The sequence below is a fragment of the Schistocerca americana genome, chromosome 3 (assembly GCF_021461395.2).
Source record: "Schistocerca americana isolate TAMUIC-IGC-003095 chromosome 3, iqSchAmer2.1, whole genome shotgun sequence".
NCBI lineage: Eukaryota > Metazoa > Arthropoda > Insecta > Orthoptera > Acrididae > Schistocerca > Schistocerca americana.
Window position 1 is genome coordinate 148108749 of NC_060121.1, and position 461905 is coordinate 148570653.

At 40.0% G+C, this 461905-nt stretch overlaps 5 protein-coding genes and 1 non-coding gene across 10 annotated transcripts; 3 read left to right on the forward strand and 3 right to left on the reverse strand.

The window, feature by feature from the left end:
• Positions 1–52381: 52381 nt before the first annotated feature.
• LOC124605199 (SUZ domain-containing protein 1) lies at positions 52382–102365 on the reverse strand. Its single transcript, XM_047136733.1, has 5 exons — positions 102179–102365; positions 101665–101723; positions 101424–101592; positions 59234–59322; positions 52382–53507 (listed from the first exon to the last, which is right to left on the reverse strand). Exons 1-5 carry the CDS (start codon positions 102236–102238, stop codon positions 53396–53398), a joined length of 489 nt encoding a protein of 162 aa, XP_046992689.1. The 5' UTR covers positions 102239–102365; the 3' UTR covers positions 52382–53395.
• Positions 102366–102443: 78 nt separating this feature from the next.
• On the forward strand, positions 102444–121158 carry LOC124605198 (tetratricopeptide repeat protein 36). The gene is made up of 3 exons (XM_047136732.1): positions 102444–102562; positions 120326–120517; positions 120617–121158. The coding sequence occupies exons 1-3, from the start codon at positions 102460–102462 to the stop codon at positions 120871–120873; spliced, it is 552 nt and encodes a 183-aa protein (XP_046992688.1). The 5' UTR covers positions 102444–102459; the 3' UTR covers positions 120874–121158.
• Positions 121159–138117: 16959 nt separating this feature from the next.
• Trnaa-agc lies at positions 138118–138190 on the forward strand. Its single transcript has one exon. It is a non-coding gene; the product is annotated as a tRNA-Ala (tRNA).
• A 12819-nt stretch (positions 138191–151009) lies between these two features.
• LOC124607481 (translocation protein SEC62) lies at positions 151010–252061 on the reverse strand. Its single transcript, XM_047139840.1, has 8 exons — positions 251913–252061; positions 206257–206380; positions 206064–206169; positions 190632–190830; positions 182780–182967; positions 168082–168268; positions 167214–167353; positions 151010–152957 (listed from the first exon to the last, which is right to left on the reverse strand). Exons 1-8 carry the CDS (start codon positions 251946–251948, stop codon positions 152834–152836), a joined length of 1104 nt encoding a protein of 367 aa, XP_046995796.1. The 5' UTR covers positions 251949–252061; the 3' UTR covers positions 151010–152833.
• Positions 252062–252362: 301 nt separating this feature from the next.
• Positions 252363–381051, forward strand: LOC124607480 (dnaJ homolog subfamily C member 28). 2 transcript variants are annotated; one of them, XM_047139838.1, is made up of 6 exons: positions 252363–252554; positions 263131–263262; positions 294137–294256; positions 301151–301353; positions 301432–301576; positions 319758–320340. In XM_047139838.1, exons 1-6 carry the CDS (start codon positions 252420–252422, stop codon positions 320160–320162), a joined length of 1140 nt encoding a protein of 379 aa, XP_046995794.1. In that variant the 5' UTR covers positions 252363–252419; the 3' UTR covers positions 320163–320340. The 2 variants fall into 2 exon arrangements, with proteins under 2 accessions (XP_046995794.1, XP_046995795.1); XM_047139839.1 differs by lacking the exon at positions 319758–320340 and adding an exon at positions 380760–381051 and having other exon boundaries at positions 252364–252554.
• Positions 347026–428273, reverse strand: LOC124607478 (trifunctional purine biosynthetic protein adenosine-3). 4 transcript variants are annotated; one of them, XM_047139834.1, is made up of 18 exons: positions 428127–428273; positions 427419–427523; positions 413424–413513; positions 412035–412282; positions 411115–411295; positions 406166–406379; positions 402169–402299; positions 401922–402045; positions 399280–399505; positions 387363–387585; positions 380787–380985; positions 379638–379889; positions 373102–373305; positions 367550–367702; positions 353805–353947; positions 352188–352310; positions 351020–351277; positions 347026–347377 (listed from the first exon to the last, which is right to left on the reverse strand). In XM_047139834.1, exons 1-18 carry the CDS (start codon positions 428256–428258, stop codon positions 347192–347194), a joined length of 3192 nt encoding a protein of 1063 aa, XP_046995790.1. In that variant the 5' UTR covers positions 428259–428273; the 3' UTR covers positions 347026–347191. The 4 variants fall into 4 exon arrangements, with proteins under 4 accessions (XP_046995790.1, XP_046995792.1, XP_046995791.1 ...); XM_047139836.1 differs by having other exon boundaries at positions 428017–428194; XM_047139835.1 differs by having other exon boundaries at positions 427999–428194.
• Positions 428274–461905: the final 33632 nt, after the last annotated feature.

Sequence of the window (461905 nt, forward strand, 5' to 3'; positions counted from 1 at the left end):
CTCTAAGCGACCCATGAATAGGTTGGCGTATGAGGGGGCCATCCTGGTACCCATGGCTGTTCCCTTTAATTGTTGGTATGTCTGGCCTTCAAAAGTGAAGAAGTTGTGGGTCAGGATGAAGCTGGCTAAGGTAATGAGGAAAGAGGTTTTAGGTAGGGTGGCAGGTGATCGGCGTGAAAGGAAGTGCTCCATCGCAGCGAGGCCCTGGACGTGCGGGATATTTGTGTATAAGAAAGTGGCATCAATGGTTATAAGGATGGTTTCTGGGGGTAACGGATTGGGTAAGGATTCCAGGCATTCGAGAAAGTGGTTGGTGTCTTTGATGAAGGATGGGAGACTGCACGTAATGGGTTGAAGGTGTTGATCTACGTAGGCAGAGATAAGTTCGTAACCTCTTAGTTCATCCCTATGAAATCCCCAAACCACCTTCCCTACCCTCTGGCTCCTACCCTTGTAACCGCCCCTGGTGTAAAACCTGTCCCATGCACCCTCCCACCACCACCTACTCCAGTCCTGTAACCCGGAAGGTGTACACGATCAAAGGCAGAGCCACGTGTGAAAGCACCCACGTGATCTACCAACTGACCTGCCTACACTGTGACGCATTCTATGTGGGAATGACCAGCAACAAACTGTCCTTTCGCATGAATGGACACAGGCAGACAGTGTTTGTTGGAAATGAGGATCACCCTGTGGCTAAACATGCCTTGGTGGACGGCCAGCACATCTTGGCACAGTGTTACACCGTCCAGGTTATCTGGATACTTCCCACTAACACCAACCTATCCGAACTCCGGAGATGGGAACTTGCTCTTCAATATATCCTCTCTTCCCATTATCCACCAGGCCTCAATCTCCGCTAATTTCAAGTTGCCGCCACTCATACCTCGCCTGTCATTCAACAACATCTTTGCCCCTGCACTTCTGCCTCGACTGACATCTCTGCCCAAACTCTTTGTCTTTAAATATGTCTGCTTGTGTCTGTATATGTGTGGATGGATATGTGTGTGTGTGCGAGTGTATACCCGTCCTTTTTTCCCCCTAAGGTAGGTCTTTCCGCTCCACGAATTGGAGTGACTCCTTACCCTCTCCCTTAAAACCCACTTCCTTTCAGCTTTGGAGTTTGGGTGGAGGTGTCAGTCTTGGCGGAAGAGACTTCCGCCTCGACTGACGTCACTGCCCAGACTCTTGGTCTTTAAATATGTCTGCTTGTGTCTGTATATGTGTGGATGGATACGTTTGTGTGTGCGAGTGTATACCCGTCCTTTATTCCCCCTAAGGTAAGTCTTTCCGCTCCCGGGATTGGAATGACTCCTTACCCTCTCCCTTAAAGCCCACTTCCTTTCGTCTTTCCCTCTCCTTCCCTCTTTCCTGATGAGGCAACAGTTTGTTGCGAAAGCTTGAATTTTGTGTGTATGTTTGTGTTTGTTTGTGTGTCTGTCGACCTGCCAGCACTTTCATTTGGTAAGTCACATCATCTTTGTTTTTAGATATATTTTTCCTACGTGGAATGTTTCCTATGTGGGTTTTAAGGGAGAGGGTAATCCAATCCCGGGAGCGGAAAGACTTACCTTAAGGGGAAAAAAGGACTGTGTCTGTGTATGTGCGGATGGATACGTGTGTGTGTGTGTGTGTGTGTGTGTGTGTGTGTGTGTGTGTGTGCACGAGTGTATACCTGTCCTTTTTTCCCGCTCCCGGGATTGGAATGACTCCTTACCCTCTCCCTTAAAGCCCACTTCCTTTCATCTTTCCCTCACCTTCCCTCTTTCCTGACGAAGCAAACGTTTGTTGCGAAAGCTAGAATTTTGTGTGTATACATCTTCAACTTTTGTGTGTATGTTTGTGTTTGTTTGTGTGTCTATTGACCTGCCAGCACTTTCGTTCGGTAAGTCACATCATATATATCCTTTTTTCCCCCTAAGGTAAGTCTTTCCACTCCTGGGATTGGAATGACTCCTTACCCTCTCCCTTAAAGCCCACTTCCTTTCATCTTTCCCTCTCCTTCCCTCTTTCCTGACGAAGCAAACGTTTGTTGCGAAAGCTAGAATTTTGTGTGTATACATCTTCAACTTTTGTGTGTATGTTTGTGTTTGTTTGTGTGTCTATTGACCTGCCAGCACTTTCGTTCGGTAAGTCACATCATATATATCCTTTTTTCCCCCTAAGGTAAGTCTTTCCACTCCCGGGATTGGAATGACTCCTTACCCTCTCCCTTAAAACCCACATCCTTTCGTCTTTCCCTCTCCTTCCCTGTTTCCTGATGAGGCAACAGTTTGTTGCGAAAGCTTGAATTTTGTGTGTATGTTTGTGTTTGTGTGTCTATCGACGTGCCAGCGCTTTCGTTTGGTAAGTCACATCATCTTTGTTTTTAGGTATATTTTTCCCATGTGGAATGTTTCCCTCTATTAATTCATATATATATAAAGATGATGTGACTTACCATACGAAAGCGCTGGCAGGTCGATAGAAAAACAAACAGACACATACATACACACAAAATTCAAGCTTTCGCAACAAACTGTTGCCTCATCAGGAAAGAGGGAAGGAGAGGGAAATACGAAAGGAAGTGGGTTTTAAGGGAGGGGGTAAGGAGTCATTCCAATCCCGGGAGTGGAAAGACTTACCTTAGGGGGAAAAAAGGACCTGTATACACTCGCACACACACACATATCCATCCACACATATACAGACACGAGCAGACATATTTGGTCTTTAAATATGTCTGCTTGTGTCTGTATATGTGTGGATGGATATGTGTGTGTGTGCGAGTGTATACCCGTCCTTTTTTCCCCCTAAGGTAAGTCTTTCCACTCCCGGGATTGGAATGACTCCTTACCCTCTCCCTTAAAACCCACTTCCTTTCGTCTTTCCCTCTCCTTCCCTCTTTCCTGATGAGGCAACAGTTTGTTGCGAAAGCTTGAATTTTGTGTGTATGTATGTGTCTGTTTGTGTTTCTATCGACCTGCCAGCGCTTTCGTTTGGTAAGTCAGATCATCTTTGTTTTTAAATATATTTTTCCCGTGTGGAATGTTTCCCTCTATTATATATATACATATATATACTGAATGAAATACATTTGGCTGTCAAGAGAACAGTGCATCATGTGTTAAGTGACCCCCATAGCAGAATATTGTCAAATGATATTTCACATAACCCAAAGAAATTATGGTTGTATGTAAAGACTTTTAATGGCACCAAAGTTAGTGTCCATTCCCTAGAAAATGAGACAGGAACTAAAATTCATGATAGTAAACCAAAAGCTGAAATGCTTAACTCCATTTTCAGATGTTCCTTTACAAAGGAAATCTCAGGAAAATTGTTCCAATTCAGTTCTTGTAAGTATTAGTGTCACTGGTGTTAAGAAACAGCTGAAACTGTTAAAACTTGAAAAAGGTCCATGTCCCAATGGAGTATCCGTTGATTAATTACCCTATTTACACAAATATAAGATGAGTTCTTTCCCCAGTTTCATCATTTGAAAAATATCGGGTCATCTTACATTCGCAGATTAAACTATTGCTGCCGAGATCAACGTTTTTACATTGTTTGTTTCTATCAATGTACCAACGCTTTCATTTGGTAAATTATCTTTGTTTTTAGATATATTTTTACATTGTTTAATAGATTAATATAGGGCTTGTCTTCCATTTATAAATGAAGCTTCGGCCATGTAGGTTTTGTACAAATTTATTTTGAAGAATTCCAAAGGGTATGGCATATCAAACAATAGGCTTGAAATTGCCGCATGTGCTGAAGCACTCAATACAATATCGACCTTTCTTGAACAGTCACTTGACATTTGATTTGCAGTGTGTGTCTATACTGCGATTCAAATGTCAAGTGACTGTTCAAGAAAGGCCGATATTGTATTGAGTGCTTCAGAACATGCAATAATCTCAAGCCTATTGTTTGATATGCCCTATATATTCATTGTAAGATATTAAATGTTGTACCGGGACATATAAAAATCCACTTTAAAAATATAGTAGAGGGCAAGTAATTTAGTATGCTCATATCATACAATTCAGACTGCTGCTATTTTATTGATACTTGGCAAATGACCAAACATTTTTGTGGCAGCATAAAGGCCAATTCACGCCGACCATCACATCACATCATGTCCGTCCCATCTTCTCAAAAGATTCTGCAATGCATTTCAAAAGGGCGGCATCCCCATCAGCTGTCACATCTCGTCACAGAACAGTCACGGTTTCTTGGCAAGAAAGTTTTGCCAGCTGACGTCATCCATCTGTTGTTGATCACGTGACCCCCTAGCTCATTTCTTCCCAATACACGGCCACGCACAGGTCTCTGTATTTTGTTTCTTGTGGTTTTAGTGTTTAATATCAGTTTTTTTTGTGTTCAATAGTCGTTTCATTTTGTTAAAATTTATGAGTATGAGTTATATGACATGAGCATACTAAATTACTTCCCCTCTACTAAATTTTTAAAGTGAATTTTTATATGTCCTGGTAAGGTATTAAATATCTTACGATGAAATGCATTGCAATAGGGCTCCAGCTTGAAGTGAAAAAAGTACTGTGTGTAGAGTCAGATTGATTAGTAGGTGGAATTCATTTGCATATTGTTAGGCATTTGTACTGTTTCATAAAGAAATTGACTGAAACATGTAGATATTGCAAATTGTTTCTTTAAATATATATATTGTGGCAGCTTTTTCACTACCTAACCCCAGTACAAATAATATGCTTCAACTACTAAAAGCTAAATTTTGTGGTAAGATCTTATGGGACCAAACTGATGAGGACATCGGTCCCTAAACTTACACACTACATAATCTAACTTAAACTAACTTACACAAAGGGCAACACACACACACACACACACACACACACACACACACATGCGCCTGAGGGAGGACTCGAACCTCCAATAGGGAGAGCCGCATGAACTGTGACAGGCCGCGCGGCATAGCCGTGTGACTAAAGACCAAATACAAGACGGAAATGTAACCAATAAATTCTGAAGAGAAAGGTATTGAGGGAGATATGACAATTGCACAAAAATATTTTCTAGACCAACAACTAAACTTAACCTCAAACAGACCAATTTTTCATGGAATTTTTCGTGATTGCAGCTCATAACACTGTGTTCCTTAGAGTGATTTTGGGTGCAATTTGACATAACAAATAAAAAATTGATGCTTTGACTTCCTAGAATATAATATGAAGATTCATCCTCCTCGAGCTCCTGGTATAGTGTGTGGAATTCCCATTCTATACCATTTAATGACATTTTTTGGACCTACACACTTTTTTGTGTTGATTTGCACTTCTGTCTTCAGTCTCTCATATACCAGTTATACCTGCTAGCTGTAAACCATTTGAGTCCAATAAATGTCAGTTTCATGTAAATGTGGACTCCAGCATCCACATACATGAGCTACCACATTTTGTGTGTGTGCTTCAGGTGTAAAAACAGTTGAAAACCATTTTCTGAAGATTGCAATTCCCGCAGAAAGCTTTGTTGCAACCCGTGTTCACTCAGGTACGAGCACCCCTTAGCGGCTTGCCATCTTATCTTATTTACAACTTTTCGTGATGTCACCTTTCCGGCTTAGATTTATTTAGAATGTGACTTGTAAGTACTGCATCTCTTTCCAGTCAGTACACACTTTAGTTTATTAATGTTTTATATACCTATTATGTTTTAGAACAGTTAGTTTAATTCTGAAGACGACACTCATAGTAGCGTCAAAACCTGGGCAATTTTGACTTAATATTTGTGACTGAGTGCTTATTTGTTCTAATATAATTCTGACACGGTCACTGAACCTTAGCAGCTATGTTCAAAGAGTCCACAGTTCTATGAAAATGACATTTATTGGACTCAAGTGGTTTGCAGCTTTCAGGGATAGCTTGTATATTAAAGAAGAATGCAAAACAGCACAAAAAAGTGTGGGTCCAAAGACTATTATTATGTGGTACAGAAAGGGAATTTCACACACTATACAAGGAGCTTGAGCAAGAGGAAACTTCATTTTATATTTTAGAAACTTGAACCATCATGTTTTTTATTTGTTACATTGCACCCAGAATTACTAAAATAAATGTAGTGTTATGAGCAGCCATCATATTCCATGAAAAATTGATTTGCTTAAGGTTAACTTTCATTGTTAGTCCAGTGCAGATTTTTGTGCAATAGTCATCTTTCCCTTCAAGATTTATAGGTTTTCTGTATGTTTTCCATTTGGATTTTAATAGTTCAAGTGCCTTATTTGTACTGGGATTAGCTAGTGAAACCACATAAATATTGACCACTGATGCCTGATCTGTTTCACACAAACATGTATTTAAACAAACAGCTTGCAATGTCTAGGTTTCAGGCCATTTCTTTATGAAACGCTACAAATGCCTGACAATATACAAATAACTTCCACCTACTAGTCAGTCTGATTGTATTCACAGTACGTTTTTTCACTTCAAGATGCAGCTATGCTGTATGCATTTTATTGTAAAATATGAAATACCATACCAGTATGTATAAAAATCCACTTTATAAATGTAGTAGAGGGCAAGTAATTTAGCACACTCATGTCATACAGTTCAGACTGCTGCCACACTGTTTCAATTAAACTTTCATCATTTATTATAATTTTAACAAAATAAATAATGAAACAAAACAGATTTATAACAAATAATGAACAAAAAACAATTTATATTTACCACTAAAACCACAACAAAACAAAATACGGAACAAATTTCATAAGTTTATATATGTATTGTGTAGATACTGTGAATATCCCTAGTTCCTTAAATAAATATCTACAAGGTAATCTTGGGTGTGCCCCAGTTATTATTCTTATTACACGCATTTGTGCAAAGAATGCTTTTTCTCTTAATGATGAATTACCCAAAAATATGACGCTATATGAAAGCAGTGAATGAAAATGGCATAGTAGGCTAAGTTACTGCTATGTTTAAGAGCAAAATTTGTAATAACTTTCACAGCATAAGCAGCTGAATTGAAATGTTTCAGCAGATCATCAGTGTGTTTCTTCCAATTTAATTTCTCTCATCAGTGCACACACCCAGATATTTTGAATATTCTGCCTTAGCAAAAGATTTCTGTTCATTGTCTATATTTACCAATGGTGTTATGCCATTTACTGCACAAAACTGTATATACTGTGTTTTTTCAAAATTTAGTGAGAGTAAATTTGGAGAGAAACACATTATTTACAATTTCCTCAGGTAATCTTGTTTGGTGAGTGTGATTATCATACTTGTATCATCAGCAAAAAGAACTAACTTTGCGTCTTTGTGAACATAGTGTGGCAAGTCATTAACATATATTAAGAACAATAAGGGACCTAAGAAGGAATGCTGTGGCACATCATTCTTGATATCTCTCAAGTTAGAGGACTCTGCTGATTTTTGCAGACTATCTGTACTGTTAATTTCCACCTTCTACATTCTTTGAGTTAAATGTGAAGTAAACCATATGTGCACCATCCCACTCATACCACACTATTTAAGCTTATTTAGAAGAATTTCATAATTCACACAGTCAAAAGCTTTTGAGAGATCACAAAATACCCCAATGGGTGATGTTCAGTTATTCAGAGCATTTAATATTTGATCAGTGCAAACATATATAGCGTTTTCTGTGGAAAAGCTTTTCTGAAAGCCAAATTTGCATTTTGTTAGTATCTCATTTTAACAAATATTTGAAGCAACTCTTAAATACATTACTTTTTCAAGAATTTTTTGATAAAGCTGTCAGAAGTGAGGTCAGGCAGTAGTTGTTAGCCTCAGACCTATCACCTGTTTTATGCAATGGATAAACAATAGCATAACTTAGTGTATCCAGAAAAATGCCCTGTTTCAGTGAGCTACTACATATATGGCTGAGAATCCTACTTATCTGTTGGGAACAAGCTTTTAGTACTCAGTTGGAAATGCCATCAACTACATGTGACCTTTTACTTTTGAGTGGATTTCCTGATTTCAATAGGAGAGGTGGGTTGAATTTAAATTTTATCAAATTGCATAGGTATTGTCTCTTCCATACATAGCCTTGCATTTTCTGATGAATATTGTCTCTACAACAAATAAAAATTATTATTAAAAATATTTTCTACTTCAGACTTTTTGCAAACACTTTTCATTGAGTTTGATAGAAATACAGTCTTCTGTGCTCTCGGTTGCCCTGTTTCCCTTTTAACAATATTCCAAATCGTTTTAATTTTATTATCAGAGGTGCTCATCACAGACATAATGCACTTACTTCCCGACTTTTTAATAACTTTTCTTAGTAGAGTGCAGTAGTTTTTATAATGTATGACTGTTTCTGGATAATTACTCTTTCTGCCTATAAGATTCATTTTCGTTTTCTGTTTACAGTATATTTTTATCCCTTTAGTAAGCCATGGCATTTTAGATGATTTCTTAGAATTATGTTTCACTGTTTTCTTAAGGAAACTGTTTTCAAATATACTCATAAAGGTACCATGAAGGTTAAATTTTAAATTAGCATCATGTTACCTGTACACCTCATCCCAGTCTAATCGTTGCAAGCTTTCCCTAAAATTTGCAGTTATTAAATCATTAATTGAACATGCTCTTTTGGAGGCTTGTATTGCATTACTGCATCAGTCTATGTCATATACTGTAAGTAGTTGTGCCTCATGAACAGACAGACCATTCTCAACAGGAAAAGTTTTCATTTCATTAAATTTATCTTGGTCTATAAAAACATTATCTATCAGTGTGCTGCTTTCCTGTACTACCCGAGTAGGAAAATCAATAACTAATGTCAAATTGAAAGAACCAAGTAATACTTCAAGGTCAAGCTTTCTATTAGACTCTTTCAGAAAATCTGTATTGAAATCCCCACAAATGAGAACTTGCTTCACTCTGTCTGACAGATAAGCACAACAAAGAATGCAAGTTTTTCAAAAATAGCTGAAAATTCCCAATGGGGACCTATACACAGGTACAGTTATAAAGGTACTTTTATTTTGTTTAAACTCACATGCACATGCTTCTTTCTATACATTGCTCTACACAAATTTCTTTGGTTTCTAAATTTTTCACACTATGATAAATTTTAACATATATGGCAACTCCTCTCTCTCCATAGTGTCTCTACTCACTTGTGCTGAAAGTTTATATCCATCTACATTTATTATTTCCATATCTATGACTATGATTTTCAGACAGGCATAGTACACCTATTCCAGCCTCATTTTCTAAATCTTCTAAACAAACAAGAATCTTATCTACTTTGTTTTTTAATCCCCTGATTTTATGGTGCAGTATACTAACATTATTTTTCACTGTGCTTTTATGAGAATCTTGTGAGATACTAACATTATTTTTCACTGTACTTTTATGAGAATCTTGTGATATTTTAACATCTCTAGTATCTGCCTGTCCAGGCTTCTCATTAAGCTTAATTTCATTCAATGTTGAATTATTGAACACTGGTCTTAACCTAAAAAAGTGATGCTCCCATGAGTTTGGTCCCCCCCCCCCCCCCCTCCCTAAGATTTTGCTATCGTCCTGGCCAATTTACCCTTCTCTTTCCTACTGAGATGCAAGCCATGCCATGTGAAGTCCCACCTACCAATACCATCAACATGAACCAAACCTATGCCTGACAAAGTAGCCACTTGAAGCAGCTAGTCTAGCTCCATATTGACCTTACTGGCTGTTCAATTGGGACCGATCATACCACATGCAAGCAGAACCAAGCCAACATTTGTATAGTTCATTGTGGATGCTATTTTTACCAGGTCACACTCAATATTGTAGCTCTGATCCTTATCAGTACCATTTCCTGCTCCACCTACTATCACAACATGATCCTGCTTTGTAAAACCCTTGCACAATGATCCTACATCTTCTATCACTTGGCTAAGACATGCAGTGGGCTTGAAAAAACTTGTGACCTGGTTAACTAATTTTTCCTGCAATATCTGGTCCACATATCTTCCATGGCTACTACCTAACAACAGGTAGTCACTGCAACACTCCAATGCTCCGATTAAAAATTGACAATTCTGTGAAACACTGAAAGAAATAACATTAATTTCTATCAACTTACAACTTTTATCATATTTGAACAGTTTTGCAATAAAAGTTCTCATACATGTATGAGTACTGTGCACATATGTTTATGCTACTTTTTAATGCAATAATAGTTCTCATACATGTATGGGTGCTGTACACATACGTTTATGCTGCTTTTTAAGTAAAGGCAACATTCAAAGACAAAAAGCTTGTCCTTCAAAAACCATTGCTTGATTCTGAATCCAGGTCAATATTTTATTTGGTTATGAGAAATTCAGCCCTGTTCGTTACCAGCTTTTAAATCAGGTTTAGAACAAGATGATGACATTCAGATGAAATGAGAAGGAAAATTAATCCAGAATGAAGTACCCAACAAACAATATAAATCATATTAAATGGACTGTAATTGTTATCTCAAGAATAAAGTACAGCAAAAAGACACACTGTGGAGGTTCTGCGAACAGCCGTCACTAGATTGTGGGACAAGAAAGTTTGAGAATTGGACTGGATAGTGACTGCGACCTTTTAATTATGTTTCAGTTGCTGTTGTTCATATGACTTGCATTGTAGAAGATATTGCTGTCCATTTTCACTGGTGCTCAAGCACAGTAATATGTAAAGTTGGAGAGGGAGCAGTGACGCAGCGTGGCTGTGAACTAGAATGAGTCCAGGGAGGGGAGTGTTGAGTAGGCAGAAATTTAATTATGCAGTCAACCATCGTATGTATTTTGTATACTTTGGCTTTTTATGAACATCTAACATTTTAAACCGCAGTTTGCCTGAATCCAATTGTACGCGGGATCAAACTGACTTTAAAATTAGACAAATACCCAACAATAACATACGTTTTTGCAGGAGGTCTGGAGAGTGTGGAGGATGAGGCAGCACAGTGATTTTGTTTTTTGTGCAATAGTCACGCACCAACAGGGATGAATGTGCGGGTACATTATCGTGATGCAAGAGCCATAAATTGTCTCGTCACATTTCAGGCCATTTCGTTCTCACATTTTCTCACAGGTGTTGCAACACGTCCTGATAGTACCATCGATTAACAGTTTTCCCTGTGGTATTAATTTATGAAGAACCAATCCTTCAAAGTCAAAGAAAACTATCAGCATGGCTTTGACATTTGACCTGACCTTAAGAGCTTTTTTTTGGTCTTGGAGAATCTATCCTGATCTATTGTGAAGATTAAACCTTAGTCTCAACCTCATAACCATAGACCCACGTCCCATCACCAGTTATGGTTCTCTTAAGGAACATCTCATTCTCACTTGTGCGATCCAAAAGATTTTGAGGTGGAGGTCTTTCTGGTCTTGATTCATGAGCCGTGGGATGGACTTGGCGGCAACAGATGCATTCCACAATGCTGTGTCAGGATTTCATGACATAATACAACTGAAATGTTACATTCTTCCGCCATCTCTTAGATGTTCAGTCTTCTATTTCATGTACAATTTCGTTGACGTTCCTGACGAGAACATCATCAATAGACTCTGAGGGCGTCCTGATTGAAGATCATCTTCAACCCCCGTCTGGCCTTTTTAAAACCATATGAGCCATTTGTAACACAGAATGTGGCTTAAGCACTCATCACCATAGACTTCTTGCATCATTTGGTTTGTCTCGGTAAAATTTTTCTTGCGTTTCACACAAAATTTAATGCAGACACGTTGAACCTCTAACTCTACCATCTCAAAATTTGCAAACTTGACAATACAACGTTCTACTGAATACAGAACTGAACAATAATTAACAGACATAAAACATTGAAACTTCCAGCAGTTACACAGTAAACATAGGCATGTGCAGGGATGCCAGTCACATTTTGCTGCAACAAGCCATTGGTGCAAAATTAAAAATGTTCCAGAATTTTTTAACAGACCTCTTATTTGGGTGGAGCGCTAAATATTTGTGCCAATCGAGATACAAAATTCGCACCTATCCTGTTAGGATGATGATGATAATGATGATGATTAAAAATAGTGACACTGCAATTAACAAGCTACCTAAACAAAAAATGCAGTGAAAATAAAAATTTATGTAAACAAGTTCTTTTTGTTTATTTTATTTCTCCTGGAATTGTCAAAATGTAGACATTCAATAAATGGCATAAATTTAGAGTAGGTGTAATGTTAACTTTCAGACAGATCTCTTGCATGAATACAAGTTTGTAATTTTGATTAGTCAAAATACATTAAAAAATACATTTTCCGCAAGAAGCCTCTTAAAAATCTGCAAATCTGCTGGTGCTGCACAAGAGGAACAACAGTAGTGAGTTCACTCTGGAGCATGTGTCTCAGCTAATTTATGCACAGTGACGCACACTCCAACCAGCCTTATGATTTTTTGTATATGCAAAACATCTGTAACATATAATGTTAGATTATTAGATTATATTTCTTGTAGGCTTGAAGTTATTTATCTCCTCTTCTTCTTTGAAGACAATGTTACGGTGGCCAGCTCGCTCTGCTTAAATTTCTTGCTTCTCCAAAGTATTGACACAGATAGATAGATCAGCTGAAATAAATAACTAATAAGCAGCATTGGCTTATTACTATCAGAATTAATATATTTCACATTATTAGTGAACTTTGAAACTGAAATTCACGTCCCCTCTCTAACATGGACAGAAAAAAAAAGGGCAATACAAGATCAACGAAACTGTATATAGTATACAGGTTGATAATTCAGTAATTTCTCTTGGCATCTGTTTTGTCGACACATATATAGTTTCACATATACAAAATAAGCATTGCAGTTTAACATCTTATGACTTAACCTAAGCATACATAAGCCTATATCTACATTCTGCTGATATGTGGGGTACATATAGGGCACAATTCATACATATTCACCTCTAGATTCACTATAACATTTATAACTTGTGCAGAGAACAACATTTCAGTACCAGTGTATGTCCTTTAAGATTTTACTTTCGCCCTTAGGATGTGTATCACAACGTCTTATTAAATTTTAAATACACAATACTTGACATTTTCTTTGACCATTCAAAAGCTGTTTGCCTCGTACAGATTTGTCATGTGCAGGTAACTCTTTTAATCTTTGAGTTCAAGGAATAGTATTGCCTTACATACAATAATGATTAATTTTTATTTCAATTTCAAGATTGAAATGACAAAATACATATATACAGTTTGACGATATGCATAAACCATTGTTCTCGCATTTCATCTGACTCGCGCCTGTAAATCTAGATTGCTAATGAAAGAGAAAATATCCTCATTACATGCTAACCAACACAGGCAAACATAGCTGTGCTTAGACCCACCTTACTCAAGTCTACTAGGAATGCATCTGCTGATCTACAGGGAATGGAAAGAAGCATTTTTTTTATCTGCTGCTGAAATCCATCGTCTACCCACCATAGAATAACTGAGTAAACTCTTTGTGCACATTCCTTTATATCTTTATGAAACTACTTACTTAGTGTTTGCTGGACTAATTGCAGAATTCTGACAGTGCAGTATCATAAGTTATCAATATTACTTGTTTGGAGGTACCTGTAATGAGTGTAATTCAGTGTACCTGACTTATATCATCGGGATACTACTCTTGTGTACATAATATACTTAAACATGTCACTAAAAAGATTGTGCCAAGAAAATATTGTAGGAGAAAGTTCATATATGTTGTGATCCCATGTAAATGTGTTGTGAATACTCATATTTGATGCTCCATCAGTAGCGTGCACTTTTCAATATGTGGTCTGACCCCTTTTTTACCTTGGTGGCACTAACAACATTATATGTACTGTAATCTCTTCATATATACACACTCATTCACATTGACACATTCATACACATATTTATACGAGGTGCAATCCAAAATTTTCGGGAGTGGTGCTGCCATCTGTTGAAAACCTTACCTTTGGACTAATGTTCACCATCACCCTCGAAGTAGTTCCCATCAGCACGTGCACACTGGTCCCAGCACTTCTGCCACCGGTCAAATGTTTCCTGGAGGTCCTGTTCTCTGAGGGTGTTTATCACTGCCAGTGATGCTTCTCGAATCCTCACTAGAGAGTCGAACTGATGGCCTTTCAACTTGAGTTTCAGTTTTGGGAATAGCGCAAAGTCGCAAGGTGCCAAATGTAGTGAGTACGGTGGGTGGGGTACAACCGCAATGTTGTTTTTTGCCAAAAAGGTCCTCGTGGGCAAGGACTTGTAGTAGGTAGGTGGTTAGTGTTTAACGTCCCGTCAACAATGAGGTCATTAGAGACGGAGCGTAAGCTCGGGTTAGGGAAGGAAATTGGTCGTGCCCTTTCAAAGGAACCATCCCGGCATTTGCCTGATACGATTTAGGGAAATTACGGAAAACCTAAATCAGGATGGTTGGAGACGGGATTGAACCGTCGTCCTCCCAAATGCGAGTCCAGTGTGCTAACCACTGCGCCACCTCGCTCGGTCAAGGACTTGTGATAGGGTGCATTGTTGTGATCCAGCAGCCAGTTCCCTTGATGCCAAAGCTCAGGCCATCATTGCCACACATTTTCATGGAGCCATCACAAAATGTCACAGTAGTATGTGGAATTCACTGTTTGTTTGGTTGTGACAAATTCTTTGTACACAATTCCCTTGGTATTAAAGAAAATGATGATCATGGTCTTCACTTTGCTCTTCAGCTGTCTCGCATTTTTGGGTCTTGGAGAGCCCGGGCTCTTCCACTGGGATGATTGTTGCTTTGTCTCTGCGTCATAACCGTAAATCCAGCTCTCGTTGCTGGTGATAACCCATGACAAGAAGATTGGATCATCAGATGCAGTCTGATGAAGGTCCGTGCGCACTTCAACACGCTGTGCCTTCTGATCGGCAGTCAAGATCCATGGCACAAATTTTGCGGCGACATGAATCGTGCCCAATTCATCAGTCAACATTCGTTGACATGTCCCAGGGGGACGCAGAAAGCGATGCGCAGAAAGCAACGTGTTTTCTCAGTTGTGCGCATGACGTCACAGTGGAAGCAGCTGTGCCAAACAGTACACAGTTCGAATTGTGTGTGATTGTTTTTGTTGTGTTGTGTTGTGTTGTGTTTGAAGGAGTATTTTGATTGAGTTCTTTCTTCTGAGGTGCTCAGTCAACAGCGGAACATTCACAATTCGGGAGTGTTACGGTTTTTGCTGTAATTGATATTTGATTCGGAACTGAAACAGTTAGCGACAGTGGACAGCGGGATCAACATTGTGTTCGCCAGCTCTACAGTTTATGGTTCGTCCTGTGAAATTCTTATTGGAGAATCTACAAGTGAGTGAGAAAATTAATTTTTTACAATGCCCGGCTGTGCTGTTATGGGTTGTTTTTCCTACAACCGTAGCACAAAGGGAACTGACGTAATGTATCACAGTTTCTGGCGTAATGAAACATTACAAAAACTATGGTTGTCGAAATGTTGTAGGAAAGACAGTGTAAATGTTGCGCATGCACGAATATGCTCTTGCCATTTTGCAGAAACAGATTACTTAAGGGATTTACAGTCTAAATTGCTTAATTTGCCCCAAAAAAGAATGCTCAAGCAAGATGCAGTTCCTTCGTGCAATTTGCCGCGCAGTAGCGCAACTGTCAATGTCTCACCCGCAACAGAAGACAGAACCAAACGGTATAAGAAACGAGAACTACATTAGACATCTCTGGAAACACTGGAAAAGCTGTCACCAAATAAGAAACATTATAATAAAAGTACATGTACAGATGACAGTTTTTTTTTCAGACACAGATAAAGTTACTTCGATGAATACTATAGCGCCATTAGAAAGAAGGAATGATGTTATTACAAACAAGTGTGTGCAACTTCGAGCTCTTAAGTAAATTCATTTCTATGTGATTAAATGAATAGTTTCTGATTTATTTGAGCCGAGGTTTTGAATTTCAAGTGTGTGTCAGTGTGGTTGTGATCTGATATTTTACCGATGTGTAAGGCATAATCTGCGAAAGAATATAACTCATCAGTTTTAACTGTAATATTTTAGCAGCAGAAAAGCAGTTTAGACATCTCAGTTCTGGTATAAACAAAATCTTCTGCCAAAAACTTGACGTAACCGTGCATGCCGCGTTGTCTGTTTGTGAGCGCTTGCTTCCACGCTGACGTCACTAGGCCAGCCAATGGCAGAGCAGAGCGCTTACTGCCCAACCTTATTATTTAGTAACCTTGGACATGTCCCATAACCAACACCCACTTCATCCTCAAGGTCTTGAATGGTTCGACATCGATCCGCATGAACCAATTGTAGAAGTTTGGCAACAATGTCTGGCATTGTGCGGCTAACGGGCCTTCTAGTGTGATGATCATCTTTGATATCTGTACGGCCGGCCCTGAACCGAGCATGCCACTCAAAAACATGCGTAAAGCTCATGCTCTGTCCCACAAACACGTGTTAAATCATTACAAGGGTCTCCGTAGCACTTTTCCTGAGATTCGCACAGAATTTGATACACACGCGCTGTTCTGTTCGTGGATCCATTGTAAAATTGCCACACACCAAACACAGAGTATTACAGAAATCACTGTGGACACACAACACGTCCTGCCAGCTGAATGTCACTCCACACATTGACTCATCAGATTTGCAGCTCTCGCCACCTAGCAGTGCAAAGATCTACTACTCCTACTTTCCAGATGGCAGCACCAGTCCTGAAAATTTTGGATTCCACCTCTTATACATATAATTACTCATATTGCAATGTGATCTGTTTCCTTTGGTACCAGCTACCTAAATTTTCCTTCCTGCCTTTAGCAGGGTGCATCCTTGCATCATTGCCTGCAAAAGAAACAACTTATAAATTAAGAACATAGTCACTCTGTGGTGACTATTGTATCATTTTTCTCCTCAAACACACATCTTTTTATTGTAAGTTTGTCAACCCCTTTTTAATTCTAAACCAATCCTTATTTGTAAGAACACAAATATTCAAACATGTCCATCATTTCGATTCATCTTCTCCAGTCCTTCCATATTCATAATATGATTATATCTGCAATTAAATAAGTATTGTAGTAGGTGGGCACAACCGCATTATCTTTAGTAGTTTGTTTAGGATGTGACCATAGTCCTACAATTATTATCTCTTTCTTTGTATATAGATATTTTCCTTGTAGTGTTTTATTCATTGTGTATATAACAACTGAAAATTTGTAAATTCTGTACATAGTAGTGTAATGTGCAGATAGGTTTTTGTAGTTAGTTATTCTTCCTTCCTCTGTAAATCTTCTTTTATTTTAAACATCCTTACTATATTAGCTTTTTCTGTGTAGTGTAGATTCCTTCATTTTAACAGTAATTAGCTTATGCTAAAACCTCCAAATTTTGTGTTGTATCCAGTATGCAAAGCGGCGTGATGGAGTGGACTATTTTTGCGAATGTGCTGAGGTTGCTGATCTGTGTGTTAGCTCCTAATACGCCTCCACATCCTCTCCCTCTAGTAATGTTACGTCACATTTTTATATTTCATGTGCATTGTCACACATTATTTGGGAAATATACATATTGTAGAATGAAACAGCACTGTGATAGTCTTTTGAAATTAAACAGAATCTTAAATTACTGTAACTTACCTTGGTTCCATTTAAAAACATGTAAAATGAAAGTTTTCTTTTAAAACTAAGCAAACAATTCTTATATTCCCCCTAAGGTAAGTCTTTCCGCTCCCGGGATTGGAATGACTCCTTACCCTCTCCCTTAAAACCCACATCCTTTCGTCCTTCCCTCTCCTTCCCTCTTTCCTGATGAAGCAACCGTTGGTTGCGAAAGCTAGAATTTTGTGTGTATGATTGTGTATGTTTGTGTGTCTATCAACCTGCCAGCACTTTTGTATGGTAAGTCACATCATCTTTGTTTTTAGATATATTATATACATAGTATATTGAAATATTTCATTTGTTCATGTACGGTACTTTAAGTGAGGCTTGACCTTTGTCCAATTCTTTTAGTTTACAAATTCTCTTAGATTCTTGTGAGGATAAAGTCCCATGTCCTTTCCACTATTAGGGTAAGCTAATATATATGCAATTGGATGTGGGATTTTGTAACCAAAAATGGCCCAGTGTACAAAAGCTGCCATTAACGACTTAGGTTCCCTTATTTCGTACATTTAGGGTACATTTGTAGTAATACCTCTTGTCCTACTTGAAATTGTGCAGTGCACCCTAATCTTTTGTCATACAACTTTTTCCTTTACATCATCTTTTTCTCCAAATTAAACAAAGCCTGGGATACTTCTTTTTTTTTTTTTTTTTTTCAAGTGACATCCCTCCCCATGGGTATATTGGGCAATAGTCTATCCCACTCATTGACTTCTCTCCTGTTAAACACCAATCCAGTAAGTGTGAAACCAGTTGAAGTGTGTGGTAAGTTGTTAATGATTTGCTGAAATGGTGAACTCAACCCATTTCATGTGATTCTGGGGTGTATAGGTACGTATAAACCTGTTAAATTCTTTAAATATCCTTTCTATTGGGTTTGCCTTGGGGTGAAGTCTGGATATCAATATATGTTTTATCTTGTTTGTGTTAGTAAATTTCTTCCATCTATTACATACAAAGTATGCAGCGTTCTCTGTTAACAATACCAACGGCTTCCCCAATATCAGGAGATAATCTTTTGTAAGCCTCCTAATAACAGAACCTGGAGTCACAAACCGCACTGCATACCACTTAACATATTTTGTGAAAACATCATACAAGGCAATAACATATTTGACACCTCCCCTTCCTTGCGGATAGGGTCTGGCAGCATCCAAGGACACTAATTCTAAAGGTTTTGTGGGCAGTATAGGATGTAGTTCAATCAACTTGGACTTATTTTTGTGCTTCATCTTTTGGTAAGTAATGCACTTCCAAATTACTTGGTAAACTCTTCTCCACAAGTTGGGAAAATAGCAGTACATATCTGTCTCGTTCGTGCATTTGGAAACCCCATAGTGACCCCATACATTGTGTGTACAAAACGAAATCATCTGTGTAACTTTCTGGTAAACACCCACCCACCCGCCCACACACACACACACACACACACACACACACACACACACACACACACACACCACAAGTTCCTGATTCGGTACACGTCGATGAAACAGGACTCTCTTGCATATAGTATAGAATTTCTTCAAATTCTCATCATCATTTTCAGACAGTTTCGACGTTACTTTTCTCCCTTGCTGGTCTTCCTCCTTGCAACTGCTCCAAACTCTTACACACCTTTACATAATATGGTTGTTGTGTCTTGTCCTGCATAAATAGAACCCTAATTTCGGGATTCTGCTCTGTGAATTCTAAAAATTCATTGAGCCCTTGAGGTAACCTTGACAAGGCGCCTGCAATTATGTTTTATTGACACTTTATGTATATAATTTCAGACCTGAACTCCTGCAAGTACATGCACCACCTGGCTAACCTGTGATGTAATAATTTGCACATCAACAGAAATAAAGTGCAATATGGTCACAGTAGACTTTGGTGTGCTTGCCCCACAACTAGTACTCAAATTTCTTAAATGCCCCTATAACCCAGAGAGCATCAAGCTCTGTCATGGAATATGACTACTCAGACTCAGAAAGTGTTCTACTAGCAAAACTTATTGTCTTGGGTGTCGACTCCCCATCATCTTCAGTTATCGGAAATAAGCATATTCTGAGTCCCTGTGAAGAAGCACCTGTACTCAAGCAAAAATCCTGTGGCATATCAGGATGGTGTAGTATGTTTGCACATAGTAAAGCTTCCTTTATTTTGTCCAATGCTGCTTCACCTTGTTGTTTTTCTTCAAAAAAATTCAACGATGCATCACTATTCAATTACTGACCTGGAATGAATTGCCTATTTTTTTAAATTTTTTATTTATTTATTTATTTATTTATTTATTTTATTCTTTGGCGATGGGAAATGTTTGATCGCATCAAGTTTTCCTGGATCAGGTAGTATGCCCTGTCGTGAGATAGTATGACCAGGAATTTGAACTTTTCTTTTCCAGACTCCGACATTGTGAAGTTAACTGTACCCCATATTCTGCAAGTCGGTAAAACACCTGTGCCAAAAGCCTCGCATATTCTTCCCATGTGGGAGTAGCTATTAACAGATCATCAACATAAAAAATGGCTCTACTGAGGAGTTCTGGTTCCAGAACTTTGTCCAATTTGGAAATGAAAACACCTACACCTTCATGTAATGCTATTTGCCAATATGACATGTCCAATACAATATGTTTAAATCAATTATAGTGAGGTATTTAACATTGTGAAATTTCAGTAACTGTTCTTCAAGACTGTCAGGTCGTGTCCTGACAGGAATGATGATTTTGTTTATACTTTAGGCATCAAGCACAAGCCTGATGCTACCATCGGGCTTGGCAATAGCTAAAATAGGGCTAAATATGAGGAATAGGAGGGTTGTATGATCTTTCAGTTTATCGTCCTTTCAATTTCTTTCCTCACAGGTCCTCTTTCTGCCCAAGGAATTGGATATGAAGGAGAGCAGAAAGTCTCCCGTGGGTAAACATCCATTTTATACTCATCACCCTTTATTACTATGGGGCACCTTCCAAATACTTGCGCACATTTAAGTATTACTCCTTGTAACTCCACCTTCTGATCCTCTGACAAACAAACAGATTCACTTACCTTGGTTCGAACAGTCTCCAGTTTCATGTCATCTTCAGACAGCTGCTCACCCCTTTGTGCATCAACAAGCAGTACATTTGGATATGAGAATTGTACTTTTATATCAGTACTCGCTTTGAGAGTATTAGCAGTTTTGCTAGTTTTAATTAGATTTACTGACTTTTGTTCATTGATTGTAAACAAAATTTTCCTTGTCCTACATTAATCTGTACTTTATATTGTCTGAAGGTATCCATTCCAGGAAGAGTGTTCACTACAAGTTTTTCCACTACCATAAAAATACACTTTAGAGAAAAATTGCTGATGGTAATGGGTACTAGCACCTGATGTTTAGCTCCTTTTGACTTGTTCCCCACTGCAGTCAGAATATGACAATTCTGCACCAGAAAGGTTGGCATAAAACACTGTCATTGCAGCTTGTTAAACAGACCTTGTGATATTACATTTGTCGATGCACAGGAGCCAAGTATCACAGGTACATCTGTATTACATATCCAGGCATTAATTACAGCTTGCACCGACTCATTAGCCTTGTCTAAGTTGTTTCATATCGATCCCTTGGTCACACCTGAGAAAGTAATTTGGAATAAATTTCTTGCTCTCACCCCTTCTACTGGTCTGGGAATGGGGGGCTTATCACAACGTGTTCGAGATTTTCTGATTGTTGGAGGGTTAGCCTTTTCATTGTAACTTCAATTACCTGCATGTTGTGGGTCTGACCTTGCCAGTTCGTGTCTTCTAATGCCCTGGAACTAAATTCTCCTTGACCTTGATTCCCACCGTATACATAATTGATAATCTGTTGATTGTAATTGCCAGGTGGATGACTGCCAGATGGTCTATTTGCTGTTGTTTCTTGGCAATTACTGCATTGCTTATTGCCACTTGTGGAGGGGGGGGAGTGTTTTGAATTTATTGGCCACAGCCTCTCTGTTCGGTATAAACTAGTTATTGTGATTCTTTTTGTGATTTTCTTTGAAACCCCTTTTTTTTGGTTTCTCTGTTACCATAATTATTTCTTGTATTATTGTTGTTGTTGCACGGGCCATAAAGGTGCCAACCTTGTTGGTTATTGCCACTGTTGCCATTCTGCTGTTGACTTTTTTGTGGCGGTGCACACTATGTATTAATTTTTTTATGGTTGCAATGACCCCTCTTCGTACATTAGGTCAATCGAGTCGAGTGTGTATAAGAAGTACCATTTATAATTTTCATGTGTAATGATCAACTTTTCCCTGATATGGGCAGGCAGGTGACTTTTCAGTATTTCAATATGTCCACGTGGGAAATTGGGTTGGCAGGTGACTTTTCAGTATTTCAATATGTCCATGTGGGAAACTGGGTTTTTCTAATACCTGGTTTTGCTTAAGTACTTTTCAAAATTGCTCCTCAGTCCCCCATGTTTGCTACAGAATGGTGATGGGTTGAAAACCTCTTGATGTAGTCTCTCTTAGACTGCTGTGGACCAATATTTTTCCAAGAAAGCCCGTTCAAATTGCTCATAGGTATGGCATCTATCAGTCATATCTGCTGCCCACAATGAAATATCGCCCTCTGTACATCCCAAAACAAACCAGATCAACCCTCTGTGCTTCTGTCCAGTTGCAGGGCAACATGTTATGAAAAGCTCTGATAAACACTAGGGGGTTTGTTTTCTTAGCCTCAGTTGAAAATATCAGAAATTGCCTATGATGGAGCAGATCCTTTCTGCTGACAAACATGTGGTATTGTCTGTATGCATCTGATTTACTCTGGATATGTTTGCGCAACTGGTATTGAAACTGGCAGTGGCTGTAGCATTTTGTAATTCATTTCTTCTCCGTCTGAAGGGCTGGTAGCAAATGTTTGATAAGTATTCAAATGTTCAAATGTGTGTGAATTCCTAAGGAACCAAACCGATGAAGTCATAGGTCTCTAGACGTACACACTACTTAAACTAACTTATGATAAGAACAACACAACACCCATGCCCGAAGGAGGACTCAAACCTATGGTGGGAGGGGCCATGCAATCTGTAACATGGCGCATCAAACTGCATGGCTACTCTGCGTAGCTCGATAAGTATTACCGCTATCTATCCGGCCGACTGCATTTGATTGCTTGCCATTGGCATCTCCCTTGTAACGCCCTCTACATTAATGAGACTGCTTTGCAATTTCCCTTCCGCTCCCTTTACACCTACCTCAATCCTAGCAATCAATTCATTTTCCCTTTCCTTCACTACCTCTTCAACTCCTTCAACATAGGTTTTATGCCCTTGTATGACCTCCTGTGCGAGGGTCATACCCTTATCCAGCATTCCCTTTTCGCCCCCTGGCCTTTCAATTCTTTACCTCCTTGTCGATTTTTTCTTGTGCTTTCTTTATGAATTTAGTGCCTAAATCTAAATTACTCAATTTTGCCGACAGCTCCTGTACTTCTTCCAGCAGTTCTTTAGGTAAAGATTGCAACCCATTAACAGTACCTGTCATAGTTTCTAAATTTCTGCAAATTTCTGACTGAGCTTCTTGCATCTGAGTCTGCACCTCCTTCACAATCTTAATTTAATTGCCATTTCCTTTCATATCCAGTCTATAGATGACTCTTTTGATCTAGGTTGTTTACCTCCTGAGACAAATCAGTGAATAATTCCACCTTTAATTTCTTCCCCATATCGACTCTGGGTGTTAAATCATTAGGAAGGTCACTGCATAGATTTTGACTTAAATTATCAAACCACTGTGATAAGTCATTTTTAAAATCACGAAATTTTTTGTCAAGTTTTTTGGCTTGTTGTGTGTAGAAAAATTATTAACTAAATCCTTCATTAGATCAGTGAGACCTTTATACCTGTTCTACACTGATACACATTAGCGTCTTGTGTACCTACTGCGTCTTCTTCTGTCAAATTTAAAAGAAATTCGATTGACAAAGAAAAATTGAAATTTACTGATTCCGCACTAGTGCCTCTTTCACTGGCTTCATGCGAGAAAATGCTTCTCGATTAGATTTGGGAATTAGTGTCATCTACCATGAGCATGGTCGTGTCATGAGATAAGACATTATTATCATCAGCATAAACTGAATTTGTTTAATATTCCTGGCTGCCGTTGATACAATCGACATTTTCGGTGTCTCTATTGTTTGTCATCGCACATTTTGCATTGTCTACACTATTTTCATTAGTCGACAGAATCTTTTTAATTGGTTCCATTTTGTAAATCTTTTGTAAAGTTATAAATATGAAATAAAACTGAATTTTAATCTTAAAATTGATTGTGAGAATTTTCCCAATTGGTACATGATTTATCCTATGCCAGTATTGCAGATTATTGTTGCTGTTTACAATTTTTGTATCTACACTCCAAAAAATCAAAATAATTGTAACACAAATGTCTGTTGCTTTTAAAAAATGCTTCAGATTTATGACTGGATAGGGTAAGATACTGATGTTACTTTCGATTGAAGCAATACCAAGTGTAGTCATGTGAGCTATAAGTTGGAGCTCTTTTTTACCTCGCAGATGATCTTCTTAAATGTTGTTGATACAATTCCTCCATTAACCACTTGTAATTTATGCGCATTTGCCCATCTTGAAACAAAGTAAATAAATAAACAATTAGTACAATAGAATATTACACAACATGTTTTATATCATTTAATTATTGCACCTGTTTAATCTGGCACTGTCCGGGGAATGGTCCCCAGTTTTACTGTTTAATTAATAATTTTAAGAATAATGATTATAACGGAAATTTGCTGGCACTGCACAAGAGGCACAACAATAGTGAGTTCGCTCGGTAAAAAAAAAATTTACAGGTACCAATGACATAGATAGATCTGCTGAAATACAGAACTAGTAAGCGGCGTAACTAACACTTGGTTCAAGAATCATAAAAGAAGGTTGTACACGTGGAAGAATCCTGGAGATACTAAAAGGTATCAGATAGATTATATAATGCTAAGACAGAGATTTAGGAACCAGGTTTTAAATTTTAAGACATTTCCAGGGGCAGATGTGGACTGACCACAATCTATTAGTTATGAACTGTAGATTAAAACTGAAGAAGTTGCAAAAAGGTGGGAATTTAAGGAGATGGGACCTGGATAAACTGACTAAACCAGAGGTTGTATAGAGTTTCAGGGACACCATAAGTGAACAATTGACAGGAATGGGGGAAAGAAATACAGTAGAAGACGAATGGGTAGCTCTGAGGGATGAAGTAGTGAAAGCAGCAGAGGATCAAGTAGGTAAAAAGACGAGGGCTGGTAGAAATCCTTGGGTAATAGAAGAAATATTGAATTTAATGGATGGAAGGCGAAAATATAAAAATGCAGTAAATGAAGCAGGCAAAAAGGAATACAAACTTCTCAAAAATGAGATTGACAGGAAGTGCAAAATGGCTAAGCAGGCATGGCTAGAGGACAAATGTAAGGATGTAGAGGCTTATCTCACTAGGGGTAAGATAGATACAGCCTACAGGAAAATTGAAGAGACCTTTGGAGAAAGGAGAGCCACTTGTATGAATATCAAGAGCTCAGATGGAAACCCAGTTCTAAGCAAAGAGGGGAAAGCAGGAAGGTGGAAGGAGTATATAGAGGGTCTATACAAGGGCGATGTACTTGAGGACAATATTATGGAAATGGAAGAGGATGTAGATGAAGATGAAATGGGAGATACGATACTGCGTGATGAGTTTGACAGAACACTGAAAGACCTAAGTCAAAACAAGGCCCCAGGAGTAGACAACATTCCATTAGAACTACTGACGGCCTTGGGAGAGCCAGTCCTGACAAAACTCTACCATCTGGTGAGCAAGATGTACGAGACAGGCGAAATACTCTCAGACTTCAAGAAGAATATAATAATTCTAATCCGAAAGAAAGCAGGTGTTGACAGATGTGAAAATTACTGAACTATCAGTTTAATAAGTCACAGCTGCAAAATACTAACGCGAATTCTTCACAGATGAATGGAAAAACTGGTAGAAGCCGACCTCGGGGAAGATCAGTTTGGATTCTGGAGAAATGTTGCAACACGTGAGGCAATACTGACCCTACGACTTATCTTAGAAAATAGATTAAGGAAAGGCAAACCTATGTTTCTAGCATTTGTAGACTTAGAGAAAGCTTTTGACAATGTTGATTGGAATACTCTCTTTCAAATTCTAAAGGAGGCAGGGCTTAAATACAGGGAGCGAAAGGCTATTTACAATTTGTACAGAAACCAGATGGCAGTTATAAGAGTCGAGGGGCATGAAAGGGAAGCAGTGGTTGGGAAGGGAGTGAGACAGGGTTGTAGCCTCTCCCCGATGTTTTTCAGTCTGTATATTGAGCAAGCAGTAAAGGAAACAAAAGAAAAATTCGTAGTAGGTATTAAAATCCATGAAGTAGAAATAAAAACGTTGAGGTTCGCCGATGACATTGTAATTCTGTCAGAGACAGCAAAGGACTCGGAAGAGCAGTTGAATGGAATGGACAGTGTCTTGAAAGGAGGATATAAGATGAATATCAACAAAAGCAAAATGAGGATAATGGAATGTAGTTGGATTAAGTCGGATGATGCTGAGGGAATTGGATTAGTAAATGAGACACTTAAAGTAGTAAAGGAGTTTTGCTATTTGGGGAGCAAAATAACTGATGATGGTCGAAGTAGAGAGGATATAAAATGTAGACTGGCAATGGCAAGGAAAGCGTTTCTGAAGAAGAGAAATTTGTTAACATCGAGTATAGATTTAAGTGTCAGGAAGTCATTTCCGAAAGTATTTGTATGGAGTGTAGCCATGTATGGATGTGAAACATGGACGATAACTTGTTTGGACAAGAGGAGAATAGAAGCTTTCGAAATGTGGTGCTACAGAAGAATGCTGAAGATTAGATGGGTAGATCGCATAACTAATGAAGAGGTATTGAACAGAATCGGAATTGGGGAGAAGAGGAGTTTGTGGCACAACTTGACTAGAAGAAGGGACCGGTTGGTAGGACATATTCTGAGGCATTAAAGGATCACAAATCTAGCGTTGGAGGGCAGCGTGGAGGGTAAAAATCATAGAGGGAGACCAAGAGATGAATACACTAAGCAGATTCAGAAGGATGTAGGTTGCAGTAAGTATTGGGAGATGAAGAAGCTTGCACAGGATAGAGTAGCATGGAGAGCTGCATCAAACCAGTCTCAGGACTGAAGACAACGACAAACAACAAGCGGCATGGGCTTATTACTATCATAGTTAATATATTTCATGTTATTAGTGAACCAAACAGAAATTCATATCCTCTCTCTATCATGGACGATAAAAAAGATACAGTACAAGATCAATGAAACATTCAATAGGAGTTTTTACAAAACATTAGAAAAATAGTGTTCCTCTTGTTTTTCTCGCTATCTCCACAGTTTTGATTGCTGTGCACATACCGCATTTTAATCTTTCTCACAAACTACTTACGCAAATTAATGGATAAAAATAAACAGAGAAAAATAAAACATATTCCGAAATATCAGTCAGATTTGATACTGAGTTTGCGGCTGAGTTAGCCCTCTTCTAACTATAATCTGTCATAGATCCCTCAAACAAAAAACTGTGCCCAGTTCTTGGGAAAAAAGCACAAGTCATACCCATCTATAATAAGGTAGTGTCCTATAATATCAATGAGTCATTGTTGGAATCGGCCAACTCGTACAAATACCTGAGTGGAACACTTTGTTGGGATATGAAAAGGAATGACCACATAAGCCCAGTCATGAGTAAAACAGATGGTAGACTTAGGGTTATTGGTAGAATACTGGGGAAGTACAGTCAGTCTACAAATGAGATTGCTTACAAATCACTCGTGTGACCGGTTCTCAAATATTTCCCATATCAGATAGGACTACTAGGGGATACTGAGTGTATACAGAGAAGTGCAGCATAAATGATCACAGGTTTGTCTGATCTGTGGGAGGGTGTCGCAGAGATACTGAGGGAACTGAACTGGAAGACTCTTGAAGATAGATGTAAACTATCCTGAGACTGTCTACTTACCAACAAAAAGGTTCAAGAACTAGTTTTAAATGGTGACTCTAGGATTATACTACAACCCCCTATGTATCGCTCACATAGGGATTGCAAGGGTAAGATTAGAATAATTACTGCACACACTGAGGGATTCAGACAATCATTTTTCCCATGCTCCCTATGTGAATGGAATGGGAAGAAACCCTAATAACTGGTAGAGTGGGACATACCCTCTGCCATGCAGCCTAACATCAATAAAGAGGACAGTTCCAGCAATGTCCTGGTTGTCAGAAATCTTGGTGCAATGGACAGAGACCTCACCAAACACCTGCTGAACTCTCATAATTTTTCCATGACTGAGAGCAGCAAAACATGGTCCCCACTAGCTGTTGCCAGTTAACAGTGGACTACCAATTACTATCAAGCCTCATAACTGACAAATAGTCTGTTATATATTCTTCTCTCTCCTAACACTGACTGTGATAGGTTAGAGCCAACAAAATCTAGGTGATGGTCTTATGGCATTAGTAGAAATGCAATACAGTTTCATGTAATAGTTTTACATTAAGTCTCTATATTTTACAGTTGTTACTGCTTACAGTGATTTATTGCCAACAGTGTAACTGAACAGTAATGAGTCTTTCTGCATATTTTTATTCAACACATTATTTTTATGTATACTGAGGATCAGCTGCCAGTCCCCTTATAAAGCTTCACTCCTCTGCATGTCTTCCTGAATTTGATACTGCTCGAACTTGGATTTACATGTGTAGCCACCATTAGATGTTACAAAATGAGAGATATTAGTATTGATACAAACAGCATATTGTCCACCTTGGTGTAGTGGTTATAGTCACTGGCTGGTGACATGCAGGTCACCTGCTTGGTTCCTACTTCTTGTAATTATTTAACACTTAATAATTATCATTTCTGAGAGTTATTTATTAGAGTAATGGTATTTGTTAGAATATAAAATTAATATCCGTCTTCTGAGTCATTTGATGAAGCTTGTCATGAATTCCTCTCTAGTGCTGTCCCCTTCATCTCAGAGTACCACTTGCAACCTACACCTTTAATTATTTGTTGCACTTATTCCAATGTCTGCCTTCCGCTACAGTATTTATCCTCTGTAGCTCCTGCTTGTGCCATTGAAGTTTATTATCCAATTCTTAACATATGTTCTACCATCTTGTTACAGTTTTTCTTGTGTTCTTCTCTTCACAGATTCTATAGGGAACTTGCTCATTCCTTATCCTCTCAATCACCTAATGTTCAATGTCCTTCTATAGCACCACATCTCAAACACTTTGATTCTCTTCTTTTACAATTTTCCTACAGTTCATGAGTCACTATCACACAGTGACATGCTCCAAATGTACACTCTCAGACATTTCTTCCTCAAATTAAAACCATTGTGTGTTATTCTACTTACAAACTAGCAGAAGTCCTTCACTTAATGGTCCCAATTTTTATGTTTACTTTGTTGATAATTTCATTCCTGTTACTCCTCATTCCTTTCCACTTCTGTGATTTATGAATAACATCATGATAACTGCCAAGGGTTGCTGATAAAGTTTCTTTAGTTAACAATCCAATTTGATCTACACACCACCATCAGGTTCATAAAAGCATCTACATCACGATATTACATGTTATAAAATCATTGGCATCAAATAATGAATTCATCACTGTTGTTATGTGGTCAGTCATAAACTGAGCCAGACAGTGCACTTATTTATGCTACATAAACAGTCAATGTTGATGTAGCAAGGTTAAGTGCACTGTGTGATGACCATTTCCTTTTGAATTCTTCACATTTTTCCTTTGCCTCCCTGTACTTTCTGTTTATTTCATTCTTACATCACTTTTATAGCTGCATTCCAGTCGTTTCCTGAACATTTATGTGCTTACTTCTTTTCTTCAATACAATTAAGTATTTCTTCTGTTACCCAAGGTTTCTTCACTGTTGCCTTCCTTGTACCTATACTTGTCTGTCTGACATTTCTCCTTTTAGAGATGTCTTTTTCTTTTCAATTAAACTACTTACTTTTGCAGTTTCATCATTCCTCAGTACTTTTGTATTCCACTTCTTTCTACAGTGATTCTTTTGGACAGCTCTCTTAAACTTCAGTCTACTCATCATCATTACTAAATTTTCATCTCAGTCTATATTTACTCCTGAGTATGCTTTAGTACCAATATCTGATTTTGGAACCTTGTCCAACCACCAGCTGGAATATTCCCAGGACTCCAGGCCTTTCCAAGAATACCATCTCCTATTGCGATTTTTGAACAGTGCATTCACTATTACAAGCTGAGATTCATTGCAGACCTTCAAGATGAAGTCAATTGCAAATCTCAGTTACTCTTTCTTCTCTGTATTTCCTGCTAACGAGTCCATATTCTCCCCTATCTCTGCCTTTTTTCCTTTCCCTACTGCTGCATTCTAATCACACATAATGATTAGACTATACACGCTAAACTGGCAAAAGTTATGAGATATCTCCTAATATAGTGTTGGGCCTCCCTTTGTCCAGCATAGTGTAACATCTCATGTGGCAGGACTCAATAAGTCATCAGAATATTGGGCCATCTATAATTCCGAAAGTATTGCTGGTCCAGGATTTTGTGCATGAAGTGACCTCTCAATCATGTCCCATAAATGTTCAATGAAATTCACATTAGGTGATCTCATACCCTACCATCAGCTCTTACCAACTGCTGAAATTGGGACTCACCTGAACAGTCCACAGATTACCCATTGTTTAGGGTCCAACCGATATGGTCACGAGCCCAGGAGAGGTTTTGCAGGCAAAGACACTTGTGTCTGTCATCTGCTGCCATAGCCCATTAATGCCAAATTCTGCTGCACTGTCCTAACAGATACATTTGTTGTATGTCCCATATTGATTTCTGTGGTTATTTCATGCAGTTTTGCTTGTGTGTTAGCACTGACAACTCTACGCAAACACTGCTGCTCTCGATCATTAAGTGAAGGCGTCAGCCATTCTGGTGAGAGGTAATGCCTCAGATTTTGTATTTTCGGTACACTCTTGAAACTGTGGATCTCAGAAAACTGATTTTCCTAATGATTTTCGAAATGGAATATCCCGTGCATCTAGCTCCACCTACCATTCTGCATTCAAAGTCTGTTACCTTCCGTTGTGCAGCCATAATCATGTCGGAAACCTTTTCACATGAATCATGTGAGTATAAATCGTAGGTCCACAAATGCAATGCCCTTTATACCTTTTGTACACAATACTATTACCATCTGCATATTGCTATACCATGAGTTTTCTCACCTCAGTGTAGTCTTCCTTTACGTTCTGAATTGTGTGTTCAATAACCTCTCATACGTTCTCTGTCCTTTCACCATCTGCTTGTGACATTGGCATGTGTACCTGGACTAGTAACATCAATTATTTTGGTTTGCTGTCGTTTCTGAGAGCAACCCTACCACTGAACTGTTCACAGTAACTCACTCTCTGCCCTATCTTCATATTTGCAATGAATCCTATTGCCATTATACCATGTTCTGCTGATGTTGATCTATATTCAACTGCCCAGAAATCCTTCTTCTTTGCAGTTCACTTCACTGACCCTTTGAATTTCCGTTTTTAGATTTCTACCATGTTGAGACTTCTGATATTCCATGTTCTGACTTGTGGGACATTACCCTTTCACTGACTATTCAGTTTTTTCTTGTGGTTATTCTCTCCTTGGCAGTCCTCTCCTGGATCCAAATGAGGGACTAATCTGGAGTCTTTTGTCAATGGAAGTATCATCATGACATTTTCAGTTACAGGCCACATCTTCTGTGGATACCCATTATATGTCTTTAATGTAGTGCTGCCCATTGCCTACTGCATCCATCCAGGACTCACGATATTTTTGTCACAAATCAAAGATGCTATTGCTATATTACTCTATGTACATATAAACAGGAGCACACACTGCTAAGGCATGCCATCTTTGTGTGCGCTCAAAAAACAGCCTTTCAGTGTGAAGTGTTAGTTGTAGTGGTTGTTGACAATGATCTTACTCATATAACTAATATGGTGATTAGCCTGTCTCTTTTCTTGGCCTACATGTGCCTGGGACATTGGGGAATACTTCAGAAACTTTGATGGTTGTTGATAACAGTAGACTATTGATAAAGGATTCATACCAGACACCTCCAGAAGAATAATACAGCAGGCTTGCAACTGGTTCAAAGCTGACACCTTAACTCACATTATACCATTCCAAACAAATCAATCTCAATTAGACCAGATACCAAAAGTGGAGATCAGTGGCCCCACACTGGATGAAACTCCATATGTGAAGTTCCTAGGCATCCAGATGGATAATAAAGTAAGGTGACACGAGCACATGGATAACTTAACCAGAAAACTCAGTTCTGTCTTCTTTGCACTTATCAATCTTTCTCATTGTAGTGACCTGCAGGTGGGATTGCTAACATACTTCATTCAATACTGTCATATGGCACAATCATCTTGGCCGATGTGGATAAAGCCAAAACATATTTATCCTTCAGAAACATGCAATAAGAATATACTGTAAAGTTCATACCCAAACATCTTGCAGAAGCATCTTCAGGAATCTAAGGACTCTTACGTTTACTCCACGTGCTCTCTTAATGGCATCTGTGGTTAATAACAGGTGTGAATTTGGAATGAACTCCATAGTTTACAGACACACCACTAGAAGTAAAACTAACTTCCATATAGACTACACATCCCTTCCAAAAGGTACAATAGATACAAAATTCTATAACCAATTGCCAACAGAGGTGAGGCTGGAAATTGAAAATCCCGATACTGAAAAGGAGAATAAAAGAATCTCATTAGCCACCACTCCAACCACTTAACAAAATATTAATGTGGCATTTAAGGAAGTCAGGTGTCAAAAAGTGAGAAGTTGAGTTATTGTGGAAATTTCACAGTAAATGCCGAGGCCAGTAACACTTATTTTGATACAAGCGCCAGGACAGTGGGAAGCAGTGTTTACAGCTGTCACAAGATGGCACTCGTGTCAAGCACCAACATTGGTGTTCAAATAATGAGCCATGCACCAACACACTGTTCACTGTTAGTGTCTTTGCATGCAATTGCGTGAATTGCTGGCAACTGAAGCAGCTCTGTGGTTTGTTTGCAACAATAGGGCATTGCTGAAATAATTATTACAGATAAATAATACACAATATTGCAAAACGGAAAGGAAACTGAACCACCAAAATGGAGGAAGAGAGGGGAAGATTGTGATGCAAGGGAAAGAAAGAAACTCAAAAATGCAGTATTGTGGTTCCAGGCTCCCAAGCACCAGATAGCCCTTGAGTGGTGTTTTAACCTTTATTATGTGGGCTGGAATCAACATAAGTAATATTCAAGTATTTTAATGCATTAAATTTATTATTGAAATGAATTTCATATCAACAAAAATTAGCATTCCGAATATGTGGTTATAGTTAACTACTTGCACAGAATCATTTAGTTACTTGAAAAAACTGTATGTTGTCATATGTTGATTTAAAAATGTTATTATACAAGGGGTGTTCAATCAGTAATGCAACACAGTTTTTTTTTCTCAGCCAGTTTTGGTTGAAAAAATACATACATAGACCTGGCAGTGAACAAAAGCATAGTGAGTCATTGGGCGAGTTGTCTGTCATCACCACAACAAGGTCACGCAAAGCTGTCCAATCTCCTTAGTGCCAGCCAGCTGCACACAGCTGTAACTCCTGTAATACTGAAATGAGCAGACACACTCATTCGAGGTGATCGATGGGTCAGAATGAAACACCTCACTGCACGACTGGATGTGTCTGTTGGTAGTGCTGACACAGTAGTCCTCTAGTTGGGGATACTCAAAGATGTGTGCTCACTGGGTTCCTCGCTGCCTAACAGAAGACCGTAAAGAGTAATGAAAGACCATTTGTGCATAATTGCTTGCATGTCAAGAGACTGATCATGGCTATTTTTTTTGGTACCAAAAACAAACCAGCAACCCATGGAGTGATGCCACATCACCTCCCTTCCAAAGAAAAACTTCAAAGCTGCATCCTCAGCTGGTAAAATCATGGCAACTGTCTTCTGGGACTCTGAAGGGGTTATTCTGTATGTTGTTCTCCCTCATGCTGCAGTGATCAACTCTGAAGTACACTCCTGGAAATTGAAATAAGAACACCGTGAATTCATTGTCCCAGGAAGGGGAAACTTTATTGACACATTCCTGGGGTCAGATACATCACATGATCACACTGACAGAACCACAGGCACATAGACACAGGCAACAGAGCATGCACAATGTCGGCACTAGTACAGTGTATATCCACCTTTCGCAGCAATGCAGGCTGCTATTCTCCCATGGAGATGATCGTAGAGATGCTGGATGTAGTCCTGTGGAACGGCTTGCCATGCCATTTCCACCTGGCGCCTCAGTTGGACCAGCGTTCGTGCTGGACGTGCAGACCGCGTGAGACGACGCTTCATCCAGTCCCAAACATGCTCAATGGGGGACAGATCCGGAGATCTTGCTGGCCAGGGTAGTTGACTTACACCTTCTAGAGCACGTTGGGTGGCACGGGATACATGCGGACGTGCATTGTCCTGTTGGAACAGCAAGTTCCCTTGCCGGTCTAGGAATGGTAGAACGATGGGTTCGATGACGGTTTGGATGTACCGTGCACTATTCAGTGTCCCCTCGACGATCACCAGTGGTGTACGGCCAGTGTAGGAGATCGCTCCCCACACCATGATGCCGGGTGTTGGCCCTGTGTGCCTCGGTCGTATGCAGTCCTGATTGTGGCGCTCACCTGCACGGCGCCAAACACGCATACGGCCATCATTGGCACCAAGGCAGAAGCAACTCTCATCGCTGAAGACGACACGTCTCCATTCGTCCCTCCATTCACGCCTGTCGCGACACCACTGGAGGCGGGCTGCACGATGTTGGGGTGTGAGCGGAAGACGGCCTAACGGTGTGCGGGACCGTAGCCCAGCTTCATGGAGACGGTTGCGAATGGTCCTTGCCGATACCCCAAGAGCAACAGTGTCCCTAATTTGCTGGGAAGTGGCGGTGTGGTCCCCTACGGCACTGCGTAGGATCCTACGGTCTTGGCGTGCATCCGTGCGTCGCTGCGGTCCGGTCCCAGGTCGACGGGCACGTGCACCTTCCGCCGACCACTGGCGACAACATTGATGTACTGTGGAGACCTCACGCCCCACGTGTTGAGCAATTCGGCGGTACGTCCACCCGGCCTCCCGCATGCCCACTATACGCCCTCGCTCAAAGTCCGTCAACTGCACATATGGTTCACGTCCACGCTGTCGCGGCATGCTACCAGTGTTAAAGACTGCGATGGAGCTCCGTATGCCACGGCAAACTGGCTGACACTGACGGCGGCAGTGCACAAATGCTGCGCAGCTAGCGCCATTCGACGGCCAACACCGCGGTTCCTGGTGTGTCCGCTGTGCCGTGCGTGTGATCATTGCTTGCACAGCCCTCTCGCAGTGTCCGGAGCAAGTATGGTGGGTCTGACACACAGGTGTCAATGTGTTCTTTTTTCCATTTCCAGGAGTGTATATTGAGATACCCTCAGGAAATTGAAGAAATGACTTTAGCATGTCTTGTCACCACAAAAATGCATACAAACTTCCCTTTCTCCATGATAACGCGAAAGCTCACACAAGTATGTGGACCTGAGAGTAGCTCACAAACGTCATTGGACTATTCTTCCTCATCCACCCTACAACCCAGATCTCTCACCTTCTAACTTCCGTCTGTTTTGCCCAATGAAGGTACCACATGGGAGACAGGCCCATCCAGTAAAGTGGTGTAAGGCCGTCACATTAACTGAAGATTATGTTGGAATATAGAGTCTTGCATCCCAAAAAGTGGGGAATAATATGGTATAATGAAATCCTGAATAAAACCAACGTGCTTTTAGAAAAAAAAAAAAAAATTGCTGCATTATTTATTGAACACCCCTCATACAAAAAGGTACGGCCAAACTTTCAGGAAACATTCCTCACACACAAATAAAGAAAATATGTTATGTGGACATGTGCCCGGAAACGCTTACTTTCCATGTTAGAGCTCATTTTATTACTTCTCTTTAAATCACATTAATCATGGAATGGAAACACACAGCAACGGAACGTACCAGCATGACTTCAAACACTTTATTACAGGAAATGTTCAAAATGTCCCGTTATCGAGGATACGTGCATCCACCCTCCGTCGCATGGAATCCCTGATGCACTGATGCAGCCCTGGAGAACGGCGTACTATATCACAGCCGTCCACAATACGAGCATGAAGAGTCTCTACATTTGGTACCGGGGTTGCGTAGACAAGAGCTTTCAAATACCCCCATAAATGAAAGTCAAGAGGGTTGAGGTCAGGAGAGCGTGGAGGCCATGGAATTGGTCCGCCTCTACCAATCCATCGGTCACCGAATCTGTTGTTGAGAGGCGTACGAACACTTCGACTGAAATGTGCAGGAGCTCCATCGTGCATGAACCACATGTTGTGTCGTACTTGTAAACTCACATGTTCTAGCAGCACAGGTAGAGTATCCCGTATGAAATCATGATAATGTGCTCCATTGAGCGTAGGTGGAAGAACATGGGGCCCATTCAAGACATCACCAACAATGCCTGCCCAAACATTCACAGAAAATCTGTGTTGATGACGTGATTGCACAATTGCGCGCGGATTCTCGTCAATTGGGCCAACTGGCGGTGAATCGAGGAAGTACAGTACATACTGACAAAATTAAAATGCGCTCTAACATGTAAATTAAGTGTTTCCGGACACATGTCCACATAACATCTTTTCTTTATTTGTGTGTGAGGAATGTTTCCTGAAAGTTTGGCCGTACCTTTTTGTAACACCCTGTATACTGTTTCACTCTCCCAGGTTTCCTGCAAATGTCAGTTTAAAAGCAGACATATTTCATATGAGCAGAAATGTAAGTTGCTTAATGATTTCTACTCAATAAAAGACACAGTGAAGAAAAATAACTATGGAGTGTCTCACTAGTGTTTGGAAAGTGAAGATGCAAAGATCAAAAGTAAGTGACAGTAATCAAACTCCTCAGCTTTCTATTGAGGAAGGTGTTGAAGAACCAGTAATACCAAAGAACCAGTTATGTTAAGGTCCTGAAATACAAGTTCTCCAAACAAAAATTTCATCATTTTGTCAAGTGACACTTGTTCTGCATGTGATCTTAAAGTCAAACTGCGGGGCAATCCCAATAATAAAGAAAATAAACTGCAGCTAGAACTACAATATCAAAAAGCAAAGAAAGTTATAGCTTCCATGAAAGTTAACACAATCCAGAGTCAAAGGCCTAACTCTCGAGTATATACATCTGCAATGGATTTACAAAAAGTGATCTCTCTTCAGTCATTAAGGCACAGTGAGATGTACTATTTACAACATTCTCAAATTACAACTTTTGCATTAAGTCCGGTCACACGTTTCTTTCAATTGAAACTATATCTGGCAGGGATGAGAATAAAATTACTTCCTGTGTGCACAAAGCCTCTACTTCAAAACTTACTTGTAAAAAGAAAGAGATTTGTCAAGTGACAACTTCTGTGGGCAGAACAAAAATATGTCGATGTATCTGTAGGTTTAACCAACAGTAAAGGATTACTGTAACGAAATAAAACCCAAGTTTTTGGTGAAAGGACACTCATGATTTTGCTCATTTTGAGAAAGGGAAGATGCTAACTGTGTGAAGTTCCAAAAGATTTCATTCGCCTCATCACTGAAGCTATGCCCACAACACTTATCCTAGTGACTTATGAAAGAAACACATTCTATGACTTAAGTCAGCTGCTGAAAAGTATATGAACGTCACTAAGGTGCATATTTCAAAAGCACAGTGGATCGAGCTGACTGCTGAACACCTTTGGGACACTGCAGGTTTGGTTGACTCTTAATGCAATTGAAGAGTTCAAGGAACATTACATCTTAAAGAGGAACGTGAAGACAACACTGTGAATCTAGGTTATCTAAAGAAAAGAAAAAGGATTTAGCTACACTGATTCCATTTGTGAATGAGGAGAATAAGTGGTTTTATGAGAACCTTGTAAAATGCTTTAAAATTGGCAAAGTGGCACTTTCATTGTTATTTATATTTTTAAGCCATTGCCTACACATTTCATTTTCTTCAAATTTTGTAATGTATTGTTCTTAAATCTAGTAACATAGAATAAACACACACATATGACAAGAAACTTTTGTAGTGATCCTGAACTTATACAGCTCTTGTGTAAGTGCTATACACACATTTTGTTCATTATCTGTAAACTAGTTTTTTGGCACCTGGCCTATTATTTACATATATGCCACATTTTGACTCCATTGATGTAAATTCTACATCACTTTGTTTTACGCAGATCACTATTCTATCAACATCTACAGTGACAATGTTTTGTGTAAAGTACATGCTTTGTTTGATATATATATATATATATATATATATATATATATATATATATATATATATATATATATATATATATACAACAACAAAAACAGCTGACTAGTGCAAAGAAGAATCAGTGGTTTTTTGAAAGTATCAGTTTTTCTCCTATTACGTGCACTATAAAGCAATCTAGAAGTAATTCTCATCATCGTCAGTGTTAAACTATTAGCATTAGTCGTATTTTATTGCTAGCATACTCTACAGAAGTAGCCAGCTGTGGCAGCTTCTGCTTATTAATTATTATTATTATTATTATTATTAAAATATGTTCTTGCTTGGTCCACATCCCTGATAGCTCTCCTTCATGACAGGATTTATAGGATGTGTGTCTGTATGAATGAATGAAATCAGTCAATCAATGACTGGACACGCTTATGGATTCTACAGGATAAAGTTTAGTAGGATCCAAAAGGCTACACAAAACTGTTGCTGTAAAAGCAGGAACCCCCTTAAATACAATTCCTCCCACAGTCTGCATTGTCAAGGTAACTGATGGATACAAATGATTAAAGATTCAGATACACACCGATTCAGATGCACATCAGGCAACCATCAGTGCTTTTGGGAGATACTGCAAGAATATGACAAAATGGCTAAAGGATAATTCAGGATGGAATAATGACAGTATTATGAAAAAGATAAGTCAATACTCTCCATATACACTGAAGAGCCAAAGAAACTGGTACACCTACCTAATATCGTGTAGGGCCCCTGCGACCATGCAGAAGTGCCGCAACATGACATGGCATGGACTCAACTAACGTCTGAAGGAGGGTTGGAGGGAATTGATACCATGAATCGTGCAGGGCTATCTATAAGTACCCAAACAAGTCAATCTGCTCAATTCAATTTGAAACAAGACTCGTCTGACTAGGCAACATGTTTCCAGTCATTAACAGTCATATGTCGGTGTTAAAAGGCCTGGGCAAGGCGTAAAGCTTGGTGTCATGCAGTCATCAAGGGTACACAAGTGGGCCTTCGGCTCCAAAAGCCCATATCAGTGATGTTAAGTTGAATGGTTCACACACTGACACTTGTTGATGACGCAGCATTGAAACCTGCAGGAATTTGGAGAAGGGTTGCACTTCTGTCACGTTGAACGATTCTCTTCAATCTTCGTTGGTCCCATTCTTGCAGGTTTTCTTTCCAGCTGAAGCTATGTCAGAGATCTGATGTTTTACTGGATTTCTGATATTCATGGTACACTTGTGAAATGGACACATGGGAAGATCCCCACTTCATCGTGTCCTTGGAGATGCTGTGTCTCATCGCTTGTGTGCTGACTATAACACTATGTTCAAACTCACTTAAATCTTGATAACCTGCCATTGTAGAAGCAGTAATTGATCTAATAACTGTGCCAGACACTTGTTGTCTTATATAGGTGTTGCTGACTGCAGCACCATTATTCTGACCGTTTACATATCTTTGTATTTGAATACACACGCCTATACCAGCCTCTTTGGCACTTCAGTGTAGAAGAGATGTTGAGTCACAGATGGGGAGCAAAAAGGCTGCTAAACATAAGAGCTTTCAGCTAAAAGGCCTTTCTCCACACACACACACACACACACACACACACACACACACACACAGAGAGAGAGAGAGAGAGAGAGAGATAGGGGTTTTGTGTGTGTGTGTGTGTGCTGTGCTTGCATGAACATGTGTTTTCTACTTCAAAAGAAAACCTCACATGTTTAGTACTCTTTTAGTTGTGTCTGTCTGCGACTCAAGATCTCCTATATATGGTGAATAGCAATCTATTTTTTTCATATATTGTCAAAATGGCTAGAGAGATTTAGTCATAACTACAGGGTGTTTCAAAAATGACCGGTATATTTGAAACGGCAATAAAAACTAAACGAGCAGCGATAGAAATACACCGTTTGTTGCAATATGCTTGGGACAACAGTACATTTTCAGGCGGACAAACTTTCGAAATTACAGTAGTTACAATTTTCAACAACAGATGGCGCTGCAAGTGATGTGAAAGATATAGAAGACAACGCACTCTGTGGGTGCGCCATTCTGTACATCTTCTTTCTGCTGTAAGCGTGTGCTGTTCACAACGTGCAAGTGTGCTGTAGACAACATGGTTTATTCCTTAGAACAGAGGATTTTTCTGGTGTTGGAATTCCACCGCCTAGAACACAGTGTTGTTGCAACAAGATGAAGTTTTCAACGGAGGTTTAATGTAACCAAAGGACTGAAAAGCGATACAATAAAGGATCTGTTTGAAAAATTTCAACGGACTGGGAACGTGACGGATGAATGTGCTGGAAAGGTAGGGCGACCGCGTACGGCAACCACAGAGGGCAATGCGCAGCTAGTGGAGCAGGTGATCCAACAGCAGCCTCGGGTTTCCGTTCGCCGTGTTGCAGCTGCGGTCCAAATGACGCCAACATCCACGTATCGTCTCATGCGCCAGAGTTTACACCTCTATCCATACAAAATTCAAACGCGGCAACCCCTCAGCACCGCTACCATTGCTGCACGAGAGACATTCGCTAACGATATAGTGCACAGGATTGATGACGGCGATATGCATGTGGGCAGCATTTGGTTTACTGACGAAGCTTATTTTTACCTGGACGGCTTCGTCAATATACAGAACTGGCACATATGGGGAACCGAAAAGCCCCATGTTGCAGTCCCATCGTCCCTGCATCCTCAAAAAGTACTGGTCTGGGCCGCCATTTCTTCCAAAGGAATCATTGGCCCATTTTTCAGATCCGAAACGATTACTGCATCACGCTATCTGGACATTCTTCGTGAATTTGTGGTGGTACAAACTGCCTTAGACGACACTGTGAACACCTCGTGGTTTATGCAAGATGGTGCCCGGCCACATCGCACGGCCGACGTCTTTAATTTCCTGAATGAATATTTCGATGATCGTGTGATTGCTTTGGGCTATCCGAAACATACAGGAGGCGGCGTGGATTGGCCTCCCTATTCGCCAGACATGTACCCCTGTGACTTCTTTCTGTGGGGACACTTGAAAGACCAGGTGTACCGCCAGAATCCAGAAACAATTGAACAGCTGAAGCAGTGCATCTCATCTGCATGTGAAGCCATTCTGCCAGACACGTTGTCAAAGGTTTCGGGTAATTTCATTCAGAGACTACGCCATATTATTGCTACGCATGGTGGATATGTGGATAATATCGTACTATAGAGTTTCCCAGACCGCAGCGCCATCTGTTGTTGAAAATTGTAACTACTGTAATTTCGAAAGTTTGTCTGCCTGAAAATGTTCTGTTGTCTCAAGCATATTGCAACAAACGGTGTATTTCTATCGCTGCTCGTTTAGTTTTTATTGCCGTTTCAAATATACCGGTCATTTTTGAAACACCCTGTAAATACCACAGGTTGCTTATGACCTACGTTTACTTGGACGGCACAGACTCAGCAGCAGTTTGATAATAATGAGGAAAAGCTCAAGAGATAGGACAAATTAAAGTTAGAAATGATGAAAGGAAATCTTAACACCAGTGGGAGAGTACACATTCGTATATAGAGAGTGTTTTGGAAATATGTCACTCAGTGTCTGTGGACATGACTGAAGTTGATAAAACTTCATACTTAATGAAGGACATGGCAGAGAATTTCTATCAAATGCTCCTTTTCAAGGATCTCACCACAACAGAGGACTTAAGTTGTAACAGCATGTCAAGGCAATGCAACATGCAAGAGTATGCTGAAAGACATTTGACAAATTCCCAGATGTACTGGTGGCAGTTGTGAGATACCATCTGGACCTCACATCAATACAACAAACAGAATGTCATACCCAGCCCAGATGAGATTGCATTGCTAATTCAAGATGACAATTGCTGTGATCTACACAAGGTAAATCAACATTGTGAATTGTAGCTGAAACCCTCGTGTTATGCTGCACAGTTTGGTTCTCGGTGATACAGATACAATCATGTGACTCAGAAATTCATATTTTTTGGGGTTTTCTGACATTTTCTGGATCTTGGAGGATCTCCTCACTATGGATCCGTTGCAACAAAACTTACATCTCATCTAATCTTCAATCTTCTGGTTCCAGTTGCCAGACTGTGGTGTGTGTGTGTGTTTTGGAAATGCGCGCGGGAGCATGTGCAAGCAAGTGTTGTCTATTTTTGACAAGGTCTTATTGGCCAAAAGTTAACTTTTTGACAGTCTTTTTGTTGTCCCTTTCTCGACTCAGCATCTCCACTATGTGGTGAGTAGCAACTATCCTTTTCATAATATTGTTATTAATCTTCAGTTTCCATTTGGAGCCGTAAGGACCACACGCTGATATTTTTCAACTTTGGACACATGGGGCAAATTGCAAACCATTGTAAAGAAAGGAAAAAAAATTAAATCTTGCACGACCTACAACAGGGCAATTCTACATGCATGTAACAGATGGCTACAGCCAAACTGCATAAGCCGGCCAAGCCCCCTATCCACCAATTGCAGGTGGATAGGGAGGTGGGGCAGGGTTGCAGTTTCTCTGATTGACTAGGAAACCTACCTGTGTTTGGATTCTTATTGTCTGCAGCTGCCACAGCACAGGTTATTTCATATAGCCAGCAAAAGAACCCTTTGTGAGGATAAATTATTGTTTGGGCAAAATACGAGGGCGAGTCAAATGAAAACCTTAAATTTGTAATAACAAATCGAAATTTCGTTCCATTATCCTGTAAGTTGATAAGCGTGCTACAAACAGCATGCAGAATGGCCTGTAGGTGGCAGCATAGTGCAGATGCACACATACCGTCACAGTATCAGTATAAAGATGGCCACCCCACTTGCGACTTGCACCAGGGAAGAGCAACGTTCTCTTACTCGGTTTTTGCGTAGTGAAGGTGTGAAACCTATTGAAATTCATCAACGAATGAAGGTTCAGTACAGTGATGCATGTTTGTCACAGCAGCAAGTCTAAGAATGGTGTAGGAAGTTCGCAAATGATGTGACGTTAGTGGAAGATGCACCTCGTCCAGGTCAGGCACAACGAGTTGTGACGCCACAGAACATTGCAGCAGTTGAAGCCATAGTGAAGGAAACCGCGGGTGACACTGAATGACATTGCAGCATGTTTACAGATTAGTCATGGGTCAGCACACCACATTGTGCATGATGTGCTCCAGTTTCACAAAGTGGGTGCCACGGCAGCTGACTCCTGAAATGAGAGAACGACGTGTTGATGCTTGTGAAGAACTTCTTCAGCACTTTGAACGAGGTGATGGCTCCCTTGCAAGAACTGTTACTGGGGTCGAAACCTGGGTTCACTTCCACCAACCGGAAATGAAGAGAGCGAGCAAGGAGTGGGGCCATTCCTCATCATAAAAACCAAAGAAGTTTCGAATAGAACCATCAGTAGGAAAGGTTATGCTGACACTCTTTTGGGATGAAAAAAGCATCATTTTGGAGCATTACATGCCTTGAGGGACCACTGTCACCAGTGCATCATACACAGATCTCCTTAAAAATCATCTGCGGTCTGCAATCAAATCAAAGCGACGTGGATTGCTGTCAGCAGGTGTCCTTTTGCAACACGACAATGCAAGGCCCCACACTGCCCGTACAACAGTTGCAACAATCACAGACCTGCATTTTGAGCGTCTTCCTCATACACCATACTCACCTTGCCCCAAGTGATTTCCATATGTTTGGACCACTCAAAAGACCCAATGGGAGGAAAAAAGTTCCTTTCTGATGATGAGGTATGCCACGCGGTGCACGAGTGATTGCGCGTACTACCAAAATAATTTATCTCTAAAGGAATTTATGCACTTCATACGTGCTGGAGGACTTGCATTGAGCGTGGGGGAGATTTTGCTGAAAAGTGATACAGCTTTGTGCCACTCCTGCACAATAAATAATATTTTAAAAAATATTTAAGGTTTTCATTTGGCTTACCCTTGTATAAGGACACAGAATGACAATCATTTTGTTGCTCATAAGTTTGTCATTGGGTGTAAGTATTTTAGGTTTAGATATGTTCACTGCATTTGGTTTTCAAGTATTGGATGCAGTGAATCTGGTACCCAGCTCAGTACCATTACAGGATTTAGAATCATCAAATAGTCTGCTCCGCCTAAATTTTGTTGTGCATAGCTAGTCCTGTTTGCAGTGTGTGGCACAGAAAAAACTGACTTAAGTCAGGTTACAGGACTTGGGAGGGATTGTGCCAATCTCAGCTAGTCAGTGGATGACTCCCATGGTGGTCGTGAAGTAAGCAAACCAGTATATCTGGATTTACAATGATTTTAAGGGCATGATTAATGTGCAAAGTGAGATCAACATTTACCTAACCCCTTGGACAGAGGTATTGGTCCAATGTTAACTTTGGGTTAAGGGTGGGGGGTTGGCTGCAGCATTGTTTTTCAAAGGTTGATTTGTAGGACGAGTTCTTGCAGTTATCTCTAAATGCTGACATGTACAAAATTCTGTTACTAAAAACACTTCTTGGAATGTATCAATACAAGAGGTTGCCTTAGGGGGTTGTATCAGCACTATGATTCTTCCAGACATCTACAGAGCAACTGTCTCAAAGTGAGTAAACTATTTGCACATTTTGCTGATGGGTGCTACCAGGATGAGCACATGCAAAACTATTTCAGCAGCTCCTGGAGAATGGGCTTTGTCAGCACCCAGACAAATGCAAGTTTTTTTCGCCAGGGAAAAGGGAACTACTGTGCTAAATTCATTCTCCGGGAAACTCAACTTGCACATCCACTGCACCATCTGACGAAGAGAGGTGATCTGTTTGTTTGGTCTCCTGAGTGGCACAAAGCATTCTTGCAGTTGGAAACACACCTGAGGTCATTCCTATGCTTGGTGATGTTCACACAGGCAAGCTCCTGACCCTTGCAGCTAACACGTCACAACAGACGACGGGCCATTCTCTCTCATAAGAATGCTGATGGCACAGAGCAACAAATTACTTTTGCATCAAAGGTGCTCTTCCAGGCACACAAAAATTATTCACAAACTGAGGAGCTGGCATTGACCATTGTGTATTGTGATAGAATTCCACATTTGTCTGTATGGGAATAAGTTCCAGTAACAGATCGCAAACAGCTTGTTTCTCTTTTAGGTCCACATTCTCACCTTCCAGATAATAAATGGTGCAGTGTTTGCAACATTGAGCTCTGTTCTTGAGCTATTAACAAAATGACATTCACAATTTGCAAATGTCAGTGCATTATAACACCTCCCCACTGGCCCCAATGGTGAGTTTGACCATGACCATGTGGAAGCAGTGTTTTGCTCCAGATGAGACTGTGCTCCATACCTTGCAACAATTCCTGATACTGGTTGTGAAATAGCAATGGCTACTTACAAGAACCCCCTTCCCCCTTGCATAGACTTGTGTCAGTGGTGTGAATTGGTAAGACAAGTGTCTCCCTAAAGGATCAGCCTATGAAACATAGGCTGAATATTGTTCAGGGTGTAGTATTGCCTACAAAAGAAGCCGCATGTCATCCCACCTCTGCCCTGTGGCTCCATCCTTCACTTGCTTCATATTTTCCATTGGGGGATGTCAAGGACGAAAGCTTTAGCTTGGTGCTTCAATTATATTATTGGCCTGTGCACATACACAGCACTATAGAGGCAGCTTGCACTCGTAACCAAGCCTCCCCAGCAAAAAGTTTTTCCCCTAACCCTGGCCTGAGCACCCTTGGGAGAGGGTGAAAATTCACTTTGTCAGCCCGTTTTAGGGGGCCGTGTGGTTGCTGGTTGTGGGTGCACACACTAATTTTCCAAATGTGGTTCACATCTCCTCTATAACCGCACATGACACACCTTAGCACTTGACAACAAATCTCAGTTTATTTCGGCAGAATCTGAGAAATTGTGCCAGCACTAGTAAGTACAGCACCTGACCACTGCCCCTTTCCACCCTGCGTCAAACTCAAAAGGAAGCAGATGGTCAGAACCTTCGGGATGCAAATGAGATGAGGAAAGCACTAGCATCAGTGCCCACTGACAAGCCTTTAACAGCGTTTCTTTCGACCTACCGGTCCACTCTCATCAACAAATGGAACCTGGCTGAAGTACCACAAAGGCGCAGCCTGTACACATCCCTGGTTCTGTTGTGCCCTGCCCATAGACACTGAGCCCTTGTTCCACAACCCACTACAAGTAGGGTGCCATCTTGTGGGCTTGCACATTCGGTCGTAAGCTGGGTTGGCCACTGGGCATTATTCTTGGCCACAAGGAGTGCAAACTGTTCCTCATCACAGCTGGACAGGAGCACCTGTTCATCATTGAAACCAGTTGAGGTTGTAACACAGGCGGTAGCCATACCCACTCCTCCAACCAGCACAGGGAGCTTTCAGCACTACCTTCCTCAGTGACCATATTTTCAAGTGGTCCTCACAGACTGCTGCTGCTTCTGCTTCTATGTTCACACCCTAGCCACGGTCACAATGCTATTACAACCTGTGCCCAATCCATTACTATCACCAATGGCTGCAGCCAATGACAAAACCGAGGACAGGCAACCTATGGAGGTTGAGGCCCATCCTCTGATACTATTTTCACTGGCTACTATCAATGCCTCAGCAGCTACTGCATGAAGTGAATGAACAAGATGGCCAGGGGGTGGAAACACCGGAGATTGAGATTCCGTTGGAGCCACTGACAGGTATCCAGATTGCTCTCCCTCTTGTCCTGGTGCACGAAGCACTAGTCTGGTCCTTTCTGAACCTATATGTCTATTAAAATGGGGAGCAAGTTAGTACTGATACCAGATTCAGACACTGATATTGAGACGCATGCAGTACCATCGGCAATGTGCAGATCAGGGGAGTTGGCGAAACCCTGTGCGAACACAGGCAATAAGCAAAGTGACTGCGCACTTCTCGGCTCATTGTGTTTATGTATCTGAAGCTTGCTGGTCCCCAACATTACTATTTGCACACAATGACATGCATGTTTCAGGTTTCTCTTGTTTTGCTATTCTGGTTTTGTTTGTGCACTGTTTTTGGGATTTATTTTGATTTTCTCTGTCCTTCTGGATTTATGTATGGCTAGCCATTGTCCACTCAACAGCCATTTAACAGTGTTCCTGAGAAACCATGTTATGGCACTCCGCAGTGGGATAGTGCATTACAAAACCGATGGCTTCAACATATCTGTAAATTTTAACTTTACATTACAGTATTCACATTCAAGGTTTGTCTTTGTTGCTAATCTTAAGTGGCGATTTGAAGGAGAACGAGCTTTACAAAGCCTATAATGACAAATTTGTACCACCTGAAACAACCAATTATTATGGTACCCTAACTACCAAATGGACTGTTGAAGCAAGTACTTAATGCACAATGTTGCCCCTTGTTAAGCCTGTTTTACACTGGAGCAAAAATAGGCACATGAACATCAGCAAACAAGAATTCTCTGCTGTAAATGGTAGGCGAGTGTGAACAAACTTCAATTGGTCATGTTCAGTTCTCATTCACAAGTGTTCGCTGATGTTATGCTGATTGCATTTCGATGCTAAACAAAAATGGTTTACCCAAGATCATGTATCTGCCCTCTAGCTACACAGCTGATTTTATCAAGTATGTTATGTGACGTGCTGTGTGTGTATTTTACATTTCATTAATAATATTTTATACATACTATCTTCCTTATATGTACTTTAATAAAATCCTTGAGTGCTTTGGATATATTACTGAGGACATCAGAAATAGTCTGAGATATAGAAGCTACTGAAATGCGAAACAGTCACTACCATTAATGTCTGCAGTTGATAATAACCAGATTTTAAATGATAGCCTTCCTTCAGATTAGGTTTGGTGGTAGTGATCTGTTTTTAAATTTCCTCATCAGTAGTGTAATAAGGACCCAGAGGAAGATGCTAACAATGTGCAAAGTTTTAGAACAATACTAACGAAAATGTAGATGCAATTCAGTGTTAAGTGATCTCCACACATTTCACACTTGTGGACAAATTGTGACACCTAAATTGTTATTTCCTTGTGGTATTTAGCATCTGCAAAACCAATGTACTTGTCACGCAAAATAATCCTCTACATTCTCAAATTTATCCAACCTGCCGATTATTAGCACCACAACCCAATGGTGCAGCATTCTTAGGCTATGCCCATTCTCTTCCATTCTATCTAATGTAAATGCTTCTTCACAGATTCAAATGTATGAAAGCACAGGTGAACTTTCCGTGAATGCTCGTTCACTTACACTCGCTCACATTTGCTCAAATAGAGCACTCCCCCCTCCCATTTGTTGTGCAATCTCATATTCTGATCTACTGAACCTGTATACCCTTATTTTTCATACAGATTTCACTATTAAATATATAAGCTACCAAATCTTTACTCAACTGTGTGTATAAAACATGTGGCAAGAATTTCAGCCATTCATAAAATAAGTGATGTTTCTGGTATTTCAAGACCAAATTACAAATCTTCATGATTCTTATTTAAAAATAATGACCTCAAATAACAAAAAGATAAGGGATAAGTTTACTTCTAATTTAATACCGTTATTTTGAAAAATTCTAGTATCCATGTCATGCAACTATTCAGAAGAGCGAGCAGCAAATTTTGACCCTTTGCACAGAACAATATATTACAAGCAAAAGTACTGTAATGTCATGCTTTACACTACTTGTGTGACTTTACTATAAGCTGCAGCTGTCACACATACAGACACACAAAGACACACCGTGTCATTGGATGTGGTATCTCACTTTCATTCTCACTGCTTCTACATGTGTGAAAGTTTCAATTCAGAAATCAAGAACTTAAGTTCAAACTCCTAACTATGATGCCCAATTTCTTTTTTATGAGCGTATTAAGGGATCAATGTCTCCACTATATGGCAAGTACGAGGGTTGAATGAAAAGTAAAGCTACCACCTTAATTGGGTTTGGATGGGAATGCAGTGTTGTGATGTAATGCTCTGAATTTATTGTTCCACGGTCAAGGAAATCAACATGGATAACACCACCTGCATCCCAGAACACTGTGGCCATGGTTTTTCCACCTGAGGGCTGAGTCTTTAATTTCTTTTACTGGGGCGAGTCTTTGTATTGATATTCCTTAGACTGGCGTTTCATCTCCGAGTCGTAATGGTGCAACCACGTTTTGTCTCTGGGTGCTAATGGTGTAACCACATTTTGTCTCCGCGTTGTAATGGTGTACCCATGTCTCGTCTCGTGTTACAATTGAATGGAGAAAGGGATCCCCTTCATTCTCATAACGCAAGACGAGTTCATGGCAAATTTCAAGTCTGTGTGCTTTCATTTCAGGAGCCAGCATCCGGGATACCCATCGTGCATAGATTTTCCGATAGCCAAGCAAAGCAATAATGTTACCCGCACATTGTTGTGAAATGCTGATTGTGCTTGCAGTTTCTCTCTGATTGATACGACAATCATCCTGAATCAATCTGTCAACAATTTGCTTGCGAAACTCTGTGGTTGCTGTTATAGGATGTCCAACTCTTTGTCACGCAGGTCAGATGTTCCCACCTCAACATCTTTAAACTTACTTGCTCAATGACGCACAGTACTCACATCAACACAATCACCATAAACTGCTTTCATTCTCTGATGAATCACCTTTGGGGGTGACACCTTCTGCAGTCAAGAATTCAATGACTCTACATTGCTCAAATCGCATTGACCGACCATCTGCGCAGGGTTCCATACTTTACACTGTAACAACACAACTGTTCAATGCTAACGCTTCCTGCCAGCTGGAGCTTAGAGAAGAGGCTACAGAACAAGCCAGTACCTACTGCACACAAATGCTGCCAACTGTTGAAGAGTTATGAATGTGGAGGCATTACTTTTCAGTCAACCCTCGTACTTGCTTGTCTTTATTCTCTCCATTGTATTCTGCCCATGATTTCACGTTTTGGTATTAACTAAGAAGATAAATGGATTTCACACACATGCTGTATTGCTTGAACTTATTGTCTGAACACTACTCTTAGTACTTTTTGTCATGCTTCAACAATACAGGAGCATTAAACAAATTGGATACATTATTACAAAAGAGCAATGATCATAAAACTATCAGCGTTATGAAAATCTGCAAGTATTTACTCCCACCTAAACCAAAGCAGACAGACTTTAATAACCCATCAATGACAAGACCATTGAATATAAAGCACAACCTAGGACTGGGACAAAGGTGAGGGATGAAATTGGCACTGACCTTTTAAAAGAGGCCGACCTGGCATTTATAGCAAGTGAATGATGTAAATCATTGACACCCTAAACCTGAATGTGCAGATGGAAATTTGAGCTACCATCCTCCCAAAGCGTGTCCTGTGTGCTAACCAATGTACCATATTGCTCAGTCATTACATAAACTGTAAAGATTCTTTTCAGGGCTCATTATGACTACATAATTTCGAAACACAAAAATGTCATTAATGTACAGAAGAAGCCATCATTGTTTTCTTGCTAATTTATTTTTTGTTCAATATATTGAAAGATTGACTTATTGGACTTTCAATGTCTTTATACCACAGAATGTATTTCCTGGGGACCACATATACTATTCTAAAAGAATTATTCAGTGTTTGATATCAAGACAATTTTATCATAAATAAACCTTATTTTTATAAGGATATGGGAAAAGCTACTACGGAGTCTTTGTTACACAATTTAATCTTAACAAACTGCTAACGTCTTTGGCATCTTGACTGTGCTACATATCTGTCACTGCTCACAGTTCAGCAATCTATTTTTTAAATATTAAAACAAGTGATATTGATAATTTTTTAAAAATATATTAACTTCCATCACAAGTAACCCATTTTAATAATAATTTTTACATATCTCAAAATGAGGGCACATAAAAAATATCCAACATTTAATCACTAATGTTTCTTTGAGGTGGAAATCCTACATCTGAAAACTTTAAATAATTTAAATCTTAAAAACTGGTTACAAACCTTCCAAAATTTATTTGCATGCGGCAACAATGCTGCAAGGACAAATACCAGCAGCATATCTTTAACAAAAAGTGAAGCCTTACAAAGAGACACTAAATGCTCATTAATCACGGTTACATTCTTTTTTTTGGGTACAGATTCAATTAAATAAAAATTATCATAATGCAAGATTCTGAATACAGACCATTCTTCATTAAAATAATACTTGAGCAGGCAGAAGTGGAGAGTTGGACTTCTACCATCAACTGCTTATACTCCAATATAAACACAGTAAGACTAACACTCCAATGACTTTCTAAGAGATAGGAAATGGCAATTCATTCAACTCATTGATATCCTCTGACACTAGAAGTCAGAAAAACCTATCCACTCAATATTTAAAATGAAATGATTAAACATGAAAATTGTGAAACCAAATACGAAGTGCAAGCAATTTTCAACTTCAGAAAGGAAAATCATATACATAGAAATTAATATTTCTTTACACATAATAAAAGAAAAAAAGCTTTTTGCCATTCATCTGTTTTGCTGACTCTGAGAAACTACTCATTTTTACTGAATTTCTGCAGTCAGTCAAAGTTGTGACCACTGTGGATTAACATGCCACAAAGTATTTTCTGGCCCCTACACTGTCTGTGATATTTTTCTTACATTACTATAATCTGCTTCATTGTGTATCTACTTCCATTTCAGAATAAATAGCTGTAATATTCTTCTGTAATAAAAATAAAAATTCCTTTGAAGTTGTTCTATAAGCCATTTTGCCCAAAATCTAAGGCACGTTAATGTGTTTATCTAACTTAAGCCAGGCAGCACAGTTTTTGCAAATAGTACAAAATTTATTAAAAAAAAGCCAATGAGGAAAATGCTTTTTAAATGATAATTTTAATGATTGCATAAATTAAAACTTTCCCTTCTTTATGAGATATAAAACACTCATTGTGTTTGATGGCAAATTCTACCTATATTGAAAATGTGTGCTCAAGAATTACCAAACATTTACACACCATTTGAGCAGGCCTGACAATTACTTGTCCATACATACATAACCGACTGTGACATTTCAGAAAACTCTCCAACACACTGAAAGATTTACATCCATACACAAAATCCGTGGTGGAAATACTTCTGTTCAAGACTAGATCACGACTTCAGGTAGTTCCAATGTATCAAACAGTGGAATGCATCCTGGACTTAAACATCTTGCAGCTATCATCATTGTTTGTCATGATATTAAGTAACTACAATTCAGTACACTCAGTCTTCATGTTAAGTTACAACAGAGGGAATCTAGTATCAGAAGGGTGAAACAAACAGAACATGTCTCACTATGCACACTTACATTTATGAAACTGTCATTTTTTTTTTCTTTTTACAAAATTGGAAATATGCACATTCATTATCACTCCATGTCCCATTATTTATTCTCAAATTTATATGAAATGTGGAAAAGTATAAATTCACTTAATTCCTGTAAGCTTAAGTGGCAGCGCTGTTCCACCAAGTTCCAAGTGGCATAACAATTTCTTAATGCACAATCTTTACATGTATATCCAGCACATAGATATAATTATCTACTTTTTGAATGAATTGTTTTAAAAATATGCAATCATGTTATTTGAGTTTAATTCTGTTCACTGCACCTAAATTCTGTTCACTTTTCCTTATTTCATACTGTCACATAAGTCAAAAATGCCTGGATAGAAACACCAACCATGACACAGTAACAATAAAAAATTGAGAGATAGAGGGAGGGGGAGAGGGAGGGAGGGAGAGATATGACGACGACGGTGATGATGAAGAAGAAATATCTGGTTAGGTATTGTCCTGTTTCCATCACTTATTCTATCATAACAAGAAAGTTGAAATCATCAGCAGAAATCAAAATGCCACAGAAACGTGTGAAATTATTTGCAACTGAAAACAGTCTATAAAAAAAAAAACCATAAAACCTAAAACATATATAAAATTTTAACAACACAACATCCATGGCAATGAAATGAGTGTATGATATATAATATGTATATGAGAGGTTGTTTCATCACTGGTTTTCATTTCCATAGGGTCCACACACACAGAACTGCGAGTCCATTAAATGTATCAAAATATCAACACAATTGTCTCTTAAGTTATGCCACAACAAGCTGATACAACTAGGCATTGTCTTGTTTTCACTATATAAATCACGCAATTATGTACAATCACATCACAAATATTGGTTGTGAATTCTCCCTTCTCCCATGTGCCTCAAATGTAGGCAATGTCAATTAATTAGTCTGTATTGTCACGGGGAGAGGCAAGGCAGGAGACATCAATAACGTAGTGCTCCTAAGGGCACTATCTACGCAAATTGAATCCTCTCGTTCCATCGGGTCCCTTCGGATGACGCAAAATGTTGCCAGTTTCTGACGTTCGCAACACCTCCATTTTTGTCTGTATTTTGCTTATCCTGGAACAACAAAGTACAATATAAACGGTGAAAACATTTTACATAACTTCATCACTACATTTAAATAAATAAATAAAAAATATCAAATTAGGATAAGACAATGCTCCTACTACTATTTCCTGGCCTTACCCCCGTATCTTCATGGTGTCGGCATGTCAATCTGGATTTGGCAATACCAGAGGCAGGAGGCAGAGGGTGGTCCCTCCTCTCACCACTACTACTATGCCGAGACAGGATTTGTGGATTGGATTGGATTGTTTGGGGGAAGAGACCAAACAGCGAGGTCATCGGATTAGGAAAGGACAGGGAAGGAAGTCGGCCGTGCCCTTTCAAAGGAACCATCCCGGCATTTGCCTGAAGCGATTTAGGGAAATCACGGAAAACCTAAATCAGGATGGCCCGACACGGGATTGAACCGTCGTCCTCCAGAATGCGAGTCCAGTGTGCTAACCACTGCGCCACCTCGCTCGGTCAGGATTTATGTACCCCATCTGTCTGTGTCTAGCGTTGTCCCACGTGAAACAGTGAGAAGATTTTTGAATTGTTTGCAAATCATGTAATTGAGGCGGGATTTGGGTAAAGTTCGATATTCACCTAGTCGGATGTGGGAACCACACCCAAGCTGGCTGACACACTGGCCTTTGTCGTCAATCTACCAGTGAATTCTATCAGGCTAACGCATATGGCTGTTTGGACGAGTCATTTGGAATAACAAACTAATATCAATATTTTGCAATAAAGGTGTTTATGGGCTGCAAGAAATTCCACTGTAACCTCAGAAAGTAGTTTATCTTTCTGCTTATCCTTCGATTTCCGTGAAGATTTCACCATTTTATCTACTGGGAGGACGGTACTTTTCTTCTGCCCACAAACTGCAGGTGCTGGTCCTTGTCTGGAAGGGGGGAGGGGGGGGGGGGGCCCATAGGTGTCCTCATCCCTGATGTGTGGGAACTGCCGGTGCTACAGGGGTAGGGGGCAAGGGAGCTGAAGTTCCTTCCCCTCAACTGTGGGGCAGTGCCAGGACGTTTCGTACAAGGCCGTGTCATCACGTGAGGTTTGGACTATGACAACAGTCGCAAAATTTGAGACCATATCAACTAATGAAGTCTTTCAATCTATTTCTTTGCACCTCAATGAGACATGTGGTCAAGTGTTTTATACTCTTGGATTTTATTCTGCCTCTTAAATACTGAATTATGGTGAATGAGAAGGGTGCAGTTCCAGACAGTTGACAAAGTGAGGTGGTTGGTCACAAGGGCTGCCCTCGTGGGATGCCTGTCCACATGCCCAACAGATAGCCTCATTAGAACAGCCACCTAAAACATCTCATCGGAGGAGGAAAAATAAGGCCTGACATCCCATCCAGTCCAGGTACACTAGAAACTCCACTACCACCTCTCACTATAGCGACAGTGGTGAACCATCCATTTCCATGTGAAAAAGTGTCATTTATATCCAAGCTGAAATTAAGAGAACATCCTAGAAATACACAAGGTCCATCGATGAGGGTGTGCGCTGCAACACTCTTGACTGGAATGCAATTCTTCTTGTCCCCAGATGTTGTAGTAAGTTCGATGTTCTCTATGATTTTGTAAGCTGCTGTACGACGACAACGTTGATATCTCCTGTATGGCATGTTGGCGGCGTTCAATGCAGTTGCCTGTGCAGCAGCAAGACACAGACTGTGCGCAGCGCGAGAGCGTGCTCGCTTATATACTGTGCGTGGACTTAGCATTTACCCAGTGGCCAGCGGGACCTTCTCAGGTAAAATGTTGCCATTGAAGGGTAGGATAAAAGCTCCAGTGTCCACTCTATTACCTTTGGGTCCCTTCTGGATGTGGAGAACAAAATGGACTGCACACCACACCTGATTAGTGCGCATTTCTTCATAAGTTTGTAGCATTAGGTTAAAATGGGAGATTAACACCTTGAATTCTACTGACCTTGTTAATAGGAGAAATGGTGATGGGTATATCTCTTATCTTTGCACAGGCCTGAAGTGCCCGTGATTGGTTGATGTGTGATGTTTTGATCATCAAAGGTCCATTTTACACTTTTCTATTGCTGTAATCTCCCCAAATCAATCTTCCATATTTGCAAAGGAAAACAGTGGCTTCATTGTGGTGACTGATCCACCGTCAGTTCGAGAACAAACCAAGACCTCGGAAAACTGCCCACTTCCATTTTTCCTCACCTGGCTCTCGTCTGAAACTGAAGCATGGTCACAGACAGATCACAGCCATAGGATTGTAAACCTCTGCATTAAAATCACTGTACCTGACTGTTGACACAGTCGTGTTGGAATGGCCACCATTAAGTCTGATCCATTTCATTGTGGACTATCGGCCCCAATGCCACTCACTCCGATCAGAGGCTCTTCTCATGGGTGCACCCCACCAAGGCGAAGGCCACTTTGCACAATAGCTGTTGCCCGGAATCCTGGTACCCCAATGTTGATAGGCACCTACTCCTTGGCTGACACGGGGATGTTAAGTTCAGGCATTGGCAGTGCGATCTCTGCGTTGTCAGGGGGCTATCACCGAGAGTGTACATGACAACCATGATGGACTGGCTACCATGCTGGATTTCGAGTGCAGAGATAGGTCCACTTGATTGGTAGGTACAAAAGATAAAAGCGCACAGTGGAGAGTTAATGCACCATCGTAAGGTGCCCTTCCCTAAATGGCCTGCACTTCTGTAAAATTTGTAAAGTGGAGGTCAAACCCAAAATGGGGACCATAACTTAAAAAGCCAAATTGGGTGAGAGAAAAAGCATTAAAAGAATGAAAACCTTCGGAAGTCCAAAGTATAGTGAAATATCAAGGTAAAAACATGACCAAATAAAAAGACTTATTAGTTGCCTTTTACGACAGGCAAGGAACGGCCGCAGGTCTATTCTAGCCCCTGACACTGTACTGGGGCCTCTGAATTGCTTTGATGTCTTCCTTTAATCTGGTCTGGTGGGGATCCCAAACACCCGAGCAGCATTCAAGAACGAGCTGCACTAGTGATTTAAATGCAGCCTCCTTTACAGATGAAAGGCTCTTTTCTAAAATTCTCCCAATAAACATAAGTCTACCATCCACCTTCCCTGTTACCATTCTTACATGCTCGTTCCATTTCATATTGCCTTGCAACGTTTCGGTTTGATATTTAATCTACATTACTCTCAAGCATTGCGCTAGTATTCGAACATTACTGTATTGTCTTTCCAATTCATCTGCATTAATTTACATTTTTATACATTTAGAGCAAGCTGTCATTCATCACAGCAACTAGAAATTTTGCATAAGTCATCTTATATCCTCCTACAGTCACTCAACAACAGCACATTCCTGTACACTACAGCATGTTCAACAAACAGATGCAGATTGCTGCTACCCCTGCTGTCAGATCATTTATGTACAGACAGAATAAGAGCGGTCCTATCACACTTCCCTGGGGCACTCCTGATGATACATTTGTCTCTAACACTCACTATCAAGGACAACATACTGTGTTCTATTACTTAAGAAGTCTTCAAGCCACTCACATATCTGAGAATCTATTCCGTATGCTTGTACCTTTGTTAACAGTCTGCAGTGGGGCACCATGTCACACACTTTGCGGAAATCTAAGATACAGAATCTGCCTATTGCCCTTCATCATGGCTCACAGGATGAGATGTGAGAAAGGGAAAGCAATTCCATTTTAAAATACAGTTTAATTTAAAGAACAAACTGTATTTTGAGTACATTTAAATTGTAATTTAAAAAATGCATGTTCACTGTGAATTTATTCTTTTCAGAAAACTGTTTGTAATTTGTGACAGTAGTAGATGTCCTGATGGTATTTTTTTTTTTTGTTAACAGCATTCATGATTTAGATGTTCACTGTGTAAACGAAATAACATCCATTTACAACTAACTGCAATCAGATGCAAAATGGGGTGGTTGTTAAGAAGGCCTACAAAAATGTCTACAATGGAAGCAAAAATTACTTCTTTAACTTATTTACCATCTCAATGAGTAAAATATTCAGTCATTATAATGCGCCTAATACCCATACATACATTTTGCATACAGTAAGATTATATCCCCAGTGTCATGACGTGATACCAACTAGTACTCAAATTTTATATACTACACGAGCCGGACTCAAATCACGTCTTCTATACCTGTTACTTATAAGTCAAATTTTGAATCTGAAACATCGAAATGTGTATATTTTGTTGTACATGTCATTTCAATGTCAGTCGGGTGCAGAAATCTGATACTAGCAGTGGAGCTCACAGCCTAACAAACTTTCTTTTAGTATTGCTAGCAACTGATAAGCAGAAATCAGAGAGAACCACTACTGGATTATTTGCAAGCTATTAACAACGCTAAACGAACAAAGTGTGAAACCACGAGTGCCAGTGACTTACAGACAGCTGTGATTGAATTCTGAAAATGAGTTTCAAGCTCTAAAGCAATCCACTTGCGACAGTTAACTAGTATTTGCTTCGAGCTGAGTTTGTAGAACATGTTCAATAACTGAAAGGACGCTACTTTATTAAATTTAAAGAAGTTGAGAAGAATTAAAAAGTTTTCTAGTGGGAAGCTTTTTCTGCCCTCATAAATCGATATCAAATTAGCTACACGGACTCAAGTAAAAAGCTTTTACTGCGATACACACTATATCCAAATAATAGCTCACAAGAAATGTTTATTTTATAAGCATTAGTTCTAATGATTTCATATTTATTCTATTTATAATTGTAAGAAGTATTCCTGCAGTACAAATCAACTTTATTTGTAGCATATCACAGTAGCCAATTTGCATTCATTGATTGGAAACTCAGCAAAATTTGCTAAACATATAAATTAGAGATGATCTTCAGGTACAGTTGACTGTGGGATGAATGCATTTGATGAGTTGTGCTCCAGCCAAATGCTGCTAATTGGCGACAAACTTTGCTTATAACATTTCACCGATGAACAGCCTTGCTAATTCCATGATGTGTCTAAGTCAATGGGCATCATAGTGCCATTTGCAATATTTGTTGTCCAATGACAAAACTATTTATGCAGTTGCCTCATTCACCTTAAGAACGGGCAGTCTATTATGTGATCTAGAGTATTATCAAGGCATCATCACAAACTAATAGTAAAAATCTGAAACCACATGAGCATATTTCTCTGAAATTTCTTCGATTATAACCCATTATACTCCGATATTACATGAAGATAAAGCACCAGTCAGTAAAGTTATTTGTGTAGTGACAGCTGATTACCCATAAATCCTAATATTGCTGAAACTTGGGGTTGTGTACAAAATTTAACGTCATACTTTTTGTATGATTCTTATTGCATCACTCATTTGTCTTAAACTCTTTCACTAACAAATGTTTCATTCTATAATAATTATTATATTATTAAATAAAGTGCATTCATTTAACAAAAAAGCAAAAATTTGAAAATTAACATGAATTATGCAAACTTGTCTTAATATATTGGTAGAAGTACAATAATAAATACATCATCTTATTGGATTTACAACCCAGCTACTACTCTTTATTCAAAACAGTATATCATAAGTAAATATTTACAGATATAATCTTAATGTTTTTAGTTTGTTGACATTCAAATATATGCTCCCACAACCACTACTTATTAAAAGATTTTTCTATTTCTATTCCACATTCCCACTGAGCAATTTGAAATTATGTTTGTGTTACTATCACTAGCAAAAAGTACGGCACCAACCTATCATCAGTTGAGGGCAGGTGTTGTTCCTCAGGACTTCGAGCTTCACCAAGGATTCGTAATCTAGCTTCAGCATAAGCTTGTTCACGCTGTAAATGGAGGAAAAAATAAAGTTTTCACATGAATATTTTATATTTGATGGAGAAATAAATTTTAAATCATGCTATACTTGCTTTTCTCACTACCACACATCTTTAAAAAATGTAATGATGTAATGTAGAAATGTATCAACTAATTTTAAATGACTGGAAGAGGGCATATATGTTGAAGATGTCACGCAAAACACAAACTAAAATATCCTGTTATATCAAACTGTTTTCAGATCAGGATGGCTTTGGAATCAATGTGCAGTCAGCCTTTAACAACAAACTAGGAAACATACGAACTTTTACTAACTTCATTACTTGCAATATGTCGATGTGCATAAGGAGTAGGATGGGGGATTAATGGATCAGAGGCATTTATTTTCAGTTACTGTGTCAAGCATTGTAACAATGTTTGAACAGAAAGGATTTTAAAAGAGAGTATTTTGAGACTGTCACAATCGAATCATGACCGGTAAATAAATTTCAAAGAACTGTGGGACAGTAAATATTTTCACTTACTTAAATACATAGGTGAAGAAAATTTTAACTAGTTGAACACAGGCAATGTGGGAGATCATATTGTACCAATTAAAAAACTATACAAAATAACTATTTACTTGGACAATGCCTTCAAAGACTATGAGGATACTGAAACATTCAAATACAAAGTGGAAATTCTCGAAAATAATTTAGGAGTACAGGAGACCTCTCAATGGCGAGTAGTCTCCTTTACTACTAAATAATTTTCACGCTGCCAGAATTTTTCTTACTAAATGAATGAAAATTCTTTGACCTGTGTGGTCTTCCCACTTCAACATCCTTTGTATTCCCTATTTTTCAAACGCATTTTCAACTGAGGATGTGGTGCATTGGTAATACACTGGACTTGGATTCTTGCTTAATGGAAATGTCAGCACAGACCTCTTGAAAAGGACACAGCTGATTACATCACTCCACCTGAAGCTTGCGCTCAGTCTCTAAAGACCACATTGTTGGCAGGATGTTAAATCATAATATTCCCTCCTGAATTCACCTCTCTTCTGATCTGTGTCACAAGTTGTGTTGCCCAAACCGTACACGGTTAATAGCACTGGTTTAATATTATTGTTATTGTTATTATTATTATGATTATAAGTTCATCAAAACAGAAAAAGAAATACTTTCACTTAATCCATTTTCCTCTCAATAATCTTGCCTTCACTATTTTTCAATCATGCCCACTTAGGTTTTCATTTATTGAGACATCTATAATTTTTTTGAGAAATCTCTAATTTTTTCACGAATTATGATGATCAGATAGTACAGAGTTAATATCACTGATTTTCTCACCTTTAACATGTTGATTATAAAGAGCGTGTGTAAAACAGTTATCTAGATGTGGCATGTACACGAAAAGTAAATGTTCAAAGAACACTGATATTTATTTGGATTTTCTCTTGAGCTTACCTGAATTCTAAACATTGTTTCCTTAATTTGACTTTTTCCCAAAAGCCTCTTCTCACAAATTTACAAATGACATTTATGTTCTTGAAACAAATTAAATCCTATTTCAAAGTCACTAGCATAACTTCTCATATTACTCAAATATTAAAAAGGACAAGCAACTTGTCTAAAAGAAGAAATATTAAAAGTTTTGGATGTATCTGACAGGTACTTTAATTCTGATCTCAGTTACCACTGCAACAAAAAACGTTATAAACAAAGTGGTTGTGTCTGTATATGTGTGGATGGATATGTGTGTGCGCGCGCGCGCACGCTAGTGTATACCCGTCCTTTTTTCCCCCTAAGGTAAGTCTTTCCGCTCCCGGGATTGGAATGACTCCTTACCCTCTCCCTTAAAACCCACATCCTTTCGTCTTTCCCTCTCCTTCCCTCTTTCCTGATGAGGCAACAGTTTGTTGCGAAAGCTTGAATTTTGTGTGTATGTTTGTGTGTCTGTCGACCTGCCAGCACTTTCATTTGGTAAGTCACATCATCTTTGTTTTTAGATATGTACGTATATATAAGAAGAGATGAAAAAAAAGGGAATGATGTAGAACCATCACTTATAAAAAAAACAATGTAATGTGTGCATCTACCCAGATGTACAAATACCTTTATTCCCCTACATCCCTTGGCGGTTCTGACATCACTTCTGGTTTCTAATCTGTAGTTTTCATGTTTGTGTTTAAGTATATCTTTGTGTGTGTCGATGTGTGTTTGTACAGCCTGATTCTTTGGCTTACTTATATGAAATAAGTTGTAGGTTATTGAAAACCACGGACATTAAGAAGGACTTCTGCGATAGAAGTAGTTGAATATGGAAAGAGGGAAAGATAGATAGGTACTCAAATGAGAAGTAAGAAAAGAAAAAGTAGAAATGGTTGCTAAGATCGAAGAAGTGAAATACTTCCCCAGGATCCCTACGTCGCTGGTACTTGAGTGAGAAGCCAGAGGAGGTATGGTGTTAATAGTATCCTACAAGAATGGACATTCTGACCTTCACCCTTGAGCTCCCCGAAGAAAAATCTTAGGCAACCCCTATGGAATGGCAAATGGTGAAGAATCAGTCACACTTGTTTGCGAGAGTTGTTTGGAAGGTGTGGTGTATGTTCTGTGTTAGCACTAATTTGTCTATCGGTGGAAATCATGATTTAATCTACAGTACCCACCATTTTCCAAAACCAATACAAACCCTCCCCTTTACATAACATTTCATAAAAGGTATAAAATATTCTATATCAAATAAAAAATTATACACTACAATCAAATAGTTGTTTAATTATTCAGTTTATACTATATTTTATACACACATAAAATACTCTGTTCAGTTTATGTCGTCCTGATATCACACTGAATAGTATCATGATATTATTTTTCCATTAATACTTACTCTATTCGTCTCATTCCATGTTTAGAGATCATTGTTTTTCTATGATTCTCTTAAGTCTATTATTTTTCTGACATATCCAGTTTTGTATATGCTAAAATTATAGGATGGTTTAAGAATTCATTAATAGATAACAGAATAGTTTAAGATTTTAAGAGAATTCGGTGTAGGAAAACTAATTTTGAAGAAACACTGATACAAATCGGGATCCGGTGGTCATCACTCCGCCCCTTAACTCAGAACATTAACTTCCCTGGGAGACAGATGTGATTCTGCCCAGATCCCATGGATCTGACATTAACTTTACTTGAGCAAGTGCAAACCAGTACTTCTCATTAAATTTTGTGTGAAAGGCTCCCCACGACAAAACAATCACCACTTTACTAGGTAACACAACATCAGGTAAAGTTATTCTGTTTTCTACTCTAGCCTGGATAAGTTTGAATCCTTTCCACAAGTCATCTACATTTCTCTCGGTATTACTAAGTTTGGAAGATAAAATTGGAGACACGTTGTCAGAGGTCACCCTTGCGGCAACTTTTCTGTGTATCATTTCTTCTACCTGTTCCTCCACACTACTGATATTTATTATGTCTGACATTGCTAGTTTCTCTATAAAATTTCTTTCCAAATTATCAACTCGAGTGTTAATGCCTGCGATTTGCAACTGGACCATAGGAATTAGTTTGTCCTACTTCTCAACACTTTCCTTTAAAGGGTTTAATATTTGCTTTACAGCATCAAATGTAACATTACGTACACTCTGAAATGAACCTAAATTTTCACTAAATTCAGATTCTACATTATTATATTTGTCTTCAATATCAAATTCTAGCTTCTTCGTCAAATTCTGAAATTGCTTCATTCTGTCTCTGGTCAAAGTCAGTAAACAGTTGATTTATGTGAGTATTTAAAGAACTAGTTAGTTCACTCTTTAAATCTAACTTCAGATTTTCGATTTTCTTATTTAAAATGTAAAAATTATGTCTTTAATAAAGCTGTATTTGTTGACTGACTGTTCAAGGTTTCACTCTGGTTACTTAAAACCTCACTTTGAGCGTCTAATTTAATATTTAATTGGGTATTCACTGTGTCTATTTCTCTACTTAAATTAACACTCTGTGCATCGAGCTTTTAACTTAATGTTGCTGAATCTGCCTTCTGTTCACGCAACTTAGCATTCAACTGAGTATTTACTAAATCTAATCTAGAATGTACTGAGCCTATCTCTTCTCTTAAAGCTGCACTTTGGGCTTTAATTAAATTTCCTAACTCAGTCCAGTCTGACATTTCCCTTCTCACTTTAATAGCAGTGGTTGGTTCTGAAGCAAGGTGCTGTTCTAGATCTGTAACTTTACATGTTTCAGACCTCGTGAGCATTAAAAAAATTCTACTCTACTTATAATGACTAAAATATTACAGTTCCTTCACCTTTATACTCAAATAATTAATGTTTTACGCTCACCCAGCATAGAGTTCTAGCTGTGTTGGTGAGTGGATGTGTATTCGGTGCTGGTGAACAGCACTGGTGCCGGCAGTGTAGAACATTGTTTGAGCGTCAGCATCGACGAGCTGATGTGGAGTCGGCACTGGTGAGCAGTAGCTGCCGCCGTTGGCGTCAGTTGCTGGTTAATGTGGTTAATGTGTCGGTGTTTGTTGTGATGTGTGAGAGAGCTGTGTACTCTCCAAACTGAATCTTCTTAGTCGAAGTATTCTTGGCGTAACTCTCCTTAGTCTAAAATGTTGATCTACTCTTCATTCCTTTGACGTTATTACTTTCTTATTTCTTTTACTGTGTTGCATTTGCAACTTTCTTCCATTTTGTTCCTTGGACTCAATCCAATTACTCGAAACAGTTCTCTTATCTTGTTATGCCTGGTTCCTAGGGGAACACAAAATATCTTCTTCCTGTTTCCGTCTTAAAATTCCCGTTTCCTTCAAGTCCTGTCACTTAGGTCACCACATTCTAACAGTTTTGATGACACGAGCAGCGGTGCGAAACTGGATTGCATTCACAATTCACACCTCACTTTCATCTGTTGACTTACGTGATGTGACTAACCGATCCTCTTCTCTGGATATTCAGCTATGTCAAAAGCTGCTTCTCCAAAGATTTTCGCTGGTTAGAGGAATTAGACTCTTTCTCTCTTCTTTAAATAACTGGGCACGCATAGAATACTTTCAGTTCAATCATAATACATTTTCAACTTTGACAGACAACAACTTCTACAAGTCTACTTAGTCATCTAACATTGGAGTCTATTAAACATATTTATAATAACATTGGTCTAACAACCAAGTGATTTATGGACATTACATACATCTTGCTTGTACAGGGCTAAGACATGAAGTAAGTTAAAATTCTATAATCAATCGTTCATTTGTCTTTGTACAATAATCACATTCACTGACACAGCAATGAATAGCCTATAATTACTCCATGTTCTTCCACACAGTGTTTGTGGTGCTAGCGGCATACACTTGTCATCAGTGGACCGCCACTCTTACATTCTTCTCATAACAAACTTCCAACCTCCACAGTGAAACAGGTGGCGCAGTAGATATGCTTCCACTCTCCCACTTATATTTAAAATATCGTGTGTTCGAGACAGTACAAGGACGAGTGGTTCTAGAATTTACGCAAAAACTCTTGAAGCACTAAATTATTTCTTCCTACTATAGCAATGTCATCAGCGTATGCACATACCTGGCTTGTTTTCATAAATATGGTGCTTCTTTTGTTGATTTTCTTAATTGCACTATGCAGGGCTACATTGAATAGGACAGTGGAGAGACTATCACTTTCCTTCACATCTTTATTAAAGTCAAAGCTTTCACTTGTTCTGCTGAGGACCTTTACTTTTGCTCTTGTCTCTGTCATTGTCATTCTGATTTTAGCACATACACCAACTTCTTCCAGTACTCTGTATAGTTCTTACTGATTTAGGCTCTCAAAGGCTTGTTTGAAGTCGATGAATAGGAAATGCAGATCTATATCATATTCACAGAACTTTTCCATCGTTTGTCTTATCACAAATATTTGATCAGTTGTTCCTCTGTCTGGTTGAAAGCAAACTGATAGTCCCCTAGTATGTCTTCTGCACACTTCTGTATCCTTTTGTTTAGTATACTTGTGAAAATCTTATAAGCTGTACTTACGAGTGTTATACTTCTATAGTTTTCACATGCTGTTCTGTCCCTTTTCTTATAAACGGGGATTATTATTCCCGTTTTCCAATTACCTGCTATAATTTCTATTTCCCATATATCTGATTATAATGTGTGCAGTTCCTTTATTACAGCCTCACCACCAAATTTTTAAATTCAGCAATTATGCTGTCTTCCCCAGGAGCTTGACTCTTTTTTGACTTGTGCACAGTCTGAGAGACCTCTTGTAGTGTTGGCTTTCTTGCCTCACTGGTATCACTGTCTACTTCCAGCTCCACTGGTTGGTTGGTTGGTTGGTTTAGGGATGAAAGGGACCAAACTGCAGAGGTCATCGGTCCCTTTTTCCAAAATGCTAAAAAAATACCCACAGAGAATAAAATATGTTCAACAGAATAGGAGACAGATTACACAGAACAAAAGAAACGTAGACAAGGACCAGAAAAAACAAAATAAAATCACACGGAGTGCGACGGTGGTTGGCCGACCATAGGAACAAAAAAAAGGAAAAGCCAACCACCGAAAACACATTAAAAACTGAGTTTAAAACCGAAGGCCAAAGGCCAGAATCAACACAAAACAATCAAATAAAACAGAAACACTCAGATTAAATGATAAAAACCCCCTGCCCGAAGAAAACGTAAAACTAAGTCAGCCATAGCAGAGTCATCTGTTATAAGGGCAGGGAGCGAGTCAGACAGTGGGAACGACCGCCTGAGCACAACTAAAAGTGGACAGTCTAATAAAATGTGGACCAATGTCAAAACGGAGCCGCAGCGACATAAAGGTGGGTCCTCACGTCGCAATAGGTTGCCGTGCGTCATCCATGTGTGCCCAATGCGCAGCCGGCACAGGACTACAGACTCCTTGCGAGAGACCCGCAAGGAGGACTGCCACACATCGGTCGTCACCTTAACAGCCCACAGCTTATTCGGGGATGTCAGGCCACGCCACTCATCAGCCCTCATCCCAAGCACCTTACGGCGCAACACCAGCTGCTGATCGCGAGCCGTGAGGCCGATCTCCAAAGCCGGGGCGGCGATCGCCCCTTTGGCCAGGCTGTCAACACGTTCGTTCCCCGGGATGCCAACGTGACCTGGCGTCCAAACAAAGACCACCGAACGACCAGAACGGGTAATGGCAGAAACAGACTCCTGAATAGAGGACACCAGAGGAGAAGAGGCATAGCAGCGGTCGATGGCCTGGAGGCTGCTCAGGGAGTCACTGCAGATGACGATGGACGTACCTGAGCAGGAACGCATATGCTCAAGAGCGCACAATATGGCCACCAGCTCTGTAGTAAAAATACTGCAGCCAGCCGGCAAGGAGCGCTGTTCAACATGTGCAGCGTGAGCAAAAGCATAGGCAGTGCGACCATCAACCAGGGAACCATCAGTGTAGACAGTCTCACAGCCCGAAAATGAGGCGAGGAGCGCAAGAAAACGGCGACGGAGGGCCACAGGCGGAACCGAGTCCTTGGGTCCCCGTGCCAAGTCCAGACGGACGGACGGCTGGGGCAAACACCAGGGAGGCATAGGTGCACGGTCCTGGAAGGGAGGCAGAAGAGGGAATGACCCCAGTTCCAACAGCAGGGACTGGACGCAGACAGCTATGGACAGCCCAGACCGAGGTCACCGTTCGGGCAGATGGAGGACCATGGCAGGGAAAAGCAGGCGACGATTGGGATGGCCCGGCGAGCAAAGCACGTGGACAGCATAGTCGGCGAGCAGTCGATGGCGGCAAATCCGCAGCGGGGGAACCCCGGCCTCCACCAGTAGACTATCCACGGGGCTCGTACGAAAAGCGCCAGTTGCAAGCCGAACCCCACAGTGGTGTATGGGGTCTAACAACTTCAACACTGAGGGTGATGCAGACCCATAGGCCAGGCTTCCATAATCAAGCCTGGACTGCACAAGGGCTCTGTATAATCGCAACAGCGTGCAGCGATCCGCACCCCAAGATGTGTGGCTCAGGCAGCAGAGGGCGTTGAGGTGCCGCCAGCACTTTTGCTTCAGCTGAGTAATATGAGGAACCCATGTGAGCCGGGCATCAAAAACGAGTCCTAAGAAGCGGCAAGTGTCCACCACGTCAAGCAGGTGGCCGTCGAGGTAAAGTTCAGGATGAGGGTGGACCGTCTGACGCCTGCAGAAGTGCATAACTCGAGTCTTGGCTGCAGAGGACTGAAAACCATGAGACAAAGCCCATGATGCTGCCTTGCGAACGGCTACTTGCAGATTGCGTTCGGCGACTCCCGTAGTCGTGGAGCTAAATGAGATGCAGAAGTCGTCAGCATACAAAGAAGGAGACACCGACGACCCCACGGTTGCAGCCAGACCATTAATGGCCACTAGAAATAAGGAGACGTTCAACACCGAGCCCTGCAGGACCCCATTTTCCTGTATATAAGATGAACTAGAGGCGGCACCCACTTGCACCCGGAAAGGGCGGCGCAATAAAAAGGTTTGAAGAAAAGCCGGGAGCTGACCACGAAGACCCCACTCATGCAACGTAGCAAGGATGTGATGCCTCCATGTGGTGTCATACGCCTTCCGCAGATCAAAAAAGACAGCAACGAGATGCTGACGTCAGGCAAAGGCCGTACGGATAGCAGATTCCAGCCGCACCAAATTGTCTGCTGCAGACCGGCCCCGGCGGAAGCCACTCTGGGATGGAGCGAGGAGACCGCGCGACTCAAGGACCCAACACAAACGCCGCCCCACCATACGTTCGAGCAATTTGCACAGAACGTTGGTGAGGGTAATGGGACGATAGCTGTCCACCGCCAGCGGGTCCGCACCGGGCTTCAAGATGGGGACAATAAGACCCTCTCGCCATTGCGACGGGAACACGCCCTCGCTCCAAATGCGGTTAAAGATGGTGAGGATGTGTCTCTGACAGTCCCTGGAGAGATGCTTCAGCATCTGTGCGTGGATGCAGTCTGGTCCTGGTGCCGTATCAGGGCAGTCGGCGAGGGCAGCGAGGAATTCCCTCTCGCTGAAAGGAGCATTGTACTTTTCAGAACGACGCGTGTGGAATGATAACGGCGTCTGCTCGGCTCGCTCCTTGAGAGAGTGAAAGGCGGGGGGATAAGTTGCAGTCGCAGAGCTCTGAGTAAAGTGCACAGCAAGGCGTTCAGCAATGGCGGCAGCGTCCGTGCAGACAGCGCTGTCCAAGGAGATCCCAGGGACACCCTTACGGGTCTGGTATCCATAAATTCGCCGGATTCGGGACCACACGAGCAAGGGGGAGACACGGGAGAACAAGGATGAGACATACCTCTCCCAGCACTCCTGCTTACGCCGTGCGATAAGGCGACGGGCCAAGGCACGGAGCCTCTTAAAGCCGATGAGGGTCTCTAGAGACGGGTGCCGCCTATGACGCTGGAGAGCCCGCCTACGGTCGCGAATAGCCTCAGCAATCTCCGGCAACCACCAGGGGACAGCCTTCCTCCGAGGGAGTCCAGAAGAGCGGGTGATGGCAGCCTCGGCCGCCGAAATGATTGACGTGGTTAAGACACTGACCACCTCGTCAATGTCACCCCGTGGGGGAGACTCAATGGTTGCAGCGGAAGTAAAAGCCGGCCAGTCAGCCCTGTGGAGAGCCCAGCGGGGCAGGCGCCCAGAAGTATGACACTGGGGCAGTGACAAATAGATGGGAAAATGGTCACTACCACACAGGTCAAGATGCACTCTCCAGTGGAGGGATGGGACAAGTCCGGGGCTGCAAAGAGAGAGATCGATGTCCGAGAACGGGCCGTGGGCCACACTGAAATGCGTGGGAGCACTGGTGTTCAAGAGGCTAAGGTCGAGCTGAGCCAACAAATGCTCCACGGTACGACCGCCGTCATCAGAGACAGTCCCACCCCATAGAGGGTTGTGGGCATTGAAATCGCCCAGCAACAAGAAAGGTGGCGGCAATTGGGTTATCAGTGCAGCCAGGACAGGCAGCGCGACATCACCATCCGGTGGAAGGTAAAGACTGCAGACGGTAATAGCCCGCGGCGTCCACACCCTAACAACGACAGCCTCTAAAGCTGTTGGTAGAGGGACAGACTCGCTGTGAAGAAAGTTAAGAACATAGAGGCAGACGCCACCAGACGCCCTTTCATAAGCTGCTCGGTTCCTATAATAACCCCGATAGCCACGGAGGGCGGGGGTTCGCATTGCTGGAAACCAAGTTTCCTGCAGAGCAATGCAAAGGAAAGGATGAAGGCTGATAAGTTGGCGGAGCTCAGCTAGATGGTGGAAGAAACCGCTGCAGTTCCACTGGAGGATGGTATTGGCCATGGATGGGAAAGGCGTGAAGGGACTGGGGAGGCAGATTACGCCTCCGGGGCCCCTGCTGCTACTGAGTCACCACCTGTACAACAGCCATCCATTGCGTCCGAGGGACTGGCGAGATCCAGGTCCTTTGCGGACGCCAGAATCTCCACCTCATCTTCGGACGCAGAGTGAGAAGGTTGCGGTGGGACAGGTGCCACGGCAATGTCAGTATGCTTGGGAGCCTTTTTCTTGGTCTGCTTTGCGCGCTGTGCCTTAGGTGGTTCTGGCTGGGAGGGCCGCACCGGGTCAGTCTCAGGGACTGAAGACGACCGCGACGCCCTACGACCAGCGACCAGTGGTTGTTTCAGATACTTACGGGTGTCTACTGTGCTGCTGGTCGGAACTTGTGAATGGAGGTCCCCAAGGGACCCCTTCCTTGCGAGAGTAGCCGAAGAAGTCTTACGCTTCTCTGGCTGGGAAGGAGGAACTGATGTCCCTGATGGTTGGGGGGGGTGTTGCTCCTGAAGTAGATGGAGCAGGAGCAACAGTGGGTTTAGTGCCCCCCACCATCAAGGGGGCAGGTGTGGGACTGCGACTCTGAGAGCTGACTGGAGTGGATGGAACTGTAGCAGGAGTGTCAGTTGCGGCATAAGAAGCTGTCATGCGCACTGGATGAAGCCGATCATATTTCCGCTTCGCCTCAGTGTACGTCAGGCGGTCGAGTCTTGATTTCCATGATTTTCCGCTCCTTCTGCAGAATCGGACAGTCTGGCGAGCAAGGCGGATGGTGCGCACCACAGTTCACACAGATTGGAGGTGGGGCACAGGGATGATCAGGATGGGATGGCCGACCGCAATCGCAACAGACGAGGTCGGAAGCACAGCGGGAAGACATATGGCCGAACTTCCAACACTTGAAGCACCGCATCGGGGGAGGGATATATGGCTTGACATCACAACGGTACACCATCACCTTGACCTTCTCAGGTAACGTGTCACCCTCGAAGGCCAAGATGAAGGCACCGGTGGCAACTTGACGATCCCTCGGACCCCGGTGGACACGCCGGACGAAATGGACACCCCGGCGCTCCAAGTTGGCGCGCAGCTCGTCATCGGACTGTAAAAGGAGATCCCTGTGGAAGATAATGCCCTGGACCATATTCAGACTTTTATGGGGCGTGATAGTGACGGAGACATCCCCCAGCTTAGTACAAGCGAGCAAGGCTCGCGACTGGGCGGAGGATGCCGTTTTTATCAACACCGATCCGGACCGCATCTTGGACAAGCCCTCCACCTCCCCAAACTTGTCCTCTAAATGCTCTACAAAGAACTGAGGCTTCATGGATATAAAAGATTCCCCATCAGCTCTGGTACAGACAAGATATCTGGGCGAATACGTCTCACTTTCATTCAATGCCTTTCGTTCCTCCCATGGTGTGGCAAGGGAGGGGAACGATTTGGGGTCATAAACGTTACCTTTAAAATGGGCCCTCGAACGCTTAGAGACTGCTGGTGGCTGGCCACCAGCAAGAGAAGATGTGCCATGCTTCATTGCGTGTCATCCACCCTGATGCCACCTACTCCGACCAAGGGCCCTCCCCACGGGCGCCACCCAGCCGCAGCAATAGCCACCTGGCAGGACGGCCATTGCCGAGAGTCCCAATTCCCCAGGGAGATGGGCATCTACTCCTTGGCATACGTGGGGAGTTAACGGCGCAGGCATCAATAGAGCGATCCCTGTGTTGTCAGGGGGCTACAACCAAGAGGGTACATGGCGGTCCCACCACAACGGACTGGCTACCGTGCTGGATCTTAGGTGCAAAAATGTCCAAGGTGGTCGTCGAAGGTAAAAGCAACACTGCAGAGTGCAGCATGGTAATCACACCCAGGGACGTATCCTCGCCCAAGAGATGGAAAACGAGTGGGACACCATTGCAATGACGAAAAAGCCGGCTAAAGGTCTCAATGCACGACGGATACAGTGCACCATGTAAGGCGCCCTTCCCCAATTGGCTCGCTCTTCGGAATAATTTAGAAAGATGGAGGTCAAACCTGAGAGGGGACCATCATATAAGGCCGAAACATTTGAGACTCCTTTTAGTCGCCTCTTACGGCAGGCAGGAATACTGCGGACCTATTCTAACCCCCGAACCCGCAGGGGGGTCCAGCTCCACTCTTTCCTCCTGTGTAGCTGTGTCTTCTTCATCTAGGCTGGTGCTTAGTGTATCTTTGAAATGCTCTGCCTCTCTTCCCACTATCTGTTCTTCCTCCCTTATTTTCCCATCCTTACTGGAACAGGCCATTGTTTTTGGCTGGAATCTATTCTTCATTTTGTACAGCATGATAGAACTTTCCTATTATTCACTCTGTTCCTTTAACTCTTCTACTTCCTGAAATTTTTTCTTAGTCCACACTCTTTTCTTTCTCTTGCATAGTCTGTTAGCTCTTCTCTTTAATTCTCTATATAGTTCCATATTATTTCTGGTTTCTCTCTGAAGCACTTCTGTTCTTGCCCTGTTCTTTTCCTCTATTGCTGTACTGCAATCTTCATCAAATCATTTCTGGTTTCTTCTATTCCTTCTTATGCCTATTATTTCCTCTGCAGCATCTTTAATTGATTTTTCAATCCTGTTCCACCTTTTGTCTACTCCTACACTGTGGTATCTGCATTGCTCAACATTCTGGTTAGTGTTACTTGGTATTTGTTTTTCTGTATTCCATTTCATAATCTTTCCTATTCTGTTGCCATTTGTTAGTGACAGTTTCTTTCTCAAGACTGATTTTATCACAAAGAGATCTGAGTCACAGTTTGCTCCTCTGCAACTCCGCACATCTGTAAATGACGTGGAGTGGCGTGCAATCACTAAAATATGGTCAATCTGATTGACTACTCCATTAACTGCAGAATTCCAGGTATCCAGATGGATCCTTTTGTGCGGGAAGCAGGTACTTTTAATAATCCTATTATTCCTTGCTGCGAATTGGCTTACGAAGTTTCCATTCTCATTGTTTTCTTCATGTAGTGAATATTTTCCAGAAACTCTATGGATGTTCATTCCTCCCTATTTTTGCATTAAAATCTCCTATTATTAGTGTCAGGTCATATTTAGGTACTGTGCAGCATACTTTTTCCAAGTCTTCCTAGAACTGTTCTTTAATTATATCCTCTTTTTCCTGTGTTGGTGCATGTGCACTCACTATTGATATACTCCTAAATTTCCATCTTAGTCTGAGTCTGCACATATTTTCATTTATGGGTTCAAATTCCAGTAGCTTTTCCTAACTTCCCTAATTATTATGAACTCTGTTCCAAGTTAGCCTGTTCTTTCTTCTAGTCCACTATATACCAATGAGTGCTCAGGTTTATCTATCTGCCCATTCCCTTGCCACCTTATTTCCTGTAGCCCTACGACATCATATTTAAGTTTTAAAATTTTATTGGCTATTTCTTTCACTTTTGCAAGCTAAAGCATTGTCCTCACATTCCATGATGCTACTGTCAGATCCTTTATCAGTTTCCTTTGCCGGGGTCGTGATACATGTTTCCATCCAGTTTCCGAGGAGTCTGTTGAATTTCCACAATATTCTCTCTCTCTCTCTCTCTCTTTTTAGTATGGGGTTATTAGCCCCATGTCCAACCCCCAATCTGGAGGACCAGGATTCGTACTAGGTTTACTCCTCTAGGGAAACTGGCTTTCCTCAGTCGAGACAGACCAATCTGGCTTGGGTGACCCTGCCAGTAGCTGTGCTACTGCCGGCATAGCTCTCGACTTCAACAAAATACGCAAACCCTCCCACCTGGCACTGAAGGTGCCTACTATAAGGCCGTGTCCCCTGGAAGGGTCTGTTTTTGTTTGGTAGACATAAAAATGTCCAAGCTATGTAGGTTTTCTTTGATTTTTATAATGTATTCCTTATTTATTTACAGTAGGAAGTGTAGCCTGGAAATTTTAGAGAAGTTGTGGGATTATCCACTTCTTTTTTGACTTAACACAATGGTAACGAGAATAATAATTTTGGTGAATAAAACTAATCAGTGGTTGTAATAAGACTAGTTGTAGGGTAGTTAATGAATGCTTCAATACTACAAAAAGTTTAGCACATTTTACCAAGCGAGGTGGCGCAGTGGCTAGCACACTGGACTCGCATTCGGGAGGATGACGGTTCAATCCCGTGTCCGGCCATCCCAATTTAGGTTTTCCGTAACGTGACTTGTGCACTTTATGCATCATGTCAATCATGAAAAATTAATTAGATAAGTTGTAATTAACATTTTCATTCACGATTTTTGAACATTCTGATGTAAACATTATCGATTTTCAGTCATTTTGATACTATGAAAGTATCATACAGAAATTTAATCTGAAATTTGTTTCAGTATTTTGTACTGTACGTCAATTATTGTCAAGAATAAAATAGAAAGTGAAATCAAGATGTACTTAATGATAGGTATTGTTATTGTAACTTCACAACCAAATTTTCACACAAAAGTCAAAAGAGCAATATTTAGAAATTATTTAGGATGAATCCTTTATTATCTTTAAAACCACACTAACAGTTTGTTGTAAATCATTAACTTTTCATTACAGATCAGTAAATGTAATTGCTTTTGACAACAAGCACAAGAACAGTCATTGTTAATGTAGGGTATAGATTGAGTGATGCAAAGCACTTTAAGTCAGTCACATTTTAGCCAACGTAATGATGCAAAGTCTGTAACAGCTGCTTTTGTCAGTAATGATAGAAAACAGTTTATATGTGAACATCTTTGTAAAAGCTTACAGAAAATACATCTGCTGTTAAAAGGCTTCATCAGCATGTTGAAAAATATTATTTTAATATCCAAGTTTTCATCATGTCCAAAATCCAGGCAAATCTGCAATATACATCCCCAAAGAACTTTACTGGCAGACGAGACTCAACAGTTCAAAGCTAAGAATTCCATTGGAAAACTACATCACTCTCATACTATGATGAATCTCTTGTAACTAGAAGCATTTTAACAAGAAATGCAGCTGGAGTAACACTGGACAGTCCAGCATCATGTCTTTGCATTTGGAGGTTACGCAAAGATTTTAATTATATAATGGTTAAGCAGCATCATTAAATGCATGAAATGAAATGCGAAAGAAATTTTACGAAAAAAATTTAAAGTTTTATATGTTCTTATGGTGAAATAACAAAAGTATTATTCTTTGTATGATTAGCTTTGCTGCAATATCTGAGGCAAAGAAAATGGTCAGGTGACTATCCACACATTAAAAACTAGTGTCACTAGAACTCTGAGTATACTTTTTTGAAGTTAAAAATTAGGATCTATTCACTGTTGCACACACAATTCAGAGTTGGTGAAGATCACATTGCCCCAGCATATCTTATCAAAGATGTAAAAGTAATCCATATAACTTTTCGTAGTTTTGTAAAGCAATTAAGACTTGAGGGTTCTTTTGAAACAATAATGTTTATCTGGCTACAATTTTAACAGTCCTCCAGCGCGTATCACTATTTTCAAACTATACAGTGTCAAGAACATTAATAGTTAGTGTGACATATTTGACCCTCATCACTGTTACTTTACACAGCAAGCAATAAGAAATGAAAACTACTGTATTTGGCATAATTGATCTGCCTGGACAGCAAATAATAGCTGATTGGCAATTTTTCTGGCAATGAAGTGGATTTGTAATTAAAGACTGTAAAATTTCATGAATCAGACTCCATTATTAGGAAGAAATAATGCTCGACCGGTAAAAAAACTATGAGTCAACTGGCAAAATATTTTATAATTACTGTGATCTTAAGCACACTGAAACACACTTTCCTTCTCATCCCATCTGGTAAGTCTCCTCCAGACACAGTTTTGTGGGTAACATTTTCATAACTCTCCCTATTTCATAAACTTCAACAGTACTTTTTCTTCATTCCTATTCCTTTCTTTTCAATCCTTCTGCCAGAAAGAGCCACTGGCTCCGAAAGTTTGTGCATTTTCCAATCGTTTAAGTCTGTTTTCTCCTTCCACCTCTTGGTGGGTAGATTTTTTTAACTATACAATTATATTTTGAAACACTGGTTATTTTTATTGATTCATCAATCTTTTTTTAAATTCTTATGCATCACCAAATTTCAAGTGCTTCTAGTTTCTTCATCAATTTTTCAGTTCCACTGTATCAAACCTAGTGGTCCAGGTTATCGTTTCTGAAACATCTGCCTCAGTCCATGTAAATACTTAATGACAAAGCTATTTTTGAAAAATGTGATCAGCTTTGCCAATTTTTGGTCTTGTTTTGGATAAGTTTTTTAAACACACTTCCCAAATAACACAATTATTCACTAATTTTGTTGTTATTCTGCATCTATGTACATACTCCACAAGCCACCATATGGTGCATTGTGGAGGGTATCATGTACCTCTAGGAGTCATGCCCTTTTCTGTTCAACTCACAAATGGTGTGGGAAAAAAAACAGCTGTTTACACACCTCTACATCAGCCCCAATTTCTTGTCTTGCCTGTCATTAAGTGAAATGTACACTGAAAGTAGTAGAATCATTCCGCAGCCAGCTGCAAATGGAGGTTCCCCAAGTTTTCTCAACAGTGTTTTATGGAAAAAATGTTGTCTTCCCTCCAGAGATTATCATTTGAGTTCACAAAGCATCTCTGTAATACTAGTATTTTGTTAAAACTGACTGGTAGAAAATCTAGCAGCACACCCTTCAATCACTTCAACATCTTCCTTTAATGCAACCTGGTGGGGATATCAAACAATGGAGCAGTACTCAAGAATGCATCACACTAGTGTTCTATATGCAGTCTCCTTTATAGATGAGCAACATTTTCAACTAATAAACCTATGTCGAACATTAGCCTCCCAGTGTCAATCTTATGTGCTCATTGTATCTCGTCTAACTTTGTAATGTTACACCAAGATATTTAATTGATATGAATGTCAAGCAGTACACAACTAATACCATATTCAGACATTGTGGGATTGCTTTTGTTACTCATCTGCATTAACTTACAGTTTTCTACATTTAGAGTTAGCTGCCATTCATCACAGCAATGAGAAATTCTGCCCGAATTATCCTGTATCCTACAGTTCTAAACATGGCTGTTTCTCAACAGCCATATACAAGTTTCAACATAGGACTCACAGCCAACCAGTTGCAAATAATTGGTACACTGACAGCACTAAGGATGCCTTCATCACAATGAAACTTTGAGAAATCATCAAATTACACTGAGAAGCATTGGTCAGAGTTAAGGGCAGATATGCTCAAATTAAAAAATAAAACTAAACACAACCCAGCCTTTGGCACATACGCCTAGCTAGGAACAACATCAACACCTATATCTTTCCATTCAAGCTCTGATTTCCCTTATTTTATTATGATAATCATTTCTCCTTATGTAGTCGGTGTCAACAAAATGTTTTCGTCATCAGAGGAGAAAGTTGGTGACTGCAATTTTGTGAGAAGATTACACCTCAATTAGAAATGTCATTTTAGTGATGTCCACTCCAAATTCTGTGTACCTTGTCTGTGACACTCTCTCACTTCTTTCCCAATGATACAAAATGTGCTACCTTCTTTGGAATTTTTCGATGTACTCTGTTAATCCTATCTGGTAAGGATCCCACACCGTGCAGCAGTATTCAAAAAAGGACGGACAAGCATAGTGTAGGCAGTCTATTTAGTAGATCTGTTGCAGCTTCGAAGTGTTCTGCCAATAAAATGTATTTAAAAAACTATAAAATTCAAAGGTGACAGAATGGCTGGCCATTACTTACCTTCAGCAAAAAAAGGCACTGCTAACAGGTGCATATAGGCAAACTATCTCAGCATTCAGAATTGTTAATTCCTTCCCTGTGCAGGCAAGACGGATAGGTTAAGACATGTCAGAAATGAAGAAAAGGTCATTTGAGAGGATACACTAACATCTCCCCTTTCATCTTCGTCTCTCCTCTTCCTCCCAACAGATGGATTTTTCTCAAACTGAGGTTCCGAGTGACTATCGTTCCTTTTTTACTAAGTCCAACTCATCCCACTTTCCCACCTGAGACGGAAACTAACAGTCCCAAAGTAGGGAATAGCTTTTCTTCTATTTTTTCCCATCAGCAGTACTTAGAATGGGTACTGAAGACCATACACCCTAGCCATTCGTGGGTGTCACATCTACTGTGATGAGTAGTCCCTCTCTAAATATGCCAAGGTCAGGTGACTTAAATTATCTTACCCACCTTATACAGAAACATATTTCTCACACCCTGTGTCTCAGTTAGATTAGAGTAGATTAGATTCAGTTTTCGGTTCCACAGACCCAAAAAAATGAGATGATTCTCGCGAGTGTGGAACAAATCAGAAAGTATAACAAAAAAACATAAACCATTTGAAAATAATACTTACTACTCTGATCATTTGTCAGGAGATTGTCAGTCACCTAACATCACCCACACACCCTCTGACCAGCCACAAAGGAGTATCCGTCATGACACAGTACCACCCATGGCTAGAGCAACCAAATCACATTCTCTGACAGGGACCTAACAACATCATCATGTCCTGAAATGAGAAATCTCCTTCCACAGTGACAACTCACTATCCACTTAACCTAAGCAATAGCCTTGTCTGTCCCTATTGCACCCCTGCTACCAACTCCTTGCCTGACTCCCACCACTATAAAAGACCCAGTTGCAAAACCTGTCCCATACATCTTCCAACTACCACCTACCCCTGTCCTGTCACAGACACCCGTGGAAGTATTCAAATAGTCTTCCAACTCCACAGCAACCACTATTCAGTATTCCACATAGACATGACCACTAACAAGCTGTCTGTCCACATGAATAGCCTCCATCAAACTGTGAAAGTGGCAGCTGGACCACACAGTAGCCGAGCATGCTGCCCAACACAGCGTGCTGGACTTCAATGGTTGCTTCACAAGCAGTGTCTTCTGGATCCTTCCAGACACCAGTTTTTCTAACTGCACAAGTGGAAATTCTCCCTGCAACATATCCTTTCTTTCCACAAATTGCTGGCCTCAACCTTCATTAGCCCCTGTCCTCCACCTACCTATCCCCTACCCTGTGCATACTCCAGCCACATGTATGACCTCTACCCATATATTGCACCTGAATAGTCCTTTCCTTGCTGCTCCCTTCAGCCCCCCCTCACCCTTTTCAGCACAGATCTCCCACTGCTGCATATGGCAGCAAAAAATCCTGTCACCCACCACATCTCTGCATGCTCCACAGCATCTACTGCTACTCTCCTACCCTCCTATACCCCACAACTCTTCTGTGACCCACAATCCACTCCAACCAAGTGCCACATTGGGACTACAGTGTATGGAGATGACTGTGGTCACGTGTGCAGGTTGCACTTTTGTGTGTGTGTGTGTGTGTGTGTGTGTGTGTGTGTGTGTGTGTGTGTGTGTGTGTGTGTGAGAGAGAGAGAGTGGGTGGGCGCGCGCGCGTGCACACCTGCGCCTTCATCTTATGAAAGACTCACAGCTAACATAAATCTAAGTTTATTTTTAAATATAGTAAGGAAAGTTCTGGCAGAATGGTAATAATTTATGAGTACAACTCCAAATATTAAATTCCTAGAAGTTACTGAACCCTTCAGAACTAACACAGGTGTTCAGCAGGCCAATAGGCTCTCGCCGATTCTCTTCAATCTGGCCTCAGACAAGGTCATCCGAGAGTGGGATAAAGAACGACAAGAAAGAAATGTCTAAGGAATCCATCAACAAGGTGTGTGAGAAATGTAATGAGACTTATTTTTTGATTTCTCAAAGTTTTTATTTTTTCAAACAACAATATTGTCCCCTTCAAAATAATTCCCTTCGGCAGCTATACACTGGCGGAGTCATCGTTCCCAGTCTTGGTAGCAGCAATTTTTTTATTTCTCAAAGTTTTTATTTTTTCAAACAACAATATTGTCCCCTTCAAAATAATTCCCTTCGGCAGCTATACACTGGCGGAGTCATCGTTCCCAGTCTTGGTAGCAGCACTGAACGACCAACTGGTAGGGCCTATAACATGTCAGTCACATTCTTTGCAGTGTTCTCCATAGTCCCAAAATGATGTCCTTTTGAGACTTTTTCAAATGTGGTAAAAGGGAAAAGTAACAAGAACTTGACTTAGGTGAATACGGGGCATGGAACAACAGGAATGCCTTTTGAGGTCGAAAATTCCGTGATGGAAATGTCCATATAACATGGGGCATTGTCATGATGCTTCATCCATTTGTCCGCAACGCCCGGTCTCACTCGTTTCACCCTTTCCGTGAGACTTTAAAAGGCATCTTTTCATTTTCAACATGCTCTCAGCCTTCCAAAAATGATTTGTAGCAGTGAAAAACTTGGGCTCTTGATGGGGAACGTTCCCCATAGGCTTGTTTTAACTTTTCAAAGATTACATTTCTGGATTCCCAAGTTTAACACAAAAGTTGATCGTATAACGTTGCTCTAAATTCCACTGTTCCATTTTCATAACACACAACAAAAATGCAACTTTTCTGATGGTGCTCTTAAAAATCATGTGACCGCTGTATGGAGCTGAAACTTGGATTGAGCATCTGCAAGGGGTGAACACATTGGTCTGCACATGTAGAACAACAAAGCAATTGCTAGATAGCCTGCAATGTTGCCAATCTCATTATGCTTTTCACGCATCTCATGGGACAAGGATGAAGAAGATCTAATATGAAATGTCTCCCTTCTGTTGACAATATTGCAATAATTTCCAAGGACAAAACAGATGCAAAGAGGGCGATAGAAACATTCACGAAATTGCAGTTAAAACATGATAAGAAATATTGTATGAGAAAATGAAATACATTGAACATAAACACAATATAGAAAAATATATACAAACAATACAGAAATATCAAAAGTGTTGATATGTTTAAGTATTTGGGAGAACTGATACAGCCAAATGGATTAGATAATACCACAAGCAGAGAAAGATTGTAGAAAGTGGAATTAGCATACAAACTACCCCAAAACCAATATAATAAAGGATCAATATCATTCCAGGCAGAAATTAAACAACATGCACCAGTAGTTAAACCAGAAGCACTATATGAATCTGAATACCTAACATTGACAAAAGAAGTAAACAAGAAGCACTGAAAAAGAAAGAAAAGAAAGCACTTAGAAAAATTTTATGACCACAAAACAACAAAGATAACAATTAGATGAGGAGGAGAAATTGGTACCTATACAGAAACATAGAAACAAGCACAATAAGGAAGAGGAGATAAAACTTTAATGGCAACATTTACAGAATGAATAACAATGGGCTAATGAAGAAAATTTTTAAATTTCATTTCCAAATTACAAAACACCACAGGAGGACTGGAAGAGACCAGAAGGGATCTGAGAAAACTTATCACAAAAGACACCATATAGGACAGGAAAACTTTCAAGCTACTGATCAATATTGCAAAAAACCACAACCAAAGAGGGTGATGCCAAATGAACAAAAGCAGTCCATCAAGCAAAACATTAGGTAGTTCTGGGATTATTATTGTTGTTGTTATTATTATTATTATTATTATTATTATTATTATTATTATTATTATTATTGGCTTGTGGGGCACTCAACTGTGCAGCCACATCAGCACCCGTACAAAGTCCCAATTTTTTCACAGTCCAATCTAGCCACCTGCCACATTTGATGAGGATGAAATGATGAGGACAATACAAACACCCAGTCCACGGGCAGAGAAAATCCCCAACCTGCCCGGGAATCGAACCCGGGACCCCATGATCCAGAGGTAGCAATGCTAGCCACTAGACCACGGGCTGCGGAGAACTGCGAAGTTTGGAGTGGGTGGGGACAGTGGTTAGCAGGGACTCAGGCCAGGAGGATTGTGAAAGTAAAGGATGTGTCGCAAGAATAACTCCCATCACAGTAGTTCTGAAAAGCTGGTGCTGAAGGAAAGGGATGTGAAGCAGCGACAGAACTAACACGCTGCATTCAGACGTGTGTCGTGGCACTGGGTGGTTAACTCTGTTCGTTGCCGCTGTTTGGCAGCAGCCATTTGTTCAAGTAGACAGATGGTTGATGCTCATGTACACGTAAAATGCTGTGCATAAATTGCAGCAGAGTTGGTACATGCTGCTTCTGCAACGGCCTCTGATAGGACTGAAGTAAGATACGCAGGGCGAGTTAATCAGGCATGTCTTGCACATGGTGTCTTCTACAGGGATATGACCCACGTGGTAAGAGGTTGGGAGTGGGAGTGGTGTAGGGGTTAACAAGGATGTTGTTTGGGTTGGTTGGGCAGCAGAATATCACTTTAGGAGGTGTCGGAAGGATTGCAGGTAGGATGTCACTCATTTCTAGGGTGATACTAGATGATACGGGGAGTGCTCCTTTGCAGCTGATTCTGGGGAGAGGGCGTGATTAGGTCTGTGCGAGGATATTGCATGGGAAATCTGTTTGCGAACTAGGTCTGGGAATTAGTGCTTGTCTGTAAAGGCCTTTGTGAGACCATCAGCATACTGGGAAAGGAAAGCCTCATCACTGAATATATGCTGTTCACGTGTATCCCAGATATATGTGTATACATTTTTGGTGTGGGAGAGGTGGCAGCTGCAAAATGCAGGTACTGTTAGGTTAGTTGGCTGAATATAGAGAGAGGTATTGATGGATCCATCAGATGTGGAGGTCGAGAAAGGTAGTGCTTTGGATGAGGAGTACCAAATGAAGTGGATGTAAGAGAAGGTGCTGAGGTTTTGGAGGGACACAATAGGGTGTCCAGCCCCTGGGTACAGATCAGGAAGGTATCATCAATGAGCCTGAACGTGGCCCCGACTTTTTTTATGTAAGCTCTCCTCAAAAAAGTAGTTTTGTGTGAAAATACAGCTGGTAAGCTGCATAAGGAATGAGGTAAAGGGTTTGGAATCTGATGGACACTGTGAGAGGTAGTGTTCAATAGCAACAAGGCCTTGAGCATGAGGGAAGTTGGTGCATAGGGAGATGGCATCAACAATGATGAGTCAGTGTCCAGATGGTAATGGTGTGTGGATGGTCGACAGTCGGTGAAGGAAGTGATTTGTATCTTTGATATCACAGGGTAGTTTATAAGCAATTGGTTGGAGGTATTGGTCAACAAGGGTGGGGATTATTTCAATGATAGCACAACAATCAGCTACAACAAGGTGTCCAGGATTGTTGGGTTTGAGGATTTTGAGAAGCACATAAATGATGTAGACTTGTTGGGGTGAGGAGGAAGATGGGCTCAAGGGAGGGATTCTGGGATAAATCTAAGGATCTAAGTAGGAATTGTAGGTAATTTTGGATTTCTGGGATGGCATCACTACAGTAGATGCCTGTACATGGGGGAGTCAGACAGTTGGAGGAAGCCTTCTGTCAGGCAGTCACTGATTCATCATGACAGTGGGGAGCATTTGCCTATAGGGAGAATGATTAAACAAGGATCTGATTTGATGTTGCAAATGGCTGTCCGCTTCGAAACGGTGGCCAAGAACAGAGTTGATAAACTGGTAACATAACACACTGTTGCTGAGCACAACATACTCGAGTTTGAAACATTTCAAGATGTACGCCAAATTTCATATGTATTATTCAATGATACAATTGATCCTTTGTAATGGTTATATCTTTCTTGCCTTTTTACAACAATAATAATCACTTCCGTCAGTTACAAGAAGTTACCATAATATTTCTCAAAGTTTGTTGTTCTATTATTTTAGTTTTGAAGAAATTATGAGAGACAGTAATAGGTCACAACTGTGGTAATTAACAATTAACTTTTTTTACATTTTATCAAACACAAGCTGGAAAGTTTGAAATAACCAAAAATTCATTTACAAAGTTGTCAATTACAATTTGTTATTTATTGTTTCATGTTTGCTTTGTTGATAAATATAGCATGGGCAAATTTACAGAGAACTATTCATTTACAGAAATATTCTTGAAAATTGTCATGAGAACACAATGATAAATATTTTAAAGTTCCGTAATAAATTTTACTTTAATTTAAATAACAGAAACTATTATGGTTACATTTAAATTGGCACTTCACTTCATAGTATATGTATTTTTTTCCTATAAATTTATTCTGTTTAAGAAATCCTTTTTATTTTGACAAACTTCCTGGAAGTTCCTGTTCAAGAAAGTTCACTCACCATATGCGAGATTATTTAAGACCTAATGATGAGCTATCATTCAGTATGTCAGTTTGCTATCAGCAGTTCAGTTTTCTAGCAGATGTCATATGTGCACGATAGATTAGTTGATCTTTGTCTGTCTGATTTCTCTGTTTTAGTTGTTCTTTTACATTGTGACTGCTTTTATAACTCCATTTTATACAGTGTTTTGGTGAATCAAGATATTTGTTAACAGTTATGACAAAATTGTCATAATAAAAGATGTAAAGAAAAAGAATTTGAGTAATCAGTTAATATATTAAAAGGACTCAGATGTTCAATGTCGTTAATCAAGAAGCTGAATGAAATAATCCCTTAGTCACTGAAGCCTGAGCATACAGTAAGTACTATTTCCATAAGTTTTAACACATCTTTCAAGAAAACCTATGTCTCGCAAAAATAGTTTCTTCACTAGACGTGTTTGCAAACAATATACATACTGTTTATTTAAATCCATTGGGGATGTCTGAAGCTCAATGACTGTTTCACAACCACTGTTGTCTGGATCCGTTTCTGAACAACACAGATGGGTGTTATCCTTGCAATACATCCTTCACTCTCATAATCCTCCTCCTCTTGATTTCCATTATCCTAATGTCCTCACAGCCTCCATCTAACAGGCTCCTGTTCCACCGTCCTACCATGGTGCCTGTGTGTCGCATACCTAGTCTGTGTACCTGTTGCCCCACCCTTCTGGATTCCTATCCTGCACATCTACAGCCTCCCTCCGAGCCACTAGCAACTGTCCCCTTCCCCCCCTCCTGCTTCTCACTTCTTTCTCCATCCACCCACCCCACCCGACATAATCCCTCACCCCAGCCCATCTGCCAAACTGTAGCACTAAGATTTCACTCTTTTTGTGAAGGCCAGCTGACTACTCAATCCGTCTGCTATTTGTTAAGTCTAATTTAAATTGTGTCACCTGTTCAATGCCTCCCGTTGTGGTTAGCACCTATCTATCATGATTCCTATTTTCAATATTTCACACACATATTAACACTAAATGTCAATTGTATTAGAGCTTGCCAGTATTATGGAAACAGAAGTAGATGTAGAGAAGGTTGTAGATATGATCCTGCAAGATAAATTTGGGAAGACAATGAAAGACCCAAGTCAAATCAAACCACCTGGAGTACACTGGTCTCCCTAAGAAATATTGAGATCCTCGAGTGAACGAATGATGACAAAACTAATCCACCTGTTACGCAGGATATATGAGATGTGGAAAATACCCTCAGACTTTCAGAAGAATTCAATACTTACAAGTCCAAACCAGTCAAGTGATGTAAATATTACCAAACTATTAGATTAATAAGTCATTGTTGCAAAAACACTGATATGAACTGTTTACAAAAGAATGGAGAAACCGGTCATATAAACCTAGGGGAAGATTGCCTGGGTTCCACAGAAATGTAGGAACAGGTGGGCAAAACTGACACTATTGTTTATCTTGGAAGATAGGTTAAAGAAAGGCAAACCAATGTTTATAATATTTGTAGATTTGGAGAAAGATTTTGACAATGTTCACTGGAATAAACTCTTTGAAACACTGAAGGCTCCAGGTATAAAATCAGGAAGCAAAAGTTATCTTTTTATTTATCCACATTATATGGATACTATTTAAGGTCTGCAACTGTATTATAAGATTTTTATGAAATAATATACACTGTAACAGTCACTTGTTACTAATATTTTATTAGCATGGCACGTTTCGGCAACTTGTTATTATAAGGTGCATCTACAGTTACTTTTATACATTGTGATTAATATGAAGTGAGATTGGTTTCCTTTGATGTGTGTGCCAGTGAGGAGTTGCGAGTTAAAGACACCTGTTCAGGAAGGTAAATATGTTATAGTGTCTAAATTATGTGTTAAGCATGAATAGTAGTGCATTTTCCTACATTTTGTTGGTAATTTCATTGTATGGCACACCGAGTGCAGTAACAAGTACACCATAACTTAAGACTTTCTTGTTTACATCAATCCAAAGAGTCTTAAAAGCTAAAATGAACTAGTTTCTATTGCTAAAGCAGTAGTATACAGTAAAAACAAATCATTTATGTCTAGATGTATCTGAGTAGTTGGTAAAGACTTTTTTTTCCTCAGTGCAAGAAATTGATTGCATTCATGGACCTCCTTGAAATAGTGCTAAACTATAGCTATTTTACATTTAATATTAAAATATATGTGAAACATAGATGTCTTGCAATGGGTTCAAGTATAACAGGTAAAATTGCCAACAAATATATTAATCACCTTGAGCAAAAAAACACTTGCTAAAAAATCAAGCTTTATGGATAAAATTATTTACTACAAACATCATGTTGTTGATACATTGCTCCTGGTATATAGTGACAAATGATATTAACAACATTCAATAAACAGGATAGAACTATAAATTTCACACTGGAATATGAAAACAATGGTAGCATCTGTTTCCTAGACCTTAACAACAGTCAAGGGAACAATTCACATACCTTCAAAGTTTACAGAAATACAACAGCAACAGATACCACCATACACCACTCATCTTGCCACCCTACAACACACAAACATGCTGCATACAGAGCATTAACAGATGCAGCAGAATACCATTGGATAAATGTAAATCTTGATGAGTTCAGTACAGTTACACAAACAGCTACAGCTGCAATGGCACCTCTTTGACAATCTTGCGCAATAAAGAAAAAGCTATATTAAACCAACTTCTACACAGATAATGAAAAAAAAACCACTGTTTGCATTCCTTTAACCAGCAAATTCTCCTATAAAACAGCAAAATTTTTTTGGACCGTACAACATTACCATAGCCTTCACAGCATAAACTGCAACAAATACTGAGACACAACATTAAACTCATACAAATAAACACTCACTATCAGGTGTTTATAAAATAATATTATTACCTGCAAAGCCCTCTATGTAGGCCAAACTGGGCAAGACTTCCAAATGAGATAACGAGCATATAAATGTCCATTATACTAAATGTAATAAATCATCAGTAGCCATCCACACAAAAACAGGGTACCCATTCCATGATCTTCATATACAGGGTGTACATAAAGTATGGGAATACTTTCAATTATTTATTGCACAAGAATCAAAAATTGTACAGATATCATACATATGTCATTTTGAAGAGAAATCCTGAAAGTTTTATTTCATGTATAGTGCACACAGCCTACTTTGGTAATCTGCCGATAGTCAGCGCTAGTCACAAACATGGCGAGTTCAGGTGCGCAGTGGGCTTTCTGTGTGTTGGAGTTCGACAAAACCAATTGTGCTACAGCTGTTCAACAGATGTTCAGAACCAAGTACAGTAAGGAGCCACCAACAAGGAAGGCCATTTACCACTGGCAAGGCCATTTACCACCGGCACAAAAAATTCGTTACGACGGGTTGTTTGTGCACGGCAAAGAGACGCAGACGTCCCAGTTTGAGTGAAATGAGTGTGGAGGGCATACACGAGACATTCATAAGGAGTCCAAAGAAATCCGTGTATTGTGCATCCCGTGAACTCGAAATTGCTCCAGTGGAAATTCCTGCGACAGAAGCTGTCTATGAAACCATTCAAGTTCGTGGGTACCTGAACACAGAGATGTCGCATTGATGGATCGGGTGTGCTACAGAAGAGGACAGGTGTTTCATGAAATGGCCACCCCAATCACCAGATCTCACTCAGTGCGACATTTTTCTGTGGTGACACATTAAAGACCTGATGTATGTACCGCCTCTATCACATGATGTAGCAGAGCTCCAGGAGAGAATATGGGAAGTGACCGCCTCAGTTGATGGTGCCATGCTGGGATGGCTATGGCAAGAATTCGATTAGCGTACTGACGTCTGCTGGGTCACTCATGGTTCACATATCAAATGCTTGTAAAAAAACCTTTCAGAGTTACTCTTCAAAAAGAGACATTTGTACAATGTTTAGTCCTTGTGCAATAAATAATTGGAAGACTTTATGTACAACCTGTATTATATAAAATGGACAAGGGACACCAAATCAACTTTTATGTAGAATTGGAAATGCTCATTCACGGCACAGTACATGGAGACACGTTACTAAATGATAAACTTGAAAATAATGACATTAACTTCTTTAATAACTTCTCTAATGCTGAACGCCTATTTCACTGGAAAAAAGTCTTTACCAACTACTCACCTAATATTGGTCACGACATAAATACATCTAGACAGAAATGTTTCATCTTCATTGAATACTACTCCCTCAGCAATAGGAACTACACGTAGTTTATCTTAGCTTTTAAGGCTCTGGATAGATGTAAACAAACGACTGTGAAAGTGTTAAATTATGTACTTCCTACTGTACTGTGTCCTAGACAATTAACAAAAATTTAAGTAAGTAAGAAAAAAGATTAATAATGCTTATTACATAATGTGCACACACTTTTTTGACACACAACCTCACTGGCACACACAACAAAGCTAACTAATCCCACTTCACATTAACTACAATGTAAAACTAACTATAAATGGACCTGATGATGGCAGCATGCAGCTAAAACATGACGATCTAATAAAATATTAGTAACAAGTGACTGCTGCAGCATATTTTATTTCATAAAAAATTTTATCTACATCCTGTGCAGAAACCAGACTTCTATTTTAAGAATATAAGGACATTAAAGTTAGGTAGTAGACACAAAGGGAGTGGAAAAGGGTTGTAGCATCTCCCCGATGCTATTCAATACTTACACTGGGCAAGCAGTAAAGGAAACCAAGGAGAAATTGGAAAGGGAATTTCTTTGAGAATGCCAATGACAGTAATTCTGTCAGACACAGCAAAGGGCTTTAAAGATAATCAAACAATGGAAAATTCAGGATGGAATGCAACAATATTATGGAAAGGAAAATTGCATATAGCACAGGTGCTGAGCCCCAGATAGGAAAAAAAAAGACTGTCACAATTATTATTTATGGATCACATGTTGAAAACAATAGACTGGTTGGGTGAGATTAAGATATGTGAACACAAAATAAGCAATCTCGCACATGCGGATGACTTAGTTGTGATGGCAGATTCGATTGAAAGTTTGCAAAGTAATATTTCAGAGCTAGATCAGAAATGTAAGGACTATGGTATGAAGATCAGCATCTCAAAACGAAAGTAATGTCAGTGGGAAAGAGAGATAAACGGATTGAGTGCCAAATAGGAGGAACAAAGTTAGAACAGGTGGCTGGTTTCAAGTATTTAGGATGCATATTGTCACAGGATGGCAACATAGTGAAAGAACTGGAAGCGAGGTGTAGCAAAGCTAATACAGTGAGCGCTCAGCTACGCTCTACTCCCTTCTGCAAGAAGGAAGTCAGTACCAAGACTAAGTTATCTCTGCACCGTTCAATCTTTCGACCAACTTTGTCGTATGGGAGCAAAAGCTGGGTGGATTTAGGTTACCTTATCGGTTGAGGTTACGGATATGAAAGTAGCTAGGATGATTGCAGGTACTAGTAGATGGGAACAACGGCAGGAGGGTGTCCACAATGACGAAATCAAAGAAAAACTGGGAATGAACTCTATAGATGTTGCAGTCAGAACGAACAGGCTTAGATGGTCGGGTCATGTTACACGCTTGGGAGAAGCAAGGTTACCCAAGAGACTCATGGGTTCAGCAGTAGAGGGTAGGAGGAGTCAGAGTATACCAAGGAGAAGGTACCTGGATTCGGTTAAGAATGATTTTGAAGTAATAGGCTTAACATCAGAAGAGGCACCTATGTTAGCACTGAATAGGGGATCATGGAGGAATTTTATAAGGGGGACTATGCTCCACACTGAACACTGAAAGGCATAATCAGTCTTAAATGATGATGATGTCACAAATTAGCTTTCAGCCAGTATGGCCTTCATCAAAAGCAAACACCACACACACACACACACACACACACACACGTTTAATTTTTATGAAGGCCATATTGGCCGAAAGCAAATTTGTGACAGTCTTTTTGTTGTGCCTATCTGCGACTCAGCACCTCCACTATATGGTGAGTAGCAACTTTCCTTTTCACGACTTTGAAGAAAAGTTGCATAGAATAGACAGGACCTGGAAAAGAGGTTATTTGATGAGAAAAAAAGCAAATACAGTCAACTTAAATCACGTAATTATGAGGGAATGGATATCAGAAAATGAGAAAATGAGACAATAAACATAGTATACAACTTTTACTATATGGGCAATAAAATAAATGACAATGGCCAAAGTAGAAAAGATACACAACACAGACTCACAATAGCAAGAAAAGCTCTTCTGAAAGAGAAATTCTTTATCTATTATAAATACAAGCATCACAAAATCTTTTTCTGTAGATATCTGCCTGGAGCATAGCCTTCTGTGGAATCAGACAAGCAGTGCAGATGGGAAGAAAAAAGTAACTTTAGAAATGAAGTGTTACACTAAAATCCTAAAAATCAGAGGTGCAGATCGAATAACTAAGAAAGGTGTATTTAATTGTATTGGGGAGATGAGGGTGTTACAATGCAACTTGACAAAAGAAGATATTAGTTGACAGGACACATCCTGAGCCACAGGAATTGTCAAATTGGAGGGGAGTGAAATAGAGAAGAGAAGAGGAGAGAGGAGAAGAGGAGAGTGTGTGTGTGTGTGTGTGTGTGTGTGTGTGTGTGTGTGTGAGTGTGTGTGTGTGTGTGTGTGCGCGCGCGTGCGTGCGTGTGCACGCTGGAAGGGGGAGTCAAGGTTCAAACACGTAGGTTGCAGTACTTGTGCACAGATGAAGAGGCTTTCCCAGAAGAGACTAGCATTGAGGGCTGCATTAAGCAAGTTTTTGGATTGAGTACCACAATGACAAACAATATTAGAAATTATGACTTCATTTTGTATGTAGAGAGGCTGTCTAAAATCATTATTGTCTCCTACTCTTCAGAGGACAAATATTCGCAAGAGTGCCTCTCACGTACTTCATGACATAGCACAGCATACTTGTGTCTCAACTACCACAGCATACTTGTGTCTCAACTACAAGTTCTAGTTTTCTTGTGCAAACAGTACACGCAAGAGGTCCTTCCCCCCCTCCCCCAAATAAATGATGAATAGAGCCTATTGCTTGCATAACGTTTGTTGCAATATTCCTTGACCATGTTTCAGCACTACTACAGGGATCTTCTTCAGAACAAATAAAGTGACCTGCCTTACATTATGTTTAAATTATAAGCACAGTTTATGAACTAAAACACTCTAGTCAAATAGCAAAAATCATAGATTAAGTCCCCCACGAGAACAGCAGGACTTTAATCAACAATTTCTGTAACGTGACTTGAGCATTTTAGCTCATAATACATGCTTATAATTTAAACGTAAATTAGGTTATGTAACTATTCTTTCTGAAGAAGATACCCCTAGTGCTACTGAAACCTGGTCAAGGTTTACTACAGTGCACTTTATGTAACTGATCTGCTGTATCCCTCACTTATTAAAGGTTTATTTATGGTTTCTAATATCAGCCATGTTTTAAATTATTGAGAAAATAACTGCTTTTATACATTCCTTTTGTGAGAATTAATCATACAGATTCATCAAAATTTTTCATGCTTTATGAACTCCATAATGCAATAGCAAATACAATTTCATTTCTGCTATCTAATTCATACATAAGTAAATTGAAGCACCAAGGAGATTTCTGATGTATCTTTGAAACAATCTCAGGGTATAATTGGAAGGAGAAACAGCATTGGTCGTATTTTTTTGTTTTATTATCTGCAAAATCGATTTTCGGTCACTTAATGACCATCCTCAGTGCTGTAATATACAATTAAAATTGGTAGGCACTGGTATCAACAAGCCTGGAGTGATCACATAAACTCGCTCTAAGCTTGTTGATACCAGTGCCTACCAATTTTAATTGTATATTACAGCACTTAGGATAGTCACTAAGTGACCAAAAATAGATTTTGCGGATAATAAAACAAAAAAATACGACCAATGCTGTTTCTCCTTCCAATTATATCCATTATCTGGTCGTGGTGCACAAAACACTCCATGGAGTTGCCAATCACTCTCAGGGTAATTATAATTTATTTTACAAAATGTCAATTTTTTTAAAAACTTCAAACAGATCATGAACCCCACTGTATTAACTAATGAGCTCTCTGGCCATTTGAAAACAAACAGTTACCACTAAAATAATTGCTGCAGTTTGCAGGAAATCAGCAGTGACAATAGCATTAGGCTCATGACCTTTGGAACATTGGAAGGGATGTTCATCGACAGCACAAATTTCCAGTGGAAGGATATACATAAATGAACTTACGTACTGTCAGATGGTAAAACAATCAGGTAGATCACATTGCAACTATTATCAAAGTAAAGATCTTTGTGATGGATGTAAAGACAATATGGGCAAAGAATGTGGGAGCAGGCACTCATAGTAAATAGCTAGTGAATACTACAATCCACAGCCAGAGTTAGGAACAAAGTACTATGCTACCATGTTGATGCACTCAAAGATACTACAAAGAAAGACATTTCAGCTCCATTTCAGCAACCAACTTGAAATTCTGCAGGAAGAGGACACAAAATAACCCAGAAGAAATGTGAAAAGACGTCAAGGATGCAGTAAATGAGGTAGCAAGTGCTGTCATCAAGCCAACCAGCAGCAGGAAGATTTGGTTTGGAGACAAATGCATTATGGCATTGGGCCAAGGGAAGTGAAGCTAAGGAGAGTTGGATATGAGGTGCAACAATTGCACAAGGCAAAGCACAGTTTGTAGAAGTATGGATGGAAAACTACCCAAGCAAACTCAAGAAAACCAAAGAGAATGCACATCAAAGAAATGATAATGGAGGCCCAACAAGATTACTTGGGAGAAGAGAGACAAAATAAGTACTGCAAATATAACTTCTTTAAGAAGGTATACCAGACTAGCTAGAAATTCAAGGACAATAATGGAACCATACACACCAATGAGTTCAACATTGCTGACACAGGGGAAACAAGACTTCAGTCAACTCCACAACTGTCGGGAATCTAAAGATCTGTTCAAATTTAAACCTCCTGACAGTGTGGATTTGGATTATTCACCGCCTACACTGGAGGAAATAAAGAAGGAAATAATGAAAGCTGAAGAACAAAAGGCCACGAGAAGATGGAATGCAGGCAGAAGTCATTTCAGTTGGACAAAGGGGGACCACCACAAGAAAATTCACCAACAAATCAAGAGGCTCTGGATTTTGGAGGAGATCATAAAAGACTGGAAGACTGTTCCAACTAAGCTACATAGAAACTGCCCTCCTGAACATCTGCTATACGATCTTGCCCAGCTTTATACTAGATCGAATATGAAAATTTGCAGAAGTGACTGGTGAATATTAGGGTGGGTCTCACAACGAGCCGTTAGACTGTCAACAATACTTATGTGCCGCGAAAACTCACTGAAATGAGGGAATAAGGCATGTGCTCTTCAAAGATTTTAAGAAGGAATATGGCTACATTCACTGGGACAGCACGACGAATTACTTAACTGAATTTGGAATGCCCAAGAAACTTTTCAGCCTAGTCCGATATGGTCTCATTTACTCGAAAGGCAAAGTAAAGCTCGAGATCAGAGAGCTTTTACAGCAACACTGGGTTGAGACTAGATTGGGTGTTACTGATATTGTTCAACCTGATGCTCAAAAAGATGATGGAAGCTTTCTACAAAAACTCCAAATGCACTGATGTACAGAGTGAGAAAACCATACCTCACATTTGCCAATGATGTTGCCCTGTTGTACAGGTGTAAGGAAGAACTGACGAGGATGAGTAGTGACAGCATTGAGGTGTCAGAACTGAGCAGAATCAGCCTCCTTGTGAATGAATTGAAGACTGAGTGCACGGTGATGGGTAGGACCTGTGCCTATTCAATCAAGAGACCCACTCCAGTCACATAGCTGGAACAATGTCATAAAATGTACATAATTTTATATATCTGAGGACCTTTGCAGAGGGGTCATTCCATGCCAAGTGGTCTAAACCTTCCCACCATCATGTCTCCAATTTTCTTCAAATTTTATCTGTAGCACTAGTCAAGTGCTAAATTAAGTTTCTCAAGATTTCAAGCCTCTAGCTGCAATACTTGCTGATCTACACCCCCTTGTCTGAAGGGTAGTAAGTTCGCATGCGCGCGACATCAGACAAAATGCCATTTTTGGGGTCTCATAAAATTGAAACCAATTCATAAGAATGGTTAGTAAGATGAGACCCTGTACAGTTTTTTGTGCTGATTCAAACGAAATTAATTATAAGATTACTGATGCAAAATCCGGTCAAACAAGTCGACTCAAAGTGTACCCCTAATTCTGTCGTGACTTAATGCGACAAATTTTGACCAATATTCAGACTGCAATAATTTCCTTGCAGATAAAGATATGGACTTGAACTTTTTACCAAGTCTTATCTTTGTGCTGGACATAATACAGCTGGATTTCCAACTACCCAGGCTTTATAGTCGCCTTGCAAAATCTCTTCAAATTTGGCAGTGTCAGCGCAAATGGCTTTATTTACCAAAGTTCAAAGCCCATTACTACAAAATAGTCAGCCTGGATTTAATTGTGAATAGTATCATCTGAAAGAGAAACTCTTGCTCTACGAGATGGATATATTTTTCTTTTGCAACGCTTCCATTAAGTGCTTATTTACTCAGGTCAAAGTATCTTATATTTTGTGTGCGCAGTGCCCTGCGTTGGTCCATGATGGCTGAGCCATTACTGGTTATCACAATAAAACCAGCATCCCCATCGCCATAGGGGCCACGCCCGATAGCCATGCAGTAACAGCCACGGGTGGGTATCTTTACTGCAGGTTCCCAAGCCTGATTACAGGGTGTCTTTACCACAGGATCCCAAGCCTGATTGTGGGTTTCTTTATGCAGGTTCCCAAGCCTGTCTTCCTCAGTTACTTCATCATTCTGGAAGCATCGTTGATTTGCAAGAGAATGCTTTCAGGAAAACTGTATTGCCGACCAGATGATGTCACTGATGGAGCTGGAATAACACCAATGATAAGTTGTTCTGGAATCCAGCAAGTATCACGTCTTAAGGGCCAATAAAATGAACTTGCAGGACCATGAGGATGCATAAAGCTTATGAAAGCATCTTTCTGTTCGACTGAGATTTCAACGATGTTTCCAATCCACCATTTCTTTTCATAAATGCAAGCAACATACTGCCCAGGCTGAAGATCCATGACTTGAACTACTACTTCAGCAGCACTAATTTTGGCCAAAAAAGATGTCGCATCATTAGAAACTCTACTGACCTTAATTGTCGTCATATCAATGGGCAAAAAATGGTGGTTTTCTCTTGTGCCAGCTAGAGTGTGCCCTTGCAGGAATCTTTCTTCTTGAGAAGCTTTTTCTTCTTCAACTTCCTCTTTGCTGATGAAAAAGAATTTGATTCCATTGATATTATCATTGCAGAAGTTGAAAAGATCTTTGGGTGTTAGAATCTGGTTTTCATATGGACGTTGCAAACTTGCTCTTGCTGCCAACCGTTTTGTTGTGCCTCCAATGCCATCACAAGGCGACTTTCCATGGCTTGTTCCAAAGAAATTCCATTCTGCTGTTATTTCAAAATCTTCTTTGTGATAGCATAAGTTGAGAAAATTCTTGAAATTCTTATATTGTGCAGCTGAACCATCACTGAAGTAGTGGATGTGGCTTATTTTGGAAAATTGCATCTTCAGGTAATTGATTACTTTTCCAATGTAAACATGGACAGTAATCGTATCGTGTCGAAGGCAGTCACTAATAACACAAAGATTCACACATTGCACCTCTTCGTTTTCACAGTAGTAGACTACAAATGGATGAACTGTTGCTTGACTGTTTTCCCAGTGAAAGCCTTGCACTGCATCTTGAACAATAAATGAATAGTTTTCAGCAAAATCCATTAGTATTATGAATTCGCCTTCTTTCAAATCAGTTTTGAGAGCTTTCAGGTGCTGGCTTTGATGCTTGGCAATGTAGTGATGACAAGACAGGTTCCAAATTTTTGCTGCAATATCTTCAACATACTCTTCTGTTGAAAGCTGCTTTGTTTCTAAAGTATCCCTGTCGGTATGAATCCATTGTTTGTACTCAATCAGTTCTTCAGGGTCATTATCTTCAAAATATGTTGCAATAACTGCTTCTACACCTTCTGGACCAGGGCAGTTTTCACAACGATGAAGCATACAATCCTTGTTTTCCAAGCTGCAAACAGCTTTGCTAAGAATTTCCTTGTAGTCTTCATTGATTGATGCACCAGTGAGCATAAGCTTGACATTTTGGTGTATTGTACAGACACAAACTGAGTGCATTCCAGCAGAGCCAACTGTAACACACCATTTTGGTCTAAGCTCGCAAAACTTTGAGAAGCCAATTTCTGGTCCATTTTGCTTCTGATAAGACACGTACATTTCCTTCAAATTGCAAAGCAACAACCGCTTTTGCTTGTACACCTTTGTTCCTGAAATTCTCACAGGCACACAGTCTTTCTTCCCTGGACAAAGTCTGCTGAATTCGTCATCTTGAAAAAAGTCATGTACTTTCTGAACAACTTCATCTGAAAGCTTCCTTCCTTGCCGATTTGCTGGAAAAGCTAGAACACCTTGCTCATTCTTCAGTTTTCTCGCTTGCTTTACCATTCTTTCTGATACATTAAATGCTGTTGTCGTATCTTTAATTGTCCAGCTTCTTGGAACCAAGGTCAATATTTGAACTTTTGTCCTACGATTTGACACTTTACATTTTTCTTTCAACTCTTCTATAAGATTATCAAGATCTGCACAATTATTGCATGGGCGACTTTTACTTGAACTTGGCTGTTCATCGTAATTGATTCCTACAGCAGCAGCAATTTGATTCCCAATTAAACTTTGTGCATCCAAGATCTTTCTTTTTGCATAGCTTTGCTTATCTCTTTTACTTAGTTGTCTTCTTTTCAATGGTGAAGCACCAATAAATGATAAACTTTTGTTGATGGCTGGTTCAGTTTCATCCGTTGTGAAATCTTGTTCAGATTGGGTTGATAGTGATGATGAATCTTCTAGCTTTTGGTTCAGTGCCGACATGCAGCGAGGGCAAAGCTTCTGACCAGGTTTTATATCAATCACTTCTTTTTTCTTTAACAGGCAAAGTTTGGCAGCTGTTTCATTATCAAGCAGTCTAAGTCCAGCTTTTACATTGTGATTCCTCTTCTTGAATGGATTGCAACATTTCTTTTGCATCGCTTGATATTCATGTAGGAAGAGGGCTTCATGGTGGAAGCAAATGATGGAATTTTCGTCAAGTTTGGCTTCTGAACGCGAAACAAGCAATTTCTGGTCACATTCTGTGAAATCACTAAACGCTTTGAATCCAGTCTTCTTAGCATAGAAGATAACATGGCACTTCGATGCAGCAGCATCTTTTCCAATTGAACAGGGGGCCAACGATTCTTCTTCTTCATTAACTTCTGACATCTCTCACTGGCCAATCACTGAATAAAACACGAATGAAATATCCAATTATATCAGTAATTCTAAGCGACTATTAAGATTCAAATTCCTAGAAATGAAGAAAAATTAGTGCATCGCGCATACAAAATATAACAACTTTGATGTGAGTTAATGAGTACTTAATGGTCGCGTTGCAAAAAAAACAAATGTCAGTCTTGTAGAGCAAGAGTTTCTCTTTTAGGTGATACTATTCACAAGCAGATTCAGGCCAACTATTTTTTAGTAATTGGCTTGAAACTTTGGTAAATTTTACCGTTTGTGCTGACACTGCCTAATTTGAAGAGATACTGCAGGGCGACCATATGGCCTGGATCATTGCAAATCCGGCTGCATTATGTCTAGCACAAGCATGAAGCTTGGCCAAAAGTTCAAGTCCATATCTTCAACTGCAAGGAAATCATTGCAGTCTTAATATTGGTCAAAATTTGTCGCGTTGTGTCACGACAAATTTTGAAGTATACTTTGAGTCGAGTTATTTGACCGGGGTTTGCATGGGTAATGTTATACATAATTTCGTTGGAATCAGCAAAAAAAACTGTACAGGGTCGCATCTTACTAACCATTCTTATGAATTAGTTTCGATTTTATTAGACTCCAAATATGACATTTTTTTTATGTTGCATGCACACGGACTAAGTACACTTCAGACAAGGGGGTCTAGATCAGCAGCTATTGCAGCTAGAGGCCTGAAATCTTGGGAAACTTACTTCAACACTTGACTAAAGCTACAGTTAAAATTTGACGAAAATTGGAGACCATGATGGTGGGAACTTTTTTCAGTTTTAGACCACTTGGTGTGGAATGACCCAGAGGACACGAGAGAGAGAGAGAGAGAGAGAGAGAGAGAGAGAGAGAGAGAGAGAGAGAGAGAGAGGGCAGGGGAATGCAAGTTGTGATTTACCCATTATGTCTCAGTAAATCTATTTTGACTTCCTCAGTCTAACTTATGTCTTCCTTTGCTAGGGGCTTCTAAAGATGTTTGAAGACTGAGCAATAGTATCTGAGTAAGAAGAGGAATACCATATGGCTGGTTGGTTTGGGGAACGGGATGAAACAGAGAGGTCATCGGTCCCATCGGATTAGGGAAGGAGATTCGCCATGCCCTTTCAAAGGAACCACCCTGGCACTCACCTGAAGCAATTTAGGGAAATCACGGCAAACCTAAATCAGGATGGCCAGATGTGGGTTTGAACTGTCATTCTGCCGAATGCAAGTTCAGTGTGCTAACCACTGCACCACCTCACTCGCTGGAACACCAGTCGCGACAGTGTAGGTCAAGAGAATCTAGTATTGAGCAAACTAAGAAGAAAAATCATTTTACACCAAAAATTCAATCTTACTTTTGAATTTAGTTCAGACATTTTCGAATACACTGTGATACACAGGGCATTTGGATCTAGGATACAGATAAGTCACAAGATCTGGAATAAGGAAAAATATGAGCCTCTTTGAGATTCTTTTCAACTCAAATTTAACAAATATCCTTTTTTTTCTCTTTCTGATAGTTAACTTTGTTTTCATCTTTATTACCTGCAAACTCCTCACACACCTTCAACATTGTGAACGTACAATTTGAAAGTCACTGAAGTTAGGGTGACTGTGTGCACTTCGCATATCCATCACCCTACATTTTCAGCAAAATGTTAGGTATACAATGACATCCTCATTACCTCATAAAAAAGCACAAGGAAAATTTAATCACTAGAATTTTCTTCATGATGAGAATAATGTCAAAGATCTGTTAAAACTAACCAACTGGCTGCAACAAGTAAGATTTTTACATCCCACAAAATCTCACCAAGATCCTTAGGGGTTGGCCTAATGTGACACAGTGATAGTATGGTTTGGATATGCATTGGCGGCCAAAGACAGGTGTGGTTATCCAGAATGAGATTTTCACTCTGCAGCGGAGTGTGCGCTGATATGAAACTTCCTGGCAGATTAAAACTGTGTGCCCAACCGAGACTCGAACTCGGGACCTTTGCCTTTCGCGGGCAAGTGCTCTACCAACTGAGCTACCGAAGCACGACTCACGCCCGGTACTCACAGCTTTACTTCTGCCAGTACCTCGTCTCCTACCTTCCAAACTTTACAGAAGCTTCTGTAAAGTTTGGAAGGTAGGAGACGAGGTACTGGCAGAAGTAAAGCTGTGAGTACCGGGCGTGAGTCGTGCTTCGGTAGCTCAGTTGGTAGAGCACTTGCCCGCGAAAGGCAAAGGTCCCGAGTTCGAGTCTCGGTTGGGCACACAGTTTTAATCTGCCAGGAAGTTTCATATCAGCGCACACTCCGCTGCAGAGTGAAAATCTCATTCTGGAAACATCCCCCAGGCTGTGGCTAAGCCATGTCTCCGCAATATCCTTTCTTTCAGGAGTGCTAGTTCTGCATGTTTCGCAGGAGAGCTTCTGTAAAGTTTGGAAGGTAGGAGACGAGGTACTGGCAGAAGTAAAGCTGTGAGTACCGGGCGTGAGTCGTGCTTCGGTAGCTCAGTTGGTAGAGCACTTGCCCGCGAAAGGCAAAGGTCCCGAGTTCGAGTCTCGGTTGGGCACACAGTTTTAATCTGCCAGGAAGTTTTCATATCAGCGCACACTCCGCTGCAGAGTGAAAATCTCATTCTGGAAACATCCCCCAGGCTGTGGCTAAGCCATGTCTCCGCAATATCCTTTCTTTCAGGAGTGCTAGTTCTGCATGTTTCGCAGGAGAGCTTCTGTAAAGTTTGGAAGGTAGGAGACGAGGTACTGGCAGAAGTAAAGCTGTGAGTACCGGGCGTGAGTCGTGCTTCGGTAGCTCAGTTGGTAGAGCACTTGCCCGCGAAAGGCAAAGGTCCCGAGTTCGAGTCTCGGTTGGGCACACAGTTTTAATCTGCCAGGAAGTTTCATATCAGCGCACACTCCGCTGCAGAGTGAAAATCTCATTCTGGAAACATCCCCCAGGCTGTGGCTAAGCCATGTCTCCGCAATATCCTTTCTTTCAGGAGTGCTAGTTCTGCATGTTTCGCAGGAGAGCTTCTGTAAAGTTTGGAAGGTAGGAGACGAGGTACTGGCAGAAGTAAAGCTGTGAGTACCGGGCGTGAGTCGTGCTTCGGTAGCTCAGTTGGTAGAGCACTTGCCCGCGAAAGGCAAAGGTCCCGAGTTCGAGTCTCGGTTGGGCACACAGTTTTAATCTGCCAGGAAGTTTCATATCAGCGCACACTCCGCTGCAGAGTGAAAATCTCATTCTGGAAACATCCCCCAGGCTGTGGCTAAGCCATGTCTCCGCAATATCCTTTCTTTCAGGAGTGCTAGTTCTGCATGTTTCGCAGGAGAGCTTCTGTAAAGTTTGGAAGGTAGGAGACGAGGTACTGGCAGAAGTAAAGCTGTGAGTACCGGGCGTGAGTCGTGCTTCGGTAGCTCAGTTGGTAGAGCACTTGCCCGCGAAAGGCAAAGGTCCCGAGTTCGAGTCTCGGTTGGGCACACAGTTTTAATCTGCCAGGAAGTTTCAGGTGTGGTTATATTCACAGCCTAATTAAATTCCATGCTTCAAAAATGTCACTGATAAGCTTGTGGAAATCTTCAATCAGTATTTTTTTCCGGGAACAGAAAAGCATGTATAGCACGGATACTGGCCTATGCATTATTTGGTAGATTTCCAGTAATAGGTTCCGCTCAGTGGTTCAGAGGATAAATGCAAGATTATAAACCAAAATATTCTTGACCATCAGTGGTCTAGTGCTAGGAATTTTTTTTTAGAATTCACTTCCGTCAAAAGCAAAAAAATATCAAGTTATGTCATCTTCCAATAAATGAGTGACTTTGTTCTCAGATTTGCTGAAGGCAAGAAAATGCCACTCCCACAAAAGACAATAACTAGTAAATAAAAGTTGAGTACAATGTAATCTCAGAATAACAGCTTGACTAATCTAATAGTCTATACCCTACGCTTTTCAATGTAATACTTCAGATCTACAATTAGAGACAGTAATCGAAGCTAAATATGTTTAGTATCGCAACAATACTTCCACTATGAAAATGTCAATTCAGTAGCAACTCATTCTTCATTTTCTATTCTCATTCTGTTTTTAAGCTGTGTATAAGGGCATTCACACAAACATTGTACAAATTGATATATCACACACAGAAGACTTTAGATATAGATGTATTTTTACCTGCTGAAGGGTTCTTACAGGCTGACGGGGTTTGGTATCACCATTAAGCAGGTGTCCATTTCCATTACCCTGAGCAGTCCTCTGAGGCCTTTTAAGTATTTTCACTGCAGGTTCCGGCATTGGAAATGGGTTGCTTTGCAAAATTATTGGCCCATTCGACATAACAGGGCTGGAAATAAATGTCATGTATCCAAAACCGTATAATGAAGACCCTGACGGATAACTAGATTTAAGCACTTACTTAACATTCTCAGTCTCTTCTGGTGCTGTGGGTGATGGTAAGAATTTTCTATCCAAGACCTGTGAATATGAAGAAAAAATAACTTTAGGGTGCCTCGACAAATTTCCTCTGGTTACATAAGTAACAGAAAAATATCACTTCCACTGAAAAAACTGTAGCAGAAAACTGGATTCAAATTCGCTTGTGTCATTTGCCTTGCAGACTGAACTAGAAGTCTTTAAACATTTGGAAGCCCACTACAACTCTTCAAATAGTCACTGAAGCAATCACACTAAGTGTCTGGAGTTACAGTAACTATGGAAGACGTAACCTGTCGCTATTTAAATGGAATCATATAATTAACAGGTAAAATGTCGGCCACGGTACAGCGGCGCTCTTAACATATCAAACAAGCACTTTCTTCTCATTTCACTGCCAGTACCTTTAAAACCCAACTTAAATCTAAAACAAGTGAACAGTTGCAGTTGTAGACACAATAAAGCCCGAATTATCAAACAAGACATGTCACACTTACTCCAGAGTCTTCAATTTCTTCCCAGCTATCCACAACATCCAATTCTTCGCTGGCAGCCATATTGGGTCTACGCCAAAGATGTGTGCTCTATTTTGATGACTGAAACTGTAATCCATCGAATTGTGAAAGATTGATACAGATAATACTTGTGTCCAGGTTGGCGATCAAATTATAGATTATGTTTCCTCCTCTTAACAAACAGAAATTGCATGTTATTAATTACAGTCCCAGTGTAGAGTAACGTCTTTGACGAAAAAAATAAACAACGACAAAAGGTAAAAATGTCAACGCAACACGATAGGGAAATACTTGATACCATATTTAATCCTTTAGGGCCCCTCGCAGACAAATTGCCAGATGAGGCAACTGACGAATCTGTTAAAGGTACTGTCTAGTCTTCTTCAGCAGCAGCGTGTAATGTTCTGTTACTTCCAGACAAATATTTTGGTATTGAGAGTTAGTACTGCAGCATATGTCACTTAGGAAATAAGCTTAACAGCAGATGGTTGTCAGTTATAGCGTTTGAAGTAATATTTTCACACAATCTCATTCTCTCAGTATAATTTTAGGTACTGAATTTTGCGGCAGTTCGGTATTGCGTCCATATAACAAAACAACCGTGTAAAAATAAACGGATACATCTGCACAGTTTGAGAATAAGCTTAACACCAGATAGTTCTTAAATATTGCATTTGAAGTAACATGTTTACACAATCTCATTAGTATAATTTTTGGTACGCCTGAATTCTGCGGCAGTGCAGCACTACATTCATAACAATACAACTGCGTAAAAATAAACGGATACATCTGCACAGTATGAGGGTGGATTAAGTACCGCGTTTCAGATTCATAACGTGAACAATAGTAATACTGAATGTTGTATGAAAATGTCAACAGGACTGCTTATCAGAATAACTCGATCACTATCACTTGCGCTAAGAATGAGGAAGGGTGTTGGTCGCCATCCAGAGTAAGGAAGCGACCACTATTAGACGATGGGACAACCCAAATCGCGACAGATGGACCGGTGGTCAAATGTATGTGCTCTAAGCTTCAACTGCAGACCTCCAACATGTTTACTTTTTCCATCTGAATGTATTTACACCAACAGATGTTACATGAAAGATACTCTACATCCGCAATGAAGATGAGACCAATGTTAATATGAGAAGAAATTTTTGTGGCCAATCTGTAAATTAATACTGTATATTCTTCGGTGGGCTCGTTCTGAAGTCATAAATTATATTTTGTTTGTAAAATACACAGCATCATCAAAGAAAACGCCATTTAAACTGCTTTAGGCACTTAATTTATCTGCTCGACAGTTGCGAGAGGTTGATTCAAATGTCTCCGCCCCGCCACCACATTCTCACCCATGCTAGAACACGAAAATAAGTTTCTAAATAAATACCAGTCATTCCATTATGGAAGAAAATCTATGTATGCAACGAAAGAAAAAGAAAAGTTCGTTGTAAAAAAATATTGATGAGATAGGCTGCAACATTAGATCAGGTATAGCAGAACCGTAATTTACAGTGTCATGATTTGACAATGCAATCAGGGCTCATGGTTATCATTAGTACAGATATTTCAGGCATACGGCTGGTCAAGTTTTATTAGGGTATGAAGATCGAAAACATGTTCTGTTGCATAGGCGGGATGCAGTCCGTATGAGGGCAAGGCGTAGGCTGCAAATTTAGCTACCGGTACCTCACATTCCATAAAGCGCGCAAAAGATAAAGAGACTTCCAACGATATTACAACCGTCACCATTCGAACGTTTACTGTGGTTATTGTTGGCCATTGGAAGGAATTCTCTACAACCACATTTAAATCTATAGCGCAAGCTATCGTGAAGTGCGTGGCAAAGGGTACGTCCCATAGTACCGTAACCACTGTTAAGGTTTTTTTTCCGCACCATTCACATATGGAGCGCGGGAAGAATGATATTTTGAACGCCTCTTTGCGTGCTGTAATTATACTAACCTTATTCTCACGTTCCCTATGTGAGCTACACGTAGGGGATTGTAATATATTCCTAGAGTCATCATTTTCAGCCGGTTTTTGAAACTTTGTTAATAGGCTTCCTATCTTTAAAGAGTCCGCCACTTCAATGCCTTCAACAAATTTGTCACACTCACCCACGGATCAAACAAGCCTGTGACCAATATTGCTGTGCATCTCTCTGTACGTTCAATATCCCCGGTTACCCCTACTTGGTACGGGTCCAACACACTTAGGCAATATTACAGAACTGGTCGCAAGAGTGATTTAAAAACAATCTCCCTTGTTGGCTGATTGAACTTCCCCAGTGTTCTGCCAATAAACTCAAGTCTATCACCAGTTACGCCCACGACTGATCCTATATGTGATCATTCCATTTCGTATCCCTACAAACTGTTATGTCCTAGGATTTGTATGTGTTGGCCATTTAAAACAGTGCCTCATTGATGTTATAGAATACTACGTTTTCTCGTTTTGTGAAGTGCAGAGTTTTACATATTTGATCATTTAAAGCGAGTTACAAATCTTTGTACCACTTACTGAGATCTGATTGAATTTTTCTGCAGCTTCTTTCAGATGGTACTTCATTATAGATAACAGGATCATCTGCAAAAAGCCTGAGGTTACTGTTAATGATGTATACAACCTTATTAATACACAACATGACCAGCAAGAGTCCCATCACAGTTTCCTGGGGCACACTCAAACTTACTTCTACATGTGATGAGATAACATGCTGTGTCCTCTGTACCAGAAAGTTTTTAATCCAGTCACAAATTACACGTGATACCCCATATGATTGTACTTTTGACAATAAGCATAGGTGTGGTATTGCATCAAAAGCTTTACAGAAATCAAGAACTACTGCACCTACCTTACTGTCTTGATCCAAAGCTTTCAGTATGTCATGTGAGAAAAGTGTGAGTTGGGTTTCACATGATTGATGTTTTTGGAATCCACGCATGTTGGCACGGAGCAGATCATTCTGTTCAAGATATCTCATTATCTTTGAGCTCAGAATATGTTTTAATATTTTACAACAAATCGATGTCAAGGATACTGGGCAGTAGTTTTGTGGATCACTTCTACTATGCTTCTTGTAGACAGGTGTGACCTTTTTTTTCCCAAGAACTGGGCACCATTTTTTGCTCGAGGGCTCTATGTTCGATTGCAGTTAAAAGAGGGACTGACTTGTTCACAAATTCAGTATAGATTCTGATAGAAATTCCGTCAGGCCTTGGAACTTTGTGTCACTTTAAACAATGACAGCTACACCCTGTAGAACGAGTGATGATGTAAGTAATCAGTGCAGATCAAATGTGCTCAGTTTTGAAAAACGGTATTAGTTTAAGCTATTGTAATTGGTGAACATAACCTCTAATGCAATCAAACAAGCCCATGAACTGTGTTTGTACATGTATAAAAGTACTTGATCTGAACCTGGCGTGGTTTCTGCTCCTTACTTTCAAAGTAACATTGTGAGTAGTATATTTTGTACTTTTTTATTTCAAGTTTCAACATTAAAATGTTTACTATTTTATGCAGTAATAAACTCTGTTGACATAAGTTTTGACTTCAGTGTAAGTGGTTCCCAGATTTCACTCCTAAACTGGATACAAACACATCCATTGCGTGTTCTCTTACATCAAGGGTAACATCCATGCCCTCTGTTCAGAATAGTGTAAGTTTAACACCCAGGTGCTGCTGTTCCAAGCAGACACCCCAAGTGTAACAAGGAAATCATCTTGAAATCTCCCGTTATCAGCACCACTGTAGCAGAGTTCTGATCTTGGCGCACTGACAGTACTGCTGCCAGAAAATGCCATGCCTGATCGTTTTACACCCACTGTGACTGTAACTGACAATTTTTTTGGGTCAACAAGGATACATGTGTAGCTCATCTGCTGCAGAACCCTATTTGCAGTTTGCAGTGAATAGTGTGCTTTGAAGTGTGTATACATGCTGCACAGTCAATTATGCCACATGTTGGTACCTATTTTCCTTTCCAACCTGGACAAACATTCTCCCTATCAGTGGGGAAGAGTAGTACACAATGAAACAAAAATTATATATTTGATGTTTTTGAAGAAATTGTTTCTTACAGAACAAAATATTTGTATTTATTTAAAAGTACAATTCATTACCCACATTATGTAGTAAAATAAAATAATTTGGTCCCTAATTAATATATGAACATACAATTTGAAAGAGACACTCCAAATGTTTATTGTTATTTGAGGAGCTTGAATCATACATTAAACATTAATACATACACTCCTGGAAATGGAAAAAAGAACACATTGACACCGGTGTGTCAGACCCACCATACTTGCTCCGGACACTGCGAGAGGGCTGTACAAGCAATGATCACACGCACGGCACAGCGGACACACCAGGAACCGCGGTGTTGGCCGTCGAATGGCGCTAGCTGCGCAGCATTTGTGCACCGCCGCCGTCAGTGTCAGCCCGTTTGCCGTGGCATACGGAGCTCCATCGCAGTCTTTAACACTGGTAGCATGCCGCGACAGTGTGGACGTGAACCGTATGTGCAGTTGACGGACTTTGAGCGAGGGCGTATAGTGGGCATGCGGGAGGTCGGGTGGACGTACCGCCGAATTGCTCAACACGTGGGGCGTGAGGTCTCCACAGCACATCGATGTTGTCGCCAGTGGTCGGTGGAAGGTGCATGTGCCCGTCGACCTGGGACCGGACCGCAGCGACGCACGGATGCACGCCAAGACCGTTAGGATCCTACGCAGTGCCGTAGGGGACCGCACCGCCACTTCCCAGCAAATTAGGGACACTGTTGCTCCTGGGGTATCGGCGAGGACCATTCGCAACCGTCTCCATGAAGCTGGGCTACGGTCCCGCACACCGTTAGGCCGTCTTCCGCTCACGCCCCAACATCGTGCAGCCCGCCTCCAGTGGTGTCGCGACAGGCATGAATGGAGGGACGAATGGAGACGTGTCGTCTTCAGCGATGAGAGTCGCTTCTGCCTTGGTGCCAATGATGGTCGTATGCGTGTTTGGCGCCGTGCAGGTGAGCGCCACAATCAGGACTGCATACGACTGAGGCACACAGGGCCAACACCCGGCATCATGGTGTGGGGAGCGATCTCCTACACTGGCCGTACACCACTGGTGACCATCGAGGGGACACTGAATAGTGCACGGTACATCCAAACCGTCATCGAACCCATCGTTCTACCATTCCTAGACCGGCAAGGGAACTTGCTGTTCCAACAGGACAATGCACGTCCGCATGTATCCCGTGCCACCCAACGTGCTCTAGAAGGTGTAAGTCAACTACCCTGGCCAGCAAGATCTCCGGATCTGTCCCCCATTGAGCATGTTTGGGACTGGATGAAGCGTCGTCTCACGCGGTCTGCACGTCCAGCACGAACGCTGGTCCAACTGAGGCGCCAGGTGGAAATGGCATGGCAAGCCGTTCCACAGGACTACATCCAGCGTCTCTACAATCGTCTCCATGGGAGAATAGCAGCCTGCATTGCTGCGAAAGGTGGATATACACTGTACTAGTGCCGACATTGTGCATGCTCTGTTGCCTGTGTCTATGTGCCTGTGGTTCTGTCAGTGTGATCATGTGATGTATCTGACCCCAGGAATGTGTCAATAAAGTTTCCCCTTCCTGGGACAATGAATTCACGGTGTTCTTATTTCAATTTCCAGGAGTGTATGTTAAATACAAACATTGTGATACAATAACTTTTACTCACTGAATATCAAATTGATTGCATATATAATTAATTTTGAAAACTCTCCTAGTAGCCATAGGCAGTGCTGGAAGCAGAAACATTGCAGTGACCTTACATGATACAGAAGCTATGTCTTTTGCTTCCGGGAATCACGAAAACCATTTTTTTCTCAAAGGAATGAGACCTCATATTTATCATCACCATCTACCCATAGCCACCAATCACAAGATACCAGTTAAAATCAAAGAGATCTAGTGATGAACACTCCTCTGATTCATCATATGATACCTCATCTTTATTGCTTCATTCATCACTTTCACTTGAAGCTCTTTTACTTTCACATTGCTTAGTTTTTTTGTTGTCGGCTCTCTTCACACTTATTTTCGTCTTTTCTTCTAGCTTTATCCGTTTCGTTAAAGTTTTTTTCTTCAGTAGCCATTTTTGCTGATGTTGCAGTCAATTTGTTGCTTCTCCATTTGAGTGTCCAGTTGTTTTTATAGGAGGAGCTTTTGGAAAACCTTGAAACTCCTTTGGTGAGATACATGATTTGCTGGTTCTACTGTTATCAGTGTATAAACCACAGTTGGCTGCCTCATCATTTTGCATATTAACTTCCAAAGCATTTGGTGGGTTTTACTGGAGTAGGCACACCATCAAAATTTACAGAGTGGTTTGGAACTGCAACCATAAGGAAATCCAACTCATCAAAGATGTTGATATTAAGTGAATAAATTCCACGTTTTCTAAACCCAGAAGTTAAATTTGTTGGTGTCACTGCCTTCAGAAAACTTTCACTGATGAATTCTGCAACTTGATACATTGTCATGGGCTTGAATTTCTAAGCATCCATAAGTCTACACTGTTTCACTGTGTACTGTATACAAATGTTTCACTGCGTACTAAATACACCATCAACTAAAAGGTAGCTGTATGTATTATGGAAAATATTTAACTTACAAGTAAATGTTGTAATTTCTCACTATCAAGAAGATGCAATAGCATGTACAGAAGAATATAGCTCACCATATTTCCCACCAATACAGCCAAAGATGTCCTTGCTAAAGGTCGATATACAGTGATATCGACATGGAGCAAAAATGTTACTAGAAACAGCTGAAATAGACTGTTTCACTGTTCACTACTCTCTTCTATCTCTTTTTGTGTTGGCTTGTGTCAATTCAGAGTCAGATCCTTTATTCACCATTGACCACCTGAGGTGGAATAGGCAATTTACATGGATATCATATAACATTTTCCTTGAATAGTAGCTTAAAGCTAAATGAGCATTGCAAATAGTGCCCATAGATGATAACATACACCATAACATAACATAAATACATTCAGTGACATCACATAATGAAATCCTTAAAAATTAATGTCAATTGATTTTATATTCATAAATTCTGTTATATTGTAAAAAGGATTGATTAGTAACCAGTTTAGTAGCTTGCTCCTGAAGCTACTTATGTGAGCCGACCAAGAAGAAAATGGAAGTTATTAAATATTTTTAGACTATTGATTAGATGGGAATTCCCTGTTCTTTTCAGCCTGTGCCTAGGTATGTCTAATTTTGTTTTGCCTCTGGTATTATGGTGGTGTATGTTTTCCCTCATTTCAAAATCTGCTATGTTGTTTTTTGTATACAATTCTGAGGCGTATTTATAAAGATTAATAACTGTTAATATTTTCAGCTGAATGAACAGTGGCCAGCAGTGTTCTGATCTACCAGAATTGCTCATTGCACGTATCACTTTCTTCTGAATTATTAGAACTTTGGTGATGTGAGGAGTGTGTCCCCATATGAGCAGTCCATACTCTATATGTGACCGAAAGAGTCCAAAATAAATTACTCTTAAATATTCTTTTGTCACCAGGCTTCTCAGTTTCCACATTAAATGTGTAACTCGATACAATTTTGTGTAGGTATGGTTGATGTGTGTTTCCCAAGTTAGCTTAGAGTCTACATGAATTCCTAGAATTTTAACTGCTTTCACCTCTACCTCATTTGACAATCCTAGTATAATCTGTTGGTTTTTATCAGGATTGCAAAGCAGTGTACTTGATGAGAACCAACAATGTGGATTACTTTCACTTCCTGTTGTCTTGTGGAATTTTCTTCTGCAGCAGTGCATCTATGAGGGCACGCTGAAAGTAATGCCTCCAAATATTTTGTGTGAAATCTCATAAGTTGTTTAAAGAAAACAAATGTTATTAACATTCTACATATTTATTCTTTATGTGTACACATTTGTAGCCCTCTGCTGCTAGAGACCTCCGAATTGTGCATAACATGGTGATGTGTAACGTAACCACACCTATGCTTATTGTCAAAAGTTCAGTCACATGGGGTATCGAGTGAAATTTGTGACTGGATTAAGGTTATTTTTGAGATGGAGGGTGCAACATGTTACCTTGGATGGAGAGGCACCATCAGCTGTAGAAGTAACTTCAGGTGTGCCCCAGAGAAGTGTGTTGGAACCATTATCAGTCATGTTTTATATTAATTACTTTGCAGGCAATATTAATAGTAACCTCAGACTTTTTCAAATGATGCAGTTATCTATAATAAAGTACTATCTGAAAGAAGCTGCATAAATATTGTCAGATCTCGATAAGATTTCAAAGTGGTGCAAAGATTGGCATCTTGCTTTAAATGTTTAGACATGTACAAATGTGCATTTCACAAAATGAAAAAATGTAGTATACTAAGACTATAATACCAATGAGTCACTGTTGGAATCGGCCAACTCATACAAATATTTTGTAGGGATATGAAACTGAATGAACACATAGTTTCAGTTGTGGGTAAAGCAGGTGGTAGACTTCAGTTTATTGGTAGGATACTGGGGAAGTGCAGTTCGTCTACTAAAGAAATTGCTTACAAATCACTCATGCGACCCATGCTAGAATATTGCTCATGTGTGTGGGACACATACCAGATAGGACTAACATGGTATATTGAACATATATAGTGGAGGGCAGTATGAATGGTCATAGGTTTGTTTAATCCATGGGAGCGTGTTACAGAGATACTGAAGGAAATTAAAGTTTGAAGAATCAGCTTTAAATGGTGAATCTAGGAATGTACTACAATCCCCTATGTATTACTCACATAGAGATCATAAGGATAAGATTAGAGTAATTACTGCATGCACACAGGCATTCAAACAGTCATTTTTCCCAAACTCCATATGTAAATGGAATGGGAAGAAACACTAATAACTGGTACATTGGAATGTACCCTTTCCCATGCATCTCATGGTGGTTTGCAGAGTGTAGCTGTGACTATGTAGGAGTGTGAGAAACAGTATCCTGTAATTGAGTTTTGAATTCGAAGAGTTCATCCACACAGGGAGCACATTATCCTTCAGCATGATAATGCCAGACCACACACGGGCACTGCAACATCTGCCACAGTCCAATGCCTTGGGTTCACTGTCATTGGTCATCCTCCCTTAAGTTCTGACATGTCTCCATTTTATTTTCATCTGTTTCCAAAACTTAAAGAACACCTTTGAGGACTTCACTTTGATCATGCTGAAATAGTTGAAGTAGAGGTGAGATTTTGGCTTCGTAAACAAAGTCAAACATTTTACAGCAACAGTATCAGAAAACTGGTTTCTCGTTGGTAAAAATTGACTGTGTTGACAAATAAATATGGAGACATTAAGAATAAAGATGTACAATGGTAATAACAATTGTTTTACTTAAAAAGCTTTAAGAGTTTACACGTAAATATATCTGAGGCATTATGTTTCAGCATGCCCTTGTAAATTAAACAGTATTTATTCAGCCAACATTTACAGTAAGAATATTGTGTAATGTAGATAACCATACATCTTTAGGTGCTTACCTTAAGTGAATAGAATGGATGGTGAGAAAGAATAAGCTCCACACTAAGATAACTTAATATATTTACATTAAAGCACCAATTACAAACACAGCGACTTAGCGCCAAAGTGCAAGTTAGCCTAACTGTAAGTTTGTCAGTTAGTAGATCAGCAGGTAGGCATACTTACTCACCCAACACCAACTCTGCCAGTGAACAACCTAAATCTTTTTCACTCCTGATCGAAAGCCTAACAATATTTGCTTCAGCGACATGTCACCAGTCGGTGTCTGCTGTAACAGTTTGTGCAGTCTGCTCTCCAGGGCTTCAAATGTGGCACTACACAATGAAACCTGTTGAATAAAGCAAGGATGCTGTGTTGCAAAAATATGCACTCTGCCTGCCTGAACCACAAGTGTGGTCATTTTCTCCAGAAGGTGAGAAGTTTCAAATTTCTGAAGTTCCTGCCTTGAATTTTAGGGACCTGTAGGTTCATTTGAAGAGCCTGCCTCTGCTGTGGTACCTTTTGTACTGCATTTTGAGGTTGCTACTGTGGCTCCAACTTGATTGTAGCATTGTCATTATTGTTAATCATGATTCTAGTTCTTTGTTGGGGTCACCATTTAAGCTATCTACCTTAAGTGAACAGAATTGATAGCGAGAAAGGATAAGCTCCCCACTTGCAAGATAACTTAATATATTTATACTAAAGCATCAATTACAAACACGGTGAGTTAGCACCAAAATATATCAAGAGCGAGCACCAAAACAATAAAACAGAGAAGTCATATATAAAGATGAAATGTACTGAAACATGTCACTGCAGCCTTTGTCCACTGATCGACATTACTTGCCTCTACACATACTCCAGAAGCCTTTGCAATATCTTGCACTCGCTTCTAAATACTCACTAATGTTTTCTTTCTCTTTTTTTCCTGGTAGTAAATAAAATTTCTTGCAGCCAAACAATGAAGCATATAATCATAATACAATACACAAAAATTATATTCATACAGGTTTTGACTTCTTGTTTCGGTTGAGATTGGAGCTATGTATTCTGGTGCAATGACCTTCATCAAGCTTCCACTAACACATAACAAGAAATTGGGAACTCAACTGACTTAAAAGAAAATTAAATACATACCTCATTATTCACTGTTTCTGAAAATTATCTGACTTTCTAGATTTAAAGATTACAAAGTTTTGTTAGCTGCATGTCCAGCAGCAGCAGCATTTGTTGCGATACTGCTTGACAAATAGTAATGTACTGTAAACAGTGTTCAGTATTTACAGATGTTGAGAACTATTTCCTTTCAAAATACTAATGAAATCAAGTAAATGTTAAGCTAATAGTGAAAGACAAAAACAACCTATTTAAGTATAACTGAGGAGGCAGTAATGTTTTTCAAAGTGAGATTTTCTTTCCAATTACCTTGATTAAATTTGGCTGGCACAAATATGAATAACATTAACAAATAGGGGCTAAGTCAATTGTTAATAAAGTATACGGATTAAGTTTCTATGATTTGCTTGTCTTTTGTTAATGTGTACCTCAATTTGGTCCACTCCTCCTTCTCGATGTGATCTGTGGACTATGATGAATGAATGAAATGAATGACATCAATTCTCTTGGATGGGATGTTGGTTTTCAATATCTTCTGCTAGTAATTTCAACATATTCATCCATTTTTCAATTCAGAAAATTATTATAATGCCGGGACAGATATGCTGACCAGCACTTACCTTCATGAAGTGCAACTCGCAGTACTGCACTCAAAAACAGAGCTCAGCAGTTTTGGAGGTAATGGTTCAGAGAGTAAGGGTGTATTAAATATGGGGAGGAGGGGGGGGGAGGCACTTGTTGGAAGGGGAGGAGGGCAGGTCACTCAGAATCTGGGCAAGGACGGACCCAACATCCAAACAGAGACTTTCCCTCTTCTCTATCCCATCCAATTTCTCTTTCCTCCCTGAAAAAAGCGAAGCACTGGTATTTATTTTTGTTTGCTCCTCTCAGCTGAACTGTGAGTTACACTATCTTATTGGAGGAAAGTGCTGTCCAGCACAACTCTCCTTTTGATAATTTATTATTGTGTCATTACTCACATCATCATTAATACCCAGCATCATATGCATCATCATTTTAATTATTTTATTGTTTTTCTCCTTATATTGCTCTTTTGTGTCCTATCTTTTAAATCCTACCCCTCCCTTGTCTGTCCACTTAATTACATGGCCAGTTAACCATCTTGCAATATTTTCTGCCTGTCTCTTTATATTCCTATCATTTCCATTCCATTCTTTCTTCTTCTGTAGGAGTGCCTACCAAACATTGTTTTTTTCCTGATACACTCACATTTTCTATTAATAATCACTGAATGCTTTAATCTTCTCTTTATATCTGTACATTCATCAGCAATCGCTTCCTTCATATGCATTTTTCATCTGCTTATATCAGCTTTTCATGACACACAGTATTGTATAACAAAATGCCTTACAGCAGACAGTCAACTGAATGGGCTTCCCACTGTGGTTGAATGCAATAACTCCCACTATAGTTGACCCGGTGTAAGTTGACCCCTGACATTTACTGTGGGCTGGGTGCCACCTGAAACGATAATAGAACACAATTTTGAAAACATCTTGTTGTCACAACTCTGAAGACGACGGCTACTGTTTTTGCCTACATCCATTAGCACTTTGCACTGGAAAGCTGGCAACAGTGCCACGAGCTGTCAGCAATCATTTTATGCCATATTGACTCTAGCTGACGTGCATCTTATTTAATTTTAAGATACTGATCACACTATGCATGTAGTTAATGCTGACACGTATTAATGTGCATGTATGCTACTTCAAGAACAAACGTACATGTGTGTTGCACTATTTGATTTTACATGTGGACTCAACACCTGCAATATTGTGCTCGTACCTGTTATGGTTATGCTGAACTCTAAGTTTAGAGATACTATCACATCGACACCTGTGATATTGTGCTCGTACTTGCTATGGTTATGCTGAACTCTTAGTTTAGAGATACCATCACATGCTGCTTTCTCCCCCTCTGCTATGTGGATCAAATGCTTTTTTATAGCTTGATGATATTCAAGGGGTAAAATTAGTTAATTAGCTAACAATGGAATAAAGTGTTTATTTCAAAACAAAAGAACATCCTACACATGAAAATAATCACTCTTAGGCAATGTGCAGTTAATGCAGACCTACAGATAAAGAAAGACGATTGCTTACAACCTTCTTTCTCAATCTCTCCAAACAAATTAGAACATCAGACAGATATCTGATTAGCAAATACCAAATAGGTTTCACAACAGGCCAGTTATGTGAGGAGTCATGTCATGGACCTACTGCTGTATGAGTACGATTGTCAACTTTTATTGCTTTACTTTATTTATCTTAATCATTCACAGACCATCCCACAATGATATAGGACTTGTCAGGGTAATACAGTGCACATAAATGGGTCAAAATATACTAAACACAATATATATTGCTGTATCCTACTACTGGTGCATGTGAGTGAAAGTGCATCAAGTGTAGTGTTGCCACGTATGTGTACGTAAATCAACCGCTAGCTATATCAGAGGGGGCCAGCCACGAGAGGCTGCCTGTATGAAATGTGCACATGGAATGGTCTCTGCTGTACTGCCTACTGGTGGCTCAAGCCTGCATACACACAGAGCAGCACTAACTCACTCTATGTCCTTTTAGTTTGTACTGCTCACATCAGTTGTTCTGTGTATTGGTTATGATGCACCTTCTGTGTGGTTCTTTTGTCTTGTTACATGTGGAGTCATGAAAGCCTTGTTTCTATTATTATGCAAAGGTTTATGAATAAAGCCATATGTGTGTTACTTGGATCAGTTTCATGCACGATTTGGTTACTACAAATATAACATGCTTTGTGAGGATAGAACAGGTCATCTATGAGGATAGGACAAGCGGTCAGGTGAGGCTTTGATTAGTGATCCATCCCAGCATTTGCCTTAGTGATCTAGGAAAACCACAGAAAACCCATATCAAGATTGCTGGACAGAGCAACTCCATCCTCCTGGATATGAGATTAGTGTCCTAACAGCTGCACTGCCTCATTTGGTAAGTCCCTATTGTATAATGTTCCCTGATTTACGAACAATTTGTTTCGGGTAACATGTAATATGAAAAATAGTTTTGTTCTTCTTTGTTGAACACACTAAGGATACCTGCTGATGGCTCCTGGACTGTTTCCAATAACTTATAATATATAATATAGTTCCAATCTTTATTTCCAAACACATTAAGGACAGCCATTTGTGCCTTCTGGACTGTGGAGATGCTGCTGTGCTTCTAGAACCAACTTCAAAAAAGTCTGCCTCTGTGGACAGACATACTATATTTGGCACAGAGGAATAACTCACATTGGACAAGAAGACTGGAAAATAATATTCCACAGTCCTATGAATATGGTAACTAAAATGATATTCCTTGGTAGATATGTGACATCACAAACATATGAGTGGAAATATTAGTGAAGATATTTTGAATATGTCACTTATTTGTACCACTTTCAATTACATTTGTGTAGTATAAAGATATACAGTATCAATCTAAAAACAAAGATGATGTGACTTACCAAACAAAAGCGCTGACACGTCGATAGACACACAAACAAACACACAAAATTCAAGCTTTCGCAACAAACTGTTGCCTCATCAGGAAAGAGGGAAGGAGAGGGAAAGACGAAAGGATGTGGGTTTTAAGGGAGAGGGTAAGGAGTCATTCCAATCCCGGGAGCGGAAAGACTTACCTTAGGGGGAAAAAAGGACGGGTATACACTCGCACACACACACACATATCCATCCACACATATACAGACACAAGCAGACAGTCTGCTTGTCTGTATATGTGTGGATGGATATGTGTGTGTGTGTGCGAGTGTATACCCGTCCTTTTTTCCCCCTAAGGTAAGTCTTTCCGCTCCCGGGATTGGAATGACTCCTTACCCTCTCCCTTAAAACCCACATCCTTTCGTCTTTCCCTCTCCTTCCCTCTTTCCTGATGAGGCAACAGTTTGTTGCGAAAGCTTGAATTTTGTGTGTTTGTTTGTGTGTCTATCGACGTGTCAGCGCTTTCGTTTGGTAAGTCACATCATCTTTGTTTTTAGATATATTTTTCCCATGTGGAATGTTTCCATCTATTAATTCATATCATTGATATACAGTATCTGAATGAAGTACATTTTGTTGCCAAGAGGGCACTCTGTGAAGACTTCAATGACTACCACACCAAAATATTAATGAAAGATCTCTCACAAATCTCAGAGAGATTCTGTTCATACAATGATGAGCCAGAACATTATGACCACTGACCTACTACCAATATAAACCCATCCAGGTGATATCCGTGTCACCTGTCAAGGAATAATTTCTAGTCATCACATGCATGGTGCATGTAGTATCGGTTAGTGTGCTGTCCATGTGTAGAATGGGGAAGGCACACAATCTATCTGAGTTTGATCCAGGACAGATTGCGATGGCCCAGAGGCTAAGAACAAGCAATTTGGAAACTGCATGACTTGTCGGGTGTTCGAGAAATGCTGTGATGAGTGTCTTCTACTCATGGTGAAACCATGTCCAGATGTTGTGGGGTTGGTTGGCCACCCCTCATTAAAAATGTTGGATGTTTTAGGCTGGGCAGACTGGTAAAACAGGACAGGTGACTAACTGTGGTGGAACTAATATCAGACTTTAATGCTGGCCAGAATACAAGTGTGTCTGAACACGCAGTGTACTGAACACTCCTAACGATGGGTCTCTGCATGTGCCAATGTTAACACCATGACATCAGCAACTACAACTGAAATGGGCATGTGAGCACTGGCACTGGATGTTGGCACAATGGCAGAGCATTGCATGGTCTGATGAATCTTGATACCTTCTTCATCATGCTGATGGGATGGCATGAATCCATTGTCTTCCAGGGGAACAGCTCCTTGATATAAGTATGGGGGAACATAGGCAGGCTGGTAGCACCTCCATTACACTCTGGGGAACACACATGCACACGTGGGCATCCATGAGTCCAGTGCAGCTCTTGCAAGGCACCATGATGGCCAATGAGTATTGTACACTGATTGCAGAGCACATATGCTCTGTCATGATGATTATATTTCCCGACGGCAAAGGCATTTTTCAACAAGACAATGTGCCATGTCACAAGGCCAGGAATGGCAGCATCAGAACTCACCCCCCCCCCCCCCCCCTGCAATTTATGGGAATTAGATGACTTGAGTGTGCAGATGTGGCGCCAACTCCCTCCAGTGACCTACCGAGGCCTCATTGCTTCCATGCCACAAGGCGTCACCAGTGTTATCCATGCCAAACATGGACATACCATCTATTAGGTAGGTGGTCATAATGTTCTGGCTGATCAGTGTATGTAGCAAGGAACTGAAATTGAGGCTATCAGAGCAAAAGCATAAATGCTGAATTCCATATTCAAACGAAGGGTATAGCCAGGAGTATTATCCAAATTTAATTCTTGCACCATTGTAGAGATGAGTGATATAGATATCAGTGCCAGTGGTGTTGAGAAAGAGCTTAAATTGAACAGAACTCCAGGAGTCGATGGAATTCCTATCAATGTCTGTACCAAATTTGCAGCAGAGTCCAAATTTGCAGTAGAGTTAGCTTCTCCTTTAATCACGGTGTATTGTAGGTTAAAACTGCAACCAGCAGTTGGAAGAAAACACAGGTCTCATTCATATGTACTGACAGTACTGAGGATTTCTTGGTAGGAAGGTACAGCATTTTGCCTTCGAGGGAGAGTCATCAATAGATGTAGAAGTAACATCAAGTGTGCCCCAGGGCAGTGTGTTGGGACCATTTCTCTTCATGTTGTGTATTAATGGCCTTGGAGACAATATTAACAGTAACCTTATAATTACCCTGGAGACAATATTCATAGTAACATCAGTCATTTCTGTAACTGTAATGAGTACTGCTTGAGAAAATTTGCACAAATATTGTCTGATCTTGATAAGATTTCAAAGTAGTGCAGAGATTGGCAACTTGTTTTAAATGTTCATAAAAGGAAAATTGTGTACCGTACTTCACTGAATGAAAAAATGCAATATCCTATAACTTCAACACCTATGAGTTACAACAGTGCATTTGCGTCAGTGTGTGGTCTATTTTTGATGAAGACCTTACTGGCTGAAAGCTTTATTTGTGACAGTCTTTTTGTTGTGCCCATCTGTGACTCAGAATCTTCGCTATTCATTTTCATAATATTGATATAATTTTGTAGGTACATTCAGTGACATATGCGGATACTGTCTGCAAAACGTGTTGCAAACAGATTTAGTATCAAAGGAGTAATAAATTCAATGTCATGCATGATGCAGCAGTTTCTCACACATCTCTGCTTTTATGACTATATATCTCCTGATCTATGTGTCACACAATGATACAATTTTGCACATAGATTAAGTGCTACATGTGAGTACTGCCTGCAAAATGTGTCATGAATACAGTTAGTAGTAAAAAAAAGTAATAATTTAAAACATCTCACCTCTTATGAAAATGTAGTAAGTGATAAAATTTTTCCTTTAATCTTCATGTGAGTAGTGTCAGTGAGAAAAGTTCCATAAAGGTTTGAAATTATGTGTAAAGTTCGTTGCAAGTCACTAAGTGCACTAGATCTCAAATACGGGATGAATAAAACTGGTATTTGTGCATTGTGGTCCACACTTCTTTTCCAACCCCCTTTATTCCTTTTGACAGGTAGGCAGTTCTTACCCCCATGGTGATTTTTTTCTAGACAGTAAGTGATATGTATTCCAAGTTTGGTTGAAATCAGTCCAGTGGTTTCTGAGGATATTTGGAAATAAATAATAGCTGTGTCAGATTCTATATATGACCCTTTTCTTCAGTTTCATCTTCCCCTGTCTACATATCAAGTCTCGTTGAAGTGAAATTTTTTTGTAAAGATGAATACATAATACATATTTTACAAAGATTTTAAAATAAATTGATGATGTTGTTGTCTTAGGAACCATTCTACTTGAAAGCTGATATATTCATTTAAAAGTCAGCTGCATAATGATTCCACATGACTGCATTCATGAAAAGAAATCCAAACCATAAATAGCCAGTGTGCCCAGCAGCCCTGTGTAGCCATTATTAATATCTTATTTTGTATATTTCGTCTTCCTGTTTTTCTTGTACTCTATTCTCCAAAACTGTAAAAACCAGCCAATTATGAAATGCATATGTATATATTGAGGAAGCAGAAATAAATAATGGGGTCTTCTCAGAACAACTACAAAAGCACCTAATTTTTTTTCAAAAGTAGTTGCTTTTCTAGTTATTCTGCTATATCCACTTAGTGCCTTTTTAGGCACAAATGCAGTAAACCAGACTGGTGGTAAATAATTGTAAATTTATAGACTCAATCACTGCACCTTGTTGACAGTAAAACTTTATGAAGCCATACACAGAATATGATTTATGTATGAATGAGTGGTGTTTTAAAAACACAAAAAATACATGAGAATAATTAATGTGGTATAGAATTATTTCTTAATTTCAAAATAAATTCCAGATGAAGAAGATGAAAGTGATCCCACCGTCAAAGCTGCAAAGCAACTGGAAATGGATGCAGTCACCCTTGCAGAATCTGGAAATATTGAGGCTGCCATTAACCTGTTTACTAAGGCCATAGCTACGGCACCTTCTAGACCTTCTGCATACAACAATCGAGCACAAGCATACAGGCTCGGTGGAAAAATTTCAGGTGAGAGAAAAGTCCTACATATTTACTGAACATAAAAATATTACCATTTTGGTGTGTAATTTACTGATAGGTTGGTATGCAACATATTGAATATTTCAGAAGCTGTCGCAGACTTAAACTTGGCGATACAGTTGAGCAACGGCCATGGTAAATCGGGGTGCCAAGCACTTTGTCAACGAGGTATTATTCATCGTAAGGAGGGCAATGATGATCTAGCAAAGGAAGATTTCAAAGCTGCAGCAAACTTGGGAAGCAAATTTGCAAAGCATCAGCTAGTGGAAATGAATCCATACGCAGCACTCTGCAATCAGATGCTTCATGATGTTATGAAAAAATTACAGGCACAGGAAGCATAAAACACTCAATTGTGTCATATGAATAAACGGAAACTGGCAATACTCTTTGAACTTCTGACTCTGTTACATTAAACATGTGGGAGAAGGGATACTAAGCATGCAACACTAACTGAAGATAATCATGCAAATTACTAAATAATGATATTAACAGTATCTTTCAAGGTGTTTTGAGGAATGGCAAAAAAGGAAAAAAATTGCTAATGAAAATGGTTAATGGTTAATTCAGGAAAAAGGTCATACTGTATATTTCATTATCAAAATAAACACTGTTCTTTATAACATTTAGATTATTGTGAACTGTATCCAAAATCATCCCCAAAACTCCTCTGGTACTGCATCTTATATTTCCCAAACATATGATAGTAATGATTAATGATGATGATGATGATGATGATTATTATTATTATTATTATTATTCCTGGTCAAATCTTTCTACTGGGTACCACTTCAGCAACTTGCATGTCCCTGATCCTTTATTGTGATTGAATTTGAACCACGTGCTGTTCCAAGTGAAACTTCACATGATTAAGAGGTGGTGACTACTTTAAAGGCAGACTAAAATATTCCATAGTTTGACTGAAATTGGATCCCTGACGTTTCGGTTTCCAGGCGTGTACTTTACCACTAAGTCTGACAGTGTAGTGATATCCAATGTTTCAATCATAGTATCAAGCTGATAGTACCACCAGACACTTTGGCTTTCCTGAGAAGTGTAATATTATTTATACAAAAAAGTTATAAAACTATTTAGTGATTTCACAAATGATTGTAAAATACCAGTTTTGATTTACAGTAAACTTATGTACTTATTACAGAACAGTAAACATCTAGCACAGTATTCTGTGATTTAGACTCACTCTGAAAATCATCATCATCGTCATCATCATCATCATTGTAGCTACAACAATTGTAGTGTCTCTTCCCACTGGTTTCACCAAAGCTAACAAAATGCCAAGCAATTGTATTTAGGAATTAGCTTTTATGCAGTAGTACAACCCTTAACCAGTTGCTATACTCATGTATGTAGAACACTTAAAACTTGCTGAAATTTGACACATACTTGTTGTAGAACAATATTCTACTAACTGAAGACTGGCTTCCTCTTAATCTACACTTTGTTCATCTGTACATTTTCGAGAAATGTTTTGTACTGGAACTGTACCAGGATCCTAAATTTGTTGAAAATGAGGTTAAACAGTCTTGAATGTTTATATTGCAGTAAGGAAACAATTTACAGTATTCTCTATAAGCAGCAAGAGCATTTCCTTTAAAAACTTGAACACAAGTACCATGCTGACATATTAAGCACAGAGGAACTATTCGACCAATTGGTTGCAGTTCTTAGGTCACAAAGCCTTACAATGACTGGGAGAGTGGTGTGCTGACCACTGGCCCCTCCATATTATATCCAATGACACCACTGGCATAAGATGACACAGTGATTGACAGGGTCCAATTGCCAACCGAGGGCACAATGCGGAACTTTATGTTGCCTTACCTGTCTTACATTAAGCATCCATAAAGATGTGGGGCATTGTTCACTGCTTGTTTTGGCATATAGAGAGTTTGAAAATGAAGGCTTGCCTTATAAGTGTTAGTCTTATGTTTCAGGATGAAGTGTGCACAGAAAAACTGTGTGCAGCAACTTTAAACTGCTGTATTCCCATACCCAATGGAACTGGAGAAGAGGATATGTATTTTTCAACACAAAACAGTCCATAAATCCACGTTCTGAAATACTTATCATTCCTTTCAAAATACCTTGTATATGACAAACTGTCAGGAATTAGAAACTGCAGTTTTTGACAGTTGGTATTTCTTTATTGTAATACTCAGTATTCATCTCCCTGGTTTTGACATCAGACTTACCTTCTACAACAGAAAATAACAGTCTCAAATTTTTTGTTATAGAGTGCATGTGAAGTACAACATAACAAAGAATGTTTATTTTATACATTATTTTCATTGTACCTTTTTCCAAATTAAGGTAATATTTGAACGCAGAGGAAATGTATGAGATTTCAATGAATGTTCTACGGAGAATCTATTCCTTTGTGATCCACAGTTCGAGACTGATGTCATGAAATTAGAAGAAGGAGAGGTGACGGGTGGGGTGCACATAGCTTGAGAAGAAATTTAAAATACTGCATTCTTCAGTTGACAACAGAACAATAAAAGAGGTGCTGCAAAAATATTAATATGGCACGAGTAATGGTGTTTAATCATATATATTCACAAGTGCCGTGCTGACCTCTCCAGGGGATACCACCGTGCCAACTTGAGGTTTGCGTAAAGCTAGAGGTTTGTGCAAAGCTAAAGGTTTGCGAAAAGCTCAGGGCTGTGCTGGGGATAACACAGCTACTGGATAGGTCTCTCATGTTAGACATGCCACAGAGGTTGAATCTGGAGAAGTGTGTCCCACAATGCTCCATCTCCTCCCATATCCTTTCAGATAGTTCTTTTCCTCAACACCCTAGGACTCAATCACAAAGAAAACAGAAGAGAAACCTATCACACCTGAGATTCCCCACAGATGTAAGCGGAAGAGGTCATGTCACATCAACTGATGGTGAAGGTGCTGCTCTATTGAAATTGAGTTTGCAGCAGTTTGTTGCAGTTCCTGTGTCTGAAATCACATGTTTGATACCTATGTTCAGTGATGAATAGTTCCAGAATCATAACAAGTGGGTTACTTCCTTGCAAGCTGAGAGAGATCCACCATAAACAAAATAATGTGAATGGCAATTTCTCCTGCCATTTTCCTTTAAGCCTAATGTCAGTGGGATCAGGATGGTGATAGCAAGCTTGAGCAAGGCTGGATGCTGCTAGTCTGGACCTGCACAATGGTGGCAAATGTGTGATGGTCTCCTCGCTGAGAACTCCCGACTATTCGATGATCCAGTGCTGCATCTGTAATTGGGCAGGCCTAGTTAGGATAGCTGTTGCCCATCCTGAATGTGGAAGGCCTTAGAAAAGGTGGGCTTTACAGCAGTAGTCACGTATACACCTGCTTCGGAATCTGCACCCAAAATGCCATTCCTAATCTGTGGGCAAAAACCGAGAGAGAAAAATATGGTTATGATTATTTGGATGTGGAAAGTCATGACACCTTTGGAATTAAATGGTAAGATATCAGAAAGAAGAATGGCTCTCCCATAAGCTAGCTAGATTAGATATATACTGTTATACCAATGTGACTAGTTCAGGGTACACCGTATTCTGAAGAAAAAAAAGAAAAGCGCAGGAGGACCACACACTCGTGGTGTAGAATTTGGAGTAAAAAGAAAATTAATGAAAGAACCAATGCTGTAGAGAACTCTTTGTAGAACAGAATTGGGATTCCATCCAGGGCTGGCAATTTATTTGTTTTTAACTCTTTCAGTTGTTTCTCTACTCCAGGGATGCTTATTACTATGTTCTCCATATGTGAGTCTGTGCAATGGTCAAACAACGCCATGATTGTATGATTCTCCTATGTGAATGATTTAATAAACACAAAATTTAAATTTTGGCCTTTCTTTTGCTATCATCTACTGCCACGCTGAACTGGTCAACAAGTGATCTATGTAGGATCAGAATTTTCTCAGGTTCTCGGCAAGATTTTTTGCTAAGGTATGTTGGTGGTAGTTGTTGTATGCTTCACACATCGATCTTTTTACAGACACATGAATCTCATCTACCTTCAGCCTGCCATCATTTGCATGTTCTATTTTGAACTGAGAGTGCAACAGTCTTTGTTTCCTCAGCATTTCCAAATTTTATTGTTAAATCACGATGGTTTTTTTCCATCCTTAATCTACTGACTCTGCACATATTTCTCCAGAGCACAATTTACAATCCATTTAAACTTTGCCCATAAGTCCTCTACATCTACCGCACCGGAACTAAATCAATTGATCAAGAACCTCATAAACGTCAGATGGGATGCTTCAGTAACAACTGATGGCAGAAAATAGGCAAGATGCTTCGAAGTCTGTCAGATGAAAGGGACATGTTGAATTTTTATAATGGAGTAAAAGAGATATATGAATCTGGTCATTCGTCATCAGAAACTATGAAAGCTGATGATAGTAAGAACATTCTCACTGACACGACATCTTGAGTTGCTGGAAGGAACACTTCAGCACACTATCAAACCACAGTTATGCTGTTGCTGACAATTTCCTCAAGGATATCCCACATCATCCAGCAGAACACTGAATGGTATTCCCACTGACTTTCCACGAAGACGTAAATGGCCCGGAATACCATTTAAATGAGATAGACACTCAGATTTGACAACATCCCCCTCCCCTGAGATTGTCCAAGGTGGTGGCTTGGCTCTAAAAGCCAGACTCTTGTCTCTGTTTTTTCTAATGGGGGAAACCAGTAAGGTTCCACCTGATGTGAGGATCTCCACATTTGTTATCACCTTTAAAAAAACCGAAGTTGTAACATGACAGGGCTGGAGAGAAAGCCTCAGTTGCCTGTTAAGTGTTATTTGTTAAAGCTGGGGAAATTAGGAAAGGTTCCACTGCTGCAGTAAGGCTCAGAAGCGTAAACAATAACGGACAGTGCATAACGATAATGAACGTTGTGGAAAGAACAGAGTGGTAAGGAGCATAACCATTAGTTTAAGCTGCTAAAAAATGCCAGAGCAGGTTCCGCTTTGGAAAACATGTCCAGCACAGAATTACTGTGGAAAACTACTCATTGTGCTGTGTATATGAATGGAGGCTGGACAAATGTTGGCATGATGAGGGTCTACGGACAAAGGGGGGGTTAGCAGGAGTGAATGTCTGGCCTTAAGTCATAAGCACCAATAGGCAAATGCTGAAAGGGCTGCTAACAGCTACACATGTCCAAAGACGTGTTGTTTGAAAGTACCAAGGCTCTGAACAGAACAAACACTCTGATAACTTAGAATGAGATAGGGAATGTTGATGCAGTAAGCTTAATGGTTATATGTGAGTCCATGAAATACAATCCTTTGTACACAAGCAACAACACTAATTACACGCATAACTAGGCACTACACTGTAAATGCTTGCACACTATAAATAACAAACAAGACTGTCTTAGAAGGCAGACATAGTTTCAGATAAAGGCTTTGCCCAGTAGCTGTTATCGCAAGAAACAACACTAATTACATTGTTATGAAATGTGCTATGATGATTAGTGTCTACATTAAGTATGTCGTACCATAAAGTTCTCTGCACATACACTTATGAAGCAGCATGTAGTATTAGTGTTGTTGTTGTGGTCTTCAGTCCTGAGACTGGTTTGATGCAGCTCTCCATGCTACTCAGTCCTGTGGAAGCTTCTTCATCTCCCAGTACCTACTGCAACCTACATCCTTCTGAATCTGTTTAGTGTATTCATCTCTTGGTCTCCCTCTACGATTTTTACCCTCCTCGCTGCCCTCTTAATACTAAATTGGTGATCCCTTGATGTCTCAGAATATGCCCTACCAACCGATCCCTTCTTCTAGTCAGGTTGTGCCACAAATTTCTCTTCTCTCCAATTATATTCAATACCTCCCCATTAGTTACGCGATCTACCCATCTAATCTTCAGCATTCTTCTGAAGCACCACATTTCGAAAGCCTCTCTTCTCTTCTTGTCCAAAATATTTATTGTCCACGTTTCACTTCCACACATGGCTACACTCCATACACATACTTTCAGAAACGACTTCCTGACACTTAAATCTATACTTGATGTTAACAAATTTCTCTTCTTCAAAAACGCTGTACTTACCATTGCCAGTCTACATTTTATATCCTCTCTAATTCGACCGTCATCAGTTATTTTGCTCCCAAAGTAGCAAAACTCATTTACTACTTTAATGCTCTCATTTCCTAATCTAATTCCCGTAGCATCACCCGATTTAATTCAACTTCATCCCATTATCCTCATTTTGCTTCTGTTGATGTACATCTTATATCCTCCTTTCAAGACCATGTCCATTCTGTTCAGCTGCTCTTCCAGGTCCTTTGCTGTCTCTGACAGAATTACAATGTCATTGGCGAACCTCAAAGTTTTTATTTCTTCTCCATGGATTTTAATACCTACTCCGAATTTTTCTTTTGTTTCCTTCACTGCTTGCTCAATATACAGATTGAATAACATCGGGGATAGGCTACAACCCTGCCTCACTCCCTTCCCAACCATTGCTTCCCTTTCATGCCCCTCGACTCTTTATAACTGCCATTTGGTTTCGTACAAATTGTAAATAGCCTTCCGCTCCGTGTATTTTACCCCTGCCTCCTTCAGAATTTGAAAGAGAGTATTCCAGTCAATATTGTCAAAAGCTTTCTCTAAGTCTACAAAGGCTAGAAACGTAAGTTTGCCTTTCCTTAATCTATTTTCTAAGATAAGTCGTAGGGTCAGTATTGCCTCACATGTTCCAACATTTCTACGGAATCCATACTGATCTTCCCCGAGGTCGGCTTCTACCAGTTTTTCCATTCGTCTGTAAAGAATTCGTGTTAGTATTAGTGTATCAAATTAATTTGACATATTAACCTTGTTGATGGCATTTGACTTAAAGAGTAATAAATGTCCATCCTTGTCTGTGTAAATTACACATCTATATTTACAGGACTAGTAATTAGTATCAGTAGACTTGGTATCAAATAATGTTTCATACAACAAATGTAAATTAAATCTAGGGTTATTAGATTAGGAATTGTGGTCCAATTCCATTTACATTTCCAGTTCATTTTTATTCCATTTCAATTGCACACTATGTGTCAGAGTGTAATAAGAAATAAATTATATGGTGGGAAGCTACTTGGGATCCCAGTGACTTCAGTTAATGTCGTTGATGGACAAGGTGGTGGGAGATATGCTCTTGGAAGCTGCGGCAAAATGCAAGTAAAGTAAGTAGTATTATGGCCATCAAACAGAGAGGGCTGTTTTTGGTTTTCTGATGTGAAAATGGATGTTCAGTTATTACCATCAGAGACTTGTATATTTTACGATCTGGAGTGTAGCCAAATGAGAGATGCTGAATAGAAACTATGACTGTGACTTTGGATGTCGGAGCAGTTATATGTGGACTTTAGTTTACATACGTGAGCATGGGATTAAAAAAAAAACGGGTTTTTAAACAGACTTAGTAATTTGAGCATGTTAGTAGTGTTGCCACAAGTTTCCCCAAGTGAAATTCCCTGATATTTTCCTGATTTTCAGACAAGTTTTAGCATTTTTCCCTGGTAAATATTGAGATCTCAAGGGTAAGTAAAGACATAAGTTGACAAAAAAAATGTATGGACTTTGGTATTTCTACCCTGTATGAGTAAAAATCTCAAGTACTAATATCAACATCTTTTGTAATGAACTGTTTTTAAATGGAGAAAGCAAGTCAAATGGTATATGTGTTTCATTATGACCACTGTTGTTATTTTATTTCAATAAAACGAAACACATTTGGCGACAAAAATACGCATTCCCTTGGAGTCGCAAGACAGATTTACAATACCTTCACTGATTTCAGAAATAACCTCAGAAAAATGTAGGTGTCTTGAAAGAAGCATATAAGGTGGGGAAGATTTGTGTACACCAACACTGTAGGTGACTGCCATAAAATGTTGGTTCTACTATGTTCGTTATTGTCAGTTATTGCCCCCTGTGCTATATCTATTATTTAACAGGTATTATTTAAAAACAAAGATGATGTGACTTACCATACGAAAGCGCTGGCAGGTCGATAGAAACACAAACAGATACATACATACACACAAAATTCAAGCTTTCGCAACAAACTGTTGCCTCATCAGGAAAGAGGGAAGGAGAGGGAAAGACAAAAGGAAGTGGGTTTTAAGGGAGAGGGTAAGGAGTCATTCCAATCCCGGGAGCGGAAAGACTTACCTTAGGGGGAAAAAAGGATGGGTGTACACTCGCACACACACATATCCATCCACACATATGCAAACACAAGCAGACATATTTAAAGACAAAGAGTTTGGGCAGAGATGTCAGTCGAGGCGGAAGTGCAGAGGCAAAGATGATGTTGAATGACAGGTGAGGTATGAGTGGCGGCAACTTGAAATTAGCGGAGATTGAGGCCTGGTGGGTAACGGGAAGAGAGGATATATTGAAGAGCAAGTTCCCATCTCCGGAGTTCGGATAGGTTGGTGTTGGTGGGAAGTATCCAGATAACCCGGACAGTGTAACACTGTGCCAAGATGTGCTGGCCGTGCACCAAGGCATGTTTAGCCACAGGGTGATCCTCATTACCAACAAACACTGTCTGCCTGTGTCCATTCATGCGAATGGACAGTTTGTTGCTGGTCATTCCCACATAGAATGCATCACAGTGTAGGCAGGTCAGTTGGTAAATCACGTGGGTGCTTTCACATGTGGCTCTGCCTTTGATCGTGTACACCTTCCGGGTTACAGGACTGGAGTAGGTGGTGGTAGGAGGGTGCATGGGACAGATTTTACACCGGGGGCGGTTACAAGGATAGGAGCCACAGGATAGAGAAGGTGGTTTGGGGATTTCATAGGGATGAACGAACAGGTTACCTCAAAATTCCAATCAACACAATCTGAAACCACAACACCCTAATTCAGTAGTTAACCTTTCCTCCAAACCTCTCTCCCAATCCGAAACGTCTGTCCTATCCAAAGGCCTCACCTTCAGCCCCACTCCCAGATTCAACCAAACAGCCCTCGTCAAAGATTCCACCGTCCACCTAACCTTCGTAACCTGTTAGTTCATCCCTATGAAATCCCCAAACCACCTTCTCTACCCTCTGGCTCCTATCCTAACCGCCCCCGGTGTAAAACCTGTCCCATGCACCCTCCTACCACCACCTACTCCAGTCCTGTAACCCGGAAGGTGTACACGATCAAAGGCAGAGCCACATGTGAAAGCACCCACGTGATTTACCAACTGAGCTGATGATACATCACCGATCTCATACATTCTACACACCAACATGAATAGTCATCTTGTTGCCTCTTGCCCCAATAATTTTATAAATTGTGGTGGAATGTTATCTATCTCTTCTGCCTTATTTCTACCATTACCCCATTGTAAATCAGCCATGAAAATTTTATTTACAATTTCCCAGATATTAACATGTGACAGTTTGCATACGTTTCGTCGTCAGAAATGTTGCAAACATTGGGGGAGCTCTTCACTTCCAAACAACAGTCTTTTTTCATTCATGTATTCCTGCCACTTGCTGATTCTTTTTTAAGGAATTGCCGACAAAGTTTTTCAGCTGAATGACTGTTATGTTATCTTACTAATTACAGACAGGGGAACATGCAGGAAAGAAGAGTTACCTCCTACAACAGTGAAGACCTTTGAGCATGTCTGCATTCAGCAGTGACTGCCAGCTGCCACAATGCTTTACAAAATTCATGAGCAGGCAACAGAACAGATATTTGTGAAGTACAGTCCCAGAAAGACTGTCAATTAAGTTCACTTGATGCTTACTTGTAATTTTGATGAAATATTCTGAACACTTCTTGTGTAGTAAGTGACAGTGACGTGGAAAAATTCAATTTTTCGTCTACAAAGAGGTTATTTTACAAGTAAATTCAATGTCTCTAATCTTTTACTATGTGAAAAATTTCTCTCTTTCTTCCATAGCCACTAATACAGCAAAGAGAGAATGTTTGCGGTATACACTGAAGCACCAAAGAAACTGGTATAGCCTTGTGTATTCAAATACAGAGATATGTTAACAGGCAGAATACGGTGCTGCGGTTGACAACGCCTATATGAGACAAAAAGTGTTTGGTGTAGTTGTTAGATCAGTTACTGCTGCTACAATGGCAGGTTATCAAGATTTAAGTGAGTATGAACATGGTGTTATAGTCGGCACACGAGCGATGGGACACAGCATGTCTGAGGTACCGATGAAGTGGAGATTTTTCCGCATGACCATTTCACGAATGTACTGTGAATATCAGGAATCCTACATCGCTGCGGCTGGAAAAAGATCCTAAAAGAATGGGACCAATGACTACAGAAGGGAATCGTTCAGTGTGACAGAAGTGGAACTCTTTCACAAATTGTTCCATATTTCAATGCTGGGCCATCAACAAGTGTCAGTGTGCAAACCATTCAACAAAACATCATCAATATATGCTTTTGGAGCTGAAGGCAAACTCGTTTACCCTTGATGACTGCATGACACAAAGCTTTACACCTCACCTGGGCCCGTCAACACTGACATTGGACTACTGATGACCTGAAACATGTTGCCTGGTCGGATGTGTCTCATTTCAGTGTACTGATGGATGGGTATGGAGACAACCTCATGAATCCAAGGACCCTGCACATCAGCAGGAGACTGTTCAAGCTATTGGAAGCTCTGTAATGGTGTACAGCATGTGCAGTTGGAGTGATATGGGTCCCCTGATATGTCAGTTACAGTCAGGCATAATTAAAATACACTTACACAAAACTTTTGGCCACAGTCTTCATCAGTAAAACAACAACACACACACACACACACACACACACACACAATACAACTATCACGTGGAATGCAAACAGCAAACTGGATGGGGTGAGTATGGGGAAGGGATAGTAACGTACGGGTGGGGAAAGAGACGAACACTGTCAGGTGCAGGGTCTAGAATGCCAAAAGGTACAGCGTCAGGAGATTGAGGGGCAGGGAGTTGGGGAAAAAATGAGCAAAAAGGGGAGGAGCAGGGAAAGATGGGCATATGTGTTGGCAGAAGGCTGCAAATAAACAGGGTGGGAGATGAGAATGAGGAGGAGATGGTAGTACAGAGGGGGTGGAGACTGCTGGGTGGAGGGTGTGGGGACAGTATGTTACCATAGGTTCAGTATGTTACCATAGGTTCAGTATGTTACCACAGGTTGAGGTCGGAATAATTCTGGGAGTGGAGAATGTGTTGTAAAGATAACTTCCATCTGCACAGTTCAGAAAAGATGGTGGTGGAGGGAAGGATCCAGATGGCTCAGGCAGTGAAGCAGCCATCGAAAACAAGTGTGTTGTGTTCAGCTGCATGTTGTGCCACAAGGTGTTCTGCTTTGCTCTTGGCCACAGTTTGGTGGTGACCATTCATTCCGGTGGACAGCTGGTTGGTAGTCATACCAATATAAAAAGCTGTGCAATGACTGCAGCAGAGCTGGTAAATCACATGGCTCCTTTCACAGGTGGCCTGGCCCCTGATGGGTTAGGAGAAACCTGTTACAGGACTGGAATAGGAAGAGCTGGGTGGGTGGACTGGGCAGATCTTGCAGATCCTTGTGGCATCCCTATCATGGGATAGGGAGTGGCAGAGGGCTGAACTAGGATGCTGTGGAGGTTGGGTGGGCAATGGAACATCACTTTAGGAGGGGTGGGAAGTATCTCAAGTAGGATGTCCCTCATTTCAGGACATGATGATAGGTAATCAAAGCCCTGGCAAAGGATGTGGTTCAGGTGTTCCAGTCTGCGGTGATACTGGGTGATGGAGAGGACACTCTTTTGTGGCTTGTTCTTGGGGGGTGGTGGGATGATTTGGGGTGTGAGGGGAAATGGGATGAGAGATCTGTTTGAGAACTAAGTCTGGGGGATACTGAGCAAGGGAGTTTGTGTCACTGCAGATATGCCATCCCCAGGTGGCCGGGCTGTATGGGATGGATTTTTTGGTGTGAAAGGGATGAGAGCTGTCAAAACGCAGGCACTGTTGGTGGTTGGAAATTTGCCATAATGTCTTATGAGACAAAACTGCTGAGGTCATCGGTCCCTATGCTTATGCACTACTTAATCTAACTTACACCAAGGAACACACACACACACACACACACACACACACACACACACACGCCCAAGGGAGGACTCGAATCTCCAACGGGGGAAGCTGAGGGGTCCGCCACATGGTGCCTAAGACTGTGCGGCTACCCTGCGTGGCACTGTTGGTGGTTGATGGATTTAAAGTGGACAGAGGTGCAGATGGAGTCATCAGAGAGGAGGAGTTCAACATCTAGGAAGGTGGCATGCTGGGCTGAGGAGGACCACATGAAGTGGATGGGAGAGAAGGTGTTGAGGTTGTGAAGGAACGAAGATAGAGTGTATTGGCCCTGCGTCCAGATCATGAAGATATCATCAGTGAACCTTAATCAGATAAAGAGTTCCATGTTTTGGGAGGATAGGAGGATCCCCTCTAGTTGGCTCATAAAAAGGTTGGCATACGTTGGTGCTATGCTGGTGCCCATGACTGTGCTATAGATTTGTTTATACACCTTCCCTTCCAATGAGAAGTAGTTGTGGGTTAGAAATTAGTAAGATGCATGAAGAATGAGGGAGTGGGTCTGGAATCTGAAGGGTGGTGTTCAGTAGTGGTAAGACCATTGGCATGACGGATTCCGGTGTATAGGGAGGTGGCATCAACAGCGATGAGTAGGGATCCAGGAGGTAATGGCGTGTGTATGGTTGAGAGTCAGTGAAGGAAGTGGTTGCTGTCTTTGACATGTGAGGCTAGATTACAGACAATTGGTTGGAAGTATTTATCAATGAGGGGAAAAATTGTTTCAGTGGGGGCACAATAACCAGCCACAATGGGGCTTCCAGGATTGTGGGGTTTGTGGATTTTGGTGAGCATGTAGAAGGTGGGTGTGCGGGATGTCATAAGGGTGAGGACGGGAATTAATTCAGGGGAGATGTTCTGGAAAGGGCCTACAGCTTTAAGCAGGGATTGGAGGTTGTGCTGGATATCTGGGATGGGATCACTCTGGCAGAGTTTATAGCTGGTGGAGTCAAATAATTGGCAGATGTCTTCTGCCATGTAGTCACTGTATTTCATAAAAATGGTGGTGGAACCTTTGCCTGCAGGTAGGATGATTAGGGCAGGTTTTGTTTTGAGGTTGTGTATAGCTATTCTTTTTTCTACTGAAAGATTGTTGTTCTGAGGAAGGGACCTGAGAAGGATGGTCAGGTTAAGTAGGAGGTAAGGAATTCCTGGAAGGTGGCCAGCATGTGGTTAGGTGGGAGGATCATGGTTCAATGATGATATGAACAAGGAGAGGCAGGGTTCAGCGCTGGAACTATGGCAGTTTTGGTTGGAGGGATTGACAGCAAAGAAGTGCTTCCACTGCAGGGATCTGGAGGAGGAGAGTAGGGCTTTGACAAGTCAAGGATGGTTAAGCTTGGGTGCAGGGCTAAAAGAGAAGCCTTTGGATAGGACTGAAACATCTGTGGAGCTGAGGATTTTGGTGGAAAAGTTAACGACAGTGTTATGGGAATCTTTTGGCTCTGGATTTCATGGAGAGTTGGTACGCTGTTTGGTGGTATGTGGCAAGGTAAAAAGGTCAGCTAGACAGGGTTTAGCTGCTATGAGGAGTGGATGAGGAGGAACACTGTGGGTATGATAGGGATGGCATAGTGGTGCCCCAGGGTGGCAATAGGATGTCAGCAGGTTGGATAACTTATGGAGGTGGTGTGAAATACCAGTTTTCATAAATTTAACTTTAAATTTTTTTAAATGTAATTAAAATATTTCTTAAAAATTTTTGTCCCCTATTGCACTCTCTTAGGGGTTGAATTTCCAGAAACACTGCAACACATGTTTCTTTATTCCTAACTGAGAAGTCAAATACCAATCATATTAGATGTATCCTTAAAAAACTGTTAGTAGTTCTTTACAAATTATTTATTTTTAAAAATAATTTCACCCACTATTTTACCCCCTTAGTAGTAGAATTTTGAAAAATGCTGAAACACACATTTTTTAGTTTTCTGACAGAGAAACCAAATACTAGTTTTCATAGTACTAGCTTCCGAATTCCCTTAATAGTGACATATTTTCAAAAAGCCTTTCATCCCCTACTTCACCCCCATAGGAGAGGAAGTTTGGGAAATCTCTTCTTAATTGATGCCTTTCTGGTAACATCCCCATGTCTATGCAATATCCTTCCTTCCAGGAGTGCTAGTCTTCAAGGTTTGCAGAAGAACTTCTGTGAAGTTAGGAAGGTAGAAGATAAGGTACTGGCGGAAGTAAAGCTGTGCGCATGAGTTGTGAATCATGCTTGTGTAGCTCAGTTGGTAAAGCATAGCTCAGTTGGTAGAGCACTTGCCTGCAAAAGGCAAGGGTCCTGAGTTTGAGTCTCAATCCAGCACATAGTTTTAATCTGCCAGGAAGTTTCATATCAACACACACTCCGCTGCAGAGTGAAAATTTCTTTCTAGACTGTAGAATATGTTTGGCAATACAGTGACCATCAAGTTACTTCTTAGATGGCACAGAAATGTTCCACCAAATTCACCTGATATTTTCTTGTAATTTCCACTGAATAATCTGAGTGATTTTCACTTATGGTGTGACATCAGGTTATAAATTTATGGTTTTGAGTCCGTGGAGGTTGTTCCTCACAGAAACTGGAACTTATCTCACTTCTTACATCATGATTTTTCTGTCACTGTAGTAGTATGGGAGAGATGAAAGTCACGGCACTTCGCTAGCTTTGGGATAGTAAAAATCATCCTGTAAAGTAAATATGTGTTTGGTCTCGGTTGCAGTCTTGATGGTAGCCATTTTTTTTACCTACTCTGTGACAGAGCTTCCATCTGCCAGATTGAAAATCTGTAAGGAAATCTTATGAAAACTTCTGCATCATAAGTCCTCTCATCATTTCCAGTACCCACATTGCAAGGGTGTTTTTCCATTACTTTATTGGACACAAGAGTAAGCATAAGGGAGAAATTAATCATCACTAATAGCAAACAACAAAAAATCCATGGTGGAATAATGGCTATATTATAAAAAGGATAGATTGCTACTCACCATATAACAGAGATGTTGAGTCGCAGACAGGCACAACAAAAAGCCAGAGATGGTGGTCATGTCTGAGGGCTGCATTTGCATGAATGTGTGTGTATGCTGTCTATTTCAGAAAAGGCCCTTCTGGTCAAAAGCTTGTGTGTTTAGTAGTCTTTTTGTTGTGCCTGTCTGCAACTAAACATCTCCGCAATACCATGAGTGGCACTCAATTCTTTTCATAATATTGTCACCACTAGTATATTCTCTAACATTAAATAAAACTGTCAGACAATGTTCAGGTAGTTTACTGCCTGTAGGAATTAAAGATGTTGTCAAGCTTGTTTTAAAGGGCATTTACATCTGGAAAGGAATTTTCATCACGGTTGTTTGATAAGGAATAGCAAACATAAGGATTTGAGGGTGCAAGGTCAGGTGAATAAAAGAATGATGGGTGACTTCCCAAACAAACTCCTGGAGAATTTTGGTTTTGAAAATCAGCAGTGTGTGTCATCTTGCAGCAGTAACAACTGATGAAGTTTTATTTATCCTTTTTCTTACACTGCAACCAAAAGGGGTTTCAGTTGTTGGAAAAATGCTAGCTGCAGTGGAAACACTATTGCAGTAGAGTTTGTAAGGTACAACCACCTTTTCGTGATCCATGAGATCAAAATAAAATTATCTGTTCACACTGTCATTTACTTCAGGAGATGTCTCAGTCACGGACTCTTTCTAAAGAAGTCAATATAAAGGCATCTTAACTCATCAATGGTAACAATACTGCAAAGGACTGATCACTGAGCAAACTGATGATACTGAAGCAAAAATGTATTAATAGTCACCCCTCTGAGTCCTGTTGCTTTGAATTAGAACATGCAGTACTCCTACACCCAAACTTTGCACCCAGCCTACTGAATGCAAGTGTTTCAATTCATCACTTAACACCAATTATCGAGAGTTCCTGAATGAGGAAAATCATTCACGTCAGTACAACTTCGCTGAAACAAGAAAATCCTTTTCTGATGTGATTTGTCTGACAGTACTCACCCCACACAGGATACAAATGTTTCGAGCTGCTTCCACTGCCTGGACCCCTTCATTAAATTCAAACCAAATAATATGTTGCGAGTGTTAGACCTTTTTCCACTTGCAGCTCTATTTCGTAAAATTAAACAACTTTCATAAGATTCAAGTATGCAAAATCCAATAATAGATCTTAAAATAAAAAACTGACTGCTGGCAAAGCTATGTGTGTTGTGTTGCACATGGTCTTCACTTGTTTTTTTGAAGTTATTTCATTTGGAAAATCAAACTAAAATAAGAAAGAATTTTATGCTTACCAATGTGAGAACAGAAATTTGCCCACGATGCACTGTGCTGCATTTGCCTGTTTGGGCAGTGGCCAGCGGCAGTGGATGGTGCCACTGTAGTGTAAGGAAAACTTTTTGAGCATAAACCGTTCTGATCTTGACGCAGCCACAAGCTGTTTCGTGAAATGTTTTACTATTATTAGTGTGCTAGAAAGTGAAGCAAATTGCCTTTAAGAATCCACCAGACTGATATCTTTAGGTGACAGCTGAAACATTGTTTCAAAAATAAAGGAAGGCATGGACATGAACTTGCAACTTTGTGACTACATTGCGCAATGTTTACCGCTAGACCATTAGCAGATTCATCACTCTAAAATCTCTATTAATACAACAATTCATCCAGACACTTCCACATCTTACATTGTTGCCAGATCATGCAGATGGCTGGACTCAGAATTTTGAGGGGCGTCCTGTTTTATTCGTACTTTAAGTAGACAATTCACACTTTGTCTCTGAGGTGGCTGGCCAGCGGCCAAGTATTATGTCTGAGACTGTAACGGTGCACAGGAAAAATGTTTCTCATCAGTTTGCTATTCACTCAGATTCACTCTCAAATTTATATTTCTTTGGCTATTGCAACACAGGATACAACAGCTACTTCATTGTATGGTGAATGACGAATGCTATGATAATGATTGAAGCAGAAGAAATGAATTGAAATTTGTGCTGTGGCCGGGACTCGAAACTGGGTCTTCTTGTGCTTGCTAGGCACAAATGCTAACAATTATACCACCACAGCACTATGGTTAACATTGCTGCAAGAACTAACCAAGCTGCGTGCCCTCCCCAACACAAACTTCAAATCATACCTTCTGCTTATTTTCCCTTACATTGTCACTATTGCCAGGGCTCTCCAGCATTGGAATAGCACCCCCGCACTAGACGTAATGGGAAAGTCCTATACCATAGGTGATCTCATAGATCTTATAATCACATTTTTCCCTGATACATTCAGGTCTCTTCTTTATATACAATAATGATTGAAGCAGAAGAAATGGTAAGGGACTTTCCCATTACGTACAGCACTGGGGTGTTATTCCAATGCCAGAGAGCCCTGGCAAATAGTGACAATATAAGGGAAAATAAACAGAAAATATGATTTGAAGTTTGTGTTGGGGAGGGCACGCAGCTTGGTTAGTTCATGCAGCAATGTTAACCATAGTGCTGTGGTGGTATAATGGTTAGCATTTCTGCCTAGCAGGCAAGAAGACCCAGGTTCGAGTCCTGGCCGCAGCACAAATCTAATTCATTTCTTCTGCTTCACTCATTATTGTAGATAAAGAAGAGACTTGAATATCTCAGGGAAAAATGTAATTGTAAGATCTATAAAATGACAAATACATTTGAAGCCCATATCACCATGGAATATGCAAAAAAACGAAGCTCAAAGGTAATATTTCCAAAAGTTCTGAGATAGTGAAAGTGCTGCAAACTTGCAGACTGATTGACTGGGATCAAAGCACCATGGCACATAGGATATCAATTGAAGTGGTTGATCAGACTCTTCAAGGTTTACTTGCACATGAAAACCCATTTAATGGAACTCTCATTTTGTTAGCAGATGACTTATGACAGACTTTACCAGTCACATCAAAATCAACACCAGCTGATGAACTTAACACTTGCCTCAAAGCATCCTATCTTTGGAGACATGTGCAGAAACTCATATTAAAGACCAATATGTGCATATCTTTGCGGTACAATGTGGACACCCATAATGGAGAAGTACCAGCTGATGCCAACAAAAAATATATTTCATCCCAAATTGAGCTTTTGTGTCATTGTTCTATCAATCGAACAATTAATTCAGAAAGTTTTCCTACAAACTGTCACAAATTACAAAAATCACCAATGGCTTTGTGAAAGTGTTATTTTGGCAGCAAAGAACATCAACATTAATACAATCGGCTATGCAATATACGAACAAGTTTGTCAACCACAAATTGATTGACAGTGTCATGAATTCAGATGAGATTTTTAATTGTCCGAATGAGTCTTCAAATTTGTTCACTCTTTCTAGTGTGCCAATGCATAGATTGTCACTCAGTACTGGCACTGCAATAATTCTTTTGTGCAACATTAATTCATCAGGACTGTGCAATGGAATCAGACTCATTGTCAAAAGATTGAAGCCAAGCATCACTGAAGTGAAAATTCTGAATGGCATGTCAAAAGGAGATGATGTGCTGATTCCACCAATTCCCATTATTCCCTCTGATATGCCATCTGATTTGAAACTTACAATAATAGAGGAAAAAGTGAAATCAGCTTGTTTCATCACAATATTATAGGGGTCAAAAATAAAAAAAATGAGTTGTTTATTTGTTTGTAAGATCTTAGTAGCTGGAAAGAAATTGATAACCTGTGTCTGTCTTAACACCATACAACCACAGCAGTAGAAAATCTTAATGTAAGTGTTTGTACTAAAAAATGTAGAAATAAGTAAATGCTGTATAGATTAGGATACAGAAGTGTGGCTATAATCGACACAGTGAAATGTAAACTCTGAAAAAATTATAGATGCACTTTTGAATAATCTGTCTTTTGTTTTTAGTTCGTGTTCCTTTGCAATGAACATTGAAGAAAATATATGTGTGTGCTAGTAGTTTCCTTCGTGTGATGTTAAACAAATAATTATTTTTACTAGATCCCAGAACCAGTGACCCCTATGTTATCTTTACCACACAGGAATCACTCCAATCATTACTCCAATTTTACTGCGGCAATTTAAAAACATTTTTTCAGAACATCTTTACCAATGAATGACACTGGTATGGAGATATCGTGTTAGGCAGTGAGAGTAACACCTTTCTGGGGGGGGGGGGGGGGGAAGAGTAAATATACAGTTTTTGCAAGTGGAGCCCCAATTTATTACCACTACTACTAGCGATGAAGTAACAAAGTATCATTATGTATTTGGATCACTTGATAGTGAAGTTGCAGAGCTGATTTCAGATTTCCTGTCCAAACCTTTATCAGCTTCCTCATATACAGACTCAAAATCACACATTAACACAGAATTTGAAGACTCGGAGTCATGCAAAGTTAAATTATTATTACTAACTGATGTAGAACTAGGAGCCAAAAAGCCAGCTACTCTGCTCTGAGAGTTGCGTGGCATTGCTGGAATGCAAGTAACCAATGACTTTTAGAAGTTACATTTCTTCAAGGACTATCCTCAAATACACATTCTATACTAGCAGCTAATCAAATGGTAAGTCTTAAGTGCAATGGCTTCTGTGGCTGCAAAACAGTACTAATTACGACACCCAGTAATTTTGTGTATAGTGCTGAAATTGCTTAGTTTCCATCTCACAGTAATAGATTTAACCTACCTGGAAAGGCAGATTTCCACTAACACTCACTACAAAAGTACTCATTTGGCACGGACAGAATGGAGGTGGCTGAATCTCTCACCACCCACTTGTTAATAACAGATTGCAACACACATCTTCAATTTTTGGTCAAATCCAGAGCAGATGTTTCTGTGAAAAATTCAGAAACAGTAACTCTGTGCTGCAAGTGCTTCCATCATATATGCATATGGTGAACAACCACTGACCCTCAAAATTCCATGGCCTCTCTTCTGGTACATGTTTTTGTCAGCCAATTACTGTTGCCAGTTTCTTCAGCCATTGTGGCCTGCTGCTTGACGTTAAATAAAAAAGTAACTTGACAGAGCACAGGCTCTTAGATTTATCTACTAACAGTTTAGGGTTTCTGACCTGACCCAAAGTACAAATATCAAGACTTGCTAAAGAGACATCCTAAATGTACCAACAGAGAAACCTAATTAATGTGCAACACACAATCACAACAGACATCCACAGCCTGCACGAGCCAGATGCTTGTCACCGGAAAAATCAGTGCAAGCACAACTTGAATTTCAGGAAATGATCAACCTTGACATAATTTGTGCTTCTAAATGCTGCTGGTCTAGCCCTCTCCATTTGTTACAAAGAAAGATGGAAGTTGGCATCCATGACGAGATAACAGAGCTCTAAATGCTGCCAAAGTGCCAAACTGCTATCCAATACCTCATTTACAAGATTTCAACCACCAATTCTCCAGCAGGAAGATCTAAGACTGATCTTATCTGAGCTTATCACCACATTCCTGTTGTGCCAGAAGATGTTCCTAAAAAAGCTGTTATCACACCATTTGGACTTTTTGCAGATGCAGTGCGAACATACCAGCAATTTATTTGTAGCATTTTGAATGATTTGAATTTTGTGTGTTCCTATTTAGATTATATTCTCATTGCTTCAGAATCATGTGAAGAACATATAATGTATCTGCAACAGCTCCTTGAACAGATGGATAAATATCACCTTCATTAATGTGGGAAAATGCATTTTTGGAGAGAAAGAAGTATCATTCTTGGGTTATCATGTGTCACATAAAAGGATTTCACCATCAAAAGAAAAACTGACAATAATTCAGGAGTTCCCTCATCCTGAAACAGCAGCATAACTAAGTCGATTTTTAGGATTGGTGGATTTCTATTACACAATGCAGAAATCCAACAACCCTTATTTAATTTGAGCAAGAAAACAAAGATGAAGGATAATCACACTGTTATGTGGACTGATGAAACAGAAAAATCATACTATAAGTTAAAATAACTAGCTAATGCAACTCATCCCTCAACAGATCTTCCCTTAACTCTTTGAGAGGCAGGTAAATACCACTAAAATTTACCGTAGTGGGGCGACAAAAATTATTTGCAAATTTCAAATTTCTTTTACTTGTAACATTTGTTTTAATGTTTTGACATGTTTTATTCATTGAGTTTGTAAAAATTCACTTAAACAACAACAAAATATTAAGATTAAATGTGGTTACTACAGGTAACCACCACCCCATTACAGTATACAAATTCGATATTTGGTGGTTGAACTTTGAAATAACTAATTTTTAATTTTTGCGGTATCTCTTGAAACAGTTCTTGCCTGCTGTCAGACACAAAGGTACTTTGCACACTGAACACATCCACACTGTACACACTGGATTTTTCTTTGAACTGCAAACTGCACATCTTCTAGATGATGAGTGAATTGCTTGATGTTTACTGCTTTCATGGCGAATACTTTGGTCTATGTATGGTTTGTGCGATTTGATCTGGGTTGCTATACTACTTTGGGATACAGAAGCAAAATTAGCTGCCACTGAAACTATTGTTGGAACCAACAAGTTTTTGTACACCTCTCGATGGAAGTCTTTATTGGAGAACTGCTCCATTTCGATTTCTTTGTGCATAATGCAGTCTAAAAAGTGGAAAAACAATCTCATCCACCATTTCTTGCTTTTTCTGTCTGACTTTATTCGATCAAAATTATCCACATAGTTCATACTGGAATTGTAGTCTTTCAATACAATTGGACAAGTGATATTGGTTATTGTTCCAACTTTCATTTTTCAAGTTACTGTGGACACATCTGATGGTGAATGACATGTTGAAATCAAGGTGACTGCCCTGTTCAAATGGCTCTGAGCACTATGGGACTTAACTGCTGTGGTCATCAGTCCCCTAGAACTTAGAACTACTTAAACCTACTGGTAACTAACCTAAGGACACCACACACATCCACGCCTGAGGCAGGATTCAAACCTGTGATCGTAGCGGTCGCGGTTCCAGATTGTAGTGCCTAGAACCGCTCGGCCACTCTGGCCGGCCGACTGCCCTGTTATCTTTCCATCTATAGATTACAATGCCATCATTGCTTATTTTCTAATTGAATCCCCTCTTTCCAGTTCCTTTTCCTCCTTGAGTTTTGACATGTTTTTCCTTCTGGGATTTATTGTTCCACAAGCGTACACACCATTGGATTTTAGGTCCTTGAACGGATCATATGATGTAAAATAATTGTCCATGAAAATAATATGATTCTTTCCATGAAGACCACTGGTTAAATTTAGAACCACTTTCGATCCTAGCCCCGCTACTGGAAAATGTGAAGCTTTTCCTGTATAAACATCAAATTGAAGGTTGTATGATGACTGATCACATAACATCCACACTTTGTACTCTCTTCCTATAGGTTTGTCCCTCATATATTGTTTGAGAGATGATCTGCCTTTGAATTTAACCATTGCTTCATCAATAGCAAGGTTCTGATGTGGTTTACAGCAATCCTGGAATTTCCTGTTCAAATGGTCTAGAAATGGACGTAGTTTGTACAGTTTATCATAATTCTGCTTCTGTCGGGAGCGACCGAATTATCATTGAGGTGCAATTTACTCAGTAGCCAACGAAACCGTTTTACTGGCAACAGTTTTGATATGTAACTTTCACCAAGATCTGGATCAGTGCTCCAGTAATCTCTGTAGCTAGGCTTTTTAGTGATACCCATATAAAGATTTATTCCAATAAAAGTCTTAATTTCAACTTCGCTGGTGGGCACGAATGTTTTGCCTTTCTGTGTAGCATACAAATTAGTTTGAAACACTATGTGTTTTATTAGTGTTTCATCGAAAAATTCACAAACAAGTCAATGGGCTTTAGGTTCACTTTGTTCTTTATTTCTGCGATCACACCACCTTCTCCAATAAATAATGGCACTTGGTCAACACTCTTTTCTTGGCTCCAGTTTACCAGGACTGTTGATGGAACAGTAGATGGGAAAATATTATTTTCACTGACGTCATCAATTTCACCGTCATCCCGAGAATCACTACTGCTCGACACACGCCTGCACACAAGACTAGAACTTGCACAGCTTGTCGTGAATGTGGGGTCATTTCCATCACTGTCAACACTGCTGTCACTAGAAGGTATTTCTTCAAATAAAATTCAGTAACATTCGTCCTCAGTTATTCCTTTTTGGCCAGACATATTTGATGGAGACGAAGAAAATATACTGGGTGGAGCAGAAGGGCGGTGGTTAGCAGCACTAACCATACAGAAATTTGTCTGTGAAATACGGAAAATTCTATTTCAATTTAAAGTTACATTAAACGTAGACTTATATATGTTCAACACATAAATATGAGCAATTACTTGCCAAAAATAGTTGTATAAAGAAGAGCTAAAGAGAATACTGCACGCCGCTTCCAAGAACAGGGCTAACAATGAAGAAGTATCAACTATTTTTCTGAATACGCGGCAAAAATTCACGCAGAAGACCTGCACTGCAGTCTAGCAGAAATTTAGGCAACAATTAGGTGGTTGGCAGAGAGACTACTGGCCCCTGAGCGGCAAAGGGAGAAAATATTATGTGGTTAGCCACAGTGACCACCGCCCATTGAAACAGTCTAGTATGTAGTTAGTTACAGTTTTGCCTGCCCTTCAAAGAGTTAACTTTCATGGTTGATGCTTCAGAATGTGCTATAGGTACTTCTTTATGCAAACTGCAAAAAGGAAAACCTGAGCCACTTGCGTTTTGCTTCAGGTTTCTCATCGATGCACAGTGTAACTATAGCACCTACAATCATGACTTGTTGACAGCATCTTCTGCAGTCAAACACTTTCATTACCTTCTGGAAGGCAGAGAATTCACAGACCTCAAGCCATTAACATTTCCCTTTAACCAGTGTCCAGGAAAAGCATCACCCAGGTAACTATGCCATCTGGAATTTCTGTCAGTCATCACAAATATTTGATGCCTTCCTGGAGGAGAGAATGTTCCTGAGCTGCCGACATCAATTTGCTACTCAGCATTTCATATTAAGTTATTGTAAATGCACAAGGCAGCGGCCCAGAACTGACCAAGAGAAGAATTCAGACTCCTGTCCCTTAGTGTTTGTAGTAATACGTTACCTGATGGGTCACAGCTACTTTGTGATAATTCTACAAGTAAACTTAGGCCATATGCTCTCCCATCCTACTGGCAACAACTCTTTCATGCACTACATGACTTGGCTCACCCTGGCATCAAAGGTACTGTAGACTTGATTGACAACACTTGGCCTTCATTTAAACAAGATGTAAACCTGAGGGCAAAAGCTTTGTTTACTGTCAATGAGTAAAAATTTCGAAACATTCCACTGGTGCTTGTGGAGGTTTAGTGAAGTTGACAGCTGCTTCTTGTATGTACACGTTGATCTAGTGGGATCACTGAATGACATCTACAAAGAAATGTTGTCAGCACACTCTTATTATCATGGTTCGCATGTTTTGGAGTCACCACCAACAAAGGATGGCAGTCTGTCAGTTGTTACCTCACTTCACAAAGGCCCTATACACCACTTCAAAACCACTGATTATCGTTCAGCACTGAATGGTAAAGATGAATGATGGCATTGCAACATCAAGACAGTATTAAGAGCCCAACTTACCAGCAATATCATTCTCTCTCCATGCTTATGTCATTCCAGAATAAAGCACCGCCACAGCAGAAATGCCTAATGGCATGACAACTAGACTTCCAGTCAATTCCTTCAATCATACACCCGTGGAGTGTGACATTCCAACTTTCATTTTCAATTCAAAACAGGGCACAGCATTGTTAAAACCAATAAATGTTCGACATCATGCTACAATGTCTGTCTTCATCCATCTTCAACTCATGACCTCATCACATATATTCATAAGGTGATGCACAGAGGAAACCTCTACAACCTATCTATGATGGACCATATCTGGTACATTTATGGTGTAAAAAACACTTTGTTATTGTTACAGTAAACAGGTCTTCACTGGTTAATTGAGAAATTTTCAGGAGAGATGATTAATCTGTGGTGATTTTGATGTACAAGTGCTCTACATATCATATTCAAGCAAAAGTTTATGAGACACATGCTATTATTTGGTAAATGGATTGTCAGATCATGTTGCACAGTATATAAGTTAGCTCCATGTACAGTTTGGAAAACAGTGAGGTTGATTATGCCAAAACTACAGAAGATTTTAAAGAAAGCTTAAAACATGTTGACAAGAGAGAAGTTTACAGTGAGTCTAATGCACTATAAATTCAACATCTTTCTTAACGAAAGTAGTTTTCCTAAAAAGATAATTCAATCTAACAATGACAAGTCATTTGGAAATCTTGGATCACTAAAAGTATTAGTGTCTCTTCACAACAAAATAGCCACAAGTAATGACCCAGAAATATGTTCTACTTGTAAATATTATAGTAGCATATTAATAGACATTGTAAAAAAAAAAATCCAGGAGTATTCACATCTTATCAAAATTGACAGATCAGATAATACAAGAAAATCATTGTGGAATGTCGTCAAAAGAGAGGCAAGGACAAAAGCCATGGAAGATGATGACATTTCTGTTAATGAGAATGAGAGCATTGTAAAAGAAAGTTCATGTTCAGCAGATTTTTTAATAATTACTTTAAAAAAAATAACTGAGAAAATTGGTGCTAACAGTTCAGAAGAGAAAGTAAAATAAAGTTGTATGGCATGAAGGGCTAAAAGATCCCGAAGGGCAGGTGCAGCTACCAAACTGGAAAGACTTTTCCTATCCACCATGCCCACAGACATCTTTCCTTTGCAAAGTGTTGAGGGAGTGAGTGTATCTTGTTAAATTTAGACGACTGTAAGAGAGAGAGAGAGAGAGAGAGAGAGAGAGAGAGAGAGAGAGTGAGAGTGGTGTGTGTGTGTGTGTTGTCTTTTGTTGTGTTCATGTTGGAGATGATGAGAGAAGGGAAAAGGTGAACACACAGCCTACTCCTACTGAAAAGAACCAAGGGAGCTGTTGAATTTAACATTCCTATCTGACAGATGGATTACCATCAATACTGTTACATGCCCTCACTTCATGGGAAACAGCAGAGGTGTTTGGAGTTGAAAACAGGACATTGGCACAAAGACTGGTGATCAGGGACTTTACACAACCACCCCTCCTCCTGCCCTCTTTGCTGTTATGGCAAAGGGAAAACTGTCAACAGCATGCAGCGTACCGAGATGATCACCCATTCAAGCACTGGCCGTGCCTGACAGTGCTTATCTTTGCACAGGCCGTTCTACTGATTCAGCTATTTCTACATTTACTGGGCACATAATAAAATCTTTGAATGATAAAACATCACCATTTGGATCTTCTGTGACTTATGGAAGGCATTTGATTGTGTCAGTCATAATATTCTATTAGGGAAGTTAAGTTTTTATGGAATACGTAGTTCAAAAAATGCTTGGTTTAGTTCTTTTTTAAGCAATAGAATGTGGAAGTTACCTTCAGCTGTTTGATCTACCATTTTATTTGTATCAAGAGGCAGAATTAGTCTTGTTTGCGGATGATACAAATATTGTTGCAAAGCCGAGCAAAGTGGCATCAATAAAGAAAATAGTAAATGATTTTTTTTTTTGTGAAGTTACTTAATGGATTTGCATTAATGAGCTAGCTTTAGATTTTGAGAGAGAGAGAGAGAGAGAGAGAGAGAGAGAGAGAGAAAATTTTTTTTGTATGTTACAAATATCCCACCTTCTATTAACTTAGTAGACCAACAAGAAATAATAAACAGCATAGAAAACAGTAAGTTGTTATGAGATGTACAGTGATAAAAACTTAAAACTAGAAAAAAACCATACAGCAGAACTGCTAAAACGTTCAGGTGCAGCTGTTGTGGCCATAAGAATAATTGCCAACTTTGGGCACACAGAAGTCAGTAAGTTAACATATTTAGCATACTTTCACTCACTGATATCTTGTTGTTGTTGTTGTTGTTGTTGTGGTCTTCAGTCCTGAGACTGGTTTGATGCAGCTCTCCATGCTACTCTATCCTGTGCAAGCTTCTTCATCTCGCAGTACCTACTGTAGCCTACATCCTCCTGAATCTGCTTAGCGTATTCATCTCCCTCTGATATCTTATGGGATGATAATCTGGGGCAACTCCTGCATTAGGCAACTATTAATTGCATGAAAGGAAATAACTAGAATTGTGTGCAGAGTTCATATGCATACCTGTAGGTATCGCTTTAAGAATCTAGGAATATTAACTACAGCCTCACAGTACATTTATTCATATATGTAATTTGTATCCAACAATCTAAGACTGAGAGTAACAGATATATTCACAAGTGCAATGAGGAAAAATACATGTTTAAAGCTGGAGGTACATATAAAACATCACCTGAAATTGTAGTAAATGCATTCTCTGAAAATTATTTCCAGCAGTTAGTTTGTGAGCCCATGTGAATAGTAAATGGTTGGGAAAACACTCTAGACCTCTAAGCAACAAATAATCCTGAGCTAATAACGAGCATCAAAACGGATACAGGGATTAGTGAACACAGGGTTATCGTAGCAAGGCTGAATACTGTAACCTCCAAATACAAAGCGAAAAATATACCTATTCAAAAACGCAGATAACAATTCACTTGACCCCTAACTGGAAGACAATCTCCACTCCTTCCAAATTAACAATGTAAGTACAGATCAGATGTGGCTTGAATTCAAAGAAATAGTATCAACAGCAATGGAGAGATTTATACCAAATAAATTAACAAATCATGGAACTGATCACCCTTGGTACAAAAACATGTAAGAACACTGTTGCAGAAACAATGACAAAAGCGTAACAACTTCAAACAAACATAAAATCTCCAACATTGACAATCTTTAACATAAATTCAAAATTTAGCACAGACATCAATGTGAGATGCTTATAATAGTTTCCACAATGAAATCTTGTCTCGAAACCTGTTGTCATATGTAAAGTATGCTAGCGGCAAGACACAGTCAATGCCTTCTCTGCGCATTATCGATGGAAATGCTATCGATGATAGTGGCGCAAAAGCAGAGTTACTAAACACAGCCTTTCGAAATTCCTTCATTGAAGAAGATGGAGTAAATATTATAGCGCTTGAACGAAGAACAGCTGCCTACATGAGTAACTTAGAAGTAGATGCCCTCGGAGTAGTGCAGCAACTTAAATCACTTACTAAAAGCAAGTCTTCTGGTCATACTGTATACCAATCAGCTCTCTTTCAGAGTATGCAGATGCAGTAGCTCTATATTTAACAATAATATACAACTGCTTGCTTGATGAAAGATCCATATCCATAGACTGGAAAGTTGCACAAGTCACAACAATATTCAAGGTAGCAGGAGTAATCCACTAAATTACAGGCCCACATCATTAATGTCAAAATGCAGCAAGATTTTTGAACATGTATTGTGTTCGAACATTATGAATTACCTTGAAGAGAATGGTCTAGTGATACACAGTAAACATGGGGTTAGAAAACATTGTTCTTGTGAAACACAACTAGCTCTTTATTCACACAAAGTGTTGAGTGTTACTGACAAGAGATTTCAAATTGATTCCATATTTCTAGATTTCCCAAAGGCCTTTGACATTATATCACACAAGCAGCTTGTAGTGAAATTATGTACTTATGGAATATCATCTCAGTTAGGTGACTGGAGTCATGATTTCCTGTAGGAGAGGTCATAGTTTGTAGTAACTGATGGAATGTCATTGAGTAAAACAGAAGCGATTTCTGGCATTCCCCAAGGAAGTGTTATAGGCCCTCTGCTGTTCCGTATCTATATAAACAATTTAGGAGACAATCTGAGCAGCAGTCTTAGGTTCTTTACAGATGATGCTGCCATTTATAATCTAGTAAAGTCATCAGAAGATCAAAATAAATTGCAAAACAATTTAGAAAAGATATCTAAATGATGCGGAAATTGGCAGTTGACCCAAAAACTGAAAAATATGAGATCATCCACATGAGTGCAAAAGGAATCTGTTAAATTTCGGTTAGACCATAAATCAGTCTAATCTAAAGGCTGTAAATTCAACTAAATACCTAGGAATTACAATTATGAACAATTTCATTGGAAAGAACACACAGAAAATGCTGTGGGGAAGGCAAACCAAAGACCGCACTTTACTGACAGAAAACTTAGAAAATGTAACAGATCTACTAATGAGACTGCCTACACTACGTTTGCTGTGCGATCTGGGATCCCTACCAGATAGGAGTAACGGAGTACACCGAGAAAATTCAAAGAGGAGCAGCACATTTTGTATTATTGCGAAATAGGGGAGAGAGTGTCACAGGCATGATACATGATTTGAGATGGATACCATTAAAACAAAGGCATTTTTTGCTGTGGCAGAATATTCTCACAAAATTTCAATTACCAACTTTCTCCTCCGAATGCGAAAAGATTTTATTGATGCCGACCTATGTAGGGAGAAACGATCATCATCATAAAATAAGAGAAATCAGAGCTCGTACAGAAAGGTACAGAAAGGTACAGAAATGTACAGGCATTGGTTTTTTCCATGTGCTGTTTGAGAGTGGAATAATAAAGAGTTGTTGTAAAGGTGATTCGACAAACCCACTGCCAGGCTCTTAAGTGTAATTTGCAGAGTATCCATGTAGATGTAGATGTAAGCTGCATTACCCTTTAATAAATCTAACACTGGCACAGAAAGGGGTAAAACATGTAGCTATAAAACTTTTTGACAATCTACCCATGGAAATAAAATGTCTGACATAGTAGAAATGTTTTCAAATATAGATTAAAGAGCTTTCTCCTTAACAACTCATTCTATAACACAGAGATATTCTTGAGTAAAGATAATCAGCAATTAAAAAAAACTGCAAATGGCCAGCATACAGCCATATGAATATTATAGTTTAATTTTTTACTTAGATATACATGTTGTAAATCTGATCTATGTAACAAGTATCTAACTAATTAAACAACTGCAGTTTCTCATTTGGCTTGCATTCTCAATGACCATCAATAAGGCGCAAAGTTAATTGCTTTAAGTGTGTGGGTTAAATCTGGAAAATCCAAGCTTTTCATGTATTCAATTATATGTTGCATGCACACAAGTGTGTGTGAGAGAGAGAGAGAGAGAGAGAGAGAGAGAGAGAGAAAAGTTTATTTTTGCAGCAGCCAGAAAGATCAAGAATATTGTAGTACATCCCAAAGCATTTATAGAAACATTTTCAAATTTGATTTAATGCAGAAAACATCATTACTTTGTTCATGTAAATGTGTCTGCACTGTACATGTGTACCTGACTAGAAAGAAAAAAAAGCACTGCAGCACGTTCAGGACGCAGCTAGTTATTGACAAAAACTAAACAAAAGTTCAAAATTATGAAGGACATGTAGGTTTTGCTAATGGATTATATATATGAAATGACAAGCTTTACTGAGAAATTTTCATTTCCACTATAAGAAAATGGCTTAAATAATACAAAGTTTCATATAAGTAAAATACATTGTATCTTTTTGGTAAACATAATATAAATCAGGTGGCTATCGCAATAAATTTATTTAATTGAAAAGTAACATTGCATTTGCTGGCACTATTTCGCTAAGCTGTTAAATAGAAGTTAAAATTCCCACAGTAAATGACACATCGTAAGTAGCAAAATTAAGTTAGGATATAATGCGTTCTTTCTAGCATTTTAAGTACTACACAGATGCTACAAGCACCAAAAACATAACAGTCATTAATTTTTGACCAACTATGACTTTAATTTGAATGTTTCAAAGAAATAATGGAGTACAACATGGCATGACACAATAGCAATGTAAATTACTCAAAAAATAAAAATACATCTGCCATATACACCATATAATGTACAATCTGAAAAGAATTAACAGGATAATGTTAACTGATAATAAAACCCAGCTCCATTGAACTTACAGAATATAACAGCACAATGCCAACTGGAATGAATATAACCAGACAAATGAAATTCAGATCTGCGTAGATTTTTCAGCATTTTGGACCCAATTGCAGAAAATAAAGGCAGTATACTGTACTATTTTGTACGTCATATCACAATGAAATGAACCACTGGAAAATAACGTCACTGAATACAAAAACACAGAGCTTACAAGCTTGCATACAAATTTCTTAATGTTCTGTGCAGTTTCTCTTATGACATAGTGTACTCTGAGAGTAATGCATATCATTCATAAAATTCACAGTAAAATGTGTATTTAAAACTTCGTGCTAGGGGAAATTGAGGAGAAAAAAAAAAAATGAAATGCACTTGGAATGATTAGGATTTGTGTAGAGCTCAAAACAGTTATATACATATTCACTATGTCACCACCAATTTTTTTTTATTCTTCATATTACAGTAATGTAGCGAATTTCTCTCTCCAACACCTGCACCCACGGTGAGATAGAAGCTAACACTGTTTATTTATACAGCAAACATTTGTCTTGTACAGTAAATAATAATAATAATAATAATAACAGTTGTTTAATATGAGACTTTCTCACCACCGTATGTATTTCACAGGTTTACACGAGAGGACACACAACAATTTCAGAAATCAGCACCCTCAGTCATGAAATCTCAGTACACAATAATACAACCTATTCCCATATTTTTGTGTGTTCATGATGATCATGTTTTAAATAAACACTTTCAATTACGTGTTCATTTCTCTAGATATGATTCTGCAGCTTTGCATCAAGGAAATACATAAAAATAATGATTTCACTGAGAAAGAAGAAACTCCATTAACTAAAACATTGCTTACTACAACAACAAGTTTATATAAGAGGACCACTCATATTAACAATACTGCCAATGAAACTAGCTCTGTCCTGAGTGGCTAGCAAATAAATATATGCGACATGTAATGAAATAACTGTTTTATTAATAAAATGCAGATGTTTCAAATATAGTTATCCTGTGTACTGCATTTCAATATTTGAAAGTTTAAGTGCAAACAATGTGACAAAAAAGTGGCAAGCTCCTGAACTAATACACTTTCCATGATTCCATACACAAAGTTTTCCACTTGGCCAAAATATATCCAGAACATCTGAATGTGCTATATTTCAGCAGTTAATTACCTTACAAGATGATTCTGTTTATAGTTTACAAAACAACTGACAGAAATTGTGAAAGTAACTTTACTGCAGGCTGTGCTGATATTTCAGCCTTCCAACAGATTTTTTATGCAAACTTATTAACAAATATTCTGTTGTTAAGACTCTACTTCTTCTCTCTCTACCATCTCAAAATCTTTACCTGTTTGAGATTTCTGGCTACTTTCTGACTCACTTTCAGAATTTTCAGCTTCTTTTTCTGCATCATCTGATGCTGCAAGCCTGTTAAAAATTCATATATTTATTAATGACTATTACTTAAAGAAATTATTTTCAGGTGTTAAAAGTTATACACTACTCCCGAAAAATTTAATTGGTCAAATTGATGACAGTACTGACACAAAAACATACAAAAATGGAAATGTCAAAGAATCCTAATATTTTTATGCTGGAATGCTACAGTAAAATCACCTCAATTTATCAGTCATGATTATTTTTCTTGACAATGAAATAGAATGATTTACAAGTGGCATGGGGAGAGGAAGTGTAGAATGACACCTCCCTGACCTGATCTTGTTTGTATACGAATGCATCACACAGACTTTTCTGTGACACTGGGTTGAGTGGTTGTCAGCTATTCTGTGGCATGTCAATGGCTAGTACGGACAACCTATAGATATACCAGGTAGTCAGAAACAGTCTAAAAAGCTTGTAAGGGTGTTGCAGGGGTGGTTGTGCTGAGAAATAACTGCTACAAAAAAATTCAATACATTGTGCTATTTCCAAGTTATTTAGCACTGAAGTTAGCCAATGAGGTCACCGCACACAAAAATTCAAGCACTTGGATATGCTAAAATGCATTAATGCATATACATTTGTGAGTTACCACTTTTTGAAATGCTCATTACTGTTTAAGATGTCCCTTTTTTGGTAGTGATAAATTTAAACAAGTGCGCAAAAGCTACATTCATTTGGTTTGAGGAAACCAAATGAAGAACATGTTTGGAGACACCACCTCTGACTGAATTTGCATGCATGATGACCTGGTGCACTAACTTCAATGCTAAATAACTTGGAAACAGTGTAGCATACTGAACTTTTTTTGTTAACACTTATTTCTCAGCACAGCCTACCCAGCAACACCCTTACAAACTTTTCAGACTGTTTCTGAGCTTCCTGTATAGGGCAGGTGTGAACAGGTCTTAGCCAGGTAACTGCAAGTGGATCAAATTAGACAATGTCGGAAATGCCCAATAGGACTACAGATGGAAGAGGAACCACTAGCTATGCTTTGACCACCAATGGTAGCAGAGAAGTTTATGTCAGACAGTCTTACCTACAAAGCTGTAACTCAAGAACACTTCGGTCTATTGTGTTTTTGGAATGGACACTTTAATCTCTAGGCACTGAGGCCTGGACTCATTCAGGCTTAGTCTGACACATTAATGATATCTACAGTCTCTTTTTAAATGTGCCTGCCTGCCTCTCGAGGCCGTCTCTATGTGATGAGTAGTAATCTATCCTAATTTATATTGTAGGGAAAAATTTGATGTGTTTAAAGCTCAAAACGAAACTGTCATCACAGAACACAAAATATGTAGAATTAGAATGGAGCACACTTTGAAATATCATTGTCGTATCAGCAGGAAACAGAAATGGCTATCAGCTTCCAAGAAAGCAGTTATTTGGATGCAGGTGCAACTAGTTTGGGAAACACCATGGGATTTGTTGGTTAAATAGAGATATATTTACCCTTGCTCCAGATCCATCCTGTAGAATGGATACAGCACAAATCAAAAGCTGAGGAGAGAGAACCTAGAGAAACTAAAGGAGTTAGCCAATGCCAGAGGTACACAAAATTTTGAAGTGAATATAAAGGAAATTTGTTGACCTATGTCCTCCACAGCGAATCTATATGCTGCAGCCAATAACTCAGCAGCCTAAGTGAAGCTTTACTAGTGACTTCATTATTTCAGCTTGTGAAGAGAGCATCTGCACTGCAATCAAATAAATACAGTTTGGGCAAAGTTGTTGAGAACAACTAAATTTTTGTGAATTGTGGGGGAAGGAAACATATTTAACCAATTAATTCAATAAAAATAAATACTGCATAAATAGTGCAGACATATCATAAAGACATAAAAAAAACTAGATCATACATGATGGGGTGAGAACCCACAACTTTCAGCATACAAGCCAAATAACTTAATTACTAGCCTATGTTGCCATTTATGAAATCAGTACTATTTTCCTTAATGTTCTAGTGTATTAATTACTAGCCTATGTTGCCATTTATGAAATCAGTACTATTTTACTTAATGTTCTAGTGTATCACAAAAAAATTCTGAAATTCTTGGAGTTTTATGTGTATAGCCTATGTCATGTTTTGAGAACGTCTTTCATGTAATTCATATATAAAAACAAAGATGAGGTGACTTACCGAACAAAAGCGCTGGCAGGTCAATAGACACACAAACAAACACAAACATACACACAAAATTCAAGCTTTCGCAACAAACTGTTGCCTCATCAGGAAAGAGGGAAGGAGAGGGGAAGACGAAAGGAAGTGGGTTTTAAGGGAGAGGGTAAGGAGTCATTCCAATCCCGGGAGCGGAAAGACTTACCTGAGGGGGAAAAAAGGACAGGTATACACTCGCACACACGCACATATCCATCCACACATACAGACATAAGCAGACATATTTAAAGACAAAGAGTTTCAATTGTCTTTAAATATGTCTGCTTATGTCTGTATGTGTGGATGGATATGTGCGTGTGTGCGAGTGTATACCTGTCCTTTTTTCCCCCTAAGGTAAGTCTTTCCGCTCCCGGGATTGGAATGACTCCTTACCCTCTCCCTTAAAACCCACTTCCTTTCGTCTTCCCCTCTCCTTCCCTCTTTCCTGATGAGGCAACAGTTTGTTGCGAAAGCTTGAATTTTGTGTGTATGTTTGTGTTTGTTTGTGTGTCTATTGACCTGCCAGCGCTTTTGTTCGGTAAGTCACCTCATCTTTGTTTTTATATATAATTTTTCCCACGTGGAATGTTTCCTTCCATTATATTGATATCATTAATTTCATGTAATTCATTAAGACTGTTAACAACCGCCATCATGAAACTTTTACTAATGGCACTGTTATTTCAAATTGGTCTTTGAAAGCCTTGGCCAACTGTGCCACTTCAGAATTAGACACTGGGTTCATGGAGCACTGGTGGTGGTTGCCGTTACTGTGGTTTTCAGTCCAAAGGCTAGTCTATCCTGTGCAAGCACTGTTCATTTCTACATAGCTACTCCAACCTATAACTATTTGAGATGAGACTTACTGTGCTAAGCCCCGGTCTCCCTCTGCAACTTTTACCCCTCCCCCCACCCCCTACCCTCCATAAACCAAACTGCCTATTTCTTGATGCCGCAGGATGTGTCCTACCAACTGACCACTTCTTTCTGTCAAGTTGTGCCAGAGCTTCTTTTCTTCCCGTTTCAATAGAACACTTCTTCATTTGTTACCCGAACTACATATTTTAGGTTTGTACTGTTCTTGGGTCTCCAGCCGGGTGCAGTCGTTTTCAAACCACGATATTTCGACAGGGTTCCTTGCCGTCAGGTGATACTTGTAATGGTACTTGAATTACATAACCATTAAGGTACCTCACCTCAACCTCTCGATACCAGCAATATTCTACTGTGTTTCTGTAAAGTAGTTAACATATTTCTGAGACAACATTCAGATTTGATTTCATTAATGTAGAGGTACTTCGATACATCGATATGTTTATATGGCAATTATATTATTCTTATGTGTATTCTTTCTTTTGTCACTATGATCTTTGACGTACTTCTAACTCTGATTTTTGGGCGCGTAAGCGGTTATTAGAGAGTCAAGTCTTGGTCGTCATGTTGAAAAGACGCAAATTGTAGTCAATTTATGAAGTGTGAACTTTAAGAGTGAGGAAGATATTTTCAAGTATGTTTTATATTGTGAAGTGTTATTGCTACAAAAATAATAAAAAAGAAGTGTAACTTAAATTCGGAGTGCTGATTACTTTTTTACATCACCACTATGCTAACTTGCAAAAGTTTAATCTTCAAGAATGGTTTATGAAACACATCTATAAAACTTTTGAATATCACAGAATAACACCTAGGCGCCTCTTTGCATCCGAGCTTGGAATCATCACCACCTAGATTTTCGATGATTGAGCCATGATTTTACAACGAGACCAGTGTGGGAAACACGAAAAGATGAGTGCCTAGTTTATCCATTATTTCATGAAATGACTTTATTAACTGTGCTCTAATGACACCTGCCACATAATATAACTTTGTTGTTGCCCGAAAATGCAATATTTAGCAGCGTGAGCAACACCACAATCATAATTAAGTTTTGACCTTTGTTGTGGTAGGGTTGTTAGAACCTGCAGACTGAGTGTCTCTGCTGAATCTCCTCCCCTTTATATTCTGATCGCTCCCCACCCTTTCCTCCGAGTCATGCCGCATGCGGCACTGCGTGGAGTGGTTGTGGGGAGGGGCGGACTGCTGGCTGCTGGATGCGAACTGTGGACCATCAGATGTCCTGTGGCCTTCGTTGGGCGCGGAAGTCGCTTTGGGTCGGCGCCATCGAAATATCGTGGTTTGAAAACGACTGCACCTGGCTGGAGACCCGAGAACAGTACAAACAGTTAATTCGCTGGGAAAGCCTAAGATCATACATATTTTATCTTCAACTGTCTTCTGAAGTACCACATTTCAATAGCTTCTATTCTACTCTTGTCTAGAGTTTCATATATCAGTATAATTCAGACAAATATCTTCAGCAAAGAATTATAAACATTTATTTTTATATTTCTCAGCCTATCTTAGTTGCGGCTGGACTACATGCATGGCCAGGAAAGGGCATCAGTATGTGAATGTGTGAGCCTGTAATGGATGTCATATTAGTAGTTGTTTAGGTGTTAAGGCTGAACTTAGCAATTGTCATACTGTCTTTTCTGGGAGCTGAGACTGGAGGCCAAGGAAGAAAAAGAGCTATTTACAACAGGTCATTAGGAGAATTTTTTTCATAAGAAATGTAGTGACATGGTCTCTCAGTCTTATGTTTATCCTGTAGTACGGAGTCAGCTATTTTTCATTATTTGGCAAATTTACTTTATTTTAACTTTGTGGTCAAATGCTCTCCCTGTTGCTACTGTCCTAAGGGAGGGAAGTTGTGAGTGCCATCTGCCTGTGACTCCCGTAATCTTTGTCTTGTGCATTATCACATTTCAAGTGTTTGTGTATCATATTTTCTGAGGTGGAGATTGCAGATCAACTCAGCATTGGTCTAAACAACCTTGGAAAATCACCTAGAAACCATACTCAGTCTGGCTGGTTTACCATAGCAATGGTTCCAGAATGAGAATGGTTCCAAGTTCGAGTCTTGGTCGGGCACACAGTTTTAATCTGCCAGGAAGTTTCATAGCAATGGTTGTTAATCCACTGCATGGCATCCACCCAGGTCTGGCTCAACTCTCTGTCCCACAAGCCAGCACTCAGGTTACATTTATGAGCACCACATATTACCACTAACACTTCCTTCTAAGTTTGAGAGCAATTGACCTGGTCCACTGAATATGTCTTCAAAGACAAAAGTTATTGGCTGGTCTTTGCAGTCAGGATTATAGTATACCAAAAATACCACCTTACTCATTGAAGACAAGGAATCTTGAGACACTGGATACAACACTTCAACTCACTAATGATCTTCCATTGTAGAAGACTTTCCATGACATGTACTGCAATATTCTTTATAACTGTTGATGACTGCCCCACATTCATACACATATTTCAGCCAAGTTCTAAGCAGTCAAACTGAGAATGACTCCTCTAGAATTTGTACGACATGAAGAATTGTCATTCAACACTAGAATGTTCTTACTGGTCCTTATGAGACAGGAGACTTAAACAACATCAGCTTCCTTTGATGACATAAAAAACGTCTTTGACTGGACTGGAGTTGGTGGCAGTGGTTGGATGTATGGGACAAGTCTGGCACCTTAGTATTTTACTGAGATGTGAGACATGGGGTGAGGAGTTGGGGGCAGGGGTGGAACTGTGATGAAGAACGATATTGTGTAGGATGTTGGGTGCATACTGGAGGCCATGGCACTGGGATGTTGATGTAAAGGGACGTGTCCCATAGGTCATATCTCTGTAAAAGACCGAGATGCGAGATCTGTCTCTTACGTACACCCACTTGTCACCTCCTCAAGACTCAGCCTTTTCAAAGGCATTTCCTATTCCATCTAAGTAAGGGTCACCTGTGTAATTAGCATGTAGTCTCCCAACTCGGCAGCAATCATTGCGCAGCACTCTATGTGGGCGTGACCACTAACAAGCTGTCTGTCCACTTGAATGGTCACTACCAAAGTGTGGTTGAGTGAGAGCTGGACCACCCAATTGCTGAGCATGCCATACAACATCCCCATCCCTTCCCCCCACTCCCATCTAAACGTTTGCCAATCTCTGTTCTCCACCCACTTCCCACTCCAGCTTCACATCCATCAAAACATGCGATCAATAAAAAATAAAATACAACTATTGGAATTTGACCTCCAATCTTTGAACTGCTAATTAGTTTGTGTTACTGAGCACTGGTGCAGAGACACAGGAATTGAACATGTAGTATTACCACTGTATGAAAGGGCAAGCTCTAACTGCAGAACTGCTTCAAGGGGTGGAGGATCACGTGTTTGTATCAGAAAAGGAACACAGTTCAAATCAAGACATGACCTCAGTACAGCAAGTGAAGACAAACACTTTGAAATATCAGCTATTGAATTAACAGAGCTTGATATCGCCAAGAAATTAATCATTTTGTGTGTGTATAAATCTCCCAGTGGAAGTGTGGACTCTTCTTTCAATAAATTAACAGAAGTTCTAGATAAAGTCTCAAGTACAAAGTTCAATTCTGTATGGGGATATTAACATTAACACTAATGTCATAAATGAATCCAGCAGCACCCTCATGAATATCCTTCAAAGTTTCAGAATGCCCCAATTGGTCTACAGTGCAACTAGGGTTACTATGAGGGTAATCCCAAAAGTAAGGTCTCCTATTTTTTATAAGTACATAGACCTGTTTATTTCTACAATGGTTTACATCAGTTTACAGCTTGAACATTTAGCTACTTTTCGACATAATCACCATTTATGTCAATGCATTTTTGTAGACACTGTGGCAGTTTTTGTATGCCCATGTCATACCAGCTCGCTGCCATGCTGTTCAGAAAGTTATGAACCTCCTCTTTCACCTCGTCGTCGGAACTGAATCACTGGGAGCACAATTAACGTTGACAGGTACTGTGAGACTATGAAAAATCTCAAACAGGCAATTTAGAACTGGAGAAGAGGAATGTTGAGCAAGGGCGTACACATTCTCCACGACAACGCTCGCCCACACATCGCTCAGCAAACTGTTGCTCTCCTGCAACAGTTTCAGTGGAACATTACCACCCACCCACCCTATAATCCTGACTTGGTGCCCAGTGACTATCACCTGTTCCCTAGAATGAGATTTTCACTCTGCAGCGGAGTGTGCGCTGATATGAAACTTCCTGGCAGATTAAAACTGTGTGCCCGACCGAGACTCGAACTCGGAACCTTTGCCTTTCGCGGGCAAGTGCTCTACCAAATGAGCTACCGAAGCACGACTCACGCCCGGTACTCAAAGCTTTACTTCTGCCAGTACCTCGTCTCCTACCTTCCAAACTTTACAGAAGCTCTCCTGCGAACCTTGCAGAACTAGCACTCCTGAAAGAAAGGATATTGCGGAGACATGGCTTACCCACAGCCTGGGGGATGCTTCCAGAATGAGAGGCTGTGGCTAAGAAGTAAAGCTGTGAGTACCGGGCGTGAGTCGTGCTTCGGTAGCTCAGTTGGTAGAGCACTTGCCCGCGAAAGGCAAAGGTCCCGAGTTCGAGTCTCGGTCGGGCACACAGTTTTAATCTGCCAGGAAGTTTCATACCTGTTCCCTAGGTTAAAAGAACATTTGACCAGAAGGCGATTCAGCTCTGACGATGAGGTGAAAGAAGTGGTTCACAACTTTCTGAACAGCATGGCGGCGAGCTGGTATGACACGAGCATACAAAAACTGCCACAGTGTCTACAAAAATGCATCAACAGAAATGGTGATTATGTCAAAAAATAGCTAAATGTTCAAGCTGTAAACTCATGTAAGCCATTGTAGAAATAAACACGTCTATGTACTTATAAAAAAAATAGGAGACCTTACTTTTGGGATTACCCTCGTACAATGGCTGCAACAGTAATTGACCATGTGGCCACAAATATGGACAGGGAAAAATGTGATGCAGCTGTAAAAGATCTAGGGCTATCAGACCAGCTCTGTAAAATAATAACAGTAAAATCAGGCATCGAATCATTTCCTAAACTACAAGCATACAAACGACATATATCAGAAATCAAAATTAAAGATTTTTCAAAAGAACTAGCAAAACAAAACAGAGATGAAGTGTACAAGGAAACCAATGAGAATATGAAATTCTCTAAATTCTCCACATTATATAAATTGAACTTTGAAAAGGCATTTCCAAAAATATGCATATCTGTATCAAAATCTCACAAAAACAGATGAATAACAGCAGGGATTAAGAAGTTCTCCCAAACACTTAAATACCTCAGTTCCATGGAAGAGAGTCACAGTGTTCCAGAATTCTTAAATTTATATCATAGATACAAAAAGATCTATAGGAAGGTGCCGATTTCTGCAAAAAAGTCATTTAATGACAAAATAATATATAATGCAGAGAATAAAAGCAAAGCAGTCTGGGATGTTATAAAAAAGGAAATGGGGAGAGGCAAACAAACACAGAATAATATACGGCTAAGGGAGGGGAATAAAGTAATAAATGATACAAAAGACTTAGCAAACTATGTGAATGAGCATTTTTCAAGTATTGCAGAGAAGTTACAGCAAAAATTACCCAAAACCAATATAACGCCTGTAAATAATGTTGCACTAAATACAATGATGTTACTTCCAACCACAGAGAATGAAGTCAATAAAACTGTTCAAAAACTGAAAAATAAAAAGCCAGTAGGCTTAGATGAAGTACCAATGTGTGTACTGAAACAATGCATGGAGATTATACAAGGCCCCTTAACAAATATAATAAATGAATCCTTCACATCAGGGACACTTCCAGAGCAGTTAAAACAGGCAAGAGTTGTACCTTTGCTTAAGAAAGGTAATGCAGAAGACATAGAAAATTACCGGCCCATTTCCCTGCTATCACCATTCTCAAAAATAATAGAAGCAATAAGTAACGAATTACCTGAATAAATACAATCTTTTAAGCGAATCACAGTTTGGTTTCCGAAGTTGCAAAAACACGGAGTCAGCCATAGTAGAATTTATCAAAGTTGTACTTGATGCTCTTGCAAGGTGTATACGCCGACAAGGAAAACAAATTCAGGGATTTCTCCTGGATTTAGCAGTTAAAAATACTCTTTCTCCCGGTGAAAACATACTTTTTCCCTGTTAACTGAAGTATACTTTCTCTCGGAACTGTATAAGTCCTTTGAATGATTGTGGTTTTATACACGGGAGTAGAATTTCCCGGCACTTTAGAAATTTAAACACAGGGGAAAAAAATGCATTTTGGAAAGATCTTTGATGTTCAGCAACATGTACGCTCCATATTTTCGTATTACGAAAGTATAAATTCGAATTCCACCAAAAACCGCATGTTACTTCCTGAAGCACTGAAATTGAGATAGCGATGCGCTTTTGTAAGCGAGTCATAGCTCATGTCACGTGATCTTGCCAGCCGATGACACCAGGTATTCAGAGCTTATGACACGTGATTTAGTCAGCCAATAGCAAACATCACTGTTGAGTAGGGCTAGCACGAACACACAAACAGAAAAAGTTAATGGCTTAAATTAATGTACATAGTGTTGCTACACGAAACACAAAGCTTTCACATATAATATTGGTATGTAAGATTAATAAACTGCAAGAGAAGCTAAGCTTTCATATACAATGTTGGTCTTTTATGCGCGTATTACAATTTAAGATACATCACAGAAATGTGCCAGTAAAATGTTTAATAACGACATAAATGTCTGATCTTCTGGGTTCAAAATTCATCTAAATCGCTCGTCATCAAAAAGTTGATTTTAAAATGAGAATCAAACGCTCTGCGATTTAGGAAATTCATCGTACATTATCGCACAAAGGACCGTTGTAACTGCCAGAATGGTATTTTGATGGTAACGCTTTCTGAATCTCCATTCGGAATATTTTCCCGTGACCTGTTAGAAATAGGTTTGTTTCCGCAGTTGCTAGAGAGCGCCAGAACAGCTCTTGCACAGCTATGATGTCGTAGGGAGCTCGTACGTTCATACGTGTAAAGCATTAAAAGATCGTACATTATCTCATAAAAGAAACAAGACAACAGAGGACACTCCAAGAGCATCAGAATTTCGTGAAACCACTAAATGCAAATATGGGTCACGTTGAGACTAGCCACTACCCCACTGTAACTCAGACTGCTCTGCGCCTCAGCCCCGGATCTACGATATTTCCGAACCAGGGCAATACCCCGCCACTCCCTTGAGTGTTTGAGATAGGACGTCAAACTTCTTAAAAAACCGAATTTTCAAAAATATGTTCATTTTGTAGTGCACATCTTTCTGAAGAGTCTGATGCACAAAACATATGTTGTAAGTGTGCCAAAGGGCAGTGCCTCGCCTCCTCACACAGCATTCTTCTATCGCATGTCACTGTACTTCGCTCTGTGGAATTGAAACATGTATATTTTGTAATGGATGCCATCAAACCATATTCAGGACTGCTTACAATCGGCCGGTTTGACATCCTGTCCCTCCCTCTCTCTCCCTCTCTCTCTCTCTCTCTCTCTCTCTCTCTCTCTCTCTCTCTCTCTCTCTCTCTCTCTCTCTTTTTTAAAAGAACTCTTCAGAAAATTTGCACTCTTTATTCCCTATCAGCTAAGAACTTGCTGCTTAGTGTGACATAAAATTAAATATAGGATACATAAACCCAGTAAAGACATGAGACAAGCAAGACAATACACATTTCTTCAATCCTTAGCTCCTATAACTATTTTTCTCTCTAATCTTGCAACAGCTTTACATGGCGTGCTTTCCTTTGTACGAAAGAATCTATTACCTCATCAAAGTTCGTCATATGTTTTGCTCCATGAAAAGTCAAAATGTCATTGTCTAATACTGAAAAAGCTGTTAATGCAAATAGGACCCAAGACTGGTGTGGTTTCCAGATCTGATTATGTCTGTTTGTCACTATCTTCTAGATAAAACAAAATAGGCCTTTCTAATACTGCAACAATTGTAATACACACCAAATACATGAGACTGTTTTGGAACAAACGGTCTTTTTTGTAACGACAGAATATTATCCCCAAAGTACCAATAGCATATGCCTATTAGGCCTACTACAAGCAAAAAGCTTTACGTTAGGAAATAGTTTCACACTTCATTCATATGCCCCAGTTTCTCAAGTATTAGATCGAAAAGTAGTAGTACGAAATTTTTATACAAGCTTGGAATCGTCATACTGTTCCATAGTTTTTGTGATGTCCCCGTTTCTTCTCCTTCCTCGTTCTAACAAACATTCTTGTTATCACTAATTCTGTAACTATTCCTGCCAATATCAAAGCTTATTCGCAGATTAACTCCACTAACTCTTCTAGAATCACCAGTTTAGTTACCCCACGATTATTCTCCGATTAGGCATTGATACATGTTCGTACAACGCGTTTTCCCCGCTTCTTTCAGAATAGAATTTAAAGCGGCTGCTAGCCGGCGACTGTACAACTGGCCCCTACTAGTATAGCGATCAGGCCACAAATTTTCTGTCAAAATTTCATTTTCTTGGATACACCGAGAAGGTAATACGTAATCTTTCTTACCTGTTATTCGTTTATTCCCAGTCCTGTAGTCTGAATCTTTGGATTTAGCTAGTAATTATAACAGTGCTCATCAATCGCAAACCCAATCAATCACACAATCAGACAGTGGTTGGCATTCATCTGCTTGGCCTTACTCCGCTCAGCTCGTATAGCCCCTTTTGTCTGCAGGAAAGTTTGTTTCCACATGCGATGAGGATTCCCCCGACAGAGACATCATGTACACTATGCACACATTCACAAATCAACATACGATTCATTCATAAATCAACTTATAATCTGTTCAAAAATGTTCAAAAACTGACAGAGATGCATTTCAAAGTCATATGAATAATCAGCAGTCTAAGTGCGCTGATTGCTAGTCGCTTTGTGAAACAAGGTTTTTTTCCCCTCAAGAGTATGAATTTGCTCCCCACCCTCCTCCTAGATTTGGGCCTGCTGCGCATGCAAGAATCTGGCAGCTTGGGCACTCCAATAAAATTTTTCCCAGTAGCATCTAGCTGCTTGCTGCGACTGCTTAAACAGCCAACAGCCACATTTATGTAGCCAGAAGTGGGAGAAGGTACTACTCAATTGCTCATGCGCATGATCCAGCTCGTAACTGCTAAAATGAATCTAATGTAAACAGTTGTGACGTCACGCTCATTGGAGGCAATTTGTTGTTACGGAACATTGCATAGTCTTCCTAAAGCCTTTGACACCTTTTGCTATTGGCAGACGCTTGCATGAGCACTGTGTTTTGTTGCTGTATATGATGCATTTCCTTTGCAATTTAAGTTTTATTTTCATTTTTTCTCTCGTTCATGTTTTATTGCTGCAGTATTATTCTGCAGTAGTGGGATACAGTAATATCCTTTGTTAGAGTATCGGTTCTTAACAGTCAAAATTACAAAAATTTAACTGAAAACAAAAACAATGAAAAATTCCCGGGCTTTTCCCAGTTTTCTCCCAGATGAAAAAATGTGAGTGTCAGTTCAGTAACTGCTACATACATGTAAACACTGAATGGTGTAATGATTGTTCTTCCAGCACAGTAGTGGTGAATCCAGCAACATACCCCTGACTACTCTACAGCACACACAAGAACAAACTGCAGTGAGGAGATATTAGAGGCTGCTCTGCCCTTTCTGGTTTTCTTTGTAATTACAGAATTTGGAGGTCAGTGCCTGGACATCAAATTTTTAAAATGGTACAACACGACAGTCAAAAAAATTTGAAAAACCATCTTTGAAAATTAAAAGATCGTAGTTTATTAACGATTTCCGCAGTAATCTCTGATTGTAATCATAAAGCCACTGGTTCGAATCTCACTAGTAGCATACATTTACACTTTTTTTTATCTCTTTTAAATTCCATATTTATTAACAAATGGAAATGTTAATTAGTAAATATAGAATAATATTTTAATACAAATAATATATTTTTATTTTTAGTTGAAAATGTCAATATTCAGAATAAATTACAAGGTGGCACAAAAATGTGAGACTTAAAAAACAAAGTCAAATACTTTGTTATGTTTAGAGACAGAACAGTATTGATGTATACATTTTTTACATTTAACAAATATGAATGCATGTATCACTACCAGTAATTAAAAATAAAAAAAAATTGTTTTAAAAATACTATTACACAATATCTCTTAATTACTTTTCCATTTGTAAGTAAAAAGGGAATTAAAAAGACAGTATGCTACTAGCAAGATCGAACCAGTGAATGTAAAATCCAATTACCCTACGCACTCAGCTACCAACAATGTGACAAAGCTATTGTGGGCATCCACTGCTACAAAAATTTGAAGAACACGGCACGTAGTTTTGTCACACTGAAATATTCCCAAACTCACTAGAGCTCAATACTATTGAGGAGTGATGACATATTATGTCACTCAATATGTCTCATTTCCAAACTGACATCATGACATCAGACACCGCAGTGAATGAAATGTGGCTAGCTGTACTGGATTAAGACAACAACCAACACCTCTTTGTGACACTTTTCTAACACATTACTCCAGCATAAAATGAGAAAAAAAGATCTGCACAGTATAAAGTATATGAGTTGTCATTCACCAATCACTTTGTTTAATTTTAGGGTGGAATGGAAAATACAGTGACACACAAACCTGCCTGGTTACATTAACCTATAAAATGGCTGGTAAGAATAGAATATGTAAATGTTAAAGATCAAAATCTTGCCTACTACACAATACATCATAAGTAATGTGGAATGTTAAGTGGCACAATAGAAATTTATCAGCAAATAAAACTGAAACATAATGGTATCACAACATTTTACTTATAAAATTTACATACGTTTTTGAAGAAAGACAACAGCAAGGTTATAAAAATACGAGTAGCATGGAAGCAGTATTTCTGTTCGCCTGCTTGAAATTTACCCACTTTCTGGGAGTTTACGAGATGACAGAGGAAGAGAGGATCTATGGGTGAGGCACAGAGGAGAGGGGGTGGGGGATGGTGGTGATGATGATGATGCTGATGTAGTTCCAGTTAAAACAGAGAGGAAAAGAGAAAAAAAGAGGACGAGAGGAGACTGAGAGGGACAGCAGGAAGACTGAAGAGAGTAACTCACCTTCCCTCATTATCTGCTTTTGTAGATTCCTCTTTCGATTCAGGATCATCATCTTGCTTCTCATCTTCATTGTCAGAGTCCTTGTCCTTCTTCTTCTTTGATTTTTTCTTCCCCTTTGATTCTCCTCCCTTATATTCATACTGGAATGTCGATAATACAACATTTACAATGAGAAATTCATCCAAGAAAATTAAAAATTAAATGTCTCATCAATTTTCTTCAAATTTTAACATTACAACAAGTAAGATGTATGAATTGATAAGAACATTCCACAATGATGTTTTGGAAGTAAAGTGTGACAGCCACAACACTTAAAAGGCAAATCCATCTAAGTTAATGGCTGCCTGTGAACTATCAGTTTCATAACCCTCCTCTTCTCTGTATTGATTATTAAGAAGCAAGGATATGCTGTATAATATATCTGAAACGTTAACTTTTTGTCCACTATTGTAGTACTATTATCAGTGACAGTGCAGTGTCTTATCAAAACACCCACAATAACATGAACTCTTCTTCTCCTTCCTTAAAATGTTCTCATAATGACATCAACGACGTGTGTGTGTGTGTGTGTGTGTGTGTGTGTGTGTGTAAAAACTTTTTTTTTAGCTTCAAAGAGTTCACTGTTGTTCAGATGACTGTTACTACCCAAACACCTCAACTGCACATTGTGCAACTACTTCCCTTCCTTCCACTGTCAACAGGTTAGTTGCCTATTTGATCAATTTTCTATTTTACCATAAACCTTAGGAGCTAAAAAATGCGATTGCTCTTTCTATAAAATGGCGTGCAAAATTAAAATTTTAGATATTAGTTATTATAAATTATTAAAATTTAACACAAAGTTCAGAAAAAGTACAGATAAACCCACCTGATACAAGGGCCAGAATGATGCCAGAAAACCAACATCTTCAGTTAGGTTTGGTAATAACCAAAGATGATGTTTGCCAAGAGTAAGTGCCCAGAGCAGACAAAAGACAATCAGTCTCAAAACTGCCAGTGCTATGATAAAAACTAAAAATCCAGCTGCTGCAACACTAAGGTAGTAGACACCCTTCCTGCAAACATGATGTAAAAATGAAGTGAGGAGATGTAAATCCAAAGGTTTGTATGTTTAAATACAATTTCAGGTGTTGTTACTGTCGGAAAAATGCAGTATTTCATGCCAGCTTTCAGTTGACAAATTCCCACCAAAGACAATAACATAGTCCCAAAAACAACAACAAATTTTGAAAACAATCACTTACAAATAATTTGCAATATGAAACCACAAAGTACCTTATACACAAGTTAACTTGTAATGATTACTACATTTATGCTAACTTAAACATTATAGCTTTACAGCCAAGTAACTACAAATGCCAAACAATCAAATAAAAATTAGAAATCGTGTGCAAAAGTCAGTTATTTCCTAATGTGTTTGGGAACTGTTATTACAGACCAATGGCGAAGGTTCAGCAAACTGCATACGCAGGGAGGGATGTGTAACAGCTAAAGAAAGCCTGTTTTTAAAGTGATACATATACTCAATGTTTGCAGCACAAGATGATGAAATTCAAATGTGTTTCACCAACAAACAGTCACCAGGGTATGAAGAGACAGCTGCATGTGCTCAACCAAGTCTATGACTGAAGAAGTCAAAATGCACTACATTCCTACACTGCCATTAATATATAACATGTTGTAGCACATCTGATTTGGGCAGATTGGAGGCACAACACTAATGATATCACCCAAAGCTCTTAGTATCTACAAACAAATAATTATCAACTGGCTACAGTATCATAGTTTATTGAAAATGAATGCCAAAATATCTCACTGTGAGATTTGGGATCCGAGTGTTGAGTTTGCAACAACCGATGCAGTTTAAATAACAAGTTTATACTTTTTAAAATTTCCTTTAACCATAGAATGGCAGTAGATGAAACATGGTGCAAATGTAAATAAATGTTGAGCAAATAACACTACCCAGTGGGAATTTCCATATCACAAACAAACTGGCCCTTTTCTCGCTACTTGATTCACATGGTACTTTAATGTCAAGAAGGGAGAATCTACTACTTATTCCCACTACATTACATTCTTTGCAATGTTGTGCTGTGCCATCGATCATATGCAGCTGAAAGGACAACAGAAATTATTCACAACCTGAAAAGCAAGGTTTCTCATCACACTCCATACCCCCAGGACTTATTGGCTTGTAGGTACCTCGTTCTTGGCAAATTGAATCACAGGTTTCCGATGGACTGAGGTGTGACAGAGGCAGTGACACAAGGATACATCTGGCACCCAAGAGATATTTAGGAATGGAGTATAAAATACACTGGCTGGAAAAAGAAATGAAGCACCCAGAAGGGAAGGAGGAACGGAAATGAAACTTCATGGGTTGAGAGGATACGTAGTGTTATATCAGTGATCACATTATCTAGCCAAATTCACAAAGAACTTGGCAGCATGAGCCCCCTTATCAGCATGACATTGCACCCCCTCTGGCCTAGAGGTGTACAATTATTTGGTTGCAAAGGGTGTCAAAAGCCATTGTATCCCCTTCTGAAGCAAGATTGCCCACAACGGTCGTAACTGGTACTTGGTAACCTGGATACTGACACTGAAACAGAGTTATCAAGCTCTCATTTGAGCTGATCCATGCATTTTCTATTGGAGCCATATACAGGGGCTTTGTTTGCCACAGGAGTACCTCAACATCACGGAGACAGTTCATAAGAGACATGTGTTATGTCTCAATGAGCACTATCCTGTTGAAAAATGGCGTCACAATACTGAGGCATAGGGGTAACATTTGAGGGTGCAGGATGTCTGTGAGGTACGGTTGTGCTGTCAGGAGTTAACTTAATCACTACCACTTGTAACTTTAAGTCATACCCAATGGCTCTCCACACTATTATGTCAAGAGTAACACTGCTGTGTCTCTCCAAACTATTTGAAGGGCAGAAAGGACCTCTTCCCAGGTGACCACCATACTCACTGATAGTGGTCATCCGGGATAGCGCAGAACCATGATTCACTGCTGAACACAATGTGATGCCATTCATCAGCAGTTCATGTTTCTCGGTCATGGTACCACTTCAAATGCCACAACACAGAAATCCCCCGTTGTGGTGGTGATACGAGTTCAACAAGAACCTTGATGATGAGTACACCTGTCCTCATGTGTCTGTCACATACGAATGGCCCAAAGTTCTACATATTACACAATTCGAGCAGCCGGCCAAGTGGAGATCCACAATGAGGCCCCTTTCAAACTGTTCAGATGACACAGTCTTTTACACGAGTAAGAGGCATCTCCGTGTCCTTCACAGCGACCACTTGACATCTGTCACCATCCCTGCCCATTATATACCCTAGTAGGCATGTTAACAACTCTAAATATGAACATCACTAATGCACTCTAGTGGCCATTTTACCTGTTGCAGATAATTGCAACTCTTAATAGTTTGCATTTCTCTCCTGTCTTCCTTAGACAAGCCTTTTGCAGATCTTAGAAATTTCATATCTGATGCTTCTAGTTGCTGTAAATCTTTATGTCTCAGTGTCCAATTTTTTGTTCCACATAACAAAGTAGGAATTGCCATGACTTTATAAAATTTCAGTTGTCGCTCTTTCTTTGTTTTATCCTTAAGTGTTGTTCTTATAGTGACACATATACACTGTTAAGTACAATTTTCTTCTGTGGGTCCTTATCTTGATCATATGATATTTCACATCCTAAATACCTTGAATGGGCTACCTGTTCTATTAGTTTATTGCTGAAGATGTTCATACCGAGTGGTTTTAGTTTTATTTACTGATGTAGTCAGATCGCACTTACCTCATTTAGTTTATGTACTCCCATTTATAATTTATCTTTGCAGTCTTGTATGATAACTTGATCATCCACAAATACCATTGTGTTAATATATTTGTTCCTCCCAATATTATGATAGAATTAGGAATCCAACCAATAACCTAAAAGGCAATACATTACAAAGAAAAATGGAGAGAACATGTACTTCACAGGTCACCACAAAGACTTCCTAAACTAGCAATGCATTATAAACCACGGACCAAGAGAAGTGTGGGAAAACTGAGAATATGATATGAAACTAGAACAGGTGCTAGGCCTAACCCTGGAATGGCAGATGCAAAAAAAGAAGAAGAAGAATAGTTTACATCCCCACCCCCAATGGTGTTTATGTGTATGAAGTTAAGGTTGGAACTGACCAACTCACACAAATACCTTGGTGTAACACTTTGTAGGGATATGAAACAGAATGATCATATAGGCTCAGCTGTGGGCAAAGTAGGTGGTACACTTCAGTTTATTGATAGAATCTGGGGGAAGTACAATCAATTTAAAAAGGAGATTGCTTACAAATCACTTGTGTGACCCATTCTGGAATATTGCTTAAGTGTGTGGGACCCATACCATACTGAATGTATACAGAGAAGGGAAGTATGAATGCTCACAAGTTGGTTTGACCTGTGGGAGAGTGTAACCAAGATCCTGAAGAAACTGAACTGGCAGACTCTCGAAGATAGTTGTAAACTAACCCAAGAAAGTCTACCGACAAAGTTTCAAGAACTGGCTTTAAATGACAACTCTAGGAATATACTACAAGCCCTTACATATCGCTCACATAGGGATTGTGAGGGTGAGATTAGAATAATTACAGCACATACAGAGGCATTCAAGCAATCATTCTTCCTGTGCTCCATACATGACTGGAACAGGAAGATGCCCTAATAACTGTTATACTGGGATGTAGTCTCTCCCATGCGCTTCACAGTAGTTTGCAGATTACAAATGTAGATGTAGCTGTAGATGTAAACACTGTCATCTGACGATCCCTTCTAGGTGCTTCACTTTTTTTTGTCAGACAGTGTATATTATACTGAGCGACTCGTAAATGATGATGATTATTCTTGAAAATTAAAATATACAACTCAGAAAAATAATATTAATCTGCTTGTGTGTGTGTGTGTGTGCGTGTGTGTGCGCGTGTGTATGGGTCCACGAGGGAAAGGGGGCGAGCTGTGTGGGCAGAGAGAGAGAGAGAGAGAGAGAGAGAGAGAGAGAGAGTGCCAAAACAGATTCACATATCAGGAATAAATATGTTTCACAACTAATGTTGGTGCAGTAATGCCAGATTATCTGTTCCATCATCAAAAGGTAATATTAAAAATGGAGTATGGGAGGAATACATTCAATGACAGAGATTTTTTTGCAAGAAAAACTGAAAAATGCAAACACAATGTTTTAAATATTATATAGGTCTTATATGTTAAGAAACTTGGGTCAACACAATCTCTGCCAATTGCTTTAAATGGATTTCACTTATGACTATCTTTTTTTATATATCCCATGGTGGTGTAGTATGTGAATATTAGACACAAACGGACACGATCAATGTGCAGTGCCTGGCTGTTAATAAGTGTTTAATTTTATGAATATGAAAATCGTTATTTACATTGTTCTGCAAGTGGCTAGGAAAATCAGTTTGTAGCCTGGAGAAAAGTAAACACATACTGTCATGCCTTTTAAAACATTACAGTGTTGCTGCTGCTGTGGTCTTTAGTCTAGAGACTGGTTTGATGCAGATCTCCGTGCTACTCTATCCTGTGCAAGCTGCTTCATCTCTTATAACTACTGCAACTTACATCCTTCTGAATCTGCTTAGTGTATTCATCTCTTGGTCTCCCTCTATGATTTTTACCCTCCATGCTTCCCTCCAATACTAAATTGGTGATCCCTTGATGCCTCAAAATGCACCCTACCAACTGATCCCCTCTTCTAGTCAAGTTGTGTCACAAATTCCGCTTCTCCCGTATTCTATTCAGTAGCTCCTCATTAGTTACGAGATATACCCATATAATCTTTAGCATTATTCTGTAGCACCACATTTTGAAAGCTTCTATTCTCTTCTTGTCTAAACTGTTGTATTTATCGTCCATGTTTCACTTCTATAGATGGCTACACTCCAGACAAATACTTTCAGAAAAGACTTCCCGACACGTAAATCTATACTCGATGCTAACAAATTTCTCTTCTTCAGAAAAGCTATCCTTACCATAGCCAGTCTACATTTTATATCCTCTCTACTTCAACCATCATCAGTTATTTTGCTCCCCAAATAGCAAAACTCATTTACTACTTTAAGTGTTTCATTTCCTAATCTAATTCCCTCAGCATCACTTGATTTAATTCGACTACATTCCATTACCCTCATTTTACTTTTGCTGATATTCATCTTATATTCTTCCAAGACACTGTCCATTCCGTTCAACTGCTCTTCCAGGTCCTTTGCTGTCTCTGACAGAATTACAATGTCATCAGTGAACCTCAAGGTTTTTATTTCTTCTCCATGGATTTTAATTCCTACTCCAAATTTTTCTTTTGTTTCCTTTACTGCTTGCTCAATATACAGATTGAATTACATCAGGGATAGGCTACAAGCCTGTCTCACTCCCTTCTCAAATACTGCTTCCCTTTTGTGCCACTCGACTAGTATAACTGCCATCTGGTTTCTGTACAAATTGAAAGTAGCCTTTTGCTCCCTGTTTTTTACCCCTGCCACCTTTAGAATTTGAAAGAAAGTATTCCAGTCAACACTGTCAAAAGATTTCTCAAAGTCTACAAATGCTAGAAACATAGGTTTGCCTTTTCTTAATGTATCTTCTAAGATAAGTTATAGGGTCAGTATTGCCTCGCATGTTCCAACATTTCTATGGAATCCAAACTTATTTTCCCCGAAATCGGCTTTTACCAGTTTTTCCATTTGTCTGTAAAGAATTCGTGTCAGTATTTTGCAGTTGTGACATATTAAACTGATAGTTCTGTAATTTTTGCACCAGTCAACACCTGCTTTCTTTGGGACTGGAATTATTATATTCTTCTTGAAGTCTGAGGGTATTTTGCCTGTCTGATACATCTTGCTTACCAGCTGGTAGAGTTTTGTCATGGCCGGCTCTTCCAAGACTATCAGCAGTTCTAATGGAATGTTGTCTACTCCCAGTGCTCTGTCAAATTCTTCACACATTATCGTATGTCACATTTCATCTTCATCTATGTTCTCTTCCATATCCATAATATTGCCCTCAAGTTCACTGCCCTTGTATAGACTCTCTATATACTCGTTCCACCTTTCTGCTTCCCTGTCTTGGCTTGGAACTGGTTTTCCATCCAATCTCTTGATATTCAGACAGGTGGTTCTCTTTTCTCCAAAGGTCTCTTTAATTTTCCTGTAGGCAGTATCAATCTTACCCCTAGTGAGATAAGCCTCTACATCCTTACATTTGTCCTCTAGCCATCCTTGCCTAGCCATTTTGCACTTACTGCCGATCTCATTTTTGAGATGTTTGTATTCCTTTTTGCCTGCTTCACTTACTGCATTTTTATATTTTCTCCTTTCATCAATTAAATTCAATATCTCTTCTGTTACCCAAGGATTTCTACTACCTCTCATCTTTTTACCTACTTGATCCTCTGTTGCCGTCACTATTTCATCTCTCAAAGTTAACCATCCTTCTACTGTATTTCTTTTTTCCGTTCTTGTCAATCGTTCCCTAATGCTCTCTCTGAAACTCTTTGCAACCTCTGGTTCTTTCAGTTTATTCATGTTCCATCTCCTTATATTCCTACCTTTTTTGCAGTTTCTTCAGTTTTAATCTACAGTTCATAACCAACAGATTATGGTCCGAGTCCACATCTGCTCCTGGTAATATCTTGCAATTTAAAACCTGCTTCCTAAATCTCTTTCTTACCATTATATAACCTATCTAAAACCTTCCAGTGTCTCCAGGCCTCTTCCATGTATACAACCTTCTTTCATGATTCTTAAACAAAGTGTTAGCTATGATCAAGTTATGCTCTGCGCAAAATTCTACCAGGTGGCTTCCTCTTTCGTTCCTTACCACCCCCCCCCCCCCCCCCCACCAAATTCCATATTCACCAACTACTTTTCCTTCTCTTTCTTTTCCAACTATCAAATTCCAGTCCCACACGACTATTAAATTTTCGTCTCCCTTCACTACCTGAATAATTTCTTTTATCACATCATATATTTCTTCAATCTCATCATTGTCTGTGGAGCTAGTTGGTATATAAACTTATACCACTGTGGTAGGCGTGAGCTTTAAGGGATCTGACATTCCATACTCTATATTTTTTTTTTAATCTGTAGAATGCTAGTTTTCTTCCTTCCGATAATTACGTCCTCCTGAGTAGTCCCTGCCCAGAGATCTGAATGGGGGACTATTTTACCTCCAGAATATTTTACCCAAGAGGACGCCATCATCATTTGACCATGCAGTAAAGTTCTGTGCCCTCGGGGAAAAATTACGGATGCAGTTTCCCCTTGCTTTCAGCCGTTTGCAGTACCAGCACAGCAAGGCCATTTTGGTTAATGTTACAAGGTCAGATCAGTCAATCACCCAGACTGTTGCCTCTGCAACTACTACTACCCCTCTTCAGGATCTACCATTTGTTTGGCATCTAAACAGATACCCCTCCACTGTCGTTGCACATACGGTATAATTATCTCTATTGCTGGGGCACGCAAGCGTCCCCATTGAGGTAAGGGTAAACTGGCAGGGTTGTTAGCAAAATCCATAAGGGGGGGGGGGAGGGGGGGACACTAGTACTCATGGATGTACCTCTTTTTTAGACTAATATCAGTGTCTAATGAGAAGTTCAGGCAGGCAGGCAGGTGCTAAAGAGGTCCAAAACTCACAAGATTCTAAAAACAGTAAAGTAAATAATAATGTTACCATATTTAACCAAAATATTGGTGGATTAAAGAAAAAAGTAGATTCTCACAAAAGTAAAGTAAAAAATAATGTTACCATTTTTCACCAAAATATTCTGGGATTGAAGAATAAAGTGGATGAGCTCCTGGTTCGTTTAGATGACACTGAATCTGATAATGTAATAGATATACTATGCCTGTCTGAGCATCACATTGTGTCTGATATGGAAAAGGTAAATATCAGTGGTTATACACTAGCTGCACATATGAGTAGAGAGAATAAGGTGAGAGGAGGAGTTGCCATATATGTCAAAAGTTATCACTGTGTAAAAAGCTTAGATACGAAAAAGTTTTGTCTAGAGCAACATAGAGAAGCATGTGCCTGTGAACTTAAACTGAAGGAGGGTTCTTTCATATTGTAACAGTCTATAGGTCCCCTTCAGGAAATTTTCATTTATTCTTTGAAAACTTGGATGCCTTGTTGTGCTATCTGTCAGATAGGGGAAAGCGAATTATTATTTGTGGGGACTTCAATGTTGATTCACTGAAAGAGTGTAATAGGAAGAATGACCTGGAATTCTTGTTCGGTTCTTTCAATCTGACATCTGTCATTGATTTTTCTACTCGGGTAGTAAAGGACAGCAGTACATTGATAGATAACACTTTCATAGACTAAGATAAGTTTAAAAACATAAATTCTTGTCCTGTTGAGAATGGCCTTTCTGATCATGGTGCTCAGCTAGTTACAGTATATGACATAGCTCCATTCAGTAATTCAGAACTACCCTCTGAAGTTGTGCGTTCAATTAATGACTCAACAATTAGAAATTTCAGGGAAAATCTTCAGCAGTGAGACTGGGATGAGGTGTACAAGGAACCTGATGCTAATTTAAAATATAACTTATTTCATGATACACTTGTAAGAGAATCTGAAAACTGTTTCCCCAAGAAAGTAGTTCAATCTAATTATAAGAAACCATGCAAAAAACCTTGGCTTACTAAAGGAATAAAAATATCTTGTAACCACAAAAGGGAACTGTATCTAACAACAAGAAAGAGTAATGACCCAGTAACAGCCAAATATTATAAAAACTACTGTGCTACATTAAGAAAGGTTATTAAAAAGTCCAGAAGCATGTGCATCATGTCTGAGATTAATACCTCTGATAAAAAAAAAAAAAAATCAAAACAATTTGGCATATTATTACAAGGGAGACTGGGCAGCCAAGAGTACAGGATGACAGCATTACCATCAAAGTGAATGGAAACGTGAAAAACAACAAGCCGGAAGCCGAAAACATTTTGAATAATAATTTTTTACATGTTGTAGAGAAAATAGGATCAAAATGTTCATTACAAGAAGCAAGGCAGTTAATGGAAGAGGCCTTACCTACACAATTTGATACAACTGAAATTCCACCACCTCTCCTGAAATTAGAAAGATAATGAACTCTCTCAAGAATAAAAGCTCACATGGAATTGATGGCATTTCCAGCAGGATAATAAAAGCTTGTTCCCAAGAGATAAGTGGGATTCTTAGCCACATACGTAATAGCTCTCTGAAGCAGGGTATTTTCCCAGATAGACTGAAGTATGCCATTGGTAAACCACTGCGTAAAAAAGAGGATATGTCTGATGTCAATAACTACCACTCAATCTCTCTTCCGACAGCCTTATCCAAAATTCTTGAAAAAGTAGTGTATTGTAGAGTAGCTTCACACCTTTGTAAAAATAAAGTTTTAATAAAATGTCAGTTTGGTTTCCAGACAGGTTTTTCAATGGAAAAATGCTATATATACTTTCACTAATGAAATATTAAATGCTCTGAGTAACCGGAAGTCACCCGTTGGGATTTTTTGTGATATCTCAAAGGCTTTTGATTGTGAAAATCATGGAATACTTCTAGATAAGCTCAAGTACTATGGTGTGAATGGGGCAGCACTCAAATGGTTCAAATCATATCTAATTGGAAGAGTGCAGAAAGTTGAAGTAAGCAGTTCACATAATATGCAAAAAACTGGTGATTTCTCAAACTGGGGAACAACCAAGAATGGGGTTCACAAGGTTTGGTCTTGGGTCCTCTGCTGTTCTTAATTTATATTAATGACTTGCCATTCTATATTCACAAAGATACTAAGCTGATACTTTTTGTCGATGATACAAGTATAGCTATCACACCCAACAGACAAGAATTAACTGATGAAATTGTAAATGATGTTTTTCAGAAAATCGTTAAGTGGTTCTCTGCAAATGGGCTCTCATTAAACTTTGACAAAGCATAGTATATACAGTTCCACACAGTACATGGAATGACACCATTAATAAATATAGACTTCAATCAGAAATCAGTAGCTAAGGTAGAATATTCAAATTTTCTAGGTGTACGCACTTATGAAGGGTTGAACTGCTGAAATGTTTGAGTTCAGCTACTTATACTATTAAGGTCATTGCAAATTTTGGAGATATACATCTCAGTAAATTAGCTTGCCACGCCTATTTTCATTCTCTGCTTTCGTATGGCATCATATTCTGGGGTAACCCATCATTGAGTAAAAGAGTGTTTATTGCACAAAATCGTGTTATCAGGAGCTAGGGATCTTCACTGTAGCCTCACCACATATAAAAAAAACACACACACAAATTTCAAGCTTTCGCAACCCAAGGTTGCTTCATCAGGAAAGAAGGAAGGAGAGGGAAAGACGAAAGGATGTGGCTTTTAAGGGAGTGGAAAGACTTACCTTAGGGGGGGAAAAAAGGACAGATATGCACTCGCGCACACACACATATCCATCCGCACACATACAGACACAGGCAGACGTATGTAAATGAAAAGAGGTTGGGCAGAGATGTCAGTCAAGGTGAAAGTACAGAGGCAAAGATGTTGTTGAATGACAGGTGATGTACGAGGGGCGGCAACTTGAAATTAGCGGAGGTTGAGGCATGGTGGGTAACGGGAAGAGAGAATATATTGAAGGGCAAGTTCCCATCTCCGGAGTTCTGATAGGTTGGTGTCAGTGGGAAGTAAGCAGATAACCCGGACAGTGTAACACTGTGCCAAGATGTGCTGGCCGTGCACCAAGGCATGTTTAGTCACAGGGTGATCCTCATTACCAACAAACACTGTCTGCCTGTGTCCGTTCATGCGAATGGACAGTTTGTTGCTGGTCACTCCCACATAGTACGCTTCACAGTGCAGGCATGTCAGTTGGTAAATCACATGGTTGCTTTCACATGTGGCTCTGCCTTTGATCATGTACACCTTCTGGGTTACAGGACTGGAGTACGTGGTGGTGGTGGTGGTGGTGGTGGTGGTGGTGGTGGGAAGGTGCATGGGACAGGTTTTACACCGGGGACAGTTACAAGGATAGGAGCGAGAGGGTAGGGAAGGTGGTTTGGGGATTTTATAGGGATGAACCAAGAAGTTATGAAGGTTAGGTGCAGGTAGAAAGACACTCTTGGTGGAGTGGGGAGGATTTCATGAAGGATGGATCTCATTTCAGGGCAGGATTTGAGGAAGTTGTATCCAGTCTGGAGAGCCACATTCAGGGTCTGATCCAGTACCAGAAAGTATCCTGTCACAAGTGGGGCACTTTTGGGGTTGTTCTGTGGGAGGCTCTGGGTTTGAGGGGATGAGGAAGCGGCTCTGGTTATTTGCTTCTGTACCAGGTTGGGAGGGTAGTTGCGGGATGCGAATGCTGTTTTCAGGTTATTGGTGTAATGGTTAAGGGATTCAGGACTGGAGCAGATTTGTTTGCCACAAAGACCTAAGTTGTACGGAAGGGATGGTTTGATATGGAATGGGTGACAGCTGTCATAATGGAGGTACTGTTGCTTGTTGGTGGGTTTGATGTGGACGGATGTGTGAAGCTGGCCATTGGACAGATGGAAGTCAACGTCGAGGAAAGTGGCATGGGATTTGGAGTAGGACCAGGTGAATCTGATGGAACCAAAGAAGTTGAGGTTGGAGAGGAAATTCTGGATTTCTTCTTCACTGTCAGTAATGGTAATGAAGATAAAGTTGTTTTTTTCGTTTTTAACTGATGATATAACTTGAAGCATTCTTCCCCACAAATAGCTGGCTTTTCTTCACAAATATGATAAAATGAATCATGGCCCCTGGCGTTTCTTGTGTTGTGTGCAGATCAACATCTGACATGCCACTGTTGTACTCTCTGACTATGCTTGGTTTCAGGGCAACTTCGCAACTTTGATTGCGAACTTCCACCATTTTGCCATTGGAGCACATTAGAAATGGTCAGAAATTCTCTTTTGTACTCCCACTTGTAAACAACAAGATTGTCATTTCTTTTCCACACCATCTGACCTATCTTCAGTTTCATAGTAACTAATGATTTTGGGCTTTCCCTTCTGTTGTTATGTAATGTTACACACACACACACACACACACACAAACAAATAGGTTTTGTAAGTCAACAACAGCTTTGTAAGTGTCACAGAATTATAGAAATTGTACATATGAAGCACAAAGCTTTTGTACAAGAAAGCTTCCATCAGGTGTAAAACAAATTCAGATGAATGACCTGTCTCGGCCATCTCCTGTGACTTGCCACAGTAGATTTTTATTTTGAGATCCACATCGTCAAATTCACAGAGTTCATAAAGTTTTACACCGTACTTGTGTTTCTTGTTTTTGATATACTGCCTGAAAAACAGACAGTTGACCACAAAACCACCAATTCATCAATGCAGAGATTCTTGTCTGGAACACAATTATTGCTCATGATGCTACTGATATGGTCCACAACTGGTCACTGGATGAGTTGTCTGAGTAGTGTAGATATCTCAATAACAGCTGAAATCTGTTTCCACTCATAACAGATCTCCAGATTGTGACACTGTAAAAAGAATTTGTGCTCCAGTAATGTTCTATCGATGGAAAACAACAAGTACCATGTACAGCAACAGCCCGAGAAATACTTTCATTCTGACAACACCTGTATCCCTCCATCTTGAGAGTCTGGTTGTCCCACATTTTCCTGCTTCCTGGCTCACATATAAATTTATTTGTTCACATAATGACATTAGTATCTCTTCGGAAAGAAACAAATCAACAAGTGCATTGATGCCAACATTTTTAAGTCTATTTTCAGTTGCCCATCCTCGCAGAACACAAATACTGGTGGATCTTGAGGAATGTCACTCCACTCATCACTGTTATTTGTAGTGCGTGCTATCGGACCAACCTGCTCGTTTTCTTCATTGCATTCATTGTTGTCTGCACCTGTATCATCACTTGAATGCTCATATGAAGGTTGTTTGTAGAGACTTCTACTGTCCGAGAATTCATCCATAAACTCGTCCCATTCCAATTCGTTCATACCAGCTAGCTGCTCAAGTTTTACATCATACAGTATCCTCTTATTACTAATTGTTTCATGAGGATACTTGAAGATAGATCACAATAAACATCAGTGAACAATCTACAATTAAGACTGAACAACTGCTGATGCAGGTACAACAAATACATAGACTGTATTGTCGAACATGCTTCAAAATACGCAAGTTGGTGACTGATTGTTGACAACATAGTTGCTGTCTGAGCTGAACTTTCTACTCCACAGACCAACTATGAGACAACTTGCAAGTTCAGTTTTCCTACAAAGAAAAAAATTGTTTTACGTTTCGATAATACAGATGGACTACAAATGAGATGACAAGCCAAACGGTACGAACTGCTTGACATGGCTTCTGGGAGCAGTTTGCTTGTTAAATTTGGGATTGCCCATACATTAGTCCTCAACAGACAAAGACCAGTTGACCTCTGGAAAAAAAAACAAAGATCTGGATAGGCTAAGAATAGCCAAAGGATTGAATTGTATCTTTTGAGGAACTAAAGCAGTACTTCACTTTACTGACAAGCACGATTGAACCACAAACAAAAATAAAACTTATCAATTATTTCACAAGAAGAAATGACAACAGTTATAAGAAATTCTTTTTTAAGCATGTTTCTGATGATACATTAAAAAAATTCCATCATACATATCAGATCAGTGTCTCTCGGTTATTATGACATTACAGTTCAAATGATGAAAGTCATTCTTGACCAACTGTTACCGAGAATAAAATATACCTTCAATTACTACTTAATCAGAATCATTTTTCCCGCAACCTAGAAACTTGGCCTTATCAATCCACTACCAAAGAAGAACACCGTCACTCTGACTAGCACCCCATTTGTATCCTTCTGGTGCTGCCGAAGGACTCGAGTATATAGTCCATGACCAGTTTAATGACTACTTATTTAAAAATAACCTTTTCAATGAACATCAATACATAGCTGATGAAAAAGACTACTGCATGGTAGCCCAGTATGACGCTATAAAAAAAAAAAAAAAAAAAGAGACCTGACAATTCTTTCAGTAAATGAAATATAGTGTTGTGGGCTCATTATTTTCATGCATGCTAGATAGACAGTACTCTGTGAACATTATGCTACTTTGATTCATTGCTTTGTCCTGTATCAGTGCAGTGAACCATGCAAATATGCTATTTCTACATCATGTTGTCAGTGGTGATCATTCTTCATTTTCCAACAGAGTTTTGCAAAAGATCATATTGTATGAAAGTTTTAAAGTTACTAGTAAATGTAATCAATAAAATGTTTAGGCAACATATTTTCAACGTTTCATTGATTGTTATGACAACTAAATTCAATCACCATAAGTCAAAAATGGCTATGTGCTACATAACTAAACATTCATAAAAGTAAGAAAATTTGTTAGCTGTGTCCCATTAGAAACTAAATAATTTTCTGCTTCTCAGCAAATTTCAAATTAAGTCTTTTAATGAAAAATTGTGTACCTTACAGATGGTGGCCACAAAGGAAATAAGCAGATAGCAATAGCACCAAGCACTAGCAATGTGCCAAAAAACCAGTAATACACTGGAATCGGGTCATAGATCCAAACATATGCATCCAATCCATCAACAAAGAGCTGGTCTAAGTGCATTTCAAGGCGGATCTTTCTCTTCTTTTTTTCTTTGTCCTCCTAGAAGAGAGGCAATATTAATGAAGTAGCTTAATAATTCATAACAAATTTGCAATTTCCACCTAGAAATATGGTACAATCTTTGATTCTGAACAAATACATCCTGCAAAAACTATATCTGGTTGTAAATGTTCCACAAATGCAATACTAACCCCAAAAACTTCAGAAAAGTACAACAAAGGTGTTCAAATGAAACAATAATATAAAAAATCTACCCAAATAGTGAATAAATATACTCTGTTTTCTTGCTCACCCAGATCACAGGTTTTTATGAGACCAACAGAAGCATTTCGAGCGAAGGAAAGTTGCTACTCACCATTTAGCGGAGATCCTGAGCCGCAATAGGCACAATTAAAAGATTCACACAAACATAGCTTTCGGCCATTAAGGCCTTTGTCAGCAGTAGACACACACACATGCGCATACACACACTCACGCAAGCTCAACTAGCACACACATCTGCAGTCTCAGAAAGCTGAAACTACACTGCGAGCAGCAGCACCAGTGCATGATGGGAGTGGCGACTGGGTGGGAGTAAGGAGGAGGCTGGGGCGGGGAGGGGAGGGGAAGGGATAGTATGGTGGGTGTGGCGGACAGTTAAAGTGTTGCAGTTTAGACGGAGGGTAGGAGAGAAGGTGCAGAGGGGGGAGGAGGTAAGCAGTGGAAAGGAGAGAAATAAAAATAAAAGAAATTAAAAGACTGTGTGTGGCAGCGAAATGACGGCTGTGTAGTGTTGGAATGGGAACAGGGAGAGGGCTGGATGAGTGAGGACTGTGACTAACGAAGGTTGAGGCCAGGAGGGTTACAGGAGCGTAGGATGTATTGCAGGGAAAGTTCTCACCTGTGCAATTCAGAAAAGCTAGCGTTGGTGGGAAGGATGGGAAGGATCCATATGGCACAGGCTGTGAAGCAGTCATTGAGATGAGGGGTATCATGTTTGTCAGCGTATTCAGCTATGGGTGGTCCACTTGTTTTTTGGCCACAGTTTGCTGGTGGCTGTTCATGTGGTCAGACAGCTTGTTGGTTGTCATGCCCACATAGAATGCAGCACAGTTGTTGTAGCTTAGCTTGTAGATCACATGACTGGTTTCACAGGTAGCCCTGCCTTTGATGTGATAGGTAATGTTAGTGACCGGACAGGAGTAGGTGGTGGTAGGAGGATGTACCTAGATAGGATAGGATAGAACTAGATAGGATAGATATAGATGCAAGACCTGTCCAATACATCCTCGTCTGAGTGGGGCACAATAACGTGTGGTGTGCCTCAAGGTTCCGTTTTTGGCCCACTGCTATTCCTCATCTTCATTAATGATCTTCCTCTTTGTTCCGAGACAAACAGCAAATTTACCCTGTTCGCTGATGATACCACAATTCTAATCAACGATTTGATAGATCACAATCTTGAACAAACTGCAAATACTGTTTTTAATGACATCTTAAATTGGTTCTCCTCAAATAGTCTCTCACTCAATGGAAATAAAACTCATTATATGAGGTTCCATACATCACAAAGTAATCTCGATGAAATTAACATAAAATGCAGAGATCAACCAATATAGAAAGTTGAAGATACAAAATTCCTGGGTGCTTATATAGACAGCAAATGTAATTGGTCAGTTCACATTCTTCATCTATGTAAAAAACTTAGCTCGGCGACATTTGCATTATGGGTAATTTCTTCAGTGACTGAAGTTGACGCCATTATGGTTGCCTACTACCACCCACTGATGTCATATGCTATCATATTCTGGGGGAACCAACCACTTGCAAAAAAATTTTCACCGTCTAAAAAAAAGCAATCAGAACAATGTGTGGGGTCCATCACAGACACTCTTGCAGGTACTTCTTTCTTTTTCTGTTAAATGGTCGTTATGTTATCTAGCTGACATTGTATCTATTACTGTATTTATAGTATATCTTACTTAAACTATGTACAATTTCGCATTGAATTGCCCTTGTATTTATTGTAAGTTTAAACTGAAACCTGTACAATTTGATACGTTCCATATCCTTGTGGTTGACTCACTAACTGGATCTATGGTACATGAAATAAATAAATAAATAAACAAATAGTCTTACAAAGAAGTTCTGAATGTTTTTTCCAAAAAACTGTTTTGAATAACTAGTGCAACAAACCACACATAAGTGAAATATTTCAGCCCTCATAACTACAAAAATGGTTGACCTTACAAAACTGCTCAATTTTATACTGCAGGTCACTTCTCTTTACATTCAAACAACTGATTTCAGGCCAGTTACACATCTTTAGATCATTTGTTACAGTTACGGAGTAGTTTGTCAATATGGAACTCTCAAAAGTTACTCTGTGACGGTAACAAACAATATGAAGATGGGCAACTGGTCTGAAACCGGTTATTTGAAAATAAAGAGAAGTGATCTATAGACTGAAGTCAGGCAGTTTTGTAATTAAATAAGGATTGCGGACTCTCCCTGATGATGAAACTGTCTAGTTGCCAGGACAATTTTTAAGCTGCAAAGAGCAAATAAACAGTTGTTAGCATTCTATCTAGACAATGAATGGATGTCACTTAGTTCCAATATGATGGACATAGTAGAATTATGGTCAAAGTTAAAACTAATTCTAAATCACACATGCTGAGCAAGTGGATTATGGACGGAAAAGTCCTGCCATGGTTTAATAACAACATTTGGAAAATGCTTACAAAATAGACTGTTGCCGTTCCAGATCATAAAAGAATGCAGAGATGTCAACACGTAAAAGTTAGTTGAAACTCATGCATGTATATAAAGGACAATTTCACAAAGCATACAACTTCCACAGTGGCATCTTAGCGAATGATCTTGCTGAGAACCGAAGAAAATTCTGGTCCTATGTAAAATCCCTTAATGGGTCGAAGGCTTCTATACAGTGAGTCATCGACCTGTGTGACGTGACAATGGAAGACAGCAACAAGAAAGGAAAAATTTTAATTTTTGCATTTTAAATATAATTAATGCAGAAGGATTGTAAAGATAAACCCAGATTTGACCACCACACAAACTCTCTTACGGAGAACATAGCAAAAGGCATTCCTGCCAATGGAAAGCAGCTAAAAGAGTTGAAAACAGGAAAGTTGCCAAGTTCAGATGGAAACAGAGAACTCTTTGGCACTGGGCCCATATTTAGATGGAATGTATTGTGACTCTCTCAACCAGCAGGAAGTCTCAAGCAACTGGAAAGAATTACAGGTGACTTCCGAATACATGAAGGGTAAAATGATGGAACCACAAAGTAACAGATCAATATCCTTAATGTCAGTTTACTCCAGAATTCTTGAGTATATTCTCAATCCAAATACAATAAATTCCCTTGAGAAATAACACACTCTAACCACAAATCAACACGCACTTCGAAATCACTGCTTGTGTGAAACTCAACTTGCCCCTTTCTTGCAAGATATCCTGTGAACCATGGATGAAGGGCAACAGGCAGATTCCGTGTTCCTAGGCTTCCAGAAAGCATTTGACACAGTGTCACAGTGCAAACTATTAATCAAGGTCACAGCACACAGAATTGGTTTTCAGATATGTGAGCAGCTGGAAGGTTTTTTTAAGTAGTAGAACACAGGGCATGTCCTGGACAGCGAGTGTTACAGAAGACAATGGTATCATCAGGCATGCCCCAGGGAAGTGGGATAGAAATACTCTTGTTCTCTACATACAGGGTGAAGTGAGATTCACACACTTAGGCTTTGAAGTGCAGCTCCTCACATGCCAGTGATAAAAAAAAAAAACGTCTCTCACAAAATTTCATCTAATGAGTACATCCAGCAGAAAAAAGGACGTTAAAGAGTGGCAATCTGGCAACACTGTAATCATGTTTATGGTAACTACCTCTGTCGGCACATATTAGTCATGCTGTACAGTTGGTGCAGTGGATAGAGTTTTGGGTTAGCAAGCAGGAGATCAAGGGTTCTATCCTGGGTTGGGGAGCATTCTTTTTTTTTATTTGCTAATTTCATTCTGACAGTTCATAAAAACATCTCATTCTGACATTTATTAGGTCACATGTATCTTAAATTTACAACATTTTGTAATGCTGAACATAACAAATATGTGGTCAGACAAATAAGAAACAGACAGTTGAAACAAATGACATGTCATAGGACAGAATAACTACCAAAACAGTATCAATTTCGAGATGCTAAAGATGATAGGACAGTTAAAATAACACATCTACTTGTCATACTACAGTACATGTAATATGACCACTCAGATGTAGCGCATTAGCAACCAGTGGCAATAATAATGTTCATATTAATAGCCACATGACCTTCACAACAGAATATGTTGCCCTCAGAACAACAGATCCCCAAAGTGACCTCCCTGCATGCCCAACCATTGTGCAACCCGCCGGATCATACAGCACTGGACCATATGCAGCACAGCTGTGTCCACAGCAACAAGAGCAGCATGAACACGCGCTACCAATTCTTCCACAATTGTCGGTGGAGTAGAGTACACGTGCTCCTTCAGGTGTCGCCACAGGAAGAAATCGAGTTCATTTAGGTCCTGTGAACGAGATGGTCATACAACTGGACCTCCATGCCCCAGCCATTACCCTGGAAATTTTCTGTCCTAATACTGTCGCACATTAATTCCAGAGTGTGGAGGTGCACCATCATGTTGGAACCATATCCTCTGCCGAACATGTAGTAGAACATCTTCCAGGGCATCAGGCAGATAGTTTGAGAGGGATGCATGATACCTTCGTGTAGTCAACCGGTAAGGCAACATGTAGGGGTCCAAACACCTGTCCCCCTATATTCTAGCCCAGACATTTATACCAAAGCGAACTTGATATCCTAGGTCGTGGGTGATGTGAGGGTTAACCTCACACCAATAGTGGGTATTGTGCATATTGAAGACACTGTCATGAGTGAATGTTGCTTCATCCAACCATATAACAGTGTTCACGAAGTCATTGTTGGCTTCCTGTTGTTGTTGGATCCATTGCATCTGCTAAACGGCGATCTGCAGGATGCAGATGTTGTGTGAAAGCATAATAATAGGGGTGCGGCCCATGCTTGTGCAGTACGTTAACGACCATGCATTGCGAAACATGCAGCTGCATTGTTATGCTACGTGTACTTTGCTGAGGTTCTTGGTGTATGACCTCCAGAATAGCTTCCTCAGTGACTGAAGTATGGCGAGTCCATGGACGACCTCCGTCACGCGATGGTGGAAGGAGAGAACCTGACTCCCAAATGTGCGGCTCCAGACGACTAAACGCATTTTTATCTGGATTGCAGGATGAGGATATCTAGCAGTATATTCACGAGCGGCAACACCAGCCCAGTTATCAGATGCACCAAGAGACCAGAACCATATCCACATACTCACCATTTGTGTATGCCATGCATCTGTCACACTGGTTTAGAGGTTTGCAAGGAAAAAAATTGATACATGTATGCATGTACATTGGAGTCCGTCACGGGTGCATTACTCCGCTCACAACTAGTCCCTGTCTGGTGGACAGCGCATACAAGTATAAACACGCCGTCAGTCCTGTGCACTGTTCCACCTAACGCACATTACCCCTCTGACACATATTGTTCTGCATGATTCATCATGACATTGCTCATTGTGAAATGTTCGGTTTCGAATTACACTGTTTCCCTAACAGCAATAGACGTGATGCTTCCGAACTCATATTGAAAGGATAATAATAATAATGCATTGAGATACATATTAAACAGCATGTGGTTACCAGCCTCAATGTTGAAAGGCATAATTAGTGGAACCATGGTGATAACACATACAAATAGTAACCGAGTTTGGACATTATTTACAAAACGCTTTGCCAATCCTACTGGTAATGTAAGGCCTTAACAAAATGTAATGGTCCTGAACGAGTCAAGAATAATAGTTGGTACTACTCTATATGGGACCATTGGAGGAGGGTACAAAGAAAACAGGTTTCGCAACTAGTAGATGAAGTGGTGCAAATAAATTCATGCCCACTACATGGAAAGGGCTTCTTTCAAAGGTGACTAATCTTCCATTTCTACGATTGTAGAGTGTAAGAGCAAATGTTTTCTAAAGGACACGCTGCAATCGCTGTTGACAATTACGGTGCCAGATACCGTACCACCTGGACTACATTTACAAAGTAAAAAACATATGTCTCAACCCAGGATCGAGCCATTGACCTCCTGCATGCTAACCCAAAACTCTACCCACTGCACCAACTGTACAGCACAACTAATATGTGCTGACAGAGGTGGTTACAATGTTGCCAGACTGCCACTCTTTAACGTCCTTTTTCTACCGGATGTACTCACTGGACGAAATTTTGTGAGAGACATTTTTTTATAGGTGGCATATGAGAAGTTGCGCTGTGAAGCCCGAGTGCACGAAGATTGCTTAACCCTGAATATTAATGATCTGATGGATAGTTTGAGCACAATTTGTGATCTGCTGATGAAGCTATAGAGAAGAATAGTATCGTCTTTGAGTGATTAAAAGAGAATAAAGCATGACTTGGACTGAATTTGGAATTGGTTTGATGAATGGCAGCTTGCTCTAAATGTCAAAAAATTAAAATTAATTGACATCGGTAAGAAGAAAAAATAAAAAAACAATCCTTTAATGTTCAAAGAGGACAAGGAGAAGGATATTAGTGTTTAATGTTCTGTTGGCATCAAAGTCATCAGAGGCAGAACACACGCTCAGATTCGGGAAGGATGGAGAAGGGAAGCAGCTGTCCCCCTTTGAAGGAACCATCCTGGCATTTGCCTTAAGTGGTTTAGGGAAATTGTGGAAAACCCAAATCAGGATCACCAGATGCAGGTTTAAACCACTGTCTCCCGAATGTGAGTCCAGTATGCTAACCACTGCTTGTTTATGATGTTCAAATATGATATCAGTGTCATGCTACTTGATACAGTCATATTGGTGCATCTAGGTGTAATTTTGTAAAGCCACATAAAGTGGAGCAAGTACTTAAGTTCAGTTGTAGGGAAGGCAAATGGTTGACTTCTGTTTATCTATAAAAGAGACCACATACAGAGCACTTGTGTGAACACTGGTAGGTACCAACAACATGCAAGTCTTAAGAAAATGTCCTGTGAACACAAATCCTTGGAGGTAAGAAGATATTCTTTTGGCTAAATTTTATTGAGAAAGTTTACAGAATTGGCATTTGCAACCAACTACAGAACAATGCTATTGCCAGCAACACACATCTTGCCTAAGGACTGCAAAGATAAAGGCTCATGTGCAAGCATATAGACAGCGTTTTTTTGTTGGTTCACTTATGAGTGGAACATTAAATGGAATGACTAGCATTGGTACAAGGTATGTTCTGGCATAAACAGCATGGTGGCTTGCACAGTACATATGTAGATGTAAATGTGAAACATAACATAAAATGGATTTGTTCACATCCATGTCTCCTTAATCCACAATTTTGGGGGCTACCTAAGTTTTTAGCTTTCAGATATGTCTAACAACAGTGTTTCCAAATACAAGACACTAAAGTTTTCTTTTTATAAGTAGTGTACAATAACTCATCATGAGAGGCTTTTCCTTACAGGTGAAACTGGTATGTTTTCTCTGTACGAGTAATGTTGTTGTTACTAAATCATAAATTTCTGCTCATATCATTAGCATGTAAGATTTAAAATAACCGGAGATGTTACCTGAGAAGCAGACTTTTCATCCTTTTTTTCTCCTTCAGCATGACTACTTTCAGCATCCTCACATTTTTCATCATCCTTTTTACGCTTATCATCACCATCTTTCTTACGATCTTTGTCCTTTTTTTTCAATTTTGCTTTCAGTTCTTGTTCACTTACTGGGATCTTCTTGGCTCGGTGAAAGAACTTATGCCTCAACATTCTAAAATTTTGAAGTTTAAAAATTAATAACAACACAATATCCTACGCGAAAGACAAACAATGTATGAGGAAAGCAATTCACTTACAGTACAGATGGAGCATAGAAGACAAGCAAATAAGAAGGAATACAGCAGCTTAGCTTGCATTTTAACTCCCCCAAATCAGAGCACACACATATCATATAAGAACGGTTTATTATGTTATGGACCCATTTATCTTCTCATAAATGTTTCAAAATCTAGATGAACACACCGGGAGACAAAAGATAAGGTGCCAAGTTTATCTTCTATGTTGCACTATTCTCAAGATTTCATGCAATTGTGAGTAGGGTAGGAGACAGTAAACTCACTTTTCTGTATGATCTTGAGGATACATTAAAGAAAAGCCAAGAGCAGCTGAGTTAGTCTTCAATTCATATATGATGGAATGTAGTTGGAGAGCCATTTAAAATATTATAATGACTCAAAAACGTAGAGGATTAGATTGGTCTTTGGTCTCAAAAGACTGTTATATTCTCTGTAACTGATCAATGTTTCAACTGTTGAACAGTCACATGCGAGATCCTACTTGCAGACCAACATTTGCCAATTCATAAACTGATAGGCTGCCTCTCTAACTGCCTAAAGAACTTTTTATCTCTAGCATCAGCAACATGGAGAACCACGTATTTGACATGACCTGTTTCGGCCTAGATGCCTCCTTGATGTCTGAATAATAAATGGTTCTGATGAGTATTCTTTTTGGTAATTTAATTTTTTTTTCTTTCAGGGAGGCGGGGAGGGGGTTGAAATGAATATAATGATTTAACTTCTCACTGAACAGAATTTACAAAGGCAGGGAAACAGAAGATAGTTATGAAGGTATTGTAATAAAATAAAAGAAATCAGAGTTCATATGGAAGGATTTAAGATATCATTTTTCCCAAGTGCTGCTCAAGAGTGGAACAGCAGCCAAACAGCATGTCAGCGGTTTGATGAACCCTCTGCCAGGCACTCGAGTATCAATTGAAGAGTAGTCATGTAGGGGGGCAAGAAAGAACTATACTTTCTGAGACACCATGAAATTGTTAGAAAATCGGCATCAATTCCATAAATAAATTGGCGTATACCCATGCCACATTATGTGCTTCAATGTCGTTGATAAAAAGAACATAGGGCTATGTGTCTGAGGTGAATGGGGAAGAATAGCCACAGAAAACTAATTGTAGGAACAGCAGATGCCAGAAAACATCTACACAAAGAGTCATAAAATATATAATTTGTACATTAAGAAAGTACATTTTGTTCAATCGACTGTTGTTTATTGTCTGTCACTCCAGGACCCTTGCCCAACAGGATTAAGGAGAAGATCCAAAGAAAAGGTCTGTTTCATACCAGGTCTGTCTGCTCAGCATGAGTGTTCCAGAGATTTTTGGCCAACTTTAGCAGCAGGTTATGAAAAAGGAGTTGTGGACCAGAGAGAAGTTACTATTAAAAGTCTGAAAAATTACTATTGGAATTCTGAGAGTACATATCACAAAAAATGTCAAGCAATGTATTACTTTCCCGCACATATGAGTGCTACCCAGAAAGTAATCTCCATTTGGCTACAAGGTGAAAATTGGAACCCACAAGGAAAACTTATGAGAAAAATCTTAAAACTACACTTTTGTATTACTTTTCTACACAATCACTGCTCATATTCAGGCCTTTATCATATATCTTAATACGCTGACCAATTCCTTCTACATTAAATTCTGTACCCGAGATTGTAGCCACCCTGTGACAGCATCCTGAACTTCCTTATCAACCTGCAAGCATTGCAAACCAATCCACTTTTCATGTGGATGAAGAGGTAGAAATCGTTTGGGGAGCCAATGCTCAGTGGTAGGACAGGGTTTCAAAAACTTCCCATTTGAAATGTTGAACAATGTTTGTGATTAGGGGCACAGTGTGGCCATGCATTGTCATGCAAGAACACAACACCAATGGTCAAGAGTCACTTGTTCTAAATGCCTCATCTTATTTTTTTTCAATTTTCTTAATGTCTCACAGTAGGATTCAGAATTAATCATCCTTCAGTTTTGTAAAAGCTACAAACAAAATTCCTTTGGTGTCCCTAATGAAAATGGTCATAACCTTTCTAACTGACAGAGGGTGTTGATTTTTCAACGTGGTTTCAACCCTCACCAATGACTGCTGTTTCATCTCTGTGTTAACACCAATCAAGATTCTATTCAGTAGCCATAACTGCATCATAACGAAAAGTAAGTCTGTAAAAGCTGTCATTCATTTAATATTGAGTTTCTCAGAAAGGGGCTTTCGGATCTAATGAGCACCAAACTTGTTATATCCCAACTGTTTAGTCATGATCACTCCGAGACATCTGTGAGAAATTGTCTAGAAATTGGGATCTCACCAAATGCTGGTTTTCATTAGTTTTCTGAAATAGTTCATTACAGAACTACATACGGACAGTCACTTCTGTCATCATAATGAACATTCGTCCTCCCACTTTTAAACAAACACCACCACTGATCACACTGTACTCACTAATCACACGTGGTCTATATACAACACAAAACTCGTGAAGAATGTCAGTAACAATGAACTTTATTGCCACTAAATGCCATATTATATGGATTTCACATCTTGTAGGATTTTCAGTCGCAACACTTGTTTTATCAGCATCTTTAGGTAAATAAGGAGCGGAGTGGCTTTTTTGCTACCACAAGCCCACTGATGAACTGCATGAGTCAGTGTAGCAACTGTTCACGTTCCCCATTATTTCCCATGCAACTTTAAAAAGGCATTTCTCAGTATCCCTAGTATTAAACAAAATGATCATGATGATAAAAATAGATAATTTGAATTTATGCAAAGTTTATTTTTTCCCATTTAACATTTGATTTGCAAATGAAACAATAGGCATGGGGGCAGAGGGTTGTGGGAGTATATAACATTGATACCCTATGTATCCTGTGTGAGACACCATTGTAAGCTGGCTTGCAAAGTATGAATATAGATAAAACTGTATGTGTAACAATTTGGAGGCTGTCATCTCGCTTTAGGGAGAGCTTTGGCATTGATATGTTCTTGTGGTTGGGGGTGATGTAACCAGAAATGGCACACGCAGTCAGGCAGCAGATACCAGATTATATGCAGAAGGGAACAATTTAGGAGAGTTACACGAGTTTTTCACAGACCCCAACTCCAACTTAAGTTGTGTCCAAACAGTTTAATCTTAATGGTGGAGTAAGCACAGGCGTTTTAGAATGTTTACAATATGTTCCTTTTAAACAAATTTAAGGAGATTTTGACAGTATCAAAATTGTTTCACATAGGTCCTGCACACATTAATGCTTCAATCTGAAAGCCTGTTTAGTAGAGAGGCTTTATTTGATGGTCTTCTTTTCTATCCAAGTATTTATGACATATACGTGAAAACATACACACTTGCAGGTACATGTGACGCTGAGGGCTTTATATGACAGAATTTGAGTTGAAAAACCTCTCTCTTGAACATTTGTTTGTCACATAAGAGCAAATGAAAATTTAAAAGTTAGTGATTTCTCAGCCTCACACAATTTTTTTGTTTCAGAGTATACCATCTGCCTCATAGCATATGTTGAGTAGCCCCCTCTCTTTCTAATTACTACACAGTCTATTTCCAGACTTGATAACTACCATAAAAGTTAACACAAACATATGCAAATATTATATTTCTATTTCATGTCCAACTTTGCCACATTGTCCTCTGACTGACTCTCCCTTATATGACATTGCAGTATGTTCACAGCTCTGATACTTGTGGTACCCATTAAGTTGGAGCTGTACGACTTCACCTTATGAGAAAATTTACATTAATACGTTCAGGAAACAGTGGCAAAGTAAACATTAACATAAATTCAGCATTTTTCTGCAATTGGTCATTTGCAGTCTTTAGCATACCCTGACATAACATAATGCTGTGCATCCAGAATTAGTGATAGGTGAGCCTGCGCAGCAGCAGATGTAGCTTACTAGCCCAGCAAAGTGACAGCAATGTTGCTGACCAAGGACACTGAGCATGTGGGCCAGCAGAGACAAAGCATGTCCTTGGCCAATGCATACGGTGGAATTGCTAGGAGTTTGCCATTCAAGACTGTTCCTGATAGCTGTTGCTTGGTGATGCCAGACAGCATTTCAATATCCTATCAATATAGAGCTGTTATACTTTCACCACTATAGATAGTATTTGATACTCGAAAACACTGTTCGACTCAGAAAGACATACAAATTGTCTAAAACAAAAGCATATCTCACTCGATAAAAAAAAATGAGTCACAACACAATGCTGTGCAACCAGAATTAGTGATAGGTGGGCCTGACCAATGGCAGACGTACTGTGTTTTAACATTTACTTTGAATACTAATAACTTTCACAGAAAATAAAAATTGGCCAGGAGCGAGTAGGACTCGCCCACTCAGGATTCTGTACAAACTTAATTATATGTAAGGACAGTTCATCCATGATCGTACAAGAATTTTTTGCCTCTTGTCAACATTGACACTGGCAAAATATCAGCCCTGGGAATTCCAAGATTTTCAAGAATGTTTTAATTTTAATTTTGAACTCAGATAATAAACGACAAAAGAAACATTTTTTCATGTGATATAATTACAAATTATGAAAAGGAATGTTGCCACTCACCATATGGCGGAGATGCTGAGTAGCAGATAGCCACAACAAAAAGACTGTCGCAAACAAAGCTTTCGGCCCATAAGGCCTTCATCAAAAATACACACACACACACACACACACACACACACACACACACACACACACACACACACACACACAACTGCAGTCACATCCATCCTGGATTTTCCATTGTTTGATAAGTACAAATTAAAATTTTTCCCATTTTTTTCTTTACTTGTACTGCAATACTTTGCTTCTCACCAAACTGCATGATTCAAGGTCAATGAGAAGTACCCTATGGATTGTAACGAGTCAGTTTTCAAGTATCAAATTGTTTGATATAAATGGCTCTATCTACATATTACATTGACTCAGAAGCTACCGCCAAGGGGCCATAAACCTTCGTATGTGACATAAATTCTAACAGGGGTCTTAACAGACAGACGGCAGATGGATAGCTGGATAACAAATGACAAATTTTTTTTTGGTGGTGTAACACCAAATCCACAATTTTCCAACTTTCTTATGTACTTGTACTGTGAATCCATGCTTCTTGCCAAATTTCAGTATTCTAGGCAAGTGTAAAGTACCGTAAAGGTTTTGATGAGTGAGTTTGCATGTACGAAAATACCTGACATATGTGGTCATATCTTTTGACTGCAATGACTTAGAAGCTTAGATTTATTACACCACCAAAAGACCTCAGTGTGAGACATGAAGTGTCACCTCGATACATACTCCCATTCCCTAAACAAAGGTGTCTTAACTAATAGATGGGCGGAAAAGACTGTCAATTAAAATGACAAATTTTTATTCCTGTGATATCATTACAAATTAACAATTTTTGGAGTTCTTCCTTTAGTCGTACCACAAAACCTAGCTTTTTGTCAAATTTCATGACTTTAGCCCAATGGGAAGTGCCCATGCATTTTGATGAGTGAGTTTGTGAGCATCAAAATATGTGACATAAATGGTCCTATGTTTCGATTGCGTAGACTTAGAGGCTTAAATTTTTTACACCACCAAGGGACTACAGATCTTAGTATGTGACATAAATTTCTACTTGATACATCAACTCATTCCTGATATAAAAATAGGTTTTTAACATAGGATGGAAGGACAGGCAGATGCACGGACAGACAACACAGTGATCCTATAAGGGTTCTGTTTTTATGAACTGAGCTACAGAACCCAAAAAATATCACAGCTGCAGCCAAGACATAATCTGACGACACACTTCATGTGACAACAAATGACAAAATTCTAAAATTTAGTGGATGTAATTGTAATTAGAGCTACATAACAGAATTTGGAGTAAACTAACTACAAATCACAACTGGAAATTACATAATGCCATAGACAATAGTAAAAGTCAATGTTGTTTATCTATCAAGAAACTGAGTGAAACCTATTTCCTAGGATTAATTAAATTTCAAGTCTTGGATACAACTAATGTGAACATTCAGTTTAAATTTGGTGACAAATCGTCATCATCGTTGGCAAAAGCAGGAAAAATTCCTTTGGATATGAATGGGCTCATGCTTAGTTTTGATGATGTATTTTAATGTAATCAAATAATAGTAACTTAACATAAGAGAAATTTAATAAATGATTACTGAATCCAAGCAATAAATGTAAACACCACCAGGTTCTGTATCAGCTTATGTGGCTTTGGAAATGGCATTATGGTTTTAATGTAGGTTACAAGATGGAGTTTTTAACTTCATTTCCCTGTATTTAGTTAGCCAAAGAAAGGGATTTGGGGGCAGAGTGGGATACGTCAGAATGAACACAGTGTGTGAACCATGGGTCACTCGAATGGAATTTGCATATTATTTGCATCAATAAAACATTCTCGGGTTTCAAGCCGCGTCAAGTGGTTTACTGTCCATGAACTTTCGGCAGAGATCTCCTCTGCCATTGTCAAGTGGATAACTGTCGTGTGGTTGTCATTGCTGTGCTTATATAGCCGTGCCGTTGCTCATGATGTCACTGGTGCTCGGTCCCGCACCATGTATGGAAATATTTTGACTGCACGAGTGCCAGGCCAGCTTCAACTCCCTCAACACCCCGGATCCCACGCTGTACTCAGCTGCACTCCACCATCTCTATTGAAGGTGTTGTCAGAAATTCTAATCTCTATGGACTCGTTTATCACGCTATCCCAGAAGCCATTAGTCCGTTTAGTAATAGATGTCTCATCAAATGCAATTCAGTGTCCGTTTTCCAGAGTATGTTCTGCTACAGCTGACTTTTCGGGATAGCGCAGGCAGTAATGCCTTTCATGTTCTGTGCGGCGCTGTTCAATAGTGCGAACAGTCTGGTCGACATAGAACTATCAACATCCACACGGTATCTTGTAAATACCTGGCGTTCTGAGGCCTACATCGTCTTTCACAGATTTCGTTAGTTGCCGAATCTTTGCTGGAGGCCTGAAGATTGTGTCTATTTTCTGCCTCTTCAGGAGCCGACTAATCTTCCCTGTTCTCGGACCGCAAAACGGTAACAATGCAATCTGCTTGGTGGCTTCGTCAGAGGTTTTCTTCCTTTGAGCCTTGGATGACACTGCTTGTGAGATCAGTTTGTTGTTACAACCGTTTTCCTTAAAAACTTTGCGTAAGTGGCTCAATTCTCTCGGCAAGTTACCAGCATATGAGACGGTTTCAGCTTGATGTACTAAGGTCCTCAGAACTGAGTGTTTCTATGTTGGGTGATGGAAGTTGGTGGCATGTAGATACCGATCCGTGAGGGTGGGCTTGTTCTAAACGCTATGACCTAGAGACCCATTGGGTTAACGGCGGACAAGCATGTCCAAGAACGGCAGGAAACCCTCCTTCTCTACTTCCATTGTGAAGTCAATGTGGTCGTGGATGCTGTTGAGGTGCTCCAGGAACTCTTCCAACTTTTCTTGTCCATGGGGCAAATGACGAAGGTATCGTCGATGTAGCGACAAAAACAGCTCGGCTTTACAGGAGCCGTGTCCAAGGCGATGTCTTCGAAATGCTCCATAAAGAGGTTGGCTACTACTGGAGCTAATGGACCTCCCATCGCCACACCTTCAGTTTGGTTAAAATATTCTCCATCATGTATAAAATATGACATCGTCATAGTGTGCTTAAATAAATCCACGATGGTGTCATCAAAGAGCTGGGACAGCACATCAATGGAGTTTGTGATGGAGACACAAGTGAATAAAGAAACCATGCTCTGGAAAACGGACACTGAATTGCATTCGATGAGACGTCTATTATAAACGGACTAATGGCTTCTGGGAGAGTGTGATAAACGAGTTCTTAGAGATTAGAATTTCTGACAACACCTTCAATAGATCCGCTGTTGAGGGAGTTGAAGCGCGGTCGCGCAGCCAAAACATTACCATCTATGGTGCGGGACCGAGCACCAGTGACATCACAAGCGACGGCGCAGCTATGTAAGTATGGCAATGACAACCACACGTCACTCATCCACTTGACAATGGCAGAGGAGATGTCTGCTGAAAGCTCGTCGGCAGTAAACCACTTGATGCGGCTTGAAACCCGAGAATGTTTTATTAACAGATATCGCCGCGAAAGCATGCATTTGTACATTATTTGCATTGGTAGGTACAGTAGAAGTTACTGAGAAACATACTGGGTGGCTGGAATAGTGAAATGTTGAACTCGGTACAATTCTCTGTTGATGTGCACGTTTCAGACTTGGGAGAATTCTCGTGCAGTGGCACCAAACTTCAGTGATTTTTAGTGAATACATAGAATTCTGGAATTTCCTGGTTAGTTGGTGACAGAGTGCAGCATTGTGTGGTCACCCCCTTAGACAACAAGCAGCCAGACTTTTTAGTGGACACCCATTGTTCAGCTGCCTTGGTGCTGAAAGAAAATATTTATTTCCTGTTAGGCAACTGTGCAATACATCCTTCTTTTCCATTCTTCCTTCAGTTCGAATTAATTTTCACAAAATCCCTGCATGAAAACTACTTTTGCTAAAATTAAGAGCTCTGAAGCAATAAGATTAGCCAAGTGCAGTGTTTCTCAACTGTTTTATAAATATAGTGTTTCCTGTAATTAATTCCAAACCCTTTTCAGTGTAAACTGGTAATTTTTTTTCCAGACGATCCACTGGCTCTTTAGATTATCAAAAAGACATCATCAGAATTATTGAGCTCCTTGTAACTATATGTAATAAGTATTGAAACTTCATCTGTTAATGGGATGCCCATGCTGATTTGTAGTTCTGGGTGATATTACTTAGTGACAATACATCAAATTTGTTTGGTACATTTTTAGCTTAAAGATGTAAGAATTATTCTGTTCTTGACATCAACATGGAGAATAATTACCACCACGACAAGAAGCTCCTACTGATACATGTGGTGAGGCAGCCTAAGACAGGGCATCCAAAATGTATCTACAATGAGTAAAAATATCGAGGTGCAGTTTATGCCAAGATACAGTGGACAATGTGGCAATTTTTCTGAAGAATTCAAATATTTTTAATGTTTATAGTAGCCAAATTATGAAAATGACTTTTTTTAATGCAGTTACATCACGTTCAGAGAAGACTTCAATGATATAATGTGTGTCAAACATGGTCAAATCATAACAAGATAAAAGTGCAGCAAATCACAATGCCAACACCAGGAGAAGCGGGCCCACAAAGGTGTGATTTACTGTACCATATATGAGTGAACACAAATCAGGTACGTATTGTGTTTATTACTGTGAGTGTCATATTAAATAAAATGATGTATGAAACTATTGACTTTCGAGCATTGATATGCGCTATAACACTATTCATGATTGACAATATTGCATGTTCACGGTGAATTTCGTCTGGACTTATTGCAGCACAGGACTGTGTTTTACACTACTTCATGTCTTCAGGAGTGTTAACATTTCCTTGTGGCCCCAGACATTTGTCATGTTAGTACAAAATACAGTACGGTACCTTATGCACAGTGGGGTGTCTTCCAATAATGGTGGCAGCATAACTATAAGTAAGTGAAGCTAATAGTGGCTGTTTAGAGTGCCAGCAATGAAACAGAAACAAATAATGCAATTCTAGAAAATCACACACCACACATTGAAAAATCAAGATCACAGTTCATCCACTTCTCACATCCAGAGTGGATTTTCAACTGACACTTACAAGGAGAGGCCACCAATTGTGAAATTCAGATTCGATTCATACTGCGCATAATAAAAGCTCATGGCCAGAGGTGTACTGTGGCAAAGCACCAAGATGCACTTCTCAGCCGTTGTCGAGAAAATCGACAGTTAAAAGAAACCATTGTGGTGAAATACTCTCTACGATTAGTAATTTTCTACAGCCTCGTGGTGCAGCGGTAAGCGCTCGGGTTCGTAATCTGAAGGTCGCCGGATCGAATCTCGCGCCATTCAACTTTTTTTTTTATTAGTATTTGTTTTTTGTAATTCAAATATATATATATATATATATATATATATATATATATATTGCCTTTACAAATGTCTGCTTGTGTCTGTGTATGTGCGGATGGATATGAGTGTGTGTGCGAGTGAATACCTGTCCTTTTTTCCCCCTAAGGTAAGTCTTTCCGCTCCCGGGATTGAAATGACTCCTTACCCTCTCCCTTAAAACCCACATCCTTTCGTATTTCCCTCTCCTTCCCTCTTTCCTGATGAGGCAACAGTTTGTTGCGAAAGCTTGAATTTTGTGTGTATGTTTGTGTTTGTTTGTGTGTCTATCGACGTGCCAGCGCTTTCGTTTGGTAAAACAAAGATGATGTGACTTACCAAATGAAAGTGCTGGCAGGTCGACAGACACACAAACAAACACAAATATACACACAAAATTCAAGCTTTCACAACAAACTGTTGCCTCATCAGGAAAGAGGGAAGGAGAGGGAAAGACGAAAGGATGTGGGTTTTAAGGGAGAGGGTAAGGAGTCATTCCAATCCCGGGAGCGGAAAGACTTACCTTAGGGGGAAAAAAGGACGGGTATACACTCGCGCGCACACACACACACACATATCCATCCACACATATACAGACACAAGCTTGTGTCGGTGTTTATTTATATATAAACTATTAATGAATTGCTTAGTTAGCAGGCAACTACGCTGTTATGCGGCGGCTCGTTTTCTCCCATTCAACATCTGTCCTTCAAGTATAACGAGCGAGTAACGGAGTTTATATTTCATACCTGCCACACCAAGTTTGTGTTCGTGGGGTCTCTATTCTAATTTGACTTACGCTATACGTATTCGTTTCGGAATATCGTTTCTACGTCTTCCGTTAACTATTCGTGGTTAACCTTATGAAGACAATTAATAACATTTGTGAAATATATATATATAAAAATAATAAAAAAAATTGCATGGCACGAGATTCGATCCAGCGACCTTCGGATTACGAACTCCGGCGCTTACCGCTGCGCCACGACGCTGTAGAAAATCATTAACCGTAGAGAGTATTTCACCGCAACGGTTTCTTTTAACTGTCGATTTTCTCGACAACGGCTGAGAAGTGCATCTTGGTGCTTTGCCACAGTACACCTCTGGCTATGAGCTTTTATTATGCGTAGTATGAATCGAATCTGAATTTCACAATTGGCGGCCTCCCCTTGTTAGTGTATATTGTGAAGACTGATTTGTCTATCAATTTTAAACAATACTTTGTCAGTTAACAAATCACTGCAAAGAAATGCTACATCATTTTGCAGTTTTCATGTACACCATTCCGATAACTGTAATAGATTAAGAAAGTCATTGCCATGGAGCGCTTGATGGAGCAAAACATGAAATGTGTGGGAAAGTAGTGATAACAGAACATTCCTCTGGTTCATCCCATTTGCACCATCAATGTGCTTCATACTGAGGTGTGGACTGTATGTTACAACAGCAAAAATTTTAGTTGCATTTCTCTCATCTGTTACAATTCTCCACACTTCCAGTTTCTTGAAGATTTTTGATGGCATTTGCGCATACAAATTGTGAGGATTTTGCAAGATCAGGAAAATTCTTTACATTTTCTGCTAAGACTTTGCAAAAACTGAGCCTCAATATATATTTTTACTCATTCTAGATATATTTGAGGTGTATTGCAGTAAGTGCCTGACCTTGTTTGTAATCTACATGCTGATCTTGTCAATCAATTTAAAATCCCCATTTTCTGTTGCGAAACATTACACTGTATGGTGCAGTGGTAGTTACTGAAGCAGGTGTCAAACACCAATCTTACACCAGTGAGGGACAGGCTAGAGTGGCTAACGTTGGTCTTTCCATCCTGAGAATGCTCTCACCACAAAGGGTGCATGTGTATCTCAAGAAATTTTACTGATGCAGTATTCATTGTCCACATTCTATTTCAATATGTCAACATCTAAGCTTCCAGTAGAGAAGACTGGACACACAAAATAGGCTACATTTGTAATGTATAGGCATAATATGGTGAAACCCCACTTTTACACTTTTCAAGTGACTTCAAAAAAGTTGTGTAAACCACGGAAAAATGTAAAACGTGGGAAATAACTTTTTAAGCTGTACAAGTTACTTATAGGATATTCCCTTCTGTGTTCACACTTTATGTATGATACATGTACATAATAGGCATCAAAATACTTGTCAGGAACTCGTTTATTATGTAATATGGGTTTATTACCTAATGAAAACCAATGATGCAATGGAACTGATAACTGTCTGGGAAGTAGGAACAAGAGTCAATTGCATACATCATAGCCAACAATTTTGGAAATTTATTTAAATAATAAAACACTGTGCCAGTTATCTGTTTTTTTATGCTTACCACGACGCATTTTGAGAATTTTTTCTCGTTGTCAAGTGTAAATATTTACATAAATATTTTGTGTGGTGTTTGCATAAGTGTTGGTCTGCGTCTCTTGCATGGTAGTTGTCTTTTTGCGGTTATCAGGTATTGTGCCTCCTAAGTTATGTGAAAAACACACACATGAAAACTATCACTGACATTGATTGATTGTTTAACATCACAAAAGAATATATACATAAATACCGCACTTGACAATGAGAATAAATTCCCTAAACACAATTTGCTTAGCATGAAAAAATACATAATTGGCACTATGTTTAACTAAAAACATTTAAACAATGCAAAGTGAGTGAAGGTGTCAAAAAACTCTACAAGTGCCCAAACAACAAAACACAGTAAATAAGGTTCGACAAAGATGTCACAACAATCATGAAAACGCGCACATGCAGTACAGACTGTTTGGAAATGGTTGTGATTGCTCATGGTATCTTCATTCGAAAAAAAAAAAAAAAAAAAAAAAAAAAAAAAAAAAAAAAAAAAAAAAAAAAAAAAAAAAAAAAAAAAAACTAGTAACATCCATCAGCCACTGAACTGTGTAGAGCTTGGCAGCGGCAGCACATACAGCACAAATTGTTCCCATTTTCACCTGTTTACTCGTCCAACCTGCTGAGTACGGCACCCTGGTGTCAAGAAACTTAACCACGTAATGTTTGTACACTACTTGAGGGCCAGTGCCATACCAGTGTCATTTTACACCTGTCTTTTTTTTCCTTAACCATTTTTTCATAAAGTGTAAACTGCGGGAAAGTTACACATGTTGATGCAAAACTGGGTGCAAATTAACATTGTGGACATAGGAAATTTGACAAGAGTGATAAAAAATGTTGTAAACTTTGGGAAAATATTAATACCAGGAACCCAATAGCAGGGTTCTACTGTAATACATCATCATTCACTAAAAGACAGTAAATGATCTTTTGTTTACTTCATCAATAAAGGATGTTTATAAGGTAAATTAAAAGTTTCTACATAATTATTTAATTTTATAAAATTAATATACGTAAATCAAAATTACTGCAACAGGTATTCAAAAGTCTTAAAACAAAAACTGGTATTTTAAAGCAACTCAGGCAAATCTTTGAATTTCACTATCTTTGTATGCTAGTTATATCTTTGGATGCCATTATACTGTGTGAAAGAGTTTTCGGCAGGAAGTTTTTGCACGGCAAGTGTGGATGGGCAGGAGTCTGAATGCAAGCAAAAGCAGTGTCAGAAAAAATTGAAGGACAGTGTTTTTGTTTGATGTTTGCAGTGCAAAGCAACAAATCGTAAATAACTTAATACATCAATCAAAGATGGAAGTTAAAATTACTTCATAAAAATCACCAGATTCACACGATGCATACAAAATCACAAATACCGGCATCTAATGGAATGACTACCATCAACAATCACTGAGAGGACTGACTTAAAAGACAAGTAAAATGATGTTGTGCTTCCTGTTCTTGAATATCTCACAAAACATCACAACAAACTCATTATTTTTAGAGTAAATTGCAACTACAGTTGAAAAGCCGGTATATTTAATAGCCAAGAACAATCATGAGAGCAGGAGTGCTATGTGTGCACAAGCTTAAAGTATGGTAAAACCTTTGTCAGATCTGATACCAAAATAGTAAAGCTGTCATTAGCCCATAGGTTGGCTTGCACACCACAGTATCTTATTAGGCATGGTCCTATTGGAGGCAGTCTGCAATTGCCTTTCTCTGACCTTTGAACTGACTCGTACAATCAGTTACAGTAGGACCAGCAGTTTAAAGTGGACACAGTGCAACTCAGAATAGACAAACATTGCCAGAAGTGCAAGAAGTGACAAGTGACATAAAAATCCTAGTACTGTCCAAGGATCGAACTTCAAACATCTGGCACCATAGCCTGCAATTTAACCACTCACTCATCCATATATGATGACAAATTTTAAATAGCAGCATTTCTTGATAAAGGCTCACTATATGAAGCGATTTTTCTGTCTACACTCTCTCCTACAAGTGGTGCATGGTTGAGGTATATGTGTATATCTCAGTCACAAACAACAGAAGAGGTAAACTTAAAATTCTCAATGAATTTAAATTTAATTTCTTAACATCGTACCTTGCAAATGCTATCCGATTTCATAATGTTCGTTTATCCCTCATCATTCAAATTAAATCCTGTAACTACTGATTTTGATACTATACATTTCTCTCCCATTAAAAACTGCACAAGGATCCTTATTATATTTTTTTACAATTCATTTCTTTACAGGATTCACTTCCGAACCAATATCTGAATACTGCAGAACAGTTCTGATTCTTTAAAATTTAGGTTAGTTAAATCAGAGTACTAACACAGATAAAAGAATGATACCTGTACAGAGTCAACACTATTGTCTTGTGTCAGGAAAGTTATATTTATGGTAATGATAAATGTTATAATTATGCTAACTTTTCTGAGATGTACAGAATAAATCTGAACAAACTACCTTACGGAATTGGCCCTTGACTGCATAGCCAAAGTAGAGAGGCAAATGTGCTTTCCGTGAAGAACACTTATTTTCTGCATGAGATCCTGTTACCATAAAAGGATGTGATACACGTATGGCCAAATGACCTAAGAAGTTACCATATACACAAAACATTAAGCAAGTTTGCAACAAAAAGTTATTAGAGGGGATATCTGATATCTCAAATTCCATATGGCTACCACAACACAAATGAGAATTACAATTACTGAACACAGCAGACCTGACTAAGCTCAAAGGATCCTTACCTGTCTAGAAACTCAACTACATCAATCCTGGAAGAAAAGAATGCTTCCTCTCCTTCTTTGGCCAATACCCAATGTGAAGCCATCACTGCGTCTACTGCTTTCACAGCTGCAAAAGTAATAAACTGAAACAGTGCTGTAATGTTGTAATTATTCTGTTAATCACAGTAGGCTACTCCTTGCACAAGGGACATACCTGTAAAGTATTCTACATTGTGGTTTAAAAACTTTGTTTTCTTCGTAGGCACATTCTTGCGCAGCCATTTTGCTAATGCATATTCTTCCTTTGATGGTTTCTCTGGTTCATCTTCCGGGAGCTCCTGAAGAAAAGTAAGACATTTCATTACAAACAAACAGCTCCTCCAATTAATTGCCAAGCAGACAAAGTTATAATTTATTTTAAATTGTAAATTTTCATTTAGCTCTACAAGGGCAAATCAAAATTAATTTAATTAAAAATAATTCCACAAGGGCTTCTTTCGCCATATGTTGAACTGCATCAGAAAATTAACTTTCCTGTTCAGAAATCAGCAAATTTCTTGAATACATCTTTGTATACAATCACTTCCCTTCCAAGACCATATGACAACAATCACCTCCAACTGTTTCTGCAGACAAATCCTTTCTGTATTACCCTTACTAATTAAGCTACCCAGCCGCCCCATTGTAGCTGGTTACCAAGCCCCCACAGAACGTATCTCTCCCTACGTAGATCAACACCTTCAACCCATTACATGCAGTCTCCCATCCTTCATCAAAGACACCAACCACTTTCTCGAATGCCTGGAATCCTTACCCAATGTGTTACCCCCGGAAACCATCCTTGTAACCATTGATGCCACTTCCTTATACACAAATATCCCGCACGTCCAGGGCCTCACTGCGATGGAGCATTTCCTTTCACGCCGATCACCTGCCACCCTACCTAAAACCTCTTTCCTCATCACCTTAGCCAGCTTCATCCTGACCCACAACTTCTTCACTTTTGAAGGCCAGACATACCAACAATTAAAGGGAACAGCCATGGGTACCAGGATGGCCCCCTCATACGCCAACCTTTTCATGGGTCGCTTAGAGGAAGCCTTCTTGGTTACCCAGGCCTGCCAACCCAAAGTTTGGTACACATTTATTGATGACATCTTCATGATCTGGACTCACAGTGAAGAAGAACTCCAGAATTTCCTCTCCAACCTAAACTCCTTTGGTTCCATCAGATTCACCTGGTCCTACTCCAAATCCCATGCCACTTTCCTTGATGTTGACCTCCACCTGTCCAATGGGCAGCTTCACACGTCCGTCCACATCAAACCCACCAACAAGCAACAGTACCTCCATTATGACAGCTGCCACCCATTCCACATCAAACGGTCCCTTCCCTACAGCCAAGGTCTTCGTGGCAAACGAATCCGCTCCAATCCGGAATCCCTGAACCATTACACAAACAACCTGACAACAGCTTTCGCATCCCGCAACTACCCTTCCGACCTGGTACAGAAGCAAATAACCAGAGCCACTTCCTCATCCCCTCAAACCCAGAATCCCCCACAGAAGAACTACAAAAGCGCCCCACTTGTGACAGGATACTTTCCGGGACTGGACCAGACTCTGAATGTGGCTCTCCAGCAGGGATATGACTTCCTCAAATCCTGCCCTGAAATGAGATCCATCCTTCATGAAATCCTCCCCACTCCACCAAGAGTGTCTTTCCGCCATCCACCTAACCTTCGTAACCTCTTAGTTCATCCCTATGAAATCCCCAAACCACCTTCCCTACCCTCTGGCTCCTATCCTTGTAACCGCCCCCGGTGTAAAACATGTCCCATGCACTCTCCTACCACCACCTACTCCAGTCCTGTAACCCGGAAGGTGTACACGATCAAAGGCAGAGCCACACGTGAAAGCACCCACGTGATTTACCAACTGACCTGCCTACACTGTGATGCATTCTATGTGGGAATGACAAGCAACAAACTGTGCATTCGCATGAATGGACACAGGCAGACAGTGTTTGTTGGTAATGAGGATCACCCTGTGGCTAAACATGCCTTGGTGCACGGCCAGCACATCTTGGCACAGTGTTACACCGTCCGGGTTATCTGGATACTTCCCACCAACACCAACCTATCCGAACTCCGGAGATGGGAACTTGCTCTTCAATATATCCTCTCTTCCCGTTACCCACCAGGCCTCAATCTCCGCTAATTTCAAGTTGCCGCCACTCACACCTCACCTGTCATTCAACATCATCTTTGCCTCTGCACTTCCGCCTCGACTGACATCTCTGCCCAGACTCTTTGTCTTTAAATATGTCTGCTTGTGTCTGTATGTGTGTGGATGGATATGTGTGTGTGCGCGAGTGTATACCCATTCTTTTTTCCCCCTAAGGTAAGTCTTTCCGCTCCCGGGATTGGAATGACTCCAAAAAAAAGCAAAGATGATGTGACTTACCAAATGAAAGTGCTGGCAGGTCGACAGACACACAAACAAACACACAAAATTCAAGCTTTCGCAACAAACTGTTGCCTCATCAGGAAAGAGGGAAGGAGAGGGAAAGACGAAAAGATGTGGGTTTTAAGGGAGAGGGTAAGGAGTCATTCCAATCCCGGGAGCGGAAAGACTTACCTTAGGGGGAAAGATTCCCTCTATTATAACCATATATATACACACACACACACACACACGTGTTTAATGAGAACAGGTGGTTGGCAACGGTCTTGTTGAAGGAACTATTACAGAAATTTGTCTAGTGTGATATAGGAAAGCCTAATTCAATGTAGCCAGACAAAGTGTGGACCCCCATCCTCACAAATACACTACATTATGTGGTTTGTATGCTGCCCAGTCGCATTAATGTGACCACCCGCCAAAAGCCTGAATAACCACCTTTTGCAGTGCAGACTACTGCAAGATGTGCAGGAAGAATGTCAATCAGGTTCTGGAAGTTACCAACGGGGGTGGGGAACCATGACGACACCAGTGCCATGGTCAGTTGTATTAAGCCTAGTTTACACGACAACATTGAGTTGTGCCACTCGTTGCGTGGAATGAGTTGCATGCAAATGGTTTCATATTTGACTGTAGACACAGCGAAACCAGTATATACTTCAGTTTCGTCATTTTGTGGGTTCCCGCGTCGTGCCTGAAATGAAAGTTTCGACAGCTGCACTTCGCACGAGTTGTGATGGAGTTAAAGCTTGCTGTGTGGAATCGGTGCATAAGAAAAAAATACGAAACATATTACGATTCATGACTGGATGAAGAAAAGACATCAGATTGATTGCTCAGCATCCTTGCTCAAATGATTTGTAATGGAAGACCCAAGAAGTTCTTTTAATTATCTTAGAATGCCACCAGAACTGTTTACATTTCTTCTCAATAGAGTTAATTATGCAATAAGGAATAAAGATATTGTAATGCATAAAGCACTGTCGCCAGAACTGAAATTACACATCACATTGCATGCATTACAATCGAGAACACTCTGCATGCTATAAGATGCGGTTTCAGTTGGTGATGACACTTTTTCATTAACACCAATAATTATTAACATTAACAGTAACAATTATTAACATTGACAGCAGCAATTATTAGAAGCAGTCCACATTAAGAAGAGAATGGGTTGCAAACTTCTCTTTTGAAGATAGATCTGTACAGTGGCAGTATTTCAAAACTCAAAACATATGTCAATGGGGAGCACTGCTGTGACGTTTTAAATAGATGAATATTGAATAAAGACTGTAGCTTCTTGCTTTGCGTAGCCTTCCCTCCTGTCAACAATATTCCTTAAAAAAAGGAGTGAGCTAACTCGGAACGATGGGATTTTAGTCTTGTAGATAAGAGCATTTCTACAGCTAGAATTACATTTGCTTGTATTTTTCTTAATTCAGTTGTACATGTGCTCTTAATTAAATAAATTTTGCCCTGCAGCTCAGATATTGTCAAACTATCTATGTTCTGATCCCACATGACGGTCTAAGGAGCAACAATGTGATGCTTATTTTTGTAATCGGCATTACTGAAATCCACAAACACCTATGCAAAACATATCTATCCAAAAAGCAAACATTATTCTCCTTTCCCCACTTCATGTTTCAGTTTGTCTACATTCTACAAAGACACAAACTCAAAACCCATGCAACTAGTGTCGCCAAAGTTGGAACACGCCGAAACTGTTTAATTTCACCAACTAATTGCGCAAATGCGCAGCGCACATGCACAGTGGCAGGTAGAACAGTTGCCTGCAACCTAGTGTCATCGTGTAAACTAGGCTTTAGGTTTCTCGGATGAGGATCCACAGCACGAACAGCCCAATAAAACTGTTCCTACATATTCTTGTTTGGGTTTACCTCTAAGGAGTTCGGTGGTTAGGGGAGTATGGTTAATTCATCCTAGTGATCTTTGAACCACGCATGTACACTGTGAGCTGTGTGACATGTTGCATTGTCCTGCTGGTAGATGCCACCATGGCGAGAAAAACCAAACTGCTTTTAGGGGTGGACGTAGACTCCAGGGGTAGATGCATACTTGTGTTGATTCACTTTGCCTTCGAGAATGACATTATAGGAAATGCCACAAACACATTCCCCAGGCCATAAGGCAGGTATGGTGTTTGCCGATACACACACACACATGTACACACACACTTACTCACTCACTCTTGCAGATAAATTTAGAACCATGACCATGTTGTCATGTCCCTGTCACATCTTCATGTCTTCCCTCCTGTCTGTCTGAAAAACTAAGTGGCATCCATAATGATGAATAAAATATTGAGCTCAAGAAGAAGTGAGAAGTTAGTATCGTCAATAACTGCTAGGTGTAGACAGGATATTTTTGCTATTAGTCTAGCACCAGAGAATTACTCCAAGCAGTCTAGCCAATAGCCCTATGTGGGAAAGATGGGTAATAATAACAGGACAGCAAACTATCACTGAAGTGCAGGGGAGTGGCCTCCTGCCGATTTACAAGTGAATAGCTGCTGGGAGAGACATACACTACAGCCCTTGGATGTATGATAGTCATATAAAAAGCATTAAACTCTAAAGATATGTTATAATGTGTCAGAACATTTCAAGAGATATGCTTTGATGGTCCCTTTAAATATATGTATTTTAATTATTTCTTTCAACTCCTTGATAAATATTATACAATTTTAGTCCCTAACAGAAAATGCTGTTTGAGATGTTGTTTGTTTTCCCTTGGTAACTCCAAACTGGCTCTTGTTTGATGATCATGTGTAGAACAATTTGTGACCTATTTACTAATGTTTTTCGTGATGTGCTTCACAAATTGGCAGATAACCTCATTTGGTGCAGTATGGATACCAAACTTTTCACATATTTCCTAACAATTAGCCAGACTACTACTGTCAGTTACACCACCACCTTTAGTCTTCCCACACATGATGGGCCTTGCAAAGTGGGATGCCTTGTGTGCCTCTACAATACAGATAGTCATACCGTAGCCACAATGAAATCAAGACATACCTGTGGAGAGGCTGGACTAATATATGGTTCTGGAAGGGGGCAGCAGCCTTAATGATAGTTGCAGAAGCAACAGCCTGGGTGAGTGACTGATCTGGCCTTGTAACATTGAAATGACTGTGTGGCATTGATGGCCAGGAAGCTCCAACCAGAGAATTTCAGCCACTGGGTTGCAAGTTTTATTTCAGGTGACGCAACAGTAGGTGACTTTATGTTGGTGATCATGAGACAATGTTCAGGACCACACAACTGCGGACCCAGTGCATGACCAGAGAAACTCTCCAACTCAGCCAGGAACTGAACCCGGGCCCGCTGCATGGTGGGCAAACATGTTACCACAAAGCTAAGCCGGTGGACATCTGGTCTTGTAAAATTAGACACTAAAAATGAAATGACTGTGTGGCATTGATGGGCAGGAGACTCCATCCAGAGAAGTCCGGCCACCAGGTTGCAAGTCTTATTTGAGGTGACGCCACATTGGGTGACTTGTGTGTCGGTGATGATGAGATAATGATCAGGACAACACAACACCCAGTCCACGAGCGGAGAAAATCTCCAACCCAGCCATGAACTGAACCCGGGCCCGTTGCATGGTGGGCAAACATGTTACCACTCAGCCAAGCAGGCGGACCCCTGGCCTTGTAAGATAGACAATATGACCACGCTATGTTGATACTGCGAACAGCTGAAAGCAAGGGGAAACTACAGTTGTTATTTCTTCTGAGACTGTGCAGCATTATTGTACACCTTAATGATGATGGCATCCTCTAGGATAAAATATTCCAGAGGTAAAATAGTTCCCCATTTGGGTCTCCAAGTGGGGGCCTCCTCAAGAGGATTTTTGTCATTAAGTGAAATAAATCTAGTGTTCTTGGGGTAAAAAAACATTTAAGCGCAACACCTCATACGCTAATGATTTTCACACCCTCAAGACCTTTAAAAAGAAATTACTTCAGCAAGATACCATTGGCACAAAATCAGAAGCAGTAAACAGAATTGTATTTTTGAACACACACGGTTATTTGGAAAAGTAAATGATTTCCTGAGTCCCACATGCTTCCAAGTCCTTCCTAAAGATTCTACTGAGTTATTCAAAGGTGATATTAAATTTGTAAGCAATTCATGCAAGATATTTTCTGATTTTGAAGCAAACCAATAATTAACTAGCATGAACCTAGCACCTACCAGACTGTATGGACTTCCCAAACTACATTCACAAGGTGTACCCATCTGTTCAGTTGTATCATCAGTCACACTCCACCTTACTAACTGGCTAGTAAATTGAACAACTTGATTAAAATCAAGACAAAATTCAAATCAAAGCATGGTATTTCATATTCAGGAGCTTGAAAATAAGATTAAAGATCTGCCTCGCACAGTGTCAAATTTGTATCCTTTGATGTCTGCAGTTTTTTCCCAATATACCAATAGGGGAATGTGTAGACATTCTGACAGAGTTAACATACATGTCTAATGTTAACCCTGTGGATTTGAAGGACTTGAGACTGACCACACAGTCATGCTTAGTCCATTTTTGGTTGAAATATTCATTGGCCATTTTGACAACATTTTTTGAACAAAGAACCTTTGAGTGCAAATGATAAATACTGATTCAGAAATGTAGATGATGTGCTGTGAATGCAGACAGGCACTACAAGGCAGATAAACACCTTTTTTCATAACATAACAATCAACATATTCAGTTTACAATGGAGATTGGCAACAAATCCTTAAGCTTCCTAGATCTGACCACTGACATCAATATACAAACACATTGATACCTTTTCTATAAAATTTGTTTCAATCATCAGCTGTTTGTTGTTCCTCTAGTCATCTGTTGGTTTTGGTTATTAACCATCACCCAGGATGTCTATAACATCAACATTAAAAAATAGCAAAACTCAACAAATACATGGGTGCAAAATTCCATTTGTGCAAAGTATACACATTCCATTTGTATACTTTGCACCCATATATTTGTTGAGTTTTGCTATATTTGTATGCATTGTACTTTCATTAATTTTTGTGGGTGCAAGATTCCATTTGTATATATTGCACCCATATATTTGTTGAGTTCTGCTATTTTTGTATGCTTTGTACTTTCATAAATTTTTGTTAATGTTGATGTTGAGAGACATCCTGGATGAGTGTTAATAACCAAAACTGGTAGATGAGTAATGGGACAGATAAACAGCTGATGATTACAATGCATTTAGTAAAATACTTTACAGCTGTTGAATCTCACCTTATGGAAAAGTTACATATTAATAGCTTCTTGCTCACAACACCCTGTAACACATACACATGAAGCTTTGCACTCAATTGTGCACTGTCCTACATCTGTTTCCCACGCCCCAAGACATTTCTGAGCAGGGTTAGATTTAATAATATTTCTTGTCTCAATCAATGGGTAAAATCCTTTTCTGATTGACCACATCTTGTAAAGGAAATAAAAACTGAAAATTACACCCCTCGTCGATGCTCCCTCTGTTACTCCTCCCAGGGTCTGCAGGAGGTGTCTGCAGCCAGATATGAACAAGTGTATCAAAAACACAAATTCTGCAACTACAGGATTTCCTACAGTGTAAAGAACACCAATCCCTAGTGTATTTTCAACAGCAAAGGTACGACCCAATTACTAGCCAACAAGGGGTACACAAAATTACTTGTCCTAATAGTAATAAGTTTTACACTAGTCCATCAGACAAGAGATATAACAACTAGGTTGGCTGACGACGAATGCAGCTGGAGGTTGCAGAATTCTGACAACGAATGCAGTTGGAGGTTGCAGAATTCTGACTCCACATTTGCTGAGCATGTACTTGGTGAGGGCCAAATATGCCAGCAACAGTTCCATGTTCTCCACTAGCAAACAAGTGCCACAATCTCAATCTATTGGAAGCCCTGGAAATCAGCTAATGTCTGGCCCACAATCCTAATTTAATATTAAATAACCAAACACAGTTCAATATTGCCCCTTGTCTGAACTTCACTTAATCCTCTCTATTTTCCACTGCTCCCCCACTGTCTATTCCTTTCTATTCTTCATTTTCCTTAGTCTGTTTGTTTTTTTGTGATTGTCTATGTAATCGATATATTCTGTTGTTACAACTGTCAATTATATTTTTTACTCTGTAGCTGTACTGCTTTCCATATGGGATATGTCGTCAATCTATTCTTTGGTAGTCTTGTGAAGTAATAATCATATTTTATTAGGATTGTTAATTTAATTTAAAATGTTATACAGGCACTGTTTTTTGGATTTAGTGTTAATGGTTTTCTTGGTTTGCTTCCTTTATGTTTATTTACTGCTCAAGTTTTTACCCTTTTTCTTTTGCATTACCAATGCACTGTCAAAGATGACATTTACTTTGTTTTTGTGCCTCAGTCTAGATGAGTGACATCTTTTCAAAGACTGTTGACAAATATTGTAACTTCTTTGACAACGATAGTTTCAGTGTGGTGACTGCATTATAAGCCAAAATGTGGATTACTAAATGAATTAACCCCGTACAATGTACACAGTATATTGCTTTTCTTTATTATTATTATTATTTTCAAAAGAACAAAAAAACTATTAAGGTTGGCGTTGGTGAAAATCAGTTTGGGTCCCAGAGAAATGTAGGGGTATGTGAGGTAATACTGACCCTATAGCAGTATAACTTATGTTAGAATATGGGTTAAAGGAGAGCGAAACCTGCATCGACAGCATTTTTGGATTAAGAGAAAGCTGTTTACAATGTTGGCTGGACTACATCCTTTGAAATACTAGAGGCAGCAGGGATAAAATACGGGGAGAGAAAGTTATTTGTACACTGTACAGAAAGCAGACTGCAGTTATAAGTCAAACGACATGAAAGGAAAGTAGTAGCGAGACAATGTTGTAGCCTGTCCTCGAGGTTAATCATCTGTACATCAAGACAGCTGTGATGAAAACCAAGGAGAAATATGAAAGGGAATTAAAGTTCATGGAGAAGAAAAAGAGAGACTGAGATTTGGCAATGACACTGCATTTCTCTCAGAGACAGTTGGGAAATTGGGAATTTAGTCAGAAAAGACAATGTCTTGAAAAGATGTTGTAATGTGAACATCAACAAAAGTAAATCAAGGGAATGGAAAATGTAGTTGAATTACAACAGGTGATGCTGAGGAAATCATATTATGAAATTAAACACTAAAAGTTTGGGCAGCAAAGTAGCTGATGATTGTGGAACAGAGAGGATATAAACTGAAAGCAGGCAGTAGCAAGAAAAGTGTTTCAGAAAAAGATTAACTTGTGAACACTTAATAAAAATTTAAATGTTTGAAATTCAGAAATGAAATATAGACGTTACACAGTTGAAAAAAAAAAGAGAATAGAAGTTTTTCAGATTTGGCGCTACAGAAGAATGCTGAAGATTAGACATGTAGATTGAGTAACAGTCTTCAGACCAAAGATACAACAGCAGCAGCACCAGCACCAGCAAACACTATTATTAGTTATTAGTCTTATGGTCCTTTACTGTAGTTCGAAAATTTTGCCCATGTTTCATGGGTCTGAACTTCAAAAAAGAATTGAGTGTACATAGGATTAACACATACCACAAGACACTGGCTGTTCCACATTGATGACAGGATCCTAATGACATAACATGCTGATGACAATCTCTTTAAACATTTTCAGTACATTGTGTCTTAATGCTCTCAAGTATTGAAGAAAAGACATTCTCATAGTCAAAATCTTCAGGTGTTCATTCCATGTTCATCCCTAAAAACTATATGTATACTTCTAGTTTGTTTAGTAGTATTTTATGGTCAACAGTGTCAAAAGCCTTGGACAGGTCTACAAATACACCTCTAAGACAGCCATTCCTATCGATTGCTTCAAGTACCACTTTTGCAAACTCTGTAATGGCTAATACCGTACTTCTGCTAACTCTGAAACAAAACCAAGCTTCTTTAAGAAGATTTTATTAATAGAGATAACTCATTTGTGCATCTTTAATGACTCATTCCATTATTTTTGATTATGATGAGAGTAGGCATTCTGACTTATAAGTTTCAATATTCTCCACATTATCTTCCTTTAGTAGTGGCAAAGCTCACTCATGCTTCAGATATACTGGAATACTGTCTCAAAAAAACACCCACATTGAAGTTTTAACTAAATATAGAGGCATAAGTGTTATACATTAAGAGTGGACCCGAAAAAGAAACTGTACAAGATGCAAATGTGCAGAGCTTCTTTAGAATTTCAAGTCATTACAAACTCATAAGATGCAGAGTAAAAAAAGGAAACGACGACACAAAGATACAGAAACATTAGGCAGGATGTTGAATATGTATATTATGAGAATTTACGTAAGAATAGGAAGGTACCCCACATTAAATTAAGCAATAGGTTTATCATTTAAAATAGGTTTCAAGCTGTGATGTCAGAATCTTGTTGGCATCATTTATTTTTCCATAGCGGCCGATGCATAGGAGGGGGTTCATCATTTAATGTGTTACAAAGAAGTGAAACCATGCGTATTCTTATAGTAACAACAAAAAAGCTGATTTTTTTTCATGTCATGACCAAGTACTGGGAACATGCGTAATGCCTTAGCTGCACGAGCCACGTCGAACACCTGGCTACTTGCTGATCCTGCATTGACAGCTGTCACTCCAACGAGAAGCATTCATGTGTTGTCCTGGGACATTCCAAGAACTACCAAACTAAAAAGAGTGAAAATGTTCATGAATTTTTGCTGTTGGCAAGAAGATAGTTGTTTTGTGTGATGTAATTGGGTTGAGACATGGAGCAACTACGTCAGATTTAATAAATCTTCGATCCAGGATGGAATGTAACAATATTATGAAAGGAATAATCATCTTGTGGTATTGCAGTTCTTCTTGTTATGTCTGTACTTGCTACAAAATGGGAAGAGGAATTCCACCTTGTGCCACTAAAAAAATCTCTCTCTTTCTCTCAGCCCTAGACCCAAACACACACACACACACACACACACACACACAAACCCCACTGATGCCAAATACACTTCAAACTCACGCGCCTCACCCAGCGAAACACGCTACGAAACAAAGGAATACTACCCAGCCACAACAACACGTACTGGCAGCGAAAACTCTGCCTATGTTTTGAAAAATGGAGAATGTGCAGTGTCAAGCAACCACAGGTCACAAAATCGGCCTATTAACTTCACCAACATATGAGAAAGCACCACACGATCAGAACTGTAAGTTACACACGAAAAACGTGATATATACTCATCTCCATTTGTAAATGCAAAATAAACAGAAAAATAAAAATTATGTTTTGCTGTTTGCAGAGGAGAAGTTGTAGACCGTGTAGCAGATTAGCTACCAAAATAAATGTCCAATAATATCATATAAGGTATGTAAACTAATGCACAAATCCACTCTTTTTGCCAATTAGCTATAAACAGAACTCTGACATAATGTTATAAACAACACATTGTGCATAAGGTCGTTAATAAATATCTCAACTGTGAACTGTGAACAAATGATGTATAATTTTTACAACAATTATTTATTCACAGTTGTAAATATTATGAACCAAAAGTTTCACTAAATATTAATATGCAACAACAATTTTACAGTTAGAAAATAAAAAAAACTCTGAAAATAGCACAAAATGTGCTGAAACATGTCTGGGTGAATCAAACAGAAAAAAGGTGTCTTGCATAAGGCGGAATTCCTCTTCCCACTATGAAAGAAATAGTTGCTACTCACCATATAGTGGACATGCTGAGTCGCAGACTTGCACAACAGAAAGACTGTCACAAAGCAAGCTTTCTGCCAACTCACACATATGTGACCACAGTCTCCTGTGGTCATGTGAGTGTGAGCTACGTTTGTCTGTGTGTCATCTATTTTTGACAAAGGCCTTGTTGGTGAAAAGCTTATTTTGTGACAATCTTTTTTCATGCCTTCGACTCAGCATGTCAGCTATATGGTGGGTAGCAATTATCCTTTTCATAATATTGTTAATAAATGTTGAAGTCGAGAGAAAGTCACCAATTTCATTCTTTGCACAGTTAGACATTACACAGAAAATGACGAGGGATTTATGTGTGTATACATACAGACTGCAGTGATGAATGAAAATTTGTACCAAGGCTGTAACTTGAAGCCAGATTCCTGCTCATTAGGTAGATGAGCTAACCACTATTCTATGCTGGCACAGAGCTTCGCACACATGGACTACCCTAGCACACCTCCCTCCTCAATCCAAATTCCCATTCACGCCTCAGCCCACTTGGTATTAACCCTAAACTTGAACAGCATTGCAGAGGCTCTCCAACTGCAATGGAATAGCACCTCAGCATCAAAAGAAATGGGGGATCCTGCCTGAAACCCATCACAGGTTTGTGAGACTTGGAAAGGTCTCTGGAACCAAATAGGATTTATATATCTTTTTACCTGCTTCTACGCTGTAGAAGAGGCGGTGGGGGAGTTTGGTGGGATTTAAAGACATATTTTTCTTCTGTTGAAGAATAGGATTATAGTTTTATTGGAACAGTAGCTGACAATACTCCTGAGAATTTTTGTTGTAGTTGGTCCATGCTTACAGTTTGTGGCTATTAGAGGTAAAGTTTTACTGCTTCGATGGCAACATTACAGTACAGGTTGACCATAGGGGTTACCCAGTTCAGCTCCTAAAAATCTTTTTTGCTCTCGTGTGGCAAAACTTCAAATCGGCATTCTCCACTGACATCCAACTTCAAAAGGAAATTGAAAAGTATCATCATACCATTGTCAACTATGACGAAAGCAAAAGGGAAGAAAATCTCTACTGGAGCAAGGCAACTGTTAAAGAAAAGGCTAGAGTTTCAAGCAAACATTAACAGGAATATAAGAGAGTATGGTGAATTAAACAAAAATGCCCAAAGAGTATATAAGAGGAGCCAATGAAAATTTGGTAAGAGAAACTGCAAGAATATTCGAAAAAATGTAACTTTTATTGGGTAGACTACACATCTTATAAGTTAAAATGTCAGATGATATAGTGATTAATGAAACAGGTAAAAGCTGCAAGTCATTTCAGGACCTTTCTAATGTTTGTGTAATTCAAATGTAGAACCCTAAACATAGATATTTAATAATGAAAACAAGGCCAGATGGGGAGTACAATGCAATTCATGGTTTAAAAAAATTAAGACTGCTGTAAATGGCAGTATTTCAATAGAAATAGTTAAAGTTGAAAACCAAATAAAACAATAAGAGCTCATAAAATTTTTCACAGAATTTCTGAGAGGTATACAATTTCCCAAAATTTGAACAATGCTGTCACAAGACAAAGAAAACACTAAAGACCAGTCACCTTCCTCTTCTTAATGTGCAAGATTTTCTTTAACAGTATCAACTATCCCATTAGAGGAAGGGGCGAGGTGTGGGGGGGCATTATATTATAACACCACCAAGGATACATGGCACCCTTAACCATTTCCAAGTTACGAATCGAATCATAAAATGAAACTATCAGTTTGAAACATTTTGGGACTCAATTTCAACACAATTTGTGCTATGAGCCCATGAGAAACAAGGGATGATTCTACTTTTTTAAATCACAGAATATACATCCCAATGCAACAGCTTTCTTTATTCTTAATCAAGGTAGTGAGCTATTCAGAACTGAAAAAGGAGTAAGAGAAGGAAATAACATAGAAATCACTAAACAATTCCCAACAGCCTTAGAGGAAGTCTTCAGAACACTTGACTGTGGGATAAAGAAGGAAATCACCCCCCCCCCCCCTCTCTCTCTCTCTCTCTCTCTCACACACACACACACACACACACACAATCAAACTGAAAGGTGCAAACTGGTGGGGAGTTAGAGCAGCCAACCAATGTAGATACAGAATCTTGACTGTGCGGACATAGTGACCTTTAGCATACTCTGATGTCTATGTTAGGTTGAAAGTTGAATGGCAGCAGGTATGCAAAGAAGTGTCAATTAGCCTGGAGTGGTTTTTGGTGAGCTACATAGAGTTTTCAAAACTATACTACCAATTCGACTCAAATGGAAATTTTCAAGCTGTTTACACGGTCCATTCAACATGCTCTGAGATCGATTTCATTCATAGCATATAAATGATGTCAGCACAGCAACTAAGGTGACAGCTTGAACTAACAACTGAAAACAATTGCTGTTCATTTGACTAGTGAACTTGTACTGTGTCCATGTGTGTGGGGGCGCGCACACATGCATGCATGCATGCATAGTATTTCTTTCCTCCCAAGCCCCTGGATCAATTTCACCCAAATCTGACACAAAAACAGGAGGCCGCACATATATCGGCACTGTGGGATTTATAACCTCCTCACTCCAAGAGGAGGGGATACAGGCAAAAATGAGTTTTTTTCACACCCTGGTATACAGGCTGCCCAGTACAACAGGCATGTTTTGTGGGAAAAATAGCAGCCCGTGAAGTCAACCTCTTTTACAGGGCAGCCTACATGTCAAGGGCAACGGGCTCCAACATGTAAGCTGCCCTGCATGACATACATGTTCTGTTGGGTAGTATCGACCTGCTTGAATGGTGGCCTGTAGGTCAGGGGCAAAAGCATGATTTTAAAGCCCCTGATGTATAGCCTGCCATGTATGACAGATGTGTTCTGGCAGTAATATTGGCCAGCTTTACTGAACTGTAATATGGGGGCTATACAAGCCAATGAGCATGGCTGGGGACAGGTTGAAATTGAGGAGGGGATGGACAAAGCGAGGGGGAGGAGGAAATGGACAAAGAGAAGGGAGGTTGAGGAAGTGCATGTAGCACGTGGAAGGTGTAGAGTGGTAGTGGGCAGCTAGAAAAGGAAAGGGATGAGAGGAGATGGAAAGAGAGAGGGGGAGAATGGTATGGTCAGAGGGAGGGGGAGGATATGGTTAGAGGAAGGGGGAGGATATGGTCAGAGGGAGGGGGAGGATATGGTCAGAGGGAGGGGGAGGATATGGTCAGAGGGAGGGGGAGGATATGGTCAGAGGGAGGGGGAGGATATGGTCAGAGGGAGGGTCGGAATATATGGTCAGATGGAGGGTTGGAATATATGGTCAGAGAGAGGGTCGGAGGAAATGGACAATGAGAAGGGGAGGAGGAGATGAAGAGACAGAGAGAGTGGAGAGGAGGAAATATATAAACAGAGGTGGTGGAATAAGGTGGACAGAGAGGAGGAGGAAGAGGTGGACACAGAGGGGGGAGAGGAGGTGTGTTTAATATATGTTTTGAATGGATAAGGAACTAAGCTGCTGAAAAGGAGCTAGTGTTAGTGTTTGTGTGTGTGTGTGTGTGTGTGTGTGTGTGTGTGTGTGTGTGTGTGTGTGTGTAAAACTTGACTGTATGTGTTGTAAGAATTTCTCCTGAGCCCTTGACCGAAGTGGGCCACACACAAACACTGTGCCCTGAGAAGAACAATAAGGGGGAAAGGTGAGGGGAGAGGGTTATAATGGTCTAGCTATAATATTTACAGAGATACAGACACACATGATTTTTAAGCCCCTGCCATGTAGGCTGCCTGCATGGCAGTCATATAGGTATAGCATCAACCTAGGTTATCATCTTGATTTGTGGGGCAGCCTGCAGTTCAGGGCCAGAAAAAGTTTTCAAGCCCCCAATTTGTAGGCTGCCTAGCACAACAGTTGTGTTGTGTTGGCATAGCATTGCCCCGCTTTGCATGGCAGCCACAGGAACAAAAGGGTTTCCAAACCTTTGTCATATAATCTGTTCTGCATGAGAGGTGTGTTGTTGGAGTAGTTCCAGCCTGCTTTATCAATCTCCTTTGCAGGGGCTACATGTGCAGATGGGCACACCTAGGGGAAGCTTGAGGAGGAGGACGAGGAGGAGGGTGAGGGAGAGCTGGAGGGTAAGGGGGAGGGGTGTGGGAGGGGGTAGGGGGAGAGGGGGAGGGAGAAGGGGATGGAGGGGGAGGGAGAAGGGGAGGCAGAGGCAGAGGGGGAGGGGGAGGGGGGGTTCGGAAGTGGGTAGATAGGGAGAGAGGCGGATACGAGGGGACGGGAAGGAAGAGAAGTGGGTCTGCTTTATCAGCTCACACTGATAGCAGCCTACACATCAAGGGAAAAAAGGGGGTTTCCAAGCCCTTACATATAGGCTGTCCTGCATGAGAGCTATGTTGTGGGCCCTTTTTGCAGGGGGTACACATGTGGATGGGCACACCAGGGGGAAGTTTGAAGTGGATAGACGACGGGATGGATAGGAATAGAGGGAGGTGGGAGCGTATGAATATAGAGAGAGGGGGCAGGAGGAGATGGGTAGGGGAAGAGGGGGCAGCAGGGGATGGGTAGGGGGAGAGGGTGCAGCAGGTGATGGGTAGGGGGAGAGGGTGCAGCAGGTGATGGGTAGGGGGAGAGGGGGCAGCAGGGGATCCAAAGACAGCATGGGAAAGAGGTGGAGGAGTTGGACAGGGAGAGAAGGGGTGAAGGAGATGATCAGAAAAGGGAGGATGTGACTGTGAGTGAAGAGGGGAAGATGAATGGAAAGAGGGGAGAGAAGAGAGGCTTAGAGATGGCAGGAGGAGATAGACAGATAGGGAGATGAAGTGGTGACAGGCAGAGAAGATGGGGAAGTGGAGATGGAACAAGAGATGCGCACATTATGCTGAGGTAACAAAAGTCATGTGATACCGATAAGCACATGGCAATCGTATCGCAATATAAAAGAGAACAATGCATTGGCGGCGCTGTCATCCGTACTCTTGTTAAAAAGCTTATGGCCGCTCGATGGGACTCAACAGACTTTGAACATGCAACAGTAGGTGGAACTAGATGCACGGCATATTCCATTTCAGAAATTTTTGGGCAATTCAATATTCCGAGATCCCCAGTGTCAAAAGAGTGTGCCAAGAATACCACATTTTAGGCATTATCTATCATGGCCAACAGCCCTCACTTAACGACCGAGAGCAGCAGTGTTTGTGTAGAGTTGTCAGTGCAAGCAGACAAACAACATTGCTGCAGAAATCAATGTGGGATGTGCGATACATATATCTGTTAGGACAGTGCACTGAAATTTGGTGTTAACGTGCTATGGCAGCAGACGACTGACATGACTGCCTTCGCTAATAGCACATCACTTGCAGCGCCTCTCCTGGACTCGTGATCATTTCAGTTAGACCTTAGATGACTGGAAAACTGTGACCTGGTCAGAGTGTCCTGATTTCAGTTGGTAAGAGCTGATGGTACAGTTCCAAGGTGGCACACACACCATGTAGCCATGGACCCAAGTTGTCAACAAGGCACTGTGCAAGCTGCTGATGTGTTCATAATGGTGTGGGTTGCTTTTACGTGGAATGGGCTGCATCCTCTGTCCAACTGAACCTCTTGGAGATCATTTGCAGCCATTCATGAACTTTATGTTCCCAAGCAAAGGTGGAATTTTTATGGATGACAGTGTGTCACATCATCAGGCCACAGTTCTTCGTGACTGGTTTGATGAACATTCTGGACAATGCAAGCAAAAGATTTGGTCACCCTGATTTACTGACACGAATCCCATCGAACACTTATGGGAGATATCAAGAGGTCAGTTCGTGCACTAAATCCTGCACCGGCAACACATTTGCAATTAAGGATGACTATAGAGGCAGCATGGCTCAATATTTTTGCAGAGGGCGTTCAACAACTTGTTGAGTCCACGCCACATTGAGACGCTGCACTATGCTAGGCAAAAGGTGGTCTGACACAATGTTAGGTGGTATCCTATGACTTTTGTCACCTTAATGTATACGCAATATACACTTACAAAGGTGAAGCAATGGGGAAAAGGCTAGCATATGTATATATAAAGCAGACAATAAGTACGTACGTGCAGAACATCTGGTTCAACTTCAACCAAATTTGGCAAACAAACAGCAAAATTCGCAATTTATAACCACCTTGCTCCAATAGGAGTGGAGGTACAAGAATGTTTTTTCTGTCCCTACCTTAGGGGACTGGTCTGCATGGCTCATGTATTGTGTGAGAATAGTATCATCCTGCATTATAAACCTGCTTTGCAGTGCAGCCTACATGTCAGGGGCAAGAAACAGTTTTCCAGCCTGACACATACGCAGGCCTGCATGACAAGCCTTATCGAACTGCTTTCAGGGCAGCCTACATGTCAGGGGCAAGAGAGTTTTTTGGGGCCCGCAAGTGTAGGTAGGCTGCCCTGCATGACATGCTTGATGTGGCAGTAGTATTGGCCTGCTTTATCAACTTGATTTGCAGGCGGTATTTGTACAGTTGTGCATGCTTGAGAAAGTATGAGGTGGATAGAGTGGATGGGCAGAGAGAGGGGACAGAAGAGGATGGATAGGGAGAGCAGGAGAGGGGGAGGGGACAGGATGGGATGTTCAGAGAGAGAGGGCTGGAGTGGATGGTCAGAGAGCTGTTGCTGGGTATCACATCAAGTATTGCATTACATGTTGCTTATCAACATGCACTCTGAGGAATTGTATGTCCTGTATATGTGTCTTCGGCTACTGCGAGGCTGTCTGCTGTTGTAGTAGTGGTGTTTGTGGGGGCAATGTATGCCGCATCGTCACTGGTGGTGTAAACATTGGCCACTGGAGGTCGCAGTTGTTGTACATAGTGGCCGAGGGCCAAACACTGGCACTGGCAGTGAAGGAAATATTGTCAAGTCTTATATTTTGATTGGCTACAGAGCCATCATGTTTGCATATTGCCTATTTTTGTATGATACACGAGGTTCTTCATAATGATTGATTTAGCCGGCCGGAGTGGCCGAGCGGTTCTTGGCGCTACAGTCTGGAACCATGCGACTGCTACGGTCGCAGGTTCGAATCCTGCCCCAGGCATGGATGTGTGTGATGTCCTTAGGTTAGTTAGGTTTAAGTAGTTCTAAGTTCTGGGGAACTGATGACCTCAGCAGTTAGGTCCCATAGTGCTCAGAGCCATTTTTGAATGATTGATTTATGTTATTGTAAGCCAGTCTATACTTAATTTCTTTTTGTTTTAAGTATTCAGGACTTGTTTTATCCAAAACTTTATGAGCTCCGTGACTGTGGGCACACACAGAAAGTCCTCCTTTTGGACATACATTAATATTATGTGCACAAGCACAGTGACTGCTTCTAGTTTGGCTATTGTACTGCTTGCTACCATATCCATAATGCAAACAGCTGTAGCACTGGGTAAATATGAGGCTCTACTAGACACTGCATACCATGTATTTTGACATCACATTGCCCCTACCGTGATTTGAATGTGACCGCATCTTCTTGCTTAGTTTTGTTATATCATGTCATACTCAGTTACTCATAGTATCTCCTCCTGTGGCAGAGAAGTGTCGTGTCGACATTGCAAATTATTCCTCATGTTGTTGTTAAGGACTTGGATTTGTAAGCCAGTAAGTTGTTTAAAGAGATTACTTTACTGATAATTAAGGTGCTTACTGTTGCATCACTTACAGCCTCAATTTGAAGTCTATTCCTCCCAGATGATGAACTGTTTAAGATATGATTTTATGTGTTACTGCCAGGCTATCTGAGTTTTTTGCTGCGTGTCATTGGATGTAGTCTATGAAAATGTTCTCCACAACACTACCAGTCATGTAACTTGTATAGATTTACTGGGTGCATATTTATAGGTGTTGCCATTAACATTGTCTATAGCTGCACACTGATTGCCATCTATGGTGAAACTGCCTTTGCATAACTGTTGTAGGATGACTGAGTGTTGCATGTGGAAGGTGGAAGTTTATTGGCTTTGTTGAACATGGTCCTCCCCACTTTGCCATTTCATACTGGCCACCATCCATCCCTCTCCCACGGCAAGTTAACAGACCATTTTAGGACAGAGAGACACAAAAAAATGGCTAATACACAGTAAAAGCTATCAGCAGTAAACTGAAGTATTATCTCAAAAAAAAGTTAAATCCTAAAGAACAAAATTTGCAACTTCTGTGGAGCAGTCACTACTAGGCAACTAATGACATACAATGTATAAGTATGTTTTATGAGGGTAAGACTGGTGTTTAGCTGTCACCCTGTCGTAGTAGTCATCCCAGTACTTGCCTGAAATGATTTAGGAAAACCCAAATCAGGATGATCGGTTACAGCAAACTTCATCCTCCCAAATACAGTGTATGTGTCTTAACAGCTGCAATGGTTCATTGTTCATTCATTCAGTTAGTCCCTAATGCACAATGTTCATTTGATTATACACAGTTATACTTAATAACATACAATATAGTTTTGCATTGCCCCCCATGATGAGTGAGATGTCGAGCTCAGGAGAATGACAAGACATTACTATCATGCACTACTGATGTTAGCACATGATTTTCTTTAAAAAAAAATAAATATTCAAATATTGCAATCACACATAAGAATGTGACAGGAAGTTGTGATTGTCCCCTTCCATTATTAACACACACTCAGTTCTTTAAGTAACCTTTAACTGCCAAGTATGAATTGCATATGAAAAATGCTGTAGCTGCTTTTTCATATAGAAGTCTTTTAGTAACCTTTTACATTTCCATGGAAATTTATTATTCAGTTTTATTCCCTGAAAGAAAATGCTAGTTAGATTTTTTGTTTGTTTTTTCTTGGTAAAAGTAAGTTCAGACTGGCTCTTGTTCCATGATTATGGATAAAACTATCAGTAAAATATTTGCAATTATGTTCCAGGATAGAATAACAACAACATTATGAACAGAATAAATTGCTACTCACCTCACAAAGGAGATGTTGATTTGCAGACAGGCATGATCGAAAGACTGCTAAACATTTAAGCTTACAGCCAAAAAGCCTACTCCAGAAATAGAAAGCACATTAAGTCACAAAAGCACAACTGACTGCAATGCAATGCCTCCTCTTTATGGTGAGTAGCAATCTACCCTTTTCATAATATTGTTGTTAATGCTTCCTCTTACTAACATGCACAACAGATTGATATATGCACTTACTTGATGCCCCAGTTTTTTTAAAACATTTCTGTACAATGAGCCTATCTACTGCTTTCGGTTATTATTCTTATGACCCTTTGTTGCATTTTCAAAACTAAGTCCATTTTCTGTGTCTCAGATTCCCAGCAGAGCTCCATAACTAATAACTGAGTGTACATAGGAGTGGCATGTCACCACAAGACACTGTCTGTCACAAACCAGTAACAGAAACTGAAGAGCATAACATGCTGGTAACATTCTTTTTGCTACTATTTTATTTCTTTATTTTATTTACTACCTTTTTTCTCTGTGGCTCCACCCCATTCCTATTAGACTCATATATTGTTCACATCTCTTACTCCACCCTCTCTTAATTAACCTCCTTCCCATTGCCCATCTCCTCTTTCCCTTGTTCTGACCACTCTTCCTCCCCCCATCTCTCTGTCCATACCCTTCTCTCCCATCTATCCATCACCTCCTCGCTCCCCTCTCTGCCCAACTCCTCCTCATCAACCTTCCTGCCCATCTCCTCCTTGCCCCCACTCTTCCCATTCCTCCTTCCCCCTCTATCTACCCACTTCTTCCCCACTTTTCTATCCCTCTCCTCCTCCCCATCTGCTCATATCCTCCTCTGGATTCTCTGCAAATTGCCCTCTGCCCTGTCCTTTTCATTCTCCCACTCTCTTTGACCATTTTCTCCTCTCCCTTTCCATCACCTCCTGCCCCAATCTCTCTGTGCATCCCCTCCTGCCCCCCTCCCCCTCTCTCTCCCCTCATTCCTTCCTGCCCCCCCCTCACCCTCCTCATTCCATCCTGTCCCCTCTCTCTGTTCATTCCTTCCTGCCCCTCTCACAGTAAACATTCCATCCTGCTCCCCTTTCTCTGTTTATTCTCTCTTCTATCCATCTTAACCTTTCCCCAGCTGTGCAAATAAGCATGTGTAGTTGCCGCATAAGTGGTCGATGGGGCAGACTGACAACACTCCAACATAACACCTGTCATCCAGGGCAACGTACTCCTCAAGGGTCTTAAAGATAATTTTTTTGTCCCAGATGTATATGCTGTTCTGCAGAGCAGGTCGATAAGGCATGCTGATACTATTCCCACGCACACAGAACCTGAGAATCTTACCTGAATGTACTATCTAGAGGCCACTGAACCTGCTCCCATCAGGTGCCGATATTACTTCTCTGTTACAAGGACTCAGCTGTCCACTGCTTGTAATTTAGCTGTCCACTGCCTGCAGTGGGAGGACTTCAATGCCCATCACAGATCACAGGGTTGTGAATACAACAATTCCAATAGTGATCTATCAATGGAAATCCTACAAGACAAAAACTGGTGCTGTTGAATGTCTGATTCCCGACTAGAATACCTCCATTATTACAGACAAGATCAGCAATAGACTTCAGCTTTGCGTCACCTCATATGGCACTACAGACCAACTGAGAAGAAAAAGTAGATCCTTTGGGAGCTGATCACCTATCAATTGTACTGACTTTACCTGGCACTGTGGAAGAACCATGCATGACCTACCCTGCACAGCAATGGAATATTGGGAACACTGTTGAAAGGTGGGCCTCCCACAATTAGAGACATATAAAGATCTCGATTCCAACTATTTCAAAGTAACACAGAGCATTGCTGAGGCTGCCATTAGAGGTAGTTCCTCAACAGAAGCTGTTTTGTACTACAAACAAAGCAGCTCCTGTGTGGTGGGACACCAAAAGTCAAGAGAGCCATCAACAAACATGAGGAAACACAGTACCCAACAAAAAAAACTACATCAGCCTGTAAAAAATATAAGTGAAAACCAAGAATTTTTTGAAAAATAAGAAAAGGACAAGTAGGGGGAAAAAAAACACCCTCTGCAACTCTACAATCAAGAACACTTCTATGTTAGGTGTATAGAAGAAAGTGAAAAGCTTCAAGAAACCTTCAATATCTCGCCATTACAACTCACTGCCTTTGAGGTGTGTTATGGGAAATGGATTACAAAAGAAAACACCTTCCTCTATTCCAAAGACAGTCACCCTCTTCTACAGCCATTCTTAATGGTCGTGCTGTATAGAGCAGCCACTTCTGGTACAAATACTTCCCCAGCCCCAGATAATTTCCACTACAAAATGCAGTAATTTCTCCCATATATGAAGGACAACAATATCTTCTCTGTATTTACAATAAAATATGTGCTGAACATACAATATTGCATCTCTAAAGGTAGGCAGAAATATACAGTACTTGTGCTGAAACCAGGGAAAAATCCAGATTCAGTGGCATCGTAACAACCAGTAACATTCTTACAATGTCCCAACAAAGTGTTGAAAAGTGCTGTATCTGCCTGGTAATTGATTCTCCCGTACACTCGGCAAGCTGTGTGGCAGCCGCGCTGCCAGGAGGACATGTGTGAACAGCTCTCATTAACGACAAAACCTTTTCCTTGTATGGCCTCCGCTGTTTACTACAGAATTACACGTCACCTCCACAGTGCCTGAGGGTATAAACCTCGTCAACAGGCAGTGTGCCTGTTGCAGCAGACAGCGTTGTTGGTTGGGCACTATTTTGCTATGTCAGGTCACGTGCCACATGGATATCCATCCACACTCAAACATTTAGACCACTGTGTGACAGTGCTAAGTCACTTATGCCCTTTCAAGTTGGCAGTACTAGCAGTTCCATCCAGCCACATCAGCAGTTGAAGTCCCTGCACTAAAAGTTGGCAGTACCAGCAGCTTCATCCCAGCATTCCATGTCATCCTACACAGCCAAGTTCGTCCTGGTCTTCACTTGCAGTATGTCAGCCATCATACACTAGCAGCACTAGCCCAGTAATGTCCCAGGTCTTCAAGCTATGTCTAACATGACTCTGGGGTTTATTGTGTAGGCACTTCACAAACAATGTCACGGGAGACACATTCTGTTGTACATAGTTGTGTGGATACTCATGCAAGAAAATTATAACAGAGATTTGTTCTGTAAATAAACAATTATTCTTTCAACATGTCTTCGATCACTCCTCAGTACAACGATGTCAAAGGCAATGAGGTTATTTCTTAGGTACGTAAGTAGTGTATTTTGACACTGTCTTTTCTTCTCTCGTCTGCCATACTTCAATGGCGACGAGGCAGTTCTTTAAGTGTATTAAAGTATGCTGTAACTGATTTCTCTCTCGTCACCTGCCGTATAGTAAAGATGCAACCTGGATAAAGGTTCTCGTGTTCCAGCTGTCGGTGTGGTTTTTTGTTACCTCCTCTTGTCCGCCATAGAGGACACTGGTGACAGGACTGTTTGTGGTCCTTGCTATGAGTGAGTTTGTTTGCTGGAATAGCCTTCTGTTTTTCTCGCTGGTTGAGAGGTTTCCCGCAAATAGGTTTCCCCTTTGTGTGTGTGTGTGTGTGTGTGATTTTTGATGGGACAGTGTATTCCTGTTTTTAATGTTGTCACAATCTGTATTCAGTGATGTTAGTTGCTCTCTGTGAATCTTCCAACAATATTTTTTGGTCACATTGGTTCTTCTGTTTATGTGTTGTTGCCAATGGAATTATCTTTGTTGATATTGTTGGTCTGTATTAATTTCATTGGTTATTTAGTGCCTTTTCATATTTCTGTGAAAATTCAAGTCCCAAGACTATGGCTTGAGTATGCTTTTCCATCATCATGTCTGTCCCTCGGCAGGGCTGTCTTCATTTCACGTTGTTCGTTTACAGGATCAGAAAACTCGGAAGCTACTGCAGGATGTAATTCAGCTCACTAAGATTTTGGCTACTAGATCCATATCTCACATACCGCTCCTGCACCTGCACCGACTTTGTGTGTTTGACGGTCAGAGGGAAGACTGGGATCTATACTGTCAACAGTAGAAGTTGCACTTACTAACACACAGCACACAAGGTAAGTAACAAAATGCTGATTTTCCTGCCAGTGAGGGTGCAGAAATGTTTACTGGGGTTGCTAGTTTTTTACAGGCTCTCATGTCGATGACATAGTCTATGAATTATTAGTGGAACGGTTAAATGTGCATTTTTGTAGTGTCAGTCAGCTCCAGCTGAGCAATGCACGTGCCATGTCTTCAGTTGGTGTTGGACTGTCTTTTTCACAGTATTTGAGTGAGGTTGTTCATGCACAGTGTCCAAACAGGGCTTTTAAGTGTTCTGTGTGTGGCAAGCTGGGCACAATCCAGTCATGTTGGTTACAATGATGTTGTGCCATGTGGGACAGCATGTCTTATTCTCAGAGTTCTACAGGAGTAGTACCACCACTCTTGGATCAGCCGTTGTCTGTAACGCCACTGGACACCGAGTCTTACCATCAGTGTCAGTCCTGTTAGCACCGACCCATTTACAGCCTGCCCTCCTCTTGGTGTCACTCCTGAAGCTGCCTTCTGTTGCTGGCAAACCCATCAGTGGTGGCATCTGCCCTGTCATCCAACCGCATATCACTGACCCTCAAGCTGCCACCACCTTTGTCAATGCCCACCCTGTCCCGGTCGATGCCAGTCTTTACGCTGCCATCCCTGTTCTGCATGACCTTCTCAAGTCCTGACCAAGTCTGTCTGCAATGATGCCGATCCAGTAGTTCATCTGTCCAATATTGGCCCTGTTCTGGCTGACCTCCCCCTTCATCGAAACATATGTCTATGATGACATCAATTCCGTCATCAATCCATCTGTCACCAGCCATGTACAGGCCGGTTCTCCACATGTTGCCACCTCTGTTGATGCTGACACAGGCTGTCTTGTCCCCGTGCTCAATCCACCTGTCACCAGCCACGTACAGACCGGTTCTCCACATGTTGCCACCTCTGTTGATGCTGAAACAGGCTATCTTGTCCGCGTGCTCAATGTCAGCCCTGTTTTGGACAGTTCTCTCGGTGCCACCGCCGACACTGCGGCCGGTCCATTCATTCCTGCTGGCATCGCCACAGCTTGGTTGGTTGAGGTGTAAGGGACCAAACAGCAAGGTCATCAGTCCCTTGTTTCAAATATGCGCCATTCCGCTAATGGGACAACTCAGTAAAGTCAGAACAATAAAACAGAAAAAGGGAAAAAATGTAAAAAGGCAGTCATGTTGTCATTGGTAAAAAACAAAATGAGGGAAGTCGGCAAGAGAACGAACCCAACACTATGCTGAAGCAGCATAGGCAAGACCACCTGTGACTTAAAAGGTATAACTGCTATAATGTAGAAAATACGTATGGGAATAGAAAGACTAACCAAGCCTTAAAAAAAAAAGGGTAAAAACTGAGTAAAAGGGGAAGAAAAGAGGAATTCGGTCAGGGAGGTGAATCAGGAATCTCCGAACACTGCTTACAGTGGGAGACACCCACTCACTCACCGCCCCGCCCCAACACCAGAGAGAGATTAAAAACCTTAAAACTGAGAATAAAAACCACTTTCCCGGAGGAAACCAAGAACCAGAGAGACCATCCGGGAATCGTCAGCCAACATCAAAGGTAAAGTGTGGGGGAGCCTGTACTTAGCACGCAGAGCCAAAAGAAGGGGGCATTCAACCAAAATGTGGGCTACTGACTGGAAGGCTCCACAACCACATAGTGGGGGTGGCTCATCACGCAAAAGAAAACCATGGGTCAACCGAGTATGGCCAATGCGGAGATGACACAGTGCGGTCGAGTCCTTTCGGGAGATGCGAAAGGAAGAACGCCATGGGCCTGGTGTCACCTTAATTGCACGAAGTTTACTAGACAGGGGAGTAGCCTCCCAAGAATTGGCCCATGACTGTGCGAAGTGGGATTTGATGTGAAGCCATAAATCCACTGCAGGAGGGGCTACAGAAAACGGGGGGGGGGGGGGGGGGGAGGGGGGGGTGGTAAGTAACTGCTCCCCCAGCCAAACGATCAGCGAGCTCATTACCCGGGATACCCACATGGCCAGGGACCCAAAGGAAGTCAATAGAACAAGCAGCACGGTGAATATCAGCGAGATGGTCATGGATGGCAGAGACCAAGGGATGGCGCAAAAAACACCGGTCAATAGCAAGAAGGCCACTCATCGAGTCCGTGCATAACAAAACGCGGTTGTGTTGGGACTGTTTAATAAAGGTAAGAGCCTGGGAAATTGCCATCAATTCCGCAGTAAACACCCCACATGTAGGTGGCAGCAGATGACTTTCCGTTCCAACAGAGGACGTGAAGGCATACCCAACACGATCAGCAGATTTAGAGCCATCAGTGTAAAAAACAGCAGCATCCCGAAACTCCCACAAAATTTGGCGGAAAAAGGAACAGAACACCGGGGGGATGGAATCTTTCGGACCGCGGTGGAGATCCATCCGAAGTCGAGGCCGAGGAACTAACCAAGGAGGGGTGGAGGGGAGGGAGCGAGGAAGACAGGACAAAGAAGGAAGCTGAAAATCACGGCAAAGAGACGCAAGGCGCAGCCCAACCAGTAAACCCGCCCGAGGGCGGGAGTCGGGTGGGCGACGTCCATGGTCTGGGAACAGGATAGAATAGGAAGGATGAGTGGGAGAGGAATGGATAGTGAGTGCATAAGACACCAGAAGCTGGGACCGCCGAACAGAAAGGGGAGGAGGGGGGGGATCCCAGCTTCAACCAGGAGACTATCAACAGGGCTAGTAGGGAAGGCACCGGTGGCTAAACGGATACCACGATGGTGGACTGGATCCAGCACGTGCAGTGTGGAAGGAACAGCTGAACCATAAACTTGACAACCATAGTCCAAGCGAGACAGAACTAGATCACGATAAAGACGGAGGATGAGGGAACGGTCCGCACCCCAAGACCAGTGGGCAAGGAAGCGAAGGACATTGAGTTTATGGAAACATCCTACCTTCAGGAGTCTGATATGGGGCAGCCAAGTGAGCTCGTTGTCGAAAAGAAGACCCAGGAAATGAAACTGTGGGACCACAGGCAATCGTTGTGCAGCGAGATAAGAGCTCTGGATCAGGGTGGATCGTAGTACGGCGACAGAAGTGGACCACTCGCGATTTTAAAGGAGAGAATTGAAACCCGTGTGAGAGGGTCCATGCAGAGGCACGCCGTATAGCTACCTGGAGCTGCCACTCTGCAGATGCCATCGAGGAGGAACTAACCCAAATGCAGAAATCATCCACATACAGGGCAGGGGCGACCAAGGGACCGACAGAGGCCACAAGTCCATCGATAGCAATGAGGAAAAGAAGGACACTCAAGACAGCACCCTGTGGGATGCCCGTCTCCCGGGTCCGTGGAGAACTAAAAGCAGTACCAACTCGAACTCTGAATGACCGATGGATCAGAAACTGGCGGATAAAAATCGGGAGTGGGCCCCGAAGACCCCACTGATGAAGGGTAAGTAAAATGTGATGGTGCCAGGCCGTGTCATAGGCCTTGCAAAGGTCAAAAAACACTGCAACCAAATGGCGGCGCTGGGAAAAAGCCTGCCGAACTGCGGATTCCAAGCGAAGTAAATGATCGATTGAAGACCGTCCCTCTCGAAAGCCACACTGGTAAGGCGACAATAGATCCCGAGATTTGAGGACCCAATTGAGCCGACGGGCTACCATCCGTTCAAGTAACTTACAAACAACATTGGTCAAACTAATTGGCCAATAGCTGTCAACAGATAGGGGTTCTTACCAGGCTTAAGGACAGGAACCACAATGCTATCCCTCCACTGAGAAGGGAAGTCACCCTGGAGCCAGATACGGTTAAACACCCGAAGAAGATGTTGCCGTTGTGGAGCACTGAGATGTTGAAGCAGTTGGTTATGAATGGAATCTGGGCCAGGGGCTGTATCATGAGAAGAAGATAGAGCAGAAAGAAATTCCCATTCAGTAAAAGGTTCGTTGTAAGATTCTGACTCACAAGGGGTGAAACATAAGGTGGAAGCTTCAGCCAGCTGTTTTTGAAGAAGGAAAGCAGCTGGATAGGAGGCTGACACTGACGCCACTGCAAAATGGGTCGCAAGATGTTCTGCAAGAACTAATGGGTCCGTACAAATGCCATCTGGGAGGTGAAGGCCTGGCAGGGTGGACTGCTGATGGCAACCTTGGAGAGAACGAAGTGTAGCCCATACCCGTGACAGAGGGACAGTAGAACCAAGGGAAGAAATGAATCGTTCCCAACATATCCGCTTACCCTGTTTGATTAAATAACGGGCTTTAGCACGGAGGCGTTTAAAGGTAGTAAGGCTGGCTACGGATGGGTGCCTCTTAAAGTGTTGCAAAGCTCGACGGCGATTACGGGTGGCAATGGCAATGGCCGTACTCCACCACGGGACTTGCCGGCGACGAAATGGTCCAGATGAGCGCGGGACAGCAAGGTTAGCAGCGCGAACAATCGCGTCAGACACATCACGTAGGACGTCATCAATACAACCCGACAAAGAGGGAGAAAACTCGACCTGTGCAGTGTATAGAGGCCAATTGGTGCGGTGGAAAGACCAACAAGGTAACCTGTCCATCGGGGAGCGGGAAGGGAGTGTGATAATCAACGGGAAATGGTCACTATTACAAAGGTCGTCATGTGGCGACCAGTGTAATGAAGGGAGGAGAGAGGGAGAAGAAAGAGAAAGATCAATGGCAGAAAAGGTACCATGACCGGCACTGAAATGAGTAGGGGAGCCATCATTAAGAAGGCACAGGTCGTGGTCTGCAATAAATTGGTCTATAAGAAGACCTCGTCTAGATGGAAAGGCACTGCCCCACAAAGGATGATGAGCATTAAAATCCCCAAGGAGGAGGAAGGGAGGAGGAAGTTTCTGAAGAAGGGTGGTTAAGGCAGCAGGTGTAAGAGTCCTGTCAGGAGGGAGATAAAGATTGCAAACTGTGACTGCAGAGTCTAAGTGGACCCTAACAGCAACCGCTTCCAATGTAGTTTGGAGAGGAATCCACGTGCTAGCAATGTCTGTACGGACCAACGTACAAACGCCACCAGAAGCCCGCAAGGGTCCGACCCGATTTCGACAGAAAACACGGAACCCACGGAGGGTCGGTGAGTGAGCATCAGTAAAATGAGATTCCTGGAGAACCACACAAGCTGCAGAGTAGGACGAAAGAAGGGATTTCAATTCCGGAAGGTGACGATAGTATCCATTACAATTCCATTGGAGAACCACAGAACGATGGTTTAAACGAGGGCTGAACACGCTAAATCCAGTCATACCGCCGGGTCCCCACCCGTCACCGATAAGGAGGGGGCGACATCCATGAACGACAGGTCAGAATCCGGTTGTGAAGTCGGGGAAGGGACCTCCGGTGACACCAGAGGCTCTTTGTCCCAGGACTTATGTTTCTTCTTCTTTTCAGGCTGAGATTGAGGAGGGCTGTGTGGCATAAAGGAGCCAGCTGCAGCAAGATCAGGAACAGAAAGAGACCAGGCGACCTGGGGACCGACAGACCGCGGCTCTCGTGGTCGCCTCGCGGCAGCAGACCTTTGACCTGGAAGGTGCCGGGAGAGGCGCCCTTGACCGGCAGACGCCGAAGGAGTGGGACACTTCACCGGCTGGGGAGGGGGAGCAGCGCGCCATAGGAGAAGGTGTGGGAGCCGCAGGAGAGGGGGGGAAGAGAGGGGTCCGCGATGGGGGTAAGGAAGGGGGAGGAAGGGGTGAAGATGTAACCAAGGCGTAACTAGATGTCATGGACACAGGGTGCAGTCGTGCATATTTCTTACGGGCCTCTGTGTAGGTTAAACGATCGAGGGACTTATACTCCTGTATCTTTTTTTCTTTCTTATATACTGGGCAATCTGGTGAATGTGGAGAATGACTACCATGACAATTTACACATACAGGAGGGGGAACACTGGGACTCCCCTCATGGAGTGGACGTCCACAGTCACCACAGAGAGGGGCCTGGGAACAGCGAGAAGACATGTGGCCAAAACGCAAGCACTTAAAACACCTCATAGGAGGTGGGATGTACGGCTTCACATCACAGCGATAGACCATAATCTTAACTTTCTCAGGAAGGGTATCCCCTTCAAAGGCCAGGATAAAGGCACCAGTATCAATACGATTCTCTTTAGGACCCTTCTGAACACGACGATCAAAGTGAACACCCCGCCGTCCGAGATTGTCCCGAAGTTCCTCATCAGTTTGAAGGATGAGGTCCCTGTGAAAAATCACACCTTGTACCATATTTAGAGACTGGTGAGGGGTAATGGACACAGGAATTGTGCCAAGATGGGTACAGGCACGAAGGGCCGCAGATTGGGCAGCTGAAGCAGTTTTTATCAGCAACGAACCCAACCGCATCTTGCTCAGGGAGTCCACTTCGCCAAACTTGTCTTCAATGTATTCCACAAAGAATAAAGGTTTGACACTGGTGAAAGTATCTCCATCAGTCCTGGTGCAAACTAGATAACGGGGGAAAGGTTTTGCCCCTAGACGACGGGCCTGACCCTCTTCCCATGAGGTAGCCATGGAAGGGAAGGCCAAAGGGGCAAGAGAAGCAGCACTTGAGGAATCAGTTCCACGCAGAGAGACGGCTGCAGAAGAACGGCCAGAGTTTTGGACCTGTATGCGTTTCATCTGCATAGCGTCCGCTCTGATACCACCCACTCCGATCAGGGGCTCTCCTCACGGGCGCCACCCAGCCACAGCAAGGGCCGTCTGGCACGGCGGCCATTGCCGGGAGTTCCGATGCTCCAGGATGACGAGCAACCACTCCAAGGCATGCATGAGGAGGTCACAGCTCAGGTATCAGAAGTGTGATCCCTGTGTGTTCAGGGGGCTCAACCAAAAGGGTACATAGCGACCCCACCACATGGGCTGGCTACCGTGCAGGCTATGCACCCTAGCATCAGACGACGACATGAAAGAAAAGGTGGAATGTACTAGGAGGGCGCACATCGGAGACACTAGGTAAGGTGCTCTTCCCCAAATGGCTCACACTATGGAGGAGAAATTTTGTAATGGAGGTCAAACCCCAGAGGGGGACCAAGGAATGCCAAAAGGAGGAGATGATTACGCAACAAAGCCGGAGTGTAAAACCAACAGAACCAGGAGGATAGCGGGGGCCAACATAAGCAAGGACACCAATAGAGGGAGAGGAGAGGGCGAGGGGAAAGGAGCATGGAGGGGAAAGGAGGGGAAGGGAAAGGAAATGCAGCCCGGGAGAGAAAGAAGGCTGCAATGGCTCGGGGCCCCGTGCTCGCCACGCACGTATCCACAAAAGAGTTGTGGACCCCCTGGGGGGGGGGGGGGGGGGGCATCGCCACAGCGTCCACCACAGCTGCTTGAGTTGTTGTTGCTGGTCCCGTCATCGCATTGGCTGGTGCCACTGATGCTTTCTTGTGTTCTTCTGGTGCCCTGGGCTGTGCATTCTTGGAAGCTTTACTCCAAGCCCCTCTGACACTGGCCCTTCCTATGACTGCCTACGCCAGTCGCTGTTCCCCTATGCAGACGTGGTACGTGTTTTATGTTGGGGTCAATTTCTAGTGTTGTTTAGTATTTTCAATTGCCCTTGCAGTAATACTTTGGTATCCATCCATGCCCGGCTATTTAGGCCAATGTGGGACCATGCTAAGTCAGTTATGCCCTACACCTCAAGTCAGCAGTAGCATCAGTTCCGTCTGGCCGCATCAGCAGTTCAGTCTCAGCACTTCAAGTTAGCAGTACCAGCAATTTCGTCTCTGCCCTCTGTGCCAGCAGACAAGGCCAAGTTCATCATTGTCTTCACCAGCAGTACATTAGTCATACACCAGCAGCACCGGCCCAGTACAATGCCAGGTCTTTCTGCTGCTGCCTACCATGACTCTGAGGTTCATCACACAGGGACATCAGGAAAGACATTTTCTTGTAAGTAGTTGTGTGGATATTCATGCACATTTGTTAATAAACAGTCACACTTTCAAATTGTTTTCGATCATTCAGCACAAGAATAAAGAATGGACAAATTCCATTTACAGTGGTGGGTTGGGCAACATTCTCTTCAGTGCAGCTGCACACCAGGCTCGAACTCTTAAGGAAATCGGTGAAATGCTGTGAGTAATGAGGATAATGGGCAAGGGGCACTGCATTTGTAGTGTGTGGTTAAGCTGAGAGTTTGTGTCTGACGGCAGGTGTGCTAGGGTACTCTGTGCAGTTGCAATGACCACAGCTTGGTGATCAGAGCATCTGCCTAGTAAGCGGGAGACCTCGGTTCAAATCCCAGTCCGACACAAATTTTCAACTTTCCCCATTGATTTAAATCGATGCCCCATCATAGCCAATGTCTGTAATTCCTTTGCTTCTCATCTGGCAAGTGTTACACAGTGGTTTAAATGCAGTATTGTTTCTGAGGCACAGATTGAATCTACCAATGGTAATACCACAAGGTCCCTACCACTTTTCTTCAAACATAGCAGAGTGCGATTCCATCTCAAATCAAACGGGTAATGATTGAATGTGTCACATCACTATTTCAAAGTTTGCTGAAAAAATATATACGTTGAAGCTCCATATGACACTTCTCCAAAACAACAATATTTAGATTTTCTGATGATTTGTTAAAATGCTACAGACCTCTCTAAATGGCAATATTTGTGAAAATGTCATGACAAAAGGGAAAATTAAAAAATTATAATATAAACTATGAAAATTTGTAACTTTTTGCTAATTTTAAAATCAAGTTTTGAAAATATGAACAGTCACAGGATGTTAACCGTCTTAAGAAATGATAAGTTGAAAGACTGCTAACTGTCAGCTATTACATTAATGCACAGTTTAAACTGTCAAATTATTTGTACACAAAGGTGAAAGAATCTGAAATTTTTTGGTTATCTGGAAATTATTTTCTCCACAACCCCTATTCTAAATGTTCTAAAAATTTCATGGTACATTATCGGTCATTGTACTTAGGGAATGTACAATCAGAGTGGGCAATACTCATCTGTACAAAATGTGAGAAATTTGTAATGTACACCTAGCTCTACTCTCAAGGTCAACAAATAATGGACACTTAAATATTTAAACTGATCACTGATTTTTAAGTAAACGTCATGCAAAACTGGTATTCTTGAATCAAAATAGTTACTTTACAACATTATAAGTGAGTGGGAAAACAATACATAATTTTGTTCTAAAGCATTTTAAAACAAAAATGAGATATAGAATATTTATACCCATTTTTCTTTCCATTATATTATTCACAAATTAATATTGTCTTCTGACACAATTTTACTTCTTCACGACTTTCCATGAATTAAAATTGCCTACAATCTAACAATCAACACTGCACTGTTGAAAAAGAGTTCATTTTTTTTATTTATTTATTTTTTCTTCTCCTTCTTTCTTGGACTTAGCTGAATTTGCACACAGACAAGGAGGATCCAACAAGAGCAGTCCTTGGGAAATGGGAACTGCACACTTATCTTTTGATGATGGCCATTTGAAAGCATTAGCAGGACCATGAGGTGTCATAAAGGAGATGGTTATATCTTGCAGCTCATGAGAGACACTTATTATCTGACCCATCCACCAATGATTCTCATACACACAAGAAATGAAGTGGCTCTCTACAAAGTCTTCTAATGTACATGGTAGTCTCTGCATTTCACACACAGTAACAAACAGGCTGCATTTCATGGAGAACCATTCTTGTAATGTATGTGCCACTCTGGGATGCGATCCAGTAGTGACTTAATTGAACTGCTATTGCAGGCTTCATAATAGATGACTCTTCTCTCTTTTTTTAAATGGAATTCCCTTAATGTACTTTCATTTAGAATTAAGAGTTTCATGTTTATTACTAATGTTGATATGGTGCGTACAAATCCAGTAGCATCTCTTACAGCATCAACAGCTTCATGCTGGAGATTAAATCTTGTCGCAAGACGTTTACACACACCTCATACCACATCGCATGCACTTTTTCCATGACTTGGTGTTGAAAATATGCATTTTTTGTCTTAATTCCTGTGCTTCAGTGTTGACCAAACTCATAATGCTGAAAGTAGTTTTTAAAATGAGATGCTGAACCATCAGTCACATACACAATTTTAGGAGATGCATGGCCTCTAGATGCTATGTCTAGAATTATCATGCTGACAGCGTAGCATGCATGAGCCTGTCATGAATGAGATCATCACTGACAATATCAAAACAATGTGATGTTCCAAGGAAGTTAGCAACATGGGTGAATATTGATACCTATGATGTGTGCCAGCAGTAACTTTGAATTTTGTTCTGCAAAGCAACAGACCAGTGTTCAGCAAAGTCGAAATGAAGAACTAATGTGTAAGTATTCTGGGATGTGTCTGTTTTTACTTCTGCTATGGCCTGTCTCTGATTCCTCTGGATATGATGGCGAGTTATTCCTTTCATGACTCAATGCCTAACCTCTGTAACAAACTTCTCTGGCTCTACTGTCTTCTTCACCAACTCTTCCCCTTCCCATAGGCTACATCATTGTCAGTATCCTGCAGGTGTAATGCTTCAACAGTCATCACTTCATCACCAGGACACATTGCACACGTCACTCCTGCAACTAACATTTATCTTGTGGCTCTTGAAATATACACAAAAGCACCAGGTCCATCTCTGTGTACTACTTTCTTGTCATACTGTTTATGGTGAAACAAACAGGTTTCAATTTAGTGTAGTAAATACAGGGTGAGTCAGGAGCAAAGGTACATGCTTTGAGAGGTGATAGTATTAGTGATTCTGAACAAAAAACTTCATATGGACTTATGCCCTGTTCCGAATGGTTTCTGAGATAGAACACATGTAATATCACTTTTATACGTTTCTCTTGAATAACTCGAAAACTGCATCCTCCAACGAAAACGTGTTGCAGTACAAAATTTCCTTTTAAAAAAAAAATATGAGAGAGAGAGAGAGAGAGAGAGAGAGAGAGAGAGAGAGAAGCAGTCCTATTCCTTAAAAATTATGAGAGAGAGAGAGAGAGAGAGAGAGAGAGAGAGAGAGAGAGAGAGAGAGAGAGAGACAGACAGAGAAGCAGTCCTATTCCTTTTTTTCTCTAGAACTAATGATTTGCGCGAAGAGAGTGCAAGAATGTTGAAAAATTTGCTTGACGTGCATTCACTGTAGCTTACGAAGTTTTTGTAGGCCAATTTGAGGTAGTTTCCCGACTTGATAGACCACAAGTGTCCCATATCAAACTGCTCATCTCAACTCGCTACCTCAATCTGAGGTAGTTTCCTGACTTGATAAACTGCAAGTGTCCCGTATCAAACTGTTCATTTCAACTTGCTAACTCAATATGCTACCTCAAACTGGCCTACAAAAACTACGTAAACTACAGCACATGTGTGTCGAGCAAGTTTTCAACATTCTCGCGCTCTCTTCGCACAAACCATTAGTTCTAGAGAAAAGAATGAATAGGGCCTTTTTGTGGGAAATTTAATGCAGTTTAATTTTGTACTGCGACACATTTTTGCTGGAGGGTGTGGTTCTCGAGTTATTCAAGAGAAACATACAAAAGTGATACTAAATGTGTTCTACATCTTGGAAACTATTCAGAATAGGGCCTACGTCCATATGAAGTTTTTTTGTTCGGAATCACTAATACTATCACCCCTCAATGCATGCACCTTTCCTCCTGACTCACCCTGTATGTGTGCACACTTCCTTCACTGGCTGACATTTTACCCATTTTGATCGTTAGGGGTAGAATTTTGCAAGACCAATTTCTCTTTTGTCATTACGGAGTATGCTTCTTTTATTGACCTTGTCATATATCTTTTTACCTTTTTCGATTTTTCTATCATTTTTACTAACAGAGATAACATCAGCTTGGTTAGAACTTTGCCAGCTGCATTCTTTGTCAGCACTTAAGTAATATTCCAGAGCAATAGTAAGCATATCATCTTGCAATGGACGCCCGCAGTAAGAATCTGGGATGCCCAAAAACCTTTCTCATTCTTTATTTTATGAGCTTTTAAAATCAAATAATGTGAGGAAGTGGGAATGTATTTCTGTATCTGCTGCTTAGAATAGCTACCTGGTAAAAGTGTCAGTAGCTGTACCTTCTCAGTACATGTGGCTGCTGAGATAGCAGTATTTAGGTTTTGTTGTGTTTCGTCCACATATCATTATCTTCAGGTTCTGCACAAAATGTATCTACATTAGCTATCTCACAAAGTTTTGAAGACGTTGCTTGTGTAAAACTTGGTTCTTTTTACATACTGTTTTCTTCTTGTGCTTCTTACCTTTCCTGGACGTTTACAGGGGGATACAGTAGGGGCTACAGAAGAAATGCTAACATACAACACCCAGGAATATTAACATCTGCACTGTTTTCTTCAGTTTCACATTCGGGTGATGGTGATCATTCAGTTGGGTTGTCACTAAATTTCTTCTTGTAGTGAGTATAGCAATTTCTGCACAACAGATGTGATGCTAATACTGTTACTTGAGGACCAAGATATTTCCGCAATACATCTGACAGATTTCCCACAACTGTGAAGCATTTTTCAGTTTTCTTAAACACCACCTTCTTGTGTCTTTTTTCATAGTCCACACACATCATTCTTTCACTCCTGTATTTCCTTACTGGCATTGTATCTAACAAAAAGCTCAAACCAAACACAAAGCTCAATGCAGAACGGTTTATGTGCAAGTTCTCACTTGTTTGTTATAAACAGAAGAGCACGGGAAACAGTGTTGCCAACATACATATTTTTACACCAGAAATTCAGTGATGCGAAATATGCAAATGTTGAAACATTTTGAACACTTTAGACAGAAAAATATTGCCCACTGTGTTTGCACTGCCTACTAACATAGTAATCATACAATATTTGTGTAGTTCTCAAAAGTTTTTGGATGGCAGTTTTCGAGTAAATAATTCGTAAAAACTCACACAAATGTAATTTTTTACATTCTTAGCAATAAATATTTACATAATACAGATAGTTGGAGCTAAAAGTTATTTACAAAATACACATTTTTCAAAGGGCTGTACCATTTTCAAAAATTAAGATAAAAAAATATTTTACTTCTTAACACCTACGATATAGAGGTTTTATATATTTTTTTCCATAGAAATTCATGTTTCGAGTTGACATGACCTGTATGATTTTGAGATGAAGTCACCCAAGACAAATATCTGGGCCACTTCATCAAACATAAGCCGAACTGGAAGACGCACACAAAATATGTAGCTACGAAGTGAGAGATAGGAGTCAACATAATTAGAGATATTACAGAACTTGGGTGGAACTTGAACATCAGAACAGCGCTAATAATTTACTGCTTGGTGGTACATTCTATTATTGATTATGGGAGTGGACATTATGGTTCAAATGGCTCTGAGCACTATGGGACTTAACATCTCTGGTCATCAGTCCCCTAGAACTTAGAACTACTTAAACCTAACTAACCTAAGGACATCATACACATGCATGCCTGAGGCAGGATTCGAACCTGCGACCGTAGCAGTCGCGCGGTTCCGGACTGAGCGCCTGAACCGCTAGACCACCGCGGCCGGCTGGACATTATGGATTTGCAACTGTCAGTTATCTCAACAGAATTAATAAATGCTAATATAAAAGGCTGACGCCTACCAATGCACTCTTGGCTGAAGCACATGAACCTCCAGTCCATCTAATAAGTAGTCCGGCAGTATCTCTGCACTATATTTTTTCCTTAAAGGAATCAATATGAAGCCAAAAATCTGAGATCGACTGTCTCTAACTTCACCATACAGTGCTTATCCAGATGCTCCTGGATTGCTAGACCTCTTCCTCCACCAGTCCATGCATATTTAGATACTCAGGAGATTTCAAAGAAGATCATTACAACACATAGACTAAATAGTTTTAGTGTCTCATTCCCATTTAAATTGTCTAAGGTGCACCTACCAACTGGTAATAGCTTTCATTATGAGGCTCACACGAACAAAAAAATTTTGGTACAGTTTTTAAGAGAGTATCCGTAAGAAATGTATATCTGTATTGAAGGCTCTATAACCAGCAACTCTGTTGGAAGCATGTACTGCATTGCATCTTAGCAGAGGCTGAGCTTCTCAAATTACCAGCAAAAGAAAGTATCACAACCATGGAACTCGTTGCGATACTATAAGCACTTTGTTTCTGCTTGCAGATGACAGCATCTCTACATTTCCTACTCCATGACTCTTCGTCTGCTCTAATGGTACTTAAATTTTATTGCACCAGTTTGACTGAAAAACCCACTGTTTTGAAGTGTTGGAATTTCATTTGGGTGATATCTATCACATGTCCTACGCCAGTCATGGGCAACCTTCGGTGACCCTTGGGACTGATTCACATACTGAAGCTCACGGGCCGCATCATTATGTGCCACAGCAGCAGTGCTCCTCACACATAAAATCAAAACTATAGTTCCATGTCATTAATGGTTTTACAGTAATGCACCAATATGTATGGCACCACTTTCCCGACAAGCCACACCAGCAAATTAGGTCTAGGAACACACCTATTCACGAGTACATTTATTTCATGTTTCCCCATCACCAGGTGTTTACATTTATTCACTCATCGTGAAAATTGTTTCTTTACTTACGATGTTTCACAACAGCTGTCTTAAAAACTACCATTCCAAAAATATGAAATACTGTTAGTAAAGAAACAATGTTCATGACACAGAAATAAACATAAACATCTGAAGATGGGATGGCAGGCTCTTTGCAATGTCATCATGGGACAAAAACTGTCTAACAGAGCAACTAGTTGCAGCTAATTTGTTACAAAATACCTTCAATTTCAATAGTTGCAGTGTTCTAGTATGTCCACACACTGTCTCCCAAGAATTTCTTCCGTGGGCCAGAATGAAACTAACTGCCGGTCAGAATCAGCCCGTTGGCCACTGGTTGCCCACCTGCGTCCTACACAGTCGACAATATAAGAGTGCTAATGGGAATGGGAGGAAACAAGACACAAAGGCAAAAAGTACACAACAAGTCATCCATCAATCCCCCAATTCAATGCCTAGGCACCTCGGTTTGCTAACAACCAGACTCAAATTAACCAGAGATGATTCTGTAAACACCTTCACAAGCTACACATTGTAGAGACACCTTTCTGCTTCTATGCAGCAGCTTTGGGAGCCCCAGACTACAATCCCTTAAAAAGAAGAGGTGCTTCCATGCAATGTATGGATTCAGTATTGCAGCAGGTATTTGGACTGTGCAAAAGTGTTCATAAAATTTGATTATAAAATGATTATATGATATTGGTCTATCCGTAACTACGAACACTAAGTCTACAAACAAACAAACAAAATTTTTAACATTAATTTTTTATCAATACCTGTATCTTTTATGTAATTATGAGCTAGCTGTATAGCGAAAGCTAAAGGCCCTAAATTCCAGTAAAAATATACATATACTGTATGTGTGTGTAGATCTGAGGTATTTATTTTCATCGTATTATGATGACAACTCTAATATTATAGCGCAATGATCCCTGAATGGATGAATAAATACGTAAATATTACATCTGTCTCACATATCTGAGAGGAATAGTTTTTGTCATGGCTAACTCCCTGAAAAATCTCAATATTTCAGAGAACGTCTTCTACTTCACTGGTCTTGTTTCCACCTAGGCAGTGCACTGTCGAATTCATCTTAATCTACTGCTTTCCTTTCTACAATAGTGCTTTCAAGTTCATTTCTCTTGTACAGCCCCTCTGTATACGAGGGTAAGTCAATTATTATCCACAATTTAGTTATATTTTCGTTCACTTTGGTAATACTGTCATTTTATGTTGATGACGCATGCTTTGTTTATTTGCTGTTATATCTTTGCAATTTTCGAGCTGCTAGGTTAGTTTCATTATCGCTGCCATGCTGTTAATCATGGCTGTTCCGCTGTCTAATTGCACTAAAGAAGAGCGACGTTCAGTGATCCATTTTTTGTGGTCGGAAGGCGTATAAGGGGCCGAAATTCATAGAAGACTTTCGTTACAGTACGGGAATAGTGTTTTGCCACAACAGAGTGTCTACAAATGGACTGAAATATTCTGAAATGGTCGCATAAGTGTTACGCATGATGAAGGAGCCGGACGACTGTTTACCGCCACAAATGAAGAAACCATTGAGCGTTCACATGAAATGATTCTCTTAGACAGACGATCAACTACTGACGAAGTGGCACGTCATCTGCAAATTAGTCATAGTTCTGCCTACAAAATCATCCACAACAGACTTGGGTTTCATAAAGTTTGTGCAAGATGGGTCCCAAAACAACTCGCACAGTTACATAAACAAATGTGCTTGGACATCTGCAAAAAACATTTGGATTGCTATGGTAATGAAGGGGACAACTTCTTAGACAGGATCATTACTGCTGACGAAACATGGATCCATCATTACGAGTCAGAGAGTAAATGGCAGAGTATGGAGTGGAAACATCCAAATTCGCCATGCACGAAAAAGATCAAGATCCAACTGTCCACAGGAAAACTGATGCTTACAGTTTTTTGGGACACACAAGATCCAGTACTGGAACATTATGGGGAAAGGGGGCACAACAATAAACAGTGTATGTTACAGTGAGATGCTTACTGCCAGGCTAAAGCCTGCAATTCGAAGCAAATGCCGAGGATTGCTGTCAAAAGGTGTTGTGTTGTTGCACGACAATGCCCGTCTGGATACTGCTGCCCACACTGCTGAAACGCTCCAGAAACTCAAATTTGAAGCACTGGATCATCCTCCATATAGTCCCGAACTTGCCCCTTCTGACTATCGCTTGTTTGGTCCATTCAAAAAGGCATTAAGGGGCTGTAGATTTGCCTCAGACAAAGCAGTTAAAGAAGCGGTGCATTCCTGGCTCGCAGCTAAACCGAGAGCCTTCTTTTATGAGGCCATCAGGAAGCTTGTACAATGATGGACCAAGTGCGTTGAAACGCACGGAGACTATGTCGAAAAATGATGTTCTTGTAAGTGTCCAATTGATTATAATAAATTTTATAACTACTTTGCAGATAATAATTGACTTACCCTCTTATTTCTTCTACCTTTCAGTTTTCCCTTGTTTGCTTAGTACTGGCTTGCCATAAAAAATCTTGGTATTCATACAGTTGCTTTTCTTTTCTTGAAAGATATCTTCAGTTTTCTAGAGGGTGACATCTATTCTTTCTCTAGTCATGAATGCTTCTAGTGTCTTGCATTTGAAATCTAGTTATTCTCCCCAGTTATTTTGAATTTTCTGTCAATCTCATTTTTAAGGCATCTGTGTCTTTTTTCAGGCATCTGTGTCTCCATTGCTTTTGCTGCTTCATTTTTATATTTTCTCCTTCTGTCAACTGAATTCAATATCTCCCATGTTATCCAGGGATTTCTACTAGGCCATGCCTATTTGGTCCTAAGTTGCCTTCATCTCTCAAAGCTAGCCATTTATCTTCTACTGTAGTCATCTCCCCTGTTACTGTTACAGTCAATTGTTGCCTAATGCCCACTTTGAAAAATTAAATAACCTCTGGTTCTTTCAACTTACCCAGGTCCCATCTCCTAATTTTCTACCTATCTGCAATTTCTTCAGTTTTAACCTGCAGTTCATTAATTTACTAACAAATTATTTCCACAGTCACAACTCATACACAATATGTTTTACAGTTTAAACTCTGTCTTACCATTACATATTATTTATTTGAAACTTTTTGATGTCTTTAGGTTTTCCATGTATATAACCTTCATTTCCAACTCTTAAGTCAAGTGTTAGCAAAGATTAAGTTGTGTCCTAGGCAAGACTCTACCAGAGGGTTTCCCCTTTCATTCCTTTTCCTCAGTCCATACTGTTTCTTTTTTTTCTCTTCCTTTTCCAACTATCTCTCTTTGCCAATTTTTATTTCCCTTGACTATCTAAATAATTTTCTTCATCCATCACACATTCTTCAAGATCTCCATCATCTGCAGAGCTAGAAGGCATATTTTACTATTGCGATGGGTGTTTGCTTTTTATCTATCTTGGCTACGATAAAGTAATCACTATGCTATTTTTAGTATATTATCCCCATTCCTCTGGTTATTCATTATTAGTTCTACTCTATATACTGTATTTGCAACAAGAGCGAAAATGAGAAACTCACACGTAAATATCTACAATTCTACACTGAAGTGCCAAAGAAACTGGTATAGGCATGCGTATTCAAATACAGATATATGTAAACAGGCAGAACATAGGTATTGCGCTGTGGTCAGCAAAGCCTATATAAGACGAGTGTCTGTCACAGTTGTTAGATTGGTTACTGCTGCTACAATGGCAGGGTATCAAGATTTAAGTGAGTTTGAACGTGATATTATAGTCTGCGCCCGAGTGATGGGACACAGGGTCTCTGAGGTGCAACCATTTCATGAGTTCACCATGAATATGAGAAATCCAGTAAACATCAAATCCCCGACATTGGTTGGTGCAGGAAAAAGATCCTGCAGGAACAGGGCCAACGAAGACTGGCACGACAATGTGACATCCCACATGTCCAGAATTGCTTGAGTGGCTCCAGGAACACTCTTCTGAGTTCAAACACTTCTGCTTGAGCATATCTGGAATGCCTTACAGCATGCTGTTCAGATGAGGTCTCCACCCCCCTGTACTCTTACAGATTTATGCACAGCCCTGCAGGATTCATGGTGTCGGTTCCCTCCAGTATTACTTCAGACATTAGTCGAGTCCATGGCACATCATGTAGCACTTCTGAGTGCACGTGGAGGCCCTATACAATATTAGGCAGGTGTACCAGTTTCTTTGCCTCTTCAGTGTAGTTCTTACAGAACTCTTGGTAGAACAACAGGGTAGGACAACTGACATGAAAAATGTAACTAAAACGGTACAGAAACTTTACAGTCAACACAGTTCATATAAATGAAAGGTGACTGACAGAGTCTTTATTACAATATAAGAATTAATTTGTGTGTGCTACGGAAAGTTTCAAACATCAAGAAATAAAGGCAAGTTGAAATCAGAAACATAGCAAAAATTTAATTGGACAGTGATTTAAAATAAATTCAGTCCTCACCCTCTTTATGGAATCAACCCCATAATTTGCTTTAAATGCACCATAGAAAAGCTAAACCACAACAATCACAAATGGATCTAAACCAGGTTCCCCTTAAAAATGAGACTGCTCTCTCACCTAAATATCTTAGCAACAATATCCACGTAATGAGCACGCATTAGGTAGGCAGAGGTGGTCGTGAGGACACCTTCTGAGCTAGGGGAATATGGAACTGAGTACACAATACAGAACTTTCTGGTCTGTATTGAAATGACCATTAAGTACTAAAACACAAAGAGGATGCCATAAAAACCCTTACTCGCAAAATGATGTGAAGTGAGAAGGTGGCAAATTAAAAAAAAAAAAAAATTAAAATTAAGAAGATCAAAACAACACTTATGTTGTGCTCAGCACAATATTAGGCACAGTGACAAAAGTAACTACAAGTACGAACATAACTTCCTACGTGGAAATTGAAGTTTTTCCCACATAACAACAAGGAACAGAGTGGCTTAAATGCAGATATAAGACAAACATTTTCTGTCGTTACTTTATAACCCAACTATACCATAACATCATTTCATTTTACTTCTATATTAAGCTCATGTGTGATAAAAAAAGCAATGTTTTATACACATGGTGTTTTACAGCTCACATGGATCTCTGGAACTTTATAACTAAAAAGACATAATCTGCTGCAATGGAATACAGAACATGTTAATAATGATGCTCATCAAAAGTAGTTGCATATATGCTGAAGAATTGCTACTGTGAACCAAAAATAGAATACTTCAAACAAAGCAGAATAAAGTAAAAGTTGCGTGGTTCATGTTAAATGGGATGTTGATGGCGAAAGCTTACTGTAAATTTCCACAGATGACATCATAATGGTATAATACACAGATAAGGTACGACTACAGAGCACTATATCACATGCAAGTCACTCCTACAAGAATCATATAATCCCACAGAATGGGTGGCCTAGTACTTAGACCATCCAGTGATGGAACAAAGCAAATAACTACGACCACCTACACACGACTCTCTTTTATCCATATGGCTGAAAGATTAGCACAACTACACGAAGGCGGGCAATCTCCACTGTATGAACGGAATGTGAGCAAAGACAGAATAGTGTACATCAAAACACAGTGTTTCTTTAAGTCTACAGCAGAGAATTTTGGGTTATGATGAATTCCTATAATTCCACCTACTTACACGTCTCAAAATAACAAATCAAGAATTAATGTTATTTCTTCTATTTCGAGAGGAGTATGAGTTTAAATAAGGTACCTTAAAATAAAATGGGTAGGATACGACGTGTGTGTCATTCATTTATGCGGAAGGATATATACAAAGCTAGTTTGACAATGTTCATAATGTTTTCCCAGCCGGTGAGATACTGAAACCGCAACACGCCAACAATTGCTAGAATCGCCAACGTCACTTCTTTCATACATTAGTTCTCTTCCCAAACATCAGCAATTTTTCCAAAATAAGCAATTGAAAACCGCGACTGTTACGAAATGTTGTGTGTCTGCACAGCTTGACACAATATAAATATTAAATCCTGGTATATTAGCTTCCGTTTACCTCCTTTCGTTTCTTTCCCTTCCTCTTCTCAGCCATTTTTTGACAACTACCACAGTAGTCAAGAATTCACCAATTTTAAGTGAAGCACGTAACATTAATTGAGATAATATATGATCATAAGAAAATTTTTTAAACCGAATTCTTACTTTCTCATCCCACTGTGGGATCTATCTAAGAATCAATCAAATATTAGCATGATTAGCTTTGCAACCTTCCTTTGTAGCAGACGACGCTGTTTGTATGATGACTACCAAGAAATAAATGCATAGGAGCAAGCCCAATAATAACTGATTGTGGCCTACCATGAAACAATAAATGACATAGATATGTGAAATGGTTACAAAGAAACTGTAAAATTATGTAAAAATCTGATATAGCAAAGTTTAATTCAATTACGTTGCAAAATAATAAGATAAAATTTGATGGTCGCAGCCTACTTCAGGCAGCGGTATATCGTTGGCAGTAAACCCTTGACGTTTTGTTGTCCACAACAAAAAACCAAAACAAATGGCAACGCAACAAACATGCTGCACAACGCTTTACAGGAAAAATATACAACTGTTTACTTCAAAATGTAGAAATATTCCAACGCGTAACATTTTATTCAAGAACTATTCTGGCGGTAGGAAGACAGATTATTCGGTAAGATATGAAGACAAATGACCTAATCCATCGCAAACAAGCGTAGTGATATAAAGTAAGATGATTTGGTATTGAGATATGATCTGCACATATTAAATTTTCGCATTTATACTGATAAAACATTAAATATACCCATTATTGGAAATGAACTTTATGCTACACTAATGCTTTCATAACGAGCCCCACTACCAGTATTTTCCAAAACCATATTCCACATACCATTCTTTCAACGGAAAGAATAACTCTTAGCTGTAGCAGAATAAGTCTATGGCGGTAATACATAAACAAGAAAAAAAGAGAGAAGAAAAAATGATTTTCTAAACCCATCTCCTTCCCTGGCACACAGATAGATGTATCAATTCAGTATTGGTTCAGATAAAGAAACTGTAATGGAAATTAATTAGTAACAAATGTACTTTGAGTCATTCATCATGAAATCTTAAATCTATTTACTGACACCACTATTCTCCTCCTTGAAAATGAAAATGCGTAATGTCTTGTACATATTATGAAAACCTCCACTAGCAATGTACCTTCGGTCTGCAATGCTTTTTCTTGTATTACCAACCAGTGTCAAACATTGCTAAAAATTGAATATAAAAAGTGTGTTTACAGCAAAATAATGTTTGAAAATGTCATACAAACTTTGTCAATGAATTATATTGTAAGTAGCAGGTACCTATCATAAAGTGGAAGTATTAGTATATTTGGTTATTAATAAACACAGTTTTTCAATAATTTTTATTTTCTATAAAATTGTGCTTCATTTCCTCCACCCATCCCTTCTCCTCTCACAATACTAATATGAGTGTCATAACCTATTCCCCATTCCCCCAACTGATCCTTGTTATCCTAAGTCCCGTGATACCATCCTGAGAATTTATTACCTTTAAATTGCTGTACAGACATCATGTCTACAGAGGCTGAATTTAATTTATCAGTAGTGGTACTAGTAGTAAATCTCTTACTTTGAAAAAATTGCTGTTGCCTAAAATATCATAAATGCCAGCTGATTATATTCTATGGCTAGTTTAATGCATACATTATCTTATTTATATTTATTAGAGGGTAACAGTTTTCTGCATGTAACAACAGATGCTTGCTTACAAGAAATATTGTTGCTGTTGATCTTGCAGTTAATAGGATTCTTCAATTAGCTAATCATGCAGTTTGTAGAAGAAGTTACTAATGCTGTAAGTTTTCTTTTGGTTGGTTGGGATTCCCTGTTTCTTCTTTATTAGTAATGGGAGCATGTTGAAGGTGTTTGCACCAGAATACGGAATGCCATTCTGAACCAAGCACAAGGAGAAAGGTCTAGATGAAAATTACTGTTGCAGTTTGTATTGTGCTAGTTTAAATCACGGCTAATCTAAAAATAATTTAAATTGTTAGTAAAAAAATTGTTAAGATAATGCTCCAGGAATTGAATGTAAGACTTTTGAGATCTTTGAAGCAGCATTGGCCATTTATGGTCCAGTGTGAAACTATTCTTAGCATAAGAGGCAGAATACATGAATTACTGAGTTATTAATTTTTATTGATAATGCATGATACACTGACTGTTATTAGGGAAGTTCCTGTTATCCTTATTGATCAAGTGTAAGCTATTTTTTAGCTTAAAACAGTCAGAAGAGTAATACCTTACAAGCAAGCAGTTTATAAAATAATCAAGCTAAATATTGTGTTAGAACAATTACAAAAACTCTCATTTCTGGACCTGCTAAATTTTACTGTTGTAATTATAGTCCTACGTAGTTTTATGGTCAAGTCAGAAATCTTTTATTTGGCTGTAAAGGACCACAAAAAGCCAAAAACAACTGTGTATCACACATACCTTGCACCCATCCTCACTTATGGTTTTCAGACATGTACTCTGCTGATAAAAATAATATAGCAGAATTCAAGCAATAGAAATGAAATTCATAAGCGCTGTGAAACAAACTAGTATAAAGGACAAGATAAAATATGAGGTGAACGAATAATGTATCCTGCATTGAAGTCCCTGTTACTAGTGTAATAAAGAAACAGAAATTGCAGTGGTATGGTCAGATTAAGAGAACAGGTGAAAGAAGATCAGCCAGAAAATATATTTCAGTATACTAGGGTGATCTGAGAAGTCTGCTAAAGAAGCAAGAAAAAATATTTGTTTCATAAACAACTTATGTTACTTCTTGACATAGTCTCCTTTGAGGGACATACACTAGGCCCGGGGATCCTCCAGCTTTTGCATCCCACTTTAAAAAATACATTCTGTCAAATTGTGCAAAATACTTGTTGACTGCAACTATCCCTTCCTCGTGTGATCAAATTTCTTCCCACCAAGCTAGAGTTTCAAGTTGGAAAAAAGGAAGATGTCACTTGTGGTGAATAGGGTGGCTGAGGAACCAGTTCAAAGCCCAATGCATGCGTTTTTGCCCTGTTATCATTGATGTATGGGATGACGTATTATCATGGTGAAAGAGTGCCTTTTTGCCTGCCCACCTTGGTCTTTTTTCCATCCTGCGAAACTTTCAAATGATCCAGCAGTGAAGCATAATAGGGTCCAGTTATGCTTTTTCCTTATTCTGAGTACTATATTAAGATTGTTCCGTGAGAATCACGAGAAACAGTGGCCAGTCTTTATCTTCTTTGGCGTGCTTTTACCAGCCTTTGTCCTTTGTTTTGACTGCTGTTTTGAGTCTTAGTGTGTAATGAGGGATCCAGGTTTCAGCAACAGTCACAAATTGATGCAAAAAGTCTTGCAGATTCGAATAAACATTGCCAGACATTGTGTCAAAAGATTGTGCCAGATGCACTTTTGGTTGAGATAAAACAGTTGCAGCACCCACTTTGCACACAGTTTCTTCATAGCCAATTCTCCTTGCAAGATATAATCCGCTTGCTCCATTGAGGTGCCTACAGTCTCAACAATCTCATGAATTTTTATTCAGCAGTCTTGCAATAAAGTATTATGGATTTTGTCAGTAGTTTCCTGTGTGGTGACTTCAGTTGAATGGCCAGAGTGTGCTTCATCTTCGGCACCAGTCCATCCTCATTCAGTTTCATTAATCCAAAAGCAAATGGTCTTCAATGATGGTGCAGGGCCCTTGTGCAATTTATCCATTTCTGTTTTCATTTCTGCAGCAGTCCAATCCTTCAAATGTAGATGTTAAATAACAGCACAAAACACAGTTGTCAACAATGAACTGTGTGCTGTACAGTGTTAAAATTCTGTATAAAATCATGGAATAATTAAGTTTACCAAATATGAAGGTGCAACAGAAATGCTCCATTCTTTCATGGAAATTTACCAGACGTATCTAATCACCCTCTTATGTTCGAGACGAAAGATGAGGCTCAGAAATCCTGGATGGCTACAGTGAAATATGACATGAAAACAACAGTATTCTGATGGGAAGATGTCCAGAAGTAGAAGATCTGTGAAGCAGAGGAGATGGCTAGTGCTTGTGGACACGTGTGAAACTGGAGCTGGGAAATGATGGTGTTGATTATGATGATGATGGTGACATATATCCTTTTGTTCTTGGAACTGAGTTAAAAAAGAAAAAAAAAAAGGTTGAACAAGGCACCTATGTCTGCTCAAGTTCTGAAATGTTACTTGACTGCACGGTTTGATGGTTTCTGACAAGGATAAGCTGTGTCCCAAATATTTGCCAATATTTTCTACTCTACAGCAAAGGAGCCGGAGCAACTATAATACACTCTAAGACAAAAAAGGACACACCACAAAGGAATTATCCAAATGGGAGAGAAATCAGTGGAAGTGATGTACATGTACAGGCAAACAAATGATTACAATTTTACAAAAATTGGAATATTTATTCAAGAGAAAGAACTTGACAAATTGAGAAAGTCAGTTAACACGTTGGTCCACCTCTGGCCCATATGTAAGCAGTTATTCGACTTGGCACTGATTGATAGAGTTGTCGGATGTCCTCCTGAGGGATACTGTGCCAAATTCTATGTAGTTGGCATTTAGATCAGCAAAATTCCAAGATGGATGGAGGACCCCATCTATTCTCAGTAATGGAAAGATCCGGTGACCTTGCTGGCCAAGGTAGGGTTTGGAAAGAATGAAGATGAGCAGCAGAAACTCTTGCTGTGTGCAGGTGGGCATTACCTTGCTGAAATGTAAGCCCCAGATGGCTTGCCATGAAGGACAACAAAATGCAGCATAGAATATTGTCGATGTGCCTGCTGTGCTGTAAGGGTTCCACAGACAACAAGCGAATGTATCCTGCTATGAAAAGAAATAGCACTCCAGACAATCACTCCTGATTGTCAGGCCGTATGGCAGGTGACAATCAAGTTGTTATCCCACCACTGTGTTGGGAGTCTCCAGGCATGTCTTCTGCCTGGAATCTCATTGATTGGAGTAAAATTGTCTTCATTGATGAGTCCTGCTTCGAATTGAACCCTGATGACCAGCAGAGACGTGTGAAGATGCCTCGGACAGAAATAGGATACCAACCTGATTGTCATTCACCATTGGCTCAGCAGCCAGGAGGGATGGCCTGGGGTGCCATTTCTTTTCAAAGCAGGATGGCATTGGTTGTCATTTGTGGCACCCTTACTCTGCAGCAGTATGTCAATGACATTCTACACCACATTTTGTTGCTTCTCATGGCTTGCTATCCTGTGCATACATTTCAGAAAGATAATGAGGAGTATATAGATATTCTCTAATAAGTTAAAATACCTCACCATTTATCACTCCCATTAATTGTCTAAATTCTGAGATTGCCAATCCTTGTTGGTAGTGTAACTGTAATATTTTGTTTCAGTAAGTCTATCACTTGTATCACCCAAATTGAAACCCTTGTCATTCAGCAAATGTAAGAGTGCTAGAGATCACCTCCAAAAGTTTTCAAATTTACTGGTATTCTCCTACCACCGCATAGTACCACTACCCAATAAAACCTATCGTATCCCAGTTAACTTCCCTTCCCTCAAATTAACATCTCGTAGCAAGTGGACTCTGCATTGCTGACCTTTCTTACCTGCATCTCCCAATGCTCCCTCTGACTTTCCAAGATGGCAGAATGCAATCTGCAGGATTTTTCTCCTGTAGGAAGAATGTATGCATTATCTGCATGTACACTCCGACCAGGCTGCAACTGTGTGCACACCCATGTGTCATGGTTACCCTAAGCTACAGGTGTCATCCACTTCCTGCATAGGTGTTTGAAAACCAGCACAACAGCAACAAATAAAACATGGCTGGGAACTCAGTATTTCACACCTACAGATGCTACTCTCAGTGTCTGGAGGCAAGCTAGTTGATGACTGGAGTCGGCACAGCCAGCACAGGACCACTTCCCTTCATGAGTCATGTGACTGAAAATAGTCAGCTTCAAGAGTTATACCATACAGTTGCGTTGACTGCTCCACAGGTCGTTATTCAAAGTAACTGCCAATCAGCACCAACCTCTGCAATCTGATGAATCCTTCTCTTGGTGGACACCGAATTGCATACTTAGGCCTAGGACTCTTAGGGCTTCATTAAGCACCTTCACCTGAGTTACCAGTTTGGTGACATCTCCTGTAGTAATTCCCTAATGGGTTACTTGCTAACCCACATAGACTGTACAGTGCTAAACCATGTTATTTATTCCTGTAACTGTATTCTGAATAAACATTTTATTACTTCTGGTCTGTGTGGCTGCTCTTTCATCTGTATGTACCAAATCAGGTACAGTACCAGTTGGTGACAGTGATAGTTACAATTCCACAGCATTCTCCTCTTCTCACCCATTCTGGGGATTGCCCCCCACCCTCCTGCCCCACTGCCCCCTGCCTCATAGCTCTGTCCAATGCTGTTTCCTGTTGTTCTGTACATTGCAGCCCTTTCCTTGAGGGAAGCATTATTTTGGATATTGGCGAAGAAGACAAAGATTTGTCCACCTCTCACAGCCTTATCTGCCATAAAATATTAACAATGAAGATAAAACTCTTCTTTGTGATATCTCCTCTGTCATTGGTAATGCATTTTCCACATTGCTCTGTTTATTTTCATCAATGGTGCCATGAGTAACCAATATGTTTTGTCCTGTTCTCATCCCAATACCTGAATAGGAAAGAGTCCTAACATTTTCAGTCCCATGTGCCATCTAGCCACCCGATGCTGCTTCCTTTGCATCTGCCTATTGCTGCTGCCCCCTCCAACTCTGCTTGATGCTGCTTACACTTGCCCTGCATATTGCAGCCATGCCAGCCCTTTTCTTGAGGGAGGCTCTGTTTTGGAGATTGTCAATGAGGATAAAGTTTTGACGACCTTTCACAGCCTTGCCCGCTGTAACAGAGTGACCCCTTCCTAAGAATGGCAGTGGTTCAGACAAAGGAACTGGTAACAAGATCACCCATTTTTTGATGGTTCTGGTGCCACTTCTCCCAATCTCATCCCATTTGACATTTGGTGACAACATACTACATATTCTGTGAATGTTGTCCATTTGGTTGTAGTGCAACATTGTTTCAGTTCTTGCCCTGTCATTAGCACCAAGCTCTCTATTTTGCCTCCATTCACGTCTCCTGTTGTTTTTTGTCCTGGACCTAACATGCCCTCTATTGTCGTGTGTCTTTTCTGCCCGATCATTGTGGCCAATACTCTGAAAATTTTCCAGCATCTGGGAGACTTTGTAGCAGAGTGTCCCAGAAGCAATGAGTCCTGTCCACCTGTTGCCACTCGGTGCTGCTTCCTGTTGCATCTGCATTTTGCAGTAGTGGCGCACACTCTTCTCTAGGATGGCACTGCTACAGATATCAGCTGGCTACAGGGCTCCAGCTAGGTTCAGCTGTGCAGGGTTTTCTTTCGCTGACCTCCAGGGCTCTGAGGATCAGCCACCTCTGGAGCTTTGAGGATCATCCTCTTTGAGGCCTCTGAGGATCAACCTGTGAGGGTAGCTTGCCTCCAGACTCAACTGGCCTCCAGCCTCAACTGGCCTCCAGCCGCAACTGGCTTCCAGGCTCAATCTGCTTCCAGGATACCACCGGCCTTCAGTGGCTTTGCATGCAATGGCCTCGTCAGGTGCACTACCCTTATTCTGCCAACCTCCTAGGTTAATCAGACCCTCTGTTCCTCATTCCATACCCCAGACCTACCTTTTCCTTTCTGTTCCTACATACCCTCCAAAGGGATTGCTTGATGGAGTGCTTTCTCAGGCAGTCCACTCTCTTCCTTTCTGGGCTCTCACGCATATTACAGTGACAAGCTTGCAGTGGAACATTCTTCTGTGGTTGGTTGGTTGTTTTGGGGGAAGAGACCAAACTACGAGGTCATCGGTCTTATCGGATTAGGGAAGGATGGCGAAGGAATTCGGCCGTGCCCTTTCAAAGAATCCATCCCGGCATTTGCCTAGAGCGATTTAGGGAAATCACGGAAAACCTAAATCAGGATGGCCGGACGCGGGATTGAACCGTCGTCCTCCTGAGTGCGAGTCCAGTGTGCTAACCACTGCGCCACCTTGCTCGGTATTCTTCTGTGCTCACACCCTTTTCTTACTATGCTTTCTCAATGTGGGGTTCTCTGGTGGCTTCACATTCAGCAGATTCCTCCAGTGCCCCACTCTTTTCCATTGCGCATTTCTTCCTGGCTGCTCTACACCATCAGTCCTTCTGCAGTCTTGTCACCAAGGGGGAAGGGGATGCAGGATTTTTGGCTGCTAGCAAGACGGCTCCGCCATCATCTCTCCAAGGAAGAAGGGAGTATCCACATGTACACTCCAGCCAGATTGCAACCACATGCACACCCGTGTCCCACAGCTGTCTAAGCTTCAGGTATCTTCCACTTCCTGCACTGGCATCTGCAAGTCAGCTCGATGATAACAGCTCTGGGGAGCAAGTCATTGCGACGACAACAGCAGCAACAACAAATACAACAATAACAAAAACAACAATGCTTGTTATCACTGGGAACTAAGGTCACCACTACTTTAGACGCTACTGTCACCTTCTCGTGGCATTCCAGTTTATGTCAGGGAACACAGCCAGTGCGGGACTCTTTCCCTCCACAAGTCACATGCCTGAAAATAGTCTGTGCTGTATACCTCTGCCTCAGAGGTACTTAGGCGAGCATACAGCCTCCGAGAGGTGACTCGTGATTGAGAGTTATGCCAGACAGTTGCACCGACTGCTCCTTGGTTCCTCATTCAGAGCAACTCTTGACTGGCACAGACATCTGCCAATCTGACAAATCCTCAGCATGCACTGACTGGTAGACCTAGGCGTAGGACTATGCCACTCACTTAGGACTCCATTTAACATCTTCAATGGAATTACCAGTCTGGTTATATATCCTGTAGTAACTCTCTCGGTGGTTTCTTGCTAACTGCTTTGTCTTCCTGCAATCTGTACAGACTTAGAGTTGCTTGATAGTGCTATTTCAGCCTTGTAACTGTATCCTGAGTAAACGTGTTGTTACTTCCAGTCTATTTGACCACTGTTTTATCTGTATGAATCAAATATCAGAATGTAACACAATCAAACTCAAGACACTGTTGTCAACCTGTCCACCAAAAATGTCAATACCATAGAAATTTCAGTCCTGTCCAAAGGCTTCAGTTTCATCCCACATTCAAATTCAGTAATGATGGACTTGTTAAAGACCAATTCTCTTTCTTCCAGTCCCTGCAGTGGAAACACTTTTTCACCTCCAACCCCTTTGACCAGAAGCCTATGTAGAATCTTTGCCTCTCCAATTTTGTGTCTTTATTCAGCGACCATCCCACACTCCCATTCATCCATTCCCTGGTTACCTAGTTATCGGCTCTTATTGGCCACGACCTCCAACCATTGCCCACAGCTTTGGTCCCTGTATCAGTGACACAAACCATTTCCTTCACCACCTCTCAACCACCCCATCCTATTAGCACCTGTGTCTTTATTCAGCACTGTTGATGCTGTGTCGCTATACACCATCATCCCCCATGCCTGTACCCTGTCACTATTGATCAGTAAGTCTCCCAACATCCTACTGAGACTAAACTCGCCACCTTATTCCTTACACGTCTGACAGACTACGTCCTTACCATAACTACTTCTCCTTCAGAGGAAAAGTATACGACAAATCTGCAGACTAGGAATGGGAACTTGCTTCGCACCCTCTTATGCTAATCTGTTCATGGGCCATTGAGCAAGGTGCAGCAGTGGTTAGCACACTTGATGCGCACTTGATAGTACAATGGTTCAAATCTGTGTCTGACCATCCTCATTTAGGTTTTCTGTGATATTCATAAATTGTTCCAGGCAAATTCCAGGATGATTGCTTCGAAAGGACACATTGATATCCTTCCCTGTGCTTGAAACAATCCAAGCTTGTGTTCTGTCTCTAATGATCTCAATGTTGATGTGACATTAAACCCTAATCTTCCTTCCTTCCATTCTTTTCTTGTTCATGGGCTATCTAGAGGAAATCATCTTAGTTCAGACCCTGGTTCATGGCCACCTGTCCTCCTCCCATAACTGCCTCAATACCTTCTCTCCCATCCCCTGCGCCTTGTCCTCCTGAGTCCAGTCTGCCCCCTTACTGAATGTGGACCTTCACCTCTGCAGTTGTTCTCTAAAAACCTCTGTCCTTATGAAGCCCAAAAATCATCCATTTTCATAGCTACTGTATCTGTCACACTAAAATATTTCTCTCTTTTAGTATGGCCACTCATGGACACTACATCTGCAGTAACAAGCAGTCCCTTACTTGGGATGATGAAGGTCATACTAAGCCATTTTCCTACATGTTTCCCTAATCCTCTTGCCCCCAGAAACTGTCTGTGAAAGAACATCTTGTCAGTACCTAGAGTGGATCGGCTTTCCATATCTGTTGCCAAGAATTCAATAAGGAACATCCCACTCACAATCCTTCCCAACCCTCAGTAGGTGGTATTCCACTGCCCACCCAGTCTACAAAATATCCTGGTCTATTCTCCTGTTACAACCCTTCGCCACTTAAGCAGTACACCTGTGGAAGGCCCTAGTGCAAGACCTGGCCTCTGCACCATCCCAGTGCAATCTATTCCAGTCATGTCACTGATAGATCCTATCCTGTCAGGGAAAAGCAGCCATATCATATACAAGTGCTACTGTAACTTCTGCACTGCCTTTTATGCAGGTATGATCATCAACCAGCTGTCCACACGAATTAATGTGACAACTGTCAAACTGAGGCGAAGAACAGAGTGAGCAAAACTCACTGCTGAGCATAACACACACGACTTCAGTGGCCCCTTCACAATGTGTAACAGCTGAAACCTAACCTGTCCCTCTGATGCATGACTTGTCCAAAAGCTTAGCAACATTTTCAATCTTGGTTATGTTGATAATCCACTGCCTCAAGTGTTTGGCGAGTTATTACATTTACCCCTTTCATTTCTTATATTATACCTAGGACTTTTCATTACCACATACAAAAATAATGTAATAAAATATTTTCAACTAGTATTATTGTGTTTTTACTTACATAAATGTTTAATTTTCAATAATACATGGCTCACAGAAATTTGTGCACATGAAAGAGTATCGTGAATACATACATTACCTAGATGAGAATCAGGACACACATTTCATAAAATATTTTATTCTGTAGGCGTATTACCATGTACTTGGGCTGGAGAATGGCTGTGATCAAGAAAAAGTTCGTACGTCTTTCCTTGAACTCGTCAAACGGTATCATCCAGACAGTGGTTCTCCAGAGGCAGACTCTGAGAAGTTTCACCAGGTACAGTAGGATTATTTTGAATTGTAATCATAGCAACTGGCAACAATGTAAGGTACTCATACCTGCCTCACACACAAAGTTTTTCTTATTAACTTGGCTCCTGAGTAACAGTGGTAGCTGGCATACTTTCTTATCTGTTTTTGTCTTATGGAATAATCATGTAAGATAGTCATCTAAAATCAATAAACTTCCAATTCTGCAAAAATGAACATGTAAATAATATGCAGAGATGATAAGTTTTACACCTACCAAAGAGCTTTTCAAAGACTATGAAACACGCAGGCTGCCATCCTAATGCAGTTGTAGTATGATGTTATTCATGTCAAATAATTGATCAGTTTCTGTAAGCAATATGAATTCTGTGTCATAGTGCAATACACACGCATATTACTTATAGAAATTGACAGATGACTCTTCTAGCTATCATATTCGGTTCGTAAGATAGTTCAGTGGAGCTGAAACCAGTCATAACATTAGAAATATGTGCAGTTTTGAATGACAACAAAATTTGTTGTACAATCAGTGACTGTGGGTCTTCTCAAAATAAGACAGTATGTGAATTACTAAAACAGCATCTCTGATAGCAGTTCCAGATTTTTGGTATGTCCTTACCCTTACTGTAAAATGAAGAAAAATTGTACATGCCATAATAAGAGAGGGTATTAACAATTTCCATGAATATGGAACAAATGTAGTTGAACTGTTAGATACTGGCAAGGAATAGAAAATTTTCAGTTTTATAACTGGAAGTTTCTCCAGAAGGAGCAAAAGGTAAGACAGAAGAATGAAAAAAGTTAAGAAACAAGTTTAAAGTAAAATGGAAGGGAAAAAAGCTCATAATACTGTTATAGGGCTTTCATAAGTTATGTGGAAGGAGAATGAAAGAAGATCTACACATGTGAGAAATCAAGAACTCATTCACCAGCACAAATACCTTCATGGTCTGGTGATGAGCAGTAGTGGCTGCCGATGAGGAGGTCCTGTTTTTGATTCCAAGTGCCCATATCTAATTTGTGTGTGTGTGTGTGTGTGTGTGTGTGTGTGTTGGAAAGGTTGAGAGTGTGCTTGACTTCCAAGAACGTAAAGGCACTTGTTTAACTCCATTGGACACCAGACCTTAATTTCATTGAAATCATCATGGATGCCACAAAGCAAACTGTGTGGATCTAGGACCCACCCATGATCAATGTCCCTGAGTTTAATATGCTGGTTGAGAGCCATTGACCAAGATGATTCCCAAATGTGTGTGATGTTTCATGGAACTATTCCATGATGTGTTGCCATTGTCATCAGTGTGAAACGAGGTGCTAAGCATTACTATTTTGGTGTGTCTTATCAAATTACATACAAGTGTAAAAAGTCAGTGTATCATTCACACATCAAAGTGTTGTCGTACATATATTTTCAATACTGTTTCTTTTGACACTAGAAGTCATTTGTGATATTCTCCATATTCTATGAGGCTTTTCAAGTATGTAATTAAAATATGGCTCTGCAGTCAAACAGAAGTGTCAGCACAATGTCGTTGGCCAGGTTGATGTAGCTGTGCAGGCATGGGGTGTGTGTGTGTGTGTGTGTGTGTGTGTGTGTGTGTGTGAGAGAGAGAGAGAGAGAGAGAGAGAGAGAGAGAGATATCCGAAAGTTTTCCCAGTCTTGTGTATGTAACCGTCAACAATACACTTCAACTATGAGTTGAGTTGTTACCTGTATTCTTCTTATTTGTATTCCACCAAGCACTTTCCATTACTATGTTTAGATCCCATATTACAGAGTCCGCCAGACATATGTGTACACACTTTATCAGACTCTATCGAGATACTGATATTGTTGTTCAATTTGAGTTATGAGTGTATTGTAGTACTGTCTTTGGCTCAACAGATGTTAGTACTTACTTTCATCTCGGTATTGAGAAAACAAGATGGCTGTAGCATGCTTGACATTCGAGTAATGAATATGTATTATGAAGTGGTTTTTCAAGTTTGATAATGCCGTTGAAGTGCAATACCAGTGGAGGTGGGAGTTTGAAACAGAACTGCCAACCCACCTAACAATTAAACGTATCATTGACAAGTTTGAATTGTGTGGAACGATTTGTGATATTCACAAAGGAAGATCAGGAAGATAGTGTACAGCTACAAGTCCTGCTTCATTGGATCTCATGTTGGAAACGTTTGTTAATTCTCGACAGAAGTCTGCTATGCAATGTGCACATGAAGTGGGAGTTAGCAGTACAAGTGTACGAAGAATTCTGGAAGCTGCAAAGTGGAATGTTTACCCGGTTGGTAGGTACTCAGAGAGCGACAGGACAAGGTTATGATTGTGGGTGGGGCCGTAAACAGTTACTGTGAGTTGCACAATCAAAGATACAACTTTATTTTTCTAAGAACCACTCATTTACACATTGCTTTAAAAGATCACAATTAAACAATATGGCTGAAGGCCTCGTTAAAGAACTTGAGATGCTTTTTGGGCTGAAGGCCGAAAACCACACCAAAAACAAGAATGGCTGAAGGCCTACACTACACATCTGAAGGACAACTATAATTAAAACAAATTAATAAACAATTTTTCCATCCAAGAAATTTCTTTTTAAACTTACAACAGAACAGCCTAAAGCCTAATTAAAGAAATATTAACTTATTGCACAACAGAAGGCCACAGACAAATTTGAAACAACGGCTGAAGGCCTGAACAACAAGTCAGGCAAACAATTTAAAATAAACCCCTTCCTTCTTATAACAAATTTTACTTGAAAGAATACACACGGCTGAAGGATTTATTAAAAGGGGTTCAAATCCTCGGCTGAGGGCCACACATAACACATGGAACAACTAATGGCTTAGGGCCTGGATTACAAACAATTTCAGATAGAACCAATTCTAAGGGGAAATTTTTTTTTTTCTTTTTTAAAATAAAATCAATCTTAAAAATTTTAATTTAACACGGCGCAAGGCCTTTATGTAAAATTTAAAAGAACTGAATTAATACACGGCCGAAGGCCTCACACAGTACTTCAAACGAAAATGAAAATCAAAATCTAAAACAAACAGTACAAGTGCTGCTCAGAAGTGTTCCCAGGGTCAGCCTGAGAAGGTAGCTCAAACATAAGGTGAGGTGAGACAGGCAGCCAAGAGTTCAAGGTAAATAATCGGATGGCAACCCAAACTAGGGACGGTCCAAGGACCGACCAACAATTTAATCAATTCCCTTCCGTTTGACCAACGGCACAACGATGGAAAATATCGGCCGAGGACGAGGATACGAACAGCACTACATTTTCAGAAATTGGCATTTAAAAATAGCCAAGGGAACAATAACCACTCTAAGCAAGTATGAACCAAACAACTTAAAGGCTGTCGAACTACACGATGTGCTGGACAGCATCAACACAACGATTAAAGGCACACTGCCGGAAAAGTACGCTAATGACCAGGGTAGATAGCTGGGGCGTTAACGTCCACAGGGCAGAAAATACCCCTGGTGCTCTTCAATTGACCTTCTCCGCGAAAGAGCCCTGTGGATAATATGGTCTAGTAGTTACATGCTTGACACCGTTTTGAAAGACAGAATGCCTTGAAGGGAGCTGAAAGGAAAGCCGACATGTTATCACTAACAATTTTGTTTGGGGGGGGTCCAAAAACTCAGAAAACATTAGTTAAATGCAAAATAGTGATGGTAGCAGTTATGTCATGACTCAGAAGGAGCCAGGTAAATCTTGAAAATGTATCAATAATAATCGAAACGTATTGATGACCTCTCTTAGTACGAGGTAAGGGACCCACATAATCGATACAGAGTTTGTGCATAGGACAGGATTCATGCTAAGAACTCAACAGACCCTGTTGAAGAGCATTCTTAGGTTTGGCCACATACACAATCGCCAACGAGAAACCATCTCTCTGTCGACACGGTCCATGAAAGACCAAGTTAAATGCTCCTTAATTCTTTGCAAGGTCTTATAAGTTCCTAAGTGCCCACCAATCAATGAATCATGAAAGTAATGAAAAACTGGGCACACCAGAGCTACTGGTAAACAGATCTCGAATTGCTTAGCACATCCTACTCTTTTACACAAAATGCCTTTCTTGATAATGTACTCATCCAATAGTTCCCCAGCCAACAGGCGTTGCTTAACGGGTGACCAAGTAGGGTCCTGATCCTGATGCTGAGCAACATCGTCAAATAAATGAGGAATCTCGCCTAACACAATACAACTAAGAGTGCCTCCCTCTGTTTCCCGGGTGCCCTCACTAGATGTATGTTCAGTGAACATATGACTGAGGACGTCTGTAAGGACATTTTCAGTCCCTTTTAAGTGTTTGACCTCAAATTGAAATGCGTACTGCCCACCTGGCGATATGGCCAGTTTTACGTGCCTTGGCTAACACCCAACTTAATGTTTGATTGTCAGTTTCTAGCTGAAATACCTGACGCTCAAGGTAAAAGCAGTACTTCTCCAGCATGAACAAAACGGCCAATGCCTCACCCCATAGATAGAATATTTAAGTTCGGCACTGGTTAACCGACGAGACGCATACACTAATGGCTGCCTCTGACCTTCGAACTACTGGAGGAGGACAGCCGAAATACCCGCATTAGAAGTGTCAGTTTGGACAATGAACTTTTTATTAAAATCTGGCACTCCGAGAATGAGAGGGTTGGCCATAGCTGCCTTAATGTGCTCAAACGTGGCCTCTTGGGCAGGTCCCCATTCAAAACGCACTCCTTTCTGGTGCAATTCATTTAAGGGAGCTACCAACTGAGCAAAATTAGGGACAAAACGCGTAAAATAATTTGCCATGCCTATGAACCTGGCAATTCCACACTTATCAGTAGGTGGAGGCAGAGTTCTTAATGCCTTAGTTTGTTCCTGGTTGATGCGAATACTCTGACCTGATACTAGGTGACCTAAAAAGGAACCCTGCTGCTTGGCTAACATCGATTTATTGGGCTTAACAGTTAACCCGGCCCCCTGCAATCTCACAAGAACTTGCTGGATATGATCCAAATGTTCCTGAAACGAAAAGCTATAAATCACCAAGTCATGTAAATAATTATAAACACAGACTAATTTCAAGTTGCTAAGGATATTATCCAGCAAACGAGTAAGAACAGCTGCACCACTTGCCAAATCAAAGGGAACCCTGTGAAACTCAAACAGATTCCTATCAGTACAAAATGCTGTAACATGTTAACATTCTTGAGCTAAGGAAATCTGATAAAAGGCTCGATTCAAATCAAGTACAGTAAACCAATTAGCACTGGCAAATCAAGTAAAGGAGTTATGAAGATCAGGTAGAGGAACAGATTCAAGGACAACCTTGGTGTTCAGGCACCGGTAGTCAACAACAGGCCTAAAGTCCCGCCCCTGATCCTTAGGGACAAGGAATATGGGGGAAGCATAGGCAGATGTAGAAGGCCTAATAACCCCTTGCTCAAGCGTTTTGGATATTTTAGCTCTTAGTATCTTCATCTTAGGGGGTGAGAGACAATATGGGGACTGCGTAACAGGAATGTCATCAGATAGACAAATGTGGTAGTTAAGAACATTAGTAACACCCAAATTATCACAAAGAAGCTCAGGGAACCTCTTAACAAATCCTGTAATTGAGAAGCCTGATGTGGCGAGAGATGGGTAAGATCGAACTCATGAAGCACAGCCTCAACAGCCAGTTTGCTGGCATTTCGATGCACAGTATGTTTAGTACATTCGCAGAAGCCAAACTTCTCCGCAGAAGCGAAGTTAAAAAAGAAGGTGCGCCTAGAAAAATCCAAGACTAAACCAGTTTTATTGATGAAATCACACCCCAAAATTAAATCGACCAGCAGCTCCTTCACCAAGGCTAATGACAAAGGCCAGGAGAAATCCCCAACCGATATATTCCCTTGGGCCCAACCATGCAGAGGCAGCACCTGGTCACTGGCCACCCGACATCTCTGCACTGGAGAAGGGACCGACCGAAGTTTCGTGAGATGACCAAATTCAAAAAACCATTTCAAACTCAATAGCGAAAAGGAGCTACCAGAATCCAAAAGAGCACAAATAGGTTCCCCATCTATTCGAGAACAAATAAAAGGCAAGGGCAGTTATGAGGGAACAACAACATGGGTACCCCAAGGTTTAAAGGTTCAATCCCGAGGTCGCTGCCCAGCCCGGCATCATTTATTGGCTCTGGGCACACAAGGTTGAATGCAAGAGCATACCAAATGAGCCATGCCACCGCACGTGAAGCAATACCGGGGTTCCCTTTCAACGGCCTCAGCTGATGGAGATAATTCGAAATTTCCCTTGACAACGCCCGTGGGCTGACCCTTAACTTCACGACATACATTGTTCACAAGCAGCAATGCAGATACCGCTACAACAGCGGCACGAAGCTCTTCCCAATTTGAAGCACGATCACGAAAAACTAACTGTGACTTATCCACCATTCGCATCTCCCTGGAAACAATAGCCACCAACTCCCACTCTGGCAAATCGATCAACAAGGCCAAGCAGGCCGTCTGAACTCTGTCCATATACTGATGTAACTCCTCTTTATCCTGCTGCATCTCCCAAATGTAGCGAGACTCAAGCTGTTTCCGAACTCCGGTTGTCAATCTCTGGTCAATGACAAGCTCCCTCAATTGCTGCAAGGAAAATCCTTCTGTCATGGCTGGGGTACAAGGTTTCTCAACTCACCTCTAGCTAACGGGTACAATAATGACAATACTACTTGGTGCGGAATGCGAAAGGCAGCAGCATGTTGTTGAAGATAAATCAACAGCCATAATAAGTTTTCAACCTGCTCAAGTCGATGTACAACTAATTCAGTAATATCTCGAAAGAAATACGCTAGAGGATTAGGCAATTTGGCAAATGCTGCATCTAACTTCTCAGAGGATATAACATCACCACTCCCGGGCTGGGTCCCGGTTCACCATTGATACAGCGAGTCACGCTCTTCAGTCCTCTTCCTATCCAGTTCTAAACATGTAAGCTTAAACTACATTGCATTAACCAAAGTCCCCAATTCGGGGGTTAATTTTTTATGATGATCCTCCAAGCCTAACATGCCTAAATCCGCTATCTGATTGGTTAGATGCACTAACTGTGCCTGCACCCTGTCTAACTGACTGCCACTAGGTTCAGTGCCTTCCAAAACACAAATGATGACCTCAAGGCCCCTAATAGCCTTAAACAAAATTCAATGGCTGCTTCTGTCTCACCCACCACATCTGGTGTGACGTCAACTGGGTGAAGAACAGTAGCACGCAAATGGGTCACTATGTCTGGAACACTGCCCTCAATAGACTGGCACCTTATCGTGAACTCATAAACAAGGTGGTCCTTCCTCAACAGGCTGATCCCTGGGCACTGCCTGACCGCCATTAAAATAGGTCACCTGAAACAATCAACAACCATGACAATATGGCGCAACACTAACAGAAATACAATTCAAACGATCAGTAACTGTAATGGCACAATCATAACCTTGTTCTGCTACCATTTGAAACCCAGTTGGTAGGTACTCACAAAACGCACAGGATAAGGTTATGATTGTGGATGGGGCCGTAAACAGTTACTGTGAGTTGCACAATTTTTCTAAGAACCACTCATTTACACATTGCTTTAAAAGATCACAATCAAACAATATGGCTGAAGGCCTAGTTAAAGAACTTGAGATGCCTTCTGGGCTGAAGGCCCAAAACCACACCAAAAACAAGAATGGCTGAAGACCTGGCTTGGAAATCAAAAGCAATTAAAAATAGAAGGAAAAAATTTTTTTTCTTTTTAAAAAAAAAAACCATGCAATTGAAAACAATTAGCAGCTGAAGGCCTACACTACACATCTGAAGGACAACTATAATTAAAAAACATTAATAAACATTAAACTTTGAACAGAACGGCCAAAAGTCAAATCAAAGAAATATTAACTTATTGCACAGCTGAAGGCCACAAACAAATTTGAAACAACGACTGAAGGCCTGAACAAGAAGTCAGACAAACAATTTAAAATAAACCCCTTCCTTCTTATAACAAATTTTACTTTAAAGAATACACTTGGCTGAAGGCCTCATTAAAAAGGGTTCATGTAAATTCTCGGCTGAAGGCCACACATAACGCATCAAACAACTAACTGCTTAGGGCCTGGATTACAAACAATTTCAGATAGAACAAATTTTAAGGGAATTTTTTTCTTTTTTAAAATAAAATCAATCTTCAAAATTTTAATTTAACACAGCTGAAAGCATTTATGTAAAATTTAAGAGAACTGAATTCATACACGGCCGAAGGCTTCGCACAATACTTCAAACTAAAATGAAAATCACAATCTAAAACAAATAGAACAAGTGGTGCTCAGAAGTGTTCCAAGGGTTGGCCTGAGAAGGTAGCTCAAATGTAAGGTGAGGTGAGACAGGCAGCCAAGAGTTGAAGTTAAATAATCGGATGGCAACCCAAACTAGGGATTGCCCAAGGAGCGACCAACAATTTAACCAATTCCCTTTCGTCTGACCAACGGCACAACGACGGAAAATATTGGCCGGGGATGAGGATATGAACAGGACTACGCCTTCAGAAATTGGCGTTTAAAACAGCCAAGGGAACAATAACCCCTCTAAGCAAGTATGAACCAAACAACTTAAAGGCTGTCAAACTACAGGCCGTCCCGGACAGCATCAACACGACGATTAAAGGCACATTGCCGGAAAAGTACGCTAGTGACCAGGGTAGGTAGCTAGGGCATTAACGTCCACAGGGCAGAAAATACCGCTGGTGCACTTCACTGGTAAGTAACAGCCAATTTAATAATTAATCACAATATAGGAAGACGGCTGCAAGATTTCGCCGACCCCAACATATCATATATGTGGCTGCTAGCCCGAAAGGCCCAGGGAGCAACAACCTGCAAATCAATGAAGAGATATCACAATAGTTGAGGCTTCATAACAGGTTAATTGATCACTCAACTTCAGCATCCAGGTTCGGTTGACAACGAACTTTGTCACTCTTGCAGCTAGCGCCTCATGATCCGACAGCGCATGCACGCTGCCAGCAGTCCCAGCCTGGCCTAGTGCCGTGGAGAGATCCTCGCTGCTCTGTCCCAACCGACTGATCACCACACACACACACACACACACACACACCACCACTACCACCCGGAAATACTAGAGGTCACACCAAAGATAGTACGACTGTACTAGTATTGATTAGCACTGCTGCTGCCACTCACGGAGGCAAGACAGCAACTTCGTTATGCCAGTAAGTAAGGAAGAAATGAGACACCACTCGATGTGACAAAATGCTGAAGAACAAATGTCATGAACGGGAGCCACACACGGCTCAATGATTACTGCACGTGATTAATGATGACAATTCTGATCGCCGAATGCAATTTTCCAAATTGTATCAGCAAATGGTAACTGATGACGAACAATTTGTGACGAAGGTAGTGTGGAGTGATGAGGCACAATTTAAACTTAATGGAAGCGTGAATCGGTGTAACAGTGTGTACTGGGCACTGGAAAATCCACATGTTTATGTGTATAAAGCGGTCAATCTACCAGGGGTTCAAGTGTGATGTGGACTGTCATTTATGGGTTAGTAGAACCCTTTTTTGTTGATGCTACTATTACTGGACAAGTGTACCTGAAAATGTTTCGCACATCAGCTTTGCCAGGTATACGTGCGCTTTATGGAACTGGTGAAGAGATATTTTACCAATAGGACGGGATTCCACCACACTATCAACTAGTCGTACAAGCTTTCCTGAATGACAATTTTCTGGGACATGGGATTGGATGAAGAGGGCCCATTGAGTTCCCTCCACAGTCACCAAATCTAACACCTATTGACTTTTACTTGTGGGGAACTGTGAAAGATAATGTCTAAGCCATGCATGTGGAGGAATTTCACCAGGAGATTACAGTGACATGTACAGTGATCTCCACTGTAACATTGATTGACTTAGTTGCAGCACCTGCTCGTCATTCTGTTATGTGTATAGCTGCCAACAGTAAACATTTTGAACATTTAAAGTAACCACATGCTAAACTGACAGGTATACAACATGTGTGATCAGTTATTAAATGCAAAAAAAAACACTCATAAGTAATACTTTTCGTTCCTTAAAGTGTGTGTACACTTCTCTGGCAGACTCTGTACATGTAAATGTATAATGATTTAAAGTAATCAGAATGTCACTTGGCATACAGTTTACCTGTATAACCATTTGACCTTTCATTTTGTGTATTACGTAGAAGAATTAGGTTACTATAGTTTATTTCTTTGATTGCTGCAGTCTGACTCGCAGGAGAAGCTGAGTAGTGGTGTAGTGGTTATGATACTAGACTGTTGCATGGAGGGTCGTGAGTTCAAAACTCACCTGAACTGTAAAATATTAATTTCTATATTCGGTTCGAGTACATTGTAGAAGTGAATGTTCTGTAACTGTGTCCGCAGCTCGTGGTCGTGCGGTAGCGTTCTCGCTTCCCACGCCCGGGTTCCCGGGTTCGATTCCCGGCGTGGTCAGGGATTTTCTCTGCCTCGTGATGACTGGGTGTTATGTGATGTCCTTAGGTTAGTTAGGTTTAAGTAGTTCTAAGTTCTAGGGGACTGATGACCATAGATGTTAAGTCCCATAGTGCTCAGAGCCATCTGTAACTGTATGCATACCGTATGTGTTCTGGGCGGAGGCAGTTTGCTCCGTGCTCTTGTATGCGCAAGTGCTGAATAAACCGTCAGTGCAACATTACTCATCATGTGATGACTGCCTACCATCCGCAAACTAGTGGGCTTACTGAATGCCTTGATAAGACCTTGGCTGACATTCTATCAATATTCATCATTGTTGAGCAGAGCAACTGGGATGAGGTGCTACCCTTTGTGACGTTTGCCTTCAACACTGCCAAACAATATACCACAGTATTTATGCCATTTTTCCTGGTGCATGCACGTGAAGCGACTACGTCAATGGACACTGTGTTTCCCTTACATCCTTATGATGTGGACGATTACTACATTGGCCAGGTGTTAACTAGAGTTGAGGAAGCTCAGCAGTTAGCTTGACATCGCATGCTGCAGGCTCAAGAAAACGATCACCGAAGGTATGACGCGAGCGACAGCCCTGTTGTCTACCAGCCTGGTGAGTCGGGAGTCGGAGTATGCAGGACCGATGACTGATTTTCGCCCTGGCGGTGATCTTCTTAGAACTTCCTTTGCCGCTACGCTCTTTGTCACCTTTCCCCTTAGTTGCCTGTCACTGGAGCTTCGAATTTACCCTGGGTAGCAGGATCCTTATAGGGCTTCATTCGAAGGACGTGGACCATATCTCTGATCTTTCGTCGTCTTGTGTTGGGCTGTAAATCTTCAACTTCATAAGTAACATCAGACAACTGCTTTACAACCTTATAAGGTCCAAAGCAGCGCCTGAGGAGCTTCTCAGAGAGACCAACCTTCGGAACAGGAGTGAAGATCCAGACGGGGTCAACAGGCTGATAGACAACAGGGCAGTGGCTCGCGTCATACCTTCGGCGATCGTTTTCTTGAGCCTGCAGCAGGCAGAGACGAGCTAATTGCCAAGCTTCCTCAGCTCTGGTTAATACCTGGCTGATGTAGTCATCATCCACACCTTCAGGATGTAAAGGAAACGCAGTTTCCATCATCGTAATTACCTCACGCCCATGCACCAGGAAAAATAGCGTAAATCCTGTGGTGTCTTGTTTGGCGGTGTTGTAGGCAAATGTCACGAAAGGTAGCACCTCATCCCAGTTGCTCTGCTCAACATTGACAAACATTAAAAGCATGTCAGCCAAGGTCTTATTAAGGTGTTCAGTAAGCCTGTTAGTTTGTGTATGCTAGGCAGTCGTCATGTGGCAGTCGATACCCAGCATCTCCACCAGAATAATGTCATGTAAAAAAAGGTGTAATCAGATGAATGACAAACACTAACTTCACTTAATGAAGGTTTATTCAGTACTTGCACATACAAGTGTGCGGAGTGAACTGCCTCTGCCCAGAACACATATGGTATATATACAGTTACAGAACATTCCAGTACAGTGATTCTTGACATGTGTCGATACTTCTAGAATGTACTCAAAGTGAATATAGAAATTAAAATTTTACAGTTCATGTGAGTTTTGAACTCATGACCCTCCTTAAGAGAACAGCGTCTCGGTGTTACGTCCTCCTAGTCCAGGAACGAGTCATCGGTCATGCGTACTCCGACTCCCGTAATCCACAAATGTCAAGAATCATTGTACTGGAATATTCTGTAACTATATATACACCATATGAGTTTTGGCAAGGAGGCAGTTCGTTCCGCACTCTTGTACGTGCAAGTGCTGAATAAACCTTCATTAAGTGAAGTTAGTGTTCGTCATTCATCTAATTACACCTCTTCTACGTGGCAATATAGAGACTTAGTCTTATTCTGTTTCCTGATAATCATTAGCCTGTAAATTTGTGTGTCTTTATGTCAGTGTTTTTTATTTTCTTGTGTCACTTTTATTTATATTTTATTTTAATGTTGTACTATGCACAAACTAATCTTGCACGGTTTCATAGAGATCTTTAAAGTTATCTGAGACCGAGTACTGTTGTTCTTTCTCTGTGTGCTAATGCTATTGTTGATGATGTCTTCATTTCAAAGGTTGGTTTGATGCATCCCTCCATGCTAGCCCATCCTCTGCAAGCATCTTCATCTCTGCATAACTAATGCAACCTACATCTGTTAAAACCTGCTTACTGGAGTCAAGTCTTTGTCTCCCTCTACAGTTCTTACCCCCACACACTTCCCTACATCACCAAACTAGCAATTACATAATGCCTTGGGATCATTGTTTGCTGCAACAGGTGGAACATGTGCTTTATTGGTGCTTAATATTTTAGCAATTTTGATCACTATTTGAGCAATTTTGATCGAGATAAACTCGTGCTGTAGCGTTCTTCTTCGGCACGCCAGTGTAGAAGTGTGCACAGAATAAGCTAAGTGAAAAATCAGTGCAATACACATGTTTATTTATGTATGACAGCCGACTTAGGAATTGTCCTGTGTGCCAGACCGCATGTATAATATTGTGTGCCAATTTAAAGCTCTAGATTTGCATATTTTACTGTTCACATCATTTCTGCATAAACTTTCATTGATTATACCAGGCTGTGGAAGACTAGAACTCCAGATTGATGAAGATATCCCTACAAGCACACGTAACAAAGATTGTTGCCATGGAAGACATTGTTATCATGATTTCAGTCATCAGTCTAGATGTGCTCAGTTAAACTGTGAAGCTTGTGTCTATTGCTTACCCAAGCTCACAGAAGAAATTTGTATGCCAACAAAGATCAAAGCATTACAGGTGATCAAGAAATTTGCATCACCAATTGTCACAAGCAGTCACAAATCATCCCTAAAGATGTGTGTGTAGGAACAGCTGAACCAGTCCAGATTGGACAGCACTGTGCCACTGATGAAGAATCATGATCCGCCATCACTACAGGTAATGCAGTGGAGGAAGATGCTATTGAACTGCCATTAGGGTCTGGCCTGAATAAGGAACATCATCAGTGAGTATTAGCCATACTGTACCAATTTTTTATGATTTGAAATCCAGAGAGGAGAAAATACAGACCAAGTGGCCCATGATAAAATCAACACTGGGGCTCATCCGTCAGTTAGCCAGCACTAGCACAGAGTGTTGCTGGTTGAACAATGAGTAATCCAGAAAGAAGTGGAGAAGACATCATTGAACCCTCAGAGAATCCTTGGCCTCTTCTGTATTCCTTGTGAAGAAGAAATATGTCACATGATCTTTATGTGTTGACTACCAATGACTGAACAAAACCATGAAAAAATATGTATCTCTATCGTTTATTTCCTCAAAAGAGCAAAGTATTTCTCAACTATGAACGTGCAGGTAGACTAATGGCAATTCGAGGTTGATGAGGCTAACCGGGAAAAGACATGTGATGACCTCTATGAGTTCAAAGTTATGCCATTTGGACTATGTAGTGCTCAAGCCACCTATGAGTGTATGATGGACAACTTGTTTTTACACCTAAGATGTATGTTTCCTATGGTGACTTAACTTCCTCGGGCTAATGTACTACTCTTTGTTAAAACTTGTCCCACAGGTGCCTCACCGCCGAGCCGTACACCATCTGCTTTATGCCTTGATGTACTAGTGACCAGTCAATCTACTATGCTGGTGATTCTATATTCAAATTATTGAGGGCCAACAATTAATGTTAGTTAAAGATTATTAAACATAAAAGATCAGGGGAATCACAGTAATTATGTATACCACACTCGATTCATGTTTTATGTAACTGATTTATTCAGTAAGATATAGCTTCCTACTGAGTGATGGTCCTAAATGAAATAAAATGCAAGTTCGTGTGGGAAGGAGGTCACATTTTCAATGTAACTAGCAGCACACGAGTGATGGTAGTCTCCACTTAATATGCTCAAATTACTAAGTGCATATACATCAGTTGTTTTAACCCCATATTTCGATGCATAAACTGAAGTCCACATATAATGAAATACAGTTTCATGCTCCAACAACCAAGGTCACAACCACAGGTCTGCAATCAGAATCCATCACTTGGTGCACTTAAAAAAAAGGTCTCCAATGCTCGTAACTGAACCCCACTCTCACGTCAAAAACCAAAATCAGCCATCTCTCTCTGATGGGCGTAACATAACCTCCTCCTTGTGTTTTTCCACAGCTCGTCAGAGTGCATCTCTGACCACCACATCCACCGACATCACCAAACTTTACCTGATGGAATCTCAAGTAGCTCCTCACCACATAACACACTTCTTACAATTCTTTGACACACCGTGTTCAATTGAAACGGAATGAAAATGGATTGGAAAAGTAAATGTAAATGGAATTGGACCACCATTCCTACAGTCATAATTCTACTATTAATTTATATATTTTTCATGAAACATGATTTAATATTGTGTTTACTGATGCTTATTACTATTCCTTTAATTGTATATGTATGTTTACTGCTCTTTCAATCAAATACCATAAACTAGATTAATATGTTAAATTAATTTGATATACTAATAATTATGTGCCACATCACTTATAAGTGTATGTGTTGAGTAGTTTCTGGTATCATGCACTTAATGCAGACATTTGTCATCATAGCATATTTAATAATAATGTAATTTGCATTGATATTCATGAAATAGTTACTGTGCAATGCCATTGTCCAAAATTATGTCCACCTTACAAGACAGCCTTGTTTGTTACTTATAGTGTGCAAACGTTTACATTATAGAGTCTAGTTTTGCTTGTAATTGTAGTTGGTGCTTGTGTACATAGCTTTGCATTTCTTGGGCTCTCACGAAACCCTTAAGCTTACTGCATCAGTGTTGCTTGCATCAGTCTAAGTTATTAGAGTGTTTGTTCTCTACAGAGTCTTGGTATTTCCAAATAATGATTTGCTTTGGACATCTGCAGCTGTTAGCGGCTGTCTCGGCTTTTATCTGTAAGTACCCAGCACTTAAGGCCAGATGCTCACTTTTGCTGATCCCTCCTTTGTTCGTAGTCCCTCATCATGTCTACCTTGGTGGAACCCAGTACCATTTGCCCAGCCACCATTTGTTTACACACAGTACAATGAACAGTTTTCTGTAGTAGTTCCATGTTGGATACATTTTCCAAAAGGGAAACATCCCTGGCTTAAACTAATGGTTATGCTGCTCCACTGCTCCATCCTTTCTACAATACTCTTTCTGTACCATCTGTTATTCTTTGCACTTCTGGGTATTCCCACAGCAGTGGAACCTTATCTGGTTTCTCCAGATTTAATAAATAACCCTAAATAGTAGCCTGAGGCTTCCTCTCTGGCCTTGTCATGTTGCGTTATCTGGATCACAGTGTCATTTTTGCGTAGATATTCAGAGAAGACTTAAGCCATCTGGCAACCATGTTGAAGTGTGTTCAGACCACAGGCTTCCGCCTGAATCCTAAAAAGGGCTTCTTCATTGTCAAAGAAATAAAAATCTTATAACACCTAGTTAATGGTGATGGTGTCCAGTCACAGATTTTCTGACTCGTCAGTACGTTCACAATGGGAGAAGTTTTCTCGGAATGTCTTGAACTACAAGCGATTGATAAAGGACTTTTGCACTGAGGACCTCTGTCTTTGCCCTTAAAGAGCCACTAACTTATTTTCCTGTCCTAGCATTGTGTGGTGAGAATGCCGTGACAGAACTTCTCCACTAGTTGTTATGAGATATTTACAATTCTAGTGCCAATACAGGAAGATGCCAAAAAAGTGACAGTTTATGTTTCCAGAGTATGCCTCAAGTCTGAGACGAACTACTGTACAACGGAGAATGAGTGCCTTGCACTTGTTTGGACCATCAACAAGATCCGGCTGTATTTATTCAGTAAATCATTCATTGCTGTTGCGGACCAACTTTGTCTGCACTGGCTGACCAGCCTGAAGGATCCATCAACTCAGCTGGCTAGATGGCCACTGAGGATTCAGGAGTATGATGTGATTGTTGTATATGAAAGTTGATGCAAGCACAAGGATGCTGACAGCATTTTCAAGGAATTCTTTGGCAGCACCCACCAGTGTGGGTGAAATCTCACTCGTCGCTGTATTAAATGACAGTGCTGCTGAAAACCATAGAAGCCTTGAGAAGGAGGTGGAACTGACGAAAGGTGAATTTCAGTTAATAAATGGAACATTGTGTAAGAAGAATTATAATCCAATGGAGCAAAAATAGTTGCCCGTCGTTCCAGCTCATCTATGGCCAGCTATCCTGAAGTTGGTCAGAATCTGAACTGAAAGTCACATGTTACAGATCGTTTTAAACGTTTAAGCTCTGCGACTTTTGTGTTATGGGTAATGTCAAATTGTGGATATGAAAATATCAAAAACTTGACTTGCTTTTCGTATTTTCATTTACTATTGTCTTGTGGCATCATGTTCTTGGGTAACTTGTCATTGTTGCACAGAAGTATGTGAGGAGGACATTGTGTGGTATCCACTCTAGATCATCTTGTAGACAGCTCTTTAAATAGTTTGGCATGCTGACAACAGCCCCACAGTACATTTAATCCCTTGGAAGGTTGTGGTAAACAGTCAGTCACAGTTTGAAACCAACAATAACATTCATAAATGTAATAATGGGAAGAATAATTATTATCTACCACGCAGCCTCAGCATGGCATAGAAAGGAGAGGGACATTCAGTGATAAAACTCTCTGACTACCTAACCAGTGATGTAAAGAATTTAATAGATAATAAAATTAACTTTCAAGCATCAAACATTAATTTAAATTCCTCCAAAAGCAATTTTTGAATGTGTCATAATATTTTTTGTGTGTGTTTTTAACTATATGGCAAAAAAAGAGAGGGAGTGACTGAACATACTTAAGTATAAAGCAATGTGTGCCTTTTATTTTTCCAATTCTCAACTTAAAAAATCATGTAAAAAGCCAACATATTGCCCTATTTTTTGCTGAGAAAGTGTACTATAATTGTAAATCTGTCTCTTTCTACATCATCACAATTATGATCCACAGAACATTCAAAGAAATAACTAACTACCTATCTTTGAAACAGTGATACTAGAAATAGGCGTATAACATGAAATGAAGTTCATGTAAAAAAAAAAGTGGTGATACTTAGGCAGCAAAGTGTTTTATTATGTCTAAAAGTCATGTATTACTGGAAACATTGCTTATAATTCAGTCTTTGTAATACACTCAAGCTTTTTACAGCTGTAAATGTTTGACTCATGAGGACAGCCAGTTTAGATTAGTGTAGCAGTCATCTTTTAAAATTAAAATACAAGAGCATCTAAAATTTGGAGAGAGGTGATTCAAGCAACAAGTAGCAGTTGCAGTGTGCTATGACATCTAGTGACTTTCATGCTGGTGGAAGGAAGAGATACTCATCAGATTAGGAATAGGATACTGTCCATTGATACACAGTTACCTTCTTTGATGGGATTTTCACAAGTATTTGGATCTTGTGGAATACCAGTTTCAGTACAACACACAATATCTGATCAGATGTTTCCAGACACCCAGAGTAATGCACAGTTGACCACTAGATATTACAAGAGGTGGACCCACCAGTATAAAAGGAGTCAGCAAGTGTTGTGTTGGTTGTGTAGAAGCAGTAACAGCAGAATGGGTCAACAAAGAGAGATCAGTGACTTTGAGTGTGGATAGTCGTTGGATGTCACATGAGTAACAGACCACCCAGGAGTAATCGTGAAGTGGGAATGCGAAGGAACAGCCACAGTTAAACCAAGACCAGGCAGACTCACTGACAGAAACCGCTGTGCATTTCAGAGGGTGGTTGTAAAAAATTGCATGAAAGCAGCAGTAGAGTCACTCATGACTTCCAAAGAGCTACTAGCAATGCAACTTGCACAGTGACTGCATAGGGAGTTAAAAGAATGGGGTACAATTTTCAAACAACTCCTCAAAGGTGTACATTTTTGTAGTCAGTGCTAACTGATGATTGAGGTAGTGTAAAGAGTAATGGCACAGGACAGTAGATGACTGGAAACAAATTACTTGGAGTGACGAATCATGCTGTACCATGTGGCAATCTGATGGGAGGTTCTGGGTGTGGTGAATGCGTGGAGAATGTTATCTGCCATCATTTGTAGTGCCAATTGGGAAGTATGGGGGGGGGGGGGGGGGGGCTTTATGTTATCAGTCTATTTTTCATGGTTAGGTTGGTGTCCCCTAATTGAGCTTAAGAAAATGCTAAATGTAGCAGGATATGAACACATTTTACTCTATCATGTACTCTGAACTGTAGAGGACAGATTAGAGATGACAATTGTTTTTGTATCAGCATGCCACAGCACCCACATAAAGCAGCATCCTTGAGGCAATGGTTTGTGGACAATAACATTCCTGAAACGGACTAGCCTATCAAGAGTTCTGACCTGAACCCAGTGGAAGATCTGTGTGATGAGTTACAATGTCAGTTTCGCTCCAGACCTCAGCATCCAACATCACTACCTTTTTTTGGTTTCAACTCTTGATGAAGAATGTGTTACCATTCTTCCATAGACATTGAGACACCTCTTTGAAAATATCCTCACCAGAGGTCAAGCAGTCATAAAAATGAAGCGTGGACACACTCCATATTAATAGCCAGTAGTACGTGTCCAGACCCTTTTGATCAGCTGGTGTATTTTAACTACATGTGTTTCATATGCTGTGTTTCAGCTTGGCTGGAGAGCTGTCCATCATCCTAACCAGCAGTACAGAAATGTTACATGCATTTAAAAATTATATAGTCTAGCAGTGTGTGAAGCTTGTGGAATACCACTTTTGGTATAACATACTTTAACTACATGTGTTTCATATGTTGGCATAAAGACAACCACTGTTTGGCTGGAGATACGTCCACCATCCTAACAGAGAACAGAAACAGTGTGACGTGCCAAGCCTCCTGCCTAAAGTTTTGGAGAGATGATGCCAATGAGTTCTGAGTGGATGGTGCAGCCCCTGTTTTTTATTAAATGGTCAGGCATCCACATACATCTGGTAGTTTTAAGTTTTTTATTCAATAGGTTCTCTGTCCATTAAGTAGCATCTCAAATCAGGTTCAGTGCAGTTTTCTTCAAATATAAAGATACTGCTTAATGAACCACTGTGGAAACAATGAGCTGAATATTTTTAAGTTTCATAGTTTAGTGGCTCTTAAGAACATTTTTCCAAGTGATTGGTAGATTTTAATATGTGACAAGGTAACTGATAAATGGATTCTGTAAGTGACAAGCCACACATTTGTGTCAACGTAGCCAGACATTCTGAGGAAAACTGCTAATATGTGTTCCTGCAGAATCGTCTCAGCAATTTTCTTTGTGAGAGCAGACACAGTTCAAACCGTAAGATTTGTTTGTTGATATCCAGTAACAGCACTGATGCCCATGCTACTGAGTGCCCTTTAAATACATCATCATAATCATCATCATCAACATCAAAGTCAAGCAGCATCAAGGATTAACTCTGGCCTCATCATTACAACTTTTGCCTCCATCACATCTCCATCCCTTTAAATGTTGAGCCTTGCTTATCGCATCTACTTGGTGTCCAGTTGCTGCTCCGATGCATCACTCAGTATAGGACTCCAATTTTGATTTAAATTAGTACGACCTAATTGAATCACAGTCATTGTCTTTACAACACGTTCACAATCTTCTGAAATATGAGTTTAGACTGTTGTCAGGTACAAACTTTTTAATGTCTCTGAAGGTTCTGTCCTGTCTTAGTCAGTTTGTTTAGTTCTGCCTGTTGCGCAGCAGCAGTGTGAATAGTTTGCAGTGCATGGCCAGTGGATTTGATTAACTAGAAAGTAAATCAGAATTCTGCATAGTGTACTCCATCCAGTTACCTTCGGCACTGCTGCCTATCTCCACATCATTTCAAATGGTGCTACAGAGATTATAATAATGATAAGGAGCAAAAAAGAATGTTCTTGAAGCATCTACATCTACATGGATACTTAGAAAAAAACACTAATGTACCTGGCAGAGGATTCGTCGAACTACCTTCACAATAATTCCGTGCGAGCTCAGATTACCCTTATTTACTGTTATTTTATTATGATGATCATTTCTCCCTGAGATAATTCTGCCACATGAAAAATGCCTTTGTTTTAACGATGTCCAACACGAATCCTGTGTCATGTCACTGACACTCTCTCCCCTATTTCTCAACAATACAACATATGCTGCTCTTCTTTGAACTTTCTTGGTGTAGTCCGTTAATCCTATCTGGGAAGGATCCCCCACTGTGCAGCAGTACTCTAAAAGAGGATGGATAAGTGTAGTGTGGGTAGTCTCTTTAGTAGATCTGTTGCAGTTTGTAAGTGTTCCACCAATAAATCGCAGTCTTTGGTTCACCTTCTTCACAGCATTTTCTGGGTGTTCTTTCCAATTTAAATTGTTCATAATTGTAGTTCCTAGGTATTTAGTTCAATTTACAGGTTTTAGATTTGACTGATTTATCATGTAACCTAAGCTTAACGGATTTCTCTTAGCACTCATGTGGATGATCTCACACTTTTCATTATTTAGCATTGATTGCCAGTTTTTGCAACATACACATACCTTTTCTACATCATTTTGCAATTTGTTTTGATCTTCTGATGACTTTGCTAGACGGTAAACGACATCATCATCTACAACCAACCCAAGACATCTGCTCTGATTGTCTCCTTAATCATTGATATAGATAAGGAACAGTGGAGGACCTATAGTGCTACCTTGAGGACTGCGAGAAATCATTTCTATTTTACTCAATTACTTTCCATCAAACACTAGGACCTCTGACCTCTCTGATAAGGAATCACATATCTAGTCACATAACTGACATGATATTCCATAAGCACGCAATTTGGTTACAAATTGCTTGTGAGGTACAGTGTCATAAGCTGTGTAGAAACCTAGAAATACAGAGTCAATTTGAAATCCCTTGTCGATAGCTTTGTGTGAGTAAAGAGCTAGTTCTGTTTCACAAGAATGATTTTCTCTAAATGTGTGTTGATTGTGTGTCATTTGAGGTAATTCATAATGTTCGAACACAATATATATTCCAGAATCCTGCTGCATATTGAAGTTAATGATATGGGCCTGTAATTTAGTGGATTGCTCCTACTGCCTTTCTTGAATATTGGTGTGACCTGTGCAACTTTCCAGTCTTTGGGTATGGATCTTTCGTCGATCAAGTGGTTGTATATGATTGTCAAATATGGAGCTATTGAATCAACATACTGTGAAAGGAACTTAATTGGTATTCACTCTGGACTGGAAGACTTGCTTTTATTAAGTGATTTAAGTTGCTTTACAACTCCTAGGATATCTATCTCTAAGTTACTCATGTTGGCAGCTGTTTTTGATTCAAATTCTCTAATATTTAGTTCAGCTTCTTTGGTGCAGGAATTTCGGAAGGCTGTGCTTAGTAACTCTGCTTTAGCAGCACTGTCATCGATAGTATTTCCATTGCTGCCGTGTAAAGAAGGCATTGATTGTGTCTTGCCACTAGCATAATTTACATATGACCAGACTCCCTTTGGATTTTCTGCCAGGTTCTGATACAAAGTTTCATTGTGGAAACTATTATAAGCATTTTGCATAGAAGTCAATGCTAAATTTTTAACTTCTCTAAAAGCTCACCAGTCTTCGAGATTTTGTGTTCGTTTAAGTTTGGCATGCCTTTTTGTTGCTTCTGAAACAGTGTTTTGACCCCAAGGGGGATCAGCTCCATTGTTTGTTGATGTATTTGGTATAAACCTCTCAGTTGGTGTTGATACTATTTTTTTTGGATTCAAGCCACATCTGGTCTACACTTACCCCTGTGTTGTTAATTTAGAATGAGTGGAGATTGCCTCGCAGGAAGATGTCATGTGAATTTTTATCTGCTTTTTTGAGTAGGCATATCTTCTATTTATTTTTGGATGATTTGGGAGTTACAATATTCAGTATCACTACAACAACCCTATGTTCACTTATGCCTGTATCCATAATGATACTCATTCTTAGTTCAGGATTATTTGTTGCTAAGAATTCAAGTGTGTTTCCACAACCATTTACTGTTCAAGTGGGCTCATGAACTAACTGCTCAAAATAATTTTCAGAGAACGCGTTTAGCACAATTTTGGATGATGTTTTATGTGTACCTCCAGATTTAAACATGTATTTTCTCCAGCATATTGAGGGTAAATCAAAGTCACCACCAACTATAATTGTATGAGTCGAATATGTGTTTGAAATTAGACTCAAGTTTTTGTTGAACCTTTCAGCAACTGTATCATCTGAGCTGGGAGGTCAGTAGAAGAATTCAATTATTATTTTATTCCAGTTGGCAAGAATGACCTGTAGCCATACTAACTCACAGGAACTATCTACTTCAATTTCGCTCCAGATAAACTACTTCTAACAGCAAAAACCATATCACTGTGAACTGCGTTTAGCCTATTCTTTCAGAATGCTATTAGGTCCTTCGCAAAAATTTTGGGTGAACTTATCTCCGGCTTTAGCCATTTGTCAAGGCCTATAACAATTTGAGCATTAGTGCTTTCTCTTAGCACCTGGAGCTCTGGTGCTTTCCCAACATGCCTTCGACAATTTACATCTGTTATACCGATGGTACCTAGATCTATGTTCGTCCTGCATTTGACCCACACCCTTTGACGCTGAAGCCTATTATGTGTTTCCCTGAGACCCTCTAACCTAAAAAACCACTCAGTCCACAGCCCCTGCTACCTATGTATCTGCCTTCTGTGTGTAGTGGACTCCTGATCTATTTAGCAGAACCCAAAACCCATCCAACTGTTGTTGTTGTTGTGGTCTTCAGTCCTGAGACTGGTTTGATGCAGCTCTCCATGCTACTCTATCCTGTGCAAGCTTCTTCATCTCCCAGTACCTACTGCAACCTACATCCTTCTGAATCTGCTTAGTGTATTGATCTCTTGGTCTCCCTCTACGATTTTTACCCTCCACGCTGCCCTCCAATGCTAAATTTGTGATCCCTTGATGCCTCAAAACATGTCCTACCAACCGATCCCTTCTTCTAGTCAAGTTGTGCCACAAACTTCTCTTCTCCCCAATCCTATTCAATACCTCCTCATTAGTTACGTGATCTACCCACCTTATCTTCAGCATTCTTCTGTAGCACCACATTTCGAAAGCTTCTATTCTCTTCTTGTCCAAACTAGTTATCGTCCATGTTTCACTTCCATACATGGCTACACTCCATACAAATACTTTCAGAAATGACTTCCTGACACTTAAATCTATACTCGATGTTAACAAATTTCTCTTCTTCAGAAACGATTTCCTTGCCATTGCCAGTCTACATTTTATATCCTCTCTACTTCGACCATCATCAGTTATTTTACTCCCTAAATAGCAAAACTCCTTTACTACTTTAAGTGTCTCATTTCCTAATCTAATCCCCTCAGCATCACCCGATTTAATTTGACTACATTCCATTATCCTCGTTTTGCTTTTGTTGATGTTCATCTTATATCCTCCTTTCAAGACACTGTCCATTCCGTTCAACTGCTCTTCTAAGTCCTTTGCTGTCTCTGACAGAATTACAATGTCATCGGCGAACCTCAAAGTTTTTACTTCTTCTCCATGAATTTTAATACCTACTCCGAATTTTTCTTTTGTTTCCTTTACTGCTTGCTCAATATACAGATTGAATAACATCGGGGAGAGGCTACAACCCTGTCTCACTCCTTTCCCAACCACTGCTTCCCTTTCATGCCCCTCGACTCTTATAACTGCCATCTGGTTTCTGTACAAATTGTAAATAGCCTTTCGCTCCGTGTATTTTACCCCTACCACCTTCAGAATTTGAAAGAGAGTATTCCAGTTAACGTTGTCAAAAGCTTTCTCTAAGTCTACAAATGCTAGAAACGTAGGTTTGCCTTTTCTTAATCTTTCTTCTAAGATAAGTCTTAAGGTTAGTATTGCCTCACGTGTTCCAACATTTCTGAGGAATCCAAACTGATCCTCCCCGAGGTCCACTTCTACCAGCTTTTCCATTCGTCTGTAAAGAATTCGCGTTAGTATTTTGCAGCTGTGTCTTATTAAACTGATAGTTCGGTAATTTTCACATCTGTCAACACCTGCTTTCTTTGAGATTGGAATTATTATATTCTTCTTGAAGTCTGTGGGTATTTCGCCTGTCTCATACATCTTGCTCACCAGATGGTAGAGTTTTGTCATGACTGGCTCTCCCAAGGCCATCAGTAGTTCTAATGGAATGTTGTCTACTCCCGGGGCCTTGTTTCGACTCAGGTCTTTCAGTGCTCTGTCAAACTCTTCACGCAGTATCTTATCTCCCATTTCATCTTCATCTACATCCTCTTCCATTTCCATAATATTGTCCTCAAGTACATCGCCCTTGTATAAACCCTCTATATACTCCTTCCACCTTTCTGCCTTCCCTTCTTTGCTTAGAACTGGGTTGCCATCTGAGCTCTTGATATTCATACAAGTGGTTCTCTTCTCTCCAAAGGTCTCTTCAATTTTCCTGTAGGCTGTATCTATCTTATCCCTAGTGAGACAAGACTCTACATCCTTACATTTGTACTCTAGCCATCCCTGCTTAGCCATTTTGCACTTCCTGTCGATCTCATATTTGAGACGTTTGTATTCCTTTTTGCCTGCTTCATTTACTGCATTTTTATATTTTCTCCTTTCATCAATTAAATTCAATATTTCTTCTGTTACCCAAGGATTTCTATTAGCCCTCGTCTTTTTACCTACTTGATCCTCTGCTGCCTTCACTACTTCATCCCTCAGAGCTACCCATTCTTCTTCTACTGTATTTCTTTCCCCCATTCCTGTCAATTGTTCCCTTATGCTCTCCCTGAAACTCTCTACAACCTCTGGTTCTTTCAGTTTATCCAGGTCCCATCTCCTTAAATTCCCGCCTTTTTGCAGTTTCTTCAGTTTCAATCTGCAGTTCATAACCAATAGATTGTGGTCAGAATCCACATCTGCCCCTGGAAATGTCTTACAATTTAAAACTTGGTTCCTAAATCTCTGTCTTACCATTATGTAATCTATCTGATACCTTTTAGTATCTCCAGGATTCTTCCAGGTATGCAACCTTCTTTCATGATTCTTGAACCAAGTGTTAGCTATGATTAAGTTATGCTCTGTGCAAAATTCTACAAGGCGGCTTCCTCTTTCATTTCTTCCCCCCAATCCATATTCACCTACTATGTTTCCTTCTCTCCCTTTTCCTACTGACGAATTCCAGTCACCCATGACTATTAAATTTTCGTCTCCCTTCACTACCTGAATAATTTCTTTTATCTCGTCATACATTTCATTAATTTCTTCATCATCTGCATAGCTAGTTGGCATATAAACTTGTACTACTGTAGTAGGCATGGGCTTTGTGTCTATCTTGGCCACAATAATGCGTTCACTATGCTGTTTGTAGTAGCTAACCCGCATTTCTATTTTTTTATTCATTATTAAACCTACTCCTGCATTACCCCTATTTGATTTTGTATTTATAACCCTGTAATCACCTGACCAAAAGTCTTGTTCCTCCTGCCACCGAACTTCACTAATTCCCACTATATCTAACTTTAACCTATCCATTTCCCTTTTTAAATTTTCTAACCTACCTGCCCGATTAAGGGATCTGACATTCCACGCTCCGATCCGTAGAATGCCAGTTTTCTTTCTCCTGATAACGACGTCCTCCTGAGTAGTCCCCGCCCGGAGATCCGAATGGGGGACTATTTTACCTCCGGAATATTTTACCCAAGAGGACGCCATCATCATTTAATCATACAGTAAAGCTGCATGTCCTCGGGAAAAATTACGGCTGTAGTTTCCCCTTGCTTTCAGCCGTTCGCAGTACCAGCACAGCAAGGCCGTTTTGGTTAATGTTACAAGGCCAGATCAGTCAATCATCCAGACTGTTGCCCCTGCAACTACTGAAAAGGCTGCTGCCCCTCTTCAGGAACCACATGTTTGTCTGGCCTCTCAACAGATACCCCTCCGTTGTGGTTGCACCTACGGTACGGCCATCTGTATCGCTGAGGCACGCAAGCCTCCCCACCAACGGCAAGGTCCATGGTTCATGGGGGGCCCATCCAACTAACGAGAAGAAATAAGGTAATTGGATAGATAAAAAAATCTACTCACCAAGTGGCAGCAGGGCATACACATAAAAGATTGTAATTAGGCAAGCTTTCAGAGCCCGTGGCTTCTTCTTCAGACAGTTGAGTTGAAGGGGAAGGAAGAGAGGTGAAGGAAAAGGACTGGAGAGTTCTAGGGAAAGGGGTATATTTCAGGAAAGTACCCAGAACCCCAAGTGAAGGGAGGAAAGACTGAATATTGGGGACTGCACCGGACAAGATTTGAAACCCTGAGAGCTTAAAGGTGGAAGACGGGGTTATGTGCAAGGCAGAGATTACTGCTTAAGCATCATGCATGAGTTAATAAGAATGAAAATCTAAGTGCATTGTATGTAACAGAGGGGGGAGGGGGGGGGGTGTCGAAAAATAGACAGGTAAGAAAATGAAAGATGTAGAAAACTTAAACAGAGTGAAGAAAGGAACTGCTAAGGCAGAAGAAATTAACGTAAATTAGGGCCGTGTGGATGATGAGAACCAAGGACATGTTGTAACGCTAGTTCCCATCTGCGGAGTTCTGAGAAACTTGTGTCTGGGGGAAGAATCCAGATGGCACATGTGGTGAAACAGGCACCATAGTCACAATTTTCATATTGTAAAACACGCTATGCAACAGGATACTGTGTGTTGCCAGTATACACCCTCTGCCTATCTCCATTCATCCTAGCTCATAATTTGGTTGTAGTCATGTCAATGTAGAAGGCCAGACATTGTTTACATAACAGTTGGTATATGACAGGTGTCATTTCACAGGTGGCTCTCCCTTTGATATATGTTTTGCCAGTTACAGGGCTGGTATAGTTGGTGGTGGGAGGTTGCATAGGGTGGTGGGGACAGTCACAGGGTAGGAGCCATACGGTAGGGAGATGGGTGCAGAAGGAGCATAGGGGCTGACAAAAATATTACGGAGATTGGGAGGTGACAAAAAGCTATTGTAGGTGTGGTGGGCAAAATCTCAGACAGAATGGATCTCATTTCAGGGCATGATTTTAGGAAGTCATGGCCTTGTCAAACTAATTGATTAATATATTACAGACCTGGATAATACTGAGTGACCAATGGTGTGCTCGGAAGTTGTTTTTTGGAGGGATCAGCAGTACCAGGATTGGATGTGATGGCCCAGGAAATCTGCTTTTGAACGAGGCTGGTGGGGTGATTATGTACAGTGAGGACTGAGGTGAGAATTGTGGTGTATTGCTGTAAGGAGTCTGCGTCTGAACAAATATGTTTGCTTTGAATGTCAAGGCTCCCTCCTCTGTCACATACAATGTATGAGAGTTGTACCAAAAGTAAGGTTCCCATTTTTTTTACAAATAGAAAACATTGTTTATTGTTATTAATTTATACATCATTGAAAAGCTTACACCTTTGTCTATTTTTCAACAGAATCTCCATTTTTTTTGACGCGCTTTTGAAGACAATGCTCCAGCTTTCGTATTTGTAAGTCAAAGAAGTCTCCTGCCAAGCCATTGAGGAAGTGTGTGACCTCTGCTTGGACTTCATCGTCACTCTTTAAGAGTTTGCTATCTAAGTGTTCTTTTAGCTTGGGGAAGAGGTGATAATTGCTGGGGGCTAAGTCTGGGCTGTACGGGAGATGGGGCATAATAGTCCACCCAGATTTCTTCAAACGCTCCTGTGTTTGACGAGCGACGTGGGGCCAAGTGTTGTCATGAAGAAGCACTACTCCCTCCTTCACTTCAGCGATTCTGGATTGCTTGCCAGAGTTTGGTCAATGTTTCACAATATCTGTTTGAGTTTATTGTCATCCCAGGTTGCATGAAATTGATGAGGAATGCCCCCTTCCAATCCAAAAACACAGTCGCCATAACCTTTCCTGCTGACTGCGTTTGTTTGAATTTCTTTGGTGGCGGTGAACCGAATGAGGCCACTGACGAGATCATTGTTTTGTTTCGGGGGTGTAATGAAACACCCACATTTCATCTCCCGTGATGATAGAGTTCAACAGCTTCTCCTTGTTGCCTCCCCCCTCATGTTGAAGAAACTTGCGAGCATAGTCAAGGCGTTGCACCTTGTGCCATCAGTCAGCATCCGGGGCACCCAGCGAGCACATACCTGGCAATAACCCAACATTCCTGCTAAAGTTCTTTCAGTTGTGCCGTGGGAAGCTTCAGGAATGTGTTCAGCAAGTTCACGGACGGTGACCCTCCGATCTTTGAGCAGCTCACTGTTGATCTTCTGGACAATTGTATCCAAAACCTGTTGTCTTCCACTTCGTTCTTCATCATGAACTTCCGTGCGACCATCAGCAAAAGCCCTGCACCATTTGCAGACATGCTGAACAGACATGTACTCTTCACCATAAACCTCAGTCAGTTGCCAGTGAATCTTCACGGGCGATAATGTCCTTGCATGGAGAAATCGAATTACTGCTCAAAACTCGCACTTGGCGGGAGCAGCAATCAATACTTCCCTCAGTGACGTAGCGAATTGCGAACATCCAGCCTCAAGAGTAGGGGAACCACTGTGCACGGAACTGTTGTCAGATTTAGCCTAACACCTTCCCTCGAGGCTGTAGCTCATTGGGAGCCTTACTTTTGGTACAACCCTCATACTTAGCTGTCCACTCTTATTGTCTCATGCATGATGTTTAGGCAGAAATCTCAGTCTTCCACCTTTAAGCTCTCAGGTTTGCAAATCTCGTCTGGTGGAGTCCCCAATAATCAGTCTTTCCTTCTCATCCTGGCTGGTAAGTCTCCCCTGACCAGCAGTTCTTGGTGACTTTCTTAAATCTACCCCTTTTCCTAGAGCTTTCCAGTCCTTTACCATCACCCCTCTTTCTTCTCCTTCAACCCTTCGGCCTGAAGAAGAAGCCACTGGCTGTGAAAGCTTGCCTAATTATAATCTTTTATGTGTTTGTTCTGTCGTCACGTGGTGAGTAGATTTTTTTCATCTATTCAACTACCTTATTTTGTTGGAAATTGGTTGTTTTCATCATTATAAAGGGAAGAAATGTATCAAGTATGAGTGACCTGCCCCATATTTTTAACTTTTCTTATCCATCCCTCTCTTCTCTCCATGGGAGGAACTATTAGTTTCAAACTTTAGGAAATGTATCGCTTTATGTTTTATGTATCTTGTCAGCAGTGCTACACATGTTGCCCCCCTGAAGATAAGCACTGGTCAGCAGTTCTGTCTCGTAATTTATTGAAAAGTATCAATATTATGAGAAGGAAAGTTGCTACTCACCATATATCGGAAATGCTGAGTCGCAAATAGGCACAACAACAAAAAAACTTTGAAAAGTGTTATGTACATAAAAATTTCTGAAGTTAATTGTATGCAAAACTGATAACAAAAAGCAAAGGTTTTGCGTGTGTGTGTGTGTGTGTGTGTGTTTGTTTATACATGATTCAGTGATATAAGGAAAAGGATAGATTGCTTGTCACTGTAAAGATGACACATTTAGTTGCAGACAGGCACAACTGTTAACGTGACAGTGGCTGCTTGCAACTCAATCTGTCACCTTTACAGTGAGTAGCAATCAGTCCTTTTCCTAATATTGTTGATATGTCAACCTGGAGTTTCCATTGCTTGATTCAGTGATATAAGAATTCTGTAGGTCCAGAAAGTAATTAAACTTTTATCAAAATACAAGGATAAACAGGAACTAACAGTGTAAGATGTGTGATGTAATGATTGTGTTGCAAACTCATGTTAGAATGAGACTTACTTAAATGAATACCTGGAATATTTATTTTCACTGTATTTCAGCAAAAAATTACATTCACATTATTTTTTATGTTTTCGGGCTCACTCACAGTGGACTCCACTGTTATAAACATTTGTTGGGCAGTGTGAATAATAATGAAGACCATTGTGGGTGAGTGTGAAAGCACCATGAACAACGTGAGTGTTATTTATTGGAGGAAGACATTGAAAACAAATGTTCCAGGCTGTCAGTTCATGTGTGTTTCATTCTAACATTAGTAGTGCAGCCATCATTGTTGCACTTTTCAAACTGCTAATTTATGTTTATACTAGAGCAACTCACCTGTAAATCAACATACCTTATGTTTTGATAAAAGCATGCAATTTGTGTAATGAATGTGTAAAGTGAACCAAACCAAATCATGACTCATTGGTACTATATATTAGAAACATTCTAGATCACATAACAGCATGGTTCTCCAATAATCATTATTAGACAAAATAGAGCCAATAATGTCCTTGTTTTTTGTTACCTTGCAGATAGAAAGGGCTTACAGAGAGTTACAAAATAAATTTGCAGCAGACCGTTGGAACTCTGAAAAAGGAGCTGGTGAATATGGCTTGTATTATGAAGAAAACAAACAAGAATTTGACATAAGAGTAAGTCTATCTATAATGTTTTATGTTATAAATAGCCATCATTAATATGCACTAAGAAAACCTAAATGTCAAAACTTTTATCCTACTGTCTGATCTTGTTCTTTTCTGATATTATCTTTGCTTTGTGTACTAGTTTAAAAAGTGTTCAGTATACCTTGTAGTCTCCCTCTTACTCACTTCTACATTTCATCATCAGTTGTTATACTTTTCTACGTTGCTAATGTTAATTCTGTTAGTATCTTTGACCAAACTTCTTTCATCTGTGTGAGAGAAATTACTTACAGGATCACTGATCTTGATCTTTCCTATAGTGTCACTTCCAGTCTTCAGGAACATTTCATTCTACTACAGTAGTAAAAAGGAAGAGGACGTGATGAAGATGAGATGGGAGATACGATACTGTGAGAAGAATTTGACAGAGCACTGAAGGACCGAAGTTGGAACAAGGTCGTGGGAATAGATGACATTCCCTCAGAACTACTAACATCTTTGGGATAACCAACCATGACAGATATATTCCATATGGTGTGCAATATGTGTGAGACAGGCAAAATACCCATGTACTTCAAGAAAAATGTAACAATTCGAATTCCAAAAAAGTGGGTTCTGACAGGTGTGAATGTTATTGAACTAGAATACTGGCACAAATTATTTGGAGGCATTTATAAGAGTTGAAGGGCACAAAATGGAAGCAGAGGTTGAGAAGGAAATGAGACAGGTTCTAAACTATCCGAAATTTTATTCAGTGTGAATATTGAGCAAGCAGTAAAGCGAGCCAAAGAAAAATTTAAAGAAAGAATTTAATTTGAGGGAGAAGAAATAAAAACCTTGAGGTTTGCCAGTGACTTGTAATTCTGTTACAGACAGCGAAGGACTTGGAAGAGCAGTTGGCAGGAATGTGCAATATCTTGAAAGGAGGATATAAGGTAAATATCAGCTAAAGCAAAACAAGGGTAATGAAATGTAGTTGCATTAAATCTGGAAATGCTGAGGAATTACATTAGAAAATGAGACACTAAAAGTAGTAGATTGGTTTTGCTATTTGGTTGGTAAAACAACTGATGATGGCCAAAGTAGAGAGGCAATAGCAAGAAAAGTATCCCCGAAGAAGAGAAATTGATTAACACTGAATATAAATTTAAGCGTTAAGAAGTGTTTTTTTGAAGGTTTTGTCTGAAGTGTAGCCTTGTACAGGAGTGGAATGTGGATAATAAGCAATTCAGATGAGAAGAGAGTAGAAGCTTTTGAAACATGGTGCTGCAAAATGATGCTGAAGATTAGATGCACAGATTGAGTAACAGTCTTTAGACTGAAGACCCAAAGACAACAGCAGCATAATCATCATTGTCATAACCATCGTAGCAGTGGCAACAATAACAAAAACAGTAAACACTACTTTTAGTTATTATTCTTATGGTCTTATGAATCATGGATGACAAGCGGTTCAGACAAGAATAGAATAGAAGCTATTGAAATGTGGTGCTACAGAAGAATGCTGAAGATTCAGTGGTGTATGGGGAAGTGCCATCATCAGATGACTGTAGGAGGATGCAAAGTGACTTAGGCAAAATTTCTAGTAGATATGATGAATGGCAGCTTCCTCTAAATGTAGAAATGTGTTAATTAATGCAGATGTGTTGGAAAAACAATCCCATAATGTTCGGATACAGTGTTCTGTGTGAACTCAAATGGGAAACCTTGGTAGAAATCCGATGTTCTTTTTGTGGGACACTGTTGAAAAAAGTCTCTCGGGCATGCAGCTGCATCGATTGATGCATACCCGAGATACTTTCAAGCAACATGCCCGAGAGGCTTTCTAGCAGCATATTGAGAAAATTCGAGAACCAGTATTTGAAGCTGACTGTAGAAGGATGTTACTACTGCTAACCTATTTTTCACATAAGGACCACAAAAATAAGATACGAGAAATTAGGGATTGTACTGAGACACATAAACATGTTTTATTCCTGCTCTGTTTGTGAGTGGGACAGGTAGGGAAATGACAGGTGATAGTACAAGGTGCTCTTCGGCATGCACCATATGGTGGCTTACAGAGTATAGGGGTAGATGTAGATGCAGATGTAGATCTAGAGGATTAGGTGGGTAGATCATGTCACTAATGAGGATGTACTGAGTAGAACTGGGGAGAAAAGAAGTTTGTGGCACAACATGACTAAAAGATAGGATCGGCTGATACCAAGAGCTCACCAATTTAGTACTGAAGGGAAGGGTTGGGGATAAGAATTGTAGAGGAAGACAAGAGATGCATATAGTAAACAGGCTCAAATAAATGATGAGGCATACACAGGATAGAGTAGCATGGAGAGCTGTATAAAACTAATCTTCACACCGAACACTACAAGAACAGGTTTGCAAACTGATAGCACTATCCACAATCATTGTGTACATCTCTCTCTCTCTCTCTCTCTCTCTCTCTCTCTCTCTCTCTCTCTGTAGATTCACAACATTCCAGCTACAAGCAGCAGCGTTGGGCAACATGCCCTGATATCCTACGTTCGAGCGAGTAACTCCAACTGCAAGATGGCTTGTAGAGCCAACCAGCTGTTTCTATATATAAAAGAGCGCACATAGACCATAGAATATTGTAGCTCAAGAGTAAGGCAACAAATTCAGCTTTGCGTAAGAAAATAATGTGTTAAAGAAGTGCTGTTCATTAAATTTACAAAGGGCAGAATCTTCATGGAGACCTTCATAATTTGTATTAACTACAAATATCACCAGACAAATATATGTGGATGAGCAGAGATACATTCGGCTGTCATCAGTAAATTAAAGATTGCGTGTTCCTTACATGACCATGAACTTTCAGCAGCCAGTAAGTGTGGAAGTATGACTATGTAACTTAAGTAGGGGAAAATGAGTGATCTCAGCAGTAGCACCCTTGGCTGGTAATCTGAATCATTGTAGGTCCCGGGTTTGGACTCAGTTACTTCTGACATTTTAACCAACTCTTCTACAATCCTATTATCTGTTCCGTGTACTAAGTTGTATCTATAGTCCATACACCGCATCTCAAAGTAATATTGTTAAGTATACATATCTATCCCAGTATGTCATACACATTAAATTCCTGGGCGACTTTTCCAAACCCTCCCCTTTTCCGCAACCTCACCAGCCCTTCTCCATCATCACTCTTCTTTCTCCTCAAGCCTTCTGGCAAAAGAAGTAACCACTGGCTCTGAAAGCTTGCAAATTCCAAAACGTTTATATGGCCACTTGGTGAGTATATTTTTTTGTAATCCAGTTACATTACGGGTCAAATGTTTTGTGAAATGGTTTGTCTAAAAGCAAGAAATAAAATAGACTTAAGACACCTAATTTGCTGTGTATAATTTTGAGCATCGTTCAAAGGCACGTCAAATGTTTCTCTAAACTATTCCATTTCTTTTAGATAAATCATTTCACAAAACGTTTGACCAATTTCTTCTTCATTTTGTCTTTTATTTCCAAATTTTGTTCAGAAACATGATATTATTGACACTTCATTTGTCTTCCCAGCACCTTTGTTCTCAAAATTTCTGAAATTTAATACTTGATTCAAAGGAAGCCTTTTTGACAGTTGAATATCACACCAATATCTTTTTACGTGCAGATTAGCTCGGCTTTGAAGAGAGAAGCTTTTTGACACTTCATTTACACAGCTAGCTGTTCATGAAATAGGTCAGTTTTCCCTTGACTCACTAAATTTTTCTTAATTATACTGATTACTTTCAAGGAATTAAATATTTGTCTGTGAGACTAGATTTCACACTAGTCACTTTGATACCCCATTTGTTCATTTCTCGCTCTTAGTTTGGGTATGAAAATTCAGACAAAAACTCATTGTGTAATTTAAAGAGAATCTTGTTTTTTCTCCACCCAAACATTTGACCAAAATGTTTTGAGTGTTAATTATACAATAAACTACATCCTTTTTGCATGCTATCATATTAAAAAAAGAGCATTTTGATATCTCAAACCATTTATGAAGTATAAACCGTTTATGAAGTATGAGGATTTTTACTACCATATGACTCCTGATGCGCAGGGATGTAATCAGACACACAGCATATGACTCGTTCTCCAGGTATAAAATTCAAAATCTCTAGAACTAAGAGAGATATTGTTCTGATTTCAACTTCAAGTACAATTTACATATGTTGGTTACATTTCATATGCAATAAAGTGTGACCTAAAACCAACTATATGCAAAGTCTGTGCAGTGCATTTTTACCTCTGCAAACTCTTAAAAATTTCGTCCAGTCATTTACTTGGTTTCATGCAGCACAGTAACTAGGATGAAAGAAATTCAGTTCTTTATTGAGTGAAGTTGTCAAGCTGTAAGATGCAGAAGGATCAACTTTTTCGTCAAATAGTTTCCTTAAAAACAGATGATAAGTATTTCATAGCAGCCAGAACATCTGCTCCAGCACTTTGCCCAGAGGACTCATAGCTGTCATTGTCCCTGTCATGCATGCTTCAGCTACAACATTCAAACATGTTTGTATTAAAACGTCGCCATTTATAGGGGAAGACTAAGAGTGTCATGGACATCACCAATTGAGGACACTTCTGTAGTTATACCTGCGGTTTTGTTTTGTTGCGTGAAGCTGTCGCACACTGCCAGTTGCTTCTATTACTCATAGCCTTAGGTTGCAGACGCTCCAAGACAATGTATGGTCTCCACACATCTCTCTGTTTCATTTCCACTGTCTCTTCTCTCTTTTACTCTTCCTGCTATTATCTCCCTCCATCTCTCTTTCTCTTTTACTACCACTTTCACTCAGTAGCTGTCATTGTCTCCTCTCTGTTTGGCTCCCACTGCTATTATCTTCATTCATCTCAATTTCTCTTTTATGCCACTTTCCTGCTTTCACCATCTCCCTCCCCCCCACCCCCTACCCCCCTCCCCACTGGATCTATGTCTTCTCTCCTCCACCATCACTGTCTTTCAGCTACTCTCTTTCAGCACAAAAAAGTGTGAATATGTTTACATATCAAAATTTTTAGCAAGGAAGGTAGCACGAGGATTGAGGCAGCTGGTTCCCACTTTTCTGTTGGAGTCTTTCAAAGAGGAGCATGTTTGCCTTTTTTGTGCTTCGACAGGAGCATTTTACAGCTGATTCCCTACTTTTCCCTGTTATGGAAGTGTGTCTTGCTTATATAAAATGAATTTTGTAGGTCAGGAAAGTTTCTACAGTTTATGTATATACTTCAACACATTTACATACTTTGAGACACATAAACAACAAATAAGTACACATAATATAAAGTTAACACAAAAATGCTTCCCATACAACACAAGTTCATTTTACACTATTGTATGTAAAAATGAACAACATATTTAGGCTACACCTACAGTATACCAGAAAATGTGGTGTTTGATTTGCAAGTACAGAGAATTCCATATGACAAAACAATTCTTTGGAAGGTGCTTACGTTGCCAGGTGGCACCATCGAATAATTTCCAGGTCAAGACAGCCTGTTTAGGTATGAACTGCCCATTATACAGATAGAGCATGTCATAGTGTTTTATTGGTGTAAAGGTGGCAACTAAAAACAGGGTTTGGTGACCTCAGAACCCTTGCAATGACCCCAAAACCCTTACCATGTGTTCACTATATCAGTTGAAACTACATTTACACCTCAGACTGGATATTATGTGCATAAGTACAATAACTTTAAACCACAGGATCTCAGTAATGGATTGTGATATCAAAAAAAATTTCAAAGTTCTCTTAGAACATCATCATAACAAAATATAGTGAAAATTTCCACAATTTGCCATGAATAGAAATTACTGAAGTTGCCATCCTCGCAATTGGTACTTTCGGTACCTAAAATTCTTGGTTTTTTTTGGGGGTTCCTCAGAAACTATCCATGAACAAATGATGTTTTTATAAGGCATCTATGACCCAACCTAGACCACAACTAATGCAAAATAACCATCTGAATTGCTCAGTTTGCCTGGGGTGGAGGAAGTGCATAATGTTTAAATTTTGGCCCTGTACTGTAAGACAGCTATGGAATGCCCACTCTTCTGATGGGTATTCAAATTGTTGCTAGGCCAAAGTCTCTCCAGAACACTTGACCCCTTATCTCTGTGATCAATAGAGGCTGAGATATAACCACCAAAAAAATCTCGTTTTTGCGTACAGCTTTTTGGGACGTATTGGTACCATGCAGTTCCATGCACGGAACGATAATCACACAAGAGTGTACAAATCTCTCAGCCTTTTAGTACTTTGAAACAAAATTAGTTATTCAGAAATTCTATGTCGAAAGATAATTATTTCACTCACAGCCTTTTTTCACCCAGTTTGCAAGTTATTCTGCGAGATAATTCATAATTTGTATAAAAAAAAGAAAAAGAAAAAAGAAAACCTTATGCATCTCCAGGACATATTGTGGGGGTAGGATATCAGGAGTTAATTCTGAGATCTTGAAGTTCCACAGATGAAATATAAAAATTATAGATTCATTTTTCTCACACTGTGTGAATAACAACATTGATTTAAGAATGCAGAGTCCCGCAGTGATAACATTGAATAAAATATCCTGGCAATTCTCAAGCAGATGTAGTTGAGAATGTCAAGGAATTCTTGGTCAGAAGCTCATGACTTTTCAACCACTTGACACAGCTGGGAACTTGAGAACATTTTATTTGACAGAGTTGATTGGTTTCTTTATGAAAGTGTTATTAATTGTAACACAGAGGACATATGTTCCTGTGACTTAGTTCGCTTCAAATTTTGTCAGTGTGATGAATGTTAAATTGATCATTTTGTTTTATTGTTCAAACACCTTGTAAATTACATTGCTGGTAAAAATAATTTTCATGAAATGCCTTTCAGTGTTGAAATATCAACTAACTAGAGAGTGTTAACATTTTAGCACACTGCCCCACAACATAGACAGTACCTGAGCTATTATGGCATTGGTTCTGGAACTCCTCAGCAAAGACAGAAACAGTACCAGAAGTACAGAGCCATGACTGCTATTGAAAATGTCTATAACCACCGAATTTCCAAACTGACAATTAATGAGTCAACACTGGTAACAAAAGATAAACAAGCAGCAAAGAAAATTAAAGTACGGTATGTAAAACATTTTCACTTTCATACTTCTGTTTGATTATAAGTAGCAGCTTCTTAACATCTACTGGTATATTACAGCTCAGAGATGGAACGCCTTGTTGAAGATTTAATTCAAGAGTCAATTGCCAGGGGAGATTTTGATAATCTTTCAGGATCTGGGAAGCCTCTGCCTCATCAGAACACAAACCCCTATGTTGATTTCGTTACACACAAAATGAATCAGGTAAATGGTGGATGTTACATGTAGTTTATGTATTGTAGGTTGAGAAATTGTTTTTAGAATTTTAAGAAATACTTGGCTAATGACCCTTGCATAAGATGAAACTTTCCATCTTCAGAAATGAATATACTGCAGCTAAAAGGAATGGTAAGGTTGTTGATACAAGGAGTTATTGATAAATTTCCTGTAATCATAGAAATTCCTCACTGTACCTGTATGCTGAACATTCTTCATATTTCCTGTCAAGACATGTATTGGGAGTACAATTCCCCATTTATCCTGATTACGTTCAATCCCATTTGTTTAGTTTTTAATTAGATAGCTAGTTGTATTTAGATTCTGTGAATTACTTAAACAATTGTTTGATGACAGCAAACTTCATAAAACAGTAAAATGTATTGTGAAGTTGTATTGATGCAGATAGCTGTTTGACAAGTTGTCTTTGTCAAACTTGAGGACAACACTTTATTGTAACAAATATGAGTACATTATGTTAAGTGTGCTATTCCATTTGATGTTAATGAATGCAAATATTTCTGACAGTTTGCTACCCAAAACCGTCAACCATTTTTAGAACAAAAGTTGACGAGTTTACAAGTATAAGAAAAAGAATAGTCATTCTGTGCAAACTGCTGTGAAGAGCATGGCCAAGATTACTTCCCATAGCATAACATATTAGGGTTTATTCCCATTCCATTCACATGTGGGGCTCAGGAATAAAGACTCATTAAATTCTTTAAATGGTAACACTTTCCGCTTTTGGCTGTAACTGTTTTCATTGGCCTGTGTAATTTTAGTTTATATACTGTTATCAAGCGTAAGATTTGATGTCATATAGAAATAGTTGTCCTGGTAAGCCTGTGTCACACCTATTGATAATATAGTCATCAACAAAATAAGCAACATGACACATAATTTTGCGTTATTTACATGCAGGTTTGCTGATAGACTTCGACTTGCATGTAAATTACACAATATATGTATCCTGTTACTCATGTTACTGATAACAGTTGCTTATCAACAGAATAAAAAGTGTTTTTCATAAGTTTTTGCTTTACATTACTGCTAAAAGTACAGGTTTTGTTTGTAATGGTTAGGAGTATTTTGTTGAAAAATTAGCTGCTCATATTTCTCATCACAGTATGACTTCTGCTCAATTTTGGGCCCACTGGATGAATGTTTACCTTGGTTTGCATGTGTTGGTTGTGTATTTTTTTCACTTGTTGCCAACAGGTAAACATTTCTTTTGACAAAAGAAACTTCTTCTTCTTATTCTTATTCTGGCCTTTGTCCTGCACTGGCACAGGAATGGCATGATTAGGGTCAGATTTCTCATGGTTTATTTAGGGGATGGCCATATTGCCTTCCTGTCGTCATCCCGTGATCCTCCTGGACAGAACATGTGCACCCAACTGTCTGAAGTAGTGTCACGCATGTGAATGTGAACAAAAGTTTTATACATGTTTGTGAATTGTGTAATGGAGGTGGGACTTGGCCACCAGCCCAGAATTCACTAGGGGGTGTGGAAAACCACCTTAAAAGCACATACAGGCTAGCCAGTGCACCAACGCACTTCATTAATCCATGCAGAGACAGTAGGTTACCTCCACCCAAGAGTTTCACCCCCTCTGTCCCATCACTTCCTCCTATCACCTTATGTACTGTCACGACACTCTCCACCAAATATTTTCCGGCCCCTCTGTCTTATCATCTGCTCCATATTCTTGCCTCCCACCTCTCTGTATGCCACACTCTGCCAATGCACCTGCTCTTCTTTCTTCTTCCCTGCTCCTCTCCTTTTTTGCTCTTTGCTGTTTAACAACAATTTACTCTTGTAAAATCTGGACAGGAGCCTTTCGTTGTGTCATTGATCTTGTACTTCAAATAAAAAGGAGTCAAATTGGAAGAGTAACTGTGTGCCATCTGTAGCTAACACTGGAGATGTGTTTGGAAGGATGAATGGGAGGTCATTGAAAAAGTAGAAAAACAGAGGTACCGTACTGAGTCTTGTTGGGCATCACTGCTTAGCAGTGCTTAGTGAAGTATCTGCGCTAGAAGAATAGAAATGCGGAAAACACAAGTCCAAAAACAATTTATTGGGCTCAGCAAAACAAAAAAATAATACAATCTCCAAACGAACAACAGACTTGATCCCAACTGTGGACTGTCACCGATATGCAATAACAAATAATAATAGAAAAGACCCGACTATTCACAGGAAGAGATCACAATCAGATGATTCTACAATGTCAAGATGTTTATCAACCATACCAAGTCCATCAGCAAGAGATCGGCCAGCTAGAAGAGGCATCCGGCCTTGTATGCCAAGGTGGCAGCTCTGTATTCTTCCAAGCAATGCATCGAACTGCCCTTTGCTGGCAGTGCACCACCCTATAAAGCCCGTTTGGCAGATGTATCTGCCGGAACTATTTGCGATCACATGCCTGGCATTAGTAAAGTAGTTCCTGGGCTAGTTGTGACCTCTGATGAAGCTGTTCTGCAGGCTCTGTGAACAGTTAGCGGTCCCTAGCAGCTGATGGTGGAGACCTGGTGTTGTGTCGTGTTGTGGCTGCTGGCAAATATTAGTGTTGACAAGACAGATGACATAGCTTTTCCTGGTGAGTATATGCCCTGTGGTGTAGGCATCCCATGGTGGTTGGACTTGTAGTGGGATGCCAATGCAGTAGGTGCTACAATGTCTGAAGTGGGCGGCCACAGCAAACCTCTCCCCCAACCCCCCTCCCCCTCCCAGGCTCCCAGGGGTGAGTGGAAGGCTCATCTCGATGTCAGACCCCGGGGACGTCGGCGACAGGTGACCGGGGCCAGTCGCAGGTGCAGGATCCACTTCCATGGACATAGTGACCTTTGCTGGAGGGTCCGCCTGGGGTGTGACTGGTGGTGATGGAGGAGGCGGCGGTCGGGCGAAGAGAGGAGCACCGTCATCCCCGAATACCAACAGCCCTGGAGATGGCCGGAAGCCAGCTGTGGACCAAGCCAGGGGTGAAGTTTGTTAGTATGCTTCTAGCACACCGCGCTGTCATCGAGGGTGACTGCCACCATAGCGCAGCTGATGTTCAACGAGACCCTAGTGTGGACCCACCAGGAACAATTCCAGGTGAACACCATCACCCAGACCGGATCCTGCAGAGAAAAATGGGGCCATGCTGAATGCGGAGAAGCTGGGCGGGGAGAAGATGGAAACAGAAGAGACAAGGGGGACTGATAAGGGCGGCTGTGAAGTTTTTCAGCTGGGGATGACCCATCCTGAAGAGTGGACCGGTAGGAGGAAAGAAAGATGGTAAGGGCATCGTCCAGGAAGTGCTGGGGATGCAATTTGGACATCTGGACTTTGAATGTACAGAAAAACTGTTCAGCTAATCCGTTAGATGCAGGGTGAAAGGGAGCAATATGAATCAACTGGATGCCCAGGGTGGTGCAGAAGGAGGTAAATTCAGCAGATGTAAATTAAGGGCCATTGTCAGTCACCAGCATCTCTGGAAGTTCCTCAATGGCAAAGATGCGGGAAAGAGCTTGGTTGGCATGGGTGGATATCTGTAGAGGACATGTGGGAGACATAAGGAAACCCACTGCCTGCATCCACAAGGATAAGGCAGGAGGAGCTGAGGATCACTCCCACGTAATCCAAGTGGGAATGGGACCAAGGAGAAAGAGCGGGAGGCCATGGGGACAGACGTCGAGGGGGCACCGAGTGGTGCCATGGTCAAGAGGGACATGAGGCCACCATGTGGGTGATGGCAGCATCCATCCCCCTCCAGTAGATATGCTGGCGGGCAAGCTGTTTCGTCAGGACAATCCCCCAACGACCAACGTGCAGGAGCTCCGAGGCCTGCTGGTGGAGGGAGGGTGACAGCACAACCCGCCAACGATAATTATCACACAAGATGAGGAGGACCTCACCTCTGACAGACAGGTCCTGGCGGCGGTGCCAATAGGTCCAGACCTCTGGCTGCGGCTGCTGATGACAGTCTGAACATGGTGCATCAGCGCCTGGAGGGTCGGGTCTTCTGCCATGCTATGTGTGACTAGCTTGGCATCCAGCAGCAAATCAGCAACTGACTCGGCAGCAGCGTCATCCAGGTGGTAACAGGCAACTGGGTCAGCATCGAACTCAGGGTTGGCGTCAACTGGGAGATGAGAGAGAAGATCCGCATTGGCATGGAGAGCTGTGACCAAAAAATGGATGTTGTAGGAATATTCCACGAGGAACAAGGCCCAGCGCTGGAGGCAGCGAGCAGTCCTTGTGGTGATGGCAGACATAGTGCTGAACAACAAGACCAGAGGCTTGTGATTGGTGTATAAGGTGAAGTGATGGCAGTAGATGAAATCGTGGAATTTCTTAAACCCAAAGATGGTGGCCAAGGCCTCCTTCTCAATTTAGCTGTTATGCTGAGCCGGGGATAGTGTTTTGGAGACGAAGGCCACCGGGTGCTCGACTCCATCGATGATGTGAGACAAGATGGCCCCCACAAATAGCCTGATGCATCAGCAGGCAAGGTGAGAGACTTGGTGGGGTCATAAGAGACAAGGCAAGCCGGCGTCAGGGGCAAGACTTCAGACGGCGGAACACCCTATCACAAACCGGCGACCAGTCCGGGGAACATTCGTCTGGAGGAGGCGGTGAAGGGGTTCCGCCAGAGCCACAGCATGTGGGATAATATGGCAGTAGTAATTGAGTAGACCCAGGACTGACTTGGGCAGGGAGACGTACTTCAGCCGCAGAATAGCCTCGAAATACTGGGGTGTCAGCCAAATGCCATTAGTGCTCAAAACATGGCGAGGTGTGTCACCCGAGGAACAAAAAAAAAAAGACATCTCTCCTTGTTCTAACATAAGCTGACACCCTGAAGAACATGTAAGAGGCACCGGAGGTTCTGGGCCAAGTCGGGGGTGGAGATGCCAGCAACTAAGATGTCATCAAGGTAGTTAGCCGTCCCCGGAATGTCTTTTGTCAATGTTTCCAAATAGTGCTGGAAGATGGCCTGAGCACTGGTGACCCCAAACAGGAGGTTGTTGTAACGGAAGAGTCCAAAAGGGGTATTGTTGACCAAGATTGTTTCCGACAACTCGGAGGTATGGGTCCCACAAGTCAATTTTGGCAAACACCTGCACAGGATGTCATCAACCTTGGGTATGGGATAGGAGGCAATAACAGACTGAGCTTTTACAATGGCCTTAAAATCCCCACAAATATGAAGAGATCCATTCAGTTTCTCAAGGAACACGATGGGTGTAGCCCAATGACTATGGGGGACCAGGGTCAGAATGCCCTCAGCCTCTAGGCGATGAAGCTCCTGGTGTAGTTTGTCACGGAGGGTACCGAGTCAGCCTGGTGAAACTTCGTGACTCCAGAGGGAAGGGAGTATGGGCTTCGAACCTGGAGACCCTCAGAGATGCGGCAGAGAACATGTCAGAGAAGTCATCCAGAAGCTGCTGCAAGTGATTGTCTGCTGACAGCGACTGAACAGCCATGCCCGAGTCATGTATTTCGAGGCCCAGTAAGGGAAAACGATCCATTACCTATAAGTTGGTGGGCTTGGTGGTAGCAAGGATCAAAACCCAGGCAGTGACATCGTGAGTGAGTTACAGGACCCGAGCCAAGAACCACCCCTGTAGTCATATGATGTCATTGCTGTAGCTCTTCAGGGAAGTATGGAACGGACGAAGCAGCAGTGAACCCAACTGACGGTAGGAATCCCTATCGATGATGATGGCAGAGGACCCTGAAACCACTTGAAAAGGGAGAGGAGTGCCATCCACATGCACAGTCAGAGTGGTTGCTGCCATCGTGTGCAGAAAAACTGATTGCACAAAGGAAATCGGTGGCAGCGGTCCATCTCATCCACCACGTAGTCAGGCACCCAGAGCAGTGTGGTCCATGGTTATCAACAATGACGACTTACAGACCTCAGCTTTGTGGCCGTGCTCCCCACAGGCCAAACAGGTCACCCTCTGGAAGCGGCAATCTTGCCTCTGATGTGTGACAAAGCATTGACTACAGGAGGGCAACCGTTGTTGCTGCAGCTGCTGTGGCCGCCATTGACGCAGGTGGGCGTGGCCTCAGGAGAGGACCCCGGTGCTGCTGCAGTGGCTGCGGTGATGCGAACCAGCGTCGCGGGGGTTGGGTAGTGAAGATCTGCACTGGGGACTGCAGCGTGGAAGTAGAGTGAAAGGACTGCTCATGAGCCCAGATACCGGATAAACAGGTGTCTAAAGAGGGACCTTTCAGCTTCAGAAGATCTGCCTGTAAGGTATCATCTGGGGCATGGACAAGAATCATATCATAAATGAGTGCCAAACCATAAGACTGCTTGCAATGGGTGTTGCCACAGAAAAAACGACAGTCACGGGAGAGACCGTGCAGCGTAGCAATCCATTCCCAGTACGTCTGTGCGGGAAGCTTCTGACAACAGAAGAACGTGTGACGTGCTGCCGCCATGTGGACCTGAGTGTCAAAGTAGTCCAATAGGCTAGAAGTCAATGCCTCATAGGAGAGAGGATGAGGTTCTGCATCGGGATGCAACTGTTGCAGAAGGTGACAAACTTCCGGGCCCACATAGGCGAGAGAAAAATGCGTGACGCTGAACGTCACTAGTGACATCATGAGGAATAAAGTGATGCTCCAGATGAGTCATGTAGTTACCCCAAGGCTCAATGGAGTTGTCGAACTTGGGAAATGCAGGCACCGTGGCCCAATGCCAAAGAAGCGGGGAAGCTTAGGGGGACCTCTGCATTGGCACCTGAACCGGCGGGGAGACATCGCCTGTAAATGCTGAATAATGAGATAGTTCATTTGTTGCATATGTTTCATCAGCGTTATGACTCATGCGGTGGGTTCATCAATCCCTGGAATACCATCTGCCATTGCGGACAACAACCGAGCAAATGCAGGAAACTCGGAAACCAGTTCATTGCCACTGAAGTATCTGCAGTAGCAGAATAGAAATGCAGTCCAAAAACAGTTTACTGAACTCAGCAAAACGAACAATAATACAGTCTCAAAAAGAACAACAGACTCAATCCCGACTGCAGATCATCACCAATATACGGAAAAAAAAAAAACAAGCACTCTGTCTTCAGGCCACAAGTAGCCCATCGGGACCATCCGACCGACGTGTCATCCTCAGATGAGGATGCGGATAGGAGGGGCGTGTGGTCAGCACACCGCTCTCCCAGAGCCGCTACTATTCGGTCGAGTAGCTCCTCAATTGGCATCACGAGGCTGAGTGTACCCCATAAAATGGCAACAGCACATGGCAGCTGGATGGTCACCCATCCAAGTGCCGGCCACGCCCAACAGCGCTTAACTTTGGTGATCTAGAAAAAGACCAGACTCTTGACAGGGAGAGATCACAATCAAACGATTCTACAATGTTCAATATGTTCGTCAACTGTACCAAGTCCATCTGCAAGAGATTGGCCAGCTAGAAGAGGCGTCGGGCCTTGTCTTTCATGGCGGCAGCTCTGTATTCTTCCAAGCAGTGCATCGAACTGCCCTTTGCCAGCAGTGCGCCGCCCTATAAAGCCCATTTGGCGGATGTATCTGCTTGAACTATTTGCGATCACATGCCTGGCACTAGCAAAGTAGTTCCTGGGCTAGCTGCGACCTCTGATGAAGCTGTTCTGCAGGCTCTGTGAATGGGTAGTGGTCCCTGGCAGCCGATGGTGGAGACCTGGTGTTGTGTCGTGTTGTGGCTGCTGTAAATATTAGTGTTGACAAGACAGACGATGTAGGTTTTCCTGGTGAATATATGCCCTGTGATGCAGGCATCCCGTGGTGGTTGGGCGTGAAGTGGGATGCCGATGCTGTAGGCGCTGTGATGTCTGAAGTTGGCAGCCACGGCACTTAGCCAGAGTAATTCTTTCATTATCTGTACTTGTGGTTTCTACCATTTGCTCTCAGTTGGTGAAATTTGATTGAAGCCAGCAATTTGCTGTGCCTCTGATGTCATTTTTATTACTAAATGGCTATCCCAATGCTCGGTTCCAGCTTCAGATTTCTTTCTAACAGATTCCAGGGCACAAAAGTTTGACTTTCAATATTTTGCTTAACTATTGGCCAAATTTAAAAAAAATTAAAATACTCTCATAATATAATCATTAGAAGGTATAATATTATAATAAAGATTTAACACAGTAAGAAAAGTGTTACAGTTAGTAACAGTGTATACGTCCTGAGGCAGCATAACTCAGGACATGCAGACTTCCCAGACTATAATTCATCCAGTATTTAAGAATGAGAGTACTTAGCAGTTTCCAGCAAATTTTAAATGTAATTTCAAACCTCTTCTAAACTTTTTCACACACACATGCTTAACATCAAATATTTAACACATTCACTCATTTGTAAAGTAATCTGACCTTCGAAGTTGATTTATACTTGGGAGTTCAGTTCCTTCAAGAATCATGTGGTGTGATTCTGATGTCAGAAGCAACTGTGAGTTAATAACAAAATCAAAAGCCTAACTTATGTCAATGAGAATTTAATTGAAAAATTAAGAATTTGTTCAGTCAAACTGAGAAGAGCTCCATTAACAGTCATGTTTTTACAAAATCCTAACTGTGATCAAGAATTCCAATTCATCAAGAAATGCTATTAATTTTCTGTGTTTTATACTTTTGAGAAACATTGTCTGCTTGCTGAACTGTTTGTCACATTACATAATGGGTTGACTGTTTCTACAGAAATATCCTATAATAAGCCATCTGTGATACCATGAACTCCACATGAGTAAGTTGATTTTGTGGCTTTTATGATTACTAATATCTCTTGTTCATATTCATGTTTTTAATGTTTGCAGTGATTCTTCATCGACTGCCATTTCAATTATGTTTATAATGTACATAATAATAAATTATTTAATTGGATACATAACAAAATCTACTCACCAAGCAGACGGCATAACACACACATAAAAGACAGTTGTAATTGGTAAGCTTTTGGAGCCATGGCTCCTTCTTCAGGTGAAGGGTTGAAGGGGAAGAGAGGTGAAGGAAAACGACTGTAGAGGTCTAGGAAAAGAGCAGATTTCAGGAAAGTCACTCGCTTCTGTGGGTCAGGGGAGACTTACCGTATGGGATGAAAAGGAAAGACTTTCCTTCTCATCCCATACAGTAAAGTCTCCCCTGACCCACGGTTTTGGGTGACTTTCCTGAAATCTGCCCCTTTTCCTGGTTGCTTTACTAGGATATTTCCAAAATACTTTTTGACAGAAGTGAAAACTTTAGTAGCTTGAAACTATCACTTAACAAAGTTCTTCTCCGAAAAAGCAACACAAGTATCAGCACTGTTGACTTTATTCATTCATTCAACTTTTTTAATTAAATATTTTGACTTACTGATATCACAGTTTCTTTGTTTCTCCTGCTGCTTTTGTATCCACCCTTCAAACTACTTCATTTAATATTCCTAATCAGCCATCTCTACTACACAAGGGAAATGGAAGAAGAAAGAGAATAGAACAAGAAGAGGAAAAATTGTTCTAAACAGCTCAGGTCCGCACAGTAATCCAACTGTGAAGCTTCCCAAAGAATGGGAAACCCCCTACACTTTTGCATCCGTCATTTATTGAATATATCTCTTCGGATCCACTTTGTTTGAATGTGGAAATATAATGTTAATGGATAGATAAAAAATCTACTCAGCAAGTGGCGGCAGGAGGGCACACATGTAAAACATGTATCATGTATGCAAGCCAATTACTCTCATCTGGCAGAAGGGTTGAAGGGGAAGGAAGAGGGGTGAACAAAATGGACTGGAGAGGTTTAGGAAAAGGGGTAGAGACTGGTTTGATGCTACTCTCTCCTGTGCAAGCCTCTTCATCTCCAAATAACTACTGCAACCTACATCCTTCCGAATCTGCTTAGTGTATTCATCTCTTGGTCTCCCTCTACGATTTTTACCCTCCACACTTGCTTCCAATACTAAATTGGTGATCCCTTGATGCCTCAAAATGTATCCTACCAACTGATCCCTTCTTCTAGTCAAGAGTCCCTGACACATAATCTATATTCACGTTAACAAATTTATCTTCTTCAGAAACGCTTTCCTTGCCAGAGGCAGTCTACATTTTGTATCCTCTCTATTTCGACCATCATCAGTTATTTTGCTCCCCAAATAGCGAAACACATCTACTACTGTGTGTGTCTCATTTCCTAATCTAATTCCCTCAGCATCACCTGATTTAATTTGACTACATTCCGTTATCCTCATTTTGCTTTTGTTGATGTCCATCTTATGTCCTCCTTTCAAGATGCTGTCCATTCCGTTCAGCTGCTCTTCCACGTCCGTTGCTGTCTCTGTCGGAATTACACTGTCGCTGACAAACCTCAAAGCTTTTATTTCTTCCCCATGGATTTTAATTCCTGCTGCAAATTTTTCTTTTGTTTACTTTACTGCCTACTCAGTATACAGATTGAATAACATCAGAGATATGCTACAACCCTGTCTCACTTTCTTCTCAACCACTGCTTCCCTTTCATGCCCCTCAACTCTTATAACTGCCATCTGGTTTTTGTGCAAATTGTAAATGCTGTTTTGCTCCCTGTATTTTATGCCTGCCATCTTCAGAATTTGAAAGTGAGTATACCAGTCAACATTGTCAATAACTTTCTCTAAGTCTACAAATGCTAGAAATGTAGGTTTGTCTTTTCTTAATTTACCTTCTAATATAACTCATAGCATCACTATTGCCTTATGTGTTCCAACATTTCTACAGAATCCAAACTAATCTTCCCTGATATTAGCTTCTACCAGTTTTTTCATTCGTCTCTAAAGAATTTGTGTTAGTATTTTGCAACCAACTTATTAAACTGAGGTTCAGTTATTTTTCATACTTGTCAAGAACTGCTTTCTTTGGGATTGGAATTATTATATTCTTCTTGAAGTCTGAGAGTATTTCGCTTGTTCCATACATCTTGCTCACCAAATGGAAGGGTTTTGTCAGGGCTGGCTCACCCAATGCTATAAGCAGTTCTAATGGAATGTCGTCTACTACCGGGGCCTTCTTTCGACTTAGGTCTTTCAGTGCTCTGTCAAATTCTTCATGCAGTATCAAATCTCTCATTTCATCTTCATCTACATCCTCTTCCATTTGCATGTATGTTGCCAAATTCTGATGAAGGCCTTTTGGCTGGAAGCTTACTTGTTTGACAGGTTCCCCCCCCCCCCCCCCCCCCCCTATTGCAACTCAGCATCTCCACTATATGGTGAGTAGCTGTCTATCCTTTTCATAATATTGTTATGTCTGTAATTTTAAATTGGGGGGGGGGGGGGGGCTTAAGTCCAGAAACCCCCTTAAATATGCCTCTGATTCTTCTATGCATATAAGTTCTACCCTCTACTTCATCATATGAAGTGTAATCTGCTGGGTATTTATCACTATTCTGAAGTGTTGTCCAGCAACTGAAAAAAATCTTGAGATCGTAGCCTTTGAGGGCTGCTTGCCATTCCAGTCACATAAGGAGTATGGAAAGAATGACTGTTTAAATGCTTCTGTGCATGCTGTAATTAATCTAATCTTGTCTTTGCAATTCCTATGTGAGCAATACATAAGGGGTTGTGCTATATATATAGTATTCTAGATTTATCACTTAAAGCTTGCTCTAAAGACTTCGTAAGTAGGCTTTCTTAGGATAGTTACATGTATCTTCCATTGTCTGTCAGTTCATGTCTTCACCATCTCTGTAACATTCTGCCACAAATCAAAAAGCCTGTGACCATTCCTATGTCCTCCTCTGCTTACATTGAACATCTCCTTCTATTCCTGTTTGGTACTGCATCATCTACGAACAGTCTGAGGTTACTATTAATATTATTTCCAATGTCGTTAATATACAATACGAACAGCAAGGGTGCCAACAAACAGCACTGGGCCGCAGGTGAAGTTACTTCTACATCTGTTGATCACCCTCCATCCAAGATAACGTGCTGCATTCTTGCTGCCAAGAAATCCACAATTTAGTCACAAATTTCACTTGATACTCCATACTTTCAATAATAAATGTAGGTGTGGTACTGAATATGATGAAGATTCCATTGGGCCTTGGTGCTTTATTGAATTTTAGCAGATTCAGATTTTTCTCATTACCACTGATAATAAAACCTATATCACTCGTCATGTTGCTGGTGCAAGAGTTGAATTGGCCAATACCCCTGGCTTTTCCTATGTAAAGGAAAGTTTAGAAATGGAGTGCAGCATTTCTGCTTTTGATTTACTATCCTCAATTTCAGTTCATATCTCATCCATGAGTGTCTGGACACTAACTTTGGTACCACTAATGTCCTTTATGTATGACCAGAATATCTTTGGGTTGTGTGAGAGATCCTTTGATAATGTTCCGCTACTGTAGTCGTTGAATAACACTTCATGGATTGCCCTCCTGCTGTTTCATCAACATCGATCCATCTATAGTCCCATGCTTTGTTTTACATCTATGGTGCAGTAGTCTTTGTTTTTTGGAAGTATTTAAATGAGATCCTGTTTCCATTTAGCTTTAACTGTAATAAAAACAGTTGCAGCTAAAAGTGAACATGACATCATTTAAAAATTTATGTAAACTGTTGAGACACATTACAAGAAAAGTAATGTTTATAAATTTCTTTACAGTGAACCTATACCATGGGGGTCCTTGCTATTATGAACTGTTCTAAGTATATAGCTATCAATTACATGGTCAACTATTCTTCTGAACCTGAGCAACAGTTCTTGTACATCAGGCTGTTCCAGCTCGTCAGCTCCATTGTGAGCCGCGGAGTGCTCCCTGCTCCAGGGAACCGTGCAGCTCATTGTGACCATTAAAGTGGGTCACCACATGGCACGGCTGGCTGAGGCAGGCGGCAAGGCAAGCGTTTTGATGTGCCAGCTGCGTCTTACAAGATTGCCAACCTCATACTCTTAGTTGCTAAGACGTGGTGACATGCTACACCAGGAAATACGATGTTCAGGAAATAAATAAGAAACAACTGTTTTACAAGAAATTGCATACTAAATTTAGTGGGCCTCTGTAGCTTGACATTTTCTTTTCATTACAAGATCGGAAATATCAGGCGTCAAAGTGTTCGCAGCGTTAATGCGGAGGATGGTCTTCATTGTTGCATTCTGAAGAAACAGTCGTTCCTTACTTTTACTCTTTTCATTGCTGAGAAAAGCTGCTCACAACAATATGTAGATCCAAACATGCACATGACCTGAGCGGCCTTGTTGTGAAGCTTGGGAAATGTTTTTTGCTCTAATGAATGATACCATCATGACAAATCCAATGTGTTGTAGTACCTCTCTTTCAACAAAGTTGAATTTTGCAAATCAATAATCTCCAATTGAAGTGACGATGACAAGTCATCGGGGGAAACTGAAAAAGGAGTGCTGAACACCTTAAGTTCCATTTCCAAACTAGTGAGGTCTTGGAATCGTGTTTCAAACGACATGATGAGCTGCTTTAACTTTGCTTGGAAATTACTTAAAGTAGTACCTTCAGGTAGTTTTAAAGAAGCAAGACGATTGAAAAATGTTAAATGTCCATTACTCATGTAACTTTTCCATGAATGCTTTGATCTGGTCGTGCATGTCAACGATTAGCTGCCCTTTGCCCTGCAATGACAGATTTAAATTATTCAGATGCATAGTTATGTCAGCTAGGAACACCAGGTCTGATATCCATTTTATATCTTTCAGACAATGCATTTCTTCCCCTTTCATTTCGAGAAAAAGGGATATTTCCTCACAAATGGCAAAGAAAACATCAAGAACTTTTCCCCTACTCAGCCAACAAACTGTACTGTGGTAAGGTATATCCCCATACTCCGCTTCCATATCTTTCAGGAATCCTTTGAATTGGCGATGATTCATACTATGACACCGCACAAAATTCACACACTTCACAACATTTTTCATTACGCCACCTAGCTCTACTGTTTCTGCACACAGTGCCTCTTGGTGAATAAAACAATGAAGAGTCACAATGTCTTTCCCGAATTCGTCCCTGAGTTTATTTTTCAAATGAGAAGCAAAACCTTGGTGACGCCCGATCATTTGTGGTGCACCGTCTGTTGCTACAGAATGGAGCTTATCCTACGGCAAATTCATCTTGTCCACTGATTCACAAACAGCTTCAAAAATGTCACATCCTGTTGGAGTGTAATTGAGTGGTACCACATCCAAGAGTTCTTCCAGTTACTTGCAGCTCCATGTCGACACCATGCACAAAGACTGCAAGCTAAGCACAGTCCAATATGTCGGTACTTTTGTCAACGCTAGCGAAAATGCAACAAAGCTCTCCGTCTTTTTCCTGAGCTGTACCTCTAAATCCGCTGCCATGTCCAGGATTCAATGAGACATTGTTTGCTTCGACAGGCAAACCCCTTCAATTGCCTGCACCTCCCTTGGAAACAAACATTCTGCAACTGCTACCATGCTGATATTTTACGAGTGATCCCACCGAAAATGGCTTGCCACTTGTCGCAGTGATGTGAGCAACCCTGTAGCTTGCTTGAATTGCAGATTCAGTAGTGTTTTCTCCGCTCTCATTCACCTGAAAATTATAAACGCATTACAGAAGACGAATTATGTTGCATGTTTTGATACCCTCCGTATTACGAAACCGTTTTTAAACTTATGTCTCCTGGTATGTCGTTCTTAAGCCTGGCTACCAGTTCTCTGCGAGCAATGCCTTCTACTTGATCGTAGTGCACTGCGTGAAGACGTGTATAATGTCACTGTATATTGTACCTCTTTGCAGAATTAAATACTTTATGACATACAGGACACTGTGGATGACCATCCCTCTCAGTGAGTAGAAAGGTATCCTCCAATAGAGGTACAGGGCTCCCGCAGCTAGTCGTAGCTGTCATTGAACATGTATTATTGCGTTAGTTGTGGCTGCATGCGGCCAGGGGGCAGTGAGTTCGCTTTCCCCCTCCACGCAGGCTCCGAGCTGCCGCAGTGAGTGCTCCGGAGTGCTCCGGCTCCTTGGAGCTCGGTTGGAACAGCCTGTTGTACACGCTCCTCCCCATAGCAAAATGTTTCATGTCCTTTATTCAAACGTAACACTACTGCTTCTTTATCTAGGTTGTTGAACACATTAAAAACCTTCTTACTTGTTTTAGTTTCCCTTTGTACTTTCATAATCATTTTTGCTACAACTGCCACATGGTCACTGCTACCAGTTTCAATGTGGAAATCCTCAATGAGGTCAGCCGATCAAAGTCTTAAGTTTTCTGTTCTTTTATTTCTTCATTCTCTGATGAGATTAGAGTGAAGTAATAATACATAAACATGTTTATGATCATTTCTGATCTTAAGTTTTCTGTTCTTTTATTTCTTCATTCTCTGATGAGATTAGAGTGAAGTAATAATACATAAACATGTTTATGATCATTTCTGGTCATATTTCTCTTAATTTTCTTTCTGTTTCTAAACTGTTGAGTAAAAAAAATGAAATTTAATTTTTGTTGACCAGATCTGGTCATATTCCTTCAGAACAAAGTGTAGTAAAAGATACTCATCTTTGATACTTAAAATAAATTCTGTTTCTAATGTGAAATGTAATATCCAAAATTTCTGAGTTAAAATGTAACGATCACCAGAGATACTTCTAACCCAGCCAGTGTCGACCCATGGTCTGGATTTGTAAGAATTATGAGAAATATGCAGTTTATTTTGTTACGTCTAGTCACATGTTGTGTTTCCATTCAATCACATCATTTTGGTGTACAGTGGAGCTTGGTTATGCAGATTATTCTCCACTGTCCTATGCCATACTGTGCAGCTACTTCCAGTTTTAAGGATCAATTAATGGGAATCAGTTGATAATGTTATGTAGCTTCATAAGGACAGAGAATTGGTCATCATTTACCTACGTGCAAATTACTAATGATGTGCCATCACTATTTTCATCCTGTATAAATGACCTTTTTTGTTATACTAATTAAAAGAACTAAGTTTTTTTCTAATTAATCCAGCATTATTTGAAACAACTATATAAGCTAAGTGTGAAATTATTACTTCAAGCATATTCATCATACACTCCTGGAAATTGAAATAAGAACACCGTGAATTCATTGTCCCAGGAAGGGGAAACTTTATTGACACGTTCCTGGGGTCAGATACATCACATGATCACACTGACAGAACCACAGGCACATAGACACAGGCAACAGAGCATGCACAATGTCGGCACTAGTACAGTGTATATCCACCTTTCGCAGCAATGCAGGCTGCTATTCTCCCATGGAGACGATCGTAGAGATGCTGGATGTAGTCCTGTGGAACGGCTTGCCATGCCATTTCCACCTGGCGCCTCAGTTGGACCAGCGTTCGTGCTGGACGTGCAGACCGCGTGAGACGACGCTTCATCCAGTCCCAAACATGCTCAATGGGGGACAGATCCGGAGATCTTGCTGGCCAGGGTAGTTGACTTACACCTTCTAGAGCACGTTGGGTGGCACGGGATACATGCGGACGTGCATTGTCCTGTTGGAACAGCAAGTTCCCTTGCCAGTCTAGGAATGGTAGAACGATGGGTTCGATGACGGTTTGGATGTACCGTGCACTATTCAGTGTCCCCTCGACGATCACCAGTGGTGTACGGCCAGTGTAGGAGATCGCTCCCCACACCATGATGCCGGGTGTTGGCCCTGTGTGCCTCGGTCGTATGCAGTCCTGATTGTGGCGCTCACCTGCACGGCACCAAACACGCGTACGACCATCATTGGCACCAAGGCAGAAGCGACTCTCATCGCTGAAGACGACACGTCTCCATTCGTCCCTCCATTCACGCCTGTCGCGACACCACTGGAGGCGGGCTGCACGATGTTGGGGCGTGAGCGGAAGACAGCCTAACGGTGTGCGGGACCGTAGCACAGCTTCATGGAGACGGTTGCGAATGGTCCTCGCCGATACCCCAAGAGCAACAGTGTCCCTAATTTGCTGGGAAGTGGCGGTGTGGTCCCCTACGGCACTGCGTAGGATCCTACGGTCTTGGCGTGCATCCGTGCGTAGCTGCGGTCCGGTCCCAGGTCGACGGGCACGTGCACCTTCCGCCGACCACTGGCGACAACATTGATGTACTGTGGAGACCTCACGCCCCACGTGTTGAGCAATTCGGCGGTACGTCCACCCGGCCTCCCGCATGCCCACTATACGCCCTCGCTCAAAGTCCGTCAACTGCACATATGGTTCACGTCCACGCTGTCGCGGCATGCTACCAGTGTTAAAGACTGCGATGGAGCTCCGTATGCCACGGCAAACTGGCTGACACTGACGGCGGCAGTGCACAAATGCTGCGCAGCTAGCGCCATTCGACGGCCAACACCGCGGTTCCTGGTGTGTCCGCTGTGCCGTGCGTGTGATCATTGCTTGTACAGCCCTCTCGCAGTGTCCGGAGCAAGTATGGTGGGTCTGACACACCGGTGTCAATGTGTTCTTTTTTCCATTTCCAGGAGTGTAATTCCCAGAGCTCATGAGCCCAGTATGCACCACTAAGTCCATCATTTTCTTCTAAATCTGAAACCGGACTTCCTTTCCTGTTTATGATATCAGTTCATTCTATTGATTCACATTGTCAGTCTTGGATCTGATGTAGCATTTACATCTTCTTTTATGTAAATGCAAGTTAAATGAAAGCATACAGTCAATTACATATACTAAATCAGAGAAAATAATTTTTTTTTTTAAACTTTTGCAAACCTATGCCTACATCAGCATCAGCAATTGCCAAAACACCCTTAAGATATTGGAATATCAGCATTTGGTAAATTTTGGTGTTGGATGGCATAACATGATATTTTTTTAAAGTACATCTGGTGCAGTATCATATTCTTACTTTATTCTGAAAATCTGTGTTCCATGAATCACAAATCTTTAGGCTGAAAGGTTTTTGGCAAAGATAAATCTCATACATCTCCTCCAGGAAAATGAAATGATATAAAGATTGTGAGAAATTCATTCACAAACTTGACAGGTGAACCTTAGGAAGCGGATGTAACAAATTCTTATCTAAGCTCAAACTGCAGGTGCATTATATTGTGACTATTCATGCTGTGCCATATCTACATCGTGTTTGGTAACTGTTCACAGGTAATATTATTTATTTAATACCTAAGAACAAGAATTATTAGAGCTCTCAAGCTGAATAACAATAATTATTTACTTTTTCTTATGTCGGGTAGGTAATGATAGATAATGGCTATGTGCCAGAATGGATTACACTACAAAAGGAAATTAAAATTGATGCCGCAGAAATTCGCAGCAAACTTTCAGAAGTACGATCAACTCTTGGAACAGAACCACTTACAACTGATGAAGTACGTGTGTGGAAACAGGCAGTCTGTGATCAGGAGCAGAGTGTCAAAAGATTAAATAAGAAAATTAATGATTATAATCTTCAGGTCCCTTTACTAGAGAAACAGAAACTCTTGTTCCAAATAAATTTGGAAGCTGAGAAAATATTAAAGAATGGTAAAACCAAATTTGATGTTGTTAATAAAAGCTCTGGTGCCAGTGAGGATAAATATCAACATAATAATTCATCAGTTCTCAATATATTTGACTATTTGTTTGCAGGCAAAGTATGAAGTTCAGTTATGTTTGTTGTTGCTGTCCCCATACAAAAAGAACATGTAAACACACTTATGTGATGTGTAATGTGATATTATGATTACATAAAGTTAAATGATGTCAAATATTTATTTTTGTAGTAAAACTAATAATTTTCAAATAAATTACGATTAAGACAATGTACTATCATTGTAATTTGGTTTCTAAATTTTTTATTGTTGATTATGGGCATTCTTATATAAGTGGCACGTATTTCACCTCTGGAATTGACTTGTATGTATGAAAAAAAGTTGTATCATGTCTTGGAATCCACTTTATGTTATAGGCCCCTTTAACTGGCTGGGCAAGTCAGGTCACACCTCTGAGGAAAGCAAGGACATATCATGTCTACTTCTGGTGTTCAAGCTAACCATGTTGAGGACAACAGTACTTTCTCCTTCCCGCCCCCCTTCCCCCCACCTCTCTCTCTCTCTCTCTCTCTCTCTCTCTCCCCCCCCCCCCCCCCCTCCCTCCCTCACCCATTGATTTTGTTTGACTTGAGGTATGATATAAAGAGCCATCGTCATACCTACTGGGCTGGTGAACTGAGAGAACTTGGGGCAATGGTCTTAGGCCATGAGACATATCCAACTACTTCCTATTTAGGTTTCTCTCAGTTATTTCATGGCTGCTAGAGCTTCCAAACCTTTATTGTCAATGGTGTAATGAAACAACAAATTGTTTTTCGACCTATTTATGTGCGATGTGTTGACGGTTGTAGTGTTTCGGGATATTTGTTAACATCCCAAAAGACCATGGGAAAGCTGTCGACAAGAGATGCTCATGAGTAAATTGAATAAGGATAAATGTAGTGGGAAAGGGAAACTTTGAAACTTCCTGGCAGATTAAAACTGTGTGCCCGACCGAGACTCGAACTCGGGACCTTTGCCTTTCACGGGCAAATGCTCTACCATCTGAGCTACCAAAGCGCGACTCACGCCCGCCCCTCACAGCTTTACTTCTGCCAGTATCTCGTCTCCTACCTTCCAAACTTTACAGAAGCTATCCTGCGAACCTTGCAGAACTAGCACTCCTGAAAGAAAGGATACTGCGGAGACATGGCTTAGCCACAGCCTGGGGGATGTTTCCAGAATGAGATTTGGAAGGTAGGAGACGAGATACTGGCAGAAGTAAAGCTGTGAGGGCTGGGCGTGAGTCGTGCTTCGGTAGCTCAGATGGTAGAGCACTTGCCCGCGGAATGGCAAAGGTCCCGAGTTCTAGTCTCGGTCGGGCACACAGTTTTAATCTGCCAGGTCAGTTTCATATCAGCGCACACTCCGCTGCAGAGTGGAAATCTCATTAAGGGAAACTTTGTGTTTTCCTTTCTTGTATGCAGTGAATGTGGAACAGTGGTGGAGCCGGCAAGAAGGGGACCAGTGAAAATGGTATTACAACCACTGGTCATCCAGGAGTCATTTGTGCCATGGTACAGCAAGTGCCTGAATCTAAGAGCCATGGGGTAGACGACGCACCAACAAGGGCGTAATGGACAATTGGAGAGTGATAATTGTTTTTCTGGTTTTTCTCTCAGGTCCTATAGTGTATGTGTACGGATGTTTGAATGTACTCAAGAGAGTGGTAAACCATAGCAATTGTTAGTTGTATTGAGAAAAGTAACAGTGAAAATGTTGGACAAAATATACCCCTGTTTGTTAGCGGTTTGGCTATTTATTTAGTAGTGCGATAGAGAGAACTTGCAGAAGCATTCCAGAAATCTTCACCACAGTTGGATCGACAGGGAGGTGGCACGGAAGGATCCGGACCACCAAAAAACAACTCTAAGAAGAGAGGATGAAGGTAATACTACTTTCATACTGCCCAGTTATATCAGCCAGGGATGCAACTTCCCGCTAGTTCTGGTAGAAGACCCACCACAAATCTTACAAAATAAACAACAGCAGGAAAAGAAGGAAAAATACACACCACATGGTGACAATGGTAAACACGAATGGAGAATGCACCAGCAAGAAAGTACAGAAAATTTACTAGTCAGAATTATGACTCCAAAGGATAGAAGACAGAAGTTGCCCCTGGCAACTAGTGATCAACAACAGTGCCTTATAAAGCACATAACAAGAAATCAAAAATAATTAAGAGCTTCTTTTCAACGAACTGTCTAAGAAAGAATAGTAAACACATAATGAATGGAAAATATAATTTACTGTCATAAATCTCAAACAGAAAGAAAGAAGAAGACAGTGGCAGCAGAAAGTGCACGCGCATATTACAAGCAATGAGTGCATGGAATTTGTTTGAAACTTAACAAATTCGTTTCAACTGGGTAACGCATGTGGCGGACGTCAATCTGGCGGGAGTTATCAATGCTGAGTGGCGAGCAGTTACGCGAGTACGGGGTGCTGTGTTGTCCAGTCAGTGGCAGCACGCAGCACAAGAGCAGACGTCAGCTTCAGCTTCAGCCCAGCTACGACTTCGGCTGTTCTACAACCAGCACATAGTTCCCAGTTGTGCAGAAGGGTGAGCCATGAACGTTTAAAAAGTAGAAACAGTTATGTGAATATAGGGTTTAATGTTAATATTATCGATTGGTAATAAATAGTGCATGCCGATCACAAGAAAGATGGCAATGCAAAATGAGGAGTTAAGAACTAGAAGATATAATTAAAGAACAAGCAGTGAAGGATAAGGAAGGATGGAAACTGGAGCAAGTTGAATTAATTAAGTCCTTTAAGGAACAAATTACTGAATCAATAGATGACATAATAAGCCATAAAATACAAGAGGTTACAGCTAACTTAGAATCTGACTTTAAAACACAAATTAATAATATAAACATTAAAATAATGGAAATAAACTCTAAAGTAAATGAATTACAAGAATTTGTTCCGGTAGAGGTACAACAAGTAGTTAAACAAGTGTTAACAGATGATTTACAAGAAAGTGTACATAGAATAACAATCCGACAGTGGACTGACTATGTAGACAACGTGAATTCCCAATTCCAAACGGTACAAGCTAGTATTGCAGACGTAAATAAGCATATTATGTCCATACAGAAAAATGCTGTTATAGGGACACCTGATGCTATGAAACATTTGGAAAAAACGTTTACAGTTACTCATACCACAAGAAGTAGAAGACAAAACAAAAATAAATAATGACAAAATCACTTCTGGGGAAGGTACAATTGGCAGTAAACAAGAACTAGATAGAATATGGGAAGCCACAGATGATAATAAAAAGGAATTAGAAAATTGTAAACCTGAAACTATGACAGGAGTAACTAAAGATGTAACAGAGAATTTATATATAGGAAATGGATTTAATTTAGCAAAGCAATTTCCAAAGTATAAACCAGACACTGATGTATACCAAATTTATTTTTTACTAGTATTTGCCAGATATTTACGTAAAAAGTGGGATGACTTAAAGAAAATAGATTTCACATTAGGATATTTAATGGGAGACACTGCAGAATGGGGAAATGCTCATGCAGAAGAATTTGAGGAAAGCTTTAAGAGGAAGTACTGGTCATCAAGTTTTCAAGAAAAATGAATCTTAAAGTTATTACACCTTACTCCATACAATAATTCATGGGGCACAAAGGGGTACACAGTATGGCGTATGACAAAATCGAAGTACTTAGATGATCCGATAGATGAAATGTACTTAGTAAAAGTACTCATTAGACGTTTACCATTCAACACGCAACAAGAAATATTGTATAGAGGGTGGAAAACCGTGAACGAGTTATTAGCGTTTATTGAAGGTTTAGACACACTGATTACTGAAATAAATGAAATTTATTCAATGAATGACTGAAATACGGGGAATACGAATAACAAATCCTTTCATAAAACTCACAGGTGTTTACACCTCAAAACCAGTAAATAAATATGCAACAAAATAGACAGTTATAAGCTCTATGCGCAAATCTTACAAAATAAACAACAGCAGGAAAAGAAGGAAAAATTCATACCACGGTCTACCTTCCACCCTTCATCAGGCATTGGTTCTTTACAGGTCTGCTTGGAGGAATCTCCAAAAGAATATCAATACTTGTTTTAAAAACCAAACACAAGATATTCCATGGAAATCTATCAAATATATGCACCAATATGCTCTTTATTGCAGGCATAGGTGAAAGCAATAACCGTTTACTGCAGATACATTTGCAAGCACCAGAAGACGCTTAAGTTACAAAGAAAGAAAATCTCTACTGAAACAAACCAACAATTAAAGAGAATACCAGAGTTTCAAGAAAAAGTTATATAAAAACAATAGAATATGTGATGAAGAAAGCTGGGATTTCTTTACTTCCACTCTTATTTCTCCATCTGCCTCCTTGAAGTCATTTTTGACTAATTACCATTAACATACATGAGTATAATCTGCATTTTCATAAAAGAGAAAGGGTGGCCCTCAGTTAAGAAGTATAGCACCTGGTCTAATTTTGTGCTTAGTTTTGTGTATGTAATCAATTTCCTAATATATTTTGACTATTCCTAGTTAATATTTTGGGTCAATGGAAGCGTCCGATACCACCTGTCTGCTTTGACCCATGACGTAAGGGTGTTGTGCTGTGTGACATCATTATGGCATGGGGTTTATGAGTTGGTTGTGTTTGTAGATGTCGTCTTGTTGTGTATGATGGTGCCCTCTGCTGGTGTGTGTGTGTGTGTGAGTGTAATATGTTGCACTGGGTTCATTTGAGCCTTGGTGTTGGATGTGTGAAATTATTGGCAGCGTTTGTAGTTGGGGACGTAAGGTTTGGAGCTTTTCCAGTGAGTTAACATTTTTTTTTTTTGTTTATGTGTTTGGTGCTACTGGTTTGCTGTCTGTGGTGCAGTAAGACGTTTAATTTATTGTGTGGCTTCTGTTGTTAGGTATCGATATGACGATGAAATATAACAGTTCTATATTGTGGCTGGAGATCGAGGAGAACATGTTGTCTGTTATTAAATTCCTCCAGTTATTTGGACCGCTGAGATTGCGAAGTGTAGTATTTGTCACGAGCACATAAGGTTGACCAGAGCCGTCGTCTCGGACCAGGGACAGGTACATGTGGTGGCGCATGTGTGTGTGTGTGGGGGGGGGGGGGGGGGGGGGGAGTAATTGTTATTTTGCGTTTATTCTTCTTGAATTGTCATATTTTGTGTATTTATGGTGTACTAAATCTGTTTTAAATTATGTAGGGATGTTTGATTTTTATATTGAGGGTTTTTTTTTTTTTTTTTCCACAGGTGTTGGTTTTTTGGTATCAATAGTTGTGGTTGACCTACATAGGTCGAGGGAAAAGACCGATTCCAATTTTTATTGTTTTAGTTGTAGGTATTGGTGTTGTGGTATTGCCAACTGTGGTCAAGGGGAATGTCCGATTCCAATTTCGCAGTTTTTAGCTGTAGCTGTTGGTGTTTTGGTATCGTCAGCTGTGGTTGACCTATATAGGTCAAGAGAAATGTCCGATTCCAATTTTCTTAGTTTTTAGCTGCAGGTGTTGGTGTTTTGGTATCGCCAGCTTATATAGGTCAAGGAAAATGTCTGATTCCAATTTTCGTAGTTTGTAGGTGTTGGTGTTTTGGTATCTTCACCTGTGGTTGACCTATATAGTCAAGGGAAGTGTCCAATTCCTATAGATGTTGTTGGTGTAGTAGAATGTTGTAACGTTGTTTTCTTTTTTGTCATTTTGTGTGGTTTGGGATCGTATTGTGCTTTTTTACTGTTATATTTTGCTTGTCCCCACCCTAAAACCCCCAATTTCCCATATTGTACTGTTCTTTTGAGTGTATTTTTGGAGAGAGATGTTATTGTCACATTTATATGTATTTTTGTGTTTGTCACTGTGTGTATTTAGTGACATCATAAGCGCCATATTGGAGACGCTTAGAATAGCCATTTCCGCCATATTGATGACATCATGGGTCAAAGCAGACGGGTGGATTCGGACAAATCCGTAATCCCAAATCTTTTGTTATAGGGTTCTCAGTAATTTTTTCATGATGTAGATTCTATTATTGACCTACAAACAAATATAAATGCTGTACTAATTATAAACATTTGGAAGAAGAACTACTAGGATTATTAAAGTATTTACTTGGCTCCATTCGAAAACGTATTAGCAAAGCCAGCCCTTAATTAATTCCAATATAATTACCAGGTTTGTCAAAAGTATTGTTTGTATAACTATACATGTTAATTATTTAAACAAATAATTCGACCTAACCTTTGTGGTAGAAGTAACTGTTAAAAAGAAAGAATTTTTTATGTATTCATTTAATTGAATGAGTTACATTTTAATTGTAATTTCTGTAACTTCAAAATCGAACAATGTGTAGTTTCAGTGCCTATTACAGTGAGGATATATTAAGGCCCGATTTTTGGTCCCGAGACAGTCATTCCACGGCTGATTTTCAGACGGGAAGTCTGTATAAATTAGAGCAATGTGTCAACTGAACAGTGGAATTAGTGTAACATAAATAGGCTGTGTTTTAAAACAATAACAGTATCTGTTCAATTTATTTCAGAAATAGTGAACTGTGTGGTTGGGTATTTACTGGTCATAGATGTTCAACAGCAAACTATTGTAGCAGTATGTTGATGTTTACCTGCAAGCTATTGATGGGGCTTTTCATTTACCAATAGTGAACTGGCCATATAACTGTGTAAGATTGGAGGGGTTGTGAACAGTGAAAGTAAAGAACAGTGAAACGCCACTGTGCAACTGTCGGCTACATCATTTACAGTAGTCAGTGTTGAACTTCCACCCCCAATTTTTCAGCCGGTGTAACAATGCAGTATGTCGACACCGAGGACTATCAACGAAGAAAAAAAGCAGGTGAACGTCATAAATATACTAAATTAAACAAAAATATCTGAGGAGAAATCTGAGAAGATACAATGCAAAATTGGTAAGGAAAATAAATGAAAAACAAAAATAGGACCATGAAGAAAACCAAACAAAAGCTATGATACATAGGCATTGCATTTCAATTGATTTGATTTTTGATTTTGTATTGATCCAGTTTTATCATACTCAAACTGCGAAATTGATATTGAACGTGTCAGCGTTACACCGTAAGTAATGAGAGAGAGAGGGGTGGGGGGGAGGAAGAGAGAGGATTGTACAGTCACTGGAAGATTTCTTTAAACTTTTTTATAAGTCAAGTGACTGTCCAGAAACATAAATAGTACAGTAAACTGTCAATTATCAGCCTTGCGGATTATCCGCCATCTAAATCTCTCACTTTTCATGCTGTTGAAAATTTTTGTTTAACCCAGGAGTAGTGATGGGTGAGCGATAATCTCATGTTTTAGCACAAGTGTAGTAAGCAATGTGCTTCTCAAATACTGCAGGTGCTGGACAGTATTTTGTCCCAAATAGTGTAAGAAAATTTGAAATTGGATTCTAAAGTACTTTGTAAGTACCGTATTTTCACACACACTATGATGGTTAAAGTAGAATTTATTATAAACAGTAGTTGATTGATTTTAATTATGACATTGTAATTAATTTTTGTTTTTGAACAATGCTAATACATTAATTGCAGACTATCTGCTTCACGGTCTTTCCGGCACAGCTGAAAACCACAAAGGCAACACTACAGTAGCTACTTTATCCAGGAAAGTGTGTGTGTGTGTGTGTGTGTGTGTGTGTGTGTGTGTTTAGGAGGACATGAAGAGGAAACCCTGGAAGAGGTTATTGGTATAGTTGTTAATGGCTTTGGTGGTGGAGCAAACACATTTGCTGCAGATGCCTGTGCTGTAGGGAAATGAAGAATTTGATGTGGAAGGTTGGCAGCTGTCAAAGTGTAGATATTGTTGCGTAGTAATTGGTTTAAATACATTGTGTTTTGAATATGGACTTCAGTGAAGTGGAGATCAACATCAAGGAATTGGAATTTGGATTAGCAAAAGGACCAGGTGAATCTTAGTTGGGGAAAAAAGTTAAGTTTTTGGAGAAAACAGAGGCACCTTTCTTCACCATGAGTCTATCCACAAAGATGTCATCAATAACTCTGTACCAAGGCAGGTGCTTGGCTTCTGTGTCTTGAGGGATGTGTCTTCCATGGACGGATGAAAAGGCTGGTATAGAACACAGCCACCCCGGTTCCCATCGCAGTCTCTCTTGTTTGTTTGTAGATCTGGCCCATGAAAATGAACTTTATGGGTATGGATAAAGTTGACTAATTTGACAGTAATTGAGATTTTAGAAAGACTTTCAGGTCGTTGGTGGTGTAGGGAGATGTATTGTTCTAACACTGAGAGAATGTGTATTGGGGGGGGGGGGGGGGGGGGGGAGTGGGGGGAGATGTTTGTACAAAGTGAGGTCACTCTGATCATGTGACAAAACATAACAATTATTGCAATATCGTGAGAAAATTTAGTTATTTGTGTTAATATTTGTGCCTCAGTGCGTCATACATTGCATCATCATTCATACAATTCTCTTAGGAGAGAAAACCCATAAACTGGCACTGTGTTTAGTGAAATGGCTCACATTTGGAAGGACAACAATTCTACACCTATACCCGAACTCTGCAAACCACAGTGAAGTTCCTGACAGGGTGATTTTTATTGTGACACTTATTCGATTCAGGTATGTATTATGTGAAGAATGATTGCTTAAATGCTTAGGTTCATGCTGTAATTAGTCTACGCTTGTCTTTGCTGTCCCTGTGATATGATATGATTCCAAGATTCCTCTCTTAAAAAGCTTTTTTTTTGGTATCTTTCAGGGATCTACAATATATAATGGTTAAAAGTCCAGCTAACTCCATCACAAATTCTATATGGAATCTGATAAGGACTCCATTGGGCCCTGAAACTTTGTCCAATTTTAACCATTTTATTTTTTTCTCAATGCTCTTCACACTATTATCTGTGACACTCAGCTTTGCAGTAGTGTGAGAATTAATCTGGGGAAGTACTCCGTGCAGTTTGTTTGTAACGGAGCATTTGGAAATTGAGTTCAGATTTCTGCTTTTGGTTTGCTACCCTCAATTTCAGTTTCTGTATCATCCACAAGTGTCTAGTCAGCAACTTCAGTGCCACTGACCAGATTTTTTTTCCTCCTTGTCCTGAGAGGTTTTTCTGTAAGGTTCTTCTACAGTAGCCATCAAAGGCTTATATAGCCATATCCTTTGTTTTACATCCAGTAGGTATTTATCTGTCTTGTGTGCGGTCAATTAATGTTTCATATTTGAGCCTTGGTTGTTCTCCATGGTATTGCTCAGAGGTAAATGTTTTGAGTTCCTCTTTGAAATATGACATTGCTACCTCTTTATCTAACTTACTGAACATGTAAATCTTCCTACGTTTTAGCTGTCCTCTGTACTTTTATAATCACTGTAGTTAGAACTGCCACATTGTCACTAGTACCAGTCTCAACATATTTAGTACTGTTTTATTGTCATTGGTACCAGTCTCAACGTATTTAGTACTGTTTTGCAGAATGTAATGTTACATCCACAATTTGCAAAACTATAACCATCCCAGTCAATTTTGTGATCATTACAGTCTCCTCCAATTATGACAGTGACTGGAGAACATACATACTACCAAACTGAGGTTCTCTCTTTGATTACGTCTCGATGGGAATCTGGTACATAGAAAAGAGATCCAATCACAAATTTATTTCTATCCTTGATACTGAGTCTTGTTCAAACATGCAGGATCAATACAGATGTCAATGAATTTAATTTTCTTGTCTAACGTGAGAAATCTCACATCCATTTCCCATTAGCCTATCCTTTTGATACACACTTTGGTACTCTCACTACTGTCAGTTTTGTTTTTTGATCAACTTTCTGTGCCTATATGTTAGCTTCTTTGGTTCAGTCTCTGACATTTTGTTGCAACTGCTTCCACAGTTGACTGTGAGGTTCTCTACACTTATATTATCTGGAGTGGGTAGAAAGTAGCCTTCTCTATTAAAAAAGAAAAAAAGGGAAGGAAAAAAGACACAATAGCACCCCATGCATGGTCAGCTACCTGTGTAGCAGTCTCTGACGTGTAGTACACACTTGACTACCCTATAGTTCTCAATCCTGTGACACAAATCATGAAAGTTGGAACCTACCGTGTCACAGAACCTTCAAAGTCTCCGATTAAAACTTACCATCTGACTTAAATACAGAGACCCATGATCAGTTGCGGTAACAGTGCTGCAGAGTGTGAGCTTCATTGGAACTCCATGAGTAAGGCAGTCTTCTCAATCTTCTCTGCCAGTTGCTGCAAAGATCTAGGTATTAACAAGAAGGCTACATGAAAGGCATCATTTGTTACAATGCCTGCCACAATCTGCATCTGTTTGTACTCTGTTCTCTCACTGGCCGCTGGAACAGCCTCGCCAACATTCTCAAAAACACCTGGTCTTTGTCTAGTGTGTACAGTTCATCTTTGAGCTGAAAATCGTAAAGGGCTATCTAAAGCCACCATCATTGTGCAGTTTACCTCGTAACAACTGTTTTGCTTCAACAGTTGCCAACCTCATTGACTTGAGGGTTTTTGGTAGTGGTTTGCAACATTTTCATGTTCCAGGTGGTTAACCAAAATCCCCATTCCATATGGGACATGGTATGTCACTAACACATCACAGACTCTGTAAATTCTGGCGATGCTTCAGTGGAAGCATCGCCAGAATTTACAGTTAGGACTGGAAGCCCTTGCCAGTCCCTAGCTCAGGTGATTTGAGCTTGCCAAATTCTATAAAGACTGACCACATTCTGTGTGGTACTCACAATTCTGCATATCCCACATAGCAGAGAGATATACATTAGCAAATGGTTCTCCCCCATACACCGAGCCTAAAAATTTTGAACAGCTGCTTAATAGCTAAATTGTTCATCCGTCTTTGGAACAAAATACATCACTGGTTCTGCATACCAGGGATTCGACAGTTTGTTGGCAGGTTTGTGAAGGTATGTGGCATTAGATGTGTACACAGAGGTCATGTAATTCACATAAATAAAGTGCTGCTGACTTGCGTACACAGTGATGGCACGCAACAGCAGCCCAAATGGGTTCCATAGGATATATATCAGGCAGATTTAGTCACTGAGACATCAACATGAGTTAACTATAATGTTCCTCAAGCTATTGTAGCATGGTTCTGGCTCTGAGACATTGACAATTTTACTGCTGAAAGATGACATCGCCGTTGGGGAAGATATTAAGCATGAAGGGACACAGGTGGTTCGCAGTTCTCAGCGTGTCTTTGATTACTATCACAGGCCCTATGCAAGCGCAGAAGAATGTCTTCCATAACATAATACTGCTCACACCAGCCTGCATTTGTGGCGTGCTGCACGTTTCAAGGCGCCATTCACCTCAATGACAGCATTTGTGGAGATGACCATCGACCTAATGCAGTGAAAATGTGATTCATCCAAAGAGCCGACATTTTTCCATTGCTCGATGGTCAAATCCCAATGGTCCTGGGCCCACTGCAATAATAACAAAGGCCAACGAAAAAATATTTTTAAAAAATTTTTTTACTTTGATAGCCGATCTTTATAGATTTTTATGAGCTGAATCCAAATCTGGTCTTAGTTTTTCTTTCTTTTTTTTTTTTTTTTTTTTTTTTTGTATCACCCATAGTTTTTGAGCAATATGCTTTTTACTATACAATATAAAAATCCTATGCTATACAGTAAACAGGAAATTAATGAAAAGCTTTGTTACAACATAAGCATGGTTTGTATTTACAGTAAGCTACTTAAAACAATGATACTTGTTAGTAGAGGTTTCACTTGTCAGTTGGAATTGGTTTGTATTTTCCTTCTCTTTTTTCTTTGAAGCTTCTTGTGTAGCTTTTTCTACAATGAGTTGCTTGCTGAACTTCTCAGTGAAGTGACCAACAGTAGTACCTCATCATGTTGGTGTTCCAGCAGCCTTGGTAGTGTTTTTCCATCACTTTAATGTCCTGGTGAACACACTCTCCTTGCTCCGCACTAACATCTCCCATGTTGTCCGGGAAGTAATCAAGATGACTGTCCAAAAAGTGAACTTTCAGGATCATTAAACACCCTAAAGTTTTAAACTTCTTTAACACTGTAGCTATAATAGAAACTTATTCTGAGTCTTTTTCATGTCTTATGAACTTTGTACTACTTGCTTGAATGATACCCATGCTTATTTCTCATTTAAGATCATTGTGGATTCAAAATTAACATCAAACATCAATTTTCTAATGTCAGGTCCAACAAAGACACCTTCTTTTAGTTTAGCTTCTGAAAGGTGTGGAAACTTTTGGCAGATATACTTAAAAAGTGGCCCATCTTTAGGCAAAGCCTATACAAAGCGTTTAATTAGGCCTAACTTTATATGTAGGGGTGGTAGGAGTAAGTTTTTTAGATCTACAAGATTTTTGCGTAGATTGTTCTTCTCACCAGGTTTTAAAGACTCCCTCACAGGCCAATTCTTTCTCCACCAGTGTTTATTCCTAGCCCTACTGTCCCATTCACACAAGAAACATGGAAATGCCACCTTGCTGACCAAGGAGCATGCATGTTACTTTTAGATCACCACATATCATCCAACTGTGAGCAGAATAGCCTATTTTATTTACCACTATTTCTAGGTTTTCATAGCTTTCTTTCATATGTACAGAATGTCCAAAAGGTATAGATGCATACATGTTACCATTGTGTAATAAAACAGCCTTTAAACTAGTTTTTGATGAATCAATAAACAGCCTCCAGTCTTCCTTTTTGTATTCAATACCAAACTCATTCATCAGACCACGAATGTCTGAGCAGTACACTAAAGTACCTTCTTGTTGAAAAAACTTGGAGAATTGCTGCTCTCTCTTTTTATACATATATATGCTGGTTCCAACTGCCAATAAGTTCTTTTCTTTTAATCTAGAGCCAAGCAATTCAGCTTTTTCTTTCGGCGAGCCCAGGTCCTTAGCCAAATTGTTAAGCTTGGTCTGAGTAAACAATTTGGGCTCTAGACTTTCTGTATTACAATGGAATTCATCATCATTTGGTTCATCTAAATCACATTGTACATCAGAAAATACTTCTGTTGGAATAGAATTTAAATCATCTGGTGGTTCAGGAACTGGCAAATCTACACCTTGCCTACTGGTCAGATGGTAGATGGAAGGTTAGGGTAGCTTATTACCTTCGTGTTTTTTGAATTATGACCAGTAATATCAACACTGCAAATGTAGCAATCATCGGAATGATTTCTTGGCTCCCTCCATATCATAAGAATAGCAAATCTAAAAGCTTTTTTCTCCTCTTGGGACCATTTACTCAGACCTTCAACACACACATAACATACCTTAAGCGGCGCCCAAGATTTATCTTGATCACCAAGTTTAGATCCAAAGTATGATAGATAAACCTTTTTCACAAAGTCTGTAATGTTTCTTTGGTGTTTTTTAATCACAAATTCACCATAAATATAACAAAAACTGTCAGCAGAGTTTTTACAACCATGATTAGACATTGTACAGAGCGTGTACAGGAAACGGGAAAGTGAGGTTAAGTTGACAGTAAACAAAACACCATCTGTTAACACATAAATAGAATCGACCTTTTTTTGCCAGCAAATGTTTTTCAGCAGTGCTACCAATGTCATCTACATTCATTACACCTCCTTTTTAAATTATTTTAACTCTATAAAAGCTTTTAAATTTTTTAAAAATCACTTAATTTAATAAATTTAACTATAAAATGTGAAGGAAGTATCATATTTGGATTTCCCACCCTAAAAACATAAGAATAAGATATTTTCAGCAAAAAAGTTTTTCCATCGTTGGCCTGTGTAATTAACGATGTTGCTGGGTCAACATGTGAACACATAGGGGTGGTCTGTTGTGGAGCTCCTTGTTCAACAATGTACGATGAATGGTGTGTTCCAAAACACTTGTGCTTGCATCAGCATTGTGCTCTTTCGGCAGAGATGCCATAGATCACCATCTATCGTACTTTACAGAGCAGACAAGCCTCCAAACCACACATTCTGTGAAGAGTCATAATGTCCAACCATTTAGCGCCTAGTGGTAGTTTCAGTGTCCTTCTACCTCTTTCCGTAGATGCTCACGGCAGTAGCACATGAACATTTGACCAGCTTTGCCATTTTCGAGATACTTGTTTACAGGCTCTGCGTAACAATAATATGTCCATTATAAAAGTCGCTTATCTCAATGGATTCCCTCATTTGTAGCCCATATTCTCGGTGCTCTGCTTGCATTCTTTTGTTATCATGTCACTTGCCCACAACGCCACCAGGTGGCATCCAACATCATGGTGGGCAGTTTATAATATTTGGGCTGATCAATGTATATTGACTGTGACTTGGCTGCCTGCATTGTTAAAAGGTAAAAAAAGCAAACATCATGTGTGACAGTAATCTTGCTTCCTACACAATGAATAACAGTCCATGCATTACTAAGATTATAGTGTGTAGGGACTCTGCCATGTTTCAGCAGGATAATACCTGGCCATATGTAGCTAGGAATGTGCAAGGTTTATTTCCTCCTGAGGTATCACCCTTCAAAGGCAATCTTTTTCATCAAAATCTTGCATCAACGACTGTTGATGTTTGGTGGAATTGCTTGTAAGTAGTGTGGTGGTAGATTTTCCAGGAATGCATATCAAACTCTCTGATTCCATGCCATGATGTCAAGGGACTCTGATTGTACAACATGAGGACATCACAGGACATTGAATTATCACATTCAGAGATTGTGAACTGTATTTTAATCCTAATGATTTGGTTCTGCATCTTTCACAATTATTAATGAATTTTTATAACTTGTGTTATGAATGTAAATCAAGAATCCATATGAAAGTCATTTTTATCATTAACTACAAATACCATAAAACAGTAAATGGACTTTAAAATAAGTGTAAAGTAAGATGATGTCCTTTCCAGAATGAGCACTTATATAGCTCTAGTCTACATTCCGGCTCTGAGGACCATGTGGAACTGACTGGCCACCATGTCATCCTCTGCACATAGTTGCTTTTGCATGCAGTGTGAATGGACGTGTGGTCAACACACCACACTCCTAACTCATAGCTTTCTGATACTTGGTGCCCAGCTCCTCACTTTGCTTCATCAGGCTTAGTGCATCCTACAGTCCTCCCACCAAGGAGACATCCTCGGCAGTATTGAGAATTGAAGCCAAGTCCTCGACATAGCAGTCAGACACAATGACTGCTCAGCCATGATGCAATTTACTCTATATTCATATTGCTTGCTTTTGCCATATAAATACTTTATTGTCTGTAAGTATGTATTCCATTAGTTGATTCCGTAGTATGATGGAGAGTGAGAAATTTAAAATTATCTCTGATATTTGCTTGTAGGTCAAAACAATGAATAGAGATATATACAAAGCGTGCCTAGCTAAGCTGCTTTTCCAAAATATCAATGTGCTGATTCCATTGTAGTTTGTCAATTTGGGCAGCAAGAAACTTTATACAGGGTGTGTTACCTAGTGCGTGAATGGTATGGGAGGACAGGTGGTGCCAACACTGAGGGCTTTAAAGTGAAAAAATTGTGTGTGAAGTGGGTTTCCATTCTACAAGCCGAAAAACAAAATTATGTCAATAAAAAAATTACCATAGACTTCCAAATTTCTACACGAAATAAGACCATTTTCATATAAATCTGTCTTATGATGGGTATTGGGACAGAAGCTGCTATGTCATTGCAATAATGATAATACCTTCGGCTGAAGGTATTACTGTTGTTGCACATAAGATGATTCTTTTTGGTTATTATATTGTATTGTAATTTGTGATGAAACACATATATATCGTTATGCACCAGAGTGAAACGATAGGAAGATGAAGCTGCAGCTGGAAAGAAAGGCTATGCCAATTCTTGATAAATGTGCTTCTATGCTGTGAATTTTGGATTCCCAGCGGGGTCTGCCTCGTGATGACTGGGTGTTCTGTGATGTCCTTAGGTTAGTTAGGTTTAAGTAGTTCTTAGTTCTAGGGGACTGATGACCATAGATGTTAAGTCCCATAGTGCTCAGAGCCATTTGAACCAAGCCATTAAATTAGTCATACATTATGTTCCATAGCACCTGTTATGAAAGGCTCTCACTTTGAACATGTTTATTGACAGTAATCAAGTTACACAGAATAGGGGCTGATTCTTGGACAGAAGATAACAACAACCAGCCACTTTTTATAATGCTATTCATTTATATATAATTAGCATCACTGGACACTGGTACAGTGTTATTTATATAAATAAATAGCATTATACAAGGTGGCTGGTGCTGTTATCTTCTCTGCAAGAATCACCCTGTATTTTGCACACAGCCATGGGCTCAGAACAACAGTTTTTGACAATACAGCATTACACTGAATAGGTATGCACACGACAATACCAAGTCCATGCAAGGTCATCGTACTGTGATCACAATAATGCTGACCACAAAAAAGTCCAAGTAAAAAAGCCAATAGTCAACATAGTAGCACAAGCTGTCGTACATGTCATATAATTCACTTGAAATGGTTAGAGGCTGAGGATTCTGCACCTGATTGTTCTTTCTGAAGCCCAGCTGATAACAACTGGTTTACACCATGTAATGCAATGTCTTCTCAGAGAGGGCGTCACATAGTTGTGGTGTGCTTACGGTGAGGACAGATTGTCGGAGGCGAGACCTATGGTGTTAGATTTGAGTGAATGGTCAATATCCTCAAAGAGTTGTAAAAGGTTATCTTCCGCATCACTGGTGGGAGTACGGGACAGTTATAACACCCTTGATGATGGAGAACCCCATGTTTATAAAAACATGCTTTAGCATAGGGATACAAGTATAGTGAGCTGCATCTGTCGTGTACATAAATTATCATCCTCGTGGCATCATCCCATGCCAACCTATTCATGGGTCCACCCAGAATCCCAAATCCCTCACCTGATTCAGATTCACTGAAGAAATCTTCACTAACTGAACTGAGTGTAAGTATACCTGTACCTAAATTCCTCCAGAACTTCAACACCTTCTGTCCCATTTGCTTCTCCTGGTCCTCCTCAGCCCAACAAGCCACCTTCTCGGATGACAACTTCCACCTCACAAATGGCTCCATTTGTGCCTGTCAACAACAGTGTTACCAACCCCCAGCACCTAACATCCCCCACATACCCACTGTCTGGCACAAAAGAGCACACCCTTTTGTGACCCAGTTCGATCCAGGACTGGAGCAGCCAAATTGCATTCTTCACCAGGGTTTCTACTCTCTGGTTGTTGTGCCCTGACATGAGAGATAATCTCCCCCCCCCCCCCTCCCCTCCCCCGTGGTATTCCGCACTGCCCACCCAAGCTAAACAGTATACTTGTCTGTCCTTATTCCATCTTTGCTGCCACCCCTTGTCCATGGCTCATATCCCTGTAATACACCTAGATGTGAAACCTGCCCCATACATCCTCCCACCACCACATTTTTGGGATTCCCTACCCATCAAAGGCAGGGCCACCCATGAAAGCAGCCATATGGTTGCAACTTACCTCTGTGCGGAATTATAAAGGCAGACTTCTAACAAGCAGTCTCCCCACATGGGGGGCCACTGTCATACTGCGGCCAAGAGACAGCTAGACCACCCACCTGTCCAAGCGTGCTGACCAACATGATGTCCTCGCCCGACTGCTCCACAGCCTGTGGCATCTGGCTTCTTCCCACTCTAGACTCACAAATGCCTGCTATCCACCCAACACACCTGCAGAGTCCTTTGCCCTTCTCTGTTTCCCTCCTCTACCAACCACCCAACCTCCCTCCCCAGCACGGCCTCCTGATACTACACCTAGCAGTTCACTGTCCTGTCCCTGCACTCTTCAAAATGCAGCTCTCCTACATCTCTCACCACCTCAGCAATCCCTCCCCCTCACAGCCCTGCACCTCTTCTAGACCCACACCAACTGCCTCAGCCAAAATTGCCGCTCACCAACGTCAGACTTTAGTGCCCAGGATGACATTTCCTGTGTGTGTGTGTGTGTGTGTGTGTGTGTGTGTGTGTGTAATATCATTGTTGCTATCACTGAAGTTAGACAGCATATGTTATTTGTCAGTTAAAAAGTGGTTTATTGACAATGACCATTGTTTCTTACTAAGGAAATCCAAAATCCAGATAGATAGAGAATTTATTGTTTCCAGTTTTGGCATATTTCCAACTTATTGTCATATCTGCAACAAATTATTAAATACAGTTACACCACCAGAAAGAATTCCACTTTATTTTGTTGACAGGGACTTGGAATCCAATATACTATATATTATTTCTTTGTGGGTAGGGTTTCACCCTATCCCACAAATATAAACCCATGGAACTACCATGATGGCAAGCTGGTTCAGTCCGGAGCCAAAATTTTGGTTCAAGTAATGCAATGGATTCTGAGGGCCCTACACCATCAGTCGGAGGATCCATCACCCTGCAAACTCAGAACGAAGGAGAAACATTTATTTCGTACACTTAACGTGAACACCCTATTGAAAATTGGAAAACAAAAGGAACTGATCAAAGTACTTGATGAATACAAAATCAAACTTCTAGCAGTCCAAGAAACAAGATTCACAACAGATGAAGTGTCAGCTATGGGCAATTACAGGATACTGAAAGGATGACCAGCTATCAAGGTTAAGAAAACAGAGAAAATGAAGAATGCAGTGCTGATCCCTGGAACGGCCTTCTTCATTCATAATTCTATAACTGAATCTATAGTAGAGTTCAGATCTCCATCTCCTAGACTGTCTATAGTAACTCTTGCAAGTGGAAACAAATTATACACCATATTCAATGCCCATGCGTCAATCAATGAAGACAATAGAAAGAACCCAGAGAAGGTATAAGAATTTTGGTCACACCCCCAGACAAGCATGTCAAGATCCTTATGGGGGACTTCAATGCCCAGATTGGAAAAGAGAGAAAATTCCGGAACATTGTGGACAAATATGTAGCTCACAGAAGGACAAACAGAAATGGCGAAAGATTGATCGATGTTTGTGAATCATTTGAATGAAAATTATGTCCACCCAGTTTAACAGAACTCCAAAGCAGATGAAAACATGGCAATCACCCCATCCCATGTTAGGAGAATTTCAAATTGATCACCAAGCGACCGTCAGCCTGAAGGAAATAATGCAGAAGGGTGCTAATTTTGATTCCGACCATTACCTGACAAGGGCCAAAGTGAAACCAATCCCTGGAAATCAGAGAAGGAAAACCCTCAGAATACAGAAGTACAGAATTGAAGAACTGAAAATCAGTGAAGAAATAGTTGTGAAGTATCAGCATGAACTTGACACGTTAAACTCCAACAAGTGGGACAAAATGGCTCAGAAGATTCAGGAAGCAGCGAAAAAAACAATTTTCTTTGCTAAGAAAAAGAAACATCCATGGCGGGATGATGAATGTGAAGATGCCTTACGGAAACGTTCTGGAGCTTGGAACAAGTGGAATTCTACCAAACAGAACTTCGAAGAATTTAAAACCCAAAGGAGGACAACAGCAAAAGTATTTAGGAACACCAAATGAAGATTTGAAAGAGATCAATTAAAGGAGCTGGAAGAGAATTTCCAGAAGAACAACACCAGAAGCTTCTATCAGACATTTAAATCAAAACTTAGAGGTTACTCATCACCCAACATCTGTTTCAAAAATGATCAGGGCAAATTGATTGTGAACAACAAACAGAATAATTGTGAACACTTGGCTAGATACTTCAAAGAGTTGCTCAACGGTGACCCACCATCAGAAAAATTAACTTCCCAGGAACCACAAAATAAACGTCCTGATTCCACCCCACCAGACAAAAAGGAAATATGAGAGATCATCCAGGGCTTGAAAACAACAAAGTGACTGCAAAGATTCAGTTGTTGCAGAACTTGTGAAGTACGCAGGGGACAGTTTTCTGGAACGACTTGAAAGACTCTTTCAAAAAATCTGGCTCACGGGAGAGATCCCAGAATAATGGAGAGATGCTGTCATCCGCCCATTGCACAAGAAAGGAGACAAATTCAATGTCAATAATTACAGAGGAATATCACTTCTACCAGTAGCATCCAAATCCTTGCCATTGCTCTCAAACATAGAATAGAACAACACACAGATCAACAACTAGGTGAATATCAAGCCAGCCTTAGGACAGGAAGACCTTGTGCAGAGCAGATCTTTACCATCAAAGCCTCAGTCAAAACAAAGACACTAGCAGCTGATAAGAAAGTGACCACGACATTTGTGAACTTTAAAAAGGCGTATGACTCAGTAGATAGAGACATATTAATAGAAGTGCTGAAAGACAGATGATAAGACAACGAGGCTAATTTAGCAAGCACTAACAAACACCCGATCACAAATTAAATTTTTAGAACTGTCAGAGCCCTTTGAAATCAAAACAGGTTTGAGACAAGGAGACAGTCTCTCTCCAATTTTGTTCAACTTCGTTTTAGAAAAAGTTATCTGGGAAGGGTGAAAAGAAATGAGTCAGTTCAACTTACCAAATTGAATCATGCTAAGTAGCAAACAATCTGGGCTTACATTTGAATGCCTCGCATTTGCAGATGATATAGTGTTTTTTGCAGAGAATCTGCAAATTGCAACTAAACAGATTGAAGTCCTCAAGGAAACAGTAGTGAAAGCAGGATTTCAAATATATTTTGAGAAGAAACAATATATGAACATAAATGCCACTGATCCAGTTTGGACAATGAGGGCCAAGTATGGCGACATCAAAAGAATTCAGAAGTTCAAGTACCTAGGAGAGATTTTTACTCCAAACAACAATGAAAAGGCAGCAATTAAACAACGGGCAAGAAAAATGGAAATAGCGTTCAGATTGTGTCAGAACACATATAAATCGAAATCACCCTCATACCAGGCCAAATTCCAACACTACAGCACGGTCGTCAAACCTGAATGTTTATATGCATCTGAGAAAATAGCCAGGAAGGGACTTTCTGACTTGGAAAAGAAAGAAAGGAAATTCCTTAGAAAGATTCTTGGGCCCAGAAAAGTATCTAATGAATTTACATTCCACCTCAGATCAAATCAAGAACTTTATCAATAATTTGAAAATATCACCACCACACTGAAGAAAAGAGAACTGTCTTTCTATGGACGTATTAAAAGAATGGAATGAGAGAGGCTCAGCAACAAGATTCTTCTCTTCCAGAAGAACAGGAAGACACAAGTTCCATGGGTGAAAGAATTGCACTGGGATCTAGAAAAATGCGGGATCATGGCAGGAGAAATTGTGAACTGGCAGATCTTTAGGAAAAAGGTTGCGGAGGTGAAGGATTTCTTCCAGGAGAAAATGAGGAAGACCAGAGTATTCTCAGCAGAAGAATGTACACGAGTGAGCCAACAGATGAAGGAGTACTGGCAAAAGAGGAAGGAAGAGAACTTTAGAAAGTGAGGGAAGTTGTGTAAACATAGCCCATAGCTGGCTGTAACGAAAATAAATAATATATTACTGTTTTAAGCCCACTATAGAGCACTTATGACTAGTTCTTCTTTGATGCTCTCTTCCATTCCCAATATCTCTTGAGCCCTGCTGATAATTTCTCCTTCCTCTCCTGTGAAAGAGGCTTCTGGGATTTAGGGACTCTAGGTGGTGGAGTCCAAGATCTACCATAGCACAAAATTTGGAACGATCTTCTATCTCAAGATCAGAGATCCCGGTCAAATTCAAGTACTTTAGTACTTCATTAAGACACAGGCTTCCAGTCTTGTAGCTTTTAACAATTGAGATCTTCTTGGTAAGCCTATTGTTGTTCATTTGTTGTAGGTACCCATAGAACCTGAGCCTCCTACATCACATACTGGTGTTGGCTGGTTCTAATATACCGGGTGATCAAAAAGTCAGTATAAATTTGAAAACTTAATAAACCACGGAAAATGTAGATAGAGAGGTAAAAATTGACACACATGCTTGGAATGACATGGGGTTTTATTAGGAAAAAAAAAGTTCACAAAATTTCCGACAGATGGCGCTGGACAGCAAAACGTCAGTGACTGCGTATGACAATCGTGTATAAAAAGGAGCTGTAATGAGAGAGAGAATCACATGCGCCAGCAGTTGCAGCATGTTGATGTTAGCTGAAAAGGCACTTTTAGTGAAGCTGTATTATCAGAATGGGGAATGTGCTAGCTCAGCGTTATGATCCTATTGCCATAGGAAGGGGATTCGAACGGGTAAAGGTCCATTGACAAATGCAGCTGTGGCGAGAATGATTTCGAAGTTCGAAGCCATGGGTTGTTTAGACGATAGACCCCGTAGTGGCCGACCGAGCACAAGGCATAATGCTGCTGAGACAGTTCAGGAAGAAATGGAGACTGTAGCGCGTTTGTCTACGCACGGGGAAGTCAGCACTCGTGCAGTCGCACGTCGCACCGGTATTCCATACACTACTGTTTGGTTGGCACTTAGGCATACCCTCCGATGCTATCCGTACAAAATCCATCGGCATAATGAACTGTTACCTGGCGATATAGTGAAGCGGAGGGCATTTGCAGTATGTGAATTTCAAAAGATGGTGGAAGATGATGATTGGTTGAGTAACGTGTTGTGGACCGACGAAGCTCATGTCATGCTCCGAGGGTCTATCAACGCCCACAACTGCAGAATTTGGGCTACTGAAAATCCTAGAACTGTCGTGGAAACTCCATTGCACGACGAGAAAGTCACGGTATGGGTTGGATCTTCCACATCTACCGTTATCGGGCCTTTTTTCTTCGAGCGAAGGTGTGATTCTGGTTTTGTAACTGCTACCGTGACGAGTGAGAGGTATGTCGATATGTTACAGAATCGCAGCATGCCCAGCCTGGCTGATAAACACCTGCTGGAACGTACGATGCTTATGCAGGATGGCGCTCCACCCCATATTGCTAGACCCATGAAAGATCTCTTGCACGCATTGTTTGGTGATGATCGTGTGCTCAGCCACCACTTTTGTCATGCTTGGCCTCCCAGGTCCCCAGACCTCAGTCCGTGGGATTATTGGCTTTGGGGTTACCTGAAGTCGCAAGTGTATCATGATTGACCGACATCTCTAGGGATGCTGAAAGACAACATCCGATGCCAATGCCTCACCATAACTCCGGACATGCTTTACAGTGCTGTTCACAACATTATTCCTCGACTACAGCTATTGTTGAGGAATGATGGTGGTCATATTGAGCATTTCTAGTAAAGAACATCATCTTTGCTTTGTCTTACTTTGTTATGCTAATTATTGCTATTCTGATCAGGTGAAGCGCCATCTGTCGGCCATTTTTTGAACTTTTGTATTTTTTTGGTTCTAATAAAACCCCGTGTCATTCCAAGCATGTGTGTCAATTTGTTCCTTTCTATCTACGTTATTCCGTGATTTATCCAGTTTTCAAATTTATACTGACTTTTTCATCACCCAGTATATATGCTGAAAGTTTGACCTATTAGCAACTGACTGAAACATTTAGGGAAGCACCTAGAGATGTGGATTCAGTTGTTTCTGATTTAGAATCAGACACAGATAAGACTGACAAAGCTAATGTGCCCAAGTCAGCATATCTACCTTCTGTTCTGCTTTGTGGTGAATGATTTCTGTGTTTTGAAGAAAAAAGACCAGTCACATGTCAGACAAACAGTAACGAATTCTTTGTGCACAGGGATGGAGGATTTCACTGAAAAAACAGGATCTAACATAAGTGAAATTGCTGATATCCTACAGAGTTTTTTTTGTTTGTAGTTTTATTTAAGGGATGTTAAATACATTATTTTCAGACAAATCTATATGCTGCATAGGAGACTACCAGTTTTCTGGTGCCCTAATGGAAGACAGTGAAAAAATAAACAAAAAGTCAACTTTTAACACATTCCGGTCGTTGCCCGTAGAAACTACGAGCGCGCATTTATTGCCGTAACAGTCGGGGCTCGGAGATTCTCCGAGCGCCGCCTTCTCGATTATTATTTAAGGTTGCGGCGCATTATATCCGTGCAGTGACATCTGGAGTTGAGTGTTTCGGTCTTGTAGTACATCGGACGACCGCTAGATGGTGTTCCTGCATCCTCTAAGCGCTATGTCACTCAAAAAAGGCGCCAAAACAATTCCCGCGCATTCACTCTTGCAGTGTGCTTATGTAGTTGTCTTTATCGCAAACGTTTGTCGTAAAATGGGGGACAGTTTGACTGAAGATGAAATTCTGAGGCTGCTGGAAGAATCTGGATCTGAAATTGACGATGATGGATTTCAAACTGAAAATAGTTCTTCTGAAATAGATGGTAATTATAATGGTCAGTCATTGTGTTTACGAATCACAATTATAATCTCGGCAGTTTCACTGACTTATGTCATTTATTTCGAAGGTAACAACGAGTGGTCCGAAAATGAAAATGAGCCATCAGACGTATTAGAAGAGTGTGAAGCTCCCATTCAAAAAGGCAGAGGCAGAATACAACAACAGCAGTCCCAAAACAACGTTGTTGAATGGGTAAATGACGATGTCCTACAACAATTACCGCTCTTTGAAGGCGTAAGTAATGTCTTGGCACCTTTGAGCGCCGAAAGCACTGAATTTGACTGTTGGAGCGTCTTTATTGACGCAAATGTCATCAAAAATATAAAGACAGAAACAAACCGCTACGCTGCAGCAACAATTTCCAAATTGCGGATGCAAAATAAAATAACTTCCAGGTCGCTTTAGGGCAATTGGTCTGCTGTGAAGCTACATGAGATGTATCAGTTTTTTGCTATAATTATTCACATGTGCCTTGTACACAAACCAAATATTACGGACTATTGGAGCAACGACCTAATGCTAGATTCCTCCTTACCTGCAAAAATCATGAAAAGAGACAGATTTAGGTCAATTTACTTTATGCTTCACGTAAATAACAACGACAATTATGTACGAAGGGGTCAACCAAACCATGATCCTATACACAAAATCCGACCTTTTTTTGATAACTTTGTACTGAAAAGCAAGAACAGTTTTTCTCCTGGCGAGAATCTCTCAGTTGATGAAGGTTTATGTCCATTCAGAGGGAGAATTCGATTTCGAGTATATATCAAGAACAAACCGAGCAGGTATGGTATAAAATTTTTCATTCTAAGTGATTCAGCAACAGGATATGTTTTGAACTGTGAAGTGTACACCGGTGCAGGTGAAAAAGACAACAGTGCAGATTCAGTGGTGCTACGTTTGTGCAACAGTTATCTACGTAAGGGTCATACATTGTACATGGACCGCTTTTATACTTCTGTAAAATTATTTGAAAAGTTGTTTGATGAGGGCACATCTGCTGTTGGCACAGTAATGAGAAACAGAAGAGGCCTACCACAGGAATTCAAACAGAATAAACTAAGAAGAGGTGAAATCTTATTCAAGAGAAAAAATTCCGTGCTAGCACTTCACTGGAAAGATACTAGGGATGTGTTTGCCCTTTCTACCAAACATAGAATGACAAGTAGTGCTACTAAGACAAAATCCAAGGCTGGAATGGTAGAAAAAATGAAGCCTGATCTCATACTTGATTATAATAAAAATAAAACTGGTGTTGATCATGGAGATCAGCTGGTGACCTCCTATTATTTTCAACGAAGAACAATGAAATGGTGGAAAAAGGTATTTTTTCATGTATTTATGATGTGCGTGGTCAATTCTTACATTCTGTACAAGAAACTTCGGCCTGTCTCTCACAAACGAGCCAGCTTGTTTACTTTTATGGTGAACCTGGGAAAACAAATACTGGAGAAATCCGGCGAAGTTTTCAACGAAAATGAAAAGCAGGGTTCAGCAGCAAACAGGCTAACAGCAAGGCATTTCCCCACTCACGTCCCATCGACAACAAGCAAGAAATATGCATCAAGATATTGCATTGTTTGCTCTGAGAAGGGCGCACGGAGTACTGGCAAACGAGTGAGAAGGGAGACGAGATGGTGGTGTGAAGAATGTAATGTAGGATTGTGTCTACCTGACTGTTTCAAGCAATATCACACAAAGACAAATTTTACTCAATGAAAAGAGTTGTAAAAATTCAATGAAATAATTTTGTACATTTATTTTATAATAAATTCTGATTTCTTGCAATTTCAAACTTTTTTTCTACCTCTGAATCATCTAATTTTCAAAATATAATAATTCTGTAAATATATGATATCTTACAAAAAACTTTAAACAAATGTTTAGATATAGGATGATAACACACACATCAGTTAAAAGGTTTTGCTTTCCTTCATTACCTTTTGGTCAGGAGCCATGTAAAAAAGGCGCAAAAGTCTACGACTTCTGAGGGATTGCAGTAGTATCTGTGGCCCGACTGCAATGTGTTAAGATTCATGAAGTACCCAAGCTACAGAGACCCGTGGTCATATGATCAAGCTTTTGGGGGATTCATATATAAGTTTCCTTATGTTCAAGAGACATATTTCTTCATTTTTAGGAAACATGTGGGCCAATGACAATGTATACATGTCAAACAATTGGGGAAAAAGGGGGGGGGGGGAGGCTATGGTTATGATATGCTGTTCAAAGTGTGTTGAAAGAAAATATTTTTAAAAAATGAATATATATATTGTTGGCTTGGGGAGGGGGGGGGGGGGGGGAGGGAGGGAGGGAGGAATGAATATGGTTTATGGTTTTTGTATTACAGTTCAAAATTCACAAAGGGAAAAGGACAACAACAAGCACAGAAATGTTTGGGTGCACATTTATGACGTGTATGTCTTTCAGCTGTGGTGCCCATCATATGTATGACAAGTATCATGATCTATGAACTGATTCAGAAATCACTTGACATTTTCGCATTCTTTGTGCTCATCACTTGTACTTTATGTTCCACAAAAAATTCCTTATATTTCAGATGCCTAGAGAGAAAAGGAATAGAAAAATGAACCACGGAACTTAGGAATAACAAAAAAGATTAGACAAGAATAACAGAATTCTTTTTTAATTTTTCATTATTTTTTTCAACTATTGAGATTCTTGTAAACCAGTTATTTCTTTAAAAAGTAAAAAACTATTTCAGTCATGTTTGAGCATTGAGATTAATTCTCTCTCTCTCTCTCTCTCTCTCTCTCTCTCTAACTTAATTAAATTCTTAGTGCTTCCAAACAATCTTCCCATTTTCATCCAAATGCACTTGTTCTGTGGCAACAAGTTTCAGAGCTTTAGGGAAAACTTTATGTTCTACTAATTTAACTCGTTCTTGCAATGTTTCTTCAGTGTCATCTATCTCAATCTGTACTGCTTCTTGTGCTAATATAGCCCCAGCATCAATATCCTCCTGCAACAAAAAATATAATAATGAAAGATGATATCAATGACTAATCTATGATGTGTGTTTATAAATCATAAAGTAAGGTTAATAATTATTGAAAATATATTTTCTTAAGCCATCGAAAAGAGCCCTTACTACCCTGCAGAACCACATGCCCAATTTACAGTCATTGATGATTTATATTTACATGTATAGAACATAAAAATGGTGTACACAGTTGGCATCTTGTACGATAGCTAATCATTCCTTTTCGTGTTCCACTCACAAATGGGAGAAATGACTATCTGTATACCTCTGTATGAGTCATAAGTTCTCTTATCTTGTCTTTGTGGTCCTTACACAAGATGTACATTGGTGACAGCAGGATCGTCTGGCATTCAGTTGCAAATCCCGGTTCTCCAAACTTTCTCGAGAGTGTTTCAGCAAAGAACCATCAACCTCCCCCCAAGAATTCCCATTTCCATAACACTCACATGTTGATTGAACCTGTTGGTAACAAATGTAGCAAATCGTCTCTGAACTGCTTTGATGTTTTCCATTAATTCAACCTATTGGGGGTCCCAAAAACTTGAGTAGTACTCAAGAATGGGTTGCATAGGTGTTCTATACTCAGTTCCCTTTATAGACAAGCTATAATTTCCCAGAATTCACCCAGTAAACCAAAGTTGTCGGCACTCTTACAACCGATGTTATGAGCTCATTTATTTCATGTTATTTTGCAACATTACACCTAGATATATTGATGTGACTGTGTCAAGCAGCACACCACTTATACTTTATTCTAACATTACAGGATCCTTTCTCCTACTCATCTGCATTGAAAATTTGAGCTAGCTGCCGTTCATCACAAAATTTAAAAATTCTGTCCAAGTCATCCTGGGTGCCGTTACACTCACTTAAAGATGACACTGCCCTGTAAACTTTGGGTTAATCAGCAAACAGCTGCAGATTGCTGCTCACGCTATCTGTCAGATCATTTATGTGTGTAGTGAACAACAGCAGTCCTATCACCCTTCCCTGGGGCACTCCTGATGACACCTTTGCCTTCAGGAACATTTGCTGTCACTGACAATGTACTGGATTCTATTAATTGCAGTGTCTTCAAGTCACCCACATACTTTTCCACATGCTACGACCTTCGTTAGCAATTCACAGAAGGGCACTCTCCATACACCTTGGCCTCATGGCAAAAACCTACATTCCTTCGGACTTTATCGCAGATCCATTTAGCTTTCTTTCCTTTGCTCAATAAGTCACCTTCCATGATTTTCCCTTCACCTCTCTAATAGCACCCTAAAATATCCAGTCACATCTACACGGCCTCTGATTGCTGCCTACTTTCCCCTATCCACCCCTTCTGTGCCCTCTGTTCCTCAAATGCCAAAAATGTCACTCCTCTACAGTCTCATCTACTCAACAACCAAATTTTGTATGCCATATCTTCTAATTTCCTACATAAAGTATTATTTCCTTCATCTTCCAGGAACAACGAAACTTTAACATATCAACTACAATCCCTGTCAGGGCCTTGGCTACTTTTCTTGTTAAATATGGGCTAGCCTTACCCCAAATCAAAATTGGTATTTTGCACATAATTATACAAAGATATTAATAACTCTATCTCTGCTTGATGTCTAATCTGCCACAAAGTGTAGCACTTACTTCATGCATCTGAATACTGATTCATACTTTTGGCTTAAAAGAGGCATTTTATTCACAATTGTAGGAAGAGAAATTCGAAAAAGCAGTAATATCATTGTACAACCACTCCTCATTTTTGGTGACATGACAATCAAACCGGCTGTTTAACTGGATGAATGGCAACCAACAACCAAGATCAAAAATTTCAGAGCACATTACTCACCACAACAGAGTTGACCTCAGAAGCTGCTTTATTAATTAAACCAATTATCCTCATAAAAATCAAAGAGTACTATACAGGACATGAGCGACTTTGAATGGGGGTAGAATGATTGATCTCCAGGAAATGGAACTATCATACTGTGACATTTCAGTTCCTACAGGAAATGTTACCCTGACCATAATAAATGTGTGGAACCACTGGATAGAAGAGGGTTATTCATTAGCAATGAGTGAGTACTGGGACACACAGTGCAGTGAGACCATCATCTTGCTGCTGTAGCTGTAACAGGCTATACAGCTTGGTTCACAATACTGCAACAGGCATGAACCATTCAATATATGTCAATAGTACAAAACCATCAAATTTACACCAGGCCAATATCAACTGTGCTACTGTTTCTTATTTCCATTTTATAATAACCACAAGCACATTGGAGAATTTGAATGCCATCACTGTCTTTATGAGTGGCAAAATGAATTTTTAGGTAACTTCCTCTACTAACAATATTATATTGGTCCCCACATGTGCATTTGCATTTTGAGAGAAAACTGAAAACAGATCTTACATAATGAAGGCATTTAAAAACCAGAGGTTCTGCTCCTCCCCCAGGAAACTCCATGTGCCATATTTCAGCTGGACAATATGTGCAAGACAAAATGCTTCTACAGTGGATGGAACAGTTTGGTGGGTCTCATGACTGGCGTGCCATCAAGCCTCATTCTGGCCATCAGACTATCAATCAAAGGTAGCTTAGGAAAGACACAATTAATCAACACATTTGACTGCAACCAGATCATGGGCACACCATCTCCGAGGCCATATGGTCACTTGGCTTCTCAGAGGCACGAGTACCTTAATTTAGGTCCCTATGCTCACCATCCATCACCAGGTGTGGAGGACGCCATCACTGAACATTTGAATTGTGGAGAAAGGTTACTTAGACTGAGTTATAGCACACAATGGAACACACTACTGCCAGAGTACACGTATGTAAAAATCAACATAAGGCAATGCATCTCACTTACCATCAGGGCAACATTCAGTTAGGTAGTGGGGGTATTCCCACATGGAGGACGTAATGGGGCTCTTTATATGACTGCCAGGCACTGTCTCTCGCTAAGAGTCAACACAGCTATCTACTGTCTGGTTGCACACAACCATTTGTTTGCTATAACGCTCTGTTGGTGACCTGTGTCTTCAGCAAAACAGTGCACTATTCCATTCCTTCCGAAATGGTTCAGAATGGTTTGAGGAACATGCCACACAATTTGAGGTACTTGTGAAGGCCATCCCAAGGCACTTGACCTTTAAAAACTATGGAGCAAATCTTTGATGCCACTGAGCAAGATGTGTTCACCTAGGACCCAACTGCAACCAATCACCAGGAGTTATGTGTGACATTTGAACAGACATGGCTCATAATCACACTCTAACATTTTCATTGTCTTGCACTGCCATCATCAAGATGGTAGCAGGTCTACATACTATATGGGAGGTATCTATAACTAAGCTGGTCACAAGTGTACATGGAATAGGTTTATTATTCCTAGAGAGAAACATATTCAGTTTCCAAAGAGACGTGTACTGATAAATAATTACACAATTGTTAATATCTGTCTCCCAATATAGGTACACTTTTGCTTAAGTTGCAAAAAATTTCATAAAGTACAGCTCAACCTGGTCTCAAATAAACTCTGAAAACTTGTATGTTGTATGTAAAAGTATGAAATGAGCACTGCCCATCAGGACACTGTTTAATTAGCCGCTTAAGACGAAATACATACCTCTACAAAGTGTGCAGTGCACCCAGTAACCCTTACACCAGCCTGCAGAGCCTGGCGGTGAGCATGAGTACCCTTGAATAATGGCAGCAGTGCCGGATGTATGTTTATCAGGCGTCCACGCCACAATCTGACAAAATCTCCTGTAAGTACTCGCATAAATCCTGCTAGACACACAATGTCGACACGAGCTTCTTTAAGAGCTGCATGTACTGCCATATCAAATTCTAATCTAGATCCATATGCTGTATGGGGTATCACCTGTAGAATATAAAATACAGAGAATAAAACTTCTGCCGTTACTTTTTAAATGATATTTTTTTAGTCATCTGAATTATTGTGATAGTTGTCCTATGTCATATTACATCATTTCTCATGACACATTTCTTTCAGATTCAATGTTTGAGTGATAAAAATACCTTATATTTAACTAGAATAATATGAAACTTTAAATATCTCATGACACATTTCTTTCAGATTCAATATTTGAGTGATAAAAATACCTTATATTTAACTAGAATAATATGAAACTTTAAATAATCACTGATTACTCAATCACTTACCAAACCAAAGAATGGCACTGAATAAACTCCTTCGTTTATTGGAAAAGGGTAAATGGTCTAAGTGAAAAGAAACTTTGTAAAAAATTACACACCCAGCATTGTAAGCCTAGACACTTAGTAGTGATGTGCAAGAGGAAATGAGCTATGGATTTGATTTTCTCCTTTCCTCTCCTGTTGCATCATTATCTGTTTCTGCTTAGCTATTTCTTTTTCCCTGTCATTTCTTGGCAGGTTATCGCTGTATTTTAATTAACTTCATTAATTATCACTGTTACTGCCATCTTTAAACTCACTTTAACTGTTTTTTTTTTTTTTTCCATCCTGCATCCATTTTCTGATTTCCTTGTATTTACATCTTACCGGTAGCAGTCTTTCGATTCTTTGTTGATGCAAGATCCACCAAAATGTTCAATTAATTTTGGACAGTTATGCAAGCACCTCACCAGTTTCCAGAAAACAGTGCCCCAAAACAGCCAAGGCGTAAAACTGTAAATAAAATATGTCTATCTCCTTGTCTTCTCACCAACTTTAGCTTATTTTCTATAACAACTATTCTAACTAATTGCAAACTGAGTAATGAAATAATTACAATAATTTTTCAGCATTACCTTTGTGTGAATGTTTGCTCTTGTTGCTCTTTCAAGCCCTTGGACACCAGCCTTATTTGAAATAACGATCACAATTTCTGCCCCAACCCCTTGTGAATGATCCACGGTGGCGTCAATGAGGGACTGAATAAACAGAAAAAAATGAAACTAAGCTTACATAATTTTGACATAAATATCAATGGCATGTGTATACACAACAAAAATTCTTCACAAAAAAACTTGGAGAATTCTTATAAGAGTTAGTGATGGATTAGAACATGACTCTGTGATCAGATACTTTTTTCAGCACATTTTAAGGAACAAATGGATGAAACCAATGATTTTTTTCTCAAGATTTTCAATTTGATGAAACATTCTATGCTAGATGGTAACAGAGAGAACAACAACTTCATTCATGGGCATATATGCCATAGTAATTTACATAAAACCAAATCAATACCACTTAAAATAGCAGAAAATATGTAAAAGAAATCCATTCCATCTTTCTTATTTTCCTAAGGATGTCAATAAATATACATATTATTAATATTTCAATAATTCTAGCCCTCTTACACTGCTGCAGTCCAATGAATTCAAACTATCATTTTGCCTCACTAAGAAACAATCCATAACTGGATAATCCAAAGTTATGTAACATGGAGTAACTAGTTCCATTTGATTCAAAACTAATCAAATCATGTTGGAAAGCGAGAGAATGATCCCATGAGATTTTTTCTAAAACCAATGACTGTCATGAATTGTGTCAGGTTCTGTGAAAATTGAGCTATTTATCCCAAAAATAATATAGGATGTAAGACTCAGCCTTGAAAGAAGGCCACTGTGACCCTTTTACTTCATACCTGCATGTTAAAACCCTTTTTCACCAACATGACATCAAAATACAGTAGCAAATCAAAACAACTCAATATAACTGTGTGTGTCCAGAAATGCCTTCTTTATGACTCCAACCCCATTTTCAGCAACAGTACATTACTAATTGTATTAAATTACAACCATTTTTAACAACAAGACAGCATTTCTAGCCAAGTAAAAGAACTGATACATAAACCAGCGTGATATCCAACAATAACATTTGTCCACTCTTCCCCATCATATTTTTATGTTCTTCTATTACAGAAAACACTTGCACACTACAGTCAGTACATGTAAATACTACTTTGGTCATAATATGGTGTCCTATCTAACTGTGGCATTCACAAGAACTTCGTTTATTCTGCTCTTCAGACAAAAATTGATTAGTTTCAACAGCCCTGTTTACTTACATTACCAAACATTACTTTAATAAAATATAGTATAAAACATAATTGTCTGTGGTATTTTTAAAATGGGAGTATGGGAGTGTTTGGACCAGAACAGCATTCTGTGTGAGATAAACTCCATACATTGGTAATTATTTTGTGGAGATTTTTGCAGCCATTTAAATGGTGTGTCACTTGGAAGTTTATCCCACTCCACATGGAAAACAGTGCTGCCGAGGCAAATGATACATGATGTCCACAACAGTATTGATGGAGATTTGGTTCAACATTTGACAAGATAGTGTAAGTGACTTATCACCACAAACAAAGCAGTAATTTTAACATTTATGCATGCAGTATAAAATGGAGAGCAAGAAACCTGCAAGTTTGTTCCACTTCCAGAAATTAGAACTCCAACTCTTTTCCTTGGAGGTTCTTTGGCAGCAACCACTGATTCAACAAATGGTCTCATGATTCTTTCCATTTCAGGAACAAAGTTCTCTACATGTACACGTGGGACACCTGATGAAAAATGAAATGTAATGACAGTAACAAGAACAAATTATGCTTCATAACAAAAACACTACACAGTTCAGTAGCAGTATGTTTACGTTAAACAACATAAAAATGTAAGATGTTGACAAATGATAATGTTTACTTGCCCGCATATCAATACTTCTCAACAGTTAGTTCAAAGGATAAAGTGTTTTAAACAGCTTAAGCCTTTCACTTTATGTATGAGGGCATTTCAAAAAGTGTCTGACTTTTATTTATAGAATAAATCTTCATTTAGATACAACTGTTTTTTCTAATGCTACTGCACTGCTCCATCGAATTCTGCCTAGTATCTTTCCTATTTTGAAAGTTTTGGAATCTAGTCCATTTCAGAGTATTTTTCAGTTTGGGGAAAAACAATGGAGCTAGATAGGGGGCACAGGCAGGCTGACAAACCACAGCCATATTATGTTTGGCCAAAAAACTGTGAATTAATTGAGAATGATGAGCAGGTGCCTTATCGTGGTGAAGTGCCAAATGCCCACTGCCCAAAAGTCTGGCCATCTCACTGCTTCATGAAGGTGACACACAACCTCTTGGTAGCACTCCTTATTGAAATTAGTGCCTTCTGGCGCATACTGGTTATGGACCGTGCCATTGGAGTCAAAGAGGACAGCCAGTATAACTTTCACACCACTGTGGACCTGGCTCACTTTTTGGGTTTCAGGGACGATTGGTGCTTCCACTGCAATAACTGGAACTTCTTTTCTGGGTCTTGCCCATAAACCCAGGACTCATCACCAGTAATCACTGTGTAAATAAAGTTGGGATTACTGTTCACAGTATACAGCATGGCCTAGTGTGATCTCCGAATGAAGTTGCTTCTACTCATTTGGTAGCAACTTTGGCACAAATCCTCCTGAGGTGCAATTTTATGTTAAAATGAAATGAATGGAGCCAATTCTAATTTTTACCTCATCTGAAAGTTCTCTGAATGTGATCCGTCTAACCTGCATCATCAGGATTCTCATATGATCAATGGTTCAATCTTCACTGGCATGCGGCCATCTTCGAAATGGTTGAACTAGTGCTTTATCTGTGTGGTACCCTTTACTTCATCCCCTAACACTCATCGTACCTTGCGGATTGTTTCAACTTGAGGCTTGCCAAGCTTAAAACAAAATTTGATGCAATAATGTTGTTCCACTTTTTCTGTCATTTTGCCCACAACACTAAATCGAATGATTACAACTTACACGTATTCATTTGTCAGCAACAGGTTGTTTCCACAGCTGTGAAAAAAAAACAGGCATGCACATTATGTATGTCTACAACATACAGAGAGCATGTGTGCACATCAATACCTTTGTTGGTTTCAACAATAACAAATAAGGTCAGATACTTTTTGAGCAGCCCCCGTATAAAACCACAACACATTCACGGTTTGTTTGCTAGTCATCTGCAAGCTCGAAATGACTAATCTGAAATAAGAAATACAGAGATAAAGGACAGGATGCCTTAGGAATGGAAGGTCTATGAATTATTACCAAACAAAGGGAGTGGCTATGTCAGGGCAATGAGTTATGGAAAATTCATGTGGTGAATTATGGTAGTCTGATAAGCAGCAGACTGTATATTTCTAGGAGAAGAAAGCCATTCAGATACTTGAAGAACTTACATATCAACCACTACTTTTTGCTAGCATTAAATACTAGGGAACTTGTCATAGCTGCGGATGAAGTTAGTTTGCACTGGATATGGTGGTATATTCTGTATTCATCCAACCACTAGGTCAGATATAGCTGATGTGATACTAAGGCTCCTGTGCCTTTCAGTGTGGACGCATTGGGACACATGTAGCTGACTGACAGTCAGTAAGCTAGGTGTCCTAGATAATGGTTCCATACCCAGACATGCCATGACAGCATTAGTGAAGATTCTTAATGGAGAAAATCAATTTAAGAATGAACAAAAGCACCTACATGAATATAAGTCAGTATCACATTAGTGTAGGAGTAACGTGAGGAAAGAGGAAGTAGCTACATGCACAAAAAGTGGAATATAGTCCAGGCTGTAGACCTCTGTGAATACCGTATTGAACACCTATTAGGTGCCGTACTTCAGCAATAGACTTGCAACATACAAGACAACATTCCTGACAGCCTACAGACCCCTCTACAGGAAATGTTTTAAACTTCGTTAAGCAACTGGTGGGGGGTACTAATAAGATTTAGTAGAAATAACTGGGAAGTGTTATACTTGAAGATTTCAAAGTAGATTTCATCTCTGATAAGTCTTATCAAGGGCACAGAGAATTAATTATTTGCAGCTTCCATCTAACCCTCACAGTAACATTTCCACCAAGAATCGAAGACACAGTGCACCACAATCAGGTCTGACTAAGTAACGAAAAATAAATTTTTACAGAATTGTAAATGCTGATTCAGTTACACTGCTCAGAGAGAAGTTACAGGATGAAAAATGGGAAGAAGTTTACAAGGGACACATGGTATATGAGAAACTTAATTCTTTCCCAAAAATATTCTAACAACATAATGAACCCACTTTTGTTTATAATGGGTCAGGGACATTAATGGTGGAAGCTGATAAAAAGAATGGCTAACACCAGGGATCAAAAAATCTTATGCTAGGAAGGGAGAAGCTTTATTTAATGCAAAGAACTAGCTCTAATCAAGACTTTAAAATGTACTAAAAGCAGAAGTGCAAAATTTTTGTGTCAGCAAAAAAGCAAAAAATATGTACTATGCACAAAAGATCAAATTTCCAGGAAGAAGACAAGGACAATTTGGGGCATTCTTTGGCATGATGCAAAAACTATGTACTATGCACAAAAGATACAAATTCCAGAAACAAGGAAAGGACAATTTGGGGCATTATCAGGTATGATGCAGATAAAATTTGGCAAAACAAATTATGTTGAACATCAAGGTGGCTTGAGCACAAAAATAGATGACATAAAATCGATGGCTAGTAAATTCAATAAATTCATTCTTTCTAACAGCAGCTGAAAAGATGGTGACAAAAAACCTCTCATCAAAAGCAGGTCCAATAGCCTTATTTAGAAAGGTAACGAGTATGAAACTTCCTGGCAGATTAAAACTGTGTGCCGTAGCGAGACTCAAACTCAGGACCTTTGCCTTTCACGGGCAAATGCTCTAGAGCACGTGCCCGCAAAAGGCAAAGGTCCCGAGTTCGAGTCTCGGTCCAGCACACAGTTTTAATCTGCGAGGAAGTTTGATATCAGTGCACAATCTGCTGCAGAGTGAAGATCTCATTCTGGTAACATCCCCTAGGCTGTGGCTAAGCCATGTCTCCGCAATATTCTTTCTTTCAGGAGTGCTAGTTCTGTAAGGTTCACAGGAGAGCTTTTGTGAAGTTTGGAAGGTAGGAGACGAGGTACTGGCAGAAGTAAAGCTGTGAAGACAGGGTGAGAGTCGTGCTTGAGTAGCTCAGGCGGTACAGCACTTGCCCACGAAAGGCAAAGGTCCCGAGTTCGAGTCTCGGTCCAGCACACAGTTTTAATGTCCCAGGAAGTTTCATATCAGTGCACACTCCGCTGCAGAGTAAAGATCTCATTCAAGTAACAAGTCCTCCATCACCAGACATCAGTTTTGCCAACTCATGTGATAGATAAATTACAAAAATCATTACATCACTGGCTATGAAGGCATCTCATCCAAAATGATAAAATCATATGCTGACTTGGTATTGTCATTGTTGAGTACCTTTATAATCAGTACATTGAGGAGTAAATGCTGAAAGACTGAAAGTCTGTAGTGGTAACACCAATATACAAAAGTGGAGATACGCAACTGACTTCTAATTACACACTGATCTCCTTCATCCAGAACTATACTCTGCAAATCACATCCCATTGTACCAGTTATTATAGCTTCTTCTCATTCCATTCACGTATGGAGTGCAGGAAGAATGATTGTTCGAATGCCTCTGTTCATGCTGCAATTATTCTAATTGTATCCTCACGATCCCTGTGTGAGCAAGATGTAGGGGGTTGTAGTATGAATCTACAGCCAGAATTTAAAGCCATTTCTTGAACCTTTGTTAGTAGACTTTCTCGGGATAGTTCACATCTGTCTTCAAGAGTTTGTCAGTTCACCTTCTTCAGTATCTTTTTGGCACTTTCCCATAGATCAAACAAATCTGTAACCATTCGTGGTGTCCTGCTCTTGATATGTTCCTATTTAGTTCTACTTAGCAATATTCAAGAACCAGTCACATGAGCGATTTGTAAGCAATCTCCTTTGTAGACTAATTGCACGTCCCCAATATTCTACCAGTAAGACAAAGTCTACCACCTGCTCTACCAACTGAGCCTGTGTGATCATTCCACTTCATATCCCTACAAAGTGTTACTCTGTGGTGTTTGTGTGAATTGACCAATTCCAACAGTGACTCGTTGATATTACAGTCACAGGATACTGCAACCTTTTCATTTTGTGAAGTGTACAATTTTACATTTTTGAAGATTTAAAGCAAGTTGCCAATCTTTTCACCACTTTGAAATTTTATCAAGATCTAAATGAATATTTATGCAGCTTCTTAGACAATACTTCATTATACATAACTGCATCATCTGCAAAAGTCTGAGGTTACAATTGATATTGTCTGCAAGATCATTAACATACAACGTGAACAGCAAAGCTCCCAACACACTTCCCAGGAGCACTTCTACTTCTGATGATGACTCTACATCTAAATAACATGCTCAATCCAGTCACAAATTTCACTTGACATCCCAAATGATCATACTTTGACAATAAGTGTAGGGGTGGTACTGAGTCAAATGCTTTTCAGAAATCAATAAATACTGCACCTACCTGACTGCCTTGACCCAAAGCTACAAAATGTCATGTGAGAAAAGTGCAAGTTAGGTTTACTCAATCAGCGTCTTCAGAATTCATGCTGGTTAGCATTTAGGAGGTCATTCTGTTCGAGACACCTCACTATGTTAGAGCTCAAAATATGTTTCAAGATTCTACAACAAACTGATGTCAAGGATATTGGATGGTAGTTTTGTTGATGACTTCTACTACCCTTCATGTAGACAGATGCGACCTCTGCTTTTTCCCAAGAACTGGGCACAGCTTTTTGTTCAAGGAATCTATGATGGATTATAGGTAGAAGAAGGGCTAATTCAGCTGCAAATTCAGTATAGAATCTGACAGGGAGTCCATCACGTCCTGGAGCTTTTTTCAATTTTAACAATTTCAGCTGTTTCTCAACACCACTGACACTAATACCTATTTTGCTCATCTTTTTAGTGGTACAAGGATTAAATTGGGGCAATTTTCCTGGGATTTCCTTTGTAAAGGAACATTTGAAAACAGCGTTAAGCATTTCAGCTTTTGCTTTCCTACCCTCAATTTCAGTTCCTGTCTCGTTTCCTAGGGACCAGACACTAACTGTGATGCCACTAACAGCCTTAACATATGACCAGAATTTCTTTGGGTTTTGTGAAACATAGCCAAAAACGTTTCATTCAGAATCTCTATGTCTACAGCCCTTAGCTTTTCTTTACACCTATTACGTAGTAATCTCTGTTTTTTAGAAGTTTCTTTATAGTGACTGTATACCATGGAGGGTCCCTTCCATTATAAACTGTTCTACTAGGTACATACCTATCCAGTGCATGCTCAATTAGTCTTTTAAACTTGAGCCACTAGTTTACTGCAAGATATATATCTTTCTGCTTGTTTTAATTGTCCTTTGTATTTTATTGATCATTCACAAGCAGTTCGTGGTCACTGGTACCAGTTTCGATGTGGACATCCTCAAAAAGATCTGATCTATTTGTTACCGTTAGATCCAATATATTGCCTTAATGAGTGGGGTTTTGTACTATATGTTCTAGATAGTTTTCAGATAAGGTGTTCAGTAATTTTTCACAGGATACCTTATCACATCCACCACTAACAAAACTGTAATATTCTCAATTGTTTGTTGGTTGATTAAAGTCTCCGCCGATGATTACAGCATGACTGGGGAACTTATGTACAAGTGAACTGATGTTTTCTCTAAAGTTTCCTGTTACATCTAGAGATGAGTCTGGTAGGCGATAGAAGGAGCCAGTCATCATTTTATGGCCACCCTGAGAGTTTTTCCCAAAAACAATCACACGTGCAGCTTCAGTTTCTATCTCAGTGTATTTAAGTGTTTTGTCTACTGTGACAAAGACATCACCTCCATCTCCCATTTGCCTATCCTTTTGATATACACTTAAATTTTCCTCAAAAATCTCACCACTATCAATTTCAGGATTCAACCCACTTTCTGTGCCTAGGTCCACTGCTTTTCATGAATGCTTCAAACTCTGGCACTTTGTTGCAAATGCTTTGGCAGTTAACCATTAGGCTTTCAATATTATCACCTGTGGTAGTTATCTCTTTTGATCTTACACCGATACTTCTGGGTTGCCTACAGATATCATCACCTGGATTGGATGGAGAGTTTCCCAGTCTATGTATGCGCTCCACACAGTCAGTTACCATAGTAGCAGTGTCTGATGTGTGGTGCACACCTGACCCATTTAAGGGGACTCTACAGTTCTCAAACCTACTGCACAAGTCCAGGAAGTTGCAACCTAGCTTGTCTCTGTTTTCAAAGTCTCTGGTTCAGTCCTTCCACTTGACTCAGAACCGAAGGGCCATTATCAATTCTGGGGACAATGCTGCAAATTGTGAGCTAACTTCAAACTCCATGTGCAATGCTGGTCTTCTCAACCTTTTCTGCCAGTCACTGGAATAACCAAAGTATGACCTCAGAGTCCAGACAACAGGTATCATTTGATTCAACGTGCACCACAATTAGCAGTTGCTTGAACATTGTTCCTGCAATGGCTGCCACAATAGCCTACACAACATGTTGAATGATGCCCCCAGGCACACGCACTGAGTGCACCTGGTGTCCTTCCCTGTCACTTGTTGCTATTTCCCTAAGGGGTACCATCATTTGTCACTGATTTCAACAACAAATGATTAATAGGTCCCGACAATTTTGTGTTTGCCTCCTCTTGACACAGGAAAAAAAACAGGTTTCCCCAAACAGGTGACACGAGTCCCATCCACCATGTACAGAATGCCTTGCTCCACAATGGAAATGCCATGCTCAGTCAAGTGGACGAGTAATGACGGATCCCGTACTTTCAGCATACGAGACAAGATAGACAGGAGTAGTACTTGAAGTACCTTCAGTACCAGTACTACAGGTACAAGACTCTTGGGAGCTCTTTCAATACAACTCGCAGCAGCTGCCAATTGTTTGACAGTAGTCAGGGTGATTTCTAGGTGCTTAGGAATGTCAACCAACTCATTCTGTGTTTGAGAACAGCATTCACAGTGGGGCTGTATTTTAGCTGGTGCGAAGTACAACAAAAAAGTGAACACATAACTTTAAATTAAGCCCACTGATCATAACTTAATCTCTTGAGCTATGAAGCTGCTAATGTTCTATAAGAATCTAAGCAAATACATAAAATGAAATTTCTATTGTGGCAACAGAAAAACCTATGGCAAAAATTACTAATTTCTGAAAACTTTTTGAGGTTAGTCATAGATATTAGCAAACTCGAAAATAGAGTTAATTTATGATAAATATATATAATATATAATTCTCTTTAAGGGAAGACTAAATGTAACACAATATGTCAGTTGGAATATCTGCTACAGTAACTACACTACTGGCCATTAAAATTGCTACACCACGAAGATGACGTGCTACAGACGCGAAATTTAACCAACAGGAAGAAGATGCTGTGATATGCAAATGATTAGCTTTTCAGAGCATTCACACAAGGCTGGCACCGGTGGTGACACCTACAACATGCTGACATCAGGAAAGTTTCCAACCGATTTCTCATACACAAACAGCAGTTGACCAGCATTGCCTGGTGAAACGTTGTTGTGATGCCTCGTGTAAGGAGGAGAAATCCGTACCATCACGTTTCCGACTTTGATAAAGGTCAGATTGTAGCGTATTGCGATTTCGGTTTATAGTATCGCGACATTACTGCTCACATTGGTCGAGATCCAATGACTGTTAGAAGAATATGGAATCGGTAGGTTCAGGAGGGTAATATGGAACACCGTGCTGGATCCCAACAGCCGCGTATCACTAGCAGTTGGGCTGACAGGCATCTTATCCGCATGGCTGTAACGGATCGTGCAGCCACATCTCGATCCCTGAGTCAACAGATCGGGACATTTGCAAGACAACAACCATCTGCACGAACAGTTCGACGACGTTTGCAGCAGCATGGACTATCAGCTCGGAGACCATGGCTGCGGTTACCCTTGACACTGCACCACAGACAGGAGCGCCTGCGATGGTGTACTCAATGATGAACCTGGGTACACGAATGGCAAAACGTCATTTTTTCGGATGAATCCAGGTTCTGTTTACAGCATCATGACGGTCGCATCTGTGTTTGGCGACATCGCAGTGAATGCACATTGGAAGCGTGTATTCGTCATCGCCATACTGGCGTATCACCCGGCGTGATAGTATGGGGTGCCATTGGTTACACGTCTTGGTCACCTCTTGTTTTATTGACGGCACTTTGAACAGTGGACGTTACATTTCAAATGTGTTACGACCTGTGGTTCTACCCATCATTCGATCCCTGCGAAACCCTACATTTCAGCAGGATAATGCACAACCACATGTTGCAGGTCCTGTACGGGCCTTATTGGATACAGAAAATGTTCGACTGCTGCCCTGGCCAGCACATTCTCCAGATCTCTCACCAATTGACAACATCTGGTCAATGGTGGCCGAGCAACTGGCTCGTCACAATACGCCAGTCACTACTCTTAATGAACTGTGGTATCGTGTTGAAGCTGCCTGGGCAGCTGTACCTGTACACGTCATCCAAGTTCTGTTTGACTCAATACCCAGGCGTATCAAGGCCGTTATTACGGCCAGAGGTGGTTGTTCTGGGTACTGATTTATCAGTATCTACGCACCCAAATTGCGTGAAAATGTAATCACATGTTAGTTCTAGTATAATATATTTGTCCAATGAATACCCGCTTATCATCTGCATTTCTTCTTGGTGTAGCAATTTTAATGGCCAGTAGTGTAAATCACAAATGCTGATTAACTAAACATTAGTTTATGCACAGGACAATGATAGCTTCCGAAAATTCTCAAAATGGCACATGATACAATCAATGAAAGATTATGCAGAAGCAATGCGAACAGTAAAGTATATGAATCTAGAACTGCAAATCAGAACAACTTTTATATATAAATAATGTGCTAAATTACAAGGATTTTTTTACTTAGCTGTTTCTGTGCCAACTCCTACTCTGACATGCCAAGGAAGAACACTACAGTGTGAGTCTGTCTCAATCAAAATCACTAAGATGTGCAGCACCAACAAAGCATGTCTTCTGCCTGTTGCAGCTAACAATGATGCCTTCCCATTTTTTTCCTAAATGTTGGAAAAAAATAGCTTACAACAGAATACTAAACCATCCTCCCGTGAATAATCTTTTAACAACTGCTCAGTTTGGCTTGTGTAAAGGTTTCTCTATTGAGAATGCAATATATGATCTCTCAGACTCAATACGAGTAGAACAGCAAAAATTAGCCTATTCACATTTCCTGTGACCTGCCAAAGCCTTTGACAGTTAGAATATATAACTGTGCCAGGGAAACCAGAAAACAAAGAGTCGCACTAGCAAAGGAATAAGATTAATTCAGAGAGGGGAACATTAAGTATGGTGTGGCACAAGTTTGGTGCTTGGCCCACTCCTATTTTTGGTCTAGATAAACGATTTACCAGGTAAATTGGAGGAATCTTCAAATACAGCCTTCCAAACACATAAAAATGACTTACAGGTACCAGAACTAGAGATCAATACGCATAACTGGATGTGTGAAGTCTCTGGGTATCGAGATGGATAGTAAACTGAGATGGTACCAGCATGTGGACAAGTTTATCAAAAAGGTCAGTTCTCCCTGCTTTGCACTCAAAAATCATGCATTTGGTGGACCTGTAGACAAGATTGCTAGCATACTTTCACTCAATTCTATTCTGTGTCAAAATCTTCTGGAACATTGCAGCTACAGTGAAAAAAAGTGTTTGTTCAATAGAAGTGTCGAATAAGAAAATAGTGCAAAGTTGCTAAAATTTACTCACCAAGTATTGGCAGGAGGAAACACTTATGAAGGTTAAAGAAACATGCTGACTTTTGTAGGCAGTGGATCATTCTTCTGGCAGAGAGGTTGAAGGGGAAGGAAGAAGGGCAAAGGAAAAGCCTTTCCTTCTCATCCTGCCTGGTAGGTCTCCCCTGACCCAGGTATCTGGGCGCCTTTTCCGAACTCTCCCCATTTCGTAAACCTCACTGGTTCTTTTGCTTCATCCCTCTTCCTTCCTCTTCAACACTTCTGCCAGAAGAAGGAGACACTGGCTCTCAAGAGTGTCATTGTTCACTCTATGTTCTTAGTAGCAACCTAATCTGGATGCTGCTTAAACTGATTTAGTTTGGTGATACACACATGGGTAGATTGGTAATGTGACTTAATGCAATTAACACAAGGCTTTTTTATGTTTGTGATAACACTCAAAGATTTTCAAAGCCTACATTATCAATAGAAGATGCTTATTAACAATCCTCCAGAATAGGACGTCTGCCAAGTGGAATTCAAATAACAAGATACTGCACACAAGGCAGACAATCATTTATGATTTTACATATGACACGTCAGACTGGCCATCAGAAGAAACACCTTTCTAATTAACACATTTATAGAATGCCATACAGAGATAGTATCTTCTTTCAAAATAATTCTGTACATGAATCTAATATAAAAATATTACATATCATTGAATCACATAATCAACGTTTGTAATGTAACTACAAGGTTTATCACTTGTGCACAGAATAATCCACAGCTAGCTTTCTGTTATCAACTTTTAAATACCAGATATCCTTTTAACTAAAAAAACGAAAGATATTCATCCCTAATATTTGTAATATACTTCTGGAATTATATTCAAATATATCTATTTCCAGCTTCCACGGCCAGTATATCTAAAGAAAACATTAAAAGAGGGAGAGGTCATATTTATCCCACTGGTAGCAGCATAAATAATATTGCATATAACTTGCTCCTGCTGCTAGCAGACAAATAGAGAAACAATTAATATCTGTCTCCAGTTGCCCAAAAATGTGGCCCTTGACTATCTAATCATAAATGATGTGATAAGCTCCATGCTATGCATTGTTAACAGTACCTGATCACAACACCACAGGACTTCAACAAAGCTGACTTTTATGTGATTAGTGACTGCTATTTTGACCAGGTGTCAAATAATACTATAGTAGATGCCATTTTGCCCAGGCTGCTCCAACTACTGCCACATGATTGTATTTGCTTTTTGTCATAAGTATTCTGTTAGCAGGCTAAGACTGTCATTTACTATCAGAAAACTTTAGACCTCGTACACAAAAAACTAATTTTTCCTGTAGCTGCTCATGCTACAGCCCTTCCGTGATTTATCATTTCTCAGAACTCTTTTTTACTATTGTTTTCTTCTCAACTCACCTACAAGGCCTATAGCCTGTTCTGCAGCATTCTATGTTACTTTACGTTTGGATTCATCCTCTAATAGGTCAAACCTGTTGGTCAAATCATGTTTACTATCTTTTACCCTAGTCTTATCTCTCTTTCCCAAATTCTCCATCTATGTGATGGACAGAAGTCATCTTCTCATTTAGCGATTTTTCTGTCCCCTTCTGTCATTATCTACATTGGATTGCGAGGTCTGTCTAGGTATTTTAAGAAATAGGAGAGAAAGGGGGGGGGAGGGGGGACGTTATAAATGACATTCGCTTTGGTGTGGGGAGAATATTAGGTATTATGAACCTTGTTTCATGCTGTGAGTTCAGAAAATCAAAGATCTGCTGAAGAAGTGGTATAATGCATTGTAGAAGAAGATCATACTGGCTAATGGGACATAGACTACTTTATAGTTTGAGAGAAATCACCAGTACCAGAGATTTCTGAGATTGCCTAGGGCACCTGTTTCTGAACAGTATAACCTGTACACTGAAGAGTGTGCAGAAGAATCCCCACTCTCTCTACCCAGTCATATCACAAGGAGCACTTTCAGGCTGTTTCCCAATGTTATGCCAACCCTTCCATATTGACAACATAGTGCTCAGAAACACATGGGAATGTTTACTCTCCACAAAATGCATTAACAGTATACGAAATACAGATATTAATAATAAACATAATTAGTGCAAAAAAACATATCCAAACAGAATTAATGTCAATCACCACACACTAAACTTCTAGATAGGGAACTGACTGTTAGTGTGCCCTGTACAGCAGGTAAGGCGTTGCTGTGGGAGAGTGGAAAGTTCTTATCGCTCATCCAACTGCTCAAGTGGACGCAGCTCTCATTTACAGAAAAAAAAAAATAAAGCGACAAAGGATTTTGGGGGGCAATGAAGAGGAGGGGAGGGAATAAGGGGAAAATATTTGCTCCTTCTATCTTCTTACAATGAATTCAAGGAACTGGACAGTTACTGTTGAATCAGAGCTGATGTACGAAAGTTAAGGCTGGGGTAAAAGTAAGTGAAATACATACATTTGAGTCCCTGAAGTGGTACATGAGATAATCTCTCTTCCCTCCTTTTGGGTGACAATTATAATGAAGGGCAGGAAAATTTCTGCATTTTTGCATTCAATAGTAATGATAACAATGTGCTACTCACCATGCCAGGCTGTTCCAGCACAAGTGACTGGCCATGGGTAGTTGTGTACCCATGGTCAGAATGGGCAGGAGTGGACAAACGCTGATATCTGGGTAATCAGGGAGCTGGGACATAGCTTGTGCTAGGTATTGAGAGCCCACAGGGAGGGAAGGCCAGATGGCTTGTGCACACACAGAATACAAGAAACAGGTTGCCTGGTTGGTAGCCTACACTACCTTCGCATGCATATGGGTAAGCTGGTGGGTGCATAGAGGTGTGGGACGGTGTTGGAATGGTCTGCACTACACTATGTCATTCCTCCCCTAATAATTACTGCAGTAAGCAGCACGCTCAGTATGTCATACCACTTTATAAAAAGATCAATAGTAATTTCACTGCATGTTTAAAAAGCTATTTTCCATAACCAAAGCACACTTTACAGAGTGCTTGTGGAAATAGGAACTAATTTCATCAGACATGGAATCATATTTACCTGTAGATGTTTACTTCTAGGAAGTGACATAACTTAACTATTATGATACAAGACATGGAAACTTTTAGCATGAGAACTACAGTACTAACATTATATTGCTACAGTCACAGTTTGAATGAATCTTCTCATGGAAATCGTTTTTTAAGTAGCCATAAAATATCCCCAAACCAACAATCATTGTAAATAATCCAACCCTTACTGGGGACCAAACAACCCAGCAAAAACTCCAATAGAGTTGATTGCAAATCTTCAATAAAAATGAGAGTTAAAAAGACTTAATACCACTGCTAAGTAAAGCATGTTAATATACTGTGATAACTACTTAAGCACTGAAACAATTTTAGTTATTGATTATTTGTCTTCAACATTAGATCATAAAAAAATTACCTGTGGAACTAAGTTTTTCTACTTGGCCAATGACTTTTGCATCTTCTTCAGTAATAAGTTTTTGCACATCTGCTACATCATTCGGATTCACTATTAAAACAACACCTATGCCACAATTGAAGGTTCTTAACATCTCTGTTTCACTTACTCCACCTGCAACAGCAATATAGTTTTCATTTCAGCACAAGATCTATAGCATGACCTTAACAAGTATTACACAATCATTGGGACAATTGGTGTTCCCTACAAGAAAAGCAAAGGAGGAGGATTATAGTTTAGTTTCCCCATTACTGGTAGTGATTGATGTAGTTATGCCTCAGACTCAAAATAATTAATATAAGACAGAAGATATATTTGAAGCAGCTTAATTGAAAAGTTTGCATTTCAAGCATACTTGCCCCTAACTAGGACAATATTTTGTACTGAAATCAATGGCAGCTCTAACTATACATTCAGATAATTTCACCCATTGCTTGTTTGTGGACCCATGTTTGCTTCAGTTATCACATACTTTTGCCTATGTCAGTTTTTTCTGTTATTTATTATATAGGATTAAAATTCAAGAGAAAGGATATCAATTATAAGATTTGCTGACAACATCGCTATCCTCTGTGAAAGTGAGGAAGTGTTACAGAACCTGTTGAACAAATGAAGAGCCTCAGAAATGAAATATGTGAAAACTGGAGACAATGAAATAAATGAAATGAAGGATTTATAAAACCTTGGAAGCAAATTCTGCATGATGGACACAACAACAAACTTAACATCAAATTTACGGACCACATAGTAAATGAAATCCAGAAAGATGTAAGAAGCAGATTACCACACTCAGTGAGAATATTCCTCACCAAAAGAATATAGGTTTCTGCTGCAACTACCAATTTTGTGTGTGCCGCTTCATAGTTCTTGCGTGAAGTTTGTGCTTGATTCAGCCTACTAATATGACAGCAGCCTGCCGACTGCACCCCCTGTTGAAACTAATGAATACAGGGGCTGGAGTGGTAAGTTCCACTAGCCACTTGTGTGTAGCTAATTGTATTGTACCTTATCTTCCATGTGTGTGTACTGCTCAAGCAATAAATTAGAGTGTTCAATACTTCCAATGTTGCCTGCATACCATGATGCACAAGAAAACTGGGACACTTACAAAAAATATCTGTGGCAACATTTCTAGGCATTTGAGGTAACAGATATAAACTTGTGCAAGGCTCTTTTTTGCCATGGATTTCACCTTGTGGGTATCAGTTGTTGTGTCAGCTTGCCCCCTTAAAAGACTCTCAAGTCTTCCTTTTGATCAGATGTTTGAGTTATGTTCTACCTATCACTGTAAACATACTTATACTGTTGCTGCTCGTGTGGAGTTTTACCATTGCCAAAGCAGTCATACAGGGCGTGGGTAGCAGAACTACATGGACTTAGCTGTCATCATAATTTTGTGACAAATGTTCATAAGGAATCCGATCCAAATCAAATGGTTCAAGACACAATTATACATTTTTCTCGTAATAGGGAAGTTCAAGAGCAAGCTTTACAGTGTGCAACACCTATGCTTACACAAGTATTAAACATAGCTCTCACATTTGAAGTTTCATGAGCAGCAGGTAGTAAGATAGAAGCCTGGTGCAAAGCTTCAGAAATCAGTCCCTCCTACCCCTCCCAGCATTCAATCAGTCTGCAATGAAATGGGGAAGCTTTTGTAACGGCACAACAGACATCTCAGCTCCATATAGGTAATCGGCATTTGTGACAACAAGAGTCCAGTCACAACAGTTACAGCTTCGTGTGCTCTGTTGCCTTCATGCCCATACTGTTTCATTTAACATGAATAGACCATGCGTCCCAAGCGATGGGCAACATGTAACAGGTGCTATAAGAAAGCAGACATTGTTTCTGTATGTAACTCCTCTCCAACAGTATGTCAGCAGTAATGGTGTCTCCAAGCAAGCTATACACTGAAGTGTGGCTGTGACTGCAGATGGACACAGGTGCAGCTGCTAAATTTGTGAATTCTTAGACTCATGTGGACTTGGGCTCTCCCCCTCTAACTCCTGTGTAATGGAGGCTGGTGAGTTATAAGAAACAACAGATCCCAAATTCTTGGACAGTTTTTGCACATGCGACTCACAAGGCTGTGGTTCATTCATTAGCATCACTAGTTGTGAACAATGCTGACACTGGAAATCTGTTTCGTTTGGACACTTTTAAACTGTTTCAATTCTCCATCGATGATGAAGTGCTTTAGGTTTCTGATCAAGTTCCATATCAACAGTTGGATGCTCTCTGTGGCAAATTTTCCTCTCTATTTTCTCCACGACAGGGTTGTGCAACACAATTTCAGGCTAATATTATCATGAAACAGCATGACCAACTACATTTTTCCTGGGCCCACTCGGTACCAGTAACTTTACCGGATCAAGTAAAAGCAGAATTAGATTGTCTTTAATCCCTTGATGTTATTCATCCTCTTTTTACAGTGAAATGTCAGCACAATTGGTAATAATAAAAAAACCTATCATTAAATTATGCCTCTCCGGTGATTTTAAAAAACTATTAACACACAGTCAAGTACTGATACCTATATTTTGTCATGCCCTGATGAGTTGCTAGCAAAATTATTGGGGGCCATTATTTTTCAGGGGCTGACTTGGCAGAGGCATATTTACAGCTACTGTTCGACAAGGAATCTAAATGCCTTCTAGTAATCAATGCCCTCTTTGGGCTTTATCAATACCAATCTTTGCCTTTTGGTGTGGCAAACGCCACCAGCTATTTTTCATTACTTTTCAGATCAACTTATTCCATCAGTTCCAGGCTGCATCAACTATTTACATGACATAGTAATGCCTGGTGCCTTACAGAACCTTCATGCTCTATTTTCTATTTTACAGTCTGCAGGGTCAAAGTGTAATTCAATCAAGTCACAGTTTTTCAACCATCCATTACTTACTTAAGTTTCGAAGTGTCGCATGCTGAAATCAAACCATTGCACCAGCACAACGGTGCTATTGCCGCACTGCAACAGCCCATGTCCATCAAGGAATTACAGGCATTTTAGACAAAATTGCATACTAACACAAATTCATGCCTGATGCTGCTCCTGTGGCACAACCACTCCATGCAATATTATATAAAGATTTTCCTTTCCACGGATCTCTGGCTTGTGTCTGGGCACTAAAGTTTTTGAAATTTAAGCTGTAGGTCACTTTTCAGCTGGGCCAGCACCTTGTGTTAGTGATAGACAGGTCTCAGTTTGCCATTGGCACTTTCCTTGCTCATAAGTACGTGGACAGCTCTGAACACCCTATTGCATATGGCTCTAAATCCTTAAATATAGTACAACAGTGCTATTTTGAGATGGAGAAAGAGGCTTTGGCAATTGTGTATGTTCTAAAAACATTTCATATTTTTCTTTAAGGGTCTAAGTTTTGCCCTCAGTCTTTACCAGATAAAGCCGCACATCACTTACAGTGGTGGGCTCTTTTCCTTTCATGATATGATTATGAGATATATTTCAACCTACGGTGCAACATTAGGATGCAGACATGTTTTTGGACCAGGCAGTCAGCCCACAGTGTGCCACCGATAATGCAGCTTCCTGTGCTTCTTTGTCACCGTAGCCAGATCCATAGCCTTGAGAATGAATTCATATAGATTTTGTGGGATCTTTCTTAAATTTCTACTCAGTTGTTGCAAAAAAAAAGAAAGAAAGAAAAGATGCTATATCTGCCACGTCACAGCTTCTCCTTTCCACCTCAATTGAATGGGGAAGCTGAATGACTAGTACAAACATTTAAGACTCAGATTATAAAGTATGTTTTGGATGTGTCACCAGAAGTAGCTCTTGACTGGTTCCTCACTACTTACGAGTTCACACATGTTGGGGATAAGTGTCTGAAAGAGTTTTCGCATGGCCATCAGCCCCAGTCTCTGCTACATCTTCTTTGGCTGACACCAAGCTGTCTGCCGGTGCCGGCACCGGCACCACGTTTCCAGCCTATCACAGCTGTTTGTGCTCACGGGTTTGGCCGCCGACCGAAACAGGTGTCACCAGTAATTGAGAGTATTCGTGTATGATGCATCTGCATTGTCGGCACGGCTGAGGGATGGGTGTCAGGAATATCAACCTGCTACAACCTTGCGTGGGCAGCTGTGCATTGGGTGCACTTCTGCCTTCGCTGCATCCCCGTCTGCCCAGCCATCTCCTGAATCACAGCCGGTACCCTCACTTTCTCTGCTGCTGCTCCCGCCATTTCTGCAACTGTCTCCTCTGCTGTGGGTGCCCCCTTCAGCTGCTGGGGACCACAGCCACCTCCATCGCAGCCGGCACCGAATATTCCGCTGCCTTTGCCACAATCTCCTTCCCTGGGGTTTGACTCAGATGTGGAAGGGGATGCTGCACCAGTGTCGCCTGTTGTTCCATACAGCCTCTCACAAAGGGAGGGGAGGGAGAGGTTGGGGAGCAGGCACCGCACCCGACCCTACGCGGCGATGGCAATGCATTGAGTGGCTCAACAAACTACGTTGACCACACAAGAGATGCATGTGAGCACAGTGGTCACTTCTTCAGAAAGGAAAGGGAGTGCTGTAACTTCCAATTCTGTCTGTCCACCACTTCACTGTTCGCATGTGAACTTTGTGCTTCACTCCTAGTGGCCACTCGGCCTGCTAATACGACAGCAGTTGCGCATTCAGCCTGCTAGTTGTGCCCCCTGCTGGATCTAATGAATATATAGGCCAGAGTGCAAGCCTCCACCCGCCACTTATGTATATCTAATTGTGTTGTACGTTGTCTTCCACATGTGTGTACTGTACGAGCAGTAAATTACAGTGTTCTTGGGTTAGAACAGTTTCAACTTCGTGAAGATGTATTTGAGACTGTAGTCTGGAACACAGAATTGTGTGTAAGTGAATTATTGATTGTAGGAAAACCAGAAAAGGATAGGTCAAACCATTTGAGATGTGGTATTACAGAAGTATGTTGAAAATTAAGTGGACTGATAAGGTAGGAAATGAGGTAGTTTTCCAAAGAACTTGCAAGAAAAGAAATATGTAGTAAACAAACTAAATGATGGTATAGGATTGCAGGACATGGACGATTAAGTATGGTTTGGACATGAATCCACATAAATGAATGGCAAGTATACCAATGACATACTTTGCGATATCAAGAGACGAAAGAAGATTGAGATACCAACCTAGTGGAAAGTGGGTGATGACACCAGAAAACACACTGGAGCAACATGAATTCTTATAGCTGAAGACTAGATGAGGCCTTTTTATCCAGAACTGAATGTTGAATATATAGTTCAAACTAAGCCCACCAAAATTAATTGCAGTAGCCAGATATCAATAAAAATATGAGCAGCCAATGAATGTTTTAAAAACAGAACCTATTAACTAATTTTACCAACAAATTAGCTTTATCATTTGATAAGCAAATTTCAACTCATTCATAATTATGAAACTATCAGTTTAAAAAAATGTAACAGCACAATTCCTAGGTAAATATAGTTTTGATTAATTGTGAAGTAAGACTGAAAATCACTGCCTACCTGCTGCTGCTATCCAACCGAAGACAGGAGGTATTTCCCAAGAAGCAGCATCCAATCTTACTCCAGTGCCATCAGGCAATACACGGGGTATATTTTCAATCAGCCCACCACCTGTTATGTGAGCCAGAGCTTTGACTTTTCCACTCTGTAGTACTTTCAGCAAGCCCTTCACATAAATTTTTGTTGGTGTTAAGAATTCTTCACCTACAATGAGACAATGACATTCACTAAAATTTTCTGTCATACCTTGCTACCAGTTTGATATAGTACTGCAGTTGATCATTAAACATTGGAATGGGTTCTATCAAATATTACAAGCCTAAGTTAAGTCTTTCAGGGCAAGGCTACTGTTGTAACATTGTACAGACACAATATCAGAAGTAACACCAAACAAGTTTTATTCTGCTCCACATGAAGAGATTGATTGTAACACTGAACAAAGTATAGAACAGCACAAAGTATCATAACTATACATCACACCAATAAAAAGTCTCTTAGGTAAATCTGCAATAAGCAAGTAAACATAGGCGAGGCTGAGGGCCCAGGATGCCAGGCTTATACTGGGATGTTGTTCACTTGGTACGGCACTTGCTGTGCCGCTTGTCCAGGTTGTGAGGCGACCTCTCAACACCAGCCGTTGAGGCACTTAGATTGCACACAATTTGATTACATGAACTCACACTATAGGATTACAACAGCAACCAATTGTGTACTGTGGATTTGGATGAAATTTTTCACACGTCCAACCTTTGCTGCACCGAATGTTGTAAAAAAATGACCAACTTTAGCAGTTCTTCCACATAAAATGAATAAAATTATTTACGATATTAAAATGTTGATTGTTTTGTCAAAAAGATATTTTATTTAATGAAGAAAGTTTTCGCAAGATGAACAGATAGATTTAACCTTTCAGAGCATTGTGCACTCACCACTAGTCTATGAGACTAGATCACCAAGCAAGTGTAGTTATTGGGATTTATATACCACAAAAAACTATATCAGTTTTCTCAAAAACTTTTGAGAGTTTAATCAAAAGCTGAAATACAGGTCTATTAAAAAAAAAAAAAAATGAAACAATGGAAAATCCAAGATGGAATAATGACAATATTACGAAAAGATAGTTGCTACTCACCATGTAACAGAGATGCTGAGTCACAGATAGGCACAACAAAAAGACTGTAAAACAAGTTAAATTTGTTAAATGATTAAAGCCTGTACAAAATTTCATCCAAATCAGCAATTCACAGTTGGTATCCCTCCCTTGTCAGTTACAAATGAAGATAAAAATGTGTAGAGTAAAAACAAAGAAATGGCAGCAGTTGAGTTTAAGATGTTGACAATTCAATTCATGCAGTCATACAACAATTATTACCAGAAAAAAAAACCATGAACGGGCATGACAAAATGAGAAGAAGAGAGGCATACAGTTTAAAAACATTGCAAGATGGAAACTTGCCACATTATTATTAAACACATTGAAGCATTTATGAGGAAGTAATGATACTAAAAGTAATCTCATGAAAAGACACACTGATTTGAGAAAATTTTAAAATTGCAGATAAACACAATGGCTGACCAGTACTTATCTCCAGGTGTTGCAGATAAACAAATTCAAATGCTGAGCAAACTGTAGCTAGATTTGAGAACTGTTAGTGCCTCTCTCTGGGAGGAAAGAAGTGTAGGTATGTGAAAGAACAAACAATAAATCGGTTCCCTCTAACCCTGTGGTCTGACTGATCCACTTTCCTTTCAAACCTTTCCTCATCTATCCCTCTTTCCTTACAAAGGAAGAAACTAATGATTGAGAAAGTCAGGTATAGTTACTTTTCCTGCTGAATACATTTAATGTCAGTAATTGGAATTACATTTCCTGAAGGGATGTACTGGCCAGACATTGTTTCCTTGTAACAAATGCAATCTTACATAAAATTTAAAAAAAATTGATATTGAATGAAAAAGAAAAATACATGTCAACATCAGAAGAATGTAAAGTGTTAATATTCTGAAAATATCTTTAAAGAAACAATGGCCATTGACAAAAAGGTAAAGATCAAACTACATCACTAAAAGAAAAGGCATTGACAGAACAATACAATAAAGGGGGAAAGTAACAAAACAATGAATGCAACAATCATAAAAATCTAGTTAAAGTTAGGAGCACAGATGGTTTAAAAGAAAGTGGAGATTGTAACTTTACTTTAACTTGAGACTATATGGAGAATGGAATACTGAGAGAAAATTTCTAAAAGTAAAAAAGGTATAAAGTAGGAATTCAAACTTTCTTTTGTATTGTGCAACCTACATATCAAAGAAGCAAAAAAGGAAATAAGATAAAGATTTAGGAGAGGGATTACAATTCAGGGTGAAAGGATATCATGACACAATCGAAGAGTCTAAGGAGCACAGAAAATGGATCAAGAGTAAACTAAAGAATGACAATAATACTGAGGAGCAGCAGGGATGAGAAATTGTTGGCCCCTGGACACCTCACATACAAAACTGTTCATAATGACCTCATTCTGTTCATCCAGACTTTCTATCCCCTTTCCAAATTATACATAAACAACACTCCCAATGTCCTACAGCAGCTGGCTTCAAAGTTTCTGCTGAACAAATCTCAGCCATGGTCGACCAGCTCTTCCAATCCATCACACACAGCCCATAATTCACACAAAAGAAATCAACCACTTCCTGGAACATCTCAGTATCATTCTCAGCCCTCTTCCACATGGAACCCTTCTTAACACTATCGATGCGACCTCACTCTAGACAAATGTACTGCATACAAATGGCCTCTCAGTGCTAGAACACTATTGCTCCCAACGTCCTCCCGAAAGTCTTCCAAAAACATTGTTTATTTTGAAATTAATTCACTTCATCCTTACCCATAAATACTTCACCTTTGAACTCACAAATGAATAAGGGGAGAGGCCTTTATGGGAACTGGTTTGCCAACCTTTTCGAGCACCACATGAAAGAGGCATTCCTCAAGACACAAAAGGTGGTGCTGCTGGGTCAGAAAAGATTTAATAACAATACAGTTGTGGTCTGCATGCATGGTGAAGAACTCCACCACTTTGTGCAACAGCTTTACTGCTTTTCCCAACTCAAGTTAATATGATCCTTTTCCAAATCCAAAGTCACCATTTTTGATGTTGACTTCCACCTCACAGCTGCTCCATCCATACAAAACTCGCCAATAAATTACAATACCTATACTTTGGCACTTGACACCCTTTCAATATCAAACACTTCCTTTCAGGCTCAGCATCCAAAACAGAGTTACCTGCTCCAACACTGAATCATTCAACACTCTCAAGATTGATGGAGTTTTACAGAAGCTGAAAATGTATCACAAATTTCAATGCAAGATGGCTTTAATACTTTCCACAAAGAAACTCTGTCTCAAAATCTGGCAGAAAATCCAAAGAGAGTCTTGCTGTATGTAAAGTACACCAATGGAAAGACACAGTCAATACCTTCACAGCACGAACAATGGTGATGATACTGATGACTGTGCCACTAAAGCTGAGTTACTAAATATGGTTTACAATTATGAATAACTTAAATTGGAAAGACGACATACTGTTGTGGGTAAAGCGAACAAAAAACTATGATTTATTGCCAGAACACAGAGAAAATGCAACAGTTCTACTGAAGAGACTGCCTAGATTACGCTTTGTACATCCTCTTCTGGAGTATTGCTGTGCAGTGTGGGATCTGCATCAGACAGAATCGACAGAGGACATCAGAAAAGTTCAAAGAAGGGCACCTCTTTTTGCACTATTGCAAAATAGGGGAGTACTGCCATGGATATAATACACGAATTGGGAGTGGTAATCATTGAAACAAAAGTGTTTTTTATTATGGCAGGATCTTTTCATGAAATTTCAATCATCAACTTTCTCCTCAGAGTGTGAAAATATTTTGTTGGTGCCCACCTACACAGGAGGGGAGTGATCATCATCAGAAAATAAGAGAAATCAGAGCTCACACAGAAAGATTTAAGTGTTTGTTTTTCCCATGCACTCTTTGAGAGTGGCACACTAGAGAAATAGCTTGAAGGTGATTTTATGAATTCTTTGCCAGGCACTTAATTGTGAACTGCAGAGTAATCACATAGATGTAGAACACTTTCACTTCCAAACTTTCCTCTCTCACAAACACCTCACAGATTTTATTTGTAAACTCACTCATCCTCTGATAATACAGTTCCTGCTTTTCTTTTTCTTTTTAAGAGATTCATGCCTCTTGATATAATACCACACATGGCTTGAATGACTCAATACATTACTAAAACAAGGCTATGACTTCCTCAAGCCAAGTGCTCTCTCCCAGACCAATATCTCTACATCAAGGTTTCGACAACAACAACAAAAACAGAGTTTTCAAGGTTTATACGCTTAGAAATGTTCCTGTTGTAAAATCTATATCATGTACTCATCCACCAACACTTACTCCAGCCCCACCACTGGTAAATCCTACAATATCGAATGTAAAGCAACTTGCAAACCCACAGTAATGTTTATTGACTAATGCATGTCCACTGCACAGTGTTTTAGAGAGAAAAGACCACTTTAAACTGGCTGAGATCAAGAGTGGGCATAGAAGAACTGTAAGGCTTGGGGGCACCCAGCACATTGTTGCTGAACATACTCTACAGCATTAAAAGGGATCTGAGTGCCTGGCATATCATAAGGGTATTTGGACTCTTTCACATGATATTAGTTTTCCTGAACTCCAGAGATGGGTACTTGACACCTAACATATCTTTGCTCCGCAACAACCTCCTGAACATAAAATCCCCCCTCTTTTTCATCACCATCATCATCATCATAATAATATTTATTTGTTTTATATCTTATTTAATTATCTTTTATTTCTTTAATCCCATGTCCTTTTCTGTCTACTTCTTAACTCCATTACTCTGTATGGACTGTATCCGGTGATGCCAAAGGGCTGAGAAATGACACGACTGCCTGTCAGTAACGTTGGGCCTTTAAGGCGTGTCCAGATGGTTTTTGTCTTTGTATGGACAGCACCTGTGTGGAGGCGGCCTGTGTCAATGGTGGGAGAGGGAGGTGCCAGAAGGGAGGTGAATTAAAACTAACTTTTCACCATATTCTGGCATTAGGGTGTACATTGTCCAGGCTGGACTCCAGGGGCTTCCACCAGTTTCAGTTTTCACAAAATACAGGAACAGGCAGAAGAGAGAAAGGTGATTCAATCTGAACTAGTTGGTGGCTGGACAGAGACAGTAAACATGGAGACTGATAGCAGGAGGTAATTTGCCCTATCAGAAAGTTAGACACCAAGAGTCACTTTCTTCTGCTCCCCAAGACACAACCAGTAGCAACCACATGACTCCTTCCTCAGACCTCACTATTGGCTAGTCAGTGGTGTGGGCACTTTAGTGCATTCAACAGGGCACTGAAAGCATAAACTGTCAGTAGCTTTTACCACAAAGAACTGCTGCTGTCCTGAAAGGCAGGCATTTGTGTAACATAGGAAATGCAATAACTCATGCTGGAAACCTGTCTGTAGCCTACTTGCAGTTACACACATGAAAGAAAATTTTTAACTCTCAATAACATGTTGATGAATTACTCCAGACAGCTCAAACTGGCTAGGTCCACTGTACAGTTCATTTCATTTTTTTTCCCCTCTTAATCCATCTTCATTTTTCACTCTTTCATCAACTTTGAACTGAAGCTAACACAGTGCTTACTATTTTTGACTTTCTCCTGTCTCTGAAGCCTACCCCTTTCACCTTTGTTTGCCCTCATCCTCACTACAGGTGGGTCCCTCTCATTCTGGGACCAGAATAAATTAAATTTCCTTTCCAACATTTCCCAAACTATCCCTTTCCCAAAATTAGGAACAAATACTTCTTAAAGTTACGATTATTTCTTGAACATTTACGTGTATCTATTGGTTATATTAATAATTTTGCCACCTGAGGTTAATTCTGTCCTCATAATTTTATAAACTGAATTTTCCTCTGATAAAACCCTTATCTTCTGTAAGCATTTTATATTATAATTCTCACATTATTGATCATGTCTGCTCTATGCTCCTGTAAGTCAACATCACTGTCATCAAAAACATGGCAGTTGCCATCTGTTTTATCTTTGTTTCACCTTTCTTCGCTCAAACTGCAAATATTCGCTATTGAGTTACATTCCATCATGGATTTTCCACTGTTTGATCTCTATCAAGTTTCATATCTGTAGCATCTCTTCCTTTTTTTTATTTCTAGTTCTAAATGGCAAAGAAGTAGAATGCTATTTAATGACTCATATTTAACATTATTTTACTTCTATAGTTGTCCATAAGGCATCCTTCACGATATGTCAACAAGTTGAAGTGATAAATCAAAATGAACATTGTGGAAGTGTTGACTCATAGTCACAACATGAAACAAAAGACAAGATTTAAAAAATGAAAAAAATAATCCTAAGTTAGTACAGAATTTGAGATTCTGAAAGAAAAGACACAAACAGGCATAAGACTTTCTATTTCACCATGACACATACCATAACTCTTCCCTGTCTTGCTGAATGGTGCTTTGCTACTATATTTAACACCAAATCTTTCAACAACTTTCCTCACAAGACTGAATCCATTGCTATGAATTCCACTGGATGACAATCCAAGAACAATGTCTCCAGGAATAATGGAATCCATCACTGGCAACAACTTTTTACGTTCGACTGCTCCTACAGCAAAGCCTGCCAGGTCATAATCACCTTCAGCATAAAGCCCCGGCATTTCAGCTGTTTCACCACCTGTGGACGACAACCAATGAATAGCTAACTGAAAGCTATTATTTATTTATTTATTTATTAAAAAGTCCATAGAAACAATGAATTCAGTACACAGTGGCAGTCCTGATTTTTTTAAAAAATTACACAATTTATGGACAAACATATAAATTTTGTGAGCTGCTTTATGATTATAATCAAAGAGCAGCTCTGCTATAATTATACAAGTCTTCAGAGTCCAGAATGGTTACTATAAGAAGATCCTTGAGATTTTAATGTGTAACAATTGGTATGGGCATAGTGTGAGTTTATGAGATACTTGAAAATATTATGAAAGTTAATGCAAATGGTCAAGTACACAAATATGTAAATTGATGAGATACCTGTCATTCTTGTTCCACAGCAGCAGGAATATCGTAACTTCACATATTTTTGCACTTTGACCATTTTCTGTAATTTAACTTTCAAATAACAGGTCTATCATTCTCTTAAGGACCAAAGCTCCTACATATTAAAATCTTGATCAGTTCTCTATAATAAGCACCATCAATCCTGAAGATGGAATATTCATATCAAAACGAGCATTTCACATAAAAAAGCGATAATAAATTTTGATGGTAAAATTTTGCAAGTTGTTATGCTATTTTACATTCCTCTTCAAAACTCTACCATACTTGATGTTTTTGGTCCCAGCAGAGGGACCTAAACATTCAGTATTCAAGAATTCTGAAGAGGAGTATGACATAACCAAACAACTCTAAAGATTATGACAATGGCCGCTAAAGCTTGCAAACATATACAACATATTTTATTGTTACATTCAATTTAAACAATTACATAAATATGGCAAAGTTATGTATCATAATAATCTTGAGCTCTTTGAAAACTTTGTAGTTAGAAAAAATATTTTCTATTAATTACCAATGAGAGCACAATTTGCAAGGCGACAACCTTCAGCTACACCAGAAACCACTTGCGAAGCTACGTCAACGTTCAGATTACCAGTTGCAAAATAGTCCAGAAAGAAAAGTGGTTCTGCTCCTTGTGCAAGAATGTCATTTACACACATTGCAACTAGATCAATTCCAACTGTTGAGTGGATGCCACACTGCTGAGCAACCTGCACATGTTGTGGTAAATCACATTTGTTAATATCAAGCAATGTAATACATCCAATACATGCAAGTAACAGACCGAGATCGATCTACTCTAGAATACAATAAACAATAATTTTTTATTAAGTAACTGTATATTTACAGCCATGGCTTGACTTTCAGCTTACAATAATCATTATTTAATTAAGTTGGATATAATATACAACATAAAATACTGTAATGGAAGTATCGTGCAGGTCTTTTAAAAACCTGCCTCCATAGACGTGTGTTAACAAATCACTTCCCAGATTTTGGTAAGCATGCTGGCCCCACATCAAATCTGCCTAGCAGATTACCCACGAGGGGTGGAGTGTGATCAGCCTGGATATGATTTTCATGTGGTTTCCTGCATCCAGTTAGGTGAATATAGGGCAGGTACCCACGTCCCACACCAGTAACGCATTTCACCAACATTTAGAAAACATTCAAACACTTTCACATGGGATAACACTAGACACCGACAGCTGGAGTACATAAGGTCTGTCTTGGGGAAGGGGGTTGCAACAGGAAGGCTATCTGGCAGCCTTCTAACTACAATTTCCAAGCCCAATAATTAACATGTTGACCCTGTGAGGATATGAGGCAAAGGCTATGGAAAAAAATTTAAAAAATTGTTCAAAATGTAAACAGTTAATTCATTTCTGGTGTACAGTGTCACTTGGAACACTTTTCTTTATAAGATGATAAAGCTTTGGTATAAAGATACGCCATTTGAGTAACAGCTATTGAAGGGAATTGGCGTGTATTTATATCTAATGAAAATTTACATATTTCAATATTATTTGTTGAAACTATTCTTTTTTAAATTTAGCATTGGAAAACTTTTTATGTAAAAATGTTTGTGTTTTCTGCTGACCATTTCTGTCATGTGTAAATCCATATGCACAAGTTTCTGTTCACTGTAAATCAGATAAATATTGATTATAATAATACTGAAAATATGATGCACTGTCATTTATTTAAGAGCCTATGTTAGGGCAAAGAAGAGAGCTTTTTGCTATTGGTAAATCTGTTGTGGTTGTAGATAGTTGAAGGTACAATTATGTCAATTAATGAATCAATTATTTATGAATAAATGAATAATTTAATAAAATTTGATTGTAAAAAGATTATTTGTTAAGCTAAAATCTCTGTGTTCCAGTAAGAATACGAAATAACCCAAAAAAATCACCACAACTTCTACAGTGAATAAGAATGATGTACAAATATAACAAATTAATCAAAATTAACATCCTAAATAATTAGTTATGTACTGTTTCCTGCTTAAAACCTTTTATCATTTGCAAGAAACACAATATTATGGTGCGGATATTACAAATTACTATTAAACTAAATTTTTGTGTTGATTTTCATCCAAACTGTTAGAAGTAGTATTACAGGTACGTAACAAAGTGTGTATACAATTTTCACACTTGAATATGATAAAGTAATTATACAGGGTGTATCATAATTAATGGGAAAAATGCATACTGTTGAAAGTACATGATACTAGACACAAACATAGGTCTGCAAATGATCCATTTGTGAAATAATTGCGACTTTGTGTTTACCATTCTGTGTAAACGTCATTCTGTGTACACACCAAATGCTGCTCTGTAGTGTGACCTTTGTTTACATTTTCAAGAGGTGGAGTTGTAAGCAGAATGAATATGACAGTACAGTATACAGTCAGAGTATCACTCATGTCAGCTGTTTGCAGAGCATCAGTTGTGTTGGTAACATGGAACATTACAGAAATGAGGAGTACACCTTCGAGAAACTGGAAACTTTGCACATGCTGTTAGGTGCAGGAAGGTCTGCACAAATTATGTGTGTGCTTGAAGATGTAATGCTGCAAACAGTCGAATACTCTCCAGGAATGTAGACATGCAGACTTGCAACATAATTTCCTGGAATGAGCCATAGTAGTGGTTGGAAAATAATGCATTGCAATGCAATCTACCTATATAACCTCCAATTAGTTCAGGGTCTTACTGAGGTGGACTATGGTCCTAGATTAAACTCTGTCAGTGGATGCAACAACAAGCTGTAAGCAACCTCATGTTTGACAAACATTTTATTTACAGATGAAGCAGGGTTCACCTGTGATGGTGTGTTTAATTATCACATTTGTGATCATCCAGGCTCCAATTCACATGCTGTGCACGAGTGTCCACATCAGTGACATTTCTCACTGAGTCGATGGCTAGGAGTACAAGATGATCATCTTATTGGGCCACGTATGTTACCAAACACACTCAATGGACAGAATTATTTTCAGTTTCTGCGGCATTATCTTGCAGGGTTGCTCAAGGAAGTTACTTTAGAGCAATGCCAGAGGACATGCCACATACAAGATGGAGCAGTGGAAAATTTTGCTTCTATGGTGAGATGACATCTAATAAGCTGATATGGACAAAAGATAAATTGGGCCAAGAGGACCTGTACCTGGCCTCAAACATCATCTGATCTGAATCATAGGGATTTCTGTGTTTGAGGCCAATTTAAATGTGTAGTGTACGCCATTCCCGTTAACACATTTGATGAAATGAAACAGAGTCTTGTCACTGCTTATAAGACTTTTGAAATGCTCCATGCATGTTTAAAAGGATTTGAAACTCATTGCAGTGATGGGTACAGGCCTGCACCGGGTACAAGGACAACACTTTGAACACCTCCTTTAACTATGAGTACAGTTGTGCACTGTTGTGTTAATTCAAAATACCTGCACTCCCATCAAGGCATCTATAATACCTTTTTTTAAATGTTGTACAGAATAGTTACCTTTTCATAACACAGAATCAAGTCAGTGGTGGCTGGTAACCAAAAAGTCACAATTATTTTGCACACAGTTCATTAGCTAAGCTATGTTTACCGAGACTTTTTTGTCTCTAGTTGGTTGGTTGGTTTGGGGAAGGAGACCAGACAGCGTGGTCATCGGTCTCATCGGATTAGGGAAGGAAGTCGGCCGTGCCCTTTCAGAGGAACCATCCCGGCATTTGCCTGGAGTGATTTAGGGAAATCACGGAAAACCTAAATCAGGATGGCCGGACGCGGGATTGAACCGTCGTCCTCCCGAATGCGAGTCCAGTGTCTAACCACTGCGCCACCACGCTCGGTTTTGTCTCTAGTGCCATTTACTTTCAGATATATGCATTTATGCTATTAGTCATGATACACCCTGTTACATATGTACCTGAAAACAGAACTAAACATATGCAGATGTTACATATATAAATTGCATAAAATTATAATTTGTATGTACAATATTTCTTCTCCTTTTCCCAAGGAGTAGACGATTCACAAAGAAGTTCATGGTAACGTTTCCCTGCTCTATATGTCTTTTTTATCATTTGATCAAACTTGTTTTGGTACACATGTAAATTATCTATTACACGAAAAAGAAAACAAACAAACTCTGATTTCTATTAAATGGAGTCAAACAGTGGAATACATGCAATAGTATGGAGGAAAGCCAACTAATTTACACACAAAAGAAGCAATGGACAGTAGATATACGTATAAATCATTTACCAATAGCTCAAAGACGCAAAATGTTTGTAATATAGTCTCATTTATAGTCTTATTTACATTAAATGCATAATACAAGATTTCTATCTCTGTCAGCCACTATATTTCAGTTCGATTTACCAATGGTTCTACATTTTCCTAAATTGGAAACTAATATAATTTTCTTATATTTTTTTCTAACTTAATGTCTCTGATGTCTCCATTTGATATTTTTTCTCATGAAGATTATGTGAAACAAGGAGAAGTCTTAGACTCAGCTGTAGATAGGATACAAAACTGCCTAAAATAAAGCTGTTATTGCAACAGCTAATCTCTGGGCAGTAAGACACCCTTTTCCTTGTGCTTAAGTTTACTATTCCCTTCTAATTTTTCAGGAACTCCAATAATACCATAACATGTCCTTTGGCCAGCAGTGTTGATAATTTAAAATTTGTACTGTTGTGTGCTATATAACAACCTATAGTGTAGCCTTCATAATGCGTCAATGGAAAAATTTCAATAGACTGAGCAACAGAAACATTTTAAGTGGAAAAGTGAGTAGGGAGACAATACAGTAAGCAGAAAAAAACAGCACAAAAAAAGTTAAATTCAGAAGAATGATAAATAGTGCTTCATTCAAAGTATGCTCCATCATTTATTACACATTTTCCCCATCTTTTGGGCATTTTGTGAATTCCACGCCAGTAAAAATTTTCCCCCTTTGCTGCAAACCATTCAGCGAGCCATTTTCTCGCATCTCTGTGTGAACCGAAGTGCTGCTCAGGCAAGTGCACAACCCATCGGTGCAATCAAGTGGTAATCATAAGGAACCAAGACTGGTGAGTAAGCTGCATGGGGTAGAACTACCCAGCTGAGTCTTCCAACACGTTGCGAACCTGTTTTGCTGTATGTGAAGGAGCAATGTCATGAAGAAAAATGACTTTGTGTTGCCTCTTTTGGTATTGTGGCCTTTCTTCAAGCAGCAAATAGTTCAAATCAGTCAATTCTTGTTGGTAACAATTAGTATTAACCATTTCCCCAGGTTTTAACAGCTCATAATAGACCATGCCCCCCTGGTCCCACCAAACACAGAGCATTGTCTTTCTGCCAAAGCGATTCAGTCTTACAGTCAATGTGGATGGTGTGGGTGGGTCTAATCATAATTTTTTGCACTTGGGATTCTCAAAATAAAAATGACTTCCTTTTGTACATGGCAAGCAAAATCTCACATGAGTTTTTGCACTTTTTCATTTGCCTGTCATTCAACTCATGTGGTACCCACCTACCGGTCTTATGAACTTTTTCCATCTCTTGTAGCCAATTGGAAACAACTTGTTGTCTAGTGCCCAACTGCTTGGTGAGTTGTTTTTGTGTTTGCAAATCATCTTCATTCAACAATGCTTCCAATTCCACATCTTTGTATTTTTTTGATGGTTTTCCATGTTTGTTGTTTGCAACATGGAAGTCACCATTTTTGAAATGCTGAAACCATCATTCACACATATCTTGCAACAGAGTACGTTCACCATAAACTTCTCGAAGTAACTTTTATGATTCAGCAGCAGTTTTATTCGAATGAAAACAGATAATTAATGCTCCCTGTGAATGCTCTTTGTTCGGTATAAATTTTGACATATTGAACACAACAACACAACTCTATTCACACACTTTTCCAATTTATCACTTGTGGGCATCTGTAACTCGTTAATGACACAACAAAATGGTGCAATGTCAAATCTTTATAGCGCAAACTGCACTGGTGCAACATCTGTTGTCTGAAATCTGCATTTCATACTTGTACACCTGGTAGCTGTAGTTTTTGTATGCATACATGTTAACACATGAAGATAGGAGCCAATTCCAGGAGCATGTATTTATTATACTGGGCAAGAAACCAGTCACATTAAAATGTTAAGTGTTATGTTTCACACTTTACAAACAGCATTTAAAATTATAACACAACTACTACTGTTCTGCATACCAAAATATGTAATGATGTCAATTAGCGTTCATTAGGAAAACAAAAAGTGCAAACTACTTTGCTACACAAGAAAATTTTCACTTCAGAGTGCTTCGTTTTAGTCAGTCATCTTAACTCAAATATTGAAAAAAATTTATTAAAGTGAGTGAGATAGAAAGAGTGATGATATTTTCAACTAAGAGACAGCCACATTATTAAAACTCAGCATAACGTTGTCAATTACATCAAGATGACAAATCTCTAACTGGTAATTTCACTACATGCAGGGAGTTAAAAAACAGAACTCACCCCACATTCACCACTGTATTTTCTGTGAAAAGAAGTAAATGGAAGCAATGAAAGTCCACAACAACTTGTATTTTATTTACAGTTAGAAAATTAGCAAAGCTACTAAATCTGTAATGGAAATTAAACAAACATGAAGAGCAGAAATAATTTTCTTATCATACAATCAACTTACGTACTTAGCAACAAACCATGCCACATACAATTAACTGAGATTTTTCTTGAAAATGCTGGAACTGTCAGACAAAAGACCACAGTTTTCAAATATCTAAGACAGTAGATAACTGCGCCAAAGCTACCTTATAAGAATGATGACAAAAACAACTATATGGTGTTATACAATCAGATAATGGAAAACATCAATATGAATTAAGCTGGGTTGCTGTTTACCACACTGAGATGGCAGTGAGCAGCAGAGAGGCACAGTCTACTTTTAAATGTTTCTGTCTGCTGCTTAACACCTCCTCTGTGTGGTGAGTTAGTTTCTAAATACAAAGTAGCATATGTTGAATCCTCAAAATTACTGCTACACCATACTGTACAAACAATGAATATGTAAGAAGAAAGATACATTGTTGATGAAATTACCTTTAATTTTGTGCCAACTCCATCAGTACCAGACACAAGAAGAGGATCACTATAACCAGTAGCAGGAACATCAAAAACACCTCCAAATCCTCCAATGGAGCCTAAGACACCAGTCCTGTTGGTTTTTTTTACATATGATTTTATTTGATTTACAAGTGAGTCCCCTGCATTGATATCAACACCACTTTCTTTATATGTGAGGAGACCTTTCTGCAACAATGATCTGTACAGAAAACAAATACCAATTTAGTTGATCTGTTGGCCGAAGTAAACATTAAGACAACCACCAATCTCTCTCTCTCTCTCTCTCTCTCTCTCTCTCTCTCTCTCTCTCTCTCTCTCTGTGTGTGTGTGTGTGTGTGTGTGTGTGTGTGTGTGTGTGTGTGTGTGTGTTCTTGACAATACTTGTGACTGTGAAACAGTCACATGTTTAGTGATGAAAGGCATAAATTTCACTAAACAGCTCAGACACTAAGTCATTGACAACAATCAAAATTTGACAATAATATGTAATTGAATGGATAAGAACTCTTCTCACCAAGCAACAGCACAACACGCACATAAAATAAGGTTATAATTAAGCATGCTTTTGAAGTCAGCGACTCCTTCTACCGACAGAAGGGTTGAAGGGGAAGGAAGAGGAGTCAAGGAAAAGGACTGGAGAGGTCTAGAAAAAGGGGTAGACTTTAGGAAAGGCACCCAGAACTGTGGGTCAGGGGAGACTTACCGGATGGGATGAGAAGGAAAGACTGGTTGTTGGGGACTGCACCAAACTATATTTGAAAACCTGAGAGTTTAAAGATGGAAGACAGGGGAATATGCAAGACAGAGATTACTGGGCATTATACATAACAGAGGAAGGGTGGGGAGGGGGGGGGGGGCAAAAATACAGATAAAAAAATGATAGATATAGAAAACCAAAATGGAGTGAAGAAAGGAGTAATTCCTGTGAAGAAAGAAGTAGTTACTGTGAAGAAATGCTGAGGCAAAAGAAACGAACATAAATTAAGGTCAGATAAATGGCAAAAACCAAGGACATGTAGTAACACTAGCTCCCACTTGCGGAGTTCTGAGAAACTGATATCTGGGTGAAGAATCCAGATGGTGCGTGTGGTGAAACAGCACTGAGGACACAATTGTCACATTGTAGAGCTCTGTAACAGGATATTGCATGTTGCCAGTACACACCCTCTGCCTATGTTCATTCATCCTAACTCATAATTTGGTTGTAGGCATGCCAATGTAGAAGGCCAAATAGTGTTTACATAACTGTTGGTATATGATGTGTCGTTTCACATGAGGCCCTACGTTTGATAGTATATGTATTGCCAGTTAAAGGGCTGGTATAGGTGGTGGTGGGAGGCTGCATAGGACAAATCTTGCAGTGGGGACAGTCACAAGGGTAGGAGCCATAGGGTAGGGAGATGGGTGCAAAATGAGCATAGGATCTGACGAGAATATTACGGAGACTGGAGGGCGACAAAAAGCTGTTATAGGTGTGGTGAGCAAAATCTCAGACAGACTGGATCTCATTTCAGGGCATGATTTTAGGGTTGGGCTGCTTGGGGGAGGAGACCAAACAGCGAGGTCATCTGTCTCATTGGATTGGGGAAGTTAGCCGTGCCCTTTCAAAAGAACCATCCGCCTGGAGCGATTCAGGTAAATCATGGAAAACCTAAATCAGGATTGCCGGACGCGGGATTCAACCGTCGTCCTCCCGAATGCGAGTCCAGTGTGCTAACCACTGCGCCACCTCGCTCGGTCATGATTTTAGGAAGTCATGGCCTTGTCAGAGTAACTGATTAACACATTACAGACCAGGATAAGATTGAGTGACCAGTGGTGCGCTCAGAAGTTGTTTTTTGGAGGGATCAGCAGTACCAGGATTGGATGTGATGGACTGGGAAATATACTTTTGAACTAGACTGGTGGAGTAATTATGTACAGTGAAGACTGAGGTGAGAATGGTGGTGTATTTCTGCAAGAGGTCTGCATCCAAACAAATATGTTTGCCTTGAATGTCAAAGCTGTATGGGAGGGAACGTCTGATGTGGGACAGATGGCAACTGTCAGAATGTAAGTACTGTTGTTTGATAGCAGGTTTAATGTGGACTGAAGTGTGTAGCTGGCTTTCGATGAGAATATCAACATTGAGGAAGATGGCATGGGATTTGGAATAGGACTATGTGAAATTCAATTGAGAAAAGGTATTTAGAGATTGCAGGAATTTTAACAGCTCAGTCTCACCACGAGTCCATATGGTAAGGATGTCATCAACATATCTAAACCAAACCAGGGGCCGAAGACTTATGGATTCCAGGAAAGCCCCCTCCAAGTGACGCATGAAAAGTTTGGCATAGGAAGGAGCCATCCTGGTTCCCATGGTCGTACCCCTGATCTCTTTTATGTCTGCCCCTCAAAGGTCAAGTCACTGACAGATGCTTAAACAAGTGTGGGAACATTGCTAACTTTTGGATGAGTCGTCCCTCCTTCACAGCTATAGAGCACGAGCACCCCCCCCCCTCCCCCCCACCACACACACACACACACACACACACACACACACACACACACACACACACACACATGCACGCACGGCTACAAGATCACAGGACCCCAGCTACTGGAACTGCAGCTCAACTGGGATGAGAAGTTGTGTAGGGAGGAGTGCAGTAGGGGAGACATGGGAGAAAAGACATGGGGAGTGAAAAATAGGGTTGGGCAAGGGCGGCTGGTTCCTGGGACAGAGAGGCAGTGGGCCTACAGGATAGGATACACCGGTGAGATCATTCTAGCCACAAACAGAATGGATTGCACACAATATACAATGAAGTAGATCACACCAACATTCTCCTCACTCAGTGCTTGCTGTAATTTTATACATTTGTTGCTTAGGTACTGCATGTTTTGATGTAGCACTTTGAGATCTGTTTTGATTTTTTGTCTTTTTAGCTTTTCTGTGATATATTAGGTTTCGATGCTGCAGAAATGTTAACATTTTTTCATTTACTATATTGTTTACCACACCCATTATGCTATTTTAGTGTCCATTGTTTGTGATTTTGCAGACATCTGTTTTCACTTAAAGTTGCAGAGTCTAGTCTATTCAAATGAAAACCATCCCTCCCCAAATCATTTGTGATTTAAAAATTCATTCTGATTGATGAAAATTGCTCCAAGCCTGTTGCGTTAATTTCTCACACCACTGTTTATTTCGCAAATGTACTTTTCAAGTAGCGAGCTCCTACTTATGAAGGCCCTAATAATTAATGTAAATGATGACTAAACAGTTTTTACTAAATGAATCAAGTTTCTAGCTGCATTGATAACTTCTTCCTCGCTGCTGTTTCATACAGAATTTGTCCTAACACGGATGATTACCCCTTTGCGATCTCATATGGATTCCCCTGCATTTGCTGCCACATCCTTTTTTGATGTCAAAATGTTTTTAATATGTTTACCGAGTTGATTAGTTCTAACCCCGGAAGAACATCGATTTTGCTGTCTAGAACTATTACATTTGTTAACAGAGACTTGCCCATTATCAAATATTTCTTGGGTAATATGATTTCACCACACAGTTTTCTCTCTTCATTATCAGCCATGTTTTTATTTTTATTATACTTCACTGTCTTCCATTTGTACTTCAAAACTGATTTCCCAAGTACTTTATTTGTTGTATCTTCGTTGGATACACAGTCTACCATTTGTTTGTCATCATATGCACACGAGTTTGGTTCTTGTTTTTAACAAACACACAACTAATTCAGTTACTAGCTTAGCATTTTTTTCTTGAGTGCCAATATTTGCATTTTAAGTGTCGCTATGTTACTCCGCAGTAATTTAAAAATTCTGTTGTTGACTATGATTTCAGTGTCATTTCTACACATTTGTCATGTAGTCAAAAATTACGGTTAACACAAGATGCCTTTGGTAACATGTTTGTTGCATTTCTTACACAACAGACTGCTGACCTTTTGATTTGTGCATGAGAGCACTGTGTCGTTGCACTGTCTCCTTGATGCCATTTCCACTGTGCCAGTACTGCAACTCAGCTGGGTTGAGGGATTGAGATGGGTAGAGTTTATGAGAGGAGAAACAGGCAGTGTACATTAGGGAGAATAGGGGAAGGATAGCTGATACTAAGGTGGGAGAGGCAGCAGCAAGTGCATACAGTAAGAATGTGGTGCCAAGACAATTGTGTGTGTGTGTGTGTGTGTGTGTGTGTGTGTGTGTGTGTGCGCGTGTGCGCGCGCATGCACGCACGCACGCACACGCACACGTGGGCACGAGGAAGAGAGAGGTGGAAATAGAGGGGAAAGGGAGGGGGAATGTGGGGAATGGGAGGCGGAAAGGGAGGGGGAAAATGGGGAAAGGGAGGCAGAAAGAGAGGGGGAAAATGGGGAAAGGGAGGGGGAATGAGAGGGGGAGGTGAAGGGAGAGGGAGCTGAGGAGGGGGAGGTAGGAAAAGGGATGATAGAGGGAGAGGGCGTGGTAAGGAGAGGGAGGAGTGAAGGGGAGGGGGAACGAGAGAGGGAGGAGGATTGCTAGGGTGAGACAGGGTGAGGGGAAAGAGGGGTAGGGGAAATGGGAAGGGGGAGAGGGAGGGGTGGGGGGAGGGGAAAGAGGGGTAGGGGAAATGGGGAGGGGGAGAGGGAGGGGTGGGGGGAGTGAGAGAGGGGTGTGTGCGGGAGAGAGATAGAGGGGGGTGTGTGCGGGAGAGAGAGAGAGAGAGAGAGAGGGAGGGAGGGAGGGGGTGGGGGGAATGAGAAAGGGGTGTATACGGGAGAGAGGGAGAGGGTGGGGGAGTGAGGGAGGGGCGTGTGGGGGGCAGAGGGAGGGGCGTGTGGGGGGAGTGAGGGAGGGGCGTGTGGGGGGCAGAGGGAGGGGCGTGTGGGGGGGAGTGAGGGAGGGGCGTGTGGGGGGCAGAGGGAGGGGCGTGTGGGGGGCAGAGGGAGGGGCGTGTGGGGGGGAGTGAGGGAGGGGCGTGTGGGGGGGCAGAGGGAGGGGCATGTGGGGGGGCAGAGGGAGGGGCATGTGGGGGGGAGTGAGGGAGGGGCGTGTGGGGGGCAGAGGGAGGGACGGGCGTGTGGGGGGCAGAGGGAGGGACGGGCGTGTGGGGGGCAGAGGGAGGGACGGGCGTGTGGGGGGCAGAGGGAGGGACGGGCGTGTGGGGGGCAGAGGGAGGGACGGGCGTGTGGGGGGCAGGGGGAGGGACGGGCGTGTGGGGGGGAGGGGGAGGGACGGGCGTGTGGGGGGGAGGGGGATGAGCGTGTGGGGGGAGGGGGATGAGGGTGTGGGGGGGAGGGAGAGGAGCGTGCGGGAGAGAGGGAGAGGAGCGTGCGGGAGAGAGGGAGAGGAGCGTGCGGGAGAGAGGGAGAGGAGCGTGCGGGAGAGAGGGAGAGGAGCGTGCGGGAGAGAGGGAGAGGAGCGTGCGGGAGAGAGGGAGAGGAGCGTGCGGGAGAGAGGGAGAGGAGCGTGCGGGAGAGGGAGGGGCGTGCGGGAGAGAGGGAGGGGCGTGCGGGAGAGAGGGAGGGGCGTGCGGGAGAGAGGGAGGGGCGTGCGGGAGAGAGGGAGGGGCGTGCGGGAGAGAGGGAGGGGCGTGCGGGAGAGAGGGAGGGGCGTGCGGGAGAGAGGGAGGGGCGTGCGGGAGAGAGGGAGGGGCGTGCGGGAGAGAGGGAGGTGGAGGGGGAGAGAGAGGTTGAGGGGGGAGGGGGAGAGAGAGGGATGGGGAAAGAGAGAGGGATGGGGGAAGAGAGAGGGATGGGGGAAGAGAGAGGGATGGGGGAAGAGAGAGGGATGGGGGAAGAGAGAGGGATGGGGGAAGAGAGAGGGATGGGGGAAGAGAGAGGGATGGGGGAAGAGAGAGGGATGGGGGAAGAGAGAGGGATGGGGGAAGAGAGAGGGAGGCGAGACGTAGGGAGGAGAGAGGTAGGGAGGAGAGAGGGGGGTGGGAGGGGGGAGAGAGGTAGGGAGGAGAGAGAGGCGTGGGAGGGGGGGGGAGAGGTAGGGAGGAGAGAGAGGCGTGGGAGGGGGGGGAGAGGGAGAGTGGGAGGCGGAGAGAGGGAGGGTGGGAGGGGGGAGAGCGGGAGAGAGGGGGGAGAAAGGAAGTGTGGGAGGAGAGAGGAAGTGTGGGAGGAGAGAGAGGTAGGGAGGAGAGAGAGGTAGGGAGGAGAGAGAGGTAGGGAGGAGAGAGAGGTAGGGAGGAGAGAGAGGTAGGGAGGAGAGAGAGGTAGGGGGAGAGCCTTTACAAATGTCTGCTTGTGTCTGTGTATGTGTGGATGGATATGTGTATTTGTGCGAGTGTATACCTGTCCTTTTTTCCCCCTAAGGTAAGTCTTTCCGCTCCCGGGATTGGAATGACTCCTTACCCTCTCCCTTAAAACCCACATCCTTTCGTCTTTCCCTCTCCTTCCCTCTTTCCTGATGAAGCAACCGTTGGTTGCGAAAGCTTGAATTTTGTGTGTATGTTTGTGTGTCTATCAACATGCCAGCGCTTTCGTTTGGTAAGTCACATCATCTTTGTTTTTAGATATATCAAATTAATTAACAATAAATGAAAATATAACTTTTGCTAAGAGTAAAATGGATGTTCCAATTATGGACATCAAGGCCTTTACAGCCTGCAGACTGGAAAATGCATAATTTTATGAATTTATTTACATCCCTCATTCATTGAATATAATCAACTGTCACAGAGAAGGAAACAAGAGAAAAGAGAAGCTGTGGTACTGTCATGCTGGAAACTGTAGATCACGTGCAGTGGATCAAATCCTACGGGCATATATTTAGGCAATATAAGATATGTGATAAAAAATAAAAAGGAAGAAAAGAAATGCATATTCCAAAGCAGCAAGTCATCTGGAGCACTGAATCTATTGGATTTGTCAGGTGCACTAGGAAGCAATTTGTGACAATGGATTGTTAGTTGTTATCATGAGCACACGAAAAGCTGTCATATTTAGCAGATGTATGAAATGTTTGTCAAGCCTGACAATGAAAAAACTACTTTTATGAGAACAACAAATGTGGGATATTGTTGAGAATTTGGGAGGAAAGGAAGAGTGGTTTATTTCTAACATCTCATTTGCCATAAAATCATTAGAGGGAAGCAGCAAAGCAACTAGACAAGGATTTGGAGGAAGACAAGGTTTGCTGCAGGAACCATTTTCATAACTACCAGAAGCAATTTAATGAAATCACAGAAAAAGAAATATTTCTGGATGGATAGGGATTTGTACAGAATAAAACAGTCCAATGTTTAACCACAGCACCACCTCAATGAGTGGAGAAAACAACTGCAGGATCATTTCAGCTTCTTACCTGTGTACACAGATATGACAGTCAGACCCATACACAGAGATATGGATGGCTCAGACATTCAAATAGCGTAAATACAAGTTGATCAAGATGATGATCTACATTAGTGTTCAGCCACCATAGTCAATTTGTGTACCTACCAAATACATTGACTTAGTGTGATAGTCACTTTTCTAATACCCCACCACTCCAGGGTTACGGAAAACACTAGTGAGAGTGGTGACATTATTTGTGTGGCAAACAGTTCAGCTTTCAGCTGCAGGGACTCCAAGTGTCGCAGTTAACACAGCTGTTATTTTGCTTTTCTGGACCTGGGCTTTGGTTTGGGATTCTGAGTGATTTTGTGTTATTGTGTAAGACTATTCTGCCCTGTCTATTAGTGCTGATTTAAGCTCATGTTACTTGCAGTCATAACATACACTCTATACTTCGGTTTGGCCATCAGCTTGGCATTAATCTCAATTTACACATGCGATATGGTTCATGGCAGTGCACTGCTTAGTTTGTATCCAGCAGCAAGACAAAAACTTTAAAAAATGACTCATCTGAGTTAACACAGACCTGCAATTGTTTCTTCCTCAGTTCTCCACATTACTGCTCATGAGGCAGCACAGCAGCTCAACCATTCTTTCCTACCAACAGAGTGTAAGGACACATCTGCAATAAATTGCTCATCCAGTCCCTCCAAATTGATTATTTAGTATCTCACTGAATATGAAAGAGTATAGTTGTAGCAGAAGTCTGTGTCACACACAGTAAAATTTCAATCAGGTGGACATCCTTGATGACACCAGACAGAAGCCTCGAGAAACGTCTTTGTCCAATCTGTGAGCCAGGTCAAATCCAACATCATGAGCCAAAATGTCATGTATTCACCATAAATATTCCAAAATGTATCTAAAGAATAGAGCGACAGACTAGTTTGGTGCATTAAAAAACAGCTATGTGACAGTAAGCAACCTGCTTGTCCATTGCTGCACAATTCTACTTCAATCATCCAGGTGCACTTCTAGCTTTGCAAATCAGATATGTTTACACAACACCCTTGAACAGCTTGTAAACAAATGTTGTAACTTTGTACTCTAACACAGTATATGCTACTTCTGCTGATATTGTCTTCTGGTGGTGATACAAGACTGACTATAATGAAGCTTGGTATAAGGGAAGAAAAAAATTCTAGGTAAAAAAATAGTTCTGCAGCAACACATCATGACAAATAGTGCTTTAATAATGCAAAGTGTTTCATTTCGTTATTTATTTTTTACTTTTTTTTTTTTTACTGCTTTCTGTACTAATCATCCTTTAAATTTCATAGTCATTCAATATTTTTCTGATAGTCATTCAATATTTTTCTGAATCTAATAAAAAAAAAAAAAAAAGTTGCAGTTTATGTAATGAACAAAAAAAGATGTGTGGAAAATCTCATATAAGATGTGAAACAAATACTAACAAAGAGATAGAGGGGCTGGCCAGTACTTACCTCAGCTCAGTACAGCCGATAGATACACATAAAACAGAACTGAAAATTTACATTCCTAGCTTTCGGAACTTTGTTCCTTCATCAGGGAGGAGAGAGGGGAAAAAAGCTTTGGCTTCCCTCTGACAACCATGCCTCCATCCTTGCTACCCTCCCTGTTTACCTTTCCCTGTTGCTTCATAACCTGGGTTGTGAGTAACTGAATCCACTTTCCCTTCTTCCCTTTTTTCCCCTCTCTCCTCCCTGATGAAGGAACAAAGTTCCGAAAGCTAGGAATGTAAATTTTCAGTTCTGTTTTATGTGTATCTATCGGCTGTACTGAGCTGAGGTAAGTACTGGCCAGCCCCTCTATCTCTTTGTTAGTAAAAAAAGATGTGTGTGTGTTTATCACTGATGATGGTTCATACATACATGGGCCAGCACACTGCTGTACTTTCTCTGTGTATGAATGCACATATCTATATTCCCCTTTCCATCACCTCTTTCCCACCCATCATTTTTTTACTCTATAGCTGTCAAATCAAACTGTCAAAGTTTCGAATTATAGAGAATTAGTTCTGCTTTCATTTAAATCCTTTCACTCAGCTTATACTTTTCTTATAAAATTCCACGAGGCAGAATGTTTGGATGTTTGGCCAGTATTTTTTGCCTTCAGGCAGTGAAATTGCAAGTAATTGTCAACCACAATATTATTGCACCTGGGAGTGAGGGTGCTTTGGTCAGCTTATTGTAAGTTTTTATCACGATATTTCATGAGAACATGCTGAATCACTTGATAGTATATGCGCAACTCTCCTGAAATAATTAACAATGTGATGTATTTTTCTTAGCCACCACTGTACTTGTTTAATGTAATGTCATCACATATTTCCAATAACAGCCATGAGAGGCCAAGTGCAATAATATTGTGGTCAGGTAATACTGATGACAGACACATATAAAAGTAGAAAACACTGATTCAGCTTTCAGACTGTTAGTGCTTTTCTCAAGGAGGAAAAAGAAGTAGGTTGGTAAAGGTTGGAATGAAGGACAGGTCACTCACACCCAAGTCTGATAATGAGGGAAGACAAAGATAAAGGGAAAGGCATCCGAGAGGGTTGGAGATCAGAGTTCCATATTCATTATGCACCATACAACTGATTGTATAATGTAAATCGATAGATAAAAAAATGTACTCACCAAGGAGCAGCTTATCTATCTATTTTTTTTATCTATCCATTATCAATAATTGATTACTTTCATTGTTATACAACTGATTGTGTCACATAGCCTAGTGATATTCTAGCCTTAGAAGCTTTCCATCCTTAGTTTTTGTTCTCCAGAATTTTGTTTTGACATAAAGACTGTAGGCTACATTCAACTGGTCATAATAGTAAATATAATATCTAGTGTGGCTTTGAAAATATTTCTGGTATGAGAATAACAATAGTAATTCGAATAATGAAAACTATAGATGTCTTCCACGCTTAAGCTCTCTGTAAGGAAATATAGTTAATAAAGGTGAATAGAACCAAACTGCACACAAATATAATCACGTAATGGGCCAGCAGATTACAAGAAAAGCAGACAAGAAATGTGAGAAATGACATTTAAACAGTAAAGAGACATTCCTTGCATTTACGAGGCATGTTTTTTTTAAAGTACCGTTTTGAAATTTAAAAAAGGTGTGCTATGATATCTCAATAATTTTATTTTTACATGAAAGCCTGTACCTTAATCTACTCTTCTACATAATTCCCGTCAATATTGAGGCACTTGACATAACATTGTACCAGTTTTTTAATATCCTCCTCATAGAAGTCTGCCACTGCAGCATCACTGTTTTTACTTCGTCATCGTCCTGAGACGCTGACTGCCCAGGTGTTTCTTCAAGTGCAGGAACAGATGGTAGTCACTGGGCACAAGATCGGGGCTGTAAGGAGGATGATCTAGAGTTTCCCATCGAAAAGATGTGATGATATCTTTGGTCTGATTCGTCACATGCGGACGGGCATTGTCTTGAAGCAAAACGATGCCCTTGCGCAACTTCCATGGACTGTTGCTTTGATCCTGGTGTGACGAAGGCCACCCGCATTTCATCACCCATAACAATTTGGCTGAAGAAATCATCACCATCGTTGTGGTACCGCTCAAGGAAAGTCAATGCACTGTCTAAACGTTTGTTTTTGTGCACATCTGTCAACATTTTCGGTACCCAACGTGCGCACACTTTCAGTAATTCAAGTGCTCGGTCACAATGCCATACAAAACACTATGAGAAACATTAGGAAAGTTATCCTGCAAGGAGGAATTTGTAAAGCGTCTGTTTTCTCTCACCTTATTTTCCACTTCCTGCACCAAACTTTCATTAACGACCGAAGGACGTCCACTCCGTTCTTCATCATGCACATTTGTGCAGCCATCTTTAAATGCTCTCACCCACTTTGTTACCATTCCATCACTCATAATGTTTTCTCCGTAAACTGCACAGCTCGCATGATGAATATCAATCGCTTTTAATCCTTTAGCACGAAGAAATCTTATAACAGCCCATACTTCACAGTCAGTGGGACTCACGATTATTGGAGGCATCTTAAACACTCAGTACACAACATAAACAAGGAAGAATCAGACTGTAATGGCATCAGTGCATAGATTAAGGTACAGGCTTTCATGTAAAAATAAAATTATTGAGATATCTTAGCACGTCTTTTTTTAATTTCAAAACAGTACTTACTTAAATAACACGACTCGTACAGGGAGTGTGTAACCTCTTTTGACACAGGCTTGTTAAAGAAGGCAAAGATAAGCACATAAGACAATCTGGAGAATGGACAGGTGAAAGCACTGTAAAAAATGGATACAGATGTCTCAAACTACAGTCATGATATTTCTAGATTAAAGCTGATCTTATTTCTTCACCAACTAATAAGAAACATCAAAAGATAGGAAGAAAATTTTAATTTTGCTGGATGAATAACGAAGTCTAGAAATGTTTTCTAGTCAAACCAAAATTGCATATAACTCTTATGTAGTAAGAAATTAATTTCTTCATAACATATTCATCCACCACGAGTGAAATGTTACACACATATGCAGTGTACAGATTTCTGAGACAAACTAAATTCTGTGCTACATTACCTTGCTATTCCTTTGTGAGCTATGTCTGTGCGGTACTGTGCACCATCAAATTTTATAGTGCTAACACACATCTTCCTTGCCCTTGCTGCAGCAACAGTTAAGTCATGAGCAAGAGCCACTGATATTAGCACTCGACCCCCATTAGTGACAATCTTGCCTGATGCATTTTGTGCTGTACCACTGTGAAACACGAGATTATTGGGTATTTGCATTGCTTCCTCAATCCCTGAAACAGAGTTCAAAGTTTACATTTAGTTATATTGTTCCCATCAATACCAAATCGACAGAAATGAAAAATTCTGTAAGAAGTAATAAGTGTATAAAACTCAATCACACCCAAAGCTACATGACTGGGATACAACCAACATTACATTTCTGAAATGAATGGAAAAAATACTGATCCAGTATGTGCAATGTCTCACATCCAAGGACAGTACATTTTTGTGTTGTTTTCAATGGACAATCTTTTCTCTTAAAGAGCCAGTAAAACTTAGATCTTCTTCACCTACTGTCAACAATCAGATCTGACAAGGATGTTGAGAAGTCATAGGTACAGGCTGTACAATACACCAATGATTAAGTATAAGACTAAAAAGATGGTTTTGTAAATAAAAGATTACTACACTGAATTAAAAATATCATATCTTTTGTTTAAGGATTATGTCTGGAAAATGGAATTAACCCATGCGAAGAGTGGTGAGCAATATTGCACCAACAACTGAGGGCACCTACGGTTCTTTAAACATGTGTATGGAGAACAGGGCCCAAACATGTAATAAAACAATTCTGTCAAAATTTTCAATTATTATTTAGTAGTTTTCAAGCATAAACAGGTGCACATATACTTATACAGCTTTCAATGTGGCAGATCACCTGGCCACAGGGAACTGGTGCAAGAATATAAAGGCTATCTATGCGTTGGCTGTTTTGAGAGAACAATAGCCAATAAATAGGAAATTGTTCATGATTCACAGGGAGACTACGGTAATGTAAAAGAGGGTAACAGTGACCTGAAATCAATCCTCAATAATTAGGATTCCCAAACATTATAGGGGAAGCAGATCCCATACATGTTCTGTTAAGAACAGATTTGGGCTGGCCACTGTAGTCTCAATGTCATGCAAACAGTTCATAGATGTGTAGATGCATGCGGTAAGTGTGGATGAGAATTGTTCAGCTCCATGATACTGTTGCATGAGAGGTAACACATGAGGACACAGGATGTCTCTATGGTTGTACAATTAAGAGCTCCCTCAATCACTACCACCAGTTAACTGAAGTCGTACCTGAGGGCTCCCCATACCTTGAGTCAGGAGTAACACTGCTATTCCTCTCAAAAATATTGGAAGAATGAGATCTGTCCTCAAGTCACCACTGTAAAGAATCGTGTTTCATTGCTGAACTCAATGCAATGCCATTCATCAGTAGTCTATGCTTCCTGGTCATAGCACCACTTCGAATGCAGCTACTTGTGTAGTGTTATTAATGGCAGCATACACGTGGGATGTTAATTCCCCAGTCCGGCTATTACTAGTCTCTGATCAATGGCACAGGATGACATAGAATGTTACTTGTTCTTGGATGGCAGGTCCAGATACAAAGGTGTTACAATGTGCTCAGTCATGATCAGATGTGGTCGACTGGAACCTCGATGATGAGTACCCCCATCCACACATTCCCCTGTAGTCCAGCATCAGGCAGCTGTCATGTCCGAATGCTCCACCAGTCTGGATAGTACACAATTCAACCAGCTGGCCAAGTAGAGACCTACAATGAAGCCCCTTTAAAACCCCGTGAGGGGCCAATAATGCTCTCTAAGAAGAGTTCACGGCATCTACATGTACTTCACAGTGATCACTAAACATCTGACATGGTTCACGCTCCCAATATACCCCTATGGGACCTTGTAATAATATTGAATACCTATAACACTAATGCACCATGGTAACCGTTTTACCTGTCACAGAGAAATTTAACTCTAAATCATTTACACACCCATCAATGGTGTGTACAAGTGCAAAGTTACACTGACTTTCGACCTTGTCTTCTGTGTGCTTCACTTGTTTTGTCAGGCACTGTATAGTGACTGAAATGAGGCATGCTTCAACTTGTTTCCAAAAAGGTGGGTTATGTCTGGCAGGAGCACAGTGTGCTAATATAGAGATGCTGTAGACTAAGAAGATCAGTAAAGATCATAATACCCCATTTACATTCATTCTGATTTAAACATTTCAAAAACTCTTGCAGTAAATACAATCAAATGATCTGAATATTACCAATCAGTGGTGGAAAAATGTTGAGATGGGAGGATCCTACGCAAATAGATAGAACTGAGTGTTGTGCATTCCAAATAAAAAAATTCCTTACAAAACAATTAATTAGTTGTAACACATATTAGATTGCAGTGATATGACAAGTCAAAGGTAGTAAAACACTAGATCCATTATGTTCATTCATTATTTTAGTTATATGCTGCAAACTGTTCATTTAGTTAAATAACATCCTTGGCTCTTGTTACATACAGACTGCAGTAACTTGTTTACGTAATATTATGAACGTGTAAAAACATCACCATATGCAAAGAAAATTAGTATATTGCATCCTTATGTATAAGAATAATAAGTAGTGCATTAAATAATTACCAGAAATAACTTTGCCTTTGGTAGATGACTCAGGATATTTCTGACTTGCCATTACAACTCCAACCGCATAGAACTCTCTTTTCCATTTCAGATTCACATTTGCCAGCAAATTACTGCAGCATGCCTGTATGAAACACATTTTAAAAAAAATAATATTCCTGTCATCATCCAATTCTTAACTCTCCAAAAATAATAGTTTTCAGAGAAAAATGTTGCAGTAACTGCAGTTCATAATTATGGTACATACCCTCATGACCTGATACAGGTCTGAGTCAAGCAGAGGAAGAATCACTTGAGTTTCCGGATCACCAAATCGACAATTGAATTCCAGTACCTTAGGGCCATCATTTGTAAGCATCAGTCCAGCATATAACACTCCTGGAAAAAAATCATATACCAGAGGAGAGGAGTTAAGTTGTGCAGAACCCTTACTTAAGTGAGATACTGACTGTGCATACAAGAAGTTTGGTAACCAAATAAAAAAGAGTGACAGTGTCAAATTTTTCAGTCACAGTGTCCTTGTCACTGACCATATAAGAAAGTATTCGCCTACTGACTTATTATTTTCTGGAGCACCACCCAAGTACAACTAAAAAAGGAAAAAGAAAATCTCTCAGAGTTGTATATGATAACTCAGTTACAATATTCAGAAAGAATTTACCGAGTGAAAAATGGGAAGAAGTTTACCAAGAACACACAAGGAACTTTAATTTTTTTCATAATAATACTCTTACAACATAACAAATCCAGTTTTCCTTTGCAACCCATCTATGAAATTTACAGTGGAAGCTGAGAAAAACTGGCAACTATCTGGAATCAGAAAATCTAGTGCTGAGAATAGGGAGCTTTATTTTTTCAGGGAAGTCATTGTTCTGCATTTAGTTTTGAAATATGGGTCCACAGCTGCTCCAAATTTCTCTGTGGAAGTTATTGTCCTACATAGGCTGTTTTCATTTTTGAAATAAACACTTTAGTTTATGATTTTGCAACATTAAATATTTTTTCTCCGTTGGGCATTTTCAAGATACCTCCATCACAGTGAAAAACTACAATCACGTATCTTACTTTCCACACATTAATGTGGAGAAAGCTCCATCTAATGATTTTTAAGCATACCTATAATAAAGGTTGCTTTTGAATGTGGTGGTGATGAGCACAACTTCCACAAATGTCAATTCCATATGTAGAATAGTCAATTCCGTATTTAAAATATAAAATGCAACCCTTATGTGAGTCTTTTTCACTGTGCCAGCATCAGCCGCACTAAATCTATTGGTTCACATTTAAAATAAAATTGGAAATGATGTGCTTAACATTTCAACTTAAATGTGAACCAACGGATTCAATGTAGCTGACACTGGCACAGTAACAAAGGCCCACATAAGGGTTGCATTTTACATTTTAAATACAGAATTGACATATATGTGTGAGATGTGTCCATTACCACCACGTTCATAAGCACCTTTATTAGAGGTACCATTAGATGGAGCTTCCTCCACACAAATGAGTTCAAAATAAGACATGATTAGACTTTTTCACTGTGGTGGAGATAGTTTGAGAATGCCCAAGGGGGTGAAATTAGCTAATAGAGGAAAATCATGAAATAAAGTGTTTATTTCAAAAACAAAAACAGCCTATGCAGGACAATGACTTCCCTGAAGAAATTTGCAGCTGCAGTTGATACATACAGAAGACCACTGAGAACTTTATTTAATGCAAAGGGATAACTCTAGTCAAGACTTAAAAACAAACTACAAGCAGTATTGCAAAATTCTTCAATGTGTCATCAAAAAGGCAAAAACCATGTACTATGCACAAAAAACTCAATATTCCATGAACTAGGCAAGAGCAATTTGGAGCATTATTAGGCATGAAGTGAATAAGCTCAGCACGGCAAATATATTGAACTCCCAGGTGACATTGGCATCAAGGCAGATAACACAAAATTAAAATCTTTGGATACTAAATTCAATGTACCAACAGTAGCTGAAAACATAGGGACAAAAAATTGTCCATCAAAGTCAGATCCAGTCAACTTACTTAGACACGTAATGCCTACTCCACCACCAGATGTCAGTTTTGCCAACACCTGTGTCAGAGAGATTATTACACTCACAGGTCACTAAAAAAAAGTAACTTTTTGGCTACAATGGTATCTCAGCCAACATACTAATCTCTTTTGCTGACTTGATAGTGTCACTCATACATTATCTTCGTGATCAGGTGATAAGTAAAGCTGAGGGAGGAAGCATGCAGTGGCAACACTTATATACAAAAGTTGAGATACACAACTGATGTCTAATTGTAGACCAATCTCCTTCCTTCCCATGTTCTCAAAGATATTTGAGAAAACAGCTTACAAAAGAATACTCAACCAACTTTCTGAGAATAATCTTTTAACAGTCTCTCAATTTGACTTCCGTAAAGGCTTCTCTACTACAGATGCAATTTTCCATTTCAAAAACTCTGTTCCAGCAGAACTAGACAACAAAAATTGCCCTGCTGGTGTTTTCTGTGATCATGCCAAGACGTATGACTGTAGATACCATAAAATTCTGCTAGGGAAACTGGCATGGTATGGCAATTAAGGCCTTCCCCTCACTTGAATGAAGTCATATGTTAACAACAGAAAACAGTGTCATATTAATAATGACACAACATGTAAATTCTGCCTAACTCTAATATTTGTCCTTAGTCTCTGTTTTGCCTAGTACAGAGGTAGTTGGCTGTGGACTTGACTAGTGTGTTGCATCCATAAGTAGGTTTACACTAGCAGTTTGAAGTAATGTTGTCTGTTGTTGCATGAGTGAATGGAATGTACAGAACAGTATTTTTTTTTCCTCCAGCATAATGGTAACACAGCCATAATTACAGTGATATGTGATTTGTTTGTGGAACATTTGCCAAACATCCAACCTCCATTTTGATGAGGTATCTTCAAATTAAATTTAAGATTTGAAGAGACTGGCTTGGTAGCAGAGCTTCTTTATTCAGGTGGGCCAAAGCCTGTTGTTACAGAAGAGAGTCTTAATGTCGATGTGCAATGTTCTGTGCAAACACCAATTAAATCTCAATGAAAAATGTTCAAGGAGAATAAACTAGCAAGAACAAGCCTATATAAGATTCAAAAGAAGCTGAAATTGAGATCATAGAGACATGCTTTACTTCAAGGCCTCAATGAAGATGATCCAGATAGGCTTCTGGAATTCTGTGAGATGCACACAGTTCAATAAGCAGCCAATCCCAAGTTTTACAAAAGCATTCTTTGAAGTGATGTAGCAACTTTTATGGTGAATGGAAGAGTCTCTACTGAGATTATACGAATCCCTATGTGGCGATGAAGACAGAGTTAAATGTTCCTGGTATGATGGGCTTATCGGACCTTATTTTTGTTAAGCGTGTTATCAGTTCTGTAAATTATCTTGATGTGCTTCAATAAGTGTTGTTAGAAACAAAAAATAGCCCACTCCACTTTTTTTAACATCTGCAGCTGCCTAAGGAAAAGATTATATGGCAACAAGATGGAGCACTCCTGCACCAAGGAGTTATTGAGACTTTCTAAATGAAAACTTTGATGAATGGATTTGCAGATGGGGTTAATGAACTGTCTCCAAGGTCCTAGGTATCATACACATAGATTTTTCAGTGTAGGGAATACAAAAAAAAAAAAAAGAAAAAGAAAATTAGGTCTGTTCCGTCAAGATTTGTAATCTTGAGTATCTGAAGGAACAAACCCAATCAGAACTGGATAACCTACAGTCACGAAAGACTTGTGACAAAATTTGTAAATCAGTGTTGAAAAGATGCAATGTTTGCTAAGAATAGTGCGGTAATCACTTTAAGCATCTTTTGCAGGTTCACTGAACTCTTCATATATTTCTGTGATGTTGATAAATTTGTATTTTCATTTGTTTAGAACTATTGCACCAAATGCACTTTTGGCAACTAACTTACAGTCTACTTGAGTACATTAGCACCGGTCATAACTTTTTGTTAGCATACTTTAAAATGTACCCAGCAGTGGTTGCCTCTGCCTGTTAACATATAACCTGTCTGTCCACATCCCTGAAGATTCTCCTTGATGATATATGAAGGAATGACTGAATGCCATTGCTAATCTCAAATCTTATTGCATTGTTACTCTGTCACAATTTAATACCTTAATTAGAGTAATTACTGAGGCAATTTTCAAGTGTCATAAGGATGAATATCTATGCGTACTGACCACTTAAGTCTGAACATACCTACAAAAGGTGTATTCTCCTTTCGCAGCCCGTCAACTGCTCTCTGCAACACTTTCTCTTCAACCATCTGCAGCTCCTTTGCTGATATTAGAGGACATGGACAATATGCACCCATTCCACCTGTGTTAGGACCTTCATCATTATTTTTTAATCTTTTGTGATCTTGGGAAGGTAACATGGCTCGTACTGTGTTACCATCTGAAAATGCTAATACCTGTAAATGGGAAGAAAGAAATATTTGAAAATTTTTTTCACCTACAAATTGTGTCTACATACAAAAATAATAACTTTAATGTCTTAAAATGTTCAAAGTCAATGGTGATCTTGAAACAATATATATGACTAATAAAGATATAACCAGTACTTTCAAGATTTTTTGTTCTATAGCTTTACAATATCAAATATGTTATCATTACTATTAAATACATTGGTGACACCGTTACATAGTGCAAGCATCACCAATGTCTTTAACAGTAATGACAATGAAATATAAATGTGTCAGCTCATTTTAGGTTGATATGGCCTAATAGCCATAACATCTTCACTTGATAATGGCCTAAGGCCAAAATTGCAATCGTGAATTAAAGAAAGTGTTACAGTCGCTGGTGTAAATATAATAAAGGTCTACATGACTGTGAATCCCAGGTATAAAAGGTTAAGTAATTTTTGTTTTTTATTTATATAAATTGCATAATATGGCTCTTTGTGAGAATAAAATTTTAACTGTTTGCTGTGATGTTCCACTATAATTTGGACTTATTGTGGGGCTGTTGGTCCTTGATTAGTATGCTGTGTCATTGATAAATGTTTAACAGTTCTTTAAAGTTATTGGAAAATCATTAATATAGCTTCAGAACAGGAGTGGGCCCAGTACTGACCTATATTTGGCATTTTTTATACTCCGATTCTGATTTTCAGTTTACTAATGTAGTGCAGCTTGCCTCGTAAGGAAGTTCAGTTTCCTTTCATGCAAGTAGGATGGCCAGAGCAGGAACAGTTTACCATACAATATTTTGTGGATTGCACAATGAAGTAACTTGCGAAGGTTAGAAAATACACCAACACAATAATTTTTCTTGTTTAACTCTGCCAGGACTTTGAGAGGTAAATGTATAGATAAAAAGTCTATTCACCAAGTGGCGGCAGGGCAACACATACACAAAAAAGGATTTAACTTTTACAAGCTTTTAGAGCCAGTGGCTCTTTCTTATAGCAGAAGAATTGAAGGGGAAGGAAGGGGGGAGGGGGGGGGGAGGGGGAGAGGAAAAGCACTGGAGAGGTTTAGAGAAAGGGGGTACCGTTCAAAAACATCAAATAGAACCCTGAGTCAGGGGTATTCACTGTTGGTGTTGTAATTGTCTGCTGGAGGAGGTCCAGTGCACCCATATTTTGCTGTTTATTAGCAAGCACAAAGTATGTTTATATGAAAAGAATCACCAATTTGGTAACTAATCATTGCAATGTGCATTCACTTTTCACAAACTCATTATCTGTGATCTCAATTTCAATCACTTCACTGATTTTATTTATTTATTTATATGTTTTTTGTTTAATAATCTGCAGACTGTAACTTTTCTTTGTGTGTGTGTGTGGGGGGGGGGGGGGGGTGAAGTTTCTTACTTTTGTGCATAGTACATGTGTGTTGATGTTTTTGATAATTTTTACAATTACGGAGTATCAACACTCGGCTACAGACTCCACTGGATTGGCTACATGGGATCCTTTACTATAGTGCCACAGACAGAAAAGTATAAAAGTAAAACACTACTTAGTTTTTGTAACGAACAGTTCATTTGTTGGGAAGGTGAAAGCGATATGATGGAAAAGTTAAAAAGGAAGATAAGGTTACTCAATCACCATGATAAGAGAGACCACCTGTAGTGAGGATCGAGGTAGACAAGAGAAGAACCTACATCTATAAACACCTGTGATGTGGGTGGCAGACAGTACTTCCCACTGAACCATAATTGGGTTTCTTTTTCCAACTGTATTTGCAAATGGAGTGCAGAAAGAATTACTGCTTGAATGCCTGTGTGCACACTGCAATTAGTCTGATCTTGCCTCTATGATCCCAGCAAGAGCAACACAGAAGAGGCTGAGGTATATTCCTAGATTCTTAATATGTGTCCTTGAATCTTTGGAAGTAATCTTTCACAGTTTAATTGGCACATCTGTTCCAATATATCAAACAGTTTAGGTTTTTCAGCATTTGCTTGATTCTGTCCTGTAACTCAAACAAGCCTGTGATCACTCATGCTGCCCTTCTTTGTATACATTCAATATCCCCTTTTAGTCCTATTTTTTTATCGTTCCCACACATTACTAAATATTCTAAGAAGGGACCACATGTACGTATATTGTATGCAGTCCCCCTGACTGCATTTTCCCAATATCCCACCAATGAACTGACATTGCCACCTGCTTCACTATGATTGATCCCATGCGATTACTCCATTTGATATCCATACAAGCTGTTACATCCAAGTATTTGTATGAGTTGACTGGTTCTACCTGAGAAACATTGCTATTACAGTCATAGGATCCTACTTTCCTGTGTTTTGTGAAATATAGTGTTTTGTACGAAAGCGAATTCCCAATATTCACACCACTTTGATATCAAATCAAGATCTGACTGGATATCTGTGCAGTTCTCATTGGGTAGCACTTCGTTATACACAACTGCAAATCAATAAACATTGTCAGTCACATCATTATTATACAACATGAACTGCAAGTGTTACATTAAGCTTTCCAGGCACATGTCTAAAGTTACTTCTACTTCAGTTGATACTCCATCCAAGGTAAACCCAATGGTCAGTGGACTGTCCAACCATGATGATCAAATGTTAAGAATAAAATCTGCTGGTGAGTTTGGTTAAGATCTTAGAAGAAAAGAAATGCATCACAGACTCATAAACAATCACTCCATCACAGTATTTAAGGCTAAGGAGAAATTTATAAAACTGACATTGTTAACGTAAAATTTAACTCTTTCCTTAAACATATTCCTGGAACACAGTGAGGCTTGTCACTCCTTAAAACAAATAAGGGCACATATCAACAGAAGCAAGGATAAGATGTAGATAACTCATGGGATTAAAGTTATCTTGTGCTAGGAAGAAAGAGCACAGTGTAATTCAGATAATAAGCAGTAGTCCAGATTTGAATTCCATCAACTCCACTGTCATTAATATTATACAATCCTCCATTCTGTCATTAAAAAAAGTGAAACTCATGTACTATGCTTAAAAAATAAAATACTCCAAGAACAAGGCACAAACTATTTGAAACATTATTAAATAACAAACAAAACTTGTAATGCAAATGAAATCTAGACTCCAGAAAACAGCTCTGCCAGAAATGGTGACACAATGAAAACACTGGCCACCAAATTCAATGATTACCTCCTCACTGTGGCTGCAAACACTGATTCACTGGTAAACAACCAAGTACACATATGTTAGAAGTACTTGGGCAGGCACTGGGTGCATTAACTACATACAACCCAATGGAGATTACAGAATTCATGTCGTCACTAAAAAGTGGTAATTCCGCTGGCTACGATGGAGTTTCTAGCAGAATATTAAAATCTTGCACTGACATATTAGGATTACCATTAAGGTATTTTTGTAATCAATCAATGATATGAAGCATATTTCCTGATGCTTGAATGAACTACATTAACACTCCTCCACAAAACTGGAGATAAGCAAACCACATCTAATTACAGAACTATAACACTCCTTCCAATCTTTCTAAAAGTACTTCAGGAGGTAGCCAATGGGAGAATAACAACTCATTTAACTGAGAAGAACTTATTAACAGTCTCTTAATTTGGCTTTCCTAAAGGATCCTCCACGCAGAAAGCAAAATGAGATCTCAGAAATGAAGTCATGGCAGAGCTAAACAAGAAAAAAAATTCTGTTGGTATATTCTATGACCTGTCCAGAGCCTTCGATTGTGTGAATCACAAAATTCTACTTAGCAAACTAAAGTGTTAGGACATTAATGACATCCCTCTAGTACGGATGAAATCTCACCTCTATGATAAACCATCTCATTAACTGACTGTATCTTTGGCATAAAAAGAAACTTGGAATGGAGGTACATAACATGCAATGTGCCACAGGGTTCAGTACTGGACACACTCTTGTTTCTAACCTACATAAATGACTGTATGGCTTTAAAGAGCATTTCAAAAACTGTACCGTTTGCTGATGACATAAGGATACTAATCAAGTCTTCAAACTCAATCCTAGCAGTCACATGTCAGATGAGAAATGAACAGGCCTTCCAATGGTTCATGGCTAGCAGTGTAAGTTATAGTCTCACAAAGGTTCATATTATGCAATTTCAAAGAAGTAAGAATGACGTTTTAGCACCAGGAGTAGACATTTATGATCATATGATGGATGAAGCAAGGAGAGTAAATTTCCTTGAGGTTTAGCTTGATAAGTCCAAATGGAGTCAACACGTGCGTAAACTAGTCAAGAAGCTCAATTCATCATGTTATTACTTTACATCCAATTGTTTTGATCTAAAGACAAGAGTGCTGGTTTATTTTGCGTATTTTCACTCCGCCTTTTCTTGTGGAGTTATCTTCTGTGTCATGTACCTAAACAATTGTGTAAAATGGATAATCTTACATCTTGCAGCAGAAGTCTTTTTCATCATCTTAGAATTCTTACACATTCTTTCCAATTGATTTACTCCTTTCAAAATTTGCAGCACAAGTACACACAATTTCACTGATAAATTAACATGTTTGGCCATCACCCTCTATTCGTTACATGAAATGAAACTTGACAACCAAGCAAAAGCAGTGGAAGGGAGGCAGGACGTCTGACAACAACTATGACTTAACAACAGCTACAAAAGCAACATACAGCAATTTACCATAGTGGTTTATCAAATGAGTGCAATTAAGCATTGTCAACAAAAATACATACTGAAACTTCCTCTCCAATAAGCAGTTCTTCTACAACAATTTTGTTTCCAGCATCACCAAAGCAACGATCATTAAGCATATTGTCAACAGTCTGACAGGCATGTTCCTGTGACTTTGCCACAACAACTCCTTTCCCTGCAGCAAGTCCACTAGCCTTCACCACAAGAGCAGGGAAAGTTGCACTGAGAACAAGCAACAGAAATAGCACATAAAAATTATACACATAAGTCATTTACTGAATTTGTATGGCATATTATTAGTACTAAAAATTGAGTTAAGAGATTTGTTGAGGATAACAGAGAGAAACTTCAAGAAGCATTAAAACAAAATCAACTGCTTCAAGAAAGATTAATTTAAAATAGTAGTCTAAGAAGAGAGTTCTAACTTCATATGGAAAGGTTCAGATGGATGTGAATAATATGTGATAAGTGATTTCAAAATTAAATTCTGTTGATGAATGCATACATGCCATGCAAAGGTTACTATGACAAACAATATACACCATTTGCTGCTAGATGAGAGCTTTAAATGAGTAGAAAAAAAGTGTTTGCAAAGATGAAAATTTGTAGAAGTCATTACAATCTTTTATGCATTTACAATGACTACAGACAATGTAAAATCTATGAGATTTACAAGACCATTCACACAAATGATATGGCAAACTCATCACCAGTTCCATTCTGATTCACAATATTCCGTAATAGCAGTCGTGTGCGTGTGAGGTGTGCATTTCTCTTTTCCGAAGAATACTTTGGCCATAAGCTTATAAGTAACAGTCTTTTCATAGTGCCTATCTGCAACCCAATGGTCATCTTTAAGGTGAGGAGCAATCTAACCTTTTCATAATATTACTAATATTCCGACCTGGACTTTTCATTGTTTGAAACATTAGTTTAACACTTTCTGTAACTATGGACATACCTCTTTATGAATTTCTTTGCTTCTTGGGCATCAGAGAAAGCACCCCATTGAGCTGTTGGTATTTCATGTCGCTTCATGAATTCTTTTGCCCAACTTTTATCAGACTCAATCCGAGATGCTTCCCGAGATGGTCCAAAGCAAGGGATACCAGCTGACAGCAGCTCGTTTGCAATGCCTCCAGCCAATGGATCCTCTGGGCCCACCACAACAAGCCCAACATTGTTCTGCTGGCACCATTTGGAAACAGCCTGCAACAGTGAATAAAATAATCAGGCTAAGTGGATAAAGAAGTTACCTAATTAACATTCACATTTGTGAAAAACTGTTCCGAAGAAATACTATAGATACTACATGACACATTCTTAAGTTTTTCATTTTCTTTGCAAATCCAGCTTTGTCATTTCCTGATTCTTTCTGCCAGTAATTCTATAAAAATAGTTAAATTGCTGACACAAATTCTAAAACATCTGAATTGGTAGAAACTTAAAGATTAAATGGCTACTGTTCCACAAAAGCCTACTTAAAAAGTTTCAGCAAACAATATTAAGAAAGGGACTCCCCTATGTATCGCCCCATGCAGACTGCACAGACAAGATTATTATAGTGTGCATAGAGGTTACCAAGAAATCACTGTTCCACCATGCTCTATAAATGAATGGGCTGGGAAGAAGCCCCAATAAGTGATACTGTGGGAAGTACAATATGCTACGTACTTCACAGTTGTTTCCAGAGCATAGATGTAGATGTCAACTCATTTATTATTTTGCATTATTTGTAACTTATAACTAAGGCCTGTTTTAATTGATCTCTTATGTACACAGCAACAACAAATGGCTTTAAAATATTTTCAACATTTTATAAGTATTCAAGATTTGAGTGGAGTTCTGTATTCTGCCAAAAATGTCTTCTTTAGAAATGAATTGGGAAGCTCTGCAAGTTCAAGAAAGTGTACCTTGTTAGCTTTTGGTTTTACCAGTTGCCTTGAATAACATGAGATGTATCACATATCAGAATACACAATAATATCCTAGCTTTTTGAAATGTTACCTCCTTCCCTGGGGAGGAGATGGGGTATAGGGTTGGTGTAGGTTAAATGTAAGGGAAGGTCACTCACAGCCCCAGGACAAGAGATCCACTTGAATGAAAGATCTATTTTTCACAAGTGTTTTGGAATGTAATCAGGATATCACACTGCTTTAATTGCATGAGAGGTATCTTTAAGTTTACATGGAGGATGATGGATTTGAACAAAGCAATGCTGTGTGACAACTATACATCAGCATTTGGTAAAGTAATACGACATCACTAAAAGCTGACACATCTGTCTTTCCAATACACAGCAATTGGTTAAAAATCTACAACACAAATAATATAAATAAATAAACTCACCTTGTAGTCTTTTATGTTGATATCAACTATTTTAACTTTCGTTATTTGTTGTATGCCAACATTGCCGGGAACTACATATATCTCCTTCACCTGCAAAAATGGTAGGTGTAATGATGAGTGAAAATTTTCATTTGATTATGTTTCCACCTTATTTCCTATTATGGCAGAAACAAAACACCTAAACTGTTTGTGCTCAGAACTCATACTTTTTTATTTGGCCTGTAAGATGGCTTTACAAATGTGTTTCAGTAGCACTCCAAGGTCTGACAGCATGGATGCAGAATAAATGGTGGGACATACAACATTATTTGTACTTGGATCCAGCACCATTCCTTCTTCTGCATGCCCATATTATATAATAATGTGAGCAGCATTATTTGTTAAATATTTCCTCTTTGTTAATTAAAAGAACACTAGCATAAACAAAGATGAGTATGTACAGCAGTACAACTAAATTTTGCTTCTAATATAATATACATAAGTTTTATCATATAATCACAGCACTTAATAACTAATAACCTGCCTCTGTAGCTAAGGCTGCTAATATGCACTAGTGTGGTGACACTCAACTCGGGGGTCAGTAGGTTTGAATCATGGTGGTGGATAAAATTTTCCTGTCAGTTTTCGCTCAGCAAGGGGAGGAGAGGTGGTGATGTAAAGCTCCTGATCCCCAGGCTTTGCACCAATATCCTGGACTCAACTTGAGATCTCTCCACAGTGTCTCCTGATGTGAGGGCTAATATATCTCAGACAAGCACCTGCTTGCACCAGCCACCTGCATAAACAGATCTATTAGGCGGGTCCTTGGCTGAGAAGGGGCACCCTGTTGGCCACCAAGCAGAGTCCAGGTCACACTGGCAGCCAGCAGGAGCCATCAGATAAGCTGCTAGAGGTCACAAACTATACGCACTAGTTTATTGCACGTAGACACATTATTGAAAATAGTATGTATGGTATTCTGTTGTGGGCAGCCTATTTAAGGCCATGCACAGACCACAGAAGTCAGTCTTTGCTGAGTAAGCCAAGGGTCCAGGTGCCAAGAGCAACTGCTCTACCACAATCAGGGGCTTACTTCAGTGTATCTGAGAAGATGCATCACAGTGCACTGCTGCTATCCCGCCAGGTCATCCTCCCAGAACATCCACTATGTTCTGGATCATTAACAACTGCCATATGGCCTACGGTGCTAGCTCAACAGTCTGGATCTGTAAATTATACCGGTTGTTGACTTTTGCATCACCAAACTATAAAATCCCTCACCTATTGTGGACAGTTACTATCAGTGATTGATGTCTAACTCCAGAAAACACAACTGACATTCTTGGTTATTTTCTGAATTATGTTTACAGGCTAATTCACACAGGATTAAGTTCCTTTCAATACCAGCCTTCTGCCAGACTGTTCAGAACACGTATTAACTGTTGTTCTATTAGAAATGGTCTTCTGTCAAGAGTTTTTAGTTATCTGGGTATTTAGCCAGAAATCAATTGCTATTATTGTAATTTGGCCTTCAGCCAATTACTGTTTCTTATTTTGGCCTCCAGCCATGGTCACCATCACTAAAAAGGGATTTACATCTACATTTATACTCCGCAAGCCACCCAACGGTGTGTGGCGGAGGGCACTTAACGTGCCACTGTTATTACCTCCCTTTTCTGTTCCAGTCGCGTATGGTTCACGGGAAGAATGACTGTATGAAAGCCTCCATGCGCGCTCGAATCTCTCTAATTTTACATTCGTGATCTCCTCGGGAGATATAAGTAGGGGGAAGCAATATATTCGATACCTCATCCAGAAACGCACCCTCTCGAAACCTGGCAAGCAAGCTACACCGCGATGCAGAGCGCCTCTCCTGCAGAGGCTGCCACTTGAGTTTGCTAAACATCTCTGTAACGCTATCACGGTTACCGAATAACCCTGTGACAAAATGCACCGCTCTTCTTTGGATCTTCTCTATCTCCTCCGTCAACCCGATCTGGTACGGATCCCGCACTGATGAGCGATACTCAAGTATAGGTCGAACGAGTGTTTTGTAAGCCATCTCCTTTGTTGATGGACTACATTTTCTAAGGACTCTCCCAATGAATCTCAACCTGGTACCCGCCTTACCAACAATTGATTTTATATGGTCGTTCCACTTCAAATCGTTCTGCACGCATACTCCCAGATATTTTACAGAAATAACTGCTACCAGTGTTTGTTCTGCTATCATGTAATCATACAATAAAGGATCCTTCTTTCTATGTATTCGCAATACATTACATTTGTCTATGTTAAGGGTCAGTTGCCACTCCCTGCACCAAGTGCCTATCCGCTGCAGATCTTCCTGCATTTCGCTACAATTTTCTAATGCTGCAATTTCTCTGTATACTACAGCATCATTCGCGAAAAGCCGCATGGAACTTCCGACACTATCTACTAGGTCATTTATATATATTGTGAAAAGCAATGGTCCCATAACACTCCCCTGTGGCATGCCGGAAGTTACTTTAATGTCTGTAGACATCTCTCCATTGATAACAACATGCTGTGTTCTGTTTGCTAAAAATTCTTCAATCCAGCCGCACAGCTGGTCTGATATTCCAAAGGCTCTTACTTTGTTTATCAGGCGACAGTGCGGAACTGTACTGAACGCCTTCCGGAAGCCAAGAAAAATAGCATCTACCTGGAAGCCTGTATCTAATATTTTCTGGGTCTTATGAAAAAATAAAGCGAGTTGGGTCTCTCACGATCGCTGTTTCTGGAATCCATGTTGATTCCTACATAGTAGATTCTGGGTTTTCAAAAATGACATGATACTCGCGCAAAAAACATGTTCTAAAATTCTACAACAGATCAACGTCAGAGATATAGGTCTATAGTTTTGCGCATCTGCTTGACGACCCTTCTTGAAGACTGGGACTATCTGTGCTCTTTTCCAATCATTTGGAACCTTCCATTCCTCTAGAGACTTGCGGTACACGGCTGTTAGAAGGGGGGCAAGTTCTTTCGCGTACTCTGTGTAGAATCGAATTGGTATCCCGTCAGGTCCAGTTGACTTTCCTCTGTTGAGCGATTCCAGTTTCTTTTCTATTCCTTGGACACTTATTTCGATGTCAGCCATTTTTTCATTTGTGCGAGGATTTAGAGAAGGAACTGTAGTGCGGTCTTCCTCCGTGAGACAGCTTTGGAAAAAGGTGTTTAGTATTTCAGCTTTACACGTGTCATCCTCTGTTTCAATGCCATCATCATCCCAGAGTGTCTGGATATGCTGTTTCGAGCCACTTACTGATTTAACGCAAGACCAGAACTTCCTAGGATTTTCTGTCAAGTCGGTACATAGAATTTTACCTTCGAATTCACTGAACACTTCACTTCACACATAGCCCTTCTTACGCTAACTTTTACATCGTTTAGCTTCTGTTTGTCTGAGAGGTTTTGGCTGCGTTTAAACTTGGAGTGAAGCTCTCTTTGCTTTCGCAGTAGTTTCCTAACTTTGTTGTTGAACCACGGTGGGTTTTTCCCGTCGCTCACAGTTTTACTCAGTATGTACCCCCCCCCCCTCCCCCCCCCCCCCCATGAACCATGGACCTTGCCGTTGGTGGGGAGGCTTGCGTGCCTCAGCGATACAGATAGCCGTACCATAGGTACAACCACAACGGAGGGGTATCTGTTGAGAGGCCAGACAAACGTGTGATTCCTGAAGAGGGGCAGCAGCCTTTTCAGTAGTTGCAAGGGCAACAGTCTGGATGATTGACTGATCTGGCCTTGTAACAATAACCAAAACGGCCTTGCTGTGCTGGTACTGCGAACGGCTGAAAGCAAGGGGAAACTACGGCCGTAATTTTTCCCGAGGGCATGCAGCTTTACTGTATGATTAAATGATGATGGCATCCTCTTGGGTAAAATATTCCGGAGGTAAAATAGTCCCCCATTCGGATCTCCGGGCGGGGACTACTCAAGAGGATGTCGTTATCAGGAGAAAGAAAACTGGCGTTCTACGGATCGGAGCGTGGAATGTCAGATCCCTTAATCGGGCAGGTAGGTTAGAAAATTTAAAAAGGGAAATGGATAGGTTAAAGTTAGATATAGTGGGAATTAGTGAGGTTCGGTGGCAGGAGGAACAAGACTTCTGGTCAGGTGACTACAGGGTTATAAACACAAAGTCAAATAGGGGTAATGCAGGAGTAGTTTTAATAATGAATAGGAAAATAGGAATGCGGGTAAGCTACTACAAACAGCATAGTGAACGCATTACTGTGGCCAAGATCGATACGAAGCCCACACCTACTACAGTAGTACAAGTTTATATGCCAACTAGCTCTGCAGATGACGAAGAAATTGAAGAAATGTATGATGACATAAAAGAAATTATTCAGATAGTGAAGGGAGACGAAAATTTGATAGTCATGGGTGACTGGAATTCGAGTGTAGGAAAAGGGAGAGAAGGAAACGTAGTAGGTGAATATGGATTGGGGCTAAGAAATGAAAGAGGAAGCCGCCTGATAGAATTTTGCACAGAGCACAACTTAATCATAGCTAACACTTGGTTTAAGAATCATGATAGAAGGTTGTATACATGGAAGAACCCTGGAGATACTAAAAGGTATCAGATAGATTATATAATGGTAAGACAGAGATTTAGGAACCAGGTTTTAAATTGTAAGACATTTCCAGGGGCAGATGTGGACTCTGACCACAATCTATTGGTTATGACCTGTAGATTAAAACTGAAGAAACTGCAAAAAGGTGGGAATTTAAGGAGATGGGACCTGGATAAACTGAAAGAACCAGAGGTTGTACAGAGTTTCAGGGAGAGTATAAGGGAACAATTGAAAGGAATGGGGGAAAGAAATACAGTAGAAGAAGAATGGGTAGCTGTGAGGGATGAGGTAGTGAAGGTAGCAGACGATCAAGTAGGTAAAAAGAAGAGGGTTAGTAGAAATCCTTGGGTAACAGAAGAAATATTGAATTTAATTGATGAAAGGACAAAATATAAAAATGCAGTAAATGAAGCAGGCAAAAAGGAATACAAACGTCTCAAAAATGATATCGACAGGAAGTGCAAAATGGCTAAGCAGGGATGGCTAGAGGACAAATGTAAGGATGTAGAGGCTTATCTCACTAGGGGTAAGATAGATACTGCCTACAGGAAAATTAAAGAGACCTTTGGAGATAAGAGAACCACATGTATGAACATCAAGAGCTCAGATGGAAACCCAGTTCTAAGCAAAGAAGGGAAAGCAGAAAGGTGGAAGGAGTATATAGAGGGTCTATACAAGGGCGATGCACTTGAGGACAATATTATGGAAATGGAAGAGGATGTAGATGAAGATGAAATGGGAGATACGATACTGCGTGAAGAGTTTGTCAGAGCACTGAAGGACCTGAGTCGAAACAAGGCCCCCGGAGTAGACAACATTCCATTGGAACTACTGACGGCCTTGGGAGAGCCAGTCCTGACAAAACTCTACCATCTGGTGAGCAAGATGTATGAAACAGGCGAAATACCCTCAGACTTCAAGAAGAATATAATAATTCCAATCCCAAAGAAAGCAGGTGTTGACAGATGTGAAAATTACCGAAGAATCAGTTTAATAAGCCACAGCTGCAAAGTACTAACACGAATTCTTTACAGAAGAATGGAAAAACTAGTAGAAGCCGACCTCAGGGAAGATCAGTTTGGATTCCGTAGAAATACTGGAACACGTGAGGCAATACTGACCTTACGACTTATCTTAGAAGAAAGATTAAGGAAAGGCAAACCTACGTTTCTAGCATTTGTAGACTTAGAGAAAGCTTTTGACAATGTTGACTGGAATACTCTCTTTCAAATTCTAAAGGTGGCAGGGGTAAAATACAGGGAGCAAAAGGCTATTTACAACTTGTATAGAAACCAGATGGCAGTTATAAGAGTTGAGGGACATGAAAGGGAAGCAGTGGTTGGGAAGGGAGTAAGACAGGGTTGTAGCCTCTCCCCGATGTTATTCAATCTCTATATTGAGCAAGCAGTAAAGGAAACAAAAGAAAAATTTGGAGTAGGTACTAAAATCCATGGAGAAGAAATAAAAACTTTGAGGTTCGCCGATGACATTGTAATTCTGTCAGAGACAGCAAAGGACTTGGAAGAGCAGTTGAACGGAATGGATGGTGTCTTGAAGGGAGGATATAAGATGAACATCAACAAAAGCAAAACGAGGATAATGGAATGTAGTCGAGTTAAGTCGGGTGATGCTGAAGGTATTAGATTAGGAAATGAGACACTTAAAGTAAAGGAGTTTTGCTATTTGGGGAGCAAAATAACTGATGATGGACGAAGTAGAGAGGATATAAAATGTAGACTGGCAATGGCAAGGAAAGCGTTTCTGAAGAAGAGAAATTTGTTAACATCGAGTATAGATTTAAGTGTCAGGAAGTCGTTTCTGAAAGTATTTGTATAGAGTGTAGCCATGTATGGAAGTGAAACATGGACGGTAAATAGTTTGGACAAGAAGAGAATAGAAGCTTTTGAAATGTGGTGCTACAGAAGAATGCTGAAGATTAGATGGGTAGATCACATAACTAATGAGGAAGTACTGAATAGGATTGGGGAGAAGAGAAGTTTGTGGCACAACTTGACCAGAAGAAGGGATCGGTTGGTAGGACATGTTCTGAGGCATCAAGGGATCACCAATTTAGTATTGGAGGGCAGCGTGGAGGGTAAAAATCATAGGGGGAGACCAAGAGATGAATACACTAAGCAGATTCAGAAGGATGTAGGTTGCAGTAGGTACTGGGAGATGAAGAAGCTTGCACAGGATAGAGTAGCATGGAGAGCTGCATCAAACCAGTCTCAGGACTGAAGACCACCACAACAACAACAACAACACCTTTCTAAAACGCATTTTATGATTGCCTTGAACTTTTTCCATTAACATTCAACATTGTCAGTGTCGGAACAGAAATTTTCGTTTTGATCTGTTAGGTAGTCTGAAATCTGCCTTCTATTACTCTTGCTAAACAGATAAACCTTCCTCCCTTTTTTTATATTCCTATTAACTTCCATATTCAGGGATGCTGCAACAGCCTTATGATCACTGATTCCCTGTTCTGTACTTACAGAGTCGAAAAGTTCGGGTCTGTTTGTTATCAGTAGGTCCAAGATGTTATCTCCACGAGTCAGTTCTCTGTTTAATTGCTCGAGGTAATTTTCGGATAGTGCACTCAGTATAATGTCACTCGATGCTCTGCCCCTACCACCCGTCCTAAACATCTGAGTGTCCCAGTCTATATCTGGTAAATTTAAATCTCCACCTAAGACTGTAACATGCTGAGAAAATTTATGTGAAATGTATTCCAATTTTTCTCTCAGTTGTTCTGCCACTAATGCTGCTGAGTCGGGAGATCGGTAAAAGGAGCCAATTATTAACCTAGCTTGGTTGTTGAGTGTAACCTCCACCCATAATAATTCACAGGAACTATCCACTTCTACTTCACTACAGGATAAACTACTACTAACAGTGACAAACACCCCACCACCGGTCGCATGCAATCTATCCTTTCTAAACACCGCCTGTGCCTTTGTAAAAATTTTGGCAGAATTTATCTCTGGCAGGAAATAAACTTTGTTTCTTTACATCCTGATAATGTTCTTGTCTACGGACCATTGGTATAGCAAGGGCATATGAGAATGTTCATGGTGATCTGTCCGTCGGATGACGACATTAAGCCGGTGGCCCCTTCAGTGCTATTTGCAAGGTGCAGGCTATGTGCCAGCACCAGGTTTTCATGCTCTCCCTTCTTTTCATATATAACAACACAAACCAAACACTACACTGTCCAAACCACTCATCACAGTCCGACACGCCAGTTACACTCTTAACACTTCATACAGTATCAGGTTGAAGGAAGGCAATGGCAAACCATTGCCACTAGGACCTTGCCATGAGAAGCGGTGCAGGTTCCTGCATCTGCTCTCCTATGCTCATATCCTGAGTATGGGACTTCGCATTGCAATAATCAGCAGGTGAGAAATAATTATACTCAACACTGACATCATCCATATGGGTGAAGAAAAATTAAATAGATCTGATGGTTGGTACAAATGGCACATACATGTTCCACATACTACTGTGAGCAAGAAAGTGCATTTTTCACTTGGTAAAAATGTTAATGCACATTAGTGACAACTGTACTATGTCACGATGCAAATTACTAACTCATGTCACTGAAAAATGTAACTATTGCAGTAAACATTTTTTATTTATTATTATAATGTACTCAATATCATTCTGTCCATTTTGTGAAAACTGTATTTGATTTTTTAGTTTTCCTGCCAATTTTGGATCACTCAGCACATCACATTTGTGTTTCAACAGATAAGATAAAGTACAATTACACCTACAGGTTTTTTCGAAGTAGCAGCTTTCTTATTAATTAACATGATTAAGTTTAAGTGGGATAAGTGTAAATAGCAAATACAGGTTTTGTAAATAAAACTGCCTTTTCCTGGCGCTAGTATAATGATAGTTCATTAGTCAAAGCTATGTAGTCATGAAACAAGTCAGCACACAGATTATGGAATAACAATTACAAAGTTTATAAACAAACAATTAACAAATTAAGAAAACACAAAAACATTGATTAAATGAATAAATAACAAAATTGAGTATATGGATATATAACACATAACACAGAAAAGTTCTCAACTACAGTAAGGAACTCCTCTACAGAATACAAGGATTGTGCCATAAGGAATCCTTTCAACTTGTATTTGAATACTTAGGGTTTATTACCCAATTTTTCCAGTTTGGCTGAGAACTTATTTATTAAAACCCTGACACACTCTCTTCTCGACAACCATCCATTTCATGTCCTTTGATTCATTTAACTGCAGTCTGATTTCTGTACAAAATCGGGAAAACCTTCTAGTCAATATATTTTGTCCCTAGTAACTTCACAATTTCAAAGCATGTATTCCAATCAACATTTTCGAAAGCTTTTTCTAAATCTACAAATTCTGTAATAAAACATTTGCCTTTTTTGAAACATATCTTGCAAGTTTTAGACTGAATAATATACTGTTTTGTGTTTCTACATTTTTTGAGAACCCAAACTAATCTTCCCCCAGGTAAGCTTCTACAAATCTTTCATTCTTCTTTATAAAATCTGTGTTACAATTTTGCTATGATGATTATTAAATTAATAGTTCACTAATGGACATGTCAGCACCTGCCTTCACTGGTATTCAGATTGTGAAATGCTTCTTTAAGTCTGAGAGTATTTTGTCTGTCTCATATAGCTCGCATACTGAAGGGAACAGTTTTGTCATGGTCAATTTTCCTGAGTATCTTAATAATTCTGAGAAAATGTTGTCTACTTCAGATGCCTCATTTCAGTGCAGGTCTTTAAGTGCCCTGTCAAATTCTTATCACAGTATGGCAACCTTGGCCTCATATTTCTCCATTTCAGCTTTCATGGAAATTATTCACATTTATGTACAATAAGCTCATACTCTCAGGAATACATGTGGTGGGTTGGTGCTACTTACAACTCCACTGTCACTTTGTATCATCGGGTTGCAAGTTGGCACATTTTATGGTGGCAACCTTCTGAGCTATGTCTGAAAGCATGTGTATGAGAACTGGTCGCAAAGCTGAGAAGGTACGTGCATTATTTAATCTTAGCTACAAAGTTGGGTAACAGATAAATGGACATCTGTTAAGACATGATACTGCAGACCATTCTGAAAGAGAAATATCTGCTACCAATTTCTACAACGCAGTTACTCAAATTTCCATGTATACGAAAAGTGCAGATTTTAGAAACTTAATAGACAGTCACTTTTCAAGTGTTCTTGTCAGTTTATCTCTGGACTTATCTTAACAAGTGACATTGGATAACAACATCAGCAAATTGTGTAGTCTTGCCTGCTTTCAAAGCTGACCTGCAAGTTTGTGTAGGGGAGAATCATAGTGGTGTCAAGTGGCATCTTATAATACAGTGTGCACTGTTACTCCTTCTTGCTGCTGCAATAGCTGAAGGGATGTTACCTATAGATCAGATCAGGTGCCATCCCATCTTGTGCCACCCATCTCAATGCAGGCCAAGTCTGGCACTCATGTAGGCAAGGAGTGTAAATGAACATAACTGAGAGGTCAAAGCATGATCACATCTAACGACATGCTTCCAGGCATTCAGTCAAGTTGTTTCCATTTTATGCATTATACTTGTTTTTGATCAACAACCAAGATGCCTTCATCATGTGCTGCAAGTTATGGTGTTACATGCATTCACTGCTTCATTGGAGTCCAGGCAGTAAGTGCACCCAACAGCACAACTCACAGCATCTGAAGTAGACAACTAAGTCAACAGTCAATATATTGAGCATTTAAATAAAACATAGACAAATAAGTTGATTATCAAAATATTGAGCATTAAAAAGAAATCAAAAACTCATTTGAACACCTGGAGGCACACCATTAATCAGTCATGTTGATAAAACCTGATACCACATGATCACACCTCCCTGAAACTGTAAAAATCACAACAAAATGGGGTGGGTGACACTAAGAGTGTATTTTATACTGTTCTGAATTTTCTACTGCAACAAATAGAGACGTATCACCATTTGAGGCTAAGGTTTCCTACTCCATGACATCCAGAGACATCCTGTGTGCTGCTGCCTAATATGTTCTGGTAGTTGAGACTATTCCAATTTATTTATTACCATGTCAGATGTACGAAGTATATAATCAACACAGGGAAATTCATTGTTGACATCAGTTTCCGCATTGGTTGACCAAAACTTGGCCACATCGAGTGCATTTGGTGTCCACCGGTCTCTCATGGTGCATATGGCTGGAGACAAAGAGCACTTTAGTAGATGGTTGTTAGTCTGCACAGCACTACACATGCAAAAAACTGACTTCACAGGAAGATCCCACTTTTGCAGGTTGGTCTTGCATCTCGCAGAAGTAGAATATAGTATGTTCACGGCCTTTCACATTATTTGCTTCTCTGTATGACCAGGAAGGAACTCTTCTTTCAGAAATATCCATTTCTCCAAAAGTTGACATTTTTTCCGCCACTTTGAGATTTTTGCTTGCTGTGGTGTTCCTCTAAGAGCTTCAGTAGTTGTCAAGAAGCTCTTTCTTGATTTCAGCCAGGGATATGTTGGCTGATGGTCACATATAGAGTGCGCTTCCATTGTGATAGCCTTGCTTTTCTCACACCTAACAGCTATCCCACTTCTAATTTCTGGAGGTGCTATATGAAGCCAATATCTACTCTCATCATTAAACTGAACATTGTGCAATTCATTTCACCACTGGAATGCTTTACTAGGCCATCAGAGATGCATAGTGAGTTGTAGAAGCATGTCTGGCAAGTTGTAGCATTGCTCAGCCCAGCTATCAGCAAACTAATAATAATGATCCTAACTGACACTCCTCATTTACGCTGCAGGTGGTGTGATACCAGCAGTGACTGGTTGTCCAATGTGGCAGTCAAGGAATGAATCTGTACGTGACTGCTAACAGAAACCAAGCTGAAAGACTGCACTTTCTTTGTTTAGGTAGCACTAACAATGACATACAGCTGACACATGTCTAATGTGTTGGATAGTTCTCCAGAAACACTATCCAGCTTTCTGAAGGTTCTAAACATGGCCTCAATGATAATAAATTAACTATGATAGCCAATTCTATCCTGGCATGTCTACAATATTAGCAAACCAAGTATGACATTGAACAAAATGGGAAAAATGGAAGCGTCCGATCCCACCCGTTTGCTTTGACCCATGACATCACAAATATGGCGGAAACGACCATAAACCACGATTCCAATATGGCGCATATAAAGACGTTACGTACACATTATGAGGACGAAAATACATCGAAAAACAAACACACACATGTTCCACAAAAAGCCCAATGACACTGACGGGACAAGTGCGGGAAATAGGGAGTTTTTGGGTGGGGAAAAACTAAATATAAACAAATTTAGATACCCACCCCCATACAAAACCATGCAAAACGACGAAAGAAACCGACATCACAAAACTCCCCAAATACCACTAAACACAATATCATCTGGAATCGGACACTTCCCTTGACCTATATAGCTCAACAGCAGCTCCCGATCCCATAAATTAGGACCTAACACTTCCATTGACCTATATAGCTCAAAAAAATCTCCTGATACCAATACCAACATTCACAGCCACACATTGGGATCGAACACTTCCCTTGACCTGTTATCCTTACAACATCTCCACATACAGCCGTCCATGGTCCGAGACGCCGGAACTTTAAGTAAGCCTCATTTCTTCATGACATACTGAACACTTCACGACTTCATCCAAAAATCCGAATAGTTGAAGAAATTTTATTAGAGACAACGCACTGTCCCTCATCATAGCCGACAACCGAAAACTGTTGACCCTGTCAGCCATATCCACACGTACCAAAGACATAAAAAAAAGCAATTTACCAAAATTCACACACGATGCCACACTCGCAAACTAAACCAAAAACATCACCTAACACACCACCAGAGAGCACCACCGATCGCATCAAAACGACACCTACAAATACGCCACTCTCACAAACTAAATTCTGCGCCGTCATGACGTCAAACACCACAACAGCCTCACGTCATGGGTCAAAGCTGGCGGTGGGATTGGACGCTTCGGTCGACCCACAAAATGGTCTACTATCTCAGCAATTCAAACTCAATTGCATGAGAATCCACAGTTTAAGATTCAGTAGTGGTCCCTGCTCTGTTCACAGCAGGAAGTTTGAATCAATGCCTTTATTTCCCTCTTTCAGAATTCAAAACAAATATGCTGTTTCCCTATCATATGCTGTTTCCCTATCATATTTTTAGAGGTGTTCAATTACTCATCAGTGCAGGTTAATTGACCTAGTAATAAACAACCAGTGTTAACATTTCACTCCTCCAGAAAGGTATACAGAATAAAGCATCCTGTTTCCATTTTCCTGTGATTTACTTTCAACTTATTCATAACAGAAAATGGAGCACAGCTCAACAATATGAAGCTTTTACAGCATCTGAAATCGTTTTCCAATACCACAGTAGCAATATTACTGTTCTCAAAATTATTATTCAACTGTATGTCTAATAATATGCATCACATTATTTGGATTAACTGAAGTATTCGATACAGCTTCACTGACTTACCTGACATCTTCCAACCTAACCTAGACCTCCAGCAACACTACAGATCAGTCTGTCACCACATACACAATTTTGTATTCACATTCATTGGCTTAATCAATTCAAAACCAAACTTTTACCTTCCATCCTATCCTAGATCCCAGTATATGCTACAGATCAGCACGTCACCACAACCTACATTCCAAAAATTAATATAGACACAAGAGGGAATATTGTCAGAGTTCTGTTGTCTTCGTGTTTCCACGCAAGACGTGTCACGTCATCACCACTGTGTTACACACTGAAGCTGATATCCAACATCAGTAGGTTCAGTTGAGCCTGTTAACTTGCTCATAGATGATAAGTTTTGTCTCATTCTATGTTGTAAAATAAAAATAAGTTATGATAGAAGGTTGGTTCCAAAACAGAATTAACTTTGCCCTTGTGCAAAGGTAGCTCTGCAGTTTTCCCTCAGTCCTATAGAAACTAGCAATTAATAAACTGTTCATAAAATAGTACTTTTCACTGATGACAGGGAAGGTGGGGTGGGGTGGCGGAATTGCAATGTGAGTGATATAAATAAATAAATGTGGTCGAATGTGACAAGGGGGCGGAATTGCAATGTGATATAAATAAATAAATAAATAAATGTGGTCGAACGTGACGAAATGTACTCAGTTATTACCTTAGATCCAATAATAAAACGTTTCCAAACTGCGAGAAAAATAATAATTTTGTAAGAAAAATGAAGTCGAAAAACAAATATAGAGAACAAAAGTCGCTATTGATTACCTTGGGCAGACACGTTATCAAACTGAGAAAATAAGGAAGGAATGACTTATTACGACATTAACTTACGTCTGGTGATTGATCCAGTTTCCAGCATAAAGCGTGTTCTCGTCCGCCGCTCCCGATGACAAGTACATTGGCTGTCATTTCAAATGACAAAACTTGGCGATTCTCCTGCAATTATAAAATCACGAGTCAATGGCAAATTTATACTGTCGATCAAGAAGATGCCGCTTACTCTAATTGTGAAATGCTGTTAATTCGTCAATTCTGTGAAATCTGTTTTGTAAGTTCATAAATCATGAAAACGAAGAAAACGTCTTGTACGCTACGCCGGTAACAACACTTCCTAATTACGTTACTGATGAACTAACACACTTAACGAATGGCATATTGTATTCTGGCAACGTTTTTGGTTTTTGTTTCCAATTTCTTAAAACTAAAGCAACGGTATAATCACTATATAGTTAATTTTCCCTCCCTTAACATGCGATTAACCTTGCAGTTATTAGCAACAGGTGGTTATGTAACGCATTACAAAAATGTTCTTGCAATGAAAATATTCAGGTATACCGACTAAGTATGTTTGTCAGAATCTATCCGAAATCTATACATTAATTATTCGCTATCTATTTCTACATTACGTTACCTAGGAGTGATTTAATACCTCGAACTCACGCACTTTGATCACAAAAAAACAGTTCGGCTAGCTGTTATTAATGTAGGTGTTCTTCTGCCACGCGGTCTTTCAAGTCGGTAGCTAATACTGATACCTACATGAACTACAGGCCTATCGTAGTCAAACGGCGCGGGTAGCCGCAGTGTACAACGTGAAACTCCAAAGTTACGAAGAAAAGCTTCTGTATTATCTGCTTTGATGCAAGAGGTCGTAACCTTTACTGACGGCATGAAAGTTTATCGTTTTGTTCCATTCTTTCCTCAGATATGATTCTCCGTGGGGGGGTTGGCTAGAAGTCCAAAACATACAAATCAACTGCCCAACTATTAAAAGTTACTTCTCAATAATGCAGTTACGCGAAATCAGAAACTGCTTTACCTGAAACAGAGTACGGTAACTGTAATGAAATTGTCATTACATTCCAAGCTGAAATACGTTCTACTGTTGTTGAGGACTATCATATGCTGAGAGATTTAGCGGGTATCTTGCTGGACAGCTATAGTGATTATGAAATTTTTGTCGTTCCTTTGGAGGATAAACAATCCTGAAGGGCAAAGTCTCGTAGTAGAGTAACGAAATCAATTCATATACAACTTGAAATCCAATATTTAAGTTCAGTCAAAGGCAACTGAGTTAACAAAACGTGAATAAAACATAACCAATATACTTATGATGACAGGGCAACTTTTTGCATTATTTGGAAAATTTAAATAGTTGATATACAAATGATGAATGTTAATCACACAATCACTTGAAACCATACCAACATAACCTTGTCTTTCGTGGACAATGCTCTTGCTGAAAAAGTTGCCTAGGTCTCCTCATAGCTGCAGTTCTGCCATTTCCTCTCTATTTCCTTCACAGAACTTCTCCTGTATGCCTATTTAGGACTAGAACTTCTGAGAGGAACAGTATCACATTTTGACACACAGTTCTAATCTACCAGAAAGTTTCAAAAGCAGCACACAGTCCACTGCAGAGTAAAAGATTCAGTCACAAACTAGCACTTTGATTGTGGCAAACTTTTTCTGTCCAATATCTTTTATTTCCAGGAGACCTAGTCAAACAAGCTTCTGTAAGGGAGACAAACTTGCAGAATGTAAGCTATGGGGATGGTTCAGGAGACATCACTGGATTGCACTGTTGGAAGGAATATTGGCTTTGAAGGTTAATGTGTCAGAAAGCTACAAAAATAGCACACACTTCACTGCAAAGTGGAAAATCACCTATGGAAACTGACTTCTGGATCACGACTAAGGCATCTCTCTGAGATATCCTTTCATTTGTGAGTGTTAGTGCAGCAGGATATGCAGAACAGAAAGAGAGCGTTATTGATGAAACTGAAGCTGCGGGGACAGGTCATAAGTCCTATCCAGATAGCTCAATGAGTAAGAGCACTTCTAGCAAAAAGTAATATTCTGGGTTCAAGTCACAATCTGGCACATACAAAGTTACAGATCATTTACTAGCATAAAAACAGCACACATTCAGGGTAAGCAATTACTGATACATATTAAGAGTGCTTAAAGATTGCTGCAATACCGAAACCTTGTTAAGTGCTTATTACGTATACATGCACAGTCTACTGATGTATGGAATAGTGTTCTGGGGAAATACCTCTTTTGCAAAGCAATCTTTTAAGCTCCAAAAGAAAGCTTTAAGATTAATAAGTGACGTTGCTTACAGAGCACTATGTAGAGATACCTTTAAGGAATTAAAAATCGTGACTTTACCATCTGTGTTTATATTTGAAAGCATGTGCTTAATGAAAAACCATCAAGTTTCACCTTTGAATAATGAGATCCACCATTATCAAACAAGGAACAGGGATGACTATCATAGGGATGTGCACAGAAAATCAATACATCAGGACAGTGCTGTTTACAAAACAAAAATACCAAACAGTAATACATTGAAAAATGAACTAAAAAATCTACTAATAAACAACAGCTTCTACAGAATTAACGAATACTGGGACTTTTGCTCAAATCTGTAGATCTACTTCATAACTCTCTAAACAAAATTTCGTAATTATCGACCGTACCTAGATAAAACCAAACTTCTTTCATCCATGTATGTATGTAATTATGCACCTAGCTTTTGTGCTGTATGTTACTATGCCTAGTTAACTAAAGTACTGGTATTTAATCTTTTAGTAAAATCAACCAAGGGGGTTTCGCAAGCCTTTCTTCTATCTGTATGCACATATGCAGAATAATGTTTTTGTTATAAAGATGTGTTGATACCAATGATAAGATTTTGTACATTATGTAAATATGTAATATTATGTACTGTTCTGTACTTTGACAAGTCCAATATCATGAATGTGATAATACGAGTACTAAATAAATAAACAAATAAATATTTATCTCACCATGTTTTGAGTCACAAACATTTCGAAGCTTTGGGTATTAGCTGTGGAGACCGCTAATCCAAGAATAGTCTGCAGCTAAGCATCCACAGAACCAAGTGTGTTGGAGTTTTCAGCTAAACTGCTGATTCCTTATGTTCCAGAGCTTGAGACCTGTGGCCCACACGACATTAAAACTCCTAAAAGTGAGTTGCTGCTATCAGAAATAGACATTAAGGTTCACACATTACATTAAAAACTATATGTAAAATTCCTTTATCGTCCAGCTGGTTGATATTTTAAAACAGAGTCAACACATGGAAAAACTAGTAAAAAAGCTTAGTTTGGTATGATTTGCACTTAGAAGTCTTCCATATAGTGTTAGCTTCAAAAGAAGGATGCTGGCTTACTGCGCATATTTTATACCTTTTATGTTTTGCAAAATTAAATTTCAGGGGAAGGGAGCTAAAGAAAATTTATTCAGCATAAGTGGTCAGCAAGAATATTGTGGGAAGAGGGCCACCAAGAGAGTGGGGTCAGGCAGATGTGAATGGATTCTAATAGAAATTTTGGCTGGGGAGATTGTGCATACAATGGATGCGGTGGACAGGCAGTTCAGAAGTACAGGTGCTTGGTGCAGGTTTCAAATGGCATGGGCGAGAATTGCTGGTTGCAAATTTAGGTAACTATGGTCTAAAAAATACACACAAGGATGTAACTATTAAGCTGCCAGCATCCATTCATTCACACAACCACTGCTGCAGCTACTTCTGTAAAGTATACTACTTATACTAATAGCTATTGGAATTATTTCTAAATTATCAGAATAAATTTTCATTCTGCAGTGGAGTTTGTGCTGATTCGAAAGGTGCTATCAGGTTAAAACTGTGTGCCAGATTGGGACTTGAACCTAGAAACATTGCCTTTAATAAGCAAATGCTCTGCTGACTGAGCTTCTCTGAACTTTGAGAAGTTTTAATGTGCAGGGAGTTTCACTTCTAAATTACTTTTTAATACCTGAACTGAATAGTGACAATATTATGGAAAGGATAGGTCGCTACTCACCATGTAGATGAAATGTTGGGTCGCAGATAGGCACAACAAAAAGGTTGCTACACATTCGAGATTTCAGCCAAAAGGCCTTCTTCTAAAGTAGAAAGCACACACACATTCATGCAAGCACAACTCACACACATGTGACCACTGCCTCTGACCACTGTGGCTGGACAGTGAGCAACTGTGCCTGATGGAAGAAGCAATCCATGGGTGCTGAGGGTACAGGGAGGCTGGGGTGTAGAGGGGGAAGGATAGAACAGTAGTTGTGGGAGGGTAGGGGTAGGGAGCATGCAGAGATGTGGTGAGGGCAGGGAGGGCTGCTGGGTGTAGTCAGGAGGTTTGACAGGTGGGGGGAGGGGGGGGGGGGAGGGGGCCGAAGAGAGAGTAAAAGGAGAGGAGGGGAAAAAGACTACTAGATGTATTGGTAGAATAGAAGGCTATGTACTGCTGGATTGGCAGCTGGGAAGCGGACATGTGGGTAAAGGACAGGTACAAGCAAAATTTGAGGCCAGTGGGGTTGCAGGAATGTCGGCTATACTGCTGGGAAAGTTCCTATCTGAGCAGTTGAGATGGTAGGAAGAATCTAGATGGCATGGGCTGTGAGCAGTAATTTAAGTGAAGCTCGTTGTGTTGCACAGCATGTTCAGCACCTGGGTGGTCCAATGGTCTCTTGACCACAGTTTGTTGGTGGCCATTAATGTGGACAGGTGCACCCATAGGAAGCAGCACAGTGGTTGCAGCTTAGTTTGTAGACCACAAGACTACTTTCACAGGTAGACCTCCCCTTGATGGAATAGGTGATGCCTGTAACCAGACTGGAGTAGGTGGTAGTGGAAGGATGTATGGGACAGTTCTGGCATCTAGGTCTATTGCAGGGATATGAGCCATGAGGCAAGGGGGCAGGGGGGGAGTAGGAATGGCCAAGGGCACTGTGTAGGTTTGGTGGACAGCAGAATACCACTGTGGGAAGGGTGAAAAGGATAGTGGGTAGGATATTCCTCATTTCAGTACAGGATGAGAGGTAACCGAAACCCTGGTGGAGAATGTGATTCAGTAGCTTCAGGTCAGTGAGCCAAGAGGGTAGTGCTCCTTTGTAGGTCGGAGGTGATGGGTGACTGGAGAGACAAGGCATGGAGATACGTTTCTGTATCAGGTTGGAAGGGGGTGGGGAGATTAATTTCAGTCTGTGAAGGCCTCAGTGACACCCTGGGTATATTTGAGAGGGACTGCTCATCATTAGAGATGTGACAGTCACAGGTGGCTAAGCTGCATGGTAGGGACTTCTTGGTATGGAATGGATGGCAGTTGTTGAAGCGGAGGCATTGCTGGTGGTTGGTAGATTTGATGTAGATGGAGGTACTGATGTAGCCATTTTTGACGTGTATGTCAACATCAAGGAGAGTGGCATCTTGGATTGAGAAGGACCAGGTGAAGCAAATGAGAGAGGTGGTCTTGAGGTTCTGGAGGAATGTGGACAGGGTGTCCTCACTCTCCGTCCAGATCATGGAGATGTCAACAATGAATCTGAACCAGGTGAGGCATCTGGGATTCTGATTGGTTAGGAAGGATTTCTCTATGTGGCTCATGAACAGATTGGCATAGGATGGTGTCATGTGGGTGCTTGTTGTCATATCACAGATTTTTTTATAGATGTAACATTCAAAGGTGAAGTAATGGTAGTTGATGATATAGTTGAGCACGGTGACCAGGAGTGAGATTGTAGGTCTGGAATCTTTTGGGCATTGGGAAAGGTAGTGTTCAATAGCAGCAAGGACATGGGTATTAGGGATGTTAGTGAAGAGGAAGATGGCACCAATAGTGATGAGCAGTAGTCATGTGTAAAGAGTTGGCAGAGAAAATAGTTGGTGTCTTTCATATAGGAGAGTAGGTTATGGATAACAGGCTGAAGGTGTAGACCCATGAGAGCAGAGGTTCTATCACTGGGGCATAGTATAGGGCTACAATGGGGCATCCCGGGTGGCTGGGCTTATGGACTTAGGAAGCATGTAGAAGTTAGGAGTGCGGGAAGTGGTAGGGTTGAGGAGAGAGAGAGACTCAGGGAAGAGATTCTGGAAAGGACTAAGGATTTGAGGAGGGACTGGAGATCCTGTTGGATTTCACTGGGGTCACTGTGGCAGGGTTTGTAAGTGGGTAAACCTGACAGCTGGGAGGGAGGGGGGAGTCCTTAAACCAGGTAATACCTGCGGTTCAAAATTACACTTTTGTATAGTATGCTTTTAAAACTTCTCAAAACTCCTCTGTTACACAGCACATGTCACAAGTCAGAATTTTCTCTATTTCCACTGTTCTCCTTGCTCAGTTTTCATTCTATTCTGTTTGCTAAAAATGCTTTCTAAATACTTAAATATGTCGAATCTTTTAAAAGTGACTTCATCAACTGTCAATTGGTTATCATCATTGGGTGCCTAGCTTGCAACCATGTACTAAGTTTGCTCTTTGTTAATTTGTAATCCTTTCCTTGCAATATTTCTGTAAGAACTTGTCATGTGCTGCAAGTCTTCTTTGCTATCACTTATTAGAACAACATTGTTCACATATGCAAGTGGATTTATTGCATTATTACCAGTCTTACTAAAGCTAGGTCTAATATTTTTGTTCTTTGGGTGTCTTTTCTAAAATTAAATTTAAAAGTATTGGAGTAGATTATAACAACATAATAAATTTTTTAATTCAGTCAATAGTTAGATAAATACTGAAAATCATATTTCTGCTGTCCCTGCAAGCTGTTAGATAGACATCCTGCAATTGAGACCATGCTTCACAAACCAAATTAGTCATTTAGTAATATGGACAGTACAGCAGAGCACGGCAGTTTGAGTCATTTTGGTGTGAGTTTTAATATGTGCTATTACTAAGTGCATCCTCTACATGAATCAGAATGATAATGTTACCAAATGTCATATTTCAATCTGATGTGTTTTTCATTCATTAAAAAAGGTCTGATGCAAAGAATGCATAATATGTGCTGCACAGTTTGCCAATGATGGGCTTAAAAATTAATATTTTTTTATTATTATTGCAGTTTAATACATTAGTGTCATTTTTCATGTGCTAGTTTTGAAGTCTCCTATCTTTCCAGTCATTACATTTGGCCATATCTCTTCTGACTGTGGTTTTCATGCATCTTCTTCTTCATCATCTTCTGTCAGTGGGAATCCATTCCATCATCATCTTATGCCCACTGTCCTTAGCCAAATGGTATACACGCCTATCCCATCTCGATCATTTTGCTTTGATTGTATCCAGCACAATTGTGCCCAGGTTCTTTCTCTTACACATGTCTTCATTTTTAATTTTATTCTGTAGTGTCAACCTTCAGCAACAACTCCAGAATCCCATCTCCATTGACAATAAATTCCTCCTAATTATTTCCCATGTTTCTACTCTGTACATTGCTACACATTCTACAATAATTTTAACTATCATAATCTTCATTTCTGATCTAATATGTTTGCCCCATAAAACTCCATTCACTTGTGGGGTGTTTGTCTACTTGGGGCAATGTGGTTCTTAATTTTACTTTTACTGGAACCAAAATATTTTTAAGAGTGAATGTTTGAGTGTATATTTCTGCATATATCTGGAAGACCTGGTTCAGTATGTACTAGACTTATTAGATATAGTATATATTATCCAGACAAAAATACCAGCACTGTGAGGATAAGACTATCATGCAATACTGAGGCATGGTGGTGACATTACAAAGAGGAAAATGACTGATATTAATCCACAGTTTTAGGGGTCACTAGGCACACAGATAACATGCCTGAAGTCACTCATCTCGAATTGAGATAACTGCAACTCTGTATGAACAACGTGGAAATTTTTAAAAACAACAGAATTCTCTGCAGTCTTCAATAAGGAACTGAAATGTAATATATTGTTTTTCCATGCTGTTATTTTATAAGAAACTGTTCATCTTTTATATACATACACAAACCTTCAGTTATATATGGATTTTGGAGGGGAAGAGAGAGAGAGAAGGAGGAAGGGTGGGAGAGGGCAGGAGGGAGCCTACTGCACTCATTCTTCTCAATTCCTCTAAAGCTAATGACATACTAAACATTTTTTTTGTTTTGTTTAGATGTTAAATGATTTTTGCTGCATCAGGTATATAACTATCTGATCCAGATGGGAGGTTCCACACTGGACTGCAAGTGTTGCATTGTGAAGATACTGCTCGCAACCATCACTGTGGAATGGGCCAAAGCCTATCCCTTTTTTTTTTAGCTCAGATTGACATTGCTGCCACACTTAAGACTGCATCACACAGGGCTATTTTTGTCACTGCTGCTTGAATAGCAGTAAGTAATAACTTATTAAAAAACTAGTGATGACTCTTCAATTCTAGTGCCAGAATGTGGTGCTCATGTTAGCTAGTTGCTGATACATAGCACTGTTGTCACCTCGTCTGATAGCTCCGTCGCTAGTTATGCTGTTGTGATCACATGAGGCATTCAACTGTTTTTGGTTTATTCACTGGTTTTGTTTTGTTTATGTTTCTTTGTTGCCATCATGGAAAATGTGGAAGGAAGTATGTGCAAGTAGTCAGGCAAGGACATGTTGAAATTTTTGGATGTTTATTGGAAATATGAAGGACTGTGGGGCACTAATAACAATAACTATGTGAAGAAGAATGCACAGCAAAAGAGCTGTAGAAAGTTACTTGCAGAAGTGGATGAAACTGGAGAAAAATGTGTGGCAAAATAGTTGTAGAAAGTTACTTCTGGAACTGAATGAAACTGGATTGAACATTCCCTCTGAAGAACATCTGAAAGGAAAAATTAATAATATTAAGATGAACGCATACAGAAATGAATTAAACAAAGTGAAGAAATTCTTGAAATGTGGAAGTTGAAGGCATCTATGAACTGTAGTTACTTTGGTTCAGTGAGGCAGATTCTTTTTTGAGGAATTTCATGAGGTTTGTCAATCTAGCTCAAATATGGTAACTTCTGCATTATACAAATAATTATATATTATAGATGACACACTTTTAATTGCCCGATTGCAACTACAAACTGATTGTCACATGAGGGAACCAGTCGGAACACTTTGAGTAGACTGCTTTCCTTGCCCCATTTCTATTAATGTCAGTGATGTCACAGTTGTGGAATTATTAATTGCCTGGCCTTACAACAGGCTTATTTTAATTTCATTCTTTGCTACAAACAAGTGTCACTTTTGAAGATGACCATTAGTACAATGCCCATTCACAAAACCATCTTGCTTACACGTGTAGCTTTTACTATGGCAGTTGATTGGTAAGAGGTGCATGTGCCTGTAAGTTGTCAGGCTTGTGGTGGAGGGTACCCTGTACCACTAATACTCTTTCCCTTTCCTGTTCCACTTGTAAACAGAGGGAGGGAAAAATGACTGTCTGTATGCCTCCATATGAGCCCTAATTTCTCATATCTTACCTTCATGGTACTTATGTGTGATATATGTTGGCAGCAGTATACCATAATTGTTCTGCAGTCAGCTTCAAATATTGGTTCTCTAAATTTTCCCAATAGTGTTCCTTGAAAAGAACATCTCCTTTCCTCTAGGGATTCTCATTTGAGTTCTCACAGCATCTCTGTGACACTTGCATATTGTTTGAACCTAACAGTAACAAGTGTAACCAAGTGCTTCTGAATTTCTTTGATGTCTTCCTTCAATCTGTCCTGGTGTGGATCCCAAACACTTGAACAGCACTCAACAATGGGTCGCACTAGTGTTCTATATGTGGTCTCCTTTACAGATAAACCACACTTCCCTAAAATTCTCCCAATAAACTGAAGTTGATCATTTGCCATCTTTACCACAGTTCTCACATGCTCGTTCCATTTCATATTGCTTCGCAGCATTGCACCCGGATATTGAAACAATGTGACTGTGTCAAGCAGAACACTACTAATGCTGTATCCGAACATTACGGGTTTGTTTTTCCTACTCATCTCCATTAATTTACATTTTTCTGCATTCAGACGTGCTCCATTCATCACACTAACTAGAAATTTTGTCTAAGTCATCTTGTGTCCTCCTACAGTCACTCAACTTCAACACCTTACTGTACACCATAGCATCATCAGCAAACACAGATTGCTACCCACCTTGTACCACTAAATTATTTATGTACATAGAGACCAACAGCATTCCTAACACATTTCCATGGGCTTCTCCTGATGATCTCCTTGTCTCTGGTGAACACTTGCCATTGAGGACTACATACAGGGTTCTATAACTTAAAAAGTCTGTGAGCCACTCACATGTCTGTGAACCTACCCCATATGCTTACAATAGGGCACCAAGTCAAATGCTTTTCAGGAGTCTAGAAATATGGAATCTGCTTGTTGCTCTTCATCCATAATTCACAGTATATCATTTGAGAAAAGGGCAAGCTGAATTTAAAATGAGCAATGCTTTCTAAAACCATGCTGATTCATGAATATAAGCATATTGCTCTCAAGAAAATTTATTATATTCAAACTGAAAATATGTCAAAGGTTTCTGCAGCAAACAGAAATTATGGATATTGGCCTGTAATTTTGCAGGTCCATTCTTTTATCCTTCTTAAATACAGGAGTCATCTGTGCTTTTTTTCAGTCACTTCAGACTTTACACTTGATGAGTGAGCAAGCTAGGTAAGGAGCCAATGTGATAGGGCACTCTTTGTAAAAGTGAATTGGAATTCCATCCAGAACTGGTGACTTATTTGCTTTCAACTCTTTCGGTTATTACTATGTTGTCAATATGGGAGTCTGTTCTATGGTCAAATGATGGTATGTTTGTATGATTCTCCTGCATGTGAACAATTTCTTGAATGTCAAATTTTAAACTTCAGCTTTTGTTTTGCTATCTTCAACTGTCACACCAGACTGGTCAACAAGTGACAGGACCTGCTTAGTGATTTTACAAAGGACCAGAATTTTTTCAGATTCTCTGCCATATCTTTTGCTAAGGTATGGTGGTGGTAGTCATATGCTTCACACATAGATCTCTTCATAGATGCATGAATCGATTAACATTTCCTCTATTGCATCCCCTCACCACACAGCAGCCATGTTATTTTTCTTCTGTGCCCTGCACACTCCCCTGGAATTAGCCAACTAAAAGTGCAGCACCTATATTTTATATATCTCAGGTACTTTTTTGCATATTATTATTGACAAGACAATGTTCCATATTTCATTAAATATAAACTAACAATGGTGTTAACAATTTTGCCCTGAATTCAGTTGCTATGGCACAGATAATGCAGTTGTGAAAGCCATAGCATAACTTTTCCTCACTGAGTATGCATCGTGGAATAGTGGTGAGATAAATATCCTGCAACAGTCCAAGTAATTGATGAACATTAGTTTATCAACTCATGCTTTCCCCAAGCATTTCTGTTGTCTCAGCTTTCAGATCAATTGGGCTTTGAAAGGTATGAAATCGTGAATCCAGGATTCTGAACCCATTTTCACTGACTCGTAATTAAAAATTTGTTCTTCCAATGAAAATTTCATGAGGTTGTATGGCTTTAGTAAATTTGTTTGAAGCGGAAAAGTATCATATCCCTCACAAAGTCTATCATCAGGCCAATTGAACTAATACTTCTCAAGTGCAATATTCAACTTAAGACATTTGGAATATGGTGCTGTTGGAAACTCTTTCATCACTTCCAATATCTGTGTGTCTCAAGCAGTACTCAGCATTGACCACTGCAAACAGCACAATGCTGTAAAAGCCTTCATAATTGTAAAATGTTGAAGTGCTAATCCTGAGACACATTATGGCAGTTGTACTTCCCATCTAAAACACCACAGTAGTTAGAAAAATTCCATTTTGTTCCAAATGACCTTTGGATGGTTTGCCATTCTTCAGCTGTGTCAGGAACCTGGAACAAATAGAAGATAATACTTGAGCTATTCATCATCCTGTTTGTTCATCTTGCATACCTACACATACAATTTACAACAATGATGTAATATTTCACTCAACTACAAATTATTTATGGTGATGTTTTTAACTGGCACAAGGTACCATATACTTTAATCCTACTTCTTTCTCAACTGATTACTAACATTTTGATTGATAATTGTAAATGTGCTTCTATACTACTACGTTGTTATCTAGGACGATGTGTGTGTGATCACGATGCCAGCAGAGATGAAGATCCTGCCAATTAGATTCCCCTACCTGCTACTGTCTCATCATTGAAAGATTGTGGTTCAAATTTCTGAGTTGGCTTCTTCTTCAACAGTGAACAGTGAGCTCCACCAATGCTGTTTCTCCACATGAATATACACACACAGCTCCATCTTCCTTTACTCATTTGTCATCACCATGCAGTCCATTCAGTGGTTGCCCATTACCTGTCCCCACTTGGCACCCTGTCCCCTCTGGTCATTATGAAGTTGACCAGGGGAATACTGGTGAGAGTACTGTTCTCAATGTAGGTGAACACACACAATCCAGTCAAACAGCTACACTATCCAACAGGTGATTCTGAACATTTTATTTATACCTGTTATTCATTTCTTAATATAGATCATAACATTTTTTAAACTTATAAAAATGTAAATAACAGCAAGAAAGTTTTGTATTCAAATGTATGTCTTCACTTCACATAGACTAATATAACTAGAATAAATAAGGTAAACAACTTGATAAATAGTACCAAGGTAGATACTCTGTTGTGAGAAGCTTTGAATAAATGCTGCAAGGATTTCAGGCTATCACCACTTGCCCAGTAATGCAAGGGGATTTCTAGTTTGGTCCAATATGGAATCACACTTCTCATCAGTGCATCTTTTTTCAAAAGTTGGTGTGTAACCAAATCAAGTAATTCATCAAATTTTCCTTGAGTCCTTGAGTTAAGCCCTAAATATTTCTGCAGGCAAGTGGATCCTCCGAAGCTAGTTCTTTTTTTTTCAAAAAAAGGCGAAAACAACCACCTTTTACTGTCAACTAATCTAGTCGAGAAACCATCATTTATTTTTTGTTTTCTTTTCTTTTTTTGACGTCCTTGTATTTAACTTAACAAATGTCTACCCAACTCAGCATGAGCCTTATCTTATGAATCAATCATTTCAAAACTATATGAATGGGTTTGTTTGACATTAAAAATAAGGAATGAGGTTTGTAAGACACTCCATTAGCTGTTACCCACTCCTACAAAACAACAGCTCAGTGTAACTATCTAGCAGTTGCTGTAGGGTTATGTTTAACTTCATAACCCACAGTTCTGTAAATAATATTATGAGAAGGAAAGTTGCTACTCACCACACAGCAGAGATGCTGAGTCGTAGATAGGCAATGCAAAAAGGGTCTCACAGTTATAGCTTTTGTCCGTTAAGGCCTTCGTCAAGATTAGACAGACATACGTGCATGCACGCGCGTGTGCTCCCCTCCCCCCCCCCCCCCCCCCTCCACACACACACACACACACACACACACACACACACACACACACAAATGACTGCATATGTGCACTGTAAATGTTCATTGCAAATTTTTGACATCTTCGGAAGTGTCATTTTTGACTTTGTTATGTTGTTTTGAAAATGGGTCTTGGCATGAAACTAGTCATCGAATGAATAAAAACTCAAAAATCTGCAACTTGGACTGGTTTTTTGTTCTATTGATTAATAGATTTTTACCTGTTAAGCAACATAAAAATAAAAATTATAAAGAGAAAGTCAAGATTTAGGTGTCCAATGTCACCATGGCAGAAGGTGACGGTTTGCGTAAGGTTTGTCTACACGGGCCATTTTGCTGAACTAAACAAAACAAATATGGAGGCGCTACTTGCTGGCAGCAACAGGGAAATATTACATGACTCCTTCAATAGCCTGTTGAAACATTCTTCCCGAGAAACCTTGACATGACGCTCACATGACATGAGTGTCAATGACGTTATGTTGGCAGATTGTATGAATGCCACCATTTGAACTACAGAGGAGAATCTTTTGACATTACGGATGTGATGGTGATGTTCCATCAAGTATGAATCCAGCTTTGCGCTTGGAGAAATTAAGCATGATGTTAAACACTATATTGTAACGAGCAGTGGTCCACCAGTGCATTCAAAAGCCCACACATTACATCCACATAAACGAAAGTTGGCTAAACAAGAATTACAGTTCATAATGACCATTTGGCCATCTAAATATCAGTGGGTTAATCCACTACACATGGTAGAAAATCCAGATGGTCAGTGACATGTTTGTGGAGACTATCAACTTCTTAATGACCAGACCCTTCCTGACCACTGTCTAGTTCCTCATATAAATGATGTAAATTCCATCCTTGTGAGCAAGTAAATACAGAGTGTGTCACAAAAGATGCCTGGCGGGGGTCCATGGGTTGCAAGGCTAGGCCACTGGCCACTGTCACCGCATCCACTGGTTGTTACTGTGCCTCACTCTCTGACACTAATCTTCTGGTAGTCAGCTGCATGCATGCTTCACCGGAGCTAAGCATAAACAATGTTGCACTGCCATCTGATTAATTTAAGCTTACCTTTATTTACAGTAGGTGCTCAAAATGATGTCCCTCTTTGGTAAGAGCAGCTCGACATCTCCAGAACACAGTAGCAAATACTCGTTGAATTTTGGCTGCCAAAATCTCAGAAATGACTAGCTGAACTCTGTCTTCCATGTCTGCAAGAGCGTGGGGATTAGTGGCACACACCTTGTCTTTTAACATTCCTCAAAAATAAAAATTACATGGATTTAGAATTGGAGAACAAGGAAGCCAGTCAATTATCCTATCATCAAAAACATTTCGTGTTGCTGTCACAGAAGCATTGGCAATGTGTGGTCTTGCATTGTTGGCATGAAATAACCATACATTTTTTCATTAGATGTTATATCTTGAAAGAAAAGATGCAGTATATTTTTCACATACCTATCAGAGTGTATTGTTTCATGGAAAAAGATTGCTCCAGTAACTCATCTTGCACTAATTGCACATCACACTCCTGTTTTCACATCATGCAGAGGTTACTGATGTAATTCACGAAGATTTTAGGAGCTCCAACGTTGATTGTTATGAGAATTTATGTACCCTGATGAATGTGGCCATGTTTCATCAGATAATCAACTTCCCCATCATGCACAGGCTGTAACAGCCAGTTGCAATAACAACATCGAGCAGCTGTATCTGGGTTCCTCAGTTGATGCACTACTGTTATTTTGTATGGTTTCAATTTAAGTTTGTGCACAGCTCTGTGAGCAGATGCTCTTGACACACCAGTCTGAATTGTGAAACAGCGCAGAGATTTTTATCAGATTTCTTTCCAAGGCCTCCCCTATCTCATCTAATTTATTTTTGGTTAAAACACTAGGTTCTCTAGGCCTTCATTTGTGTAACACAGATCCAATCTCTTGAAATTTCTTCACAAAGCTGTGTATCATCATATCATTGGAAACACGCACGCTGTGAAACTTTCATATGAATTCAAGCTGATATTCCACATACGATTCTGTTTTTGTGTAGTTCAACACAAGAAACACTCATTGATCATTCATGTATACCATACAGAATGTAAATTCAGCTGAATGTAAATTCTGCAGAAACCTCAAAACAAAATACCTGTACACTCAGCCATGCAGTAGAGAAGACACATGCACAGTTTTTCGGTCTGAGACTGCGCCCAGCGACATACAGGCAGGGAAAGCCCCGGACTCGTCGCATTTGCAGCAATGATGCCTAGCAACAATATTTGAAGTGATCAAACTAGACAAAAAAACCTCAAAAAAACTCCAGTACACTCAGTCACACAGTGCAGGGAGCATGCACAAAGCATTGGTGTCCAAGAACTACGTATAGCAACAACCGGCAGATGGAGTGGCAACAGCTGGCAAATGAGCCACGCATCCTGCGGACCCCTCCTCGGCATCTTTCGTGAGACACCCTGTGTTTTCTAACATCAGTCTTATAAAGACATATTACCAAATCCCACTAGCTGAAAGTGATAAGGAAAATAGTGCTGTGATCACACCTTTTCGACTTTATGAATTCAATTTCAGGCTGCTTGGCCTCAGGAATGGACCCAGTACCTTCCAAAGATTTATTAATGGCATTTTGAGAGCTTTGGATTTCTGTTTTGCATGTTTAGATGATGTACTGATAGCTTCTAGCTCTCCAGAAGATCATACTCAACATTTAGCTGTCCTGTTTGAATGACTGAACAAATTTGGTTTGAGGATTAATGTTGGAAAAATCTGTATTTGGAGTTCAAGAAATAAATTTTTTAAGTCATGTGATTACTCTGGAAGACATCAAACCATAGTCAAAACGAGTACAAGCGATAACTGATTTCAGACTAGCAGGAACTGTGTCAGAATTATGTCATTTCCTTGGCATACTGAATTTTTACTGAAAGCATTTGGGACATGACACAGAACGTCAAGCTATTCCAAGTGATTACTTGAAGAATACCAAGAAAACGACAAAATGTGCATGCTGTGGACAGAAGAGGCAATAAAACCATTTGAGGAGTGCAAACTGGATCTCACAAATTCAGCTCTTTTAACATTCCCGAATGTAAACAATGATGCTGCATTATTTGTAAACACTTCAGATTTCGCATCCACTGCAGTGCTGCAACAAAAAGAAAAAGGAATATGGAAACCAACTGATTTCTACTCCAAAAAGTTCTCCACATCCCTGAAGAAATATTCAACAGATGATAAGGAACTCATCAGCATGTACATGGCAATAAGATATTTTAAGTACCTCCTTGAAGGACGTTCATTTGTAGTGTGTACTGACCATGCTCCTTTGACACATGCTTTTAAAGAACGAAATGATAAAGAAATCTCTATGCAGTTACATCACCTATAAATCATATCACAATCTACAACAGATATCAGACACATTTCTGGAAAAGAAAATAGTGTGGCTGACGACCTATCCAGACTGGAAGAAATAGAACCAATTTATTACAAGAAGATAGAAGATGCCCAAGTGAATGATGAAGAACTAAAGAAATTTCACTCTAGTCCTCATATCTCAAAAAAATTTAAACAGCAAAAAACTCCTGGTGGCAGACTATTATGGCATGATGTATCAACAAGTAACAATCATTCTTATATTCATCAATAATTCAGAGATTCTCTTTTTCACCATTATCATGGTATGACACATCCTGGTATTAAGTCTTCTATCAAATTGCTCATGCACAGATTTATTTGGTCAAACATAAAACGAGATATCCAAATCTGTGTGAAATTGTGCATAGAATGCCAAAGAACAGATTGACTGGACATACTAAATCTGCTATTGGCTAGTTTCTTGTAAGTACAGATGGATGATTTAAGATGGTACACATTGATCTAATTGGCCCTCTGTGTCCCTCAGATGAGTTAATATACTGTTTAACATACATCAATCGATTTAATAACTGGACAGAAATCATTCCATTACATGATGTATGAGCAGAAACCAAAGCATGAACATGTTGTAACTCTTGGATCACTAGATTTGGAGCACCTAACCAAATGGTGACTGACCAAGGAGCACAGTTCCAATCAGAGCTGTTTCATGCATTAGTTAAGATTTGTATCATACGGCACACCACCCAAAATTAAATGAGGAAATAGAGAGATTCCATCGAACATTGAAGGGGGCCGTATGAGCACGTTGTAAAAATAAAAGAAGTGACATCATACCAAGAGTTCTCTTAGGACTGTGTTGCTGTATGAGAGAAGAAAATAATTCAACAGCTGTGAATAGGCTGTAAGGCGCAACTCTAATATTGCCTGGTTACCTAATTTGGTCGTGTTGTGAAATTTCCCAAAAAGTTCAAGTTATTGACTTACAAACTGAGGGGATGATTATGTAAAGTTATATTTATGTTCATAACCTACAGTGCTGTAAATAATCATTCTTTGTGTTAACTTTCTTTTTCTTTTCAAAACAAATGACATTTTGAAATTCACAGAATAGGAGATCTAGAGTTCAGTTGTTTTGTTGTTGCAGTGTGATATCAGTACTGGTACGAAAATGACGTTTCCAAATAATAATTTTGAATCTAAAATACTGTGTTTTGTGATTAATTGTACAAGAGGACCAACTGTTGCTGCATGAAATGGCGACCAGTCACTGTGAGTAGAAGCAATGACAAATATTGCGTTATGTGACACGGGCTTTAACTATGTTATTTTTATCACCAGTTGCATAGCAGCTATGAGATTTACTGTGCTCTGCTTTGTGTGTGTATGGTAATTTTTGAAAACTGTATAGCAGTTGTTATATAAAGAATATTAAAAATGGCTAAACAAGGAACAAGAATTTGTAACATAAACTTGTTAATTACAACCTAGTTTATGTCAATGTTAAGTTTATGTTAACACATTACTTACTCTTCCTTACTGCCTCTCCAATATTTTCTGCATTTATTGTGCAAAAGAAGTGCAGTCAGGACATACGAAAGCTCTTTTTCAAGTTAACATTCTTCGGGAGCCAAGGGTAGCATTCCATTTACTGTACCCATTTCTCTACGTTATTCTTCAGAGGAACGACAACTGGAGAATATACATTCAGTGCCTTTGTCTTCAGATTGTGCATCTGAAGCACTGTTCTCCATTAAATTTGTATTGGATTCCAGATGACTGGAAGATTATGTTTCCTGTTTTTTTATTATTATTATTATTTTTTAAAGCTTTTGCTACTGTCTTCTTTCATCCCACTACAGCTTCCTTCTCTCTGCATTTTACAGTTGTCCCCTGTATGGAAATGAGGTTAGCCATTTAGCAGATCCACAACATGCTAAATTTACTAGAACTGTTGGCTCTTAATGTGACCTGCTGATTTTGGGAGCTGAAGATATAATGTAGAGTCACATTTCCTCTGTTGTTTGCCATTTGTATGTCAAACTCCTTTCATGTTATAACATACCTTCTCTAAGTATATCTCTTTTATGTGGGGAGAGTCCCACTTTCTGGAGACCATTTATAGCAGTATCCATTGTTGATATTCTCAAGTAGGCTGCTCCAAATAATTTGTAATATAAAATGACATTACTACTTGACCTGGGTTATTTGCCCTCCAGGTATCTATTTATTGGGGATAATGCAATTTAAATGGCTCCAGAATTCCTCACCAGAAGCTGCATTTTATGCATGAAATGGGGTTATAAACAGATGATGCAGACACAGTTTTCTCTTGCTTTTTGTATCATACAAATGTGATATGATGTCCATTAAGTATTAGTGCAGCAGGATCACTGCCAGCTGGTTTCACAAAGTTCACAAAATCTTCAAACAACTTTTAAAAATATGAGTCTGAATCCATGTACTAGGGTGGCAAGCTGAAGCTATCCTAATATGAGATAGTGTGTCTAACATGTCATATTGTTGTGTATTAGGATACCTATGGTACTGCCTATCAGAAATGTGACATCTTATGTTAGAAACATAGCCTCATAGTTATACTGCTTGGTCTGAAGCACAATTCATTATAGCTAATGAAAAAGTACTTCATGAAGAATATAACAATATGAGTATTGTTGCAACAGTTACAAACTTCTGACGTTAAAACTTTACAAGCACATACACTAAAAAATCTTGAAATTCAACACTATCAAAATAAATGAGCTTTGACAATGTCCAGTTCTGTGATGGTCTTATTGTCACTGATATACACCTCAGTAGGTGTGAGAACAAAGTTCTGACACCTTCCAACAGGGCTAAGCACTTACTTTCTAGCTGTCTCACATTAGCGAACTCTCCCGTAATAGACACCTTCCCTCTATATTCAAAATTATTATCAATATCTTTTGGATAAATTAAAAAAAAAGCCTTTGCCAAATGAGGACATAAATACTCATTTTCTCAAATTAAGTTCTAATTGCAATTCTGTTACCTGGTGTGTGTAGTTTGGTACCTGCAGACCACTGAAATCATTGAGTGCTATTTTCCCTGAAAATTAGGGAGAAACAAATCATAGCTTCCATTGGAAAACCATATTCTATGCTTGCCCTGTCAATTCAAGGTCGTACAGTTTCACACCTGCTTATCTCTTTCGTATCATTATACATGTCCAACCAGATTTTAATAATATTGTCTGACAGATTTTAAACATCTTATTCACATCCAATATGCTGAATAGTTGAACATAATTTTTCCTTGCATATTTTACTTCAATTCCAAAATTTTATTCTCTCTTATTCAATTTCATCTTGATTATTTTTCTGCTGCATCTGATTTCCCATTCTGTCTGTTTCTTCTGCGAATAGTTACAATCATACACACAAGACTTCCTCTTCAGCAACCTAATTTAGACCAGATTGTTTTCAAAATTGAGAGTGATAGTGATTTTTAATGTTCCCAAATAAAAAGGCAATAGGAACACTGTTGAACCTGGTGCTTACATTTGAGTGCTTAATTTGAAGTCCACATCAAACCCACCAACAAACAACAGTACCTCCATTATGACAGCTGCCACCCATTCCACATCAAACGGTCCCTTCCCTACAGCCTAGGTCTTCGTGGCAAACGAATCTGCTCCAGTCCGGAATCCCTGAACCATTACACCAACAACCTGAAAACAGCTTTCGCATCCCGCAACTACCCTCCCGACCTGGTACAGAAGCAAATAACCAGAGCCACTTCCTCATCCCCTAAAACCCAGAACCTCCCACAGAAGAACCCCAAAAGTGCCCCACTTGTGACAGGATACTTTCCGCGACTGGATCAGACTCTGATGTGGCTCTCCAGCAGGGATACGACTTCCTCAAATCCTGCCCTGAAATGAGATCCATCCTTCATGAAATCCTCCCCACTCCACCAAGAGTGTCTTTCCGCTGTCCACCTAACCTTCGTAATCTCTTAGTTCATCCCTATGAAATCCCCAAACCACCTCCCCTACCCTCTGGCTCCTACCCTTGTAACTGCCCCCGGTGTAAAACCTGTCCCATGCACCCTCCCACCACCACCTACTCCAGTCCTGTAACCCGGAAGGTGTACACAATCAAAGGCAGAGCCACGTGTGAAAGCACCCACGTGATTTACCAACTGACCTGCCTACACTGTGAAGCTTTCTATGTGGGAATGACCAGCAACAAACTGTCCATTCGCATGAATGGACACAGGCAGACAGTGTTTGTTGGTAATGAGGATCACCCTGTGGCTAAACATGCCTTGGTGCACGGCCAACACATCTTGGCACAGTGTTACACCGTCCGGGTTATCTGGATACTTCCCACTAACACCAACCTGTCAGAACTCCGGAGATGGGAACTTGCCCTTCAGTATATCCTCTCTTCTCGTTACCCGCCAGGCCTCGACCTCCGCTAATTTCAAGTTGCCGCCGCTCATACCTCACCTGTCATTCAACAACATCTTTGCCTTTGTACTTCCGCCTCGACTGATATCTCTGCCCAAACTCTTTGCCTTTACAAATGTCTGCTTGTGTCTTTGTATGTGCGGATGGATATGTGTGTTTATGCGAGTGTATACCTGTCCTTTTTTCCCCCTAAGGCAAGTCTTTCCGCTCCCGGGATTGGAATGACTCCTTACCCTCTCCCTTAAAACCCACATCCTTTCGTCTTTCCCTCTCCTTCCCTCTTTCCTGATGAAGCAACCATTGGTTGCGAAAGCTTGAATTTTGTGTGTATGTTTGTGTGTCTATCAACCTGCCAGTGCTTTCATTTGGTAAGTCACATCTTCTTTGTTTTTAAAAGTATATCTACAGTTTAACATGTGACAAAGAATAATTATTTGGTTAGTTTCTCTCCCCTAAATTTGAAATATGAGCTTCATAAAACATAAAATTTTGCTAAAGTCTGACTGATATAAAATCACTTACTCCTCCAAATAATAATATTATCCCTTCTACAAAATGAATGTTTTTAAAGTAACTTGGATGATTTTTGTTCACAATCTTAAGAGTTCTGTGATACAGATGTTGTTAGCTCTTATTAAAATAGTTCTCTTAAAGATTACAGACAATGTGCACCAGTGTTGAACTCATCAAGACAAGAGATGTCAGAAACACTGTTGGCACCTACAATGACAGGGGTGTAAAAGATATTGGTCAGATGATGGAACCGAACTATGATCAACAAGTGATGACCAAGCACTTTGACCATGAGCTAATGGCACAGTGTGCTAACATCATCCTTGGACCAGTGTGAAATCACTGCATATTTTGCAATTGCTGTCAGTATCCTGCACCTCCATGTATAATGTTTCATTGCTATTCATTTCCACTGTTGTGTCTAGTGTGTCTCACCGCTATGATAATATGTCCCCTCAATAAACCAACATTAGCATTAACAGGCTGATAGTGTTACTCTAATTTGTGGCATGACTGTATATGCCAAGGATGCCTGATATGAGAGTTAGCTGTTTTCCATGTCAACAGTTTTGTTTTGATGACTGTATATAATATGCATACAGATACTTGTCTGAGAATTGTCCTCACCTAATATATGTAATCCATTTTACTTATAAGATTTCGTTTTTCGAAAAGTGTGTTAAATGTGGCACGAATGTAAACATTGGCTACACTTTGGTTCACTCTGTTACCACAACGTTTACTTGAAATTCACATCCATTGGTTTTGCCAACTCACAACCAAATTATCACCTTTCAAATTAAAACCTATATCTTTGGCAATGCTACACATCAATCTGTCATCACAACCAAGATCTCTCTGTTGGGGTGTCCAACAGCACACTCTAGACTAAGTTTTTTGTAATGCAAAGCAGTAAAACTGAATATGTACCTAAGATTCTTGTGCCAGTTGGTAACACGTAAAATGTGGCTTAATAAAATAACATTGAACATGTTTTTCAACCATTTAAAAATGCATACAATTTTATAGCAAAGGTTTATTATGTCAAGTGCTTTACAAATTATCTTAGACAGTCAGCAGTTTTATTATTTTCAATTGAGAACTGCTAATGGTTAATTCCTCCCTCCCTCCCCCCCCCCCCCCCCAAAAAAAAAAAAAAAAAAAAAAAAAAAAAAAAAAAAAAAAAAAAAAATCTGAACAGGAAGATGGAAGATGCAGGACCTGTAGCATGTGCTAGATGGTTGAACTGTGCTTAAATGTAGCCTCTATCAAGGACTGGTCATCTCTCAGTAAAAAGTACTGCCTTTGTTGAACTAGAATAATTAAGATTTTATTTGCCATCGTCCACCTCTGTTTTGGAGTGATTCATTGAAGTGCCAAACCATTTTCTCCTTTTCATCAAGAACACATTATTCTTTTTCTTATTTCTGTTTTGTAGCACAGAATCTACGATCAGTTAGAAAGTTGAATGGCTTATACTCTTAACTTTATCAAAAGCATATGTTTCACAGGCTCTGCAGTGCAGTTGTGAAGTTATGCCACAGTGGACAAAAAGTCGACCAATGAGCGAAACATTATGACTGCTGCCAAGCACAAAATTGAATGCAGTGGAGTGTGCCCTGATATGAAACTTCCTGGCAGATTAAAACTGTGGGCCAGATCGAGACTTGAACTCAAGACCTTTGCCTTTCATGGGCACGTGTTCTACTGACTGAGCTACCAAAGCACGACTCACGCCCTCTCCTTACAGCTTTACTTCTGCCCATACCTCATCTCCTACCTTTGAAACTGCACAGAAGCTCTCCTTTCTTCCAGGGATGCTAGTCTTGCAACATTCACACGAGAGCTTCTGTGAAATTTGGAAAGTAAGAAGTGGGGTATTGGTGGAAGTAAAGGTGCGAGGTCGGGGTATGTGTAATGCTTGGGTAGCTCAGCCAACAGAGAACTCGCACACGAAAGGCAAAGGTCTTGAGTTCGAGTCTCGGTTCATCACATAGTTTCAATGTGCCAGGAAATTTCATATCAGCATACACTCCAGTGCAGAGTGAAAATTCCATTTTGGAAACGTACCCCAGGCTGTGGTTAAGCCATGTCTCCACAATTTTCTTTCTTCCAGGAGTGCTAGTCTTGTAAGTTTTGCAGGAGAGCTTGTACGAAGTATGGGAAGTACAAGATGAAGTACTGTGTAAGATTACAGATATAGTTTTTCTTTGAGATTGATATCTGTATGTTACACATAGCAGCCTAGTGAAGCATCACTGCTGCTGGGGTAACCCCCAATGATCGAGAAGCTGGCTTTGGTGTCTATCATTATGGGTGGCGCAGAAGGCAAGGAATAGTAGAAAGTCATGACTGGAGGTCAGATGTGGTTGGACAACACATGTTCGCATGCTATGAGAAGTTCAATAAATCCATTGAACGTTGCAGTGCTCATGGATGGGATTGAAAACTCATCAATATTAGAAGCGAGTTGATAGCAAATATTGGTAGAAGCAATGGTTACCTCTGAAATGTAATAATAAACCGAATTCTATTAGAACTAATTGAGAGTGAAGATTTTTAATGGAAAGTAGGTGATTTTAATAGAACATGAACCAATAGGCAGACAGTCCCATTTTTAGTCTTCGGGTCCATGTAAGGTGCCCACTCCAAGCTGTGCAGCATAAACATTGTCCAATCTCTGTAGTTACAGCAACATAACTGGTTTTAGAGAGAAACTTGTCTGTGATAGATACAATTAAGGGAGTAGTCTTCTTGCAACTGGCAGAAGTAAAGCTGTGAGGACAGGGCAAGAGCCATGCTTCGGTACTCAGTCAGTAGAGCACTTGTCCGTGAAAGGCAAAGGTCCTGAGTTCGAATCTCAGTCTGGCCCACAGTTTTAATCTGCCAGTAAGTTTTCTAAGCTAGAGTGCACTTGCACTGTGCAAGATTTTTCAATAGCCTCTCGCTCTCTCAACATCACCAGTTTAGTTGGCTGTTTCATTAACGTTATTAATTTAAACTTTCCCATGACGACAATGAAAGAAAAATAACTTTTGTAAAAGTTATGAAAAATTTGACATAAACTTAACCCTTACAAACAGAGTAGTTTCTAACAAGGGCAGACGAACAAAATTATCTGATAATTTTATAATGTTAAAATTCACACAATTTTGAGGTAAAATTTGTATACACATCAGTTACACATTTTGTAAGTGCAAGAACAAGGGTTTTTTAGTATTCAAGGTCAATTTTAATAAAAATATCATGTGGTGCACATGTGCTGTAGCTCAGATGGCTTTTGTGGGCCAATTTGAGGTTGTTTTAAGGCGAGATGGACTGCAGGTGTCCTAAATCAATTTTTTTCGTCTCTAGTTCATCTATACGTCTGTGGTATGTTGCAAACAGTTATTGTTTACATCCTCTGCACGCGTGCGTGTGCAAATGTAATCTGGCTTGGGTTTGTTGAAGCATACTGACAACAACAGTGCATTACAAACATGAAATCATATTGTCACATCGAGACCACAATCAAGCACAAATCCAAAGGCTGTGTGATCAATAAAATACAACAGATATCACTAAAAGCATGTTTATTGCTGACACAAACATACAGTGAGAACAGAACTGAACTCCTGCACGGAGAGTGCAGCCATTTACAAACACTGAATACTGCAGAATGTACAAATATTAGAAACATAAGCTTTTACAAGACCCTTCAAAATGATTAATATTAAACAGCAAATAAGTGCTGGTCATTTGTTTTGAAATGGTGACCCACAGCATGCCAGCCAGCTATACCGATCATGAAGCAGTACTGCTTGCACCACAACTCGAGGCAATATATACCAGGAAATCACAGTATAAACAGCTTGAACAACAATTTAGAATTATTTTACAACGTACACATAGGTACAATACTTACTGCTAAATAATCTTGACACATCAACTATAGGCAAAACACAATATAAAAAAGAAGTCAACAGACAGAGAATAATACAAGTGGGGTGTTTACACAACCACAGATAGTACACCAAATTTCACGTACACATGTTACTGTCTCACGTAAAATAAAAAAAAAAGTGCTTTGTTTATCTGAGGGACTTGATGATACAATGAAACAGGAGCAGTTGTTGGAAGAGGTACCTTCTCAGTTTGAAAACTTTAGAGGTAATGGCTTTGCTGTGCTTTGAAGAAACTGCAGGATACCAGCAAGTGGTTTACATCTCTTTCTTCTGGCAACTACACAAAGTTTAATCCTTAATGCCTCTCTGATATCAGGGGGAAGGAGTTGAACCATAGTTGGTAAGCATTTGTACTACGGTGGTTATCAGCTTCCTACTTGCCTGAAATTTTCGAAATCAATTGAACCTTTTCTTTACTGGTTGGATCACAGTGTATTATTGACCTGTATGGCAAATGGAGATATACCAACCCTCTGCCAGTTTCTGTATCACGGGATGCTGGAATAAAGTTCATTTTTAGATTTTTTTTATCATCATTGTTTTCATTGTCTTGATGCAGCCCATCTTGAGTTTCTCCCCTGTGCTAAACTCTTCATTTAATAGTAGCACTTGAACCCAACATCTTCAATTAATTGTTGGGTGTACTCCAATCAGTATTTTCCTTCTTGTCAGTGTTCTCGATTTGTTCCTTTATTAATTGATTCTGCAGAGAACCTCCTCATTCATTATCAGTTCACTTAATTTTCAACATCCTTCTACAGCACCACATCTCAGACACTGATTCTTTTCTTTCCCCGTTTTCCCACAGTCCATGAGTCACTACCATAAGACTCTGTGCTCCAAAGATACCTTCTTCGAAAGATCTTCCACAAATTAATGCCAATATTTGACAGCAGAAGATTTTATTTTTGGTCGGGATGTTCTTTTTGCCTGTGCCAATACGCTTTTTGTGTTCTCATTGCTTTGTCTCATTCACCATTTTTATTTCAAGGGAGCAGAATTCCCATACTTAATCTACTCCTTGGTCCTCAACTTTCATGTTTACTTTACCAATAAGCTCATTGCTGCTACTCCTCATTACTTTCATCTGTTTGATTTACCCTGAATCCATATTCTGTATGCATTAACAGGCTCTGTAATACTTCTTCACTTTCACTGAGGACACCAATGTTATCAGCAAATCTTATCACTGATATCCTTTCACCCTGAATTTTAATCCCACTTTATTTCTTTTACTATCATCACTCCTCCTTTGATTTACAGATTGAACAATAGTTGCAAAAGACTGCATTTGTCTTGTACCTTTTTTAATCGGAACACATTCTTGGTCTTTCATTCTTCTCGTTCCCTCTTGGTTTTTGTACCGACCGCGTACTACCAATCTTTCCCTATAGCTTACAGTATTTTTCTGAAGAGATTCTAATATCTTGCACCACTTTACATTGTCCAACTTTTTTTCTAGTTGAACAAATCCTATGAGTGTGTCTTGACTTTGCTGAAGTCTTGCTTCCATTATCATGCGGAAGATCAGAACTGCCTCTCTGGTGCCTTTACCTTTCCTAAAGCCAAACTGATCTCAGTTTTCTTTTCCACTTTTCTGTATATTGTTACTGTCAGCAACTTTGATGCATGAGCTATTAAGATGATAGTACAATAGCTTTTCCATGTATCTGCCCTTGCCATTTACAGAATTGCCGGAATGATGTTTTTCTGAAAGCCTGATGGTATGTCTTCAGTTGTGTAGATTCTACAAACCAACTTGAATAGGCATTTGGTTGCAGCTTTCCGCAAATGATTTTATACATTATGCAAGAATCTTATTTATGCCTTCTGGCTGATCTGATCTCAAATCTTCCAAAGCTCTGTCAATCTCCAAATCTAATACTGGATCACCTATATCTTACATACTGACTCCCATTTCTCCTGTAACATCATCAGACCATTCTTTCGCATTGAAGAGGCCTCCAGTGTACTCTTTCCACCTACTTGCTCTTCCCTTTGCATTTGAGAGAGGAATTCCTCTTACACCCTTAATGTTAATGCTCTTGCTTTAAATTTTATTGAAGATTTTTCTACCTGCTGAAATAGTCCTTCTGACAACCTTTTTTTTTCCAATTTCTTCATAATTTTCCTGCAACTATTTCGCTTTAGCTTACCTGCACTTATTATTTATTTCATTCCTAAGTCACATATATTACTGAATTCATATCTTGTCTCTAACATTTTTGTAGTTCCTTCTTTCATTAATCAACTGAAGTATTTCTTCTGGTATCCAAGCTTTCTTCACAGTTACCTCCCTTGCCTGCCCAACATTTCTGACTGTAATAATTTAAGAGTAAATGACACCACTCACTGAATAGTATCTGCAACCTGAGAGCACTTGAAATACACCTCCTTAGAGCACTTGAAATACACCTCCTTAGAGCACTTAATCTCATCATTCCTCAGTACTTTTGTATCCCATTTCTTTTCACACTGATTCTTCTGGACAATTCCCTTCAGCTTCTCCCCACTCTTCACCATTACTAAATTCTGATCTGAATATACATTTGTTCCTGAGTACATTTTACAATACACTGTCTTATTTCGGAATCTCTCGTCTCACCATGATACAATTCAGCTGAAATCTGTGCGTGTCTCAATGCTGTTTCCAAATTCGCTTCCTCCTATTGTGATTTTTGAATGCCGTATTCAGTATTACTAGTTGAAATTTATTGCAGAATTTGATTTTTCTTTTTCCTGTCTCATTTCTACCACCAAGCTCTTTTTCTCCCACAACTCTGTTTTCTATTCCTTCACCTACAACAATGTTGTGCCAATCACTCATGTTCATCAGCACTTCATCTCTCTTTACACAATGAATTACATCTTCAATTTCCTCTACATTTTCTCTCTTTTTTCATCTTCTGCTTGCAACACCAATATTAATACCTGAGCTATAGTTAGTGTTGGTTTGCTGTTGATTTGATTCTGATAGGAATAAGCCTATCACTGAATTGTTCTCAGTAGCTCTTCCCCTGCCCAGTCTTCCGATTCCTGACAAACTGCACTGTCATTTTCTTCTGCTGTTGGTATGACCCTACACTCGTCTGGCCAGAAATCCCTATTTCCTTCCTATTTCACTTTACTGAATTCCACCATACCTAGGCTAGTCTATTCATTTCTCTTTCCAGATTTTCTAGCTTTACTACCACAACCAGACTTCAGACATTGATCTTTAACACTTCTGCCGAGAATTATTTCAGGTTATATGGCCGTGGTCCATGGAACTCTTCTATACCTGGCGTTTTGTCCAAAGCTACGTTGGATGTCTTCGGAGGTGCTCCTTGTTGTGCTGAGTCTTGTCAGTTGGCAAGACTCAGCACAACAAGGAGCACCACCGAAGTCATCCAACGTAGCTTTAGACAAAACGTCAGGTATAGAAGAGTTCCATGGACCACAGCCATATAACCCAGAAGAATTCTCGGCAGCTGAAACATCTGGTCGTGAAAGCCTTCATTGTGTAGTTATAACTTCTGTTGGTAATTCAATCTCTTTCCCAGGGTCACTCCCCCCTTGGCAGGCCCCTACTGGAGATATGAATGCAGGACTCATCTGGAATTAAAGCACTTTTCAAACTGCTGGGCACATGGTGAGTATTTAAAGCAGTGGTTTCTGTTGCCTTCTGCATCCTCATACTGCTGATTCTTCTGTCTTTTAGGAGCAATTTACTACCCCAAGGGCAAGAGGGTGCCCCGAACCTTTGACCAGTCTTCCTCCCTCTTTGAATAGTTGACAAAGCGGGGATGACTTCTTATGTCGGAAGACTTCAGCTGCAGCTGATTTGTATTCACAATTTAAGCAGTGGGTGTATTCAAACCCAGGAATTCTTGATTACTAGACAAAGACACTATCCCCTACACTCTGGTGTTTGCCCTTCATTACAGGGCCAGAAACATGCCTTCTTCACCAACTATTTGACCTTGTCAGTAAAAACCAATCCAACACGAGCTGAGATCTACAGAAGACTCACCTATCTCTTCATTTATTTGCCATGCTTCTCATATGGTTTTCGGTATTTGAATATTCATGTGTTTAAGTTTCCATTTCTCACTGTGAGCATATTACTTCTCATCATGAATTGGTTGCAGTAACAGCGCAGCTTATGAACCCATAATATTGTCTCGACCTTGTGAAGTGAAATTTCTTGGGGTAGTTGTCATATACTGTATCCTGTGCTGCTTTGTTTAGTGATGCACATGGCAGAAAAAGTTCTTCTGTATTGTATTTTTATGAGCAAGTTATGAGGCTTTCTGCTGAAAAGATCGTGTGTTCCATGGCTTCTGTAATCCATAGGAAAGTCATATTGTCCCTTTACGATTCTCTGTGATGGCTGCTTATGATATGGTGCCAAGCACAAACTATATCAAAGCTGTAGCCTACACATAAGTCAAGTAAGAGTTGTAAAGACAACTGTCTCTTGAAAATAAAACATCTTTACACACTGTCTGGGAATGTACTTGCTTGTAGGCTTAACGTAGAACTTCCCTAGCCTATTCTTCACTAGGTCTCAGAGTACTAAAAAAGTGTCTAGGAGAGAGTGAATTATCAGTATGTTCCTGTATTAAGGTATGTTTGCAAGAAGGCAGACTTCTCTCTCTCTCTCTCTCTCTCTCTCTCTCTCTCTCTAAGGGTAGGAATAATACGTAACTTATTCTGACAGAGAGCCAGTGCAACTTACAAGTATGTGCAAAGAGATGATAGCATTTCCTTCCCCCCCCCCCCCCCCCCCCCACCCCCCACCCCACCCCAAGTTCAACTTTGGCAAGAAGTATCACTTTAAATTCCAGGAAATCTGCTCCAGTAGAATAACTGGCCCATCCCTAACAGCCAAGTAGAGATAGAAAAAATATATACCTGTTGTATATCAGCCATAGGCTGCCTACATACACTGCCAGCACGAAGTCTTCACTCTGCAGTTTGCCTACCAGTAGCCACAGACGTGCCTCCTCTGGAGACTACTACACAGAGAGTGCATGTTATGGATGTTGTAATGTATACAAACAGACCATTGATACAATGTCTGTTAGACATGCCACCAGAGGGCGTGAGCCACAATTCCAAGCAATGCACACATTGGGAAACTGGCACTGCTGCTATCGAGGAAACAAATACCGTGCACACATCAGATAGCCGCGGACATATTTCCACCTACTGGATACATAAGGCCACGCACAGTCTGCAGCAGCATCCAACTGGTCACTCAGTTTTGGGACAGGAACTGGCTACAATCGTGACTCATCAATCTAGACCCACCGCGACCAGGCCCGACACCACACTGCTTCACGGTTCTCAGCACAGAACACTAAATTTATCTGTGAACTTGGGCTGTGACTATTCTTAACTTCAACATGGCAATCATCATTACTACATCATGCATCAGCCAAACAGGACCTAAAAATAACAGCAAAGGCCTCAATAATACCAAACTTCTCACATAATGACTACGGAACACAAAGGGAAAGGAACAAGCAGTTTTTGTATTTTGAATGAACTCTGCCAATGCTAACGTTAAAAGATTACTGTTTGAACAGATACAGTTTAGAGTAGTGCAAAAACTCATATAATAAGCCTTATTTACCTCCTCTAATATCCACGAGAGGATTCTATTTTGAAGATCACTGGTGCTGTGTGAAGTTCCTTGACATAAGATGGTATTATTAACAATCTGAAACACACATGAAAGCTGCTCCTCCTCCTTTTAGGGTAGTACATGAGTGATTTGTCACTCATGCCTACTTACATACAATTAGGGACAGGAAAATTTCATGAAAATGATAACATGAAAAAATAACACAAAATTAATGGTTTTTAGTGGAAAAACATGAAACCAGTGACTTTTACAACATATTGCAAAAATTTGTTATTTTGCATTGCATAAAAATGTTACAAAAATAAGGATGACAATTTACTAACATTCATAACCTATAGTGACTGAATGTCCAAACTGATTTTTTGCTTCTAATCTACTCAAGGCTGGGGGTTCGTTTTTGATCTTACAATAACAGTTGATTTCCTGAATGATGATCTTTGATTTGATGACATAAATAGCACCAAAGTTAGCAAAAACAAAAAGCAACAAATCTGGCAAAAAACACTATCAAATTTGTCAGAAAGCCATCGAATTTGAAAAAAAAGCAGCACTGAATCTAGCAAGAAACTATCAAATTTGGCAACAGAATGACAGTGAATTTTGTAAAAAAGCACCACACACAATGAAATTGGCAAAAAAAGATAGACACCGAATTTGGGAAAAGCACCAAATGTGACAAAAAAATACACAGAATTTGAGAAAAATAACACATAATTTGGTCATGAAATGATTTTTTCCTGTCCCTACATATAACCAACCCACCCATCACCACCCTTACACAAATTGCACAGATCTCAAACCTGGATTTATAAGCGCTGGCTGCTGAATGAAAACATGTAGCTGTTTCTGCCATCCACAAAAATATATGCAAATGAGTTCTTCCATAAACTCAAATATGTTTTTCCTACATTCATAAACTGATCACTGTCATGAAAAATAGAAGAGACTCACATTGTTAAACTTGTGACATGTTCATATTTGTTTGTTGTCAGTCTCAATTCCTTTTATTGGAGGGAGGGGGAGGAGAAGGGTGAGGGGGTGAGAGGAGGTGAAAGATGAACAGTTATGCTTTGAGCTAATAACAGAGAACTACGAAACTGTAACAGAACTCTTTTTGTAATACTGAACAAAAGTTAATACTGTTATTGTGTATTCATTTAAAAATAGTTGGGTCTTTTGTGATATACACACTGTCCCTATAAATACCCTTGAAATAACTGAAATTTCAAGAACACAGAATGACTGTCTATAACTTACCTTCAGGAGTTGACATTGGAGTATGCTAATAATGCACATTTATAACCAAAGCACACAATTCCTAGCTTTCTGAACTGTTAGTGCTACCTTCAAGGAGAACTAACAGATAGGTTTTAGAAGACTGGGAAAGGACTGAGATATCACTCAGAGCCTTGCCTCCTCTCAATGTTGATGAGGATTCACCTTTACAAGGCAGTGCCAAAGCATCTTGATCAGGATAGCAATTCAGGACTTTCATCTGTGCCCCAATGCTCATTTCCTGAGTATGGAACAGAAAAGACACTAACATATGTCAGTCTGAAAAAGTGTTAAGGTATCCATTTTTCACTTTGAAAGGGTATCAGTTACACAAAGTGCAAAATATTATGTCTGAAAAGCTGAATAAAATCTTTCTCCCAGTTCACACTGTAACCAAAATGACAACACGAAATGTGGAGCACTCCATTTTATTCAGTGGCTCCTGGTAATGTTTTGTTTATTGTTGGCATTATTTTGTTAATTGCGTAGAAGTGAATTCTCCATGAAATAATTAGAACATGTGTGTCACACGTGGAATGTACAAACTCTGCTTTATGCACAGTCCAGTTTCATTCACAAATGAAAGCAATAGGGGTGGAGTACTATTTGTGATTTCTCCAAGTCACTAAAATTCTTTCTCCTCCTATTTTTCTGAATTATTCATGACTCCTCTTTGCATCTGTTTTGTTAAGTGTGATCTGCACCAGCTGCTTGGAATCCCATACATTCCACAAAATTTTACGTTTTATAGGAAATATCATTTAATTATGTTTATTATGGAGAAAACCCTCCAGTTATGATATACTACTTAATGCTCATAATATAATGTGAACAAATATAAAAATTACAGCATCAGTCAAAAATTACTGAATACGTTATTTCCGCTTAAATGTGACAGTACAATTGAGTGCATGAATTTCTTGAATGTTTTGCAAAATGTGTCAGCAAATGGTTCACTGCTTCCCGTTTCTGGGTTAAGACAACGTCCATGAGTGATGGATACATTAACATAGTAATATTAGTTTTCCCAGTAGAATTTAATGGTCCACACACTCACGTGCTTTTGCAGGGTTGCAGGAAATACAGAAGAATAATTTTTAACAATAATGAAAATTCATTGATGGAGTAATATGCGACATATAGGTTGACTCTTACAGAGAAGACAGCATGTTATGTTTGTGATATCGCCATCTTTGTCTACATACTTCCATGTGGTGAACTACTTGGTGTGTGAGTGATGCTCCAGATTACGTGTAAACATATGCTTAAAAAAAGTGCACCACACAGTCTTTGCTGCTGTATCAGCACTGGAACGTAATGGTGTGGTTTTATCGATGACACCATCACACCAAGGGAAATTTCATCAGCTGGGAAAACAAAAAGTGAAATCTGTGTACCTTAACGTGAACTACCCGTCTGAAGATGAACCTTTCAGTTCGAAACTGGTAACAGTGCGATTTAAATAAATAAACAGCATTGTAAAAAGTGGCTGGTTGGTATTGTCTTTCTGTAAGAGTCAATCTTTATTCCGTACACAGCCGTGGGCTCAGAATGTCAGTCTTTAACAAAATAGTAATGTGCAACATCTTGCAAGAGTCACTGAGTCCACAGGAGTGTGTGTTTAAGTATCTGTGTGGTTGTGTGTGTGTGTGAACGAGTGTATTTTTGTTTGAAAAAGAGCTAGTTCTTGAAAGATAGTGTGATTGGTGTTTTCTGTTACACATTTCTGAGCTCCTTGCATTGATCTGTTTTAGGAATGTTATTGTTATAACTATTATTATCATTAACTGTGCTTTAATATATATTTTCAGTGAAGTGTGTCTA

What these genes read in the sequence shown, in the direction of transcription:
- LOC124605199 (XM_047136733.1), bottom strand. Translation starts at nt 102,238, where the DNA reads ATGGCTGCCAGCGAAGAATTGGATGTTGTGGATAGCTGGGAAGAAATT. An exon ending in CTGTAAGAACCCTTCAGCAG is followed by an intron (nt 59,323 to 101,423) that starts GTAAAAATACAT and finishes CTCCATTTACAG; the next exon opens with CGTGAACAAGCTTATGCTGA. An exon ending in CTGCCCTCAACTGATGATAG is followed by an intron (nt 53,508 to 59,233) that starts GTTGGTGCCGTA and finishes TTGTTGTTCCAG; the next exon opens with GATAAGCAAAATACAGACAA.
- LOC124607480 (XM_047139838.1), top strand. Translation starts at nt 252,420, where the DNA reads ATGGCAACGCAACAAACATGCTGCACAACGCTTTACAGGAAAAATATA. An exon ending in AACAAGAATTTGACATAAGA is followed by an intron (nt 294,257 to 301,150) that starts GTAAGTCTATCT and finishes TTAACATTTTAG; the next exon opens with CACACTGCCCCACAACATAG. An exon ending in GCAAAGAAAATTAAAGTACG is followed by an intron (nt 301,354 to 301,431) that starts GTATGTAAAACA and finishes GGTATATTACAG; the next exon opens with CTCAGAGATGGAACGCCTTG.
- LOC124607478 (XM_047139834.1), bottom strand. Translation starts at nt 428,258, where the DNA reads ATGCCGTCAGTAAAGGTTACGACCTCTTGCATCAAAGCAGATAATACA. An exon ending in GAGTTGGCACAAAATTAAAG is followed by an intron (nt 380,986 to 387,362) that starts GTAATTTCATCA and finishes CAACATGTGCAG; the next exon opens with GTTGCTCAGCAGTGTGGCAT. An exon ending in GAGCAAACATTCACACAAAG is followed by an intron (nt 351,278 to 352,187) that starts GTAATGCTGAAA and finishes TATATTCTACAG; the next exon opens with GTGATACCCCATACAGCATA.
- LOC124605198 (XM_047136732.1), top strand. Translation starts at nt 102,460, where the DNA reads ATGTCAACGCAACACGATAGGGAAATACTTGATACCATATTTAATCCT. An exon ending in AACTGACGAATCTGTTAAAG is followed by an intron (nt 102,563 to 120,325) that starts GTACTGTCTAGT and finishes AATAAATTCCAG; the next exon opens with ATGAAGAAGATGAAAGTGAT. An exon ending in GCTCGGTGGAAAAATTTCAG is followed by an intron (nt 120,518 to 120,616) that starts GTGAGAGAAAAG and finishes TGAATATTTCAG; the next exon opens with AAGCTGTCGCAGACTTAAAC.
- LOC124607481 (XM_047139840.1), bottom strand. Translation starts at nt 251,948, where the DNA reads ATGGCTGAGAAGAGGAAGGGAAAGAAACGAAAGGAG. An exon ending in CAATGTAGAATACTTTACAG is followed by an intron (nt 206,170 to 206,256) that starts GTATGTCCCTTG and finishes TTACTTTTGCAG; the next exon opens with CTGTGAAAGCAGTAGACGCA. An exon ending in GTAGTTGAGTTTCTAGACAG is followed by an intron (nt 190,831 to 206,063) that starts GTAAGGATCCTT and finishes TCAAAATTTTAG; the next exon opens with AATGTTGAGGCATAAGTTCT.